Source organism: Polypterus senegalus, chromosome 4 (genome assembly GCF_016835505.1).
Source record: "Polypterus senegalus isolate Bchr_013 chromosome 4, ASM1683550v1, whole genome shotgun sequence".
NCBI lineage: Eukaryota > Metazoa > Chordata > Cladistia > Polypteriformes > Polypteridae > Polypterus > Polypterus senegalus.
The window spans coordinates 137745190-138321905 of record NC_053157.1 but is presented as its reverse complement, the minus strand read 5'-3'; the positions used below and the strand labels follow the sequence as shown (position 1 = coordinate 138321905).

The following is a 576716-nucleotide window of genomic DNA, read 5'->3' as shown; positions in this document are numbered from 1 at the left end:
GTGTATGTGTATGTATATATATATATATATATATATATATATATATATATATAATGCTTCCCAGCAAAAGTGCATTTGATTTAGACCAAGGCATGTGGCCTTTTGAGATAATTAACACTAGAATTACCAGAGCCTACGAAAAAACTCGTAATTCCGTCCCACCTTAAACTGCTTCTTAAATCCCTTCACACCTCTCCGCCAGCGCCCTTTGTCTTCTAAATGTGCTGATAAAGAGCAGCCGGCTATTCCATCCCCCACCAATTTAGACCGTGCACGAACTTCTCTCAGCTCATGCCTTGATTGAGTATCTGGGAGTGAAGTGGAGTTTTAGAGTGAAATAATAGATCGTTGTTTGGAACACACGCATTTCATGTCTGTTCCGTTTCTACAGTAATCTGTGTCAACACATTGTTAAAACAGAAACTTTTTTATATTCTAGTAGTAGATGACAAAATGTAGGCATAAACTATATAATGTATGAAGCCTGAAGTCCAAATAGCAAAGAAACATTTTCACAAGAATAACACAATTGCACTTTTATTCAAACATATAACTGCAGAAACAAAAGCCGCCTTAACATGCGACATTGACACCAGTTTACTGTAACTGACTCCGTGGTTCAATAGATTCAGCCCCGCTTGAATCAAGGGGTGACGGGTTCGATCCTGCCCCTCCTTTTGAAAAGTAAACTGCTCTTAGTCTTACTGTTTTAGAATAAAAGCATACATTTGATTTCAGTCTGTAACAGCCGGTGCAATTTATGATCTTTGTAAAGGTTAGCTTTTTTTTTTTATTCACTTTTCACTCTCTCAGTCGCGTTCAGAATCAATCCATACAACCCCATCTGACACGGCTGTTGCAACGAAAGGCGCTATAGCTCTGCAGTGTACCACGATGCATACTAACGCTACCCATGGTTCTGACACACAAGCGCTGGCGAAGCTGCCTTCTTCGTGTCTCACCGTCACTTGCTTTTCTTTTTATTCAGTTTTATTGAGTGTTCCTGCCAGTCCCGCATGTTGCTGTATGCTTTTCTTTTGTACTCCAGGACATGCAGAGGAAAGAATGGTAAAGACCAGTAACCGCGCTATATGCAATCATCAGACACTCCCCATCTGCCCGTGTCGTTCAAACACAGGAACATATATTGGTGTAAAAGTATAACAAAAGTGCACTTTTATTCAAGTGCACTTTTTCCATCGCCTTTTCCTGTAAGAAGCAGTGTACACACTTCTCTCTATGCTGTGGTTTCTATTACACACCTGAAAGAAAGAGACAATACATGTGAAAATATCCAGCATACAGCAACATGCGGGGACTGGCAGGAACACTCAATAAAACTGAATAAAAAGAAAATCAAGTGACGGTGAGATACGAAGAAGACAGCTTCGCCAGCGTCTGTGTGTCAGAACCGGGGTGGGGCGTTAGTATGCATCGTGGTACAGCACAGAGCTATAGCGCGTCTGTATTCTGTTTCTTTTGTACTCCAGGGCACGCAGAGGAGAGAATAGTAAAGAGCAGTAAGTTCGGCGCTATATGCAATCATCAGACACTCCCCATCTGCCCGTTGTTTTGTTATACTTTTCAATACTTTTATACTGCTCAAACGGGCATGCTCAAAAATACGTGTAATGCCACGAAAAGTGCACGCAGACACTTCATTTCGCAAACAAAACAAGTGCACTTTTATTCAAAACTACCTGTATAACCGAAGAAAAAAGAAAGCAAGTTACAGTAGGCGATTGATCGACATCTTGCATGGTGCAATGCTAAGAAGTGCAGATTTTCATTCCGTGCTATATAAAATCATCACATTCAAATATTAACAGTTCCACACACCCAAGGACCGTCCTTCCTACATTTACGACCGTGTACTTGTTGCCGTGTACACACCTCTCTGTGCTATGGTTTCTATTACACTGAATGAGCACCTGACACTGTACTTTCTTCCCTGGGGAAGGTCCGCATCAGAGAATTTCCAGTTCCTGCATAAATTCACACCCGATCTGACGCTGTTCGTTTTCAAATAATATTGCATTAGTGCGATTATATTTTCACATATATTGTCTCTTTCTTTCAGGTGTGTAATAGAAACCACAGCATAGAGAGAAGTGTGTACACTGCTTCTTACAGGAAAAGGCGATGGAAAAAGTGCACTTGAATAAAAGTGCACTTTTGTTATACTTTACACCAATATATGTTCCTGTGTTTGAGCGACACGGGCAGATGGGGAGTGTCTGATGATTGCATATAGCGCGAAGTTACTGGTCTTTACTATTCTCTCCTCTGCGTGCCCTGGAGTACAAAAGAAACAAAATACAGACGCGCTATAGCTCTGTGCTGTACCACGATGCATACTAACGCCCCCACCGGTTCGGACACACAGCCGCGGGCGAAGCTGCCTTCTTCGTATCTCACCGTCACTTGATTTTCTTTTTATTCAGTTTTATTGAGTGTTCCTGCCAGTCCCGCATGTTGCTGTATGCTGGATATTTTCACATGTATTGTCTCTTTCTTTCAGGTGTGTAATAGAAACCACAGCATAGAGAGAAGTGTGTACACTGCTTCTTACAGGAAAATGCGATGGAAAAAGTGCACTTGAATAAAAGTGCACTTTTGTTATACTTTTACACCAATATATGTTCCTGTGTTTGAACGACACAGGCAGATGGGGAGTGTCTGATGATTGCATATAGCGCCGAAGTTACTGGTCTTTACCATTCTTTCCTCTGCCTGTCCTGGAGTACAAAAGAAAAAGCATACAGCAACATGCGGGACTGGCAGGAACACTCAATAAAACTGAATAAAAAGAAAAGCAAGTGACGGTGAGACACGAAAAGGCAGCTTCGCCAGCGCTTGTGTGTCAGAACCATGGGTAGCGTTAGTATGCATCGTGGTACACTGCAGAGCTATAGCGCGTCTTTAGTGAAAACAGCCGTGTCAGATGGGGTTGTATGGATTGATTCTGAACGCGACTGAGAGAGTGAAAAGTGAATTAAAAAAAAAAAGCTAACCTTTACAAAGATCATAAATTGCACCGGCTGTTACAGACTGAAATCAAATGTATGCTTTTACTGTAAAACAGTAAGACTAAGAGCAGTTTACTTCTCAAAATGGAGGGGCGCAGGATCGAACCCGTCACCCCTTGATTCGCAAGCGGGGGCTGAATCTATCGAACCACGGAGTCAGTTACAGTAAACTGGTGTCAATGTCGCATGTTAAGGCGGCTTTTTGTTTCTGCAGTTATATGTTTGAATAAAAGTGCAATTGTGTTATTCTTGTGAAAATGTTTCTTTGCTATTTGGACTTCAGGCTTCATACATTATATAGTTTATGCCTACATTTTGTCATCTACTACTAGAATATAAAAAAAGTTTCTGTTTTAACAATGTGTTGACACAGATTACTGTAGAAACGGAACAGACATGAAATGCGTGTGTTCCAAACAACGATCTATTATTTCACTCTAAAACTCCACTTCACTCCCAGATACTCAATCAAGGCATGAGCTGAGAGAAGTTCGTGCACGTTCTAAATTGGTGGGGGATGGAATAGCCGGCTGCTCCTAGCTTCACTTTATCAGCACATTTAGAGAACAAAGGACGCTGGCGGAGAGGTGTGAAGGGATTTAAGAAGCAGTTTAAGGTGGGACGGAATTACGAGTTTTTTCGTAGGCTCTGGTAATTCTAGTGTTAAACATTGCAGCTAAACTGCTGTTTGGAGAAAAAAATAATTAAAAGACATCAAATAAGAAAATTAGCAGTTCAAGAAGGGGTTTATTATATTGATGACTAACCTTTAATTGAGCAAATAATATGCTCCCATAGGCTTCTTGGCAAAGTAGTTTGCCCATGCTGATGTTCATAAACACTATTTTCACAGATTGTATATGTAGTGTGATATCATCAAAATGTAGGCTTTTTAGCAGTACTTACTGTTTAGCTCATAGTGCTGAGAAAATTTAACCCTTTCCTATGGTTTGGGTGCCTAATGCACTTGCACATTATAGCACTTTTGATAACATTTACACTGTACTGGCACCACTACTGTGTCTCATCCTGCTCTGTCATAAATCAACTGTCCTCTTTACCACTGAATCATTTGTTTCAGCTTACCTTACAGTTCTAGACTCAAAGCCACTCTGAGCGAGACCTATCCTTAACATAAACATGTGAGGTCAAAAATAACACTCTCAGACCTGCTTTATCTAGGTAAGGGACACAGGGTTGGTGTGCCCCTCAGCAACCTTTAGCAGAAGGTAGGAAAAAGCCCTAAACAGAGTACTAGTCCATCAAATGACACAAAGATTAACCTATCAGAGCGATGGCAAGACCATAGCATGGAAACGAAAAGGAACTGGCCAAGATCATGCCACCTCATCTGTTAAATATGGTGATGGGAGTGTTTTTTGTTTCAGCATGTATTGGCCACCACAGGTACTGGCATGCTTATCTTCATAAATGATGGAACTGCCGACGGCAGCAGCACGATTAATTCTGAAATGTATAGAGGCATCTTATCTGCTCTTGTTCCAGTAAATGCTTCCAAACTCATTGGACAACACTTCATTCTACATGAAGATAGTGATCCCAAACATACTGCTAAGGCAACACAGGAGTTTTTCAAAGTTAAAATAATGGAAAATTTTTGAATGGGCAAACCAGTCATTTAATTGAGTGTGTCTTCCATATGCTGAAGAAAAGACTTAAGGGGACAAGCACAAGCTGAGGATGGCTACTTTAGAGGCTTGACAGAGCATCACCAGGGAAGATCCTCATTACCTGGTGATGTTGCAGACTTCACTGCATACAAGGGATAAGCAACAAAGTACTAAATATGACTGTTTTGATATACCTGCCATTGCATTACAATTATGATGCCCTGAAATGGGGGGACCATGTAGAAAAAGTGTTGTCATTACTGTATGATGTGATCAAAATATATGGAAATACAATGCATGCAATGTAAAGTCGGCAGTCGAGGAAAAATGTGTCTTTGTCCCATACATTATGGAGGGCACTATATATGTGAGTGTGTGTGTGTGTGTATGTGTATGTATATGTGTATATATATATATATATATATATATATATATATATATATATATATAATGCTTCCCAGCAAAAGTGCATTTGATTTAGACCAAGGCATGTGGCCTTTTGAGATAATTAACACTAGAATTACCAGAGCCTACGAAAAAACTCGTAATTCCGTCCTCTTTACCACTGAATCGTTTGTTTCAGCTTACCTTACAGTTCTAGACTCAAAGCCACTCTGAGCGAGACCTATCCTTAACATAAACATGTGAGGTCAAAAATAACACTCTCAGACCTGCTTTATCTAGGTAAGGGACACAGGGTTGGTGTGCCCCTCAGCAACCTTTAGCAGAAGGTAGGAAAAAGCCCTAAACAGAGTACTAGTCCATCACAGGACCAATTCACAGGCACATTTCAACCAACACTACTGTTATTTTATGTTGTATATTTCAAGTAAAGTAGTAACTGGTTCATGCTAAGGCACATAATATATATTCTAAAAATATGTCAGTTTGCTTGGTTGAAGTCAAAAAAGAACTTGAAGCTAAAGTCAGAACTTTGTTTAGTCACAGTATGGACCCTTGAAGATACAGTATCCAAAAGTCTGCTCCATTTTAAAGTGTGGATACCCATGGCAGTTTCCAAGTTGCCACCTTCTCTTATACTGAAGGTTTTCACCTATTCCACATCTGAAAAGCATAATAAAGATCATTTATATAGCTGCTGAAGGCCATTTCTCTCTTATTGTGAGAATTTACCTGAGCAAACTAATGTTCTAATGATTATACTTCTAACAAATCGCCTCAGTGAGGATTAGGAAGCAAGCAGTTTGGAGAAACAGAATGGAATGCATTTCATTCTGTGAACACACTAATAATCCTCTTGACCATAGTCCTTTTCTACTGCACTCTATTAAATTTTTTATATTGTATATATGTTAATGTAACATTTAACCCTATTCTCAGTTTCTTTTGAGTTTTTCAGGCTTTTGTTTTATTTTAACTTTCTTGAATAGTCATGCATATGAATTTTCTTTCACACTAACTGATGATATTGAGGACTTGTGAAACTGTAAAAAATGAGCTGTTTTGCAGTTTGAGACTAAGGCTGCTGTATTATAAATTGTTCTTTACTCCAGGGCTCACCATCATCAAAATAATTTTCCACTGAAAATGTAGTCAACTGGAAAGTCTTTCTTAGATTTTATTTATAAAGGTGTCCATAGTCCATACCATAAATACATTTCAATTATTAAATAATAACATTCATCCATCAATTTTCTAACATCATTATTATTATTATTATTATTATTGGCTGATTCATTTATCTAAGGAGAGTTACAAATTAGTGAAAGGTTACAACTGTTTATTGATATTTTTTCAGCTCTACTATGGTCAGGTGTTCAGTGAGACAGAGATAAGCACTGAATTGGCAGTCATGAGGCTGAAAGCATAGTGACTTTAGCAACTACACCATACTGCCTTTTTATCTAATTTTGGACTCATGCTGAGCTGCTGCCTGGCATTACAGGACTGGGGTGGAGTCAGTTGCCCTCCGTTGGCAATTTCTCGGGGCTGTGGGAGAAAAAAGAAATGATTGATCAGCAACAGCACCTCTTTGTGTTCTGGAGTGGTAGTTCTTACCTCCAGTGTGCCTGGAAGGAGAACCTCAGATGTGCATGCATGGCAGTGTGTAGACCGAGGGCATGGCAGGATTTGAATGTAAAACTCTGGAGCTATGAAGCAGTCATTTTAAGGAGTACACCACCACATGTTCCCTTAATAATAACATACTGAATAATTTGTTTGTGATTAGACATTGAATCTAGTCATGTCATTTCTTTAAGGGGTTTTTTGAAATTATAGTTGCTTTGTAGCTACTACTGTACTAATATATTTTACTTCATCCTGTAATTAATCGATTGATTAAAGGATGGATAAATGTATTCAAGCTTAATTTAATTTTAAAGTGTTGCATATGGAAAGGAATTAAATACTCTGCTCTGCCAGCAGTTAACATGTTGGCACAGCAATATTGTTTGTCTCATCTGTAGCACATGGAGGTTAATGCCATATATAATATGTTGTGTATCTCGATATGTTTGCTAAAATCAGTCACTAGTTACAAGAAAAGCCAAGCTTACAGTTATTTTTTTATTGCATTTGTTTTACTTTATGCACTTAATACCACTGCTTTGTGTCATTTGTAAAATATAAAAGAAGTTAATCTTTTTTTTCCGCTTTCTTTTGAAGGGAAAGGACATGTACCTAGTACTTGAGAACAATATGCTAAATTTGGTTGATCCTATGGGTCGCTCCATTCTGCATTCTCAGCCCATTGTAAGCATCCGAGTATGGGGAGTTGGTCGAGACAATGGAAGGTAAATAAAAGTCTTATTTAATGTGTTTTAAAGATAGTTGGATTGACATTTTGATGCTTTTTTGTATATTTCACTGTGCTGGGATTTAACATTTTATTAAAAATGTGTTTTCTTCATTGTACTGCTTATCGAAAGCAAACCATATGTCTAATGTTCATTTTTAATTTATGACTTTGTGGGTTATGAGTTAAGTTTCTCAATCTGAGTTAGTCAATAATTGAGCCTCAGTATTAATGAAGATGTTAAAGAAACCTGAGGGCAAGGTCACTAAACATATGAAGTTCCTTTTCAATACAACCTTGGGAAGCACAATAATGAGAATCTCTTGATTAAATCAAAATAGTGGCATTCCATCCTTTGGAGCTGTGCTTTTTTATTATTATTAGGACTGAATTTTTTCTTTAAGATCCTACTCAATACTTGTTTTTCAGTAATTTTAGAAACAGTTATAGATTTATTTTCTAATTTGTTTTTTTTATTGTAAGAACACTGAGCAGTAACATTTCCGTGCCTTAAAGCAGTGACACATTTTAAACTACACTAGTATGAGTTCCTTTTGTGCTCTTGTTGTGAGCTGATATGTATTTGGCAATTTCCCTGTAATCCCCATAACTATATGTTCTGTCATAAATCTTTGAAATTATCATGAAAATTATTTTAAGACTTTTCCATTAATTTTAGTTTTTAATCTTGGATGTCTGCAGGATGGGCTTGCCTTTAAAACACAGTATTGTCCAGTTATTTAATCATGCTAGTCTCAACTTGGAAAGGCTTTACAATATTTTTTTTCTCATGTAGTACGTGCTGACCTTTTTTCCCTAAGACATTAAGCATTTGAAATTGCATGCGATAAAATGAAATGTTGGTGACAAGCTTAGTTCCGGATCTGTATTTTGAAAATCTCAATATGCAGAATTGCTCTGTACCTATAGGGAGAAGTCTTTACCTTCCAAATATGAAAACATATTATAATTACCCAACTAAACAAGAGTCCTTTGAGTGGTTAAAAGAAAATGAAATGATACACCACATCATTTTCCTATTGCCTATAAAAATGTTTAGGAGCTTTACCTTGCAGCAGGCTATAGCCTTGTCATGCTGCAGTCCATAATAAGGTAAAGATCTTTTATAAGAATATGAAAATCTCTAAAATTGCTTTACTGCCACACAACCATTTTTTCATGCATTTTTATTGCCTTTAGTCCCAGGGTGGAACCAAAATGAATGAATTTTTATTACAGTCGTCATTGCAAACTAAAGAATGTATGAACATGTTGATGATGAGGGTGATAAAGCGATACTGATTTTACTAGTTTGAAAATCTTGCTGTAGTTTTGTTTCACATATAACCAGCAATAACACTTTTAAATAAAATCATACTGAGTGTACGGCTTAGTTATAAAAACTGTAAACAACTCACTTATTACACTAGGTTTTTATCTAACCTTGAAAAAATATGTATAGATTTCATAATGATCATTGGCTATTGCATGTCTTTGTGCCCTGAAAATCTGAATTGCATACCCACTCTTTCAGAGGTGGTATACTGTAGTCTGTGCTAGGTCTGCTGAAATGTTGGAATGTTAGGTAACGTCTTGTGTCACTGAAATCCTGTACATTATATAAGAGGATGTATTTTTAAGTCCACGGTCCCTTAACACTGAATGTTCACTTGACATTTACAGCTGTCATTCTGCAGAAGTACTCTGCTATTACAACTAATCACTAAAGTCCTGAAGGCTGGCTCCTCAATAACATTCATGCAAGCTGTATATTTGTGTGATTTTCTTCTATGCTGAACATATTTTTTTACATTCAGATCTGTTAAGAATACAATATGTGGTTGTTCAAAATATATTCAATGGCTTGAAAAAAGACAGAATTTTTTGCTGTGTAACGTCTCCACTTTCTTTAATATGAGTCAGATCAGGGGTTCAATCAGTGGTTAATTCTTCTGTCTCATAATTTTAGCTTTCTGGGTTCAAATCTCATACCAGGTCATCTATACAGAGTCTGTATTTAATCTTTATGTCTACATTGTTTTTTTTTTTTCTTCCAATTGCTGAGTGTTTTTTTCACATCCTATCAATGTGTGTGTCAAATTAATTGCAGAGTCTAAATTAATATGTGTCTTGTGATCAACTAGTGCCCCATCTAGGTTTGGCTCATGCTGTATTGGGTCAGCACCGTCTCCAGTGACTGTTCCTGATTTTCACCCAATGCTTGTTGGTTTAGGCTCCATCTTCCCAGAAATTCTACTCTAAATAAGCAGGCTTAGAAAATGGATGGATGCATGTTAAAAAAAAAAAAAATCCTGGGATCACAGACTTTTGTTCCTGAAGTCTAAATGGTTACTAATTTGGAGTACATGGAATTAAGGTGGTTTGAACTTTGATCTATGGATGAACTTAAGTACTGTTTTAAAATTTTAAGCAAACTATTGTTTAAATGATAAACATTTGCTCAATTTACACTGTACATGTGCAATATTTTCACGCCAGCTTAAGACATTGAATTTTAAAAAACTTTCAAAGATGTGTGTTATTTTATAACATAATAGGATATTTTGTTTTACTTCAAGATTGTATTGTGGCCAACATCTTTAATATCCTCCTTGGCTTTAACCCCAAGTGTGATTTGAGCTCAGTATTCTATGTAATTAACAGTTAAGCTCAAGTCAGACTCAGGCTGACATTCAGTGATCAGTTTAATGTTAAGCCCGAATAACTCTCACGACAGTATTCTGCTGCCGTTCTGTGGATAACATCATGCTGCAAAAAAAGCATGAATAAGCATTTTGCCACTCTAATGTCATCAGTAGTCATTAGTAAGGGGGAGCCTTTAACCAAAACACAGTGGTATGTAAAAATGAAGCTGTAAAGCCAGTTTTAGAACTTACTGAAACTGAAAACCATTAGTTGAATCAATCGATAGTGATGACAATGTGAATTGGTCATCAGACGTTGACACAGTTAGTAAAATTGATACACTGAACCGCTGTGATATGCCTGGTGAATTCGGTCATCTGAAGGTTGAAGTAGATGCAAGTGCAAGTAGGTGCATGGCAGAAAGGCAAAATGATTGCAGTCAAGCAGAAAGAAAAGAAAGGCATTAGCCCCCGTAACACTTTTCACAATGAAACAATTGTCATTTGTGTCAAGGGAAATGTAGAAGTCAATAAGCCTTGCGTTGTGATAGTGTACAATAACACTAGTGACATGCCGGTCATGTGGATCAGGCACTGTCACTTCTCATGCTCAAGCAACAAAAACAAGAAAAGTGTTCAAAGAAACATACTTCTGTTGTCCTGATTGCAACATTGCACTGTGCATTGGTGACTGTTTTAAAACATGTCACATGCAGGAAGTCTGCATCAGTACAGTAGAGGACACTAGACTTTCAGTACCTTTCCTACTGTATTGATGTTGATATTTTCAAATTTACATGTTTCATTTACAATGTAATAACATTTTTCCTTTGGGGGAAAAAAATCATTTTTGGCTTTTAGATTTTAAGTTTTATGTTAAAAGATAACAACTTTTCAATTTTACAGTGCATTGAGAGAATATGGTTAATAGAGAGAATTTAATTCTCCTTTATGGTAAACAGAGAGAATTGAACTGTGGTGAATACGACAGCTTTTACATTAACCACATTATTATTGTTGTTCATTGTGATGCACAGATTCTTGACCGAAGAACTCATAAGGAATTAGATGTATAGAGTCAAAAAAATCTTCAATACAACTTCAGATAAAAACAGTGTAAGCACCATGTGTCGTAAAATATTGTGGCACAAGCCAATGCTCATTTAATTTTGTTTCATCACATCTCTTTAATACTTTTGCAAAAATGAAGGCAAAGTCTGTTTGCAGGTAAGGCAACTGAATATTTGCCTTAATTGTTAGTGAACGCTTGAAAAATGCAAATGTTTTCTTTTAGATTGATATGTTCCTTTCTCTTCCTTTTGAGTATAAAGAGCATCATGAGGAGAGAGACAGAGTGATATAGATGTATTGATTGTGTTAAACAATAAAAATGGCTGGTAGCTGACACCACCAGAGCAATAAGTGCATACATCTGCAATGGCAGTAATTTTACCATTTACTGACCATGTTTGCAAGTTTTTGAGTGGTTAAGTGTATTTTATGTTTAATTATTAGGATATTTTTTATTAAGAATTCATTTTATGAACTAAAAGACTTTATGAGAAATGGCACCATGCTAATGCAAGTCATGTCATTTACTTGTTTAATTGCTGAATTCATGTTCACTACTGGCTATTTCTACCATATTAAAATACTGAAAGTACATGTGGGTGTCAGCCTTGTACTTTCTAATTGGTGGGTTTATGCATGGGTTTAGGGAGTACCGGAAAAATAAACTAATTAATTATGTGATTACTTTTTCCATGAAGTTTTGAATAAAATAATCCCCTTACAATTTTAGAGAAGTAATTTAGAATGGATTACTTTGTTTGATTAACCATATCAACTCTGTATATGATAAATATATTTTATTTTTTTATTGCCATTTATATTGTCACTTGCTGTTAGGTATATTTTGCACCAAAGGATGACTGAGACGTAAGAATTGTTATGGTGCCATTCTATCATTTAATTAAGACAAGAAAAGGATCTTGTAAGGCAATAGAACATAAAAAGTACAGTTTTATTATGTAATACAATTAGTTTGTATAAGAAGAGCTTCATCGATCTCTCTCCGGTCCAAATGATGAGCATTATCCCACCACGGGCGGCACCTCCTTTGCTTGGTTGGGGTGGGATCAGGCATCGCCTGCTGGTGATGGCTCCACCCTGTAGAGAAAACCAGATTTAAGGTTAGCATCAGCACCCCCTCCTGCACTGCGGTGGAAATGTTAGGATTACCTGAGCTCTTTGGGAGATCCTCAAGTGTGTATGTGTGACAATATGCACACTTGCAGAATCTTGACTCAGACATTTGTGAAATGTTTTAGAAATATGCTTGACATGAAACCGTATCTCTCCATAAGCACAAGTATATGAAGTTTTTCTTTGATTTGGAAATAATCCTAATTCTGCACTCAATAAAACTGAATAAAAAAAAATAAAGTGACGGTGAGATACGAAGAAGGCAGATTCACCAGCTTTTGTGTGTCAGCTTTTATCCCTCCAGATCAGAGAATGTCCAGTTCCATTGCCATAAAACACTACTCACATCTACAGTTATTCCCAGTTTCAAATAAAAACTAGCAGTGTCAGATCCCTAGGACGGCAGTATGGATCGTGATTGTGAGTGAGAGAATAAAAGAGAAAAAAAGGTAACTTTTACAAGTACAGTACTATAAATGTACACGGTCTGTTACAGATGCAAACCAAGTGTATGTGTGTACTGTATAATATTAACAGTAAGAGCAGCTCACTACTGAAAGCGGCAAATATAGGAGGCAGTAGGGATTGAACCAGTTGCCCCTTGATTACAAGTCAGCAAATCTTACTGCTACGCCACAGAAGCTGTTGTATCGTCCTTGAACCTTTTGTGAAAGTGTTTATTTGATCTTTGGACTTCACACATTCTAGTTTATGCCTACATTTTTTAACATGTATTACTAAAATATGAAAAAGTTTCTGTTTTAACAATGTGTTTACACAGGTTACTGTAGAAACGGAACAGACATGAAATTCATGTGTTCCAAATAATGATCTACTGTATTATTACCACTCTAAAACTCCAGCAGTTCACTCACTCCCAGATAATCAAACAAGGCACGAGCTGGGAGAACTTAGTGAACATTCTGCGACGGTGGGGGATGGAATAGCCAGCTGCTTGCTGCTTGTCTTAATCGGCACATTTACAGGACAAAGACACTGACAGAGAGGTGCGAACAGATTTAAGGTGGGCCGGATTTACGTGTTTTCTCGTAGGCTCTGGTAATTCTAGTGTTAAGGATATTTTTTTAATATAAATATATATGAATAACATGTTGGCAAAATGAATTGATGTCCTTTTGCATGTGTATCTTGATAATTACAGTAAATAAAGAAAACAGAATTACTGTGATACACCCAGAATGTGTCCTTATTCCCCAGTCTTTGCTTTTGCTTTGTCTCTGCTTCCTGTGCCTTTGGTAATTTCTCGTTTGCTTGCTGTCTACACTGTATTTTTGAATATAGAGCTCATGGTACTTCCAGCTGGAATTAAACATTTCTTGTCAGCATATTTTGCAGTTGGTTTTGCCCCAGCTTACATAAATGTACCTCTCCACACAGATTGCTGCTGTCTTCCAGGCATATAATAATCATGTTTTCCTTTATTGTGGTAGTGAAGAGTCAGATTTAATTAAATAACAAAGGCAGTAAGTGAGCATGTGAGCCAAAATTGATTTTGAATATTTATTAATTTGTGAATATCTTGCAGCATGCTCTATTTACTATTATTCATTCTAGAAAATCTATTTCTGGCACAGTCCCAGTATAGATAAATGGAAATGTTTCAGGCATTAATTAATTAGTGTCACAACTTCTGCCTGTCAAGATTTACACAGATTCCTCCACCCACTGTAACCTGACCCGCTCACATGTAGTTCAACAAACATTTGATCGTTTATTTTAGAATCTAATTTGGAATTTTCAGTGTCCAATAAAAGTTCCAAGTAGTTTATCAGTGTGTATTGTATTATACTAAATTAAAGCAGTGCTTTTGGAAGACAAATGAAAAATATGGCTAAACCTGAAAAATGTCAGTGAAATCAGTGGTGATTATAATGAAAGTTGTACCCTTGCATTGCTGAAGCCCAAGCCCTCTACTTAGCACGTTTCTAAAAGTTATGGCATGGCATCTTAAATCAGCACTGTTTATTCAGCTACAGTTCTGAGTAGCCCATAGTGTTGTGCCTTTCTTTAATTTTCACATTTTGTAAAAAATTCAGATCTTATGTTGAAGTAATGGAAAATTCATGTCCGAAAAGTCTGAACTTTTCACTGCATTTCACAAAGTACTTTTTTGAGTTCATTACCACAAAATGTTTTGAGTCTTCTTTTTCTCCACATATTAATTTGGGCCATGTGGAAAGAGGCATGCTTTCAAACGATGGAAGTTACACTAATGATTTCTGACCAAATGGTTTTGAAGGCACATTAAAATAAAAGATTGATGAAAAAAAGAGTTTAGCTGATAAAACTTTAATCATCTAATATGACTTCTAGCTGTGCCCTAGGCGGATGCCTTTTGAGGCTATGTAGTTTATTCTTCTCACTCAACATTCTGCAGCTGCAATATGATTGCAAAAATTAATACAGCATATTACCACAATGGGTGCAGATTGATTTTATTTATTTGGGGGCATTTCAGGGGGCTTTGCACAACCAAGATATAGTTTTCGATTAATATTTAGTTTTCCTCATGTTTCTTTCATGTGATACCTGTCTGAATTGCTTTTCCAGTTGTGAAATCCTTACTTTAAATGCCATTTCACTACTCTGTAAGGCTGCTGCCCTGCTTTAGTCCTGCTTTAGTCCTGCTGTTCGGACAGCATCCTTTTGTCTACTGTAAGCTTCTTGATGGAGAATGGCAGTAAGTTATTCAAAGAGCTCAAATCAGTTGCTCCCTGGCACAGTAAGGTTAATCAATTCCAGCGGATTTTCATCCCTATTAATATCATCTTTCTTTGGTTCCTGAAGTTCAAATTGCTAACTCAGCAAAACTGTTTGAGTCAACCGTTCTGTGTGTCTATTTTCAGGTTTTGAGTTAAAACTGAGGTCGACAGTACATCCAATATATTACTCTATCAGTACTTATTCGAGAACTGCTGTTTATAAAGCAAAAAATGAACAACTGAAACAGTGTCACTACTGTGCTGCTTACTAAACCATAGTACACTAAAGAAAGTAAAAAAGCTTGCTAACCATGGTTCACTTTGCACATGGGAACTGAAATGTCATACTGAGATCTGAAATACATACATACACTACATATTGTATCTGCCATGAATAATGTCAGTATAACTTGTACAAATGCAACAGAAACTTTGAGAGTTATTGATCTACAGGTATTGTGTGTATGTGCATTTTTAAAAAGCTTCTGACAATTCCAGCAGAATGTCACCAAGGTCTAAAAGAAGGTTTTATCACAGGCAATTGCAGGTCCATTCTAAAGCATATCAAGTACCACTAAAGGGGGCTGAGAGGAGTAAGAGAATAAAAATATAGCAATGGTCAATCAAAATAAATGCCTCAGTTTCAAGGCTCCATATATCATCTTTAACAACATACACCGTACCAAAATAGTGAGCTGTGATCTTTGATTTAAATTCTAAGACCAGTCCTCCTCTCAAATACCGATGGGTAGATCATTCCAGAGATATGGTACACTATAGCTAAAAGCTTGGTATTCCTTGGAATATACTTTAAATAGTCTGAATGTTAACATTGTAGTTTACATCCAAGCTTATGGTTGGTTAGAGTCTAAAAATAAAGTGGGTGCTGAGTTGATTGACTTTAAAAGTTGTGACAGATTGGGGCCATATCGCTCCCTTGAACCCCTGTCCACTACTCCAGACACCAGGTAAAAGTCCACAAGTTGACTTTATTTAATTGCCACAGTGCACAAAGCACCTTCTCCTCCACTATACTCATACAAACACAATTACAAATACAATAAATCAATCCTCCAACTCCCAGACGCGTTGCCACCCTTCCACCAGCTCAGCTCCCTGTCTGGGAGCTCCCACAATCCTTTATACTCCCCGACCCGGAGATGTTCCTGCCCAACAGTCCACAAGTCCTTATTCCTTCCGGGTCAGGGTAAATAGTCCTCATCTTCACCCCGGAAGCACGTTGTTTCTTCCTGTCATGGGATTATGACGTACTTCCGGGTTATAGGGCACAAAGGAATCTTCGGTCCTCCCTGCAGCTCCCTCTTGCGGGCCTTGTGGTATCCAGCAGGGCTGAGGATAAAAACTACAAATGTCCATGACTCCCTGCTGGTCTTCGGGGCACCTCCATACTGCAGGGAGGGCTCCATCTGGCGGCCTGGGGGTATTGGCCAGGATGACAAACCGGCCAGAGACCACAAGGTCTAAAGGGGAAATCTTAAATGATCTTTAACTAAACCAGAATCCAAAGTAGCAAATTGCTGTTATTTGGTCTTCTAGTAATTATCCTCTTGTTTTGAATTTATTTAACAACTTGAGGAGCCCAACGATTAATCATTATGATATTCAATTTATTGAATGAAATAAATCATTAAAACTCTATCTATCTATCTATCTATCTATCTATCTATCTATCTATCTATCTATCTATCTATCTATCTATCTATCTATCTATCTATCTATCTATCTATCTATCTATCTATCTGTCTATCCAAGCAGAGAAAATTGTAAAGTAGTCATGCAGAATAGCCAAGGAAAAAAAATACATTTTGCCATGTTTCAGACAGAGGCACATTGGTTAGACCAGTATAATGATGCTTTTAATTGATGGCAGGGAGACTGCTATGTGAATACATGCCATTTATCACCAGAGGTCAATATCTACATATGTAGAAGTCTTCCCTATACATACTTGTTCAGGATTCATCAAAGTATTACTCACAGTGTTGAGGGTGCACACTAATCATCAGTCAGCTTCACAATCACAGGTAAACTCAGCTCAAAAAGTTTATACCAGTTAATAGAGCAGAATGCATTCTAACATATAAGACAACAAGGCGTTTTACTTTATGTCAGTGGCTGCTGCATACTAAATATTCTTCTTCAACATAAAAAATGTAGAGTTTTTAAAGAAGTTATTACCAAACTTAAGTAAATTATATATTGGGACAAATATTCGTTTAACTTTTATTACTACATGGTGTCTTGCTAGTTAGTTCTAGTTTTTTTGCTTCCTTTTTGCTCCACTTTTTTTTAACTGCATCCAAAACACAAAGATGGGTGGCAGGTGGTGCAGTTGTAGCACTGCTGCCTCACAGTAAGGAGACCTGGGTTCGATTCCCGGGTCCTCCCTGCCTGGAGTTTGCTTGTTCTCATCGTGTCTAAGTGGGTTTCCTCAAGGTGCTCCGGTTTCCTCCTACAGTCCGAAGACATGCTGGTTAGGTGCATTGGTGATCCTAAATTGTCCCTAGTGTGTGCTTGGTGTGAGGGTGTGTATGTGTGTGCCCTACGGTAGGCTGGCACCCTGCCCGGGATTTATTCCTGCCTTGCATTCTGTGTTGGCTGGGATTGGCTCCAGCAGACAAAGATATTAGGTTAAATCCTAATCTTAATTTAAACCAATACTGTTTAAAGTGATGACGAGAATGTGCTAAAGTGTGTTCTGATGGTCTGGCACCCTGTTCAAGGATGGTACGTGGCTTTCACTCAGTGGTGCATAAATAGGCTCTGGTTCTAGTGACCCTGAAAAGGATTAAGTGAATCTGAAGAGAGAAACTGCAATGAAGTGGCACCCTGTCCTGGCTTGTTTTCTGTAGTGTGCCCACTGCTGCTGGTATAGAGTTGGGTTAAGCAGGTTTGAGCATGTTTGCTTGTATTTATATATGTATGAAATTGGGTGAATGAATAGACTTCTGTCAGCATGTAAAACTGAATACTTATATCAACCACTTACAGTATATGATTTCATGTTACATCATAGCTTATGTTATTAAATGCTTATGATTTGTTCTATTGTTAGATCATTTATAAAGTGATAATTGTGCTTCAGGTCTTAGCTGCATTTGTCCAATTGTCAGCCCAAGTTAAGTTTCAACTCGGGGCCTAAAAGAATAGCCACCTGTTCCTGTGGCAGGTCATCTGCTCTTGTCATACTGTATAATGTAAAACTTGAAAACCTGAGAAAAACAAGCTTACACCTTTGAAATATTTCTTTCAGAATAAATAACCTTGCATCATTCTTTTCATTCTGAAATGCATTTAGTGTTGTCTAAGGGACAGATAAGGAAAACATTGACTTTACATTAGAATACATATGCTGCAGACAGTAGAGCAGCTAGACACTATATATCAAAGGGCAAGGGTAAGACAAAAGTGAAAATTATATGTCAAAGACATAATAGACTAACAGCTTTTTAAAATTCCTCTCCAGTATTCCCATAACTCAAGAAAACTAGGGCTATACTGTATGTTTGAATTATTGTTTTCCATTTGTACTGTTATTGAGTAGATGATAATCATACATAACCATGACCCACATTACTTCTCTAAGTTCAACAGTAATAATGGATATGACCATAAAATACTCACAATTAATAATTTCCAGTTCTTCATTAACTGATGACAGTAACTAGTAATTCCAGTTTTGTCTTATTTATCATCTAGAAATGCATTACTGCATATCCCAATTCAAGACTTTTTCATTTTTCTCAGTAGTGAACTTTGCCATTCCATATCTTTTTGCGTTGAGTTTTAAAGGAAAAGAACAATATTGAAATATAAAATGTGTATTAGTGTCATTACCGGTATTTGGTTAATTAATTTCCAGGGATGGTGATTGAGTGTTTCTTTTCTGTTGGTAATGATAGATTGAAATACATTATTTGCTCTGGAATACTTTCTTGGATTAAACATAGTTTTCCACTTTTTTTTAAGTGGATAAATTCAATTCAGTTTTATCTCAGTTATTTATACTGTGTATAGATTAATTGTTTCTATGTACCTAATAAGTGAAGTTTAAAAAATGTGCTTCACAGCTGCAGATGAAACTTTAGCAACATGCCTAATTTCCTGATGTTAGCTATCTTTGGAACTTGAAGACAACTTACAAAGAAAATCTGTGAAGGTGTTAACAGTCTTGGTGTATAGTGTACTTAGAAGATGAATCCATCGTATAGTTCAATTGGAAATTGTTGGTTTATGACAGAAATAAAGTTGTGTGGTTGGGGAGACATCATCTTCTTTAATTACAAAGCTCGGCACAGGTCATTCATCCCTTTGGCTGTACGTTTAGGCATTCTTACTTTAGTAGGCTAGGTTCTACAGCATAATGTCGTAATAAAAATAGGGATGGGAATCGGTTAAAAAAAAAAACTAATGAATCTCATAAATATATGCAATTAATTGTGATTAATCTCACATTAAAAAATGTAATTGTAAAATTAATAAGTAGACATGAAATAAATACACACTGAATCACCACAAAGAAATTTAAAAATAAATGGCATAGTTTAAACTTAAACAATGACCTTAAACCTGAACTTTTAACAAAATACTACTTGAACAAGTACAACCTGAAACTGAATGCCTTCCTTAAAGGCAAGTGGAAAAGAAGGCAATAAGAAAAAAAGGCCAAGGTATTAATTCTCAAACTGGTATAGCATATGAGGCGCAGACATATCAAAGTAAAAAGGATTGAAATGACTGTTGGCAGTGAAAGCACTACCTAAGACTGATGTAATTAAAATAATAAACATCTTTTAAATCAACATACATTAAAACTTTTGTGAAAACTCTGTAAATACTATCCTCAATTGTTCATCATCATCATCAATGAGTGTTTGCCAACTATTTTGTGCCGTGGAAGTAACAGTGTAGTGCCCCTGGGTCCTGACCTGAGAGAGATATGCTCCTTAGGAGGTCGAGATCTGTCTGAGAAGAACGGGACTACCAGAAGAAGCCGAAAAAAAGCAGCTTTGTGATTGCTGTTTTGCAAACACTTTAGCATGTGTATAGATGTAAAGCTTTTGTGGTTAGTAGAGTTGTGCCTTGGGATTTTTTGGGTTATAAAAAGTGTTCCACCACAGAATATGGTTGGAAAACACTGCTCTACCTGCATCTTTGCTGCTGGCATGCTAAAAAAAAGATCTCTGTAGCTAATGTCTTGTTTAAAAACTGAGACTGTGCATTACTTGGATGGCTATGTTGCATTCTTTGCATGAATAAGCAAAGATGTTGCAAACTTGAACATTGGTAGGGATAATCATTAAACTTCTGTTTTGTATAATTTTGTCATTATATTAAGGCAATCAGCACTGTAAGCTGGCTGGCTGACTGGCAAGTTAAATACAGAGGTACTAATGACTTATTTTGGTTTTAGTGCAACTCAAAGATAACGTATTTAGCCACTTGTGTGATATCATGTTGATTCAATATTCTTATAGAAACCTGAAATAAAAAAAGGGGGAGCACTCCCCTACACCTATGTCAATATGTATAAATCAAGAAAATGAATACTAGTGCTATGTATTGACATGTGACATATCATTATGAACCACATAATACATAAACTTTTTGAAAGTAGCATATAAATATGGTACTGGGTGTGTATGTAATTCTTTCGATCCACACTTTTTTGTATTATAGTTTTGTAATGTTAAAAATGCCACCCTGACCAAAAGACTGCCTGAGGCATTTTCCTGGTTGCCAGCCCTGGATGCAACAATATTTTTTTTAACACATTAAACATGCCGCATTAATCACAAAAATTAACACGTAAGGTTTCCCAGGCCTAAATAAAAATCAGTGTTGTGGGCCTTGTTTGATTTTGTGTGTGTTTAAATTTGTGTGCAGTTAGCAATAAAGTTCTTCATTGTGGAAACATGCCTTATATCTGTTCCTTCTTGATATCAACTATAAGTGTATGAAGTGGAACAAATATTTCAAATAGGCATGTTCAATAAATATCACTTTCATAACCTTATTTAAATTACTGCATATCATTACAGCTTTCTATAAAAAATAAAATAGTACATTATGCTTGTTAAAATTGGCTTGCCATTGTCACATTTCTGCACTGCTGTGGTGTGCTGAAGGGTCAGCCATGTAGGCCTGTGCCCAAGTAAGCCTAGTGCTCTAATGACTTTTAATGTACAGTTCAGCAAATGCTACTGATAGTTTCCTTGCAAAGTAAAAAGCAATACAGGCTCATCTTACCCCACCTGCCTGTAGACTTGTTCATACACTCTTGGGGCTGCATTACAGCATGTGATCATTTATTTATTTATTTCACCTGCTGTTTGGATTGCCTTCTGGGATGAGAAAAGATGATGAAAACCTGAAATAATCAAATGTGGGTTACAAGAAATGTATTAAAAATATCCCAAAGACTACATAAGCTAAATGTGTAAGCACTCCTTCTGTTTCATGTTTTCTCCTATCCAGAGGCATTTTGAAACTGCTTAGAGTAAAGAGATCCTTAATCAGTGAAGTTATACAGTGGCATGGAATGTTAAGGGAACAGTGTCAGTTGTCTTGTGTTTTCTTAAAGAAATTAAAAAGCATCCAAATGTAAGCTTAATTTACCTTATCACACTCAATAAATTCCAGCTTTCAAAACGTTCGTAATATTTTATTTTTCTTTCTTTTTATATTTCTTGCAAAAACTGCCGTGCCGATACTGCTTTGTTTGAATAATACACTAATCTGAGACATCATATAGGCAACTGCTCAAGCTTTTTTCAATTACAGTACATGCACACTCATTTGAAAAAAATGTTTCAATTTCATTATTTAAACAAACCTCTGAACTTGTGTGTTATAGGTGGGGAGGGGGGTTAAATTTCAATGTCCATTTTCGTTAACTTTTTATATACCTTTTCTAAAAACTGCCTGTTAAGGTGGAGCTGAAACATCTTCTAGGGATACCTCTAACAACTGAAAAAGTCACTATACACTGTGTTTCTTTTCTGATAGTCCAGCTTAACAACATTTAAAGAATGTCATAATATGAAATAGATGGAAAATACTCGATTTTTATGACTGCATTAGCCCTTCAATGTCAATTCCATGTTAAACATAAAGTAGCATGCTCATAGATGATCAACACCAGATAACGGTTCTGTGGAATAAAGAAGCAGATCAATTGGGTGGGCAATGTGCACCCCATAAAATAGTTAATAATGTTTTTAGTGCATAAAGTTTGATCCTGTGAGTAATAAGGAAAATTTTATTTGCAATGCCCATCTTTAGCAATGTTACATACCTTTTGGCTTAGACTTATAAATGGTGATGGGGCTTCTTCCTAGGGATTTTCAGATGGTGGGAGATGTCATTTAGAAGTGGTGTTTTTTTTTTTCTCCAAGTCCCAGTACCTACTCAAACTATTACACCATTAGTTATATTATGCCTTTTTTTCTAAATGCAAAAAAAAAATTTAAAAAATGCTACATGCTATTTAAAAAGTGTCGTTGAGAATTGCCCAAAGAGGAGTGAATGGATTTTGAATGAATCAGTTATTTTGCTTTGTTTTTGGCAGCTCCAAGTAAAACACCTTTTTGGTAAGATTCACACTTTTTTTCCTTACCTTTTTTATAGATTGGGGCTCTTTGTAGAACCCACTTTTTAAAAATAAACAGAATAATGTAATTTATTAATAAATACAAAGATTATAGACATTGCATAATGGCTTATATTACACAATATAAATGCTTATATTACACAAAAGATGGGATGCAAGACTGACAGATAAATATCAGACAGTAGCTGTCCTTACTTTGTTTAGAGGTTTTCTGGTGTGTTATTATTTTACAAAGATTTTACATTAGGTGTTTTAGTTGGGAAGTTTTTGTGTAACATCTTAGTCAACTCATTCTTGTTCAGTTTTATAGCTGTAGGAGAAACAGGGCTAAACAATTAGGCCAGAGATGATCCTCACTCAAGAGCTTCTCACAAGATAACAGATAAATCCATTAATGCAGGTCTTTATAGCTGTTTGTTTACAAGATGCTCAGTCCATTTGGACTGCTTGCTTACAAATTTGATTTTTGGCCCCTAGCTACATCATGATTCCAAGACCATGCCCTGGTCTTTTGGCATTTGTCTTAATGTTCCAACAATTCATTTTCCACTTTTCAGTCTTCTTAATTCACTTTGGCTGTTTGGCTCTTTGACATATCCTCTGCAACTTTTTCGGGAAAAGCAGGACTGTTTCTGCCATAAGAGCTAAGGTGATGAGATTCCATTATTCTAAGTAAGAAAGGCAGCATCTCCCTAGATGGAATGTGGCACTTTCATATGTGTAGCTAAAGTTTGGAACAGAGGATATTACACCCCGTGACCCCACCCAAAATTTCAGAGGGTCCAGCTCCAGAAGATCTAAAGAGAATAGGTTTCAAGGCAAAAAAATGATTTTCAATGTCCAAAGGAGATGCATGGATGAATTTACTGTGACATGGCTGTATCATTGAATTTATTGGTTTTAAAGACAGCAAAGACATGTACACAGCCTCTGCTGATTGGATTACAGTCAGCTTCCAGTAACAAGTCTATGCCTGCTTGTAAGTGCATGAGGAAGCAGCAGTTGAACTTATAGTGACAAACTTGAATTTTCTCTTAGACACCTCTTTGATCTGTGAATATGTCAGCTCATCTTTGATTATTAAATATAGTTATCAGATGAAACTAAGAAGGAAAGGTGACCATAATGTTTGCTAATAATATAGTTAAGGTCAGGTAGGGGAGCATGCACTGGTACATATAACTGCTTAATAAATCAGCCACTCCATTTACTGTTCTTTTGGAATTCAGCTAGAGTGGAGAAACTGTTTTTTCCATTTCTACAAAGTCTATTCTTTTATTAGAGAAGGCCTTGTGTGCCAGTAGAATTCCTTGGAAATGGGGCATTGTCTACCAGGTCCTACAGCAGTACTTTATCATCACTGTTGATTTGTAATATTTGCTTTAATCTTGTTTTGTCACATTATATTTAGAGGTTCTTTTTGTCAAACTAATAATCAATCCAAAGTGACTATGATATTCAACATAAAAACATATGCTAGTTCACTAACTTTCAACAAGTTTTCAGCTGTACAGTTCCATAATGAGAAGCAGGATCTTCATGCAATACTATTAATTGGATAAGTACGAGTGTGAGCCAAACTAACTTTTAGCCAATAAGGAAACATAATTTTATATTTTTAATATGTCTGATGTCATTGATAAGCAAATGGCCATAGCAGTACATACGTCCAATGAATGTCAAGCGTTAAAGGATGCAACAGACACCTCAAAAAGGTTTGGGGCAGCCACCTCATATACTTGAAAACTGGTTTGGAAAAAAAGCAAAATCTGAGGCAACAGAAAAACATGGAGGGGGAAATATCATCATCTGGACAGGAACAGGAAGTGATGTCATCAGACCCAGAACCAGTAATGGCATCATTGGGCCCAAAACCAGATGTGATGTCATTGGGCCCAGTCGGCATTTCACGTGGTTGGTCTGCAAAGGATAAAAAGAAAGGATCAGTCCTTTATCTGCCTCCCATGTGCATGTGTGTGACACAAGTTAAATTTCTAGGAAGTGTTATCAAATTATCTTAATTTTTAAAAAAGTAGGGGGCAAAACCCCCTGCTCGCTTCGCTCGCCCACCCCCAAGCGCCAGGCCACGCTTCATGCCTCTGCCGCTCACGTTGTGAAGGGAGGTGGGGGGAGGGGCTGAATGCACACTAAGGAGAGGCAGACAGATCAGCTGCTTGTGCTGCCTAGCTGCATGTTCTGCCTGTTGTGCTGCACGTCAATCATTTAAAAGCCTGTACAGCAGCTGCCCTTTTGTCTCACTGCTTTGTCTTGCGGGACGTTAAAGTGTCTTCTGAGAAGATCACGTCTTGACTCAAGTTTTTTTTTTATTAGAATAGAGAGATTATCCCTTTGAGTATTAAACTAGATCATTTACTGTGTTCATTATAAACATCCATCCATCTATTATCCAACCCGCTATATCCTAACTACAGGGTCATGGGGGTCTGCTGGAGCCAATCTCAGCCAACACAGAGTGCAAGGCAGGAAACAAACCCCGGGCACGGCACCAGCCCACCGCAGGGCGCACGCACACACACACACACACACACACACACACACACACACCAAGCACACAGGTTTATTTGTTTCAGAAATAATATTTCCATAGGGGATGAGGTAGTCAAAAGGACAGATTATGTAATAAAACAAGTCTGCTTTTCAAGAAAATCTTCTAAAATTCAGTTGCAGAATTACCTTAATTTTGCAAAATATTACCAAGTTAAGGTTTCAGGGTAGTAAGGTACTGCTGTCTACTTTACTTTTAAATAACCTATACTGTGCACCTGTTGTTCTCTATGAGAAGAAATGCTTTATAATGATAACGACAAATGTATCTTTTAATCAGCTTTGCCCAGTGTACTTGTTAAAGAACTCATTATAAAATAACAGCTGGCATCCACTCTACTAATCTGCTTTACTAATGCACCCTTCTATCAGAAATAAAAAGTTTCATTTAACTTGAATTAAAAACAGGAAGGAGTAAACACAGAAATAAGACAAGGTACTCCAAAAAACAGAAAAGAAACAAATCCCTCCTGGCCCTTAAGGCCTACCTAAGCAGGTCTTATCGTACATGGTCTAATGCATGGAGTACTTAGAGCGTTTACCTACCACAATATGCAGAAGGATATTTAAGGCTTCAGGCAGAGATCACTTGTGGTTTAAATTGGCTGTTGAATTCTGAAGTTGTGATTGCTCGCTCTTCAGGTCTAACACCTAGAACTCCACTACCAACCCCAGGTGTTCCAGCAGTCCTGAACTCCAGTATACCATTATAAGGGATAGAAATACAATTGTTGCCTAGTCACCATAAAACATAGCTAATGGCCACTCCCTGCTGCCGAATATGGGACTTGGAGACTCTTATTAATAAACTCTGCTCCCCATTGTCCTTCTATGATATTATCATCCAGCAGAGTATATACCTTCTAGGCTTGATCTATATTTAAGGGGCACAGTGTTGGTGATGGGTCAGTTATGTTGGCATTGCAATGTATAATTCCACTGCTAGTGCATTTTCTTCCAGTGGAATTTACTTCATATCTGTTGTCCTGAGTTGAAGTCTTTAAGCCCTGATTAAGCCCTCCTCCACTATATGCAGTAATCATAGTATATGAAGCAAATGTACACAACATTCACAGAGGAAGGTGGAGTCTGGATTTTTGATAGAATGATAAGAAGTTAAAAGTAACTACAGTGCATATGAGTTCAGCAACTTTATTAAACTTCTTGAAAGAATTCTAAACTGTTTTTTTTTCTTTTACTGAAACAATATAATGTATAGTAATTCATCCATTTCCTGACTAAAAAATTACAGACACAGTTTGAATGCTATCTGAAATGCTTTCAGGTCACATACAGATATCACCTTTATGTAGAACTCTAATTTATACCGAGCATTCATGTGGTGCAATGAAGCGGACACTGTGAAACAGTAGTAGGCTACTTGCCCATGTAGAAAAGACTCACAAATAGAGAAAGGAAAATTGGGTTGATTCTTTACATTCCCAAATTACAAAGAGACCAATTTCCATGTTAATAACATATTGCAGTTGCAGCATAGTGGGGGAGAAGGGCATGACAATACACCCTCTGAGCCATCCATGACTAGTACGCTAGGCTAATGCAGCAGGTGCTCTGAACTATCAACTGTAATAACATTAGGATCAAGGAAAATTACACAAAGTCTGTGCGGTTATTTTATTTTTTTTAAACTCCTTCTAAAACTATCATATGCATGGAATACATAAAGTAAAACATATTTTCAAATGAAAATCTAAAAAGCATTCATAATCAATTATTTACAAAACACCTCCCATTACAATGGAAAAGTCAAGAAAAGAAAGAAAGAGAAAGAATATTGAATGAAATGTATTTAGGATTCACTGTGGACAGAAAGCACTTTCATTCAATAAACATACAACAAATTTGTGATGCTCAGGTATGTCTGACTAACATTTATGTGTGATTGTGCCCAGCTCAACCCACAATTCCTTTATTCTATCCAATAGCAGTGTGGGGCGCTAACTTCAAGGTCATGCTGAGTGTGATAGTTGGCTTCTTGGTAAGTAAGCCTAATCTATAGAACTGCAGTTAAGTTTAGCACATTATAGACAAGTTGGATAATCTTTCTTTCAGGTGACAGTGGGTACATCACAAGAGAGGAGATAAAGTATAGTGAAAGGCACTCCTACACACAATCAGTGGTAGCAAGTACTATTGGTTTTTTTAAAGGTAGAAAACTGTTGTAACAGATAGGGGCGCTGTCGCTCCCTTGAACCCTCGGACTAGACACCAGACACCAGATAAAAATCCAATTATTATTTATTTTATAATGTACACAAAGCACCCTCCTCTCCACAATACTCAGATAAATAAATACAATTCACAATAATCCTCCTCTCTCCCAGACGCGTTTCCACCTTGCCACCCAGCTCAGCTCATTTGTCTGGGATTTCCCAGAGTCCTTTATACTGCTTAACCCAGAAGTGTTTCATCCCTCATTCCATGATTCCCCATCACTTCCAGGTTAGATAAAAAGTCCTCTTTTCTTCATCCTTGAAGTACGTTGGTCCTTCCGTCCCTGTGACTATGATGTACTTCCGGATTGTATTGAACACCCATGTCTCTGGGCCTCCCTGCAGTGGCCCCCATGGTATCCAGCTGGGCTGTGAAGGAAAACTCCAATATCCATGATGCCCTGCTGGAATTCGGGGCACCTCCATGCTGCTGGAAGGGCTCCATCTAGCGGCGTGGGGGTATTGGCCGGGATGAAAGGCCGGTCATAGTCCATACTGTGTTTGGACTCATCAAGCTGCACATTGCTGTACAGCCTTACAAAGGCTTGCCAATATTTTGATGGCTCGTATAGCAAAGCACAGGACAGAAACATGGACTGCCTCAGCCACATGATATAGGTTAAGATAAGCACACGGATAACCCAGACCTTGTCCCTCAGGACATTAATGCACTGGCAGTTAAAGACGTCTGGATGTGTATGTTAAATATAAAGAAATGTGTATATACTGCACCATTGACATTTAACTGGGAAAATGATTTTCCTTTTATACAATATTAGTAAGAATGTTCCTAATGTCTAACTGTTCTGTGCATACAACCTGTGTCAATTCACATTGTGTACTGGAGGTGTTCTGGGCACTGCATGATGGCACATTGCTATTGCTCTCTTCACTCAGCTGCTATCACTTGTGACACCCACAGAGAGACCAGCAAACTTGTTTTTGCATTCTCCACTTCAGTCAGTAATATCTGAAGTTCACATTCTGTGAAGTTTCGTTTTCTGTGTTCTCCCATGGTTTGTAGTAAAGATGTCACTCAGGAATATTGGAAATGTTTATGGTGATTAAATGATAAATATTCAAAAAAGGTGATCGGATGTGATGGGGATCACTAAAAGAGCAGGCACAAGCGTGTAGCTTTAACTTGATTTTAGATTTATGAAGGAACTTGGTGTGGCATGTGGTGTACATGTTGTTTTATAAATCTGTTTTTTTTTCTGCATACACTGTTTTTGCCTTTTAAAGTGTAAGCAAAATATTGTATGGAATTGGAAAAATATAAAGTTTTATATGTGAGGCCCCTGGTGTTTTTTGTTTTTCTCTTGTCTATTGTCAATACACCCTCGGGCCATAGCTATTGTTAGCACAAACTAATGAGTCTTATCACAGTTTTTAGCATGGTTTAAGTTATTCTTATTTATTTATTTTCTGGTTAGATTTTGTTCTCAAATACATTTTTATGTAAGTGTTCTGAATCACAGTAGCATTTTCTGCACATTTCCAGGGCTACCCTGTTTACTTTCCTTGAGAAAGTATTAGCCATTAGGCATGTTTATATTGGAAATGGAATCAGGTTACAGTGATGCCATGAGAAGCATTTGTTCTGAAGGTAGTACTACTCACTGTAAACATGCCTAATATTTTATGTCCACTAAGGTGTTGTCCTATAGAAGATATTTAGTTATTTGAAGCAGATTTGTAATTATCAAGTTTTTGTTTTCCACGGCTGGCCTCTACTCTTAAATACAGTTAATTCTTTCCAGTTTTTACTCACTGCTTTCCTATTTTTCGCTTTGATTTTGCCTGTAGTGAGTTGCTGTAAACAGTAAAACCTAGCCTGGATTTCATAGTGAAACACTTAGATTTAGGAATGTTATACACTCACCTGTTTGTTAACACAAATATCTAATCAGCCAATCAAATAGCAGCAACTCAGTGCATTTAGGCATGTAGACCTTGTCAAGATGACCTTCTGAAGTTCAAACAGAGCATCAGAATAGAGAAGAAAGGTGATTTAAGTGACTTTGAACATGGCATGATTATTGGTGCCAGACGGGCTGGTCTGAGTATTTTTGAAACTGCTGACCAACTGGGATTTTTACGCCCAACCATCTGTAGGGTTTACAGAGAATGGTCTGAAAAAGGAAACATATCCAGTGAACAGCAATTATCTGGGCAAAAATGCCTTGTTGATGCCAGAGGTCAGAGAAGAATGGCTAGACTGGTTCGAGCTGATATAAAGGCAGCAGTAACTCAAATAACCACTTGTTACAACTGAAGTATGCAGAATAGCATCTTTGAACACACAACACATTGAACCTTGAAGCAGATGGGCTACAGCAGCAGAACACACTGGGTGCCATTCCTTTCAGCTGAGAAAAGACAACTGAGGCTACAATTTGCATAGGTTCAATATAATTGCACAATAAAAGATTGGAAGTACAATGTCTGGTCTGATAAGTCTCAATTTCTGATATAACATTCAAATGGTAGGGTCAGAATTTGGTATCAACAAGTTGAAAGCTTGGATCCATCCTGCCTTGTATCAATAGTTCAGGCTGGTGGTGATGGTGTAATGGTGTGTGGGATATTTTCTTGGAACACATTGGGCACCTTAGTATTAATTGAGCATCGTTTAAATGCCACCACCTACCTGATTATTGTTGCTGACCATGTCTATCCCTTTATGACTGCAGTGTAACCCATCATCTGATGGCTACTTCCAGCAGGATAACATGCCATGTCACGAAGGTCAAATAATCTCAAATTGGTTTCTTGAACATGGTAATGAGTTCACTGTACTAGAATGAGTCCCACAGTCACCAGATCTCAATCCAGTAGAGCACCTTTGGGATGTAGTGAAATGGTAGAAGTGCAACCAACAAATCTGCAGCAACTGTGTGATGCTATGATGTCAATATGGGCTTAAATTCCTGAGAAATGTTTCTAGCACTTTGTTGAATCTATGCAATTAAGAATTACGGCTGTTCTGAATGCAAAAGGGCCTCCAAACTAAGGTGTATGTAATAAAGTGGCCAGTAAGTGTATAATCATAACCAAAAAATGAATGTTTAAAATTGTATGTGGTACTGTAATAAATATTTAAATATATGCATGTTTGCCTAGATAATGTGCAGATTTTAAAATTATATGAATGCATATAAAAATAAATTACCATGATTTTTAATTTAAAATTATCTGTTCCACGTTGTATGCTAACAAATTCACTTGATTATTTACGCATAGGATCAGTATGATGAAACACAGCAGCATACATTGTAAAGAAATTAATAAAAGTAAAGTGACTTTAAAAATGACATTTTTTAAATTGTTGACTTAATTTTGCATTTTATTACAGTTCTAAAGCATATGTGCTGTTTTTTAAGCAGACTAATCAGTAATCTTTATACCATTGTCACTACAGGCAGTCCCTGGGTTACGTACAAGATAGGGACTGTAGGTTTGTACTGAAGTTGAATTTGTATGTCAGAACAGGTGCATTGTTTTAATAAATGCTATTGTTGACCACTGTAACCAAGTGCTTTGTCAATGAATGATGGAGTTCTCTCTGACCTTTTCATTATTTCTACTTTATTTTCAATGGTGATGGTTTTTCTCTTCTTTACTGTATCACCAGCACTTGCATCAGATTTGTGTTTCAGAGACATTCTTGAAAGGTGAAGACAAAAGGTTAAGATGAGCTCTTCTGCACGGCACTGTACACGCTATCACAGCAGGAAGGCATCCATCCTCAACAACTTCCTGCAATGTGCATAACAGTACAAGCAGGCTTGCTATTGAGAATGAATGGGGGCAGCGAGGGCCGGTTCACCACCTGCCCACCACACAGTCACCTCCACTATAGCATGCTGCCTGCAGCGTTCGCCCACAGAGAACGAACACGGTGAGGCCAAAGGTGGGTAGTGAATCACCTACCACCTCCCCCATTCAACAGGCACACTACAATGCTACCACCACTGCCTCGTTCACCCTCAATGGCCTCCGTTCGGCCACAACTGGGTCACCGCTTGACGCATCACGAGCCGCCCACTGAGAACGAACGGGGCAGCCGTGTGTGGTGGGCGACAGTGAAATGCCACCCTTCGCTCCATCCAGCCTGCGTCCAGTCAAGAGCAGTAGCTGTGGCGGCGTGGTAGGCGGGCAGCAAACTGCCCCATCAAGCCTGCCTCCTGCAAACGAGTGATAGCTGTGGCCCCGGTAACTACTTGCCGCCGGGAGCCACCTGAGGGACACTACACTGCGCGAGCAGTGAAATCGCCCCCCTCCAGCCTCTGTCCAGACACCGCTTGCAGCGTCCCCAAGCCGAACATGACGGAGCGGCAGTTACTGAGGCGCATGCATCGCAGCTGCGGCCCCGTTCGTAAGTCGTAGGTCAGATGTCCGTAACTTTTGGACTACCTGTACTGAACAAGTTGCTTCCTCCTTTTTTGCATTGACCGTGACAAAAAGGTTCAATTTGTGTGAGAACTCCATTCAAACCTTTGTGTGTTTCAGATATAATATAAAACTCAGTCTGATTACAGATTGACTCTGATTTGGTTAATTTTCCAAAACTGCTTACATGAAAGCCAACCTGACTATTTAACGTGCAGTGCCTTGTGATCCATCATGTAGCCTATTTTCTCAGTAGTTCTCACATTTATGACTTTCAGCAATCACAAAACAATGAAACATTTAGCAAATGTAATGAAAATTATTGGTAGAAGCAACAATATGTGACTACAAAGTGGCGAATGTTTTTGAAAGTTAAACTTAGTTAAAGAAATAAATATAAATGTAATACCGCTTTTAGTGATCAAGACATGTCTACTTAGAAAATGACATTGCTGAATGCAGCGTTGAATAAAATGACCTATTTAGTATTAATTAACCAATTTTCTAAACTTTAGTATATGTAGTTATTTTTATTTCAATTGCTTTCTAAGATAAGAATGATGATTTGCATGTAAATATACCATTGTGATGGACTGTCGTGCAAGTTTGGCTGTTCTGTGCCGCCTGTTCTGGTTCTCTCCACTTACGTACCGGCTAAAGTCATCTTTTTGTTAGTTCTAATGAAAAACTGGAACATAATGTACAGCATAAATAAAGACATGGGTACATTTTGAGATTTGCCTGTCTTGTTGTAGGTGATAACTATGACCAACAAACATGGGAGGTGGATATGGGCTCTGTTAGACTCAAAATTATATGTAATGAAATACATTCTTAAACTGTCTTAATCCAATAGTTAAATGTAAAAATATCTAGTGTAAGAACAAATCAATCAAATGATAAAGGTAAAACTACAGCTGTTCTAATATTCAAACCAAGGCAATTGAATTAGACGTGAAAATCATTTTAAAAGCTGGTAAATTTATGTACTTCTTCATTTTATTAAATTTGTATCTCATATTATATACATTTCTGACTATGCATAATAAAAGCAGAAAGACACTATCTGCTTGTGATCAAGAACTGGATGGAATGTAACCTACTGTCCATAAATGGTACCACCAGGGCTGAGTTTTGGAGACAAAGCTGAGAGTAAAATTGTTGTCTTCCATGTCTATAGTACAATTTGTAAGGAATAATATACAAAAAAATCAGATAAATACAGAGCTGAAAGACATGGTGTAGGTTTACATTGTAAATGTTAAGCAATTGACATTTTGAGGAAGATACCTGTATATCTCTTTGAAGATCTGAGATATATGTTTTTATATATCTAAAGTAATATACTTTCAGAATACCTTCCATTTATTAAATAAAAACTTTCTATGTGATTTAGTGTGATACTATATTTATAGAGAACCAACTACCACCTTTAAGAGTGCTTTTACTTTCAGTATGTCAAATAAAAATGGAATGAGTGGCTAATGTTTTATTAAGAAAAGGGTTTGCTTCATATAATGTTATAAGTTATAAAGGCAAAGCTTTTAATTATTGTTCTAGTGAATTTAGAAATATGTCTTGTTTTCTTTGTAATATTTTCACTTGGAAGCTTCTAGTCAAATTGTATTGCTTAACAATATCGTCCCTGTATTCATGCATAACCTGAGCTGTAACATTTTATGCTTTGCTCATTTCTGCCATTTCCTTTTGCTCCTGGCTAAAGAAAAGCAATAGCATTCCAATTTAATTGGTTACACACACATTTATATATGTTGTGGCAGGTCTGAGCCCTACAACATGCTTTGCTTGCAAATAGTATATCTAAAATAGTTTTATCAATTTCTTGCACACTAAGTGATATTCAATTGAATTTATATAGGCTTAGCCTTGGCTTAATCTATTTTACATTAACACATACTTATCCCACCACTATCAAGAGCCTGGAGAGTTCAAAAATGAATGAAGAGGTGGATATTCTTAATGTTTACAGTACACATACATGCCTTCTAGTATGAACTTTTTTACTATATGTCTGCTAAATTTTGACACATCATTTTTGTTGAGTATCTATGAATAAAGCCATTCCTTAAACAGAAAACTTCTAAAACCTTTTGTTATGTTAACAAAATGCAATCCTTGATTTTCAAAATAACAAACAATTTTGTTTTTATGTACCATAGCTAAAGTAAAAGAAACAATGACCTACAACTTTTATGCTGGTCTTAAAATGTGCTTGCATACCTAATAGTATCCAACAGGTAAATATTAAAATGGCAAGAAAATGTGACATTATGCCAGAAGCATTGATTAATGCTGGATAACAAATACAACAAATCTGCCACAGCCACAAATTAAAAGTAGACCAATACTAGAGTGAGATTTCGCTATATTCATTTTTAAAGAAATGAAAACTGTCTTCTTTTGAATTTCAAAGTCTGAATTTGGGTCAGATCAACAAAATTATGAAACGTTTTGCATTTTTGATTAACTTGTCAAATAATGTTCTCAGCGGCTACTGCATGCCAGTTTAAAAAGGTTTGCTATATAATTATTCCTGCATTTTAAAAAAAAATTAAAAAGATATTATTCTGCAACTCTGTATGTTTAAAACACCACAAGGCAATGTTAACTATAGAAAGACACTTCCAAAAATAAATGTTGTTTCATACATACTATAAATTAACTAATTTTAAAAATGCATACACTCTCTCACTTGCCCCTTAATATGTTTATATTTATTTGTTTTATTTATTTATTGTTGCGGGCATGTATATCACTGAAGGATGCACACAAATCTAGAGTGAGAAAGTTTGGCCTGGCATTTACATTTGCTTGGCTTAGCATCGTGCACTGCAAAAAGCGGATTAAGGAGGAGGAGGAGGAGGAGAATAGGCTGGTGTGAAGGGAAGGGGGGAGGGGTGGGGTGGTATGAAGCAGTAGCCTTGTTGTTCAGAAGGCACTTGATACAAAATGAATGAGCTGTCTGCCTCTCTGGGGGGCTTCTCCACAGGTCGTTGAAGTACATGGCTATATCAGGAGCACTTTGTGCTGTCTGATGCATACCGATATTTGAGGGAGAGCAGGGACTAATGCCGAGTGTGTTTGTGAAGCCATTTGACGTGCTCTGCATCCAGTGCACTTGCTCTGCTGCTCTCGCTCTCTCTCTCTCTCTCTCTCTCTCTCTCTCTCTCTCTCTCTCTCTCTCACATTTGCAAACACACACACACACACGAGTGGTCTTTTACCTGCTGCAGTAGAGGAAAGGAAAGAAAGAAGCAAGGAAGGAGTGACAGAATGAGCGGGGTTGATTAGGCAGAGAAAGAAGTGTGAAGGAAGGTCATCATCATGTTTACTAATGACAGCAGTTCCACTTATTCTTAAACGGACATTGCAGAGTGAGTGCCAGAAGGGGAGATTAGGAGACAGTGGGAAAAAATGCACGCTGCCCTCAAGTGATGTGGTTAATGACCTAGAGAAAAGCGATATGTTAACATAGAGATGGATGTCTGCTTCACAGTAAGTATTCTCAGCCTTCTCCATTTGGGGTCTTCCTTTTTTATATTCTGCACCGAATGCTCCGGATTTTGTAGTTGCTTGGATGTGCATGCTTCTAAAATACAGTAAGTTAGTTCAGTGGGTAGTTTTTTCTTTTTTTTAAAAAAAAAAAAGAGGTGAACTATAAGCCAGGCACTAATGATTTTCACACACATTATTAAATGAGGGAGCTATTTGCCAGCAATTGGGTGGAAACACGTGTCAGAGGATTTTAGCTAAGAAGCTACTCGCAGGGATCGGATGAGGACTAGTTATCACAGATTTGAAGAGAACAAACATATTTAGTTTGAGGATACACTGTTGACATATATGTGAAAATGATGAAAAGTGAAATGTGTGTTAAAGCTAGTAGATCATAAGGTTATATTCTCACTATGCTGTTTATAACTAAATGAACATCTGTCAGCATTGGGGATTTGTTTAATCACATAACGTCTTAAAAATGTTTCTGGACTCCCATCTTTTTAAGAGCTGCACACAGGTCTGACAACTTTATCTGCTACTTTCACTGTATTTAGATACTGTATGAGTGGAAAAGGGAGTGAATGATAAGTGTGTATAAAAGTGTTAGCTTAATGATTTTTTTCCACCTTAAACTTTTCCTGAAATTCGTCTTTACAAAACTTTCCTAATTTAATCTCGTTTTTTTTGGTCTCTTGGTCCATGTTCTGACACTTCCTTTCTGCTGGAATATCAGAAAGGATGCTTAAGCATTACTTCTATGACATAATGTCTTTTTTAAATCAACTCTTCTCCCCTTTCCCCATCTACTCAGATATAGTAGCAATCTATCTTGGTGTGACCGTGTTGAAAAATGCTTTGAAAAGTTGGCTACAAAAGGGAATCCATCTCATTGACGTGGTGCTTGCTTAATCTTGGCCCTTGTCATAAATTATCTGACATGCTACAAAATCACCAATCAGCCAGACACTCATCTCCTTCTAATGAACTTTATAGTGATTAAGTGTTAAACTTATTCACCACTGAGAACTGTAGCAAACAAATGCCTCTGTCACACTTCTTTCTTCTCTTTAGTCTAGTTGTTAAATCTATGGAAACAATGGAAGTGAGTGTTGTTCTTTACTTGCTTTTAGATTGGCTGCATCCTTATATAGTACTGACGGTTTCCAGGCATCTGGAATTGTCTCTTTGTAACACATCAAGTGATCATTATTAACAAACAGATTGTGAAAGCTGCATCAATTTTCTCAGAGATTTCAGCTACTAATTTATAGCAGTGCCAAGTGGAATTATTCTGTTTTTTTATACCTTTTTTTCCTCTGAGTGGGGATTTTGGATAGGTGAGAATTAAGTGAAACAATCAAGCTTCTGCGATGGATTGCTGGAGCCTTTTAAGTAAAGGGACGTGGTGTCAGGAGAAATGTGGCACTATACATATGTTAGGATAATGTCTGGCTGGTCTGTTCTCATGTGTTTATTATCTTTTTAACATCTAATAACTTTGGCAAACATGGCTAATCAAATTCAGAGGTGCTGGTGGCCAGAGCCTACATTGGCAGAACAGGATGCAAAGCAGAAATTAGTCCAAGTTTATTGCAGCTCCCACTCGCACACTCTCACATTGGGACAATTTGGAATCACTAGTTATCTTCACCATTATGTTTTTGGAAGGGAACTGGAAAACCCATCTGAGAAATCACACAGGCATTGAAAAAAATTCCACTTGGTGTAAGATATGACCCTAGATCTGGATGGTATGCTAGTTCATAACAGCATAGTTAGACACATCAACCTCAGAAAGGGTCATTTTAGATTCCCCAGTTAACTTAACATTCTCATCTGTGGGATGTGGAAGGAAAACCAGTATCAAGTGAAAAACCCACACAGAAATAAGAGGAACTCGACACAGGTAGTGACTGAGCACAGGAGTCAGTCCAGTGATTCTGAAGCTGTGAAATAGTAGTAGATTTTGCATGGTGCAAAGTCATTTATTCATAAATTAATACTAAAAATAGAAAGGTTTGGAAGTTGTCATTTTTGTAGCATCAGATTTGTATGTATTATTTTATTACACTCATTCCCAGTCCCATTATATTTAATTTTCAAACTTGTGTCCGTTGCTGCCCAGGAATGGCTCCAGCCCTCACCCCATAGCCATGTCTGGATTTGACAATGTAAGCATGTACTATTCAGGGTTTGCTGGAAATGTAATTTGTCTTATTTTTATTTGAGTTTGAACTTGAATTTTATTATGGACTATACACATAAAATTACCAGATTCTGATTTGTCATTTCCTTTGATGCTGTGTCTTTCCAACTATAATTATTTTACATAATAAACTTTCAACACCAGTATATTTCCTTTCATGTTTAGATATCATTTTGGTATTCAAAAGACTAGAATTTGGACATATGTTCAGCTTTTCCTTATGCAGCTGCTACTAGCTCTTCCCCAAGTCATATTAACAGCTAGAGGGTTAGTGAAGAGTGTATACTGTTGTTTTTGGCATTTGAGCTTTCCACTTCTAATTGAAATTCAGTCACAGCAGAAGAAAACTGGGGTGAGATGTGTGCCAAGAAGACTAATTTGAAGGGTCAACAGCCTCAAAATAGGGTAGCAATCCTAATTAAGACAGACCTTAGTACTATTTTTTTTTCTCAAAACTGCATCCTTGTCTGGGTTTAACAATACACAGCCATGTTTTGGTAAAATCAGATATTTTCTCTCATCAGTAAAGTTATATATCTTTGTAAATGCAACACATTGATTTTTTTTTAATATTGTTCTCTATGTGTGTCAATAAAGTGAGTGCATGCAGTAGAAATTTAGAAAAAAACACTTTATATTATTATATACAATAAACACAAATGCATGTGCATTCTGTATGGAGTTTGCATGTCCTTTCCATTTTCACTGGCTTATTTAAAGAGACTCCACTTCCTTTCTTATGCTTTCAGTTGGTGTCACTTATATGCAGTGGTACAAATATATTTGTGTGTGTCCGTGTCTGGTGATGGATTGGCATCCCATTCAGGATGCATTTATGTTTTCTGGTATTGAACTAGAGTAAGTGAAGTATAAATGGATTATCAAACATGTTTCTATGTGTTTTAAGTGTTAAAAAAATAATACAAGTATACAGTGTTTCTGTTCTGTTTACTAAGTGTGAAAAGAAGAATAAAACATTATGTATATTTTTGTTACCACTTCTGCTTTGGTTGAAAAGTGAAAAGCATTTATGCCCTTATGTTACATGGTGTAATATTTAAGAATAAGAATGTCTCCAGTAGTTACTTCTACTGCCTTACAGCTCAAAGAACCTGGAATTGAAGTTTGAGCCAGTTGCTGTCAGAAAGGAGTTTGCTGGTTATTTCTGTGTTTTCAGGGATTTTCTAAAGTTGCTCCAGTTTCCCTCCCACATGCCTAAGATATACAAGTTAGCTTTGTTGGATGAGTGTGAGTGTGTATAATTGAATGTGCCCTGTGAAAGACTAACACTCTACCTAGGACTGGCTTGTTTCTTTACTGAGATGCTGCTAGGATATGTTCCAGGATCCTTGAATCCTGAATTGGATTTAAAGACTTGGGAAATAGATTACATAGCATGAATGCTTGCCTAAGGTGGTTAGTACTACAGCCTCACAATCTTCAAGGGCTTGTGTTGATTTCTGGCCTGGCCACTGTCACAGTATAACAGGCAACTCTGAACTGGCTCTGTTTGTGTGTGAACTGTATATACTGTTTTGGACTGAAATTCTATTCAGTCTTGTTTTCTGGTGACATAACCAAGGAGAGGCTCGTCTCCTGTCCAACACTGTAATGTAAAGACTGTGTTAAGAAAATCCTTAGGTGCATAGTTGGACACTTGCCAGAAATCTTTTGCACAAAATTAAGCAAGTAAAACTTTTATGTTTTCCTTCTGGTTGTTATTAAATTTTAAAAGTTCAAACACGTCTGGTAAAAGTAAAATTTTGAAGAACTGTAGTCCACTTGATAATGAATTTACATTCTGTATAGCTTTCTTGATCATTACACTTATATGGTCCTAGCCATTACATAGTAATGCTGCTTTAACTGTCAGATACTGATTTATACAGCATGTGCTTATGGGATTCACATTCAAGAAGCCGCCTAGACAAAGGTCTTTTTAAAAATGTGAAAATGTAAGAACTCGAAATAATGAGAAATGATCAGATTCTCATTTTTCAGATTACTTAGCAGAAATTAAATCTTCCCTGCAGAGGCCTAGGCTATCTATAGGCTTTCATTATTTTGACAAATAATTTCCCACCCGTTATAAACTGTAATTTATCCCATTAGTCATGGTTGCATTGTTTACTTAAATTTAATAAAACAATCAGAATAGGTAACTAAGTTTATGGCTGTACAATCACTTTAGTTTATTATGTGTATATGTGAAAGTCTTTTGTATTGTCTGTTTCCTTGTGAATGGTAAATTGCATGTGCGAATTTGCTTACAAAAGCACTTTGCATTCAGGGGTGAGTCAACATAAGTTATGAGAGGGTGCTTAGCTAGAATGATGTTCTTAGATGGGGAGAACATAATAGCATAGGGCAGTTAACAATCCCTTAAGGGCAGACAGAGAGTCTCACTGGCAGCAGGACAGGTCCTGCACATGCAAGTGTGGTGTCACTAGTGAGTGATTTGGCCATTGTGCTGCGGTAGTATAGGAGCACCAACACAAGTGAAAGAGAAACCATGTGGGTGGAAGGATGTCATTTATATGTCCTTATTTGGCTGATGCCTTTATCCAAGGCATACAACGTTTGAGATACAATTGGTTACATTTACTTTGTTTTTTCCAATTGGAGCGTAGGCATAGTCATACAGTGACAGTAGCTGGATTTGAACCCACACCCTCAGGGTTTGAAATCCATAGCCTTTACCTCTATGCCACACTTCTCCTTGTAAATGGAATGGCAGTCAGGTAACAGTTTATGACCATTAGGTGAGAAAAGAGAGGCTAGGTTGCCTGTTTTAGTGTGTCTGGTAAGGACTGGCAGATGATCAGCGCTTTCCTATCCATCTGCTTGGAGGGCACACAGTCCCAAGTGAAAACATGTCAAATCTGTATTATTCTTGTCAAAATTGTCAGATGAGGTTCTGTCTAAGAGACCTCGTTCTGGGATACAGAGACACAAAGCCACTTGAGTTAGTTCAATCCATATGTACCAGTAGCAAAATGAGCTTCACTAAAAGACAGGCAGGGACTCGAGACCTGTTTAACAGGGTGCTAAGAAACAGTGGGGGTTCTTGTTTTGTCTTTTACTCTCTACTTTTGTGTTCATTGATCCATGCTACTGTGTATAAATGTATAATACTTGCAAATACATATTTTTTGTTTGTGTGCATATGTGCATTTTATACAAATAACTAAATGGAAGACTAAATGCCGTATACTGTGCAAATTAATACTTGCAGATTTAATCTTTTGAGTTTATCCTTGCAGCAAATGGATGTACTTTACTTCAATCAAGTCCCAATAATTACTTGTGCTTATGCACTCTGAATAAAGTACGTATTTAAGAAAAAGTCAGAATGTAATTGAAAAACAACTGGACATTATCAAACACCTTCACTTTTGTTAGAGCTACAGCTGACCTCAACTGCGTAAGACAGCAATGGCCATGATGAGGAGCAGATAGACAGAGCGATATCTGAAAGTAATATTTTGAGACTGTGTTGGTAGCAAGCTGTCCATCCATTAATGTACCAATTTTGAGCATTAAGGCCAAATTAATTATTTGGTAGTATTATTTAAAAAAAGATCACTTAAAGCATTTCAACAGGACAGTCTCGAAATTTGCAAATTATGATGCTGTCTTTTAGTTGCAGAATAATATGAAAACCTTTTAGCTCTTTTTATGCTTGTGATCTATTTCAGCAGAGTAATGTTGAGAGAGAAGAAAGTTTTAATAAGTAATGCTATTAAGTATTTCATATACATTTTTCTTTACTTGTCAACATTCATTTGTTTAGTCAAAGGTATAAGAACTCCCTCTGTAAATTCAAAACCAATAGGATAATCATTTAAATTTCATTTATCATTTATTTTTTAATGTATTTTTTCATTTATCATTAATTTTCTAATTGGGACAGTGGCTACCTAAATTACTTGCTTGCCCAGTACATTTTTGAAAGTCTTTGTATTGAGGGGTCAAAAATTATGGGGTAGTAAGAACAAAAGGCAAAAACGTAATCAGATTTATGCATTTTTAAAAGAAAACATATTAGTTTAGATAGGGCCTGAGAGACCAATATAGGGTGAGACTGGACATGGGGCTTCAGCTGATATCAAGGGTCTTCTTGCTGGTTGGCCGGTTCTGGCTGATAGTGTTGGAAGAAAACTATTATGCTGCCATGTAACCTTTATATCCTTCCCCTGTGTACCATTCAAGTCTGTCTTCATAACAGACTGACAAACAAACCTTTTGCTTTTGATAATGTATTAGTATGATTATATATAGAATTGCTGTCAAAAAAATTAAGCAAAGTTGATAAAATTAAGGATTTGGTGTGATCACTTAATTAATTACAATTAATCTTACACTTATACATGTATTAAAATGAATCCTGAATTAATCATTTTAATTAAAAAAAATTACATTAGCTTAAAGTAGAAAAAAATGCACAATTTTTTAATATCATTTTTTCCATCTGTGAAAAGACAAATGCCAAATACAAAGGTCTGGGCAGTCAGACCCTAAAATTACCTAAATGGTTTTCCAAATCATTCCACCCATTTAAAGATATTTACAGTACACACTATTGTTGTTTGGCTTTTGGATTTGCCATTTTTATATGTCTTAGCCTAAACTATAAAGTACTTTACATGAAATACATAAAATAAAAATATTGTTAACATGTTTCTTGCTTTATACCCAAGAATAGCCAGGATAGACTCTAAGCTTCTCTGATCCTGAAATGGCTGAAGTGGGTTGGAAAATTTTGTTATGTCATGCTTACAAGATATTTCTGGTTATTAGGAGAAAATGTATAACATAATATTTGTAAAACAAAATCACATTTCAAATAGCTCATCTGTTTTACTTTATTTTGGAGCCAGTGCTTTCTTTTAATTCCTTATTGCCTGTATCTTGAAGAAATAAATAACCATTGCAATTGAGACAATGTGAAGTTGTGGTGTCTGTACTTACATAAGCAATATGAAAGTCACATTTAGAAGGTGAATATGCTTCAGGTCTAAAAGCGTGATTCTGCATCGTAACTTACAGCTGGTAGACACAGTGCTTCCCATAACATTTGGAACAAAGATATATTTTTCCTTGATTTACCCCTCTGCACCATTGTTTAAAATTACAAATCAAACAATTCAGATGTGATTAAAGAGCACAATGTAGACTTTAATTTAAAAGTATTTGCATACATTTCAGTCACAGTATGTAGACATTATAAAACTTTTTAGACATGGTTCCCCTATTTCAGGGCACCAAAATTTTTCGGACATAGCAAACCATGATCATAACCATGATAATAAGCAACCATATTTAGTACTTTGTAAATTTAACATTCTATGTAGCCTTGGTCTCCAAGATGCTATGCTTTGTACAATGACCTAACCATCATGCAGAATGAGGGGATATGCCATCTTTTCTAAAAAATGTGCTTTCTTCCTCAAACACCTCAAGTTAGTGCTCAATGATGGCAGATTTACCTACCTTTATAATGCCTATGTTTTGTCTAGAAAGAATAATATACCTCCGCCCTGAAGATGAACAGCTCTATGTATCAGTCCATTCTCACAACAACAATGGAGAATAAAATGTTCCTCTTACATTTTATCATATCAGAGTTATACCAAAATCCATGTTATAATACTAGTTATTTATGTCAGAAATCACATGATTGATGGTAATGTAAGCACATTATGTTCCTTTTTTACAAATATTTAACATAAGTGTGTTAATGCCTTGAATTTCCATCTATTTATGAACTGCACTTAATTATTTCAGTTTTAAAACTGAAGCTAGAACAACATGGATACCAACAGTATTGCATACAAAGTGGAAAGTAACTCTGGAAGTAGCATCAATAAATTACATGGCACATAATAATACCAATAAAATTTTGTCACAAGTTATGCTAACCTGCAGATCTTTGAGAATTAAGAGAAAAGCCAAAGTGCTCAAACAAAAAACACAAAGCAGACATGGGGAAAAGCTACAAATTTCACACAGATAGTGAGTGGACTGGAATTTGAATCTACTGTAAGTCCCTAAAACTGTGGTGCTGCTGCTTTAACCATTAAACATTTGATATATTAAATTTCTATATACTTGTGAATGTTTTGTATGTGTTAAAGACCATATCTGGAAATATCTCTGTGACCCCAAGTATGGGATTAACTGGGTTAGTAATTGTTAGGTTATCTGAAGTAATTTGTAATATGACAACTTCAGTCTTGTTTACTACATTCAGTTAAAACTCAGACTATTTAGAACATTTTGCTTAAATGTTTGTGACTTACCTAGTAGGCTCCATATGACATTGTTTGTCTGCTTCCTATTCAATTTGGTATGTGTTTTAGGTGAATCAGTGTTGCTAAACTGGAGCAGACAGGTTGTGGATGGGGCACCTTGGACCTCTTAAAACAAATGCTATTATCTTGATGCATCTTATAATCACACTGTCGTGATCCTATTTGAAAAATGTAGTAGAGTGCCTATTGCATTGGGCACCTAAAAATGCTGTGCTTAAAAAACAGCCATTTCTCCTACCTGATCGATCATTTTCTTTCTTTGTTGTTTTTATTATGTCCTGTTTTCTAACATTTTACTTTCACCTGCTGTTTGAATATAAATAAAAAACAAATATGCCAGTCTCTTATTTTTCCTTACCTAAACTTTATTAGGACAGGCTTTCCTCTGTTCCCCTCTCCCCTCATAGAGCCGAGCTTTCCCCCAGTGGATCTATGATGGCATTTTGCAAGCTTCATGATGGCCCCAGGCAGTCTTATTTAATAGGGGGGTAAATTACAGCAAGTGAATTTCCACTGGCTGGTTCTAATAGCTTCCAAGGTTTGCTCTCACAGTATCATTCCAATTTAATATGTTTTTCCTACAATTTTGTATCTCATTGCTTCTGTGTGTGCCATAGAAGCAGCATTTCCTTTCATTTTTTTCCCCTTAAAGCATATGAAGGTCTAACAAAGAAATGTGTTGGTGTTTGTTATAGATTTTATAGTAAATATGTACATATTAGGAAGAGCTTGCAGTTTTAAGACCTGACTTAGTAATTTACATAATTGAACACATTTCTGTCAATAGTTATAAATGAAATCTTAAACTGTTTATATTTAAGTCAATTTCTAAGTTTCACTTCTTTGCTGTGTAACACCATTTTAATTATTTATGCAATCAAATTGGAAAGGTTAATATGAAATGCCTTGAGCCCAGAAAGAGATGTCAGTGCCAAAGGGCAAGTGGCCACTTCAGCCAAAACCCAGGGAACAGGTTCAGAAGAACTCTGTACAGATATGGTCCCTGTGTTTACAGGAACAGCACATCATTATATGTGGCCACAAAGTCAAGGCTCTAATGCAAACTGTCAAAAATAATGAGTTCTTTGCAAAGGGATTAAAGCAAATGTCTTATATTTATAGTCATCAGCTTGCCTGAAAGGTCAGAAGAGAAAGTCTGCCTGTGCATTAGTAAGTGTAAGAAGCTAACCTTGGACCAATACTGGGCACCTTGCCTTTTGGATCACCTCAGCTAGTTATTTAAAGATGAATTACAGAGAAATTCCCTCAGCCATATATAAATGAGCTGAGGATGTTGGTATACGTAATAGAAAGTGGGAGCAGCCCAAAATTGAGATGGTAACAGAAGCACAAAATGTTTAAAATAAAATATGAAAAGAGAAAAGCATGTCAGCTACCTTCTTGAAGATACAGAGATCTGCTCAGACAGGGTTCTAAAGGGCAAACCATTGTTTCTTGTTTTATCGAACTATATGTGTTCAATCGTTATTACTTTCCCAGTGATAAATGACATGCTTTTTATGTATAGACATTGTCATCTCTGTGTAATTATGAATCATTCAACTGATTCCATTACAAGCCCCCAGGTGACAGAAACTAACCCTGTATGGGGTGCCACTTTAGCTCAGAGCACAGTCACACACTTCTCTGCTCACACACACACAAGTCAATTTAGAGATTGCAGTAACCTTACATACAATTCAGTGGAGGGAAGCATAAGCATATACAGGAAATCCACACATGCATGGGCATATTCCGCATGACCAGTGAACTGTCTCACTTCCATATATACACATTCATGCATTAACATGTGTAAGTCAGGTAAGAGCAAGCCATTTGTTGTCTCCATATCTCTTTAGCTCACTCAGTCATCACTTGCTATCACAATGGCTATAACCAACAAACAGTACAGTAGTTCAGGAAATGAGGTGACACCTTCCTGGCACTATATTGAAATGGCAAAACTTAAGATGTGTGAAGTTTGAATATTTTTCCCAAACTCTTATTAGCTGAAGAACTTTTTACAATATCAGCCCCTTGAACCTGACACCATCGATAGTCATGACCGGGGTGAGCTGAGTAGATGAGGACAAACACACCAAGCAAGATGACGGTGAAAAGTGCATGGTGGTTTCAAAAAGTGCCATAAAAGCAAAGGTTAAAATGTGAATAAATAAATACTTTAAAACGAGGTTACAATTTAGGCAGGAAACTGTCTTTTTATCCAGTGAGCCTTGGTGCCCCTTTAAAAATCTGACTTCTCCTTGGCTTGCCCTATCTGGATCTTGCAGCCCAAGGAGAAGTCCCCCAACAGGCGCAGACAACATTTTTCTCCTGGCCCGTGTCCCCGTTGCCAATCCTACAGTGTTTGCGGGGAACCGCCTGTGCCCTGCTCCGTGCCTACTGCTGCCTTTCCACGCTCAGTCCTCTCACCACTGCTAATCCATTTGCTCTTCCCAGTGAGAGCACTCTCCTAAGCATAGAGGTCATTCCTGCTACTTAGATGTTCAGCAGGAGCAACTCCCGAGCCCTCTCCTGAGCACCGGCCACACGCTCCTTCCTGAGGCTCCACTCCTGTCCGCTTGTTTCCTCTCATTACACCTACTCATGCATGGACTCCACAAGACCTCTGAAGTATCCTGTTGTATCTGGCACCAAGACATTAGCAGTAGATCCTTTAAGTCCTGAAAGTTGTGAGGTGGGGCCTCCATGGGCCAGACTTGTTTTGCCAGCACATCGTACAGATCTGATGAATTTGGAGGCCAGTTCAATACCTTGAACTCTTTGCCATATCCCTCAAACCATTTCAGAACAATTTTTGCCATCTTGCCTTCTTCCCATAGTGCATCCTGCTGACATCTCTTCCCCATGTAAATGACAGATACTCACCCAGCCGTCCACATGATCTAAAAGAAAATGTGATTCATCCGACTAGGCCGCCTTCTTTCACTGCTCCATGGTGTAGTTTTGATGCTCACTTGCCCATTGTAGATGTACTGCTCTGTCTTTACTGCACTGCTTGTCCACGACCCTGTTACCAATGCACCGGTTGTCCTTCCTTGGACCAGTTTTGGTAGGTACTAACCACTGCACTCCACAAGATCTGCCTTTTTGGAGATGCTCTGACTTAGTCATCTAGCCATTACAATTTGGACCTTGTGAAAGTTGCTCAAATTCTTACGCTTCAAGACCTGGCTTTTCACTTGCTACTTAATATATCCCAACCCTTCACAGGTGCCATTGTAGATAAGATAATCAATGATCTTTACTTCACATGTCAGTGGTTTTAATGTTGGAGTTAATCGATGTATATGTTTTCATCCTACACAGAAAAAAAATTGTATTCTTTTTTATGCAGTGTGTTTTTCAAAATATAGTTTACCTTTACTGTGTACAGTACTGTCCACTGGGGTTCACATCTAATATCTGTGCCACTCAAGGCACCCTGTTAGCTTGCTGGGCATGTAGCAACATCATGTGAGCAGTGATTAATGTAGAGAAAATGCTCCTGACAGCAATATGATCAGGATGAACAGCAGCCCAAATACTACTTACTATATTTTTGCATATGTCAGAAAGCATAATTCTGCCATTTGATTTCAGCAAATTGTTATCTTGGTCATAGAACTGCTATTTTAAACAATTTTTACGTGCTTCATTATATATTTGTGCTCAGTTTTGTTGCAGAAAGTATATTTTTATTATATTTTAATATTCCATACTATAATTTTCAGCACAGATATTTATAGCTAATATTCCGTTGCACAAATGCAGATTGGCTCAAAGGATCCAACTTTAAACTGCAACATTTTTAATTATGGTGCAGGATTTAAAGATTTTGGGATAGTTCATTCAAAAATCTGAGGTTTATGGTAAGAAATAATCCCACAGGTTGATGTACAGAACATTGTCATATGATCCCATATTACCATGTGGTTTTAATGTTAAATATACCTAGAGAGGAAACAACATTCTAGATTGCATTTAATTGAATAACATCTCTTTAATTTCATCTTTCTTGTTTAGAGATATTGTTGTACATTTAGTCAACTTCTGCAAGGAAACTATTACTTTATTTTGAGCATGCACTTGTCTGAATCATTAAATTCTGTAAACCTAGTCACACTAGCACTGCATTGCAGATTGTACAATGCTTTAAAAGATTTTTGTTTCATGCTGTTTTTTTACACACAATGTCTGGCTCAGTTGATAAAGTGATTAGAACAAACACACAAAGGACTAAAAGTCCAGTAAGCCAGAAACATGTGAAATATTTACTGTGCAATTATTGTTGAGCTTTCAAAAGCACATTTTACCCATTTTCTAAAGCCATCTGTAGGGTGATTGAGCCTATCCTGGACACATCAAGCATTAACTGAAAACCAAGTCCAAACAAGTCACCTGTCCATTGTAGGAATCTCTAAAACACATCTCCACATTTGCTTATGCAATTGTGCTACAGCCAGGTTTTGTTCCCTGGTTTGTGTCTATTTTACATTTTATAGTTGTTTTTTAAGTATTTTTACATATTGATATAATTATGTTATGTTATTTACTGTTTCTTTAAATGTTTCACCATTCCTTGTGTTTTATGGTTTGTACCTCAGGAGGTGGCACCACCTTAATCTCACTGCTGCTGTGTCCTTTCTCTGCATTTATGTCAAGTTGTTGGGAGTGTCATTCTGATTATTGTTTTTTCTGTGATTTTCTGTTTTTTTCTTTTCTATTGCTTCTGCTCTTGGATTACTGATTTTTGGATGTCTTATTTTGACTTGTTCACTTTGGATTGCCTTTTTAGGTTAGGTTTTTTGCCCTGTTTGCCTTGGCTTTTCTAATTTTGTGCTTCCTTTTTCTTTTCTTCAAAAAAATCTCAATTTGTAAAGATTTTGTGTGGGATTTGACTCATTTTGCAAGATCTTATATGGTTCCTCTTCTTGATAGGCATTTGTCCGTTGTTTCTTGCTCTTTAGAGATAATTTTGAGCTTTCAAAGCAAGGGTCCCATTTTATGTCTGTGCAGGCTGAAGCCTGTCAGTGATGGTTGGGAGGAAGCTGCCTGGGATGAGGCCATATCTGGGCAGACTAGTGAGGTACCTGGTGTGTTTTTTGGAGACATTTAGAAAGCCTAGGTTGAACTGCTCCGAAAGAAAGGTTGTGCATTGCCTAAAAATCATATTCTAATCTTATTAAGAATTAATGTGTCTTATAGAGGTAAACTCTGTCCCATCTAATTTATATTTGTCAAGAAGGTCAGGAAGTGGAAAGTGTGTCATACATACAGTATTTCTACAGACATATGCTCTACTCTTTTTTCAAAGTGAGTGGGAATGTTGGCTTTGGTGCAAGGAATGGGGTAATAAGAGGTTTCTGGTTGTTAATTTTTATGCATTATAAAGACATGTGTAAAACCCTCTTTTTAAAAGTCAAATAAGGGAGCAATTAAAAGTTCTAACCAGTGGCATTTATAGGTCCTGTGTAAATGTTTGCCAGGGTAGAATGACTAGGAGTGGGAAGTACTGGCTTAGATAAATGTACAGACTGAAGAGGAACTATGAAGAAGCATGTGTGGTAGTCAGGTCTACAGGTGATAATAGTAAAGCTGGAGTTTCATCAGTGATTCTATGTAAACCTGATATTAGCGATTGTGAATAAGTGGGTAAGTGTATAGACAAACTGAGGGCTGCCATAAGAGTGCTTATATATTATTAATCTTGGGCAGAAGTAATTACAAATACAAATATAAGGCATTGACATTGATTTGGAAAGCAGTTGATGGCATATGCCTGGAACACCATGGTGATGGCTGGAACCAACAAATTAGGATTATAGAGAGAGAGCGGTGAAACTGAAAACTAGAGGCTACCACTGTGCAATGTGATACTTTCCCAGTTGCAATTTAGAAGTTACAAGCTTGCATATTCATTTGAAAGAAGTGAACTATCTTTACCTCAACTAGAGATGAGCTGCTCCTTACTACCTCAGAGGCCATGAGTTTGCAGCTAGTTTTTCCATGTGAGAATGAGAAAGCGAGAGGAACAGGGCTAATCAGTTCATTGTCAGCGTCAAGGATGCATGGAGAATATGGGTTGAAGTCCATATAAGACATACTAAAATATGTTGGAAGGAACTTTATTTAGTATATAATCTGTCGGCATTGTAATCTGCTTGAATTGCTTAATAAATTATGTTTAAGTGGCTTCAGCGGTAAAATGATAATGTATGGTAATAGGAGTTACCTGAGGTAATAAGAAAAATAGCTGCTTTGGAGAAAGCAGATAAGTTTTGATATTATAGGGTCATTATTGTCACTTGAGCAGAAAATAATGAAATTCTTACTTGCAAGTGTTAATCATCATAGGTGAATGAAACAGGTCTGGACTTGAGAGTGGTGGCAAGATTCAATTTGTTCATGGAAATCATTGCACCTTCCATTTCCTATGAACCTTAGTAGGTAGTGAAGTAAAAGTTTATGTAAGTTGTGTAAAGATGGAGCAACATGAAGCACGTGAAATGATTGAGATCACATTGATCAGGCAAAAATATAGAATTTTTCTGAAGAATTAGAAAAGTACATGCATAGATTAAAAAAAAAAGATTGGCATGGGAAAACAGGGGATGGAATGTGTGAGAGTTGAATTAACCCAAATAATGGCAGTTAACTTGGTGATTATTCTTTGTTTTTTGCCCTTTTTCCCCAATACACCGTGGACACTATATTCTTTTTTTGTTGCAAAAAATGAAATTAAATACAAATAGATTTTATTCTTTAATACTATCTTTAATTCATTTCTTACCGCAGTTGTTTATCTAAACTTTTATTTGCTTTCAAAGCGAAATGGATTTCTTCCAGCTGAGTTTCATGGTCAAAAGAGAAAAGGAAGTGTTCAGGCAGATATCACCTAAATCTCACAATGGACGGTAGCTATAGTGACCGGGCTAAGAGCTTTAGAGTATGTATTAAAGATTCAGATGCTTTAAGAAAGCTGCCTGGGACTCTTGGATTGAGGCAAATTATTTTAAAACCTGCTTGTACATGTTTTATTTATTGTTCGTAGTTTTTCTATGGACCAGAACTAATTACCAATCAGAGCCAAAAAATGATCAGACTAAGCTTGACAGCTGAATAGGGAATGTGCTGGGTTTTTTTCTTGCTTTCTTTCTCTCACACACTCTCTTTTCATTCTTTCTTAATGCTTCTTGCATAGATTATTGAATACATTAGCCGAATAAAATCCAGAGAGATGCAGTAAGTGCAGTAAAGAGATATTTCCCTTTTTAAAACTTGTACTTCAGATGTAATTAAAAGAGCTTTTACTTTGACAGATAACTGGCAGGCCTTAAATATTTTATTTCTGCAGGTTTGTTTGTTAGAGCATTTAAATTTTTTTTGTGGTTGAGATTCACCATTGTTTTACTTATTGTTAAATTGCTAGGTTTTATTCTTCTAGACTTCTCATTTAAACCCTGACTTTGTTCCAAATAAAGATCAGAAAACCTCAGCAAACAATGAAACATTACGTTAGCTAAATTATTTTTTTGTATGCCTTTTTATTTAATATGAAATCTTGCAAAGATTATAATACAGAGAAGTCTAAACACAACACATTCCCAGTCATTAATTGCATACAAATTAACTAAACATCACAGTGGTCAAACAAGCCTGATTTCTTCCAATTCATTCATCCATCCATCTTTTTTCTGGCTCAATTCTTTTCTGTTTACCAACAAGCCTGTGCTCATTTATGGCCCATAAAGTGATGGGTGTAAGAAAACACTGGGGATCACTGCAAACATTATCACACAGTGTTTCATTGCTTTATTTTTTTATCAGATTTGATCATCATTAACTAGCAATATAATGATTACACCAGTAGAGTTCCTAGAACCTAGTTTGATTCCTTGACTGATCACTGTGAGACATTTATACGTTTTCCCCGTATCTGAGTAGGTTTTCATGAGGTTACTATTACCTGTATCTGAAACGATTTCTCAGTATGAGTCCAGGACTGATTTCTGAATTATACTCACGACTACTGAGATGTGCTGTTGTTCTCTATAATCCTTAAACATAAGAAATAAAATGCTTAAAAATGTCATTCTGTTGGACTAGCCTGGTTAGCCAAAAGATAACCTTTTGTAACATATATTCAGATAATTGCTATATTAAAGGAATGCTTCACCCAAAAGTGATATTTTTTAATACGTTACCACATGTAGTTTGTAGTGATGGCCAAGTAAAAATTTGAATCTCATGTTTTCAAAGAGAACAGACATAACAAGGTTTCTGATAGAACAGGAGCCAATGGTGACCAATGCTGGACAATAGCAAACAGTATGAAAAACGTCCATGAAAAAAACCCCATGTTACTCGTGTTGCATAATCCACATGTCAAGACATCGAGTCATATGCCTACAGCATGCAAAATGCGTGCATTTTTTACTAAAACATTTTTAAATAAAGTGCTTCTCAAATAAAAAAGCCTTTTCACACAGGATTGTGCTTTTGAAATAAAAACAGGACTCTTGACCAACCAATGAGGGGGAGGGGGAGGAAATTTTACTTTTATACAGAACATCAAATGATTTCTTCCGTGTACCTATAAGAGTAGCTTCAATGTGAAAATCTAAAAAAGCCAATCAGTAAGTAATGGCTGAAAATGAAAGTAGGCTGAATTTGTTACTAAAATGAAACCAAGTCAAATATATATATATATTTTGGTACGCGGGGCATATTGTGGTCTATTTAAATAAGATACTTTTAATCTACAAATTAATTTAATGTTGTTTAACCTCAGTGCCATTTGAGTTTCTAGATATCCTCTTCTGGTTAAAAACAGAACTAGAAAAGGGGAAAAAGGCATGCATATGCTTTCATATTTATAATTCATGCAAGAACAGACCCAGCCAAAATTCAAACCTGTCTAAATAGCAATAGTTGTTGCTACGTTTTTGTGCTGCTACTTGTTTGTGAATTTATTCAATTTCTTACCTATTTTATATTCAGGTACTTCAACTGGAAAATTGCTTTGTTCTTTTTAAAATAGTTAAGTTTTTAAAAATGTTTTCCGTTAGGCAGTCCAGAAAAAAGTGTTTGCATTCTCCACCTCCACTTGCCTTTTTTCATACATTTACCATTGTAACTCTTGTAGAATATACACTATCATCACCATACTGTACTGCATAGTGAAGAGCTGTTTTACATATATACACTAGAGGCTGAACACTCATACATGAAACAAAAAATAAAATACTTCAAAACTTGAATTATTGTGCCTGTAAAGCAGAAGTAGTTCAATTTACAATCTAGTGGTTATTGAGACAAAACACAGCAAAGTTGAGTATCTCACATACTTTATTGTAACACTAGAAACAAATCGAGAAAGTACAAATGAATGATGACAAAAGCAGCTGTCAGGAGTGACTAAGAGATTCTTCAAAAATAAGGGTAATGCTTTTTGTTCTGTATTCATGTTCTTGTGTTCCTTTGATATAAAGCCTGCTTTTTTACTATTATATCCTCACAACATATTTAGTATCTTTCTGCTAAAACAGACTCAGTCCTATTCTCACTGTCACACATAATAATAAATAGACCATGTTAAGAGCTGCATTATGGTTAAATTTAATTTTGCTTTTGTCTTTCCCTTAAACATTTTTGTATATAAGATCATATTTGGTGTTACGATTAAGTCAAACTCTGATTTGCCTGTCATGATTTCAGCTTTAACATTAACAAAACATGAAATTTAAATTAATGAATTATATGCCTTTGATAATGAAAATGTGTAAATAGATATATTCCTAGGAGCATATTTGGAGTTATTTGTGAATACAGCTGTCTTTGCATATATGTTGTGAGGAGTAATATAATGTAAGGCATTTTCGACTGTGCCACTCTTGTTAATGTGATATGTAGCAAAATCAACAAATATATAGGTCAGCAGACTCCTCTTTTCAGGCAGTTTCTGTCTCTTTCTCTCTGTCTCTCCTTCTGTCTTGGGCCTGTCCTTTAAAATTTTAATTGACTCCCAGGTCCTTTGAGACTCTGATAAAATGTGTGGGCCTCCTTTTAAGTGCTATGCTAGGAGTGCAGCTAATACTTTGGTGGTTCTCCTTTATGAAGGAAGAACAGACACAGCAGTGAGACTTCTGGTCAATAATCCCAACCTCTTTCATGTCCCATTAAAGGTTTTCTCAAAAAAAAAAAAAAAAAAAACACAACTAAAATTTCAGGTGTTGTTTCTAGCAACATTATTCCATTTTATCCTGCTCAGTTGACTATAATGGTGGTTGTTTTATTTTCATAGTATCTGCTAGTGAAATTCACATTTTTAAAACATTAGCAGAGTATTTCCAAGTTCAATTGAAGTTATTGCTCTCAGTCATGTGGAGTGTCCCTTGGATTTTAATTTAAAAGTTATGTTTTCAGTGTATGTGTAATGAATTCATTTTATTGAGTTCTTTTAGTGGCATTACTCTGTTAATGTAACATGCTAAAGTTTAAGTGCAGTTACTTGGAAATGTTTTTGCAGTAACTAGGGTTTCCTTTTTCATGTTGTTATTTCAAAAGACATTATGTTCAATTACAAAATGTATATTACATTCATTGTGATTAGCGTTCGTTTCAATATGTACAATTGCGGGTCTTTAATTTTTATACTAAACATCATGTTCTTCTGACAAAGTGACATTTATGTATAAACAAAATTAACAATGTAAGCTGGTCATAAATGATTTTAAATCCCTACAAAAAGCATACTATTAGTCTATTACCATTATTAGACCTATTTTTATTATGTATCCGGGGACCATGATCTTGATAAGCTAATTAAAAAATAGGTGGCTATTGATGCAAGATACTAAAAATGTCTTTTATTAATAAATCTCTTTTTTGTGTATGTGCAATCGCAATTTGTCCTAGTGACAGAAAAATATATATGTAACAGGGCATTGTGAGAACACTAACTTTATCTACAATGTGCAGTCTGATCCTTTTCTTTGTATGTTTTGCTGGTGGGTACTAATTTCCAACATCTTAACTTAAACTAAAGCCCTTTCTATTCATGATTATAAAATTTTATGTTGGGATTTTTTGGTGTTTGTTTGTTTTTCTGACTGTGTTTTTGCTTTTTTCCTCTTGTGCTGCTTTCCTGGATTCAGAGAGAGGTAAATCTTTGCTTTTCAATTTCATTTTTACCAAATCTCCTTTCTTATTCATTCCATGCTCTTATAGGCATCAAGGGACTACATCATCTGCTCCTTCAATGACCAGTACAAACATGAAGTTTAAATCTTGTTAACCTTGCTATAATAGTTCTAGAACACAGCTGTAACATGTGCTTTAAATTATTAATCGAACTGCCTTGTGCATTTAAGACCCTGGACAGATTGCAGATAAGCTGCATCGTGCACCACAGCCATTAACCCACATCACCTCAATTCAGGTGCCGATCCATAAATCCTCGCTTGCAATTGCACAGTCATGTGTTATATAATTCAGGGTGAAGCTGTCAAAGCTGATGTTAGATGTGAATTTGTATGTCCATGTTGTCTTATTTACAGGCACTTATCTGTTATAGTTCAGCTTTGGTGTGAAAATGTCACCATCATGTATCAGGAGTAAACAAAAATCTTATAGTTACCCTTTAATGAAAGGCAGTTTTATTTACAACTAAAATTGTGCGAATCCTTAGTTTTATTTATTAGATACATTGTTTAATCTTTTGGATTTGTATTTAGAGTATTTTATCTGCTGATGGAATGATGGAATTTTTTTTTTTCATATTCTGCTTGATGTCAAACATATTAGAAAGTGACGCTTCCATTATGTATTTAAAGGTTTCTGTTATGCTGAGTGAGTTGTAGAGCCTTTTTAAGCATCAAGCGCAAATAGATGAGGACAGCTTCCTACTGTAATATATTATACATATATAGAGTAAAGATTAATGGGCCTTTGGGAGCAAGTAAATTCTAATCACAGTATGTCCATTGAGAAAAGGAAACATACATATTCTCATCATTTCTTTCCTATTAAAATTCAATGAAAAGGTCAAACAATGTAACCTTTAGCTTGCAGCCTTAAGGAATTAGTTATGAGACTCAGCACTATTGACTCTGTTATCCTTTGAGACTCTTGAGTTTAAAGCAGTACCAATTTTATAGGCATCTTTTACAGTGCCTGTATACTTTTGATTCATCATCTGGTTCATTTTCACTTTTGATAAATAAACATGAGTGATTAATGCTGTCAATTGTTTTCTTCCTCAATTTCAGCTTGAAGGTTCAAAAATGTTAAAAGATCATTTGTATAAAAAGTATTTTTGAGCTGTATAGTTTGAGTATCTAATCACTGAAGATTTAACCACATTGCAGATTATCTACTTGGCTATGGTGCTTCTGTTTGGGGAGTTGATATACCATGCATAGTACTCCAATATAAGATGCTTAGTCCACATCTAGGTCAAGCGTATTTTGGATCATATGATTTTTTTTACGGTATTACAGTGAAGAAAGAGCTTGATATAAAGCATGAAAGTTGCAAGTATGGTCATGTGAAAATAATTAATCTGGCAACACTGCAAATAAGGACTGTTTCCCTGACAGCTGACAGAATACCGGTTTATACTGACAGAGCCCATAATCTGTTGTAATGAAAGGAGAAGATAATTTAGTGTAGATGTAACCTCAGTTCAAATTACTCCTCACAAATGGCTGCAGTGTACAAGCTCACCTTGCAGTCATTTTGAACACCCTATTCCTGACTGACCACAGTTTTTGACCCTGCCTGTATCAGTCTACACTGAGCTGCAGTGAAACTGCACAAGTAAAGCAAAACGATTAAAGAAAAATGGGTCTGGCTCACCATAGTTAATTAACATTAAACTTGTATGTGTCTTGGAATCTAAACTGTGTTAAAATACATTGTGTATAAAAGATGAATTATTGTCAAACAAAGCATGATAATTGTTTATTCAAATATGCATATGTATGGTATTGTCAATACGTATGTAGCCCCAAAAAGCTTTCTGATAGATTCTTATATATTCAAGCAATATATTTTAAATATGACAGAATAATGGCTCATTAAAAGGCATCACCCCACAGTTAAGTTGAAGTGTTGTTATGCACTGTAACCGAGCATTCCATCCTTAGTATGGAGGCTACAAAGGTTCTTAAAATCCATTTACATAATTAAAAAAAATAGGTTTGATAAATTGAGTCAATGGTGCTCCTCTTTAGGTGAAATAGATAGATGTGGTACTTAACATGTGACAAACATAAACACAAAACCGTGGATGCCCATTGCTCTCCTTCTTTTCTAAAATGGCCATCTGCCTTCTTTCTCAAATTGAAAGTTTTTCACTGGCACAATATTTTACAAACATTGAAAGACATGGATTTACTTCTGAAACAAAAAAAGATTTATTTTTTGTACAAGTCTTTCACCAAGAAAACCATAGTTAATAACTAGAGTCAAAACACTAAGCTGAAAATCAACTATTGACAAAAGATTGAGAATCATAACCAGAATATCACAAAATTCTTAGAGCTCAAGTCTGTTTATCTGGGTGTGAGGTGCCTTACGTTATATAGGGTAATTAATATATCAGCTGTTACGGACTCAAAGCAAATGTATGTTTTTATTATATAATATTAATAATAAAAGCAGCTCACTACTCATAACAGTAAATGCGGGGAAGACCCAGGATCAAACAACGCAACCTCTTTAATTAGAAGCAGTCATTCGTACCTCTACACCAGCCATGCAATTGATATTTGGGCTTCGGTTTTTACATTACATTGACAGCAACATTGAAATTGAATAATTTCTTTTTTTTTCGGTTATATTCTTAAATAAAGGAGCACTTGTTTTGTTATACCTTTTGTGAAAGTGTTTATTTGATATTTGGACTTCAGTCCTTTTACATTATACACCACATCAGCATTTTGTCATTTTTAAAACATGAAAAATGTTTCTGTTTTAATTATGTTTTCAACATTTCTTGCCTTGCATTTCCTGTCATCCTAAATTTATCCAGATCATTGTAGGCATGGAACACAGATGATATGTATGCATTTCAAATAACAATATGTTATTTACCCTATACAATTCCAGGCACTTTACTGTGAGAATTTTGCGTCTCACTTCAGCTGCAGGCTGCTTGCTGATTGATACATTTGTAAAACAAAAACGCTGATGAAGAGGTGTGAAGGAATTTAAGATGGCCCAGCTTTATGACTTTTTTGTAGGCTCCAGGGATTCTAGTATTAAGAACATTACCTGGTGTGATGTGCAGTTCTAATTGAGTGGTGAGTCAGTGCTGTCTCAGGCCCCCTGTGACATTGCATTGAATTAGGCAGGTTTGTCTATGCATGTATGCTTATGGCAAGAGTTTTGAACCAGGAAGAGCGAATAGGAAAAAGTCACGTCTTATCCTGTGTTTGCTTGGCTGTACCTTGAGTGGGTGAGTAAGAAGGAAGCTGCTGTTTCATCAGTTCAAACCAAAGAGGTGAATACTTGTACGATCCATTTGAGTAGCCGAATGTTGGAAATGTTTTGACGGATAAGAGGTGCACCTTTGTGCACAATTAATCATTAATACATTTGATTTTTTTTTAAATACCTTTAAGTCTAAAAGGAGACAATACACTGGTATCTCCCAAAACTGTCAGAATTTTTTATTATACCATGACATGAATTTTTAGCAAAACTACCAATACCATAGGTTCATCCACCTGAATGCCCCAAAGATTGTCCCTTAACAGCACAAGTAAGGGTTCCAGTAGTTATAAATGGAGCTCAGTATGTTTAACTATATATATCTTTAATCACGATGTAAATGCTTAGAGTGTCAGAGTATTCTTCACTTTAAAAGGAAGATTATTCCATTGTTTATGGGCTCTGCACCAAGCACAGTTATTTTGTATCACCAAGGATTCTTGTATTGGTGACTGCAGTAATAGCATTGAAGTACAAATATTAGTAAGTTCAGCAAGGTAGAGAGGACCACTCATGTCTAAGTCAAAAATGAAGATTTTTAAGTTGATTCTAAATTTAAGGGAAGCCCACATTCATACCTAAGAATCAAGTCTTGAGAGCATCCTGTGGCATTCTTTTTGTCACTGAACTGCACACTTTGGACCTGGTATGACTATCCTTGTGTTGCATAGTATTGTAGTTGCAGACGCTTTCTTTAGAAAAATGCCAAAATCTCTAAGCTGTGAGATTTTTCATTGTTGTAAATGTAGTGTGATAAACCGTGAAGTTGTTCATGCTAGTATGCAAGCAAGGACCATACCTCTTTCGCTCACATACTGTATTTGTTCTATGATAATTTGGGTGTGATCCATAACATTCCTCATTGTATCTAAATGGATACTGTCATAATATCTAATTAAATTAGAATGGTTATCATAAATATGTTCATTGTTCTGCATACACAGGCATTAATTCTGTTACTTTTTAACATTGTCTAAACATACCAGCCCCCTCAATTTGGACGTTCAGCTGGTAGCTCAAGCTTCACATTTTAGGTCCTGGTATACAGTAATGCAAGACACAGTACTGTTTTTAAATGTACATTTTTGGCATCCATAGAAACATAAAAAAGATGGCAGGTTTCATAAAGTATAACCTCAAAAGTAAGTCAATGACAGCCTGTATTTGTAAGTGTGTGTGTTTCTGTTTGAAAAAGGAAAAATGTATATATTACTGTGTAAGTAAAGAAAGTCTGGCAGAAAAGTCAAGGATACAAGATAAAGAGACAGCATAATTATAAGAAAAAGCCAAAATTCATTTTCAAGAAATGAAAGGCATCATCTATGAAAAATATGCTAACTTGCCACACGATCCCTATAAGTCAGACATAACTAAGTAAATAATATAACAAGTCCACATCTACAGTATAAATAATTTACATAGTAGTTTCTTCATAATAGTCACTTTCATGTCAGATATGATAAACAAAATAACATGACTCATTTGATTACTTATTAGTTAATAGGGTAGTAACCTGCTTTCATTTGGCATTTACAGATGAAACAGTTAGAAAGTACACTTATTACACTAAAATTCCTTAAGTAGTACTCCAGGCATTGTGAACTATTTGATAGGGCAAGCTAGTTATTTTTGTAAAGAACACATTTTGGGTGATAACCTGATAGATTCTATTCTTCACATCCTATATACATTATGTTTATGTCTTCCCAATTGAAGAAAATTAAAATGATCTTTCATCATTGACTTATTTTTGTAAATATTTTTACGCTTTTTTTAAGAAGACCCTGCTCTTGTAGGAACTATGAAACCAAAATGACATCAAAGAGGTAAAATAAAAAAAATGTTTTGCTTCATAAAACATTATGAGGAATACAAAGTATCGGGAGCATTCAGTCTCTTGTATGTGTTTATGCTTTATCTGGCTGTGATATTCCTGACATGGACATCACAAAAGAGCTTCCCAAATTAACAAAAACTAGCACCTTTCAAAGAGTACAATCACAAAACAATTTACAATGAAAACAACCAGATCACAACACTAAAAGAAGAGATAAAAGATCAATGGAAACTATAACTTGTTAAGAACATCAATATCTATTTTAAACTAAAGTAGGGAAAACCTATATGTGCGGCTTTAACTTGAATGTTGGGAGTGAAGGGGGTTTGTGGCTTTGAGGGTGCACTTGGCCATGTTGTGTCACAAAAAAGAAGTCACTGAGAGATGCTTGTAGCATAGAACAACTACAGCATCAACCTAGGAACCTTCTCATAGTTAGTTAATTGAGATATTAATCATATTTTGATATAAATACACTAAAGTCACAAATAGCTGTTTTAATGTGTGTCAAATGAAAAATCAAAACGAAAAAATAAATATCTCCTTTCATGAAAGCAAAAAAATAACATCTCTATCCATTTGGGAGACAATAGTTAACATAATAATGTAAATCTTGGAAAATTAAACATCTCTCACTCACAGAGCTGGTAATTTATATTCTAACAGTAAGCCATTTGTATTTCCTTTGATGAATGCAGCTATACTTAACGTCTCATGTATGTAGTTCTTTAGCATATGGTATACATATACATAAATCATCGTTAGAACTATAGCTCCCAGAGGAGGTTTATTGATTTGTATAAATGCCCGATTAGCTGAAATTGATAGCCAAGCAACAGCACCAAGTAACAGGCTTCAAAATAGCTTTTAAAAAATTTTGCAAAAAAACTATAGCATTAGGAAAGAATTTTCAAACTAATGATATAAGAAAGACTGCAGTGATAAATCTATGTATGTATGTATGTGTGTATATATATATATATATATATATATATATATATATATATATATATATACACAGTATATATAAACATCCCTATTCATATATCATGCATTGAAAATAGGAATGATTTCTGAGAAATAAAGCATAGCAGTTTATTTAATTTTAGGCTTTTTCTTTGACAGGAATGTTTCTTTTTTAATTTTTAAATAGGCTTTGAATTGCTACATGTAATTGCCATCCAGTGCAAAGGATATATAATACATTGTATAATGTATTTTAGAAAGTCTTCTTAATTATATCCCCAAAATCTATTCTTTGTTTTATGATGCAGCCTCAGAGCCCTATTGTAGAGTTCACAGCCTGATGAAAGAAATTCATTATTGCGAGGTCTAGGGAGTTGCCACATATTTTATAGGGTTGTATTTTTATTAGGTTTTTAAGTGACCTAATCTTTAGTTTCATTGCTCATCAAGGGAAGTGTTGAATTTAGTCTTGAAATTCATTTATACAGGCATTTCTATATTAACCCATCATGCTGTTTGTTACATTTTCTATATGACATTCATTTTCTATATTTGCTAAAAGATGTGATGGAAAAAGGTTTCAGTTATATGTTATTGTATACATCTGCTATATGTTTGTTAATGTTCTTTTATATATTTTTCTTTCATTCTGATCTATCATATTGAACACACCCATTCTGTCCTTTGTTCACATCAAGTAAAGTCGATTCTTCTAACCTGATTTCCAGTGCTTTAAATTTTAAGATGTGAAATCAACCATTCCCATGTTTTAATATATATAAGCGTTTTCTGAATTGATTTATTTATCTTTGCTTCTAGGGACTTTGCTTATGTGGCCAGAGACAAAGACACCCGCATATTAAAATGTCATGTGTTCCGATGTGACACACCAGCAAAGGCGATTGCAACCAGTCTTCACGAAATCTGTTCCAAGGTGAGTGTTCATGATTCATTATGTCCCCTATTATAGGACTGTAGCCTAAAAGTATTGCTTTGGGGCATCTTTCCACCTTTTTTGTTTTCATTTTTAAATATCTTTATTTTCTAATAAGTTGGTATGTTTTCTCTGTTTTAATTAATTCTTCCAGTGGTTAGTAGTCTACAAAAAAAACAGATTTATTTGATGTGCAGTGTGTAATGTGTATAATACTTTCCACATAGCTACCGACTGTGAGCGTGAGATGTGTGACCTCATTCTCCAGCTTCAGCCTGAGTCTAATAAAATTTTAAAAATTATGTTTTTGTCAAAATCTAACTGAATGAACTACTAGAAAACTAGCCAAGCAATCAGTGAAGAAATCAATATTGCGAGAAAACCTGTTTATTTTTTGCATCAGTTTATTTGAGTTTCTTCAGGTTATTGATCTTTGTATTTGGGTGGTAGTTCAACCTGCGTAATGCAAGACCTATTATCATTTTTGCTTTTAGTATCAGAACTTGAAACCTTAAACTAAACTACTACAGTTTAATTTTTGCAGAAAAGACTTAGAGAGTAAGCTTATCTGAAATTAAGAATTAAAGATGAATTATTTGTCAGTATTCACAAAATGCCACCCAAGTTGTAATAAAATGTTGCCTCATTAAACTAGCAAAATATCATCTCGTTTGAAACCAGTTGTGTTATTTTTTTATGTTAGTTATTTTTATAACAGGTAGACATAAGGACATTCTTTTTATTTAAATATTTTTAATTATTAATCAGTGTATGAGAAATAGTATTGAGAGGAAAGTAGCATCTTCTGTAGCCCATCTATAGTTAGTTTGGCATCTTCACAAAATATAACTATATAAGCCCTATACAAATAAGTCTGACATCATGAAACAAGCTAATATTCTAATATGAAACTCAGTTTCAATTGTGTAAAGTAACTTAATGAAATGTCCACCTTTGATATTTTATGTAAGTAAAAAGTGAAGTTTTCATATGAGAATCATAGACATTACCAAATATTTAGTGAATAAACATACGGCATTAAATAAAATCATATGCCTCTGCATACATTTAACAAGTCACTGAAGGGTGACTGCCAGTCTCCATTCTGTCTTATCTCAGCATTGCCTTGAGACACTTTCTGGCACACGTCTGAGAGTAAAGAGCAACAGTAAAATTTTGAAGTTTAGGGCGCATTTTATGCCATAATTGTACTCCCGTTGTCTTTAAAAAAGTGAATACAGCTTTACTTTCAGGTAGCAATGAATATCAGCAAAAATGCTGCCTTCTAAAAATTACCACATGTAGCACAAAGACAAATCTGTTTTCTTGTTTTTTAGTGACTTTGTAAACAATAGTGACATAATAGATACAGTGCATCCGGAAAGTATTCACATCGCATCACTTTTTCCACATTTTGTTATGTTACAGCCTTATTCCAAAATGGATTAAATTCATTTTTTTCCTCAGAATTCTACACACAACACCCCATAATGACAACATGAAAAAAATTTACTTGAGGTTTTTGCAAGTTTATTAAAAATAAAAAACTGAGAAATCACATGTACATAAGTATTCACAGCCTTTGCTCAATACTTTGTCGATGCACCTTTGGCAGCAATTACAGCCTCAAGTCTTTTTGAATATGATGCCACAGGCTTGGCACACCTATCCTTGGCCAGTTTCGCCCATTCCTCTTTGCAGCACCTCTCAAGCTCCATCAGGTTGGATGGGAAGTGTCAGTGCACAACCATTTTAAGATCTCTCCAGAGATGTTCAATCGGATGCAAGTCTGGGCTCTGGCTGGACCACTCAAGGACATTCACAGAGTTGTCCTGAAGAAACTGCTTTGATATCTTGGCTGTGTGCTTAGGGTCGTTGTCCTGCTGAAAGATGAACCTTCTCCCCAGTCTGAGGTCAAGAGCGCTCTGGAGCAGGTTTTCATCCAGGATGTCTCTGTACATTGCTGCAGTCATCTTTCCCTTTATCCTGACTAGTCTCCCAGTTCCTGCCGCTGAAAAACATCCCCACAGCATGATGCTGCCACCACCATGCTTCACTGTAGGGATGGTATTTGCCTGGTGATGAGCGGTGCCTGATTTCCTCCAAGGGTGATGTCTGGCATTCACACCAAAGAGTTCAATCTTTGTCTCATCAGACCAGAGAATTTTGTTTCTCATGGTCTGAGAGTCCTTCAGGTGCCTTTTGGTAAACTCCAGGTGGGCTGCCAAGTGCCTTTTACTAAGGAGTGGCTTCCGTCTAGCCACTCTACCATACAGGCCTGATTGGTGGATTGCTGCAGAGATGATTGTCCTTCTGGAAGGTTCTCCTCTCTCCACAGAGGACCTCTGGAGCTCTGACAGGGTGACCATCAGGTTCTTGGTCACCTCACTGACTAAGGCCCTTCTCCCCCGATCGCTCAGTTTAGATGGCCGGCCAGCACTAGGAGAAGTCCTGGTGGTTTCAAACTTCTTCCACTTTTGGATGATGGAGGCCACTGTGCTCATTGGGACCTTCAAAGCAGCAGAAATTTTTCTGTAACCTTCCCCAGATTTCTGCCTCGAGACAATCCTGTCTCGGAGTTCTACAGACAATTCCTTTGACTTCATGCTTGGTTTGTGCTCTGACATGAACTGTCAACTGTGGGACCTTATATAGACAGGTGTGCGCCTTTCCAAATCATGTCCAATCAACTGAATTTACCACAGGTGGACTCCAATTAAGCTGCAGAAACATCTCAAGGATGATCAGGGGAAACAGAATGCACCTGAGCTCAATTTTGAGCTTCATGGCAAAGGGTGTGAATATTTTTGTACATGTGATTTCTCGTTTTTTTTTTTTTTAATAAATTTGCGAAACGTTTAAGTAAACTTTTTTCACATTGTCATTATGGAGTGTTATGTGTAGAATTCTGAGGAAAAAAAATGAATTTAATACATTTTGGAATAAGGCTGTAACATAGCAAAATGTGGAAAAAGTGATGCGATGTGAATACTTTCCGGATGCACTGTAATTCTTAGCTTTGTAGAGGTACGCAGGAGTATATAATCAGTCCATTTGAAATTACGCAGCCCAGCGTGTTAAATATGATACGTAGCATATAAAAGTTATTATGAGCATGTAGAAAACACCTGCTACATATTCAACAGCACAGGTATGAAAGAAGATGGTACGAACCCAGGATGCCAAAGATATTTAACCTTGAAATATATTCTGCATTACCACATTGCTACCCTTGTAAATCCCTTACTACAGATCTGCTCAGTTATATGTTTTACAATGTAGCAATACATGGTACAGGTATGTCTAGTTTCATGTATCTGATTTAAAAATAAGACCTTCCACATAAATAAAGTGATGATTTCAGACTCTACACTTAAACTTAACCTCCCTGTCCCTCTCTCACTAGACCCCCCCAGTACCCCTTCCCTTCATCGGTAATCTAATTTTAATAAATAACATACATAAGTTACTAAGATATAGTATATACTTTTCCATGTTGTCTTAGAAAACCTTTTTGGAAAATTAATTTCCCAGCTGTCCAGCTTATAGAAAATACTCCCTTAGTTGTTTAAAGGCCTAACAGAAAAGCACCGACTGCTCACACCACAAGGTCATATGGGAAATTAAGATGGAAATGGAAACTGAACATGTGGACTGATAAGATGATTTGCATGTTTAATAGTCCTCCAATGATAGTGTGTTTGAAGGCAGTTCATTTAAACAGATTAATAACATGTTACTTTTACAGTATGTTTATGTAGAACAGTGTAACTTTTTAGTTGCTTTATTTTCCAATTAAATAAACATTTTTAGAACAGTACCTATATCCTATCCTTTTTTTTTTTAAACTAATTTAAAAACCACCCTGTGGTAGCATTGCTGTGAGTGGACTGGTGCTGAATTAAGTACTTCTCAATTAATCTTCTGATACCATTTGTCACATAATGGACCACATACTCAGAGATCTAACAGTTGGAGCATTTGTATTGCTGTTACTGATTTATTTATAGTGTTGCTAGTGTGAAAGTTACTTCCAGCTGCCAAAGTTGCCTACCAGAACCTGGAGGAAATGTGCTAAAAGTTGAGTGCAGACTTGGACCCAACTGGCATTCTTATTTTTGATCCAATAATAAAGACAAAATTTGTGGAACAAAGTAAACCAACATTATTAAATTTGTCACTATTTTTTATATATTTTTTTGTATATAAATACAAAGATCACTCAAATTTGACTCTCAAAAGAGAAAATTATATTTTTAAAATCCATAAAAATTAATCTTTACATTTAAACAAATTGCTATATTGGCAAATTTTAAAGTCTTCATAAATAATCTGATCATTTTATTAATTTGAATAAAAATTGATTTTCATACAAGTACATGGCATGTACATCATGTAATTTAAGGTATGAACCAAGAACTATAAAGGAAATAACAAAAAACTTTCTACACAACTATAGGTTACCATGAAGTACTGTCAAGGGTAAAAATGTGCCTTTCATATTGTGCTGAATAAAGTCAGTCTGCATTTTTTATTTTGCAACTAACCACCTGTGCTCTTATTATTCAGTTTTTCTGTAACTATTGTAGAAGAATATGTTTGTGGGATTTGTATAAGAACGGAATGTAAAAACAAGACCTGCATTTCTCAAATTGGCAAGCAACTTACCGTTCTGTAAAAAGATTTAGTTTCCACTGCTATGAAACGCTCTTCTGATCTGTCACAATCCATGCAATGTCATCTTCCCAGATTTTAACAAGCTAGTGAAAAGATAAAGGCGCTTAAAGCTCCTTCTGCTGGAGTAGCTATTAATTGACAAATATATCACACTTCAGATTGCATTTTGTCTGCTGAACTTTTCCTAATGCCAATATATCAGTGATTAACTAACATTGTGAGATAATATTAGAATAGTGTATAGTGTAACATGCCTAACTACTTTAATGTAAATAATATGTCATTTTAAACCTTTGCCACTTGTGAGCATCCATGTCAACAGAAACATCAAGAAAGAGAAAATAGCATTCCATTTTTTTTTTAGCTTTGACAAATGGAGGGTCATGTGCACAGTGTTTGATATTTTAAATTAAACATGGGAGGGCTAGATGAGAAAAAGAGGAGACATGTAGAATTCATCATTAACAATGTCAAGAAAGTTGTCATATGTTAATTGAGTGATTTTCTGCTAAATCTCTCATAAATCTTGGACATTGAGTAGAGGTGCAGTACTGTATATTAATCAGCACATTAACCACTTAATAGTATACCCATGAAAGAAATGCCGATAACATGGACAGAGTTTGAGCCCAGGATTAACATATAGCTAATATTTTCAAAATAAAGCTCAGCTAAGGTCTGTCGATTTCAAAGGTGCTACATTTTAATGCATGTCTAGATAAATATTTCCATGTGCTTTCAGCTTTCTTTGTAAAGAAACATTCAGTGCCCTGATTAAAGAACTAATATTAAAGTAAACCTTCTAATATTACAGAAGAGCTGAAATCATAATTCCCTCAAACAAGACCACAACTCAGACATACAGTTAGAGAATATGTCAGGTGCTCTGTACTAGACCAATTAGAACTTATTAGTACAGAAATTTGAAAATATTTTTAAAAATGTTTTCTCCATTCTATTTGTTGTCTTTAATAAGGAATAGTATAGATACCTGCAGTAATCGTGTCTCCTTGATGTACTCTGACAGTATAAATGCTTTGATTTTAATGTAAGACAGAATGTGTACCCAGAAATTGTCCCAAGTGTACATTGTTCCTAAGATTCGTCGTAGTGGATCTGTTAAACTTGTTTAAAAACCTAGACCAAGTGGTTAGGTATTGCAAATATAATCTATGCTTTAATCCTGTTTCCCTCAAACTTTAGTACTGAGCAAATGTGTGAGTCTTGATATACACTAAGTTGAGAAGCTAAAACAAGTATCTTTAAATTATAGTCTTTTGTTGTGTCAGTGTTTTTGATTATATCAAAGTAATTTGAACCTTTTCTCTTTCATCTGGGCTGAAAGTAAATTATGATTTGTTAGAGGGCATGTGAACCATTATTATCAGAAACATCACTGCATTCTACATAGTAATTTCTTTAATTTTCTTTGTTTTACTCTTCAGATTATGGCAGAACGTAAGAATGCAAAGGCTGTAGCAGGCAGCTCTTTGCAAGACAGAATTAATGTGGGCCTGGATGTCCCCTTGCAAGGTAAGAAAACAAAATCATGCGTCAGCCAAAAACTTATTTTAGCAACCTCTGTCAGGCATCAAATAACTACTTAGTTGTTTTATTTATTTTTATTTTATTTGTTTATATAATTCTTAGTAGTATTCTAGGATATAAAATTTAAAAAGAAGAAAAATTAAGAGAATTACATAATCCATAATACGATCAAAATTGCATTAAAAAGCAATTTAAATTAATACAGTAAAATCCTGATTGTTTGCACCCTAATTTGCTGAGGTTTAACATTATCCATGGTGAACCTGTAAGAGTAATACACTACTTTTCTTATAACTCCTAAAAGCTTTGCTGTGAATACTGTACCAAGCGTGTAAATACTATACTTTTAACCACAAGTGTACAGAGCAAGAGGTCAAAGAGCTGGATATTGTGGGAATGTGGGTGTGATTCTCTCACCCCTTCCTAGGCTATCGTCAGTGTGCCGACAGCATTGACTGTGTGCACATGTTGTACTGTTTCATTCACTTAGTATTTTTGTGTTTATACATTTCGAGGCACTGTGGTGATCAGCCGGTGGTAACTGTGAGCGCACGTTTTCTGGCTCAGCGACAGTGTAAGCTAAATTGAGAGCTCCATCTGTCAAGCTGCAGAGCCTGTCTCTGACTGCTGTGAGTGTTGCAGTTCCCTGAAGATGTCAACTGGTCTTACTCTCTGTCAGTCCCCACCTTCTTTGTGCAATGTTGCCATTTTACACCCCACTCATCCACTTATCGGCAGTTGAATTGCCGTGGACTCGCACTATGAAGCATCTCATTTTTAAGATTTGCGATGTAGTGAACAGAGAACCCGCAGCCTCTGTTTCAGTGGTGAGTGTGTTGCAGCATGAGCTAAATGGAGACTTCCATCCATCAGTGGCACAGAGTTGTCCCTGGCTACTGTGAGCAGTAAATGTCTCTGGTGATGTCAGCTAATCATCCCTGTGTTAGGCCCCTCTTTCTCAAGTCAGTGTCAACACTACAGGAGCCACCTGTTTTATCCAAATTTTCAGCTATCCGAGGAAGAATTAGTCCACATTAGCTTGAAAAATCGAGATTCTACTGTAATTAAATACACATGCCCCATCCAGATATTGATCCTGCCTGGCACCCTAGGATAGGCTCCAGCTACTCTACAATCCTACCCTGCATAAGCAGGTAAGGAAAATGGATGGATGGATTAAATGTACAGTGCAAATGTAAAACTAGTAGCTATCTGCTACTTTTAAACTGCAGTGTAATTAGAGAGTTTCTGAAGACCTTAGAAGCATGCCTCCTCGTCCCTGAGTTCTATCTGCCCTTCTACAAGATCTTCACTATACTCAGAATGTTACTAATCAATCAACTAAGTATACCCTTCATAAAAGTCTGATAAGTGAATACACACTTCCCAGAAAACACTGCGGTTCTGTTCTGGAAGGCTTGAGTTGTGTGAAAAATATGAATTAATGAACTTGCAAAGTACTTTAAATGAATGCATGGATAATAGTATCTCACAACTTCGTAATGCCTTTATGAGATCACATCTGGAGTATTGTATTCATTCTTGTTCTCTTTATTCAGTTTAGTTCAGTTTATTGATGTAAACTGCAATTCACTAAGAAAAGGAGTTTCTATACAGATTCACAATTATTAGTGACAGAAAAATACAAAACTGTTTTACACATATCTCTATTTAATTTAGAGATAGAGTAATAAAGCAATTATCAAAGATTAAGATGTAATCAATCTAATGGAAGGACAAAGTACACTAAAGAAAATCGAGAGAACAACTAGAAGAATAGGACTAGGGGTTGATATATGACAAACAATTGAAGGAGCTTTTCAGCTTAGCCAAGAAAGGAGATGACATCTCAGAAACGAAAGCAAGTAAGGCAGATGCCAGCTGTTCTTCTAGAATATTTGGTCACAGATGGAAATGGTTAGGAGTAAATTTCATAAAAATTTTAAGAAAATACTTCTTTATACAAATAGCAGAATATCTTTCATCCTCAACATAACCAGCATTTCCTTTTTTATAGATAACATCTGAATTGTCTTTTGTTATCAAAATATATTTTAAATATCCTTATAAAGATCACAGGGACACTTATATGAGCAAAACCCTGATACAAGAAAAAAAAGTCAGTCACTTTACACTTAGAAGAGTCAGGACACTTTTCAAAAACTCCTGTAGAATCTCAGAAGACCAGGTTTCTTCCAGCTGATTTATGCCCTTACTTTGTGATATATCGCCCTGATTACATTATCAGTAAGTAACAATATACACTGCTGCTATTATAATTGCAACTCCAAGATAGACATGAGCTATTAAAGCAATATTTATATGGCAGACTACTTATGGTACTTGTCGCTCATGATTAGAAGCACACATGCAGGATGCATAATCATTAGTATTTGGTGTATCCTCCACAGGTCGAGAACAATGATCATATATGGTCTGGCGTGGGCAGAAAAAGACATTTGATGTGTATATGTGGTATGGCATGCCATGCAGCCTGCATATGTCCCCTTAGTTCATCTGTGGTAACAACAGATGGTTTCTGGCATGCCAGGGAAGAAATGGCACATGGTGATCATCCAGGAAGTTTAGGACATGTTGTGCCACATGTCCTCAAGCATTGTGCTGATGGACTGTGACACCAGGAAACCTCTGCAGATAGGGTCCCACTTCAGTCTCCAGTACTACTGTGATGTATCGTTGGCTAGCTAAGGTACCTGCAATGTGTATGAAGTGGGAACAGGAGTAGAACCCAATAGCACACCCACACCTCAACACCTGGTATTGGGCCCATGTGGTGCTGCAAAATGCATGACTTCATAGTGCCATAAATTGAAATGGGACTCTTCTGATAACTCAATGCAATGCCAGTCATCCTGTCATTGTTGGTATTTTTTGGCACCAGTGCAGTCACAAATGCTGGTGGTCGAGAGTCAAAGGTATCTAAAGGAGTGAGAAGGCAACACTGCTGTAAATTGTGCTGAACAGTGTGTATGACTTTAATTGATATGTGACAGAAACTAACTGTTGGACTAGTGTCTGTAGTTTGGCTATTCAGTCCATCTCCCTTAATTTGTGCATTGGGGCACTCCAGATCCCTCCATTTTGTGGGTATACCCATCTTGTACCCACTGACGCTATTGTCTTATTACTGTGCTTGCATTCCGTCCAACCTGGGCACTGATATCCCAGAAGGATAATCCACTTTCCCACATTCCAACAATTGTCCCTCTTTCAAAGTCTGAGAGCAGGACTTTTGCTTGTTGTACCTTTCATGATGGTATGTTTGTTCTCTAAGAGCACACTAACTGCCAGCAGTCACTCAATGAGGTTACCTTTCCAGACTCCTTTCATACCCACTATGGGAAAGTCCTGGGGTATAATTCTCACATGTTATTTGCATATGTACTACACATGTAATCATTTTCACACACTACCATAACCTGTCCACCCTGCAAGTTTCAGAAATAAAGATGAAATTTCCCCAGTGTTGCAATTTTAATTGCCAGCATAGTGTTTATGTGGCATTTTTCTGTTTGGTTTACATAATCATTTATTAAGATAATCATTTAATCATATAAGTCAATTTTCCTCAGATCATGGCTAACATAACACTGTCCTAAGCTGATGCTGAACAACTTCCTATAAATTGCTAGAAATATTGTTGGTAGAGTTACTGAAAGGCTAATTGTGAAAATGTACAACATAGTGGTTTTAATCTTTAATGTGGATCTTCTAAGGTTGAGCATGAAATGACTTTTTTGTTTCTTAATTTACTTGAAATCGATTTCATCTTCTTCTTTTCCTGTTCTATAGACTTTCCAACTCCAAAGACAGAGTTGGTACAGAAATTCCATGTGCATTATTTGGGAATGCAGCCTGTGACCAGACCTGTAGGTAAGAAGACAGGTATCCAAAAAACCTTTTAAATGTATTTATTTATAAGTAGAGTATAATCTTACTTCTTCCTTTATATTGTAAATGTTATAATAACAATTACTGTAGTATGCTATATTTGTAATTAATGGGTCCAGGTATTTAACAATTTATACAATTGACACTGTTCCCATTACTATTACTAATTAATAACCCAAAAAGATAATCATCATTTGGGAATGAGTGAAATTCCAGTTTGTTGATTATGGAGTCCTTAGCATTTTCCTAAGTAAATACTGTAAGTAGAGAGCCTTGATAGCCCCTTGAGTTTATTTATTATAGAAGTGTTATGCATAATCTGTGAGCATATGCAAGCAGTATAACTTCACAAATTAGACATTTCCTACTTCAACAGTTAACCTCAAATGTATTCATTTCCATTGTGTGAAGAGCAAATAAAAAATAGTGAATTTCAAGTAAACTAATTGTATTACAGCCTGAAGGGAAAACAAAGTGATTCATTTAACAACTGTCATGTGTCAGAAGAATGTGGCTAATTTATTTTTATGTGTATCTTCCATTTTAAATTGTATTCCAAATGTGTCGAAGTGGTAAAGTCAAGAGTAGTGACTGCAGTAAACAATCTAATAATTTGCGATGCTTATTTCCAGAAGCACCTGACAGCCTTCAGGTTGTACGGATTTCATGTAAAATATCTGCTTAGAGACGTTGTTTGTTGAACTGCTGTATTGCTGATTAAGTCATACTTATAATATGCATCTATGATACATGCATATTTTTGGTACTTATCGCCTTTGTTCTTCTTCTGTTTATTAAATTATTTTATGAAAATATTTTGTTTGATTAGTATAAGAATAGTGTTTAGAGATCTGCATACCTTACAGAATAGCATTTCTAGAAAGTCAATATTTTCCGCCATGGTTCTGAAAAGAATGAACATTATGTTTTAAAACCTGGTAAAGTAACAACACTACCAATTCTTCTGTTTGTTTGTTTGTTTACCTCTAATTCTGATTGATGGCAGCCTCTGTTGCAGACTGGTTGACATCACATGCTGCCATCTATGAGGCTGAAAATACATCATATCGATTTTAACACTCAGACCAAGCAGCTAGCTGGAGGGTACCATGGCCTGATCAATAAGTTTATGGGCCCTGGGTATTTTTTTTTTACTTCCAAGGGAAGTAAAAGAGCCCATCTCTAAATCTTATTCAGACATTCTAAATAAACTACTAGTATTGCAAGCTCAGGTGACTCCAATAAAATGCAACAGGAGCCAATCCAGACAAGACAGCAGTTCACACATATTCGTACCTAAGCGGACACAGGTAGACAATGCAAACTCCACACAGGCAGTACCTCAGTTGAGATTTCAACATCAGGGGCCTCATATATAACGTTGTGCGTAGAATTCGCACTATAACATGATATAAGCACAAACGCCGAAATGTGCTTACACACAGAAAAATCCAGATGCAGGAATCTGTGCGTACTCCAACTTTCACGTTCTTCCGCTACATAAATCCCGATCAGCGTGAAAACTAACGCACATGCACGCGCCTTCTGTCCCGCCCCAACTCCTCCCAGAATTACGCCTCTTTGAATATACAAATCAATATAAATCACCCTTAAGCTCAGCCTTCTGTGAAAAGACAATGGGAAAAGCACAAGGGAAAATATAAGAATTTCAGCGAATACCAAGTGGAGGCAAAGGAAAAACATACTATTTGTTCAAATAAACCGTGATATAATCAACAAAAGGAAGTTGATCGAGTGACATAGCATGTTGGAGAAACTTGAAAGCTCACGTTCACAAAGTTGCACAGGGCCGGAAATAAAAAAAAACTTGTCACATATCAAAGTCGCCGTGAAAAGGTGAGTCGTAGCCCACTGTCTGAGTGTCATATGAAAGCTTATTAGGGTACAGAGAAAAAAAAGGCACACAGTGGCAAAAAGCACGAAATGTCAACTTCAATCTCGAAATTTCCACTTTAATCATGTAGTTTATTTTGTCATTAAAGTAGAACATCATAAACTTCTTTAAGTTTAACTTTAAGAACATCTTAAAATCGTTTAATCAACCAGTTTCTCAAATCAAATCGTAATTAAAGTAGCACATTATATGCTTTGTTTTGTATGTGATCTTCTATGTGCTCTATGTGTGTGAATCACTACTTGCTTCTTAAACCGCCTCTCTTCCTCCGACTGGACACAGAATCCATTACATTTGTGATATTACAGCTCTGAATAACTAAAATACTGAGATGTATACGCGATATAATTTTCATGATGATAGGAGTTAAAGCACATTATTAAACATGGGTTTCACGGCACAGTGATTGTGTGCAACCTTCAATGAAATAATTTATTGCAGCAGTACTTAGAGGCGGCTCTAGGCTTGTGGCGACCCTGGGCAGAGGAAGAATTGGTGGCTCCTTCGCCCGGCAATGTGAATATGGTATCTTATGCATGGTGGATGGCCACGTCCTTTGCGGACACTGCATAGCCGCCTCATGCTCATGACACAAGCATTTAACTTTTGCAGAAATTTGTCATTGCATTTTTAGCTGTGTTGTTATTTTCTCTTTCTGTTTTATATTCAATATATATTGGCGTGGCCGTCCCTGCAGTCCTTGCTTTTCTTTCTCCAAGTAACCGATCGCCACACAATCAGCTCTGTAATAGACGTTAAGCCATCTGCAAGCTTAGAGCGCCGATTCTTGAAAACATTTAAGGAACATTGAAATATCTTTGTATGTTTAATTATTCTATCCTTCAGTGAAGAATATAGATTATTTAAATTAAGTTAAAGTTTTATCTGTACAATATAATAAACATATTTTGCTGCATTTCATCTTAAAAATAAGATCGTCATCATATGTAAATACGCGCTTTATAAAGTGGCTCAGGTTGTGCAATATTATAACTGTAGTGCAAGTTTACAGTGGGATGATTGTACTTATAAGTACAGACAGTTCTACAAGGAGCAATTGATTAAGTGTGTTTAAAGTTCTTAGGATGAAACTGTTTCTGAACCGCAAGGTCCTTACAGGAAAGGCTTTGAAACGTTTTGCCGTGGCTGAGACAGCGTGTGCTTGATGCTGTATATCGATAATTCTCTTTCCGATCAGCTGCTGCTGTGATTCACACTCAGATACAGTGATATAAATACTCTGAGTGGTGCAGTGAGAGTAATATGGAAAAAGATGATCCGTTGTGGCAACTCCTAACGGGAGGAGCTGAAAGAAGAAGAAGAAGGTGCAGTGAGAGTAACAACGCTAAAGCAGTTATGGTATTTGAAATACTATGGCTATTCCCTGGACCATTATATTGTTACATTACAAAGTTAATTACAATCAGATGCATTACACTAATAAACAATATGCGTTTAGTTTCAGTGTATTTATAAAGCCGCGTCAGGAAAAATAAAGAGTAACCACACAGGAACAGTAGCACTGCTTTGACGCTGGGTGCCGCCAGTCTGCAAAACCGAGCAGAGAACTTGCGTACGACAAGGTATGAGGTACCATGGAAAAGTGCGTGGCTTTACGCCAAGAGTAGGTTTTATTCATCACAATTTGAACGTGGAAAAGTTCTTACGCAACATTTCTGTGAGTACGCACCGTTTATACATGAGGTCCCAGTAGTTTAGAGCTTGAAGGCAGGAATGCTATGCCATCCTTTTGATGTAGGAATAATCAAGCATATAAAATATTGGTAATTTAGTATAGATTTGCTCACTGAAGTATTAAGAATTTTGTTTGAAGTATATCTCTGTTCAACTTTATGTCACTTTCCACAGTTCACCAACATACAATAGGATATAATTATCACCAACCCAGGCAATGAACATTATTTATTATTATTTTTCCTAAAATTGATCCATTTCTTTTTTACTTCATTGTTTTGGGCTCAAAAAGAAAAAAAGAAGGTTTGACATAATTTCCCTTGACTTCTGCTCTAACTTTAACAATAGCTTTAACATGAATGTGACCCTCTACACTTTCTCCTACACTGTATATGTTCCTGCTAGAAACGTATCAGCTGTTCGCACTGCTAACTGTAGTGGCACTTTGCCAGTTTCTTTAAATTTGCCCATCCATCCATTAATCTATTATTTTTTAGCTGCTTAGTACATTGTGTCATTGAATATATGAATGTGTTCTCTGGCATAAATTCAAAAGCACAAATTAAAGAATTAAGTTTCCACAAATATTCATAAACACATTTTTATACAATATAAGAAGAAAATATACTAAGCTCATTGTAAAGCAATTGAGTATAAGGTGACCTCTGACGACCTTGAAGTTTCACCTAAGCATTACTGTATTTTAGAAAATATTTGTTTGAATGAGACAAAGTAACAGTTCTGTATGTTCTTATTCTGTTTCTGTGCTTGGTATGAACTTATCTTTGCCATGTTTGTGTCAGCAAGACTAATGTGATGTTTACTTTCATCACCTAGGTATGGATATATTAAATGGAGCAATAGAAAGCCTCATGTCTTCCTCCAACAAAGACAACTGGACACCAGTTATTATGAATGTGGCTGATGCCACTGTTACTGTTATAAAGGAAAAGGTATGCTAACTAATAGAGAGAATTATTCAATAAGTTGCACCTGTACTTTCTGTAAATGTATTTTAGGTATACAGAAGGAGGATTGTACTTTATATGCAATGGACTGTGTTTGTGTGAGTGTGTATGTATTAGTGTGTGTGCGTGTGTGAGTATGTATATATATATACTCACATATATATTTAGACATGTATGAGGTTCAACATTGCACAATAAAACTAAAACACTCTATAGAAGTACTCTATTCTTTAAGTTGTAGAAACAACTTTTGTTTTTCAAAAGAAAAGTGAAATTTAATTTCTTCCTTCAGTTAAAAGAATTCAAAGGCATTCTGTTGAGAACTGTCACCCTGCAGAGGTATGGGATTGTACAGTGCAATCCACAGCAAGAGACAAGTATTTCAGTCTCAGATGGGTAAAAGCCAATTGCATCATGTAATCTATAGACCTTAATAAAAGAACAAGTGTCTGTGTGACTGTCTGGTTGCTGTGCCTCTGTCATACCAACAGATGGCACATCATAAACATTTTTAGTAATAAAATGCATTGCATTTGTCATTCCAACAGATGGCACATTACAAATAGGAACATTCCTTAATAAATCCCACAAGAAATAGCCTAAATCAGTCGTTAAGGATGAGATCAATGTTGATTTCTTAGATTTCAACCCATCTTAGACAGGTAGAATAGCCAATCACTTCCTACTGTGAGCTATGAGACTTCTGCAATGTCATAGTTGATCCTTGTTAAACTGCTATCTATGTGAGAGTGTTTTCTCTGTATCTGGAGTAGAGAGTTCAAAAGGAAGAAACATTACAACAGAAAAGGGGTTTGGAGTTGGGGGTGGAACTCAAAAAGAGCAACCACACGAGAACCAAAACAAATCAAATTGTACTTCAGGTCGTCAGGAGTGCTTTGACTCCCTTTAAGGCTGGTTTCAGTCTGAATAATAATTCCAGCAAAGTTGCTACTTATTTTCTGCAAGCCCAGATGAAGCTGAGCTACTGAGAGGACACTGGTCCACCCAGGAACTGTGTATAAAAAGGGACAGGAAGGCAGTGACAGCACCCCTTCTCTGTTCAGGATGGTACCATCGAAATTTGAGGAGTCTTGATGTTCCCTATGCATATGTGTGTAACTATATATTTATATAAATATACACACACACACACATACATGAACTGAATTTATAAACACTCATAATGAAACATAGAACAATTAAAAACTGTTTAATTTGAAACATTTAATTTTTATCTACAGTATAGCTAGGGAAGGAGAATATACATTTTTTGAAGAAGATATAATTCTTCACTTTTATTTCATATAAGGGCATTTTCTCCTTCAATGTGTTAACGTTATGTAGAAGAACTTCCTACTTAATACCAGTAACACTGTGTGACATAAAGAAATGTATTCACACCAAAGTATATTAGAAGAGCTACTTATTTGTGCCTGAAAACAACCTCCTGTGACTTGGAATACTGTATCCCCTACAGTTAAGAGCCCCACTGTTGGTTTTGTTCTTGATATAAGCTACAAGAGTACTCCTTAGACCGAGAGGCTCACTTAGATTCATGAGTGGTAATTATAAATATCTGAAAGGAAACAATGTATAGTGTTATTAAGGTTTCACAGTGTGCCTTTGATGCTTAGGGACTGTAAAGCACAAGCCAGCATGATCAGTACATGACAGTGACTTACCTCTGTAACTTTGTGCAAGTCACTCATCCTGCCAGTGCTCCTGCTCTAAAATTGTGTGGAAAACTGCAGTCCAGGTTAAGGTCTTAAGAATAATGTTCACTACACAAGGTTTTTTTTAGTTGCAGTTACTTGATCAGTTAATTGAGTGTTTGTACTGTGAGGCTAATGGCTGCTAGCATCAGATCAAATGCTAAAATGCCTCCTAGGTTTGTGTTCACCCATCAAATCTGTGGTTTTAGGAGTGCTCACTAATAAATCTTTTAACACAGTCAGTTATTGACACAGTTCAGAAAAAAAATGGTTAAACCTTTGATTCGGATAAATTCTATGGAGCATTTTCACATCATTCTGCTGTATTAAACCTGGCACATACTGTTTTATACTTTTATCTCTGCAGTACTTTGAATTAAAATTTTAGTGGTGCAGAGCCAAGGTCAAAATATAGCAAACTAAACAGCTGATCATGAATAATGAAACAAAATGATCTCAGTGAGGCTCTCTTAAGCAACGTGAAGCTTTTGCTTTGAATGGAGTTTTGTGCAGCATTCTGTATACAGTATTTGCCTAAGATATAACTGATTGTATCATGCAGGAATGGGTAGAGTGTCCTATTTTGTACTCTTTAGAATTATTTTTAGATAAATAAACAGAATGTTGCCTGCATTTATTGTACTGCTAACTTTAGTTTTGTTTATAACGTATAAAGTAATTGCCTTGGCTCATTAGAAAACATCAAGAAATGTTTAAAAAAAAAAAAAACTTATACATAATGAAGCCACTGTTATTTTTTTATAAACCTATAGCAGCATATTTAATATTACCAGATGAGGTAATATTTGGTAATGAAAAACACTAAGGTGATATCTTACACTGCATTTCTTCTTTATTTATAGTTATCCTCATCCATTTACTGTAAAAAATAAAATGACAAAAAAAAAATTATACCTAAGTAACTGTTCAAACCATTTTTTTGAGTTTGTCAAGAGTCTCATCTTGTTTTTAAGTAAGCATTCTTTGACCTCTAGTCTAAAGACAGATTGGGGTTGCTTTGGAAGATGATTTGATATGAAATGTGGTATCATGTATTGTATGTAAAGTAGCTCTGTGTCTTGCATATTGTAAGTGGGGTGAGTATTAAGAAATAACCATACTTGTTTCTTCCTTCTAGACTGAAGAGGAGGAGGAGGAAGTGCTGGTAGAATGCCGAGTCCGTTTTCTTTCTTTCATGGGAGTTGGAAAGGATATCCACACTTTTGCCTTCGTCATGGACTCTGGAAGCCAGCATTTTGAGTGTCATGTATTCTGGTGTGACCCTAATGCTGGAAATGTCTCTGAAGCCGTACAGGCTGCCTGCATGGTAAGTCAGATTGGTCTCACAGGGATTATGGAGTATGCCTATAGTACTCATGGATTATTTGGTTAAATATCATTATACCTAATGGTAGATTCAGGCATTGTTTGAAATGACTAGATTTTCCAGGAAAGTGTGAGGTTTTTTACTCAGATTTTGTTTTCATCCACAAGTATCTTTTATCTTTTGTCCTGTCGCAGCCGATCAAATCTCTGAACAAAGTTTGAATGTATTTCCGTAAAAATAAGATGCAGTTTGGAGCAAATGAGAGCATTAAAACACAAGAGGTTTGGTAAATGTACTAAATCACTTTGATGCATGCTAAATTCAGAACAACAAACTTGCAATCAATTGAAGAGTCTCCACATCCAAGTCAGTTAAGCATAACATTTGCCAAAGCTGCCAGCTCAGCCTTAGGTCGTATGTTATGTATCAGGAGTCACCAAGTGTAACAGCTTATTAGGATTCAAGTCCAGCTCAAGATGAATACACTAAAATAGATTTCTACAAACAAGTTTGTAAATTTGGAAACAACGCGTAACTGTATCTAATCAAAGTTTCAGATATTAGAGCAGAGGAAAGAAGTGCTGTATTTTGTGCTGGTACGACACAGGATTTGACATCATTTAAAAATGTATGTAGTACACCTGTGATTTAAATATCATCAAAACACAGAACAATCATTTTCAATAGCTAAGTTCTTCACTCTTACTTTACCAGCGGACCATCTTTTAACAATAATTTTTCCATGGTACAATCAGTTTCCTGTAATTATTTCACTGATAAAGTTATGTATATTTTATCAGTCTCTCTTAATCTGTTAATTTGAAGTAACTACCACTGAGAAAACAGCTGATCTTCTTATATGTGCAGATTGATCCTTAGTTGACATGGCATGTGCTCTTATGTTTTAAACATTGTTTTATTTTGCTTGCATTATTTTGAACAACTCTCACTTATTATCTTTCAGCATAGCAGTATTAATCAGTTAATGTATGGTGTTTCCTAACAGAGTTGATTGCAGGAAGTGTTTTAGTCATATTGTACTCACACTTATACACACTTTGTACATGAGAGGAAATAATGCAGCCGCTAAGACCGTACTGCGCACTAATGATTCCAGAGCTATACCAGATGAAGAATACTCTATCGAATACTAATAGCATCAAAACACAGTGTTACCCAAAAAATGATGGTAACCACTGTTAACATTTCTAGGCTTCATACGAGGTGTGGCAGAAAAGTAATGAGACTGATTTTTTATTTACCAAAGTTTTTATTTTTTTCAAACATCAATGTTATCCCCTTCAAAGTAGTTCCCTTGGGCAGCTACACACCGATGGAGACGTTGTTCCCACTGTTGGTAGCAGCGCTGGAAGTCTTCAACCGGTATGGTCTTCAGCATGTCCATTACACTGTTTTGGATGTTTTCTAAAGTCCCGAAATGACGTCCTTTGAGGACATTTTTCAGTTTAGGAAAAAGCAAAAAGTCACACGGACTGAGGTCAGGTGAATAAGGGGGCTGGGGAACCACAGGAATGCCTTTTGAGGTCAAAAATTCTGTTATGGAGAGGGCAGTGTGACATGGGGCGTTGTCATGATGGAGTATCCATTTGTCTGCAATGTCTGGTCTCACGCAAATGACCCTTTTTCTGAGCCTTTCAAGGATGTCTTTATAAAAAACTTGGTGGACAGTTTGTCCTGAAGGAACAAATTCTTTGTGGACGATTCCCCTTTTGTCAAAAAAACAAATCAGCATTGATTTGATCTTCGATTTGCTCATTCAAGCTTTCTTTGGTCGAGGAGAGTTTGCAGTGTGCCACTCCTGACTTTGCCTCTTTGTCTCAGGATCGTATTCAAAAATCCATGATTCATCACCTGTGATCACACGACTAAAGAAATCTTGCTCATTAGCGATTCTGTCAAGAAGATCAAGACACTTGTTTTTTCAATTGTCCTTCTGCTCAATTGTGAGGTTTTTCGGCACCATTTTGGCACAGACCTTTCGCATGTGCAAATGTTCAGTCAAAATTTGATGAACGGTAAATCTGTTCAAATTTAATTGTTCACTCAACATTCTTAATGTTAAACTACGGTCTGATCTCATAAGAGTGTTCACACGTTCGATGATTTCATTGGTTTTCGAAGTTGAAGGCCTCCCTGAGCGGTGTTTATCTTCAATGTGTTTTCTGACTTCCAAAAATGATTTGTGCCAGCGAAAAACTTGAGCTCGGGATAAAGAATGTTCCCCATAGGCCTGTTTTAACTTTTCAAACGTCACACTTGCCGATTCTCCAAGCTTAACACAAAATTTAATGGCACAATGTTGCTCCAAATTCTGCTGTTCCATTTTGCGTGACGCACAACCAAAACACAACTTCGCTAATAGCAGTCACAAAAAATCACGTAGTTAACGGAAGGAGTTGAAACTCGCACTGAGCTATGGGAGGGTACTGATACGCGTGCTCTATCAAGGACAACAGCGCAGCGTTGCCAGATCGCTTGCAGTGTTGCCAGTCTCATTACTTTTCTGCCACAGCTCGTACTGTATGTGAAAGGTACTAATAAAACAAAGTCTTTTCATTTAGGAATCAAGAGCTCAGTTAGAATGAAAGACAGCAGACACTGCAGCTGTTGATGACCGGGCTACGAAGCTGTCTGCCGCTTAATGATGGTACAGTTTAAACAGTGCACAGATACTCCCGAGAGAAACGCGTTTAAACGATGCCACAGAATCCAATAAAGTGTAATTGTTCAATAGCAAGTGTAGCTTTTCTGTCAGCCATTTTTTAAATAATTAAATGAAATGAAGTCAGCTGTATAAGAATTTTCCCGAAGGGATTTCTTTCAATTTAGTAAAGGTTATTGTAAGTGAATTGGTGCGGGACAAAATTGCACAGTTATGGAGTACTATTTAAAAAAAAGAAGGAAGAAATTACAGTTTTATGAGTTTAATCTATCTAATTGATTCAGTACTTGCACCATTGTGTCTGTAGTATTGTTCCCACATATTGATTAGTTGCTGTAGATGTAGTTTGCAGTATTGATCCACCTAAAATCTATTTCTACATCTAAATATTATATCAAAACTGAGAATAAAGTGGGAATTATACCAGACAGCATGAGCTGTGGCCCCTGGAGGTCTTTGTCCTATTTTGCTGTAATAAAAAATATTTATATATTATACCTGCAGTATCTTTTTGCAATTACAGTTCATTAATTTTGTGAGTACTATTGTTTGAAATGGAGTGCAGCATAACTGTTATGCTCAGAGAAGTTGTAAAGTTTGAAGACTTTGTCAGGAGTATTAAGATGTGGCAAGAGTTAGATTTCTGGTTTAAAATGGTGTTGTTCTTCAAGAGTTCTTCAAGAGTTAACACTAAGACATGTTTATATTCTACTACAGCAGTCTACAAGAACTACAGATAGATTTAAAAATATATACCTATATTTTACTTTTATCAGTGTTATTTTATTCATATAGAACTCAGCAGTTCCAGATTTAGACAGGCAGTCAGATAGATAGATAGATAGATAGATAGATAGATACCCTTGAATACACACAAAAAAGTATTTTATTGAAATGGATTTTAACAACAGAAATAAAATGGAGGTAATAGATGCTTGTGCATATCTGCTTTATTAAATAATTAGCAATGCAATGACTTCCTTTTAGTTCATAAACAATCGTTACAAAACTGATATGAGTATAAGATCATAGCTTTAATCCAGCAGTGGAAGGATACAAGGATGTTGTAGTAATGTTGGGGCATTTCTCTATTATTGCTCTATCCACCACCCCTGGATGTGTATAAACAATATATTAATGTTTAGTTGATTTGAAGCCAAACTAAGATTATAATCAAGTAGAGAGCAAACAAAGTAGACAGAAAGTCTGATGAGTGATTCAGGACATAAGAAGTTGAGTACAGTATGCCATGTCTATCATATAAGTCAATCGTTGACGTCAGTGAGCACTTGCTGCTTTAGCCATTTTAAACATTAATGTTGTTACTTGCAGTCAGGCTGTTTTTCCTTTATACCGGTGTGCAAGCTGCTGATGAGAGGAGTGTTTTTTTGTTCATTCTTTTAGTCTTTGCAAATGGAAATCGTTTTTGTGTCTAAAATCAAAGCAGTGTTCTTTTACAGTTCTTTTTACTCCTATCTGAGCAGCGACAGTGTTGCACGTCTGTACCAGTAAGCATCCAAGAACCCATTAGTACTTTTCATGTTGTTTTGGTACTTTTAGTTTTCTTTTATACATTAATTTGAATCTACGCGTTCATGTACTGTACTAGTGAATTAATGTGACCACAGTCAAAATGTCTGCATTATTATTTTTATGTTTCATACTCTTTGATGCTGCATCTAACATCCAGATTTTCTGGCATTTTTGTTAGCTAACTATAAACTTTGATGTTTCCAAGTCATGTTGACCACTGTGTGTGATCTTCCTTTACGGAAATGCACTTTCTACAAGTCATCCCCAATCTGAGCAACTATAGTAAGTGTTTAAAAAATATGAGCCCAAAGAAACAATGTGCCAGTTAAGATATTGTGTACGAGAGCAAAAGTTGTAGCCTCATGGTTGACCACTGAGTAACCATGGCCTTGTCAAAGGTGTTCTCAGCTTGACAAACACAAAACCAAACAATCCACTTAAGCCAATTTCACATCGCAAGACTAGTCATTAGTTAGACTTGCCACCCGCTGATCTTGTCACCAGACCATGCCGGTTTACACAACTGAAAATCACTGAGCATGTCACATTTACTGACTGTGTGATGACTTTCCAGCGCATTTGTGCTTTTGCCTTCTTGTGACAGCTTAACATGCCGCCTGATGGAGCCAGCACTGTATGAAGGGTTACCAGGTATGCAAGTTCAACCGTAATTAACCTTTTTTCTCTTTTTTTACATTCTGTCACTGTGCATAAAACACAAGATATTTTTCTGTATGTGAGATCCAAAATACCCGTGTTCCTTATTCCTCATCGGTGCATTATATGCATTGGACTTCTGGATGATCATCCAGTGGTTGCCAGCTCTCATGCACACATAGCCCACCCCCTACAACTAAAGACAGAATCAAACCTGTTTAATTTTGCTAGGGTGAGTCATGTACTAGTTGGACTGAGTCTCTTTGTATGTCAGACTACATGACTGTAAAGTGAAATGAAAGCTGCAACTGAAAATTGTTGGAAAATACGAGGAGGGACCCAAAAATAATGGGAATTTTGTTGTTGTTAGGTTGGTACTTGTAGTACGTGGTTGGGCCGCTAGGGCGATCTAGTTACACTCCTCACAAGTCAGTCTGCCAAGTGCCATCAGTCTGGAAGGTTGTGCTTGTGTTCAGTGAATTTTGTAAAAGTAGTTTTGTGTAAGCGTCGTTTTTTTTACGATGGCCGATTATCGTGAGCAACGCGTGGCAGTGAAATTTTGTTTTCTTCTTGAAAAAAGTGTTGCAGAAACTATTGTTATTGAAACGGTATGAAAACCCTGAACCACCCACCCTACTCACCGGATTTAGCTCCATGTGATTTCTTTTTGTTCCCTCGGATGAAAAAAGACTTGAAAGGAAGGCGTTTTGCTGACGTCAAAGAGGTAAAACAAGAAACGATCGGAGCATTAATTGGCATTACTTCAGACGAATTTAAAAAATGTTTCGAACAATGGAACAAACAGTTAGATAAGTGTATTTCCGCCAATGGAGAGTACTTTGAAGGAGACTAATTGTAGTTTATACAGAAAATTAAATTAAACACGTTTTAAAAATATTTCCGGTTATTTTTGGGTCCCCCCTCGTATGTGTAATGTGATATGCCCTTAAGTTTCACCAGTGGCCTCCAGGAGCTTTAAGGGGGAAAAAAAGGTAGTGAAAGTAAAGTAGGAATGAGGCTTAGCTCAGATGTAACCAGGCCTGGGACATCATGCAAAAGCAGTCATATGCTAGAAAGGCTTCTAAAGGCGAAAGGCCTTTCTTTAAATAAGTTTGTTTTTTAAACCTTCGCTTGATTTTTTACATTTCTGGAGTCTTTCTTTTTAGTCAGTAACAGCACAACTTTTTATGGTTTTCTTACAGTACACAAAGGTCCATTTCAGCCACACTGGCTAGCACTAATCAACTGCTCACTCTCCTACATTTCATTTGCATATATTAATTTAGCTGATATTTATGGCAAAGCGATTTGTGAATGACAGAAATTATAATTGCTTTCATGTCTGTATATTTGTAGCACTGACAGTTTAAGTGACATTCCCGAGGGCTTAGTGAGTCAGAAATGGGATTGGACTAACAACCTTGAAATGTATTGACCACTAGACTCTCTGTTCTTGGTAAATATTTATAAAATTTAATGATAATTTTTAGAAAGCAAGATAAACCCTGGGAAGTATTTCCACTTCATCTGCAGGCAGATTTGCATCTTTTATTTTGAAGCAATCTAATACAGTCTACTACACCAACTCATACAAGGAGGACAGACATCCTGCAGGTGGAAACGCTTGCTTACCTTACTTAAATGTAATTACATTTGAACTGTACCTTACACAAATACAAAGATATATGAATATTAACCTAACTTTTCTTTTCTTCTTTTGCAGTTGCGGTACCAGAAGTGCTTAGTCGCCAGACCTCCTTCACAGAAAGCTCGATCTGCCGCTCCTCCTACGGACTCTGTGACAAGACGTGTCACAACTAGCGTTAAACGGGGAGTGTTGTCCCTCATTGACACTTTGAAACAAAAGAGGCCTGTAGCGGAACTTCCTCAGTAATCCACTGTTGCCTGGCTAAGAGAAGGAACCATTGAACTCCCATGTACAGTAGAAGTTTGTGAGGAATTCACGACTCAACGGTCACACAACAGTACTCGGCTTTCCTCTCACTCGTCGCCAGCTCTCTGTCTCCAGTGCTTTCTCTTGCTTAATGTACAACACGCATGTTCTAACATTCTAATCATCAAATGTGACGCATGAATTCTTTTATTTCTTTTTTTTTTTTTTTTTGTTTGAGTGTTGAAGAACACTGAAGATTAAGGCCCTCTTACTGTCCATTTTTTAGCTGAGTGTGGTCTGTGTGTTGATACGCCTTCCAGACCACTGCAGTTTCAGAAAGATCAGACTGGTGCCTGCCTCACACAGTACTGTCCCAGGAGCTCTTTGCATATCAGTAAAAGTGTATTAATGCTTATAACTTTGTACATCTTCAGAAATGTTGCACTTTTACATTAGATTGCTGAAGCAATGAAACTGCATTTTATTTGTGCTGTCAGTACACTTTGTTATGTATTCCTCCGGTATAAAGTGCTAAGTTAACTTCATGCACTGGGGTGGAAATCGTTTACTTGGTAGGCTGTCAACCATAAAAGCATTTCAGAGGAGAGATTAGTCAAGTAACAGCTTGACTGAAATTTGAAATAATACAACAGCCTTATGCGTAATCCTTCTTGAAGTGCTTTGGGAAGGTGACCACAAATTCAGAGAGTCCTTAGAAGAAGGTTGAGGAAGAGCTGCGCAAACTTTTCATCGCTCCAAAAGTGGGAGTCTGTAATGTAGCTAAAGGCAGATTAAGCATCCTCTAGGTGAAAGATGGAGTAATGTGATGAAGTGGTCTTTTAAAAGTCGTTTATAGAAGAGTAGTCTTTATTTTTATTTTATTATTTTTTTTTTTTTGTAAAATGCCTCTAATATACAACACACAAGTAATTGTACTGTCCATTACTACTCTGTCCACTGTCATTGTATAGACAATGCAATCTTTAAACTGGCTAACATGCTACCATTGTGACACACACACCACTTCCAGTCAGATCCACGCCTCCAGTTTGTGAAGTGGGCTCCAGTCCTCCAAAGCAGTGGCCCACTTGGAAACAGCCGCAAGAGCGTTACTGCCCTCAAGGACACAAATTGGCTGGCATGTCAGCCAAGTGCTGAGCAAACCTAATTGTAAATAATTTATATTAATAACGACAACAATTTGGAGTATAATCCATGCCAAACGTTACTGTATGTACATTTGATCACTTTCAGAAGCTGCTGTTTATTTTTTTTTTATTTTTCTTTTTTGAAGTGGGGAGCTCCATATGTTCTTGTTAAACATTTTACTCTTGTCATGGCCAAAGCATAACATTTTGATGTCTCTGTGATGGACTGAACAAAAAACGCAAATGAAGAATTCTTATTTTCTGTGCTTAGGCCAATTAGTTGTAGCGAGACTACAGTTACCCAAGCATTATCTATGCATTCTTTATATCTAGCAGCTCTCAAAGCAGACAGCCATGTCACTTTGCATTGCATGTCCCGTGAAAATTTTAAATTCGTAAGAGAAATATTTTTTATTTTATTTATTCTATTTTATATTGAAGTATAACAGGTTATTATTATTATTATTATTATTATTATGTTGACTCGTTATAATTACTGTGTGCTCTTTTCTCTATCTCAAAATGTATCTAGCACTATTTGCTCTGTATACTAATTGTATTAGTCAGGCTAAAATGCAGACTTAACACAGGAAACGACAAACTGTACATATCTGTCAAAGTGAGCCAAAGTGTTGCTGCAGAGAGCGCCTGCAGTGAACTGACTAGTATCCGTGACAAGCAGAGAGTAAATTCACTCTTTTTCGATTACAATAAAACACCTGCCGAATATCCCGGTGTACTTGACGCTCCGTGTCAAAGCAGCTGAGTATTGCATTTGATCAACTACCAATTACAGCTTACCTTGTTCTGGGGAATGATAACGTTGTCCTTAAATTACTGTTGATGATCTTGTTAGTTATAAAAAATAAATAAACACATAAATAAATGCATGAAGGGATTGTAGTCCTAGGAATGTATGTGTGTATGCTTGTGTGAGTGAGTGTGTGTTTGAAAGAGAGATAGCAGAATTCGTATGACTGTGTTCAAGGCTTTTTAATGGTCATTTTGGTTCTCATTTATTGGGAATGGGAGTGGGAGTGGGGCGGGGGTGGGGACGTTAAAGAAAATATAAAAGTAAGCTCTTGGAATAATATATTTGAATTGGGAATTTATTGAGAATTTATTTATGCTTTTAACATCACAGCATTCTTCTGTTTCCAAATGGATATAACTATCCCGAAATCGATTTGAAAGCAAACTGAGCTTCTATGAAAATTCAAACATTCCTATATTCACACTTCTTTTTCTAACAGCACATCCACAAGCTCTAGTACCAATACTTGACTAAAATACCTTGCAGTCTTTAAACCTGTGGTGACTCTCCATCTTACTTCTGCTGTGTTCTTGATTTAGTCCAATTCCTGCTCTCTTGAGTAGTATTGAAGTGCACCTGCTATACAGTAAACAAGTTGGTTTCTTCTGCTGTTCACTAATTTTACACCATATTAATGTAAGCTGTTGTGAGAATAAAATGCATATAAAAATAATTCTATAGCACAAGCAGTATTTTATTTATTCTGGTATGTTGTTTTCTCTCTATTCTCAGAGTATGGAACCTCCAGTTCCATTGGTAACTCTAATTTGTCTTTGGATGTATGCACATGTGTGTGAATGTCCCCTGGTCCATGGTTGATGACTGGCTCAGTGCTACCGTGACACGCCACTTATAACCTTTGACTCGATTGAAAGATGAGTTTGGTGTTACTAAGGTTAGTTATGTTTTCACAGTCATGGCTTGTTGTAATTAGTTATTTTAAATGAAATGTGTCTTTCCAAACAAAGATTACAAAAGTCCATTCATGGAGCAAAATCTTTAAAGCCAGCCAAATATGTCCACTTTGAAGAGCTCAGTATTTCTAGTTTGTAAATGTTTCCCTCATCTTGAAATTGTGCCGATATTAAACACCTGCTTACCCAAAGAGTTTTAATAATATGTTAAATTGTTAAGAATCTGTACCGTTATTGAAAAAAGTTGGAGCGTACTTGTAGAATTCCCTTTTATTTTCTGTGAAGTTAAAGTTGCAAAATTATGTTTCAAGTATTTATTCCTGCTAGCTATAGTTTTTTGGTTTGTTTTAAGCATTTAAATACATTTTCACATATCCCAACAATATGTCCAACTACAAAAGTGAAGGTCAGTCAGAGTACAGCTCAGGTCAGGTCAGGTTGGAGAGCATGCACTGGTACAGCGTGGTGCCGCTCAACGAAATAGCTCAGTATTCTGGTTGGCAGCCCCCCAGGCAGACAGGCAGTCCAGTCCCACCCTCTTGAATTGACCCTCTTATCTGCTGCAGCCAGGTGTTACATAGGCTTACCCTTGGCCTGGTCCAGGCACTTGGGTCCTCAACAATGAGGATCCTGCAAGCTGGATCACCCTCAGGGAAATCGCACCCCATAGCCATAGTGCTGTAACTAACGTTCCATCACAATGCAGGTAATGTGCCTTATTCAGGACTCCATGAGCAACCGCTCATTCAACACAAAGTCAAACCAATGGTACCCAAGGATTCCACAAAGAAACACAGAGTCCAGTATTCGTCTCAGGTCACTGGATAGCGTCCATGTCTCACAACCACGTAGCAGAACAGGAAGCACCAGGACTCTAAACACTTGGACCTTCATCATTTTGCTTAGATATCGGGAGCGCCACACACCCCTTTCCAGCAATCTCGTGACCCCCCATGCTCTCCCAATCCGTCTACTAACTCCATAGGAAGAGTCACCAGAGACATGAATGTCACTGCCAAGGTAAGTAAACCTCTTCACAAGGTCGACACTCTCTCCACAGACAGACACACTGCTGATGGTTGTGCCCAAGAGGTCATTAAAGGCCTGGATCTTGGTTTTTATCCAGGACACTCGTAAGCCAAGACACTCCTCGCTCAGTCTCTCGAGTGCCCCTATCAGAGCCTCCATTGACTTTGTGAAGATCACAGCATCATCAGCAAAGTCAAGATCAGTGAATCTTTCTTCACCAACAGATGCCCCACAGCCGCTGGACCCCATGACCTTGCCCAACACCCAGTCCATACAAGCATTGAACAGAGTAGGGGCAAGAACACACCCCTGACGAACCCCAGAATCAACTGGGGAAAAACCATAGAGGTCCTGTCTCCACTCTGCACAGCACTCACAGTACCAGTGTACAGGCCGGCTGTGATATCACGCAACCTTGAAGGGATCCCGCAAAGTCTCAGGATGTCCCACAAGGCAAATCGATCAACTGAGTTAAAAGTTTTATGAAAATTTACAAAGACTGTAAAGAAACTGCCAATATTCACGTTTGCTCTCCATGAGAACCCTCAGTGCCAAGATGCTGTTGATGGTAAACTTCTTAGGCGTAAAACTAGACTGTTCCGGTCGCTGGTAAGTGAGCAAGTGATCACAGATCCTATTAAGAACGATCCTAGCAAGGACCTTACCTGGCACCGAGAGCAGTGTTATCCCCCTGTAGTTGCTGCAATCCAGGTGATCACCCTTCCCTTTTCAGATAGGGACAACAAATCTCATTTTCCAGTCAGTTGGGATGGCACCAATCTCCTAAATGGAAGCAAAGATTGCTTGCAATGCCAAGAGGACAGCCTTACAACCAGCCTGGAGAAGTTCATCCTGGATACCATCGATCCCTGCAGCCTTTCCTCCCCTCAGCTGGTTCACTACCTGTGCAATCTCAGCTAATTGGAGGACTCCTCTCGATGATATCCAGGGTGCCCTGCGAAATGAAACAACTCCTTCTAGGAACACCGGTAACACCAACACAACCCTCAGCAACCTTCAGGGTCTTGTCATGGAAGGTCTCCCACATCACATTAGGACTGGCAGTCGCACCCAAATCTGTAAGTTCCTCACAGAAACTGCATACGAACTCGTTAGAAATAGCCTGGTCTTAGAGTTTGGCCAAGTCCAGCCTCATTTTCCTAGTTGGTGGTAACCTACTGGACCAAAATTAGATCTTCAGAGTAGCAATAACAAGTCTGTGGTCTGAATTCACAAACTGGGAACTTCTGTAGACTCTTCAGTTTTGTAAGAGCCACCAGCATCTGCCAATGAGGATGTGATCGATCTCCTTCACAGCACCACCAATATAGGTGTCTGCGCACCTCGGAGATTGCCCCCACTGAAATGCCGGAGAGACAAGACTTTCCACGCACCTACCTGGATTGCCCACCTCAAATTGGAACCCGAGTGCTGCCATGCAGCAGCTGAAGCCAGATATAATCTCCAACAGGCCTGACCACATTGGCTGTCCGACAGTTGTGACTCTTTGGGAGAATGGGGCTCCTGAGGGCTTTCCCCCATCCCCTTCATGATGCGAGCAGCCTTCCTATGGGTGGCTGCAGTAGAGCTACTCCTACGGATAGCAGAAATGAATCCTGTCTGTCATCTCGGAGCTGCATGAAATTTTTTTTTACAGTGGCTGGAGTGCCAATCCTGCCACCAACCCCCATGATTTCCCAGCAAATTGGAGGACCGCTTGCACATCATACCCAGGACATGCACTGAGAATGAACTGAGAATACACTGGAAAGAATATGCTGCAGCACACTGAGAATAACAGAATAATGTGAGTGGTGTCATTGGAAAAAGAGGAGAAAATATTCATCCTGTAGGCATTGCAGGGCTGAGGACAAGTGGTAGTGCCCATCAGAGAAATGTTAAGTAATGCACGCTGAGAACACCTGTTTTATACATCATACAGTAGACTTGAAACTTTGGCAGCTATTAAAAGAGATGGATGTGTTTGGCCACAAGACCATGATTTGTGTAACTCGAATATTGTTAGCGATCACTGAGTGTACACTTTTTTCCACTTTCCGAAAATAAATTGAAAGAAGAAACTGAAAGTGCCAACTGGACAGTTTTCATTAAGGTAAAACTTATGCTTCATTTTATCATTAATCTTGTTCAGCTCCAGTATGATCATGTTTTTTTTGTACCATTATAATGGGACACTTCTACACATTTAAACTACCCCACTCATTTACCAGTAAATCCTAAGTCAGGTGCATGTGTCAATATAACCAGGAATTTTCCAGGTTACCATATGGATAAAGCATAAAGTACACAAATGGCATAGTGGAGTAGCTGCTGGCAGAGGGAGTGATGCAGTTTATTGGCTGTAAAGCAGCAGGTAAGCCACGAGAATTCATTTACAAAGGTATTGAATAAGGTGGTCCACTGTCTCCATTGCGTTTAAACTATTTGCTTGACTCTCTTGGTATTGCACTTCTTAAATCAGACCTGATCACTTTTGTTATACCTAGTGCCCCCTGCCTCAAATCCCCTCAATCCTCACTCTGATAACCTCCTTTTATAAAATTAATTATTCCTGTGCAGGAGATTATTGTCTGTAACTTCTGAAATGTAATTGAATCCTTGTTCTCTTAATCTCTTCTCCATCAGTCTTTTTTCTCCTGTTTAGCTATTGTTCAAATTCATATTTTTTAGTGTATTTAGTTTTGTCAGCACTATACTCGCTTTCCACTCCTGACAAGTGGAGTCTCTTCTCAATGGGCCCCACTCCTGCTGAGCTGAGAAGCCCCTGACCCTCTTTCTTCCAGTTTCTGGAGGCCTTCTTTCTGCACCTTGATACGTCTGGAAGTCTTGATGCTGTCGATTAATCGATCATTTGGCTCCAACATTAAGACATGGATAATCAGCCATTTGACCAGTGGGATCCTGGCTGAAAGGTGGCCAGTGGTGTCGGGATCTTGAAGTCTGTTTAAGCTTATATTTGTCATAGGGTGGTTGGGCTCTTGTTTTGTTCTCCTGGCATTTCCTGGCACTGCCTATATTTCTCTTTTTCTAAATATTTTTCTCACTGGGCTAGAGTTTGGGGAGGGTTCTGATGCAAACATTTGTTTTATCCATGTAGTCTTTATTTGTTTAATTCAATTAAAAAAAAAGATCATAAACGCTACCAACATGAAAAGTACTGCTCAGTTGTTTCTTCTTTCTCCTCTTCTCTCTTGTCGCAAAAGACATAATTTTTCACGACCTCATTGAATCTTCTGAGCACAATCCTTGTGGCCCTTTCACTATCCAAGGCTCTCTTGAACCCTTCTGCTGTGTTTACACTGTCGAGGTTGAAGACCCCACAGATGGTCTTTGGGTCACCCCTGACTATTCCTTCACTCCTGTGACTGACTCTGAGATCTCTGATCTGCTTTATATCTTCAGATTGACCACCAGTCCACAAATAGCTCTCCTGCAGGCTTCAAGCAGGTTACATAAGGTGATCATTGTCAAAATGTTCTCTTTCAGCTCCTTTACTCTGGAGGATTATCACCCAGTCTTCCTTATACACCTTTTATTGACAACAACCTACAAGATACTTTTTAGGTCATTCCATGGAGACTATTGTACCCTCTACTGAAAATGTGCTCAGGCTAGCTTGATATTCTTTGGCTTAGTCTTTCTGCCATTTCATGAACGTTTGATGCAGTTAACCATTCCCAATGTGTTTCTGTCCTTCATAAGCTTGGAATCAGTTGTGCACTGGATTGGTTCAACCTGTACCACACCTTTTGTAAGTCATGGTCAAATTTTCACTTCTTTTTTTTCCTTGGAAACACCGCAGTAGTAGGTCTCTTTTCCTCTGACTTCTTCTTATGTCTTCAGTTACCACCACTAAGCAGATTTTCAGTTCATTTTCCTTCTTTCAGGACACAAGTTTTAGCCCAGATCTCCAGCTTCTGTGGATGAATAAACGTCATCTTAACCTTAACCTCTCAAACCTTGATATTTTGCACTTGATTTCTGCTTCTCTATCCACAGATGCACATTTAAGGGTTGTCCTTAATGATGTTATCTACTCACCAATGGAAAATGTCAGGGATGTTGACGTTTCATTGAAATGCTCCATCAAGACCTTTCTTCTGTGTTTCTTTACCCCAAGGATTCGCAACCATTGACCATTTCCACACCACTTATGCCACACAACTCCCTGTTTAGACACTGGGCTGGACTATTAATACTCTTTGAAGGAGCCAACTCTGTACTGTAGTCACTCACATGCTCCTCCGCTTCACTCTCTCCACTGGCATCAAAATGCAGGAAGGCTCCATTTTATAACTACTTCCCTTGACCTGCTAGTCTCTTCTTGCCTCCAGTCTCAGATCTCTCCGTATGTGTCTATCGGTTCTGGACTGTCTTCTGACTTTTCCCCCACACTAGACATGCTAAACCTAGATGGTCCTTCCCAGTTTTTACTCCCAACCTGTACAATGTGCTTCTCGTGATCATCTAACCTGCTCCCAATCTACTGAAGTTCAGGCAGCTCTTGAAGGCCCAGCGCTGTCCAGTGCATCTTGAGATGGCTTAGACTCCCAGCCCCTCTGTTCTCCTTCTGCATATCAACAGTTTTCCTGACTTAACCGTAGCAGTTGTGTTTGCTGTTGTTTGAATTCTAGTTTTGTAGCTAGCATGGGTCTCACCGTGGTACTGCACTTCTTGTACTTCAGTTTGAATTTTGTTCTCTTGTTAACTTTGTAATCACTCAAACTGCATGTACAGTATGTATGTTTTAAAAATGTTAAGAATACAGTAACTAATAATAATACTGAAGTTCATTCTTATAACTTGCTTTCAAGGAGACCAAGCAAACAGCATTCATTTGACGAAAGGCACATGAAAAGCTGAACAAAGATGGATACCTATCTTCCCAGCTCTTTGAACTATACAGTGCCTCTGTGCTGAGCCTAACCATTCTATCTGATCTTTTTATTAATAGGAAATAACCTGAGCTCTAACACCACTGGATATCCGTTAATTGCAGCAGATTTTACTTTGGAGCGTCACTTCATAAGTGCGATCACGGCAGGATGCCAGGCAACCTCAGTTTCCCCTGATCACGGTAGGAGAGCTGAAGGCTCTAAGTGACAGTACAAAAAAACGGATTTATCTTTAAACCTTTATGTCTTATTTAGTTTTTGTTTCTCCTTAATCTGTTAGGTACAAAGCTGCAGATCTTGATGTCTTAAGTCTGAGGTTCAGTGCCTAAGGAGGCCCCTGTTTTAGTTTGTTATTTTGAGCCCTTAGATGAAGTGCTGCGCCAGGTGCCACATGCTGTATACTTTCTTCCTCCGTAGACACACTGACAATGCTGAAAACAGACTTGCTGTATAACATCCGGGAGGAGCAGGAGTTGGAGATGGAGGAGGAGAGGTCTGGGTCAGCAGCCCAGAGTGCAGGACAAGAGCTAATCCTGGAGGTCACATCTCTCTGTCTCTCGCTCGCAGTTCACTCGCTACCACCACAACACTCCTTCCTTTTGGTGCATTTTCATGTTTTGTTAAGATAGATCTGCCTTTGTTGACATCGGAGAGCTGCTTTTAGTTGCTGATTGAGTAATTGTCAAAGTGATGATGTGTGACAAGCTCCATATTTTATTATATGGAGGACCCCCTGAAGGTGGCAGGTTGTTGTTCCCACCAGTTTCACATTCAGTCAGTCTAACTGATCTCATTTATTTAGCTCGTCTTTTTCTCTTCTATTATTCTGCATTCTGAGAGCAGTAGAGCAGCGTGAGTTTTATTTTGATAACACGTTTACAGAGATTTGCTGCAGCTTTACATGCTGAACTCTTTTTAATTACATTGTTTGACCTTTTCTTTAAAGCTTGCTGCCATAATTGTAATCTAAAAATGAGAATTAACAACAAGCAGAACAGACGACTCGTCAGACTACACAGAATTAATTAAAGCTGCAACTGCTATAGTGCCAGACCTAATGGTGTACTCATTAGTAAATAATGGGTTCAACAAGCAGATGATGATGAGAATTTTAAAATCTAATAAGAAAACAAAACTCTAAATTATTTCCATGTAACATGCATACTGTACATGTTTGGTATCCACTTTAATGAAAGGACAAGTGTCTGTGTGTGTCTGTCTGGCTGTATTGTCTCTGTTATATGACACGAGTACTCGTAAAAAATTAGTGGTAATGTTTTTGATGTGCCATCTGTTGGAATGAAAAATGCAATGCATTTTATTACTATGTACATTACAAAATGATATTCCAATAGAAGGTGCACTGAAAATGTTAAAGTAACTGCGAGTCTCTGTGAGTGCCTGTGTATCAGTGTGTCCATCTGGATTCTAGGGTTAGGAAGAAACTTTTAAAAATAGGCAAAACATGCAGACTGTGGTCCATGGCCGGCCATTCATCCCGGCCTATACCCCCAGGCCGCCAGAGGGAGCCCTCTCTGCGACATGGAGATGCCCCAAATTCATGGACTATGGAGTTTTCCTGTGCAGCCCTGCTGGATAACATCGGGACCACCAGGGGTCGCTGCAGGGAGCCCCAGGGAATACTATTTGCCCTACGCCTCGGAAGGACATACGAGTCACATGGACAGGAGGAATGACGGACTTCCGGGGTGAAGAAAAGGACTGTTTATCTGACCCGGAAGTGATAAGGAATCATGGACTGAAGGATGGGAAACACTTCCGGGTCAGGGACTATAAAAGACTTTAAGGAACACCAGAGCATGAGCTGGGTGGAAGGGTGGCAACACGTCTGGGAGTGGAGGATTGGTTTATTGTGATTATTGTAGTGTATTTAATGAGTATTGTGGAGAGGGGGGTGCTTTGTGTACTGTGCATTATTAATAATGTCGATGATTGGACTTTTACCTGGTGTCTGGAGTCAAATCTGAGGGTTCAAGGGAGCGATAGCGCCTCCTATCTGCCACAAGACAAATGATATTAAAAATACCGAATAAGGATCTAAAAATAAGAAAAATTGTTATTGTATTGTCTGGCATAATGCTTTGGCAGGGTGGTAGTCATTTTCTTGAACCTGCTCGGGCCACAAAAATAAGGTTTTTGCTCTAATGTTAATGATTGTTAACTTCACATGGCAGGCAATGGATGAGTGAAAATAAAGATAAATCGATGCGTATGTCCGGAAACCAAAGGCTTGACACAACTATTCTAGAAACACTAAACCAGGCCAATGTGTTAAAGACCACCGCCGCATTTTCCCAGCAAAACACTTCAACTATAACAGTGGTTAGTTTGACACTGTGAGGAACTGGCAAAAACAGGCAGGTCTATCTGAAGAGGACAAGGGAAGGAGATCAAGAACATATTATTACAGCTGACCAAATCGACAACCAATGTATCAGATAAAAAACATGAGGTCTATATTGATTCCTTAGATTTCAACCCATCTTAGTCAGGTAGTACAGCTAATATTCCAAAAAAAATGTCCAAATTTATCATTTCAACTGTGACCCCAAAACAGAGAAACTGGGAAATAACAGCTTAATTACTTAATCTACAAGTCCGATTGTAACAAAACACCTACAGCCTCCCCAGGACTGAGTTTGAAAGCTGCTGATGTGTGATGTGATACCTACATTAGATAACGGCATGTCCATTCATTCAGATAAGCAGAAGGAATTGAGTCTGCAGGTCTACTGAACAATGCAGATGTTGGCTAATATTAGATAAGGAAATTCTGAACTCTTACAATCTTTTCTGAATTGTAAACGGCGCAGGTCAACACTGGAACGAGCCAAGCAGAGGTTGTAAGGAAACAAGACAGACGTGACTCTCAGATGGGAACACACATCCGGGGACTATGCGCTAAAAAGACTACAGTGAATAGCAGCGAAGTCCACCCCTGCAAAGGCTTCTTCTTGAAAACCCGCTCCCAATTTCTCCAGTCCAGCCACTTGAAACATTCGGGTTGCAGAGTCTCATTTCTACTCATGTATTAAATAACTCTGGAAAGACAGGGAGAGAGCAAACAATACCAAATAAAAGACACTACCAGTTAGCCAGTAATGTTAAGTTTAGTTGTCTAGTTGTGTAGATGTGCAGTCAGAAAGTTGATATCGTACAGCCTCATCTGTGCATCTACTGGTGTTCTTAGGCAGATGTGTTGATTTGGGCGTTTCGAGTACTGAAATCAGCACCTCCCATGGCTCTTTGTTATCAGCTCTCTTAACGGCAGTCCTTTTGACATAGTGTGGTACACTGTTAACTTCAAAGGCATATTTTGTAGTTCATATTTTCATGAATATACAGTAGCTGCTGTAACAAAGGCGCTATATAGGTGCCTGACCCGACACAGATGGACACAGAGGCACGTATAAAAAACACAAAGACTTTATTTTTTCTTCTGCTGTGGGACACATCTTCCCCATGCCACACAGCCCAAACACAGTCCCCAAAACACAAGCACAAAACAGTTCTCTTCCTTCCTTTACCACCACTCCTCCTCAAGCCTCGTCTCCTTCCTCCCAACTCAGGCTCCCCAAGTGGTGGTGGCTGGGCCCTTTTATAGCCCACCTGGAAGCGTTCCAGGTGATTAACCACCTGGTCCTAATTGCACTTCTGGGTGGGGCTGAAGACTCGTCCAGTCGGGCTGTGGGAAGCAGACAGCCCCCCCCTAGCGGCCACCCCGGGCCCCAACCAAGCTGTGGAGGACTCCATCTCCCATGGAGCCCTGTGGGTGGTTGGGGAATCACCGTCGGCCAGGGAGGCTGCCACCAAGCGTCCCGGGGGAGATACTGGACTGCCCATGGCAGCTCCCCCGGAACATAAGCAGCAGAGGCATCCCTGCTGGGCATGGGACCCGGCTGTCCTTCACACTGCCAATTCTTTCAAGCTTACTCTGACTCCTACACTATCGTTGTAATAGTAAACAACAGAGAATACACAAAGCACCTGTGACAACATGTCTTTCAAGTTTACCATTTGTCCTTTGATGCAGTCAAAATGTATAATCTGATGCTACAGAAAGGTTTTTCCCCTTGCATTAGGTTATGGCTATTTTTATTTTTTAAACTATGCAATGTGCTCTCTGCACTTGACACATATTCATATGTCTAATAGTGTTTTCTGAGGAAACTCCTTGACTGCAGACAGTTCATCGTAAACAGAAGCTTGCTGTCTGTCAGACCAGGTTAATGACAGCACCTCTGATCATTACAGTTCAAAACCACCAGCCCTACTTTGAACGTTGCCTTGTTAGGCGTTGTATTGGTTTAGAAATACGACACCCAGTGAGCCATCTAATTGTTCCCACCCAGTTTTAAGCAAAATTCAGTCACGGTTGTCTCCAGGTGTATATATTATACGTGTGCACTGAGACTAGTAAGAAACAACCATATGCATAAGATGGCAGGTGTACACACTTGGGCTCACACATGCAGAAAACCCAACACACAACATTGAATATACTGTTAAATGCAAATAACATCACAAAATAAAGTAAAAAATAAATGCAGGCATAATAACTCAAGAATGTTTGTTTTGTTGAGCAAAGCGTTTTTGGCAGCAAATATGCTGTACTCACTAGTGAACTTATTCACAGAATATTTTCCAGGAAATCCACCATGTGGCCAACTTATTTTTTCCCAGGGCCCCATGATGCTTTGTGAGGACAGTGTGAAATCACAGAACTATAATAGTCATACGCAGGACATTGCATGCATACTGAAAGTGAGTATATAAGGAAAATTATTGTCGTTAATATAGTACTCCATCCATTATCGAACCCGCTATATCCTAACTATAGGGTTACGGGACTCTGCTCGAGCCAATCCCAGCCAACATAGGGCGCAAAGCAGGAACAAACTCCGGGCGGGGCACTAGCCCACCGCAGTAATATAGTACTCTTCAAGAACAAATGTCACAAAGTGTTTTACAAACAGTCGTTTCAGACACTAACACAAAAATCGAGTTAATATATTCAAACTAGGAATAAAATGCATAGTGTAAGTATTGACCATGCAGGTAGACAACTCTGAGAAGCCAAGAGAAGTTGGGCTGACACCATAGTAGACCCATTTCATAACAACTGAAAAGACAGCCACAAACAAAAAAAGCATTAACTGCCTGATCTTTCTGGTAGTGGTTAGTAGTAGGAGTTCTGTCCTCTGGAATAGTTAATTTGGCATCTGATGACACCTTCCAGGAATGAGTTGGCTTTATATTCTGGGAAATGGGAGGGACAGGGTTTCTCGGGCAGTGGAATGGGTCAGTCGTCCCTCTTGGGTGCTTTTTTTTGGCTGTGGAGGAGGAAGGAGAAGATAAGGTTAGCGTCAGTGCCACATCTTGATCTGGGCTGGTATTGCTTACTTCGACAGAGTCTGTAAGATGAGTCCCAGACAGGCATGCGTGACAATAGACATACACAAAAGTGAGCTTAAAAAATAGAAACACCCAATAAAACTTAATAACACAAAAAAACGAGCTTGATCAAATTAAGACCAGGAAAAAAAGCATAAACATAATGCTGTCACAAAACCGAATTTGAACAGATTAAAACCAGGGAAAAAATTCAGAGACCTGCATAAGAAAACACAATAAAATTATACAAAGGTGAGCTTGAATTTTCAGATTTTTAAAAATGTCCACCATGTCCACTGTTCTCACATCTACTGGGTGAGAGTTCCACAATTTAGGGGCCACAGCCTCAAAGGCACAGTCTTCTTTAGTCTTCGATCCTGTGTGCGGCACTGTGGTGTAGCGGGTCCACGGCTATGAAAGATTGGTGGCTTTTTAAACAATCCATTCATCATGTCAGTCTCCATGGGCGCAATCATGCAGCCGTGGGGAGTTGATGGAGTAATTGGGGCGAGTCACACCTGCATGTGAGGGTGCGATCGTTCGCAATTGCTTAATCGGCTTCCTGCGGTGTGCGATTGAGGCACTGCACCAACGGAGCTGTATATGGACAGGCAGGCATAAAGAGGAGGGGAACAGCAAGGAAAGTAACTGAAAGGAAAGAGGCTTGGAGAGCGAGAGTAGCATTGGGGGGAAAAGGAAGAGGATGAGCCAGCCAGCCAGCATGAATGAGGGAGGTCAGCGCGGTTCGGGGTCCCGAATAGAGCGAAGGATCGGCACTCAAGTGACAGATTGTGCCCACTGAATGGAAGAGTGGGTTTGATTGTGGAGGAGTCCACTGTAGGGATCTGTGGGACAACTATGAGTGTGAGAAAGAAGACGGGAGGACAGCCAACCCCAAGTGGTCTGACAGGCGCCAATGGAGGCAGCCAAGACAGGTTCAGGGGTCAGTAGTGTGAGGACTGTGGCGGCTGAAGTCTCTCCAATTGAGCATGCCTGTGGTGAGCTGGAGAGACTGGGAAGGAGCTGAGCTTGGCTGGTGTGACCCCAGTGTCTGCTACAGCATTTCAATCTTGTTTTAGCCTTGTTTTAAACATCTGGATTTTACCTTTTTTTGTTTGGATTATTTATTGACATTTTGATGCACTGTACTTTTATTTGGACAGTTTTGTTCGTTTTTGTAATAAAGGCACTTCTGCACATTTGCTCCTTTCCCCTTGCTTCATTGTGGTGTCCTCATTGTCCAGCTCATCCAGTTACATTACTGATGGTGTCGGGTTTAAGAGGCTCCCAAAAAGGAAGTGGGAGCAGTGAGTAGAACCTGCATTGTCACAGGGACAGCTAACACACCCTGATCAGAAGACGTCAAAGACCTGGAGGTGATATAAGGCTGCAGTAGCTCAGTAAATTGGGTACGAGTTTGACCATGTAGGGCTCTGAAAGTGAGAACCACAATTTTCAAATGAACTCTGAACTTCATGGGAAACCAGTGTAAAACAAATCAGGATGGGTGTGATGTGAAATCTATTTGATGATCTAATCAGGAGCCTGTGTGGTATTTGGTGAGCTGCTTCAGGCATGTGTGATGTAAGGATGTAATCAGTACTCCGGCCTTCCACCTTTCATGTGTTTCAAAAGGCACAGATTTTCTTCATTTGAATGGTATATTAGCTGACCACATTAAGAATATGAATACTGCCCCCAGATATTTAATACTGGTCCCTGTGCGCTGGTAGTGCAGTGCCGCATGGCTAATTTGCAGTCATAATCAGTAACATGCTGAAGTTACCATCCAAAACAAGCCTTATAGGAACCCTCTTCTATGAAAGAAAATATGTGCGGCCTTGTGAAATAATACTTAAAATAAAGATTGATTACGGTTTCAATCTTCTTCATGAAAGAAAACAGAAAGACGCCTACCCCGTGCCCAGAGCCGTGACATCAAACAATTGAATGAGCTGTCGTAAGGTACCACTTCTTCATATGTCCAAGACTGGAACACTGTGAGCTCAATGAGATTGTATATATTGTACATATTGTAAAATAGAAGACAAAACAAGATAATATGTTGGGGCACCTCGAAGGCAAACCCCATATTATTGATAGGAAAAAAAAATAACAAATATTGATAAGGTCTTTTCAGACTGGAGTCAAAAATCAAAATGGAGTCCCTTAAAAAGAAGTTAGAAAGGACTGGGAGGGTCCAGGAAACCATGACCCAGAAGTGACATCATTGGGATGGCCAGTCATCTGATCTATAAGAGAGAAATGAGGAGAAGCATTAGGCAATAGCGCCAGTCCTTGACTTGGGGTGGAATTACCATTAAATAAGCCTTCAAGATGTCTCCCAAGCACATGTGTGTAACAATATACAGTATACACATTGTAAGGAGAGAAGGCACAAAGAAAGTGTTTTGAGGAACCTTGAAGGCCAACCCTATATATTGTAAAACACAAAAGACATGCATTTTTGTTAAGTGTTTTTTTAGATTTCTAATCGAACTGTCCAAGATGGCACCTTTGCAGGTATGAGTCATGTTTTAAAGCATTCTGGGAGTTGGGCTGGCCGTCATAGGTGGAATTGTGTGAATCTTCCTTTCTGCAAAGTGGAGATGAGAAGACAGAATGTTATTGGATAGAGCCACCTCATGTCTCAGAGGAGAATTACATTCACATAAGCTGTTCCCAAAGCACACATGACAGTACCCCGACCTAAGCCCTGACCCGCCTGATCAGACAACCAGAGCCATGAGGTCATGGACATGAGACAATGCATCGGCGTTGGCACAGAGAGTACCCAGACAATGTAGGACATTGAACTGGAAAGGCTGCAGGTCCAGAAACCATCTGGTCACATGGGGATTCGAGTCCTTGTGCAAGACCATTCGCTATAAAGATAGATAGATAGATAGATAGATACTTTATTAATCCCAAGGGGAAATTCACATAATCCAGCAGCAGTATACTGATACAAAGAAACAATATTAAATTAAATAGTAATAAAAATGAAAAGAATTAAAATAAAATTAATGTTCGCATTTACTCCCCCGGGTGGAATTGAAGAGTCGCATAGTGTGGGGGAGGAACGATCACCTCAGTCTGTCAGTGGAGCAGGACAGTGACAAAAGTCTGTCACTGAAGCTACTCCTCTGTCTGGAGATGACACTGTTAAGTGGATGCAGTGGATTATTCATGATTGACAGGAGTTTGCTTAGTGCCTGTCTCTCTGCCACAGATGTTAAACTGTCCAACTTTACTCTTACAATAGAGCCTGCCTTCTTAACAAGTTTGTCCAGGAGTGAGGCGTCTTTCATCTTTATGCTGCCACCCCAGCACACCACTGCGTAGAAGAGGGCACTCGCCACAACCGTCTGGTAGAACATCTGCAGCATCTTATTTCAGATGTTGAAGGACGACAACCTTCTCAGAAAGTATAGTCTGCTTTGACCTTTCTTACATAGAGCATCAGTATTCATCACAGGGTCCATGAGGGGCCTGGGCCTCCTAAAATCCACCACCAGCTCCTTTGTCTTGCTGGTGTTAAGGTGTAAGTGGTTTGAGTCGCACCATTTAACAAAGTCTTTGATTAACTTTCTGTACTCCTCCTCCTGCCCACTCCTGATGCAGCCCACAATAGCAGTGTCATCAGCGAACTTTTGTATGTGGCAGGACTCCGAGTCATATTGGAAGTCTGATGTATATAGATTGAACAGGACCGGAGAAAGTACAGTCCCTTGCAGCGCCCCTGTATTGCTGCACACAATGTCAGACCTGCAGTTCCCAAGACGCACATATTGAGGTCTGTCTGTAAGATAGTCCACAATCCATGCCACCAGGTGTGAGTCTACTCCCATCTCAGTCAGCTTATCTCTAAGGAGCAGAGGTTGGATGGTGTTGAAGGCACTAGAGAAGTCCAAAAACATAATTCTTACAGCACCACTGCCTCTGTCCAGGTGGGAGAGGGATCGGTGAAGCATATAGATGATGGCATCCTCCGCTCCCACCTTCTCCTGGTATGCGAACTGCAGAGGGTCGAGGGCATGGCGGACCTGTGGCCTCAGGTGGCATGGTTCATCCGTCACCAGCATGAATTTGTGTCTGAAAAGGTAATGCCTGAGCTGGTTACTAGCCCTTGTAATCACCAGGATGACCCAGTAATTTCTGACTCAGATACATAATGGGCTGTTCAACACCATTGGTGCTTTGGCTCAACAAAGCACCCAAACCTGTGTCTGAAGCATCAGTCTGCAAAAAAAAAGGAGAGAAAAGTCAGGAGTTATTAATATTGGTGCAGAAACAGGGTCCATTTTTAAGTCACTAAATGCGGCTTCTGTTTTTTCATCCTATGCCAGTAAACTAAGAGCTTGTTACTTTGTCAAGTCTGTTAGATGGGCAGCCCTCTTGGAGAAACAGAGTACAAACTGGCAATAGTAACCTGCTATTCCTAAGAACCTTGGACCTGCCTCTTATTCTTCAGATGGGACCAGTTTGTTATGGCTTCAACTTTGGAACATTGTGTTTGTGCCCACCAAGTAGCTCAAATATTTTGCCTCTGTTAATTCAAAGTAATATTTTTTTAAATTTATTCTTAGCCCGGCCTTTCTTAGTGTCAGGAGCACTGCATGTACCTGCTGTGTATGATCCTGCCATGCTCTGGAATAGATGACAATGATATCTGATCTCAATTTCAACTTCTGTCATTTGGCTTCCGGGAGACGATATGGGCGTTCTCTGATTAACTATAACAATGTTATGCTCAATCAGAGAGGTTCTTCTGGGTCTCTCATTTTCCACTCCTGGGATGGATGTGCTCTAATCGTTGTTGGGGGATCAGATCTGAGCCAAAATTAAGGGTGGTGAATGTGAAGAAGGAGCGTGGTTGAGTGCAGTGGGGATCAGGCTGCCTTTCCTTCCACGGCTTCAACAAGTTTATATGAAATACTTGCTCGGCAGGTCATCTATTTGGTTGTTTAACCCAATAGTCGACCGAGCCCTTCCTCCTTTATTTTGTACGGGTCCTGCCAATGTGCCAATAATTTAGGGTGGGAAGTGGGTATGAGTACCATCATGCAGTTCCTTGGGGCGGAACTCTCTGAGAGTTGAGCCCTGGTTCTCTTTATATTGAGCCTGAGCTGATTGGGCACATTCAGTGTTTTCTTTTATGATAGGTCAAATCTGCACAATATATTCAAGAATATTTGTAGCTGGGTTGGCCTCCTCTTCCCATCCCTCTTTATGATATCCAGAATATGAGTTATTGCCCATATAATAATTCAAAAGGGAAGAGCCAGTGGAGGCTTGAGGAACCTCTCGGTAGGCAAATAGTATGAGTGAAATTAACTGATCATAGTTTCTTCCATCCTTTCTGACCACCTTGTGAAGCATCTGCTTACGCATCTGATTTAACTGCTCCACTAAACCATCAATGCTTAATATGAAGTAATTTGGACACTTCCTTGAACGTTTTCAAGAGAAATAGTGTCTTTTGTTCTCTTAGGACTTCTCTGGGGATGCTGACTCGCGTGAAGATCCTAACAATTTCCCGTGCAATGTTTTTAGAGTTCAACTCTCTCTGTGAGATGACTTCCGCATTCAGGGTAGCATAATCAATGATGACCAATATATATTTATGACCTCTAGTTTAGGATTCAAAGGGCCCAACAATATTCACCCCGAGTCCCTCAAAAGGCATATCAATGAGCGGGACAGGAACTTGAGGAGCACGGTCATTCTGAGGAAGCTGTCGCAACTGACAATCCGGACATGAAACACAAAAGCAATGGATCTCCTCATTGGTTCCTGGCTAATAGAATCAGAGCTTAGTCCTCTCTAAGGTTTTCTTGGTACCTAAGTGGACACCTAGGAGGTGGGTATATGCTCACTCGCAGACTTATCACCGGAAAATCATTGAAGCTTACCTCATCCGCATGCTCCACTACCCTGTATAATAGACAGTTTTGAGTCCCTGTGGCATAGGATAATTTGTGCGTTGGTTGATAATCAAAACAATCCCATTTAAAGCAGATTTAAAGGAATTAATGTTCCATTGCTATTGTTTAAAGGAGGCTGGCATTTGCCTAAACTGAAAATTTAAATTAAAACCTGGATCAGCAAGGACCTCATGAGGCGAAGCTACGTCCTGTATCATCAAGTCATTGGCCTCCTGACTGTGCCGGTGTGACGTCATTCTCATCCCACTGGGTAGCCATGTGATCCTGTTTGATTGCCGGGAGTATACATGCTGTGGGAACAGCTTGTGAGTGAGTTTCCCCATCAATAACTAGGCCTGGTGGTTTATGAGAGGTGGATTTTGTACTTTTGCTCCTACCTTCTGACAAGTCCCATCCTAGTATCACCTATATAGGGAGTGCTGTGCATGATAGCCTCCCATATCTTTTGAGTGAGAGACTTGTACATAAAATACATCAGGCTGATCTATACCATCCAGGCATACCCATTGACTACGGTTTACACTTGTCGTCCTGGACTTCCACTGTTGCAAAAGCGGGCAAAATATAAGTGTTACAGCTGCTCTGGGTTGAATGCCCACTCATGTCAAGCCCTGGCCTGTTAGTCCAAAGCAATCCTGTATCTCAGCAGCACCTCGGCTTTGAGTTTGTCATAATCACTTGCTACCTGCACATCGAGGTCACAATAGAAACACTGAGCTGGTCCCCAAAAGAACGGTGCCAGGATGTGCACCCACTCTGTGTGATCCCAGTGATGATGAGTTGCTGTTCTTTATATCAAAAGACATGTTTCTATATTGTCATCTGGATGGAGGGGTAACAATACTTGGGACAGTCACATTTGGAGTTTCCTCTTGAGAGTGATATGGGCTTGTCCACATAGCTCTGCCTCAATGAGCTGGGTCTTCTGTTGTCCCACCAGGAATTTTAAAGTCTAGATCTCCACTGGCATTGCCTGGATGATGGCTCTGACATCTTGCTGCTCTGTCATATTGAGAATCCTACAAGAATCCTGCTGACTACACCACATGTAATGAGACAAAGCACAAAGAAAGTGTTTTGGGGCACCTTTAAGGTCAACTCTGTATAATTGTCAGATGCAAAAGATGTAAAAAAAAAAAACAACTGTTAAGCACAAAAAGATTGAGTCTTTCTTAGACTTGTAATTGGACTGTCCAAGATGGCATCGTTGCCAGTTTTGAGGCATTCTGGGAGGAAGAGGTGAGTCCAGGTGGCATCTTAGGTGGAATTGTGTCAATCTTCCTTTCTGCAGAGGTGAGAGGACATTATTGTATAGCGCCACCTCATGTCATGGAGGAGAATTACAATCACATAAGGTCTTGAGCAGTATGCATATGACGATTTACAGTGGTGCCTCGTTCTTTGAATTTAGTTCGTTTCAGGAGGCTGTCTGAACTCGATTTTACCCATTACAAATAATGAAAAGTGAATTAAGCCATTCCCAGACCCAAAACAATACCCAATTCAATAAACTTAAGGTAAAAATAACACAACTAAATGCCCTAAATAATAGATTCAAATATAAAAACAATAAATAAAAAACCTAAATACTGTATAATATAATGAAAATTGCATGTGCTGTACCTTAGTGAAGAGCGGTGATGTCCTGTGTGGCTGGTGGAGAGGAAGAGAAAGGCTACTGTTTGGAAGGGGAGTCACCTTCCATCAGCACACCAAATATCTGTACTTCTGGTGTCCTCTCGTCCTTCTGCCTCTACTGGTTGAGGGCCGCCAGATCCTCCACAAGTGCACCGCTTTCATGCTTCACGGTAAGTTCCTTTGGACCTCAATCTTCAATACTACAGACTTGCTCTTAGACTTCGTTTCTACCACACTCTTCATGGATGCCGTGGTAATTAGATAGAGGTTATTTACAAAATGAAAATGTAATATGATCATTTGTCCGGCTTTTATGTAACAATAAACATCTTCATCTTGCTCATGGAGTAACTTTCAGCCCACACCTGAAGGTGTGTGACTCCAAATATGACAAGAGTGTGGCTGTGTGAGTGGTCCTCCGATATGCTGCCCGTCCACCCTGAATGTGGGTATCACAAAGTAGGTGGATGGATAGAACATGACACACTAATCTGTCCCCATATCCGGTCAGATTGTGCTTTTATTGTGCATATGGCAGGATAGTCACACTGGCAGCAGTCCTTCTTAGGTGCCATAAAGAGAATGGGTGAAATGTACCACCTCAGTGGGCTGTGTCTGTGATCAGAATTGTACTTTTCATATTAAGTAGTGGACAGACATACCATTTTCTGACACTAACACTAAAATTAATTTCGCAAGTGAGTTTACAATTGCAAAACACAAAACTGAGGAATATTTTGAGGTTTAGGTTTTCTTTTTTTTAAGTAGAAAACAAGCAATACTACTCCCTAAAGCCCTGCTCACACTCCCATGTTTACCAGTCTTCTTTATTGCAGCTTTGTAAAGCAGTATATCTGAAACATGCCGGCAAAGTCAATTCTGTTCCCATCACTGCATTGTGATTTTTAGAAATGCGACACGCTGCATATTTTCCACTTGAAGACCCACTAAGACACACCATCTTGTACATTACTGTGTTTTCTCTGCACACGGCTGCCCAACCACAGCTGTTACCTAATAAATGCCTTCGCCCTTGTCGAGGATTTGCACAGTTATGGAATTTTTGTTTTTTAATGTTTCTTCACTTGAGATTTTTATTTGAGGGTTTCTTGGTGCATCTACACATAAATAATCTGTTTTAGTTCATACATTTATGTTCTCCACCAAGCAATTAGCAAATAAAACACTGGAAATTGGAGTGGTCTTCATAAATTGAAGATATCTGGTCAACTGGAACAACTGTGACATGGACATTCGGCCCAACAAGCTTGTCCATTCTATTCACAGAGATTGTCCAAAATAACCTCAGACTGAGTTTTGAAAGTTCCTGAAATCCTACTCTCTACCACACTACTTGGTAGCTTATTTCATGTGTCTGTGGTTCTCTGTGTAAAGAAATTTCCCTTAGTAAGTTTCCAACTGTGTCCCCGTGTTCTTGATGAACTCATTTTAAAATACAAGTCTCGATCCACTGTACTAATTCCCTTCTTAATTTTAAACACTTCAATCATGTCACCTCTTAATCTTCTTTTGCTTAAACTGTAAAGGCGCAGCTCTTCTAATCTTAACTCATAATTCAACCCCTGTAGACCTGGAATCAGCCTAGTCGCTCTTCTCTGGACCTTTTCTAGTGCTGCTATGTCCTTTTTGTAGCCTGGAGACCAAAACTGCACACAGTACTCAAGATGAGGCCTCACCAGTGCATTATAAAGGTTGAGCATAACCTCCTTGGACTTGTACTCCACAGATCGTGCTATATAACCTAACATTCTGTTAGCCTTCTTAATGGCTTCTGAACACTGTTTGGAAGTTGATAGCTTGGAGTCCACTATGACTCCTAAATCCTTCTCATAAGGTGTACTCTCGATTTTCTGACCGCCCATTGTGTATTCAAACCTAACATTTTTACTTCCTATGTGTAATACTTTACAGTTACTGACATTAAATTACATCTGCCCAAGTCTGTATGCTGTCCAAATCTCTCTGTAATGATTCAACAGATTTGAGATTATCTGCCAATCCACCTAGTTTGGTATCATCTGCTAACTTAACCAGCTTGTTAATTTTATTCCTATCTAAATCATTTATATATATATCTAATATATAAAGCAGAGTCGATGTATGTATGTGTGTATGTATGTATGTTTGTTTGTCCATCCACCCATCCATTATCCAACCCGCTATATCCTAACACAGGGTCACGGGGGTCTGCTGGATCTAATGTCCGCCATACAAATCTGCACCGGGCGTCCGATCGCCACCAAACTGGGGATGGTGCTCCTTTGTGATCAGGCGGAGGTCAAGGGGTATGTTTGGTTGGGAAAAATGTTCATGGTGAAGTACAGGGCACCTTTTCACCGACACAACGTTCGGCACACGTCCCCATACTTATCATCGACAAGATGGCCGCATGTTGCAACAGATGTTCACGGCGATGCCATCTAGCGGCACCTTCTGTCCCTGTGCGTTGCTCTTTACCCATAAAACATGAACGACCCAGTGAACGTGACCAGCTGACACACCTGCGTTTCTGTATGTCACACTCCTACACGCACTGATAGTGTTGTATTTCTTTCACCAACGTCCATTATATGGCAGCACATTTGAACAGAGACTCGCCTTAAAAAGACATCATCCTTCCCCCACCTTTTTTCCCCACATGCAGCAGTGGTTGTATATAACTTCTCTCTGTAGTTACCATCGCCAGCATCCGTTAGATAGCATCACGGTTCAACACAGACGCTCCTTACAAACACAGCACCCCTCCCCAATATGGTTTCAGTGCTACTGTTTGTCACTGGCTTTCCGTATTTGTGGTGCTATTTGCTCGCTTTCTGACTCACAGTACGATTTCAGTGTTGCTCTTTCTCACTGACTGGTTCTATTTGTTCGCTTTCCGACATATTGTAAATAACGTAAATTCATCTCACTGTGGTGCTTATTCTGTACGTAATACCATGTAACACATTATAATTGTCCTGCTTTTCGCTAATATACCCAGTCCACCAAAAAAAAAAGACGTAGAATTGGAAGGTCCACTTCAGATGCCACAAGAAAATCTATTTCAAGGGCGACAGCAGACAGAATCCAGAGTGGAGGAACTTACAATAAAATGTCAATTAGAAAACTGTTCTATTTCTGTGTTCTGTTTCTTTCATTTGGGAAATTCACTGGTTATAGATTCCTGGGCAACGCCGGGTACTCCTGCTAGTTAAACATAAAATAAAGTGACCTCCCCAAACTATGGCCTGTGATGTTAGCACAGGTGACCCACACATTGTAACAAATGGGACAGCAGAATGGAGCAGGTGACACAGAACGATGAGGTAGAAGAATGAGGAACCTGGAGTGGGCAGATCAGAGACAAAGAGAGGAGAGGAACAAACACTGGAGGGTGAAATGAAAACAGGAGTGTGGCAAGGTTTACTAACAGCCAAAGAGTAATCACTTGGGGTCCTGCAACTCTCCATTTCACAAAGACAGGCTGGTCATGAACTCAGGGTCTCCCAGCAGCCCATCCAGGTCCCCCAGGTGGTCTTGTGAAATCTGCAGCTCAGAGATTGTCATATACCACAGCAGCAGGCACTCTGTTGCTAAGCCATGCTGCCCCCCTCTTCACAGTACTACCATTGTACTTTATAATAGGAAGGCCCAATTCCACGTTGTCTTAGTTCCACTAGCTCCTCACAAAGCATTTCTTGTAAATGAATAACTTTTACAGCCCCTGTGACTGAAACTGCTGATGTGCCCATTAAGCAGTCACCATGAAGATGGCTTGCACCGTCAGCCCACACTTAACACTCCTCAGGATCAAAGCGAGCCGATGAAATGTTTAGCATGCACTGGGGAGTCTCCAGTGCCATCGCTTCACGCACAGGGCTATTGATTTTGGGTGCCAGTGATTTGTCAGTCGCCTCTGTCCTTTGAATGAGATGTAGTTCAGATCTGCTGGCTGAAACGCAGCATCACAAATAAGCAGCCTTTCAAAAGAACGGCCCGGAGAGACTGCAGACATTATTCTGTCTGTTATAGTCTTCCGACCTCATGTTTTTTTTCCTATTCCCTTTACTGTTAGCATTATAATAAAAATGTGTTGGCTTCTTGCAGCATTCCTGCGTTTTGATTTCTCACATAATGGCAAACATCCTGCATTTCCTGTCCCAGCCGCTTTCCTTGCTGCATTTTCTCTGCCTCTCGATGATCCACAGTTGATTTTATTTTGCCTTAAGTGCAGACTTCATTCCTCTTTTATTTCTCCAGGCAATTGTGATTCTCCTTACTTCAGGTACCGTGATAATAAAGGCAGCACCATATGGCTGGAGATCACAGCACAATTAGAAACGAGTGGCTCACGCACTGCTTTCCAATTCCTCGCCTGCCATATTTGTAATCAAATTACAGGAGCACACCTAGAATACAAAGTTGGAGTCCCCTCCACAATTAAACCCTATGGCACACAAGGGAGCAGAGCACTACGAGTGGCTGCCTGGCTTTCCATCTGAGCGACAAAGGGTCACCAGGGCTACGTGCTGTGTAATTTGTTGCGTGTAACTGTTTGAAACATTTTTAAAATTATTATAATTGTGCTCTTGTTTTATCTCACGTTTCATTTTTTGTCAATTATGTCATTTTTCCCCTCCCTCTTCTTTGTTCCCTCTTTTTCTTTGGTGCATTTTTTGTAATTCTATCCTAGCGCATTATTCTGCTATGAATGGTAACAGGCATTCAAGTGTAATTTAAGGATGATAAGATGAACCATTGGCCTCAGGCCAGCGCCGAGCCATCAGCTAACTCTGCTGTGTTGTTTGCTTCCCCCTTTTCAGGTTTATGTTCTTGTTTTATTAGGATGTTTTGGGTTTTGTATGAAGGGTTTTGAATTTTGAAGATTTATTACATTTGATTTTATTGTTTGTATTACCATATTTACGCATGTACCACGCGCACATTTTTTCCCAAAAATTAGCATTAGAAAACCAGGTGCGCGTCATACACGAGGAAATGTAATTCTGTAATGTTTACTTCTTCTGCTTGGGCTCGCTCGCTCGTGCTCTCTCTTTCTCTCTCTCTCTTGCTCGCTCACGCTCTCTCTCCCTCTTGCTCGCTCACGCTCTCTCTCCCTCTTGCTCGCTCACGCTCTCTCTCTCTCGCTCTTGTTTTTGAATCAGTTTGCCGTCGTCATTCAACATGGATCGTAGCAAGCGTTTATGCTCCTTCACGGCGGGAGAGAAACTAAAAGTGATTTTGGAAGCAGAGAAGATAGGAAATCGGGCAGCAGGTCGCAAGTACGGTGTTCCAGAGTCATGTGTTCAAGATTGGCAACAAAAACAGAAGAGCATTTCGCAGAAAATGTGCCCTTAATGCTTCCTATACAATCACAATGCGCATAGTACACGGGGCAAAATGATTTTCGCAATTTTCTTTGTAAAAATTAGGGTGCGTGCCGTACACGAGTAAAAATGGTAAGTTCTTTTTGCATTCTTTAGATATATTTTTGAATTTTGAGATTCTTTTGATATTTGAATAGCTTTTGTTAAATGAATCATTTAAGACTTAGTTATTTTGGGCCAGGGAGTTGGCAGTTCCCCTTTTCCTTAAGTGATTTTTTTTCTAGAACTTTATGAGACTTTTTGAAGTATTGTAGCTTTTTTATGGTTGTGGGCCACAAAATCATGACAATAATGGTCTTTTCATACTATGTGCTGTTATGGTGTTTACTGTTTTGTGTTTGTAAATAATTTAATATATGAGCCTGTCTTCAGTAAAGAGTTTACTATAACAGTACATTAAATTGAACATATGTGATGTCTACTGGGTAGCATCCAGACAGGCCTAATGGAAGCATCTGAATCCACCAAAGCTGGGTGTTATTCACAACATAAAGTAGTTTAGTAGGGTTTGTGTTACTGTGTGCTGCCATCCACCATGGCATCATTTATGCAACAAAGGACACCAGTCACCCATCCATAATCTTCAGACTTTGGTTTGGAAAGTGTAAAATGCCATCTTGGGTGTCGTTCCAGGTGTTTTGGTAGGATGTGGTCAGGTGAATAAGGAGGCCAACACATAAGAAGGTTTTTTTTGTATTTGCATTTAATTATCACCATCATTCATGGTGGCTCCGAAATCCATACTAACACCTGTGATCTTCTGTTCTTTTTCCAGTTTTCTGAGGTGGCGACCTGTGCCACCACCACCCACTCAAAGCACCGTGCTGTCCCTACATGGATGGATTGAAGGCCAGAGGTCCACATGACCATTGTCATCAGGTTCTTCCATGTGAACCCTGAATACATTGAGGACTGATTGAGGTCATGCCTAGAGGGGGCTGGGTGGTCTCATGGCCTCAGAACCCCTGCAGATTTTATTTTTTTTTCTCCAGCTGTCTGTAGTTTTTTTTTTTTCTATCCTCCCTGGCCATTGGACCTTACTTTATTCAATGTACCACGCACGTAAACGGGAGCGTAAAAGCACATGCCAGAGGAGATTGACGGTCTACTAACCTCTCTCTCTTTTATCCTACAGAAAGAAAGACGCACCACTGCCATGATCCTGCTACCATTTCCTGATTCCGCATCACCACTTCCGCCCTCTCTCTGTCGAGTCCTGATGACGTCATCAATCCCAGAATTCATCTTGGTTCCTTCCCAGCATGCATCACTCTTCATTTCCGGTCCCTCATCAAATCTTCCCCCATTCCGCCATTTGGGCAATCTCTGTTAGAAAGTACAATTGTTGTACCAATCTACAGGGTGGGCCATTTATATGGATACACCTTAATAAAATGGGAATGGTTGGTGATATTAACTTCCTGTTTGTGGCACATTAGTATATGTGAGGGGGGAAACTTTTCAAGATGGGTGGTGACCATGGTGGCCATTTTGAAGTCAGCCATTTTGGATCCAACTTTTGTTTTTTCAATAGGAAGAGGGTCATGTGACACATCAAACTTATTGGGAATTTCACAAGAAAAACAATGGTGTGCTTGGTTTTATCGTAACTTTATTCTTTCATGAGTTATTTATATACAAACATATACAGTACTTTGACTCATCGTGTTACAGTATATGGGGCCGGAAAACCCCAAACCTTTATGTGTGTGTGGACTCATTATTACATATGTTATATTAAAATTGCCTAATTTTATCATTTTTCTCTTTCTTCATCCTGTAAAGCACCTTGAGCTACATCATTTGTATGAAAATGTGCTATAGAAATAAATACTGTTGTTGTTTATTTCATTACTAGTCACACAAGTGGCTAGCTGCATTTTTTCTCAGAATGATGGATATCATACCAAAAGGTGTTCCTCATGGCAGTAATATGGAATGACGATGATCATTAAGGAGTGGTCAGCAGTCACTTCACCTTTCAATGGGATACATGCACCCATAATACACCAGGAAAATGGATCTCAAGAACTTTCACTGCTGGCACCTTGCACTCAGGTTTGTGAGCTTCTTTTGGTGTGTGTCACATGTTTGTGGAGAACATGCTGAGGGGGGTGCCTTGAGGCTTCATGATGTAGTCGTTTGCTTCTGCCCATTGTGTGTAATCACGGGTGTATGTTGTGTTGTGGTTTTTGAGTGTTCTTACTCAGACCGCCGAATTCTTGGCTTAGTCATTAATGCTGAATTAAGTGCACAGACCGCACACATCAGGCATATCTGCTTACTGCTATGATGTAACACCAACAGGGAGGTCAAAACCCTTGTCCACATACTATACTCCATTTAATTTATTAAAATTCAATAAAGAAAATACAAAAATACAAATCAAAGAAAAAACATAAATAGAACGAAAAGATAAATCGATACTAATGTAACAAAATGAAACCAAAAGTCCAATCAAAAATTGAAACCCTAAAAAATTATAAAAAAACCTACCTGGTTTAAGACTACAAGCTTTACAATATAAAAGAACAAAAGGCAGCTGAAGAACGCAGTTGCAAGAGCTAATGCCACAGCACCAAGGCTGTGACAACATGCGTCTTAAATGGCCGCCAGGTGTCTTCCGGCCACAGAGAGCTGAGAGCTGTAAGCGAATTAGAGATGCCAGCCTTGTACTCGGTAGGAGGGACGAACAAACACATAAAACAAACGCAACTCACAACTGCAGTCTTCACACGTTTGTTAATCTTGTTTTTAAGAAGTTTGAGCTTATTCTGAATTAATTTCACTGCCTTTCTTACTTCTGATTTTCAAACATTGATAATGTTATATAGTTTTATCGCATTTTCAGCACCCTTTTGTTTTTATCGCTTTTACTCTTTGCCATTTTGGGAGTTTTGTGTCATAGCAACGACTGTGTTGTGTACTGTTGCTATGCCAAGGAAGTCATGTGACATGTTACGGCAAGCTTTATTGGGCTGAATGGCCTGTTCTCGTCAGGATTATTCTGATGTACTATTGTTCTAATCACACTGCTAGTAATATAAGATGGCTGAACCTGTTAAAATGAATCTCTTACGAAGGGTAGATGGTGTTTCTGTGTGTCAGGCGATTAGAGGAACGCGCTACGGTGCAACAGTGGTCCCCGTGTTCTTGTTGAAGAACTGATGTTTAAGTAACAGCCTGGATCAACTTTACTTTAATTTTGTTAATCATTTTAAACACTTAGAATATGTCGCCACTTAATCTCAGTTTGCTTAAGCTGAGAAGATTCAACACTTGCTGTCTTTCCTCATACCTCCTACCTCTCTGTCCTCCTCCTTTTTCTAGCACTTCTACTTATTTTTTGTAGCTTGGAAAAGAAACCCGTTTGCAGAACTCCAGACGAGGCCTCAGCAGCACGTTATAAAGTTGGACCATAACTTCCCTTCATGTTTTCTCCACATGTCCTGCTATATAACCAGACATTTCATCAGCCTTCTTGATCATAACAATGTCATTTAGATAAGTAAATCAATTCACAAAATATCACAAGAGATGTCATCTAAAAATTTGGGAACACTGGTAGAGAATGTACTAATCCAATGGTCATAACCTCATATTAATAAAGGGTGGGGTGTCATCTATTTGATAACAGTCTTCCACTCATTACCCTCATGATTATTTTTAAATTACATACACTATGAAGATCTAACTTAGTAAATATAGAAGAATCCAATCCCTGACTTAACACCAATGAGATTTTTAATTTTAATTTGATTAATCTCCCTGTAATCTATGCACAGTGAAAGCCTCCATTTTGCTTTGGTATAATTTTTTAAATGGTCCTATGGATGTATTTGAATTTTTAATAAATTCATTTTTCAAATTTTTTTTGGATGTGTTCATCTAATGCCTCGGCTGTGGGTCTCAACACCGCATATGTCCTCCTTGGGCAAAGGCCAATCATATTGAGGAGGCAACTCTCAAGGTGTTTGTTTGCTACAAATGTCTTGGGACTCCAGATAATATTCAGGCAACATCCAAACAGAACAACGAGAAGTTATTGGGTGGAGGATCATTTCAACACATCGATCTACTGTAACCACAATAAACTCCAGCCTTCAGTTTCTTTATTAGCCTGATTTATTTTAAAGTTGCACTTCATAAGCCATGAAAATCTTAAAATAAGTTGAGGGCTTTCATAATCAAAGGCAAAAATGTAAATGTTTGGAATTCAGGATACCAACTCTCATATTTATTTGTCATTTCCTGTTGTCACACACGTGTGTATGGGAGACAGTTTAAGGGCTTGAAATAATTGTGTTTCTCCGCTGGACCAGGGGTTGGCGCTGTACTCTAAATCTTTCTCCTTTTGTTAGTCCGCAGACCTACGGAAGATCCGACCTCTTAGAAACATCACTTCCATTTCCGGTCCCATCAACTTGCCTTCCAAGGACATCACTTCCTCTTCCCAACTATATAACTGCCTCAATGTTCAAATGTTTCCACTCAGTTCTATTTTGGACCCATGTCTGTAAAGACTGTTGCCTTAATTCATCCTGATTTTCAAGTATACAGGGTGGCTACCCCAAACCTTTTTGTTGTGTCTCTGCTTCTTATTTTACACTGTTTATTGGTTATTCATTTCCTGAAGGGCTGAGCTCCTGAGGCCTTTGACGTTGACAGCTGGAGTCAAGACCACAGTAGCAATGGTGGGGGTCTCACGTCCAGGGCTATAGTGAAGCGTAGTGAGTCTGACTGCCAGGCCTGTTCTGAGATCACAAACAGAGTGAAGCGAATCTCCACACAATGGTGCATATGAGAGGATGAAACTAGGCCAAGAAATACAGATGGTAGACATCGGAATCTCTTTTTTTGTTTACTCAACTTGATTCTTTTATGTATTGAACTCTTTGTAGTGTGACTTTCTTCATCACACTTTATAATTAATAATGTAAAAATAAAACATTAAGTTCTTGCAAAGCATATAATGTCTGGAAACTTTCACCTGCATCTCCACCATGATTCAGTTCTTCCATCTTCACCTTTGTTGTCAGGATTTTGGAAAGACTGAGCTTATGCTGACCACATCGGGCAAAAAGCAAGAGCCATCTGGCGACGGGGTGCTTGTCCATCACTCAGACCCACCAAGCCATCTCATGACCTAGGTGTGTTTGGGAGGTGCGATGAAAACCAGAAATTGATGTTTCTGTGAAGGGGAGCACCAGTGCAGCCCTCTCGTCTCCTCTCCGCCAGTGCCAATGAGGTCCAGCAGGGTCAGATCCAGTTTTAGCATTCATCTTTTTTATAATCCATTTGGATATTCCAGTCCTTTCAGCCCTTAAGGACCTTCTCCTAATTGTATTTCAGTGTAGTCCATGATCACAATCATCCATCTTGTCTTGTCTTTCCCTCTTCATTTTTTTCCAAGTATCAATGCCTTCCTTACTACACTCTTTACAGAAATATTAAATCCAAAACTGAGAAGTGTGTGCAGCAATCTCATCTGCTTTCTTGATGATCACTCGCTCTACTGCAGAGATCTGTGCCTTAACCCCATGGACTTTTTGCTGTCAACCTGGCATGACTGGATTTCATTAGCCTGCCTACTTTATTTCTTAGGATGACCACTTGCTCAGATAAACCCATCCATTTCCTGACCTTGCTGTGCTCTAGCGTTCTTGGAACCAAATAATTTCAACGTGAAGTTGTCAATTGCAATGCTTTCTTTATTCTGGGTGCTTTAATCAAGGAAACTCTTCAAAAAATGAATGGCTCTTCAGTCTCCTCCTCTTCTGGTTCTTGTTATGATGGTCAGCAGTGGACACCACTGAGAGTTGTAGTCCATGGCTAACAGGGGCCACAATGTGATAGCCGTGGCCTCCTGCTGTCTGTGAGTCATTTTTATGCAAAACATCTACTTCCCTTTAAAGGTTTTCTTGCCTATTAAGCATGGCATCCCTTTGTGTGATGTTGAGCTCATACTGGTGAACAGTGACACACACCTTGGCAGATCATTTCCAGTGCTCTTCATATTTGTTTCTTTTTGACAAATTGTGTTTAGCACTGTAGCGTCATTCCTCTAGTAGATGGGGATCAAATTCCAGCCCAGTGACTGTCTCTCTCTGGAGTTTGCACCTTCTTCCCAGCTCTGCCTGGGGCTTGTTCAAGTGCTGCAGCTTCTGCCCACGTTTCAAATGCATCTGGTAGGTGGATTGGCAGCTCTGGAATTGGCATACTGAGTCAGGGGGAGCCCCCGAGAAGGACTGCCATTGAGTCCAGTGTCACACATGTGTATCAGAGGACTCCTTCGCAGGCCTAGTTAAGCTATGCAATAACCCGCCGATATGAGAGAGGCACTAGCACTAAGTTTGTCTTCTCTGTTGAGGGAAGAGGGTACCTAGCCTGCCCCTTCTGGTCCGATTGCTATAAAAGCTGCACGTCCCAAAAAAAGAGGTCCTAGTAGAGGCCAGAGCAAACCACAAGATGGAGCACCATTTTGATTTAAAACTTTAGTTCATGAGAAACCCCAGATCGGGGATTGGTGCAAACTGCGCATTTTTCTTTCCTTTTTTCATTCATTCCAATTTGTCTAGTGATGAATAATGGGGGCAACCCAGCTGGTGTCCAAAAAATCCTTCATTTTTGAGGCTATTATTGTGCCAGGAATGGAGCCTGCTTTGAAAAGTGCCAGGATGAGCTATGAGGACAGACTGAAGCGGGTGAACTTCTTTATTTATGTAAAAGGAGATTAAGAGGTGACATGATTGAAGTGTTTAAAATTATGAAGGGAATTAGTACAGTGGATCAAGACTGTTATTTAAAATGAGTTCATCAAGGACATGGGGACACAGTTGGAAACTTGTTGAGAGTAAATCTCAAGGAAAACGTTTTCTTCGCACAGACAACCTAGACAGGTGGAATAAACTACCAAAATGTGCCGTAAAGCCCGGATTAAGACCCCCCACAGACCATTAGGTGCCTTAGCTTCTTAACAGGGATTGATCCTACTTTTAACAATGCAGCATGAGGACTCCTGGTTGTTTAGGGGCAGCCTGGTGTTTCCCACTCTTGCTTTTGCTGCACAGAACTGATTAATTTCATGGAGAATTTTGGGGGTCCCACTTGATCATTTCTGCTCAGCTGCTTCATCAACCATTTGGCATTAGTGAAAAAGCCCTTTGCCATCCTGGGCCCCTGGGTGTGCATCCAGAACATCTTGATGGTGGATCGGTCCCTGAGTGTGGTAAATGATGTGGTGTTGTACACTCCAACAAAACCAAACCAGTTGTTTTAAAGAACTTTGATGGGTCAGCAATGTAAATGTACCTGCTGTGCTGTTCTCTGTACGTCTGCTTGTGCCCTGCACTGCCTGTTCACACACACACACTGACAAAATCACAGTGCACACCGTGACAGGCCACTTCACTGAATTGGTAGTTCACATTATGACCGTCTCTAAATACTCTAAACACTTACCTTGGATCTTGCGAGCGAATGTCGCTGGTGTGGGAAGGTTCATGGCACATGAGAAGTAAGCAAAGATATAAGTAGCTTCACATGTTGCCCGGGTTCAAGTACCAGCATCTCAGCAGTCACCGGCGCTATCAGAGAAAGAAGTGGAGGGTCTTTGTTAGTATGTCGACATAATTTAAATGAAAGGGGTCACAGAAAGTGTTTTTCGAATGTGTTGGGATGCTTGTGCACAAGTGAATACATATATGAGGAAGCAAGCTGAGCTGAAAGAGGGCTTGCACAGGCATTCTGCATGAGTGCCAAGTTGGCATAATGGCATCTGCTGCTACTGGTCAGGGGAACAAACGTAGTTGGGCATTGGCAGTAAAATCCACAACTTGTTATAAAGGGGGCTTGTGTCCAACAGACTAAAGGGGTGAGGATGGAGTTCTAACTAATGAGCATTTGTAAGAGTTGTAAGGAGCATTGGGTGTATGCTGTGTTTTTCTGTAGATATTTATAATACCCACCAAGTGATCATTTTAGTGGAGGTGGTTTGGGATTGTTTTGATGGTGCTTCATTCTTATATATGCATTTTTTGAAAATATTTGCATCATTTTTGCTTAAAGGTAATCTCCTTCAGAACCTCTACAGGTGGACTGCCTGTGTGTCTATATAGCAGTGTTTTGGATAGTGGAGAGTGCACTCTAACTGTGTTAGATTTTGGTTCTTTTACATTTTTGTGTGAACTGCATGACACTGAATTGCTTTCACTTGCACTATTTGTCAAAAATCTGCACCATTGTTTTTGTACAATCTTTTTGTCTGTGTTTCAATATCCCACCCTGATCTCCTTGGTCTTGAACTACAAGAATAGAGTGCAGATTGGAGTCAAGTACCACCTTATGATTTATCACACACACATATACATACTGCGGGTACATGGCATTATCACACTGGCAGAAAGCTCAGATGTCACAGACAGTAGGACTTTGAAGACCATCAAAGCTGAGCTTGATATCACTTTGGAGAATTATGTAAATAGGATTGGCAAGCTTGTCGAGCTGAGTGGCCTGATCTCGTCAACATCGTTCTAATGTGACCCGTAATGATGATCTCCGGCTCCTGAAAGCTCTGTAACGGAAACAATAAAAATGGAAGGGCGGCATCACAGAATGTAAAAGCAACTTGCAGAATTCTGGATTCTCTTAAATGCTCTCAATAACACTGCTGAGCTATCTTGTCTCTCATCATTTTGACTCCATAGCTCTCATTAGGTTGTATCGCCATCTTAATTATTCTAATTCTGGAGTCTCCACACTTAATTAACTTTCCATTTAGAGGCTTCTACTTTTCCTGGGTCTGTCCGGGTCCTACAGAGCCATACTGGCTGCCACCTTTGATTGATAGGAATCATTTAATTTGAGGCTACCTTTGGCTTTGAATGGAACTCCCTGCTTAATTAGACTCTTTGTGGCCCTGCATTGTTACTCTGTGTGACTGCACAACTCAACAGATTTACAGACCCATTATTACCGTCATTGTCTTTTTCTTCACAGAAATAAATTTGCCTTCTAGCCTGCTTATTTAATATCATTCCATACATCTTTACCTAAATGTTTTTAAAAGAAGATTATTTGCAATGTACATCTTGTTTATGATATAACACTGTGATTTATTGGCTCCAAACAATTGGCTACAATAAAGTTATGCCAACAAGCTGTCCTTAACTTTGCTCATTTGGCAAACATTTTTATGAGAAACTGAATGCAAAACATACTCTGTGGGGATATTTTTAATCCACCTAGCAAGTCTGAAAAGCTAATGAAGAAGAAGAAGCTGCTAATTAAATTGGAGTTCAACGAAGGGCACAAGCCATTCTCTGGCTTAGGAATTGGCTGAAATGATGCGGCACCCTGGGACCAAAGCTGAGCAGCCCTGGCCTTGTCCTAATTAACCTAAATGATCTGCAAAAGAAAGATACTAACAAGTGGGCTACGTCTGCAGATGACACTTGATGTGAATGACACTAGCAGTAGCATGTTGCCAACTGCCTTCCGAGAGCATACAGAAGCGATTAAGAAGGATATTAGCATGTGTTGGGTTACAGAGCACAATGGACGAAGAAGATTTTGAGCTACTGGTGAGGCCTTGTCTGGAGTACAAAAAAGATGCAGCAACGTAGAGAAGGTCCAGAGGGAGTTACCAGGCTAATTCAGAGATGGAGAGATCCAAGCTACAAGCCTGCCTTGTGAATGGACTCATTCTAGAAGTGTGAGGTATGAGCTATGAGGAGAAATCATAGGGGATGAACCTTTTCAGTTTAAAAGAACAGAGTTAAAGAGGGGACATGAATGAAGTGTTGAAAATTCTGAATGGGAGTAGTATGGAGGGTGGTAGCCATGTACACTCATCAAGAACACATGAACATTGGTGGAAGATGGAAAAGGCTACATTTCACACAAATGTATTTCTTCATGCAGAGAATGTATGTGTGGAATAAATTCCCATGATGGGTGACAGGTGGTAGACCTTCAGATCACGATGGGTTTGCCAAGCTTTGCTGGGATGAATGACTAGTTCACATCAAAATGTACTTATGTGCTGGCTTCTCTCTGTCTTTTCCAGCACATTCTTCCGCACAGCTACCACTTTCTAAAACTAGAAGCATTTTCTGGGACTTGTTTAAGATCTACTCCCTTGCTTCTGTCACTCTCTCGGCCCACATTATCATTACCTACTTGACAATTTGATAGGTTGCTTTGCTGTCTGACATAAAAGTCTCTTATACAGATGACTGGCTCAGAGAACACATCCAAAATGTCTAGTCTTCTTTGTAAACTTCTCTGCATTCATATTACTGTGCTGACTGAGAGTGACTTCATCCTGATGTTACTATTGACATCCCAAAACATGGATCTTTCGAACACTAAATTTCACAATTTTTGTAACAGTTTATCCTTTTGACTGGTGGAACCAATTCCAGTTCCCAGACTCAATTGCATTTAGCACTCAGCAAGGCAGGTGGTTCTGATGGAACCGATGATTCCCTGGGAAGACTGGGTGGAAGAGATGTATGGGAGGAAGAGGGCTGGATTAGAGGAACTAGTAGTTGAGGGTCAGTGGTAGTATGTAGGGTCTCTTAACATAAGTGGGTTATAGAGTATCATGGATGATCTCTCCACAGGGCCCCTAGTCCTCTTGTCATCATGGGACAGCATAGCATGGAAACCATCAGGAATATCATAGAGGCTTGAGGGAAACCCTCAACATGGCTATAGATCAAGAAAGGGGATCCATGGGCAACAAGTTCTACTTGGTGCCTCATCAGCCCCAGGTGGGTCACCTGGATTATTAGATTACCAGTAACGGCGCACTGCACTTGACTTGAGCATTCCTAGTTTTCATTCTCTTTCTCTGTACGTTTAGCATTCGTTTGCTCAGAGGTTGATGCGCTTGCTGCTTCCTGAGCAGCTCTTCTTTACTCCACCCTAGCAGCCCGCTTCTTCCGTCGATATCTTTTCACGTTAAAACTGATTAAGTCAGTGTTTGTGTTGCAATTACTTAGTACATTTTCCTTAATTTTTCACTTAAGCGGGCACTTAAGTCTTCAATCTGCCTCAAGAATGATTTAAGATATGAAGAGGTAGGAGAAGTGACAGCGAAGGTGGTAGGGAATGAGAACGACGCTTGTGTGCATGTGCCGCATGGCTTCCCTGCTGGCCGCTGCCAAGAATTGATTCTACAATAAAATAAAATAAAAATAAAAAAAGGAATAACCTTCAAGGTCAATCATCACCCCGAAAGCGGATAGTAGACGTCATGCAGTATATGTGTACCAAATTTCAGGTCAACAGTTCAAACGGTTTGCGTGCTACAGGTGATTTAAAATCCTGGACAGACAAATGAATATCCATGATAGCGTATTATACTGTATATAAAGACCCAAAACACTCCATGACTACAGGGGCAATCACAGATGATGTGCATCACAAGATGTGTTCATCAGAAAAGAAGCTCTGTAATCCAGTTAAGCAGTCTTTAGTGTTTTATTGTATTTTCATCTCTGTAGCTACATACAATAAATTTGAATTAGTACAAAAAATATTTTCTTGTTATACTCACTAAATGTACTTTTTAATTAAAATGTATAAAAATATACAAATATAAATTTCCAAGTGAAATTGAATTTAGCTCACTTAATTAAAGGTTCATTTATTCCATTCCATTTCTCTCAGAGGAGCGCCGGCTTTGTCGGGGGTCAGTCGTCCACCTGCGTTCGATGCCTGCAGGTCAGTGAGGGCACTTCCTGTGCTCCGCTCTCAGCTCGACTCACTTTCTTGAGGTTGATCCTGTTAGGTCTTCAGTACTGTAGGTGAGAAGATCTTCTTTTTATGGGCAGGTGTATAAAACAAAGGTCATTCCACTCTTCTGTAACAAATGAGTTTGCTCTTAGAACTACTTGACATCTTGAGCACGTTTATAAGCAATATAACCGTTGTGACCTACAAATTCAACTATGCTTTGGTTTTTCAGTGTGTCTATGGAGTAACTGAATGACTTCATTTTCCATTCCTGCCTCCTTTACCAATTTTGTTGGGTTCTTTTCCCTTGTGCACACTTTTTTTGCACCAGGACTTAAAACCGATGTCACATTATGTGTCTTTTAGTTGTGGGTATGTTAGACTTCCTGACTGATGCTGATCTTGTCACTGAACCATATCAATTACTTGACTCTAATTCAATGGACATGTTATATTTAGTGATTTAGTGTCAACATGACGATCTTCCAGTGCAGTCGTGCTCAACTCTTTTTATGACAGCCAACAGCAGTGCTGGTGTTGTACGAGGGATTAACAGGTATGGAGACTTTAGTCACAGTCTTAACCCTTTTTTCCTTTTCCATTCTGCTGTGGTACACTAAATGCAAGGCATCATTTTGGTTGTGAATTCCAAAACCCCCATATTCCTCATTCTTCATCACTGCATTACATGCATTGTACTTCCGGATGAGCATTCATTGGTTGTCGGCTCTCATCCACACAGAGCTTACCCATACGACTAAAGAAAAAAATCAAACTTGCTTGATTTTATCGGAGGAAGCTGTGGTTGAAGCTGACCATTGAATATGTAACATTAGGCAGCTGACTTCACAGGATCACATCACAGAATGCCTCAGACTCACTAAGACTATTAAAATGAGGGTTACAACTGAAAATTGCCAGAAAAGTTGCAAAATGTGACATGATCTTTCCATTTAATAGTGGGCCGAGTATGCCAGACAGGGAAATTGTCACTTTATACGTATATTTTATATATCAAGTGGGTGCAAGACAACCAGAGACCAGCATTACTGCACTTGTTCAACTAAGATGTAAAACCGTTTCTAGAAGATCAAGTCCCATACGTCCGCACGCCATTCCCTAACTGTAATGCATGGGCAATGTTGCCAGATGGCTGGGATTTACAGTATGTTGCTGATATTGTTGATCTTTCTTTGGCCAATACGAGATTAGAAAAGCTGCCACAATATGATGGCAGGCACAGATACCGACGATGACATGACCCAAAGCGCCCAAGCAATGCTGATGAAAGCCTTGACTCATCGTGATGGAGAAACGCTGTGCTCATGTTTCAAGCCCATTGTAATGGAGTTTATTGCTGTTGTTCATTGTTCTCCCATTTCTTCTATTTTCAGCATCTAAAAATGAGGTTGTAGCACTTCAGATGGCTTGTCCCTTTCAAGGCCTCTGACCACAGAGTCTCCCAATCACAATGAGTTCATGTTCACTTCTTAGATCAGATTAGAAAATAAGCTAGAATGAGTTGTTCAAATTTCCTTTCAAATCAGACAAGCAAAGTGAATCATGCTCTGCAAAGAGGTACATTGTTGTCCCAGCATCCCCATCTACGCCTGGTATTTGCGTCCTCCCATTAGGCTCTGGATCCTGTGAGTCAAACTGAGAGAAGAGGGAACAGAAAATCAGCCAAAGGTTGAATCCGTTTTTTGTTCTCAACACCAGGGGCGTGGGTGATATACCAGTGGGGGGCGTAGAGTCTCTTTGGATTTAGCCACATGCACTGAGTAAGATCTTGCTAGTGAGGTCCTCACATTCACATTGGTTCCCCTCCAATGAATATATGAGAGGCGAGGAGTGGTTTGCCTTTTATTTACTAAGGAGTTGCAACAAGGCAGTGTAACTGGTGGGAAAACCAGCTCGACTGGTTTCAGGACTCTCATTTTGTCTTCTTTTCTGGGTCTCACTGGTACAGGCTGAATAATGCTGGCGCCATTATTAAAGCTCCGCCGGGGACTCGTAAAAGATGGACCTGGCAGTCTCCGGGAGGAACTGGCCATGTTAGAGTTTAATTGTGCTCGATGAAAATTGTTGCCACTAGTATTGTTATTCACTCTGCTGATTGTCCCATCTTTACATTCTTGGTTTATAAACTCTGCAATTTTGGCCTGGGTCCCACTGCTGGAGAAGTTTAACCGTACTGTTGACTTTGATTTTCTTCTGTCTTTCTTTGGTGATTTCGGAGGGCTGATACCATCTAAAATTCCTTTTGCCATCGCCCGAGCTAAAATGTGTTTAGGAGCAGTAAATGTAAGATCTTCCTATAAAAGGAAACATATAAAAGATAAAGTTATTTTTAAGTTATAACATGATATAGAATCATCTGCAACCTGCTTAATCCAGTTCATGGTCATGGCAGCACTGGGTGCAAGGAAGGAAACAGACCTGGAAAGTCCACCACAGGGCTGAACTCGAACACAACTCTACGCAACTCTAAACTGAGTTGATAAGATTGTATGTGTGAGTGGGATGGATGCTCTTCTGTTTGGCACCAGATGATCCCCAACTCACTTCGCCTTGCATTGACTCCACTTTAATAAAGTAAATAAGTATTCCTTTATATAAAGAGCAATTCAAAACAAACTGACCTCTTTCACAAATGCATTACACATTGAGGTATCACCTGAACATGCAATATGCACTAAACTCTAGGCATAGCCTTAGTTTTTTTGTCCTAATTTAAATGCCTGAATGTTGTATGCGCTGTCGTGTCAGTCATTAATGCTGCTACGCCAGAAAGTCATGGGGACGAGTGACACTACAGGATTGACGAGTGACTTGAGGGGGCATATTTGTATGACTAAGGGCACCTTGTGCAGACTGGTTGGACTACATGCTAGTATGATGCGGAGTTACTGAGTTTCACTTCTCCACTAAGTTTTCAATTTGTTTTGAATGCCCTCTGCACCTTTGTGGGCATTGTATGGTGACATTGAAATGATTAGATTTCTTTTTTATATATTTAATATTTGCAGTTTTCTGATTGGTCCTTACTCTTTGAACCAATTACTTTTTTGTATATTTTGAATTCTGCAGGTACATGTTTACTTTTTTTGTGCTTTATCTTTTATTTAGACCTTCTACTTTTTGTATCTTTTATTTTATTTTTATTTTTTTTATCACATTGTTTAAATAATATAGTATATTAAATCTTTCATTGTGGCTAGAATGTTTCGAAAATGACTTCACCACACAACGGCAGTGTGCCGACAGAACCAAAAAGGTATTAACCTCCACAGCACTTATCCCAAGTGTGACTCAGGCTTGGAATTCTGAGTAATTACAGTTAAGCCTCCTAAGTCAACCTGGAGTGATGCGTAATGATCCGCTTTACAATGTTAAACCCAACTAACTCACAGGACTTTATTCTGCTGCTATCTAGGGGATTAAACACCATTATGCTGCAAAAAGGCCAAATTATCTGTATGTGTTTTGCCACTCTAAAGTAAAATGATAACAGTTCACGAGTGAGGAGGAGCCTTCAACCAAAGCACAAAGACATGTAAACAAAAAGCTGTAAAGCCAGTTTTAGAACAAACTGAAACTGAACAATTAGTGGAATCAAGTGATAAGTGATGACAATTTGTGAGGAGTATCTGACATTGACACGGATAGTGAAACTGATGTATACGGTACTGCACGATTGTGTCGCCATGATATGGCAAAATGATTGCGATCAAGTAGAAGGACAAAAAATGACGTTAGCCCTCTAAGCACTGTTCACAATGCAGCAACTGTCAATGTTAGTATCCGGAGTAATGTGGATGCACTCTGCTAGCCTACAATAACAGAAGGGGCACATCAATAATGCAGATTACTGACTGTGACTGTTTCAAAACATATCACATGAAGGACGTGTGCTGAATCTGCATTAGTACGGCAGCGGACACTGGATATGCCTTTCATAATGTATTTATGTTGCCGTTTTGGCATTTATGTGTTTCTGTTACACATAAAATTTTTTGTTGTTGAAAAAACAGTCAAAGATTTTTACTAACTTTTCTGGGGGTAAACAAAAGAGGCAATAGTGCACAGATCTTTGAAATATGTCAGGTTAATTGTTGAGTTGTAGTGGAATCAGAGCTTCTGCTCTTTTTAATTTATATAAATGATGTAAATAAAATATAATTAACATAGTAGTTAAAGTTACAGAACACAATACACTTGATGGAATTGCAGATATCATTGACCTTATCTAGAAAATAAAATTCTGCAATGGCCATATGTATATCTGGCAATTTGTGTTAAATGTAAATAAATGTTACGTTATATGCATAGGACATTCATAACATGAAATATAATTACACAGCTAGGGATGTGGAAGTGCAGTGTATTCCTTAAGAGACAGATGTTGGAGTTCTAGGAGACCCTCTGCTGGAGTCTGTACAGAAACACCAAGTGACATTTGGTGACATGGCATTCTGTGCCAGGGGCAGCTCTAGGCTCATGGCCGCCCTGGGCAGAGAAAGAATCGGTGGCCCCTTCGCCCGCTGTTTCCTGCAGAGGCATTAGCTCTCTTGGAAATGTGTTCTTTTAAAATTGTGGCATATTAAATAATTAAACAATATCATGATATACCAGAAAAGGCGATATCCCCCCCATAGTGATTACGGCGGTACAAGAATCACATGAGACAAAATATCTTTTAGCTTACATTTACTGACGCTTTACGCGTTACAGACGGGGAGGCATATGGACAGACTTTTATCCAGGTGGGAAATCTGGATCAACACAGTCAGCCATTTTCTCCGTCCCTACGCTGGGAGGTTTTTCGACAACTCTTTGTGTCGATGCAGCCTCGAAGGGTCTGGCCACTGTCCAGACCTTTTAAATGGTTCTTCTTCAACTTGCTGGTCCTTTCTGTCTCCAAACAAGGGCTGAATTCCTCCCCCCAAAAATACAGAAATATCATAGTGCTTACATGCTGTTTCTCATTCTCCCAATAAGGAAAGAAGATTTGTGCTGATAGAGGACAGAAATACCCTAACCTGTGTTTAAGCTGACTATACAAGCCTCCAGTTGTCTTTGGCTATCTAATCCAATGCTTGGCTAGCAATTCTAACTGCTGAGCCCCTGTGTGCCACAGTTAACATGCACATGTGAATAAAACTCATAACAGTATTGTCCAGATATAGTGACATAAAGAAAAATGTAGTATAACACACGCCAATGTCAATATGGTATCTTATGTATGGCGGATGGCCACGTCTGTTGTGGACACTGCATAGCCACCTCGTGCTCATGACACAAGCGTTTAACTTTTGCCGAAATTTGCCGCTTCATTTTAGCTGTGTTGTTATTTTCTCTTTCTGTTTTATATTCAATATATATTGGAGTGGCGGCCTCTGGGATTTGGCGGCCCTGTGCAGGTGCACAGTTTGCACATGCCTAAGGCCGCCACTGGCTGTGCTGAGCCTAAGCCAAGGGAGGCGACTGTTATGACACACAACTGGAATACAGCATGCTGTTTTGGCCTCCATATTAGGAGGGAAAGTAGGAGATAACAGAGCTGGAAAGTGCCCAGAGAAACGATACTTGATTATAAGCTATGAGCAGAAGTGAAAAAGAGAGTGCAGGCAGGGTGGAATGGGTGGAGAAGAGTGTCAGGAGTGATTTGTGCCAGACGGGTATCAGCAAGAGTGAAAGGGAAGGTCTACAGGACAGTAGTAAAACCAGCTATGTTATATGGGTTGGAGACAGTGGCACTGACCAGAAAGGAAAACAGAGCTGGAGGTAGCAGAGTTAAATATGCTAAGATTTGCATTGAGTGTGACGAGGATGGATAGGATTAGAAATGAATACATTAGAGGGTCAGCTCAAGTTGGACGGTTGGGATACAAAGTCAGAGAGGCGAGATTGCGTTGGTTTAGACATGTGCAGAGGAGAGATGCTGGGTATATTGGGAGAAGGATGCTAAGGATAGAGCTACCAGGCAAGAGAAAAAGAGGAAGGCCTAAGCGACGGTTTATGGATGTGGTGAGAGAGGACATGCAGGGGATGGGTGTAACACAGCGTTTCTCAACCTTTAAGTATTTGCGACCCGAGTTTTCATAACAGTTTTAATCGCTCCCCCCCCTAACATTTTTTTGAAATGTAGATGCATATTTTATTATACCTACTTAACTTTTATCGACATTTATCTAACTCTATATTTATTGTTCTAGTATCAGAATGTAGTTTAAGTTAATTTGTTTTGGTTTCAACAGATGTTTTTTTCATATTTTTGACTCTTATTTTCTTTTTTTCACATCTTTTTGTTACTTCACGCCCCCCTAGGCAGGCCCCGCCCCACAGGCTGAGAACCACTGGTGTAACAGAACAAGATGCAGAGGACAGAAAGATATGGAAGAAGGTGATCCACTGAGGCAACCCCTAATGGGAGCAGTCAAAAGAAGAAGAAGAAGAGGAATTTTGGATAGTTGTTCTGGTAATTGTTATTTGCTAGTTTTGCATCATTTTGTATTTTGTTGTGTCATTTTTATGATTCTCTTTCCCACAACTTTACTTTTTGTATATTGACCTTTCTGTTCATTTTTGATATACATAAATGAGTTAAAAAGTTACTTTAATTAAGTTTCTTTTGGGTGGCTCCAGTTTTCCCTCTCTATTTATATGGAATAGCGGATCCATGGCTAGGGAATTTGTGGCCTGTTTTTTCATTAAATAAATATTTGAATGGCCAGCTTGATTTCCGTGGGTTTGTGTGCTCGCACAGATGCGGGAGGTCAATGAGGTAATTGAAACGAGACGCACCTGCACGTGAGGGGGTGGTCTCTCTCAATTGCTTCATCGGCTTCTTGCGGTGCGAGATTGAGATGCGATGCTCACTTAGGCATATAAGGGGGAGCCAACACAAGGATTGAGAGGAGAATCACAAAGAAAAATGAAAGGAGGTTAAAAGAGGGAAGACAGAGAAACAAGCAGGAAGATGGGAGAGTGCCAGTGCGGGTGAGCAGTAGAGGAAACAGGCAGCCGTGCGGAGAGCCCCCAGGGGAGAGTGTGGCCAACACTCAGGGCGTGATGAAGGAAATCACTCTGGCTGAGCTGTTTGGAGCTGGGCTGAGGCAGTGCTGGATGGAGCAAGTCCCTTCATAAGACCAGGAAGACAGCGAGAGATGGTGAGGCTCAGATTGGGAGCCCAACAGAGGCAATGGGCAGTAGGGACTTGAGCCTGGGTTCGGACTGGGAAGCCCTGCTTCAGTTTTTCAACAGACCAGAAGCATAAGTGTCTGCCGTGGATGCAGAGTCTGAATAATACAGAGGTGCTTATATTCTTGGTTTTAAACACTGACAATGGGGAAGTAATTTCTTGTTGTGAACTTTACTTTTTTCTGATTATTTATAATTCCTCACAGCAAACAGCAGAAGCTATAGATTAGTAAGACAGACGCATTTCTTGTCTATCAAGTTCACAAGCCATATTTATATTTAAAATTGAAGTTCATTCTATGGCCTTGTACTGAACTAGCCATGAAAGAAGCTTGTAGTTTGAGACAAAATGCCTTAAAATAAAAGTGTTTAAATAAAATAACTGACATGCACATCACTGTCTTTTTCATTAGTCATCGTGTATAGGAGTGATTAAAAATGGTCAGACTGCACAAGCAAAGCAATAATTCAATCTTGGATCCCAGCTGAGGAGAACAAAAGCCGTCAAGTGACTGATGCTGAGGAGACAATCAATAAAGGCTTTACTATTGGATTATCCTGCATAATGGCCTACTCAAAAATGACTGGCCAGGTTTTAATGCTATTTTATTCATATTTGCCAGTAGTGAGAATAACCACTTTGAATTGTCACAAACAATGTTATGTCTGTCCAGGGAAGTTTTATGTTTTTTCAATGTTTAGTTTTCTTGTGAAAGTAATTTTGAAATTTTAAAATACATTAATAATGCTTAAAGTCAGTGGCCTTCAAATCCCCACCAGTTTCACTGTCACTATAGTTGATCTCATTTCATTAGATGGTCATTTTTCTTCCCTTCAGAATTAATAATAATAATAACAATTCTTTACATTTATATAGCGCTTTTCTAACTACTCAAAGTGCTGTCCATGCAGGGAGGACCCGAGAAGCGAACCCACAATCTTCTTACCGCAAAGCTGCAGTGCTACAACTATGCCTCGACGTGGATTTCCTGAGACACTGTGCCTTGGATGGCCAGTTAATTGGACGAATCAAAGGTATTAAGTAATTAACTGAGTACCTTTCTGTATATGTTATTTATTAATTTGTTTTTTTTTACCAAGGGCTAATATTATTAGTTCATTCGTGCTCCTTACTCTTAAATATGCTACATGCAATTGCCCAAGAATAATACATATGTGCCTTAGCTCCTGCTTTTTCAAGTGACTGACCTTTGTTTTTGGTGATGGTCAGTGTAAAAACACAGTTTTATAGAAAACTGAATGATTTTTAACTCAAATGGGTAATTAGGAATTATGGGAATTTTAGGTATAAATATAATTTCACCTTGTAGCAGATGCTGAAAAACTGGTAATTTGTATCAGATTATTAACTTGAATCTGAATGTAAGGCATCAGTAATTTTGTATTGTTACCAAAATTTTGAAGGGTTTACATCAACAACAATAGACACTGAATTGTGATATAATTTAAGTTACTATTACAGCATTGACGTTTGCAGGCTGTACATTTATACAACATATTCAATGAATTGAATGTTTAAAATAGAACAGAAAGAACAGGTGAAAGGAATATTGTGGTGAAGTATGTACAATGTCCACCTCCTGTACGTTCTATCCATGGAGAACTCCTTAAGTGAGCTGCACAGGCGTATAAACTTACTGAGCCATGTTTTGTATTTAACTCAGAGCTTGAAGTGGGCTGGCATGCTGTACCGCCACTTCACTGTTTCTGCTTTGTGAACCAGAGTGTAGCGGCACATCGCAGTCAAGGGGACTCCCCTGTTCTCCACAATATTGCATGTATTTCCCTCACCCTATTCTTTGAAGTACATGTATGTAAGCACAATCAACACGTGAAATGTGACAGCCCCTCCTCGAGTTTATATGTATTTTATACTGCATCACAACAGAAAGAAGAAGCCAACAGATTAGAGGCTGCTGTAGAAAAGTACACAACTTGTTCAGCACATCTTTGAGTTTTGCCAAACCTTGGTGTCTCCACCTTGCTTCTGGTAGCGGCCTCTGTTTGCTACCCTGTTCCTCTGCATGATTACAGCCCCAGTGCTCAGACCAAAAAAGCACACATGGATGGCTTTGACAATAGCACAGAATTATAATTAAAAATACAGACAAATAAAAAAACAACAGTTGGCTAATTTTCTTTTTTCTATAATGTCACCAAGGGCGGCACGGTGGCGCAGTGGTAGCGCTGCTGCCTCGCAGTTCGGAGACCCGGGTTCGCTTCCCGGGTCCTCCCTGCGTGGAGTTTGCATGTTCTCCAACTTCTCCCCGTGTCTGCGTGGGTTTCCTCCGGGCACTCCGGTTTCCTCCCACACTCCAAAGACATGCAGGTTAGGTGGATTGGTGTTTCTAAATTGGCCCTAGTGTGTGCTTGGTGTGTGGGTGTGTTTGTGTGTGTCCTGCGGTGGGTTGGCGCCCTGCCCAGGATTGGTTCCTGCCTTGTGCCCTGTGTTGGCTGGGATTGGCTCCAGCAGACCCCCGTGACCCTATTCGGATTCAGCGGGTTAGAAAATGGATGGATGGATAATGTCACCAAATTTAAATTAAATCCCTCAATGCATTTATGAGATTTTGGTGTATTTAGTTTTTCTATTGGGGGTTTAACCCCTAAATATTGATATATCAATATGTTCTTTTTTTGCAGTTACCTACTGCCCTAGATGTACCATTCTGCCAAATTTCAGTTTAACTAAATGAAAAATAGTGTTTATGTTGATGAATGAGTGAACTTTGCATTATATACAGTGGTGCTTGAAAGTTTGTGAACCCTTTAGAATTTTCTATATTTCTGCTTAAATATGACCTAAAACATCATCAGATTTTCACTCAAGTCCTAAAAGTGGATAAAGAGAAACCAGTTAAACAAATGAGACAAAAATATTATATTTTATTTGTTAAGGAAAATGATCGAATATTACATATTTGTGAGTGGCAAAAGTATGTGAACCTTTGCTTTCAGTATCTGGTGTGACCCCCCTTTGCAGCAATAACTGCAACTAAACGTTTTCGGTAACTTTTGATCATTCCTGCACACCGGCTTGGAGGAATTTTAGCCCATTCCTCCGTACAGAACAGCTTCAACTCTGGGATGTTGGTGGGCTTCCTCACATTAACTGCTCGCTTCAGATCCTTCCACAACATTTCGATTGGATTAAGGTCAGGACTTTGACTTGGCCATTCCAAAACATTAACTTTATTGTTCTTTAACCATTCTTTGGTAGAACGGCTTGTGTGCTTAGGGTCGTTGTCTTGCTGCATGACCCACCTTCTCTTCAGATTCAGTTCATGGACAAATGTCCTGACATTTTCCTTTAGAATTCTCTGATATAATTCAGAATTCATTGTTCCATTAATGACGGCAAGCCGTCCTGGCCCAGATGCAGCAAAACAGGCCCAAACCATGATACTACCACCACCATGTTTCACAGATGGGATAAGGTTCTTATGCTGGAATGCAGTGTTTTCCTTTCTCCAAACATAACTCTTTTCATTAAAACCAAAAAGTTCTATTTTGGTCTCATCTGTCCACAAAACATTCTTCCAATAGCCTTCTGGTTTGTCTATGTGATCTTTAGCAAACTGCAGACGAGCAGCAATGTTTTTTTGGAGAGCAGTGGCTTTCTCCTTGCAATCCTGCCATGCACACCATTGTTGTTCAGTGTTCTCCTGATAGTGGACTCATGAACATGAACATTAGCCAATGTGAGAGAGGCCTTCAGTTGCTTAGAAGTTACCCTGGGGTCCTTTGTGACCTCGCCGACTATTACATGCCTTGTTCTTGGAGTGATCTTTGTTGGTCGACCACTCCTGGGGAGGGTAACAATGGTCTTGAATTTCCTCCATTTGCACACAGTCTGTCTGACTGTGGATTGGTGGAGTACAAACTCTTTAGAGATGGTTTTGTAACCTTTTACACCCTGATGAGCATCAACAACTCTTTTTCTGAGGTCCTCAGAAATCTCCTTTGTTCGTGCCATGATACCCTTCCACTTGTGAGGAGCCGACTTTGATAGATCCCTGTTCTTTAAATAACACAGGGTGCCCACTCACACCTGATTGTCATCCCATTGATTGAAAACACCTGACTCTAATTTCACCTTCAAACTAACCTCTAATCCTAGAGGTTCACATAATTTTGCCACTCACAAATATGTAATATTCAATCATTTTCCTCAATAAATATTTTGTATAATATTTATAATAAGTATAATATTTTGTCTCATTTGTTTAACTGGCTTCTCTTTATCTACTTTTAGGACTTGATTGAAAATCTGATGATGTTTTAGGTCATATTTATGCAGAAATACAGAAAATTCTAAAGGGTTCACAAACTTTCAAGCACAACTGTATGTAAAGAGACAGAAAAGTACAGCAGTGTGATTTTTACGTTGTTAAGACATTTGGAAATATTTATATTTTTGCTATTGCTTTAAATGTTTCACACTATTGGATTATTTTCTTATTAATTTGCCCTTTTCTGTGTAATTTGCTCCAGTATTTATTTCCTGACAATGGCAACTACTTCTGTGTTAGACCTTCTAGAGCGCTTATAAGAACAGAATTTATTAAATAAGCAGAACACATGGAAAAAAAACAGAATAAAAATCAAGATGATGATCAAAATTTTAAAAACCAAGTAAAAACACTAAATCATCCCCATGTAATATGCAGAACTTCCTAGTACATTCAAAGAAAAATTTACCAAGTTTGGTTTTGTCATTCTATATTTGTGCCAAAACAGAGAATCTGGGAAACAGCAGCTATCTCAAGTAGACTACGGGTCCAATTCAAAACAGATGCTTGGAACAAAAACCTGCAGCCAGATTTGGTCCGGGGACTAAGTCTAAGAACTGCTGCTTAAAGGTAACCAAAGCAAAAGCAAATATGGGTGGGAAGCAATTGAAAGATGTCTGCAAAAATCATGTATTCATAGTACTCGATCAGTGGGCACATTAGATCAACTTTTACAGTAAACACTTTAAAAATATTTAGGATATGTTTCTTTAGAATATACAGGGTGGCACAGGGAAATGGGGATTTTTTAATTGATATTCAATGCATGAATAAACACATTACAAAATACATTTAATGATGAAAAGTATTGTACAGAATATGCAATTAATGATGGTCATCAATATTCATTCAATATTCATTTTATGTTTTGAAGAAAACATCATGAAGGTTTTGTCAATTTCTCTGTACACAGTCTGTTGTGGAAATTCTGCACTGCTCGACGTTAACATATCAAGAGGAATGCCAGAGATTTCCTCTTCAATCCTCCCTTTTAGTTCAGTAATGGTTCCAGGATGTATGTGGTACACTTGGTTTTTTAAGATGTCCCCAGAGAAAAAAAAATCACAAACAGTGAGATCTGGTGATGTCGAAGGCCATGGAATGTCACCGTTGCGTGAAATGACGCACCTTCCAAACAATCAATGCCATCAATTGTTGGGCAGTATGCAAAGTGGCTCCACGTCGGGATTTTTTTTAAGGCTCAACCGGTTTCTTCGAATATACACACCCATGTCACATGAGCAGATAGGACACGATCATGACGTCCTAACTGGTAATGATGCCGAAATTCCCTTTGTGCAGCAGTCACACTATCACCATTCTTATAAAATGCTTTCACAGCAAATGCCTGTTACGCACCACTCCACTGTTCCATTAAAACAGATGGCAAGGGGTTCTAACTGAGGTCGCATTGGTCCCAAACAACTGCTGATGCCCCAGGGTTGCCAACATCTAGTTCCAAATTTTCCTGTTTCTCTGCGCCACCTTGTATAAACTCAACAACACTCATGAAAAAGTATGAAAAGCTTTCTTATCCCATGTTTGTATTTCTTACAGTGAATCCCAAGGTCTCTAAATGGAGCACACATAGATGATGTACAGACTCACTGATCACTGAAGAGGTAAGCATTGTGCCAGTTGTTTCACCTATATAGATTTATTTTTATTTAGTTTGAACCTTTCCAGGAGTGGCCGGCCGACCTAAATTACCCCAAGAGCGCAGAGACGACTCATCTGAGAGGTCACAAAAGACCCCAGGACAACGTCTAAAGAACTGCAGGCCTCACTTGCCTCAATTAAAGTCAGTGTTCACGACTCCACCATAAGAAAGAGACGGCCTGCATGGCAGATTTCCAAGACGCAAAACCACTGTTAAGCAAAAAGAACATTAGGGCTTGTCTCAATTTTGCTAAGAAACATCTCAATGATTGCCAAGACTTTTGGGAAAATACCTTGTGGACTGATGAGACAAAAGTTGAACTTTTTGGAAGGCAAATATCCCGTTACATCTGCCGTAAAAGGAACACAGCATTTCAGAAAAAGAACATCATACCAACAGTAAAATATGGTGGTGGTAGTGTGATGGTCTGGGGTTGTTTTGCTGCTTCAGGACCTGGAAGGCTTGCTGTGATAGATGGAACCATGAATTCTACTGTCTACCAAAAAATCCTGAAGGAGAATGTCCGGCCATCTGTTCGTCAACTCAAGCTGAAGCGATCTTGGGTGCTGCAACAGGACAATGACCCAAAACACACCAGCAAATCCACCTCTGAATGGCTGAAGAAAAACAAAATGAAGACTTTGGAGTGGCCTAGTCAAAATCCTGACCTGAATCCAATTGAGATGCTATGGCATGACCTTAAAAAGGCGGTTCATGCTAGAAAACCCTCAAATAAAGCTGAATTACAACAATTCTGCAAAGATGAGTGGGCCAAAATTCCTCCAGAGCGCTGTAAAAGACTCACTGCAAGTTATCGCAAACGCTTGATTGCAGTTATTGCTGCTAAGGGTGGGCCAACCAGTTATTAGGTTTAGGGGGCAATTACTTTTTCACACAGGGCCATGTAGGTTTGGATTTTTTTTTCTCCCTAAATAATAAAAACCATCATTTAAAACTGCATTTTGTGTTTACTTGTGTTATATTTGACTAATGGTTAAATGTGTTTGATGATCAGAAACATTTTGTGTGACAAACATGCAAAAGAATAAGAAATCAGGAAGGGGGCAAATAGTTTTTCACACCACTGTATATGTTGTATGACCGTATGTATAAATCTTCAGATGACACCAAGATAGGTGGATTGGCAGATAATCTGGAATGTGTTGAATCATTTTAGAGGAACATGGATAGCACACAGGTTTGGGTAGATTTGTGTCAGATGATATTTAATGTCAGTAAATGTAAAGTACTGTATTTCACATAGGAAGTAAAAATATTAGGTTTGAATACACAAAGGGAGGACTGAAAATCGAGAGTACACCTTATGAGACAGACCTACTAGTTGTAGTGGACTCTACCACTATCAATGTCCAGATAGTGTTCAGAAGCCATTAAGAAGGCTAACAGAATGTTAGGTTATATAGCACCCTGATATGTACAGTACAAGTCCAGGGAGGTTATGCTCAAGCTTTATAATGCTCTGGTGAGGCCTCATCTGAAGTACTGTGTGCAGTTATGGTCTCTAGGCTACTAAAAGGACATAACAGTGCTATAAAAGGTCCAGAGAAGAGCAACTAGGCTGATTCCAAGGCTACAGGGGATGAATTATAAGGAAAGATTAAAAGAGCTCAGCCTTTTCAGTTTAAGCAAAACAAGATTAAGAGGAGACATGACTGAAGTGTTTAAAATTATAAAGGGAACTAGTACAGTGGATCGAAACTGTTACTTTAAAATGAGTTCAACAAGAACAAAATGGGCACAGTTGGAAACTTGTTAACGGTCAACTTTGAACACACATTAAGAAGTTTTTCTTTACACAGAGAACCATAGATACATGGAATAAGTTAGCAAGTAGTGTGGCAGACAAGAGGTAGACAGTAGAACTTTAGGGACCTTTAAAGCTAGACAATGTTATTTTTGAGGATTTAAGTGGATAAGACTGGCGAGATTTGTTGGGGTGAAAGGCCTATTCTTGTCTACATTGTTCTAATGTGAATAAATACATCCCGTGAGGAGACTGGCACCTCATCCAGAGCTGATTCCTGCCTTGAACCAATTACTCAAGCCTCAGTGACCCTGATCTGGAATAAATGGGTTTGATAATGTTATTTTGCACAGTCTTCCAGTTATTCACTTTGATTTAACTTTAGTTTGTGAAACACTGTGAAGCTAAACTCAGTAATCAAATATGCCAATAAATAACCTTGCTGTGGACAAGAAAGCTTTGACATCTGATTTGTGTTCAAGCATTTGACTTAGGCAGGAGCCCCAGAAATTGTGGTTTAAGAAAATTAAGTTCTCTATCAAATTGACAAAATTTATAAAAATTAGAATAATCCAAAAAAACATTGTGTTTATTTGAAATGATATCAGAAGTTGAACTCATTTGAAGATGGCATAACAGTAAAAGACACATTCAGTAAAACAGGCCAACACAAATACAAAATGGCGTTCAGTGTGTTAAACAGCGTGAACTGGGGGTTTGCTGGATTATAGTTTTGAGATCAGCTTGGTCTTTACCATCCAGACCCCTGTTCAGACTCCATTTTTGGTAAGCATAAAGTTTTATTATCCTTGTTTTCTGCCATTTGATTTTTTGAAGGGGGACTAAATGCTCTGGACTGCTAAATGAACATTCCTTTTTTTCCTCTTAATTATATATTTGACTCTTTTGATTACTAATTTTTTTATATCTGATTTTGACTTCTTCCCTGCACTGGATGCTGTCTGATTAGGCTCTGGTGAGTTCAGTAGATCATAATTTGATCATAAATGGATGAATGGAAAGCATCATTTGTTAAAAAAATTAAATGTTTCTAATTTGTAGTCCTGAATGTGACTCTAATGCAAAGTTATGATCTGCTGGAATTTTTACATCAAGTTTAAATGACTTTTAGTAATCTACTACATGTAATATTTGCTATTTAAAAAGACATTTTAATAAGTTGCCTGTGCAATGTCAATTTAATAAATTATTTTCAATTATGTGATATAATGCATAAAAAATTCAGAATGTTACATATGAATAATTATATTGCATAAGCAGCGTAAGCAGCACTCAAAGGATAATGTAACAAAATATTTTTGTTCAAGCCAGCTTGGTCCTTAGAGGGAATGTTGCACTCTATGACTCCCTAGCCTGCTCAACAAGAGGTTGCCAGTTGTCTTAACAGAATATCCATCCATCCATTATCCAACCCGCTATATCCTAACTATAGGGTCATGGGGGTCTGCTGGAGCCAATCCCAGCCAACACAGGGCGCAAGGCAGGAAACAAACCCTGGGTAGGGTGCCAGCCCACTGCAGCTTAACAGAATATTTGTTGAATATTCTGGACAAATAGCAAATGTATGCAAACAGAAAAATTCTGTCTAGGAGTACTTCAAGTAACACGAGGAAGCATAGATTCAATGGCATGATGGTCTGGTCTGTGGAGCTCAATTAAATGGAAAGCACCTGATGAATTAAAGAAAAAAAAACACATAAACTGCTTTAATAAAGAAGTGTATAAAGAGGGTGAGGACTGTGACATTTAGATGACAAGTTTTGTTGGCCAACAAGTTTTACCTTTGCTGCTTGGTCACATCAGTCAACTGACAATGAAAGTGGATGAAGTGAGATGCCACAGCTCTTTATTAAATGTCTATCAGGTTGTGTGAATTACCTTGCTGCATAAGCTGCTGTGTAGTAACTGTGTCCAAAGTTTAATGTTTAAAAATGTGTATAAGAAAAACATCAAAAGTGGCTTATCATGCTATAGCAAATGCAAACTTTGCTATGTGCAAAATACAAATGTTTTCTTTTTTTGCCAAATCCATCCTGAGTTAAATGGGAAAGGCCATTTGCAGCTCTGAATGTGCTACTTTCTGTATTGTATTTTATATTTTTAAGTGGTCTTGAAGCTGCGAGCCTATGCTGGTATTGAGCTGAGAAAGAACACAGAGGGAAACAAATGGGTTCTCAGTCTACACAGTGCTTAAATAACATTGGCATGAAGTTTTTCATGTGGACTTCTTCACTGGGCACCTAGGAGGACTTTCTAATTAACAAAGTGTCCAGAAAATATCCATGAACGTAGCCACTGCTTTAATGAACTTACAACCATTTGTCATCTTGAGGAGTTGAATGCGTCTACTTTTGACATTTATTTCTGTTGTCTATTTTAATTATATTTATTGGTCTGTGCCTGCTGTTGTACCATGTACATCCACACAGGGGGCGCAGTGGTAGTGCTGCCTGCTTTTCAGTAAGGAGATTGTAGGTTCACTTCCCGGGTCCTCCCTGCGTGGACAGCACTTTGACTAGTGAGAAAAGTACTACATAAATGTAAAGAATTATTATTATTATTTATAGTAATGTCACTTCGTTAATGTCCCTGTCCCACTGTGACTAGCAACTAAAGCATTTAATTGTAATGCAAGGTATAATGACATTAAATGAACTGAATTAAGCTGAGCATATGGACTCAGGAAGGAAGGAATCAAAAGGAAGGGCATACCAGTCTGCTATTTAACTGGCATCACGAGGAGGTAACAATGCTTAATGGGCTACCCCGTGTACTCATTGCACTCTATATTAAGTATACAAATGTAACATTCAGCTAATTTATAATCCAAAAAGTATGCTCACTTCCTTCCCTTGATATTGTAGGAAACATACGAGAAAAAATATGCAAACTGAAACAGATGAAATTCTACCACCACCTTGGGGAATGAGATTAAGCAGATTATTCCAACCCTTAAAATATGGGAGATGAGTCCCTCGGTAAAAAGTGCATACAGTTTGTGAGCTGAGATAGTAGAATACAAAAGTGCTTTTTTCATCATTAAATATTTAAGGTCCACCTTCATCATACACTTGATTGAATCTTTTATTTGCTGACTCTGGATGAAATAACAGAATGTGGTTTATCAGAAAGGTATAAAGTACATGTATTATGGAAATAGCTCATCATAAGGAATCTCACAAAATGCCTAATTCTATCATAAAACTATGTGAAATTATTATGAAATAAAAATTCTTCATGCCCACTCTTCTATAAAAGAAAAAAAACTTAAGGATCTACAACTGATATTATGAAATTACTGATTTTAAAGTAGAAAGTCTAATAAAGTCCTTTTACTGTTCACATGTTGGATCTTAAAACACACAAAGACACACACACAGAATATACAGTAGTAGATTTAGAAAGTATTTAGACCCCTTCACTTTTTTCACATTTTGCTATTTTGCAGCCTTGTGCTAAAATATTTAAAATTATTTTTCCCCACCTTAAGCAACACTCACTACCCCAGAATGACGATTTTTCCAAATTTATTAAAAATGAAAAACTGAACTATTACATTGACCCACATATACTTTCTGAATCCACTTTGCTTGCTAAATTTTAAGAGTACATTTCATATGAACAAGACCTAAGGACTGACAAATACTGTAGTAAAATTTACATATATATCTATACTAATAAAAGGCAAAGCCCTCACTCACTCACTCACTGACTCACTCACTCACTGACTCATCACTAATTCTCCAACTTCCCGTGTGGGTGGAAGGCTGAAATTTGGCAGGTTCATTCCTTACAGCTTCCTTACAAAAGTTGGGCAGGTTTTATATCAAAATTCTACGCGTAATGGTCATAACTGGAAGCAGTTTTTCTCCATTTACTGTAATGGAGATGAGCTTCAACGCCGTGGGGGCGGAGATTCGTGTGACATCATCACGCCTCCCACGTAATCATGCAGTACATAGAAAACCAGAAAGACCTCAAAAAAGCGCTCAAGAAAACATGCATTATATAATTGAGAAGGCAGCAAACAATAAGAAGCGAAGCGAGTGACATATACAACCATATTCATGAGTTCTGCTACTCGAAACAAAGCACGATGTAAACCTACACTTTAAATTAAGTTCATAGACAGGCTGCGCTGGCGCTTGTAATTTAGTGCCTGCCCATATAAGGCCGTCCGTCAGCGGCAATCCAATAGCAAACTGCCACGGGTAAATATTCACGGGTGAAGGACTGTGCTTATGGAGAGGAAGATGAGATGGTCAGGGTGGTGTTTGACGCAAACTCAGCGAAACTGCGAGAGAAAGTTTTAAGTGCCAGGACTAAGGTAACATTAAATACAGCCACGGACATAGCACGAGATGGCACCAGCACAGCTGGGAACCTTCGATGCATGTACACCGAGTGGCTCACGTGAACTGACGAGTGCACAGATAAAAGGCAACAGTTCCAAAGAGCGCTGAACAAAACCGAATTACACAATTGAAAAGGCAGCAAAAATATGAAGCGCCTGATAAGCATATTCATAAATCCAGCTACTGCGGAAACAAAGCACACGGTGGAAAAAGTCAATGTCCCGCTAAAGGAAGACAGTGTAAAAACCCGTGCATGCAGTGTATCAGGTCTCAGATAAAGAAGAAGACGAGCTGTTTATTGATGCAGTAAGAAACGAATCGATGAATGAAACCTGTCATCTTTACAACGATTGACAAACACGGAATGTAACTTGAACACAACACATCCTACAAATACGAACCTGATTGAAAGAAATAATGATAATCAAATCCTTGATGACAGCAACACTCAGTAACACTCACAAAACAAATACTGTATATTGACAGTCATGTTACGTTATTTTTAAAATGTTCCCTTTTCTTTTCTACCTTTTTAACACACTACTTCTCCGCATATGGTATACTGTATATATATATATGTATATATATATATATATCCCGCTCTACATACTCGAATAATGGATACTTTATTCGCCATCAATGATTGTTTTGGTAAAGCCATACTCAGTGTATTCATTAGATGAACGGTAAAAAAGTAAGAGCGAGGGGATGATGACTCATTGAGGCATGCAGGCTGTAGGGCGGCTCAACTCTATCTGAATTGCGCGATCACATTTGAAAAACATATCTTTTCAAGTTCTATTTAGTCCATATGTGTCAAACTCAAGGGTCAGGGCCACATCCGACCCCCGCGTAATTATATCCGCCCGAGATCATTTTATATACTGTATTATTGTTATTAAAGCCCGGCTATATGAAGCGCTGGTAATACAATAAACTACAGATCCCATAATGCAGTGCTTCAGCTGCCTTGCATCAGGGTAACCTGAATGCAATTCAGAAGATACAGAAAACAGCATAATTAAATAAGAATCTGACACTTCAGCGGACGCTTTAACCCGTGCACAATCACAAAGTGATTTCAAGTGAAGCTGCTTTTATGGGAGACACAAATGCACCAGTTCACCTTGCCCCACTTTCCCTGTTGCCAAGTACTGTTAAACCAAGTCGTCACTACGGTGTTCCCAAACGCACTTTGCTGATAAACTGAGCGCACTGCGCACTGAGTTTGCACGGCGCTTTGGTGACTTTGATGAACAAAAAAAGTCCGTCTACATGCGGCTCGAACCTTGTGCATGTTTGGTAGCACATATCTGTGTGAGAAGCTCTTCTCAGTGATAAAGACTAACAAAACAGCACACAGGAGTCGCCTCACTGATGAGCACCTGCAATCCATCCTGAGAATCTCCACAACACAGAACCTCACACCAAACAGAAACGAACTTGTGGCCAAAAAGATGCCAGGCGTCCAGCTCTAAAATGACATATGAGCAAAGACAACTGAATGATTTGATTTGTTATTGCACGTAAGAGCGGAGTCAACGCTTTAACAAACAGCGTATTGCACTGATACGAAATAGCTGTGTGTGTATATACTGTATGTAGATATGTATGTATATGTATATATATGTTTATATATGTGTGTGTGTATATATATGTATATATATATATATATATATATGTATTTGTGTGTATATATGTGTGTGTATGTATGTATATGTGTGTGTGTGTGAATATATATATATATGACAACACTCATCACTCACAACAGTGACAAAACAATTACATTGACAATCAGGTTACGTTATTTTCAAAATGTTTCCTTTTCTTTTCATTGCTTCTTTAACACACTACTTCTCCGCTGCGAAGCGCGGGTATTTTGCTAGTATATATATATATAGGTAAAAATCACATAAGAGAAAATAACTTAGCTTTCTTTACTGACGATTTACACGGCATTGCAGACGGGAAGCCATAATAACAAGACAATACCAAGGTGGGATCTTGGTCTATACAGTCTGTCATTTTTTCGTTGCTGCGCTGGAATGGTTTTTTGGGACGAATGACGATATCACCCATCTGTCCGTCCATTGGCTTCGAAGTGTTTGGCTGCTGTCCAAGTATTTATACTGTCTTCTCCACGTGTAGGGCCTTACTTAGGTTTCCACACAAGGAAAGGAAAGAATTCAATTTCATCTCTAACATACAGGAATATTACAATGCCTATTTTCGCAGTTGTCCCCTTTACTCTCCAAATGCTAGCAGTTTCTAAATGCTGACAGCCCCTGTGTGCTAACTTTGGCCTGCACATGTGAGTGAATTTATAAAATAATTTCTTGTACAGAGCACAGTGACATTAAACTTACATTCTTGTTACAGAAGTCAGGAGAAAAAGGAGATTTTGAGTAGGGAGTCAGGATACAATAAGCAGGAGTGTTTGCAATATAGAAAATGACACAACATGAGTGGCAGGAGATAATTATTGGTAGGGAAAGCTTTCTTTTATTGTTTTGGAGATGTGCTCTGTAATCCAGATAATGGAGTATAAGACAGGGCACTATTTGATACGCAACGAACACTCCAAGTAAAACGTAAAACATTCCACTACCTCTGAGTTGTATTTGCTTATTATGTTGGTCATTACAATATTACATAAATTAATTAATTTTGTTAATACCATATTATATTTTGTCAATATCGTTTTTTTTTAAATAAATAAGACTATTTGATAAACTAATCTATTTGTATCATTTTTAAAGTAGCTGTTCTGTTATCCATCTTTTTTCTTATTCTTCATGGCCTCGGTCCCGAGGCCCTACTTAACACTAGAATCCCTGAAGCATATGAAAAAAGTCGTGTGTCGTGTGTCAATCAGCAACTGCATCAGGCAGCCTGCTATTCCATCCCCCACCAACGCAGCTGAAGTTTTCCCACCTCAAGTCTCTTTATCTGGGTGTGAGGTGTCTGAAATTGTATAGGGTAAATAATATATCATTATTTGGAATACATACATTTCATGTGTGTTCTGTGTCTACAACGATCTGGGTAAATGTTGAATGACAGGAAATGCAAGGCAAGAAATGTTGAACGCATAACTAAAACAGAAACGTTTTTCATGTTATAGTAATAATGACAAAATGCTGACGTGAAGTGTATAATGTATGAAGACTTTAGTCCAAATATGAAATAAACACCTTTACAAAAGGTATAACAAAACAAGTGTGCTTTTATTCAAGACTATAACCAATGAAGAAGAAATTATTCAATTCAAATCATTCAATTTTGTTGCTGTCAACACCCGGTGTAAAGTTTTGCTACCTGTAAAAGATATCGCTGAAGGGATATAAGCAGACACACAAATGCTGGTGAATCATGTCTTCTTGGTATCTTGTCACTTGAATTTTTTGTTATTCTGTTTTATTCTTGAATAAAAGCACATTTGTTTCATTACATGTTTATTTTACATTCCAGTAACCACTTGAATGACATCAAATCTGTTTCTGCTTGTCTCGTGGATGCACACACATCCATGTGCATGAAAATGTCACTATTTCGAAATGCTATGTCATTTTGAACATGAGTTATCATTTGAACATGGTGTTTTTTTTTTTTGATCTTGCCCAATTTCCACGTTATTGTGCATAGTACTGAGAATGCAGACAGATTTCTATTTAGGCACATACACTGTCAGCATGGCACTGCCAGATCTAAACACTAGTGTAAAGAGTAGCTCGTGAACTGAAGTGACTTCAGCTGCAGGTGGAAGACCCACTTTATTTATGGTGCCAAGCAGAGTTGTGTGCATCAATCTATTAGTCATTGAAAGAGACATGAAGAAGTGGTCTGTTGTTACGTTTTCTGCCTTTGTTCACAAATGGCTCCTTAAGCTTTATGACCTCAGTCTTGGAATGTCTTTCTCCCGTGGGATGACTGGGATGTTTTCCTAAATAAGGATCTCCCAATCTGCCGCAATCCAAAACTTTATGCCAAATTTGTCAGGCTTGGTTGAGACTTATTGCAAGAAAGGACAACGGACCTTGGTTGGAAATACTTGCCCATCAACAGTAATGTTGCCCTGGGTTGTAACTCAAAACACAGTTCTCAATAAAACATTGTCAGATGTCAGGGACTGTAGCAAATCTGTCATTTTTCAACACGTTTTGCATGGGTGTCTTTGTTGTCAAAGCGCAAATGCCGCATGATAGTCTGATAGTGGACATGGGGCATCATGTCTCTGATTGCTAGTACAACAAATCGATCTGACCAGGTATCAACCACAGCACCAACTGTGGCCATTGTTGCTCTTGGGAAAAGAATGGAGATAAACGCCATCAACTCAGAGAGGGAGAGGTAAGTTCATTGTATTTCATTTTTACTCATTTATGGCAACAAAGAAATCAAATGATTTCTTTTTCTTTGGTTATATTCTTGAATAAAAGTGCATTTGTTTCATTATACCTTTTGTGAAATTGTTTATTTGATATTTGGACTTCAGTATTCACAAATTATACACTTCATGTCAGAATTCTGTCATTATTACTATAACATGAAAAAAGTTCCTGTTTTAGTTATGTGCTCAACATTTCTTCTGTGTGCATCCACGAGACAGGCAGAAACAAATTGGATGTCATTCAAGTGGTTACTGGAATGTAAAATAAACGTATAATGAAACAAATGTCTTTTTATTCAAGAATGAAACAGAATAACAAAAAATTCAAGTGACAACAAGATACCAAGAAGACATGATTCACCAGCATTTGTGTGTCTGCTTATATCCCTTCAGCGATTTCTTTTATAGGTAGCAAAACTTTACACCCGGTGTTACAGACTCAAATGAAATGTATGTTTTTATTATATTATAGTAATAATAATAGCAGCTCACTACAAAACAAGGAAAGCCCAGACTTAAAAACCCACAACCTCTTTATTACAACGCAGCAGGTCTTACCTCTGCACCAGCCAAGCAGACTTGTCAACTTTCTGTCGATTGACATTTGGGCTTGGGTTTTTACTCTTTGACAGCAACAAAATTGAATGATTTGAATTGAATGATTTCTTCTTCATTGGTTATAGTCTTGAATAAAGGCACAATTGTTTCATTATTCATTTTGTAAAAGTGTTTATTTCATATTTGGACTAAAGTCTTCATACATTATACACTTCACGTTAGCATTTTGTCATTATTACTATAACATGAAAAAAGTTTCTCTTTTAGTTATGTGTTCAACATTTCTTGCCTTGCATTTCCTGTCATTTAACATTTACCCAGATCGTTCTAGACACAGAGCACACATTAAATGTATGTATTCCAAATAATGATATATATATCCTATACAATTCCAGACACCTCACACCCAGATAAAGAGACTTGAGGTGGGAAAACTTCAGCTGCGTTGGTGGGGGATGGAATAGCAGGCTGCCTGATGCAGTTGCTGATTGACACATTTGCAAAACAAAGACGCTGATGAAGAAGTGCAAAGGAATTTAAGGTGACCCAGCATTACAACGTTTTTCATAATCTTCAGGGATTCTAGTGTTAATGGGGTTTCTGTCTCACCAGGAAATGCTTCAGACAACATCTACTAAAGACGGGAAGTACACCCTAGTGAGAGATAAAAGAAGTTTCCTGCCTCATATGGACAAGCCAAAGGTGGATGAAGCTTGCATGGAGGAGTGCAACAGACAGTGATCAGTGAACGACAGAGAGAGAAAGGAAGACAAAGATTTTGTTTATTGTGCCTAACTGTACTTGTGGCTGTGGTGATGGGAAATGCTTGCTTGAGAGAGTTTCCACAATAAAAGACACTTTGTGCCTTTTAACTTTCATCTGTGCCTGTTTGATTTGGGTGTTTGGGGAGCTGAAATGGCCACTGGTGTCCACAATATATATATATATATATTGTCACGCACGCACGAGTAGGAGACCGCGGACGGATCTTAACGCACTTGGGAAGACATTCACCGGCAGGGTATGGCGGGGTACTAACCATTCTCCTTTGCTTTCTTACAGAAGAAAAGACGCTCCGACACCATAAGCCTCAGTTTCCCGCAGCACGTTACTTCCACCCTTCCTCCTCCATTGTTCCTGACGTCATCGATCCCATCTTCCCCCACGGTTCCTTCCCAGCATTCCTCCACTTCTGGCTCCTCTTCATAAAATGGCCGCTGACGCCATCATTCAGTGTCGCGCATATGAACAATTTGTGCTTATATTTTGACCTTATTTTGTTTATTGAATTGTGGATATTTCTACAGTATATGGGGCCGGAAACCCCAAACCTTCATGCTGTCTGCTTTTGAATCTTTTACAATATATATATCAAAGACAGGTAATAGACAGGTATTTTTGTGTCTTAACCTCTCTTTACTGTCTTCTATCTACATTTATACTTCTCATCCTTAAAAGCGACTCTCAGCATGCCTCCTTCACCTTTCCTCCTCCTTGTCTTACACTTGCACTTCTTCTTTCAGTCACATTACCAACTACAAACTGACCAATCAGATTGCTCAGATGAACTGGATACACACACAGAGACCTTAGAATTTTATCATATACTATATATATATATGATATGTGTGGGGAAAAGTAAAAAACAGCTTGAATAAGGACAGAAGATAAGCAGGCCTTGGAATGATAGAGAACTGAAAGTAAGACATAGAAGAATAATCAAGAAATAAAAGATCCATAAAGGGTAATGCAAAATGTAATAAATCTACACTGTGCTTTATCCCCCTTGTGGCCTGTTTATTTCCTGCTTAGCCTTCTATTTTGCATTGTGATCTTGCAAGCAGGGTTTTGTTTTTAACAGACAATTTTGATATCATTATTAATGCAAGAGAATTCCCGAGATCAAACTGAAGGCTGCTGTTGAGAAACAGACATTTACTTCAGCTGGCTCAGCCTGTTATTACTATAAATCTCCAGTAGGACAAAACAGTATTGAAGATCTTCTTCTTTCGGCTGTTTCCGTTAGGGGTTGCCACAGCGGATCATCTTCTCTGATCAAGAGTAGGGACATAGTGGATTCTCTGTAATGTTGTTAAACAGTACAAGAAAAAGATCTCTTTTACTATAAAAATTAAAAAGCTGTTTTTTGTACGGTATGTTTATAGTCACCATGGGGATAGGATGAATTGTTCTATAAAGATGACGATATGCGCATACAAATCTGGTCCCAAGTATATGACCCCTATACAGTATAAAGCTGAATTCGTTTTGGAAGTTATGTGAATCTAAACAGTTAATCTGCCCAGGAGAAATTTAGTAAGTAAGTTTACTACTATATGTATACACAAAGGCTACTGAATAGAGCAGCAAAGCCTTTACATGCAACAATGCTGAGCGCGATCAAAGAACGTGTTAACCATTTTAAAAGTTAGAGGTCAACTGTGCAGTTTTTTGTTTTCTTTAATGGTCACAACTTCAAACTAAGAAAAAAATGACCAATCCTATACATTCTGACAAAACTTTTGATAAAAGGATATTATTTCTCAGACTCATAGCCACTTAAAATCTATTTATATTGTAAAAAAAAGATAATTTATAATTGTCAACATTTCAACTGCATTAAGTCAGCAATGCAAATTTTTGACACAGATGTTTTCAGGTCTCCATCTAAAACCTAAACACCACTTTTTTTAACTTGTTATTTATTTAATGAACACATTTTTCAAACACATTCACCTGAGAAAACTGAAAGGTTCCTGACAAGGATGCTTTTAACTAAGCTCTCAGTATCCAAGAAAAGTGTGAGCACCATTACTGACACCTTCAAGAATCGTGATTTTTATAGACAGATATATCTGGTGAGTACCAAACATATGAGAAAGATGTACTTATAGGAATACTTGTACACTCTGTTTGCCTTTTTACAGTATTTAGCATTGAAAATGCAGTACAGTATTGTGACATTTTTGAAAATGGCATACAGTATTAAAATTTGACCTGTTAATGTTACAGTGCTTGCAACTGAAATAAATCATTCCAGTAAACTCTAATAACAAAGGCTAACGATACTTACCGCTCGTGTTAAAACAGCCACAAAGCAGGCATTGGCAATCTCAGATGGATCCATCTTGAAAAAAAGATTGCGGGGGCTGTTTAGATCAGAGGCACAGGACAGAGGGAGTGATGGTGGGCTGATCCTGCAGGGGTTTGGGAAGATACAAATTAATCCTTCATATAACATCTTTAACCAATGAAAAATGTTGTTTAATCCTAACAGACGTATGATTTTTTTTTCTACAATATATTATTAATTAGAATATCTAAAAAACAGTAGAAAAACATTAACTTATTAATTCACAAGCCCACTTAATCCAATTTACAGTTAAGGAAGCCTTTCTAGGCAGTACCAGGCAACAGAAAGGAAGCAGTGCTGGACAAGAAGTCAGTCCATTACAGAACGCAGGGGAAAAAAGCACCATTGTACCATTTTACAATATAAACTAAAAGCTTAACTTATAACTTTTTATAATGACTTAAAGGGTGATGTAGACAGTAGGAAACCCCTGTGCTCAATTAAAAAATGTTGGCACTCATTGTACTCAATTAAAACATATTATAAAAAAGTGGAGGTTGGATAATTGTGAGCTTTTAACTTTTAATATGTGGTCAAACATTTTTGCAAATTGACTTTGCTGTTCCCAACACTTCTTCCTATTCTTGACAGTCACAATAACTATAGATACATAGAACTTAATTTGTCTCAAAGGGGAAATTTAGTTTTTTTTAGAAATATTAGAACAAGCAAATAAACCTCTTGTTAAAAGATACAAGAATAACAAAAAAGATGTTTTAAAACGTCTGACTTGATGATAACAGAGCAGTCCCAGTGAGACGTTATGCAGGCGTACTGCTGTTGCTGTAAAGGAGCCCCAGTAACATTTCTTGACACACTTCTGCTGAATAATTTGTTGGCTGCAAGTGTCAGTGTGTCAGAGAGAGGATGTGCAGTATTGTTCATAATGTCACTCAGTTTTGTTTTCATTCTCTCCACCACTACCACCTCCAGCAGGTCAAAAATGTGTAGTGGGGCCGCTTAGGGGGTTTTTGTTTCTATGTAAGTATGTCCTGTTGAGTGTTTATTAAATGTGAATGACAACATTGGGTGCACCGATTTCTGTTTGCAAATTGGGGTCTTTAACAGGTTTGCACTGATGCGGAGGGGCTTGTGGAATTTGTAGTTTGTGGTTTGTATGCACTGTACCAATAAAACTGGAAGAGAAGGATGTGGAGGGACTTTTGGAGTGGTTCATTTTCTAATCAACATCATCTGTGGCAGCTCCTAAACATTTTCAGTTACTGGATATTCGTAGCAGAGAAGGATGATGCTCGGATGGCGGTGGGTTCTTTTCCTCCCAACCCAGTCATTCGATGCTCTTGGATAAGAGGCGTGCCTCCAAAGAGTATTCTTCTGGACTCCGGTGATAGAACAGAATTTCACTATCCATATTCCAGGAAGCAGTTTATTGAATAGGAGCGTCCCACACTTCTTTCCATCATTTAACCCTAGTTTCCATTTCCAGAATCACCCCCATCATATACAGTGAGGATTCTTTTTTTTCCAGGACTATAATCATCGTCGTGTGGGGGGTGTTTAGTATGTTTTGTATTTTTAGATAGTTATTCTAGCTAATAAGGATAATTTTATATATTTGTGTGTTTGGTGTATTTAATCTTAAGGGTTTTTTTCCTGGGTGTTAATATTTGTGTGGCAGGATGGAAATTCAGTAGGGTGTAGGTGTTGGTGTGATTTTATCCGCCCCTCATTTTAAAAGCATTGTGACTTCCTTGCTGCGCAAAACTGGTAACACACTCTGCACAAGCCATAAGCTGGCGGGTGTGCTACAAATGCATCCTGTAACTAAGTCTGTCTTCTTAATTAGCGTGTTGATTTGGTGGGCTTCTGTTACTGCCTAGAACATAACAGTGTAGAGATTCACACTGGACATCACTGAATTGTGTCTCTGAATACATTAATGGAGTGCAATCTCCTTAATAAACAAAAAGCTGCCCTGCCCTTTGTTATATAGCTCCTCTGGGTTATGAGACCAGTCTAGTCAGTGATTGATGTGGACCCCCAAGTACTGCAGCAGTGCACCACATCCACATCCACTTACTGAACAGTGACTGGACATCGAAACTGTTTGGTGCGATGAAAGTCAATAATCAGTTCCTTGGTTTTGCTGAAGTTGAATTACAGACAATTCTTTCTACATGAAGTTTTCCACCTGTCTTTTCTTATCTTTTTGTCTTTTCTCTGTCTCTTAATTAGATATATTAACCATACAAAAGATGTGAACACATATTATAAGGTGCATTTGTAGGATTACCTGACTTGCAAGCAATCAAATTACTTTCTCTGGTACTTTGTTCAAGTTCTGGAAACTTTAAATTTTACTTTTATTGGATATTACGTCTGTCAGTACAATGTTTTAGATCATAAAGCAATGTCTGCGTAAGGCGATGCTTCATACAGACTTTAATTTTCTTTCAAAAATACAACCAGACACCAAAGACATCAGTGACTGTCTTCCTTATTTTTCAAAGGTTTACAATGTCAGAAATGCAAATATCAAAATCCAAATTGTTGTACAGGGAAGATTTAGGGTTTATTTATGAAAGCTCCACCAAACATTTCTGTATGAGATACACTGATGAGGAAACAGAGAGCAGTCTTGTGGAAGAAGAGAACTCATTGAACATGCATCATTCAGTTTGACTCTTTTTATCCTGCTAGCAAAATAACTGCGCTTCGCAGCGGAGAAGTAGTGTGTTAAAGAAGTAATGAAAAAGAGAAGGAAACATTTTAAAAATAACGTAACATGATTGTCAATGTAATTGTTTTGTCGCTGTTATGAGTGTTGTTGTCATATATATATGACAATATATATACACACACACATACATATCTACATATATACACACACACACATATACATATATATATACATATATATATCTATATCTCTATCTATCTATCTATATTATATATATATCTATCTATCTATCTATATATATATATCTATATCTCTATATATCTATCTATTGTGGCATCCTGCCGGGGATGGAGCCCGGCCGGGATGCCCAGGAGGACCGGAGGAGGGCTTGTGCCTCCTCCAGACCGCGAGGGGGTGACCGCACTGGTTATGTTGGGGGCCACGGGTAGAGGGCTTGGAAACCCAGCCCTTTAGGAACCCGTGGCCACCGCCAGGCGGCGCCCCGGTGCCTGTAGAAGTCTGGAGCCCAGCACTTCCGCCACACCAGGAAGTGCTGGGGGGAAGAAGACAGGGGACACCCAGAGGGCTTCCGGGTTAGCAGCCGGCACTTCCGCCACACTGGGGTGTGTCTTCGGAGGAATGCCGGGAAGCAGCTAGTGCCCATCCGGGTTCCTATTTAAGGGGCCGCCTCCCTTCAGTCGAGAGCAGAAGTCGGGTGGAAGTGGACAGAGCTGGAGAGAGGACTGGAGGCGACCAAGAGAGAGGCACGAAGGACTGTGTGGCCTGGACATTGGGGGAATGGTGCTGGAGGCACTGGGAAGTGCACTGAAGTAAAACTTGTAAATATTGTATAATAAACGTGTGTTGGGTGAACTTAAGATGTCCGTCTGTGTGTGTCCGGGCCAGCTTCCACACTATCTATATCTATATATATATCTATATCTATATATCTATCTATCTATATAATCTATATATCTATATCTATATCTTTATCTATCTATCTATATATATTGTGAACCCGGCCCGGACACAGACAGGCGGACATGTTGTTAAAACACCACCACACGTTTATTTCCAGTTATATTTACAAATACTGATCACAAAGACCCCAGTCCATTGGTCACTCAGACCCCAGTCACATGCACAATTACCCCAATCACACACAGTCCTGGCCACAATGCCTTTTCTTCGGGCCGCCTCCACAGCTCCTCTGAGCTTTGTCCTTCTGCCTCCCGACTCCAGCCTCGAATGATGGGAGACAGCCCCTTTTATAGAGTCCCCAGGAAGGCGACCCCCACGTGATCCAGGGTGGGCACAGACCCACATCCGGTCCCTCATGGCGTCCCGGCCGGGTCATGGCCCCTGGCATCCCTGACAATATATATATATTTGCCAGAATCCATCGAGGAAGAAAAATTAAAAACATTATTTGTACAAAATCTTAATTTATCTATCCATTCCTAAATAATTAAATGGCCAGGCTATTTCGTATCAGTGCAATACGCTGCTTGTTAAAACGGATGACTCCTGCTCTTACGTGCACTTAGTGCTGCGTGGGTATTATGAACTATCGTATCTGTTCAAGTTCTATTTAAATTTTAAATATAAGTAATTTTTATTTAGTCGACAGAAATATGTTTAGTAGGAATGTAAGTTAAATTTAGTCATTATTGCATAAATTTTTCTTCACCTTAGAAATGTAAAGACTAAATTCCATTCCTACCAAAGATATTTCTGGCGACTAAATAGAACCTACTTATATCCAAATTCGAGCTATTGAGCTGTCGCCTGCCTGCCTGAATAAGTCACCCTCGCTTCGTTCTTACTTTTTTACCGTTCATTTAATTATGGCTAGTCGCGGAAAAATTATAAAATGGAAGGAGGATTACACTGAGTATGGCTTTACCAAAACAATTATTGATGGCGAATAAAGTATCCACTATTCATAAAGCTTCAATTGGTGATCTGTTTATCTGCGTTAACCTCATATTTTTTCATACTTCTTCTCAAACCAAGGGGGTGTGAGGGTAAAATGAACCGGGAAGCGCTGATATATATATATTGAACTAGCAAAATACCCGCGCTTCACAGTGGCGAAGTACTGCCTTAAAGTTTTTATCAAGAAGAAAATTAAACCAAACTGAGGGAAAATATAACAGTAATTATTTGTTAAGGATCTTTTTGTATACCACATTGTCAGTTCGGCCCCCCTGTTGTAATATGACCAAGCTGTGCACTGAGCTTACTCTTGAGCATTCAATGTAATGAAAAGTAATCTTGTCTCAAATCTCACAGCTTGGATTGCCGCTGTCATAATCGGTTTGAGTTTCATGGTTTGTTTCAATTACGACAGTATTTGCAAGACTTGTGTTGAAGTGACATTCAGCATCTGTCAAGCGTTGTAAGCATACATCCGGTTTCATCGATAACTTCACATCCAGCTTTTGAGAGTTTAAACATTCATAAACATCAAAGTATCCACTACTGAAATCGTCACCTGTGAATCTAAGATGTTTAAGAGGCATTGGCGGTTGTTGAAAGGTGTAAAATATTTGGCCATTTCGGTACACTTGAAAGCGACAACCGAACAATTCAGCGGCAGCCATCAACTCACATGCAGAACCATAGGTGAAGGGCTTAAGCATTTGACTCTTATAGTGCTCCTGTGTAGTATAATTATCTCCTGTACCGTCATCAGTCCACACCTTGAACCTGTCCCAGTCATTCAATACATAAGACACAATGTTCCTCCGGATATCAAGAATGAGCCTGATATGGCCGTGCAATATGTAACAAAGAGAATAGAAAAGGCAGGTGCCATCTCCGAGCATGGAAACCACTCGGTAAGTGACAGTTCTTTGATTGATGGTGATCACCTAAATAGACATGTTAATGGGGGTACGGTTGGAACGATAAAGGAAATGGGTACCTGAACAATGTAAAGTAAGTCTAAAATACCTACACAATAACTATAATCGTAATAAACGAACAATACAACAGCGGAGAAGCCGTGGATTAAATAAAAAGGCTGTAGTTATCAGCAGGGAGACGTGAATCCCGTGGCAAAGCAAGGAAGCGAATGTAGAGACCGGAACGACGGCTGGCCTTATATAGGCAGGCAGCCATCAACGTGGGAGGTGTTGGGATGGGGGACCCCACATCGCCTCACCCGGTGACCGAGCTGCAGGCTATGGACATATATATGTACGTAAGTAGGATTCAGTTAGCGTTGGGAACCCGCGTACCAAATTTCTTAAAGATGGTCCCATAAGTAACAAATTCCGTTGGAAAATTCAATATGGCGGCTGACAGTGGCGTCATACCACCGAAATAAGTACGTACATAGGTTTTGGTTAGTGCAGGGAAGCCGCCTACCAAATTTCATGAAGATGGGGCAATAAATAAAAAAGTTCAACATGGTGGACGTTATCGACCGTTATGACCGTTACGCGTAGAATTTTGAAATTAAACCTCCTTAACTGTTGTAAGTAAGCTGTAAGGAATGAGCATGCCAAATTTCAGCCTTCTACCTACACGGGAAGTTGTAGAATTATCGACATCACAAAGTTCAATATGGCGGCCAACAGTGGCGTCATACCACCGAAATAAGTACGTACATCGGTTTTGGTTAGTGCAGTGAAGCCGCCTACCAAATTTCGTGAAGATGGGATCAGCCTTCTACCTACACGGGAAGTTGGAGAATTAGTGACGTTGTAAAGTCCAATATGGCGGCTGACAGTGGTGTCATACCACCAAAATAAGTACTTATATCGGTTTCGGTTAGCGCAGGGAAGCCGCCTACCAAATTTCATGAAGATGGGGCCATAAATAAGAAAGTTCAACATGGCAGATGTTGTCGACCGTTATGACCATTACGTAGAATTTCGAAATGAAACCTGCTTAAATTTTGTAAGTAAGCTGTAAGGAATAAGCCTGCCAAATTTCAGCCTTCTACCTACACGGGAAGTTGGAGAATTAGTGATGAGTGAGTGAGTGAGTGAGTGAGTGAGTGAGTGAGGGCTTTGCCTTTTATTAGTATAGATACATTAAAAAAATCTGGGATCCCTCCTATAAACTTATAGTCAAAAAATAAAGTATAAATTACCTTCTCGGCTAAAACGTGGCACTATTTTGTTTTAGTTAAATATAAAAATCATTAAACAGCAATCTACTGTGAGTTTTGCAATCTTCCTAAGTGATCATAGAGCATAGTGGGAGTGTTGCTGCAAGATTTTCCACCCCTCTTCACTCTGTACGTAATAGGTCCACATAGAGCTGTGTTTTGTGTAACACTCCCTCTTAACCACTTTCTCAAAGTGACAAATCTGCAGTAATGAAGAGTTTTGGCTGTGATGACTTGGCAATTGGACTGATAGCTTTCTGTTTCCAGAGTTTTAGGCCTCATCAGACATCTAGAATATGCAGTAGAAACATCCATCCACTTATTCCGTCTGACTCTGAGTATTCTTGACAAGTCTGTTGGTGATTGTCCTTCCCAATGTCTGACTCATTTGCTGCATGATCAAACCATAGATGGAAAGAGCTGAAAGTGAGCCTAACCATCACTAATAATACCCGATCACTGCCTTTGTTATGAATTTCAAACGTAACCAAATTATTTCTGTCTAGAGTTATAGCTACACATTAAAATACCCTGAACATTTTGTTTGGTAGTGGCTATAATTTTTTTATAATCTGTGGGTAACTAATATAGAATTTTCATAAATTTTTTTTAAATCAATATATGATTATTTTTACATTTAATACTTGCATATTCTTAAATGAAGTTGTAACAATGGATTATTGAAAGCATAAGGAAAAGGACTGAAGGTAAATAAAGGGTTAACTAAATGCGGCTTGAAGCTTGAGCACCTGAGGGTTGCCTCATCTTAAAAGTAACCATCAAGGTAATTTATAAGGTTAAAATGAAGTAAACAAGTAATAAACACCCCTTTAAACAAACTAGTGAGAAGCCCACAAACCCCAATTATGAAGAGGTGACAAGATCAATGGGAAACACCCATATTAACGAAGCGATGTTAAGAAGAATCAAAGTTACTGGTGGTTGTTGTTGACTGGCTAAGATGACAGAATTCTGCATAATAAGAGTCAGATGATGTGATGTATTAAATAAGGTAATGGTAATAGAAAAGTATAAAAGGGAATGAATTGTATTAATGATTACTCACTCCATGGACTGAGTGAGACATTTGTGCATTTTCATCTGGTCTTCAAGAATGATTTGTTTGACAATACAGGAAAGTTTTTTTCCCACAAAATGATTAGGGGATGCCTTATTTGATTGGTCCAAGCATATCATCACATCATCACAAAATGAAATGTAATTGGAAATGTTGTGTCGTCATCAGTATGATTATGAAAATATGAATCTTTAAAGACATTCACCAATCAAAATAATGTTGCAGGTACTTGTCAGGCTGTTAAGTTACAAATGGGCCTACACACAGGAAGGAGATATTTCAGTGGGGATTTGGCTCTAAATATGTCCATAAAATGCAGTCTGCCTTCAGCACTTTCACAGATGTCATAATGATAAAAGTTCCCTAGAATTTACATTTTATTTAGTAAATGTTGATGTAAATTGCCCAAATTACCATTATGGGCTTGTGCATAACCTTCTTGAAACTGTCAGACATTGTAGTCACTGCTGCTGTTAGATGAATATCCAGAGTGGGATGGAAGATTTGTGAAACTCCCTTGGTAAGTAACAAGGAGTGGGGGTTAGTGAGACAGCAATCTAACATTCTTAGTGCCATAACTAATTTATACCATTGTGGTTTATGTCCAGGCTGATATGCCAACTGTGTGATTTATCTTTCTAAAAGATTAATGGATGGTGCACCAATTCCGTCATTCATCATCAGAACCTCATCAGTTAACAAAGTTAAAGTAAACCAAGTGCATCTGAAAAACATGCAAAGACGTGAAGCTCCTCCATTTCTTTTCGCAATGATGTATCATTTGCTTTAACAACTAATCTTTCAGAAATCCCCTCTCTTCTGCATCTTTTCTGAGTATGTGAGTATTTTAAAAAACAAGGCAAAATAAAAATGAAGGTTTACTGAGGAACCCAGGAGCAAGTAGTTGTTTGTTCTGCTGTGTGTAATTAAATTAGATTGTTCAAGAAGACAAACTTCAAAACCTGAAGCCAGATGGAAGCAAATCCAAGTTATGAGACAGGATGACATGATTTTTCAGAACTCATTAGCCTCTCAGCAACGCCATCACATCTCAATCGCCAATAATGGAAGAGACGAGCCAATGCTTACAGTTAGAAAACTAATACAAAAGAAGCACAACTGCAAAGCTCATCTTACATGTTAATCCTGATAATTCTTAAGGAGTTTCTTTTTTGAAAATATGAATCTTATGTCGCTGGCTGAGAGACTTTATTTTTAAATTTTATGTGGTTATGCTGCATAATTTTGTCTAATTTTGTGTTAGTGCAATTTAAAATGTACAATTTGCAGCTTTTCTGTAGACATTTCTTTAATAGCAGAATCATTATGCAAATACTACATTCTGCTTGAAAGCATTAGTTTTGATGTAAATTGGCCCAGTATGAGTGAATCATCTACGTACACTAGTGGGCTCTGTGATAGGCAGGAGCCTCCTCCGTCACTGGTTCTTGCATCGGACCCAATGCTACTGAACACCTTCATGTATTTTTGACACTTCTTAGTCATGTCTTTCCAATACAAAAACAAATAATTTGAAATAATGCAAAATATGAATGCATGTGCAATGGATGGTAAAAGGAGCTGATTCAGATGCAGTAAAAGACGGCTCAAACGGAGGGGCTGATTTGTCAGGATTTCATAATCATGTGCTTTCTGAGACCTATTTATAGAGCCTTTATCATAAAATGGTTTACACAACACATGATGACATAAAATGTCCTACCTTATAAATTTTGAAATAGACCTCTCCAGTTTATTTGTATTTGTGCTTTTTAATGACAAATTTCAATTGTAAAGGTCTCAGAAGAATTCAAATCTTTTATTTGGAATGCATGCTCAGCTTGAATACACTGTAGAAAAGCAGACGGTCACTCGGTTCAAAAGTTAATAGCAAAACTTAAAACTTCATACCTAGAATGTGAAAGTATAACTAAAGCAGATGTAGTTCATTTAAATGGCAAAGTGTCTCTCTGACTCTGGCCTCTGTGAAAGTAACTGTTTCACTTAAAGTTCTAATTGCTAAATGAATAATGACTGTGTTTCAATTCAACACAGTAAAAAGCATCTTGCGATGAGTGCTAGGAGATCTTAGAAAAATTAAAATGGAAATAAACAACTGAGTACTGTATTAGAGACAGAAAGGTCAGTTTTGAAATGCAGTAAAGACAATGTGGGACTTCCTTTTACTTGGGTATATTAAGACATTAGCAGAGTGATATGAGGAATGGTAGATGGATAAATAATGCTAATAATAAACTATTAAATGTTGTGGCATGCGGCTGGGGTAGCACCCAGCCAGGATGCTCAAGAGGACCAGAGGAGGGCTTGCGCCTCCTCCAGACAACGAGGGTGCGACCGCCCTAGTTGCGTTGGGGACCACGGGTGCAGGGCTTGGAAGCTCAACCCTGTAGGGGCCTGTGGCCACCGCCAGGGGGCACCCTGGTGCCTGGAGAGCCCTGGACCTCAGCACTTCTGCCACACTCAGAAATGCTGGGGGGAAGAAGACCGGGGACACCCAGAGTGCTTCTGGGTGCACAGCCGGCACTTCCATCACACAGGGGAGAGTGTCAGGAAGCACCTGGGGCACATCCGGGCATGTATAAAAGGGGCCACCTCCATCCATATGATGACTGGAGTCGGGCGGAAGTGGACAACAGTCTTGCTGGACAGGAGTGGAGGTGGCCTGAAGAAGAGAGGCACTGGAGAGAGAGGCCGGGACTTGGGGGGATTGGTGCTGCAGCACTGGGTTTTGCACTGAACTGTAAATATTAGAGTACAATAAAATGTGTGTGTTGGGTGACCAAACGTTGTCTGTCTGTCTGTGTCCGGGGCTTGTTCCACAATGTATTGAATCATTAAAACTAGAATCACTACTGTAAGTATGGAGAAACTTTCATTTTGATCACAAGTGGGAAATGGATGGAGGGGTTTCCACAGGAATAAAGCTTTGAAGGTTTAACAGAGAGCACCATACTGTCTGTATTCAATGAGGCAGAGAATACAAATCTTCAACCTAACTGTCAGGAAGTTTCAAAAATCCATATGCTTCAATCTTCTATATTATTAGCAAATTTTTAAAATCAGTATGCTATATGCCAAGCAAAGAGCAGTGTGTCTGAATACAGAAGTCACAGCATGTAACCGAAGATTTTAAAGAGTACTATTTCTGTAGACTGCTATTATTAAAACCACAATATGAGAAAAATTCTACTTCTCTGTAAAGACATCAAAATTATGTTGTAATATTTGTATTTGCAAGATGTTAAGAAAAATGCAGGAAACTGTTTTTTAGGCTATTTAAACATAAACACAGTTTTCATTTCAGTCAAGATTTTCTTGCTTCAGGAGTGGTGACGGTAACTGCAGGTTTGCAAAAACTTTTAAATGACTGGCACTCATGGCCGAGCATTACATTAGCAGACACAAAGATAATATGATACTTCTGGGCGGCAACTACAGCATTTAATTTTTCGGTGGTGTTAAGATATAATCGCCTCCTCCACACCACATTGTGCTACTTGCTCTTTGGCTTCATGGGAACGTCAAACTTCTGCAAAGCTTCCACAGATGTTTTTAAAGCATGTTCATATGTGTTTTATATTATGTGCTCATCCATTAAAAGCACGCACATTTATTTACCAAATAATTAATGAACCTTTAAATAGTAGCAGAAGGGCCTGATCTGCATGTACAAGTGACAGTCTTAAACATACAGGTAAGCGATAACAACACCTAACAACACAGTGTCTTGAAGAGGGAAAAATAAGGATTCCAAGGAATTTAAAGTCATTCAGTGCATTGTGCTGGAGTGATATGTTGCATATAAGCTGGTAAATATTTTGTATGTCTTTATTTGTAGATAACGTTTAAAGAGCAATAAACATGGACAAACCAGCTTTTTTTACCCCCAAAGTTTTAGGAATGCTTCTTTTTATGACTGAATTGCCAGCTATCTGTGACAGAGAGGACTAGTTTTATTGCATAATGACTTGCATTTCCTTTCTTGGCTGTTTGTCAGAGGGATGCTGACAATAAACAAAATAACTTGGAGGAATAAGCCTGAGCTATTCAATTGGCAAATGGCCCATGGAAGGTGTGCATGTTTGTCAGAAGCTACACAGGAGCAATAAAGAGAGAGGCTTGCAAAGGCATGCACTCTCTGCCATGTTGCAGACCAGATGATGACCAGAAAAAAGCAGGCTGCCTGGGCTTGTGCAGATGATGAGCTGACCAGGAAGAATCAAATGAAAGCATAAATTATTGTGCCACCTGAAATTACAATCCAGCATTATCATCATCTTGGTTTACAAAGTCTATTTGCTTCTATGTCACTTGTTATAATAAAAGGTATTACTTATAATATATAGTTAAAAGTGTAGCTCTTTGTCCTGTCCGTTTTTCACTTTTTCATTAAAGAAGGGATGGGGGGAGGATGTGCTAAACTGAAGTACACTATTTGGCCACAGAGAGGTAAGTGTATGTATTTTGAAGCATTTTGGTTAAGTCTACACAATAAAGATTATAAAGGGAAAAATACAGTCACCATAGGGCCCTACAAAATAAAACAAATACACAAAACAATGAATGAAATGCAATTAGAATAAAATGAATCTTGGCTGAAACAGTTTGTCTTCAAAAGCACTAAGCCAACAAAGGAACTAAAAATCATCACTTAATGCAATCAGTGTCAATATGAAACAGTCAGATGCACTGACCTGATGTACTTGGGAGGATGGGAAGAAGAATGGAAGTGTCCAGGAGGTATTTATGTGTTGGGTGCTGCAAAGCAATATGAAGAGGGAGGCTTGCAAAGGCTTGCTGTTTCTCCATCTTGAAGAAGACTAACACTGTCTTGATACGCATATTGAGACAGGGTGGTTGGCTGGCCCAGAGTAGATAATGGGCTAGCTAAGAAGAAGAATTGAGTGTATCTACAAGTTTATGTGCCACTTGAAACTACACATCTAGTACTATCAGGGTGTATTACTTTAAACCAGTAATTAAATGTGTTCTTTGTTTAGTGTTTTTGGCACAGTATCAACTAGCTGTCCCCCACGGCTCTGCCCACATAGTAGTGAAACAGGACAAAGTTTAAAAATCAATAAAAAAAAAATTAATAATTTGCATTGAGCAGAATTTATATTGATAACTTTCATATCCGAGGGCCTCTTGAAATACAATATTTTTTGTTTTGCTATCAGGGGTGAGAATACAGTTGGACTCTCTTTGCCAAAAATATAAAAAGTTGGGAAGGTATCTCTGGCCAAGCGGAAGGTAGGTACACTCCAATGTCAAATATTGCCATTGTACCTGATCGCATTCAACTCTGATGGAAAGTGTCTCCTTCGTGGGGAGAAGAGCAAGTGGCCGTGATATCTCTGCCAATGAGCGGGTACCGTCTAAAACACACGTAGCTGTGATCTCTCAGCCTAAAATGTCAAATGTTACTCTTTAACAGTCTCTACATGATAATGTCTGCTGAACAAACACGAAAACAAAGTACGCTGCAACATGTGGGGAGAGGTAGAGTGACTCGAATATAGGCTGGCGCATGAGTGAGGATGGCCCTTCACAGCTCCCTACTCCTGAGGACCCGCCTGTCCCTTTCCCTCAGCCCGCAGCCTGTCTCTCGGATTTGCACGAATAAATCGGTGTCACAACCAAACTATAATACTTAGCGCAATGAGAGAAGTCGCAAAATCAACTGGAATGTTTGAGCAAATTATAGAAAAAAGCCGAATCTAAATCCATTAAGTAGTTCTCTTGTGAAAAGCAGACAGACATACAGATGTTGGATTTTATATATATATAGAGAGAGACTAGTTGTCCCTGCAGCTTCGCCCACGTGGTAATGAAACAGGACGGTGAGGAGGGCCCTGCCTGGCTCCCCACTCCTGACATCACACATCCCCCACCCCTTGGCCCCCAACGTTTGTATCGGATTAGTGCAAATATATCGCTCCTGCAAGAGAACTATGATTCTTAGCACGATGAGAGAAGTTGCAAAATCAACTGGAATGTTCAAGCAAATTATAAAAAAAACCCTAAATAGTTCTCTCGTTCATTAGAAAAGCGGAGGTAAGGAACGCCCCAAGGCTGGCACGTGAGTGAGGAGGGGGGGCCCCCCTCCACTCAGCCTGCTGCATGTCTTTTGGATTCATGCAAATAAATCAGTACCGCAAGTGAACTATGATACTTAACGTGATGAGAGAAGTTCCAAAATCAACCGGAATGTTCAAGCAAATTATAGAAAAAAACCTGATCTAAATCCATTAAGAAGTTCTCTCGTGAAAAGCGGACAGACATACAGACCGACATATATACAGTCATATGATAAAGTTTAGGAACCCCTCTCAGCCTGCATAATAATTTACTCTACTTTCAACAAAAAAGATCAGTGGTATGTCTTTCATTTCCTAGGAAGATCTGAGTACCGGGGTGTTTTCTGAACAAAGATTTGTAGTGAAGCAGTATTTAGTTGTACTGCCTGTGCAAAAATTTGGGTACCCTTGTAATTTTGCTGATTTGATTGCATGTAACTGCTCAATACTGATGTAACTGCTCAATACTGATTACTTGCAACACCAAAGTGGTTGGATTAGCTCATTAAGCCTTGAACTTGAAGAGTGACAGCATAGGGTCCTCAAAGCAACTCTCAAAAGATCTGAAAACAAAGATTGTTCAGTATCATGGCTTAGGGGAAGGCTACAAAAAGCTATCTCAGAGGTTTAAACTGTCAGTTTCAACTGTAAGGAATGTAATCAGGAAATGGAAGGCCACAGGCACAGTTGCTATTTGACCCAGGTCTGGCAGGCCAAGAAAAATACAGTAGCAGCATATGCGCAGGATTGTGAGAATCGTTACAGACAACCCACAGATCATCTCCAAAGACCTGCAAGAACATCTCACTGCAGATGGTGTATATGTACTTCATTCTACAATTCAGTGCAATTTACACAAAGAACATCTGTATGGCAGGGTGATGAGAAAGAAGCCCTTTCTGCACTCACACCACAAACAGAGTCGCTTGTTGTATGCAAATGCTCATTTAGACAAGCCAGATTCATTTTGGAACAAAGTGCTTTGGACTGATGAAACAAAAATTGAGTTATTTGGTCATAACAAAAAGCTCTTTGCATGGCAGAAGAAGAACACCGCATTCCAAGAAAAATACCTGATACCTACTGTCAAATTTGGTGGAGGTTCCATCATGCTGTGGAGCTGTGTGGCTAGTTCAGGGACTGGGGCCCTGTGGTATAGCGGGTCCACAGCTCTCAGCAAATGCCAGCTTGTAAAATAAATAATCACCGCGCTCGCAGCTTAGTGAGGGGGCGTGGTGGTTGTGCGGCTGAAGCAGTTCTCAGGGCGATCTGCGGTGTGGGCATGTCTCACCTAAGTGCACAGGTGACAGACTTCCCGCATCCGTGATTGTTCCTGGGGCTGCTAATTTGCTGCAGCTGACAGGCCCTCTCTATTATATAGAAAAGCGAGTTGGTTAGGAATGGAAAATGAAAAAGAAAGAGAAAGAGAAAGAAAGACGGAGGTTGCAGGAGAAAGTAGGAAGTGGAGAGAGAAAGCTGGTGTGGGAGAGCGAACGTGCAAGAGCAGGCTTGAGTACAGCTGGACTGTGGGCCCTAGCAAGGTGTTTATCTCCCACTGAGCATTTTGAGAGGAGCGAGAGTGACTCGTTGTGGAAGACAGCAGGAGTCGGGAGACTTGGGAGGATAATCTCCAGCGTGAGAGTCCTGGCCGTTGGAGAAAAGCTAAGTCTCGGGTCTGGGTTAAGTGCATGACCGAAGCCAAGGATCGGGAGGCCTCCAGACCTGTGCAAATGAGAGAAAGAAGATCAGCTGCAGGTAGAGTGGCTCCCCCTTTTGCAAAGCCCGGGTAGGGAGAAGCAGGGGAGTCACTAGATAGACAAACACACCAGGCAGTGTAAATGTTTTAAAGGACTGCTTCCAGCATTGTTTTTAACCTCATTTTTAAAGATTGTTTTTCTATATTTTAACCTCCTTGTGTTTCACTCGTTTTTTTTTTATTGGATTATTTATTGAAGACTGTTTTTAAAATACTGCACTTGATTTAATTTGAACACCTTGTTTTGCTGGATTTTTAATAAAAGCCCTTGACACTTTTGTACACCATCCCCTTGCTATGTTGTTGCCTCACTGCTAAGCTCATCGGTGACATTAACGACGGTGACGGGTTGAAGGGCTCCCAGAAGCTGAAGGGGACCATGGAGCAGAACCCGCATCATCACAGACCCTTGTTAAAGCCGGGGGTCGGATGAATTCAACCCAATATCAACAAATTCTTCAGGATAATGTTCAAGCATCAGTCACAAAGTTGAAGTTATGCAGGGGTTGGATATTCCAACAAAACAATGGCCCAAAACGCAGTTCAAAATCTACAAAGTCATTCATGCAGAGGGAGAAGTACAATGTTTTGGAATGGCCGTCACAGTCCCCTGACTTGAATATCATTGAAAATCTATGGGATGATTTGAAGCAGGCTGTCCATGCTCGTCAGCCATCAAATTTAACTAAACTGGAGAGATTTTGTATGAAAGAATGGTCAAAAATACCTCCATCCAGAATCCAGACACTCATCAAAGGTTATAGGAGGTGTCTAGAGGCTGTCATATTTGGAAAAGGAGGCTCAACTAAGTACTGATGTCATATCTCTGTTGGGGTGCCCAAACGTATGCACCTGTCTAATTTTGTTATGATGCATATTGCATATTTTCTGTTAATCCAATAAACTTAATGTCGCTGCTGAAATACTGCTATTTCCATAAGGCTTGTCATATATTAAAAGGAAGTTGCTACTTTGAAAGCTCAGCCAATGATAAACAAAAATCCAAAGAATTAAGAGAGATTCCCAGACTTTTTCATATGTGTATATAGAGATGATATATAAATAAATGTGTACCTGCCTGTTCCTTCACTTTATTTAATTGTCCAATGTTATAGAGTAAAAGGGAAAGGGGCGGAAGTCCAGGAAGTGTGCTAAGTGTATTGGGTTTGAGTCACTCTGGTAAATTCTACATAATTTACAGTATAAATGGGGAAAATTGGGTCACCCTAGGATCCCCACATGACAAACTATCATAGTGCAGTTATCAGTCACTTAGTGCTACAGAGTGAAACACAAACAAAGCCTCTGTTAAGGTCTTAGGAGTGACTGATCAACAGATGACCCAAGAAGCCTTTTTTCTCAAATGTTTATAAAATGGGAGTTATATTGTCACAATTCCAGGCACTGTGTGTTTTGTAAACTATGTTTAAATAAGACCTGTATGTTAAAAAATAAATCAATCTTCACTGTCTAAGTAAAAAGATTTTTCTTTGGAAATGGAATATCTGTGGAAAGAAATTCCTTGTTGTCAACTCTGTGATTCAGTCTCTAGATTTGCTCATAATTTATGTGTCATTTGACTCAGATTTGTCACTTAATATTTATATCAACTCACTATCAGAGATTTGCTATCTTCATTTCAGGAAGCCCATTATTAATATTATTTTTTAATATCCAGGAAACAGAAAAACAGATTAATGCATCCATCTACTGCATACACTTTATGGGAATTAAATGAGTTTTAATGGTTTGCTTTCAGCTAAAATCATTCTGCTCTTTACTCTACAATTCCCATAATTCAAAACATGTAGCAGAGATAATGAAATGAATTAGAAGGTATGATCATATTTTTACAATTCTTAATTAAGTCCCATCACAGATTTCCAATTAAGCTGCAAAGTTAATTTGAAAAACATAATTTTTACTTATAAAGCTATGAAAAGATTTCCTTTTACTTTACTTTAACAATTACACATCAAAATGTACTCTGTGATCATGTAAAGCAGCCTTATTATTCATAGTTTAAAGGAAATGACTCCAGGGAATAAGGCATCAAACTATAGCCAGCTACTTATTGTAACAGACACTCCATTCTTCTCAGCTTTGAAAGCTGGCCTGCCGGCTTACAACCAGTCAAACAGTAAACTGTTTCTGTTCCTTGTGCTTAGTCAGTATTTCAGTGTACTTTTCGATGAGCTACATCATTCACTACTGTCATACATACTGACAGTTCGCACAATTCGTTGAAGATTGGATCATCTGTCCACTGTTCTTAAGAAGAACCTGCAAAGTTTGCACCATCTTTTCATTTGTTTCTGCTGTGTCTCTGTCATAAAAATGGCTAAAATAGAAACTTTTACTTACTACTATAATGTTCTTCAAACTCCTACTTAATACTAGAATGTTCTGGAACCTTTCACTTACTACTAGAATGTTCTGTTTATTTTTTTGATTACCAATCACTTAAGCCAATTAAGAAACCACAAAAGAGTACATACATAGTAACAATACAAATAAAATATTCAAACTTTCAAAAGCACTTAGCACTAACGGACAAAAATAAGCTTATAACGATCAGCTCTTTGCATTGGTTTGTGGACCATATACAGTATATACGTGGTGAAGAGGGTTCATTGCTGTTTACTGTAACATTACAATGGACAAAACATGATCTAATTGACTTTAACTTGGGTGGCTATGATGGTGCCACATGCATGTGGTGGAACCAACATCTCAGAAACAGCGCCCCCCCTTAGTTGTCATGCACTATAGTCAGTAGTTTTTACAAAGAATGGTGAAATAAAAAAAAAATATGTAGTGAGCAACAGCTCTGTGGGAGAAAGTAGTTTCTTAATGAATGAGGAAAGACTTAGTCAAGCAGAAACACCACCATTTAGAAGCTCTTTATAAACAAAGTTGTACAGAATGTTCTCTCTGAACACAATCCATTCAACCTTAAAGCAGATGGGACACTACAGCAGAAGATCATTCTGGTTTCCACTCCTCTCCATTAATCAGCAGCAGAGCTGGCACTCTTGATTTTGTAACATAGCTTTTCTGTACAGCAGATCACTTAGTGAGATAGGATGAGCTCTCAGTTGTCTCTAGCTAGGAGCTCCTCTAGGCGATATTCTTACTCTTTCTGTCTAGTCCTCTCTAAGACAACATTCTACCTCTCTACTGAATGAGACCTCTGTCAGCCAATTGCTGATTTGTCCAATTAGCTTTTGATATGACTTCCCTGTACAGTGTCTTTATCTCTCAGCCTGGTTATAAGTGCCATTAGATCAGCAATTCATGACAAGCTATCCAGTTGTTACAAGTGAGGAGTCACTCAGGGTGTCTCTCTCTGTCTTTATTTGTCCTTCCAGACACAGCACTGGTGGGATGTGAATCTTGGGTTGCTGAAAACATTTTAACCATTCAGCTAAGGGAGAACCCCATCAGTCAGTAGTAGCTTGTGTCACGCATGTGTGTCCAAGGTTCACCTTCTGGGATTGTCTGAAGTAACCACTGGGACACCAGTGGGCGCGATCAACTTTTGTATCTCTCTTATCACCCACAACTTAGAAAATACACCCACTGAGGGCAATTGCCCATGCCCCTATAAAAGTGAGGTGGTCCCAAAAGATTGCATCTCGTGCAGGAAATGAGTTACCTGCCTTACGTACTCCGACCCTGTGACTGTTTTAAAACCAATGGCTAAACTTTCCTTTATTAACTCTTTGAGCTATCAGGTACGTGTTGTTTTCAGTTCTTTTTTTTTTCTTTGCAGGTAAATGGCTGGCACCCCAACATTTCTTTCCAGTCCTGTTCTTACCTCAACTGATGACAACTGTAAAATAGCTTTTATACACTGGCTCAATCATTCAGCATGACAGTGTGCTGCAGTGTGTGGTTACAGACCACTGATAGAAATCAGAAACATGGGATTTGGCTGGAAACATACAACCTTATCCCAGAACTCCAGAGGGCAGGCCAGCCAACAAAAACAAACACAGAAATATGTACTGGACAACCGCAGAGCATCTGTAATAATATATGATAGGATACTTTTACCTTCTTATACGGCATCTTTAATCTGAACTGTTTAAAACTATAAAAAGATTACAAGAATTTGAAAATATTAAAAAAATCATTCCATATGTTAATATTGGAGCATACGTTCCAATTTGTAAAACAAATGTCTTCCAACTTTCGCACAAGAAGTTTTTTATGACAAAATGTTAATCAGTAACTCTGGACTTTTAATATTTGCAAGTGCTGTTTTCCAATACCTGTAAGGCTGTAGTTTATTCCCTTCAGGTTGGTCCTGCAATATTTTCATCACAAGCTCTTCATTCTCTTCTGGGTAAATTGAACATGTGCTGTAGACGACAGCTTGCACTTTAGGAACTACAAAATATAAAAATATAGATATACAAAAGATGAACAATGCACTCCAGCTTTTAAGTGTGAATATAATATCCAGATAAAACAGATGGCTTAGAGTGCAAATACACTGCCACAGCTGATCACACTGCAAAAAAATATTTCATAACATATAATGCAGGTTAAAATTGAAACAGTACTTTATTCATACAGAGACTGCACACTTTAACACAAGAATCAGATATTGGCTACACTTCAGTGTTTAGGCTGTGGTTACTTTAGGAAGGTGTTTCATGCTAGCTTTGGTGGGTGTTTTTGGGAGCACTGTGAATTCTGTGAGCTGCCAGTGAGCTCCAAGCAACAAATTATAAAGCATTTAGAGCTAATGCACAGGAATTTCTGAATCATTTTTCATGAAAAAAATACATCCATTTCAATAAAACATCTAATTATTTCTCCAACACAATTTCCCTTTTATTTTTCACTAATTAAAAATAATTTGTCAAATAGATTATTTCGTAATAATCAATTAAATCTAAACGTGTTTCTTTATAACTTATTATATATTTAAGATTTTCCAGTGTATCTTTGTAATTAGTATTATCTGTCTGTCTTTCCGACTTCTGAATGCGATATGTATTGAACAGGGGCATTCACAGCAATGCTATACAAAAAGCCCCTTACAGAGAACTAAACCAGGGTCCAAGCAGAACAATCCTACCTGCTGCACCACCAACATTACATATATTATTATTTATTGGATTGTCTCTGCACATGGACTACAAGGTTTCTAGAAATGGACACATGGATCAATGGACAGCTTGACAATAAAATGAGATTTAGTGACAGCAACAAAATTGTCTTTTGGCTTTTGATCACCTTCAAAATTCAACAGTTGATTGTCAATTAAATGTAATTCCATGCAGTTCTTCAAAGAGCAACTAGATGGCTCATCTATGGAACAGCTAACACATCCTTAGCTGACTAACCTTTGAACTACATTTTATAAATCATTAAATAAAACAGATTTGCTAAGAAGGTGAAAGGGATCACTCAGCAAGTAATCATGGCTAAATGATCAACTTTGCTATCTAATATAAAGTCCCCCCTTAACATTTATCATATCTTTCATTTGTTTTTATTCCAGAACAAATACATTTTATTATCCTAGTTGCTTATCCAACTATGGTTTATGATTGTTCTATTGCACACCTGTAAAAACAAAGGAAAGGCAAGTGGAGGACTGCCTCGAAATCTTATGTAAGTGTACAAGTGTGTATCTCTGTGTTTCTCTCTGTCTCTCGATATGAATATTTATATATATAGTATATCCCTTGCATTAAAACTTGCAGTACAACATCAGTAACCTGATTTACCAGTGTTAATAGCAGCAGTGATATTTCTGCATGGAAAATAATTTACTTGTAGATGTAGTAGTGTAAAGGAAAAACAACAGACCCAACTGTCATGACATGCATGCTGCTTGTTCTGAGCAATTGACTTGATTCATTGAAAGGGCATGTTCAAAATAATATAAGTGTGGAATTTAATTAGACGATTCATTAATTCTGTGAAAAAACAGTAGTCATTAATTGTCCTTTATTAAGAAGGAAGGGAAGCAAATGTTTCACATATTGTTATCTTCTTATATAATACGCTACCGTGGCTGTTCGTTTGTCTGTCCAGGATTTTAAATCACCTAGTAGCTCGCAAACCGTTTCACCTATTGACTTGAAATTTGGTACACATATACTACGTGACGGCTACTATCCACTTTCAGGGTGATGATTTTTATTACTCTTTTTATTTGATTTTATTGTAGAATCAACTCGAGGACACAAGCAGCAGTGCGGCCATGCGGCGCATGCGTATGGGCACCGTTTTCATTCCCTACCACCTTCACTAATCATTCTTGAGGCAGATTGAAGACTTAAGTGCCAGCTTAAATGAAAAATTCAAGAAAACTTACTAAGTAATTGCAACACAAAACCTAACTTAACCTGGCTTTTACATTGAACTGCTACAGTGCTGGGAAACTGCGATTGCTTTGAGACGCTCTTCTGCGTGTCATCCCGTTGGGTGAAATCCCACAAGAGTTTAAAAACTCACTCACACCAGCCATGATTCTTTTCAAAGGTAAAGTGCAGGTTAATTTGCTTTATGTATTTTTACTTTATATTTTGTATTAATCATTTTTATATAAATAGTTTTGGGTTGTGGAACGAACCATCTGAGTTTCCATTATTTCTTATGGGGAAATTCGCATTGATACACTGCATGAGTGCTTTGGACTGCAAGCACAGTTCCAGAACGAATTATGCTCGCAAACCGAGGTTCCACTGTAATTAGCTACGGCAGAGTCAGGAGCAACAAAAAATAAACTACGCTCACGCTCGCAACTTGCAGCCCTTGTTGCCGATTGATGTGTATTTTTTTTTTTGTTTGTTGTTTTTTTGCAGTGGGACGTCAGATAATACGGAATGTTGGATAAGCAAAGGTAGGATAAGCGAGACTCTACTGTAGTTCCAAACAGAAAAATTATACATATTAGTTACGGATGTTTGAAAATAATTTTTTTGGTTGTTCCCTACTAATTCTGTGTTAGTGCTATGGTGTCTAGAAACTGATTCCAACACAAAGTAAGAAAAACGTTTAAAGTATTTTTGGTAGAATTATTGTTAAAGTTTACAACTTATTCTGATGTAATCTATGCAGAGATAATAATTTTATAATGGGTGGCAAATATTCTGCAAGAGAAATGTTTGCCATTTATTTGAAATATGAAATATGAATATTGAATGAGATGTGAGACAGTTATGGACATTTAAATCAAAGTAGCAGAAAATGGGCAAAAATGTAGTAAGAGAGTTTAAAATTACAGAAAATCACATTTATATTGTAGGCACAATTTGATACCACTTCAGGATATTTTAACTACTTATTGATGTCACCCTCAAACATTACTGTCTACAAAAGTCAGAGAAAATCCTTAATCGCTAAAAGCCAGCTCCTCTGACCTTTCACTACACTTCAATTCTCATTCTCTACTGACTGGTGCAAAACGAGATGCTTTATCAACTCTATTTAGCTTACTGAATTACAATAAGTATTTTTTCTAGAATACTTTGAAAGTTGAAATAAATTTAAAGAGAAAAAGAAAATGAAATAACCGTTTGCAAGTGGATCTATTTTTTTCATTTTGAACTAGAGAGCTATGTTCAAAGTCTTTAAAAACATTAAGCGGTGTACACCATCAAGAATATAGATTATGTCTATTAAATAATCATGCAATGAGGCAATTAATCAGGCACACAAGTTAATGACATTCATTGGTTTAGTTTTAGTACTGAAAATCAATAAAGTATCACCATGAACATGTTGCTGTTTGTCAGCTGCTTAGGAAAGATTTATAATCACACTTTGTAAACTGTGTCACTGTTAATTTGATGCTCAGCTGGCTAAAAGGCTACTGGTCTGTGCAAACACACCAATTTCATAAATTGTTAAGTAGAGACATTTCACTCATAATACAAAGTTAGCTAATAATAAAAGCATTGCCTGACATTTACCATCAATAAACAAATTACCTACTATAGCTCAGGGGCAACATATTAAGTTTTCATACTCTGTCAGCATTTCATTTACTAGCGAGTGAAAGCTGCTTTCAATAGTTCAGGAAAAGACATAGCCCTGCAAATCAACATATGCTCATGCCTAAGGAAATGGAGGTAGCAATGTTGGAGTAAACATTAAAAGTATTTAGTGCACTTGAGTATTTGAAAAATGAAAATACAGCTAGTGTTCGTTATACTGTACAATGAACTAATCCTACTAACTAAGAAATCACAGATGACCGAAAAAGAGAACAAACTCCAGCAAAGCAACAGAATGATAAGAAGATGATCATTTAAAATAGCATTTATTTGCTCTTTATTTTCATAAACTGTACAATTATGTGTGATGGTGTGTGTGTGTAAGAAATGAGAAGGTGACATCACAGTTGCTGCAGTTAACACCTAAAGAAGTCTTCTAGGACAGAGAACTGCACTTTAAGCTTGGCATACTGGTCACTTACTTTTGTTGCTTTTACACAATCCCTTCTGACTGGCTACAATGGTCAGTAGTGCGAGTTCTAAACAGGCCCATTTACTGTAGGTCAGTAATGAGTAACATAAACACAATTAAGCACTTTAGAGCACTGTGGTAGCAGCACTAGCCAGCTTTGATATCCCTGCCAACCTCATTAATCAGTAGTCTTTTTAAATGAATAACTTCTGTTTTGAGAGCTCAGTCTGCACGTTGTCCCAGTGTCCACAACTGTGCAAAGTGCAACATGAAAACAGGCAGATACATGAATCCATTTATTTATAACCTACTTGCATATGTTAGGATCACTGAGAACCAGGGCATATCCCTGCAGAGTCTGAGATGGGTTTAAAAGCCATTCGTAGCAATTTGTCATCAATCACTCCACTGTTTGAAAAATAACAAATGGAAAAAAATTCAAACCACTGGCAATCTACCCAGGCCAGATTGTCCCTCCAAATTCAGTGCAAGATATGAAATATGGCAGAGGAATTATTTAACTCTTTGAGCAGGCTGAATTTTAGGCCAGCTGCAAAGAAGTATATTCTTGAATGGCCAGTATAATAACCCACATATCTACCGTCATAACCCTGCTGAAATTAATAACATCCTACGCATATTTGTTACACTATGCTTCTGGTATGCTACTCTACTCTCAGAATCTTACAGTTCTATGCCGTAGAGTCATATTCCCAAAAGGTTGCTACACCTCTCTGCCGACATAACCTGGCTGGTCGAAATACCAGCTTTCACCATATTAGACTGGTCTTGTTACTCTGTTACACTACTTACACAAGTTACATTGCTATTTTTAGCTGCAGATCAGTTTTGTTTTTTTCTCGGTTTCAAGAGGAGAAAGAAAAGGATTTCTGTTGTACTTTAGTGTGGGATCAACTCAGAACAATAGATGCTTAGTGTGTGCAGAGAAATACAAGTAGGAAAGAGAACTTTGCCCTTCTGCTCCACCGGAGGTTTCATTCCTCCCTGAGCTCGCCATAGTACTTCTGTGTTACACTGTGACAGGTGTACCGCCCCAGTCAAACTAACTACCTGCCACTGTCCTCAGAGTAGGTTGCACTTGCTCGAGGGAGTTCAAGTGCTTGACGCCAGAAGTAAAAGCCCCACGGGAGATGGTTAAAACTATGTGAAATGTTCTTGTGCATTGCTTCTGGGACTAAAATCTGTTGAAAGGTGCAGTTTTGCTATTAGGACCCTACAATGAATGATAGAAAATGATCAAAACTGCGAGACTGAAAGACAACGAGATGGCTTGTCCTATAGTATAAATCAGTTGTTATAACAGTTGTCGCAGGTGGCTGGGTGTGGTTGGTAATCAGCCACCTATTTAAGGAGCCACCGTCCTGCAATCAAGGCTGGAGTCGGGTGAGGAGTAGGACAAGGTCAAGGCAGAGGAGGTGAGGAGAGGCCCGAGTATTTGTATGAAGAGGACTGTGCTTATTGACTTTGGGGAACTGGGGGTTTGGTGGCGGCGCACTTAACATTTGTGACTTTGTGTAAATAAACGTGGGTGATGACTGAAACGGTGTTCGGCTGTGTGTGTCCGGGCCGCTATATTTCACAGTGGCGTAGCCGGCAGGATGATCCACCTGGGTCAAGGTGGGGTCCTGTATCCCAAAATATTTCTGTGAAAGGCCCGGCACAACAGGGGAGCCCACCCACGTGCCGCAGGGGCGGCGTGCACCCAACCCCGCAGCAACGAAGTGCTGTATGGACCATTGGGGGTCCATTGAAGGACTTTGTAATTAAGGAGCGGCTCACTGACGCGGAGCCCAGGAAGGGGGCTGCCGAGAAGGTGAGGCTGGGGCTGTGGAAGCCACAGCAGCAGCGATGCTGCCTGGAGAGACGCTCTCCAGTGAGAGGAGAGCGTGAAGGCCGACCAAAAGTCCCTCCTCAATACAGGCACGAGATTTGACAGCATGTCCTGTTCTCTCGCCAGCGGTTGGTCAAAGACGAGAGCAGAGAATGTCCGTCCTGTGCACCCAGGAAACCCGAGTGGGCCGCAAGGAAAGACCCATAGAGAGCAGTCGGTCGGTGGAACCACTCACAAGGTAAGCCCACTGCCGGCTGCTTCTCTCTCCTTGGCGGCTGTGTTACAGGTGCTGCGAGAAGAACTGCGCCTTGTGCTGTCGCCGCCGGCCGAGCGATGTGCCCTCCGGGCGGAGACACTGGACTCAGGAGGGATGGCAGTGGCGTCAGGTCGAGAGCCGCAGGCAAGAAAGAATCGGCACACTACAGGAGCTCCTGGACGGAGAGGTACAGCGGGGAAGGTAGGTGAGACCGACCCCGTGAAGCTCCGGAAGCCAGCGGGGCCGCGTATGCCCTCTTACAATGACCAGATCCAAGCCACTGGGGCGTCCCAAAGTAAGCGGAGGAAGCGGCTTGGGGAAGCCAGTTCCTCCGACATGGGAGGACGTGACGCTGGGTGTGCAGTCCCACGAAGGGCCGTCCTCTGTGGAGGCAGAGGAGAACTCCGCAGCGTGGGAGGTGGACACAATGCCTGAGCCCACTAGTGTTTCCGTGGCAGGGACTATGGACTTACCGTACGGGGAAGCCAAACGTGGGATCATCTGAGGGTCGATCGGAGCGGAGAACGTTGGCCCAGCTGAGAGGACGAGCCGAGGGGCTGCGTCAGGGCAACGTCCCCGCCCCTTGTTTTTCTGTTTTATTTACAGGCTCGGGCCCTATGCTGCACTGTGTCGGCTTGGCGCCGAGGCGTCTTCATCCTCATGGAATGGTCCGCTGGTCCCGGGAGGTCCCAGCTAGCGGGGGAGTACTGTCGCAGGTGGCTGGGAGTGGTCAGCAATGGAGTGGCTGGAGTCGGGTGAGGAGGAGGACTAGGTCGAGGCACAGGAGGCGAAGAGAGGCCCGTGTTTGTGTGAAGAGGACTGTGCTTATTGACTTTGGGGAACTGGGGGTTTGGTGGCGGCGCACTTAACATTTGTGACTGTGTAAATAAACGTGGGTGATGACTGAAATGGTGTCTGCCTGTGTGTGTCCGGGCCGCTATATTTCACACAGTGTGGCTTATCATCACATAATACATTTTATTTTTATAAATCAAAACTTTCTTTTGTGAAGGTTAAGCTCCTCCTTCAGGCTGCCAACATCCGAGGGGAGGATATTGAGGTGGTACAGACTATATAAATATCTAGGTGTCAACCTTGATGACAGAGTGGACTGGTCTGTGAACACAGGTGTCCTCTACAGGAAGGGGTGGAGCACGCTTTTTTTCCTCAGAAGACTTAGATTATTCAATTATACGTAGTGAAATGCTGTCTTTGTTATATCAGAAAGTCTTTGCCAGTATCCACTTTTTTGCTGCCATTTGTTGGGGAGGCAGTATGACTGTATGATTTTTTCTCCAGCTGTCTGGAGTTTTTTTGTTTTTTCTGTCCCCCCTGGCCATTGAACCTTACTCTTATTCGATGTTAATTAATGTTGATTTATTTTGTTTTATAATTGTGTCTTTCATTTTTCTATTCTTTAATATGTAAAGCACTTTGAGCTACTGTTTGTATGAAAATGTGCTATATAAATAATTGTTGTTGTTGACTGATAAGAACACTAAGAGGGTGCAGAAGCTAGTGAGGAAGGTTGGCTTGTGCTGGGCAGGACTGTGGACTCACTGGGAATTGTGGTGGAAAGGTGGATGAGGAAGAAGGTATAGGCTATCGTTGACAATAGCAGTCACCCTCTGACATTTTGGCAGGTCAGAGAAGTAAACGTAGTAGTCATCTTCTCTCACTGCACAGTAGAACAGAATGTTTTAGAAGATCATTTGTTCCTACTGTTGTGAGATTTTATAATGCTATTGTCAATAAAAATGGCTCATTATCTGGTCACCACTCTACCTTTCAACACTGTAACAACTGAACATTTGTACATTGTTTACTATCTATTTATGTATGTTCTCCTTGCTTTTACAATAATTTAACACTTTTTAACATTTTTTTAACACTCATGTGCTTGATCTGCTGGATGCCTAAACTTCCCTGAGGGGATGAATAAAGTGTCTATCTATCTATCTATCTATCTATCTATCTATCTATCTATCTATCTATCTATCTATCTATCTATCTATCTATCTATCTATCTATCTATCTATCTATCTATCGGTTTTCAAAATTGTTGAAAATTGCTGGGGGGAGGGCCATGGTTATAGTGTCAAAATGCTGGGAAAGAGTTCAAAGGTTTAGCACTAGAATTCCTGAAGACGCACGTGTTTATTTGAAATTTGAACTAAGGTCTTCACACATTATACACTTCACGTCATTATTAGTATTATTTAGGATTTCTTGCTTCGCATTTCGTGTTCTCCTACACTTACACAGATCTTTGTAGACATGGAACACACATGAAATGTATGTTTTCCAAATAACGATATTATTTACCCTATACAACTCCAGACACCTCACACCACAATAAACACGACTTGAGTTGGGAGAACTTCAGCTCCATCAGGTGTTTGGGGGAATGGGAAAGCAGGTTGCTTGTTGCTTGTGCCGATCAACATATTTGCAAAACAAAACACATTGATGATGAGAGGTGCAAAGGAGTTTAAATTGGCCCAAGATTACAAGTTTTTTCGTAGTCTTCAGAGATTTTAGTGTTAGGACCTTATATCAACTGTACATAATGGTGGGAGTGGAAGCATTATGGTTTGGAGCTGTTTTATTGCATCAGAGATTTGCCCACATATCATTACAGTGTCAACCATAAATTTAATATTGCACCAGACAGTACTTGAAAAACAATATAAATCTGTGAAAAAGCTGAACCTTTAAAGGATGTTGCAACAAGTGAATATCATAAAATACTCAAGAAATTCCACAAAAGAATAGCTCCTAAAGAAGAAATGGAGATTTATGGAATGGCAAAGTCAAAGCTCAGATATATTCCCCGTAGAAACGCTGTGATGGACTTGAAGCAGGCAGTACCTGTAAGAAAACCTTCAAAGGAAAGGGAGAAGTTCTGGAGTGAGGATAAACGTAAGGTGGAAAGGTTTCTTATCTAGCTGCCTCCACATAATAAGAAATGTTCAATCACTGTTAAATAAGTTGAATGAATTGTCATATCTCATAGTGGGTTACGGTGAGTTCGGGTACTGTGACATTTTGGGTAATGTGGAGAACCAACTTAAACATCTTATTTCAGATGCAATTTTAATGCTGGACGGGTTTCATCTGATATGCTCAAACAGAATGAAAAAGAGACGAGGGGGACTGGAGATTTAAGTTTAAGAACAATGGTAAAAAAACAAGCATATTTTAATTAGAATTAAAATTGTATAATCCTGCCATTGAAATGCTGACTGAATTTGTCCATGTTACTGCCTCCTGAAATAAGTTACATCACCCTTGTTAATGTTTATAAATTCAACAAGAGAAATGATTCACTCTGTTACCAACACTATAATAATGAATCATTCTGACATTAGAATACTGGTGACTTCAACCAAGGGAACATTGGAAGGAACAAATTTCTATCATCATGTTCCATTTGCGAACACAACAAGTTGGACCTGTTCTATCTAAATATCAGTGACTTTAAATATAAACCCATGACACAACTGGGCAGATTTGACCACATCTTACTGCCCCCCACAAACCTCTTACCAGACAGCAACAGCAGGCCTATTATCCAAACAAGAAGTTATCAATTAATGAATATAAATCTATATAAACATCATGTAGCTGTGTAAGGTGAAATTTCTCGAAGGAGACTCATAGACAAAAATAGAATAATTGAAATATTCTACCAAAGAGTGTAACACTGGCTATTGTAGCTTTTGTTATATGTATTTTTCTCATGGTACACAATTAAATTTAAGTCTTTTTGTGAAACAAACGTTAGGAGAGAATAACTTTCATTGTTATATGTAAAATAAGATTTTTTTTTCATATTTACATTACTGAAATGAGGATTACTTATCCATTCATGCAAATATAAGCATATTGAAGAACATACAGTATCTTTTTGGATACGGTGCAGCACTTACATTTTCACACCACAGTAACTGTTGCTTATATTGCAGATTTTTACAATATGTTCCTAATACCTTTTTGTTATCAGTGGGTTTAACATTCATATATAAATGTCACAAATGAAGGGCATTAGAAATAGATACATTTGTTCCACACTCGCATCAAAAGACAGTATGCTCCATAAAAACTGATCCCAGAGGTTTTTCTATGTATGCCACCACTAGTAATGGTTTAACCTCCATGATATCACAAATTACAGATGAAGTGGATGAACAGGGATGTGTATATAACCCAGGTTAACATTTTCATCTTCACTGATCCGTCATCAATGCTCATTTTTTGTAAACCAGACTAACTTAGATTCTGCAACAAATTAATTTAGCAGAGAAATGTGAAGGTTCAAGCCACCCATAATCTAGCACAGGCATGAGTTATCTATATTAGACTACAGCAAAATGCTTATGTGAAACGTGATGTTCACTCTTATGAAATTTCTGTTGCACTGATGGCCCTTATCATGCTGTTGTAGCAGTGATTTACAATCAGTAGTCCACAACATGCTTCCCAAATTATCTGTAGAAAATCTGTTTTGAATCGTTCCCAGCTCCGTGCTCAGGGTGGTAATCTTGCTTGGCTATTGAATCCTTTAAGGTTAGCCAATTGTGTATTTAGGCTGACTTCCCAAGTGAGAAACTGCTGTTCTCTGAGATACAAATATAATCACTTTCTCTCTTTTCCTTTAAAGTAATTGAAGTCTTTGGTCTGCAGGTTTGGCTGTCAATAAAATATACAAGTTCTGTAGAAAGGCAAGATATTTTTTCTTTCAATTCAAGGTTCATATCCAGGTGGAAATAGATTTAATTAAGTGAGCTGTCTGTGTGTTTCTCTCTGCTACAGTACATCATTTATTTTAGAGTAGAATTGAGAATACATTTTATTCAATAAAAATGAAACTGTTGATACCTTGGATTTGTTTCAAAACAAAGAAGATTAAATGGAAAACCTCTCTCAGACTAAAAGTGCACAGTAAGAATGTTGACAGGTATTTTGAAATATTTTCTAGAGGTTTAGAATTAGAGATTCTCAACATTGTTTTAGAATTCATGATAGCTGAACAATATGATTAGAGTGAGATTGGAATACAGTAAAGTGCTGCAGTAAAATGCATGAGATAATGCAGTTATGGTAGTCATTTAAGTCCAAAAACATTCACTGTTTACTTATGTCATTTCTACATTTGCATTACACACTCAACAGATGTGAAAGCGAACACTTAATATGGTTTCATCTTTGAAGGTACATACAGACCAGCTTTCTCCCACGGTTCAAAGACGCATCATGAGGTTAAGCGGCTACTTTAAACTGGCAGTAAAGGTGAGTGTGAACTTGTGATAAACTGACATCTTGCTCAAACTTGATTATGTTCTGCACCCAGGGCACTCTGCTTTTACCCATTACATGTGACCAACATGAAGGCAGGTATACAAAATGGATGAGAGGGCGTTAAAGGGCTGAGGTTTGGTTTGTAAATAGAGAGACCTATAGATTTATATTTTAATTTTAAATAATTTTACTTCAACTAACCTGTTAGTTTAGATGATGGTGCCAGGAAGAAATGGCTGACCAGCTACATGGTGTAACATTGTGAGCGGGTGCTCGTGTAGATGTGTTTGGGTCCAGGAAAGCTGTCAGGCTTTGTGTGCATGCATGGGGTCAGAGATGCAGATATCTTGGCATGGTGCTGGTGCTAGAGATAAGAATAGTGGGCTAATTGCTGGCAGAGTTAAAAGAGGTGGCAAGAGGCAAGTGAAGATCATGAGGGTAATAGAAGAAAAGGGTACCTGCGCACTGGCCAAGTAAGTTGCCTGGATGGAGCAGGTGCTGCATGCTGGTATGTGCACACGCACAAATTGGTCAGTACTAGTTATAGGAGTTATGAATGATTAGTTACGGTTAGTTGCAAGTGTGGTGACGAGAGCTCCTATTGGTGGGGATGGGGATTAAACACTCTCAGGATTGGCTTGAGGAGTCCTGCAAGCTTTTAAAACAGTGCTGCAGCCACTAGTCAGTCAGAAGAGAATAGAAGGGAGTTCAGATTGCTCCGGTCTGACTTGTTGGCTGCTTGGGCTAGGGTCTTTCTGCTTTTGCCAAAGGAGAGAAGGTGGGGCAGTGTGTGTAAAGGAAGATCATTCTGAATAATTGGTATAGAGACAGTTGGATTTTTGCCAGGACATGAGACCATAGAAAAGCCTGTTAGCGTGGAGATAGTTCTGGGAAAATGTACAATGGGCTGAGTGATAAAATGGCTGATTATTTTTGTGAGAAAATGTTTTTGCTGGAAATTGTCTGCCTTGACTATCTTTCAAGAAGAAAGAAGGGAAGAAGTTTTGAGCTTTTAAGTCTTATCTGTTATATTTTTATGAATTTATTTTTTATATAATTTTTGCCATATCAAAACACATGTACTGTTTTGCCGAGTGCTTGCTTGGCACAGAACTATGAATTAGTAAAAATTTTGTTTAGGTACTGCAAAAAAGCATTTCTTACTCATTTACTTTTATGTAACAAGACCTAAATAAAGGCTTCGTTTGGTCTTCATAACACTTCTATAACATCAGTAGACAGCTTATTCATCTCTGTGCACTGTGGCATATTGACTTATGGGTAAAATTATTTGCTAATATGAAGGATTCACCGGTCTTATACTAAATATGTAATAGTACGAAAAATGTGTCTTAGTTAGGCCACCTCAGACAACTCCAAAGTGAAGATATGTTATTAGGTCATTGCAGAGACGAATAAACTCTTTACTGAAGCACTGAGCTATGAAGCCTTTGCTAAAGTCTTGTTACATAAGGATTAAATAGGGAATAGATGCATTTTTGCAGTACCTAAATTAAAGTGTTATCTTTGAATTTAACGGCCATTTGAAAAAAAAACATTTTTTAAAATATTTTTTTACTAATTCTTTTCTCCACAACCTTGGTTTATCCTTGGTACATGAACTAAAAGATGCCCAAAGTCTGCCCTGGATTGTAAAGTTATATAGCATGTGAGGTTACCTACATACCACAGTGGACTTCTGTAATTTAGTATAAATAATGTACATACATTTTGATTAAATTAAACTGATTGCAGAATGTACAGCACAGTATGTTTGAAATCTCTAGTAAGCTCTGAGTAATTGTAGCTAGCAGCTTTTAGAACAAGGAAGAAACACTGCTTTGATTGTATCAGTATATTGTAGGAAACATTCATGCACACACCATCACCAAACACACCAGGACTGCTTAGCATTAGAAAATGCATCTGATATGGGGTGTGAGGCGACAAAGGGAGAACATGCAGACAGTGACCAAGCTGCAGATCAAAGCCAGCACAACTTACCTGTATGCCACACTTATTCATTACAATGCTTAATCTAAAAAATTGAATTCCCAAACACTCAACAATTAACTAAAAAGTTAGAACAATAAAAACTTGCATTATATAAAAGTGAATACATATCAAATCTACTGGAAGTAGCAGAGACAGAGTATGCTTCTGTTAATTTTGCCCCCCTTTGTTAATTCCTTCAAAGCAAGGCCTGTGGGTAATTATATTAGTTGAACTGAAAAACATAATTTTATATGCAGTAATAAAGATAATGTAATTATGAAATGTAAGTAATATTACATTAATTTAATGAGTACATTATTAGAACATTGTTTGGTTAATGTGTCGCTTGCATTGTATAGCATAATAATCTAACTATATTTTATATATTGTCATACACAGAAGTACAGGGAGTGTCACATGGGTCGTTGTCAAGAGAAACAAAAGGGGAAGTTTGATAAGGTGAGACCAACACTATTCTGCAGTAATAAAGATAATGTAATTATGAAATGTAAGTAATATTACATTAATTTAATGAGTACATTACTAGAACATTGCTTGGTTAATGTGTCGCTTGTATTGTATAGCATAATAATCTAACTATATTTCATATATTGTCATACGCGGAAGAACAGGGAGTGTCACATGGGTCGTTGTCAAGAGAAACAAAAGCGGAAGTTTGATAAGGTGACACCAACACTATCCTCTCTTCTATTTGCTGTCTTAGAATGGAGGAACACCCACAGGATGGGGTCTGACATCACTGCCAGAGAATTGTCAGTTGCCCCACTTCTTCTACCTACTGCCCTATTTAAGGATCTCGCTGACCAGATGTCAGCGTTCACTTTGTAACCAGTTACCAACAAGGTTGGACCTCTACCAGGCAGTTAATTATGTGGGTTGAAAAGCTGTGATTAGCTAATGTGCTGTATTTTTCTACATTTATTTTTTGGATATTAAAGAGGGTATGCCAGGGGTCCCCAACTCTTTATGATCTCTTTATTTTTACAATATTTATTACAAACATATTTTGCCTTTTTAAACAGTGAATCTCATCTAATACAGTTCATCCTGGTTTCATTCTGAATTTGCAAATTCAAACCAATATATCATCATGACTCTGTGAGACTTTGTGAATGAAATCTGGCTCCTGTTTAGTGTTGTCATACTGAACATAAGTTTAGTGCATTCTGGGAAAGCTTAAAGGAAAAGCAGGATTTAGAGTATTTTGCTCAGTTAGAAGTGCAGCTTTAGAATCCCATGAGAATATAACCTTGGGTCTTAAAGTGGAGAAAGACAAACAAATTGTGATTGCATTCACTACACTGTTGGCACGCAGACTTATTCTGATAAACTGGAAGAACCCAAACTCTCCTCTTTTAAGTCAGTGGGAAACTGATGTGTTATATTATTTAAAATTGGAAAAAATTAAATACTCGGTTAGAGGATCTGTGCAGACTTTTTTCAAAACATGGCAGGATCTAATCAGTAATATTTTGAAATGATTTTATAAAGCACAGAGAATTTGTTGATTTAGGTATTTTTAAAAGCCTTAAATTTTACACCGTTTGGCTTGCTCTCTCTCTCAAGGGTGGGGATCGATCTGTTCTTAGCATAATTCTTTTTTGTAAAAACTTGATTGCTATGTATTGATTGTAATAAAATTAATAAATAAATAAAAAAACAAAAAAAAAAAAAAAGAATATAACCTTGACTGTGATAATAATTCAGTAACATTATGTGTGTTTTGAGAAACTATAGGCTCTGCTGATGTGGTGAAAACAAGTAAGCCAGTGTAAGAATTTTTTTCAAAAGATGTTTCCCTCAGATCAACTTTTCATGAAGCCTTTAGTTTACTTGCTGTTTTTCTGACACTTTTGCAAAGTGCTTCATTTGTATCTAAAGAGCTGGTCTACCTAGAACATCTTGCTGATATGACAATGTAATCCACCCAGTCTGAATTATTCTTTGCATTGCTTATATTTGCTGCTATTAGTTTTGATACAAATATATATAATTTTTAACTAAAACCAAGTGGAGGCAAAGGAAAAACATACAATTTGTTGATTTAAACAGTGGTATAATCAACAAAAGGAAGCTGATCGAGTGACATAGTGTGTCGGAGAAACTTGAAAGCTCAATTTTACAAAGCCGCAAAGTGGCAAAATAAAAAAGAAGTCACATATCACATATCAAAGTCGCCGTGAAAAGGCGAGTCGTAGCCGACCGTCTAAACTTATTAGGGTACAGACAAAAAAAATAGACACACAGTGGGAAAAAAGCACGAAATGTCAACTTTAATCCCAAAATTTCCACTTTAATCACGTACGTTATTTTGTCATTAAAGTAGAACATCTTAAATGTCATATTAAAATCATTTAATTTACTAGTTTCTCAAATCCCATCGTAACTAAAGTAGCATGTTAAATGCTTTGTTTTGTATTTGATCTTCATTGTGCTCTATGTGTGTGAATCACTACGTGCTTCCGTTCTTTCTCTTTCTCCGACAGGACACAGAATCCATTACATTCGTGATATAAGAGCTCTCTGAATAATTAAAATACTGAGATGTATACGTGATATCATTTTCATGATGATTGGAATAAAAGCATGTAATTAAACATGGGAACACGATCGCGCAGTGATTGTTCATGTCTCACACAAGATGATGCTGCGCCATGCACGACCTTCGATGAAATAGTTTATTGTAGCAGTACTGTCTCTTTCAAATGTACTAATCTTCAATTCCTGTCGTTACTTTTCTTTCCACAAATGCCCAATCACCACACAATCAGCTGTTTAATAGACGTTAAGCCATCTGTAAGCTTACAACCACGATTCTTCAAAACTTTTAAGGAACATTGAAATATCTTCATAGTATGTGTTTAATTATTCTATCCGTCTATCCTTCCAGTGTCGTGCCAGCCTCAGTAAATATACAGCGCAAGGCAGGAACAATACGTGAACTTGCTAGCGCTGCGGCACCGTGCCCTCACATATTTAATTATTAACAATACAGATTATTTAAATGAAGTTAAAGTTTTATCTGTATAATAAAATCAACATATTTTGCTGCATTTCATCTTAAAAATGATATTGTCATCATCTGTAAATACGCGCTTTATAAAGTGGAGCAGGTTGTGCAATATTATAACTGTAGTGCAAGTTTACAGTGGGGTAATTGTACTTATAAGTACAAACAGTCCTACAAGGAGCACTTGATGACTGATTGAGTGCGTTTATAGTTCTTGGGATGAAACTGTTACTGAACCACGAGGTCCATACAGGAAAGGCTTTGAAAAGTTTTGCAGTGGCTGAGGCAGTGTGTGCTTGATGCTGTATATCGATAATTCTCTATCCGATCAGCTGCTGCTGTGATTCCCCACTCAGATACAGTGATAAAAATACTCCGAGTGGTGCAGTGAGAGTAATATGGAAAAAGGTGATCCGCTGTGGCAACCCTTAACGGGAGCAGCTGAAAGAAGAAGAAAAAGAAGGTGCATTGAGAGTAACAATGCTAAAGCATTTATGGTATTTGAAATACTATGATTATTCCCTGGACCATTATATTGTTACAGGTTAATTACAATCAGAAGCATTACACTAATAAACACAATGCGGTTAATTTCAGTTTATTTATAAAGCCGCGTCAGGAAAAGAAAGAATAACCACACAGGAACAGTAGCACTGCTCTGACGCTGGGTGCCGCCAATCTGCAAAACTGAGCAGAGAACTTGCGTACAACAGGGTATGAGGTACCGTGGAAATGTGCGTGGCTTTACGCCAAGAGTAGGTTTTATACATCGCGATTTGAATGTGGAAACGTTCTTATGCAACATTTCTGTGCGTACGTACTGTTTATACATGAGGCTCCAGGTGATCACCTTTCCCTTTTCAGATAGGGACAACAGGAACCATTTTCCACGTCAGTTTGGATGATGCCCATTCCCAAATGGAAGCAAAGATTGCTTGCAATGCCAGGAGGACAGCCTTACCACCTGCCTGGAGAAGTTCACCCTGGATACCACAGATCCCTACACTTTTCCCTACCCTCAGCTGATTCACCACCTGTGCAATCTCAGTGAGATTGGAGTGATTCATAGCTAATTGGAAGATCAGTCTCAAGAACTGTGGACCCAGAGATGTCCAGTATCCTAGCTGGAGCATCAGCTTTAAACAGCTGCTCAAAGTAGACAGCTCAGGGGGGTCATCCCTAAGGACTCTCCAAGGAACAGATTCAGATGCTTTGATTCCTCTGTAAGCAGGACGTGGGTCACTAGGCCATAAATGGTGTGGCAGCTGCTCACAGATTCCTCCAACAAACGCTTCCTTATGTGCAGCGCATTCTTAACGGTTCCCAGTACACCAGAGTTTCCATCAAGGCCGTGCACTATGACTCCTCTCAATAATATCTATACTATTCCATCCATCCATCCGTCATCCAACCTGCTATATCCTAACTACAGGGTCACGGGGGTCTGCTGGAGCCAATACCAGCCAACACAGGGCGGAAGGCAGGAAGCAAACCCTGGGCAAGGCGCCAGCCCACTGCAGGGCACACACACACACCTTGGACAATTTAGGATCTAAACTGCATGTCTTTGGACTGTGGGAGGAAACCGGAGTACCTGAAGGAAACCCACACAGATACAGGGAGAACATGCAAACGCCACGCAGGGAAGACCTGGGAAGCGAACCTGGGTCTCCTAACTGTGAGGCAGCAGCGCAACCCACTGTGCCACCATGCCGCCTCTATACTAGTCCAGTTAAAAAAAATAAACAAGTTAACATTATTCAGGCATGAATAAGGGGAAAATCCACCAAAAATGAGCAGAATGTAAGAAATAAATTTCCCAATTTTTTTATAAAAGAAGAAATAATTGGAATGCATTACATAGGAGTAAAAAATATTTTCAAAATATTTTAGCTTGAGGAACTCTGTGAAGATGTGCAATATTTTAAAACTGAAGAGTAAGACATGTTTCAGAGAGTTTGTTTGTTCAAATCTAATATAACCTCCAGTCTAATGGGATTTTACCAATTGTTCTGAAAGAAATGAAAGACATTTTTTATAAATCTTCAGCAGACATTACTAGCAATCACTTCAGAAGAGGGAAGTGCCAGATGACTGAAAGCATTCATATATAACTCCAGTGTACAACACTGGAAGCAAACTGGATTCCAGTAACTACAGGTATAGACCCATAAGCCTTACATCTATCCTGTATATAATTGGAAATTGTGTTGAAGACTGATTTTATTGATGCATTACGGAAAATAGCTAGTGTGATCATAAGAAAAATCTAGCTCAGCCTATCTGTTAATCCATTTAGAACAAGCCACTAAGTGTAACAGAGAAATTATAAAGCATACAGCATAACATTTGGAAAGGTTCTGTACTGAAAGTTAATTTTGAAGCTAGAATCAACAAAAAAACAGAGGTATCTTAAAAACTGGATTTACAGCTACTTATCACACTAAAGAAAATTAGTCTAGACAGCAAGAGAATGCTCCACATGGGGTTAGACATTCAGGGATGTGTGGTAGGAACATTACTGCTTCTGCAGTAGGTTACTTTAATGACATACAGTACTGCAGATTCTGATGTTGTGAGTGAAGTGGTTACATTTGCAGATTGTATCAAAATTGGAGGAACACACATGCTGAATAATAAAAATAATTCTAGAGCACCTGGATATTCATCACAACTAGATAAACATGCAGCAAGAGTAAAGTGCTACAAGAAGGCAGAACAGTATTTCCGAGGGAACACTGATTCCTTACTGTCAGTACCCACGTAGTGGCCAGATCAATTAAGAAAGGCACATAAAATGTTATGCTATTTTGTAAAAACTGTTGAATATAATCAGTGGGTATTATTGTCAAATTCTATAATATGATGGAGTACTGTGCACAGTTCTCGTCACCTTGCTACATTAATGACACACTGTTACATTACACATTGTGCAGAGTAGAGCAACCAAGTACACCCTAGGACTAATTGACATGCCCTACTCTAACAGGCAAAAAATTAAACTGGACATGTTTATGCAAGGAGCTAATCCAGGTTTTCAAAGACTTCTCAAGAATTGAAAGTTGATTAAGTGGAATTTTTTCAAAGAATAAAACGAATCCAATACTCAAGGACAAAAGTGGAAGTTATGTTAAAATGTATTAGAACATGAAAGGCCATAGCACTTAGTAGCCAAATATGGATTCATGTCAGTAAAGAAGAAACCCTGAGATCTTTTAAGAGATCTTTTAAGAAGAACAGGACAAGTTAATTACAAGCTAACCAAAGGTATTTGATGGATTGAGAGGTCTCTTCTTGCTAGTCAAATGTATCATGTTCTTTCATTTTATCAGTACTGCAACAACCGATTCTTTCCAAAGTACATGACATATTCTGGTGAGATGATTTACCAAATAATTTGATAATTAAATTAAAATCTAGTAGTTTTAATTTGGAGCCTTTCTTTAGGTTGACTTAATTATAAAGGCCTTTACTTTCATAGCTGACTGAGACTGGGATTGCATGGACTGAAAAATACAGACAGTTTTGGTTTGCACTTTTTCTTTAGGTTCAGCCCATCTCTTCCTCTGTTTTGTATCATAATAATGCCACTTTCCTTCTCAGAAATACATTTTCTAACTTCACAACATTGCAGTTCAAAATACAGACAGATATGAATAAAGATAAGTAACTAACTGAAGACTCATCCTACATTTTCATCCCTTTAAGACTACTGTATAACCTACAATGGCAACAGAATGCTCTAATCAAATTATTCACACGCTATCCTTAGACTGCTTTGTCAGCTAGCACCAATTCATTTTCTAGTTTAGTTTCTTCATATTTAATTTTCCTTTCAGGCAGAAAAAATAAAAATTTGATTAAACTATAATCTTTTCACCCCATTTATCTACTTAATGTGGACATGCTGTTAAGTACAATTCATAAAGTGAATTGATTTGCACACATTTGAAATTACTTTCATTTAAGATTTGTGAAGAGTTAATAAAAGGTTATTTTGTTACCATTATCCATCTGTTTTATGAACCCACATAGCAGGATCATTGGAGTAAAGAGCCTTTCCTGGCAGCATCAAGCACAACTAATTCAAAAAATTGGCAGCATAGCATTTAAAATGGACAAGCTATGAAAGGCAGAACATAGTCTATTGGAGATTAAAGTGAGTGTTTATAAAAATGCATACAACATTCATGTATCTATCAAATATTTTACAAATGTATCACTCATTATTAACTCCTCAGAGTGCAGTATGAAGTACCATATGGCCTAAATGTACAGTACATCTGAAAAGAAAAAATAAATAAAAACTAAAGACTTTCATGAAGCAGAACCTATCTTGAAAGATCAAAAGAAACCCTAAAAAATCTAAATTATATAAATAATGTAACTAGCCAGAACAGGTTCCATATTTAACTGTACATTTTACCAAACACTCTGACAGTTCATAAGTTTATTCTTGTCATGTGGAAGTTGAGATTAAATGCATTTACTCCTCTACTCCATATTAACGTTCAGATGAAAGAGAAGAATACATGAAAGATTTTGATACTGTACAGTATATGTAGTGAATCTGGTGTGCCTCTGGCAAGAGGGGCAAACAGAAAAGAAGAAGGCAGAATTTTTTATAAGTTAGACTTTTTTTTAAAGATTCCTGAATTTCTCAGCTGTGAAGGAACAACAATGGAAAAATAATTGTCTTTGTTTTCTGACTGATTCTACAGCACAGTATAGAGTATCTACAGCATCGATAGCATCTTAAACAAAAATACATTAGGAGATAGTTTTATGAACTGAGGCAAATTATTTTAATAACAATGGCCAAAAAAATCAAACCAATAACATGTAAAGCATTATGGCATGGGAGAGTTCTTAGTAAAAGTTATCACTTGAGTCATGGTGCTTAGGATTCTAAATAATTTAGTTAGAATCACTTTCTCCTTACTTTTGTTCTTAATAAGCTTTGTGGCTAGTTACATTTCAATGTAGGAATGGGAACACAGAAAAGTGACCACAAATTTATACAAACATGTAAAACAGAGACGTGTCAACGTCATGATGGCTCTAAAATCCGTACTGACCCCAACTCTCTCTTCTGTTTCTTTTTCCGGTTTCTTTGTGGTGGCCGCCTGCGCCACCACCACCTACTCAAAGCATCATGATGCACCAACATTGATGGACTGAAAGCCAGAAGTCTACGTGACCATCATCATCAAGTCCTTCCATGAAAACCCTAAATACAAAGAGGACTGTTTGACTTATGTTAGGTAGATTGCCCAGAGGGGACTGGGCGGTCTCGTGGTCTGGAACCCCTACAGATTTTATTTTTTTCTCCAGCTTTTGGAGTTTTTTTTTTTGTTTTTACTGTCCACCCTGGCCATCGGACCTTACTTATTCTATGTTTATTAATGTTGACTTATGTTTATTTTTTATTGTGTCTTCTATTTTTCTATTCATTTTGTAAAGCACTTTGAGCTACATTTTTTTGTATGAATATGTGCTATATAAATAAATGTTGATTGATTGATTGATGATCACCAAATCGACACATGTGTTTTGGTGTGTTAGCTCTCAGGAGGGCAGCTAGCCTTCTTGACCACACTGGTTTTCAAATACTCCTGTACAGCACCAGCTTTTCTTTTCTTCTTCTGCTAATTATGTTACTTCATACATAGGTTATTATTTTTATTTTAATTATTATTATTATTATTATTCTTTACTTTCCTTACACCATTCTGCAAGATAGCCTGCATTTACCTCTACTTATGTCGCTGCAGCCTCTATTCAAGGTGACTAACAACATTTGTGATGCAATTGCTTACATTTCTTTTTTGTTTTTCCATTTGGAACACAGGCAGATGAAGCGACTTGCTCATGGTCACACAGTGAACTTACAACTTTAGGGTTTTTAGTCCACAAGGCCTTCCTAAAGGAAAACCATACCCTGCAAAAATGGTTTAAAAAGGCAAACCATAAGATGGTACATTCTATTTGAATGATTAGAAAGCAAAACATTAAAAAGTAATAGGAAACACAATTCAAAAGCTAAATAGAAATAATTAAGTATGCTGCATGAAAAATTAGATTTCAAACAACAACAAAGCTGCGTGACAGTTAGTTAAGTCAGTAAAATTATTGCTATCCAGAAGAAGAGCAAAGCAGTTGGGAGTCCAATCAGTCCTGAGATGCACAGGATACATGGTGGGCTTTCACGTGGTGCCTGGACAGGTGGAGAACAGGCTGGGTGTTCATAGCTGACTGTACAGTTTAGGAATAACAACTGTCAATCGTTGTGTAAATTTAGAATGTCTTGAAAAGCAACAGTCATCAGACTGGCTGAAACAGAACAAAGGTGTCTAGTGGGGGCACTTGTGGGTACTGTGCCACTGTGCTGTGAACAGACTTTACTATTACAAATATTAAGAATCAGAAAAAAATGAATGTAAGTTTAAAAAGTGTAAATGTTTCCAAGTATTGATATATTGTTTAAAATGTATTTTGTATTCTTCTGTTGCCTGAATTCCCTTAAATAAGTTAAAGAGACATGGGAGCCCAGACTGCATCTCGACACAGCGCAGACTCCAGTCCTGAATGAGTGGTCTGAGATGGCGCAAGTCAATATCCTTGTTTCACAGTGGAGCTTTTTAGTATAACCTGATTATTCATTTATTGCAAATAAAAAGATAAAAAGGAACAGGGTGCTTACGCACTGTAGCAATGACTCTAGTCTGTAAAGTGGAGACTAATGTTCAGCTCATTTATTTTATGCTTCTTAATTTGTCTCTTTTGCACAAGCTTAGTGTAGCTTTATAGCGCCTCATTTATCATCAATGTGCACTGCAGTATGAATTTGTGCATATTTTGTGCACTGGAATATTTTTACAGAAGTAGACATGATTCATCATTTTTTTAGTACAAGGAACCATTCTTTAATGTGAACCAATTTTAATGACTGCTCCAATTCACATGGACTTTCCCTCTTTTGCAAATGAATATTATGAAATGCATAAATCTTTTTTTATAATGTTTTGGTTCATACTTTGATATAATCTAAAAAATAATCATTGAAAAATGTATGCATCCATTTTCTGAATCTAATTATTCCAGTTAGTACCAGCACACCCCGTCAGTGACAAATATAAGGAAAAAAATTCTCCCTTGACAGGAGGGGCATAGTACCTCACACAAGGGGGGCACGACTAGCACATAATTCATAACACATGACTATTGACCTTGATATTGCAATTGTGATTTTTATTTGTGATAACAGCATTACAATGAAATATTTATTTTGTGTTGCCAACTGTATATAATGTATTAACACACATACTGTATACACACAGCACAGAACAGCAGAAAATAAGTATACAGGATATCTAGGGAACCACTAACAGATTTTTTAATATAAAGGTGTTAAATCTGTTGGCAGTTTTATAGTAGTGCATAAAACATTGCTGTTTCATTTTTTTACATTAAAGAGAAAGCACACTTAATAGGAAACAAAATTGTAATATAGTATATTTATCCATCCTCTTCCGCTTATCCGGGGTCGGGTCGCGGGGGCAGCAGCTTAAGCAGAGAGGCCCAGACTTCCCTCTCCCCGGCCACTTCTTCCAGCTCTTCCGGGAGAATCCCTAGGTGTTCCCAGGCCAGCCAGGAGACATAGTCCCTCCAGCATGTCCTGGGTCTTCCCTGGGGCCTCCTCCCGGTTGGACGTGCCCGGAACACCTCACCAGGTAGGCGTCCAGGAGGCATCCTGATCAGATGCCCGAGCCACCTCATCTGACTCCTCTCGATGCGGAGAGTAGCGGCTCTACTCTGAGCCCCTCCCGGATGACTGAGCTTCTCACCCTATCTTTAAGGGAAAGCCCAGACACCCTGCGGAGGAAACTCATTTCAGCCGCTTGTATTCACAATCTCGTTCTTTCTGTCACTACTCATAGCTCATGACTAGGTGAGGGTAGAAACGTAGATCGACTGGTAAACTGAGAGCTTTGCCTTATGGCTCACCTCTATTTTCACCACGACAGACCGATGCAAAGCCCGCATCACTGCGGATGCCGCACCGATCCGCCTGTCGACCTCATGGTCCATTCTTCCCTCATGAACAAGACCCCGAGATACTTGAACTCCTCCACTTGGGGCAGGATCTCTCCCTCAACCCTGAGAGGGCACTCCATGAGCATGGTCTCGGATTTGGAGGTGCTGATTCTCATCCCAGCCAATTCGCACTCAGCTACGAACCGTTCCAGAGAGAGCTGAAGATCACGGCCTGATGAAGCAAACAGGACAACATCATCTGCAAAAAGCAGTGACCCAATCCTGAGTCCACCAAACCGGACCCCTTCAACACCCTGGCTGCGCCTAGAAATTCTGTCCATAAAAGTTATGAACAGAATCGGTGACAAAGGGCAGCCCTGGCGGAGTCCAACTGTCACTGAAATTGGGCTTGACTTACTGCAGGCATGCGGACCAAGCTCTGACACCGGTTGTACAGGGACCAAACAGCTCTTATCAGGGGGTCCGGTACCCCATACTACCGGAGAACCCCCCACAGGATTCCCTGAGGGACACAGTCGAACACCTTTTCCAAGTCCACAAAACACATGTAGACTAGTTGGGCAAACTCTCATACACCCTCCAGGATTCTGCTAAGGGTGTAGAGCTGGTCCACTGTTCCGCGACCAGGATGAAAACCACACTGTTAATCCAGAATCCGAGGCTCGACTATCCGACAGACCCTCCTCTCCAGAACCCCAGAATAGACTATTCCAGGGAGGCAGAGGAATGTGATCCCTCTGAAATTGGAACACACCCTCCGGTCCCCCTTTTTAAAGAGGAGGACCACCACCCTGGTCTGCCAATCCAGAGGCACTGTCCCCGATATCCATGCAATGTTGCAGAGACGTGTCAACCAAGACAGTCCTACAACATCCAGAGCCTTGAGGAACTCCGGGCATATCTCATCCACGCCCGGGGCCCTGCAACCAAGGAGTTTTTTGACCACCTCGATGACCTCAGTCCCAGAGATGGGAGAGCCCACCTCGGAGTCCCCAGGCTCTGCTTCCTCATTGGAAGGCATGTTAGTGGGATTGAGGAGGTCTACAAAGTACTCCCCCCAACGACCCACAACGTCCCGAGTCGAGGTCAGCAGCGCACCATCCCCACCATATACAGTGTTGACACTGCACTGCTTCCCCCTTCCGAGATGCTGGACGGTGGACCAGAATCTCCTCGAAGCCATCCGAAAGTCGTTCTCCATGGCCTCTCCAAACTCCTCCCATGCCCGAGTTTTTGCCTTAGCAAGAACTGAAGCTGCATTCTGCTTGACGAGCACAGAAGTCCAATAACAAAACACCGCTCGGGTTCAGATCGGGGGGGCCATTCCTCCCTATCACGCCCTTCCAGGTCTCACTGTCATTGCCCACGTGAGCATTGAAGTCTCCCAGCAGAACAAGGGAGTCCCCAGAAGGTACGCCCTCTAGTACCCCCTCCTGAGACTCCAAAAATAGTGGATACTCCAAACTGCTGTTCGGTGCATACGCACAAACAACAGTCAGGACCCTTCCCCCCACCCGAAGGCGGAGGGAGGCCACCCTCTCGTCCACCTGGGTAAACCCCAATGAACAGGCTCCAAGTCGGGGGGCAATAAGTATGTCCACACCTGCTTGGCGCCTCTCACCGGGGGCAACTCCAGAGTGGTAGAGAGTCTAGCCCCTCTCAAGGAGATTGGTTCCAGAACCCAAGCTGTGCGTCGAGGTGAGTCCGACTATATCTAGCCGGAACTTTTCGACCTTGCGCACTAGCTCAGGCTCCTTCCCCTTCAGAGAGGTGACATTCCACATCCCAGCCAGTTTCTGTAGCCGAGGTCCCCGCCTTCGGCCACCACCCAACTCACAATACACCTGACCTCCTTGGCCCCTCCCATAGGTGGTGAGCCCATGAGAAGACATAGTATAGTACATACAAGAAGAGCTGTACTTAAATATTATTTTATAACTTTATGAATATCACTCATTTATTGTATGTACTATATATAGTATAGTACATACAATAAATGAGTGATATTCTTAAAGTTATGAAATAAAATTTAAGTACAGCTCTTTTTTCTAAAAACAGCCATCACCACCATTTAAACCATCTAAAAAATGTTAAAAACGAGGGTGTAAAATTGGGGTTCTGCTGTATTAGGAAAACAAAAATGTATTTAAAATCAAAGCACATGAAATACAGTGGTGTGAAAAACTATTTGCCCCCTTCCTGATTTCTTATTCTTTTGCATGTTTGTCACACAAAATGTTTCTGATCATCAAACACATTTAACCATTAGTCAAATATAACACAAGTAAACACAAAATGCAGTTTTTAAATGATGGTTTTTATTATTTAGGGAGAAAAAAAAATCCAAACCTACATGGCCCTGTGTGAAAAAGTAATTGCCCCCTGAACCTAATAACTGGTTGGGCCACCCTTAGCAGCAATAACTGCAATCAAGCGTTTGCAATAACTTGCAATGAGTCTTTTACAACGCTCTGGAGGAATTTTGGCCCACTCATCTTTGCAGAATTGTTGTAATTCAGCTTTATTTGAAGGTTTTCTAGCATGAACCGCCTTTTTAAGGTCATGCCATAGCATCTCAATTGGATTCAGGTCAGGACTTTGACTAGGCCACTCCAAAGTCTTCATTTTGTTTTTCTTCAGCCATTCAGAGGTGGATTTGCTGGTGTGTTTTGGGTCATTGTCCTGTTGCAGCACCCAAGATCGCTTCAGCTTGAGTTGACGAACAGATGGCCGGACATTCTCCTTCAGGATTTTTTGATAGACAGTAGAATTCATGGTTTCATCTATCACAGCAAGCCTTCCAGGTCCTGAAGCAGCAAAACAACCCCAGACCATCACACTACCACCACCATATTTTACTGTTGGTATGATGTTCTTTTTCTGAAATGCTGTGTTCCTTTTACGCCAGATATAATGGGACATTTGCCTTCCAAAAAGTTCAACTTTTGTCTCATCAGTCCACAAGGTATTTTCCCAAAAGTCTTGGCAATCATTAAGATGTTTCTTAGCAAAATTGAGACGAGCCCTAATGTTCTTTTTGCTTAACAGTGGTTTGCGTCTTGGAAATCTGCCACGCAGGCCGTTTTTGCCCAGTCTCTTTCTTATGGTGGAGTCGTGAACACTGACCTTAATTGAGGCAAGTGAGGCCTGCAGTTCTTTAGACGTTGTCCTGGGGTCTTTTGTGACCTCTCGGATGAGTCGTCTCTGCGCTCTTGGGGTAATTTTGGTCGGCTGGCCACTCCTGGGAAGGTTCAACACTGTTCCATGTTTTTGCAATTTGTGGATAATGGCTCTCACTGTGGTTCGTTGGAGTCCCAAAGCTTTAGAAATGGCTTTATAACCTTTACCAGACTGATAGATCTCAATTACTTCTGTTCTCATTTGTTCCTGAATTTCTTTGGATCTTGGCATGATGTCTAGCTTTTGAGGTGCTTTTAGTCTACTTCTCTGTGTCAGGCAGCTCCTATTTAAGTGATTTCTTGATTGAAACAGGTGTGGCAGTAATCAGGCCTGGGGGTGGCTACGGAAGTTGAACTCAGTTAAGTTATTTTTTAACAAGGGGGCAATTACTTTTTCACACAGGGCCATGTAGGTTTGGATTGTTTTGTCCCTAAATAATAAAAACCATCATTTAAAAACTGCATTTTGTGTTTACTTGTGTTATATTTGACTAATGGTTTAATGTGTTTGATGATCAGAAACATTTTGTGTGACAAACATGCAAAAGAATAAGAAATCAGGAAGGGGGCAAATAATTTTTCACACCACTGTAATTCTCAAATTACATTGTAAGTTTAATGTTAATTTAACCGCAATTTGATAGTTTTATTGTGTAGGTATGTAAAAACATTAAATGAAAAAGTATGGATATGCCATAAGTTCATGAAGTATCAGGTGATATCACACAGTCTACTGCCATTGTGTCCTTTGTATAAATGACTAGTATAGGTATACAACAACATTAAAGCAAACAATTGTATAATATTTGAAGACTTAAATAACTGATTTGAAAATGTAATTTCTTTAGTTGAGTCAGCTATCACATTTCCGTTTATTAAATATTTAAATTCAAAAATAACAGTGATAACAGGATGCAGTTACATGGATTAGTAGACTTCATTAAATCCATCCTTTTAAACATTTCTTTACAATACCATATAGTTAGCCTAAAAAAGCATGTGGTGGCTCAATAGCTTTCATAGCCTGAAAATTCCAATTCAAATGATGTAAAAATGGCTGGTTGTATTTGTTTAAGGGTGCCTTGGGACCTCCAGTCCAAAATAATCAGTCACCACCTATGAACCAGTGACATCTGGGTATCAATGGCCTACTCAGAAACAGCTCCTTAACTTGTTCAGCGAGAGGGTGCATGAACCTGATTTTTTTTTAACAGATACATATGGATTCATAAAGCATCAAATAAACAATTAAAATGGAACATATTGGTAGAAAATACAAGGAATGTGGATTTATGGTGCAAATCAGTTTTTCAAAATCTAACTGATCCATTTGCAATGGGAATGAATGGCTGATACTTCACATTAAATTTTCAAATGAAATTCTTTCAAAATTTTCTACAGATCCTGCACCCAGCCTAAGTAGGCCTACCACCATGTGTGACTATGTAACATTTTATGTCTTGGTGATTTTTTTTTTTTAAGTTTGAACTGCTGATATTCTTGTAACAATCAAGTGTGGCTATAATATTATTCATTGAACATTTATTTGTGACAACTGCAAAGTCAATGCATAGTGATCTTGTTTAGCAGCAATTGAGATTAACCACCCTATCCATGAAAATATGATCAGGCTTTACTTACATTTACATGCAACCTGACAGCTGATTCTTGTAGTAAGGTATTGATAGCCACTGTTTTTGAAAGTAAATGAAGTTATTTGGTCAGAGAAAATGATTTCAATAGTTTGTCACACATAAGCATTGGAGGACCCCCTCGCAGACTCAGTATGCAATAACCTGCAGAAACAAGAGAAGCTACTACTGCTAATGCTGTTATCTCCTTCTTTCCCCACAGTGTCAAGAAGCCACCCAGTGAAGGTATTTGAACCCCCCTTTCGGTCATGTTGCCATAAAACTCCAGAAGTCTCAGAAAGAGGCCTCATTACTGGCTAGACCAACCCACCAGATGAATTTCTACTAGAGTGACTGTAACCCTGCTACACTTTGTTTTCCTGAATTCCAACATACTTGAAGTTCATTTTATACTTATGCCTGAGCCATTGTGTTGGGTGTTTGGCAAGCTGGAGTGCCCCCTGCTGTCCATACATGTTACTTTCTAGAATACAACAGCATTCATGACTCTGTACATTCCAAACAATGTATGCCATTTATTTACCTAATCAGTTTTATTCTATTGAAGATATAACACAATACTATAGGCAATACAATCAATAATGTTGATATATAAAAGCCAATCGCCCTTTCAAAGCTTTTCCCAAAGTTCCTCAATGGAAAAAAGTGTGTAACTTTTAATGTACAATTTAAAATCTTACAATAGTCATATATCATAAAACATTGTCTCTCATATAAAATGTAATAGATATTACAGTCTGGCAAAAGATGTCTAGACTAAAGTGTCTACTAAGCACTTATCACATCACTGAATAACCTTAAAAACTGTGTACCAAGCAACCTTTATTATGTGAAGCACTTCTGTACTAATAAGCAAACACCACTGAAAGCAACAGGAATGAAAACTGCCAAGTGCATCTAGATGTCAGATTTTTTGAATGTTTCCTCACACAGTATTATCTGCTTGTGTAGCACAAAAAGGTACGACTTTTTGCTATAAGGAGGTCACTTCCTTGTTGATTTAGCAAAGTTGCATGTTTAAATTGCTTGCTATCCATCAAAATCCAAGACAAGATCAAATGAAACACCCTGTACTCAAACACATCCAATGCAGAAAGTAATTTTGTTACAGCAAGATTAACAACCTGGTGCTAACGGTTTGTCACTTATATTGTTTTGCAGTGTCTTATCTTAAAATTCCAGCAATTGGGAAACAGTAGACATCCAAAGATTCAAACCATAAATATGTCACAGTGAAATATGACCGTCAAACAAGCTACTAAAAATGTGATCTTTAAGTTATACCATTCAAATTGACTAATTTCTCGGGAATAGAAAAATAATCTTGAAGCAACTGTAACAAAACAATTGACAACTGCATTGTCAGCATACTAGTTTTGAGCATGTTCATTTAAAACATTGTAAAATATGAGGCGAAATGCCATTTAGCAAGCCGGCACATCAATAAAAAAGGAGCTGTATACAGTACTAAGAAGCTTTCCAATCCATTGTTACCTATAACAGATGCTACAATATATAGCAAGAGTTTCCTTTAAAGTAACATGAGGAGGACAACCATGGGCATAAATTTGGCATTTATAGAAAGTTAAAAGATAAATTAAATGTAAGTACTGTATATTTCTGTGTAGTGGGTACTTACTGTATGTACTTTTGGGTTTAGACCATCTGGAAACATCTGGGCTTGTGATATTGTGGATTATGTCCAGTTCACGATGGACTTCTCTATATTGCTTGCAGGAACATTTAACCCCTATTGAGTTTACATTGACTGGTCACCTGCCCTTTTGAGTAGGCGACCGCTGGTAGACATGGATGACTTAACCAAAGATGAGAGGATTTAATCAAACTCTACTTAACGTATGCACCTTGTCCTTTATCTTTATATATTCCCAGTTCAAATATGTAATTTATAAACCTAACATTAACTTGTATGCTGATTTATATTTCCATTTAAACCAAATAAAGCAGTGGAAAAAAGCTAATTACTGCATTTGTAATTACATTCAGTTTTTTTAGTGAATAGTTACTCTGTAAATAGTAAGGCTTAAATACTCTTAACTAAGGTTAACTGAATCCATGCAAAACCGAGGTTATCTTCACTCATCAAACGTCTTTGTTTTCTATACATGCATATCCAAAAGTAGAAAAATTACAAAGTGAGGTTAGTTTCCTATGCTTCAGGATGTTGAAGTGCTAGTTTACTCTTTTGTCTCAGGCAGGATTGACTACTGTAAATGCTTTACGGTCAGACTGCTGGAATTGTTCACCGGCTGCTCTAGAGTTGACAAGGCAAGGATCACAATGGGTGACTCCAGTTAATTTACTTCTCTGGGTTCCAGTAAAGTTAAGATCCATATTCTTGCATATTAATCTTTAAATACTGTAGTTTAGCTTCTCTCGTACCTTACAGAATGTATTAAATGTCCATACTACAGTGTTCAGACTGTGATCTCAAGAGGCAGGCCTCCTTTAATTTTGACAAATCTTGTGTAAGAGGCTGAACCTTCAGCTATAAGGACCCAAAATGTGTAATATCTCTCTGCCAATATTAGGGAATCACTAATAGTCTCAGTGTGTACATCAAAGCTCCTTAATTTAGCATAGCATATTCTAGATAGAGCAGCCCCTGTTCTTATTTCGTGCTACTGTCTTATATTGCTCTTTAATAGTATAATTTTTAATTTGTTTTTGTTTTGGCCTTACTAGGTCTTTTCCTTCTCATTTTTATGTGGTCCATGGTGGTATTTGGATGCCTCGGAGTGCATGTGTCATGATTTATGATGGACCTATTTTCTGATGTCTTCTTTTTTTTTTTTTTTAATTAATTTTATTGTAATCATTCCATACAAATCAATCAATTTTTACAAAAAGTAGGATTGAGAACAAGTCGACCCCCACCCCTGAAAGAGAGAGCATGGGCAATGGGGTAAAAGGTGAGGCTTGTAAACGTACCTAAATTGATTAGTTTAATAGGCCAATAGAGATGAATGGAGAAGAAAAAGAAATGCGGAAATAATTGCTTCCTCGGTGCTTTAAAAGCTTATACTAAAATATTATTGATTAGATCCTGTCATGTTTTGAAAAAAAATATGTACAGATCCTCTAACTGAGTATTTGATTTTTTCCAATTTCAGATAGTATAAAATATGTTTCCCACTGACTTAAAAGAGAAGAGTTAGGATTCTTCCAGTTTAGCAAAATAAATCTGTATGCCAAAAATGTAGTAAATGCAATCACAATTTGTTTGTCCTTCTTCACTTTAAACTAATCTGGAAGAACCCCAAACACAGCTGTTAATGGGTTAGGAGGGATTGTGACACCAAAGCTGTCTAAAAGGTAATTAAAAATTTTGGTCCAGAATTATGTCAATTTGGTGCAGGCCCAGAACATGTGACCCAGTGAGGCTGGGACTTGATTGCAGCGTTCGCAGGTTGGATCTTGCCCTGGAAACATTTTGGAGAGTTTTAGGCGAGACAGATGTGCTCGATATATAATTTTGAGTTGAATAATTGTATGCTTTGCGCATACGCAGCTCGAGTGAATTCTCTGCATTGCTATCTTCTACTCCTTTTCTGATATACTGATTAAGAGATCTTTTTCCCTGTGTCCTCTTGGATCTTTGAAAGGGAGGGACTGTAAAATAATTTTATATATTGTAGAGATGGTGTCTAAGTCCTTGAAATTGACGTCATCTTGGACGTGGGTGCAAGATGAGGAAAATCAGGCAGGTTCTGTTTAACAAAGTTCCTAATTTGAAGATAGTGAAAGAAATGTGTAGCTGGAATGTTAACTTTGGATTGTAATTGTTCATAGGATGCATATAAAGATATATAAAGATCTCTAAGCTAGTTAATCCCAAATTTTTTCCAAATATTAAAAACTGCATATGTTTGCGAAGGTTGAAAGAGGTGGTTCTCTTGCAGAGGTGCCACAGATAAAAGCTTCTCCATCTTAAAATGCTTTCTACATTAGTTCCATATTCTGAGTGAGTGAAGCACAATTGGGTTATCAGTATATTGCTGATAACTTGCATTTATTGGGGCACAAAGCAGGGAATATAAAGAAGTACTGCAGGATTTTACTTCTATTGCGGACCAGGGGCCTCATGTATAAACGGTGCGTACGCACAGAAATGTTGCATAAGAACGTTTCCACGTTCAAATCGCGATGTATAAAACCTACACTTGGCGTAAAGCCATGCACTTTTCCACGGTACCTCATACCTTGTTGTACGCAAATTCTCCGCTCGGTTTTGCAGACTGGCGGCACCCATCATTAAAGCAGTGCTATTGTTCCTGTGTGGTTACCCTATATTTCTTAGAACCACATTCCTGACGCGGCTTTATCAATACACTGAAACAATATTGTTTATTAGTGTAATGCATCTGATTGTAATTAACCTGTAACAATATAATGGCCCAGGGAATAGCCATAGTATTCCAAATACCATAACTGCTTTAGCGTTGTAACTTTCACTGCACCTTTTTTTTCCTTCTTTCAGCTGCTCCCGTTAAGATTTCCCACAACGGATCATCTTTTTCTATATTACTCTCACTGCACCACTCAGAGTATTTATATCACTGTATCTGAGTGAGGAATCACAGCAGCAGCTGATCAGAAAAAGAATTATCGGTATACAGCATCTAGCACATGCTGTCTCAGCCACGGCAAATCGTTTCAAAGCCTTTCCTGTACGGACCTCGCAGTTCAGAAACAGTTTCATCCCAAGAACTATAAACGCACTCAATCAATTGCTCCTTGTAGAACTGTTTGTACTTATAAGTACAATCACCTCACTGTAAACTTGCACTACAGTTATAATATTGCACAACCTGTGCCACTTTATAAAGCACGTATTTACAAATGATGACGATATCATTTTTAAGATGAAATGCAGAAAAATATGTTGATTATATTATACAGATTCAACTTTAACTTCATTTAAATAATCTGTATTGTTAATATTTAAACATGTGAGGACACTGTGCCGCAGCGCTAGCAATTTCATGTATTGTTCCTGCCTTGCACTGTATATTTGCTGAGAATGGCGCAACACTGGAAGGATAGACGGATGGAATAATTAAACACGTACTATGAAGATATTTCAATGTTCCTTAAAAGTTTTGAAGAATCGTTGTTGTAAGCTTACAGATGGCTTAACGTTTATTACAGAGCTGATTGTGTGGCCATTGGGTATTTGGAGAAAGAAAAATAAGGACAGGAATTGGAGGATAGTACTTTGAAAGAGACAGTACTGCTACAGTAATTTCATCGAAGGTCGCGTATAATCACGCACCGTGTTCCCATGTTTAATAACGTGCTTTAACTCCTATCATCATGAAAAAGATATCATGTATACATCTCAGTATTTTAATTATTCAGAGAGCTGTAATATCATGAATTTAATGGATTCTGTGTCCTGTCGGAGAAAGAGAAAGAATGGAAACACGTAGTGATTCACACACATAGAGCACATTGAAGATCAAATACAAAACAAAGCATTTAACGTGCTACTTCAGTTACGATGGGATTTTAGAAACTAGTAAATTAAACGATTTTAAGATGAAGTTTATGTTCTACTTTAATGACAAAATAAACGTGTTTAAAGTGAATATTTCGAGATTGAAGTTAACATTTCGTGCTTTTTTCCTACTCTGTGCCTTTTTTTCTCACTGTACCCAAATAAGCTTTCATATGACACCCGGACGGTGGGCTACGTCTCGCCTTTTCATGGCGACTTTGATATGTGACAACTACTTTTTTGTGTTGGGCACTGTGCGACTTTGTGAACTTGAGCTGAACTTCAACTTCCTTTTGTTGATTATACCACTGTACAAACCAACAAATAGTATGTTTTTCTTTGCCTCCACTTGGTATTCGCTGAAATTCTTATATTTTCCCTCTTGCTTTTTCTATTGCCTTTTCACAGAATGCTGAGCTTAAGGTCTATTTATATTGATTTGCATATTCAAAGAGGCGTAATTCTGGGAGGAGACGGGGCAGGGCAGAAGGTTCGTGCACGTGCGTTAGTTTTCACGCTGATCGGGATTTATGGAGCGGAATAACGCGGAAGTTGGAGTACGCACAGATTCTTGCATCTGGAATTTTCTGTGCGTAAGCACATTTCGGCTTTTGTGCTTACGTCATGTTGTAGTGCAAATTCTACGCACAGCGTTATACATGAGGCCCCAGGTCTGTGTATGTTCTTCTATTTGTGTCCAGGTTTTTATAGCTTGTATGTCTGCTGCCCAGTAATAAAACTGAAAGTTAGGTAGAGCCATGCCACCTTCTGCCTTTGGTCTTTGTAGGGTCGCTCTTTGGATATGTGGATGTTTTGAGTTCCAAATAAATTAGGTTATTGTTGAATCTAATTGCTTAAAAATGATTTATTGATGTATATTGGAATGTTTTGAAATAAAAAAGAAGTTTAGGAAGAATATTCATCTTAACAATGTTAATTCTTCCAGCTAGAGTGAGATGAAGGGTTGACCATCTATGCAAGTCTTGTTTAATTTTTTTCCATGCAGACGGCAAAATTTTGTTGATAAAGAGCTTTTTGTTTACTTGTGAAGTTTACCCCTAGGTATTTAAACTGTTCTGCAATGAACTAATCGAATATTATATGCTTGAGAATTCACTGGAAAGAGTACACTTTTATTCAGATTAATTCTGAGACCAGAGATCTTTTGAAATTCTGTAAGTGCTGTTAAGACTGCAGGCACATAATTTTGTGGGTCTGATATATACAGTACCATATCATCTGCATATAGAGACATTTTCTGTTCCAGTCCTTCTCTCATAATCCCCTTTATCTGATCAGCATTTCGACAGTGAGCCACCAGTGGTTCAATGGCGATTGCAAATAGCAGCGGTGACAAGGGGCATCCCTGTCTGGTACCTCATTCTAGTTTAAAGTAGTCTGAACAAATGTTGTTGATACATACTGAAGCTTCTGAATTGGTATACAATTTTCTGATGTCTTTGATCCAAATAAAACTGCAATCACCTTCCTATGGAATGATTATTTTTAGAAAGTAGCTTAAATAGGAGAGCTGAAATTGTAACATATATACTTATGCAGAACATTCACTGTATATGTATATACATTTATATTTATCTTACTTTTGAAGATTATATCATGTTTCTCTGTTAATGTGCCAATGTTATGTTTTATTGTATATCTCTTTTAATGACTGCATAATACACTGGGCTCATAAGTGGATATGTACTTTCAATACAATACAATACAGTTTATTTTTTGTATAGCCCAAAATCTCACAAGAAGTGTCGCAATGGGCTTTAACAGGCCCTGCCTCTTGACAGCCACTCAGCTTTGAGTCTCTAAGAAGACAAGAAAAAACTGCAAAAAAAACCCTTGTAGGGAAAAATGGAAGAAACCTTGGGAAAGACATTTCCAAGAGAGACACCTTTCCAGGTAGGTTGGGCGTGCAGTGGGTGTCAAAAGTAGGGGGTCAATACAATAAAATACACAGAACAGAACAAATCCTCAATACAGTATAAAAATAAAAATTTTAAAAGTACGGGGTAGAATTTAACAGTGGATAATATCACATAATATGATTTGGATTTGTTTATTTAATAGAAATAAACTTACTTGAAAGGGAATTTAATATTATTTTTAAATGCATTTTGTCTTTTATGGTTGCATTTATTACTTACAGTATCTACTGATGTCAGTTTACGTATACAAGTTGTCACACACATGTGATTGGGAAACAACCTTGGAGTTCATTTGGTTGTCATTACCTTCCAAACCTATGGTTGGCGCTGTCATTTAATGACTCTTTTCTATGTTCTTCTGTGGAAAGAATAACTGACTGGCCTTTGATGACATCAGTTCTGGTCTATGGTCTACCAAACCTGCCTCATCCTTCTCTTTAAAATCGCCATCTTGAGACAATCTGATGATGACAGTCTGAAGAAGACTTGTTTGCCCTTAACAATAGTTTTTTTTTGCTGTCAACATCATAATATACAGGGATGACTTTGGTACTTCAAACGTTTATAATCTTTTTTTGTCTATAATTTTACAATTTATAACATAAACATCTACAGGATTTATGGATGGTGATGTTATGCCTGTTTTACTGTTCAAAGGTACTGTATGTCTTTTATCAGGCCAATATTGCAGTTGTTTATTTAGCATTGATTTTCTTGGTTTCCAGTATGTACTGTTTTTACAGTACTTGATCCTCATTTTATACTTCTACACTTAAGAATAATTACTTATGACAAAAAAAATATATTTTTTTATGTTTGTACAAACATCAAATTGAAAAATATGAAAGGCAAAATCAAGCATCAAGCTTCTGCTTACTGTATGTTGTGAATAGCCTTAAATTGCCATGCCCTGCTTGGGATTCATGAGTGTGGAAAACAGAGAGAGATAACACTCACACATGCACAGCAGACCTTCATTTGATTAAATCCAAACACAACCTTCAACTCACTATTCAAAATTGTGCTTTTTATTCATTCCTGGCAGTCATCGTTGTTAAACTTTGATTTACCAACAATACTCAGTTAATTAACTTGGTCCATGCAAGCAGAGTGTTGTTTTAAGAACCACCATTTACACCACAAAAATAATGTGCAAAGAAAAATGTAAATCTACTAGAGAAATGTTAGGATATAAATATACTGAAAAAGAATAAGGAAGGAAAAGAAAAAAAATTAAACTGTCAACTTGAAGGCTGATTACACTCTTGTGATCTTTGTCAATTATTGACAAATATCCTTTCAAACAGCTTAGACCATGTTATATGAGTATACTTGGCACTTGTAACGTATTGCTTTTTTGTTTAATGTCAGACTGCATCCATATATGTTTCGTATTTTATTATTATACAACCTTGAATCTCAGTGGTTTTAATTGGGCTGCTTGTAAACTGATCAACAAAAAAGACTCATACATTTTATAGTTTATGCCTACATTTTGTCATTTACTACTAAAATATGAAAAACGTTTCTGTTTTAAAAATGTGTTTACACAGATTATTGTAGAAACGGAACACACATGAAATGCATGTATTCCAAATAACGATCTATTATTTCCACTCTAAAACTCCAGCAATTCACTCCCAGATAATCAAGGCATGAGCTGGGAGAACTTTGTGCACGTTGTGCGGCGGTGTGGGGATGGAATAGTAGGCTGCTTGCTGTTTGTCTTTATCGGCACATTTACAGGACAAAAGACGCTGGGGGAGAGGTGTGAACAGATTTAAGGTGGGCCGGATCTATGAGTTTTTTCGTAGGCTCTGGTAATTTCACACTTTTTTTTCCCCAAAAATGGGTGGAAATGTCTGTGCTTCTTATGGAGCAAATATTGCGTCACAGACCATGATGTGTATTACCTGACCTGACTCAGATGATGACAAGGGTTCTACATCGGAGAAAGAATGCATGTCGTACTTTTGCCTTCGCTGTACTTTGTATATGTATACGGGAAGCTATAGAAAGATAAGTAAATAAATCATGGTAAATAGGTAAATAACATTCGATCTGGCTCTTATATACAAAGTACAGTGACGTGAGCGACTCTCCTCGCTAGTGTTTAGATCTGGACAGTGCATGTGCCCAAAAAAGAAGTCTAACTGCATTCTCGTACCATTGCTTGTGAACTGAAGTGTCAGCGTGCACTTTTCGTGGCATTACACATGTATTTTTTGAGCATGTCCATGTCGATCAAACATAGGAAGCTCTGCAGTCTACTTGTGACTTTACACTGTAGGAAGTAAGTAAATAAATCAAGGTAAATAACATTCGATCTGGCTTTTATGTAAGTAACATATAAATGTTAATGTTTTGGGCACATGCACCGTCCAGATCTAAACACTAACGTGGAGTTTTGCTCACGTACTGAACAGTCTATAGCTGCAGGTGGATGCTGCCATTAGCAATGCCTTAGATGGAACTGAAGATAGTATCATATATAAAGATAGCGAAGAAAGTGATATCAGTGATTGTGAGAAACTGAGCTTCATAAATTCTGACACTAGCAATGAGGAGTTCTTGAGGTTTCCAGAAAACTAGAAGAGTGCTTGAACTTTAACGTCTCTCCTCATTTGTTAATGACAGTGTTAATGGATCTTAATACCGCTTTTAACTTTACATGTTTGAAATATTATTCTGCCATATTTTATTAAATATATTAGTGCACCATTTGGTTCAGAATATTTTTTTTCTTGTTTTCCTCCTCCAAACCTAGGTGCATCTTATGGTCAGGTGTGTCTTATGGAGCGAAAAATGCGGTAATTTAGATCTCTTTGCAGAGATCTGTTTTCACTTCAGCATCAAAGAGTCTTTTTCTGATTACAACTGCCAAAAATGCCAAAACAAATCCACCGTGATTGTTTTATAACAATAAAATGTGAAAACCTCCAAGGGGGTGAATATTTTTTATTGTATATAAATAAAAACATAACATAACATTCAAAAATTTGCTTTGTACAATTCATGATCTCAGGGGTGCAGAAGCCTATCACAGTGTTGTGGACTAGGAGTCTCAAAGCAATAAAGAGTTCCTAAAATCTCCAAAAGCATTTCTAAAAATGGCCACTAGAGGGGGATTTCAGAGCCAAACCCCAGCTAGTAACAAGGACACACATAGGATCTTTACAAAATACAAGCTCCGTAGAGAACAAAAGGCAAAAGGAATTGCCGGAAGCAGAGGCAGTCCAAGTCAAGCAAAGTCCCATTACAGAAATCCAACACAATTTCAAAAATAGAGATTCAGATATCAGGTAATTCAAAGAAGTAATGATAAATACAAGTAAACTTGTACTCTTCAGCACACTCAAAATAAACCACCAAGAACTGTGGGATACCATCCAGTTATAAAGGGCTGAGGTAAGTTCCTGGCAGTAACTGACAGGTGGCTCCACATCTTGGGTGACCACCCACCAAACACATGGAATATAACAAAAACACCTTAAACAAATTAAAAAATATAGAACAAAAATAAAGACTGATCCACATAAACAACATAATCAAAGTATCAAAAATCAACAAGGAAGACATAAGACATGAATTTGAATCCCAGCCAGGGAAGGAACCCTGGGTGAGACATGACAAGCAGCTGCACTAGGATGAGGCAGGAAACATTCCTAGACAGGATGCCAGTCTATCACAGGGCCTACTTATGAACACCCACACTCATATATGGCCAAACTGAAATCAGCAAGTAACCTAACATACATGTGCTGTACAGTATTTCAGAATTTTCTCTGAGCACCAGAGGAAAACAGATGCAGACATGGGGAGAACATAAAAACTCCACATGGATAATGACTGGGCACAGGATTTAAAAGTTGGATACTGGATCTGTGAGGAAACATAACTAATCACTCTGTCATTGTTAGATTAGAGATTAGAGATCTTTACTGTAACATCTGCTGTGAGAGCATAGTGAAATTCTTCTTTAACAGTTGCATGAGGCATAAATAAATACAATAAACAAATAAAACTAGCAGAAGATACATAAATCAAGAGAAAAAATAAATAATGTGAAATAAATATAGAAAAAAGAGTGAAAAAAGTAACATACAGTATAATTTCACATAAAAGAGCAGGTGAGTACAGTACACAGTGCAGGGCACTGCCAAATACAATTATTAAAACTGTTTAAAAACTATTTTAAAATATTTAAAAACTGGAAGTACTCCTGGATCTGACATAAAAGCAAGTTGTCCAACCTGCGGGAGGCAGAAGGAAAAGCTAACCTGGAGGAGGAAAAGGAGTATTTATTGGAAAATTGTATAATAGGTCTGTATATTTTTATTTTGCAAAAATAAAACCTTTATTTGGCACCTGGGATTGTTTAGTGTACAGTGTCTGGGGTTTTGGGGCTCAATGGTGCCCCCTGTCTTTTACAATGTAAAACACTTTTAATCCAGCCCCTCAATAATAAATCCATCTGTTTCGGTCACATTATGCATTGTGAAAGCCTGTTACCCAGATATGCCTTACATCAATTCTTTCTTTGTGCTTCTTGTTGCTTTTCTGTGTCGGCAGTTCCAGCCCTGTCGTGGACACTGGATGGCATGATGCAAAGACGTATGCCTCACGGTTTAATATGTCATACCGGCCACTTGCTCTTGATTAATTGAACATTCTCACCCTCTTGTAGTTAGAGGATATTATGCCAGGGCAGTAGCACAGACACTAGACATTCTTATTGCTTTATATATAGAGAGATAGGCTTTGCTGCATATTCCTAAAATTTTCCCAGCTAAAATAAAATGTAACTGGTTTTGTTTGAGAATATGCACTGTGTGAAAACACTGTGAAATCTGTTATACTGAATTATGGTCACTTGACCCTAACGCTTCAATCACCTTTATCTCTTCAATACTATCCTGGATAACTACAGAATACTAAATCTAGACATGCCCCCAATCCCATTGGTGCCTTAACATACCGTGTTAAAAAACAGTCATTGATTGCATCTAAAAACTCCCATTGTTGTGCTCTACTATTTTAAAGTCTAGAACTGGGGTCTCCAACAGGTCGCTTGCAAGCTACCGGTAGCTACATCCTACATAAATTTGAAAACTTGATTAGTCAAATTTCCAAAGTGGCACAGTGGGTAGCGCTGCTGCCTCGCAGTTAGGAGACCCGGGTTCACTTCCCGGGTCCTCCCTGCGTGGAGTTTGCATGTTCTCCCCGTGTCTGCGTGGGTTTCCTCCCACAGTCCAAAGACATGCATGTTAGGTGCATTGGCAATCCTAATTTGTCCCTAGTGTGTGTGTGTGTGTGTGTGTGTGTGTGTGTGTGCCCTGTGGTGGGCTGGCGCCCTGCTCGGGGTTTGTTTCCTGCCTTGCGCCCTGTGTTGGCTGGGATTGGCTCCTGCAGACCCCCGTGACCATGTAGTTAGGATATAGCGGGTTGGATAATGGATGGATGGATGTTCTTTCCAAAAAATCATATCATGATCCTTATAACACAAAATCACGATGCACAATCTGAATTGCAATCTATCTTGTCAATGACACACACTTAAGAGAATTTTCGGTGTGAACGCGGCCCGAACACAGACAGGCAGACATGTTGTTTACCACCACCAAACGTTTATTTACAACTATTATATACAAGTTTCCAGTGCACACAAACCCCAACACAGTCCTGGCCACACAATGCCTTCTCTTCGGGCCGCCTCCACTCTCTCTTCTCCTGCCTTGTCCTGCCTCCACCCGACTCCAGCCTCGAATGAAGGGAGACGGCCCCTTTTATCTCATCCCGGATGAGCTCCAGGTGTTTCCCGGCATTCCTCCCTGGACAGGCCCCAGTGTGGAGGAAGTGCCGGCTGTTCTCCCGGAAGCTCTCCGGGTGTCCCATCTTCTTCCCCCCAGCACTTCCTGGTGTGCTGAGTTCCAGGGTCCCCAAGGCATTGGGGCGCCCCCTGGCAGTGACCACGGGTCCCTACAGGGTTGGATTTCTAAGCCCTCTACCCGTGGCCCCTAAAGCAACCAGGAAAGCAGCCCCCACGTGATCCCGGGTGGGCATTTACCCTCTTCCGGTCCCTCAAGGTGTCCCGGCCGGGTCATTGCCCCTGGCATCCCTGACACCGGACTCAAACTCTTCAAGACCTAAGTAACACTTTATTTTAAATATCAAACAAAGTTGAATTCAATTGTTCTCACGTTCGTTAGCTAAGCGGAGTTAAGGAACACGCCTCGAAGTTGGCGAGTGCTTGAGGAGACCCACTCCCCCCGGCCCATTGCGTCTCTCTCTCAGATTTGCGCAAATAAATCGGTACCACAAGCGTACTATGATACATAGCGAAATGAGAGAAGTCGCAAAATCAACCAGAATGTTCAAGCAAATTATAGAAAAAAAAACAATTTAAATCCATTAAGTAGTTCTCTCGTGAAAAGCGGTCAGACAGAGAGACATTGCATTTTATATATTATATATTAGTAAACCTTCAAAATAATGTGCAGTTAAAGTCTCAACAGCATCCCCAACATTTCTGGAGCTTAGTAGAGCCAGATAACTATAAGAATCTTCACCAAGCAACTGTGAAAATGTCTGCTTTGTTTGGGTCTACATACCTCTGTGAGTCGGCCTTTTCTGACAATAGTTCAGAACAAGACTGACAGATGAACATTTAAATGACTCCATAGATAGATAGATAGAAAGATAGATAGTTAAATAGATAGATACTTTTTTCATCCCAAGGGGAAATTCACATACTCCAGCAGCAGCATACTGATATAAAAACAATATTAAAGAGTAATAATAATGCAGGTAAAAACAGACAATAACTTTGAATAATGTTTACTCCCCGGGTGGAACTGAAGAGTCGCATAGTGTGGGGGAGGAACGATCTCCTCAGTCTGTCAGTGGAGCAGGACAGTGAAGGCAGTCTGTCGCTGAAGCTGCTCCTCCATCTGGAGGTAATACTGTTTAGTGGATGTAGTGGATTCTCCATAATTGATAGGAGCCTGCTGAGTGTCCGTCGCTCTGCCACGGATGTCTTACTGTCCACCAGCTCCATGCCTACAATAGAGCCTGCCTTCCTCACCAGTTTGTCCAGGCGTGAAGTGTCCCTCTTCTTTATGCTGCCTCCCCAGCATATCACCACGTAGAAGAGGGCGCTTGCCACAACCGTCTGATAGAACATCTGCAGAATCTTATTGCAGATGTTGAAGGACGCCAGTCTTCTAAGGAAGACTCTGTCCTTTCTTACACAGAGCATCAGTATTGGCAGACCAGTCCAATTTATCCATAAGAGTGAACCTAAGTGGCTACACTCCACCATACACTTCTCTTGCTGACTCCATGCAGTGCCAGTTATCTCACTAACTAAAAAACACATCACACATGCAACTGGACATGAGAATACTTTTGTGAAGTGAAACAGTGACATGTAACAAAATGACAAATGAATAAGTAATATCTGTGTATTTATAATTGCATTGTTTTGTTTTGACAGCATTCATGTTTTAATTCAATAGTGTGAGAAAATGCATACAGACATACAAAATGCACTTGCAGGTGAACTAAGTATTTTTTGTGATGTTTTAATGCAAAATGTGAGTTGTGGATACCAACATTTTGTAAATGTTCAGGCAAAACAAGCTTATTCAGTTTGTTTGGGTTGCAATAAGCTATGAGAATAAACGTTAGAAAACATGAGTATCTTTTGGTCATTTTCATTTTGCAAAAGTAGCTCTCATGGGAAAAAAGGTTGGAGACCCCTGGTCTAGAACAAGTTAATGTTAGGTAATTAAAGTCCCCCATGACTACAATACCCCACTCTAAACTTCGCTTTTTAATATTATTAAAAAGATTTAAAAATAGCCCCTTAATGCAAACAATAGTAAACTAAATTCAAGGATATGAGGATATCAGGGGCCTATCAGGGGCCTATATAAGCGCCCGTCCCGACACAGATTCACACTGGGCGCATGTACGGAACCCAACAGGGCTGCACTAAACTCCAAGTCCCATGAAACCCTGTGGGAGTCCGAGGCACCACTGCAACCCAGGGAGGCTGCCATCTAGTGTCCAGGGGGAGATATTGCTTTTCCCATGCTTGCTCCCCCTGGAAAATATCGTAGAAGCATTAGGTGCAAAGAAAGAAACATTCTTGGACAGCACACCAGTCCTTCATGCTCACAGACATACCCACCTTGTACAAATATGATAATTATGGTAATAGAATATATACTGTATATCAAAAAAATAAAAGCCTGTATATAAGTCAGATGGACTACTCATTGAAGTGGTGCATAACGTTTTTATTCCAAGTGTCTAAAAAGCAGATACTAAATGATATTTGACCTTCAGAAATAGAAAACTGTATTTTTACCTATTATTTCTATGACAAAAGTTGGAAATTGTGTCCCAATATAATAAATTTAGAACTTACATCAATAATTATAAAAATTTAAATATTATTATAATTTAATCTATACATCCTAAATTAAATCAGTGTTTATTTCACTTTCATAAATTCAGATTGTTATAAGTGAGAAGGGAAAACATGCTTTTTAATGGCAGTGTGACCCAGTCACTTTCACTGCCTAAAATCAAAATCTGAAGAAACTCCAGCAAGTGGTCAGACAGCCCAACAGAGCAAGCACAGATCGGCGAGTGATGCTATAAAAAGTGGGAATCATTCCAGTTGAGGCTACATACTCACCTTACTTTTAGGGTAGAGAGTTGCTACAAATCCTATACAAATTATCCAAGTACCATACAGCTTTTTATTATGTTTGTCTGAGGACACCAGTCACCGCCTTCTTATTATTTGCACCTATCAAAAAATGCCCCGTAGAAAAGAATGCTAAGGTGAATGTTTTGTCTCCACTCCTTACTGAACATAAAGTCACACAATAAAAGATCGATAATCAACTATTCATTTTTCTTTTAATTTATTAAAGAGCTAAACACTGACTGTACATCTTCTATAAATAAAGTCATTTGTGAAATTTCCCAGCCTTGAGCAATACATATTCTTATAGTCTAAAAAACGTCTAGTTCTTCAAGATCAATATTATTTCAACTGTGCACTCTGCTTAACAATTAGCATAATTCGGGTCACTATTAAATCAAATGAAATGCATCAATCATACCGTTCATTTTCCTGCAAAGTCCAACTAAACATGCTACTTTAAATTTTAATTTTGTACCTCCTTGGGGCTTTGCAAGCAGACAACAACAAATTTCAGTCAGAAATACTGATTTTATGCACTTTTCAACTCCAATTGACTAATGAAACAAATGTAGCATGTACCCTTTATATACAGTACATTGTACATACTCATTATATAAGGTCCATTTATCACTGAATTAGCAACTTCTTAAAATACTTAAGAGAAACTGCAAGTCACAGGATTTTAAAGAATCCTTTTAACTGCCATTTCTGAAAGCTAAGCTTTTTTTTCTATTCTTTTCAATAAAACTCTGATACAGAATGCTGAAGCACAAAGAAAAGTTAATGCAATAAATGTAAATGACAAGTTGAGATTCTGCAGTCACTCCAAAATGTTGACTTTTCACCTCTGTGATTATTATTATTATTATTATTTTTATTTTACTGTTGGGGAGGAGTTCTTCTTAGAGCTTAAAAATCACCAATTTTTCATGTTTTACTACCTTGCTTTTATACATTTTCTCAACAATATGAACCTGAAATGTTAAGTATTGACCAAAGACTCTTACTCTTAACTGCCTAATTCTTAAAAATCTGATTGTACTATAAAACATCCACTCATCTATGTGCAATATCTATTAATGAAATGTTGCGTAGTGAAGAGCTTGAGTCTAACTAATCAGCACCGAATGCAAAATGGGAAGCAAACCTGGAGGGGTTACCAATCCATCATACTTACTCATAAAAGGCCAGCTGAAAATTGCCAAAAGACTAATTTTTTTCTTACATCCCAAAGACATGCATGTTACAATATTAATCATAAAAGATGTTTATATAGAAGACAAATAAGGGTAGTAATATAATGGTGCAGGACTAGAGAGGAAAGGACCACTAAAAAACTGAGAAACCACACTAGTAGGGAATACTTCAACATCTCAGAGAGTTAAGGCAGGGGTCACTATGGGGAGGATATTTAGTGGTGTAACAAGGCGCTATATAAGCGCCCGACCCAACACAGATTCACACCGAGGGCACGTATAAAATAAAAAGACTTATTTTTCTTCACCTGTGGGGCACGTCTTCCCCGTAATCCCCACAGGCACAACACAGTCCCAAGTGTGAAATAAGCGCAACCAAAAACACACCACACACTTTCCTTTCCTCTTTCTCTTCCACCACCACTCCTCCTCCAAGCTCTGTCCTCCTCCTCCCGACTATGGCCGCTGAGTGGTGGTGGCTGGCTCCTTTTCTTAGGCACCCAGCTGCACTTCCGGGTGTGGCGAAACTAGTACCCAAAAGAGGCTAGTAAGCTAGCTCCTGCTACAGCACCCACTGGTGGCACCTACGGAACCCAACAGGGCTGCACGAAACTCCAACTCCCATGAAGCCCTGGAGTCCGAGGCACCACTGCAACCCAGGGAGGCTGCCCTCTAGCGTCTGGTGGGAGATATTGCCTTTCCCATGTTTGCTCCCCTGGAAAATACGCTGCTGGGGCATCCCGGCTGGGCATGGTACAACGGCCACCTGTCACAGTGGCCTCTTCCTAGCCCTCCATTGCATCTCTCTGTCCCCCAGCAAAAGTTCAGGCCCTGCAAGCAACTGTTAGGTCAACGTCCTTTTACCACCCATTACATATGTCCTCCAGGTCTTATCTTTCTCTCTATCCAATGCTGGCTGGTGCCTTTTTGGGACACCCAGGACATGCCATCTCTTCCTTCTCACACTGGCATTCCAAGCTATTCTGCTTCTGGCAGTGGAGATCCCTCAATGCACCACACTTCTTTGTTAACATCTTTACAAATAGTTTTAAAGATAAAAAAAAAATCAGCAGAAAAGCAAAATTATTGTGGCTAAGGGGTGCAAAACTACTGCAAATGTACAGAACTGATGATGCCTAATGCACAGCTCCACAATAAAAAGGATGTATCAAAATATGTAACACGGTATTATTTAATATTAAACAAAATTAGCTTATCTAATGCACTCCTTATCCTCATTTCAACAGTATTATTACTGTTAATTTAGTGACTTGATGCAAATACAGTACATATATTGGATTTGCATTTTACAGTTAAGAGGTAACCCCATTCATCTCCAACAGAAATAACTGGACACCTGGAAGCTCACATACTGCAGGGTTATACAGTATATAATACCTGACCAAAAATCATGGAAGGTTTGAGAATATGCATCTGCCAGTACGTATGACAATACTTCTACTACTCCAAATGTCCTGGATAAACTGTGGCAGATATTGATGAAGGATCATATCTTGCAACAATGGTAATTCCGTCTTAGATTTTCTAGTTAAAAATTGCTACGTCAGCTGCCTCTTGATATTTGCTCCACTAAAATCTCAAAATATCCACAGCATTTACAATATGTTAAATGCATTTAGAATAATCCTCAACAATCTTAGATGTATTAGACATGACTTCATACATAATTGAAAAACCACATAGCTGTGCCAATTTAAATGATTAAATGCAGTGTTATACTAAAGATACAAGTTTAAAATGAAAGACCATTGATCTGTTTATTATTAATTTTCTTTTTCCATAACACATATTAAAAATAATGGAAACAAAAGATGAACAGAAAATTTGTGGTTATCAAATTTTCGAAACGCACGTTATGCATGATAGGCTTGTGGGATGTCAGAATCTATGAGCATTGTGCACAGCACAGGACCTAACCTGGATGTCCATCTATCGCAGAACATAATGTTGTACTGTACATCCAAACACTCACTCCTACAAGGTGAATCATCTTTATTGGGATATGGAACAAACAACAGGGTGCCTGAAGATAAACAGTGGGAGAATGTACAAACTGTTACTTTGTAAGGCTGTTAGCTCCAGTCTTGTGGCCCATGCTGTCAGAAAAAAAGTTTTTGTTTCCTTACAACTTGAAATGGACAGAGTAGGCAGAGAAAATGAATAGATGGTGGTCCTAAAATAGAAACAGGCAGCATGTGAAAATATTTTACTGGTGTTCAAATTTCAAGATTGTTTAGCATATTTGCAAAAACAATTTGTCTGTATCATCAGAACACATGACACTAAGAACTATCTAAAAAAGAGCCTTGGAACAAGCATTTGCATTTGAAACTAATTACACGTTGCTTCTGTGTATTTAAACCATGACAAGTGCCTCCTAAAGGCATATTTATTGCAGTAATTTAGAATGTTTACCCCATCACAATAGTTCCACTTTGCAAAACAACACATTCTCCAAAACAATGTATGGCACGGAAAGTGAATTCTTAATTTCTGTAAAAGCTGTCACGTAAAGGAGAAAGACTGAAGCATGTTCCTATGACAACAACCTCATAAAAGTCTCCCTTTTATTCAGCAGCCACATTACCATGATATATGTTGGCTCTGGCAATTCACTGAAGTGTTAAATTGGGCATTTCTCTGCCACAGAATACGATTGCTGATACTCCCTTCAACTCTGGATATATTAAAGGAGAAAACACTTTTTTCCCAAAACTAGACAGAGCTCCTTGCAAAATGCAAGGTCTTGTGAAAAGATTTTGCCTCAGCGATAATTTTCTCTTCAATTTTATAGATATGCACATTTCAGAAAGAGTTTTCATTAAAAAGTGAAAGTGCACATTAACTCACGATGTTTTGAAAGAATACAACTATACTGTATGTGATTCAACATCATGAAAGCTTATGTGGCCGCAAAGATGTCTAAGCTATTGTATGTGTCTTTATGGAGAGGCCAGTACAATTTCTGCCACTCATATTTGCAAACCCTCTCCTGTTTAGTCTAGTAGTTTGGGAATTTGTGATGGAAAGCAGCATTCAAGTGTTCCAACTTTAACTGGGTTGCTTAAAGACACTGGACCTTGTATATGGAAATAAAAATATACACAAACGCAAATCTGATTGTAAGCAAAGGAGAAAGACAACTTCTAATTATGAAGCATACAATGTGGAATAGTCAGTCCAGGGCTAAGCAGCAGGGCTCTGTTTTTAAACAAATAATTCAATAACTAGCTTGACCTCCATGGGTGGGTGTGCATGCTCACTTGGCTACGGGAGGTTGATGGGGTAACTGAGACAGAGCACACCAGCATGTGAGGGTGTGATCTATTTTGATTGCTCCATCAGTTTTCCATGATCCACGAATGAGGCGCTGCGCCCAAGTAGGCATATAGGGGGCAGAACAGAAAGAGAAAGAAGGAGACAGAGGTTAAAGAAAGGAAAGATGAATGCAGGGTGTGCTGACTGCCAGTTTGAGAGAGAGAAGGCAGGAAGCCGGGAGGAAGTCCCTAGTTGAATGTGTGTACAATGCCACAGCAGATGACACCAGCTGAATGTTCAGGGAGCTGGAGTGATGCAGTGCTCGATGTAGCGACTCGCGGTATAAGCCCAGAAGAAAGGCAGTGGGAGCTGTAAGGGTAACAGAAGGCTAGGTGAGGCATCCACTGCAGTGATGCAAGTCTGGCAGCGGGAGTTGAAGGTTCGGCATGCTGCCCTGCCAGCGCCACAAATGGCTGCAGGAGCAAGGTGTTTAGGTGTGGTGTTCTGCTGGGAGCCTTGGGCTGTAGGGACCTGAACTTGGCGGAGAACATTGACTGAACTGCCTCTTAGGTGTCTCTTCATTTGCAGGGTCCTGTTTGGGAGTGAGCTGAGGAGACATCAGTTTTAAAGGAATGCAGTGGGGATCAAGTTTTAGAGAAGAGCTTCCTGCGTAATTTTAACCTTGTTTTATGGATTATTTATTTGAATAGATTTTTAACCTCCATAATGACTGTTTTAATATTGTATTATCTATTTATTTATAGAACGTTTGAACCACTGCACTACTTATTTGGACACTGTTTGTTTTGGATTAATTTAATAAAAGCACTGTATCACTTTTGCACCTACCCCTTACTATGTATGTGTCCTCATTTGCCAGGCTCATTTTGATTATGACTATTGATGGTTGCAGGCTCCCAAAGGCAAACAGGAGCATGGAGCCAACCTGCAGCAACACACACATACACGCACAAATTTGATTGTACAAGAAGTTGTGGGATAATAAATCACACCTGAGCATAGCCAACATGGGCATGCACATTTCAAAATAATTAAAATGATAAATACTCAAGGGCATGATATTTGATCAACATATAATTTCAAATTTCAAAAATAAACACAGAGCCAGAAAGCAAGTAAAAAAATTTAAGCATCTAACATGTTTCATAACAAACAGAGTAAGAAATGAAATCTGTTTGACTGCTTAAGTAGTGTTGTGTCAGGCAAAATTTAAATATTTTGCAACAAAAGTATAGATCTTTTTCCACAATAATTTTAAATTCTTATTAATTGAGTCACAAATACACACATGAGAGAAAATAGAATATGTTTGCTGATTCTTGCCATACTTACAAGTAAGACAGAAGGAGATGTTAATGTAGTGATTGGAGTTTTGCACAGGTACTAAAAAACAAACCCAAACAAACTCATACCCATTTCAATTCTATCCAAACCCACCCATACCTGCCACAGTTTGTAGTCATACAATAACTCAACTGTTTGCTGTAGCTTAATAATGAATGAAGTAACTGTCCTCAGTAAACTGAGACATTTGTGTTCAAATGTATTTTAACAACTCCAGAGTTATGTGTTCGTATTGCAGATACACAGAGTTAGCAATACAAGCTCTTATGTGTTCACTTGAGTTTCCTCACATGTCCTAAACATAACCCAATTAGGGTTGATTAGTGACCCTAAACTAGCCTGTGATGAGTGTGTGTGTGTGTGCCCTGTGGACTGCCACCCTATCTCAAGATGCTTCTTGCATGATACCTAGTCATTTACTTTTTTTCTGGTTTCTGCCTCCTATATTTCTCTACTGGAAGAAATAAAGCTATAAAGAAACAGAACCAAATACAATATCAGTGATAACACATTCTTGCTTTCAAAGGGGGCCTTTAATTTACAAAACATATAAAACTGTCCAGAAAAGCATCCCTCAAAAATGGGCCCATCTTTAATTTACCCTGTAGGCAAAGTGACATCAATATACATCCGCAATGTTTTGATCATGGACACACAATTTCTCATGCTTTTGTTGCAACATAATGTTATTAAATTTACTGCTGATTAAACAGGATTGTTATACTTACCCTTTAAAGATAGTTCCCTGATTTGGAGTAGTGTTTTTTGTTACAAATCACTAAACAAAACAAATAAACAAACAAGCAGAAAAAAAAAATCAAACTACCAACTGTATTCTGTCACTTCACCAGAGTCTATGCCAACAACACATGCAAGATAGAGTGCCATCCTAGACCAGATGCCACTACATCAGAGGCCTCTATCATATATAATGTACATACACCAGAGCACTTCTACAATCATTTGAAAATTTTTTGAACTATGGGCAGAAATGTAAATATCTACATGACAATACAGAAGTACCAAAGGAATATACAGTCATAGGGCACCTGTCCATTGCTGGGTCTAAACATACCCTGTACATAGCCAATTGAGGCCAATTTAGAATTACTTATCCTTCAAACACATATCTTTGGTGGTTCTGAAGAAAAAAAAACTGCTCAAATCATTCTTTACACAACTTTCAGTAAATTCAAAATGCTGCTACAGGAATTATTACAAAATCCTCCTTTTAACATACAGTATAAAGCCTTATGCTGCTTACTTATCTAAACTTATCATTACTTACAAACAAGAGCACACATTAAGATCTCAAGATGCTGGTCTGCTTATGATTCCTAGGATTAACAAAATAACAGTGGGAGGTCGAGCCTTTAGTTACATGGCCCTGAACTTGTAGAATGATATGCCTGCTACTATAAGAGAAGCCCATACAGCCTCAGCTTTTAAATCCTGGCTGAAGACTCACTACTTTAGTCTAGCATACCCTGAACAGAGCTGCTGATTAGCTATGCATACTGCATCTCTGTTGTAAGTCATTAGTACTAAAATATAATTAATACAAAATTTATACAGTTACTAATGCTCGCCTATTCTGCTTCTCTTCTCATTATCCTCATAAAAGTCTAGTTTTTAAATAATTAATTGAGTACTCACGGCTTAAAAAGGGCGCATGGTAGTGTAGTCCCGGAGTGGTTTCTGGACACTACGTGAGGCGGATGTTTCCACGCTTAAGTGCACAGGTGAGTAGTCGTCCGCATCCGTAATTGAAGCCAGGAGCTGCTAATCGCCCCAGAATAAATAGGAGAAGCGCGAGGCAGAAGAAAAAAAAAGATGGAAGACGAAAAGAAAGTAAGAGGCAGAGAGCAAGAGAACAGTATTGGGGAACAGAGAGTGTATGAGCCAGCCAGCTGAGAAAGAGAAAGGTCAGTGCGGTCAGGGGTCCCAGATGGAGAGAGTGATAGGCGCTCATGGGAAAAGATTATACCCCCTGAGTTAATAGAGGAGTGAGTATGTAGTCCGCCCTAGGGATCTGAGGGACGACTTCGAGTGTGAGAAGGAAGACGGGAGGGAAGGAAGACGGGAGGACAACCGACCCCGGGCGGTCAGGCAGACACCAGCAGGGGCAACCATGATGGGGTTCAGTAGAATGAGGACTGCAGTGGCTGAAGTCTCTCAATATATACCTTGGGTGAGCTGGAGAGACTGGGAAGGAGCAGAGCTTGGCTGGAGTGACCCCAAGGTTGTCAGCAGGATTTTAATCTCGTTTTAGTCTTGTTTTAAATGTCTGGGATTTTTATCTGTTTTTTATTGGATTATTTATTAATAGCATTTGGATTGCATTACTGACGGCATTGGGTTCAAGAGCTCCTACAAAGGAGATGGGAGCATGAAGTGGAACCTGCATCGTCACATGTTCTTCTACTAAATTGTTTGCCTGCCTATGGAAAAGTCATCTTAGATAAAGTAGCACTGAAATCGCCAGAGATGTGACCCTTCATCAGACTAGCTGGCCAAGCAGTGACTCAGCTGTGGAATAGCCAGTAGTGGGAAGACAACTTCTTGGACAAGGTTTTTAGGACTCTGACAGTGACTAACTTGTCTGACTGCCTTTCTATAATCTGGTCATGGTTCTACAATTAACTGATGGACAGATATTGTTGTTTATTAGTTTTGTTAATTAGTTTCTACTTTATTTTTGATGTGTTTTAACAAATATGTATGCTCATATGTGATAGTTCTGTATTTAGTGACAGGTATAACTTGAGAGTTGTCACAGTACTCTGCCCCAAACTTGGTAAGTTGTGCTGTGCAAGAACAAAGTAGTTTGCACTTCTAAGGTGGCAATGATTGATTCACCATCTTGCTCTGTGAAGAGGATTACTCGTTGTTTGTGTATTGTATTTACCCAAGCCAATTGAGACATTCCTTTTGTGATTTCAGGATATATAGTGCAAGAAATAAAGTGTTGTTGTTGTTGTTGTTATTATTTCAAATTGCTTTATAATTGAGCTGCTACAATGGAAGTGACACCTAACAGGACAAAGGTTCCAAAATGACTGCTGATTGATTGCTGCCCTGTGAAGCGTCTCTTGGTGAGTGGGTTTACCACCGCTGAGGGAAACGCGGTTTGGGATGGTGAAAGTAGCCAATCTGAGAGCGTTATTCATTTCTACTTGCTGCTGATTGATTGCTGCCCTGTGACGCGACTCCGGCTGAGTGTCTGCATGTTTTCCATTTTGTTATTGTATTCATTTTGTTATTCTTAAACGCACAAGATGTCGCCAAATCGCCCTGCACCTTCTAAGGCTTCTGGCACTGAGCCTAAGCGCCAGAAGAAGTTTAAAACACTCCAGGAGAACGTTGAAGTACTGGAACTAAAAAGTTATGCTGCAGTAGCGTGCCACTATGGCAATAATGAAAGCACCTCACGCTACATAAAGAAGAACGAAGCAGTGATCTGGAGTACCATATCTGTAAGTTTCTGTGATAATGCCAAAAAGGTAATGGCCGTGAGGAATAAAAATATCGTCAGGATGGAATCTGCTTTGGCATTGTGGAATAACTTTGTATAATGTTAATGTTTAAATGGGTGGAATTGAAGAAGGTCTGTGTTATGGATTTTTTATATACTGGTTTTTGTTTGAGAATCAGTGCAGCATTTTGTATGTATCCATAAGGTGGGCGGTATCTATATGCAGATTATAAAGTGATAAATGTTGTCTGTCAGTCACACAAAAAATCACACACCCCAGAACTTTGCTTGATCTTAGTGTCAATTGTAAAATAATGCTGTGACATAGACAACGTGACCTATGATTTAGACATCTGGACCAAGGTGGCCCCAAAATTTGGCATTAAGTCCTTGTCACGGCCACTGAGGACATGGCAGCATGCAATACCTGACAGAAAGTAGATAACCATACTGTAACTGACATGAAAGTTACAGGATGAGGATGCCAGACACAAACGTAACTGAGGTGGCTGCATACAAACAAATCCATGAAACACACTATTCAGACTGCTCTTCGAAACGCACATCAGTGCAGCTCAACTTCAACATATGAGCGTCATCGCAAAACACAGTAATACCCGCCACCCAGCCAGGAAGTGGATCTACACCGGTGAATGCTGCTAACAGTAAAACAGATTTCATACGCCATTGGCATACACATTGACCGTGGGACAAAAAATGCAGATGCAACAAACACTGATAGTCACCTACACAAACTTATAGTCCACTCACAAAACAAAGTCATACACACCATTTGACCACCAAAAACAATGCAATCCACAACCTTAGCCAAGCACCGGCTATGAGAAAACGGCAAAACACCACTATGCGTACAAATCAAAGGATCAACCTAAACTGAATTTATCTTGTACATACCTGTTCAGGGCAATTGGTTAAGCAAACACTTTCAAAACCGGAAAATAAACATCTCTCCTAATTTGCTTAGAAAACAACAGGATTTTATTAATTCAAACAGCCATTACACTCAGGCCTTTACAAATGCATGAAAACTTGAGAAAGAAGAAAAATTACAAACACAGACAGACTTCATACAGCTTACAGAGATTAAAAAGTTCTTCATTATCGTACAATTGAACCTCCAAGCATGAGAGTTCCTTGCTCAAATAAAGTATTACAAAGCTTGTGATACCAATGGAAACTGTATCCTGTCCCTCAATTGACTATTGAACTATTGGATTCCCACACGCCATCTCATGATCCTGGATTACATGCTTTAGTATTGCAATGCTCGAAACTGCCATTTTAGACATTGCATGTACTTAATCAAACACTTGCATGGCCTGAAAATACATACAGTACTGTACATTTCTCCTGCTTTGCTTAGAAAAGTACAGCCATTAATGCTATCAGATCAAAGTCTTTAAAAATAGAGTTTAACTTAAAGAATAAACTACCTGCATGGACAAATGTCATTTACCATCCAAAAGCTAAAATGTACTCCTCACCAATTTTACACAAGACCAGAGGTGGTATAATTCACAGTACTTTAGGCTTTTTCTTAATGTTTTACCACATTTTTCCATTGGTTCATCTTTGTGTTTTCCATGCTCTTATCTTTTTTTCGATAAAACATTTTTTTCACTTTGGACTTTCAAATTATACCATGTCTACTTACATTTTTCATTTCCTTTTATTTAAGGTTCACATCCACAGTATCCACAGCTCCATATCTTTGCCATCCATGATAACCTCTCTTGATTAACCCCCAGAACACGATGCCTACATGTCCCAAATTCATGATCAAGTTGATCATTATATTGGTGGATTTCATCCCTTTCAATCGCTTTCTTAATAACCAGAGGTCCACGTATTCCACTAGTATAAAATGAAATTAAATAATCTTTTGAACTTTTTCACTTTTGAATAATGTAAAAGAGTTTAATATGCATTTCATTGCATAATTATTTCTTACAAGTGTTACTTGTACATTTGGCTAATATTTTTCATCTTTAAAACTCACTCATTGCATTGAGAAGCTATAGTTACTGTACATTGGAACAGAGAGGCCATTCAGCTAACTGTGTGACTCTAACATATACAATTGAAATACACCACTTTCTGAAAGAAAAGGTGCATATATTGTAATTATGCTACTCAAATATTTAGTTTTTTTGTTTTACTTTTTCTGCTCTTTTGGTAAACTTTAAACTGACCACAGCTAATCTACAACAGTAATGCATTTCTAGTTTTAATTAACAATGACAAAACAAAATGATCAGTGTTTAAGGAATCTGCTGTGTAAAATTTAACCTGATGTATTTTCCATCCATACAATGCTAAATAAGGACCAAAAAGGTGTGACCCATAGTGGAACAACCTTATAGAAGAACAATTTTTCCCATAAGAAATAATGGAAAATATTGTTGTTAAAGTGGAACAAGGTTAAGAAATGTTCTTAGTACAACATTTTAACCTAAATATGGTATCATGAAAGGGCAAGAGTGGCACTGGAGTTTTATTTGAATAAAAAATGGTAAAAACCAATCACTTTATACAGTAAGTAAAACTAAAATGTGTGATTCAGACATTGAAATACTGACAAATTCATCCACATTACTATTGAGGGACGTAAGTTACATCATCTTAGTTAATGTGTATTAACTCAGCTACAGAAATGATTCACTCTGTTACCAGCACTCTAATGATAAATCATTCTGACCCTAGAATGCTAGGGACATCAACCAAGGCATCTTTGGAAGGAATAAACATCTATGAGTTTGTTTCATTTGTGGACTCAATAAGTAGGACCTGTTCTGTCTAACTGTTAACGCCTTTAAATGTAAACCTGCGGTACAACCAGGCAAGTCTGACTTAGCACCACCTATAACCCTTTTGTTGACATCAGCAGCTCTATTGTTATCCAAGCTAGAAGTTCTTATCTGTGTTTGGGGGGATATTATTTATTACATTTATATTTTTAAACTACTGTAACTAAACATTTCACCACAATTTGCACTTTGTGTATATCAGAAATAAAATTTAATTTGATTTTGATTTGTGATTAACATTTTATTAAATAAAGGCAAAATGACTGAAGATTAAAAAAAAAAAAAACATAAGATAGGAACGAACCCAACCCTCCCTGTCCCTGCCAGGCATGGCAATGCCTGCGTGGAGTGGCACATTTTTCTATATGCTTATGAGTTTCCACCAGGCATTCCAGTTTTCATCCTTATGATGTGCATTTTAGGCATGAAAAACCACCAACTCTAAATTGTCCCAGTGTGAATTTGTCCTGCCATCCAGGATTAGTTCCCACGTTGCACCCAGCGTTGACAAAACTGGCACCTGCTCCGCACTATGCTCAACTCAATACAAGCAGGATGAATACATCTAAGCATTATTTATTATACTAAACTCGATAAACAGTATAGAAGAGTGATGAATATATCTAAGTATTATTTACAACTGTGGCTGTTGAAAATTGACGTTTTTTTATGTCTTGCAGTGAACTGGTGGATGAAGTGATTTGCTGGCTTAACCAGTAAATTATATTGCTCTTTTGTTCATTGATTATAAGAAGATCTCTTTCTTGTTAATTTCTTTTTGGTGCTAGATAAACATGATGCTTTTCAGTTTCCTCTAATATGTATGGCAGCTCTTCCTAGGATGCTATAATTGCCAGAGTATTTTACTGTAGAGGCTTTTAGGGCAAATAAAGATGCAAAACAACTTGATATTTTGTTGCTGGAGGTGGCAAATCTTATTTTTATTTATAGCTGTTGTTATATTTGTTGGGGCAGTTGGTAATTACTTTACCTGCAATTCTTTTTATATAGGCAGCGGCTGAATCACTCACCAAGACAGAATGCTGCACAAATAGATAAGACATTAGTGTTTAAATTACAAAACAATATCGAAGAAAAAAAAAAGAGATTCTTCACATAAAAGGAAATAACTTGTTTATGTGACATCTGTTGACAATTTGGTGTACTCTAGCTCCCTTTTTAAATTCTGCAGTACAGTTTCAGTCTATGGAAATGCATATTAGGCCACTCTCAGGTCATCTGAGAGAAATATTGTTGTCAGTCTATAACGCAGTTGCTTTTTATTAAACATCTGACACTTGTGTCAAGGTAAAAAAAGAGTTGGCACAGTTAATGGTAGACTTTTTTTATTGTTGTTAGAGTATATTTTTCCATTCAAGTGGCTTTTCATTAGATAGATAGATACTTTCATTACACACCAATACAGGAGTACTGAACTGCCACCTAAAAAAACATCTTGCATTTTTCAAAGAATTCAGCATTCAGGCAAATCTTTTGTGGACGCTAGGGTTTGCTGTTACCCCGTGAAACCCCACAGACAGACGTCCAGGATACGTGTATAAGCACCAAGAAGAATTTAATATTTTCTACAATAAAGTGCACATAGCACCATACACTCCACAATTCTCCAATAATAATAATCAATAATAATAATTCAACAATAACAATCCTCCACTCCCAGCAGCTTCGTCACCCAACCTTCCTGCTGGGTCTTCACCAGTCCTTTAAATAGTCCATGAACCGGAAGTGCTCCTTCTCTTTTTCCGGGTCAAATGCCATATCAAAAGTTGTCAAGCATCCTGCAAGTACTATGGGCTTCTGTCCTCGTGACTCTGAAGTACTTCTGGGTTTTGGGAAAATTGGTGTCCCCAGGTCTTTTATTATTTCTTTCTGCGGCACTCACAGCACCCAACAGGGCTGAGAAAATGTATTCCATGTCCCTGTGACAATGTGGGTTCTGGCTCCACGCTCCCATTGCTATACAGGAAGCCTTGAACCCAACACCGTCGGTAATGTCACCGATGAGCTAGTCAGTGTAGACAATAACTGAGCAAGGGGATGGTACAACGTGCAAGAGTGCTTTTATTAAAATGAATTCAAAACAGTGTTCAAATAAATAGTGCAGTAATTCGAAGTCCAAATAAATAATCCAATAAAAGGTAAAACGTGGAGGTTAAAATAACAATAAGAAAAAACAATCCTTTAAAACGAGGTTAAAACAAAACGTTCAGGAAGCAGTCTTTAAAAACAAATGACAAACCCGGTGCCTTCGTTTAAAACTAGCGTCTAGCGTTGGCGTCTCACCTGCTTCTCCCATCAGGGCCCCGCAACAAGGGAGACGCTCTCAATGCAGCTGACCTTCTTATTGCCTACTTCTGCTCCTGCTGTCAGTTGCCTCACCGATCCTTGGCTCCGGTCGGCTCCTCCGGACAGCGACTTGGGAATCCCTTAACGGCCAAGGCTCTCATGTTAGGGACACCGCGTCCCAAGTCCCGACTCCCGCTACCTCCTGTGGAGAGTCCTGCGCCTTCTTGGTCACTCCCGCCCTACGAAACAAACTTCTGCGGGGGCGACCACAACCACTTCTCCCAGGTGTTGGCCAAACACCCAGGCTGCCTGCAGCTGCTTGCGAGCACTCTCCCGCTTCCTACTGCACCGATTTGCTCACCTGCTTCCTGCTCCTAACCTCCGTTTACTTCTTTTCCTGATCTCCCTTCTTTTTCTTCCCCCAACCGACTTGCGCTTCTTTTTTATAATGCGAGGGGCCATAGCAGCTGTAACAAATTTGCCACGAGAATAACCACGGATGTGGGCAGTTCCTCACCTGTGTACTCGGTGAGAAACGCCCACACCACGGACTGTCCCGCGGCTTGCCATGGCCCAACGCCCCCGCGCTATTTTATTTAAAATAGGCCCTTACTGAGAACAACCCCGGACCCGCTATACCACAGTCCCATGATGCCCTGAGGGAAACCAGGGCACAGTTACCATCCAGGGGAGCTGCCACCTAGCCTCCTGGGGGAGGCAGTATCCTATAAAGGCTGCCCTCCTCCATTCTTCCCATTCTGGGATGTCCCGACCGGATTGAGCTGCCAGCCATCTACCACACTTTGTAAATGATTCTGCTATTTGAGCAAATTCTAAAATGATGAATTTGAGACCATCTTTTAAAACCTTTTTTAAACTGTTTACTGGTTTTAAGATAATTTAATGATAATATTCTCTACAAATAACCGGTCAGCCTACAATCGTCCTTGAAACTAAAAAGGCTGCAAGATGGACAGAATGCATTGATTACCCATGCAATGTTATTTTAGCATTTAAATGTATGCTTATAAATTTGAAATGGGTGTGCTGAACTTAAACCCTTTTGTCTTCTGTAATTTTCTTTTTGGCCATGCCACACATTTTGCAAGTTGCCAGCTAATTCTCTGGCATTGCAAGGGAGAATGGAAAACAAATCCATGCTTTAATCATTCCAAGCCATAGCCAAGGTTAACCTGCAAAATGCTGCAGGCACAGCTGGTGAATGGTCATTAAGAGCTTGTTGACTGCAAATCCTCCGTAAACTTTAATCATTGATACAAGGTCGGTGCAGCCACTTTTTAACTAATAATGTCCTCTGTACGAAACATAAGGTCAATAAGCATAAGACAAAAAGAACAGCATAGGAGGACAAATCTGAGGGTCTGATTGAGAAGATTTGAATATACTGACAACCTTGCTTATTTTCCACATTAAAGAGAGAGTTCTTCATATAATGAATGGTCTTATTTACAAAACATGTGGTAGGTACTGTATATCTACAATACACATGCTCTACCTTCAAGAAAACATACCCTGTGAACAGAAATACCTTACAACCTTTTTGGTGTTGACTTACAGCAGTTGTACCTGTCTAAGCTTGGAAAGGCTATCCCATTTACATGGAGCTCCAACACCAGTAAAACTATTCTCTCCTTCCTTCCATTTTGCCGAACCCTGGTTTATTCTTCTTGCTATTGTCCTCTGGCTTTGGTGTATGGGTGAAAACGTTGTCATTTAAATATGTGAAGAAGCCTTTTCGCAGGTCTAAATGTACAACCAGTAGTGTAGCTGACATCCTCACAAGGCAGGGGAGCCTTCAGATCCTCCTTACCAGACCTCCACAAGTCAGCTACATAAAATGCATTTCATTTTTACAAAAACAAAAAAATATTTTGTGCATTTTTAAGTTAAACAAAACAGTGAAAAAGCATTAGTGAGAGAGTGAAATGGTAAAATACTGCCCTCGTCATAAACAAAACAGATTATTGTACGTCAGGCGAATTGAGCGTCATGGCAAGTGTGACAGAAAAGGCTTCTTTAGCTTGTCCTTCTTGCCCACATCTTCCCATTGCAGCTGACCATAAGCTTATTTCTAGTGATATGCAGAACAACCTGACAGCCAATGCCAGGGTAGAATTAAGGATCTCCAATATTTGAATAGAAATATGTTAAAAATAACAGTTGGGTCTAAAAATGTTTCATTATTACGTTCCTCCGAACTGCAACATACTGGCCAGGCACAATGAGGATTTAATTTAGACTTAAAACATTAGTTTGATGGGCAGCATGGTGATGCAGTAAGGAGACCTGGGTTTGCTTCCCCTTTGCATGTTCTCCTTCTGTCTGTGTGGGTTTCCTCTGGGTGCTCCAGTTTCCTCCCGCAGTCCAAAGATATGCAGGTTAAGTGCATTGGCGATCCTAAATTGTCCTTAGTGTGTGCTTGGTGTGTTTGTAGGTATGTGTGTGTGTGTGTGTCCTGTAGTAGGCTGGCGCCGTGCCCGGGATTTGTTCTTACCTTGTGCGCTGTGTTGGCGGTGATTGGCTCCAGCAGATCCCCGTGACCCTGTGTTAGGATATATAGCGGGTTGGAAAATGACTGACTGACTGACATTAGTTTGAATAGTTTCTGACCCTAGAAGAGTTTGAAACACATGAGAACACCCATATAGTGCTATTCCAGTGACCAACAAGGAAATAAAGTGTTATATACAGGAAAATGTCAAGGATATCTTGAAATCCCATTAATACAAGTCTGGTTTAGCTGTGTTCAGGATATTTTTGTGTATATTTTCACTGCTGTTTTTTTATTAGTAGTAGTTATCATCTAGTGTGAAGTGGCCTGATTTAGTCTGTTTATTCTGTTGAATTATTATTGTCATTTTTGTTCTTTCCGATTGTTATTCCTTTTCATGAACACTGCAGTGTTGTTGAAAGCAACTGTCCCACTGTTGTAAGCCAATGTATACAATCTTGCATTTGATATTTTGACCAAAAAAATGCAACATTAACTTTGGAGCTCAATTCCCATTTTTTTCATTCATATTTTACAAAGATCTGATTTTTTTAGAGAAATATGATTAGCAAAAAGTATCATGGAATTACTTACATAGTTACTTGTAGCTAACATGTGAATTTGAAAGACTCACTCTTCTTAATCCAAGAACTTTCTTATGCCAACAACTGCTTCCAAAAACATCAAATAAATGTGAGAATGCTATTTATGGGAATATTAAATTAAGGTTCTCTTTTAAATGCTTTTTCTCTGGGAGAGGACCCCATTTCTGTTTTTACAGGGAATCACACAAATTCTGCACTATGCCACGGTGTACACCAGCATTTTTTATGTAATTAACACATTTAAACACTAAAGCATTCAAGGCAACAAATAAGAATCTATTTTAAATGCATTTTTTAAATTGGGAAACTCCAGCCAATTTTAGTAACCACAGTCACATTGTAAAGCTGCAACATAACTACATCCATTAGATATCTTTATCAATTTCAGTTTAAGTATTTTTATAGCTTGAATCCTGTACTTGTTAAGTGAATTTAAAATGGAATGGGAGAATGGAAACAAGATCATTTAAATGATTGACTGTTAGTTTTGCATTGATTAAAGTGACATACAAAATAAGAGAATGCATTATTGCATTGATACCGTAATAGACTGAAATAAGGCAGAAGTTAAAAAGAATTCAATAGTCAACATTTAAAAAAGATACAATGAGAAGCAACACAGAAAAGAATTGTTATTTTTCTAGATGTCAAAAAGATAGATCACTTATCCAATAAATAGTTCATCTAAAACATAAAACATTATTCCCACTGTGCAATTCCATTTTTTGTGTCTGCTTTTCATTTCACACAAATACATGAAAAAAAAATCAGAAGAAAAGTGAGGGTATAATGAGCCTGTTAAAATGCAGATTACTTAGGTGGTAGACATTTAAAGACTTATGTCAAAACTCTGACATAATTTGCTTTATGAATTGTGCTACAGCAGTTCTATGGAATGACATCTCTGATGAGGATTTATCACAGCCTGAGAAGACCAGCTGTCTTCAAAGAAAAGATTGCTCAAATTTTAAGAGACTGTAGCTCAACAATAGTTCATTCATGTTAAAAATAGGATTGAAAATGTTAATATTGTATGAAAGAATTAATTAAAAATTCACTTTTTTCAATAGCTGCACAAAAAAAGAACAGGTGCTGCAACAGTAATGTCAAAAGATCAGACCCTCAATCAAAAGCTTTTCCAAAAGTCATTATCTCAACAAGAAAAGCTCAATCTTAGTAATAACTTCATTCTGATGCAGTCCTGAGGCTTCAGGTCAAGTCTACTTAGCTTCATTTTCACTGCAGGGAAATGATATACCAGCAATATTTCTAATTAATACCTTTTTTTAGCAGATCAGACTACAAGAAACATTCTTCCAAAGGTTTCCGATTGTAACAGCATTGCTGTGTACTGGTAGAGGTAATTCGCACCCTTTCAATCAAGGCTGCATGTTCTGATGGTGTACCTTCTGTGCACAGTTCACATTTCATTGTTGTTTTCATGAACATTACATGAATGCAGCTTTCCTTAACTTTATCTTAAGTGGTGTGGTGTGGAAATGTATAATTCTCCATATTACCTATAGAGATGTAAGGCCATTCAAAGTTTGGGGCAAAAATTTGAAAAATGGTGGGTTAATGCATACCCAATCATTGCTATTGATAAGTTGTATTTTTCATGTGATGTTCTAAATAAAGTGAAGGACATTAAAGTAGAAAATATAGAAGAAGCAATACAAATACTGTAATTTCAAAAGTCGTAGATTGAGCAGATACTGGGAAAACACAGTTTTAACAAGTGTAATTCACTACATGTTGGTACATAAAACTCATAATTCTAAGATGGATGATTCGGCATGGCTTTTCTATTAATTAGGCATTGCGAGGAAAGAATAAAATGGTGAATAAAATGCAACATAATGTAAAAAAGTGTTGAATATAAATCAATAGACATTATAACATTAAATGTGAACAAATGGGAATTACCGCCTTCTACAGGCTAAAGAAATTGAAACTCATTTCTCAGGAAACAAGAAGTTATAGTGGGGAGCAAATCCAGCTTTTCAAAATTGTCAAAGGCATTGATAAAATTCACCCATTGTGAATCATGCACTCAAGGACATAGTTAGAAGTGAAGTCATAAGTGCAATCAGGACAGAAATCCGGATGTAAACTGTCATACAAAGATTTATGGGAATGAGGAACAAACTAATAAAGTATGTAGCTGAAGAACAAAAACATTGATATTAAATATGAGGGCAATGTAGCTAATAACTACTAAAGCATGCTTGATGGACTGAATGGTCTCATCTTGTATTCTATGTACGGAGCCCACCTCTCAGTGACCAAAGTGAAAAGTGACTTAGAAATGTGGCCTTAAATGAGGATGTAGATTTGTATATATAAACATGGCAGCTTTTTCTATTATCGTATAGTGATTAAAGTGAAAGAAGAAAAATAGTAGTTTCAATTAGGGCTACTGTTCAATTAAAAAAAAAATCACAATTAATAGCACAATTAAAATAATTTATTGAAATTACCTGCATATTAATCACACCGTATTGTATTTCTTTCAAGCATATTAATGTTTCTATAAGGCAGAAATAACTGTAATTATTTTAATGCAAAATAGTTTTAATAATAACTTGCCTATAGATAATAAATTATTTCAGTTAGTTTATTGAACAGTTTTTTGTAACAGAAACAAATGAATAAACAGCGAAACATGTACTAGTCAACAGCTCAAAGTAATGTACATTTTTTAGATTTTAATCCATATCACAATGCACAGTAGTGTAGCACTTTGATTGGTTCTGTCAATAATACTACCTTTAAAATGACGTGAAGAAAGATAATATTGATTTTCAGACTATTTTATCAGCCAGTTGCTAAAGTATAAAACTTTATTTGCACTGGTTGTTGAAGGGATGATATCCAGATACAGAAAATAAATGTTCACAGGAGACCAATGTGGGGAAATGTTACTTTTGAATTTAACTTATTTACCTTACTCATTACTTACAAAGAACTAAATATGTTATACAATTACTTATTATAAAATGCAATGTGTTACCAATTGTACTTTTCCTTTGCATTGTTTTTCTACTTGTAGAGATATACTTGTAATCATAATAAATCTATTTCGTTGAACAAAGAGAAAATAGCATATTGCAACATCCATTCCAGATCAAGAAAGATAATAACATAAAACAAGAAAGATTGAAAAAAATCTTTTAAATATGTAAAATAGTTATGGATTATACAAGGTAGGAATATTTATTAAGAAGTTTCAAATTTCACATTGTCAGAGAATGTATCATTCATGAATTGCCAAATAAATCCAACTTTCTTAGCCTTAATCAAAATGGTTGCAAATTTCAGCATGATCAATTTGCACTGATTATTACCAAGTTTTATTGGTTACAGTAAAATATAGGCTAATGTAGGGTATAATGTCAGCTACAATAGGTAACATGCAATTAAATAAATAACATATCATGTCTGCTTTGAGGAAGTCTGAGTAAGGGATAAGGAATTTCTGCTGTTTAGCTGCTTGGACATGTGAAACGCCTGCACCGTGCTGCTTCTGGTCAGATGTGCCTGAGGGAGTGAGCTGATCCACTGTCATTCTGTCCCCTACTCCCCTGCCTTACAGTCTGTTTAATGGGCAGCATTGGACTAGCAGAAATCACCATAGTAATATTTATAGTGTGTGTATTGTCTTGTTTTGGACATTCCACTATACCATGCAATGTTTTTTTTCAATGTGTGAATGTAGAAATTATAATGATGTCACTTAGTCTCATAATATCTCGTAATATACGTAACAAGTGGCAACTCTACTAGCGTGTGTGTGGATGAATATTATCAAGAAACAACACATGAAACAATCAAGCACCAGTGACCTGCTACTACTATTAACAGACTTGGATTCTTTTGCTGACGCTTCATTAATCACACACACACATGAAGCGAGGTCAGATTTATCCAGATTAAATTAATGAATTTAGGGATTGCATTAAATCATTTAATCCCAGAAATTTTTAACACATTAATTGACTGACTTGTTTCCTATCGTTTTGTTGAAGAATACAGTTTATAACATTCTTATCTATATATATATATATATATATATATATATATATATATATATATATATGTCAATATATGTGTGTGTGTGTATGTATGTATGTTCCAGCATCACTTCCGAATGGCTGGATTTTCATGAAACTTGGTACACTTTTCTCATTGGTTGACTAAAAATACTATAGGGTGAAATCAACCCTAAATCACCCCCTTCTGGGTAGGGTGGGGGGTGATCTTGTGGTCTTGTATGCATATTATCATTCAGTTGGCACTCTGAATGACCACCAGAGGGCGAACTGGAGGCGACTGCTAGCATTCTTTATGTTTGAGAGCAACCGTGCCCCTGTTGCTTTTGAAATTAAACAGAGTTGGCCGGTTCCGAGCAACTGGATGATAACATAAATATAAGACCGCAAGACAAGCACATTAGTGAGTCTTCATTGTTTTTTAATTTATTTTTTATTTTTAAAGTTGTGTTTTTTTAATTATATTTTTCTCAAGCAATTAAAAAAAAACACTTTATTTTCCTCCCGGGCAACGCTGGGTATGCCAGCTAGTTTACAATATAGCATATAACATTTTCAATAGTATGTTTGTTTCTCTAGAGTGTTATGGTTTATCTTATTATTATTATTTCATTTTTTGTTGGAAACATTTAGGGGCAGCACTGTGGCACAGTGGGTAGCGCTGCCGCCTCGCAGTTAGAAGATCCGGGTTTGCTTCCCGGGTTCTCCCTGCATGGAGTTTGCGTGGGTTTCCTCTGGGTACTCTGGTTTCCTCCCACTGTCCAAAGACATGCAGGTTAGGTGCATTGGCGATTCTAAATTGTGGATGTGTGTGCCCTGCGGTGGGCTGGCTCCCTGCCCGGGGTTTGTTTCCTGCCTTCTGCCCTGTATTGGCTGGGATTGGCTCCAGCAGACCCCCGTGACCCTGTAGTTAGGATATAGCGGGTTGGATAATAGATGGATGGATGAAAACATTTATATAGATAGTACACAAAAAAGCCATTGCTACACCCTGTTTTAGGCACTGATTACTTATTAAATTCTGAATGTCAGGATGTGCAGAACTTTGAAAAACATTACTACATGACATTTAGTGTGACAGTTATCTAAGCTTTCAGAAGTCAAGCCCACTACCTTTTCTTTAATGTTACATGTTAAAAGCAGGAATACAAATCCACTCAATCAAAACAACAGAGTAAATGGAAGTGAAAATGAAAATAATGTGATAGCCTCTAGAAAGACAATTACAGGGAAAGTGTCCGCTCTCATTTTAGTGCTTCTTTAAACTGGCAAATAGGTCAAATCTGATAAACAACCTATTCTGTTATACAAAATTGAAGTAATGATTACATGTGCCGACAGGTTTTGACCTTTACCTGTGCAAGCATTTTATTCTCAAATGGTGAAGATTGCAACACACAAAATGTTAATGATTAAAGTGACCTGGCAAATATTGTATCGTGTAAAAAATAACAAAGGAAATTCAATAATCAGTTCATTTTATTTCAGAAAGATGTTCTTATAACATAACTAGCATAAAACAACACTCATCAAGAGGCTCTGATGCTTGCTGTATGGGGGTCAATATTAACAACTAAAATTAAAAAAGGTTGATTTTTTGTCATGTTTTACTATGATTGTAGGCAGGATTATTCAGTGACATTTTCTGCAAAGGCTTAAAAAGCTCCAAGAGGTAAGGCACCCTGACATCACTGCTGCTAAGTTCTCTATTTGGCTTAGTATTCAGTTGAGAAATAGAAACCCAGCAGTGGAGCACTGAATTTGTTTAGAGGTTGCGTGATTATTATCCATCTTTGATTTATTTCTGGTTATTGGATAATTGCTTTGTTTCTTGTGTTGCTGTTTGGCACTTGTTCACATTGGATTGCATTTTAGGAAAATCCTTTTGTATTTTTGGCTGTTTTGAGTACTTTGTTATGTTTTGGTATCTCTTGTTAGTAAATATCTTCATTTGTTAATATTCTTGTTTTAAAGCCAGAATTTCTCTCTCACTTGTGAAATGTTTTGATATATTTTTGGACTTTCTTAATATTTGTGAACTTTTTAAGTCATTTCTTTATTTTGTGGGCTGTATAGGTCACAGGCTGCTGGTTGCAGTTAGGGTATGGCCATTTTTCCATGTCTGTGACTCTGCTATACAACATAAGTTCTGAAATTATACTGTGACTTACAAAAACACTATATACAATACTTCTGTTGTCACGGTAACACTACTCAGGTTACAGAACTGGTATAATTAAATAAAACCTTTCTTTCAAATTTAATTTCTTTCACATTTAAAGCAATCATTGTTAAGTGCCTTTCTCTTTAGTAAGATAGAGACAAAAGTTATTAATATGAAAAAAATGTGTTCATGGTCAGATGAACAGTGACTTTCAAACTTAAAAAAAAAAAAAAAGTCCATGAACATACTAAATTTGAAAGCCTGCTACTATATATAAAAGGGGAGTGAATGCAGTTTTAGGTTAATGGGAAATATTTTGCAAAAAATTCTGTGAAACAAATGGTGTTTTGTGACTAACAAAATTTGGATCATTCACACTAGAAACACTTTCCAACTTGCAGGGAAATAATGGGGGTTGGTGGCAGGATTGGCACTCCAGCCACCATAAAAAATCACACAGCTCCGAGATGACAAAAAGGACTCCTTTTTGCTCTCTGCGGTAGAAGCTCGGCTGCAGCCGCCCATAGGAAGGCTGCTCATATAATGAAGGGGGTGGGGGAAAGTCTTCGGGAGCCACATCCCCTGAAGAGTTGAAACTGTTGGAGAGCCAATGGGGTCAGGTCTGTTAGGGATTGGGACTGGTGCGTCACCCAATGCACGGCAGCACTCGGGTCCCAATTTGAGGTGACCCATACGGGTAGGCGCATGGAACGTCTTGTCTCTCTGGCAAGATGATCATCTTCCTCTGCTGTCGGAGGAGTTGCGCAAACTCTGCATTTCAGTGGTGGCACTCTCTGAGGTGCATAGACCAGGGACTGGACAGATCTCTGGCTGTCATACTCGGGGAGTAGCTGTTGCTATTGTGGATTGGCTTCTTCCAATGGTGTCCGATGTCACTCCTTTCAACGAGTATATTATGAGACTCAGATTACAGGTGCATTGTCTGTTGTCTCAGTGTATGCTCTCGGCGAGGGAGACATTTTATTTGCAACTTTGCTCGGTGGTTGATGGGTGCCCATGGAGTGACACTCCTCTGGTCATGAGTGACTTCAACACATCCACTGGCATTGACAGGGCTGGCTATGAGGATTGTCTTGGTCCCCATGGGCCTGGTGACTGTGGTGATAGTGGCTCCATGTTCCTTGACTTTGCAAAAGGTCAGGGGCTACGAATCGCTGGATCCTGGTTCCTGAGCCGCACTGTTGGACTTGGTACTCTAATACTGGTGGTGCGGTGAAGGAGATCGATCACAACCTCATGGGCAGATGCTGGAGGCTCTTGCAAAACTGCAAGTTTGTGAATTCTGACCACAGACTTGTTGTTGCTACTCTTAGGATCCAGCTTAGGTCCAGTAGGTTAACGCCTACTAGGAAAATGAGCCTGGACTTGACCAGTCTGTTTCTATTGGTTTGTGTGAGGAACTTGCAGATTTAGGTGCAACTGCCGATCCTAATGTGATGTGGGAGGGCTGAGTTGCCTTTACATTGGTACTGTGAGTGCTGTGCAGAGTGGAGGCAGAACCTCTGTTTTTCCCAAGTTGCTCCTACTCTGTTCAATGCTTGAATGGACTGGGTGTTGGGCCAGGTCATGGGATCCAGCAGCTGTGGGGCATCAGTTAGTGAAGGAAGATTCATGGATCTTGACTTTGCTGATGATGCTGTGATCTTCACGGATTTAATGGAGGCTCTGATCGGGGGGCTTGAGAGACTGAGTGAGGAGTCTGTGTCTGGGCTTGCGAGTGTCCTGGATAAAAACCAAGATCCAGGCCTTTAATGACCCCTTGGGTACAGCCATAAGCATTGTGTCTGTTTGCGGAGAGAGTGCTGACCTTGTCGAGAGGTTTACTTACCTTGGCATGTCTTTGATGACTCTTCCTATGAAGTCAGTAGACGGATTGGGAGAGCATTGGGGGTCATGAGGTCACTGGAAAGGGGTGTGTGGCACTCCCAGTATCTAAGCAAAAGGACGAAGGTCCAAGTCTTTAGAGTCCTGGTGCTTCCTATCTTGCTATACGGTTGCGAGACATGGACGCTATCCAGTGACCTGAGATGAAGACTGGACTCCTTTGGTACTGTGTCTCTTGGGTAACATTGGTTTGACTTTATGTCGAGTGAGCGGTTGCTCTTGAAGTACCGAATGAGGCACATTACCTGTATTGTGAAGCAGCGTCATTTATGGCACTATGGCCATGTGGCACATTTCCCCAGGGGTGATCCAGCTCGTAGGATCCTCATTGTTGGGGACCCGAGTGGCTGGACCAGGCAGATAGGGGGTAATTTCCGGAGGGTGGGACTGGAGGGTCTGCCTGGGGAGTTGCCAACTGGGATCCGAGTTGTTTTCGTCGTGTGGTGGGTGCGCCATCGCACTGTATCAGTGCATGCTCCCCAACTTGACCTGACACCTGAAAAAATGTTTTTGCATTTCCTTCACTAATTTCAAAATGTGTCTGTCATTTAGTATTGAAATTATTATCTTTAGCAGAAAAGAAAGGAAAAAACACCAGACTCATTTCCTGACATGTGTGGACATTTCATTGAGCTGAGAAACATATATAGTAGTTGTTCTTGTAGTATGATGACAGTTTTGCCAATTAAGATGTAAATCTTGGTAATAGCAATCCTAACAGAAACTATATTGAGTACATTCCTGCACTGTGAGTGGAATGTGTATGTCCTAAATAGCAGGAATTAAAAAATAAAACAGGTAAGGGTGCTTGTTAGGTAACAGTAAGGATGGAGTTTTCCTGTGACAAAATTCATGACAAAATATGCAACATATCATATTGATGTACTCCCAGATGGGCTTAAAGTGGTGAATGACAAAACTGACTGTAATTGCCTTTACCTCACAGCTAGCACGTAGACTTATCTTACTCAACTGGAAGAAACACTTTTAATTCAGTGGGTAACTGATGTTCTATACTATTTGATAAAGGAAAAAATCAAATTTTCACTTATAGGATTTGTTCAATACGCTTTTAAAAATATGGCCAGATCTAATCAATTACATATTATAATCAGCTTCCATTTCGGGGAAAATTATACTTTTCCTTTCTTGTTGCTTTTATAGAGCAGCTTTGGTTGTTGTCTCTCCTCTCTTTCACTTGGGTTGGGGTTTAACTTTGCTTTGCTTTGTTAAGTTTGATTGTATGAAATGTTATCTGCTTCTAATTAAAATCAATTAAAAAAATACACTGCGATGATGTAAATGACAATCAAAAACTTAATTCATTTTACTGATGTGCAGAAGATTACCTGTGCTATGCAGATGCAGAAAAGACAGGAAAATTCAAAAGTATGAACAAGGCTTTTAAACAATCGCTTTTTAGTGAATTTCACTAAAATCACATGCCAAGCAAATGCAGGTGTCAATATCGTGAAACTGTATGCAAAACAAAACTCTGCTGTTTTGATTCTCAGTACTGATGATAAATAAATATGTGCATTTTTAGTAGATAATCACTTGTTCTTAGTCATATTTTCATAACTAACTGCTATTGTTCATGTTTTGTTTACTGACCACTATGTTGTTGTAGTAGTTTGCATTGAATTGCTTGTTTAAACAAAACAAAGCGAGAATGTTTATATTGCAGGCCTTTCCAGTATATACAGAATACTATTACTTATGCAAGAATTCTAGTTTAAAAACAATAAAAAAACATTATTAGTAAGGAAGCTTGATTTAAACCATTTCATATTGTATTTTACAAGCTGATATTTTTTTCAATTTGTGCTAAACATGAAGGAAAAAAGAAAAAAACTAACATAATAAAACTTATATTTTACTCTAGAGAAAAGCAATTATAATCTCAAACAACACCCCAGCAAGTATGTGCTATAATGATTCCCTCTGCTACATTTCAGTCACCGCAGCAGACTTACATTTTAGTGCATGTGTCAGATCCTGTGTTTGGCTCTCAACAAGGACATTCATTTTATCTTCTGATATTGATCCTTGGGAAAGGTCTTGGAGAAGTCCAGGATCTAATGAAATAAATCACAAGATGTCAATGTAAACCTGTCGTTACAAATAAAACAAATAATGTACAAGTGTAGCCTTCAGCACTAACAGGCTTCACAACAATTTAATCGCCTTACCTCCTTTTTCATTTAGGATAAACTCAACTGGGTTGCTAACTCCAGATTCTGAGCACTGAGGCAAAAGCAAAATAATTTTAACCTTCTGTAGCCTTGAGTCTGTTGGTTCAATATCTTTGAAATTCTCTGGCAGCATTTTTATATCTGTAGTAAAAAATGAGAAAGATACAGATGCCTTTACAAAGCTACAATCCTTACTATAAATTTGAAGTAGTCTATAGTGCTATAGCAAGGCACTTGAATGAACACACATTTTTTGTGGATTTCATAAATCTTTAGAACTGACAAACACAATTAAAAATCAGAACTGTATACATGACTGCAAATTCATCACTTCAGAAAAATGCAACCATCTATCCACTTCGTCTTCATCAGGGTTGATATGAAGAACAGACAGAACATAAAAATAACATCATGTTTTACATAATCATGACTACAATAAATGTGTAAAATGCTAAATTCTGAAAACAAATGGATAGTCAGTTCTAATGTCACTGATCTTAAGTGAGGCAGCTTGGATGCCATCAAAAAGAAATGGCAAAGAAACAATGGAGCAGCAGCTCAGAAAAAAAAGCTTGATTAAAAAAGGGGGAAATGGAAGTGTTTTTGAATGATTAAATCATTCCACAAAATAAATAAAGCAGAGGTTACTTTAGATGAGAAACATGGGAGTAGTCTGGGCAGGGAAGATTTGTACATAAAATAACAAGACTACCACTAAATTAAAAAGGACAAATAGTTTTGTACTTAACGACAAAACAAGACTCAAAAAAACGGAAAAGCAAAATCAAAACACTGACAAGAGAATGCCTGATAAACTAGCTGTTATGCTAGTAAAGTGTTATTTGTTAGACATAAGGAATAGATCACTTTAGGGAAAGATGGTAGTCGAAACCTTGCGACATTAAATACACAGAAAAGATATGCCCAACAGTGACAAACCAGAGCACACTTTGAAATTTCAAGATGCCAACCTACTTAAGATTCAAAGGATTAATAAAATAACAGTTCTAGCTTTTAGTCACAGGGCCCTGAAGCTGTAGAATGATCTGCCTGATAATACAGTATAACAGGTACCCCTTCAGTCTCGGCTTTTAAATCCCTGCTGAAGACTCACTACTTTAGTTTAGTATACCCTGACTAGAGCTGCTGATTAGCTGTGAAATACTGCATTTCAGTTGATTAGCCATTTTTACATTAATATAAGTAGTACAATATTTTTAAACCGCTATTCTGTTTCTTTTCTCAGTATGGATATGGCACTTGATGCTACTGCTCTACTGCCAGGTTGCTCTCTTGCACATGGAAAAATCTCAGATAAAGGAGTGTTGGAATCATCAGATGGAAAGATTCTCTCATCAGGAAGGTCAGCCAGTACGAACTTTGCTATAGAAAACTCAGGAGTGGGTAGTGGCCAGTTGGCCGATGTCTCCAGGACTGTGACTTTGTTTTTGACTTTCTTTTTTACAATTTAAATCTCCTCCATTGAAAATTGCCCATAGTTCATAAATTAATGGACAGAAATTGTTGGCTTCTATTAACGTTTCAGTTTCTGCCTTGTTCTTTGAGTGTTTCAATAAATCTGCATTTGCATATGTATCGGTTCTGTATTTATTAATCAGTATAATCTATACTTTTCACAGCACTCTGCACCTACACCTGAAGAGCACTATACAAAAAACAAGTTGTAATTGTAATTGTAGTGACCCATTCCATAATACCACCCAGTTCTACAGTGGCAATGCTTTATAATGTTACCAACAAATTAACTTGATATTAGAAAAAAGTACAAATAACAATACAAACAAAATCACAATAATTTTCTTTTAAATCAAGATAATAGTAAAGATAGTTCTAATGAGTTTGGTATTCATTTGAGAGGTTACCTAGTGAAGGTAAAATACCTCAAAAAGCACCACTGAAGATGTATATTGTTATACTAACAGGACGTATTGAATAAGAAATGTGTCTATATGTATGTTTGTGTTTTTTGTGTCTATAGCTAGCTTCCTGTTAACAAAATAATGAAACTGATGGACTCCCCAACTGCTTCCCACTTGCATATATAGTAAACAACTACTGTATATTACACCATCCAAACTGAAATGCTACAAGTAAATGAAGATGTTCATTAAAACATCTACAAAAATTGGTTGATTTTAATGTTCTGATAGATATACAAATGGAACTTACTTTTACACTCCAGTTGCATGAACAGATTTTGTAGTTGCTCCTGATCCAATTCTGATTTTACACCACATGCAAATATTTTGCCCGTTCCAAGAGTAAGCACTGCAGACAGGTGAGTGACTGTCAAACCCGACGCTGCATTCACGATGAGGATATCATCATCTGTGTTCACCAAGGCCTTCACAGCATGTACAGCCAAACTACGAGATTTATCCTGAAAATACGGAAAATTACATTTTAATACTGTGTAGGAGAGTTTCTATGGTAAATATTATTTTATTGAAACAATAACTTTAAACCAAAGCAGCTCACATTCTCATTTTTCCCTTTTCTTGCAGTGTAGAAAGCCCTGCCAATAGATGCATATTGCTGTTTTATTCAAATTTAAGGGTTCCTCCAAGAAATATGCTCTTATTATAACATTATCATTTAAAATTTGCCATTGTATCTTAACTGTTTATTCTTATTAGCACAATATAATGAAGAAAAAAATATTTCTTATTGATTTGTATTCCATACTTAGATTATTTTAATTTTTAATTAGTTTTTATTTCTATTCTGTTTTCACTTGTCTGATGTTTTCTATTAAAGATTATTATAGTTTATAATATTTTTTGAGAGAATAATTTCAGTTTAGTTTTCTTTTTTAACTTAAACAAGGGCCATTAGATGAACATTAAGAAATGCAAGTGTGTAGTGCTAAGATCGCAGAAACACACATAATTTATGCCCATAAATCTGAAAAAAGGTCCCTTCTAGCCATCCACAGTATCCATCTTGCAAACATTTTGTAAAACGCGTCTAACTCATGTTGTAGCAATGTATGCTTAGTAAATGAGCAAACTGTTGATTTTAAACTTTGAATCAAATACTTCACAATAGCTTAGGAAGAAAAGTAACACTAAACATTATGACTCAAAAAATAACTGCAGTTGCCTGCTCTCTTTTTCAGTTTCATGGACTGAGGTGAACAGATACAAGCTTTCTGTAGACCTAAAAAACATGTTTGTTGACCAGTGTAGCCAGTCATTTTACGTTCTGCAGCAGATTTGTGCTTTTTGAGACTATCACAGATGTCAGTCTCTATGTAATCATTGTTGTTGATGTATGATTGTATGATGATTGTTTTTAAATTTGTCATATACCTTCTCTTAACACTAGAATTACTACAGCCTATGAAAAAACTCGTAAATCCATCCCACCTTAAATCGCTTCTTAAAATCGCTCACTGCTCTCCACCAGCGTCTTTTGTCATCTAAATGTGCTGATAAACACAAGCTGCAAGCAGCCGGCTATTCCATCCCCCCACCGACTCAGAACGTGCACAAACTTCTCTCAGCTCGTGCCTTGATTGATTTTCTGGTAGTGAAGTGGAGTTTTAGAGTGGAAATAATAGATCGTTGTTTGGAACACACACATTTCATGTCTGTTCCGTTTCTACAGTAATCTGTGTAAACACATTGTTAAAACAGAAACGTTTTTTATATTCTTCTAGTAGATGACAAAATGTAGGCATAAGCTATATAATGTATGAAGCCTGAAGTATCAAAGAAATACTTAACATGCGACATTAACACTTGTTTATTAAGACTGCCTCTGTGGTGTAATAGAATCAGCTGCAGACTGGGAATCAAAAGGTCTCGAGTTCGATCCTGCACCACTCTGTTTTGAGAAGTAAACTGCTCTTAGTCTTACTATTTTAGAATAAAAACATACAGTACATTTGATTTCAGTCTGTAACAGCAGGTGTAATTTATGATACTTGTAAAGGTTAGCTTTGGTTTTTCTTTTTTTTTTTTTTAGTAAGTTTTATTATCTCAGCCGCGTTCACGAGCCCAAACACACCCCACTCCCGCATCTGATACTGCTGTTTTCACATAGAAGCGCTGTAACAGAGGTAAACTCAGCTCCCTTCTACATCGGAGCAAGAATGCACATACCATTGCTTGCATACAAAAGTGTCAGCAGGCACTTTTCATGGCATTACGCAGATTTTTGAGTATGACCTCTGCACACTACTTTAGGCTTTAGGAAGTAAGTAAATAAATAAAGGTAAATAATTTCATTAAATGATTTCTTCAAAACGTTGAATGTTATTTATTTGGCAGACAAGCACTTTTTGTTATCATAAAGTACCTGGTTGGCTTGAACACAATTTGTTTTTGTTAGTTATATTACTCTGTGAATTCTACAGCTATCTATTCATATGTAATAATCTGAATTTTGTATACATTACAGAAAATAATGAAGACCATGAAGCGGCTGCTGCTTCACCACCTGAGCGGAGGATGCCATCATCTATATGCTACACCGATCCCTCTCCCACTTGGACAGAGGCAGTGGTGCTGTAAGAATTATATTTTTGGACTTCTCTAGTGCCTTCAACACCATCCAACCTCTGCTCCTTAGGGACAAGCTGACTGAGATGGGAGATGGGGACTCATACCTGGTGGCATTGATCGTGGACTATCTTACAGACAGACCTTAATATGTGCGTCTTGGGAACTGCAGGTCTGACATTGTGGTCAGCAACACAGAAGTGCCGCAGGGGACTGTACTTTCTCCGGTCCTGTTCAGCCTATATACATCAGACTTCCAATACGACTCGGAGTCCTGCCACGTTCAAAAGTTCGCAGATGACACTGCTATTGTGGGCTCCATCAGGAGTGGGCAGGAGGAGGAGTACAGGAAGCTAATCAAAGACTTTGTTAAATGGTGCGCCCCAAACCACTTACACTTGAACACCAGCAAGACCAAGGAACTGGTGGTGGATTTTAGGAGGCCCAGGCCCCTCATGGACCCCGTGATCATCAGAGGAGACTGTGTGCAGAGGGTACAGATCTATAAATACCTGGGGGTGCAGCTGGATGACAAATTGGACTGGACTACCAATATTGATGCTTTCTGTAAGAAAGGACAGAGCCGACTATAAGATGCTGCAGATGTTCTACCAGATAGTTGTGGCGAGTGCCCTCTTCTACGCGGTGGTGTGCTGGGGAGGCAGCATAAAGATGAAGGACGCCTCACGCCTGGACAAACTTGTTAAGAAGGCAGGCTCTATTGTAGGAGTAAAGTTGGGCAGTTTAACATCTGTAGCAGAGCGATGGGCAGTAAGCAAACTCCTGTCAATCATGAAGAATCCACTGCATCCACTGAGCAGTGTCATTTTCAGACAGAGGAGTAGCTTCAGTGACAGACTTTTGTCACTGTCTTGCTCCACTGACAGACTGAGGAGATCGTTCTTCCCCCACACTATGCGACTCTTCAATTCCACCCGGGGGAGTAAATGCTAACATTACTCAAAGTTATTGTCTGCTTCTACATGCATTTTATTTTATTACTCTTTAATTTAATATTGTTTTTTGTATCAGTATACTGCTGCTGGAGTATGTGAATTTCCCCTTGGGATTAATAAAGTATCCATCTATCTGTCTGTCTATCTGTCTATCTAAATACATTTACTAAAGTGTCATGTTTATTTAAACCATTTGGGCACAAACATTCATTCATGATGCTGAACAGATATGGAGAATGTTGCTCGTGATTGGAACATAAAAAAAAACAAAAAATCTACCAGAAACTTAACCATGTAAATTTGTTATTAGCACATTACATAAAATTAGGTAGTTAAAAAATATTCAAAGCTGAATTAAAATTGATAACGCTCTATATTGTCTAAGTTGCTATCCTCATCATATTCTGAATTTACAGAACTGACTACTGGCCAGAAAAACATTTGATATTTTAACAAGTAACGCTTTCCATCCTTCCATTTATTTATGATCAAATTGGCCTAATCCACCAGAACCTAACAACGAGGATTCTTATTAATGAAAGATTTTCTCTCATTATTCTTTTCATGGCTCCATGCCAGCCCAAGGGCAATTATATTGTCTCCAGGATCAATCCTACACTAAATATGAAAATGTTACTTCGGAAAAAAGACAAAAATAATAACAGGAAATTGAGAAATAAGCGGACTCAAATGATTCAAAACCATTCTGTCACCTTAAAAAAGCTAGCAATAGAAATGAAGGATAAGAGAATGTTTAAGCATAGCATAAACAGAGTCTGATGAGGGGGCCACCTCCACATTAACTAACATGTTTTACACATCAGTATGATTGCTTAATGCTTTATATTTTGTGTAATTTTTAATTATACTTTGCTTTGTTAAGGTAACCACTCAATTACATAATTTCACAGAATAACAATTACTACAACAAACTTGTCTTTTGACTTCATATGAATTCAATTTCCTGATCATCAATAAGATCAGCTACTGTAAGCTGCAAGAATTAAAAAATGAAGTCGGCACTCCACTCAGGAGCAGATTAATGCTGTATACATAAAAAGATGATGGTGGAAAACACATACATATTTCAATGCTAGATGAAGTCAGTACTAAAAAAGTACATCAAATTCATCAATAATCATTGCGAAAAATAGGCAGGGTTATCTTTTGATAATACACAGAATCAAACATCTTATACTTATCTCAGGGAGCTTTTGCTGATGCTTCCCCAGTTATAATTCACTTCATTTTAAATGACAAGTCAAACACCATTGTGGCTGATGACTAATAGTGCACAAGGACTAATGACTAATAAGGGGTATATTTCAAAATGAGTCGGCTCCAAATAACATTGTAACATTTAGTACACTTAGCAATTTTTTCTTCTTAGAAAAATATTTCTTGGTGTGCATACACTATAATGCAGAATACAAATTATTTTAACCGGATTGAAAAACTGTAGTCTTGTATTTTAGAAAATATCTAAATCTATTCCATTTCAACTTTATATTACACCCTGTAGATTGACAGCAAGATCATAAGCTGCAATTTGGTAGCCTTGAGACTCTTCTGGCAAACTGTTCGACGCCTCAGTAGGGGAAGGTATGACCTTACTCAGATGATGTTAACCTGGGATATACAGATGATGTCTTCTGGGGAAATTGACGAGTGGTGGAAGGAACACTTCAAGGATCTTCTCAACCAGGTGGACATGCCCTCCTGCTAGAAGGCAATATTGGACAAGTCCAGTTGGGGGGGTCTGCCATTACTATAGCCAATGAGATGTTTAAAGTGCGGGGCATTGTTTACATTTACATTTATTTATTTATCCAAAGCGACTTACAATATTTGAGATACAATTGGTTACATTTTCTTTTTCTACTTGGAGCACAAACAGATGAAGTGACTTGCTAAAGTCACACAGTGCAATTGGCAGGATTTGAACCCACAACCTCAGGGATTGAAATCCAAAGCCTTAACCACTGCACCACACTGCCTACCTTGTTTGCATTGTTGGGATAGGATAGTTAGCACAGGTATTTAATGTCACATGAAAGGTGGGTAAATCACCCCTGGAATGGAAGACTGGTGTAGTGTTCACATATTTAAGAAGGTTGACCAGAGGGTGTGTTCCAAATATAGAGGGCTCACACTCCTCAGTCTCTCAGGTAAGGCACATGCAAGAATACTGGAGGGAAGACTCTTGTCTAGTGATTGAGCCAAAGATACAGGAGAAACAATCTGAACTCCATACTGGCTGTGGAACATTAGACTAGATTTTCTCCATGATGCAGTTGCTTGAGGGTGCATAGCAGTATGATAACCCAGTCTCTCAACATATGTTGTGGGAGGTACTGCAGAAATATGGGGTAATAAGACTTCTCTTGCGTGTTATTCATTCCCTGTATGAATGCTATGAGAGCTATGTCCAAATACTTGGCATTTGGTTTAATCATTCACTATGGGTGTCAATGTCTTTGGTTTAAATTGTTCACTGTGGGTGTGGGATTCTGTCAAGACTTGGTCTTGTCACCACTCCTTTTGATGGTTTTCATGGACAGGAAATCAAGGATGTGAGGGCGTCCAGTTAGGGGGGCTGGGGAAGCATTTTTCATTTATGTGGATGATGTTGTCCTCTTTGCTTCAACTGACTGTGACCATCAGCATGCACTCGAGCAATTTGCTGCATAGTGTGAAACAGCTGTGATGTGGATCAGCACCTCCACATCTAAGATCATGGTTCTTCCTTGGAAAAGAGCGGATTGCTCTCTCTAGATGAGGAGGGGGACAACTGCCCTTAGTGGAGGACTTCATGTATCAGGATCTTGTTCACAAGTGATTGTAAAAGAGAATGTGAGCTCAACAAACATATAGTAGCAGCCACAGCTGTCCTATGGGCACTGCACCGGTCCAAGGTGGTGAAGCAAGAAAGGAGTCTAATGATAAAACTCTTGGTTTACCAGCCAATCCTACATTACTGTCCTCATCTATGGCCATGAGCTGTGGATAATGACCAGTGTGACAGATTAAGGGTTTCCTCGCACCCTTGTACCCTCAGACCACACGTCAGACACCAGATAAAAATTCCAATTATTATTTATTATAATAATAATGTGCACAAAGCACGCTCCTCTCCACAATTCTCAATAAACAATACAATAATTCCCAGATGCTTAGCCACCCTGCCTCCCAACTCAGCTCCCTGTCTGGGAGCTCCCACAGTCTTTTTATATCTCCTGACCCGGAAGTGTTCCTAATCCCCAGTCCATTTGGCTCTCAATCACTTCCGGGTCAGGTACAAGTTCTTTTCTTTACCCCAGAAGCACGTCATTCCTCTTGTTCACGTGTGCTTCCGGGGCGTGGGGAAAATATCCATTACTCCTCCCTGCAAAGTCCCGTAGTGGTCCCCATGGCATCCACCAGGGCTGTGCATAAAAACTTCATTGTCCATGATGCCCTGCTGGTCTTCTGGGGACCTCCATGCTGCAAGGAGGACTCCACCTGGCAGCTTGGGGGTATTGGCCGGGATAAACGGCTGGCCATTCTCCACACCAGATTGTGAATATAAACTGCAGTATATGTTTTATTATTTGCTCTTTGGTTGATAGGATGAAAAGCTCAGTGATTCAGGAGAGCCTCTGAGTAGAGCTGCTGGTCCTCTGGAACAAGAGGATACAGTTAAGGTGTTTTGGGCTTGTCGTAATAATATCCCTGGGGGACTCCACCAATAGAGATGGGCAAAACCAACTGGGCTGAGACCCTGCGGCAAAACCAGGACATGCTGGAGGAATTATATTTCTAGGCTGGCTTGGGAATGCCTGGGAATTTCCCAAGAGAAGTTGAAATTTGTTTCTAGTGATTGGAAAGTCTAGACTGACCTGCTTGACCTGATGCCACCAAGACTCTCCCTGAGAAAAGTGGGGGTCCACCACCACACTTATTCCTACCCATAAAATTTAGCATATAAATAAAAAAAAAGTTCTAAACAACACTTTAGATAATCAATAGGAGAACAGCCTGACAGCAAAACAATATTTTTATGAAAATACAAAAAAAAAAAAAAACTGTTGATCAGAAAACTACATTAAAACTGTCTGTAAGTGTATGTGTGCATGTGTGTGCGCGTGTGAGATAGTAGAGCTGACAAAAACTTGACTCTACATGCTTTGGCCTCAGCAGGCCTCTCCACTGAAATGATTACTACTACCACATCCAAAAAGACAGCAGCAAAAGCGCACCACACTGTCATTTTTCTGACTGTAACCTTTCCATGATCTACTTATCCCTTCCCTATTTTTCATTTAAATGTAATAATTAGTGTTAGTAAATTGATGACCCATTGTTATTTAATGAATAAAGTTTATTTTTCACCTGAACTGGCCCCATCCTCACCAGTGGACAGCAAGCTTTATTTTGGCCAGACAACAGGGTCGTCATTCATAATGGCTTTGTTGTTGTGTTGGAGTGGAAGAGGCTCACCTACATTTTCATCTGGTTTTTCACTGTCGCTTTACAGGTAATTTCAGTGCGATCATTTTCACATTCCACTTCATCTGATACTGCAGAAGGAGTGGCTGCTAGATCTCCACGTGCAGCACTTTTGCTACCATATTGTGGGGTAAACTCAGTAGCAGCATGGAAGAAAGACATATGTTTCAGGATTTTCTCCTCAAATTTCTTCATGTTTTCTTTTTTCTTCCATTTGTCTGACCAGGAGTGACAGCTATGTTCCAATTTATTGTTGTAAACCTATACGCAGCTTATGTGTTTGTATCTTGAGTTATTGTTATTTTCTAACTGGGTGTCTGTTACGTAGTGTCCAGTGATAATTAAAAAGTCCACTTTTCCCACAAAGAAGGGGAGAGGTGCATTCAAGCAAGAACTAAAGCATACTAAAGCATATTTCATTTGTTTTTTAATAAATCCAGGAAACATAAATAGCGTTAACGTGTAACTTTCATTGTGTAGCAGACGGCCGGGGCGCCTCCACGCTGGGAGGACCGGGGGAGCCAGCCTATCCAGAGTGTTACCTCCCTCGGAGCTCTAGATGGCAGTCCCTCTGGGTTGAAGCAATGCCTAGGACCCCCGCAGGGCTTCATGGGAGTTGGAGTTTGGTACAGCTCTGCTGGGATCCATGGGCACCACCAGGGGGTGCAGTAGCTGCTGCCAAGCCCTACAAAGGAACTCTTCCGCCAAACCCGGAAGTGCTGCCGGAAATAGGTCATTAAGCACCTGGAGCATTTCTGGGTGCATTATAAAAGGAGCCAGCAGCCACTACACTGGAAGCCAGAGTCAGGAGAAGGAGGACAATGCTTGCCGGGGCAGAGTGAAAGAGAAAGAGAAGAAAAGAAATAAAAGGGGAAAGAAAAGAAGTGTATTGTGCTGTGTGATGGGCTGGTATCCCATCCTGTAAACCTGTCGGGTATTAATGCAAAAAGTGGGTGCAAAAAATCTTTAGTTGAGTAGAAATTCTTTTTTATTAAATTGTTATAATAAATGGCATGGTAGGTCTGTAAAGAATTCACTACTTACACATTGATACAATTTATTTCAACAAACTGGATTGAAAAAAGTCTAACATATTATGTTTTTTGTTTATTTTAAGGATTACATATAAATGGAGTGTACAGTATATGCTTTTATGTGGTGAAGTACAATTATGCATGGATCTACAATGCTTAATGTAATCTAATTAATTAAAACTATTTAAAAATGTAGATAAAGTAATAAAAACTAACAGAAAATGCATTTTCAGTACATTTAAAATGTTGTATGTGACCCTTGAGGACAATAAAAATGGAGATTATAGTGGGAGAAGCAAAAATGAACATGTGTTTTACCATCTGTGAAAGCATGCACAGCTTCTGTACTCATCCTATAATGCCTGCTGTACCTGTAGTATCTTGACCCCACTAATATTTTGAAGAATGCCAGAATGGATTCTGTAGTATTAATTTGCTTTATAAAAATCAAGTGATTAATATGTATTGTATAAAACATACATACACCTGAATATAAGTTTTTTTTTGTTCAATTCATATGGCGATGTGCAAAGCTTCAGATGGACCAATGTGAACTGGCAGGTAAAATAAAAGATGACAGCACAGTCTTAGGTTTGACATATTGGTATTAATCAGGCTGTTAACAATGACTGATATTATTAGTAAGTAGGTCCTGCACAAATTATAATTACACAGGGGTAATTTTCATAAAGGACACATTGGTAAACATAGGAAGCATAAATCATGATGGTACATGAGGCATTCAAATTGTAAGTAAACAAACACCATTTGATGGCATGCAAACCATTTCGTAATAATATCTCATTTAAGAAATGTGACCTTTTGTTAACAACACACCTAAGGTAAGATTTTTATTTCTACATACAGTACATCAAAAAGTACTCACAGAAGGGTTCTTCACTGGATGCTTCATAGGAAATCGTTAATGTCCCATTTTAGTGAGTATTAAAATTTCTAATTAATGTATGCATCGTTTAATCCTTGTAGAGTGCTATTGAAGTTAGCATTTCTGAATTGTACCTCTAGCTCTGCTGTACACTGCTGTACAGGAAAACTCTGTTTTTGGAGTCTGGCACCCCTCCAAGCAAAAACAGTGACAATTCATTTACACTGATAAAGCAATCTTTAAAAAATAGAAAATAAATTTCAAATGGCAAACTTAAAATTTATTTGGGAATTGCTGAATGCTCCACATGTGCTGCCTCCTCAAGACAGACTGTCCCACACTGGACTGAGGTCCGAGATAAATATTGAAGCACAACAAAGGGTCCTGCTGCTCAGGAAATGCCTAAATTGAAATAGCAACACTTACTAAGCAAAAATCAGTTTCAGCTGCACAGAAATTGGACTGGCCAAATATTCCATTCCAGCTTTACAAAGAAAATTAGAGGTGTGGGAATTCTTATACATAAAACAATCTCATTTGTAGTATCAGATGTTGTATCTGATCCTGAAGAGAAATATGTGATCATCATGGGTAATTTATTTAACTATAAAGTAATTTTAATAAATATCTACGTACCCAATGTGGATGATAGGGACTTCATTCAAAGCATATTTGCATCCATTCTCAATGTGAACACTCATAAAATTATAATGGCTGGGGACTTTAACTGTGTTTTAAATCCAGACCTAGATATTTGTTCTGACACAGGGGCGATGACATCTAACACTGCAGACAATTACACAGTTTGTAACTGATCACAATTTATCAAACCCCTGGAGGTTTCTAAACCCAAACTCAAGCGCATATTCCTTCTACTCACTAGTGCATGACTACTACTCAAGAATTGATGATTTCTTTGTAGATAACAATTTTTTGCCTACGATTAAATCTTGTAAGTACAACGCTGTTGTTATCTCCAACCACATCCCTTTGATCATGGAGCTAAAATCATTATGCCCCACATACTCATCTTGTAGCTGGCATCTTAATCCACTTTTATTAGCAGACGAGAACAGTACAAAATTTATATCCAAGCAAATCAATTTTTTTAGAGACAAATACATCCTCAGAGGTTTCTGGAGGAATACTCTTGGAAACTATAAAGGCTTTCTTAAGAGAACAGATTATCATATATCTTTTCCAAGAAGTAAATTGGAAACCAAGAAGGTATCAGAGCTAATCAGTGAAATTACCAGATCAAGAACATGCCAGCTGTCCAAATGAGGCACTTCATAGGAAAACACAGGCTCTGCATTCAGAACCCAACCTCTTGAAAACCAAAGAAACAGAACAATTCATTGGAGAGAAAGCTAATAAAATCTTAGCTCAACAAATTCACAAGCATGAAGTCCACAATGCCATCCCAGCAATCACAAACGCAGACAGAGACAAAATCATTGACCACAAAAATATAATGCACACATTTAGAGATTACTATAAGTCCTTATATTTGAAGAAGACAATACACAACCTAATACATTTCTGGATTCATTACAGATACCACAACTAGATGGAATAGAGGAATTGGATAAACCTCTGGCACTATCAGAATTACTAGATGTTATAAACTCACTTCAGAGTGGGAAAGCAGCAGGCTTGGATGGCTACCCTGCTGAATTTTATAATTAAGCTAGCTCACCTTTTATTAGCAACATTCAGAGAAGCTAGAGACAATAAAATTCTACCTTAAACGTTTCGCCAAGCATTAATTACTGTCTTTCCTAAGCAAAATAAGAACGTATTACAATGTGCATTATACAGGCCAATTTGACTTCTGAATAATGATGTTAGGATACTGTCCAAAGTCCTAGCTAGAAGGATTGAGAAAGCACTTCCTTTAGTAATATTATAAGATCAAATTGGATTTATTAAGGTCATACACTTAACTTCCAATTTTCAACGTCTGTTAGTGTAATATATTCACCCACAAAGTTTAACACACCAGAGATATTATTATCGTTGGATGCAGAAAAAGCATTTGATAAGGTTGAATGGAACTACCTTTACACTACATTGGAGAAATTTGGGTTTGGCCCGAATATTTGTGCATGGATCAAACTACTGTATACCAGTTCAGAAGCTTCAGTTTGTATTAACAACATTAATTCAGACTACTTCATACTAGAACGTGGTAATAGGCAAGGATGCCCCTTGTCACCACTGCTTTTTAGATAAAGAGGATTATAAGAAAAGGGCTTGAACAGAACATTTCTCTATATGCAGATGCTATGGTACTGTATAAATCAGATCCACAAAATACTGTGCCTGCAGTCCTAATAGCACTAACAGAAGGTCAAAAGATTTCTGGTGTCAAAATTAATTTGAATAAAAGTGTGCTCTTTCCAGTGAATTCTCAAACACACAATATTAGATTGGACATCTTCCTTTTATCATCGCAGATCAGTTTAAATACCTAGGGGTAAACATCACAAGTAAACATAAAGCTCTTTATCAACAATATTTTGCCATGTGTATGGAAAAAATTAAGCAAGACTTGCATAGATGGTCTACCGTTCATCTCACTTTAGCTAGAAGAATTAATATTGTTAAGATGAATATCCTTCCTAAGCTTCTTTTTCTATTAAAAAACATTCCAATATACATAAATAAATCACTTTTTAAGAAATTAGATTCAACCATAACCTCATTTGTTTGGAATTAAAAACAGCATGAAGTTATGGGAAAGAGTAGTGGAAGCTAGATTAAGAAGTGATGATTAGTGAGCAGCATTATGGTTTCATGCCAAGAAAGAACACCACAGATGCAATGTTTGCACTGAGGATGTTGATGGAGAAGTTTAGAGAAGGCCAGAAGAAGTTGCATTGCGTCTTTGTGGACCTGGAGAAAGCATTTGACAGGGTGCCTCGAGAGGAGCTGTGGTATTGTATGAGGAAGTCAGGAGTGGCAGAGAAGTACATAAGAGTTGTATAGGATATGTACAAGGGAAGTGTGACAGTGGTGAGGTCTGCGGTATGAGTGATGGATGCATCCAAATTGGAGGTGGGATTACATCAGGGATCAGCTCTGAGCCCTTTCTTATTTGCAATGGTGATGGACAGGTTGACAGACGAGATTAGACAGGAGTCTCCATGGACTATAATGTTTACTGATGACATTGTGATCTGTAGCCATAGTAAGGAGCAGGTTGAGGAGACCCTGGAGAGGTGGAGATACTGTATGCTCTAGATAGGAGAGGAATGAAGGTCTGTAGGAACAAGACAGAATACATGTGTATAAATGAGAGGGAGGTCAGTGGAATGGTGAGGATACAGGGAGTAGAGTTGGCGAAGGTGGATGAGTTTAAATACTTGGGACCAACAGTACAGAGTAATGGGGATTGTGGAAGTGAGGTGAAAAAGAGAGTGCAGGCAGGGTGGAATGGGTGGAGAAGAGTGTCAGGAGTAATTTGTGACAGACAGGTGTCAGCAAGAGTGAAAGGGAAGGTCTACAGGACAGTAGTGAGACCAGCTATGTTATATGGGATGGAGACGGTGGCACTGACCAGAAAGCAGGAGACAGAGCTGGAGGTGGCAGAGTTAAAGATGCTAAGATTTGTACTGGGTGTGACGAGGATGGATAGGATTAGAAATGAATACATTAGAGGGTCAGCTCAAGTTGGATGGTTGGGAGACAAAGTCAGAGAGGCGAGATTGCATTGGTTTGGACATGTGCAGAGGAGATATGCTGAGTATATTGGGAGAAGGATTCTAAGGATAGAGCTGCCAGGGAAAAGGAAAAGAGGAAGACCTAGAAGAAGGTTTATGGATGTGGTGAGAGAGGATATGCAGGTGATGGGTGTAACAGAACAAGATGCAGAGGACAGAAAGATATGGAAGAAGATGATCCGCTGTGGCAACCCCTAACAGGAGCAGCTGAAAGATGAAGAAGAAGATCCAAAGGGCGACTGTTTCCTTTTAGGGGCAATAGCTCCCTAGTTGGAATAAGTTCTTTTATAATTGCGGCGTTTTAAGTAACCGAAAACTATATAGATATGATATTAAAAGGCGATACCTCTCCCATAGTGATACGGCAGTAAAAATCACATAAGAGAAAATAACTTAGCTTTCTTTATTGATGATTTATGCTACTTTACAGAAGGGAAGCCATAATAGCAAGAAAATACCAAGGTGGGATCTTCATCTATACAGTCTCCCATTTTTCGTCGCTGCGCTGGAAGGCTTTTCAGGACGGATGACGATATCACCCACCCGTCCATCGACTTTGAAGTATTTGGCTGCTGTCCAAGTCTTTATATACTGTCTTCTCCATGTGCAGGCCATTACTTAGGTTCCAAACAAGGAAAGGAGAGGATTCGATTTCATCTCTAACATACAGAAATAGTACAATGCCCATTTTCGTAGTTGTACCTTCTCTCTTCAAATGCTTGCCAAGCAGTTCTAAATGCTGAGAGACCCTGTGTGCTAACTTTGGCCTGGCCTATAAATGTGAGTGGATTTATAAAATAATTTTTGTACAGAGCACAGTGACATTAAACTTATATTCTTATTACAGCGACCCTACAAAGAAATAAGACTGAAGGTGGCATGGCTCTACCTAACTTTCAGTTTTATTACTGGGTGGCAAATATACAAGCTAAAAAAACTAGACATTGACACAAACAGATGAACACTACAGTATGTATGCACTTCTTTATATTTCTTGCTTTGTACCCCAATAAGTACAAGTCATCGCCAATATACTAACAACCCAATTTTGCTTCACTCACTCATAATATGGAACCAATGTAGGAAGTATTTTAAGATAGAGAAGCTTTTATCTGTGGCACCTCTGCACAAGAACAACTTTTACCCACCCTCTCAAATGTATGCAGTTTTTAGTATCTGCAAAAAATTTGGGATTAAATCACTTAGAGATGTCTTTGCATCCTATGAACAATTACACTCCAAATGTAACTTTCCAGCAGCACATTTCTTTCACTACCTTCAAATCAGAGACTTTGTTAAACAAAACCTGACCAATTTTCCTTACCACCCACAAACCCCTATTCTGGAAAAATATTGATCAGAATCTTCGTAATATATAAAAATATTTTACAATCCCTCCCTTAAAAAGATCCCACAGTACAGTGGAAAAAGGATCTCTCACTCAACATCTCAGAAAAGGCGTGGAAGGTAGCAAAGCAGAGAATTCACCCGAGCTCCATATGCGCAAAGCATACAATTATTCAATTTAAAATTATATATGAAATACATCTGTCTTGTTTAAAATTGTCCAAAATTTTTCCAGGGCAAGATCCAACCTGCAAATGTTACAATCAAGTTTCAGCCATATGTTTTGGGCCTGCACCAAATTAACATCATTCTGGACCAAAATATTTAAAGGCCTTTCAGACAACCTTGGTGTCACAATCCCTCCTAATCCATTAACAGCTGTGTTTGGTGTACTTCCAGATGGACTTAAAGTGAAGGACAACAAACTGTAATTGCCTTTATTACACTATTGGCATGAAGACTAATCTTGCTCAACTGGAAGAATCCTAACTCACCTCTTTTAAGTCAGTGGGTAAACTGATACAAAATGCTAAAATCCATAGTTTACTTTAGCATTCAAATGTGTTAACTGAATACAAACACTAGAAGCTGTTTTACACTGTATATATACTATTTAAAATTGGAAAAAAATCAACTCACTTAGAGGATCTTTATAAAACTTTTTCAAAACCTGGCTGGATCTAATCAATAACATTTTAGAATAATAATAATAATAATAATAATAATAATAATAATAGATTTTAAGTTAAACTGAGTAAGCAGATTCTCTCCCCTCTTTTTTATTCTATTTATTTTTATTCTTTTATTAACTTATCTATTTACTTATTTTTACTAGTTTAAAGTTTTACTCGGCTCTCCTAGCTCTTTCTCATGGGTTGGGTTGATTTGCTTCAAACCTAGTTTTGTTAAACTTGACTTGCTTGTATGGAATATTATTTGATTTTAATAAGATAAAAAAAAATGCTTAAAAAAAGGAAAAAAAAAAAGAAAGAAATAGCAACACTTCAAGCTTAGAACTGAGTGGCTTTGATTTGAAAAAGGACAAGCCACAATAACACCAAAAGAACAGAAAGACTGCACATGCACTATATAATTCAAACTGCACAGTGCATGTCTGGTAGCAGCAGGCTAACCAACAACTGAAAAAAATTATTTCTCCATATGTAGCATATTTGGAAGTAGTCTGTATATAACCATGAAGATGACTACAGATTTCATGTTTTCAATCAATCAATCAATCAACATTTATTTATATAGCACATATTCATACAAAAAAATGTAGCTCAAAGTGCTTTACAAAATGAATAGAGAAATAGAAGACACAATAAAAAATAAACATAAGTCAATATTAATTAACATACAATAGGAGTAAGGTCTGATGGCCAGGGTGGACAGAAAAAACAAAAAAAAACTCCAAAGGCTGGAGAAAAAAATAAAATCTGTAGGGGTTCCAGACCAAGAGACCGCCCAGTCCCCTCTTTGCTTATTACTATGTTACAGTGCTCAGTTTTCCTTTTTTATTATGTTTTTAGTCTTGTGCTATATAAATCACTGAGAAATTGTTGCTTAGGCTATGTGAAGTGAAATATAAAGAAAGCTTTTTGCAAAAATGTATAGAATGTAGGGAGTGGGGTGAAGTTCCTAGCATTACATTGATTGGTTTAATTACACTAAAACAATATTATATTAAAGTTAAAAAATGTATTGGTCTGGAGCACATGGGACTTCAGAATGCTGTCCTCCATAATCTTAAACTTGCTGGGTGTCGTTGATGCTACCAGGGAGAGTTAACAGGCATTGACCGCCCCTACTTGATGACACTTCTGTCTGACCCGGTAGTACCTTCTCTGGACTTTGCCCAAACATTGGAAGTAATTTGCTTAGAAGTGCCCTCTGCTTAACCTTGGGGAGTCAGAGTTGGGTGGCAACAGACAGCAGTTGGGTGAAGAAAGAGAAGCTGGGAAGAACAGAAGAAAGACTAAGGATATACTGTCACTGTATATACAGTGTTGTGTAATATATCTGAACAAAATAAAAATTATTATATTTGACACTGTGACTGTTTGTACAAGTTGTCTCCAGGGTTTGGGGCTCAGTGATGTGCCCTGTTTGTCACAATTACTAACGAAAGTCTCTTTTTTTGTCTCCAACAAGGAAAGATTAACTGGACAATAAAAGAAACATACATAACACACAACTTAAATACTCTTATTTTGCCTCTGCTGGACTAAGGAATAGGTCTTCATTCCTCCTCACACTCCAATTGTCTTTCTAACCTTGCTAACTGCCAAAAAGCTTTGTCCAATAGCTTCTAGTTTCTAACATGCATTGTAACAAAGCAATGATTAATTTTTCTGAGCCATCTGTTAGCCCCTAAGAAGCCTCTCTGCAAACCTGAAATCTGAACACAAATTAAAAGCTAAGGTTTCTAGAATTGCTCCAGGATTATGTGCCTTTGCCAGTATTTAGCAAGACCTATGCAATGCTCTCCTGAAAGTCTCTGCTGTTGTTCAGCATCTTGGAAGACGTGGACCTCTCCTGGGAAAGAAATTCAAACTGACTAAACAAAACAGGACTACTTGCATATACACTAGACATTTATTTTCTAAATGTATCCCCCTTTATGTTTTTACACCCCTTTGTCCAATCATTAGTTCAGATTGCTCGCCTAGGGCCGAGTAAAATGATGAGAGCTTTTAGGGACTTGTATAATGTGAAGTAACTAGGGGGATATCTGATCACTTCAAAACTGAATAGGCGAAGCTCTCCTTACTAGTAGATCTGTGCTCTGGGATTCAGTGTGTAACCAACTACAAATATTTCACATAGAAAAATATGACACAAGAGCTGATTTTAAAATTTGTTCAGAAACCACAAAATGTCTTTGCAACTGCATATTATCACTAACAATCAGTATTATTTTTGGAGTCAAATAAACTATTTTTTCAATAAATAAAACACTCAGCACAACAGAAATATGAAACTAAAAAGGTGTGCATACAGTAGTTCTAGTTATTAAGATACAATCATTCCAAGTATGTCACAGTAGGATATATACAACAGCAATAAAAGCTTTACTAACCTGAATAACTAGCTTATTGTCTTTAAAAACCTCCATCCCACAAAGGTCATATTTTAGGTGAGCAGGGAAAATCAACAAATCCTCGCAGTGCAAGTCCTGGCAGAAAGTTAATCCCTCAAATTCAGTGATTGATTTCACTTTTGAAAATCCCTCTTTCTCTAAGGAACAGCAAACATCTTCAAGGCTACAAATGTAAAGCATATAAAATACAGCACATTAATTACAGAATGCTAAATTTGCTGTGTTTGCTGGTACCGTTTTTGAAAAATCTGTAAATTCAAATGATATTAACATAATTTTCAAGTAAACAGTTTTCAAATAATACTAACTCCACTTTGTTTTGTATTATTTGCCATTAGTAAAGTCTAACATTGCTCAATACACACAAAACAGTAATTACATTTTCAGAAGCATGGGTCTAATATACAAAGCTTCATATGTTAAAGGAAATAATTGAGTGGGAATAGCTTGTTTAGTCAGATAGTTGGTCATTCCATTTTTTATTGAAAAACTACCTGAAGTACCCAGTATTGCTCAGGTACTGAATATTTGTATGATGGGTTAAAATAAGAAAGCAAATATTTATGTGTTTTTTATACGTTGACCCTTATGATAAACTGTTACTAAAGGTTTATTTCATTTTAAAATCCATAAGACAATATAAAGGCATATTATTGGATTATAGGGAAAGGCGTCCTCAAAAGTCCTAATTTTTGGACCCAAATGTCCTCATTTTCAGAGAAAGAGCGTTGGCAGCCCTAATCAACAATGATATGAATATTGCACAAAGAATACTAATAATGTAAGATATTGCACATAAGATAAATAGAACAATATTGGACTAGGCTGTGATTATTGCACTAAGAATTACCAATGATATTAAATATTACACAAACAATAATAATAATGTAGATATTGCACATAGGACAGATAGAGCAAACATTGTGCTGGACTGTGATTATTTCACAAAGGATTATTGCACATCCAAGAAAAGGTGAGCGGGACAGGGGGAGAGAGAAAGAGAGAGAAAGGAGACAGGGACAGAGACAGAGCGAGAGATGGTCAGTACATATTGAGATTCACTGTAGTTATGGGTCCCAGAAAGAAGCTGTCCCTGAGTCTGTTTGTTATTGATTTCCTACAAGAGGAAAACAGGTCAAACAAGTGAAAACCAGGATGTGAGGGGTCCTTCAAAATGTTTTTTGCCCTTCTGAGGCAGCAGAAAGTATACAAGTCTTGCAGAGAGGGCAGAGAGTAGACCTCATCTTCTGAGCTGCATTGATGAATGTCAACATGCTCTCTATAGAGGAGCAGTAGAATTTCACAAGTAGCTTTTGATCCAGGTTATTCTTTCTAAGCAGTCTCAGGAAGTGAAGTTGAAACTCCATAAACACTATACATTAGGTTAAGTGCAATACACATGCACAAATTCATGAAAATTCACTCAGCTATGGTGCTGGTCCCCATATTACAAATCCCCAGTGAAATTCTTGAAACTTCATGAAGCTTATATTTTAAAAGTTTCTTGGTGCAAGGAATATTGTCTGCAACTTAATATTAGCAAAACCAACTGGATATTGACATTTGACGTACTAAACACCGTCTAAGCCAGATCACTAGTCAGGGAGTAGATGTGGAGGTATGGAGGTACTGCACTGCTACAAGTACCTGGGGGTCCACATCAGTGCTAGGCTGAACTGTTTAGTAATGCAGAAGGACTATATAAGAAATGGCAGAGTAGACCCCCCTTTTTTTAGAATGCATTAATTTTTTTCTTTAAAGCCAGTGAAATATTGTACACTGTGGTGTGCTGGGCTGGTAACATCACTTCAAGAGAAGCCCACCGAATTAACAAGTTAATTAAAAGGGCAAGCTCAATTATAGCATTAACTCTGGACTCCCTTGAGGTAGTAGGAAAGGACAAAATTAAAACAAAACTGAGTGCCATTATGAACAATACTGCACATCCTCTCTCTGACACATTAACATAGAGTACTTCCAAAAAAAACAAATTATTTAGCAGAAGTGTGTTAAGAAACAGTACTGTGGCTCCTTTATACCAACAGCAATATGTCTGCATAACGCCTCACTGGGAGTGCTCATTTATCATTTGTAAAGTCAGTGTTTTTTTATTCTTTTTTGCAATTCTTATATGAGTTGAAAGAGGGGGTCGTATGTTGTTCCAATATTTCTTGGACTTCTGTAGAAAGCTAGTTTTCTCCTTGGAACAAATAAAGTATTTTCTACTGTATATAGACCATAGGGCATCTGTTGGTGAAGAAAGATTCACTGATCTTGGCTTTGCCAACAATGCTGTGATCTTCGCAGGGTCAATACAGGCTCTGATCAGGGCTCTTTAGAGGCTGAGCGAGGAATCTGAGTGTCTGGGCTTGTGATTGTCCTGGATAAAAAAACAAGATCCAGGCCTTTAAGGACCTTTTGGGCACAGCCATCAGCAGTGTGTGTGTCTGCGGAAAGAATGTCGACCTTGTCGAAAGATTTACTTTCCTTGGCAGCAACATTCATGTCTGTGGTGACTCTTCCTATTAAATCAGTAGAAGTGTTGGGAGGACATGGGGGGGTCATGAGATCGCTGTAAAGGGGTGTGTGGTGCTCCCGATATCTATGCAAAAGGACGAAGGTCCAAGTCTTTAGAGTCCTGGTGCTTCCTGTTTTGCTATATGGTTGTGAGACTTGGACGCTATCCAGGGACCTGAGACAAAGACTGGACTCTTTGGCTACTGTGTCTCTTCCAAAAATCCTTGGGTACCGCTGGTTTGACTTTGTGTCAAACGAGCAGTTGCTCACGGAGTCCCGAATGAGGCACATTACCTACATTGTGAAGGAGCATCAGTTATGGCTCATTGCTGGACAAGGGCAAGGGGACGCCCACCCTGCCCTTTCTGTGGAAGATAGATGGTCATTTCCGGAGGATGGGACTGGACCACGTCTATGCCTAGGGGGGTTGCCCACCAGGATCCCAAGCTGTTTCATTGTGTGGTGGGTGCAGCAGTGCATGCTCCCAACCTGACCTGACATGACTGTATATACTTGTATTACTAACAGAAATGCATTTGAAAACAAAATTTCTGAAAGGCATGTTGAAATATATATGTAAACATCCATAAATAAAAATGATATACCAAACTTTGTAATTAAATAGTTACTGTATCCATCAATCAAGTTAAACCACAAAAACAGAATGGTCAAAAAGGATCCCCATGGAAGGAAACAACCCCATGTTAAAGCATGGTTGAGGTGAGATATACAATATATAATTAATGTAAAAACTTAATCACTGGTGATTTGCATTTCCTGAAGCTAAGTAAATATTTATTAACACACAGTTCTAGGAGATACAAGATAGAGAATTAATATAACAATGATGTTATATTGTTCAGAAGGGGTGACAGGAAGCCATTTACAGTAAATTGTACAAAACAGCAAATATGCAGTAGTTCAATTTGTAATTACAGCCCTATTACACTTTATGGAAAGTCTATTGGATGCACTCGTACATGGTATAAAATCTTGTTTTGGCAGCTTTTCTATTTATCACAGCTGGATCTATATAAAACCATTGGAATTTTATCTTTAGTAGTCCAGAGTTATCACTGCCACACTATTCTATTTCTCAGTTATTAAAACTCCATGGATGTTTAATAATCTTTATAGTAAAATAACACCAAGATAGCACTATTATTGTTATAAACACAGACCTCTGGAACCAATTATCCAAGGTAACTAATCCCATAGTTCATGATAACACTCCATATGAGAGGTACAAAAGTGCAAATTCACATTCTTTTAAAAATGCCTAGAAAACACTGTCTGGTTCACTTTACCTAACTATATAATACAAACACCTACACGAAAAGGAAAACGTTTTATTCATTTGCAGTCTCATACTAGTAAACAAGGATTAGGCCATCTAGTAAACAAAGAAACCCCAGAGGCTTGTTATCTAAAGTTGCTCTTCTCACCTCAGCAGCAAGCAAGCTGGTGGGAATACCTGGTGAAGGTGACTGATTATATAACTGGGCTGATTCATTTAACAGTTGTTCATTTTAAATAATAAAAGAGCACTGAGTTTTGCTTTTGCATTTTTTAATAAAATATTAGCACCAATCTCCTGATACTATACAAGAGATAATGTTTGGTAAAATAAAATTGTAGAGATTAGGCTCAGAAATTATGAACCTCTCAGGTTTCCTCAGAAGTTTTTATTTCACACAAAAGGATGACACATTGATAACAGAGAAAACATGCAGTTCAAATAAGCATTTAACAAAGCATGGGGAAAAAACAAACACAAATTCAACCAAATCCAGAGGACACCAAACACATAACTTAGAATAACTGAAAATTTTCCAAAAAATGACATCAAGGACATACGATAAAAACTTTAGTTGATAAAGCATGCAGGTTGAAAGCCTGAAATTAGTCCAGCCCAAAAATGTAACTGTATTTGATGGGATGTACAAAGTCACCAAAAATTTAATTTACTGTTCTAGCACACACTTATATGAAAAGCTCATAGGATATTGACATACATAGTTAAAAATTATTTTATATTTTATATACAGTATATATATATATATATATATATATATATATATATATATATATATAGTAGTCACGCTACGCGCGAGTAGGAGGCCACGGACTGATTCGACCGCACCTGGGAACGTGTTCGCTGGCAGGGAATGGTGGGGTACTAACTTTCTCCCTCTGCTTTCTCATAGGAAAAAGGACCTCCCTCCCTCATAGTCGAGTTTGACCGTAGTGCGGCACTTCCGCCCTTCCTCCGCCATCTTGCCTTGACGTCACCCTTCCCAGCCTCCCTCATGGTCCTTCCCAGCATTCCTCCACTTCCGGCTCCTCCCCAATAAAATGGCCGCGACGCCATGATTCGGCGTCGCGTTATGAATGTTTATTTTGCTGCATAACTTGACTTCCGAATTATTATTTTCTGTACAATATACGGGGCTGGCGGACCCCAAAACTTTATGCTGTCTCCTGTTGCGTATTTTACAGTGGCGTAGTCGGCAGGATAGAGGATCCCTAAGAATGACAGAGGGACAGGACCTTAACACCGTGCTGCAGGGTATGAATGCCCAGCTCCAGGCCCTGCAGCAAGCGCAAGCCGCAACCACCAGGGAGCTGGAGGCTACCAAGGCCAGGTTGGTAGAGGCCCAGAGAGCCCGGCCAGACCCGCCTAAACTGACGCCTCCGCCGTTGGTGCCAATGACCGACGCCGACGACGTCAAGGCCTAGTGGCCGAGTGGCAGCGGTCCGAGTGGGCGTCCATTCTGGCGCCATTCCTGAAGGGACCCGCGCAGCGGGCCTACTATGACCTCCCTGAGGAGGAGGACGCGAGCTATGAGCTCCTGAAGCCTGAGATCTTGGCGCGCTACGGCATCACTCCGGGCCAGCAGGCATCAGAGTGGCGAAACTGGGCATTTGACCCTGAAAAGCCTGCGCGCGCCCAGGCGTTCGAGTTCTGGGGCAAAATGGGGCGCTGGCTACGGCCAGAAGGACCCCAGGCTCGGAGAGTTGTTGAGCAGGTGGCCTGTGAAGGCCTGGTTAACGCAATGCCCAGTGCCCTTGCCCAGCAGGTCCGGGGGCACGCTTACAAAGACATGCCAGGCCTCTTGGACGTTCTGGAGCGTCAGCTCGCGGTCCTCCGAGCCGGGGGGCCAGGAGGGTCTGCTCATGGGAACCGACAGGGTCGGGCGGCCCACCCCGAGCCCTCTCGACAGCGCTGCGGAAGCGCCGCCGAGGCCCAGAGAGAAACCGGTCCCGCCGCGCTGTTACAAGAGTGGCGAGACCGGTCACTTGCTACCAACCTGTCCCCTCAACACCACGGCGGAGCCCATGGACTGCACCTGGACGACCCTGGAGTGTTGTTGAATGTGCACTCAATGGTGGCTTTGCTCGATTCCGGCAGCAACATTACCATTGTAGCTCGCCGTTTGGTCTTGCCGCGACAATGGCGGAAAGAACATTTATTAGTCACTTGTGTACATGGGGGGACCAAGTCATATCGTTCTGCGCAGTGTTATATCACTTGGAAGGGGGAAATAACCCAATTGACGGTCGCTGTGCTGCCTGAACCCCCCTATCCAGTGATTTTGGGACAAGACTGGTCAAAAAGAATTAGCGGTAAGACCCCCACTGCTCCCGGGGCCTTGTTGGATCTAGTGATGGAGGGGGAAGGGGCCCCTCCCGCGGTCTCCACGCCGTGCATAAGGGCAGGCCCTAGTGACGCTGGTGCTTCGGGGGACGTACCGGTGGCTATGGACTCGGACCCGGAGGACTCCGCCAGGGAAGGGACTAGCCAGGGAACTCTTCCGGGGGCCAGGTCACAAGACCCTCTCAGCAGCCTGGACCACCAATTCCGGTCCACGCCAGCCTCATTTAACACTAGAATTACCAGAGCCTACGAAAAAACTCGTAATTCCGTCCCACCTTAAACTGCTTCTTAAATCCCTTCACACCTCTCCGCCAGCGTCCTTTATTCTCTAAATGTGCTGATAAAGAGAAGCTAGGAGCAGCCGGCTATTCCATCCCCCCACCAATTTAGAACGTGCACGAACTTCTCCCAGCTCATGCCTTGATTGAGTATCTGGGAGTGAAGTGGAGTTTTAGAGTGGAAATAATAGATCGTTGTTTGGAACACACGCATTTCATGTCTGTTCCGTTTCTACAGTAATCTGTGTCAACACATTGTTAAAACAGAAACATTTTTTATATTCTAGTAGTAGATGACAAAATGTAGGCATAAACTATATAATGTATGAAGCCTGAAGTCCTAATAGCAAAGAAACATTTTCACAAGAATAACACAATTGCGCTTTTATTCAAAATATAACTGCAGAAACAAAATGCCGCCTTAACATGCGACATTGACAGCAGTTTATTGAAACTGCCTCCGTGGTTCAATAGACTCAGCCCCGCTTGGGAATCAAGGGTCACGTTCGATCCTGCCCCTCCGTTTTGAGAAGTAAACTGCTCTTAGTCTTACTGTTTTAGAATAAAAGCATACATTTGATTTCAGTCTGTAACAGCCGGTGCAATTTATGATCCTTGTAAAGGTTAGCTTTTTTTTATTCACTTTTCATTCTCTCAGTCGCGTTCAGAATCAATCCATACAACCCCATCTGACACGGCTGTTTTCACTAAAGACGCGCTATAGCTCTGCAGTGTACCACGATGCATACTAACGCCAAACACCCCCTCCCCCGGGTTCTGACACACAAACGCTGGCGAAGCTGCCTTCTTCGTATCTCACCGTCACTTGCTTTTCTTTTTATTCAGTTTTATTGAGTGTCCCGCATGTTGCTGTATGCTTTTTCTTTTGTACTCCAGGACATGCAGAGGAAAGAATGGTAAAGACCAGTAACTTCGGCGCTATATGCAATCATCAGACACTCCCCATCTGCCCGTGTCGTTCAAACACAGGAACATATATTGGTGTAAAAGTATAACAAAAGTGCACTTTTATTCAAGTGCACTTTTTCCATCGCCTTTTCCTGTAAGAAGCAATGTACACACTTCTCTCTATGCTGTGGTTTCTATTACACACCTGAAAGAAAGAGACAATATATGTGAAAATATAATCGCACTAATGCAATATTATTTGAAAACGAACAGCGTCAGATCGGGTGTGAATTTATGCAGGAACTGGAAATTCTCTGATGCGGGACCTTCCCCCAGGGAAGAAAGTACAGTGTCAGGTGCTCATTCAGTGTAATAGAAACCATAGCACAGAGAGGTGTGTACACGGCAACAAGTACACGTGTCGTAAATGTAGGAAGGACGGTCCTTGGGTGTGTGGGAACTGTTAATATTTGAATGTGATGATTTTATATAGCACGGAATGAAAATCAGCACTTCTTAGCATTGCACCATGCAAGCTGTCGTATCAATCGCCTACTGTAACTTGCTTTCTTTTTCTTGGTTATACAGGTAGTTTTGAATAAAAGTGCACTTGTTTTGTTTGCGAAATGAAGTGTCTGCGTGCACTTTTCGTGGCATTACACGTGTATTTTTGAGCATGCCCGTTTGAGCAGTATAAAAGTATTGTAAAGTATAACAAAACAACGGGCAGATGGGGAGTGTCTGATGATTGCATATAGCGCCGAACTTACAACTCTTTACTATTCTCTCCTCTGCGTGCCTGGAGTACAAAAGAAACAGAATACAGACGCGCTATAGCTCTGCGTTGTACCACGATGCATACTAACGCACCCCCACGGTTCTGACACACAGGCGCTGGCGAAGCTGCCTTCTTCGTATCTCACCGTCACTTGATTTTCTTTTTATTCAGTTTTATTGAGTGTTCCTGCCAGTCCCCGCATGTTGCTGTATGCTGGATATGTTCACATGTATTGTCTCTTTCTTTCAGGTGTGTAATAGAAACCACACCATAGAAAGAAGTGTGTACATTGCTTCTTACAGGAAAAGGCGATGGAAAAAGTGCAGATGGGGTGTTTGGCGTTAGTATGCATCGTGGTATACTGCAGAGCTATAGCGCGTCTTTAGTGAAAACAGCCGTGTCACATGGGGTTGTATGGATTGATTCTGAACGCGACTGAGAGAATGAAAAGTGAATAAAAAAAAAAAAGCTAACCTTTACAAGGTTTATAAATTGCACCGGCTGTTACAGACTGAAATCAAATGTATGCTTTTATTCTAAAACAGTAAGACTAAGAGCAGTTTATTTCTGAAAACGGAGGGGCGCAGGATCAAACTCGTGACCCCTTGATTCCCAAGCGGGGGCTGAGTCTATTGAACCACGGAGGCAGTTTCAATAAAGTGCTGTCGATGTCGCATGTTAAGGCGGCATTTTGTTTCTGCAGTTATATTTTTGAATAAAAGCGCAATTGTGTTATTCTTGTGAAAATGTTTCTTTGCTATTAGGACTTCAGGCTGCCTACATTTTGTCATCTACTACTAGAATATAAAAAACGTTTCTGTTTTAACAATGTGTTGACACAGATTACTGTAGAAACGGAACAGACATGAAATGCGTGTGTTCCAAACAACGATCTATTATTTCCACTCTAAAACTCCACTTCACTCCCAGATACTCAATCAAGGCATGAGCTGGGAGAAGTTCGTGCACGTTCTAAATTGGTGGGGGGATGGAATAGCCGGCTGCTCCTAGCTTCTCTTTATCAGCACATTTAGAGAATAAAGGACGCTGGCGGAGAGGTGTGAAGGGATTTAAGAAGCAGTTTAAGGTGAGACGGAATTACGAGTTTTTTCGTAGGCTCTGGTAATTCTAGTGTTAAGAGGGAGCAGTGGAATGATGACTCCCTGCGCTTTGCCCGGAATGCTGTCGTTTTGCCAAATAGCTCACTAGCCGATGGTACCACGCCACGGGAGCCCTTTTTCGTCCTTGAAAATGATCTGTTGTACCGGGTGGCAACCCATGGGGGCGAGGTGCGGAAGTTGCTGCTAATCCCGCGTACCTTCCGGCGGGAGGTATGCGAGTTAGCACACGCTCACCTCCTTGGCGCCCACCTCGGGGCCGAAAAGACACTGGAGAGGATTAAGCTCTGCTTTTATTGGCCGGGAATTAATGAGGAGGTCCGGCATTTCTGTCAATCCTGTCCGGAGTGTCAGATACACCAGATTAATAGGAGGGACCGTGCTCCTTTAGTTCCCATACCCCTGATTGATGTCCCCTTTGAAAGAATAGGGGTCGACCTAGTGGGGCCCCTGGAGCCCTCATCCCGTGGCTATAAATACATACTTGTCATGGTGGATTATGCCACTCGGTACCCAGAGGCGGTTCCCCTGCACTCCGCTAATACTAAGAGCATCGCACGGGAGTTAGTCAACTTATTTTCCAGGGTCGGTATTCCCAAAGAAGTCCTCACGGACCAGGGTACGCCCTTTACTTCGGATACGTTCAGGGAAGTAGCCAAATTACTGAAAATAAAGCACCTGAAAGCGTCTGTCTATCACCCACAGACTGACGGGCTGGTCGAACGATTTAACCAGACGCTTAAGCAGATGCTCCGCAAGGTAGTCAGCGCGGACGGTAGGAACTGGGATCAACTCCTCCCACTTGTGCTTTTTGCTTACCGGGAGGTACCTCAGGCCTCTACAGGCTTCTCCCCCTTTGAGTTATTGTATGGGCGACAACCCCGAGGAATCCTCGACATAGTAAAAGAGGGCTGGGAGGCTGAGGCCCTTCCCTCCTCCAACATATTAGAGTACGTAGCGCAACTGCGCGATCGGCTCACTAAAATTGGACCCCTCCTAAAGGAACACGTGACTCGTGCGCAAGCAGCGCAGGCCCGGTGCTACAACCGCAACTCTGTCCTCAGGGAGTTCTGCCCTGGAGACCGAGTTATGGTGCTCGTTCCTACCTCCCACTCCAAGTTGCTCGCTCACTGGCAAGGGCCTTACGAGGTTAAGGAGAGAAAAGGGCTCGTCGACTATTTGGTAAAACAACCCAACCGTCGACCGAGCGAGAGGATCTATCACATTAATTTGTTAAAACCTTGGAAAGACCGGGAGGAGCTTCCTACCTCCCATAGGTCACTCTCCCTTTTCACGAGCACAACCGCCCTTAACCTCGGCGAAGAGCTAAACCCCAGGCAGCAGCAGGAACTGACCCAAACCCTCCGTGCCATTCCCGAAGTAGTGAGCGAGCCACCCGGCCGGACCTCGCTGATTGCCCATGACATCGTCACGGACCCCGGGGTGATCGTCTGGGAGAGACCCTATAGACTCCCGGAGGCAAAACGCGCAGAGGTGGAACTGGAGGTGCAACGAATGTTGGACATGGACATAATCGAGGAAAGCCATAGTCCATGGTCCAGCCCTATCGTCCTCGTGTCCAAGCCGGACGGCTCCTGGAGGTTTTGTAACGACTTCCGGCGTCTGAATCAGGTCTCCAAGTTCGATGCCTACCTGATGCCCCACATTGACGACCTCTTTGAGCGCCTGGGTACGGCACGCTACTTGACTACTCTTGATATGACAAAAGGGTATTGGCAAATTCCCTTAACGGCATCCGCCAAAGAGAAAACAGCCTTTAGCACCCCTAGCGGGCACTGGCAGTACAAGGTTCTCCCATTTGGGCTGCACGGGGCCCCAGCGACTTTCCAGCGTCTGGTAGATAGAGTGCTAAAGCCCCACCTGTCCTATAGTGCCGCCTACCTGGATGACGTCGTCATCTATTCCGGCACCTGGGAGGAGCATCTACTGCAGGTCGCAGCTGTCCTCCGAACACTGGCTAAAGCCGGCCTCCGCATCAACCCCCGGAAGTGTTATTTTGGCTTAAAGGAGGCCAAGTATTTAGGCTACCTAGTAGGACGGGGACAGGTGCGACCTCAGTGCTCAAAAGTTAAAGATATCCTAGAATGGCCCCGTCCGAGTACCAAGAGGCAGGTGCAGGCTTTCTTGGGGCTAGCAGGGTACTACCGCCGGTTTGTTCCCCGTTTCTCCGAAAGGGCAGCACCCTTGACTAATCTGACAAAAAAGGGCGCTCCCCTGTATGTGGTGTGGACCGACAAGGCGGAACAAGCATTCACTGACCTAAAGAAGGCCCTGACGTCGGCACCTGTGTTACGGTCGCCCGATTTTGGGCTCCCGTTTATTCTCCAGACCGACGCTTCTATGAATGTTTATGAATGTTTATTTTGCTGCATAACTTGACTTCCGAATTATTATTTTCTGTACAATATACGGGGCTGGCGGACCCCAAAACTTTATGCTGTCTCCTGTTGCGTATTTTACAATATATATATATAGTACAGGCCAAAAGTTTGGACACACCTCCTCATTCAATGTGTTTTCTTTATTTTCATGACTGAAGGCATCAAACTATGAATGAACACATGTGGAGTTATGTACTTGACAAAAAAAGGTGAAATAACTGAAAACATGTTTTATATTCTAGTTTCTTCAAAATAGCCACCTTTGCTCTGATTACTGCTTTGCACACTCTTGGCATTCTCTCGATGAGCTTCAACAGGTAGTCACCTGAAATGGTTTTCGCTTCACAGGTGTGCCTTATCAGGGTTATTTAGTGGAATTTCTTGCTTTATCAATGGGGTTGGGACCAGCAGTTGTGTTGTGCAGAAGTCAGGTTAGTTAGACGATCATTTATTTTTCAACAGGACAATGACCCCAAACACACCTCCAGGCTGTGTAAGGGCTATTTGACCAAGAAGGAGAGTGATGGAGTGCTGTAAATGGTCATGAAAATAAAGAAAACACATTGAATGAGGAGGTGTGTCCAAACTTTTGGCCTGTACTGTATATATATATATATATATATATATCAACACAAACCATATGGCACAAAACCAGACACGTTAAAGACAGAAGGCACTGTTCTTAGTTCATGTAGAGGTTCTATGAGTTCCTTTATATTATAAACTTTATTCTCTAGTGTTCCTCTGTTACAACTTTAGTGTGACATCTCAGTTAACTTGTCCTTGTTTGCTCGAATGCTCAGTCTTAAGAAAAAGAGGACAGCATCAACAGAGAAAAAATCTGATAAAATTGTAGTTATTGCAAGACACTAGCTACACGTGCAAACCAGGATGTTAGAGAACAATGGCATGTGTAAAGATTTAGTTAAGAATGAGCAAAATGCTCAAAGGAGTAGTGGAAATTGTCAGGACCTGAAGTCAGAAAGGTAAATTTTTATTTTCTAAGGAGCAGGCAAATACGTTGTCAGGAAATGGGCAAAAAGTCAGCACATTGGGAAGAAACCAGAAAATCAATTATCAAAATTGTGAAAAAAGTGATTTTAAAAAAATGTACGTCATAATTCAAAGTCAGAAGTTCAAAATCATAAGAAAGAGCCGACTTAAAATAAATCACTAAGTTCAGAGAAGTAATACTAGGACACCACATGTACTACAATGGCAACTCATATTCCTCAGCCATGATAGGTTCACAGAAGTCACAGACACCATTGCTATACACAAAATAGTGGCACCTGCAAAATAAACAGCAGTCGGCTAAGTAAACAGCAAGCATTACAAAACCTCTGATTCCTGACAGCATGATTTTAATCAAAACTGTCCACACTGTCTCCTCCATAAACTTATACTATTGTACCACCTTCCTGAAGTGGTACTCAGCTGACCTGTATTCTACCTGGGCAGGTTAAATCTAGGGTTTCAACTAAACATTTGGACTTCTAGAGATGTACCACTAAAGTGCAAAGCAAAAATGCATTTTAGGATTACATTGTTATAAATCTGGAAGGAGGAATAACACAGCATTTTAGATTGCATTTAGTGATGAGAATCTGCTCCCTTTCAATGATTAAAGCAGAACCAAAAGAGAGGTAAAAAAGAAAGTAGGCATTCTTTAGGTGTGCCAAAAATGAAAATAAAATAGGGTAACCATCTGCTTAAAGCAGTAGACTGCAAGTTAGTGAAGTATAAAGAAAAGATAAAATTAAACCCATTCTGTCTTCTAGTCTGATGATCATTATAGAAAGTTGGCTCCTATTATTATAATTAGATTTTAAACCTTTATTAACCTCTTACACCCTGAGGGCATTTTTTAGAAATTTCTGCCTGAGGGGAGAACACCACAATAAAGCTTTATTATTCAAAAAATAAAGGAAGGATAGTCAATTTTTCACTGAAACCTGAAAGATAACTTTTTGTTTCTGTGAAATTTAACCATTCCTTTATTTAGAGAATAGCAAAAACAGCAAAAGAAAACATAACACTCACAGTGATTTTTTCAAATTATTGTTTTATGATACAGTATTTCTCATGTAAAATAAATGCCAGGTCAGTTTTTTCACCTCTGAGGTGCTCCCAGAAATGTCAAATGTACCTTTTTAATGTTTCATGTTGGTGACACAAAAAAATAAATAGTTATGACATTGGCATCACTCACCTCCAGAACCTTTCCAGGCATGGATGCCCAAAATATTAATACAAATAATATAAAATATATGCAAAATGATATTAAAAAAATGATATCATATATAAATAATTTCTCACATATGTTTATCATATGTGTACACACACACACACAACAACACATTATGCTATTATGCTGGGCTAGGTGACTCTCTTTGTTCATACATGGCCATGTGATTACAGTATTTAATTTTGACAATGGCTACTAAGAATGTTTACAATTTATATTTCTTCTGTATGGATTGTTGGGGTCTTTAGTATTTGTTAGAATGTCACTTTACTTTAAAGGAAAGAAACATGATTATTTTAGAAGGATGTGGAGGTGCCATGGTCAGTTGATTGAGAGCTAATTGTGTTAAACCAGGAAAATGGAAGAACAAGAGCTACAGGATTTAGATTTTTCTCTGTTTTCCTCTCTTTAAGAATAAAAGCCTTATCTACTGAACACATGATTTAAGGTATAGTTGACTGTAAACCCAAACATATTACAATGTTATACACAAAGGAAGAAACCAATAATTTGCAAATTCATTCATGTTCTGTCACAAAGAGAATTGAGGAAGATTTTTATGAAATAGTATCTGAAGAAAAAACTGTCAAAAAGTCTGTTAACCCAAAAACAAAACTAATCTGACATCAAGACTAAAAGTGTTGTGACAAAGAGCAAGGAACATGGCAAAAGGATATGAGAAGGCTTCAAAGTGATCATAATGCAGGCCAGGACCTTCTCTAACCAAGTCACCTTAAATTAGTCAGTAACAAACTACTATGTGCTGACTTCGGCCTAAATAGGCCCAAAAAAAGGTAGTTGGCTGATAATAAAATACAAGATACAAGAGATGTCTGAAAAATATATCAAAATGTCTTACGAGGGAGAGAACAATCAAACTTTGATTAGCAGATATAAGTAAAACAATGTAAAGAATATTTATTCACAAAGTAGAAAATATAACAAAAAATGTTCACATGGACAAAAATGAGTGTACCAACATGCAATCCAATATGCAAAATCCAAAGACAGAGCAAAAATATAAGAAAGAAAAATGCCTAGACTGATCTGTTGCTTCAAAATTGTCCTTAGTGTGGGTGTGTGTGTGTGTGTGCATGGCACCCTGCCCGGGGTTTGTTTCCTGCCTTGCGCCCTGTTTTGGCTGGGATTGGCTCCAGAAGACCCCCGTGACTCTGTAGTTAGGATAATGGATGGATGGATGGATGATCTGTTGCTTAGATTCTCTAAATGGATCATTAAATAACCACAGGCAGATCCCAGCAGAAATGACAACATGGTGGCCCAACCACCTTGGGTTCCACCCACAAAGTACACAGAATGGCAGGACAGTTAAAGCAACAGTACAGTACATAAATACTAAATTATAGACCAATATAACAAGTTACATAAAACACAAAAAAATAATAATTAAAAAATGACAACAACGAAGAGAAAAACAAGTTAAATGCAAATCTGGCTTAATTACAACAAAAAACAGATCCAAAAATCAAAATTAAAAAAAAATCAAACCACAGAGTCTTAGCTAAGAGATCAATGAACAAAAATGCAGTTGTAACAATCAAAGTTTCTATCCACAAACTTGGATAACCAGGAGGTCTTTGAGCTGACCTCTAATGGGTCGTATCCTCTGCATCCATACATTACAAAACAACAGTGTGGAAACAGGTTAAAATATTTGATGTTTTTGGATAAAAGATTTTACAAAAAATTAGTCAAAAGAAGATTCATCAACCTACAAAACATGTACCAAAATATCTAAGACAAACAAAAGCCGCAAAAATGTATAACAAAAGCAAATCATGACAATTTCTTTCAAATGAAATCTTGATTAATAAATAACAAAAAAATAGATGTAACCATAATCAGTATAACCAGTACCCAATGTTGCATTTTCAAGTATATCATCAGAAGTATATCTGGTAAAAAGTAGAAGCATTAGGCATATTTGGGATTTGTTTAGAGTCTGCTACATCTTAAACATAAATCCAATTCTCACATTAAGCCAAAATTTCACAATTTCTGAGACTTTTATTACTTAGTGCAACTCCTTTGTACAGTTTCTTTTATAAAAGGCATCCTAATAATACCTTAAAGGAGACCTGGAGAACATCTCATATTTACAGTATGTCAGTAATGAACACAGGTGCATGAACACTAAAATATGAACACTTTTGACAAACAGTACAAATCACCATTTATCTTCTGACCCCAATTACTCCTATGCATGGTTACTGACTGCATTTGTGGCAGGGCAGGCACCAGCTTTGGAGGGAATGCATGGCACTCAATTATACTGGCCAGTTTAGCACATTGTTGCTTTGGAATGTGGGATATAACTGGAGTACCTGTAGAAAATCCATGGAGAAGATATGTATTAAGCATACAGCCAAGGACTGGACTACACTGGCCTGAAATTTGAGTACAGGAGCTCCAAGGTATTAGTACTAACCTTTGAATAACCATGTCCTCCTGGTACAACAGAAAAAATACAGTTGTAAAAGAACAGATATAAAATTACCTTGCTTTGAAAGTATTCACCCATGCATAAAGGGGAAGAGTTGAGGCATTCTCTTGCTTTTTCCTTACAGTTTCAGGTAAAATAAAATCAATAGAAGGAATATCATGCTTAATACGACAGCGAGCCAGGGAAGCAGCCAGTTTTGTTTTATAACTGCAACAAAAATAAAATTTGTTTCCATTTTTAATCACTGAAATGAAATATTGACAACACATTTTGAGAAAGAAAGAACTGAAAGAAAACTTCAGCTGAATACAAAAAGCACATGAGATAAAGAAATCAAAATATTTACATTTGTATCTTTACATTTGAAAAGCTGCTTAATCTGGTTATTTGTTGCTCTTTATGATGTTGGTGGTTGTCTTAAGTACATGGAAAAAATTCAGGCAACCAAATGTTGAGCTTCAAGCATGCATTTTCATTGAGACCAGCTTCTGTTTGTTCTTGTATGTTGAACTGGAGGGTGCTATGATGGTGCGACCCGAATGACAGCAGCCAATATATAATAATATAATATTGCAATATAATTAGGCTTTGTAGAAGAATTCAGTCTCTTTATGTTTCTTTCTACAAACCTGAAGTAGTACCACAGAGAACACAAAGTAAAAAATGAATAAATAAAACAATCAAAGCAACCCCTGCAGCTCTACTATGTCTTCCAATACAAAAGCATTATCATGACTGAATCTTCATTTCCCACCAAGACACACCACAAAGCAGTCTCCTAATTAACATTCTGTCTCTTCTCAGATTTCTTGCTTCTCTTTCCATGTTCAATGCAACCCCACAGCTAATTTTCACATTGGCAAGAGACAAACTTTAATACCTTCCTCATGGGTACTTCTGGGTCTTTAAAGGACCTGGCCTCCAAAGATAGCAGGGTATTGCAAGTTCTATTTGGAAAGTGTCTGGTTCCTTCGGTTTGTAATGGTGTTGTTCTCATTTTGGCGCCCTGGATTTACTTCTGGGAGACCATTCCATCCAGTGCCAACCTCTGTTTAAACTGAATGCTGTATATATGTGTGCTACCAGCTGCAAGTTTGCTTTGCATTCTCTTGCTCAGTGGTAACTTTTCCTTTGCCCTGTGCCATCAAAGTACATTCTCAGTTCCTGGCAGGTCCTCATAACTGTATTAAAACAATATAAGATCTGATAACCTAATAATCCACAAAGGAAATAAGTGCAAAAAGTCAACATACCTGAACAGATATTTTTCCACTTGTCTTACATCTTCAATCTCCTCATCAGAACAGCACACTCTGGGTTGAAACTTTCGGTCTTGGAAGTCATACAACATTACCACAACTAAGCTGTTAAGGTCATCAGGCTATGGGATGAATTAAAATGGTCAAAAAGTTACTTTTTCCACATAAAATTAAAATGGAACATTGCTATTTAGACTGTATGCACAGATGTTACAAGTCCATGCCTACAGTATAAACAGAATAGTTCATGAGAAATAAGCAAAAAGCTCTGACATATTTGTACTGTACATTTAATTTTGATGCATAATACAATTCTAAATGTAAAATACTGAATCACAGAAGTATAGATTAAAATGCAAAAAAGTTTACCATAGTTGTAATCAGGTACAGAAAACATACAAGTCATTGTAGGGAAGTGACCTATACCTCCAGATAAAATTAAGATTACATTTTTCAAATAACTTATTCCTAAAACGCTTCACCTCTCAAAAGCATTCATACCTCTAGAATAAATCCATTTCTGCTAAGGTCCATAATTATTTTTGGAGAATCTCCCATTCTTAACATTTGTGACGGCCACAGCTTCAGCACTTCTTAGTGGTGTAATTGGATAACTGACTTTGCAGTGAATTTTGGGTCACTGGACCTTTATATCTTCAGTTGCACCACGAAGAATACTGAATTTGTAAGTATGCTAATCTGACTTAAAACACATCTACAACTAAATCATTTATTTAAATAAAGCAAATATTTTGATACTTATGTATTAAGCAGTGGGTAGCGTTGCTGCCTCGCAGTTAGGAGACCTGGTTTCACTTGCATGTTCTCCCAGTGTCTGCGTGGGTTTCCTTCGGGTACTCCAGTTTCCTCCCACAGTCCAAGGACATGTTGGTTAGGTGCATTGGCGATTCTAAATTGTCCCTAGTGTGTGCTTGGTATGTGTGGGTGTGTGCCCTACGGTGGGTTGGTGCCCTGCCTAGGGATTGTTTCCTGTCCTGTGTTGGCTGGGATTGGATCCAGCAGACCCCTGTGACCCTGTAGTTAGGATATAGCAGGTTGGATAATGGATGTATTACGGCTGGATTGTTGTGCACAAATGTTTAGGTATAGGTTGAAATAGTTAAGTAAGATTCCAAGCATTTTGCTTTTTGTGTCATCATGAAAGTAGACACCAACTAAGGACAATCAGACCTTCAGCAGAAACACATGGCGAAAAGTTGGTGAAAAATACAAAGATAAAAAATGTAAATTAAAGATGGTAGATTACTTTACTTTATTTCTTTCCTTAAATGGCACCCAAATAGAAATAAACTTTGAAGTGAGGGATCCAACAGAAGACCAATTAAGTCAGGGCCTCAAACTCCACCCAATTTCACTCCGACCAGCTGCTTAATGAGGTGCCAATTCTTGTTGTTAATTAAACTAGTTCTTTAATTCTGTGGCTTGTTGCTGCTCTCATGGTGCATTAGCAGACATTTCGGAAATGGTTGATTTTCTCTTAGAGCTCTGTTAAAATGTTTTGGGGACCTGAGCAGACCAACATTCCTGAGACCTTCATCGTTCTTTATTTTCAGATATTGTATGATGGACACCAGTTGTTTTGATTCATTTTGTATCTTATTATTAATTGGTTGCTAATTAAGGAAAAAGAAACAATTAAGGGGGCTGAGTCTTCAAGAGCAAGTTAATTAAAATGAGTTCAAAAGAAGTTAATTAAGAAAAGGGTTGGAATGAAAACCTGCAGCCACAGTGGTCCTCCAGGACCGGAGTTGGTGACCCTGATCCACTCCCCAACTTTTACCATCACTCAGAACACCTCCCTCATCTCCTGTACCTTTTGTTTATGAACATCTATCTTCTCTTCCTGTTCTTGCTAATCCAAGTCTTGTCCAACTAACCTTCCAACTATTATTATGTATTATCTGGAACATTGACTTAAAGTCCTAGTCATAGATCACTTCAGGGGTATGTCTTCTGTCTTTAGTGACCAGAATGCCCTTTGGAAATCCTGAAGCCTTCTCCTATTGACACCAGGTATCCTTACAGGTCTGAGCCTAAGCTCTCATTCAAAGGAACAGAGAACTGCCTCCTCCATGATATGCACGGGTCAACTTGTACTGCTCAGGACCTGGTTACTGCCCTTGTTGAGTTCTGAAGAACTTCTGTTCTATTCTGTCGTTTAGAGACTTAAAAAAAATCTATATTTAAGGCCTATATTCTCTTATTTATAGATCTGTGTTGTGTAAGTGTGCAGTATTTAATTTTTGTATACTATCCATGCATTATTTGACATATCCAATTTTCTTTGCATGTAACTGCTTCTCTCGTCCACGTCCAGCTCATGACGTTAAACCGAGCCGAATAACAACGGCGAACATCTGGCGCCGGTCAAATAACTGGTCTAACTCGCTAGTTGCGAGCAGGGTGTGGTGATACCCTTGGTAGTTAAAAGCTACCAAAACGGCGGATGAACCTAACAGAGAGGTAAACGGCGTCTACCTATGCTAGAGAACTAGCTTAGCGAGGAGAGGACTGTGGAACCGTCTCGTGAATCAATCCACAAGAAACAAAACATGAGAGGATGACTTAACAAAACGGAATGCCAGTGGGGCGGTCGTCTGGATAAACAAGCGCCCCGTAGTAGACTTAGGGCAACCCTGGGGTTTACTTCGTTAAATGAGTTACAGGGAAGGACCAGACAAACAGAGAGGCTGATTGATGCAAAACATTATGCATCAATCGGAACATGGAACGTGAGGACACTCTGGAAGGACGAGAGCCTTGAACTACTTGTCGACCATCTTAACAAGTGGTTCAGATGGGATGTCATCGGTCTGTCAGAGGTGAGAAGAATGAAACAGGGCTTAGTGGAACACAATGGACACAAACTTCTGTACTCAGGCGAAGAGAAAGTACATCAAGGAGGTGTCGGTTTGTTACTTTCAAAAAAGGCAGTTAAGAGCTTAATCGACTGAACCCCCGCGTCGCCAAGAATCATCAGTGCACGGTTCACTGGACAAGGCCATAACATCACCATCATTCAAGTGTACGCACCAACTACAAAATATAGTGATGAGGCTGTCAATCACTTCTATCAGACCTTACAGCAAGTCATCGACAAGGCGCCAAGAAGGGACGTCAAGATTATAATGGGCGACTTCGATGCGCAAGTCGGTATCGATCACGACACATGGAAAGGCGTGCTGGGACACTTTGGCTACGGCTCAATGAACGAAAGAGGGGAACGACTTCTCCAATTCTGCAGGCTCAATAAACTGAACATCATGAACACCTGGTTCAACCATAAGCCATCAAGGAAACAGACATGGAGCTCACCCGGAGATCGAACCCAGCAGATGATCGACTACATCATGATCGATCAGAGATGGCGTAGCTGTGCCCATAACACACACAGCTTCCCAAGCGCAATAGTGCCGAATGTGCACAACGATCATGACCTCGTGATGGGCAACTTCAAGTTAAGATTCAATATCCAAAAAAGAACAGTCACAAAGAAGGTGGATATCGAACGACTGCAAATACCCGAAGTCAAAGAAAGTTATATGATTGAACTAAAAAATCGTTTTGAAGCGCTTGGTGGTCTAGTTGAAAAAACGAAAGTGGACGAAGCACTGGAGGCCGTCAACGACACGATTAAGAGAACAGCAGAGGAGGTAATTGGCCTTAAGAGATACAGAAAGGCCCCATGGATTAGTGATGAAGTGCTCGACCTGTCTGACCAACGATGAGCTGTGAAGGCAATGAAGAACAATAATTCACAGGATGAGAATTTGAAACAACTATACTCACAGATCAGGATCATCATTGACAGAAAGATTGAGGAGTGCCGAGAGGATTGGTTTAACAGACAGTGCTGCGAGGCAGAGGAAGCAAGCCGAAAAAATGATATGCGCACTCTCTTTCAAAAGGTCAAAACGCTCAAGAAAGGAGTTAAGCTGAATGAAAGGTGCAACAACATCAGAGACAAGGATGGCAACCTGCTCACCAAGGACATCGACATTCTTAAGCGATGGTATGAATATAGTAGAGGCCTTTACAATTCAAACATTGAAACGGATGGTGACGTGCTTGAACAATTATGGCCTAATTGCAAGAGAGAGGAAGAAGAGCCAGACCTTCTTGAAAGCGAAGTAAGAGCAGCCATTATGAAGATCAAGATACGGAAAGCTCCTGGTATTGACAACATTGAAGGAGAGCTAATCAAAAGCGGCGGAAGAGCAATGGTTCAAATCATGCACAAGATCTGCAACAAGATATGGGACACAGAAAAATTTCCGACGCTTTGGACTAAGTCTCTTATAGTTACTATTCCAAAAAAAGGGGACACCACTAAATGCGAGAGCCTTATCTGTCACGCAAGTAAGATCATCTTGGAGATTATCAGGAGCCGGATGAAGAACGCGATAGAAGTGCAAATGGCGGAGGAGCAAGCCGGATTCAGGTCAGGACGTGGTATAATTGAGCAGATCTTCTCACTCAGACTGTTATGTGAAAAGTATCTCTCATTACAGGATAAAAAGCTTCACTTGATTTTCATCGACTTCAAGAAAGCATTTGACCGAGTGTGGCACGAAGGCCTCTGGAAAGTATTACATCACTAAGGCATACACCCAAAGCTGATCAGTCTGATGGATAACCTGTACAAGCGAACGCAGAGTGCCATAAGAGTCGGAAGAGAGGTGACAGAGTGGTTCAAACTAGCAATCGGAGTACGCCAAGGCTGCATACTGTCGCTGGATCTCTTTAATATCTATCTAGAGCACATTATGCGGGAGGCACTCGACGGACTAGAAAGCAAAGGAGCATGCGTGAATGGCAGAACGATTAACAATCTTCATTTTGCTGATGACATCGGTCTTATAACTGAACTCCGCAGTCACGCACAACTCCTGCTAAACAAGGTGGAAAGCGTCAGTTCTAGATACGGACAAGAGATAAGTGACACCAAGACAGTATGGATGCTGCTAAGCTTAAAGCCTGAGCAAGAAACAAAGAAAAGAGTTGAAGAGGGCATGTTGCTCAGAGGAAAGAAACTGCAGCATGAAGACAGTTTTAAGTATTTAGGATCAAGCTTAACCACAACGTGCGACAGCTCGAAAGACATCAGAACGAGAATAGCCATAGCCTTAAGTTCAATGAGTGACCTGGACAGTATCTGGAAGAACAAGAACATCAATAAGATAACCAAAATGAGACTATACAACTCGCTTATAGTACCGATTGCCCTGTACGGATGCGAAACGTGGACTCTTAGAAGTGCTGAAGAAAGACAACTGCTCGTGTTCGAGATGACAGCGCTCAGAAAGATACTTGGAGTACGCATCATAGACAAGATGAGAAACGAAGACATCAGGAAAGCCCTCAACCAGACAGAAACGATAGTGCAACGAGTGCACGAACGACAACATAAGTGGCTAGGTCATGTACTCGGATGGACAAGAACAGGATTGCTAACATCACACTACATGGAAGAGTGGATGGAACCAACAACAGAGGGCGCCCAAGAATGACATGGGTGTCGACGGCACTCTCAAGATATGACATGGGATTGCAAGATATAACGCGGACGGCCCAAGACAGAGATCTGTGGCGTTTGATGTCTCCTCATGCTAGAGCCCACGTCGACATGTAATTACAACACTGAGATATGGCAAAAGAAGAAGAATAAGAATTATTAAATTATTTATCATCCCCAAGTGCAATATGTCCTGTAGCCACCCCCTATAATTCCAGTTCTGACCCAATACTGCTCTACAACATCCATTAAAGTCCAGTAAGTTAAAATGACATGAATTACATTATTAATTTCAAATTCTTTTCAATAATTTTAAAATTAAAATATACTATTGGAGAACCTATCTGTATAATAATGGGTATTATTACATCATTAGGTAGCAGGTTTACTGAAAAAAGTAAACTGCATTATTTTCAAGCCTGAAATATAACAGGAATTGTTTCCAGGAGGTTAATTTTAGGCTTTGTTTAAAAAAACCTACATATACAAAAATCCTGAAAAAATGAAATATAGTTCAATTTAAATTACTTTGGATTCTGCTGGCATGCCATTCTGTAGCTAAACATGCCATTTTTAAACCAAGGGATTTTAATCCTACTACAGTTTTCACATAAACCTGACAACCATGGTCACATTCTAAGAATAAATGGATTCTTTAAACAGGGTGAAGTAATTCTTCTCGAAGAGTAAAAATTAAAGTAGTCCATTTTGTAGGCAATGCCCCATGTTGTCAGTTTAATGTGACATCTTGAGCTATAGGGTATTTATTTTAAAAGAGACAATTCAGACTTTTAAAGCTCTAAATAAAAAATAAAAATGGCTTCACCCTTTCCAAAGAGAAATCCCATACTTCTAAATTTATAATAAAACAAGCTCAACTTTCTCAGGATGGGAAGTGCTCATTTTTATTAATTTAAACCTTTAGAGTTCTTATTTTACTATATGAAGATTAAGTTACTGTAAATATACAAATTAAGGAAAAAATAGAAAAAAACGTATAACACTTGGTTATGTTAGTGGCATTTACTGTTGTGCTTGAAAGTTTGTAAACCCTTTAGAATTTTCAATATTTCTGCATAAATATAACCTAAAACATCCTCAGATTTTCACTCAAGTCCTAAAAGTAGATAAAGAAAAACCAGTTAAACAAATGAGACAAAAACATTATACTTGGTCATTTATTTATTAAGGAAAATGATCGAATATTACATATTTGTGAGTGGCAAAAGTATGTGAACCTTTGATTTCAGTATCTGGTGTGACCCCCTCCCCCCGCCCTTTGCAGCAATAACTGCAACTAAACATTTCCGGTAACTTTTGATCATTCCTGCACACCGGCTTGGAGGAATTTTAGCCTATTCCTCCATACAGAACAGCTTCAACTCTGGGATGTTGGTGGGTTTCCTCACATTAACTGCTCGCTTCAGGTCCTTCCACAACATTTCATTTGGATTAAGGTCAGGACTTTGACTTGGCCATTCCAAAACATTAACTTTATTCTTCTTTAACCATTCTTTGGCAGGACGACTTGTGTGCTTAGGGTCGTTGTCTTGCTGCATGACCCACCTTCTCTTGAAATTCAGTTCATGGACAGATGTCCTGACATTTTCCTTTAGAATTCTCTGATATAATTCAGAATTCAATGTTTCATCAATGAAGGCAAGCCGTCCTGGCCCAGATGCAGCAAAATAGGCCCAAACCATGATACTACCACCACCATGTTTCACAGATGGGATAAGGTTCTTATGCTGGAATGCAGTGTTTTCCTTTCTCCAAACATAATGCTTTTCATTTAAGCCAAAAAGTTTTATTTTGGTCTCATCCGTCCACAAAACATTCTTCCAATAGCCTTCTGGTTTGTCCACGTGATCTTTAGCAAACTGCAGACGAGCAGCAATGTTTTTTTTGGAGAGCAGTGGCTTTCTCCTTGCAACTCTGCCATGCACACCATTGTTGTTAAGTGTTCTCCTGATGGTGGACTCATGAACATGAACATTAGCCAGTGTGAGAGAGGCCTTCAGTTGCTTAGAAGTTACCCTGGGGTCCTTTGAGACCTTGCCGACTATTACACGCCTTGCTCTTGGAGTGATCTTTGTTGGTCGACCACTCCTGGGGAGGGTAACAATGGTCTTGAACTTTCCTCCACTTGTACACAATCTGTCTGACTGTGGATTGGTGGAGTCCAAACTATTCAGAGATGGTTTTGTAACCTTTTCCAGTCTGATGAGCATCAACAACTCTTTTTCTGAGGGCCTCAGAAATCTCCTTTGTTCATGTCATGATACACTTCCACGCACATGTGCTGTGAAGAGCCGACTTTGATAGATCCCTGTTCTTTAAATAACACAGGGTGCCCACTCCCACCAGACTGTCATGCCATTGATTTGAAAACACCTGACTCTAATTTCACCTTCAAACTAACTGCTAATCCTAGAGGTTCACATACTTTTGACACTCACAAATATGTAATATTCAATCATTTTCTTCAATAAATAAATGATAAGTATAATATTTTTGTCTCATTTGTTTAACTGGTTTCTCTTTATCTACTTGAGTGAAAATCTGATGATGTTTTAGGTCATATTTATGCAGAAATATAGAAAATTCTAAAGGGTTCACAAACTTTCAAGCACAACTGTACTGGTATTTTCAGTGTGCAATTAATTGTTCAATGTGAAGATGCCAAGTGACACAGCCCCAGTCTTGTTGTATTTTAAGTATTAATCAGGCAGCTAAAAGGCTCAAAAAAGGATAATTCCACGCCAGACCAGTGGATGGCAGAGTACACTGATACTTTCTCTTTTTCCTCTCCACACCAAACACAGGAAAATAAGCCTGGGCTAGATGACATTAATTCCAGATCCCACCCGGAAAACATCACTTCCGGTTCCGACCTGGACAACATCACTTCCAGTTCCGGCCCAGACGAAAGCACTTCTGCTCCATGTCCGGATGACGTCATTTCTCCTGCTTGGCTTTAAAACCGCCATGTTTTTGTCTGCCTGCCAGTTCTGTTTTGGACTGATGTCTATAAAGACCTGTGAAACCAAATCTTCTCTTTTTGACAGACAGGTGGCTGCCCCCAAACATTTTTGTTGTGTTTGCTGTGTGGTCTGAGTCCTTTCACACCTTATTTAAAACTAAACCCTACAATATAACAACGCTTTTTCAAATAACACACACATATACATACTCATATATTCTCAAACCTGTTTAATTTAAATTCACGCTCATGGAAAGCCAAAGCCTTTCCCGGCAGCACTGAACACAAGGCAAGAACCAGCTCTGGACAGGGCACCACTCCATCACAGTGCCCACGCATGTACCACACAGCCATGGCAACTTGCATTAGAAATATACAGTTAAAAGACAATTAATTCTTTTATATATTAATATATGTGCTGAAACCTGTTTTCCCAGTTAGAAGTTATATGGTGGCAGAGCTATTTCTAGCAGTATTTGTCGCAAAGAAAACATAAGAGCACTAAAATTGTGACAAATGTGAAACCATTCAGACCATTAAACTAGTTTGGTTAAATGACAGCTAAGCTGTCCAAATATCTCAAACAGGTACCTTTAAAAAATACATGACTTAGTAATTTGTTTCAGAGTCCCATGGCTTTTCGTATAAAGAAGTGCTTCATGGCTTCAGGAAAACTCAATCGAAAAGGGTACGTATCCCATGTACTTTGTAGTGATGACTGAGAAAATTTTTTAATCTCTCATTTTCAGTGGCAAACAATATGAAAAACAGTCATGGAAAATAAAAAAACATCTCATTACTCATGTCGCATAATGCACATGTCAGTTATCCAGCTGGTTGCTCTCCATATGTAAAAATACATGCAGTTCTTGGTAAAATATTGTTAAATGGATGCTTCTGGAAAAAATCAGTGCACATTAGAAACAGTAAACGTAATCACATGGGACTGGGTTTTTCAGTAAAAAGCTCCTCCTCTTACCCTAGTTCATTGGTCAGGAGTCCTATCTTAAATTCAAAAAGTTCCACGTGAGTTGAGTTTCCTATATATAATGTGTGCTGATTATTCCAAAACCATGTATTTAACATCGTTTAAGCAAAAACTGCATGTGTCTTACATTTTGTGAGCAAACGACTGCCATAAATGCCAATAAGGACTCTGCTTTGTTGGGCCCTTGAGCAAGGCCCTTAACCTGCAATTGCTGAGCGCTTTGAGTAGTAAGAAAAGCGCTATATAAAAGCAAAGAATTATTTATTATTATTACCTGACATGTGCATTATGCTACACAAGAAACGTGACACTATTTTTTTATTTTCCATGGACGTTTTTCATATTGTTTGCCACTGTACAGCACTGCTTACCATTGGCTTCTATTATATTATAAACTTTTTAAAATTTCCTTTCTCCATGAAAACATAAGATGGTGTTCTCAAATACTTGATTCACTATTTATTTGAAAATCCATCACATAGCAGGCGCATGCATATACCCACAGTGGCCAGTTGAAAAGTCATTTAAACACTGCGAGATCACTCTTAAGTCCATAAAAATGGCACCAGTATTTCCATGTCTGTACAATTAAAGTACACCTTAATATTAAAGAACTGTTATAAAGTAAGTAAATTGTTGCTCATTCTGTAAACTTCATTGATTTTGCATCTTTATTTTCCTTCAATATCTGTAGCCCATTTTGTCAGAAAGCAATCTTCGCAGCTGTGAAAATGTAAAAGTTTCTCGGACTCATTTCAGTGGAACGGAATGAGCTGTCTCATTTCCAAAGATTAGTTGTTCCATACGTATTCTGTAGCTGAAATTAGGCTCACCTTAACATGTTTGCTGATAAACTCAAGCAATGTATCTATGGTTAACACTCTCAGAATTAATTACACTGCTGTTTTTATATTGGTTTACATGAGAACAGATATTTATTATCAGCATCTATCACATCTGCCCTTCCAGTACTATATAGTATTTTTCATGTTAAAATCCATTTACCAGAAATGTAAAACCCTAAAAGAGCTTTGCAACAGTACCCAACATCACAGTTATTTTTAGATCTCAAAGAGCCCCAAACATTTTTAATTCTCAGTAATTAAAAAATACCTCATCACAAAGAATACAGGACCTTTTCAGAGATTTTTTAGCTAAAGCAATTCTTTTGTAATCATTAATTGTCTTCATTATCAATAAAACAAGGAAAACCTATCACCACAATTGTTGGGTACTGAACCAGATGTTTCATTGGATTCACAACATATATTTTATGGTTCAAGGAATTAAGTTTCAAGCTGTGTCATTTAGATTAAAGGATTCTATTAGCCTTTTCTCATTTACTTGGTACTAGTAGCACCCTAGCTCAACTGCTTCAGATAATGAAATTAAATTCATATTGTGTAGTAATTATTTTTTTCTTCTAACACTCACAGATGGAATTCTCCGAAAGGACCTGAGATCATCTAGTAGTTACGATTATTATGAATTTCAAGGTAAGTTTGGTTGGGGCTCTATAGATCTCCAGAACATGTCATTTCTTTTTCGTGCATACAAATGACGATTACCATAAAAAAGACTAAGCAATCTTCATCCTACGCAGCCAGCTCTTCAACGTTAAACTTTATGAGCTTCAATTCAGTTGGAACAAAATGAATTTTGAGTGGGTATTCATGTTGCCTCAACATACTGAATTCAGCCAATAAAACCGGCATCTCCAGTGACATTATGAGAACTTTTGTTTTCAAATATTCTATAGGTGTTGTGAACCTTGCCCGGACACAGACAGGCGGACATCTTGTTTAAGAACCACCACACGTTTATTTACAGAATTATTTACAATAATTTGGTCACTAAGACCCCAGTTCAAAGGTCACTCAGACCCAGTTCAGTGCACAAACGAACCCCAACACAAAGTCCTGGCCACAATGCCTTTCTTCGGGCCGCCTCCACTCTCTTCTGCTTCGTCCTCCTTCCACCCGACTCTAGCCTCGAATGAATGGAGACGGCCCCTTTTATAGAGGACCCGGATGAGCCCCAGGTGTTCCCAGCAATCTTCTTCTGGCCACGCCCAAGCGTGGCGGAAGTGCCGGCTGTCCTCCCGGCTGCTCTCCGGGCGCCGTCATAAATCTTCCCCCCAGCACTTCCTGGTGTGGCGGAAGTGCTGGGGTAACAGGTCCCCAAGGCACTGGGGCGCCTCCTGGCGGTGACCATGGGCCCCTACAGGGTAGGGCTTCCATGCCCTGTACCCGTGGCCCCCAAAACAACCCGGAAGGCAACCCCCACGTGATCCAGGGTGGGTGCAGACCCACATCCGGTCCTTCCTGTCGTCCCGGCCGGGTCATGGCCCCTGGCATCCCTGACAGTGTACAGAACAGATTCTTTAAGTTATACAGGCAGTTTGAAAATGTAAATGTATCTTGTCAATTGGTTGGAATAATGCCTCTGTATGTCTAAAGATTACACTAAAACATTTTCCCAATTCACTGAAAATATCAGATTCTCACTTGCCACACAATAAAAAATATTTAAGAACTGAATAAAAGTTTACAACAGAATAATTAGTCTCTTAGGAAATCTAAAAGAATAACACTGAAAGATTCTTAAATTAAAAGGCAAAAAGCTATTGAGGGTGGAACTACAGTATGACTTTTCATGTATCTGTAATTATGAAAGGGGTCAAATGGTGGTAATGCCACCTAAAGGCCTAAGTAATCTAAGATCATACCCCAGACAGTTTGTCTGCATTTTTCTCATTTTCCCTTTCATCTGTATAAGTGTTCTGTAGGTACTCCAATCACAGGTTGGGTGTAAAAAACAGTAAAGATCAAACATACTCAGTGTGTTACTGGGTTCTGTGTATTTAATAAGCTTTGTACTCATATAAATTGCCTGCTCATGAAATACTAGGTGGTCTACCAGGCATTACCCCAGAATATTTGTATAATGGGTTATGGTATGAAAGAAAATATTTTTTAAATGTTGACCCTTTTCTCATTGCTACCTGAAATGCAAGTGTCCCATCCGTCATTTATAGTACCTCTCTGACAACTGCTCTCATGAGTGGAACATTTGTTCTTTTTGTGTATGACTGCATTTCATAAGTGTGGTAACACCTTACTGGGCTGGAATCATGAGTACTACTTCATTGTATTTCCTACTTTAGTGTGGTTTCACAAATAGATGTGTAATCCAACATTAATAAACTGGATGGCCTGCTGAACCAAAAGTTTTCAGACAGCAGCTATAAAAGGTGAGACTGGGGTTCACAGAAGGACCTCCTTATAATCATAGGAGACATCACCAATGGCGGTATTCAATAGTGTTACAAAGATTAATTAAAGACAATTCATTCAACATTGATTTAAAATTGCTACAAACCATGATGCTGTATTGCAGTGGTTCTCAACCTGTGGGGCGGGCGCGAAGTAACAAAAAGGGGGGCGCAAAGATGTGAAAAAAAGAAAACAAGAATTAAAAATATGAAAAAAACATCTGCTGAAACCAAAACAAATTAACTTAAACTACATTCTGATACTAGAACAATAAATATAGAGTTAGATAAATGTCGATAAAAGTTAAGTAGGTATAATAAAATATGCATCTACATTTCAAAAAAATGTCAGGGGGGCCGTGAGTAAAACTGTTATGAAAACTTGGCTCGCAAATACTTAAAGGTTGAGAAACGCTACTGTATTGGCATTGAAATGGGCCTGCATAAATGGCTGCCATTAAGAAACAGTAGTTACTAATGTCGTTTTCAGTCATTCTCTTTCTGCCATTATCTGAGCAGCGACTCAACATGTTTCATTGTGTTTCATTGTGGCTTATAGCCATTGTACTTAGTAATGATATGCATATGTACAATAGTATTGACTTTTTCAAAATTGTGAAGTTTTGATTTGATAAAAAATTCAGTGTCATCAATTCATTTCACAATTATTATCAAATGTACACAATTTAAAATTCTATCTGCACGCTTGACCAGCAAGCACCAGACGGCCACTGTCATTATCTGGCAACACGATTCTCCTGCCATAGGTTATATAAAACATAAAATCACAAAATTGTGATTTGTGAAACTGCCAAGTTCACTTTCAGATTCAGTTTTGCAAAACTGACATTTCATTTCATGTGCAATTTCATATCCATAAATCTAACTAAAAATTATGTTTTGTAGTTGTAAAGTCTTTTTGGGGACAGAAAGACAAGAAAACTGCTTCTTAAGATTTTGGTAATACCATACATCTCATTTTGACCAATATATTTCCAAAAAAATGGTCCAGATGAAAATTATTGGGAGAAAAACTATCTAATGGGAATTAATTCAACATGGTAAAACACAACCAATGCTGAGATAAAAAAATAAAACTCACCTGCTGCCCTGATGGCACTGTAGTCCTTGCATGGGCACGGGTTTACGGGTTGCCCTTCCTCCCCCCAATATGCTACATACCCTATATTTTAAGTTGGGCCAACTTACATGAAAAGTATCATATACTGTAAATCAGTTCTGCTGTTTTTGCATGATTTTTGTACAAACAAACAGACAATCACACGGATAATTTGTTGTTTTTTTTTATAAATTTTTATTATCATTATGACTAAATAACAGTGCTCTGCTTTCTTTTTTATGCATTGCTAATGTTTGCTTTTATTCTTCTCCCATATAAATCCAAGAAAAAGCAATTCAAATTTTTTTGTTTAGCAGGGAGATCTAGACATAGAGGAAAAACTTCTAGTTAGAGACTAATTGCTTTATTATACCAAAACAATATTATCATGAGATTCTAGAAAGTGTTACCATATTCTAGCATTTTGACCTGTTAAGCCCGGAGACTTTTGAATTACGCATTGTATAAAAATTCATGCACACTTCTATGCATGTGGAGAAAACAACAGCTGAAGTTTCAAGACCTACTCAACTAACTGCTCTGTTCATCTCTGTTGACTTTAACTTTGGCTCTTTCAACTGAGCCTAAATGTGGATTTGTATTCTTTTATACACGTTAAGTACAAAGTTATCAATTGTGTTGTGATTGATTTGCATTTTTGTGGCTATTTTGATGTTGTGAGGTGGCACTCTAAGCAGAGTGACCTTTTCACAGTAGGAATTCAAATATTGAACAAGGTCCATTCATGGAGCTAAGGCTTTCTTCTCAATGACTGGGTTAACTGGTTCAGTGTGAATGAGTGTGGTGTGAGTGCGATTTTGCTATGTGTAAGACTAGTGTCCAGTCAAAGTTTTGACCCTGCTTTATGTGCACAAGACCTGGAACACAGATATAGAAAAGTTATCCCGATTTCACTTTCCTTTTGATAAGTATCTCTATGTACAAATAATTGTGACTGGAACAGAACAGTCTTAATAAAGGATGCTGTCAACTGTATACTGTATTAGTTTTTATTAATCCCAGAATAGTATTTCCCCATATGCATATCAGTTTTCAAAAAATATTGCAGGAAGCTAAAATCAGTTGTGATGGACGGCCATGGCCATTACCTGGCCAAAAATGGTAATGGAATGGAAAGCCCGGGGGAGAGAGTATCACTGAGGCAATACCTCCCCAGGGACACTAGAGGGCAGCTGTCCTCGGCAGCTGTGGTACCTCAGATTACCCCAGGGCACACTGGGAGTTGGAGTTTGGTGCAGCCCTGTTGGGTTCCTTGGGGGCCGCCAGAGGGAGCTGCAGAGCTCTACAGTACAATGGACTTCCACCACACCTGGGAGTGATTCCAGATAATCCAGATAATATCCTGGAGCACTCCCAGGATTTGAATAAGAGGAGCTACCTCACTCAAGGAGCCAGAGTCGGAAGGAGGTGGATGAAGCTTGCCAGAGAGGGAGTAGAGGCGGAAGGACGGAAGAGAAGAATAATAAAAGGACTGAGACTTGTACTGTGGTGCACTGTGCTGTGCTCTGGGGAGCGGGAAAGCGGCTCCCCTATGCAAATAAATCGTGTGTGCTGTGTGGCAAATTGTATCTGCCTGTCTGTGTTGGGTTAGGGTGGCTGTATGCGCCCCTTATGCATCACACAGTATTTACTGTTAATGAAAACACCATTTTAATACATACAAGTCAAGTGTTTCTTGTCACTATTAACAAATAAATTGCAGCAAAACATATTATTTTTAAGCAACAAGTACTTATATGTCAGACCCCATGATTTTACTGTGTTTTGTTGGAAGCCTACAAATTTAGAATACAGTACAGTAAGTATAATTAATGACATGGAGGAATTTTGCATTAACTCTGTTGTGTACACAGTAATGTATAGAGTTACTTACAATAATGAGAGTATTAATATTATTCTTAAAGAACACACAAGAAAAAAATAACTTTGCATTACCCCTTTATCTTTAGAAACTGAAGCATTTAATATCTCAACAAACATTTAATAGCCGTTGCTTAAACAAATGGTCATCCATCCATTTACTAAACCAGACTAATTCAATTTAAGCAAACATTAAAAAATGATTTCTAAAGTTATTTTTTAGCAAAATCAAATTTGTGCTTTATGAAGGCCTAAAGGAAAATAATTTATTTTCTGGAGAATTTTGCACAGTGTTCCACATCAATGGAAGTTTTTGATGTTGATTCATAAAGTATGACTGCACACAGGAAAAAGAGCAGCAATGATTATAATAAACGAAAAACAATTACAAAGAAGAATGTGAGTGCATATTAAAATGATGGAACAAATACTGAAACAAAACATTAAATAGTAAGATAAAGTTGACACAAAAAGATATTCATAAAACACTGATTGCAGGTAATGCGTATAAGTAAAGCAATTCAAACGATCATCTAGAGATATTAAAATATTTGAAGGAAACTCACACAATAAGTTGGTTTGCTAAATATTATATTACTATCTGAGAAATTGTGGACTGCAGTTCTAGTGTTTTAAGTGCAGTGTTGCTTACGTTCAACTACAAAAGCTGATAAACAAAATTTCTAAAGACTGTTCTCTGAGGTGTGTTAATAGTCTTACAAAATACAGGTTACAAAGGAAACTGTCAATGTCTTATTCTGAAAGATGGCAAATAAAAATAATCATCATTTGCATGTTGTACTTAACATGCTGCTTTTTCTCTTCCTTGTGCATGTGTTACTTTTGCTCTCATTGGGTGCATTGCTGCAGCTTCTCTTTCTTATCTTGCCTTACTCTGATCACACAATTCCTTTCCTCCAGCTTGATGGACTCCCTCTGCAGTGCTCGTTTGCGTATCATTGTCTTCAGCAATTTGGGTGAAGTGCTAATTTGAAAGATCTTTTTTATGAATATTTGCAAAACTGCTTTCACTTAGAAGCAAGCATCCTTATTTATATGAACAGAAACATGTCTATATTTTATTACAAGCTGGCCTGGTCTGATAAATTGTGGCCTATTGGTATAGTGTTTAAATCTACAGTAAATGCACAGTTATCAAATAAACTAAATTTAATTGAAACAAAACTGCATTTACTTGGAAGACAGCTTCATGTAATTGTCACTGCTGAACAGACAAATATGGCTTACGTTACATTATCATGTTTGTATTTGGTTTTCTATAAATTTGCACTTTCTGACAAGAAATAAATTTGATTACACAAACCTAAACACTCATAATGATCCAAAACTCAAGGGTTTCGAACTTTAATATTCCAATGAGGATGTATAAAAATATAATTGAAATCACGGATTATCAAATAAACTGGAAGGATAACTGAGGTGGAATTAACTTTGAAATGCTGTTAGTTAACTCTAAACCACATGGTTCATAGAATATATTTTAAACATAATCCACAATCAATAAGAATCAAGGCAGGTTTGGGGAAATAAAATGAAAATGTGAAAATTTAAACATCAAATATTTCATAAAAAGTTAATTTATTACAATTCTCCATAACTGAATTAAACAGAACAGGAATAAAACAGATTGAATTTTAAACACTCCTTTAAGAGATTTTCCTAATTAAAGGGTTAGCAGAATCCAGACCACCACTACTGTACTCTTATGCAGTCAATTCTGTCAGATTTTGTCAAAATTACTACAAAATCAGCAAGTGTATTTACACACATATAAAGATTTTTGGTTTCAATGCCACAGTGCTAACTCACTCTACTCAACAGAAAAGAAATATGGAAAAGGACAGGAAGTTGGACATCTGTAGAATGTGTCTACTGTAGGTATGCTACCCAAGGTTACTGATCTAAAACAAAAAGAAATTGAAAAGAAGGGTAAACTATCATAAATGAGTCTTTAGCGCAAGCTCAAGCTGTGTGCCTTCATAAGTATACAGAAAATAAAGTCAAGGAAATGAGAGAAATCTTCACCAAGTGAAAAGAAGGATTAAATTAAGATGAGATCCAGGCATTTCATGTAAGATGGCAGTGTATCTGATTTAACACAGATGTACAAAGTGCCTTCTGGTTTCTTTAGCAAATGTGTTCTTCTTTCTCCTAATTTCCATCAGATACCACATAAAGGATTTACGTACAAAAGATTACATACTCAATGTTACATAAAAAATATAAGCATTTACTCATCCCTTATCGAAACACTTCTTCTAGTTCAGGAGTGGGGTGAAGCCCTTTCCAGCAACATCAGATACAAAGCAGCAACCAGCCCTGGGAAACATTCGGGTCATTACAAGACACATTCGTATACACACAGGACTCTTATGGTTGAGATTTAGAGTCAACAATGGATGGCGGGAAGCCCACATAGATACAGACAGAATATGCAGCCTCCACAGAAGTGCCCAGGAAAGACTCTGGAGTTCTAAGACACTAAAGACTGCGCTGCCCAAAATGCATACATGACACCCTAAACACACAAAATGCAAAAAAATTAACAAAACATTCTCAAATATACTTAATTGAAATTGGTAAAATTAAGTTACATTATTTAATTTGATAGCTGACTAACTTAGCTCAAATAATCCATCCATCCATTATCCAACCCACTATATCCTAACACAGGGTCACAGGGGTCTGCTGGAGCCAATCCCAGCCAGCACAGGACTGCAAGGCAGGAACAAATGCTCGGGCAGAGCTCAAATAATGTAACTTAAAATTTTACCACAGTAGTTACCTATAAATAAATAACTAAAAGCAAAATTCAAAAGTTTATTTACAAAGATCTAAGCAAAATAGAAATATTTCAATAAAAAGGTGCAAACTTCCTTTAAATGTCTTTTTTTCCTTCAGTGCTCGCAGACAGCTTGTGAAATATTTATCCTGTTTGAGATTTCATTCAGTGCCACCCTTGTATTTGGTATTACATTCTAGTGCACAATGGCAGATTATATTTCTTGGTGGCATGATTTTGCAGAGCATTCTCTTTGCAATATGCGTTTTCTTTTATTCATTGTGTGCCAAATGTTGGGTGGTGCACCATGTAAAAGTACAAACGTGGATGACAAGCTATGTGATATGTGAAGTCTGATGATAACACACATGTCAGAATAACACAGTGTCAGAAACGCTTTTAAACAGCCACACAAGTATTCCAGAGCAATATATAAAGTACTATGCCACTAGTAAAGTATAATCTTATGAAACTTCAGTCTGAAATGTGTCATATAGTGATGCTTGTTAAAGAGAGAACCAGGGCAATCAATCCATTTCCTATCCTGTTTAACCCGTTCAGGGTTGTGGGAAGTCAGAACTTTTGCCTACAGTACCACCAGACGGAAGTGCTAACCACTGTGCCAGAGTGCAGCCACAAGGTATAGGTATTTTAAAAAGGTAGATCCTCTTTATCCTGTATTGTCTATAAAAGTCTGAAATGTAATTTGAAACAAAGAAAGAAATCGTCTGTTTGTATCCATGATAGTGTATTAGAGGCCAATGCTTCCATAATTCTGACATCATTGCTCCATCATATCTTCCATTTTGATGGCTTCTAAATTTTCTTGTGCTCTTATTCCTAAGAGACTTGGTTTATTCCCTTTCTAAAATAGCAAAAAATGCTTTTCACTTGATGACATTAGATCTTCAAGGTCTGAAAGATACATTCCTATGTAAATGAGTGACTATGAACGCTAAAAAACACTGTATTTGCAACTTTATTTTATATTGCACATTCTCATATAACAGTATCAGTTTCAAACAGTATTAGTGAATTTCCCTGGTAATAACCCTTGTAGGGGTTTCATTTCACACTCCATTTTACATGAAATGTTGGCTTGTTGATGAGCAATAAAAAGCTACTGCTCCAAAAGATGAGTGTGAATGACACATTTCATAAATAAGATTAATAGCAGTAGTAGCAGTAGTGTGTACAGAAGACATATTAAAGAGAGGCCTAATTAAAAATCTCTGAGCCTGACCTATTCAGAGAAACAACTGTTAAAATCAAACAAGTTTTACTTTTTCATATACTGTTACATAAATACTAATAAACCACACAAAGTGTTTCTGTGCCACTGAAATAAAGTGTGCTGTCTTGCCTGTGCAGCCATTCTTCTTTTGCTGACTTAACATCTTCATCAGTTGCATAACATGTTGCTTGGAAGCAGTCCATCAGATTTGTGAACAGGTGGTAGTCACACAGTCCCAGGGGTCTCATGTATAAAACTATGTGTGGATCTGTGTGTGAAAATATGTGTATGCCAAGACACAGGAAAATGTGTACACCAAAAAAAAAAAATCAAATTCATAAAACCTGCCATACACACATTTCTATGCAATTTACCTTTGTAAATCACAATCGCCTTGTAAATGTGTGTGCATGAATGTGCCTCAAGCCCTGCCTGGTTGCCACCCTGAAAGAACCATATATGGACTATGGGAATCAGCCTCATACATATACAATCATTATGCTACAGAATTCCAATGGCTGTTAGAGCAGCCTTCTCTCTTGGCACCCAGTCCTATGGTGTGCTCTGCTGAGCATGTGCAGGATTGTAGGGTCTCTCTTCTGCATTCTAGGTGAAAGGCGTAAGGTGCCACCATCTGAATGGGTAGCCACCATCACCTGCACGTCTAATCACGTGATTGGTGTTACAATGAATAGTACAGGCCATATGAAAAAATGACGGTTCAGCCAATTACTTTACCAACAAGCCAGCCGTCACATACAGCACCGTCATGTCTGCCAAAGTTACTTGCCTCAAAATAAATGAATGATGGGTTTACCTAGGCTATTGTGCCACAACATTTGTCAGTCTTGGCATCACAGATGACCTGTGCATTAATGCAATGTCACAGTTTACAGTTAACAAAAGCAACTGCATTCTTGCAAGGTGCTCTTACTACAATATGAGTGTAGTAAAGTGCACTGGTTACATTAGAAGAACTGAACACTGCTATAAATTGCCTACTTATCTTGGCAAAAACATACTTTGTTTTATGTATATTCACCCAAACCCACACCAAAAATTGAATGTAGCGTCTTGTCAGTCAATGGCTTCCAGCGCAGCAGGCATGACGGAGTGAAGAGACTTAAGGTGTCATCATTTCAGTTTATCTGAAATGTGGTATACAATTTGGTCAGAGTTGCCATAAATATACACACACTTTTATGTGGTAGGTTGTGTACAAACATTTCAAGTGTCTTTTTGTACATGCTCAAGTTTTGCAAATCTGACCCCTAGTCTGGAGAGCAAGTCGGAACAGGGAAAAGGGTCAAATATAAAAGGTTTATTAAGTTTAATTGCATCGTCAAATGACTGACTGACCTTTTAATTTCTATTTTTATGAATGTCTTATATATCCACTATGACCTCTCAGCCTTATCATCACTGCAGCCTTGATCCGCCCTTTTCCAACCTGTATAGCTTACCATGTTTATTCTATGTGTAGAATATACCTACTGAAGGCTAAACTATGAAAATACAAAATTCTGACCATTTTTTTAAAAATTGAAATTAACAATTGTCATTATTTTTACTCCAGCACATGTAAGTTGACTCATCCTTTCCTGTAATTCCTTTATATTTTAATGTATGTTCTACCTTGGCGTGCCTTTCTCCTCTGGTACTTATTCTGATCTGTGTTTAAAATTGGACCCACTAGCTGGACAGAACACATATATAGTTCCCTTGATAATAGGTTTCTTCATTATGAGAAATTATTTCAATGAGGAGTCCCACAGAACAGAACAGGACAGATTACTCGCCCCGAGAATGTCAGCATGAAAGTGGTAAGAAATCATTCAATCACTTGCAAACTTCCTCTTCTCTTGCATGTGGTTTAATAAGTGATAAGATATCTTTACTACTCAATAAGTGAGTACAGTATGCCATCAGTAACTGAGCTGGGTCAGCATGCATGATATAAGCAAATGCTATATAACTTACAATTGTTTGAGAAGAGTAGAAATAGCTGTCAACAAGCAGATCTTCCAATAAATCCTGATCTGAAAAACCAAAGAACAACACACAGTCAATGATAGAAGTAATTAGCAAAGTAAACATTAAAAAGAGTGTGATTGACTCAGTTAGATAACAAGTATCTGCAGATTTGTCAAAACAAAACATACACTGCATTACAGGCAGAACATAAGAAAATATCCTCAGAAATGGTGGTGCATGACACAACAGAGATTGATGAAAATCTGTTCAGTTGGAGCTTATAAAATAATATCAAGTTAATGTGCTACTTTCAACTTCATCACACGTAAACAAGGCTCATATATTTCAATTTACTAACATCTGTTAGAAATGTACGCTTTACAGGGCTTGTTTACAGCACAGGTTTGTCTTAGAAGATTTGCTGACAGTTGGCATGGAGGATTAGTTGATTCTCCCCTCATATTGAATGCAAATAGCAAAAAAAAATCAGGTGTGTCACTTTAGTGTGTGTTTATTATTCAAACAATCAATATATCCTGTGTAACAAAGGCGCTATATAGACGCATGACCCAACACAGAAGGACACGGAGACACGTATAAAAATAAACAAACTTTTATTTATCTTCAGCTGTGGGACATGTCTTTCCTCTGCCACAAAGCCCAACACAGTCCCAAAGCACAATTGCAACACAACATACACTTTGTCCTTTACCACCACTCCTCCTCAAGCTTAGTCCTCCTCCTCTCGACTCATTAATGGTGGATGGTGACCCTTTTTATAGCCCCTCCGGAAGTGCTCCAGGTGCTTGATCACATGTGGCTAATTGCACTTCTGGGCGGGGCTGTAGAGGTGTCAATACAAGCTCCGGGATCCAGGCAGCACCCCCTGGTGGCCAACCCAGATCCCCACAGAGTTGTGGAGAAGTCCTTCTCCCATGGAGCCCTGTGGGAAACTGAGGCACCCACGTCACCCAGGGAGGCTGCCACCAAGTGTCCCGGGGGAGGTACTGAGGAGTTCATGGCTGCTCCACCGGAACATATGCAGAAGGGGCGTCCCGGCCGGGCATGGAACCTGGTCACCTGCCACACCTGGTTGGGGGATACACAGCAACACAACAGCCATGTGTTCATAAAAAAGGACTACACGTTCATGTGTTAGTAGAAAAATAAGTGTGGAGACAGTCAACTGTTACACACACAGCAGAGAAAATTCCATGTGTTCAAGTGAAGGATGCCTGCATGCAAGGATCTTATAACACTGTCAGTCATCCAAATGTTTCATTTCCTCTTCAGCAGCTTTTCAGAATTTAACTGTATATCTCTATTTCACATAAATATTACTTGTACAGCATACACAGTTAATACACTGACATGGAGTCATGGTTTCATAAGGCTAATTTTAGAAGTTCCTGAATATGAAAGCTACTTTATGTTTTAGAGAAAAGTGATAGTTATGCATTACCTTCTTTAATACTCATAACATACTGTAGTTTTCTGCTTTAATTTACTGTAAACATACCTGTTCTACTTCTTTTATTTCTTTTCTGTTGCAGATACCCATTCCACATCAATGGTTCTTTGTTTAGCTGTTTTTTGCAATTGATTTTTCTTCAAAATGATACTTTTCATACAATTTCCCCACCAAGCCAAAATATTGCCACAAGGTGCAATATGGATTGGTTTCAGTTTGTCTTGGTCTAAAGTATGTGACTTCTTGAATTGGGACAAGACCCATTCTCATCTTTTTAATCTCAAATGATGTACACACAAGCAACACTAGATCCTCCAAGATTCTTACTCCAGAAATCCAACAGGTAATTCTGGGTTTCTATATATTAGTCTTAGGACACCTGAATCAGAGAACTAAGGGCTAGTGGCATGGTGGTTGATGCTTCCAACTACATATTCAGCAATCTGGGCTCATATCCTTAGTTTGGGTGCACAAGTGTGGAGTTCATCTTCTCTTCTTTTTCTCTCACGTCCCAAACATATCTATATTACATTAACCGGTGATTCCAAATTGGCCCTGAGTGAGTGTACCCCTTGTCTTTGGTGTTTCCTATAATCCAACCTTACAAAATGTGCTAGGAGAGCATTTGAGAATTAACTCACCTCCATTAGATTTTCTTATAGGGAGTTTACAAAATTATCTTTTCACAGCTTACATCAATAGTATTTGATTTATACCATACTGTCGGGAAATTAAGAAATGTGCTTACAATAATGCTAACATAGCTGCATGTCTTTTTTCCTTAATAAACTACTGTACCTTCTTCTGTAAGTTGGGCAACTTTACTTCTGCTGGCATTCAGACTATACTGTAGTTCTTGAACAAGTACAGCCCACTGGTTTCTGTAGTCACAAAAGAAGCATGGCCTTCAAGCTAGACGCTATACTGGCAAATTAACATTAAAAAATGATTCCAGTTTTAAAGAGTGTTTTTAAACAGCTTTACTTAGTTTTTAAATAAACATACAGTATCTAACTCTAAATGTCCAAATGTTACATAACCATACTCCTACTGTACATATATAAATGTTGTCATAGCAGAAGTGCCCTTAAAATTTAACAAGAGTTTACAGTGAGTACTATAGAAATTGATTTGAGGCAAATCAGTGTCTTCACAACAGTCAATTACTACACAACACTCTCCTAAAGTTTACAACAAGATGTGTGTGATAGAGGAAGTGCAAAATGGACTTCTGTATTATATCATAAGTCTTGTCACTTTCCATGTTTATGGATCCAGTTGCTTAAATGGCAAACGCTGTAGTGACTTTGTGTTCTTGGACAATCCTTATACATGGGCTCTTGTCTCAGTCCATAGTCATTATCTGTCTTAATGAAAAGAAAAAGAAGTATGTGCCAGTTTTTTCTACTTCCATAACGTCTAGATGATCACAGTCCAATGCACCAGCATTTCTTCTTTTAAGACTAGGTAAAAAAAATGGAAATATTGAAAGGCTAATAAAAGAGAGAACAACAATTTCACCTTGCATCCATCAAACATGTAACTTGTATGCACTTCCTATGACACCATCACAGACCTATAATATAAAACTTATACAATACCACAGAATCACTATAGTGTGCCAAGTCTAGAGTCGTTCTTCTGCTGTATTATGATACCTGTCTTACAGTTTAATGAGGCAAACTACAGTAAACATACAGTAGATTGACTTTCATTTCTTTACAGTTGAGTTTCAAGAGAAATAAAGTATACATAAGTACAGCCTGGTGTACATCGAAGTGTCTCTGCAAAAACCATTCAAGATGTATTGTAACAAAACTTTAAACAAAAAAAAAAACTAATTTAGGATGAATCTCTCACTCTGCTGTTCATAATATCAAAAAATTGAAAGAAAAAAAGAAGAATTGGTCTGACAGAATGTATATTTTACAGGTATTAAAAACAGTTTTATGAAACACATTTTCACAAGGATTAACAGCCTAAATATGCAATGTCTCATGCAGTCCTTTGTCACAACCCTATGCTGACTTCATGCTAACATGCATTGCTACTGTTTTAAGTTTTTTCTTCTTGCTTATTTCTGCCTCTCAAATCTATGTCTGTTTGTCAGACCTATATTTATGGAATTCACCCATTATTTTCAATTAGGTGTACCTTCATTCTGAATTACCCTACGTGCGTATATATATCCATCCATCCATTATCCAACCCGCTAAACCCAACCACAGGGTCACGGGGCTCTGCCGGAGCCAATCCCAGCCAACACAGGGCACAAGGCAGGAAACAAACCCCGGGCAGGGCACCAACCCACCGCAGGGCGTGCGCACACACACACACACACACACACCAAGCACACACTAGGGACAATTTACAATCGCCAATGCACCTAACCTGCATGTCTTTGGACTGTGGGAGGAAGCCGAAGTACCCAGAGGAAACCCACGCAGAAACGGGGAGAACATGCAAACTCCATGCAGGGAGGTACCTGGAAAGCAAACCCGGGTCTCCTAACTGCAAGGCAGCAGCGCTACCCACTGCGCCACCCTATATATATATATATATATATATATATATATATATATATATATATATATATATATATATATATATACAGTACAGGCCAAAAGTTTGGACACACCTCCTCATTCAATGTGTTTTCTTTATTTTCATGACCATTTACATTGGTAGATTCTCACTGAATAAAACCATTTCAGGTGACTACCTGTTGAAGCTCATCGAGAGAATGCCAAGAATGTGCAAAGCAGTAATCAGAGCAAAGGGTGGCTATTTTGAAGAAACTAGAATATAAAACATGTTTTCGGTTATTTCACCTTTTTTGTTAAGTACATAACTCCACATGTGTTCATTCATAGTTTTGATGCCTTCAGTTAGAATCTAACAATGTAAATGGTCATGAAAATAAAGAAAACACATTGAATGAGGAGGTGTGTCCAAACTTTTGGCCTGTATATATATATATATATATATATATATATATATATATATATATATATATATATATATATATATATATATATATATATATAAACACACACACACACATCTGGCCCACATTATCCAGTATAAAACGATGTTTATTATATGTGCGCAAATCCAGGAATAATTCAAGCAGAAGGCAAAAAAACATAAAGTCGCTTCATGCTTTCTGCATACCTGAATCTGCACTTGTGTGGCCAAGCAAAATGATGTAATTTCAACATCAATCCAGACTACCACATTTGCCCAAAGAACTTTCTGCACAGTTCCACATCTTGTGTCTACAAGGACTTGTCCATATTGACTGTGCTTGTGCCAGAAGAGGCATACCCCCAAACAGAAAAATGTATGAGCAAATTGTGTGGCAACTGCACTTTTAAAAACACATTATGAAAAGAAAATCATCTTCTTTGCGTGTAAATGGAGGTATATGCATACAATGTGTGCTATGATGTGCAAGGGCCCTCATTCCTACTGGTGAAGAACACAGGACTTGGAACAAAAAGGAAATTAAGTATCCAACACAAAAGCTTTTTATCTAAATAGGAAATATTTACACATATTCAATTGGAGCACAGATTCTTTTCAGAATCACACTGCGGGCCAGTGTTCGATATCAAACCTGTAATCTTTTGCTTTGGGTCACTAGTTCACCGTTCATTATATTTCCTATTGAAAGGGTATAAGGTCATGTCTGTATTGATTTTATATGGAAAAAAGTAATTAATTGTTTTCTTATAGAAACTTTATCTACTACAGGGTCACCAGAAACCAGGGCCAGAGACAGAGCTCATCACTGCAGCTTCAACTGGAAAGCAGGAAACAGTTCTGGAGTGAACAATTGTTACTCAAATGTAGGCACCCACACTTGCTCATACCTAGGGCAACTATACTTTGCCTCTTAACCTAATAAACACATTTTTGGGATATGGGAAGAAACTCACGTTCCTGTCAAGTCAACCCACACAAAAATGAAAAAAATATTATGACAGACAGTGCCTGAATCCATGATGGTAAAAGTCTGCATGACACAATAATGGCACAATACATTTTCTGCACTTTATTAGTGCGACTAAACTTTCCATTAATTTTGTACTACATTTTCCTGTTTGGTATTTATAAATGAAGACAAATGTACCTTTTAAAAGTTAAGAGGCTAGTTTAAATGTTAAGTCAATAAAACTGCGATTGATTACTGTTCAAACTATAAATCTCCGTTCATATCCTGAACTGATGCTTCATCATCTTACTTTAATGGGATTACAGCTTAGATGTTGCTTGTACAAAATTTAAACAGCCATACATCTAATCTTAAGTAATTATATGCTATAAACATGAGGAAAATGTTCTGAAGAGTAAACAATAATTATCTGTAAAGTAATAAAGCAGCAGAAAATTGACAAATGCCTCATACACGCCTCAATAGACTATTCTGAAGCATTAATTACATATAAAAAACAAAAACACTAGAACTATCAAAACTACCATTTGCAGTGTTTACACATTTTAGTGCACCACAAATATCTTGAAAGAGAGTAATTTAGGTAGGTCTGTTAGTTACTAATAGAATATATTATAAATATATCTTAAGCTTATACAAATAATGATATTTTGAAATATACAGTAATATTTCAGAATGACAAAATTGGCTGTTTAGAATACTAAAATACATTTTTTAAATGCATACACATATATTTGATGCATTCATTTGCAGATTACAGTTTATAATATAAAAAAAAACCTTTATACATACAAGGTATGATGTTAAAAATGTATTAATACATTTCCTTAAAATATACTTGAATTACAATTAAGCAGCAAATATATTTCGCAATTATTACGCTTTCACCATATGTTTCAATTTAATATATAATTCCACATTTATCTTTCATATAAGCAACATACCTTAAAGGAAATAAAATATTACAGTATATTAAGATGATTTTATCATAATGTTTTTAATTTGGAGAGAAGGTGACTATAAACTTGAGAAACAATAAGGAAAATAGTCAAGGAGATCTGTAAATAAGGTTAGTTAATATGATAATTAAAAGTAATAATGTATTTTTCTGCAGAGCCTTATCTGCTTTAAACCAAAAAACTTATTAACTGAGCATAAGCAGACCAAATGGTTAGACTACCTGCATATGGAAGCTGCGTTAAGCACAGAGACTTACTAGCTCAACACAAGCAGACCAAAAAGGTGTTTTTAGACATGAGCTACACATGTGCCAATCATCAAAGCAGATGCCCACTCATTGTACTGCTTTCTATTGATAAATGAAATAAATCAACATTAACTCATATATTGGAGAATAATGATCAAGCAGCTAAAGTAGATAGGTATAACCAACACCCTCAATCCCAAGATGAGGCCTCTTTATCAGCTGTGTTGTCAGGATGTTGATTATGAGATATGCTTAGTAAAATATGAGAAAGAAGATTCCCAAAAAGGAGGTTTTTGGGGTGTTCAAGAAATTGAGATCCCACATATTTGTCTTCAATATTCAGTATATTGAATCTTGTAGTTAGTAGTCATTGCATAATAGGAGTCAAGATGAAGTTTGAACAGGAAAAATACAAGCTTCTACTAATGACACTCAAACTATTGGATGCACATGAAAATGGAGTGATTAGATAAAAAATCTTTCTATAATCCATACAGAGATTGCTAGATTACACAACTGAACTCAAGTCATAACCTTCAGTTTTCAGTAGACAGGTATATTCTCTGGCCAACTTTAAAATCAAGCAAGCTTATGTTTATAATGTGGTGGACCTATGGCTGCATGTGTTTCGTTTTTGGACCAAATTTTATGATACTGTTATATGCATCAGCTTCTCAAACACCACTTCCCTGTCTGGACTTGTCAGCCATGATTTATTTAGAACCAACACAAGAGTCAGTTTTGAGATATTCTTTTTTCCCTCTCTTTTCCTTAGCCAGTTTGCAATGAACTCTGTGTGAATCCTGAGGAATGTATATCTCCAGACAACATAACTCTAAGGAATGGGAAGATACTGAGGTAAAAATCACAATTTATTCTTTAGATTTCATATTTATAAATAATACATTATTAGAGGTCACTGGAAAAAGTGAAAAGAATATAAGTGACTGATAAACACAGATGATTGAAGATGAGTGGAAGATCACTAAGCAGACATTCTTAGTCTTCTCATGAGTAATTTGAGGAGTTTTTCAGTCCTCAGAATGTTCAGGATTAAAAAAACAAAATGCATATATTCCAGTAATTTTATTTCCAACCACTACCTTCTGAAAAATGTTCCCATTTTTTTTCCAAACAAGAGTAAAATAAGATATAACCGGATTATAATATGTTGGATGGACACAGAGATGCACACCCCTAATGACTACCCTTGTTAAGAAGCTAACATCACCCATCTCAAGTAGGTAATTACAGACCTACCTCTATCTCCTCTCCCTTCAATTGAAAAACTTGAGCGTGCTGTCCCCAACCATGTCTATTCTTTCCTTCTTCAGAATCCTAATCATTCGGGCTACAAGAGGGTCCATTCCATCGAGACAGTGTTACTCACTGTTGTCAACACATTATAGCTGCCTAGAGCTACCAACATGTCATTTGTTTGCATTCTTCCAAATCTCGCCTTTACTTTTGACACTGTCATGCATCAGATCCTCTTCGCCAAACTTTGACAAAGAGGGATGTCAAAGGGGCACCAGGTAAATATGGGGGTGCCTCAAGGATCAGGGTTGGACCCTCTCCTCTTCTCTCTATACATCTCCTCACAAAGTCCCATTTTCATGTCCCTTGGTTTCTCATATCATTGCTATGGTGATGATATGTAGCTGTATCTGTTGTGTCCTCCAGAGGACCACATGGTATCAGCTAAAATCTCTGCATGTTTTACTGATGGTGCAACCTGGATGAAGAAGAACAACCTCCAGCTCAACTTGACAATGATCGACCATCTTGTAATCCCAGTTCCTCCATCTGTTGAGCACCCCATCTCTCTTCAAATTGGTTAATTATTGCTAACAAGTGCCAAGTCCATATGCACCCTTGGGGTGGTGATCGATGACCAGCTGTCCTTCACTGAACATGCTACAACAGTCTATCGATCTTGCAGATTCACTGCAAAATTGGATTATATCTGATGGAGCATGCAGCACAACTTCTGGTCCAGGCTTTGGTCTTATCATGTTTGGACTATTGCAACTCCTGAGACGTGTCACAAAGCTGCATATTGTTCAAAATGCAGCAGCATGTCTGGTATTCATTTATCCAAGAGAGTAACATGTCATGTTTCTCTACGGCTTGCTGCATTAGGTTTCTGAAGCAGCATGTATTAGCTTCAAAACCTTGATGTTTTCTTGATGAGTAGTCAATGGGTATATATATACAGTATGGAGACACAAGGATCCATTATCTAGTGATGCCTTCTCTGAATGGAATCAAATTTCAAACAAGACCTTTTTTACATGCAGCTCACAGATGGTGGAATGAGCTGCCTTCACCATTAAAAATGCCAACTTCCTCAAGAAGCCTTTGGAGACTCTTTTATCTGATATTGGTTCTTAGGATTTTGTAACCAATGCAGTGTAACTAGTTTGCATATTTTTCTGAGCTCTTCACTTCTGGTGATGAATTTTGTAACCTTAACCCGTAACATTTTTTCCCCAAACAGTCTTCCAGACTGATGTTTAGCTGATTATGTTCATCTCTTTTGTAAACTGCTTTGGAAAATGCATCTGTTAAGCAATTAATGTAAATGGCTTCAGATTATGATTTTTATCTTCAGTATTTAGATAACTATATCAGTTGAGACCGTTGCTTTGACCAGAGATCTAGCCAGATCTCAAATTTACAATACTGTCAAAGTTTAAGAAATAATCACACATGCAACTTTATTTTCTCAATGCCAATTATGAATTTGTACAAAGTAATATAACTATGCCATACAGAATTTCATTTGATCATGATGCATGGATGTTATCTGAAGAAATTAATGAAATGCTTCTGTGTGTAGAAGCAATTGAGGACCACCTGTTCATGAAGAAACTGGTGATAAACTCTAAAGGATCAACCAAAGAACAAGTAGCTTTTGCTAAAAATGGCCGTGGATGACATGCCATTCCAACTGGTATACTGTAACTGCTAAAGAGTTTCAAAAGTATCACACACCATACTAATATAATTCTGAATTACACAGTCAAGTGTTTTTGAAATGCTAACATTGCCATTGGTTTGTTTAATATACTAAAAAAGTATTAGCCTCAACAGATGCCTTTTCAGAGAGAGACAGAGTGAAAGAGGGAGAGCTTTAAGTGTGATTGAAAGAAGCTGTAAGACCATCTAGCCAACACATGGCAGCAGATGGTCATTTGCTGGTGATGCTGTGTCCTGGTTACTCATAGAAGGACAAGGTCTGTGAGGAGAGACAGGAGGGCGGGGGCAACACATACTTTTTGATTTGAAATGTTAAGACAGTGCCCCTCCGATAAGGATATGAGCCTTGGAAAGTATGCACTATATGCACAAATGAAGGTAACCAAAGCTCAGGGGCACAGAAATTCCAGTCCTAGATTGGTGTCCCTGTAGCCAAATAAGGACTGACACTGACCCGAGATTTGGTTCAGAAATGATCGCAATTGGAAGTTTAAGATAACTTCATAGTCAATGTACCAAGTCTGGAGGTAGGAGAATGGCTGGTATTGACAAAAGGGTAGGGAGTTGGGGTAGGTTTGGTGTGGGGGGTACTTATGAAATATTAGTGGGACTGTGTAGATAGAAGTTCAAGATCCAGATGAGCAGATTCAGGGCAGCAGATGCTTTCTTTCTGTTCTTCTTATTGTCACTTTTTCTTTAGTGTTTGTGTGTTCTTTACTGTGTAATGTACTCTATTGCAATTTTTATTTTTGATCATTTGACCTCCTAGGTGTTATTCTAGCTGGAAAGGGTCATTCAAAGTGTGTATCATCATTAAATAGTAAGAGGTAAAAATGCTTAACATCAAAATAAGAAACATATCTTAAAAAAAAAGAGGAAGGTATTGTTTCCTAAAACAAAAAACAAAGACAAAAATGTATTTTTCTACATAAAAACATACTTTATAAATTATGTTTTTAATTCTTTCAATTTAACTGTGTACCTTAAAATAATATATTATAAAACTTGCAAACCAGCCATATCATTGTAATGACCGAAAACATATAATATCTCAAAAACATAATCCATTAGTGTTATATTTACAATCAAATCATCACTCCCACAAACATGAATAAAGAAACATAACATCACTTGTAAATTTTAAATAGAACACTGGACCACCTACTGTAGACAGCTCAGAGTTCACTTAAAGCTAACCCCCCTCCCTTTAATCAATCTTTACTATAAAAATCCATACACTACAGTATCTGTACGGAAGCTCTGAACCACACAGTGAAAAACATTATGGGATAGCCCTTACCTTGTAAGTACGTGTAAATACCTTGTATGTACGGGATATTTTTGCGTACATACGAGATATTTTCACGTACGTACAAGATAAGGGCTATCCCATTATTTTTTCCGCTGTGCGTTTCAGAGCCTCCATACTCACACACTCACAAATACAAAATAAAAAAATAAAAACAAAACTTCTTCAGTGATTGCAATATATTTAAAAGTATTTGATGGAAAAAAATAAAAGCTGGAGCACAAAAGGACAAGGGCAACCAGTATATTCAGAAGCTCCTTTCGTAAAACTTTTCTTTCTTCTCAATACACATTTTGATAAAGCTGGAAAAATGTAGATTTAAAAAAAGAAAAGAGGTCCAACCTCATATTGGTATAATGCAAACTGTCAGATTATTGTTTGACTCTTTATACAGTTTAAATTCCAATAAATTACAATAATGTAGCAAAGTAATTGTTTATAAGATTAGCATTACTTAATTATTTTCTTGTAAAAATTGCTTTTATTAGTATATCTAAAGATAATGCTTAGATCCAAGATGCAGGGACTTAACATTTGTTGGGGAATATGACTTTTATTAATGTTGCCTTAATTTTCTTTGTTTCTTATTTACTTTCGATTATTGTTTGTTAAAAATATTTATGTACATTAAATTTTTACATTACTTGAACTTTTGATCTCACTAAAGTAGTTTGTCTATTCACTAAAATGGAAATGTTAGCAGAGACAGCAGATATTTAGAACCTCAAATAATAAATTATTAATTAATTATATATAAAAAAATAATTTTTCTCAGTTTTTCACATGCAAAAAAGCAAAGCCCTTGACCATTTGTTATCTCTGTGCATGCACACTTTGTGAACATATAATGATATGGTCTGTCAAAATGACATGGGGCAGAGTGGTATTCGCCTTGGTCCTGACAAGCTTTAAAAAGCTATTAGTTTAAAGTGAAAGAACGGAAATGAAGAGAAAAATCAGGAAAAAGAATTCAGAACACAGACACCAAGACAATGTAGCAATATCATCTTAAGAGACAGAACGCCATCACATTGGATGTGCTGGCCAGTATCGTTTACGACAGTTCCTGCAAGTTATATTTATTGCTTTGCTACACTCCTTTACTCCTTTTTTTACTTTTGCTTTTTGTCCCATTAAGAATATTTACTATAATGACTGAATACACGTTTATTACCTGCTCTCCTCGTTGCATTGAATATTTGATCTATCCTGCTGCCTAGGGAATAAATCAAAAGAAGACATTCTCTAGTAGGGAAGTGAAGCACAGTAGTATCTGGGTGCAGAACGGATCTATTAGTCCCAGGTGCAAGTGTATTGGGGCTGCAGGCTCTGTTTACTTCAAAACCAGGCGAGTACAAATATAAGCGAACAAGAGTTATGGTTCTACATAACAAAGCTAAGATAGTGTTGTGGGGTCAAAAATCTGTACATTTTGGTTTATATTTTCATTATATTTTGTTCAAGACAAAACAACAGATGAATTTAAACATGGTACACATCAAAGCACATCTTCTTCCCAAAAACAGCTGTTCAAGGAAAAGAGGAAGACATGGCAATGCCTCAGGCTATCAATTACTTTATAACCTGAGAAAAGATCTGGGACAGCAAGTTGCTAAATGGGTTTACAGCCTGGGAAAGGAAGACATGCCAGTAGGTACTGAGCAACATCAAAAAAAGTTTTATTGTTTGGGAAACGGACAGTGAATTCATTCATCATATTGACAGCCAGCCAATCAGAATATCTAACAATCACATCTTGCAAAATCTCCTGGTAGAATTTTAGAATAAATATGCCTCGTCTGAAGAGTGACATAGGAGGGAGGAAGAAGAAGTGACAAAGACGAGGGCGCTGGCAACGTGTGGCCCTTTCCATCTGATCGTCAGAAAAAGCATCTAATGAACAACTATGAGTGCTAGATCACAAGCCGCCTGCAACATTCATCCTTGTCATCTTTACTTTTTTGTAAGCTTTTTCTAAAGACTATATATATCCAGACTTTACTATCAGTCCTATTTTCTATTATTCTTTGTTCCACTGGTATTACTATTCCTGTAATAAATACCGTGCTGCTTTTAACTTTTTATGCTTTGTCTTAATGTCTAGAGTGACTTAAGTAATAAGGTAGATTTCTTTGAGCACCTCGTGGAATCTGAGGTTTGCCATTACCTCTGTGCTGTGAGGTTTATTAAGGCTGCGGGTGAGAGCTCCACCCCATAGTAGGGACCACTATGTAAAGTGAGGCATTCTTCATGGATAAATGGCCTGTAGTCAAAGATGCTGAGCCTTTGTAAGTTTAAATGTATTTTTGGAGGACAAAAGTAATATTTAGGTCTGAGATATCTTTAAAACATTGTATGTTGTACGTGCCGAAAATAAGTAGGTTGTGTTATTCCTAAGGCACTTGTGTGGTTTAAAGTGCTAGAGGTAAACCAGCTGTGTGTGTCATTCGTGGGGCACTGTTGTGGTTAGGGTCTGTGTGTATCTAAGTCTCATGAAGTGCTAGGAGAGTGACAAGTTGTGTTATTCATAAGTCATCTGTGTGGGTTGAAGTGCTAGAGATTAACCAGCTGTGTGTGTGTCATTCATAGGGAACTATTGAGTTTCTGTGTGTATTTGTATAGCTATGTATGTATATGTTAATATTAAAGTGAAACAGTAGTCCAACTGGATAAAAAACTTGACGAGTGTAAAGGGTAAGTAGAGGGAAATATCACAATAATACAGATAGAATTGCATCAAAACCCATCAATGATATAATAATACCTAATGACCTGAAAATTTGAGAGCAGCCTGTTAGGCAAAAGATATAAAAAGGTAAAAAGAAAACTCCAGTGTTTATGAAGTTATTTTTCAGAGTTAATTTGCTGCACACACTTGTGCTCTTAATTAAAGCATAATTAATAATAATAATAATAATAATAATAATAACCCCCGTGACCCTGTGTTTGGATTCAGCGGGTTGGAAAATGGATGGATGGATAATAATAACACATCTTGCATCCATATTGAACTTATTTTGCAAGTATTAAGGAGCTAGTTTTACATTTCTTTTGAAGTTCCACTGATAACCATTGTTAGCTGCTAGGAGAGATAGAAGTTTTTTTTATTTAAAAGAAAACCCTTTACTTGATAGTACTAATTTTCAGAGGAAAATGAATGCATGCTATGACTGCAAAAAACATACATTTGATTTTAAGATGTTGAACTCTGTCCATTAATATGCCAAAACATGAATTATATTTAAAGTTATAAAGTAATTTTAAGAGCCAATCTTAGAAACTAATGCTTTAAGTTATATTCATAGTGTTTGCATAGTCATAGCCATAGATAATGGTATAGCATTTTATCCTCTGTAACTTAATAAGAGATAGAAATTTCTTACTATAACTAAAATACAGTGTGTTAATTGAGTCAGTTGTTGTTTAGAACAGGTCTGTGAGCAGGAACTGAAAAACCCATTTACTGCATAGAAATTGGATAGCATACACTTTTCAGACCATTTGGAAATGGTTCAGAAATGTTTAGAAGTGATTTTAAACTTTTAGAAATGGTTCAACTGTAAGCAAACTTAAAGAAACAAAACAAGATTTGTAAGCTTTAAACAGAACTTTTCTTAACAAGAACTTTTCTTTTTTGCTATATCAGTTTTCTCTTTTTTTGTGTGAACTGCTTTACTTTGAATTTTTACCAAAGCTTTTAAAAATGAAGATATTTTGTCCGTGGAATCATATCGATGTGTCAGACTTTTGCTGAATCCCATTTACAAGCTGAAGCTGGTGAACTTTGGTAATTTTGGGTAAATGCAGCTACAGTAATAAATTGAAGAGAATGATTCATAAAGTTGACAATTAAATCCCACCAAAATTAAAAACCTTTAAAACGTGAGACTTTAAAGTATATGTGCAAAATGCCACAAAATGCAAAAACAATAAATCTTCTTTATTAAAGGATTCAAATTTCAGCACATATTTGCTTTTTATTATTTCATGACATTTTAAAAACATGTTAATGGAGAATTATTGTAAATGAAAAAATCCAAAAATGTTTGTGAAAAAGTGTGTAAAGCAATATAATTAACAAGCAACATACATCAAAATGACACTTTTATTGTGGACACTGTGCCTGTTGAGTTTACCTCTGCTGCAGCTAGAAAATATGGTTAATTAGTAGAGTCGATTAGTAGAGTTGGGTCAGCATTTGTAACAATAAAGAGAAGTAAAATACAAGAAATAAACACTGACAAGGACTTACACTTCAAGGCGCTGAATGCTAGTTCAAATGACAGATGCTTGGACGTCTCATCTTTTATTTCCATCATCGGCTCCTTTCTGACAGTGCCATAACTCACTAATTTACGATCAAGAGGCTTTTCCACATGAATATTCTGAAAAATGCCAGCTGCAGCAAAGTAGATGCAGTCCGGGTAACCACAGCTCTGACCATCAGACCATGATAGTTTCTCCTTGCAGTCTGCCTTTTCTGATATGCTCATTTCTTCAAAGCTAGCAATGCTGACATTTGGTGACAGTAAATCCATGTCACTGTTTCTAGTTGACAGCTTGGATGGCTATTTTATTCTGCAAAATGACAGTAATAGATAGAATGTTAAAACTGTATGAAAAACACTCTATGATAAGTAAATAACACTTTTATTTGGAAATGTATCAATGCTAGGACTAAAGTGTGATATTAAAGAGTAGTAACATTCATTTTCTACTCTATACAGATACTACCTTGCCATGATACTGCTTGTTCTGATAACTGAAAGGTGCCATTAAAATAGAAGTAAGTCACTAAACGAACTGAATTCAAATAACTTGACTTTCTCATGTTAAGGCATTTAGAGTGAAAATACAACCCTTTAACATCAATCAGAAACCAGCACAATGAGCAGGGCAGTAGAGCAGCACCCTTTGGCAGATATGCTGTAGCCCGATACGGATAGTGCAGACCCCCCCACACACTGGCACATCTCTGAAAGAAACAAACAGGCACCATTGACAAAGGCATTTTTAGAAAAGTCACATCTCCATGGTACCACCAAGTACAGTGATCACCATTTTGTACATTTTGCTTTATTTCCAAGTGTATAAAGCAAAAAAAAAACAGAGTAAAAATAATGTTTTCTTTATACATACACAATGTTAAGCTAGGGGAGACAAAAACAACCAACACTAGGGACTGTCATGTTGTGATTTTTCCCCCCTAAGTTAAACCATTTATTTCCAAAATGGAAAAAAAAAGTTATTATTAGTTTTGGTTCTTACAAATAGTGTGTTAAGTTAAAGTAGAAATTATTTGTCTAAGATAATTGTGAGAAAATATAGGCTTAGTTTGTGTACTTATTTGTGTATTGCAAAGGTTTTTTAGAAGAATAGAATCATTAGAAATCTGAAATATTGTAATTAATAAAATAATGGAATTCTGATAGATAGATAGATAGATAGATAGATAGATAGATAGATAGATAGATAGATAGATAGATAGATAGATAGATAGATAGATACTTTATTAATCCCAAGGGGAAATTCACATAATCCAGCAGCAGCAGCATACTGATAAAGAACAATATTAAATTAAAGAGTAATAAAAATGCAGGTAAAAACAGAAAATAACTTTGAATAATGTTAACGTTTACCCCCCTGGGTAGAACTGAAGAGTCGCATAGTGTGAGGGAGGAACGATCTCCTCAGTCTGTCAGTGGAGCAGGACAGTGAGAGCAGTCTGTCACTGCAGCTGCTCCTCTGCCTGGAGATGACACTGTTCAGTGGATATTCCATTATTGACAGGAGCTTGCTCAACGCCAGTCGCTCTGCCACAGATGTTAAACTGTCCCGATTCATTCCTACAATACAGCCTGCCTTCCTCACCAGTCTGTCCAGGTGTAAGGCGTCCTTCTTCTTTATGCTGCCTCCCCAGCACACCACCACGTAGAAGAGGGCACTCGCCACAACCGTCTGGTAGAACATCTGCAGCATCTTATTGCAGATGTTGAAGGACGCCAACCTTCTAAGGAAGTATAGTCGGCTCTGACCTTTCTTACACAGAGCATCAGTATTGGCAGTCAGTCCAATTTATCATCCAGCTGCACTCCTAGGTATTTATAGGTCTGTACCCTCTGCACACAGTCTCCTCTGATGATCACGGGGTCCATGAGGGGCCTGGACCTCCTAAAATCCACCACCAGCTCCTTGGTCTTGCTGGTGTTCAGGTCTAAGTGGTTTGAGTCGCACCATTTAACAAAGTCCTTAATTAGCTTCCCATACTCCTCCTTCTGCCCACTCCTGATGCAGCCCACAATAGCAGTGTAATATTAATAGTATACTATTAATATGCTTTTAAACCACAGCATAATATACATGCCATACATTTTGTTTACTCACACATTCTGAGACCCCAACTATACATACTGCAGTCACTTAGCTTAATGCTTATATCTATCAAAAGCTTAATTGTAGGTTGCTTTTTCTCCACTTCTCTTAATTGACTGAGTTTTACAAATATTTCATCAGTGAAAAAAAAAATCATTCCATTCATTTTCAAACATCATACAATTAAATTAAGGAGTCTCAGGGAGGAAACTGACGCCTCCAGAGGGCCCATAACACAGCTAGTTCTCCAGGCTGATATTATCACTGGGAGTGGACTGCAAGTCAACAGCATTATCTGCTACAACAATCCAATATCCAAATACAAAACTAGATTAAAATGATTAAAAATATTTTAAACATCTGAGGGAAGCACATATAAAGCAAGACAACCATAATTATAAAAAAAAGGTTATGTGCAGAGGGAAGAAGGTATAAAATTGATAAGCCCTGAAAGTGTTTTTAGTAAATAACTGATATAAATTCATTTTAGCTAGACTTTGACACAACTCATACATTCTCTGCTTTAATATTAAAGGCTGGTGACAACAGAGGCACTTTAGCTCTTATTTCAGGATGACCTGACCATGCACACTTTGGCACATATTATTTAAGTTCACTCTGCATACTCGCTTGAAAGCAGGTAATGCTGACTGGGAAAATCGTTCAGTATTCATCACATTGTAATGAGAATGCAGCAGAATAATCACTTTTCACCCTGTGAAAAGATTCTCTGAGTTGCCAGTGTGCAATCTTGCCTTTCTGATGTCCTCTTTAATTAAACACAATCCAACCACCTACTCACTGATGACATCTATGACAATGGCTCTGTAATTGCTTCATAACCAGTCCTTCATGGTGTCACACATGTGCACCTGGGCACCACCTTCCTGGCTTTAATGATGAAAGTGATACCACTTCAGGACAAGGGGATAAGAGGGGGTGCTTTGTACTAACTGTATCTTCTCATTCCACCACAGTGCCAAGAAGACACCCAATGAGGATATGTGGCACCACCCCTTCCACCTAAGATACCATTAAAATGGGTGGCCCCCAGATAATGGCATTCATTTGGACCCAGGCCATCAATGCAGACAGAGCTCCCGCTGATGGAACTTTATTTAAATATTGCAATACTGATCCAAGCCATCCTTTGTGTCCAGGTCACTGTTTTTGTTGATTTTTGCGTTTGCCGATTGAACTGGGTAACCTGGCTAGTGCTCGAACATTCGTTTCCCAAGGTCTGTTCCTCATGTAACAATGGCTAGGCAAGCTCCTGTTGCAGGTCTGTTTATGATCTTTCAAGCTACTCACTGTATCAAAAAGGGGGCTCATGCTCCCTGGGAATGTGTTTTTTTAGAATACTTTGAACCTGTATATTTCTCTTTCCAGTAATCAAGGTGAAGCTATTAAGTCAAGAGACAAAGGAATAGGTTTAACATAGGTTGAAACCAAAGTAAGAACACAGACCTCAGTATTAACGTCTGCAGTGCACCATGCAATGCATATGTCTCTGTTATATGCCATTTGGTATGGGATTCGTAAAAGCAGTGCTATGGATTGTCATCTATTGAAATGACAGAAACATAGCAAATGTACAGATACGAGGATGCTTATACATATGAGAGAGAAGCCATGAAACAATACAATTGTCTTACAGTTCTTCAGTGGGGTCTTTGATGAGTGTATGTTCATCATTGGAGGAGTTTGAAGGCATTTTCACTTAGGCACAAACCTGGTTTGACAACTTTCATTTATGCATGGCTCCTGACTTAATAAGACTCGAGAGACTTTATACCTATACTTTCTATACTATACAGTATATGGATTAGGCTCTACCAGTATAGCACATTCAGTGAGTTTTTTGCAGGTACTACTGACCAGTGCTGTACAGCATATGGATGTTTCTCCTTTCCATCAAAAGAACACATTCATTCATTATCTGCCACTATCTGCTGTAACTTTCTTCTATAAAAATGGAACTGTATGCCTGCTCTAATCACTAAAGTCTTTAAGGTTTGTTTTCAAAATCCTTACATTGTCACAGTGACCAGGAAAAAGACTTCAACTTTTAGCAAGTCTTACACAGTACATTGCAGAAGTAGAGCTAAACAGAAGTACTGCTCACAAAAATTAAAGGAACACTTTTTTTATTGGGCCTGGCATGAAATCAATTAAACCTGTCTGATAATTTTCTGGTTGGTTAAGCAGCTGAGGTCATTGTTAATCACTTTTAGCTGTATTGGTGTTCATGGACTTAACGACAGGTGCACTAAAGTGGCAACAATTAGAAAACCCTCAAAACAGGACTGGTTTTACATGTGGAGGTCATTTCAAGTTTCTCCCTCTTGATCTTTTTTGGCTGGTTTTCCACTCGTGCTAGTTTTGGCTTGAGTAATCATCTCTACTGGCAGTATGAGGCGATTCCTTAACCCTACAGAAGTTGCACAGGTTGTCCAACTTCTCCAGGATGGCACATCCACACGTGCTGCAGCAAGAAGGTTTAATGTGTCTCCCAGCACAATCTCCAGAACATGGAGGAGATTTCAGGAGACTGGCTGTTATTCTTGGAGAGCTGGACAGGGCCGTAGAAGGTCCTCAACCCATCAGCAGGACCGATACCTGCTCCTTTGTGCAAGGCGGAACAGGCTGAGCACTGCTCGTGCCCTACAGAATGACCTCCAGAGGGCCACTGGTGTGAATGTCTCTACCCAAACAATCAGGAACAGACTTCATGAAGATGGCCTGAGGGCCTGACGTCCTGTAGTGGGCCCTGTGCTCACTGCCCAGCACCGTGGAGCTCGACTGGCATTTGCTCAAGAACACCAGAATTGGCAAGTCCGCCACTGGCGCCCTGTACTTTTTACACACGAGAGCAGGTTCACCCTGAGCAGCTGTGATAGACGTGAAAGAGTCTGGAGAAGACAAGGAGAACGATATGCTGCCTGCAACGTCATTCAACATGACAGGTTTGGTGGTGGGTCAGTGATGGTCTGGGGAGGCATATCCATGGAGGGACGCACAGACATCTACTGCATAGGAAATGGTGCTCTGACTGCCATAAGGTATCGAGATGAAATCCTTGAACCCATTGTCAGACCCTACGCTGGTGCAGTAGGTCCTGGTTTCCTCCTAATGCACGACAATGCCTGGCCTCATGTGGCAAGAGTATGCAGGCAGTACCTGGAGGATGAAGGAATTGAAACAATTGAATGGCCTTCACGATCCCCTGACTTAAACCCAATAGAACATCTGTGGGACATTATGTTTCAGTCCATTAGGCGCCGCCAGGTTGCTCCTCAGACTGTACAACAGCTCAGGGATGCCCTCATACAGATCTGGGAGGAAATGCCACAAGACACCATCCGTCGTCTCATTAGGAGCATGCCCTGACATTGTCAAGCATGCATACAAGCTCGTGGGGGCCACACAAGATACTGAAAAGCATTTTGAGTAGCAGAAATTAAGTTTTTGAAAAATGGACTAGCCTGTCACATCTTCATTTCACTCTAATTTTAGGGTGTCTACACAATTGAGCCCTCTGTAGGCAGAAAACTTTTATTTCCATTAAAAGACTTGGCATCCTTTTGTTCCTAATACATTGCTCTGTCGTTATTTGTATAGATATCCAACTTCATATTGAGATCTGATGTATCTAATGTGTTTCTTTAAAGTGTTCCTTTAATTTTTGTGAGCAGTATATATCAGGCTCACAGATCATAGTATCATTAGTGCTTTTTAGTTAAAAATTAAAGTCAAACTTTATTATAAAGCACATTTAAAACAGCCTAAACTGAAGCAAAGTGTACAAGGTAAGCTAAAAGAAACTATTCAAATATATTCACATAAACTGTATATATACCCAAAATACACCACCCACACACACACATACACACTCATGATCATCAATGTACACGAAACAACATATACAAACACAATATTTAACCTCTTATGGGGTCAAAGGACAGCAAAACAAAATAAGTCTTTAATGATGACTTAAAAGTAACTAATGTTGGGGCAGACCTAATCTATTCAGGGAAGCTATTCCAAAGAGAGGGCACGGCCACTGAAAAAGCTCAACCCCTCTTCCCTTTGCTTCAAACTTAACCTTGACACCATTAAGAGCATTTGGTCAGTAGACTACAGTGCTTTCGTTGCCATGTAAACATGAAGGAAGTCTGAAAATTAAGAGGAAGTCATTCCATTCAAACATTTAAAAACAAGTGACAAGATTTTATAATCAATTCTGTAGCAGACCAGAAGAATATGGAGTGAGGTCACTAAGATGTGGTCACGCTTGTGAGAGTCTGTCAATAGACAAGCAGCAGTGTTTTAGGGGAGATGCAGTCATCGTAATGATGTCTGATCAATACCTACACACAGAAAGTTGCAGTAGTCCAAGTGTAATGTTATAGAAGCATGGATGGACTTTACAAAATTATTAAAGCAAAAAAAGAAAGGCATTTACTTTAGCTAAAGGTCTTAGCTGGGAAAAAAAGCTAAAAAGTTAAATTTGACAAACGTACATTTTTAAACTCTGGATGCACAAATTAAACCTAATTTAAGACAAGCTACAATTTACAGTCCAGATTTCTTTCCAAATGGACATCAATTTATTAAAAGTCACTCTTCTCTAGGGCGGCACGGTGGCGCAGTAGTAACACTGCTGCCTCACAGTAAGGAAACCTGGGTTCGCTTCCTGGGTCCTCCCTGCGTGGAGTTTGCATGTTCTCCCCATGTCTGCATTGGTTTCCTCCAGGTAATCCAGTTTCCTCGCACAGTCCAAAGACATGCAGGTTAGATGCATTGGCCCTAGTGTGTGCTTGGCGTGTGTGTGCCCTGCGGTGGGCTGGCGCCCTGCCTGAGGATTTGTTCCTGCCCTGGGATTGGCTCCAGCAGACCCCTGTGTTAGGATATAGCAGGTTGGATAATGAGTGACTGACTGACTCTTCTCTAGTCTAAAAATCAAGTCTTTAACAACAAGCATCAATAAGTATCTCTGTATACTGATGACAACACTGTGTGGGAACATTACATAACTGCAGACTTCTTAGGAGTGCAGCTCCTGCTCTTAATTAACATTTAAACCTGTCTCTGTTACCCTCTTGTTGCATGGCTCTCTATAATTCATTCTACTATATTTTCCATCTTATTGTTCTCGACATCCTTATTATATACTCCACGTTTTGGCTTGCACTTGTGATTTTAGATTACTTCTTCCTTAGCTACTACAGGCCTTCTGATCCTTTTCAAACAGTTCCACTGGCAGCTTTTCATTTTTCCCCACATGATGGAAAGGTCCAATATGCCATGAAAGAATTTGATGCTTGGGTGACAGATACGTATGGATGCGGAAGAAGAGGTGAAGATTTGCCAAGGGAAAGTACAGTATAAGCTTTCAGTGGCATTAAAAGTCATAACCAAGGTATATGATAAGACAGACCTTATTTGGAAAGTCATGTTAACAAGACTACAACGTTTAGGCCAGAGCTTCATCTATCCATATTTGGTGGAGTACTTTACACCCTTTGAAGATTATCTGCAGCATAATGTACAAAGCCATCATCTGAAATGTACAAATATAAGTCACCAGAAGAAACAGGTTTCTTTAAAATCATAATTAAATTCAAACTCAATGTACTCTTCTATTTAGACACTACAACTATAATCACCTAACGTACGCTTCAAATATTAGCTATGACATCTGGACAACAGGCATCAGTTTCCATAAGTAGGTTTTCTCCTTGCTCAGTCAAGGTGAACGGGTCAGAGGAAGCTTTACAAAGACATCCTAAAGAAAAGAAATGTAATACTGTCTTCTGAATTGGGCAATGAAGAAAACTGTTCTCTGGGAAAGTTTTTATACTTTGTGGCTGTTATTAGCTTTAAAAGCAGAATAACTAAGTTATGAGAGTCTTAGCATTTTAGCAGTTCTACAACATCCATGCCACTCAAACAGCTACCAAACTGTGACAAAGTCAACCAGTCTCTAAATGTCCTAGCTCATCATTTGAATGCCTGTAAGAAACAGCCAATAAGGAGGACAATGGAGTATAATGTCAAAGCAAACATACAGTTATTATAGTTATAAATTTGTTGGTCTGTAATGAAGTTGTGGACAGATAATACAGAGCACATAAAGATACTACAAATGTCAGTTTCTTTGTCTAGTTTGTCAAATACATCAGTTAATATTAATCAGTAAGATGTTTGTAGCTTCACCATTTTCTTAGAAATCCTATGCAGTGACACTGACATTGACATTAACTAGTAGTTAATACTGAATGCTGACTCTAGGTTATAAATTTATGAGTTGTTTTATTTATGACAAAGAAGCAAGAGTTCATTCCTAAGACAGTCAAGCTTGAGGTGCACAAGACTGTGATTTTACCTTGAGCTCTTTTTCTTAAATATATTTCAGTACTTTGCTTCCATTGTTATCATGACTGTTTGCAAGGAGGGACAATGGGGGACAGGTGACAACTGCAAAGCCAAGTGATTTTGTTTTCAGTACTGTTGTCTTTGCTTTAATTGATTTGGACTGGAATTATTGTGTCATATCTATTAATCATACTGTGTTTTCAGCTTTTACTTTGCATTGTGGGCTTTTACTCTACTCTACTCTATCCAAAAGTGATTCTGTTATATCTGCATCCAAGTGCAGTACTCCCACCAAAACCCTTCATTCTGAATCTGCCTCCAGAAAAATTTAAAAGGTGCACATGGGCACCATGGAGAAGTTTACATTGCCCCAACATCCAGAAAAGATGAAAGGCACGTCTCAGGCAGATGTGTGTCAAGGCACCATCGCTGTTTAAAACTGCTGTGATTATGATTTTTCACTATTATTTTTGCCCCACTATTAAAAGAAAAATATCTACAAAAAAAGAGGACAAGAAGAATGTATTTGCACCTCCACCATCCCCTCAACCCAAACACAGTTTCACTCACTAAATAACCATTCTTTGAATATTTTGTTTTGCTAAGCATTATATCCATTTATTATGTGCTCTAAATGTTCATTTATACCACAATGTGTGGCCATTGCAGTGTAGGAGGAAACATAATTTGTTTCAGAAAGTGAACAAAATTGTTGTATTTGCATTTGAACTGCAACTAAACACACACACACTATTGAGTCTATGAAGTGTTCGGTGTTTTGGATACTTTATATTAGGCTGAAATCCTTGGTGGACTGTAAAACGGGAGTTTCCATTTGTGAGTATATTATATTAACCTGGTCAATAACTGGATTCTGAGGGCAGTGAAATTTATCAAAATTAATAGAGGAAAAATGAAAGCACGACTACAATCTTCAATGTGTTTTCACACCGCTTTGACATGTAAATGTCAGACTTTGGACTTGTTGATTTTTCTTAGTATTTGACAAGCTAATCATATTGCTATAACATTACATGTAACAGAGTGAAAAATTATGAAAAATGTGATAACTTGGCTAAGGACAAGTACATTACATGCACATTTATTTGGGTGTGCATAGTGTGTTCACCTAACTAGCATTCATTAGCAAAAGAATGTACTGTTATAGCTTTAACAAGTTTTGATAAAATAAGTGCTGACCACATCTGTTAAAGCTGTTAGAAACAGTACTACCAGCCCTTTCCTGACTGTTTACGAGGTCATTGTCTTTGGTCTCAACTGCAGTATTTGCGGATTGTTCAAAGTACTTATTCAAATCATGTTTTTAATGTCTGGTATAGTTTTCAGCATAAAGGGAATTTTGCTTCTATTTTGTTTTTACTTTTCTTTTCATTGCACTATTTGTTTGAATGACCATTCATTTATTCTTCTGTGGTTCGGTAACACATTTAACATATAGTCTTGTAAGAGATACCTATGAGACACCTGATCAGACAGGTTTACAATAAGGAGGATCGTCGTGATGTAGAAGTGTGTGCAGGATAGTGGATGTGCTGTGAGAGCCTGCACTGCAGACAAAAATGTGCAGACTTTTCTTGTTATTGGCATTTTTTCTTTTGCATATGTTGCCAGAAGGGCCTATGGAATTTTTAGTTAATCTTTTACAATGTATTACAAGTATATATACATAGCCCCAAATGTTAACTAATGTAATTTAAAGCTAAAAGCCTCATTTTAGAGAAGCTACCAAAATAATTTTCCATGGTTAGAATGAGTTAAATGAGTAATGAACACCCTTCCAGAAAGCAATGAAAAACTGATGGAAAAGCCCTTCAGTACACCCCTCCTATGAAGTGGTGCTAAGATTAATACCCCCCTTAACAAAGTTGTGTTCATAATAATGGGAGAATAAACATGAGTTAGAAATTACTGGTGGCATTATTTGATTGGAGGAGGTAATAAAGTTCTACATATTAAGAGTCAGATGACGTGATATATTAAATGAGGTGATGTAATTAGAAAAATTCGGACGGATCAGTAGGCTATGCATCCTAGGAACGAGGTTACCTGGTATTTTTCCATCCTGTCATTTTAGCTCTAGACCCTCCGCAAGAAATTGTGAGACACAGACAGATACACACCCATCATCAAGATATTGATGTTTTCAGTATCAGAGGACCCTAAAACATCGAAATCTGTTGGAAACTGGAGATAAAAATTTTTGATGAATCTCAAGGTTTCTTCCTCCCCAATAGACGATAGGTTATGGTGGGGGAGGCAAAGCAAAAAAGTATAAAAGATGATGTATTGTTGAATTGATTGCTCATTTCTTGGACTAAGACATTTGTGCATAACTCTATGCAAATAAAGAAATGTTGTGCATTCTCATCTGAGCTCCATGACTGCCTTCTTTGAAGATGGAGAAAAGTTTATTCCAAGAGAGGCCATAGGGTGCACACCCAAGTTACCCTGATGGTAGATTCAGACATGCGTATTATAATATTTTCTATTCAACCTCTCAGTCTTTTACTTTACCTACTTATTGTAAGATAATATAACTAACTGAAATGCTTATTGTAAAAAATGCCTTTTAAAAATCAATAAATTACATGTAATTTGAGATTACTTTCTAATATAGTTGTTTAAGATCAACCAAACATACTGTTCACCTCTCTTTCTTATTAGTTATTTTGGTTTTTATGAACATTCAGTTACTTTGTGGTTCACAAAAAATTTTACCCCCACGCTAAACTTTCTTTCAATGGCCATGATTGTCTTCTACAAATCCGTAACATACGATGGATCACACAATATACGGCAGAGGCAAATTCAATGCTTTTTTAATGAAGGAGGATATGTAAGTTTGGTTAGTTAAGATTTTAAGCATTTTTGCCCGCCATAAATGTATTTTCACCAGTATATGAGTAGTTGTTTTCTGTACTTTGTCAGCATCTGGCCTTACTTTACCACCTTAAGAGACACAACTTCAAAATACATCAAGGGCTACACAGAGGTCTAGACATGTGTGTATGCATTTACTTGTTCACTGTATGACATGCTGTTTTTTTACTGTTACTATATCATAAATATTTTAGCACTCTGGGATTTATGCACTGTGTAAGGAGTGAATGGTCTTCAAAAGGGACATTGGCAGGGCTATTTAAGTCTACTGACAGTCATGTGTGACCTTGAATGTGAATCTGAATTAAAATGGCTTAAAGGAAACCAAAAAAGATGAAAAAAAAACTTAGTTCTTTAAAAATTTTTCAGTTAACATTTGATATTCATCTATGAGGTGCCCTGCAGCACAGTATGAAGTTCTGCGGGTCATGAGATTTTCTTAATAAGTGTCTCTTTGTGAAAGACTCATGCAGATGTCCTGGCTCTTTTTTGTGGATATAATATTAACTAGTAATGAAAAGTTTCTAAAACTGTCAACATTAGGAAAATTATTTGTCAATGTATTTGAAAAATATTTAGGAAGGATGGAAAGAAAGCCAAATGATTTACATGATGCTTGCTAAATGACACTTAAGGCATATTTGTGCCACCATGATCATACAAGGTTTTACTACTCATTAATTTGTATTAATTTTGCAAAACACAGTAAAAAGAAAGAAGTTAATATTTAATGCTTGAAGACCATGTTTTGGAAGGTTAAAAATTACACTACCACCACCAAGTAAATATGAAGTTCATGAGCAATAATGGGTAAATTAACTAGGGTTATTTATGGAGTTTCAAGGGCCTAAAGGACATACAGACAAAAATACAGACACACAGAGAAGTGTAATAGACAGTGAGTGTCACCCACATCTGTAAACGAACTGAATTTTTCAGAGCAGAGAAAACAGATTTGTGACCTTATTGAACAACAGGAATACTTCAGGCTACTGAGAATTGTAATTTATGACTGCAGTATGGATTAATGCTGCAAACCCTGACATGTCTGTAACAACACCGACAGGGAAAGCAGCATTAAGTGTTTGCAGATAGCTGAAAAAATGGCTGATATAAGAAGATTTCGTTTTGGACATTACTATTCAGAACACTGCCTAATGATGACAGTGCACATAAAGGCATGGATAGACAGCAGGGTAACTATGCTAATGATGAAGAAAGCCTGATTTTTAATTGGCTCTTTGGGCTACAAATTTCCAAGTTACCTTGTGTATTGATTTTTACATTGCTGTGCATCCCACCATGTGAAGTTAGAAACATGGTCCCTTTTCCCTAGTTTAAAAAATCTACCAATCTCCAATACATTGGTGCCTCTCTGGTTCAAATGTACTGTACTTGTCACAATGAAACAGTTCCCATCTGTTCCAGAAGGAGTGTCAATGCCCCATATACAGCATAATAAAACAGGATTTGAGACACATGCTAAACCTTCTAATCTCCTCAGTTTTATTAGGGCTCACATGTGGCAAAAGCATATCTTCAGAAAGAACCACCTTGGCAGTCCTAGTCTGCAGTTTGGCATCTACATCTTTAAATTTGGGTTGTAGAACTGAAAGCTTGCACTTACATTTGCCATTTGTTTGAACATAAACAAAGACAACTGGTCCCCCCTCAACTCTGGCCAGGAGCCTATTGACCCTTCCAGGGAGGTCTCCCTACTGTGTACCCAAAATGTAAAATAACACACCGTATGTGACTAGAGCAAACCTATGTCTCAATCCCCATAACGATTAAGCCCACCTCTATCACTACCTCTCCCTTACTAGGGATATGTTTTGAGGTGGCTTGTTGGGTCTACACACATCTGCCTACTACCTTAAAGTTAACAGAGTCACTGTCCAGATCTGTAAAGTGCTGAAAATGATCTGACACGTCCACCTTTGGAGATGATATAAACTTTTTTTTGCACTTAACTCACCTACGTCTGCCTCCCTGGTCTGGAGTCTCTTCCCATGCCACGTTGGCAGAGTACACTATCTCTCTAAAGTACTGTAGATACTGTATGGTTATGATCTGCCAGTTCTCCAAATTTAAGAAATTAAATATCAGTTAAAAAGAATTGCTGCAGTTATTTAACACCTTCCCCATTAAGCTCCTGTAACACACTCACTATGGCATAATGTGGCTTGCCATACACTCACCAACCCTTGACCACCTGCTGTCTGTCTTTGTTTGTAGTGTGAACTTGGCCCGGACACAGACAGGCGGACATGTTGTTTAAAACACCACATGTTTATTTACAATATATTATTTACAAAGACTGGTCACTAAGACCCCAGCCAATGGTCACTCAGACCTCAGTCACGTGCACAATTACCCCAAAACACTCAGTCCTGGCCACAAATGCCTTTCTTCGGGCCGCCTCCACTCTCTTCTGCCTTGTCCTTCTTCCACACGACTCTAGCCTCGAATGAATGGAGACGGCCCCTTTTATATGGTACCCGGATGAGCACCAGGTGTTCCCGGCATTCCTCCTCTGGCCACGCCCCAGCGTGGCGGAAGTGCCGGCTGTCCTCCCGGCTGCTCTCCGGGCGCCGTCATAAATCTTCCCCCCAGCACTTCCTGGTGTGGCGGAAGTGCTGAGGTAACAGGTCCCCAAGGCATTGGGGCGCCTCCTGGCGGTGACCACGGGCCCCTACAGGGTGGAGCTTCCATGCCCTGTACCCGTGGCCCCCAAAGCAACCTGGAAGGCAACCCTCACGTGATCCAGGGTGGGTGCAGACCCACATCCGGTCCTTCATGTCGTCCCGGCCGGGTCATGGCCCCTGGCATCCCTGACAGTAGGTACTAAACTTTAAATTTCTCCTGGTTGCTTCTCGAGTTGAAAAATTTCTGAACAGATCCCTTATTGCTTCCTTACTTACAATCCCGGTGCCACCACGTACTGTTTGCAATTAATTTAAATTCCACACAAAAGTAACCACTCAGAAAGCACTTCATCACCATGAAAGGATGACATCAACATGCCGGCCAGTCGGCCACCAGACCAGATATTGCAACCAAATAAATAAATCTGTACATTTCTGATACTGTAGCAAGGAATAAAACAGGCAAAAAGCAAAACCTACACTTACAGTAAAGTGCATATCTTTTTTTTTAGCTACAGTAAAATGCATACCTTGTAGAATTTGTAAATTTTATTGGTGTTTGACAAAAGGGAAACTTCTCACCAATATCATAACTTTAAAAGCACCAACAAGGTTGCAACTTTCAGCAGTTCAAGAAATAAAGCAGAATTGAAAAATCAGTGATTCAGTGAATCCAACAGTTGTTTTATTTAAAGAGCTTTCTCTTTAAAATGATATACATTTATTGTAAAAGTAAGGAGATGCTAAGAAAGATACTTAATATTTTGTGGTTTATTGAACAGATTAAAATTAAACAATTCAAAGTTCAGTTTATATGCTAAGATGCCAATTAACCTCTTTAAAAAAAAAAACCTAGCAAGTGAAGTGTTATAAATATATCATATTTTCATTAATAAAAAGTTCATCCCACTAGTATCTTTCAAACCTCTGTAACTCCCACCACACTTGTAAATATGTCACACTGAGGTCAATGCAGGTCCTTGTCTTTCTGCTTAACCCTCTTAGATATTCCTGGGTGTGTGGGTGTGCAAGGTCAAAATTCCAAGAAAGAATAATACCAAGGAAATTTTGAATTAACACATCGAAGTCCACATCTATGCAAGGCAAATCTGAAGCAAGTTTCTGAACCATGATAGGAAGCCTGACTCCCATATAAGTAGGAGGTAGAGACAGAGGCTCTACGTGGAAGGCTTCTCAGCCCACAATATAACCTGAGAGGCAAGCGCTTGTGAGGCAACAAAAGCAATTACCATGGCACCCATGTTTAGACTACCTGAACAAATGAAACAGATCCAAAACGCACAAAGAAGGTAAAATGATTCTCAAAAAATATTAAACAATGTTAACAAACCACAACCTGTTAATGATTTCATAGTTACTCATTTATCTATTAAGCAGATGTTTCTTGTTTTTTTTTATCCTGAGTTTAACAGAACAATTTGCATTGTTGAAACCTATAAGCAATGATAATGCACCTTCAGAAGAATATCTACAGTCAGGTCCATTAGTATTTAGACAAAGGCACAGCTTTCATAATTTTGGCTCTGTACACAACCACAATGGATTTGAAATAAAGCAATCATTATGTGATTGAAGTATAGACTTCCAGCTTTAATTCAAGGGGCTTAACAAAAATAGTGTATGATTTTTTTAGAAAAGACAGACATTTTAATATGTGGTCCCCCTATTTTCAGGGGCACAAAAGTATTTGGACAAACTAACATAATCATAAATAAAATGATCACTTTCAATATTTGGTTGAAAATCCTTTACAGTCAATGACTGACTGAAATCTGGAATCCATTGCCATCTCCAGGGGGTTTCCACTTTAGTGATGCCTTGTCAGGCCTTTACTCCAGCTGTTTTCAGTTACTGTTTGTTCATTGGAATTTCTGCCATCAGTTTTGTCTTCAGCAGATGAAATGCATGTCCATTGGGTTGACGTCAGTTGATTGGCTTGGCCTTTGAAGAATATTCTACTCTGTTGCCTTAAAAGCACTTGGTTTGCTATCACAGAATGTTTTGGCTCATTGTCCATCTGTGCTGTGAAGCGTCACCCTATGAGTTTTGCAGCATTTGGCTGAATCTCAGCAGATAGTATAGCCCTGTACATTTCAGAATTCATCCTGCTACTTCTGCCAGCAGTTATATCATCAATAAACACTAATGACTGACTTTCATTCATAGCCAAGCATGATCATGCCATAAAACTGCCTCCACCATTTTTCAATTGCGATGTGATATTCATCAGATCATGAGCTGTTTCATTTTTTTTCCATGCTCTTCTATTTCCAACATTCCCATATATATTGATTTCAGTTTCATTTGTCCAAAAAAATTGTTCCAGTAATGGACAGGCTTTTTAAAAATGTTTTTGGCAAAGTCTAATCTGTCCTTCCTGTGCTTGAGATTTACCAGTGGTTTGCACTTTGTGGTCTTTACTTTAATGAAGGTTTCTCTTGGTTGTAGACTTTGGCAATGATAGATCTACAGTACATCAAAGAGAGTGTTCTTTGTTTGACTAAATGCTGTGAAAGGGCTCTTCTTCAACAAGGATAGAATTCTGCAATTATCCAACACAGTTGTCTTCTAGGGTTGTCGAGACCTTCTGGTGTTGCTGAGTTCACCAGTGTGTTCCTTCTCTTTAAGAAAGTACCAAATGCCTTATTAGACCACTCTTTGTATTTCTGCTGTCTCTCAAAAGGGTTTGTTTTGTTTAATAGATGGACTGTTTTTACTTTCATGGACTTCTTTTTGAGAGTTCACAGTGACAGCTCCAAATGCAAATTCCACATTTGATATCAATTCCAGACCTTTTATCTGCTTAATATTTAATGAAATAATGAGGGACCTGCTCCCACCTGGCTATGAAACAGCTGGTCAGTCAATTGTCCATATACTTTAAAGCCATTGGAAATTTGGGGTTTGGCTATGCAGAACAATAGCTGTCATCCCTAAACGACTTCTACAATATTTTTGTTATACCCTTCAATCAAAGCTGAAAGTGTACACGTCAATCACATAATGATTGCTTTATTTCAAATCTACTGTGGCGGTGTACAGAGCCAATATTATGAAAATTGTGTCACTGTCCAAACACTTATGGACCTGAATGTGAGCTGAAGCCGAACAAAAGTCAGAATGGAATTCCAATGACCATGAAAAAGCAACAAAAGGTTCTTCAGTTGTTATCTAATAATAAGCTTTATTTTCTAATTAATTTGTTCTATTTTCAAATCACTAGGCTCTACAAATTGCAATCAAATAATTTAACATAATGAACACCACATTGTAATTCTTCTATTCATTAAATCCAATTTAAGCATTTTTAATTATTGTGCATCTTAAATCCTATAACTGAATGTATTACAACTTTTTTGACATTTTAAATAGTGATTATAAAAAAGTCAAATATTATTCCAGAATTCTTTTTAATCTTTGAGACTTAAATATCCTCCAGATATTCTAAGACAATAAAGCCTTTAGACACCATTGGGCTTTGAAAACATGTTTCATTTTTCCTCAGGTTTTCTCAGTAGGTATACTTTGCTCAGCAGTTATTTTAATATCAGCACAAAACATAAGTAATTATGTAGTTAGCGATCAATAACCATCTGTAATGAATTGGCACACCCTGTCCAGGTCACAAAGTAATAAGTACACAAACCAAGATGTACAGTATCTGAAAGTGTCAGAAGCTGGGAGCTACAGAGGGACGACAACAGGAGAGTAAGGACAGCACATGATCACTCACTGGGAAAAATGGGACCATGTTGCCCTTAAAAAGCAAGGAAGCCACCTGAATGAGCCCAGCTCTTAAACGCTTGGGGTACAGAGTGGACTGGGGCAGCCAAGACAAATTATAGCCATTGCAGCAAAGGTATTAATTTTTTCCATGACCATGAAGTGGTTTGACAAGAAGTGACTCAGATAAGGTGTTTAAAGCTGCCTTAATGCCTTTGCCCAGAGGGGACTGGGCGGTCTCATGGTCTGGAACCCCTACAGATTTTATTTTTTTCTCCAGCCGTCTGGAGTTTTTTTGTTTTTTCTGTCCCCCCTGGCCATTGAACCTTACTCTTATTCGATGTTAATTAATGTTGATTTATTTGGTTTTCTTATTGTGTCTTTTATTTTTCTATTCTTTATTATGTAAAGCACTTTGAGCTACTGTTTGTATGAAAATGTGCTATATAAATAAATGTTGTTGTTGTTGTTGCTTAATCCACAGGATAAAAAAAGTCTAGTAGTAAGTGAAACGCTGGGTTTAGGTCTCACTTATATTATGATGATACCAGAATTAAATGAGAAAAAGAAAAATCTGACATGACTAGCACACAACTTTCATGATATTAAAAACAAAAGAGTGAATTTATTAAAATACATGCAGGATGCAGTACCATTACTGTATTTGAAAAGTCTCAGCTTTCAAAGCTCCTATGGACTAAAGGCACATGGTCACAAGTTTACAAAAAGTCTTTCTTTCAAACCCCTAAATGCACACAACAAATTTAGGGAATTTTGTGATTCTGAGCAATGGTTTGGTTATTGTCAGTTTTGGATTTATAAACCTTTGTACTTTCAAAATTCTAAGCTGAATAGTATGCATTTATGCAAAACAAAATCTGCTCTTAAGACTAATGAGTGGTCCATAAAATTTAAAAAGAAGTGGTCCATTCATTTGAGCTACAGTGCTGATTAACATTTTTACTACACATTTATTTCCAAAACTGCTCAAAACACGTTCAAGGGATATCAAAATGTACTTTTCCACATAAACTTTTTCGTTAAACTTTCTTCAGACAAAAACATATGTACAAATTAATGATAGAGAATGAACGAGATACAGTATGGGATGTGTGTAGGTTAATGCGTTTCATGGTACACTGGAAGTACACAAGAGGGGTGAGCCACTGGACTGGAAACAAAAGGATATCCCATGCTAGGAAGATCCAGGAGAGAAAAAGGATTTTTTTTTTTAATTTGCTTTGTACTTCAAGCTTTTCCTACTCATAAGTTTTTTTGTGTTAATAATCACCTGTTTTGATCTGTTGTAACTTCTTTGCTTTCCTTTGGGTGTTATAAGATTTCAGAAATGTACTCTATCCTGTTAAACACAATAAATAAAATTAAAAGGTAGTCAATCCTAATGTACATAACTTTAAATGGTCATATTCTGACACCAGTGTTCTTCTTCACTATTATAAAACTCAATACATGGTCATCAAATCTGGGTCATATCCTCTAATATGGTCTTGGTATTTGGCACAAGGTTATTCCATACCTTAGCTATGATTGCCACCAATGTATATATCTCCTTTCCTCCCTTGGCCAAATGAAGGAACTTTGGCACTTGAGGACATTCAGAATGTTTCAGCTTCTAAGGTCTAGTTTTCATATTCCTTCTGCCACCTTTTTCTATATATAATATACTGTGGCGGAAGGCCGGGGTCAAGACAGTACTTGTGTCTCACATCTCTCTGTGCCAGGTAAGGTGGCGGGTATGCCCCCTCGTGGTCCACAACAGCTAAGATTTGTTCGTAAGACATGCAGTGTTTCTCTATTCTTTTCTTTCCGATCTCATCCTCACTTAAATTTTCTCATTCCTTCTCTACTACCCCAAAACCTGTGGCAGCACTATATTGTATTATTTGCAGAGCAGCTTACAATAACTTGTGTCTGGCAGGAAAAGTACCCTCAGCACACTCATTATTTTACTATTTATTTTTTAAAAATATCTCTCTTTCCTCCAAAAATCTAAATAATCAACGCATAATCAACACATCTTTTCAAATTGTGCATTGTTTGTGTTTAATACCCCACAAATGTTACATTCTGGAGCTAGCCAAGGACACCTTCTGTCAGTTCTTGGGGACATTTATACATATGTTCTAACAGCATCTTCCAGTGTTCACCTTCTGGTCTGCCGTTTCCAGTTCAGTGTTCCAGTATTCTGCTGGTTAACCTACCAGGACAGGCTCAGCCATCCTTTGGCTGCTGCCATTTTGGTGCTCCATTTTCTCTTAATACAGGGTTCAGCTGGGGTTTTGACAGTGGGGTGCTGGTATGGGGGTGTTTGCTGTGGATTTGGTGGGTCACTGAAGCATGAAAATGCTTTTTATTATTTTCTTAACGATTTGACCGGCTCTGTACTTTCTCCAGCATTTTATCCTAATACAAACTGGCCATAAAACAAGTTCAGCAAATCATTTTTCTGAGGCTATTGAAGCTTTTTGAACATCACCATAAAACCTTGAAATAATGGTTTAAGATTTCCAGAATCCTTTTGAATAAAGACATATTTCTTCGCTTTTCCCTTAAATACATTTTCTCTTAAATTCAACTACTGACCGCAAGCACATGATTTAAAATTTAGTTTCTACTTGGTTAACTTTATATAGTCTTCCTTGTACAGAACTAAAGAAATGTAATTTGCTTTGCTGGAGGGGTAAGACATGACCTTTAGACACTGGGACAAATTTGCTGCACAACAGCTACTTGGATTTTGACGATCCCGTTGTCAGTGGTAATCAGTATGCCATAGTTCTTTCTAGTTTGTCTCGGCAGAGAACCTCCAGAGGGACAGCTGGGGCTCTGAATGCTTCAGTGACTGGGAGTTACAGTATGTCATTCAGGGCACACCTCTAAAGGCTTAAAGTAAGACACAAGTGGTTAACCCCATCCAAGTAGGGTAAAGTAGAAACGTGAAGTTGCCTTTTCAGCTTACTCTACCGCTTCCATGATTACCTTTATTGTCACTAGTGAGGAGAGACTGCTAGGCAACTATCACTTCAAATCTGACATTGCTTTTCATAGGAAAAACTGCAAGTACAGACTGACATAAACAGGTCCAACATGATGCTAATCTTTACACATGAAGCCCTATGTTTAGGTTTGATTGGCGCCCTCTAGGGGTCACTCCATATTAAAGTACAATATGAACATACAGCATAGCTAAGAGGACTGCATATCGATAAATAAAAAAAATGGACTTGGGTCACTAGTAAAAATGTGTTAATTTTTCAGATATTAATGAAAAACTATGGCCATGCAGTGCAATAATGGCAGAAATAAAAAGTAAAATAATGTAAAAAAGATTCTTTGTTTTGACATGGACATTTAATATGTTATCACACTCATACTGCAAGTGCAACCATCACTACTCACATTCACATACCCCTTAAGGGAAGAATTTTATTTGTGTTTACCTCTTCACAATGTAGAAACAGATTGGGGGTGGCAGGTCAGGGAGATATCATTGTGCGGTCCATCAAAGAATGATTTGACCATCTTGGACAAATTGATTTATCTTGTGAAGCAAAAAACACCTAAAATGAAGTACTGCTCAAAATCAACACATAAAATAAAAGTTCAAACAGTATGACAACAGTACCACATGAATTAGTGAACACCAACATTATTCAGAATATTTACATTTATACCGGCAGGTTTTTTAATATTTTTCAAAAGAAAAATTCATTTGTTGCTTTGAGATTTAGAGTGGGCGGTGTGGCATAGGCGTTAAGGCTTTTGACTGCAGACCCTGAAATTGAGGGTTCAAATCCTGATTCTAGCACTGTGTGATCCTGAGCAAGTCACTTCGCCTGCCTGTGCTCCAACAGTAAAAAATTAAACAAATGTAACCAGTTGTATCTCAAATGTTGTAAGTCAGTTTGGATAAAGGTGTCAGCCAAATAAGTAAATGTACAAGAGATTAGCTAGTTAATAATACTTAATGAAAAGTAAGATTTAATTGACAAATCTAATTAATTTAAATTTCCATTGTTATAAATTGCTAATGTTTGAACTTTCCAAATCTCTCTTTTTTATAACACTAGGGCCTTTGCCCCCTGCTCACTTCGCTCGAACACCCCTTCCCCTTCCCCTGGGTGCGCTACACGCCAGCCACTTCATGTCTTTGCCGCTCGCGTTGTGAAGGGGGGCTGAACACATGCTAAGGAGATGCAGACAGATCAACTGCTGGGTTGCTGCTGTTGAGCTGCGTGTTCTGCTTGTCGCGCTGCACGTTGATCATTTAAAAGCCTGTACAGCATCTGTGCTTTTGTCTCACTGCCTTGTCTTGCGGGATGTTAAAGTGTGTCTCGCGGGATGTTAATGTGTCTCTTGCGGGACGTCAAAGTGTGTCTCACGGGATGTTAATGTGTCTCTCGCGGGACGTCAAAGTGTCTTCCGAGAAGATCACGTCTTGACCCAAGATTTTTTTATTATAATAGAGAGATGTGACCTCAAAATAAGGCTACCTTTGTGAAATCAAACTTCCTAACTAACGATAAATCTGTTATTTCACCAATCCTGTTAAACAGCCTTTGTTCTGTTGTTTCGACAGTACTTCACACCATTGATTAGTCTTTGATTTCTTATGCCTACTTACCAATGTGGAATTGGCCATTAAGTTGCACTGACCACACCTGTAATATTTATTCATTATTGGAGATTGAATCCTGTTCACTCACCTACCATTCAAACACTATGTGTTGAATGTGCTTTCATATTTTAGGTATAATTTAACATTACTTTGGCTTAAAAAATCTAATGAATAATGCAAATTTAGCAAAGCAGTAGGCTGGTTTACTAGCCCCATTTCATGTAATATATTACAAGTTGTATTACTGGAGAGGTTTTTCCTTCTGCTTAATTTAAGAGATGACCCAAATACAGTATGTCTGGATAAAACAGTAGTTTTGAAATATTGACTAAATGCACTTTTTAATGAACATATGGAGCAACTCATATTTAGAACTACCCACTGGTACAAAGATGGCCACTTGGTTTGAATCTTGCCTCAGTTTTTACTTCCCACAACTATAGCTGTGGAGTTTTCTGCACACATTCCAAAAGCAGCCAAATAAGATTATCTGATAACGTCAAATGAGAAAATGTAAATGTATTGGTGGGGTGACTTGGCACATCCGCGGTTGGTTCCTGCCTCATGCTCGATGCAGGCAGGATGTGACACTGAACTGGATAAAGCCACTCAGAAAATGGGTGGATTGTTAGATGCAGAACTGAAGTTGTGTCCATTACATCAAGGCAGATGTTTTAATGCCATCATTTCTAACTCCCTATTGGCCTTAAAAGAACATTAGGATTTACCTACTTCATTAAGTTAAACCATACAGCATTTTTAAACAAAAGGTTCTATTCTCACTGAAATTTAAGTCCTGCCACTAATTGGCTAGCTAAGTATTTTCTAGTAATTTAAAAATTTAATGAAACGAGAGGGAGAAACTAAATATTTAGCACAAAATTATGACCTCTTTTCATGGATGACAAAACTGAATGTCAATCCCTAAATATCAGGGTTGTTCATGTCAAGGGAGTCTACAGGGATCTGATTAATAATTTCACAGGTTAAACCTCTAAATCAGCCCAAGGAAGAAGTAGGCTACAGCCGGAAACTCTGCATTTTTCAACCATGCAGTCTTTAGCCATATCAAGTGCTTTGCTGGATATCCGACGAAATGGCTCAAGAAAGACACCATAAAACTACACCAGGAAGTATAAATCAAATACAAATAAAAATACAAGTAGCTGATGAGTGATATAATAGATTAACCATTAATAGACTCACAAAAAACCAACAATTACAAACAACTACTATTTCAATCCAAATATAAACATCCTTTTACACCATCTCACCATACACATTATTATGCAAAATGATATATATTATGTCTATTTATCTGCATGCACTCTTCATAAACATAAGTACATATATTTCATTTAATCCACTTCTGTGTGATGGCAGGCGGGAGTCTATCCAAGAAGCATTGAATCTTCATTCATCCTAACACATTCTGTACTCTTTTCTTGTCAGAATCAGATGTTTCCCATGTGTCAGAATACATGTGAAGACCCCACAAGGACAAAACAACTAGGTGCAGTATTCAAACCCAGGATTCTGGACTCAAATTGGTGAGGAAGGCAGGCTCTATTGTAGGCATGGAGCTGGACACTTTGACATCCGTGGCAGAGCGACGGGCACTGAGCAGGCTCCTGTCAATCATGGAGAGTCCACTGCATCCACTGAACAGTATCATCGCCAGACAGAGGAGCAGCTTCAGCAACAGACTGCTGTCACTGTCCTGCTCCACTGACAGACCGAGGAGATCGCTCCTACCCCACACTATGCAACTCTTCAATTCCACCGGGGAGGTAGACGTTAACATTATACAAAGTTATTGTCTGTTTTACATTCAATTTTATCACTCTTTAATTTAAAATTGTTCATTATCAGTATGCTGCTGGAGTATGTGGATTTCCCCTTGGGATTAATAAAGTATCTATCTATCTATCTATCTATTATAAGTCATCAGTGCTTAAAACTGTGCCACCCTGTTTGCAACATTTTTATTAAACACACACACACACACACACACACATATATTCAGTCCCTGTATACCAAAAATATACTGTACATTTATTAAAATTTAAAAAAAAATAGGGCACAGCTAAATTAAGAGACCTTCTCAGGATCACACAGCGAGTCATAGATGGGGAATAAATCAGAAACCCTGTGGGTCAGAGTCGAGTATCTCAGCCACTCTGCCACTGTGTGCCAGAAAAAGACCACCAGAAATACAAGCAAGAACCTTAATGATTACAGTACATTTATCACCTGCAGCAGCATAAAGGCAAGATGCACGCTAAAATGGATCTGCAAGCAAAGATTAAGCTTTTGTAAGCATCAATTAGTCATTCATTCATTGCTCTTTTTGTTTTTGTCATTTAATAAAGTATATTAATAAAAATTGTGCATTTAAGAAGTATGACTGGAAACTCCATACTGAATAACAAATGCAATAATTCTTTGAATTATTCAACAACAGACTGTTCCTAAAACTGGTTAACAATCTAACTAAGCTCACACCAAATGAAAAGAAATTTCACGTAGCCCGCTTGATTTTTTTCCTTTATGGTGACATAGGATATACTGTACCCTGGATACATCACTTGGAACCTCCATGAAATTCATGGAAACGTAACAAAAGTTTTATAGCTACAGTACAAGTGTTTTAAGTATCGGCATTCAGTTTTCATTGGACAGGCTATGATTACTTCGGCGTCTAGGCTGAATTCCCTTTTTATTCCTTCGAGATGTTCTTAAGACAGGACAATGTATGTGACAATTATGCAGTTTAGCATAACATGCTTTTAATTAAATTTCACCTCATTATTTATGTTTTCTAAGGAAAAACATCACATGTAAATGAATGTCAAAAGTCAGTGAAAAATGATCTTTTCAGCTTTTCCTTTTTATCATTACCTCTGTTTTTCCACAAGAAATTTAACAAATGAAAGCAACGTTTAAAAAGAAAAAGGTCACCATAATAAAACATTTCATTTTCAGGTATATTTTTAGAGCATTTTGGTTGATACAAATTCTTTCTCAAATTATACATATATATTGCACATTTATTAAAATTTACAAACCGATCATCTAGCTTCATGCATCTAATGAAACAGCAATAAATTAACTGGAAATTTTTAAAAATATTACAGAATCACTCACTAGGAAACCATCCATGCATGCCAATGCTGCATAAGCTATTAGATTTTTCTAAGAACAAAAAAAAAAAAACAAAAAAAAAACAACTCACTAAATTATAACATGGATAGATAAAGCATGTTAATCATTTGGTTTTCAGGACACCACTAACAAGTCATTTATTTAATTAATCAGCAGAGTTACACATTGAATTAGAAGGTGACATTGCGCATAGAGCACTAAATGAACCAAACTTCTTAAAAAGAAGAATCAGAGCAGTAAGTGATACACAGCTCTTATATTTTACACCTTAGCTGAAAATGAAACACGATTATCTGTCATGTGCAATTCCTGGAGATAAAAGGTACAAATATTCATTGTTGGAACCAAAGTGATGGACCAGTTAAATGTTGCTAAGAGCTTATTCTTTCAATTCATTCATTTGTTTATTTAATCATACATTATAATGTAGTACTTTTGAATCTTAGGATATAAAATCATAGTTAAGGGGAAAATTATTCAATCTTCACTCTTCACTTTTACATTTCTCATTACTTCTTATGGGAGAAGCAGCACTAGTTTAGGTAATTTTGCAATACATTGAATCTTTTTTGCTACATGTTAGTATTTTGTAGCCAAGACTTCAATACTTGTAGGTTATTGCAGTACATGTAAAGTGCAGGAAAAAGCAACATGTATAGATATTGTAATCCTCAAAGTGATTTTTACTCCAACAAACAAAGAATTTAGAACATGAGTGAAACCATTATTTTCTGTCACAGGAAATATTCTTTAACTTTCAATGCCGAAACATATTATTTTTAAATTATACAATAACAAATAGTCAAGAAAAGAGAATGATGGTACAAGAGAAAAATGAATGCTTAATTACTTTCTTCTTGAGTTGACGAATGCCTCCTGATGGGTGCTACAGCCAGGGTATGTGCTGTATTTGTAGAGCTAATAAGTCAATCAGAACTGATTGATTTAATAATAGAAACAAGGGAGGGATGATCACTGGGAGAGCACTAAAATGGCAAATAAATAAAAAGAAAAGCAAAACATGTAGCCTCAACTTATCTTATACATTGAGTCAGCCCCAAACTGAATTAAATTTTGTGGTAGTTCATCCACTTTTGCTCATCTCAAAAGACCACAATCACTACATTATCATCTTCCTTTCCTTTTATTGACATGCCTTCACCCCAACATACTTTTGGAGTCTAGGCTCAAAGAGCCTTTAAAATTTCACCTGAGGTTAATTTCCACATCCATCGTGAAAATCATTACTGAGGTGATAGATACTCATCGCAAGTTTAGTCTTCTCGCAGTCCTGAGACTCACTCTGTCAATAAAATTGGAAGGCACCTATGGCAGATTCCCAGGCTACCTGCTTTGCATAAGGTGGTAGATTTGCAGTAATCAAACTGCCAGGAGGAATCCATCTGGATTCCTGATCATACCCTCCTTCCTTGCTTTTGATGAATTTCAGAGATGGCTTGCATAAAAGCTTACACAGGGATTTACTGAAAGTACAGAAACACAGAAGAAATGACATGACACGCAGAGCACAAATGTTTAACTTCTGTACACAAACAAGTTATCGTTTTCTTATGCTGTTTAAGCTCTAATTCATCAATCAAACTTCTACTAGCACGTGAATTGAAGGTAAGTTTCTTGGAATCTGCAAAATAGATTCTTAGAGTTTCTGTGACCTTTGACAAAAAGTTAGTGTGAAATGAAACATCAGCCTTGAATCACAAGCCAAACTGCAGCTTGGGAAGAACTAACTTTGTGAAGGGGCTTCAGAGGCTTCACCCTGTTCTCACCCTGCTACAACTGCTGGGGTAAAAAAAGGTGTGGTAAGTGGAATATTTTAACTGACCCTCCGGTTCTTCATATTATTTCCCTATATTTTTTTCAAGATGAAATTTGGTGTTCATTTAATTTGCTTCTAGCCAAATGGATAAGCATGTGACACAGAGACTGTACCCTTGATGTCATGCCTCTTGATGGTTTTTGCTCTGACATATTAACTACAAAACCACATTACTGTTATGAGTACAAATATTACCAAGTAAGGTTCACTGCTCCACTGTTGACTACCTTTTCATTTGCATCGCCATGTCAAGTTGTTGAAAAACTAATAAAAGAATAAATTAAAACAGTCATTTGTAGCACAGTGCTGCCTTATAGAACAAGTGTCTTAGGTTCAAATTCCATGTCTAGTCATTGTCAGTGTGGATTCTGTATTTTTCCGCTGTATGTGTTTGGTCCATCGTCCCACATCATAGTTTGGTTACCTGCCGATTCCAAGTTGGCCTGGGATTGATGGCGATGGTGCACAAGTGAGCCCTGCCCAGAATTGTTTTCTGTCTTGTGCCTAGTGCTGCCTGGATAGGCACCTGCCTCTTGTGACCCTGAATTAGCTTAAGATGGTTTGAGAATGTTAGGCAATGATTAAGGACACGGTACCTTAATAACATGAAATGTAGTAAAAGAGGAGAATGTAAGGCTGAACAAGCTCCACCGCCTATGAATTTATGGACTTTCTAAGTAAAAACCATATTACAGGCCATTTCTATGACTGCAGACAGACACCACAAACATTAAGCATCAAGTTTCATTAACAGCAAGTTTTGGCCTCTATTTTTTAGGCGGATGAAGCAGCATGCAGGTTAATGGTCACTTTAGATAAAAACACAGCGCTTGGTCACTCAATTGACTTGTTAACTCATATCATACTTTTGCACATTCTTAATCATTAAGGTGACTAGATGTTTGTAGCAAAGCTTTAGAATAATGAGGATGACTGAATCAGAAAAATTGTAATTGTCAAACAGATTTAGAAGAGACAAGTAACAAAACCATGGATTCTACTGTATAATGTTGAATATGCAGATTGAACTAAAAATGAAATCAGCACAACCCAATGGCAATGAGTAACCAAGCCTCCATTTACCAAATTAATCAGACCTGAGCAGAGCCATAGTGAAGCTGGAGCCTATCCCAGCAAGAGAAAATGTTCAAGGCAGGAACACAAGAAGAATCTCCAGGCAGGGTGCCAGTCCATTGCAGGGCAAACACAAAGAAACACACACACCATATGAGCATACTAGGGCCAATTTTGCATTGTTAATTCATCTAACCTTTATGTTTTTGAACTGTGCAAGGAAACCAGAGTACCTGGAGGAAATCCATGTGAACACAGGGATAACATGCAAACTCCACACTGGACATCAATTAAAGTGCCTGAGAAATTTGAACATAAGTAGTGTGACTTGTCCAAGGAGATCATTAAGTACATCAATCTTGATTGGTTAATTAATAGCTAAGATATCCCAATAGTTCAGCCAGATGTTTTTTTTAACAATTGTCAACTTTAACTACATGATTCAATAATCTGCTCCATATTTCTATGACTATTTGTATTAATAAATTTCTTTGTGTTTGGATTCTCCCTTTAAATATTTTTAAGACGGACAAAATCTGTCTATGCTACATTTTGTCTCTCTACAAAATCTACTTTTGCTTATATCAAGGCACTTCATACATGACTCGCATGAGTGAATATGCATGTGGCTATAACTCAGGCTGCTCATTACTGAAGTACTTGATGTAATGCTTGGTATAATGCAGGTAAGCACATACTGAGAAAAAATTATAAAAAAAAAAAATTACAACATAACTGCATCTAGCTCTGGAACTTAGTGCCACTAAATGTTTGTGGCTACTTTGGGATATTTGCTTTAACTGTTTCTATTCTGTGCCTTTAGCTTCATCTGGTCTTTTATGACATGAGTCTTTATGTGGTCTTGAAATGTGTCTTATGTGCATTGGATCACAGTCAACGTTGCTCTCAAATTTCTGTTGAAGGCAAATGCATTGGACGCCATCACTTTGCCTTGTGAATATAGGAAATAGACACAAGGCTTAAATTGGGGGTGAATATTAAATCACAAAATTAGCACCATCCATCCACTTAGTGACCTGCTTACCCATTTAATTGTGAACGGTGTGCCATCCCGTACACACAATCACATCATTCACACGGGGTCTGTCTGAAGTTACCGATTAACTTAATCTGTGGGTCTTTATAATGTGGGAGGAAAAAAGTCAGGCAGGCATGGAGAGGACGTATAAACTACAAATAAACTACTTTCATACCGGGATTTGAACCCAAGAGTCTCGTGTACTCACAAACTTAATCTCTTTTTTCTGTTGTTTCCAGAAAGGATGCTAGTCAATACAACCCAACGTCTGAAAACCAAGCAAGTAACCTTTCTAAAGCCTACTTAACACAGGCGGTCGGATCCTTTCCCCGGAGTGTTGGGCACAAGGCTTTTTTTAAGAAATTAATTTTAGCGATCGACTTCGGCTGAAAGCAGAACGAGAGCAAATGTCACATATGTTCTCTCATGAGGTACCTGCGAGTACTAGACCTTCTCTATATTTTAATCGGGGAGCTTGGAAAAGTTTACCTTACAGTTCAAGTGAAACAAATCCTGCTGCGCAATTTTACTGAATGTAAAATTATTCGAAAGAACTGCTTTTTGCTCTGAAGTTGCCTTTTAACAGATTCAACATATGGACGTGTATATTTTATTTTCAGCAGTTGACAGTTTTACTTTTGTCGAAATGTCTTTTAAAACAACCAGAACCAACACATTGTATCTGCATCACAACAACATACAGAAACTTCTTCGAAACTCTTACCAAAAGTTGTGCCCAAAAGTCGGAGCTCTGATGCCTATAGACTGCCGGTGGCGATGCTCTTGGATGCGCTCTGTTTTCTTTTCTGCTCTCCCACAGAATCCTTCACTGCGTCCCAGGCGGCATCCCAGCTGCGACCAAGGGGCGGGTCCACCGCCACCGGAGAGGCGGGAGTATTCAAATATAGACTGTACCATTTCGTTCGGGAAGAAAGATAAAATATTAATGATCTGTTCCCAATCACCGTCAATACCTCTACTTTTTACTTTTGAAACCATCAATTTTCAATGTGTACGAGTATATATAATCTTCAGTAAATATTTTGCATAACTACTTTGTTGTTCCGTACGATTGGTATAGTCGCGCTTCCATAACTACGGAAACAATGTTGAAATCACGGCATTATCTCACCCCTGCTGCTTTTAATGTGTTGATTATAAGGTCTGCTCGGAGGTGGCAGGGTGAAGTGATTTTTTTAAACCTGGTGTGACAGTGGTATAGAAACCTTAGAGGTAAACAAAACAAGTGCAAACTTTTATATGAGACGCACACGAAAAGGCGAGTCATTGCGGATTATGTACAGAGGGCACCTTACGTAATTTAATGGCACTCTGCAAATAATGGGTCTGATACTACACAATGGTCAGGACGAGGTCGTGCAAGGTTTATCAAAGGGAGCGACCTTGCCCGAGTTAAACTAAATTACCAAATGAAATCATCCTTATGCGGAAACTGTACCACTCATTATGATATTAACACGTCACTCTGCGATTGCAGATGATTTGTTGTATTTTCACATTGCATAACCACTGAATGTATTTCATTAATCATTGTTGCGTTACACCTCACACAGTTAAGGACAGGTGATACCAGTCTTCAAATACTTGTCATCTGCACGCGTACATTTCAAACAGTAACTTTCCATCCACCCATTTACTGATACGACATTAGATGATGTAAAATACAGTGTATATAACATAAAAAGATTCATTTATTCAGTCTTACTTATATGTTCATTTTCTTACATATGGTGGAAAATAACCATTAGGTATGTGAAACATGATTATTGTATAATGCCTATCGATCAGTTGAACGGATTCTCGCACTTTGGATAATACTATTGATTCTAAATGTATGAACAGTTCACAGTTGCCCAACCTTCTTTGAGTCCAGTTTATGGTGCAAAATGGTGTGGTGGGCACATAGCTTTGAGTATATGAATTTTTGAATTTAAAAATACAAAATAGTATGTCATATTTACAGAAGCAGAAGGTGTTCATCAATGTTGTTGATTTGCTCATCTTTATGTTGCTGTAAGACATTTTGGCATGCAACCAATGAAGAAGATAGGTAATACATTTTTTTTAATAATAGCACAGGTTTGGGGAGCTTAAAATAAATACAAATTAAAATAAACTGTAAAAGTAATCACAGAAAAATTACCTATTGATCACTTGTTATTAGTAGTTAGGGGGGCTTACAGGTTTTTAAGTGTTGAGTAATAATCATCTTTAAAGCACCTTTATAAACATCCTAATTTCATTATTACCTTAAATTTGTCGTCAGAGTAATATTTAAGTACGCACACCCTGTAGTGTTTCTACATTAAAGGCTGCTGCAGCACAGCCCCACCAGATGTTGTGCAAAATTATGTTGTGTATTTACTTATCTCAGCAATTTAACCTGTTATGAAAATGTTTAGAACAACCTACAACTTTGTCTTTTTAAGCAATTTTTTGTTTTTTTTACAATTTTCTATCATTGCTCGAGTACTTATCTAAAAAAATCTTACTTCTTGCATTATGTGACATTGCCGTGGTGCTGCAAGGCTGTTTCCGGCTGAGGAGCTAGACCAATTGGCCCTGTAATGTTCTCTAGAGCCGTGGGCATGTGTGCGTATGTGCAATCTGAGCTTGACAGTTTAGAAATGGGGCTTGAAGGTCATCGCCATATTAAAATGAATGCCGCCTGTTGTTGTTTTCAATCACACATTTACATTTCCAGTTTGAACTTTTCTCAGTCAAGTCCATGCAGAACCTGCTGTCAAAAAGATATGAAAGTGTGTACTATTTCTTTCCCTAAAGGTAGCCACAGTAGTTTGAAAAAAATAAACAAAGGCAATCAATAACAGGAATGCAAAGTTCATAAACTATTACGCTGCATCTTGATTTTCATCCACTGCTAAATTTGAAAAAGCCACCAAGGAAGCCGACATATGCTCCTTCCACTTTGTGGAAGAGAAGTCAGGGGTATGATGCTCCTGTTACAAAGAAGTGTAGAATCGTGGTGCAGAAAGACCAGGTATGTACTGTATGTAGAATATAATTTTTGAAATGTTTGCTGGCCTTGCGCTGACCACAAACATCTGCTCACACAGTATTTAGCACTACTACTAGACGTGCAGTCTGCAGCTCGAGTTGTGCAGTGTGTATAGTCTCCATATTATTTCCATGTTATTGTGACTTGTCCTTTCTCACCTCATATTCTTTTGATCCTAACCTTGAGGTTTTGCTATTTGAATTTAGGCAGTTTATAGTCTACTACGGGCCTTGGCCACCAGTTTGCAGAAGTCGAGCTGACCATGCAGCTGGTGGCTTATGGGGAATGGAATGTGGTGAAGCTAGTTAAGAGTCTGTGGTGGTGCAGGAGTGTTTAATAAAAACAATGCAGCTGCAGAGTGTTCAACGGGGAAATTGCCTGACTGTGTATGGACATGCATACATGATCTGCTCAGATGGTTTACTCATTGATCCTCTGTGTGTCACAAAGCTAAGCACCTAAACTCACAAAGTATATGAGGAGTCTGAGCCGAGAGAGACGGGAATCAAAAATGAAAGAAGAAGAAAAGGGAAATAAATCAAGGTAGAGAGTTAGTGAAAAGGATGATGAATAAGATTGGCTTTGTGAGCTGGTGCAGTTCACAGGAGGAATGGTGCTAAAGGGGTGAGTCTCTCCTGCTGTGCATCAAGGGAGCACAAGCAGCCATATGGCTTCAAAGGTTGGATTCCTAAGAATGGTGGTGGGAAGACAGAGCCAGGCTTTGGGCATCCCAGCAGTGACTGGCTACGTTGGCTGGGACATAAACCATTTAACAGATTACCATGGTTGCTGGTGTCTCAGCCTCAAAACAGGAGAGAGAGAATATAAGGAAAGCACCCGATTTTAACTCTTTGGTTTTAGTCTTGATTGTAACATATTCATTTATGGAAGGATATATTTATTGACTGATATTATTTCCCACATGAACACTGAAATTGGCTATTTATTGATTGAAGATTGCACTGCACTATTTATTTGGACACTACCTGATTGTGAATTAACTGCACTTTGCACATTTGCACCAACCTTGCTTTTTTGTGAGTCCTCATTGCACTACTCCATCTTGCTTCATGACTAGCGATGTCCTGGGAACAGTTGATGCCAGGGTGTGGGGAACATATTGCATATTACATATATCACTAAATATTCAATGGGCCGAAGAAGGCATATGTTTGGAGAAAAAAGAAAAAATTTAAATCAAAGAGACCAGAAAGAATCTTCAGTTTATGAGGTTTGTGTAACCAAGTAAACATTATTTCAGTAAGCATATAGCCACTTTCATCTAAGCTATTTAGTTATTTTTATGTAAGAAAAAACTTCTTAAAATAGCCTCAGTATCCCAAAGTCTCAGGTCTACCAGTCAGATCAGGTGCACAAGGTATCATTCACTCTAAGGTTCATCAGCTTTGTTATGGCTGTAACTTTAGTTGGCGTACTGATATGGATGACCACAAAGTTTGCATTGCCGACTTTTATACCTTTAGAATACTGATCTTATAGGTCGCAAGTTCTGGTTCTCCAGATATTCTAGTCCAGACATTCACCTGTGGAATCATTGGTCACCAACCACAAACCCATGACATTTGGGTTGCAATGCCATACCTAAAAGTAGCTCCCTAAAATTTTGGACAAGACAGAATCTCCCTCTCTACAAGAGCTGTGGAAAGTAGTGCACTATCTGGAGACATCAGCTGAGCTCTCAGTCAGTCCTCATCTTGTGTAGAGTCACAGCAAATGGCCACACCAGCAGTAGCAAAAAGGCTAGCATTAGTACACAAACACCAAAGAAAGTGTCCCCATGGAGAAAAAGGGACTGCTCTGAGATGTAAGATATTTTTAGAACGATCACACCAATCTTTATTCAACAAGATAACATAAAAGAATTGTTTACATTCCAAAACACCCAAATGGAAAGGTTTGAAGGATTCAAATTAGGCATGGTCCTTATTCCTTGAGCAGTTACATCATTAAGGTTCTTCTTGATGTCACCCTTTCCTAATAATATATTCTTGTATGTTAGCTTCTGTCCACTAATTGGCCACTAGTCTTAGCCTACTTCAATCAGTGCAATTAGGAAAGCCATCTAGCACTTACTGTTAAAGAGCTGTCAGTTAATTTGACTTATTACACTGTATCCCTCATTTTAATTTTTATGCAATGTTTCTAAGAGTCAGTTTTGCCTTATTAGTCTGTTAGTGAGTGAAATATCCTGAAGAGATTATTTGAATTTCAGCAGAAGCAGTATTCAGTCTTCAGCTTGCCTTTGATCATTGTGACATTCCCAAGTGTGAAATCCTGCATAGCATAAGCATTTATTAACACTCTATATACTTATCCAAAGACAGTGAAGCAGGATGTTAATGATAAGCCATGTGATTTATACAGTAAACAAATTTTGGAAATTAGCATGTTTTGTCATTTGTCCTCAGAAAATAAAGCACAGCGACCCTGAATTAAATTAATGCTATAAGGCTACCCAACTCTGGAATGGCTCAAAGGTAAATGCATAGGAAATTGTAACAAATAGCTGAAAAAGTCACAACAGCACTAAAAGAATGTCAGTTAAAAATTCTTCTGCCCTTGCATATTAAGTAAAGTGTGCAGAGCAAATACAGCAAAACAATTCTCATGTGTGTTTATCATCCTACTGCTAAAAAAAGCACAGTATATTTTCTATGTTCCCTGGTGATGTTTTCAGATAATACACAAAGAATGACTCTCCTTTGGGATATTTGCATTTTATGCTATTCATTCAATGTTGTTGTTAATAAAGAAATAATACAAGCAGGGGTATGCAATACACAGCAGGGAGAAGGCTAGAAAAAGCCATGAGGAACAGAGGGAAGCCCAGAATGATGGAAATATTGTACAATCATGACAGTGGAGGAAGGAGGACACATACATGGAAATGTATGCCCTGCTTTGTGTCAGGTGGTTCAGGAAAGCAGTAGGTAGGGAGGCCTACCAAGGAGAGAGGAGCTGGCAAATATGATAGTGTCAATAATAATCCTCAGAGACACCAGAGAGCAGATGATTCAGCATTCTGTAGAAATTCCAGACCCTCAATGTAGACTGAGAGAAAGAGAGAAAATATTATGAATATAAATCGAGGGACATTGTGTGTAGACTATCTAATGTACTAGTGAGACCACATTGGAGTGTTGTGTGTAGTTTTGGTCACCACAGTACACAAAGACATAGTGGCACTTCAAACTGTGCAGACGAGAGCAACCAAGTGAATCCCAGGACTTAAGGACATGTCCTACTTTGACAGACTCAGAGAATTAAGCCTGTTTAGTCTCAAACAGAGAACAACATGTCCGCCTGTCTGTGTCTGGGTTGGCTCCACACAATCATATATGTATGAACTTTGCTAAAAAAAAGTAGCGTTTCCTTCTTGAACTCATGGTTGCCAAAATACAATACGACTCATTATGACACTGACCAAAGTTGAAAATCTTCATAAAACATCTCCTTCTCCTCTGTAACACCTGTTACCTCTGAGGTTCAGTTTGAGAGATGAGAGTTTCTAATCTCCTAAGTCTCTCCTTCATACTTCAGTAGGTGAAATGAGCTAAAATTATCAAATACCTCAAATATATCTCCTTTGAAGGCGCCTCTAAGATTAGCTGTTTTTGCATCAGCTTTCTCTCCCAGTTAATGAACAATGTTCCACTGTACAATTATAACTGTTATCCTTAATGCTATTTGATTGCTCTTTTTGCTTTTAGCCCAATTTGATTCTGACTACTTCTTTTTTTCTGTAAAACCTATCCCAGTCTACACAACAAAAGGTGGTTTTCATACCAGCCCCGTTCCAAGTTCTGTGTACAAAATGGTTGGAGCTGTGAATTTTACAGACACAAATCAACAGTTACTGAAATAGATTAACAGCTTCTGATGATGGATTTGCAGCTAGGTCTGTCCTTATCCATGCCTTCCTGATTTGGATATAAAGACCAGTTGTGGCAGACGGCCGGAGTCCATGCCCAACCGGGGCACCCCTGCACTATATTCAGGGAGAGCAGCCCTGGACAGTGCAATACCTCCCCCTGAATGCTAGATGGGAATTGGAGTTGGGTGCAGCCCTGTTGGGTCCCTCAGGCACCGCCAGCAGGTTCTGTGTTTGGGACTCCTGAGCCCCTATGGGCAACATGTTCATCACACCCGGAAGTGTAGCCAGAACTCAGTGATCAAGCCCCTGGAGCACTTCCGGGTGAACTATACAAGGAGCCAGCGACCACCACTCAGCGGCCATGGTCGGGTGGAGGAGGACAAGGTTGCCTGGGAGGAGTGGTGGTGGTGCCAAAGAAGAAAGTGCTTGGTATTTGTGTGTGTGCTTGGGACTGTGCATTGCCTGTGGGGTTCACGGGGAAGACGTGCCCCACAGGTGAAGAAAAAAAAAATATTGATTTTGTTTTACACGTGCCTCAGTGTGAAAATGCGTGGGGCCTGGTGCAGTATAGCACCTTTATTCACACAGTTCAGCCTCAGAAAGAGCTATACAGTGACACGAAGTGATTTATGAATGTGTTTCTGGTCATATTTAGTATATGATATCATTAAGGCTTTAAAATGGGTTCAGAAAACAACAAAACATGTGAATTGATCTAATGGGATTTAAATTCAAAAGAGAGGATTAAATAACAACACAGCTATTATGATAGAGAACAAAAACAGGGTTAAAAAAGACAGGTAATAGTAGGTTTTGTGGTCACAAGATTTATAAACAAGATTAAGCTTCTTTTACTGCGTTCCTAGAACACGGAGCCTCAGCAGAGGTAATGGATTGGGGTCACTATGCCCTGTCATGAAAAAAGGCAAAAGGCCCCGCATTAGGGAATCCTACAGACTGGACATTTTATTTTAATAATCTCACTGAATATTTATTTGATAGTAAACCCTTGACGGGGAAGGTCATCACAAGACACTTAACAGAGCAAAACATTGATGGCCCCAAAGTGTTGTAAATATTTACAAACGTAACATACTTCAAAGAAAGTACAGCATTCAATTAAAAAAAAAACATGTCATGTAGTGTTCATATTGTATAGAAATATATACTGTATATACATATGTGGTTTATAAATATACACATACAAAAATTATTGAGATCAGAAGTCTGTTCACCTTTATTGAAGATATAATTTTTATTGATATTAAGGATGAAATCAAGACAAATCATGATGGGCTATTTTTCATTTTTTTGTTACCAACAAAATAAAGAAATTTTTAAAAATGGGTGATTATTAGAAAAATTTTCACTAATACTGCTGAACTACTTTAACTCCAGTAGTAGGTCTGTTTGGATGGAGCTCCATCAACTTGCATTTTGTAATTTTGTCCTATTTTTATTTTCTGAAGATATTCCATTGATTCAAACAGCAAAGGAATCTCTTGAGCACAGGCCTTTCTAGGTGAAATGTTTTCTACAGGACTCAGGCCTGTGCCAATCCACGAAATTTATATATTTTTTTAGCCATTTCTTGATTGTGAGTTGCATTGTTGTCATGTTAAAAGATAAATTTCTTTTTTAACCTCTGTCAGAAGGGAGCATGTCTAGTGCCATGATATCCTGGCATTTGAGCTCTTCATTTTCTCCACTATATCATCCAATGTCATCACTTGAAACTGCTTCAGGCTCATGCAAGCAGGTCAGCCCAGAATTCCCTGTCCTCAACTACAGACGTGCAGCACTCCCAGGAAAACTCCTAGACATTCTGAGAAGCTGAGAAATATAATCCTTCCAATAGGTCCAGGGTCTCCACCCAGTGCAACATGCCCAAAGCAGCTCTAGGTGAAGCCCCCAAGGGGGAATTGTTATGACTTGCCCAAACAATACACTTGACTCTTCTTGATCTGGAGAAGCAGTGACTCTACTCTGAGGCCCTCATGAGTGTCAGCCCAGGTTCCCTGTGAAGAAACCTTACAATTTCATTTTTTTGGTGATTACTCATAGTTCATGACCATAAATGAGGACAGCATTAAAGTCCAACAGATAAACTGGACTTTTGTCTTTAGATTCAGATCTTGCTTCACTGCCGTGGACTGGTACAGTGCTCACAAAAGAGCTCTTGCTGCTAATATTTACTGTTTGTTCTCTGGTTCAATTCTTCACTTGTGAATGAGCTCCTGAGATACTTGAACTCCTTCACTAAGGGCAGGTATTCCACCTCACTTGGAGGGTGTTGGGTTTGGGAGTCACAAACATGGTGAAGAAGGGGTTGAAGCCTCCAAAATGACAATAAAGCAGGCAAGGAACTTCATTGGTCAGCCCAGAAGAGACACACTTCACTTCAGACTACCTTCTGGCTTAGAAAGCTTAAAAAAATAGATCTGTTAAAAATCCTAAAAATGTCCAGAAATTTCACATAATTATGAAGATAAAACAAAAATGCTCAAAAGAGCAAAATGTCAAATCCCAAAAAAAAGCAGTAATAGTCATAACTCACAATTCAACTTAGTTGACTTGGGCTCAAGAGTGATAATGTCAGGGTGGCCTCATCTGCTCCACTCACAAAACACGTAGAATGAAGGCACAGTTAGGAAGACAGTACATAATTATCCACATCATAGAAAATACATGAAAATATAACAAATAATAATTCAAAGACAGAAAAACAGCAATAATATACATAAATCTAAACTGATGCGTAACAGAGAGAGTAATCCACTGTTTTCTGAGAGAGAACCATGACCTCAGACTTCAGTGCTTTCAACATCTCTGATAGCCAGTCATTATTAATTTGCTTATGAAATAGTAATAACAACAAGTCATATTCAAAAGTAACAGCAATGATAAAATACAGTGCCATGTGTTAGTAGACTACATTAAATATGTGTTTCTTAACAATACTTTAGAATGGAGTTTAAACAGAGCACAAGCAGACTTGTGGTTGTGGCTCAATAGCTTTCAGGCACAGCACATTCCAATTCAAGTGATGTGAAAATGACATTGACTGATCTGTGTGGAGGGTCTGTGACTAACTGTTGTTCAATTTTCTTAAAAGTAACATTTTTGAAAGTAAATCCAATAATCATCCATCCATCCATTTTCTAACCCGCTGAATCCGAATACAGGGTCACGGGGGTCTGCTGGAGCCAATCCCAGCCAACACAGGGCAGGAACCAATCCAGGGCAGTGTGCCAACCCACCGAAGGACACACACAAACACACCCACACACCAAGCACACACTATGGCCAATTTACAATCGCCAATCCACCTAACCTGCATGTCTTTGGATTGTGGGAGGAAACCGGAGCGCCCGGAGGAAACCCACACAGACACAGGGAGAACATGCAAACTCCACGCAGGGAGGACCCGGGAAGCGAACCCGGGTCTCCTAACTGCGAGGCAGCAGCGCTACCACTGCGCCACCGTGCTGCCCATCCAATAATCAGCGATTGAAAAATATCTATTAATGAAAAATGGTCAATACTAGTATAAAATCAGTACCAATATTAACATATGAAAGGATAAAAGAGACTGAAATAAGTTCCCCACTTGACTATTAATATTAGTTAAAACACAGAAATGTGTTAAAATTCTATAAACAATAACAAGAATATGTATGGCACACAATGGGCTAGAAGATCTGGTGCTTGCCACGATTGTTCGAATATATCTGGGACTGAAAGATCAGGGGCTGGGCACCACTTAAGCCTCCCACCTCCCAAAGCCACTGTCCATTTTAAATCCATCCTATGTTTATATCAGTTAGGACAGTTGCACCTTTACTGCTTTGTTAATTAGTTCAAACACAATTTAGCTGAAGGTTAATAACGTTGCTTCTTTCAGTCTTATATATGTTTACATAATTGCTTTCCCTTTCCATTTATTTCAATAGAGGTGGCGTTTTTGTACTATGTTAGTTAACTTACCTAAAGCAGCAGGAGAAGGTGCTGCTGTGTGAGTTGTTTGCACGTGCTCTCTGCTCAAGTGTGTGACTCACTTACATTGGACAGCGGTCAGACGAGTAAAAGAGGAAAATACACAAGATATACAAGTTCAAGCAACTCCATTCAAGGTAAAATTGCAACAGTAAACTAATTCCTAGTTAAGGTCACACAGAACGTTTCTCCATTTTAGATGGATGAGTTTCTAAATTTGCCAGTTTTTTTCAATAGGAAGTTTTAAATACTTCAAACTTTGTACAGTGCAGTCTGTTTGAGATACAGTAACAGAAATGGAACTGTCATGTGTCACGCATGAGGCAGCTAAATGGCTCAAAAAAGGAGAATTCCATGCCAGACCACGGGCAAAGTGCACTGATCCTTTCTCTTTTTCCTTTGCAGACCGGCCACAGGAAATTCTACCTGGGCATGATGATGTCACTTCCGGTTCCTGCCCAGATGACGTCATTTCCATCCCAGGCTTTAAAACTGCCATGTTTTGTATGTCTTGCCAATTCTGTTTTGGACTAATGTCTGTTAAGACCTTTTTGAACAAACCTTTGCTTTTTGACAACCTATTTTCAAGTATACGGGTGGCTACCCCCAAACCTTTTTGCTGTGTTGTTTGAATTGTTTTACACTTGACAAATTCCTTTAAAGAATAAGTATGCCACATCCCAACAAAACTGGTCCACTTTGAGCTGCTTCATGCAGACAGACAGACAAGCAAACAGACAGACAAACATGGACTTTTGCAAATGGTACTTCACACATTATAAGTGAATGCACTCTAAAAGGGAACTTTTGAAATGCTTAACAATAAATGTTTAGAAAAATGACATTTTTGTAATAGTTTTTTGAAAACTGTGATATTTTAACTTGTCTTGAATGGGCTGCTTAACTAAAAACAAAAAGACGGTAAAGAAAATAGATAACATAGCCGCAGAGCCAGACCTACCTTTATTGACTGAGTCAATATTTAAAAAGAATATAAGCATAAGGATATTAACTGCAGTCATGAGACTTGCCTTTCCTCTTTATGGCCAACAGGAAAATGAACATGGGTCTGTAAACGTGGACTTGTGAGACTACAAACTACTGTTCTTCTTCTGGGTCAACTTGACAACTGAACAAAAGATGACAGACAGCTTTGATAGGTTTTGGCATTCTGACTCCAGCACTTTAGCGTTCCCTTTAATGCGTTTGCTGTGGGGTCAACTTGGTAGTCACACTTTTGTCAACACACCTTAAAATGTAAGCAGGATTTGAAAAGACAAAGTGTATATTCAGTATTCAAACTGTGTAAACATAAGTCATACAAATCTTGGATTTGCTTAATAACTACTGTATGCCCCATATATTCTGATATGTAAGCCAATAAGCAATTTGAATTTGCCTTATTCACTGTACTGGACTTGGTACTTTTAGAATGGTGAGGCAGTTCAACTTTCTTTAAGTTTTATCTGTATTTATACCCTGCACTCTGCTGAATCTCTGCTGTTTTTGTAAAATTCAGCATGACTTTATTTTTCTGCTGTCATCAAGCCATGATTTTGGGTAATAATAAAATGATTCGGATATGAAATTTAGGAAAATAGGAAATATGCTGGGCGGCATGGTGGTGCAGTGGTAGCGCTGCTGCCTCGCAGTTAGGGGACCTGGGTTCGCTTCCTGGGTCCTCCCCTGCGTGGAGTTTGCATGTTCTCCCCGTGTCCTCCGGGCGCTCCGGTTTCCTCCCACAATCCAAAGACATGCAGGTTAAGTGGATTGGCGATTCTAAATTGGCCCTGGTGTGTGAGTGTGTTTGTGTGTGTCCTGCGGTGGGTTGGCGCCCTGCCCAGGATTGGTTCCTGTGTTGGCTGGGATTGGCTCCAGCAGACCCCCGTGACCCTATTCGGATTCAGCGGGTTGGAAAATGGATGGATGGAAATATGCTATCCATTGTATTATTTTTTTTCAGATTTTATAATCTTTCATTGGTTTTTTGTTCAGGAGGTTACATATAATTTTACCATGTTTAATTCCACTGCTTTTTTAGAGTTTACTATGATTTACTGTACTGTATGTATTGAACACATACTTTTGCCTGTTAATATCATAAGATCTGTTTGCCTTGAATTATAACGTGTATAAGTCATATCAGAATAAACTTCTTAGGCAGTTTTAAGCATTATGTGTGTAATTCTTTGTAGATGTATTGAGAGTCAGTGCTAAGTACAGTTGTTCCTTGTTTGTCTAGTTTGCACAGTTAACATCTGGGAATCTTCCTAGTCTCAATAAAATTTGAAAAGTTCGATTTTAAAGATTCATGAAATAGGTATAATGCAAACATGCAAAACAATCTTAGAAGAACGTTAAATAAATGCTTTAGAAACAAGTTCAAGAGAAAGTAGTTGGTGTGTGCACAATGACTTTTCTTTTCTTTAACATTTCTAGAGTTTTGTTTTCATTTTATCTGTTATGAATTTGCCAGGTCTTCTGTTATTACGATTTCTGTAATAATATACCTTTTAGATGAAATCTATTCTCAGTCCTTTACTTGATATTTGACAACTCCTCCTGGAAAAAGAAGTATTTAAGAACACATTCACCTTTTTCTAATTTCGCAAATAATATATTCTACTGAAGCAACCCAAACCTCATGAGCCTAAATTATATGTGACCAGAATTGAAGCAAACACATGGTCAAAAACTGGCCATGCTTTTGTATTTAAATACTCAAGAATTCTCTTTTGTGAAGCAGCCTTCCATTTATTTTCAAATAATGTTCAATTAATATGCAACTCAATGTTAAAAACTACAGCTTTGATATTATAAAATACTGTACACCTAAATTCTGACTAATTTGTCTTTTTTTTTATATTAAACTATTGAACCAACCAAAATTCAAAATATGTAGTTTTCTTTTAGATATTATATAAGCTGTAAAATCAGACAGTCCTCAATGGTGAAAGCATGTTATCATTTGAGAGAATCTCAAATATGTTTTATATATAATATATAAATGAGAGCATATGCACAGATTAAAAGTGACCCTTTGCTATTGACAGAGCTTTACGTAATAATTCTTCTACTTATTAATGAAAGACTTCAGTTTAAAACACAACATGCAAAAAGCAGACAAATACTAGTATGTATAGCTCCATGGAGTCTGGGCTACTGTCTATCTCTCTTTTGCATCTTATCTTTTGTGCTACATGAACAGCCTGACAATGTCCATGAAGGCACAAAACTAGCAGATGTCAGCATTGAATCTGTTGTAAGTGAACAAAATGAAGAGATTGACCACATGTAGGGGAACCGAACAGAACTAGATTAACTTGTTATTGAACTAATTTTCTTAAGTGGTATGGGAATCTCTTCTACACTGTGGAATTAAACCATAGTTGTTTAAAATTTATTTGCTTAGTTGAATGTCAGGTGTTTGAAGAAAAACTCTCACTTACATCAAGGCTACAATTACAGAGACATTAATTGCCGTTTAGGGCATTGAGTTTGACATAAAACACATTTGTCGCATCCCACAATTATTGCTTTTATATCAGACCTTCTTAATAGATTGCCTCATAACATCTCAGGGGATTGTCATAAATCTGCATCCAAGTACTTTTTTTTAATGCAGAAGATTGTCGCAAAATAAATTTGTGTAAGTTCTTTAATATCCCCAGTGTACAATTCTTCCTTATGAAAGCAACCAAAAAAAATATATGTCACAAAAATGGTCTGAAGGAAAAATAGTTGCTGCTCTAAGCAGACAAATAAACAAAGCTACAAAAATAAATAAGTTAATATCCGGGAATTCCTAGCCTCAATAAAATACTGAAAAATTAAATTTTAAAAGATCATGTTAAGAAATAGGTTTAATGGAAATATGATAAACAATTTTAGAATAACATCAAATAAATGCTTTAGAAACAAGTCCTGGAGAAAGTATCTGCTGGATGACCTACAACTTTTCTTTACGACTTTTTCTTTTTTCTTTCAAAGAAAATCTGTATAATTGTGCCTTTGGTGAAGAGTACCATGAAGGAATAAATTAAATTGCCCTGGTGTCATTGGTTTCTTTGTGCTTTGGTACACTATAGGATTCTAAAGAAGGCAAACTCATTGATAACACTGAACTCAGAAGGCATACCAAAAAATGTAATTACCTGGAGTGATATAATCAAGGCTGATGATGCTTAAGGAATCACAGTATGAAAGCAACGCCTAAAACCCAATAGGAGAACTAACACGTCATAGGAATGAGCAAACAAAGTACACTTTGGTGTAATTAACTGCAGTTTACACATGCTAGTTGCTTGTAATGGTTCATTAAGATTATCATAGGTGTCGCATCAATACATTAATTAATTTATTACGATGAATATACACGTTCCTTCCTGTGTTGTTTATCTTTGCCTGTGTGCACATGCCACTTAGTTTGTCTCATATTGTTAACTGTTTTAAGCCACATAATTGTTAACAAGAAGTATATCAGTTTTAAGTTAAAGTTAGTAAATAATCTCCATAGCGTGTTCAACACTTAGCATTCTGACAATCTGAACACAATGTGGTCTGCAGGGGGCGCACTAGCCGCCAAAACCCAACACACCAAGCTTAGATCACAACACACGTTTATTAAGTGGGGAAGTGCTTCTCCCTCGCTCCCCACAGCAGTACCGTACAGTAAATACAGCATACTCTCTTTGCCTTCTTTCTTCTTCTTTCTCTTTCTCTCATGTCCGCTTCGACTCCTCCTGCAGCAAGCTTTGTCCTCTTCCTCCCGACTCTGGCTTATCTCTGTGAGGCAGCTGGCTCCTTTTAAGCCACACCCAGGACTATTCCAGGTGGCTCATTAGGGATGTCTGGTGATGTGGCATCACAGTGACGTGCAATGAAACAAGTAAAAAAATATATGCTAAATATGACTTTATTATTTAGGATTATTGGGAAAGGCATAGCTTTTAAGTGAATAAAGTCTGTGCCTAGAACTAAAACAGTAAAGCTGGTATGAACTCATAGATCATAATGGAACTACTGAACTGACTCATAGGATGTTTTTCAGAAGATAGCATTAAGTATTTGAAATGCATACACAGATTAAAGAATTCAGTGGAGATAAATGTAAAAGCAAATATCAAGAAAGCTATTATTTTATCAAAGTACTACTGTAGTTGTGCTACACATCAAAGGCAATTTGAAATCTAAGTAATCAATATAGACCTCAGTATTAACGTTTGCAGTTTACTGTCTATTTGAGTGTGTTTTGTAATGCATGTAGTAATAAAATGCATTGTATCTGCTTTTTCCAAACCGATGCTGCATCACAAACATGTGTAGTAATAAAATGCATTACTACAAATGTTTGTGAAGTGCCACCTGTTTCAATGACAGAGAATTAGCAGTTGGACAGACTCATAGATACACAAACACTTGTTCTTTTATTAAGCTGCATATGCTTAAGCGCAGAAAAACTAACCAGCGTGTATACGCTTTGTTAGACATGGGCATTTAAGAGTCACCTTCAAAGCTCTGAAAATGTAAGCAATTCCACTCCAAGCCACGTGCCTTCATTAACAGACTCTTTTTTGCCCATAGTTAAGAAGTTTAATGACTGAAGAAGCTTGTCTTCTTTCTTTCTTTCTTTCTTTCTTTCTTTCTTTCTTTCTTTCTTTCTTTCTTTACCTTTGTGCCGGCTTGTTGGACCTTTTGCACCCTCATGCACTTGGTACCTTGCTACATTATTTTTCAAATTACATGGGGTTGTCACTTAACTCCCCAATATTTTGTTCTTAAAACTTTATTTTTATTACACCATGTAATAAAATGTGAAACAGGGGCTTGGGATTTTGTAACATGTTTCTCATATTTAGCTAAACGTATCTTCACTGACAATTAACCAGGCCAAGGGAATTAATCAGTTGTCTATTTTCAGCTGTTGAAAGATTTCACATAAAACATCCATCAAAGGCAACCCATAAAGAAAAGGAAAGGATCTAAAAGCATTTTCAGAGACATCAAACCTGCCAGAGAGAGAGAGAGAAGACAACCCAATCACAGTTGATATCTATAGAACCGTCTCAATGCTCACTAGCATCACACCTGGAAGACAAAAACTGCAACAATTAAAGCTGATATGAACCTTTCTATGTGGCCCTGATTTGAATCATTCAAGTTGTCTGGTGTTCATATTTAACATTTATGTATAGTTTTCCTACAAAAAAAACCTAAGTAAAGGCTTCTGTTAGAGTATTTGAGCAGCCCTTTCAGAGTGAACGATATGAGAACGGACTACCACATCCATGAATCCTGATAGGAGTGCAGCTCTTGAAGTGGTTCTTGGCCTTTGCTAAGGTGTTCTGGCGGGTTGCCCTTCAGTGAATTGATCTGAGAGTGGACTGCCATATCTGTTACTGGGTGGGACAATAATATCCCTTGCCCTCAGTTAAGTTATTCTTGCTTTATATTTGATCTGTAACTTGGTGGGGTCAATGACAGGCCCTGGGTGTTTGAGACTGGAGTAATAAGTGAAGGTTAAGACAGTTGAGTATTGCAGAGTGAACACATAAAAAATGGCTAATAATTTAGATATTTCCAGTATTAACTTGGTCACCAAAATAAAAATAAACTTAAATGTCAAAGTGCCTTTCGTGAACATTTTTTCATGATAAAACATAGAGCAGTTTTCCATTCCTTTGTGGGTGTTCCTAGGTGCTCCCAATGACTCTAGTGTATCTTGAACCTAATATTTTCCAGATACCTGTAGGTACTGGATCTCTGCATCTCTGAAATAGCTAAATGAGACTGAAAATGGGTGGGTGGATATACAGTCAACTTATATGAAAACAAAGAGACATACAGTAGGTACCGGATAGATACAAAGACAGACACACACTTATCCTTTATTAAGGTAATCCCGTCATGAGTATGGAATCCAGTGAAATTCTTACTTGCCTGTACTAATCAGTTTGCAATACAGGATTTGTAACTCAATTTTATTTAAGTGCATTTGTATTTGAATTTAAAACTATAATCCAGGTATGAGTAATGTAGAAAAGAATAACCTTGTCCACAAGAGTAATTTTGATGGTCTCAATGCCAAATGTATTCCTCATTTTTTACATGGTATCCTTTAAGAGAGGTAAAAATATAGGATTATCTTTTAATAGCACAACTGACAGTAAAATCTTTGCCTTCAAGTATCTTCTACACTAGTACTACATTCTAAGTACATGCTGAAACACAATATCACACAATAATTACTGTAAAGCAGGCTTTTGAGATACTGATTGATAAGTTTTACTATATTTATACAAAGTATATTTTTTTTAGTAGATTACAGGTGCTGGTCATAAAATTAGAATATCGTGACAAAGTTAATTTATTTCAGTAATTCCATTCAAAAAGTGAAACTTGTATATTAGATTCATTCATTACACACAGACTGATGTATTTAAAATGTTTATTTCTTTTAATTTTGATGATTATAACTGACAACTAATGAAAGTCCAAAGTTCAGTATCTCGGAAAATTAGAATATCAATTAAGACCAATGCAAAAAAAGGATTTTTAGAAATGTTGGCCAACTGAAAGGTATGAACATGAAAAGTATGAGCTTGTACAGCACTCAATATTTAGTTGGGGCTCCTTTGGCCTGGATTACTGCAGCAATGCGGCATGGCATGGAGTCGATCAGTCTGTGGCACTGCTCAGGTGTTATGAGAGCCCATGTTGCTCTGATAGTGTCCAGCTCTTCTGAATTGTTGGGTCTGGCGTATTGCATCTTCCTCTTCACAATACCCCATAGATTTTCTATGGGGTTAAGGTCAGGCGAGTTTGCTGGCCAATCAAGAACAGGGATACCATGGTCCTTAAACCAGGTACTGGTAGTTTTGGCACTTTGTGCAGGTGCCAGACCCTGTTGGAAAATTAAATCTGCATCTCCATAAAGTTCGTCAGCAGCAGGAAGCATGAAGTGCTCTAAAACTTCCTGGTAGACGGCTGCGTTGACCTTGGACCTCAGAAAACACAATGGACCAACACCAGCAGATGACATGGCACCCCAAACCATCACTGACTGTGGAAACTTTACACTGGACCTCAAGCAATGTGGATTCTGTGCCTCTCATCTCTTCCTCCAGACTCTGGGACCTTGATTTCCAAAGGAAATGCAAAATTTACTTTCATCAGAGAACATAACTTTGGACCACTCGGCAGCAGTTTTGTCTTTAGCCCAGGCGAGACACTTCTGACGCTGTCTCTTGTTCAAGAGTGGCTTGACACAAGAAATGCGACAGCTGAAACCCATGTCTTGCATATGTCTGTGCGTGGTGGTTCTTGAAGCACTGACTCCAGCTGCAGTCCACTCTTTGTGAATCTTCCCCACAGTTTTGAATGGGTTTTGTTTCACAATCCTCTCCAGGGTGCGGTTATCCCTATTGCATGTACACTTTTTTCTACCACATCTTGTCCTTCCCTTCGCCTCTCTATTAATGTGCTTGGACACAGAGCTCTGTGAACAGCCAGCCTCTTTAGCAATGACCTTTTGTGTCTTGCCCTCCTTGTGCAAGGTGTCAATGGTCGTCTTTTGGACAACTGTCAAGTCAGCAGTCTTCCCCGTGATTGTGTAGCCTACAGAACTAGATTGAGAGACCATTTAAAGGCTTTTGCAGGTGTTTTGAGTGAATTAGCTGATTAGAGTGTGGCACCAGGTGTCTTCAATATTGAACCTTTTCACAATATTCTAATTTTCCGAGATACTGAATTTGGGACTTTCATTAGTTGTCAGTTATAATCATCAAAATTAAAAGAAATAAACATTTGAAATACATCAGCCTGTGTGTAATGAATGAATCTAACATACAAGTTTCACTTTTTGAATGGAATTACTGAAATAAATCAACTTTGTCATGATATTCTAATTTTATGACCGGCACCTGTATTTATTTGATTGTATGGCCTGCGAGTTGCAGCAGTCTTATAACAAAAAGGCCAACTAGACAGTTTGTGTACTTTAGCCAAGGGATTACGAAGAATACTTACATAAAATACCTTTTACATAAAAAGGTGAGTGATAAACAAGTAACAGAGCTAATTGGCTAACGTGTTTGCCTAGGAGGCTCTAAGCCTAGCCCTTACAAACATTTATTTGAGCAGGATAGGATGGCTAAACATTGCAACCAGAGGAATTAAGCCTTATGTCTACAACAGAGCTCACTGCCTGCTGCACTATGTATGTTTGGTATTATATAAAATTAAGGAAGTGTAGAAGCTGTTATCATAAAATGATTCCTATTATTACCATGTAAAGTAATTCTAGCTCTAAATACTTCTACAAACTTACTGTACTTGCTGTAATCTAACCTATTTAGACAATAATAGCTAACTTTCAAGTATATTATACAGAAATAACAGACAGGAATGAGATTCTTGCATGTTGTGCTTCAAATCTTAAAACAGATAAGGATTGTCTTCATTCATTTTATGCAAAATTGAATATTGAAGCTGACTTGAACACACACCCCACAAATCCACCCTGTCTCAGGCTTGGCACACTATAGCTGACCTACATGTTGACTTTGGCAAAGGGTATGGGGACCCTGTTCTCCATGACAGGTCTTTAGAAGAAAAATATGGCCAATTCTCTTCTTAAGAGTTGTCCATCTGGCTGGCATATTTCCCTGTCCATAGTACACCACGCCACTTGGCGATGGAAAAACATCTGCTTGAAAATCAGAGGAACAATGGTATGCACTGCACATAGCAGACGAACAAGGTTTTAAATGTTCTGGCTGGCTTCTTTTGTTGAGTAAACATATCTAAGTTGCATTTTGAAAGTTGCCTAAATAAAGGACACATTTTGGATTCATGTGCTAATGTGTATAGGTAATAGTATCTTCTGATCTAATATAGACCCCTCTTGTGTTGTTGGGGAAACTGAAAGTCATTTTAGCTGATGACAGAAAATTACATACAGAGCCTCGGGATATCAGGAAGGATAATTATTTTAAAGACCTACACAATCTGCACCAGAAATTCCTTTCTTGCCATAATATCATGCATATACAGTATACTGTAGGTCAATGTTGTTCTACACAGCTCCACATCTGCCACAGCCGCACCACTGCCTGCTCAGTTAACTGTAGGATCATCAGCAGAGGACTACCATTCCTTGGTGTCTCCCCTTATCCCAGAAAATCTCTTGAAGGTGTAGTAGTGACCAAGGATGTGTCCCTGCCACCCACTGCAGCTAACCTTTCCTCACTAGTCTCTCACTCCCCAGGCCTTGTCCTTCCTCCTCAGCCACAACCACACGTTTGTCTTCTCTACTTCTTCTACGAATTCCCTCATTGCCTCCTGCAGTCCATGTCCCCATAAAGCCAGGTTGTGTTGTTGATAGGCCTTTGAAACTCTCTGGCTTCCACCTCAACTGGGCAGTGACTTGACACAATCTGGCTTCTTTGCACTCTTTGACCAGGTCTGAGTATTTTACTTTTTTCTTCACATGTACTGGGTCTGTCCCTTCATCTTACAGCACTGCAGTACAGATTTTACAGCTGTATTTCTAGCTGTACTGAGTTGCTGGCAATCTCCCCCGGGAAATGGAGTTGCTTGCCCAGGTCCACCTCCATTTTCCACTCTGCCTCTAGAGCCGTACGTCTTTTTAGAGATAATAAAACTTCTAGGAGTGTAGAGTTTTTTCATATGTATCATGTAAAAATATACTGGCAGAATTAGAAAATAATTTGTTTTCAAATAATGTAAATATAACATTTCTGTGAATGTTATAACCTGTCTTGTTTCTATTTCTTCTTTTATTTTATTTCTGTCTGTTACTGGATGCAACTGAGAAGGCAGATTCCATGCTTTCTTGAGCAAACATCCATCCATCCATCCATTACCCAACCCGCTATATCCTAACTACAGGGTCATGGGGGTTCTGCTGGAGCCAATCCCAGCAAACAAAGGGCGCAAGGCAGGAAACAAACCCCGGGCAGGGTGCCAGCCCATGGCAGGACGCACACCCACACACCAAGCACACACTAGGGACAATTTAGAATCGCCAATGCACGAAACCTGCATGTCTTTGGACTGTGGGAGGAAACCAGAGCACCCGGAGGAAACCCACGGAGACACGGGGAGAACATGCAAACTCCATGCAGGGAGGACCCCGGAAGCGAACCCACTGTGCCACCGTGCCGCCCTTGAGCAAACATGACTAAATAAAAACCTTAATCCTGAACCTTTTGAACCTTGAATGGAGTCTGTTTACGTGCTAATCAATCTGACCACCACAGTGTTTCAGATAGTTGTCTGCTGTTGGCTTTCTTTGTGTTCTGTCAACTGGTGTGCACATTATGAAGCCTGATGTCACATTCTCAGGTTCACATAACCCAATTTCTAGCAGCAGTGGACACAGGGCAGGAAACAGTTAGGGCCAATTAACATACATACCCACAATCCCACAGAGGATAATTTAGAACTGCCAATTAGCCTAATATGGTTTTTAGGAATGTGGGGTAAATCCAGGGAACTGAGAAGAAACAAGATGAAACGTAAAGGCCATCCATCCATCCATCCTCTTCCGCTTATCCAAGGTCGGGTCGCGGGGCAGCAGCTTAAGCAGAGACCCAGACTTCCCTCTCCCGGCCACTTCTTCCAGCTCTTCGGGAGAATCCCAAAGGCGTTCCCAGGCCAGCCGGAGACATAGTCCCTCCAGCGTGTCCTGGGTCTTCCCGGGGCCTCCTCCCGGTTGGGCGTGCCGGAACACCTCACCAGGGAGGCGTCCAGGAGGCATCCTGATCAGATGCCCGAGTCACCTCATCTGACTCCTCTCGATGCGGAGGAGCAGTGGCTCTACTCTGAGCCCCTCCCGGATGACTGAGCTTCTCACCCTATCTTTAAGGGAAAGCCCAGACACCCTGCGGAGGAAACTCATTTCAGCCGCTTGTATTCGCGATCTCGTTCTTTGGTCACTACCCATAGCTCATGACCATAGGTGAGGGTAGGAGCGTAGATCGACTGGTAAATTGAGAGCTTTGCCTTACGGCTCAGCTCCTTTTTCACCACGACAGACCGATGCAGAGCCCGCATCACTGCGGATGCCGCACCGATCCGCCTGTCGATCTCACGCTCCATTCTTCCCTCACTCGTGAACAAGACCCCGAGATACTTGAACTACTCCACTTGGGGCAGGATCTCTCCCCAACCCTGAGAAGGCACTCCACCCTATTCCGGCTGAGGACCATGCTCTCGGATTTGGAGGTGCTGATTCTCATCCCAGCCGCTTCACACTCAGCTGCGAACCGATCCAGAGAGCTGAAGATCACGGCCTGATGAAGCAAACAGGACAACATCATCTGCAAAAGCAGTGACCCAATCCTGAGTCCACCAAACCGGACCCCTTCAACACCCTGGCTGCGCCTAGAAATTCTGTCCATAAAGTTATGAACAGAATGGTGACAAAGGGCAGCCCTGGCGAGTCCAACTCTCACTGGAAGCGGGCTCGACTTACTGCGGCAATGCGGACCAAGCTCTGACACGGTTGTACAGAGACCGAACAGCTCTTATCAGGGGTCCGGTACCCCATACTCCCGGAGCACCCCCACAGGATTCCCGAGGGACACGGTCGAATGCCTTTTCCAAGTCCACAAAACACATGTAGACCGGTCGGGCAAACTCCCATGCACCCTCAGGACTCTGCTAAGGGTGAAGAGCTGGTCCACTGTTCGCGACCAGGGCGAAAACCACACTGTTCCTCCTGAATCCGAGGTTGACTATCCGACGGACCCTCCTCTCCAGAACCCCGAATAGACTTTTCCAGGGAGGCTGAGGAGTGTGATCCCTCTATAGTTGGAACACACCCTCCGGTCCCCTTTTAAAGAGGGGACCACCACCCCGTCTGCCAATCCAGAGGCACTGTCCCGATGTCCATGCGATGTTGCAGAGGCGTGTCAACCAAGACAGTCCTACAACATCCAGAGCCTTAAGGAACTCGGTATCTCATCCACCCGGGGCCCTGCCACCAAGGAGTTTTTGACCACCTCGGTGACTTCAGTCCCAGAGATGGGAGAGCCCACCTCAGAGTCCCCAGGCTCTGCTTCCTCGTGGAAGGCATGTTAGTGGGATTGAGGAGGTCTTGAAGTACTCCTCCCACCGACCCTAGCGTCGAAGTGAGGTCAGCAGCGCACCATCCCCACCATATACGGTGTTGACACTGCACTGCTTCCCCTCCTGAGGCGGACGGTGGACCAGAATCTCCTCGAAGCCGTCGAAAGTGTTCTCCATGGCCTCTCCAAACTCCTCCCATGCCCGAGTTTTGCCTCAGCAACAACGAAGCAGCGTTCGCTTGGCCTGCGGTACCTATCAGCTGCCTCCAGAGACCCACAGGACAAAAAGTCCTATAGGACTCCTTCTTCAGCTTGACGGCATCCCTCACGCGGTGTCCACCAACGGGTTGGGGATTGCCGCCACGACAGGCACCGACCACCTTGCGGCCACAGCTCCGGTCAGCCGCCTCAACAATAGAGGCACGGAACATGGCCCATTGGACTCAATGTCCCCACCTCCCTCGGGGCGTGGTTGAAGTTCTGCGGAGGTGGGAGTTGAAGCTACTTCTGACAGGGGACTCTGCCAGCCGTTCCCAGCAGACCCTCACAACACGTTTGGGCCTACCAGGTCTGACCGGCATCTTCCCCCACCATCGAAGCCAACTCACCACCAGGTGGTGATCAGTTGACAGCTCCGCCCCTCTCTTCACCCGAGTGCCCAAGACATATGGCGCAAGTCCGGCGACACGACCACAAAGTCGATCATCGACCTGAGGCCTAGGGTGTCCTGGTGCCAAGTGCACATATGAACACCCTTATGCTTGAACATGGTGTTCGTTATGGACAATCCGTGGCGAGCACAGAAGTCAATAACAAAACACCGCTCGGGTTCAGATCGGGGCCATTCCTCCCAATCACGCCCTTCCAGGTCTCACTGTCATTGCCCGTGAGCATTGAAGTCTCCCAGCAAAGCGAGGGAATCCCAGAAGGTATGCCCTCTAGCAACCCCTCAGAGACTCCAAAAGGGTGGATACTCCAAACTGCTGTTGGCACATACGCACAAACAACAGTCAGGACCCTTCCCCCCACCCGAAGGCGGAGGGAGGCCACCCTCTCGTCCACCGGGGTAAACCCCAATGCACAGGCTCCGAGTCGGGGGGCAATAAGTATGCCCACACCTGCTCGGCGCCTCTCACCGGGGGCAGCTCCAGAGTGGTAGAGAGTCCAGCCCCTCTCAAGGAGATTGGTTCCAGAGTCCAAGCTGTGCGTCGAGGTGAGTCCTATATCTAGCGGAACCTCTGCGCACTAGCTCAGGCTCCTTCCCCTTCAGAGAGGTGACATTCCACATCCCAAGAGCCAGACCGCCAAGGTCTCCGCCTTCGCCACCACCCAACTCACACTGCACCCAACCTCCTTGGCCCCTCCCATAGGTGGTGAGCCCATTGGGATGGAGGACCCACGTTACCTCTTTGGGCTGTGCCCGGCCGAGCCCCATGGGTGCAGGCCCGGCCACCAGGCGCTCGCCATCGAGCCCCACCTCCAGGCCTGGCTCCAGAGGGGTCCCGGTGACCAGCGTCGGGCAAGGGAAAGCGTCGTCCAAGTTTTATTCTTCATTGGAGGTTTATTGAACCGCTCTTTGTCTCATCCCTCACCTAGGACCAGTTTGCCTTGGGTGGCCCTACCAGGGGCATAAAGCCCCGGACAACATAGCTCCTAGGATCATTGGGACACGCAAACCCCTCCACCACGATAAGGTGACGGTTCAAGGAGGAGGAAACGTAAAGGCAACTCATTTATATAGTGCCATGTATAACGTAAAGTTACTCAAGGCAGCTTTACAGATAAGCAAAACAACTTATAATATAAAACTGAAGGCAAGTAAATAATACAAAAGAAAATAATTTAAAATATGTGATATTAAAAATAATAAACAAAATAATTGAATTAGAATCAAAAAAGACCAAAAGCAGAAGAAATAATTCAATAAAATATGCCTGAATTCAATATTAATAAAACAAGTATGAATTGAACAATAAATATAAGAATATGTTCAGAAATAAAATCGAATTAAAAGTCAAACTAAAATGATATGTTTTAAGCTTAGATTTGAAAAACTGTAACAGTCTCAGCATTACAAACCAAGGTGGTAAGCTATTCCATAAGTTTGCAGCCCTGAGATTTTCTCTCTCGAAGTATACATAACAGGCCAGTGGTGTTAACAGCTGAAAAGGGTGATAAAAACATAATAAACTCTTTAAATAGCTAGAGGCCTGAGAATGGATTGACTTATACGTCATTGGAAAAAAATTCAAAATTTGACTGGTAGCCAGTATAAGGCAGCTAAGCCAGGACTCATATGCTCCATTTTCTTAGTCCTTGTAAGAACTCTGGGAGCAGCATTTTGTACCAACTGGAGTTTATTCAGCAACTCGGCAGATCACCCAGTTAGCAGTGTATTACAGTAATCAAGTTTAGATGTAATAAAAGCATGCAGCAGTTTCTCAGCATCATCGAATGACAACATATTCCTGATCTTAGCAATATTTTGTAGATGAAAAAAGGCAGTTTTATAGCTCTGAAGTACATACAGCTTAGAAGACAGGTTTGAATTAAAGACAACACCTTGGTTATTTTAAACAACAGAACAGCCATCTCCAGTAAAATGTTATGATCGACAGTGTCAAAGGCTGCACTGAAATCAGGTACAACTAACAGGGAAACAGAGTGGGCATCGCTAGTAGTAGCCGAAGTATTAGCATTGTCACATGTATAAAGCACAATGAAATTCTTATCTGCATATCCAACAGTAGTGTGGACATCCTAGTTTTGGGATAATTCTAAATGTAACACTATAATGAGTTCTTCAAATACCTTTAAGTTAAGTATTTTGAATTTCTAGTTTGAATAAGACTATTCATTTTTGACTACTAATTTTTAGTTCTTGTTCTGTTTTTAACACTTGTGATTCTGCTACTTTGACTGTCTTATGGTCCTTTTGACCATGTCTATGTCTTCTCCTAAAAAACTGTTTTTACTCTTTTGTTTAAAATTTTGTGAACACCTAGGTTTAAAGTTGATTCACAATAGGATGGCCCTCATTATATAATCATGTACAGTATAAGCATAACAAATAAATAATCAGTGGACAGTGTGTGAAGACTGTAACCAAATAACTCAAGCATTTGCTAAAAACCTTTTTTTCAGAAAGCCTTAAATTATTTGTGTCTATTCAAAATAAAATTTTGTACAATTGAACAATTTTATTTCACAATTCATTTTGCATTTAATAACATGGTTGTGGTGCCATGTAGAATTTAATTGTGTTATTATTTGTTACTTTTTATTAAGTTTTCATTTATTTTTATCATTACATTCCGCCATTTTGTAAAATATTGTTTATAGTTGCTACCTTGGTTGCTACCATGTGACAACAGGAAGTGTGTGATGTATGATGTCATCACTGCCCCTGCCTAGAGGTCAGTGTTGTGCACTTCCTGATTGTCCAAGTTTGAGGATAGTGCTTGAATGCATATAGCTGCATTGATTTTGAATTTACAATTAATGAACTTGACTATGTATCTTTTGACATCAGCTTCTGATTAGTTTTTAGGGTTTGGCACTTAGTATTTTTGTAAAAGTTAAAGAATGGCTTAGGAATATCTCTTTACCACAAATGCTATGTGGTTTTTAAGGGTAACATTAGGGGTCATGTAAGGTATGGCATCATAGGTAAAGGAATATAAAGTTCACTGCCTTGTACGTCCTGGATTGTCCAAGTTTGTGGATTCAACATAAAAGTTTAGCATTAGTATTTTTTGTTAAAGGGCTCTCTAGTTACCATTTCTTGTTGGGTCTGAGTACAATATTTGCTTTACATCTTCACTCTATTTACTTGAACTTTAGGTTATTGATCCTCTAACTCCCTTTCTTGACTACAATTTTATGTCCTAGCCTTTTTTTATTAGATTGTTTGGTTCCAGGACACAAACTTGCCTCGTTTTTTTCATCCTTGCTCTGTTTTTCTATTCAGATTATGCTGCTATTCTTTGTATTTCAGTATAATTGCAGAACATTCTGGTGCAGCACCTGCTCAGTTCAGGACCATTGTGAGGTGAATCTGGAATAAAATATTACTGTCCCTTCTGTTCAGGACTCGCTTGTAACACATGTTACATTTGAAAGTATTATTAAAGATCTCAGCCATGCCGTCCAATCACTTTTGTTTATGGCTATTAGTGCTCAAACCACTGGATTCAGACACATATTTAATCTTTGGCTACTCAGTAGCTGCTCTTAATAACTACTACACCTAATGTGTATAATATATATATATATACTGTATATATTAGGGATCTTCACCCGCTGCTCGCTTCACTCGTCAATCCCCTCAGCCTGCGCTACGCACCAGCCACTTTGTGTCTCTGCCGCTCACATATGTGGAAATCACTTTCACCAAACAACAAATCTTTTACTGGGAAGAAACACTACTTTTCCCTAATGGCATCACAAATTAGACGATCTACAAGTCTCCCACTTAAAGTTTAAATCTGAACAATATATTCAGTCTCTTTATGCTGTTCCGTAATAATAATTTCCGTTTGTTTGCTCTGATGCGATCTTTATTATCATTTTTTTTGAGACTATTAAATTTTAGTACTTTCATTATCTCTAACCTGCTCTGCATGTGTATCGCGCCAACGTTTTTGAATTCTTTATGACGTTCTACTTTGTCATCTACACTTTGTCTTTTATTTCAGGCCTCAGGCGTGGTTAAATCTCTTGGCACAAAGTCTCGTCTCGCGGGACGTGAAAGTATCTCTCTGAAAAAGTCACGTCTCGTCCCAGGCTAAAAAGTCTCGTCTCATCCCAGGATTTTTTATTATAATATTTATATATATATATATATATATATATATATATATATATATATATATATATATATATATATATATATATATATATATATATATATATATAGGGTGGTCCAGATCTATTTATGCAATTTTCATTACGCTATAACTTATTCAATTTATTACATAGAAAATAACCAGAAAAATCCCGGACCATCGAGATGTGGGCAAACTGACGACATGTAGAATCATCTTCACGCCGATCTGGAATCTTCCCCGCATAAATCAATGTCATCCAGATGATCTGGATCTGCATAATTAGATCTGGACCACCCTATATACAGGGTGCGCACAAAGTCCATATACCTCTATCTTTAGGAGCATTTACAGGAATAACCATGACAATTTGGTTCCTGTGGACATCAGCTCAAGTCTTCCTGGTATTTCGTGGTGTGTTTCCAACATCCTGTCAGGTGCTGGCACCTGCTGGTGCTCAAGAAATTGCAACAACGTGGCGGTCGTTCCAAGACAAAGTGATGGGTGACACAAGCATTTTCACAATCGAGAAGCATTTGGTGGCCACTGTGTGGGTTCATGAGCGGCCTGTTACTGGGAAATCAATCAAAAATGTCATGGATGACTTTGTTGTGCATTTTGGGAAGGCATCGCTGACAAATAGGACGTTGTTGCAGTGAGAGAAGAAGGCTTTTACAATGGGCAGCGTCTGAGACGCGCCGCGAAGTGGAAGACCATCCACAAGGCATGAAATGTGTGCAGATGTGGCAGAGTCTGTCCAACGATCCCCAATGAAATCCACTCGTAAACGTGCTGCTGAGTTGGGAATAGTGGAATCGACATTGCGAAAACACATCAAACAGGACTTGAAAATGAAATGTTGGCCTCCATTGCACGTTAACGAGTTATCAGATGCCGACTTGGACAGATGTCAGGAAGCTTGTGATCTGATGCTGCACCAATTTCCAACAAATGCTGAGAAGGAAAAGGTTATGTTCTCTGACGAGTGCGCGATTTATTGCAGCTCCCGCAATCAAAATGTGTTTTCCTGGGGAAAAGAAAATCCACATTTCTTTGAAGGAATTGAGCATAACCCACCACACGTGATGATCTGGGCCGGAATGACAGCACAGCATTTGTTTGGCCCTTATTTTTTTGATGGTTCTGTTAACCAAATCAGTTATCTGGAAATGCTGAATGGCTGGCTCATCCCGCAACTGAGAAACCAGGGCGTCCTTGACAGTGTTTGGTTTCAACAAGACGGGGCATCTGCCCATTTCGCAATCACCGAGCGTGAGTGCCTCAACAAAGTTTTTGGGAATCGTTGGATCGAACGAGGATCAAACAAGAATCCCACTCCTCTTCCGTGGCCTCCGAGAAGCCCTGATCTCACAACTCCAGATAATGTACTCTAGGGATTTATCATAGAAGACGTTCGGAAGCGCTGTTATTCATCGAACGATGAACTGAAACATGTGGTTCGCAAAGCGTTCCAGAAAGTCACCCCGCAAATGTTTCAGAACATGAGCAGGAGAACCTGGCGGCACATTCGGCTATGCAGAGATCATGGAGGGACCCATACAGATGTTTTGGAATCCTAAGATGTAACCTTTAGCTTTCAAAATCCTCCAAAAGATAGGGGTATACGGACTTTGCGCGCACCCTGTATGTCATGTAAGCATGAATTTAATTACACTGTGTATACATGAAAATAAACTTGACCTTGCAAATGAACTTAAATGTGGTTGTAGGACTGAACTGAAGTCATATATGTGTATTATGTGGACATCTTCAGGGGGTTGTATGAGTTCTGAATGTAGAAATACCCTTGGTAGTTTTTTATTGCAGCCCTGATGTGGTCTTAAGGATTAGGTAATATAAAAAACATGATAGTTTTTTTTTCGTCAAACACAATGATCTTATAAATTTTTTGTAATATGAAGCTTTTTAAAAAATTAATTACTTTAATATATTCCACCTAGGAGCAGCCAGCTCTTTTGCAGCATTTTTTCACTAAATAAAAATGGCTAAAAGCACTGTTTTTATTAAACTTTCTTTCAATACTTGCATTTTTCTAACTAACAAAAAAGATGATATTCTTTAAGTATTTGCTTAGTATAAATTTCATAACTGCTTCACAGTTCACAGACTTTTTTATTAAACAAATTTGAAAAGAGAAAGAGTTGTATTGATGTCAGAGGTGAAAGTAGACATGGATGGAAGTGATAGTGGACAGATTAGATATTGGGTGAGGCAGAAATGTTCTCCATGGGCCAGCAACTGCCATGGGCTGTTGTGTTGGGGGACTTAGTTAATTGGTTAATTGATTTGAGTTGGAGTGTTTTTCATGTTTTACTTGGTTTAAAGAGTCACTTATCACATTTGTGTTCATTAAAAGCTTTTGCATCAGTGAGTCATATAAAAAAGAGATAACGATGCTATTGTATGTGTTACTTGAGTACTTTAAATACACACTTTTCAATATCATGAAGTTAGCCCAAATATGCTTGTGGTGGCTCAAGAGCTTTTACAAATGGTATTTCAATTCAAATGAGGAAATGATGGCATTAATCTGTTATTGGTGGTTGTTGGTTGTGTGGAGGTCTGCGACAAACTGCAGTTAAACTTACATTAACATATGTATTTTTTAGATAAGCGCCCAGTGGTGAGTTATGATTACTGTTTAACTCTTAAGGTAAGATTGTTGGCTGCTTTGGACCTTGATAGAGAGCAGGTAAAGAGTTTTTCCATTAACATTGTGTCAGAGAAATAAGGCGTGAAATAGTGAGTTATTATAAAGTTCAGACATAATTCAGCCATACATTTTAGAGTTAAGCGCAGTACATACTGTTTACATAGTTGTTGACTCTTTACTTACAGAAATTACACAGAAATCACAGTTGTTGACTTTATGCTTAGAGCTAATATAATTCCTTACCTCTTACATTCATTTCTAATTGCTTTTTTTCTTTTATGATTAACTTACCTCAAGCAGTAGGAGAAGTAACCTTGTATACCAGAGGCATCTTGGAAGTTGTATAGAGTATGCTGTACTCAGTTTTGTCAGTTTTGGGATCTGTAAGTGAAGTCGCACACAATGTTTCTCTGTTTTAAAACAAGTTCACAAATTTGTCAAAGATTTTTCAATGGGGAATTTGAAATAAAAAAAACCTAAATTGTACAATGGCTCTATTCCAGATATATCAACAAAAATGGAACTTTCATGACAATTATAATCTGAATAAGTGTGCCAAATATCAACAACATCAGTTCACTGGGAGCCAAGTTGTTTTATGCGGACAGACAGACAGACATGACAATCACAGCATATGTTTTTTGCATTTTGCAATGTTATCTATTGAAAAGATACACATATACATTAAAATAAAATAAAATTTGCTTTTAAAGATAATGAGCATGTGGCTTTGCAAGTCTATAATGTTGATATATTCATTTAAACTTAAAACATTAAATTGTTGACAAATAAATGTTGGTCAGAAGAAAGAAAGGGTGGTGTGGAAAAACAACAGATCAAGTAACTATAAAAATCTGTATATAGATGCACTGAAACGTACAGATGTAATCGACCTATTCTTATAGGTTTGCTAGTGCCAATTGGATGGAGTGGCAGCCAGAAGAGCAGCAGCACTAGCCAGCAGGTTACATGTGGATGGTGAGGATTCTTAATTTAATTCAAAACAAAAGAAGCACAAGGCTCCGAAATTTCATACATTTCATGATCTGTTCCAAATGAATTAACCTTTTATCTGGATCACCATCCAGGCAAACAATCTTTAAGTGTACCAAGAAGCAAGGCTATTTTCTTAAAAAAAAAGGAAAACAAAAAGGAAACACGTGTCCTCTTTGTTCAATTTGTTTCAACTTTTTCAATGTGTGACCAGGTACTTGCCAATGTAATTAAGCAAAAGCACCATAAGATGGAAGAACATGAGGGGATCAACACACATGGAGCTGGTGTGGATGTGTAGAGATTAAGTCATAGGGCTATTAAGGATATTGGGAAGTGAGAGGTTAGTTATGGGCAGAAGTGACACAAATCTTATTTTTAGTGTGGACAGAAGAAAAAACACACAGAATCTCAGCTTTTCAGACTGGATTGAGACCACTTTTGTATGTTGTACTAAATTATATATGAACAAATGTGTCAAGAGTGAGACTTGTGTTTGAATGCTCAAACCTGAATTTTAAAGAAAACCTTCACACTTCAGAACTAATATTACTTCTCTATTTATATGAATTTTTTCATATTTCCACATTAAAAAACAAGAAGGATGACAGGTGTCTAAGGAGCACTTGAGTTATTGGATCCTTCTGCCCCTTGGCGGGTGATCAACTGGAATGCAGAGAAAAGTGGAATCCTATGATGACTTTGAATAGTTTAAAGGTAAGACTGATTTATTTTGTCATACCTGTATGTGGCCTTGCTACATTTTGAATTGGTTTGGGTTTGGAGTTATACTTAGCCATTACGCTTGCTGTGTTGAGGCATGCAGAGTTCTAAATTTTGGAATTATGTACACTGTGGCGGCTTTTTACTAGAATTCTGTATTGTCTCCAGTTTTAAATTATGGTATATTCAGGGTGTCCATAAAGTCTGTGTGCAATTTATAATAGTTATAACTTTGTTAGTACTGTATATGTAATAGAAAGAATCTGTAAAAAGGATTAGAAAGAAGAAACACTTACATTTTTTATCGTTCTTGTTAATTTTCAACATGTCCACCATCATTACTAATACAAAAGGTAATACGATTCTGTAGTTCTCAGAAAACATTTTTAAGCTGATTTTCAGTAATGCCAGCAATCACATCAGTTATCCTAGCTTGCAAGTCTTTTAAAGATTAAGGTTTGGTTAAATAAACATTAGTTTTCACATGTCCCCATAAAATAAATCCAATGGAGTCAAATCTGGTGAACATGGAGGACAAGAAAATGGTCCACCACTTCCGATCCATCTGTTTGAGAATTTCTCAAGTAGAAACTGTCTAATATGCAAAGCAAAGTGACAAGGAGTACCATCTTGTTGAAACACTGTATTCTCTAGCAGTCCTAATTGTTCAAGTTAAGGAATAAAGTATTTTTGTAGCATTTCTAAATAGCTATCACCATTAACAACACACACTTCAAAAAAGAATGGCCCTATAACTTGATTTTTTCCCAAAGCACACCACACATTAACTTTGGGAGAATTTCTTTCATGTTCAACAGACTCATGTGGATTTTCAGTTCGTCAAATATGGCAAAAATGAAAACTTCTAAACACAAAAAAAAAACTAGATACATCAAACTTTCCAATCCTTTTTATGAATTCTTTCTTTCACATATACTTACAAAGTTACAACTATTTTAAATTGCACACGGACATTATGGACATCCTGTATAGTTTGTTTCTACCTTCTGTATTGGTTTGTTGTAATGATTAAGGTGGAAAAAATGTCATGGAGTGAATGAACTCAGTTTATAATGGAAGCATGAGCTCTTATTTTGGTATTTGGTTGTTTGAGCTTATCCACGTGGACTGTATGCCTATGGCATGGCACACAGCTATACTTATGCACTGGCACATTAGTGTATGCAGCCTTTGTCCATTGGCCACCACAGTGCATACATCCCAGGTAAAACAAAGTGCCTCAGTCTGATCCTGATGATTTTCTTAGATGGCAGACGTTTGAGCTTAGTCTTTAAGCTTATCTTTTACCACAACCCTTATGAAGTGATTACTAGATCAGCAGGGCAAAACAAAAATGTAAAGTTTGCAGTAACGAGAACCTCAGTAATCCAAGGTGTTTTTGCTATGCATTCACCAGCAAAAATTGTTAAATCCAAGCACATGTTTAGGATCCTTGGCTTTATGTAATCATGGCAAATCATGGCAAGCAGTGTGTTGTAGTGGTTAACGTTTTGGACCTCAAACCCTAAGGTTGTGGATTCAAATCCCACTACTGACTCTGTGTGACCCTAAGCAAATCACTTGACCTGCCTATACTCCAATTGGAAAACCAAAAGAAATATAACCAGTTGTATCTGAAATGTTGTAAGTAACCTTGGATAAAGGTGTTAGCCAAATAAATAAATGTAAAAATGGTTGATGTGACACCACTTCCAAGCACAGTCATAAACACATCACGTATCCAGTGCATTATAAATACAGCCTCAAAATTTGACAATTAAAAGAAACACAGAAGGGAACAAGAATTGGGGTCCTGGAGGAGGTCTTCATTTATTAATGGCAATGAAGTGTTCAAATGCAATGAAAATAGGAATTACAAAAAACAACTATTATTATTATATGATATTATCCTGTTTCTTGCTTTGCTCAGTTTTCCAATTAAACTAAGTACAATGTGCAAATGAGAAGAGAGCCTAGTTGGTGGAAATTAATCTTGTTACTAAGTGGTGTGGTAACAACAATTTGTTCATCATTAGCAAACCAAAAGTACTGTTAACATCAGAAGGCTTTCCTTTTATTACCATTTACAAGACTGCTGTGGAGTGAGCACCTTTAGGTTTTTTGGGGTCAAGTAACACAAATGATCTCCCATAATCATCTCAACACCACCACTCTTCATCATCCTTCACTTTTCAGAAGGGTAAGCGAGTCAATCTGTCACCCTAGATCCTCACTTACTTCCACAGGTGCACCAGAGAGCATTCTGACCATTTATAGCACAGTTTGGTGTGGTGCACAGTGACAAACTGTAAGGTCCAGGGTGCTTAAGCTGGTCAGGTAGGGCCATACTTACCCATTTATGAAGAATATTCACAAGAAGAGATGACTGAAGAAGGCACCTTCCATCATCCCAGGGTCCCCACACTCCAATAACAACCTGTTTTCCAACCTGCAAATCCAAGAAGCCATGACATGTCACACCAGCCAAATGTCAAACAGCTTTTCCCCCATGCCATTTAACTGCTAATTGACATACAGTCATCTGCTCGACTGAAATAAATTGAGCTGACTATAGCAAACGTTTTAGGAAAGGTTCTGCTAAGCAATTTGCAAATGCCTGTAAAGGTTTACATATCTTTACTGTGATCTGACATCTAACATCTAACAGTTTTTACAATACAGAATCAGTCATAGCCTTTGTCTTTGATAGGTTAAAGAACTTGTGAACGTTTACATTGTGTGCCAAAGGAAGGAACTGAACTGACAGCAAATCACACAGCAATGCAAATTACCACACCAAATTACCATACGCTTATAAGCAATGATCAGTTCCAATCCTTTTGAGGCTATCTTTGAATTGCCATTATCACCTAATTGATGAAGGTTTTACAAATGTATAATCACGAAGTCTAAAGTGAAAGAAACAAATAATGGAATGAATGTTAGCATTAAATATACTCAAAAAATATCTTTGAAACTACAGTCAGAGATTCTTTGTCAGCAGCACTTAAGCCCAGGAGAGAATGGAGTGACCCAGCTTTTCTGTTGCTCCTCCTATCCTTTTGGATGCCCAGGTGATTGCATTGTTAATAAAATGGGCACCATTCTAACTGTTGCTCCAGTCTTAACCTGACTGGACAGGGGACTACATTGCATTTAGTTTAAATCTATTTTTATAATGTGCAGTTCCATCTATAAGACCAGCAAGCTATAGAGTAATCTACAACAATATGTAATAAAACACTAAGATCTGTGTGTGTGTTGTCAGTTTGGCTTTGGTGACGGGGTCAAACGAGGAAATGCAAGTGTTAGACACAGGACGAGGAGAAGAGGTATAATAGGCACGCTGAGAGAATCACCTTTAAAGACATAAAGTATAAAAAGTGGTCAGGAGGCAGCCAAGTAGCCTCGAAGTAACAGAGTCTGAGAGGCAGGCTTTATAGGACCGTGGTCAAGAGAGCTTCAGACACACAAGGATACTGACAAAAGGCAAGAGGGAGGAAAGATTTTTAATGTATTCTAATACCTGTCTTTGAGAGGTCATGTGACTAGTTACAAATATAACATAAAAAACAGTGAAAATAAACTCAAAACATAATGCAATATACTATATATATATATATTCTATACTTATAATTAGAGTGGTTTAAAAATTCAAACTCATCTAGTTAGTCTGCACTCTGAAAAGGTTTCTGCATGGACAAACAACATCAGTGACATTTGGATACAAGATGTCTAAAAACAGGCCATTCCATTATGTTGCTTTTAGTAACTACTGCTAATTAAAAAGCAATATAAGAGAACAATATGAAACAAATTGCTCAGGAATTACATCAAAATATTGCTATATTAAAAAACAGTGAATCTTCAATCCTTATTTAAACAAAAACCAACAGAGATTCATTAATATTGGTAGGCAGATCAAAAGCAATGTCATTTTTATCCAGTCGAAAACTCACTGATAACCAAAATTGTACTCATCACTACAGTATTTACCTGCATTTGAACTAAGTTTAAGCTATTTATTATTACAGCAGAGCTACATGGCACAGTATTTAGCATTTTTTCCTCATGGAGTTTAAATCTGATGTCCAGTAACTGCCCATGTAGAGTCTGCACATGTTTACTCTGCTCCACTTTTCCTCCTTCAGACCAAAGATGGCCTACACTGGCCTAGTGTGGGTTTTTCTGTGCACATGACTGGGCTATGTGATGGACTGGTAAACGACCCTGCCTTGTGTTCAATGCTGCCAGTACAGTATATAATGTGTCCCCCTATGACACTGCAAATTTGAAAATATCATCTGTTCAGCATTTATTTTTTTTCTTTTATTCTTTGGGTTTTTGCAATGACTACATTTCCTAGAGCCAACTGTAACTTGATCACATTTATTAAATTAATATATTTAGAAATTATGAAATTAGATATTTTTTGGTGAAGAAAAATATTTTTTGCACATCAGTCTTCATTGTCGGGGTAGTATAGCAAAGTATCAAAAGAATGTCTTGAAAGCTTCTTGTACTAGCACACAGTGACAGTCCTGATTTAACCAAAACATTTTCATCCATTATTACAATACCTTTTGGATTGTATTTGCAGTTAAAAAATACACATTAAAGAAAAAAAACTCTTATTTAATTGAATGAAATTTCACATTAAAACCTGCGCAAAAGCAGGAACTGCTTGCTTCATTACACAAGTTCCTATCTATGAACACTTTTCTTTAAACCTTAGACATGAGAAGATGGTCGACCTAGAATACAGAAAGCGCTCTGATTCTTTGTGTAGTTTCCCCCCAGAGATTCCGCTCTCTCACCCACTCTTGTCTAATAATAGCAGTACAGCTGTCTTGTAACCTACTTCCTTTTTGATCAGACACCGTCATCAAAGTCACTTCTACTTGATTGATGTAAAATGTGTGTGTCACTTCTGGGCATAAGGTGGTCCCAAAAAGGCACAACTTAGCTGATCATATAAAGGTAGGACATAATTCATTCAGGAACCAGTGAGCAGAAATGTCAAAACCTCTAGAAATCTGCAGCATTTGATTTGAATTATTACCAATTTCTAAATTAATTATTTCAAATGTGAAAACAAAAAAGCGACTGTGTAGATTAACATAGTCCTCTTAAAGAAAAACTCGTGTTCATCCAGATGTTTACATCACTGATCCATCTCTACAACAGCAAGATCACCAGCTTATTGATAATCAACAGCTCTGCACTACTGAAACTCCCTCATGGCAGAACTGCTGTGTACAAAGTCCAAGTGGACAGATGATGGACTTAAAAAAACAAAAAAAAAAAAAAACCAAGTATATTTATTTAATTCAAAGTAGCAGTTGTCACACATGTGCTTGAGGACCATCTTCCTGGCATTGCCAACGTAAATGATACTTAGAAAGAGGGAATGTTCATGCTAACTGTCTATCCTTTTCCACCTACAACTCCAAGAAGACACTGAGTGAGGGCAACTGAACCTGCTGCAGCACCCAGCGCAGGCCCTGCCACTTCCAGTTAAGGCTCTATAAAATAAAATGGTCCCCAGAGGATGGTATCTGCTATTGGACTTGGAACCCAACCTGGAACAAGCTCCATTGTGTTGTCATAGCTTCCACGAGTAGCAAAGCAATTTTATTTATTGGGCTGAAAACACTGTCTTTTTTGCTGGGACCATAGCATCCAGTTTTGTTTCATTTGACTGTATTAAAAAGGGTCACCCAGTTGGTGTGCCAACATTTTGAAGCGGTTCGTGTGTGTCTGTCACAAACACCCCACAACAGAACATACATGCATGGTCTGAAGTAAATATTACTTTACACCCAACAAAGCACAAAGCATATATACAGTATATACTGTATAGATAGATAGATAGATAGATAGATAGATAGATAGATAGATAGATAGATATTTTTATTTTTAAAATGACCTTTATTATGAACATTAACAATATACGCAGTCATAAGACAAACAGTCCCAATATTCAAGATAAAACAAAAAGGTATATATCAGACAACAACCCCATTTACACTCCTTCTACTCCGCACATAAATAAACTGCTCAAAAAAATTAAAGGAACACTTTGAAAACACATCAGATCTCAATGGGAAAAAGAAATCCTCCTGGATATCTATATTGATATAGACTGGGTAATGTGTTAGGAACGAAAGGATGCCACATCGTTTGATGGAAATGAAAATGATCAACCTACAGAGCCCTGAATTCAAAGATGCCCCAAAAATCAGAGTGAAAAAATTATGTGGCAGGCTAGTCCATTTTGCCAAAATTTAATTGCAGCAACTCAAAATTGTGAAGCACTTTGTATGGCCCCTGTGTTCTTGTATACATGCCTGACAACATCGGTGCATGCTTCTAATGAGATGACAGATGGTGTTGTGGGCGATCTCCTCCCAGATCTGGACCAGGGCATCACTGAGCTCCTGGACAGTCTGAGGTGCAACCTGATGGCATTGGATGGACCAAAACATAATGTCCCAGTGGTGTTCTATTGGATTTAGGTCAGAAAAGTGTGGTGGCCAGTCAATGGTATCAATTCCTTCATCCTCCAGGAACTGCCTGCATACTCTCACCACATGAGGCCAGGAATTGTCGTGCACCAGGAGCCACTGTACCAGCATAGGGACTGACAATGGGTCCAAGGATTTCATCCTGATACCTAATGGCAGCCAAGGTGCCTTTGTCAAGCCTGTAACGGTCTGTGTGACCCTCCATGGATATGCCTCCCCAGACAATCATTAACCCACCACCAAACTGCTCATGCTGAATGATGTTACAGGCAGCATAATGTTCTCCATGGCTTCTCCAGACCCTTTCACTTCTGTCACGTGCTCAGGGTGAAACTGCTCTCATCTGTAAAAAGCACAGGGCACCAGTGGTGCATCTGCCAATTCTGGTATTCTATGGCGAATGCCAATCGAGCTGCATGCTGCTGGGCAGTGAGCTCAGGGCCCATTAGAGGACATGGGGCCCTTGGGTCACCCTCATGAAGTCTTTCTGGTTGTTTGGTCAGAGACATTCACACCAGTGGCCTGCTGGAGGTCATTTTGTAGGGCTCTGGCAGTGCTCATCCTGTTCCTCCTTGCCCAAAGGAGCAGATACTGGTCCTGCTGATGGGTTATGGACCTTCTATGGCCCTCTCCAGCTCTCCTAGAGTAACTGCTTGTCTCTTAGAATCTCCTCCATGCCCTTGAGACTGTGCAGGGAGACACAGCAAACCTTCTGGCAATGACACGTATTGATGTGCCATCCTGGAGAAGTTGGACTACCTGTGCAACCTCTGTAGGGTCCAGGTATCGCCTCATGCTACCAGTAGTGACACTGACTGTAGCCAAATGCAAAACTAGTGAAGAAACAGTCAGAAAAGATGAGGAGGGAAAAATGTCAGTGGCCTCCACCTGTTAAACCATTCCTGTTTTGGGGGTCATCTCATTGTTGCCCCTGTAGTGCATCTGTTGTTAATTTCATTAACACCACAGCAGCTGAAACTGATTAACAACCCCTCTGCTACTTAACTGACCAGATTAATATCCCATAAGTTTCATTGACTTTATGCTATACTCTGATTAAAAAGTGTTCCTTTAATTCTTTTGAGCAGTATAAAAAAGTTAACAATAGTTCATTATAATACAAATAGATAGATAGATAGATAGATAGATAGATAGATAGATAGATAGATAGATAGATAGATATATGAATACATGGCAGTATATAGATAGATAGATAGATAGATAGATAGATAGATAGATAGATAGATAGATAGATAGATAGATAGATAGATAGATAGATAGATAGATAGATAGATAGATAGATAGATAGATAGATAGATAGATGCTACTGGGCCATCAGACCAGTGAAAGATGAGGCTGTGTTTCAAAGAACAGATATCCCCAGCCCTCTATCTGAGAACAGACATTTGGAGTTCCCTCCTCATTTTCCATAGATGTTGAGGCCTTCCTGTTCCTGAGCAGAATGAATTATTGCGATAAAAATACTGTGATCTTATTTGCCTATTGTAATTGTTGTGATTAAGAATTACTGTGATCTTACTAGCCTAATTAAGAACAATTCCACATTTGCCTTCCTAGAATTTGCATGTGGAGATATCAAATAAGCAAGCAAGAAATTGGCTAATGTATTTTATAATCTTACAACGGTCTGACTGCTTTGCCAATTCGGACCAAGATTTGTACCATCCATTCAGCAGCCACATTGCTTTGAGGCTGATAAGTGGTTGTTGTTTTATATTTTACTGTATTTAAAAATTCTGCAAACTCAGCAGAGGCCCAACATATAACACAATCTAATCTGGCAAACATTGTGCAGCAAATAATTTCTTCAAAACTTCAAGCAGTTTGGATGTAGTTATGTTATTCATTTCTGTACTTCCAGCATCTTCTGATAGAAAAAAGTGTGCCCACCTTTCTCACCGAAATCCACACGTAGCCTTTCCCAAGGCTTTCGGCCTCATTCCAGGCTTGCACAGGTGCTTTCCCTGGTAGATTTCGATTCTCCTGACACACTCCACAACCAGCTGCTGACTCCTCTATCTAACCTAGGGCCAACAGAATTATCACCAGGCCATTGACTTCATTTTAGTAATGCCTAAATGTTCTCTAAGTACAGTACTTTATCTAACAAGGAACTTTGAAGAGCAGAGGGAATCACTACTCGGAGGCCCCAATTAACTTCTTTGTCTTTTTAACTTGTATTTTTCTATTGATAGCTCTGAACTCCTCTAACAAAAAGGCTTTAAAGCATCCTCCTCCATAACGTTTGGCCAGCCATGCAGAATATCATGATACCTGACCACCTTGCTTGGTATTAAGTCTTTATTTGCAGCTACTGTATAGTCACGTCCGCTGATGAAATAAGAACCACATCCAAAAATGAAACCCTAAAGTCTGTACTTGTTTCAGTACTGTACTTGGCACTTGCACCAAAATGAAGGCCCACCTCTGCAATTTACCAAGGCTTAGAGTGGAATAGCCATTTTTAGTCCCAGCATCTTAATAAGAGGCTTGTGATAAGTAATTAATTCAAATATTCTGTCATATAAATATTTATGAAATTTCATTATGATGGCCAGTGCCTCCTGGCTCTAAATCAATACTGCTTAAGTAATTTCAAAACAGCTTCTAAATTGCTTAAATATTTTTGATGACCTCATTCCATTATTAAAATATCATCTTGGTAAGAAATGACTCCCACTAGGCCCTGAAGCACAAAATCCAAGAGACACTGAAAAATGGGTGTTGCACTAGCTACACCATATGGTCATTTATTCACTTGGATTACGCCCTTTTGTATATTAATCGTTAAATACATCTTACTGTTCGCCTCCAACTCCACTTGCTGATATGCTTGAGTTAAATATGGTTTGCTGAACTGTTTTCCATTGGAAAGCCTGGCAAACAAACCTTGAGCCTGTTGCCTTGTAACAGGCAGGCATCCACCACCAACTAGGGGTTAATGGTAACTTTATAGTCCACACAAATGCGCATTTCCATCAGCTTATACATTCCTACTATAGCCAAGACCGACACCGCATTAGACACTGGGCGTAGAACACCTTGTTTTATAAGCTGGTCTGTCTGCCTGCTTACTGCCTCTCGGACTGCATATTGCACATGTCTGGCTATCAGATTTGATACATGTAATTTAGCCTGCACCCCTTTCACAACACCCAGTTTCCCATGAGAAACACAATCACATTGCTACAACAGTGCCTCAATTTGGTCTCTGATCTGACAAATTCTGGACCCTCTTAGGTTAAGAAAACAGGGGCCAATTGCACCCTGTTAGCACATATCCATTTCAAGTGACCACTGAAAGTGGCTGACCCACATTTTTTACTTGCACTATTAATTTACTCAATACTCTTAAGTCCTTAGCAGTATATGTTGTCAAAGTTACATCAATATTGTGCATGGAAATTTCTTAAAATTGCTATTACAGTTTTTTTTCTGAAATTAAGAATATTGTCACCCCAGTATCAATCTGCATTCAGATTTTACTCCCATTTATTTTCAGCTACACATACTCACTGTCCAGCATAAACAGTTCATGTATTAACTGTATTTCTGTCTCACTGCAAAATCTAGTGAGTAGCCCCCCAGAAATCTATCCCATTCTTCTTGTGAATGCTTCAGGCCCCTGTGACCTGAACGGCGCCACTTTGCTGTCATACTGGTGCTTGGTGACGTGTATGAAATCCACATCATCCAATCCCATCTTGCTCACTCAGTGTAGTTGCTCCATTTTTATTTCTGCTCTTGAAACACTAAGGAGGATAGCTCCCCTTTGTTTATACACATGCTTGGACAATCTGTTGCCAAATGACCTGATTTACTGAAGTTATTACATTTAAAATTCACATATCTATGCAAGGGGAAGAAAAGGTGTGTAAACCTGATGAACTCCAATTAGGACGAAACACATGTTGTCGACTTTTTGCATTATTTAGATTGTATTGTATCACACACATATATACTGTATATATATATATATATGTGCACATGGAGATCCACAAAGTAGTTTTTTTTCCTGAGCTTTCAGCCACTGTCAGGAGCCGTCATTAGAGGATAATGAATAGACATACAATAATCAAAGGCAAAATATAGCAAAATATGGTGGGGGTTGGGAGGAGTATTGGTCGTAAAGTTTTATTTATTATGAACATGTTCTTGTTAAATTTGCATATGCTGGGTTTATGTCCAAATGTCTGTTAATGGTGTTTTCGTTTGATAGCCAAGATTCAGCCAGCTCTCTGGCACTTTTAGTACTGGCCTTAGATCTTACTTGTACATTGTCCCAGTTGAATGTATGTCCGGTTGATTTTGTATGTGTATAGATCAGTGATCGTGAGTCCTTCCTTCTGATGACGTTGGAATGTTCCTATATATATTTATTGTGGCGGACAGTCTGGTCCCATGCCCGGCAGGGACACCCCTGCAGCATCTGTTCCGGGGTAACAACCATGGGCAGCTCAGTACCTCCCCCAGGACGCTTGGTGGCAGCCTCTCTGGCGGACGGTGATTCTCCAGCCTGTCGCATGGCTCCATGGGAGATGGAGTCCTCCATAGCCTGGTTGGGGGCTCGGCTGGCCGCTAGGGGGACCTTCATGGAGTCAGCAGCGTGGCTGGACGATTCTTCAGCCCCACCCTGAGGTGCAATCAGGACCAGGTGGTCAAGCACCTGGAACACTTCCAGGTGGGTTATAAAAAGGGCCAGCCACCACCACTCAAAGAGCTAGAATCGGGAGGAAGAGGACAAGGTTGCCTGGGAGGAGTGGTGGTGCAAGGTGGAAGTGTGTTGGTATTGTGAACTTAAATGCTTTTGGGACTGTGTTGGGCCTGTGGGACACGGGGAAGGAGTGCCCCACGGATAAAGAAAAAATAAAAATTTCTATTCCTTTGACACGTGCCTCTCTGTAAGTCTGTGCCGAGTCAGGCGCTATATAGCGCCTTTCACAATATATATATTCATTGCATTCATAGTCTGAGTCCCGACCTGAATTGTGTGGGTGGTTACCTACCAGGTAACGCTTGAACGCCCTCTTCAGTTGCGAGAAGCAGATCATGGAATGTTGCATAGTTTACTGTCAAATAATGCAAAGTGTACATGACATGTGTTTCACCCTCATTTGGGCTCATCAGGTGTACACACTCTACTGCGATGCCCCTTTACGCTGCGCCACGGCATGTGGTAAACTATGCAACATTCCATGAGCAGAAGATGAGGCGGTCTTACAAAGGATACACACTCCCAGCCAATGATTTCTTTCTGATCTTAATACTGTACTTTGTACTACAAGAATGATTAAACTGTTCCATCAATGGAAATCATTTTGTCCCAAAGGTAGCAGCAGGTGTATTTACAAGCTTTTTATTAAGGCTGTAGCATATGACATCAGGTTTACTCCCAGTTTTAGCCTGCACCAGATTCAAATACCTCATTCGGGGTCATTGTGTACTTTTTAACCTCTGTTATATCATACAGTATCATTCAGCATGTACCAACCACATTTTTAAGACAGCCATCAATGTTATTTCTTATGATGGTGTTGCTGCATGGCTTCATAAATGCCTGTTTACCAATTCCCAAAAAAATACAACAGCATGACTATAACAGAGAAGCCATATTGCCATGTGACAAGGTGTGGACTCACGCTATGTGTGTGTCACATGTCATGTGCTTGGACTTTAAAAGTAGATGCCAAACACACCAAAGATTCAAAAGTTTTGCAAACATAAAATACCCTGTAAGTAACTAGCACTCAAGTGAACAGTAAAACAAACAAGTGTTTAAGGAGGACTTCTATGTGTCTACGTGTTCACTTTTTCTCTTAAAAACATTGATGCTCATTGCTTATGACAGCAAAAATGTCTTCATATTACTCCCAAAAAAAAAACTTTAAGAATCTCTGCCGCTTGCACTATTTATAAGGATATTGATTATAAACAAAAATCTCCACATGCAGAAGTACTAAGGGGGCCAAAGTATACAAAAATGGTGTCTTCATTATGATGAATCTAGTACTAGGGTGTTGTACCGTGTTAGCCATTATGAATGTAGAGAAAAGTCAAGCAAAATGACACCTTTTATTGGCTAACTAAAAAGATTACAATATACAAGCTTCTGATGCAACTCAGGGCTCTTCTTCAGGCAAGATATAATACAGAAACTGGAGTTCCCTGTGTTTATATACACACTAAGGCAAGAAACAACATTGGAAAACCTTTAAGTGAGAAATCTTAAATGTAAAAAATTAATTGACCTCTGCAGGCTAGGGTTGATTTAGCAAGAGAGAACAACAATGTGTGGTCAAGATCTTTGGATAAGATAACTGTCCAGCAAAGTCTTTTGAAGTTTCTGATGAGTTTTTCAGGTTATCTGTGTCAGTCTGAGAAATGCAAACAATCCTCATATCTAGCCATAAAACTCTTGTCTCTATTTAAACCATGTTGTAATGTATTAAATTTTAGTATGAGTTTAACTTATTCTTTTCTCTCTTGCTGTGTCCCTCTCACAGTGTCCACGGCTGCTGAAGTGGGCCGCTACAAGAACATCTGTGTTGTCACGTTTAATGTGGAGTCTGTGTAAATTCATTCCCTGGCGGAGTGTTTGTCCAGTTTCTCCCACATAGAGTGCAGGGTCAGGACATTTCATGCAGAGAATTAGGTAGACCACATTAGATGATCTACAGGAAAACGATCCCTTTATGTGATGTTCTAGTCGGCAGTGTGGTATAACTATACAGTCTGTATTATAAATGTGAGCACATGTTTTACATCTTTTCTGTAGACGGGGAGATGTGCCATTTTTTATTGGTTCACTTAGGGAGCTTCAGACAATTAGTTGCTGAAGGTTTGGTGGTTGTCTATGCCAGGAGGGGAGGTTCAGGAAATACATTTTTCAGTGTTTGGTCATTGTTTAGCATTGGCTGAAGTTCTTTTGAAATTTTTCGAAGTGCTTCAAGATGTGGGTTGTAGGTGACAACAAAGGGGATGCGGTTCTTGTTGTCTTTGTTTTTAATATTCCAGTAAGTTGTCTTGGGGCATGGCAGTAGCTCTTTTTATTTGAGTGTCTGTTGTTTTGGGGGTACATCCTTGTCTGATGAAATCTTGTCTGAGCTCCTGCAATTGTTTATCACAGTCTGTCGGGTCTGAGCAAATACGATTGTACCATATTGCTTGGCTGAAAATAATGGAGCGTTTGATATGCTTGGGGTGGAAGGTATCACTTCTTAGGTAGGTCCGTCTGTCTGTTGGTTTGTGAAAAACAGAAGTTACAAGGGTTTTGTCTTTCAGTTGAATGGTAGTGTCAAGGAAGATGACTTCTGTTTTTGAGTAATTCAGCTTTAACTTTATGTTGGGGTGAAAAGAATTATATTCATTATGAATCTAAAAGGCAGAGAGAAAGAGAATGCAAAACTGGAAAAGTAGCAATAACTTAACATATGCTATACAAAATACTGGGCCTTCCTGTATGGGAACCTTGAACCTATGTCACCCTCCTGGAGTACTGCTGCCACTTGCTATCTTTAAGATTAACAATAAATCACTCCTGTGCGGAAACAAAACATCTGCTTTATTGTTACCATGTTGATTCAGTGGAGCATAGCAGTTAAGGCTTTGGACTCTAAACCTGATGTTGTGGGTTCAAATCTCACTTCTAACACTGTATGACCATGAGCAGGTCACTTTACCTGCCTGTAATCCAACTGGCAAAGTAAAAGTAAGTATATTCAATTTTACAGAGATAATGTTCTGGTTTTGTTTCATTTATTTGTTAATAAGTGCTTGACATCACGGCAGCCACATTACATAAGATGGACCATATAAATAAAACAAAGGGAAGACTTTGTAAACAGATTCTAGCATTTAAACAAATCAATTTACTTTGATCCTGATGTTGACTTAGTTTGTTTATAACTACTAGTTTCAAATTTCAAAACCTCCTATTGAAAAGCATTGGCAAATCTGCAAACTTGTCTACTTTAAAACAAATAAACGTTCTGTGCAACTTCAACTACAAATTGCTTTATTGTTTCAATTTTATCATTAAAGCAGTTACACCTACCTGTATATTTTGCATACTTTCACCCTTTTCACCTTCGAAGAGCCACTACTGTCAGCAAACAGATCCCCAATACAAGTTAATGAAACACCAGCAGACTGCATGCATGTGTTGCAAGTTACTTAATGTCATATGTGCGGGTAGCAAAATGGGCACCTATATAAGGCCTCTTTAAGTCCAGCTGGGTATGCAAAGAAATCTTACCCTCAGCATGTTGTTTTTGCTTTATGAAGTCTTCCTAGTCATTTCACCACAAATGGAAGAGAATCACTGCACCAGCATTTCTCTTGTTCCAGTGTTTGAAGCTAGTATTTCCCATTGACTGACACTGGTTAGTAGACATTTTGTGCCAGTCCTGAAAAAGCTTGGCATGCTAAGCATATTAACCCTGTTATTGTCTACTGCTGGTTTGCAAAAAGCTGGCCATGGATTGTCACCCATCTGTGGAGCTACACCACTAGTAAACCAGGATGAAAACTGCACTTCTATGTTTTATTAATCAATCAAGCCTCTCAAAAATTCAAAAATTGGAGGTCATTCCCTATTCAAAAAAAAAATTAGGATTTTTGCTAATGTGTTACTAAGTTTAAAGTCGGAAACGCAGGAGTGAGTGAGAAAGTGTGCTTGAGGAAGTGTCCATGCAAATTTAATTTTGCAAGGCCCATCCATTAATGATTTTTTGAATGAGAATAAAATACTGTTTTGCATAACAGTTTATATGTTTATGTTTACATTACTTATGCTGTACTTAATGTATATTGTCTGCTCTGATGAAGCTCTGTTCTGGTATTGAATGTGTTAATAATATAGTCCATAGCATTTTATTAATATCATATATTTCGTATTTTTATTATTTTGCTGGAAACATCTGCAGCTGAGTTCAAAGCCTTTAATGCATTTTTGGGAGGTCGCATTTTTGTTCTAGATAAGTTGAACTTAATGCTGCTCTTTGGTGAAGTTGGCTGTAGTTTGGTCTGTTCTGTTGATGTGAGTTTTGCTGGAGTGTAGCCTGTCTGCTCATAGTGGTGTGGAACTCTAGTTATAAACATCTTCAGCTTAGTGCTTGACCGAGTAGTGCATCAGCGTCACTGCCATTTGTTTACTTTAAATTCATTTGATTTCAGCTCAACAAACCATTCCATTTTATACTGGAAATAGAGCAGAAATCCAAATGACCATCAAAAGATTAGGCTGTGCGAGTGGTCTTTATAAATGTGAGCTAAAATTAAGATAGAGGTATACAGTAAATATACAAAGAATGGAACATAAAATATATGTCTATCAAGCCAGTTAAAGCACAGATCACAGAGTTGTATTGATTGCTGATTACTTTTTATTTTCATTGCCATCAGCACCCATCATACTCCCTAGAACTTCACTGCCATCTTCGATTCAGCAGTCATTAAAGATGCTGCTTTATTTTTATTGTGCATCAGAACAAACACAATTTTTGATCAATAATTGTTTGTGAATATTTCATATTTACTTTGCCAGCAGGACATAAAGTTACCTCTAAAGGTGGGTAGAACCTTTGAAGCTCAGTGACAGCCTGTCTGGTACAACACTGTGTTGCATTTTTGATGTGTGTTCAAAATACTTTTTTCCAGCTCTGTTTTGTATCACATGGAAGTAAACATCATTTTGGCATTTTAACAAAGTTAGCTATTTTAATGTAAAATTTGTACAAAAGGCTGCCATTGTTTTTCAGTCTATTTCCAACCACACTTCATACTGCATATGATAAACCTAAATGTGGTGCAAAACAATGAAGTTAGCTGACAAAGAAAGGAATTATGGGTATTTCTGCAGCAATATCAATTCTGAGATAATCACTTACCAAGATGTTCTGGTGCAGCAGTTGGGTTTCAAATCATGCAGGGGTTCACAAGATTAGGTTATGTATTAGTTCTTCTGGATAACACCAGGCGTCACATTGGAGGTCATTCCCTCTTCACAAAAAAAAAATAAATTAAGATTTCTGCTAATGTGTAACCAAACAGAGAGAGATAATTCATAAGGGGTTAAAGATATAGCAAATACATAATTATTATTGTATTTCTATTATAACACTGCAAAATACAATTAACATAAACTCCAAACGTCAGTAGATACGGCAAACATCTGTGACCTGTGCTCTACCAAAACACATCCCATCTGTTCATTCATACAATCAATCAATCTTTATTTCATTAAACATGTTTCACTGTGATCACTGGTCCACTTCATATGAATGGAATGATGTTTGAGGCAGACATTTGCTTAAACATACACTGTGAGCCACTGGGGGATTTGAACATCTAGTCCACTGGACTCACGTTCAGCTCTTAGTCAGTAGGCAGACTGCTATTATTCCTTCTTTTTTTTTATTTTTTTTTTTTATCCTTTCTATGGTGTAATTACAGAGCAAGAGAGATTCAAACTGAACAAATCACAAAGGCAGCACAAAGAAATGAGCTCATAGACATCGTGTGACCTACCATATTCATTACAACTGAATATCAAATATCAAGTTTTAGCTGAACAAATTCACCTAGGCTGGTTTGTTATTTTCTTACTAACCAGAGTAGTAAATTTGTTGAAATGCAGGCTGTTGGTATCTGATGGGCTTTTTGGCATATCGGTAATTTCTTAGCCCCTCAAACAGAGTTTGAACAGCTCAAAATGTTTACACAAAGAAATAACACATGCCTGTTTCAGAATGCTATTTTGTCCATTTTTGTAATCCACTTTATCCATGATATAGGCAATCTGTGGAATGTGGGAAGAAAAGCAGAGTAACTGGATAAAAAAAAATCTTGTATATACCCAGATGGGGAACACAGAAACCCCACACAGCCACTCTAAGGCCAATGTCCTGGAGATGTGCAGGCAGCAATACTAGATTTTGTAGCATCACACCACTCAACATGGATTTTAGCCATCCGTCCATTATAATTGAACCCTAAGGATCTCTAATTTCAGGATGCCCACTGACTGAGATTATGCTTACTTTCACTCCTTTACTTCAATCCAGTTTGCCACCAATAAAGGACTTTGTTAGATTGTCCTTTGGTGTCCTTATGGAATGAACAATCCAGCTTTTGGCTCTCTGGTAGCAATTAGACAGAGACTGACTTCAAGATTTTACTATAAAAATATTTATTTGTATGATAACCAACAGTAAATAAAAATACAATGAATTATACAACCTGCGTGGGTACATACAGTCATCATTCAGTGTCAGATGACATTTCCAGATGGCCCAGTTCCTTAGTTACATACTTACATACTTAGTTTAAAAATGAAATCAAAAAGGTTTGTTCCTGGACACAGAGCTCCTTGGAAAATGTCCAGCAGCTAAACAGCAGTCGATAGCAAGCTCCATTTAAATGCCCATGGTTCCTCTCAAAATGTTCACTTTTGCAACTGAGTTCTTCACTAACTAAGAAAATGACTAAACTAAATGCTCAATTTTTGCAACAAAACAACTAAACTGAGAGAACTCTTTTTGAAAAAACAAAAAGCTGCCACTCTCTCTCCCCTTTCTTGACCAAAGTGAGTACCTGGCCTTCTTTATGCTAGCAGAGTGACTAACATTTTAATTGTTTCTCAAAGCACATCATGTTACTAAATCATTATCACAAAAGCTCAAGGTTATTTTCCAATGGTGATCAAAAGTTACTTGAAGCTGTAACCAGAAAAATTTAGTACATAGAAAGTTTCCACCACTAACCACCACTCCCCACTGTGACCTAATAATCACTTTATCATAGTAGAGGATGTGCAGACATACAGTGATTATTTGTTCACTAGAGATCAGTACTTACATATTAAATACCAGATTAATTAAAAAAACTAATTTTAGATTTCTCAAAATTTTATTTCAAGATATCTGAATATCATTTTGAGATATCTAAACACATTTAGAAATATCTCAAATATATTTTCAGATATCTCAAATTAGCTTCCTATTTATCTTTAGATATCTGAAATACATTTTTAGATATTCTAAAATAAACATTTTAAGATATCTCAAATGCATTTAGAGGTATCTTAACATAGACAGACACATTGAAAGAACAGGAAATTATACAGCTTGTTTCCCCCTCAGGACCTCAATGGCAGACTGGTCACTGACTGGGATTGTCTATACTGTCAAAGCTTACTTCAACGCAGTAGAGGACTTCACAAAGGCATCCCCTATTAGGCATAAGGGACCGCAATTAGAAAAAGGAATAAACAGTCTAACATCTTGCCCTGCTAGTAGCAGTCAGACAAAGAAACACTGGCTTTAAGTTTTCACTAACAAACTACATTTACATGCATCAAACCAACAACAGTGAGTAAAAAGTGATCCATAGAATCACACAACCTGGGTGGGTTAAATCTTCATACAGTCCCACCAGTAACAATAAGATGGTGGTAAACATTCCCAAGTGGCTCCTTTTCTTAGTTGTAGATTATACGTTTTTAAGCAAAACAAAGGAAGAGATTTTATTTAACAGACAGCAGCCAGCCCTCCCTTCTTGACTTATAAGGAGATGAAACAAGACAATCTGACAATCTGAGGTTATCATCTCTGCTAAAAGGGCACGCCAAAATTCTATAGTTTAAAAAAATGAATTGCAGAAAATATTACAGGACATCTTATCACTCAGAGCACTTGTCCTACACTCAGCTCAAGGTTAATTCTCCAAGACTTAAAGCTAACTAAGCAAAACACTCCCAGGATACACTGAACTCCTGTTCAGTTCTCCAAGACTCAGGTAAAAAGACTATTACCTGGCATCTGTCAGCTGAAGGGTTCTCCTATACAGGCTGTAAACATCCTTGTACATTTCCATATTTGGAATGCTTTCCTCCACACAACCCTATGTGTAATCTCAGATCTTTGAACACTGGCATGCTCAATGTGTCAAGAGTAAAGCATAAAAGAACAGGTGAGGTGGGCCTTTTGCTTTTATCCACCTGAAATCTAGAAATATGCCAGGTTAGTACTTTGTAGCCACCCTTGATACTGCGAAGTGGATGGGTGGTCCAACTATTGATGAGGTCTGCTCTGTCAGATTTTATAGTATAGTCCATCTTAACAATAATGAAAGACTTTATCATATTTATAATAATGCAGGAAAAACTCAGTTAAGGGGTATGTGGCCAGGGTGGTCTTTTGGCCTTGGAATCCAGTAATTTAATATTTAATTTAATTAAGGATTCTTCATTTTGTGTTTATGTATTTTTTATTATTGTCTTTAGCAATTTGTTTGTACTGATTTTTATTTAATGTATTTATCCTTTTTCTTGGTAATTATAGTTCTTTTATATCATGTAAAGCACTTCAGGCTGCTGTTCCTAAAGGAAAATGTGTTACAAAATCAATATTGTTGTTGTTGCTCATACAGGAACCATGTCAGATTACAAGTGTAAAAAAATCTGCAAAAGATCTGACAGACAGAGTGCTGGGGGAGCAGCAGGGTTTAATTTGCTTTAAAGTGCAGATGAAGCATACAAGTGTAGTGCCAGCAGATGCTTTGTATATTCTCAGTCACAGTCCTCTAACGTAATGGCCAGTCTCTTTCTCCTTCTCTAGAAGACAATACCAATACCCTGCTGTGTCCCCATAAGAAAGCATACTGGTGATACATGTGTGAAAGTCAATCAGTAGCAGACCCCATCTTTTAGGATTTTCTTTCTATTACCACTAATATTCAGTTAATCATTTACACCACTTATAGCAATTTTGGCATCTGTTGACCTTTGCTATTTGTCAGACCAACATATGCATATGAGCAGCACATAAGAAAGAAATTAACTCAGCTAATATCTCTCGATTGTCTCCAAAAGAAGAAATGTAGGTGTGTGTATGTGAGTGTACTTTAGGATGCACTGGTATTCCACAGTTGTTCTGTCCAGAATATTGTTTTCCTGAAATTAATATGAATAATATATGTGAAAAGAGACAAAGTGAACAACTATTTCAATATATCTGCAATTAATTTAAAATATCAAAATAACTCACCAGCAAGGTGTTCACAAAGTGAATGAGGAGAAAAAAAATAAAACACTTAACAAAAGATGTGAACGAAAGTTAAAGAAACATTGCCAAAAGGACTGGTAGCAAAGTTAAAAAACACCAGTCTAGAAATTGAAAAGCTTAACCAAAATGTCCAATGGAAGGATAGATAGATAGATAGATAGATAGATAGATAGATAGATAGATAGATAGATAGATAGATAGATAGATAGATAGATATTTATTTGTCCACAGGATACCATCATTACGGTCATTTTAAATGAGGATCACATAATCACACAGAGTGTCTCAGCACAGGCAGTCACGTGGATGGCGATGATTATTGCCATTATAAACAACATACCTACGGCCACGAAAAAAGGTTCACCTGCAATGAAAACCAGTTTCAAAATGGCATCACATTTAACATTAACAAAAATAGATGGTCAAATGATTAAAATTTAGTTTTAGGTAAAACTAAAACAAGAATCGCAATATCTCAAATGCAATCAGTGTTTACTTGATCAAAGTAATGGAGTGGGAAGTCGTGGATGTCACAATTTTTACACAAATTTAATTAATTTTTTTTTTAAACTGTTTTGATTTTGATATATAATTATGACGTTTTTGAGTCTTTGTAGAGACCTCATCTATTTTGTTTTTATATCTATGCAGCAAAGTGGTCAAACAATTATTGTCCTAGTCACTTAGTGACATCATATTTAGGAAACTATTTAGGGCATTGACATACATAAAGGATAAGGGACTCACAAATATGTTAATTGCCTCCTTTTTTGTTTTCTGCTTTTATTTTTAATCCTCTGGCATTTCTTTCATAACTCCTTTACTAGTTTAGCATATCAGATATGGGCATTTTGGTTCTAATCAGGTTTCAACTTTGTATCTGTTAAGACCTGGAAAAGCACTGACTTCTCGTTAGGTCATTTTGATACATTTTTTTCTGCCCATTGAACTTTTAAATTTCAAATGGCAAGTTTACAAGCTTTACTTTCATATTTGTGTTTTTATTTAACATAAATGTAAATTTTAAATAATGTATTGTTAAGTGCATTACACCTCTGTTGTAAAATTTCAGCAGTTTATGGATCACTAACAAGAACTGCATTGTTGCTATGGGCTGCCTCCTAGTAGGCACCATAATTCACATCACAAACATTTGCTTGGTTTGCCGTTGTCCAAGGTTACAGATTTTTACCACGAACAAGCATTGGTTTATTGATTTACAATCTGATTTCTGGTAACAACTCATAGCTTCCTATGATTAGATGTGATTCTCAGTCTTGTTGGTTTGGCTGTATTTGAATTATTGTGGTTTTGCTTACAACTCTTAGCAATTCTTGTTTGACTACTGTGCAATAACTGATAAGTCCTCTGGATTTTGATAGCAATCCACAATTTGTTCTAGTTCAAGTCTCGAAAACTATGCACATCTTCTGTTCTGTTGCTAATAATGGCTAGTAGTTGCTCTCTCTCTCTCTCTCTTATTTTGTCAGCAGGCTATTTGAAGAGAGCAGATGGAAATTAAACTGTAGGCAGCAAACGTCTGTGCCGCCTTGCAGACGAGCCAAGTACTCACATCTGGCTTAACTAGTATGTTATAAAGATGATGCTCCTCATTCATCTCCTAGTACCTTTATCAAAGAAAATCTTTACACTACTTCAACAATCACAACAATGGATCATCTAAAATCACTACTGACATTTCTTTTTCCAATCATTCATTTTCCAAACCCAGATTTATCTGGATTCAAATGTAATACAAAGGGTATTTCATGTAATTTTATTTACAGTCATGGTGGTACAGTTCTGATTCCCTTTCTGGTCAGTGTGGGAGTATATCTGAAGTGGCCCAGTGAAAGTAAGTGGATGCCTGTGCAGGTGTGTGAGGACTGGCATCCCATCCAGTGAGGGTACTTGCCTTGTGTCTGATACTATGGCCAAATGGGGAGGCAGCTTGATGGATGAGGTCTCCAGAACTCTAAAAATATCCAAATCTTATTATGTGATATCCTCTACTGTTAAAATCTGCTCCGTACTTCTAAAATTTTTATTATTATGCTGTATTAAGGATTTGTTCTGTTCTGTGTATTGTGTTGTATTTACCCCTTCTTTTGACACCCACTGCACGCCCAACCTACCTGGAAAGGGGTCTCTCTTTGAACTGCCTTTCCCGAGGTTTCTCCCATTTTTCCCTACAAGGTTTTTTTAGGAGTTTTTCCTTGTCTTCTCAGAGAGTCAAGGCTGGGGGGCTGTCAAGAGGCAGGGCCTGTTAAAGCCCATTGCGGCACTTCCTGTGTGATTTTGGGCTATACAAAAATAAACTGTATTGTATTGTATTGTATTGTATTGATACTGCCATTATAAGCTCCATACCCACATCATTATGAACTCAAAAAACTGGGTTTAAGCAAATTAATACAGCAGATAAAATTGTTCTTGTAATGTACTTTATCTTACTATACATTATTGTATTCATTTTGAAAGTGCCTAGCTATGGTTTTGTATTGGAATGGCACAATATAAAATCAAACAGGCTCTAACTTGATATGAATAACTACAATAGAGAGTAGCTCACACAGGTTTGTGCTTTTTTTAAGGTTGGTTGGGCAGGATGGGCACTAACTGCCCGTGTCCCTGAAATAGATTAAGCAAAAGTTGAAAATGGATGAGTAATTTAAAATCACCTTTAAACAATTTCAGTTTTAAACAGTATACAAATACAAACATAATCCTTGAAGGCAAAGTATTACATACTGTACTTTAAATTACTCAATGCAACACAAGCTTCTACTGTACGGTCTTTATTTGTTACCTTCTCTAGAAGGATTAGCTGTAGAGCCCACCGCTGTTCAAAATTACTGCCCCACCATGTACATGAATCGGTGAGTTGTTTCCCTTTAAAAGACTATCTGCGTATAGAGACACCTGCACTGAGTTTTTGGCAGCAGGGTCCTGCAGGAGTGTGCTCAAGCTCTCCACAGTCAAGTATTGAAATAAATAGTTTTGCAAATTGAAATTCTGTTTGCAATTCAGCAGTGTAAATGTACCTGTAAGCCAGGCAAATAGCTCCCTGCAGTGACTTTATTGACAGGACAATGCACAGAGCAATTATGAACACTTTGTTTTTCTTTTTGGGAAAAGCACCACAAATAAGCATGCTTGATTGAAAGAAAACGCTTGACTTTGAAAATGAGCTGTTAAATGCCAGAAAGTGCATCTTAAAAACCATCACAAATTGAATTGTAACAGCTTCACAAAAGATGCTAAAAAAATACACTCAGTTCCAAAATTAGTTATTGGACAAATGCGTCATCTAATGTATTTTTTTAAATTGTTGTTTTGCCAACTGGTTAACCAGTTTTGGGATTTTATAAAGCTGACTGTATTTCAGTTTGAATAAGTGTGAAAAAGGGAGAAAATAAATTTGGAAGTTTAATTTTAAAGGACTATTGCTCCAAAAACTTTATTCCACAGTTGAAATTTGTCTTTCCTTCCTTGGTTGCCCTCCAATGCTGCCCTGGTCTGCAATGGCTTCTTTCATGTGACTTCATACATCTGCCTCATGCACTAACTACCTTCCCATTCATGCCGTTGATTCCTCCTTGCACCACTCATTTGGGGTCAGAGGTAACAACATCTGTGCTCACTTCCCTTAGTTCTGCAAGCCAATCCAAGACAGGATCCTTTTGGTGGCTTCCCGGCAGCCACATATGCAGTTACAGTAAATGCTGTCTAGTCATGTCACCCATTCCAAGCTCTACACCTGAATAAATTTTGCACCATTTGTATTGCATATTTTTTTGCAATTTTGCATGAATTGTTTCACTCATCACCACTCATGAGCCTTCTTTGAATCCAAGAAAGGATCACGGAGTCCAACATATCAATTTAGGGTGATTTATTGTAAAGCAACATACATTATAGGGAAAGTATTTGAAAAGTGCTGAACAAAACAGAAAATATAATAAATAACCCTAAATATTAATAATGTCCCTATGGGTCTAACTATACTTAAGGAGGACTTTTTCTACTTTGTGTGATGGTTGATCAAATTCTCCACTTGTATCCACTTCTTTCCTACATCCCATCTAACTCTAACAGTTTTCACAATGCATTGGCCTTTCTTTCTCACACCAGATTTTTTAGTAATATCTCAAAAACACAGAATGGGAAAAATGTCTTCAAGAAATAATAGATATTGCCATTTCAGGAACAGTGATTTAATGATTCACACTAAAACAAAAAAGAAATACAAATAAAAATGTAAAGAATAATTAATTAGCAACCCTTGGAGCAGATCCAGACAACATGCAAGTTTTCTATGACCTCAAGCCATCCTCCAACATATTTTTTTGGTATATTTCTGTAGAATCCATAAATGTCAGGCATTGATAAAATCAGGAAAGTGCAGACAGTCTGAAAGGGCTGGTAGTGAATTCATCTTAAAAGGTATGCAAGGCAAAGGAGAGAATTCGTAAGAAAATTAAATAATTCACTCCAAATTTTCTGTTTTGATTATAAAGTCAGCATCTTTGAAACAGGGTGAGGGAAGGGCGCCCCTTCAAAAGTAAGGGGCACAAACAACTCAAAAGTGCCACTTCGACCTAAAGAGGCAGTTGCTCAAGTCCCCAAGATACCCCTTACTCACACAAATATGCCAGATTTCTTTGAATTCAACCCTGTCAAAATTTGGATTGTCCAGCTTGTCTATGTTGTATGTCAATTCATCAATGGCTATGAATATATGATCTGTCTAATTGACCCCATCTCCTGCCTTGGACATTGGATGAGACCCTTGACCACTGAATACGGGGAACAAGCAGATCTTTAATTCAAAAAGGCCATCCCATGTGGACTTGCATTTCCTGTATATAATGTTTGCTGATTTTTCCATAAGTATCCATCCATCCATCCATCCATTATCCAACCCGCTATATCCTAACTACAGGGTCACGGGGTCTGCCAGAGCCAATCCCAGCTAACACAGGGCACAAGGCAAGAAACAAACCCCGGGCAAGGCGCCAGCCCACACACCAAGCACACACTAGGGACAATTTAGGATCGCCAATGCATCTAACCTGCATGTCTTTGGACTGTGGGAGGAAACCGGAGTACCTGGAGGAAACCCACGTAGACACGGGGAGAACATGTAAACTCAACGCAGGGAGGACCTGGGAAGCAAACCCAGGTCTCCATACTGTGAGGCAGCAGCGCTACTCACTACGCCACCATGCCACCCTCCATAAGTATTTATTTAAAAATTATTTATCAAAAAAGTGAAGGCATTTTTCAAATTTTGTGCATACAACTGGACAACTAACATGAATTATGCAACACAAGTAACAAGACTTTTTTTCTTTTTTCTATTTTTTCACAATTTTCACCAATGTACAGCATTGGTCACCACTGGGTTCTATTATATCATTAATTTTTCTACATTTATTCTGCATAAAAATATGAGATTAAAAATTTTACATGGGGTAAGTGACATATAAAAATATATAATTTTTGAGTGAAATATTCCTTTAATGAGAGCTAGTAAACATGTCTATTTTTGAGTTTTTAATAATGGGATAATGCCTCTTTAGAGTGTTTTTTGATAACTGCTTTTAAGTACTGAAGTGATTATGTCCATTTTAATGGAATTTACCATTAGAAAAAAAAATGGGTTCAATGGGGTTAAGATCTTTTTGTAATCTTTGATAAAAATTACGGGTCTCCTAAATGCATTCATTTGTTCCCATTGAAATTAATACTGAACAAGCTGATGAAAAATCTTACAAGGGGGTTTCCAGTAACACATTATGCTCGGAAAGAGGAGAATAACTGAATGAAAAACTTTTGAGCCCAATCAATTTTTTTTAATAGGACTGAAAAAAAATAAATACTTTTCTAAATATTTAAAACTAGCAAAATACTCGCGCTTTGCAGCGAAGAAGAAAATTAAACCTTTTTAAACTGAGGGAAAATATACCAATAATTATTTGTTAAGGATCTCTTTGTATACCACATTGTGAGTTCGGCCCTCCGGTTGTAATATGACCAAGCTGTGCGCTGAGCTTACTCTTGAGCATGCAACGTACAGTTGGCCATGTGAACAGTAATCTTGTTTCATATCTCACAGCTTGGATTGCTGCTGTCATAATCGGTTTGAGTTTCATGGTTTGTTTCAATTACGACAGTATTTGTAGGACTTGTGTTGAAGTGACATTCGGCATCTGTCAAGCGTTGTAAGCATACAACCAGTTTCATCGATAACTTCACATCCAGCTTTTGAGAGTTTAAACATTCATAAACATCAACGTGTCCACTACTGAAATCGTCACCTGTCAATCTAAGATGTTTAAGAGGCATTGGCGGTTGTTGAAAGGTGTAAAATATTTGGCCATTTCGGTACACTTGAAAATGACAACCGAACAATTCAGCGGCAGCCATCAACTCACATGCAGATGCATAGGTGAAGGGCTTAAGCATTTCACTCTTCTAGTGCTCCTGTGTAGTATAATTATCTCCTGTACCGTCATCAGTCCACACCTTGAACCTGTCCCAGTCATTCAATACATAAGGCACAATGTTCCTCCAGATAAAAAAGAGTGAGCCTGATATGGCCGTGCAATATGTAACAAAGAGAATGGAAAAGGCAGGTGCCATCTCTAGGCATGGAAACCACTCAGTAAGTGACAGTTCTTTGATCGATGGTGATCACCTCGATAGACATGTTAATAGGGGTACGGTTGGAATGATAAAGGAAATGGGTACCTGAACAATGTAAAGGAAGTCTAAAATACCTAAACAATATCTGTAATCGTAATAAACGAACAATAAAACAGCGGAGAAGCCGTGGATTAAATAAAAAGGCTATAGTTATCAGCAGGGAGACGTGAATCCTGTGGCGAAGCAAGGAAGGGAATGTTGAGACCGCAGCGACGGACGGCCTTATATAGGCAGGGAGCCAACAACGTGGGAGGCGTTGGGATGGGGGACCCAACGGCGCCTCACACGGTGACCGAGCTGCAGGCTATGGATGTATATACGTACGTAAGTAGGATTCAGTTAGCGTTGGGAACCCGTGTACCAAATTTCTTGAAGATGGGGCCATAAGTAACAAAGACCATTGAAAAGTTCAATATGGCGGCCGACAGTGGCATCATACCACCGAAATAAGTACGTACATTGGTTTCGGTTAGCGCAGGGAAGCCGCCTACCAAATTTCGTGAAGATGGGGCCATTAATAAGAAAGTTCAACATGGCGGACGTGGTCGACTGTTATGACCGTTACGCGTAGAATTTCGAAATGAAACCTGCTTAACTTTTGTAAGAAAGCTTTAAGGAGTGAGCCTGCCAAATTTCAGCCATCTACCTACACGGGAAGCTGGAGAATTAGTGATGAGTGAGTGAGTGAGTGAGTGAGTCAGTCAGTGAGGGCTTTACCTTTTATTTGTATATGCCTTAGTATAGATAATGATTCTCATTTTATGATAATAGTAAAAATTTGAAAGTAAAAAACAATGAAGAGGCATCATAAACTGTTCAAACAACTTAGACAGTCCTCTAAACTGCACTTGAAAAACACAACCCCAAGTGGCTTATCATCTACCTGAATGTACCATTGAAGCATGTTATTGGAACAATTTCACTGGGTATATTAAGTGTGACAACCACGATGAATAATCAGATACTAAAAAATATAAACTAAGTTATTGCTTTTGAATGAACAATAAAATGTAAATGGTTTAAACACAAGAAAGCTGAAAGTCATTTATAAGGAAATGAGTACATATACAGATACATCACTGTCATATGCTAGAATGAATTATTCAGAAATTAATATAAGCAAGGAAATGTTTAAATGGCCTCTTCTGTGTGCTTTGTAGTGGCTTATTTAAAAGTATGAGTATTTCAGAGTTGCTTTTGATAAATTGAAACATAAAATAAAAGCAGATATTTTCACATGGTTATTGAGCTTTTGGCCTCAGGTAACAGAAGGATGAGGCCTGGTGTTTACCCTAAATATGGTGCCACTAGGACCAGTAATCCTATTATTTATAGTTGGGCTCCAGATAATACACATTAAGACCTGCCCTTTCAATACTGCTTATTTATTCTTTATATATTGCATCATGTTTTTTTTACTGTTTTTTAAGCATGGCCATTGTCACACATGTGCACATGAGAGGCAGCCAAAGGGCTTGAATGAGAGTAATTCCGAACCAGACTGGGAGGTAGCCGAGTGCATGGATTCTTTTTCTCGCCTTTCTGCAAACTGTTCACGGGAAATTCCGCCCAGCCCTGATGACATCAATTCTGGTTCCAATCCCTTTGACATTACTTCTAGGTCTGAGCCTATGGAAGAAGACCCTTCCGGTTCTGACCCCTTTTGAGGTCACTTCCTATACTGGCCTTTAAAAGCCTCTGTCCCCTCTGTTCGGGACTATGATCTGGACACTTCAGCACATCAATTTATTTAATTTTGCAGCCAGGAAACAATATGCGGGTGGCTGCCCCAAACCTTGCTATGGCTCTTTGTCAAGTTTGTGATACCATGTTCTTCAAGGTATCGATTCTGGTTGTCATCACATGATCCAAGTTGTACTACATGTGATAACAGTTGCAGCCAGTGCTGTTTGAGATGCCAACATTCACTCTGGGGTGTCTAAGCGTTGATTCAAAAATCTATGATATCATTCATTCTGAAGTTTTTGCCACATTATTCTAAGCGATTTTAAGGTGTTTTGGGTTTGACTGCAAGTTTATAAGTCTTCCCATTTATGACTGTTGGCCCATTTTAATGACCATTCTTCTTTCGTCTTGTTAAATAAATAAAGCTTATTTTCTGATTACAATTATTATTGCCTTTAGCAACCAGTTTTCATCTTGGCACCACAGTAATTCACCCTAAGACCAAAAGGAAATGTTTTGCTTTCCTAGTACTGGCAGCCTATAGTTGAATCTAGCAGCCCTAGGACTGAGGTTTGCACTGTTTCTTCCTAAGGTGTTATGTTAATGAAGATTAGTAGGAAGAAGATAAATGAGCAAAAGATGAGACATAGTTAAGCAACAAAACTGAGGTGATAAAATCAAAAGTATCAAACTGGCCGAACCAGAACATTAAGCAAATATTGAAATTAAGTTTATAATGCAAGAACTAAAACCTTGAGAGATATTTTTATAAAGTAATCTTCTCAGAAAACAATGTGCTAATTCCCAACCATTCAACTCATCACATCACAACATCAAGGTCATTACCGCCATAGACACACACTCATGTCCTAATGTCGAGTACACAGAAAAACAGCACCCAATAACAAAACAAAATGGCATCAGAAATAGTACATAATAAAATAACCCAAATTTCCATCCATCCATCTATTTTCCAACCTGTTGAATCCTAACTACAGGGTCACGGGTCTGCTGAAGCCAATCCCAGCCAACACAGGGCACAAGGCCACAAGACACACACATGCACACCCACACACCAAGCACACACTAGGAATGACACCCACACACCAAGCACACACTAGGGATGATCTGGAATCGCCAATCCACCTAACCTGCATGTCTTTGGACTGTGGGAGGAAAGCGGAGCACCTGGAGGAAACCCGCGCAGACACGGGGAGAACATGCAAACTCCACGCAGGGAGGACCCGGGAAGCAAACCCTGGTCTCCTAACTGCGAGGCAGCAACGCTACCACTGCGCCACCGTGCCACCCTAACACAAATTTAAATACCTGCATTCACAGCAAACTAACAGCATAAGTTAAATTCTTGACCTTTAAAACTCTTATTAGGTACAACAAATACTTAAAATTGTTATAAACAAGCCCACAAAAAAAGAACATCTAAAAATGATCACAACATAAAGGATTTCTTGTTGAGACTATTCTAATGCAGATCTGCAAGTTGTAGTGGGGCTACATAGTAATAGTGTTGTTTAATGTTTGTACCGAGTATGTTTTGTTTCCATCGTCCCGTTTGCTGTTTTTGTGCGTCAGTAAATGTCATCCCCGTAAATACTAGGTAGGGGCAGGTGATGAAAAGAGACCACAGCCCCAAATTGGAAAACATCTGTTAACTATCAATCAGTTACATCTGGCAGTACTATATAAACTATCGGGAGAGAACAGGGGAGAGAGAGGAGAGAGACGAGGATCACATTTCTGTTATAATAGGTTTGTTATAATATTAAGAATTGTGTCACTGTATCTGTTTTAGATCTCTTTAAATGTATTTTTCATTCTTTTTCTGTGTAACATGCCACGAAGAGCTGAGACAGCTTTAGCAAAGAGTGTCAGCTTTCAGAATTGCTGGGCCAAGCAAAGTATAAAGACAGACAGGAACAGCTGTTGTCAGCCCTAAAAGGCCTAAGTGTTATATGATCTGACGGTCTGCTGCTTATCTTAAGTTTGTCTACCTTGTTTGTCAATGTACTGGGGGATTTGGTCGTGTGGACACAATATAAAAGAACGCTGGAACCTTGCCAAGCTTTGAGGACCTGCGGGAGTGGAAGCAATAGACTCCAACGCCACCTCCGTTGTGACAGAAAAAAGCAATTTCTACACGACCGAATCCCCACGGTTTATAGATGAAATCGACTGGTCTTCCCTGTTTTTATAGCAACGTAAGCTAAGTATATTCTATCTTTTCTGTGACTTTGCAGAGAGAACAAATGTATGCAGCTACATTTTTAGTAAGATGTAACCCTATGTATTTGTATCAAGGTCACTTCCAGCTACAGAACCAGTGCCTGTTCATGGATGTGTTACATTGTCCATCAAAATTGCCAATGGTTGAATTATACATCTTTAGGTGTTCATCTGGCACTTCCATGTCACAAGGAGTTTGCAGAGATGTCATTTCAACTCTGATTTACACATTTGTTATCAGATAAAGTACAAGGTTGACCAAGAATTTTACAAGCTACAGTTAAGCCATTTTCGTAGAAATGCAGATTTAGGGTGAAGTTAAATTTCTCAATTCCTGTTAAATCTGCAGTTTTAATTGGCAGTCTTTGCTACTAAAAGCCTAGCAAAATGGGCAATGCCAACTTTGTCCTACATTATTTTACTTCATTATCCAGATGTGCTTCAGTTCAACTCACAGATGCATGACCGATATTATCGTGAAGAATCTTCTGACACAGCATAAAATTCACTGTTTCAAGATGATAAGTATTTAAAGTCTTAGTCGAGATATATGTGTGTTATGCACAATTTTTACCAATTTACATAATCATAAGAAATTAATCTTACTGATGGCTCACCTACAATCATTTTCTGAGAATACAACTTTCCAAAATGTTATTAGATAACTTAGGTTTGGACTCTTTCATATAAATTGATAAAATCTGGAGTCATGTTACTGGATAATACTGTTTATAATACAGATACTACTCTGTATAGTGAAAGAAATACAGTATATTACTGGAAGATTGCACTTGCAGGGTAGTTATTCACATGATGCAAACTGTCAACATGGAGATCTTCAAAGATTCGGATAATGAGTGACTTCCATGAATTGAGTACAGAACACATTAAAGATATCAGGCATACGTATTTAGCATGCATAGGATCAATTAATAGTATCATCTCAGCTTTAAAAAGTCTCCATATTTGGAGAAAGTGTTGAACCATGGTATTACTGGTTAATTTATGATAATTATAACTGACCGACAACTGACAAAGCAAAACAAACTTAGAATTTGATGAATTGTATTTCTTTTCCAAGACTGACTAAGCAGGTAAAGTTTCACTATTTTTCCTTCCTTCCATAGTCTACAAGTATGTATATTACGAACACAGTGGTAAAATTGGAAATTTTGCAGTGGACTGCATCTTTTTATACATTGCAAATGAACAAAATGATAATTTTAACTAATTTTAATTTATGTTTATATTAGATAGATAGATAGATAGATAGATAGATAGATAGATAGATAGATAGATAGATAGATAGATAGACGTAGAGCATGATATCATTAGCATAAACATATACTTTTTGTTTAAGTTCTTCCCTGTAAATTGCCTGAATCTCAGACTATTCTGGAAGTTGAATAGCCAAGGGTTGGAAAGCCATAGAACATGGTATAGATGATGCAAGGGAGCACTGCCTTATTCCAAATCCTAAGAAATATTTTGAATTTCTATTATTTATATGAGCAGCAGCATCTGAAATGGAGTATAATAGTTTAATGCATGCAGGCATGTTATGTCCAAACCCAGATTTGTTTAGGACAATGAACAGATACCCCCACTTGTCTCTATCAAAAGCTTGTTCCGCATCAGAAAATAACAGGACTAAAAATGATCCTAATTAAAAATAAAACAAACCCTAAAAGTAATAAGAGAATTTATTTTTTGCAACAAAACCCCTTATAGATTCACATACAAACACCTTATAGGCTAGTAAAAAATAAAAAGAAACAGAATCACAACAAGTGTGAGTCACACATGAAACCATAAAACACACATGTACATACACGGCCTGGTGTCTATGACAGGGTGTACCGTTGTTCTCCTTCTCCATGTTGTGTAGTTATGAGACTTTCACTAGAGAAAAATTTTATTCTAAAAAGACACAATGAAGCTATTTACTTTAGGGTACAAAATATCCACCCAAAGCAGGAGACAAAATGATGGCATCTGGTGCAATATTGTTATTATATTCCGTTATGTTACTCTATTTAATATGTATGTTTGTTTAGTATATCATCAAAGTGAGTTACATGTATGCCACATATTATAGATTACTTCATCATATTTAATATTCACCCATTAGGTTTCCTTTAAAATAACATCTCTTAAGGTTAATATGACCACAGATGCACTGTACATAAAGTAACAAGGACAAAGCACTCAAACAGAAGGTGCTCCATAACAAGTTGTACATTATACTTCAAACCTAAAAGGCTTCCACATGCTTAGTATGGCGATGCTTTCTCCTTAATTCCTAAATCACAAGTTTGAATAGAAGGAACTGAATGTACTGGCACAAGCTGTGAAATGCATACATCAGTACTCTTTTCCAAATATGCATCTTTAAAAAATAGCGGCTTCACAGACCATATTCAGTTGCTAATTGCTAGTCTAATTGGTAATATTTTGTTGAAACATTTATATGTGACAGGTCTGTATTTGGAGTTAGTAAGATTTCTATATCCTATTGGAATAATTCTATTAGTATATAATGTATATTACAAAAAAGATAAAGCAGCACAAAGAAAAGGTCCAGTGGAGAGCGATGTGATCGCTGAAGTCGGAAAACAACGGAAAAACTTAAACCCAATTAAAGTGAAAATAATTTCTTTATTCTTAATTCTTGGTGAGTAGAGAGAATGTGAGACTGCCTCTTTCCAACTCAGTCAACTGATTTGGATTTTGGCAGAATACCTAAAGTAAAAACGTTCTCTTTTTTATATCCTAGAAAAGAAAAAAAACCTCTAGCGGTTCATTCCAAGGTTATACATAGTTTAAGGTTAAATCTTAATTTATGACATACTGGAGTGTCCTAAAACATGAAACAAACAGCCATTTGCATTTCTAAGTAATACACCTTTCTAATTATACACACTTAGAATCAATTTAAACATTCTTATAGTCCATAAAGATCTTACATTCTTCACAGGGTCTTCTGTTAGTATCAGAGGTCAGCATTTCTTATAAATGATAAACGTTAGTCCCTTAATGCTATGCACACAGCCCAACTCCTTTTCTGCATAAATCAGGAACAAATCATATAGCTCTCTGCAGCATGATCAACTCAAAACACAGTCCTTGAAGTCTGTGAGTTAAATAATAATGCGTTCTCTTCCTCAGCGACTAGGCTGATTTGGGGATCGAGAGATATGAGCTAGTTGCTTAGTTTAAGCTAATGGAGACTAACAGTTTGCCTCATTGAAAGTTTAAATCCTGAAAGGAATTAGTACAGCGGATAGAGACTTGTTACTTTAAAATGAGTTCAACAACAACATGCGGACAGTGAGAAGGTTTTTAAGGTTATGTTTTGTGGAAATGTTACAACATTTGAGTAGTGAGAAAAGCGCTGTATAAATGTAAAGAATTATTATTATTATTAAAAAGTACCATAGACAACTGGAATAAGTTACCAAGTAGTGTGGTAAAGAGTGGGACTTTAGAGACCTTCATATCTTGACTTGATGTTATTTTAGACAATCTAGTTGGATTGGATTGGCAAGCTTGCTGCGCTATTCTCATGAAAAATTGTTCCAGTGTTTAAGGGTAATGTAACAGATAGCTTTTATGTAAAATTTTCAGTGCATTAAGCTTTCCAGTTATGTTGCCTTTTTGTCTAACTGTTCTAAGCAGGAAGTGTTCATTTTAGTGTGCATGGTTGCACTGGAGTCAGAATGAAGGATCAGGAATCTTTCTATGTATCCTAATACAGGATGTCCTAATGTCCCATACTTGGATCGATTTATATTAGAATAGCATATTACCAGCTGTGGTCGAGCAAGGGAACATGCAAGTCCAAAATAAATATTAAAGTGCCAACTGGATCGTCCTTTTTAATAACAGTGCCAGCAAGGCAAACCAAACAAGTGAACAATGGCGCAAACAAGAACAAAAAAAAGGAGTTAGTAGCCTGTAGGGTCTCCATACAAAGACTAAGCTAGCTTTGAAGAGTGGTCAATGCTTAGGTAGGAGCTGCATCCGGTGGTCTGCTCTTTCCCAAGGAGCATCTTGGTCTTATAGTCCTTGGATCAGTAGGAGTGGAGTCAGTTGACCTCATTGGGCATTTCTCAAAGCCTTGGGTGGAAAATAGCTTCGGTGACAGTGCCCCCTTGTGTCCCGGCTTGTTAGCGTTTTACCTCTGATGAGTGCGGAAGGAGACCCACAGATGAGCATGCATGACACAGGTTTATGTTAAATATCCTTTTGTATATTCATACACTATAACATCTTTGTCTGACAGAGACATGGCAGCATCCGGTGATTTGTGAATTTCCCCTGGGATTAATAAAGTATCTATCTATCTATCTATCTATCTATCTATCTATCTATCTATCTATCTATCTATCTATCTATCTATCTATCTATCATTTCTGTGATTACAATGAAGAAAGTATGGGGGCCCTTCAAATATATCTTTGTTAAGTTAATTTTTTGTGCATATATATTGTTGAAATCTGAAAAAATCTTTTTATGTAAGTGGAACTGGGATTGAGGTTTTGTTTTTCCCTAACAGTTACCGTATTGTCCATTTCCTGAAGCCACTTTATGCCGTATAGCATTAGTGGATCTCAGTAATATTAATGGAAGGCAAAAACTAACCTTGGGCAGTTTCACAGGGCACTCTCACATATACCAACACATTCTCACATAATGGTGTCACTCACTTCAGCTTGGTGGGTATCTTACGAGGATTGTTTCTAGGATATTCAAGGGAGGAACAAGGTTATGGTGACATAGTTGATGACACATTTCTGCTTCCACCCACAGCCTGGAGTACTGTCCATCAGAAGGAGAAGCATAATGATATCATAGCCATACCTCCAACTCCATCTCCTCTGGCCTGACTAAATATAAAAGCCCTAAACACAGGAAGGCAGTGTTATTTGACCAGCTGAACTCATGACAGTCCCATCACTGCAATGAACATTTTTACCATCCATCCATCTTTCTATCCTGCTTATCCAGAGCAGAGGCATGGTTGCTTTTAAAATTGACAAATAAATGGTTTCCATGATGCAACCCCAATACTTACCTTTTAATATGATTAATGAAAATTTATTTAACGGTTTTATGTAGGGACAATTTTAATTTGGGGTAATTTTACAAGGGGGTGGTGGCATTAACAGTATGGGTGCATGCAAACTAATTAAAAATATTTTTTACAGGACGTGTGGGCCAGTGCCTCGGGCCAGCTGGACTGTATTCCTCCTCTACCCTAACAAACCCTTTATTATGTTACTTTGTCATTATTATAACAGTGAGATAATGAAAATCACTTATCAATATTACCTGAACACAGGTTGCAGAGTTTCAAGACAGTATTGGTAATCTAAAATAAATACTAAATTGTTAATCATTTTTGTATAGTGCCATTCATAGAAAAATATACTCTCTACAGCAAACAGTGATACATTTGAAAATAAAGAAAAAACACAACAGCTTTTCATTACGGCACATATTCCAAACATACTGTAGGTCAAAGTGTCATAAGTATTTACAAATGCACCTTATTATTTTGATTATGTAAATAAATAAAATACTAGTTCAGAAAATGTGATAGCAGGTGTATATATCAACAGAAACATAAAGGGCTTACTGGGAGTATTTCTCCACTTGAGTGGCTATAGTTTTGCCTAATCAATTCTGTAGGGGAAATTCAGACATCTTAATGATGTCGGATTTTTCTGTCCGTGCACAGAATAAACATTCTTGTAATTAATTGGGTGTGTGCTTCTTCCATTGGCTCCATTATTAAGTCATTAACGTGCCCTGCAGATTTCCTCACTACAGGATTTTGTGTGTCAAAGAGCCCACCAATCCCTTTGTTTTTGCTTTCAATGAGTACTGTATTTCTCTGATCGCTGCTGGAGGTAAATCTAATTTTTCAATCTTCATGCATTAAACCTTGACAGAGGAGCAGCTGCCTTATCTCAGTTGGTGAATGATTTTTTTTTAATAAATACCAAAAAACATCTGGCCATACTAGTTATATGCTATGAATAGTTAGTCCTCAGTTTACAACATCAGTTAACGTATAGTGTGCTTTGTTCTCTTAAGAATAAATGTCACTGTTATCACAGTAGTGAGAAGTCAAGCAGAATGACACCTTTTATTGGCTAACTAAAAAGATTACAATATGCAAGCTTTCAAGGCAACTCAGGATTACATCTTGCTTGAAGAAGGGGCCTGGATTGCCTTGAAAGCTTGCATATTGTAATCTTTTTAGTTAGCCAATAAAAGGTGTCATTTTGTTTGACTTCTCACTACATTCATGTTGGCTAACATGGTACAACACCCTAGTACTACTGTTAGCACAAAAAGCACTTGGATCATAAAATGGCAAATCGTAGTAATGGGCATCTAATATAGCATTGAAAGTGTCTCCATCTGGTCTCACTGTCAGTGTGGAATTTAAGAACTTTGTGTTTCAATATTATTTATACTGTCAGCAAGTGACCAACCCAAATTTTTCTGTTGTTTTACAAAAAAAGTGACTACAAAAAGACACATGTCACCTACCAGAGACTAAAAGTACTCAGTAATCTGTATAAAGGAAGAGGCCTGACCACTGGCTCACGCTTTTTGTCTCTTATATTTGGGAGTCGGTGCTAACTGAATAGACTGGGATGAACTATTGACCAGTCAAAGTGAAAGGAGAAGGTGCCCCCTTTTAATCCTACATATATTGAATATTACGAAGGGGGGTTAAAAGCATCACAAGTACTGAGATTATGATATGAACCAGATGAAGAGTGGAGAACAGAAGATAGAACAAAAAAGAGCCAAAGGAAAAGGATAACAAGCACCCCTCCTGTCACACTGGAATGAGTAGCTTGTCATAAAAATCTCGCCACACACTCCCTTTTATCACCATTTCATCTTTCTCGCTGTCTCTCACACACATACAAGCCCTAGCTTCTTTATTTCCTGTCCATGAGCCTTTGACCTAACCTCTCCTGTCAACTATATACTCAATATGTTCTTTTCCTCAAGGCCATTATAGTAATTTTGAAGTAAATGATCCACATACAACAAGAAAGGTAAGTTTGAATATTTAGTCTGGGAGCTGACGTCAGAATCAGAACCAAATTAACAGGTGGGAGTTGTAAAGATGATCTCCTTTAAGTTTCAAAATAAAAATGGAAGACAAAAAATCAAGGTCAGAAAACAAAATAAGGCCAAATCCAAAATATTCTTATTTTCATTTTACTCACCAACGTAGATGGTAGAATAAAATTTCAAAAGATGGGATAAATGGTGCACCATGTTCCCATCTAAAATAACATCTGCTTCATTAGGACACAATTACATCACATGAGACTGGCAACCACAAGCAACATGGCAGAACCTACAACAAAGCAAAGTACAAAATACTGTCCTTAAAAATTTTACATGTAACATTAAATTATTAAATTACAATACTTGTAGTGGAAGTGCTGTGAGGTAAGATGGAGGCTGAGTGAGAGATATAACTAACTCTGGTGGTGTCACCAGGAAGTGCTCTGTGTTGTATTGTTTATAGGAAGTCCCTGTGCAAACATCACCTGGAGTACTACCTTAAGTTCACACAATAAGGAGCTGCTTCTGGAGAACTTTGTAAGCCAGATGTCGTGGGTTTCTGGCTGACCACCTAGGATACATTTTTTCACAACAGTATTCTTGGTGTAGTTAGCAGGATTTGCTCTTTGGATGGGTGGCGTGTGGAGACAGTGCTACAAAAGACAGTGTGGACTGCGCCAGAGAGAGTTGACGTCATCAGGAAGTGCTCCACTTTGCAATGCCTGCAGCTTGTCCTTGCACAAACAGTAAATGGTGATCTACTTTAGCTTACTGTTTTAGGAAGTTGCTTTTGAGTGTCCTTTTAATCCAGATGTTGCAGGTTTGTGGTAGACCACCAGTAGATACAACAGTGCAAAGTTTGCGACCTGGCATGCATTGTGGGTGATTCCACAATACACTTGGCGTAGTCGGCAGGATTATCACTGAGGATGGATGGAGTATGAAGGCAGTGCTGTACAGTAGAGCATGGGCTGAGTGAGAGAGAGCGCTCAGCTGACATCACCAGGAAGTGCTCTCTTACAGCCTGTCCATGTGCAGTTAATAGACTTCTCCTTTAGCACATGCCTTAGAGGAGCTGCTTCAGAAAGTCATTGTAATCCAAATGTCTCAAGTGTTCGGCTAGCTACTAAAAATTACCACAATACAAAATCTGCAACTAGGAATGGATTGCGGATTGATTCCATGACAAAACAATGCTCCAAAATAATCAAAACACCTGAATCTCATGTTCTAGAGCATCCTTCACACACAAAATATCTTCTCACGTTCATTTCCATCCAAACCCCAGGAAGCAGTTCCAAGGTTGAGACTGGACTGGGCATTTGTTGCAAGAATATTAGGACTCCCGTAGCTAGTCCCTGTTGCCCCCAAAGTTTTTAGTCTTTGGTTGCACTTAAATGCCTAATTATCTCAGGCAACCTTATCGCTGTTCAGTCACTTAAAGTGACAGCAACATCTTATATTTTCTGGGAACATGTGCACTCTAGCAGCCAGCAACTTTCCTGCCCCCCATGGGATTTTTTTCTCTTCTCCAAGGAAGCATCTCAATTCTTTCCATTATCAAGTGAAACCCCTTATTACAACCTGGTGCCCAGAAAACCTAGCAACTTATTACCAGCTGCCCAGGCCTCTCTCTTTCTTTGGCTAATCTCTGGCATCTGCCCTCTGGGGTGACATTTCCTGGTATTGGCCATGCCACAACTCTCTTTCTAATGTAATGGTGCACCTATCTATTGCTTTTTCGGGGCACCATGCCTTACAGTTGCACCTGCTACTCATTGGCATAGAGAGCCATTCCCTTTGTCCCATTGTAGATATCTTTGGCTCTCTCTGCTAGACAACATCTTTGGGACTATCTGTTGCCACCTTGTTGGATCTATGTCCTTGGCAGCCTTTTGTCAGGCCAACATTTTTTCAATAATCATATTTTCCTTTTCATAGTTTTGAACTATAAAATGGTGAGGTGGAACTCTTAATCACGCCATAGTTCTGTCTTCTCATCTGTCGGTATCCAATGTTCATTTCCAGGCATTAATCCAATGAAGAATCATGGCATGCCTCACATCCACTGCTGTACAACTAATCCAGAAAAAATCTATAAAAGCAATAGACTGATAGAGGAGCATAGTTTTGTGGTAGGACCACTTTGATAAAATATTTTAATGAATATGTGCACTAGAAACAAATCCTTGTCATGTAATTGATTGGTTCTTTTTTAGAACCTTTGTCCTTAATGGAAATATTCTTTATAAGTGTGAGGATAGACAATTATTATTTCTATCAAAATTAGATAACATGGCTATTTTAGTATCTTAAAAAGTCAAATAGTAAAATGCAAAAAGGAATTGAGGTCAGATGTAGAGGAGTGATTTTATGCCTTGTAGCTACTATTCCTCAGAAGTAAAAAAAAAATATATATGATTGACTGGCAATTTTAAAAATGTGGTCCATTACTTGGTAACAAGCTGCGCATTAAAAACGGCAGAACTCCCTACAGAAATAAAAGGTGCAAAAAATGCAATTATGGAAAATGTAAAGGGGTGAAAAGTGATACTTTGCTGTCATTTACACAGCTGTGCCAGCAGATGGTCAGAGCATGTGTAGACCACTGGAAACCTGACATTGAAATGAGAGGGACTGGCAATAATTTGATGTTATTGTCTTTACTGGAGAAGTCTCACAATTGCGGTTTCAGTTTTGTGGACTAGAAAGAGAAATGAGAAGATTTATTCAGTGTACCAGCGAGTAAAAGGAGTCCAGTCAGATGCTGCATACAGTTAGCAAATCTCAGAACATTTCTGAATGAAATCCTTTGTATTTAAAATATCTTGTAGAAAATTTGAAATACAACTCTTTATTAGACATACTGTTTGTTTTGCTGTTTCAGTTAACACTGGGATTTAGCAAAAACTAAGACTATAGCAGTCTACTATCACCTAGGAAATTATCATGGACAGGGTCAGCGCCAGGACAAATTTAGTGGGCAGCACTGGAGGCCAATGCGTGCTTATAATACAAGGATGCCAACTGTGGTTCTGGAATACGAAAAGTAGAACTAAAAGAATCTGACAAATCAAGCTAAAGGGAATATAGAGATTATTCTCTCAAGAAATGTGTGGCATTTTAAAAAGTGCTACTGTATGTTGCAGTAATTGAAAAGAACCGGTGCAGCACAATGGTTATAAATTAGCGTTACTGTCTCAGACTTTCAGTTCCTTGGATTGGATCTGTAATGCAGGGTTTTTGTACTGGAATTAAATCCTAATCCTAGATGCTTCCTCCAGAGAATTTACTTTTACCTCAACATTCTGAGAAATTCCCCGGTGTTAGGATTCAAAAGAACCAAAAAGGTTATACATAGAGCTGGAACAGTTACTCAGAAAAGTAATTCATTACCAATTATTCCTCGGCTCAGTTTTTAACAGGGTTACTATACACCTTATTTCTTGAAGTGAGTGAGTGAGTGATTATATTGCTCTTTTTTTTTTTACCTTACGCTCTAAATCCATTCAAATATGTAATGACTGGGAAGTGCAAAAATGACACCTGAACGTCCTATCAGTATTTCAGTAAGGAGGAAATAATCACAATGAACGTGAATTCAACAGTTAAACATGTAAACTACATGACTTACATTAGCACTGTGGTATTTCAAATACATCAACTGGCCAGTTGATGGCTTTAATTCTTAAAAATACTAATAATCTTAATTAAACCAAAACGTTAATAAATAAAAAGACAGCTGACTTAAATACTCAAACAATTGCAAACACAAAGCCGGCAAAATTATAGCTATGTTTATTGTGAAATGCATTCAGTATGCCTGCATGTCTCTCCAGTCTCAGGGTTCTTCATATTATCAAAAAAGGCAAGTGGCAATCAAAACAGAAGCATTTACATGTTGTAATTAACTATATTACATTCAATGACAATTAAGGTAAAGATTTAGATACCTTATTTGTGCATAGATCTCTAGTTTGGCACACACATTAAAGACGTGATGAAAAATTCAAAGTACATGTTGATACAGTGCTACATTTTATAGCACATGATGCTTCGTCATCATTTGATCTGATAGTGAAGAATTTTTTGTTGCTATAAATCTAAATCTTTATGCTTATGATATGGGTTACATTCAATTATTTTTTCTGCTTTGTACACATTTGGGTGATCACCAGTGCGATATGTTTATGGTGATACACTGGGATACGATCGAATAGTTGCTGGGGCAGAGATTTTGCTCTTGTGAAACACTGAGTGCCATGATGCAGTAACATTCGATCCAAAAGCTGGAGGGTGACCTAAAGAAAAAAAAAGAGGAGAGTGCCGGTCCACTTCATGAACTGATGACAATATTGGCTACTCTATTTTTGAAATGTTTGACTGCTAAGAATTCACCCTGTATTTATAATTTTGCAGATTATTGTATTTAGACATTTCTTATTAATTGTTATCATTTAGCTTTTCATTACACTACCCAGGGTCATCAGTTTGACTTTTTAAATAGTAGGAGCCAAACGCTTCACGTTATCCGAGATGAAGAGTTTTTAAATTTAAAGTGTGTTTGTGTCCTCAAATTTAAAAGGTCACAAATCCTAGCACGTAATTACAACTGTTAGTTTGCTTAGAATTTGGGTTTTCTGAATTACTGGTGTGGTCTATGGCTGGGTTTGTCATCCCAGCCAATACCCCCAGGCTGCCAGATGGAGCTCTCTCTGCAGCATGGAGGTGCCCCGGATACCAACAGGGAATCATGGATGATGGAGTTTTCCTTTACAACCTTGCTGGATAACACAGGGGCCAACAGAGGACGCTGCAGGGAGGCCCAGAGACTCGTTTGTGCCCTATAACCCAGAAGTACGTCATAGGCAAAGCAACAGCAAAAGTGACGTACTTCCGGGATGAAGAAGAGGACTTTTTATCTGACCCAGAAGTGATACGGAGTCACATGGACTGAAGGATGAGAAACACTTCCGGGTCAGGGACTATAAAAGGACTGTGGGAGATCCCAGACATGGAACTGAGCTGGGTGGAAGGGTGGCAACGTGTCTGGGAGTGGTGGAGTATTTTTTGATTTTTGATTTGTATTGGTTTATGAGTATTGTGGAGAGGAGGGTGCTTTGTGCACTGTTAATTAATAAAAAGTCAAACTTTTGGACTTTTACCTGGTGTCTGACGTATTGTTCAAGGGTTCAAGGGAACAATAGTGCCCCCTATCTGTCACAATGGTTAATGACAATCTGCTATCCATTTTGACTAAGGAATCAGTCTAGCATTTTGGGTTTGCTCTTGAGTTTTTAATCTTCCTGCATTGACTCCTTTTACGCCTTAATCCACTGTTCACAAATTTCTTTTTTAATTAGGACAAGTATGAGGACTTTAATCAAAAGGCTGTGAATCACAATGAGCAAAAATATTATCTATATATATATAAAAGTCAATGCATGTGTGTATGTATGCATGTTCCAGCATCACTTCCGAATGGCTGGAGCAATTTTAATGAAACTTGTTACGTTACACGTTTCTCATTGGTCGATTAAAAATACTGTAGGGTGAAATCAACCCTTACCCACCCCTTCTGGGTAGGGTGGGAGTGATCTTGCGGTCTTGTATGCATGTTATCATCCAGTTGACACTCAGAACAACCACCAAAGGGCAAACTGGAGGTGACTGCCAGTATTCTGTATGTTTGAGTACCACCGCGCGCCTGTTGCTTTTGAAATTAAATAGAGTTGGCCGGTTCCGAGTGTCAACTGGGTGATAACATACATACAACACAGCAAGACAAGCATATTAGTGAATCTTCATTGTTTGCTAATTTATTTTTATTTTTTAATTTGTGGGGGATTTTTATTATATTTTACTAGAACAATTAAAAAAAAAACACTTTATTTTCCTCTCGGGCAACGCTGGGTATTTCAGCTAGTTAATAATAATATTTGATTATAAGCCTCCAGATACAAACATTGTAGTTCAATTCACTCTGTCTTCTAAAATCAAAATTCTCCTCCCGTTGACTCAAGCACTCGCCATGTCAGCTGATTTCACAAAAATGAAAGGCACTTTGTTATGGTTTTGTACTTTCTAAAATCTAATTTATTATTTTTGAAGGTCCCACAAGTCGTTACGATTCTCTGTTATGATATGAGCTTCTTTTTCATTTTTCTCAGGTTTACCTGAAGCTGGAATATTACTCTTGGTGTTGTTTTTGGGTTTTAACACCAAAGGAATCCAGTTCTTCAAACAGAATGGCATACTGTATTTAACATAGTATCATAATCCATCCATCCATTTTCTAACCCGCTGAATCCGAATACAGGGTCACGGGGGTCTGCTGGAGCCAATCCCAGCCAACACAGGGCAGGAATCAATCCTGGGCAGGGTGCCAACCCACCGCAGGACACACACAAACACACTAGGGCCAATTTCTAGAATCACCAATCCACCTAACCTGCATGTCTTTGGATTGTGGGAGAACATGCAAACTCCACGCAGGGAGGAGCCGGGAAGTGAACCCAGGTCTTCTAACTGCGAGGCAGAAGCGCTACCACTGCGTCACCGTGCCGTCCTAGTATCATAATAAAAAGTAATTTATCTACAAAGCAACATTCATTAAGGAGAATTAATACATAAACAGAAATGAAAGATAAACATATTTAATAACAGAAATTACAAAATATTATTCGAAAGACAAAAAAAAAGTATAAGTAAAAATAAGAAATGAAACCTTGGCTATACCATAACAGTTTTATTGTGTTTGAAATTTTTCTACTTTGATTTTGGGTGCATTGGCGATCCTAAATTGTCCCTAGTGTGTGCTTGGTGTGTGTGTCTATGTGTGCCCTGCGGTGGGCTGGCGCCCTGCCCGGGGTTTGTTTCCTGCCTTGCACCCTGTGTTGGCTGGGATTGGCTCCAGCAGACCTCCGTGACCCTGTGGTTAGGATATAGCGGGTTGGATAATTGATGGATGGATGGATGATTTTGGGAGCTCACCTTGCCTCACTAATTTTGATTGATACTCTGCTGTTTTTTTTTCACTTAAGCCTATTCTATTTTTCTTAGCTCTTTGTTTCCTTGCCTTTTCTTCTGGACAGAATACTCTTAATATTCACTAGAGGTGAGCAAACACCAGAGAGTACACTTCACCTGACAGAATTGTTTGAGAATTTTGACAAACTCTGTGAAATGCACTGAAGTCATTGTGGAAGGAGAAACTGGTGGATAAAAATAAGTGTTTCTGAGGGATAGAGAAGTGTCTGCCAACTTTGCTGAACCAAGAGCTATGACTATACTACGGGTCCACAATACTCAGAGTCCTTTATCTCTCCCTGTGTCTCCCGAGCTCCTATCACTACAGCGAAATAACACCCACAGAGCCTGTGATGTGATGGTTAGAGTTATATACTTGGGAGGACTGTCCCTGTCACTGCCCGATCCACGCTACACAGCAAAAAGCCTAACATGCTTTGTTTAGCAGTGAACACATAATATTCAATTAATCCTTGCAGAACAGCAAAGTATTTTCATATTATGCTCATTATGGTCAACAAATGTACCCCTCAAATGAAAATACTGAAAGTTTTTTTTTTTATGTATACAGGGTGTAAATCTAGCTGCAGTACTGTTCAGGTAATGCCATCACACATGTGTATACACATTGAAAATTATTTATGCATTCACAGAGCAGATCTGGCAGTGCTTGTACAGTGCAAAGTGGATTATGCTTACACTACACTGGCATTTGTGTTCTGTACATGTGTGACACAAATCAGGCAGGTTGTGCATATCGGGCAATGACATCCCTATCCAACACAGATACAGCTCTGTGATGTCACTCTGGTCTCACAAAGCATCATGCAGTGCTGGGAAAAAAAGTTCATCTAAGATGGCAAATCTGTAGGGAAAGATTCAGCGAACCCAGCAAATACGTTGAATTTAACCGATCAATGCTAGTGTTCAGTATCAGGAGGTGTACCTGAAAGAAGGATAGTACTCATGAGAATAAAGCAAAGAAAAACATTAAGACACACACCAGGTTATTTAAACCCTTAGGCAAAAATGGGGGGCACTTTCTGCTTGTGAAGAAACAGTGAAATCTGAAGCAAGTGTTTACCCAGACATTTCTAAAGGAGAACTTGTTAAAATAAACACTGAGGAAGGCCAAATTTTTTAAAGAGATGCAAATATTTCACTTACACCCTGTTACCCCCACATAGATAAGTGAGGTGGAAGGATGTGGGGATGTGCTGAACTTTAAAGACTGTTCTGGGAGATGTTGCTCCTGTTTTACTTTCAATCATTTCCTACCACTTGGCCCAGGCACTCTGGAGTGAATTCGACTTTGCACATTGTCCCCATGTCTGTGTGATGTATATGTTTGTAAGTACTGACCTATTTCGTGCCATTATTGTTGTCTTTCTAATTATAGGATTTCATACCTACTGCTTGCCTCATGTTAAGGCTGAAAGGACAATACTGGACGCCCCATGTGGGGAAATCTCTGTTGGACTAATAAGGAGCGGTGGATGTACAGTGGCCTCATTCAATTTTCCTAGTACTGTATGTCTCCCACATCCTAATGCCACTTGTAAATTACTGTATAACTAAGGGGGTCCGCCCCCTGCTCACTTCGCTCGCCCACCCCCGGGTTTGGTTAACCGGATATTAACAATTTAAAGAGTTTGTTATTTTCATGGGAATTGTTACATACTCTTTCGATTCCATGTTGCATCGCTTTTCCGTGATCATAAATATACACCACACCAAATTAAACTTGTCGTAGCTTTAATTGTTGTGGGACCACAGATTCTCATAGCATATGGTCCATTATTGTGTAAATCTACATTTTGAGCATTGAATGGTGCGAATGCAAGAATAATATTGTAGACTCAGATATTTTGCCTGTAGTGTTTGTGGATTTCACTTTCTCCAAACAACAAATCTTTTAATTCTCGCAGATACACTTCTTCATTGGGAGGCAACACTATTTTCCCTGATGGCAACATGAATTAGACAATCTACAACTCTCCGACTTAAACTTTAAAGCCTTACAAAATCTGCATACTTCTGACATATCACCTACGTCCATATATTCAATCTCTTTTTGCTGTTCCATTTTTTCACCGAGTAATAATTTCCATTTGTTTGTGCTAATGCGATCTTTACCTTCTTTTTTTTGATACTTTCAAATTTTACTGCTTTCATATTCTTTAACTTGCTCTACATGTGTATCGTGCCAATGTTGTTGAACGTCTTTATGAAATCTTTTATTTCTGACCCCGATTGGACCTACAAGGTTTTCAATTCCACTTGGTCCAGGCTGATTATTACTTTCCTTATTTTCAGAATTTGCAGACAGATTATTATTGTTCTTTTTTGCATTCTTTTTTGCCTTCTTTTCTCTCCAACACTTTTGGGTCTCTTTTTGACGCGCTCCCCTTTCTTCTTCACTTAGTCGTTGACGTGCCAGCTAGAACGTATAAAATTTTTAAGAGCTGAGAGCACATGAAATACAGTAACCCCTTGCTATATCGCGCTTCGACTTCACTCTATCGCGGATTTTATACGTAAGCATATCTAAATAAATAACGTGGATTTTTCATGGCTTTGCGGGTTCTGCAGACAATGGTTCTTTTTACTTCCTGTACATGCTTCCTCAGTTGGTTTGCCCAGTTGATTTCATACAAGGGACGCTATTGGCGGATGGCTGAGAAGCTAATCAATCAGAGCACGCAGTTAAGTTCCTGTGTGCTGAATGGCTCAGCGACGGAGCGCCAAATTCGATTCCGCGACGTTAACCAGGAAGTCTCGTCTTGCTCATTCAGCATCAACGTGTTTCACTGTGTAAAGAGTTAACTTTTGTGCTCTTTTGTGTTTATCTTTGTGCATAGTCAAGCCCTTCATTATGGCTCCAAAACGATCTGCTCCTGCTACTGCTCAGGGGCCGTGCCCAAGCGCCAACGGAAGATGTTAACGATTGGCGAAAAGGTAAAAGTTTTTGAAATGTTGAAGGTAGTGAAAAGCTACACCGCTGTAGGATGCCATTATGGCATCAATGAGGCTACGATTCTTTTTATTTAAAAAGTAGGAAAGGAATATAAGATCTATGGCCGCAGTGTCCTTTTAACCAGGGTGCAAAACGAGTTGTAAGTGGATGTAATAAGGCAATAGTCCAGATAGAATCTGCTTTAGGGATTTGGATTGAAGACTGTCAGAAGAAGAACAACGGCAGTGCTATACAATCGCCTGAAGTGGCTCCTTTAGAAGAGCTGTAACGCTCTCCTTTGTTGTGCAGTAAAACTAAACTCATTGTTATCGGACAAGTCATCGTGTCACTGTTGATGAGTAACCATAATTACTTTTCTACTTACAGTACTTAGTACATGTACGTACGTTTAGTGTCACTGTACACACATTTACTGTATACAATTTGTCTTGCATTGTACGTATTTATTGCTGGTGGCCTGTCTATCATAATGTCTATCACATATGTGATATCGGAGACACTCGATATCTTTAAAATAATATTTAGGTTTTACTGTATATAAACAGGGTGTTTACATACATAATTTCAACAAATCTTACCTAATATCTAAGAGAATACAAAGGGTTTATGCTGTATAACTGTGCGGGTAATATTTATTAACAGTGTGGGAGAGTTTATAAGGTCTTAAAATATATAAAAAATAAGCATACAGACATATGGTTTCTACTTCGTGGATTTTCACCTATCGCAACCCCCGCGATTGAGGAGGGATTACTGTATGTCTGTCAAAAGCATTCCAACAACTGAGAGGTTAGATGTCCGTGATCTTCTTTAAAGTCTAGTCTCGCAGGACATCAGTGTTCCGAGAAAGCCACGTCTCGACCCAAGATTTTTTTTATATAATTGAGAGATAAGTTATCTAGATATAAAATGCACATGAATATAGGATTCATTGTATCACTCAGATCATGCTGTGGAGGGTGGGTAGTGCTATGGCGACTAGTAAGTAGAAAAAATGCTGTAGGTTATATATTTATACTACAGTCGTCTGCTGGGTTTAAACAACTGGCTGAGAGGCTTCTGCGAGAATCAAGACATCGGGTTTATAGACAACTGGGATCTTTTTTGGGAAAGGCCGCGCTTCTTCAAGCGGGATGGACTGCATCCGAATAGATTTGGCGCCCGGGTCCTCTCCGAAAACATCGCTAAGGTAATTCGTCTATCTTGACTGTCTACTTCTACTGCTAACCCCTTACGTAATGCTACTGGTTTGATAGGACATAATGGCTTAACAGAGTCTTCCGTTAAAGTGCACATCATTAATAATCTAATAACAAATCTTAACGCACGTAAAAAATCTAGGCAGTGCGGCAAAAACACCAATAATTTAATTGAAATTACTACTTCAGATCAACACTGCATTAAGACTATAAAAACGGATTGTAGATTACATAAAAAGTACACACAGAGCGGCGTTAACAAAAATAACTTAATTTTTGTTCCGATTACCGATAACACGCATAAAATTCAGCTCTGCCCTTCAGAAACATTAAATATGGCACTATTAAATGTTAGAGCTTTAACTAACAAGACATTTTTTATAAACGATCTTATTAGTGATAGAAACATTGATTTTATTGCGCTAAATGAAACATGGCTTAATTCCAATGGGGCGGCAGTTTTAATTGAATCTGCGCCTCCGGATTACAGTTTTACTCGTTCAGACCGCCAGGGGAAAAAGGGGGGCGGATTGGCAAACATTTACTCGAGCCGATTAAAATGTAAAGATGTTAGTTTTGGTAAATTTAAGTCCTTTGAGTATCTCGCCGTTGTTATTCATGGAGATTCTCACGTTCTCGTATTATCCGTGTATAGACCTCCTAAATATAACGCGTCTTTCCTTGAGGAATTCTCTGACTTAATGTCAATTTTAGTTACAAACTATGATGCACTCTTAATAGTCGGCGACTTTAACTTTCATGTCGACAATCAGTGTGACCAAAAGGTAAAGGAATTCATGAACCTCCTGGACTCTTTTGATTTGAGGCAGCTCGTAAATCAGCCTACACATAAAGCAGGTCATACGTTAGACTTAGTGATTACTAAAGGACTTAAAGTTGATATAAAGCAGGTCACTGATATTGGTCTATCAGACCATTTCCTTCTACTATTTAATATAGAAATAAAGATAGAAAACGCTCATGAGAAGCATTTTGTTAAAAAACGCTTCTTTGACTCATCAGCAGCTTTAAAGCTTACAACTATTCTAAGCAATCAGTCCGTTTATAATGCCAGCTATAATAGCGAGGATAATGTAAATAGTAAAGTGGAAAACTTTAATTCTAAAGTAAGAACTGCTGTTGACATAGTTGCACCTGAAAAGACAGTTAAAAAATCCTCTAGTATTGTTATTCCATGGAAGACCCAAAGAGTGTCTGATTTAAAAGAACATGTCGTAGAGCTGAGCGTAAATGGAGGAAAACTAAACTAACTATCCACTATGAAATATTAAAAGTTAAAATAACAGAATACAATAACACTGTCCGTCTTGAGAGGCTGCTATTTCTCTAATATTATAAATAACAATGCTAGTAATCCCAGAGTCTTATTTTCAACAATTGATCGTCTGTTAAACCCAGGTAACACAAAGGAATGCCCCCAGAATACTTCCAGTGAAACCTGTGAGAACATTGCTGTATTTTTCACTCAAAAAATTAATGATATTAGAGATAACATAGTATATCTCCCCAACACTGCAGAACCTCCAAAGCCCCGGTACTCCGTTATAAACAAATTAAATGCTTTCACCAGGATAGATTTACCTGAATTACATAGTATAATCTCTCAACTGAAACCCTCCACCTGCGTCCTTGACCCAATACCAACCAGGTTTTTCAAAGAAATATCAGGCGTGCTAATTGACAATATTCTGGACATAGTAAATTCATCATTAGATACGGGGGTCTTTCCAGACTGTCTTAAGACTGCTGTAGTTAAACCCCTTCTTAAGAAACATAATCTTGACCCCTCTGCCTTTGAAAATTTTAGACCCATTTCTAACCTGCCCTTCTTAAGTAAAATTCTAGAGAAGGCAGTCATTATGCAGTTAAATGACCACCTCAATAAACATGCTATTCTTGATATTTCAGTCAGGCTTCAGAACAAATCACAGTACAGAAACTGCACTTGTTAAAGTAGTAAATGACTTGCGGGTAAATGCAGACAGAGGCCATTTATCTGTTCTCATCCTCTTAGATCTGAGTGCTGCATTTGACACCATTGATCACAATATTCTTAGAAATCGCCTTAGTCAATGGGTGGGCCTCTCTGGCAGTGTCTTAAATTGGTTTGAATCCTACCTGGCAGGAGAAAATTCTTTGTGAGTTGTGGTAATCAAATCTCAAAGACACATGATATCCGATATGGTGTTCCACAAGGCTCTATCCTGGGTCCGCTGTTATTCTCAATCTACATGCTTCCGTTAGGTCAGATTATCTCAGGTTACAACGTGAGCTACCACAGCTATGCTGATGACACACAGCTGTACTTATCAATAGCACCTGATGACTCCGACTCTTTCGATACACTAACACAATGTCTTACTGGTATTTCTGAATGGATGAATAGTAATTTTCTCAAACTAAATAAAGAGAAAACTGAAATTTTAGTAATTGGCAATAATGGATTCAGCGAGGTTATCAGAAATAAACTTAATGCACTAGGATTAAAAGTTAAGACGGAAGTAAAAAATTTAGGGGTAACCGTTGACTGTAATCTGAATTTTAAATCGCATATTCATCAGACCACTAGGACAGCATTTTTCACTTAAGAAACATAGCTAAAGTTAGACCTCTTATATCATTGAAAGATGCTGAGAAATTAATTCACGCTTTTGTTTTCAGTAGACTAGATTACTGTAACGCACTCCTCTCAGGACTACCCAAAAAGACATAAATCATTTGCAACGAGTGCAGAATGCAGCTGCTAGAATCCTAACTGGGAAAAGAAAATCCGAACACATTTCTCCAGTTTTGATGTCACTACACTGGTTGCCTGTGTCATTCAGGATTGACTTTAAAATACTGCTTATGGTTTATAAAGCCTTAAATAATCTCGCTCCATCTTATATATCGGAATGCCTGACACGTTATATTCCAAATCGTAACCTTAGATCTTCAAATGAGTGTCTCCTTATAATTCCAAAAGCTAAACTTAAAAGAAGTGGTGAGGCGGCCTTCTGCTGTTATGCACCTAAAATCTGGAATAGCCTGCCAATAGGAATTCGCCAGGCAAATACAGTAGAGCACTTTAAAACACTGCTGAAAACACATTACTTTAACATGGCCTTTTTATAACTTCACTTTAACTTAATACTGATACTCTGTATGTTCAATTCTTCATAATAACTATTCAGTGACTCAAAATCCATACTGACCCCTACTCTCTCTTCTGTTTCTTTTTCCGGTTTCTTTGTGGTGGCGGCCTGCGCCACCACCACCTACTCAAAGCATCATGATGCACCAACATTGATGGACTGAAAGCCAGAAGTCTACGTGACCATCATCATCAGGTCCTTCCATGAAAACCCTAAATACAAAGAGGACTGTTTGATTTATGTTAGGTAGATTGCCCAGAGGGGACTGGGCGGTCTTGGTCTGGAACCCTACAGATTTTATTTTTTCTCCAGCCTTTGGAGTTTTTTGTTTTTCTGTCCACCCTGGCCATCGGACCTTACTCTTATTCTATGTTAATTAATGTTGACTTATGTTTATCTTTTATTGTGTCTTCTATTTCTCTATTCATTTTGTAAAGCACTTTGAGCTACATTTTTTTGTATGAATATGTGCTATATAAATAAATGTTGATTGATTGATTGATTGATTTAAGTGTAATTTATTTTTCATGTTTTATGGGATATGTATTCTATTCCTTGGGAGATTTATGACTAAAGCTTTATGTAGTGTAAATAATAATCAAGCAGTTCCTCCACTATTAAAGGTTTATCCTCATCTAGAAGCAACTGTAACTTCTTGAGGTGCTGCCCTCTCACTGTAGCAGTATTATACACGAGTTCCCTTTTTTGGCAGCCTACCTCTTGTCATGTCTAACAAAAAAAATAATAATAAAAACACGCAACCCTCTTATTATTTTGTAAATTATTTACTTTTATTATGGCAAGACTGTGCAAGATAATTGTTAGAAATAAGAGATTTACATAGTATATGGACGGATCTTATTAATAATGGTTCAAGCATGGCTTTGAATTGATACAGTACACAGTTCGCCATCATTTAGTGCTGTGTTCCTTTCAACAACAGTTGCACTGCAATTTGAGCTTTAAAAAGGCATATATTCTGGCAGCTTTTTAAAAACCACAGGAGAATGCATTGACTTTTAAAACCTAAAAAGTGCTCAGTGATTTAAATGTCCCTTTCCATGCTTGTATAAAATGTCCCCTGTGCCTAGTAAAAGCACAAGGCCTCTCAGAATCAAAAGCCGACCATTTGTCATCAAGATATGGTTTCACATTTGTCCACTGGAGGCTTTTCTAAATGAAGGCAGCTGAACTCATCCCAGAGCCTCTATAATGATTTGTGCAGTCATTTTTTCTTTTTCTTTTTATATCGAGTTAAACACACACACAAAAAAAAATTCAGTTCTGATAGAGGTGTAATAGGCAGGAGGTGTGCAATGATCTGAAGGAATATGTGACGATGACACCACCAGGGTGTGCTTTATCAGGCAGCAAAGCACAAAAATAAAAAAGCAGCAGCTAATTTGTTCCTAGACAGTGAAATGTGGGAGAAGAATACATCTTGGAGTGCCAGCACCTGAGCAAAACTCAGCCATAGTATAAAGGCAAGGAAACTAATTAGAGATGACTTGTCGTAACAAGCAACTTCCCACACTTTCGAGCCTTCCCGTAGCTGTCAGTGGCAACTTCAAACATCTGTACCAAGACTACACTTTTACTGCTTAAGAATAAATAATATTACTTCGATTCTCTTGTCATGCAGATCTCATTTGATACTCCGTTTGTAATGCATTTGAGAACTCAAGTAGTCGCACACTTTTCAGATGAGTGCAGGGCGGCCATAATTAGTATAGTCAATGAGCTCTAATTGCTTATTCTTTTATTAATAAGTACTCTAGACATTTAGGTCTACTGATACAAGAATAACTGAATGTGCTTAGTAATACTACACAAGCAATACGTCATGTGCTTTTGTCTGGTTTACTCTCTGTTGATGAGATCTACATAAATCCAGCTCAGGGCAAAACCTTCCTCTCAAATTCAGGGTCTTTCCTTGGAATCCAGCATGTTCTTTGTTTGCCTGCATGGGTTTTGCTCACACCTCATCATAGACGTGCATCTTAGGTTAACTGATTCTACCCTGTGATATAAATTTTAAATAGCCTCTCATGTAGGATGGCTGCAGTATAACTTCAGGACTGGTAACATTTCCAATCATAGGATTCTCTTGCTAACTGATGGAAATGTATGAATGTGGGTGACAGCATGAGTAGGCTCAGTGATCTCAGTCCAGGGTCACCCCATGACTTGTTATTAGACCAGTGCTTCTCAATTATTTTCTGCCATGCCCCCCCTAGGAAGAAGAAAACATCTCGTGCCCCCCGCGCAACTATAAATAGTATCATTTGTCTATAAAATTGTTATAAGTACACCTCTGCATAACACTGTATCCTTATTACGTATAAGAGAATAAAAAGAAAGAAATATGGACCAATTTACAACAAAGAATAGCTTTATTAAATGTAACAGAAAAGATTTAAAGTGCATTCTAAATTAAAAAAAAATGTAAAAGAAAAATAAAAAAGCATGTTCCCCAAGGTCAAAGCGCCCCTTGATGAGCCACGTGCCCCTGGGCGCCCACTATTTGAGAAACACTGTATTAGACTAAGAAGATTTGTTAAACTTATGTTATGAAATAGTGTGAAGCCTGGTAATAATTCCCAGATTCTTTCACATGGGTCCGGCACCCTGTAAGCACTGGATTAAGAAGTCTTGAAAATTAATGGATGCACTTTACACCTTTGGAAGGCTACATCCACACTACTACATGTTAATTTAAAAATGGTATTTTTAAACAAAAATGATCACCGTCAACACTAGCGTTTTCACATACTTTACGGAAGAATCTCCATGCACACTAAAATAACCAGAACTGCATACAATGTAACTGTTCATCTACACTGGGCATGCGCACATCGGCAGAAACAGGAAGAGGAAGTGTCCTTCTTAAAGGGGTGATAACGCCACCGGCCATGGAATTTACAAAATTGTAGTGACTGGTAAATTATTTGCCTTTTCTGCATGCATGTGCAAAACTGTGCAAGCTGTGCAAAACACAATTTAGATGCATACAGGTAAGGAGCACAGCAAGCATCACAGAATGCAACTCCTCTGTGTCTGCTATGCTGGAATAAGGTTTTCTTCCATGAAGTCAGAGAATGCAACGTCGTAATGAGCAGGATTTAATCAGGAAACAAGCAGGAGATCCTATAGCTATCATAAGATCACAGTTATGTATATTTTGTGTGTTACTGAAATTAGAGTTAGACAATATTATTTGACTGGATGTGCAACAGGATTTTAGGGTGCTGATATTACCCCTGCCTCGCAGTTAGGGGACCTGGGTTTGCTTCCCGGTCTTCCCTGCATGGAGTTTGCATGTTCTCCAACTTCTCCCCGTGTCTGCGTGGGTTTCCTCCAGGTGCTCCGGTTTCCTCCCACAGTCCAAAGACATGCCGGTTAGGTGGATTGGCGATTCTAAATTGGCCCTGGTGTGTGCTTGGTGTGTGGGTGTGTTTGTGTGTGTCCTGCGGTGGGTTGGCACCCTGCCCAGGATTGGTTCCTGCCTTGTGCCCTGTGTTGGCTGGGATTGGCTCCAGCAGACCCCCATGGCCCTGTGTTCGGATTCAGCGGGTTGGAAAATGGATGGATGGATGGATATTACCCCTACCGAAATAACCTCCTCCCGTCCCACCTCTGGGATGTCAGAATCACTTCAGATTTGATCTGCTGTCACCTACTGAGATGTACAGTAGATTATGCTGTAGAAAGTTCACTCCTACCTAAAAGTAGCTGTGTTGCCACCCTCTCTCAATAGAACCAGCATTTTTCTGTTTTTTTGCATCTGACACCCTGAGCCTATGTGTAGCTTAATCTGATAATGCTCTACCTCATTTTCTCATTTACATAGTGTGGAAGACGACCAGGGACCTTGCCCCACTGGGACGCCTGGAGAAGGGATAGACCAGAAGATGGGCAATATCTTCCCTGGGGCGCAAGAGGGTAGCACCCCTGGATAGCATCAGGGGGCACCTGGACAGCTCCGGTGCCTTGGCATACAGCACTTCCGCCACACTTGGAAGTGCTGCCAGAAGAGGAGCTGAACTCACATGCAGCACTTCCGCCACACTCGGAAGTGCTGCCGGATGTTAATTAGGAAGCACCTGGAACACTCCCGGGTGCAGTAAAAAGGAGGCTGCCTCAGTCCACTCGGGGAGCCAGAGTTGGAAAGCAGAAGACGGAGCTTGCAACGGGAGGAGTGGAGGCGACAGAAGAGAAAGAAAAGAGAGTCAAAGAAAGGACTGTGAATATTGTTGTTTGTTTGGGCACTGTTTGGTGTTGTGTGCAGGAAAAGAAAATTAAAGTGGGTACTTTAAGGACATTGTTAGGCAGAAGTTAATACTTGTCATTTATTATGCTCCCAGCTTTTCCCAATACCCGAATTAATCCAGCAGTCACCAAAGCATATAATATCTAGTCAGAGGCTGCACAATATTCATAAAGAATGTGCCATCGCAGCGCAAACTTCACAGCAGAGCACAGGCGCTATAGAATAAATATTGTGAGAGATTTCATATCAAATCTAGGAAACACAAAGCTATCTTCACGACACTCTGAAGGAATGCAGCATGGAGGAAACTAGCAGCATCCTGCGGTATCTAAACTAGCGGCTGTGCAATTTCTTAATAGGGACACAGACGCTGCATCTTGTTACTGAAGGTTAATGGGTAAATACTTGTTGATCCTTATTTTTCTATTTTATTTATATTATGTAATATAAATATTTCCATTGATTGCTTGTCTTTTTCTGTGAGATTGTTTTAAGTACATCTGAATCAGTATCACGCTAAAATTCAGTGGAAATATAAATGTAAATTTAGTTTCCAAGTTTTTAATGGCATATTTATGCTTTTTCATGTCTGTGACAGTCTGTCTGATGTGTGTGGAATTTATTTTGTAACATTACCTACCATACTAAGTGAGTTAAACTTTCTCAAGAGGTGATCTAAATTAGTATTCTATTCTGAATCCCCTCTCCGAGTTGAAAAAGTACACTGCAGCTGCACTTACTCTTAGTCATGATCTTGGTCTGCAGCTCTGAGGCACACTGCAACAATGCTATCCTCCAAAATACCCTAAATATCCTAAATAAGCACTAAGACCAGACCAACACGGATTCTTCCCAAGTTCAGAGTACACTGCAACTGACCCCATGCGCTCAATTCACATAATTACTGCAGAAGGCAGCAAAGGGGCAAGTTAAAAATGAAACAGTTGCACACTGCTATTTTTGATAGCACATCTGGTCAAGAGAAATCAAATCTCCTTAAAAGTGCTCATTTCTGAGGAATTAACATGAAAACATGTCTGAAAGACATCATTGATATGGAATACATGTGGTATTCCTTAAAAAAGAAGACTCAGCAAAACCCACACAAAGACAGCAACTGTAATCCATTTCACAAGATGCAGGTTAGAAAACAGATTATTTAGCAGCATTACTAGTTGGGTGCCAGAAAGAAGTCAAATATTGAGTTTTCAATAAAATACTACTGCTGTTTCAATATGTCAATTTCAAACGTGTTAATCAAATCTGAAATCTATTAGAATCTCTCTGGTCTATTAAAAGGCTAAAAGTTGGCACTCACAGAAACCAATGGAAGCAAACCATTGCCTTATTTTCTTTAATACTCCTTTATTTGTGTAGCCATCTATCTATCCTACTTGCCATCATTTCAGATCTGTTAGGCATCCAAGGAGGTCAAAAGTTCCATTTATTTGTTTCAAGCCACAAAACTCAAATTAGACTTTATCTTGACTAGGCCTCAAGACTCCAATGAGGCCTAAATTAAGCCTAGCCTCCAAAATACGGAATTGGCTTTGCAGCCTGCACATACCAAAGCTTATATTTCTCAAAAAAGAAAAAGGAAAGCCACCAAAATATTTAGAGAGTTTTTTTTTTTTTGCAAAAGGGCATCAAATGGTTCGCCAAAAGGAGAAAACAACAACAAACAAAACAAGCCCATAAACTTAATAACAAAATCCTGAGACAAAAGCAAACCAGAATTTAGAAAAACTGGAATCCAAAGGCGGACATCTGAACAACACAAGTATAATAACTAGCGTAGGCCTCAGCAAAGAACTGAGCCTTTTTAGATGTTTACAATATAAAGGCTGAAGATGGTCACTCAGCTGTAGCATTGCATTCGACAAACATTACACAAGTACACTCTCACAAAATGGCCACATTCTAATATTACCATAATGATAAAAACTTATCATTTATTTATAAAAAATAAAATAAGAAAAATAATGTGCAACACACTCCAAATAGTAAACAATTGTGCATGTAACTACCAACCTCAGATTCAAAACAATGTTCAGATGACCGTAGTAGGTAGCACAGTTTTTCTACCTTACAGGAAATGAATTATACAAAAGGCCCTATAGACTACTAGTTTTCTTTCATTCTACAGATCATGGTTCTCAATTGTCCAATACTGCAGTTTCCCTAAGGAGGTGCTGATAAAGTTGACATTAAGCTAAAATTCTTAACCATTGGCTGTGTTTTGGGACAATTGGATACTGAGCTATGGAAAGCAGTCACTAAAAAGTCTTGCATTTCTTTGGTGATCACTGGGTTCCCACTTGATTGGCCAGAGGCCTAGTTCAAAGGTGGCTGGAATTTTTCATGGGAGGGACCAAAAATGAAACAATCACCTTCAAAATGGAGTTTAGGTTTGTCTTGCCCTTAAGGTGGTATAAGATGAAGAACCTCTGGTCGAATGTTTATTGTATATTGGTAGTACAGAGCCAGTAGCTGGAACTTAGAAGATTTACTGTATATGGTGACTAGGGTCAGTGTAATGACACAGCAATGTATGAACCCTGTTCAGATGGTGTAGGGGATGGTTTCTGTCCTATTGGAGTGAACAGCTGCCATAATCTGGTCATGAAGCAGTCTCAGGGTAGTGATGAATTAGATAGAGTTTACACAAGACCTTATGAGGGCTTCACAACTATTTGACTCAAAGGCCCTTGTCAGGTGGATGACAGCCACATATAGCTTTTGTTTATGGCTCCTGGCATTTCTCTTGGGTTTGCCAGATTACAAATATGATGTCAGTTGTGACTTGGGATAGTCGAAAGCCACGCTGGGGACTCAGGAAGAACATCTTTTGGGAGCACTTTGATGAGGCTTTTTTTCAGGTGGTAAAGAGGAGAGCGATGACATGATGACCTTTCTACACATTAATTTGTAGCCTTTCCTTAAGTTGGTGCTAATGCAGGCATGGCTAAGGTCTGATGGTGTCGCAAATACAATTAAAAATAATGATGTCACAGTGGTTTATGTTTTCATTGATTGAGCAGTTAAATATGTGTTTTTCTGACATTTACATATTTACATGCAGATTTAGCTTGCAAACTTTACATGTCTATTCTTAATATAAAACTGTTTAAGCTTGTAGTTTGAAAATAAGAAATGTTCCATGAGCTGTAAGACAAGGCCTATATGGGGTTTACAAATACAGAGTGGTGGCTCTGAAACTAAGGTTCTGTTCTGGTATCCAGAAGGTTGTTGGTTCAAATCCCATTACTGGCAAAAGAGATCCTAGTCTGCTGGGTCATTGAGCAAAGCCCTTAACCTTCAATTGCTCCAGGGGCGCTGTACAATGGCTGACCTTGCACTCTGACCCCAAAGGGTTGGTGAAAACTAACAAATTCCTAATACAAGACATTGTATAAGACGAAATAAAGAACAGCAACATTAGATAATTAGACTGCTGCACTAGGTTAGGCTCAAAATCTTTGATATATCCAAGAATTTAAATACACAGACAATGAGATTAAAATGTTTACTTTTTTCACATGGGAAAGGTTTGATAACCTCCCAGCAGCTGCATACACAGTTAAGATGATACTTAAAATGTTAAAATTATAGAGAGAATAGTGCTGCTTACATTTAAATGGCTGAATTTAAACATATCGACTGCACCAGGTAACATTTATCCTAGAGTACTTAAGGAAGATAAGGAGTACTGTATATAACACCTTAAAAGTATTTTTTAAATCACTGCACTTTTATTAAGAAATTACAAAAAAGTGAAAGATAGCAAATGGTGCTCCATTTTACAAAAAAAGGATATTAGAAGAAGTAACATTTACTGTGGAAAACACATGTCAAGAGCAGGTGTGTTGGCAAATACCCAGCATGGTTTTAGGCGGAGAAGGTAATGTTTCATTAATATGCTGGAATTCTATGAGGGCGCAACCGAAGATATAAACAGAAAAGTGCAGAAAAATATTATTTAGTTTTGATTTTCAGGAAGATTTTGATAAGATACCAGATGATGGGTTTTCAGGGAGCAGTGTGTAGGTGAGCACCATATTGACTTAAACACAGAAAGCAAAGGGTTATGGTAATCGTGAACTTTTTTATGGTTTAAGTCAGTGTTTTTCAACCTTTTCGCTGGAGTGGAACCCTGCGCAAATGGTTACCTTGCTCACGGAACCCTGTGCAATTATCCACCAGTATGTCCTATATCATGGGACTTTTTCGGCAGAACCCCGGTTGAAAAACACTGGTTTAAGTGATGTTAAAAGTTGTGTTTTTGAGAAATCAACAGAAAAGTTGTTTCTGTTTTTAAACTATACATATACTAGGAAACATGCCAACCTCTGGTCCTCAAAGAAAGACGGTTCAAGTGTATGTACTATCACAGAGCTTTTTTTGACAGTTGGTATGAATCTGATTATGAGATTATGAGTTTCCTCTTGCACTGTCCACTTGCATTCTGTATCTTGCACTTGATGCCCATCAGGTGGTGCTGTTGTTGTTTTTGTGCTTCATATGGTCAGCCTGTGCCATGCGCTGCACGCTTAACAGATGCTGCCTGCTTATGTTGTTTGTCAAAAGGAAGACCTGAAGGCTGGTTACTTCACCAAGATTTCCAGCACCTCAAATTTTTTGCTACAGATCATGCCATACGTTCTCGATTAAAACCAATATCAAGGTTCTAGGCCCAGTGGTTCATGAGTAAGCACGTGACAGATTAACAACTCTTATCATTTTAAATGTTTAGAGAAATTATTTTGCTATAAATATAAAAAGCAAGACAGTTATAGATGATAATGAACAGGTGAAATGGCAGACAACAATCAGCCGAATTATTACAGATGGACCTGGACAGAATTCATAACTGGGCAGACTCATGGCAGATGAAATTTAATGTAAGTAAAATTTAAATTATTACAGATAGAAAGTAGAACTATTAGATTTAAATACACAATGGTGATAAAGAAACTTGAAAATACTGTGAATCTATAACTGGTAATTGTTTTCAGTGTGGAAAAGATGCTTTATAAATAAAATGCATTATTACAAATAAATGAATGAACCTTTGGAAATACCTTGCGAGAAGAACCTAAATGTTAATAGGACAGAGCAGTAAGTTATAAGGCCCAATTTGTGGAATAAGAGTCAAGAGAGGTTATGCTTAAGTTATATAATGCATGTGTGAGGCCTCACCTAGGGTACTGTGTTCAGTTTTGGACTCCATATTATAAAAAATACATAGCAGTGCTAAAGAAAATCCAGAGAAGAGAGATTATACTGATTCTGGGAGTGAGAAGTATGAGCTGCAAATGGAGATTAAGAGGTGACATGATTAAAGTGTTGACAATTATGAAAGGAGTTAGAACCAGGGATCCAGATGCAAGCTGGTTAAGGTTCCATTTTTCCCAAATTTTAGACAGTGTTCCTTCATGCAAAGAACAATAGATACATACAACAAGCTACCCAAATTAAGGGAACACTTTAATCACATGTTGGATCTCATTGAACAAAACAGTCAAGTGGAAAATTTTTACTGAGCAATACTGCATAATTAATTCATTGAGAACAAAATGATGCAACAACAGTCAATGGATACCAGAATCACCAATTCCTTGAGGGCTGGATTCAGCATCACACTGAAAATCAAAGTCAAAAATGGAAATCACAGGCTGGTCCAACTTGTGTGAATTTCAGCACAGCAACTCATAATGTGACTCAGTAGTGCATATGGCCCCTATGTGCCTATATGCACTCCCGACAACATCAGGGCATGCTCCTGATGAGATGGTGGATGGTGTCCTGGGGGATCTCCTCCCAGACCTGGATCACAACATCAGTGAGCTCCTGGACAGACTGTGGTACTACTTGGTAGTGTCTGATGCACCGATACATAACCTCCCAGAGGTTCTCAGTTGGATTCAGATCTGGGGAACGTGTGGGCCAGTCAATGGTATCAACTCTTTTGTCATCCAGGAACTGCCTACACACTCTGGCCACATGAGGCCAGGCATTGACCTGCACCAGGAGGAACATAGGGCCCTCTGCCCCAGTGTAAGGTCTGACAATGGCTCTGAGGAGTTCTTGTTGGTACCTAACAACAGTCAGAGAACTGTTACCTAGCATGTGGAGGTCTGTGTGACCCTCCAAAGGCATGCCTCCCAAACCTTCACTGATCCACTACCAAACTAGTCATACTGGATGATGTTGCAGACTGCATAACATTCACCATGCCATCTCCAGACTCTTTCATGTCTGTCACATGCCGACAGTGTGAACCTGCTCTCGCTTGTAATGAGACAGGGGCACCAATGGCAGAGCTGCCAATTGTGTATTCTCTGTAGAATGTCAAATGAGCTGCATGGTGATCACCTGTGAGTAAAGTCCAGCTAGAGGACGTCAAGCCCTCATACCATCTTCCTGGAGTCTGTTTATGACAGTTTGGTAAGAAACATACACATCAGTGCACTAGGACTCTGGCAATGTTCCTACTGTTCCACATAGTGTAAAGGAGCAGATACCAGTCCTGCTGTTAGATTGATGCTTTTCTATGTCCCTGTCCAACTCTCCTCATGTAACAGCCTGTCTCCTGGTATCTCCTCTATGTTCTTGAGGCTGTGCTGGGAGACACAGTAAATCTTCTTGCAATGGCACATATGGATGGTCTGGACTGCCAGTGCAACCTGAATTGGCCGCAGGCACCACCTTATATATCAGTAGTGACAAGGACACTAGCAGAATGCCAAACTAGAGAAGAATCAATCAAAAATTGTCTGTAGCTACCACCTGCAAAACCATCCCCTTTTTTGGGGTTGTCTTGCTGTTGCCTCTCCAGTGCTCCTGCTGTCTTGCACCAAGGTAGGTGAAGTTGATTCACATATTGCTTATGCTTCCTAACTGGATGAATTGCTATCCCTGAAACTTAACTGACCTAGTGTTAGATTGTGATGATTAAATGTCCCTTTTTATATATATGGATGAAAAAGTGCGTATACCAGACGAGCCCCAATAAGGGCGAAACATGTGTTGTGTACTCTTTGTATTATATGGCAGATATTGTATCATATATATTGTAACACATGTGCGAATAAGGTAATCCAAAAGTCCTGATAGAGAGTGAAAGAAAGACAATGAGAGTCAATGGAGATTGGATCAGGGTATTAATGCCTTTTTTCTTCCTCAAAAGAAAAACAGAAGACTAAAAGATCCTACCTTACGTAGCATCCAACTGTGAAAGTCCATTCCTGCTACAAAAGATGACTCCAGTTCCAGCTCCCATTGATTACTTCAATTCTGGTCTCCTCCTGATGACTTCATTTCTGTCCCCCGATTATGAAGTCATATCTGGCCCCTTCCATCATCATTACATCCGCCTTTGATTTAAGTTCCTTTTTCTCATTTGTATTTCCTGCCATGTACCCATAAAAGCACCCAGAAGCTACTTTGTTCTGTCAAATGTCTGTTTCATGCAGTTTTGACCATGAGTTTTTCTGTATGGTTATGATTATATCATTTGTTTTCCCTTTCATTATTGGGAATATGAAAATGTTCAGCATTTGAAAAGGATTGCTTAATTGACACAAGATTTCTGGGGATGAAATATCAATTAGATTGCATGAAACAGAAAAGAAGCCAGACAGAAGAAATATGAGAAAAGAATTCATATTAGTGAAAATAGGATCACCTGTGAGGGTGGGCGGCATGGTGGCGTGGTGGGTAGCGCGGCTGCCTCGCAGTTAGGAGACCCGGGTTCGCTTCCTGGGTCCTCCCTGCGTGGAGTTTGCATGTTCTCCCCGTGTCTGCGTGGGTTTCCTCCCACAATCCAAAGACATGCAGGTTAGGTGGATTGGCGATTCTAAATTGGCCCGTTTGTGTGTGTCCTGTGTTGGCTGGGATTGGCTCCAGCAGACCCCTGTGTTCAGATTCAGCGGGTTGGATAATGGATGGATCTGTCAGGGTAATGGGGTAAGTGAATGAACTAAGCCATTCAGATGTTTTCATGATTCTGTCATGGCTTTCCTTGTGATTTGGTTATATTGTTTAAATTATGATTTGGGTATTAATTTTTATTTGTTTATGTTAACATTATGGAAACAACCTCATCTCCATTTTGTATTGTGAATTTGGATGTTCACTGCCATTTTTTGGCCATTTTCATGGCTTTGACCATATTGTTTGTGGTCACTATGCTCATTGCTGGTGACATGAAGGCCATGTGATAGTTTGAGCCATTTTTCTCCCGCCTATAAAAGATGCACAGAGCATCTCTATCTTAGTGTGGGTTAAAGGTAACAACCAAATGTCACAGAAGAACAGGGTAATATTCCCAGTTAGTTTTGGCTTTTCAGCTTCTTTCATTGTTTAAGCCTTTTGTTGCTGGTTAGTACTCCAGTTTTGGTATCGGTTTTCTGAAGTCTTGTCCAGCATTTGAACTTATAGTCTGTCACCTAACCATATCCTTATCTTTCCTCTAGATACGCTTTATACTTATTGGTACAAATTTAAAAAATAGTTAAAAAAAATCCAATCCCATTCCATCTCAGGCACATTGTGCCAGAAACACATCTTATTTGATGTATTACATTGCAAAGATGGAAACTGTCTGGTAGCATTCAGTTAAAACAAATACATTGTGTGGTGGGTGGATACCATTTTTATTTATAAAGGATTTTACATGGCAAAGGGGGGTTCCAGGAAGAACACACTTGAACTCTACTTTATATGCAACAGTATACGTATGCTCAAAGATAGATAGATAGATAGATAGATAGATAGATAGATAGATAGATAGATAGATAGATAGATAGATAGATAGATAGATAGATAGATAGATATTTCATTATTAATTTCCAAGGGGAAATTCACATACTCCAGTAAGCTCAAAAGGCTAAAATGCATAAGATTCCTTACACTACAAGTCCGAGCAGTGTTGCTGCATGAACGAAGCCCCAGAGTTTGGTGTGATTGACAAGTCCCTGCTTTTAGGCACTGAATGTGGAATTGGGGGATGAAGAATGGGCAGTAGAAAGGCAGTATGAGCAGGGCTATGGATAGCTAGAACAGGGGTTTGCTGTTCCTGCTATGGCTGACATGTAAGCAATGCAACCATATGGGTAGTTAGGGGTTGGCTTTAGGTTAAACTATGTATTTGTTTTATTTACTCCTTTTGTACATCCCTGTTGTGTGCCTGAAAAATAAAACCTTCAATATAAATTCTTTTCACATTTGTTTTTGTACTGTTTGGCATGGTGACACAATGGCTAGTCCTAAATTCAAATCTCAGCCCAGTCAGTCTCTTTAGACATATTTTGTCTTGTGTCTGGATAGATTTTTTTTGTTGGGGGTTTCCATTAACTTTCGCACAACTAAGAGTTGCAGCTTTGGTTAAATATTGGTATTAAATTGATATGGTGTGTGTGCACCCAAATATGACCTACACCTAATAGCTCCCCATGATCCCAAAATGTCATAAAGTGGGATCAGATGAATGTGAATTAGTTGGGTGATGATGTACAGTTAAGACGTACAGTATATTTGGCCTGTGTTTATGTGCAGTAGCTTTGAGTATTCAATTTTTATCCATAAACATGTTAGGTTAGTCAGTAACAACATATTGAATCTCAATGAATGAAAACGGCCATGTGTGATTGTGATGGACTGGTTTTTGCTTTGCATCCAGTGTGTTTTGGATAGGCTGTGACACCCAATAACTTGGTAATGCAGAAATAGATGGGTTGAGTATATAGTGCTACATCTCTCCCTTTGTTGCTTCAACACAATGACGGGAACAGAATACTTGCACTATGTCACTTGGGGACCTTGGCTTTCCATAAACACAGGAACTCCATTGAAGTACAGTCAACATCATCTGCATAGCTGCTGATTCCTCAGAGCTCCCCTGTGTACATCTGACTTCAGTAATTAGAGGAGTGAAAAGTTCAAGAGGGAAAGGTAATGAGATGGCAATTACTAACAAATGCAGTGCAGAATGTAAGAATAGCTGCACAAGGGCCATGTGAGGAAACAGAGAAACTGGCAAGTGTCAGTGGAGAGCAGCTCAGTCCTGTTTGGCAGGAGGCGTTCTGTGTGTGTGTGTGTGTATATGTGTGTGGATGAAAAAAATGTTTATTCAGCTGCACTTGTGGGACAGTAATATTTAAACACATCTTTTCATTTCTGTCATTGTGGACTGTGTTTGTATGACTGTAAGCCTGATTAGAGAAAAGTCAACCATACTGTATAAAGCTGAAGTGAATGGGTGTGTTTAAGTTTTACTCATCTAACAACCAGAGAACTTGTTATCCTAAGAAAGATTATCAGGCATATTTATCTACACACTTTTGACCAAAACTGTTATTTGCAAGATTTTCATGAAATGTAAAATAAATAATTTTATAAGATAATAAAAAATAAATACTGAAGGTTACAAGCAGGTTTTAATTGAGTATGTCCTGTTTGAGGCAACATCAGGGATTACTTATGTATGTAAAATGGAAGGGTGCAAAATAGAAAAGAGGATAATAAGTATTTTTAGTTTTGCCACAGCTTCTCCATACAGTTTATATCTGAATTATGGAATGCGTTGTGATATCTGTTTACCAAGAATGTGTAAAAATTCTCAGCGTTTTTTTTTTTGTTATCTATCCATCCACTTTCCAAAACTGCTTAATATAATTTAAGGTCACAAGAACGTCAAGTCTATCCTGGCAGCACTGGACACATGGCAGGTAGCAACGCTAGAGGAAGAGACAGTCCATCAGAGGGCACAGACATGTGCAAACCCACACTCATCCATACTAGACTTACACTCACGTCTGTAATTGACGTAACACATAAATCTCTGGGATGTGGAAGAAAAAGGAGAGCATCTGGAGGTGAGTGGACAAGCTCTACACCTGGGGTCTTGAAGTGCTGCAGTGGCTTCATGTTTTCAATCTAACTCTTTTCTTAAGATGTAACCAGTTTTTGCTGCCAATTAGCTTCCTTCCCCTTTGTTTTAATGGTTTTTTTTAAGATTCACTACTCTGAATTCATTTGTTCCTTAAACAGCACCAGACAGAAATGAACTGTGAAGTGAGCCAAAAGATGACCAGCTAAGTCGGGGCCTCAGACTCCAGGGGTCTCGTGCATAACGCCGTGCGTAGAATTCGCACTATAACATGACGTAAGCACAAAAGCCGAAATGTGCTTAATCACAGAAAAATCTAGATGCAGGAATCTGTGCTTCATACTATATACCGATAATTCTCTTTACAATCAGCTGCTGCTGTGATTCACACTCAGATATAAATACTCCGAGTGGTGCAGTGAGAGTAATATGGAAAAAGATGATCTGCTGTGGCAACTCCTAATGGGAGGAGCTGAAAGAAGAAGAAGAAGAAGAAGAAGGTGCAGTTAGAGTAACAACGCTAAAGCAGTTATGGTATTTGGAATACTATGACTATTCCCTGGACCATTATATTATTACGGGTAATCTACAATCAGATGCATTACACTAATAAACAATATGCAGTTAGTTTCAGTGTATTTATAATGCCGCATCAGAAATGTGGTTCTAAGAAATAAAGGGTAACCACACAGGAACAGTAGCACTGCTTTGACGCTGGGTGCCGCCAGTCTGCAAAACCAAGCCGAGAACTTGCGTACGACAAGGTATGAGGTACCGTGGAAAAGTGCGTGGCTTTATGCCAAGTGTAGGTTTTATACATCGCGATTTGAACGTGGAAACGTTCTTACGCAACATTTCTGTGCGTACGCACCGTTTATGCACGAGGCCCCAGGTCAATTTCACTCCAGCAAGTTTCCTAATTAAAAGCCAATTCTTGTTGTTAATTAAACCCATTATTTAACTCCATGGATGCCTGTTGATTTTCTTTTTTCCATGAGCAACATAAAAATGTTTTACGGACCTGTGCAGATCAACAATACGGAGACCTCCACCCTTCCTGTATGATGGAGATAGGTTAGAGGCTCATGCATTGGCTCATTTTGTAGCTCATTATTGCTTGGCTGCTAATTAAGCACAAAAGAAATAATCAATGAGTCTGAGTCTTAAATAGCAAGTCAATTTAAATTAAGGCAAAAGAGTTAATTAGCAGCAAACCCTAGTCACCAATGTAGAAAAGGGTTCAAATGAAAGCCTGCTGGCACAGTAGTGCACCTGGATCAGAGTCTCCATCTCTGTGCTAACTGTGATAAGGCTAAGATTTTAACACCTTCTCCTGGATCTGTATGGCAGCCACATTGCTTCTGATTTTTAAAAAAAAAATCAAATTTTGTGATTTATATTTAAAATATTTAAATTATGCCTCCTACAGTATGATTAGCCCCAGCCTGCCTCATAATTATTTCAGTTATGGATCAACATAAAGTAGCCTTTCTGATGATCTGAGAAATAAATGACAAAATGCTGTCAGAAGTTGAAAAATCCTGAACAGTGCTGTTTTTACTCCCACACCCATAAATACTGTACAACCAATGCCATGTTTCCAGCAGTATGATACCAGTCAGGTGTGCAGCCAAGAATTAAAGGATTACTCCACCCAAAAATTATATTTTTTGAATTTGTTATTTACCCCATTTGGCTTGAATTGATGGCCAAGAAAAAAAATGTAAATTTGATGTTTCATGGAGAATGGAGCTAAGAAAGTTCATACTTTAACGAGGGGGACCCCCCAGGCTCGCATTGCTCACCAACCCCCAAGGCCTGCACTACGCACCAGCCACTTTGCATCTCTGCTGCTCACTGAACGCACCCCAAGGAGATGCAGTCGCTCCTCCAAAACCCCCTCTTAAACAGTGATACAACGGGAAACAAATAGATTTTTTTTTACCTCCTCTTTGTTCAATCAGTTGCTGGCTTGCTGCTGCTGCTGTGCTGCGATTTGCATCTCACACAGCGCTTCGAACATTTAAAAGCCTGTACAGCAGCTGCCTTTGTCGTCTACTCTTTGTCTTTAATTTCCGGCCCCGGGTGTGGTAGTAAATCTCTTGGCACAAAGTCTTGTCTCGCTAAACATGAGTTCTTGATATTTTTTAGTTTATAATTTAAAAACAGAATAAGAATCTGAAAATCTAACATCACATTAAAGTTCGATAAATTCTGAAAATAATGATACCAAACATATATATGTAGGTTTTAAAATAAGCCTGATTTAAAGCGTGACAAAAAAGTCACATAAAATTGTTGCACTTTTAGGCTTATGATTTTATATATATATATAAAGTAGATGCAGGGGTGTCCAACTCCAGTCCTGGTGGGCCACAGTGGCTGCATATTTTCATTCTAACCATCTTCTTAATTAGTGACTGGGTTAGAATGAAAACCTGCAGCCACTCCGGCCCACCAGGACCAGGGTTGGACACCCCTGCTTTAATGTCAAAACGTCCATGAAAAAAAAATCTCTTGTTACTCCTGTGGCACTTAGTCTTCTGCTTAAAATATGCAAAATGCATGACATTTTTGCTAAAATATTATTACAGACATGTTCTTTTATTTATGATCACGCTTTTAAATTGAAACTGGGGCTCCTGGCCAATGTACTGTTTCTTTGAGGATAAGAAAGTACATGATTGATACTTTTCTTTGTGATCAGTTAGTTGGAACTGTCATAAAATATATTTCAGGGGTCTTCAAACTCAAAATCCAATTCTATCCCTGAAACCCCCTCCCCAACAATGTCTATAATACCAGCAATATATGCAGTGACTCCCACAGAAGGTGCAGTTATGTGTTCCTTGAGTGTTAATTGTAACCCTCAAGACTTGTCTGAATGTTACTATTACATGGGATTCAATTACTGCCAGGCTGGTGTTGCCTTCACCAAATGTGAATTTCTGCTAACATGGGACATTACACACACACACACACACATATATATATATTTAAAGGAATGATTTAAGTTAATTAGTATCATGGTGTGATGCATTACATTGGGTGCATTGTGCTGTAAATGTGAAAAGGGGTCATGCAACAATGCGGCAAATAGTGTCGAGTGAAACACTTTGTGCAGAACTAAATTCATATCAAAACTTACAGTTTTACCTCCAAAAAAGTTTGAAAGACAAATTATTGCAACATTACCACATAAATTTTCACCTCATATGCAACCTTTTTCTCCATGTGCAATAAGATGGCACAATTTATTATGGTGTAGGGCATGGAAAGGAAGGTGAGACTAGAAAACACTTTCCTTTTAGTGCTTCTCCACCACTCAGATTTATTGGCCTGGATATGTGACTGCCAATGAGCATCCAGAAGGATGCTGGCTTGGATGGACTTACAGAAAACTAGAAATGAATTGCCAACAAGACCAAAAAGCCACAAAATAATTTAGTTTTAGCATTAAATATTAAAAGGAAAGGCTCAACAAAGACCAAATTAAAGTATCAAACAACAAATGAAAGATGACTGAAGCCACTCCAGATCTTCCTACACAGGCTGGCTTCATTAACTACCCCTGGGCTGAACTCTCCATTTGCCCATACTGAACCAAAAAGGACCAAATACTTCTTTTACATCTGTCTCTAATTTCCACTATTTCTTTCTTACTTAGATGTCTACTCATCCTGTAAACGACTGTCTTGGCTAGTTTAGGCTCAACTGGCTTCTGATCTTGGGGGCAGCTGTAAACCCTTTCTTGTAGTCACTTCTGGGCGAGCACAAAAATCAGGTAGAGGGTCAGGGGTAGCTATATCAGGTTGGAACCCCCTCTACTGGTCTATCATACGTTCTGTGCCTCTGTAATAATTCTATGCATTTTTATAGCACTTTTCTCACTACTCAAAGCGCTCAGCAATTGCAGGTTAAGGGCCTTGCTCAAGGGCCCAACAGAGCAGAGTCCCTTTTTTAGCATTTTACGGGATTCGAACAAGCAACCTTCCGATTGCCAGTGCACATCCATAGCCTCAAAGCCACCACTCCGCCTCTGTATGCATCAACAGGGCAGGTCTCCATGGCAGTTCTGCCAAGAGACAGCCTGGTCTTGTATATTTTCCTGTGTGTCCTCTACTGGTCTGGGGTGATTGTGATCTTCTTTTTCACATTTAAGTTGTCTCCCCTGCTTGAAAACAGAACAGTAATGAATGTTCAACAACTAAGAAAACAGTTTTGCACCAAGAGATGACAGAGTAAAGCAGGAACACAAAATAACATAAACGTTTGAAACACTGGTAAAAATGAGAAGAATAAACCAAAACCTCAGAATCAAAAATCAATTTCAAAACAGTTCTCATGCCTACTACAAATCTCTAATCCTCAATAATTTTCAAGAAGTAATTTTCATTGATTGAAATCCCAAATCTTGGATACTAGGATATGTGTGATGTTAACTTACCTAAGCAGGACATGATGGAAAAATGTCACATGACTGGCAAAAGGTGTAGCAACAAAAAACTACATGGCAATGACCATGTAAAGATTGCCTCAAAATGATTTCAACCGAACAAAATGCAAAAATTAGCTTCACCAAAAAAAATGATAAAAAGTAACATATTCGCAATTTAAATGATGATAAAAGCAAAACACACACATAAAACACTAGCAAAGCACAGAACTGAAATTCATAAATGGAAGCACAGGTATTCATTACCTGCTAGGCATTGCTGCCTGTGCCAATGGACTGAATGCAAGGTCATCGGCTGGGAGACACCATTTCCTGATGTTTCAGAGTGGAGAGAGACAATGGTAGGGATATCTCCCTACCACTCCATACAGCTGGCTCTAAGATCTTTTCTCTCCATATTTTGTGTCATTTCTTCTAAGTCAAAGTCAAAAACCCTCTTATTCTGCCTCCTCTAACAATTCTTTCTTTTTTCCAGGAACTGGCAATTCCGACAGCCTTCCGAAATCATTGGGTGGTTGTTTCAGTGATATTTCTGCAGCTAACTTCAATGAGGTAGGCTAACGTCTTCCACCCTGCTCCCGTGAATGTCTTTACCAACATCTTATACTTCTACAGTACAATACAATACAACTTATTTTTGTATAGCATTCTTCACTGAGTGCAGATGTCGAGCGCTGAAAACAAATTCTTGGGTAAAATTAATGTATAAATCATACTAATTACTAAAAACATAATTAGTACATATAAAGATGCAGATTTGATAAAACACAACAGAAAACAAGTTAGAAACTGATTAATACAAATGAAAACCAATCACTTCTGTCCATTAACGAAGTGATGAACTATATCCAGTTGACAGTGGAGGACGCTAGAATTATAAGAGAGAAAGTCAAAGACAAAGTAAGACACAGTCGCAGTCCTGGAATCCTCCACTAACTGGCCACCTACCTCCTACCGGGCAATGTATAGTGGAGTCTGGGCTGGTAGACCAATATGATGTTCTTTTGTCTCAGATGACTTTTCCGTAAGCAGGAGAGCAGTGGCACCAAGTGTTACATTCAGATACAGAGAAGAGAAACAAAATAGAAGAAGGTTAGTAAAAGTTTAAAAATATTTTATTACTTGCACTTCTCTACAAATAACTAACAAACAGAGATGCAGAATGCACAGCTAATTAGCAGCTCTAGTCAGGGTGTACTGAACTGAAGTAGTAAGTCTTTAGCTGGGATTTAAAAGCATAGACTGAAGGGGCATCTCTTTTAGTAGTATGCAGACCATTCAACAGCTTTGTGGCCCTGTAACTAAAAGCTCAACCTCACACTATTATTATTAATCTTTGGAATCTTAAGTAGGCTGGCATTTTGAGATCTTAATGTGCACTCTGGTTTGTAAGTAATGATAAGTGCAGATAAGTAAGCAAAGTCTTGGACATTTAAAACTTTGTATGTTAAAAGGAGGATTTTGAAATCAGCCCTAAGCTTAACTGGAAGCCAGTGCAAGGATTTGAGAATTGTAGTTAAGTGTTCGTACTTTGTTGTTTTTGTAATAATTCTTGCAGTAGCATTTTGAATTAACTGAAAGTTGCATAAAGAATGGTTTGAACAGACAGTGAATAACGCATTGAAATAGTCAGTCCTACCTGAAATAAATGCATTCATTTTTTTCTCAATATCCTAAATATTTAGTAAGCATCTTAAGATTCCAACGTTTTTAAGACTGAAAAAACAACTCTCTCTCTCTCTTTCTCTCAAAGGCTGTGTCCATTCCATCCTCCCAAAGGTGGACAAGCTCAGCCTTGATCACCATCCTGGCAGAGATAAACCACAAGATGATATTTAGTCAAAGGGGAGTTGGGGTAATTTCAAGTGGAAATTTCAGCTGCTAGTCCAGGTCTGGGCCCCTGCCTCTGTGTGTGGTTCTATGCCCTTCACAATGCCCCATGAAGTGGATCAGTCACTGTGTTGTTATGAGACTGACGCAGTTCACTTTCAGCCTATGTTCCTCCAAGACCTCTGTGAACTTCTGAAGAACCTGATCATGGAGCCAGCCATAACAACGATGGATATAATTCTAACTTCAAGGTTATGTTGTTGCTTCAGATAAAATAGACAAAATTTAAAGTGCCAGAGAATGGTGACACGCTGCATGTTGATTAGCACATGCAAGTGAATATTTCACTGTACTCTGTACATATGACAATAATGATCTCATGAACCTGTAACAGCCTATAGGTCTTGTAGGACACCACAGACTCACATAAGGTCCAATGTTCCCTGTCGGTGCCAATACTAAAATACATGTATTTTAGGGCCTTGTGCTACCTGCCCCCTCTCCTGTTATCCTACCTGAAATCCAAGTCCTTATTGGGTTCCCCTATGCAATGTTCAAAAAACTCAAAAATAATTTTGAGACATTGTACATAAATACCAAGAAAACAGAAAAAAAAACAAGTAAAAGAACACAATCCACAGAACAGGAAGATGATAGCAATGACACAGAAGCAAATAATGAGTACCACAGCAAAATACCCTTGGCTTTAATATCAAGTCTACTCGGCCATCCCGGATGTCACTACAAATAAAATGTCATTTTATACAAATAATGTTTCTTTACTGTAGTATAGAGCTCCTTTTTGTTATAAAGCTATTGTGACTAGCAGACTTGAGCAGACTTTTATTTCAAATGGATAATTATACAGGTTTTATTTTATTTCTCTTATTAAAGACCTTAGATGATTGATTGCCGCACTTTCCTACCCCTAGGAATCAAACTGCTACCACTGCTCAGAGATTTCATTCTGAGAAATTTCAACAATCAGCGGCAGCAACCCCCTCCAGGAAATATGGATGAGGAATTCATTTTAGACTCATGTATCAAAGCTGTCTGCAGTTCAAAATGAATAAATATATTTTAAAAGTCCACGATATAAATTGAGAAATACATCAGTTTGTAATTAATGTAAATTTCATGCTCATCTCCTCTTTCTAAACTAAAATGACTTGTACATTTGGATTTCCATTACATGCTAAATTATGACACTTAAGAAGAAACAGTTTGAATCCCACCAGTTCTGTTTACTTCTGGCTACTTAGTTGCTAACTGTATTCTTTCACTGATCATTTCTTAATGTTTTTAATTTAGTGATAAAGAATTGTGGAGGGCAATGGAGTGGAAAAGGTACAACATCAATCAAGTAAGGGCAAATACTTCTTTACTGTCACACAACAGGCTGGATACATTAACCAGGCGATGCCATGGGAAGAATGTTTTGAGGATGGTGTCTGACTGGGAATTTATTTATTTTCAACCAACCTGGGTAAAGAGATATGACAGGAAAGGACAGGCAGCCACTATTCAAGCTTGGGCAGCTGCAAGGAAACTGATAGTTGGATCAAAGGAAGATGAATTCTAAATGCACTTTTAATAACACACAGTTATCGGTCACATAAATCAAGCACTGGGAGGTGGTAAAGGCTTTATTCTCTCTTAAAAATGTCCTCCGTTGATTGTGATCATTATAATTAAACTCGCAGGGGAACCTTCTCAAAGACATCTTGTACAAGAATCACTTACTTTGTGCAGGGCACCCTCTGCTGGACTAATCCTGAAGAAAAGGTGCTGCCAGAGAAATACAGTAACACCTTGAAGAAAGAAGCAGACAAAATGGGTTAGAATTATTGTTGAATTGTTATTACCTAATGGGAATTTAAACCATTAGACATTGTATCAATCTGTGAAACAAGGAAGCAAATAACAATAGCAACACAAATATTGCAGCATTTGAAAGATGTGTGCAGATTCACTCCACTCTAGCATACATGGAGTCTGGGAAAAATCCAGCATTTCAAAAAAAAAAAAAACAGCTGGCCTGAACACACATAAAACACCTTCTGATGGAATCTGTCAATTAACACTTTTTATGTGGATTACATTTAGAGGGATAAAATTATTTATTTTGAACTTTTATATTATAGTGTAGCAGAATAACAATAACATATATTATAGTATATATAATAATTTATATTTAAAAAGTCCTTCTTTAGATATAGATATGTCCCAAAGAGTTTTAACCTTGTCGGAGATGGCTGGGATGGCGACCCAGCTGGGACATCCCAGAGGACCGGAGGAGTGCTTGCACCTTCCCCAGACCATGTCCGGGCGACCGCCCTGGTTGCTTTGGGGACAATGGGTACAGAGATTTGAAGCTCAACCCTTTAGGGGCCCATGGTCACCGCCAGGGGGTGCCCTGGTGCCTTTGGAGCCCTGGACCTCAGCACTTCCACTACACCCGGAAGTTCTGGGGAAGAGGACCAGGGACACCCGGAGTGCTTCCGGGTGTGCAGTCGGCACTTCCGCCACACAGGGGAGTGTCAACGGAGGAGTGTCTGGGCATGTATATAAGGGGCTGCCTCCCTCCATTCGAGGGCTGGAGTCAGGTGGAAGAAGGACGAGGTCTTGGAGGAGAGGAGTGGAGGCAGCCAGAAGAGAAAGGCATTGTGAAAAGGCCTGGACTTGAGGGGTGATTGGTGCTGCGGCACTGGGTTTTGTGCACTTATACTTGTACATATGGTGTAAACAAACGTGTGTGGTGATAAAACATCATGTCTACCTGTCTGTGTCGGGGCTGTTCCCCACAACCTGTATAACTATGTTCGAACCTTTAGGTATAGGTTTACTAACCATTATACCATTTTTCTGCATGTTATTGGTGCAAACTTAACTCTGTGGTACAAATGAACCAAACTTATTTAAGACCATTACTTTGTTATATGCTCCAGTTCTATCATGTGAGACTGACCAGTGCACACACCAGGCTCCCTTTGAAAATATTTATATTGGAGATCTCAACTATTCTTTATTGAAGACAGTAAATTCTCTGACATGCAAGACTCTTTAGCTTAGTAAGAAAATACACAAAAAATATACAACCAAATTCCCATATTGTAAAGAAATCAGTAGGAAAAAGTCCTGTGGGTCATGGAGATCTATATTTTACAGAGCGGTTTTGGTCTGACAATGTTATGTTCTGTGTAATATGTAGCGCTTTTATTTGAATTAAATGTTTTTATTATTCATGTAGCTGTTGACATTTTTTAATACGTACAGTAAATTATTTCATTTAATCTAAATAGGTCAAATATGAGTATGTATGTGCCCTGCGACCGACTGGTGCCTTGTCCACAATTGGTTACCACTGTGCACTCACTAATTCTTTATTATGAAATAATGGATGACATTCATGGGAAAAGCTATAAATGACTGAAACTGGCACAAGTTTAAATGGACTAGCAACTGGCTCCAAAATTCATTGAAGTCTTTTTAAGATTTGAGAGATAAGATTTTGATTCAGAAAATATTAGACTTGGAAGTGGAGCTGGGAGTCAGAATCTTATTTGATCAAAGCTTAGTCACATAGGTCATTCAGTACACTAAAATCAAAAAGCTCCGGACCAGACAGTTTAAGTGGACATTTGCTCATTCTTATACAGATGAACTCTGCTCAGTATTCCACTCCATATTTCTGATGTCCGTGGGTTTACAACAGGTGCCCAAACTCTGAAAAAACCCCATTGATATTCCAGTAGTCAAAACTGCACATCCATAAACCTTAAATGACATTGGACTGGTGGCTTTTACTTCTCATGTCATGAAATCCTTTTGAGAAGTTGATTATGCAGAGCTGCTAAACAAAATGTAGGCCTATCTGGACACATGCCAGTTTACATACATAGCAACAAGGGGGTAAAAGACCCCACAGCCTCACTTTTGAATCTGCTGAATGAGCAGAAGGAATGATCAAAATGATCGATTTATCGATTTTCAATTGCCTTTTAATAAAGCCGAACTTCTCATTTTAGATGGAAAGCTGATAAATAAATTATGTTTGGCTACAGTCTTGGTGGTCTGGAGTCTGGACTTTTTTTTTAACAGATGACTGTTCTGATGACTTCACTTCATTCACTGAATTAGCTCAAGGCTGCTCTCTGAATCCTCTTCTGGTTATTTTATACACAAATAACTGTGAGAGTTCAGTAAGGATGGGCATATCTTAAAATCTACAAAGGAGTCTGTCATTGTGTGTCTGTTACAACATAAGACAGACACACATCTTTATAGCTAAGAATTTTAAGGCCAAGGATATGGGAGTACATTTTAGATGCACCCAGCCACCACAATAAGAAAGGATCAGATTGGGAGCATATTGCAGCAACTCAATGTTTAGGAACAATCACTGATAACAGGCTGACTTCACTACAGAACAAACTGGTAAGAAAGGACAGAAATAACTGGTCTGTTAAGGAAACCCAAATATTTCAAAGTAGACAAAACTATAATAACACTTTTTGCAATTCTTTTATCAAGTCTGTTCTCACAATTGCTTTTATGCATTGCTTTGGAAACCTTTGTGTGAAGAACAAAAAAATATCTTTGTGACAGTGTCAAAATTATTAGCTAAATTGTCAGTTTGTAGCAGTCCACTGCAGCTCTCCTGCACTCCAAGCAGCTTCAAATAAAGGCCAACTCTGTTGTGTCAGACAGTAGCCATCCCTTGTTTAACAAAGTTTCACTCGTTGCCAACAAACTAATGATTTAGATTTCTACGTGTCAAGACCATTAGATTTAAGAATTCTTTTATCTCCACAGCTATGAGCATTTAGAATTCTAACAGCTATAAGGATCCCTCTGAATTCTGAATCATAATATTGTACTTTTACAGAAGAAATCCCGTGAGTGTGTTTTCTGATTATAAGAATTGATTTTTGGTTTATTTTCTTGTAACAATGCCTTATATTTGTTCCCTGCTAAAAACAAATTTCCTTCTTGGATAATAAAAGTCTACCTAACCAAACTTAACCCTGTGACCTTGAACTATAGGTTAGAATATAAACAAATGGATGCAATAATTTACAATTTTCTTAATTGTCATGACTTAAATACAACAGATGTTGAAAATCATATTGACACCCGTAGATTACCAAGAGCAAAAAAGAAAACCCAGCTAGGCAAGAAATCAGAGGCGAGAAGTCAGTCATCCAGCCAGCAATGAAAGCCTGAATGTGAGTGTCTCACAGCTAACTAGCTGAAATCTCCAGCAAAGGTGACATTTCTGAAGTCACACAAGATATTCACAATGCTGCTGCAAGAATCATCACAAGTGCTAGAAAATATGACCACATACCTCTGGTTTTCAAGTTTTTACACTGGCTCCCAGATTAACTTGCTTTAAATAGTCACGGTCATGTTTACCAATTGTCACAAAAGCCACGATGAGATAAAGCAAGGTTTGGGGCAGCCACCCGTATAATTTGTTTTCCTGGCTGCAAAGTGTTCTTTTCAAATGATAGCACTGCTGTGCACAAAACCGAGTCCAATACAGAACTGAGGGCATAGGGAAAAGGAGGAGGTTTTTAAAGGGGAAGACAGGAAGTGAGATCATAGGGGTCGGGCTCATTGAGGTCTTCAGCCATTGGTTCAAGCCCGGACGTGACATCACGAAGGTCTCCTTCGATAGGCTCGGTCCCGGAAGTGACGTCAGGAGAGCCAGGCGGAATCCCCCGGGAATGGTCTACAGGCAGGGAAGAAAAAGAGTCAGTGCACTCTGCCACATTCTGGTATGTCTCAGAACTGTCCTTACCTGAGCCCTTTAGCTGCCTCCCATGCGCACGTGTGTCTGAACATAACATTACTTACCAACCAGAGCACACATCAGGATGCTAGCCTACTAAACCAAGGATTGATAAAAAAAAAAAACAGTGGGAGGTCAAGCCTTTAGTTAAAGGGTCCTAAAGCCGTGGAATAATCTGCCTCATTATATAAAAGATGCTACTTCAGACTCAGCTTTTAAATCCAGGCTGAAGACTCACAACTTTAGTTTAGCATACCCTGACTAGAGCTGCTGATTAGCTGTACATAATGCATCTCGGTTACAATAATTATGAACTGTTACTTAACCTCTCCTATTCTGTTTGTCTTCTTAGTATCTTTTTGTGGCACATGGTGCCACTGATCCACCACCAAGCTATTTTCCTGGTCATTGAATAAAACTGAGATACTTTGGAGTCTTGAAATTGATGGATGGAAAGATTTTGTCATCAATATATCGCAGCATTAACTCGACTGTAAAATAATTAGGAGAGGGTGGAGGTCTCCAGGACTGTGACTGTGTTTGACTTTGTCATTGACTTTCTCTCTACAACGATGGTACTTGTTGAGATCTGTAAAGGGCAATCTTCAGCAGAACTTGAGCCCAAATTTGAGACAAGGAGGCCAGAGTATAATATGTTACAAAAATGTGAGTAATGCGGGATTACAATGGTTACATGTCATAATAACCATAATATTCAAAAGAACAAAATTCTGTGCCAAAGCCTCAATGAGAGTGGTGTCTTGTGCACATACCCATTTTAACAGGTCTCCTTCCACTTCTTCTTGACTTCTTCTGAGCCTGGCATCTATCTCTTCCTCCCACCAGACCATTGCTTTTCTACCATCTTTCATCTAGCTTCACGTGGATTATGACTGGGTGGTCTAGAAGGGATAGGCTAGAGATCCCATGGAACTGTCCTTCACCGTTTTCCCTAGCAGCCTCAAGTAATTTTTCAAACCCCAGCCTTTTCTGGCAACTTGACCATTTCCTCCCACTCTTCATAGTTATTTTTGTTTTTGTTTTTATCAGTTTTGTTAATTTCAGCCAACCATTGTTTATAGTGATTAATTGTCCTTTAGATTAACCAGAAAGTTCCCAATTGTCACTTGATGGATTTCAAGTCCAAGTAAATGAAAGGCTGAACTCTACCTAGTGATAGTGCTCTGGCTTTGAGGTCACTTGTGCCAAGGCTCTTGTTCTTCAGAAGTTGGACTCTTTTTCTTTCTTGCTTGTGTAACAAAACACACAATGTCAAAGTGTTGGGAACCATACCTGTTTAGTATTGAAGACTGACACAATGAATAGGTCTTTACAGACTTGAGTCCAGAACAGAACTGACTAATACAGAAATGGTTGGCATATCTATACTAATAAAAGGCAAAGCCCTCACTGACTGACTGACTGACTGACTGACTCACTCATCATTAATTCTCCAACCTCCCGTGCAGGTGGAAGGCGAAAATTTGGCAGGCTCATTTCTTACAGCTTACTTACAAAAGTTGGGCAGGTTTCATTTCAATATTCTACGCGTAATAGTCATAACTGGAACCTATTTTCATAAATATACTGTAATAGACTGCAGCTCGATGGCCGTGGGGCGTCTCGCATCATCACGCCTCCCACGTAATCACGTGAACGTTCGCAGTACGTAGAGAACAAGGAAAAGCTCCAAAGAGCGCTGAAGAAAAAACGCATTACACAATTGATAAGGCAGAAAAAGAATATCAAGTGAGTGACGCATACAAGCATATTCATAAGTGCAGCTACTGCGGAAACAAAGCACGGTGTAAACCATAAGTTTAAATTAAGTTTATAGACACACTCCCGCTGCCGTTTGTCATGCCGAGTGACGCATACAATGTGTACAATATGTGTGTATATATATATATATATATATATAGATATATATAGATATGTACTGTATGTATATATATGTAGATGTGTATATGTATATATATGTATATATGTATGTATATATATATATATATGTGTGTATATGTATATATGTGTATATGTAGATATGTGTGTATATGTATATATATGTTTATATGTGTGTGTGTATATATATATAGATATATATATATATTGTGGTCCTCCTCCAGACCACGAGGGGGCGTCCGCCCTGATTATGTTGGGGGCCTCGGGTGAAGGGCTTGGAAGCCCAGCCCTGTAGGGACCCTTGGCCACCGCCAGGCGGCGCCCCAGTGCCTGAATATCCCGGGTGTGCAGCCGGCACTTCCGCCACACTGGGGTGTGGCTATGAACGAATGCCGGGAAGCAGCTGGAGACCATCCGGGTTCCCATTTAAGGGGCCGCCTCCCTCCAGTCAGAGGTGGATGTCGGGTGGAAGAGGACAGAGCTGGAAAGAGGACGGGAGGCGGCCAGGAAGGCATAAGGACTGTGAGGCCTAGACATTGGTGGAATCGGTGCAAGAGGCACTGGGGAGTGCACGGTAAATTGTAAATATTGTAAATAAAGAGTGTGTGGTGAGAAACAACGATGTCCGTCTGCCTGTGTCCAGGTTCAAGTTCACAATATATATATATATATATATATATATATATATATATATATATATATATATATATATATATATATATTGTGGTGGATTGCCGGCATTTCACTCTGGCCCTCAACCCCAGGCCGCCAGGAGGAACTCTCCGACAGCATGATCATGCCCCGAGTTCCAGCAGGGCATCATGGACTATGTAGTGTTTGTACACAGCCCTGCTGGATACCTTGGGGGCCACCAGGCGTCGCTGTAGGGGGGCTCGTAGGCTCTTATGTGCCCTATGACCCGGGAGTGCGTCACGGTCACGTGACAGGAAGAAACGACGTGCTCCTGGGTTGAAGAAAAGGACTATTTACCCTGACCCGGAAGGAATAAGGACTTGTGGACTGTTGGGCAGGAACACCTCCGGGTCAGGGAATATAAAAGGACTGTGGGAGCTCCCAGACAATGAGCTGAGTTGGGAGGCAGGGTGGCTAAGCATCTGGGAGTGGAGGATTGTTATTAATTATTGTTTTGTGTATTGAGAATTGTGGAGAGGAGCGTGCTTTGTGCACTTTATTATTATAATAAATATCATCATTGGACTTTTACCTGGTGTCTGACATATAGTCTGAGGGTACAAGGGTGCGAGAAAGCATCTTATTCTATTACAATTGGCGTAGCCGGCAGGATTTTCTGGCCATCAGTTTGGCAGAGGACCTGTATTTAAAAAATTTTATTGTGGACAGAATACCCCGGGAAGACAACGTCACGACACACAGGAAAAATCACCACTAACCCTATTTTCAAGTCCGTAATGGTGAAGAAGAAGACAAAGCAGAGCGCCAGCCACAGCGGAGGTCTAAAGCTCGGCATTGCCTACGCTCAAGATGAGCCATGGAGCAGCTACGTGTTTCGGGAGAGATTTCCGGAAGAGGACGTCTCCGACGAGGTATGTGCAGGGAATGTACTTTACAATCTTTTTAATGTAACACATGATGTCCCATGTACATACCTCCCAGATGTCCATCCGAAGGCTCTGCGGGAGGCAGAGGACAAACCCGAAGGCGATGGCGCGCTCTCGTTCAGGCAGCCAAGTAACCCTAAGGACTTCCGCATTACGGGTGCCGGCGAAGGACACGTGACCCACCCCGGAAGATTATGGGAAGGAGAAGGTCCGTGTTCAGCTGTTTGTGGCTTCACCCAGGAAAAGACGGACTTGATTTTTCCGAAGGGGAAAGGGGAGGTGAGCGAAGCACCGCTCAACCCACGAGAAGGTAAGGAGGGCCGGGAAATGGCTGGTCGATCTGCCGACAAATTAATACAAGCAGATCGCAGTCAGCCAAAGATGGCGGCCCGGTCCTCGTCCGAAAAGAACTCCAAATCCCAGGCTCCCTTGCGGGACCTGTCTGAGCACGTGCCAGGAGCGGCCGTGTTTATTGGCTCCCACCCGGAGGGTAAGGCTAATGATGGCTCGAGCATGCCTCTGGGTGAATTAAGTAACTTTTTGGACGTGCACGAGCTGGAAAAGTTGCTTCAGCCCGTGCACAAATTTTTACAGGTGGTGGACACAATAAAGAAGATCGCTGGGGATCTGGGAGCAGCGGCAGAAGCGCCTTTAAGGAGGGTGGATGAATTCCTACGGCGATTTGGTCAGGAGTCTCCCATCATGATTGATTTGGCGGTACAGGTGAGTTTTACCGGTACCGTACAGAATAAGGGGACACAGAGTGACACGGGACCGTGGTTAATTAGTAGCGGGTGCCAAGTCACTACTAGCCCTACAAGTGAACGTGGGGTGATGACAGAAGGGGCGGTGGAAGCACCGATCGGACCAGAGCAGCTGAAAAGTGCTGTCTCGGGCGATGCGGTGCTGAAGACGCCGCCTCTGGTTTCTTTAAAGTCAACGGGCATGCAAACAGCAAAGAGGCTCTCTTTTCCCAATAGAGACTCAAGCTGTGCGCCGACAGAGTAAGCAGGAGATCCCCGAAATATACCGTGGGTCTCCTGACAAAGTGGAAAAAAGGGCGGAGAGCAGCGAGGCAGCCAGAAAACCCTCCTTAGCGGGGGAAAGGGTGGAGCTGACAGAATTCCCGAGATGTTTCAGGTCTCGGGAAGAGAGACAACCAGGAGGACGTCGGCGGTGCTACAACTGTCGGCAACCAGGACACGTGTGGCGTGATTGTTCCCGGAAGACAGGGGAGCGGAGGGATAGAAGATACACCGTTCCCCCAAGGTTCGCGGGGAGGTTCAAACAATACAGCCAAGGTCCGAATGATGCGTCCTCCTGGAGGAGGACGTCCCTCGCGGGGATCGAAGCTCCGCCCCAGTTGTCGTCGCTAAGGGGAACTGTGGTGGATTGCCGGCATTTCACTCCGGCCCTCAACCCCAGGCCGCCAGGAGGAGCTCTCCTGACAGCATGATCATGCCCCGAGTTCCAGCAGGGCATCATGGACTATGTAGTGTTTGTACACAGCCCTGCTGGATACCTTGGGGGCCACCAGGCGTCGCTGTAGGGGGGCTCGTAGGCTCTTATGTGCCCTATGACCCGGGAGGCCACGGTCACGTGACAGGAAGAAACGACGTGCTCCCGGGTTGAAGAAAAGGACTATTTACCCTGACCCGGAAGGAATAAGGACTTGTGGACTGTTTGGCAGGAACACCTCCGGGTCAGGGAATATAAAAGGACTGTGGGAGCTCCCAGACGATGAGCTGAGTTGGGAGGCAGGGTGGCTAAGCGTCTGGGAGTGGAGGATTGTTATTAATTATTGTATTGTGTATTGAGAATTGTGGAGAGGAGCGTGCTTTGTGCACTTTATTATTATAATAAATATCATCATTGGACTTTTACCTGGTGTCTGACGTATAGTCTGAGGGTACAAGGGTGCGAGAAAGCATCTTATTCTATTACTATATATATATATATATATATATATATATATATATATATATATATATATATATATATGACAGCAACACTCATAACAGTGACAAAACAATTACAGTACATTGACAATCATATTACGTTGTTTTTAAAATGTTTCCTTTTCTTTTTCATAACTTCTTTAACACACTACTTCTCTGCTGCGAAGAGCGGGCATTTTGCTAGTACTGTATATAATGAAATAGCAGGAAATGTTGTAACAAGAAAGTGGCCTTCTGGGATCGGAGAGACATCATCTGGAGCTGGGACCTTGAAAATGTAAGCTCCTCCAAGAGAAAGAAAGAGCTAGAAATTGAACCCAGATCTCAGGAGATATGATGGAACAGTTCAGAGAGATTCACCATCATGCTGAACTGAGCATTATGTTAAGTAAAAAGATCTTAGCCATTGATTGTCCTCTCAGCAGGATGCAGCAAACTATGGAAGTCACTGAACCTGGACAAGTGACTACGTATTAATAAAATTGTAAATGCCTGTTGAAGTCTGCATATACTTATGTTTACTGCCTTATGACTTGCTGCACTATCCATTCATCCACGTTTTTCAGCACTATTATATCTACCAGAAATTTCTTTCAGCTGTTGTCTACTGTAAGCAGTCAAAACCTGCAGTGTCCTTATTCTTTCATCGGCGACTATTTTAACACAATGCTCATTTTCATGTATAGAATTTAGTTACAGTATATGGTTATCAATGTCACATGTACAGAGTACAACAAAATTCTTACTTACATGTGCTAATCAACACATAGGGTTAGGGTGGTACTGTAAATGCACAGATAGCATTGCCAATTGGTTAGAATGTGAGCTGTGATGTCTTCTTTGTGGACTTTATCTGCTCCTTTTAAATTAAATGTGAGTTTCCTCTCACATTTCAAGAACATAATTTTAAGTTGATGGACAACTTGTAACTTGCTGAGTATGTGGATTAAGTGTACCCTACAATGCACTGGCATACCATTTAGAGCTGGTCTTACCCAGGTCAGCCTCACAGGTGTAAATGCAGGTGCAGGAAATAAATGACTAGATTGAGTTAATATTGAGACAAACAAATTAAATCTTTCCTTGAACAAGTTGTAGTAACCTAGAAGTGAATAAAGCGGAAACATACAGTGGATTAAAACAATCCAAAGCAGAATAAAACTAGCCACTGTTGTGTCCCCAAATAAGGTTAGCAAAAACAAACAAGCTAAATTACAATAATACTAGCAAATACAAATCATCTTCAGAAAGACAATTGCTTTGTGAAAAACAGCTTCTCTAAGCCAACAGATTAGTCCTTTAATTCAGGGCAAGGTACATATACTGCAATATACTGTATTTCTTCAGTTTCTCATTTTCTCTCTCTGTATATATATATATTGTGGGGTACAGCCCGGACACAGCACCAATCACCCCTTAAAGGCCTGGCCGCACAACAATGCCTTGCTTAGTCCTTCTGACTGCCTCCACTCCTTTCCTCCGAGCTCTGTCCTCTTCCACCTGACTCTTGCTGAGGACTGGAGGGAGGCGGTCCCTTTTATCCGCACCCGGATGAGCTCCAGGTGCTCCCCGACAATCTTCCGCTGACACGCCCCAGTGTGGCGGGAGTGCCTGGTGTTCTCCCGGAAGCTCTCCGGGTGTCCCTGCTTCTCTTCCCCCCAGCACTTCCTGGTGTGGCGGAAGTACTGGGGTCCAGGGTTCCCAAGGCATTGGGGCGCCTCCTGGCAGTGACCATGGGCCCCTACAGGGTGGGGCTTCCATGCCCTGCACCCGTGGCCCCCAAAGCAACCAGGAAGGCGGCCCCCATGTGATCCCAGATGGGCACACGCCCTCTTCCGGTCCTCCAAGGCGTCCCGGCCGGGTCGTGCCCCCTGGCATCCTCGACAATATACACACATATATATTGTAACAGATAGCCTGGCCACAGACACACACATGACACCAAATGTCCAAAACACACGTGTTTATTTACAAAGTGTACAAACTGGTTCCACCAACTCACACGCGACTACTCAATCCTTTTCCTCTCTTCGGCTGCCTCCACTCCTCTCTCGCAAGCTCTGTCTTCCTCCTCCCAACTCTGGCTCCTCGAATGGAGTGTGGTGGCCCCTTTTGTAGTGTCCTGGATGTGTTCCAGGCGCTCTGAGATGGTCTTCCGGCAGCACTTCCTGGTGTGGCGGAAGTGTTGCCCTTGCACCCGGAAGCACTCCGGGTGTACACAGTTCCTAGAGTGGCAGCACTTCCTGGTGTGGTGGAAGCGCTGTCCTCCAGGGCTCGGGAACCATCTAGGTGCCCCATGGGGTTGGCCACGGACCCCCACAGGGTTGAGCTTCCCAGCTCCATATCTGTGGTCCTTGATGGAAATCAGGGGGGCTGTGCTCTTGCGCCCAGGGGAAATATTGCCCCTCTCCCGGTCCTTCCCTGATCCAGGCGTCCTGGTGGGGCAAGGTCCCTGGTCGTCTACCACAATATATATACTGTATAGTTATTACATATATATATATATATATATATATCTGTATATATACAGTATATATATAACATCCTAAGCCTAAAAGTGCAACGATTTTGTGCAGCGATTTTATGTGATGCTTTTATGTCATGTTTTTTGTCATGCTTTAAATCGGCTTATTTTAAAACCTACATATATATGCTTGGTATCATTCTTTTCAGAGTTTATCAAACTTTAATGTGATGTTGTTAGATTTTCAGATTGTTATTCCATTTTTAAATTATAAACTAAAATATCAAGAAAGACTTGCATTGAGCATAGAGGACGTCAGTTTAACGGGAATACTCCAATCGGCAAGAGAGTAAATATTTTATTTTCATTTCATGATTTTTAATCCATTAAATGATAATTAGTTTTTCTTTTACATATTTATAGAATTTTGTGATTTTGATTCCAATAAATAATAATTTTTCTTTTGTACATTTACGGATTTTACTAATATGCTGGCTGCAACTTGGGGTTGGGTGCCGAAGGCGCCAGGGGAACTTGCCCCCTAGAGTGTGTGTATATATATATATATATAATAAAAAAAATCTTGGATCGAGACGTGATCATCTCGGGGAGACACTTTGGAGTCCCGCGAGACTACTTGCACGTCACGCCTTACTTACAAACAATTTCTCAGAGACACTTTAACGTCCCACGAGACAAGGAAGTGAGACAAAAGGACAGCTGCTGTACAGGCTTTTAAATGATCAATGTGCAGCACGAAATGCAGAACACTTGTGCATTTAGCCCCCAACAACAACTCGACCTGCAGTATATATTTAGATAATAGTTCTTATAATTTGCCACTGTGTCTGTATTGTTGTTTTGGGTGCTTTTTATCCATTTATTTTTGAGTGTTCTTTTCTTTGTCTTGAAGCCAGCATTGTGTTTTTATTTTTGTAATCAGTTGGAACAATTTATTTTGAAGCAAGTACTCACTTCTGTCAAAATGTGAAAAAATGCCAGACCATGAGGGCAAGAAAATAAAGGACAGGGAGATGAAAACAAAAAACAAAATTCGGGCTTAGAGGTAAAACTGGGAAGTCAAAGATTTTAATCGAAAATATTAAACAAAACCCAGAGTCATAATATGTATACGTTATTTTAACCCTAAAAGCCTATATTGTAAAGCACATGCAAAGATTTTTGAATATTTGAGTATCCACAATCTTGGATGGCCCAGAGGTCCACAAGCCCAGCTTTGCAGTAACAACGTCACAACACACGACTTCCAGGTGTCACATTTTGCTGTCAGCAACAAAAGGCTTCACTGAATCACAATAATGGTGGTACCCATCAATAAATAAATGGTGGTACATTATAACAAAACCTAAAGTGACTACATCAAAATGAAACCAAAAAAAATTGGTATGGCTTAGAAAATCAAGAAAAAAATATAAATAGATGGAAAATTAGGCAAGAGTATAATAACATCTCTTGAAATCATAACACGACAATGTACAGTCACTTAAGTGAACGAAATCCTCAACGGTTATGACTCCACCATATGTTATATTTCAGGTTATTCCTAAGTTGTGTTAGGGCTTTACATCAGGTGCTATTTTTGAAAAATTGTCCTGGTATAGAATCAACAGGCCTTTTTCACAAAATTCAGAAGTGTCACATCAACAAATATGTCTATTTCCTACTAGCTAGTAATGGATTGTGTTTATTCCAGCTCTATACTTTCACTTCCATGAATCAATTTTAGTGACCTAAGAAGTAGAATTGAAAAGCGCATCAAAGCAAGAGCATCAAAACAGGACAAATGCTGTACATTTTTCTTGAAGAAACTCCTAATTACTCATAATTACCACAGTAAGTTTGTTTATTTTCTTATGACAGGTGTCACAAAAACGAGACATAGACCGATAAAGGTTTGGGGCAGCCACCCGTGTAATATGGTATCCTGGCTGCAAAAGTCGTTTTTCTCAAAATAACCAGCACTGAAGTGCATACAACGGAGTCCAAAACAAGACTGAGGAAAAAGGGAAAAGGGGCAGGTTTTTAAAGGGGAAGGCAGGAAGTGAGGTCATAAGGATCAAGCATGTGGTCTTCAGCCAATGGATCACAGCCGGACGTGACATCAGAGGGGCTGGAGCTGGTGTGGTCGACTTCCATTGGCTCGGTCCTGGAAGTGATGTCAATAGAGCCAGGTGGAATCCCCTGGGAATGGTCTTCAGGCAAGGGAGAAAAAGAGTCAGTGCACTCTGCCACATCCCGGCATACCTCCGAACTGCCTTCACTCAAGCCCTTTAGCTGCCCCCCATGCGCACGTGTGTGACACAGGATAATAACATTTTCAGTTAAACAGTTTTTTATTTTAAATTTAATGTTAACTCAGTTTTAACAGATATGTTTTAATATGGAATACACAAAGTAAATTAGCTATCATCTTAAAAATTGTATTTGATTTATATGTTTTCCTAGTGACCATTTATTTTTGTATCATTTTGCAAGTTTTTTCATGTTCGTTGTAATTCAGTGTCAAATATAGTCAATGGCAAGATGGTTGTGAGAGACAGATACTACAGATTAATGAAGGAGAACAAGGAGTCACATACACTTGGGGATACTCTTTTAAAAGAATTTATTTAACTGTCAACTTGTGAAATGCAAAATTTTATGCATTATGGCTAACAAAATTCAGGCTACACAAAATGTTGTCTCTCTAAGCTCATAGGAGATAGAATGTTGCTTTTAAGAAACCTGTGAACATATAGAGTTAGATGTGGATTTAAGCTTACAGTTCTTATTGTTAGTCCGAGAATAACAGATTGAATCTCAGCACAGTCACATTATGTTGTGTAGGCTAACCAGGATCAGGTGCTGTCATATAGTTTTGTTCCATTGAGGAGTGACTTGGCATGCTGTTTGTCTTCAGCACAGGCTCTCGCACATTAACTCTTAGATGTGCATTTGCCCTTTCAAAAAATAAATCCCATGTTTCTAGGACACCAAAGTTGTTCCATCTAAAAAGACTCAGGACAGCAGTATGCAGACTCTGTGTAGTCTTTGGATTTGCAATTTCTCTGAACTCGCATGAGGGCAGCTTTTCCCTAACAAATATAAGAGAATCAAAGAACAATGCTAAACAATTGAGGTACCTACCTGGTAGCCTCATATAACTGGTTCACAGAAAAAAATAATAAGAAACAAGCAAAAGATTGCTGAAGGTTTTGAGTTCAGGACAGAACTATCACCGATGGCGGAGTTTCCAGTTTTTAGTCTTCCCAGCAGAAAGAGGTGGGTCCAGGTGGCCGGACACTGGAAGTGACATCAGAGATGTCCTAGCTGTCAATCATCCGGTCTGCAGGGGAGGAAGAGAGAAAGGCATTAAGACACAGCACCAACCCCTGGTGTGGAGGTAGAATTACAATCACTAGAGCCCTACCAGCTGTCCCCTACGCAAGCACTCATGGCACTATTAATATAGGAGGTACCCAGACCCATTCTTTTAATCAAGGATTCAGTAAAACTAGACTCTAGTGTGTTGTATGTATTTTCTTAATTGTTTTTTTGTGTTTCTCATATATGTTTTTTGGCTGTAAATCCAAGATGACCAATGCAAAGTCCATATAAAAGAAGGTCTGGAAGAAGAGTAAGATTGTGGGTTCCTTTGATTTTGTTTGGAAAGTAAGACATTTCTCCCATTTATGACTTTTAGAACATTTTTTTGTGATTTTCTACATTGTGCTTTGGCATACTGTTGACCACATATAGTTATTTTTGTGCTTGTAAGGGCTCCTAATTGGATTTCTTCAGTACAGCTTTGTTCTTTACGTACTGTTTTTTTTTTTAATTCTGTAGGAGATAGCCTTATGTTAAACAGTCAATCATGTCTACCCACCCTGAGGCAGGTGAAAGAAGCAAATCTTGGCTGATTCTAACATAGGGGCTTTGATTGTTAGCTCCTTTATTCAGTCTAATGTAAAGGCACATCAGATTATCAAAATTTCATCTTGGACTCATTAGTGTTACATCTGAATACAGTTTTAGTGTATATTTTGGGTCAAATATATTTCATAACAGTGGGAGTCTGTAAGTAAACAGTCATATTGTCAGCCCACCAGATTGTGACAACTGAGATCAGGCTACCATGGGTTTAACGGAGCATCTACCTGTACACTTTGATGGTAAATTACAGCCCTTGAATTCTAACAGAACTTTTCTCCCTTACCAGATGATTCATCTTATTGAGAAATATCAAGTTTCTCTTAACTTGAAAACCTGCAATAACTATTACCTGTATAATGATAAGATATATGACAGACTGGAATTCCCCACTCTGCTTTGCTTTGTTAAGGAGACAGCTAGCGTGTCAGATTTCCTCACTGGGTCGGTCTCTTTTGGAGTGCAGATTCTGTTTCTTAATTCATTAATTATCTCCATGATGCACCATTTAAACGCTTGATCAGTGAACAAAAACTTGATGACTGGTAACCTTGATGAACAAAACTTTGCACAAATTGTCCACCAAGCTGTTTATGTGCACCCAAGAAACCAATAACACCCATTCCTTCCTTTATAACCCTTTCTTAATAACTAGGTCTGACCTCTCTGTATGCTCTTAGTGCTCTCACCCTGGGTGTAACTTATGCTCCATTGTAGATATCCTGTTTCCTATGATGTGGCTAAACAAAGGCTGGAGCAATATCTTTCAAACCGAAAGGCAACTTAGTGATAGATTGGAAGTGTGGAATACCATCTGTAATGGGATTTGATGAGAGTTCCATAGGCCCAAAGCCTGCTAAACTAAAACAAGGTGCTTAAGCAAGACAGAGGCCTACGCAAAGCCATACATTTGCCCTGCAAAGACGCAATTTGACTGTTGACTACCCATCAAATGCAAATTTTTTGCTAGCAAAAAAGGTCCACAGTGTGTGAAACCTTGGAGAAAACAGCAATAGCACCACAAGATGCAGCCTAAGTGAAGAAGGAGAAGAGCTTCTTAACAAAGTATGCTGAACATCCTTCCACATGTGCCAGAGAAAGTAAACATGGAAGGATTGGAATAAAGCACCCATAGTCAACAGGAGCTAAACTACAACAAGTACACCTATTTTGATGCCAAGAACTATTGATTCTTCCTCAATAAGATAAACCCAGTTAATGTATTCTGGTATTTATGAAGGACTAGCAGAATACCCGCGCTTCGCAGCGGAGAAGTAGTGTGTTAAAGAAGGTACGAAAAAGAAAAGGAAAAATTTGAAAAATAATGTAACTTGATTGTTAATGTAATTGTTTTTTCATTGATATGAGTGTTGTTTTCATATCTATCTATCTATATATATATATATATATATCTCTATCTATTTATATATATATATATATCTCTATCTATATATATATATATATATATATATATATATATATATACCCGCTTGGCAGCGAGAAGTAGTGTGTTAAAGAAGGAAAGAGAAAGAAAAGGAAACATTTTGAAAATAACGTAACATGATTGTCAATGTAATTGTTTTGTCACTGTTATGAGTGTCGCTGTGATATATATATATATATATATAGCAAAATACCAGCCTTTAGCGATGTCATGTGTTAAAGAAGTTATGAAAAGAAAAGGAAACATTTTAAAAATAATGTAACATGATTGTCAAAGTAATTGTTTTGTGTATTTGGCGGCAGCGTCACAAAGTTTTTCGTCTAGCTGCATCAGAAAATGTACCACACGTCTGACACGCCTCCTTTTTACTGTTTTCTCACAGCTTGGATTGCTGCTGTCATATATATACACACACACACACACACACACACACACACACACACACACACATACATACATATATATACACATACATATCTTCATATCTACATATCTATATACATATCTACATATACACATACCCTTCTACATCATATATACACACACATACATACATACACACACACAAATTATATATGTGTGTATGTATGTATGTATGTATGTATGTGTGTGTGTGTGTGTGTATATATATATATATATATATATATAATGTAGATAGGGGTGTGTGTGTGTTTATATATATATATATATACACATACATACATATATATACACATACATATACTTGTGTGTATGTTTGTATGTGTCTATATGTGTGTGTATAGCTTTGGTCACTGAGTGCAAGGGAAAAATAATAAAATATAGTCTATAAGTTATTAAACAGTAAAACATTAACGTTTTAAGAAGTACAGGTACATTGAGCACTACTGGAGTGGTTTCAGGTAAACTACATTTTAAAGACTGTAACACAACAGGTAAGTAACTAACAGCAGCTAAAATGTATATGGATCATCTCTCGGTAGTAGATCCCTTTTGAAAGGCGCTACACGACGGCTGTGGTATAGAAATTACATTTTCTATGTGAACGTTCAAATTTGTGCCTCTGGTAATGTGCCTTACCAGCAATTAAAGAAAATTATTTTGTGTCCTTTGCAATGTTAAGAGAGAAAGGCTTTGGTTTGGGATAAAAGGAAAAAAGGTGTAAAGAAAGGTAAGTTGCCTTTTTCTTTTATATAGTATAGAGAGATGTGTTCGCTGACGTTATGATCGCTGGTGAGACGTCCCCGCCATTAATCAGCTGTGATGGCACTGTCAGTCCTCCACTCCTGTGCGTATCTTCATAATCCGAGCTGAGGACCTCATAATCGTATACGTGCAAAAGAAAGTGTGAATCGCCTTAATATTATTTTGCCGTGGTGTAGAAAAGGGGTCCCGTATTTGCACTTGTCTGGGCTATAGTGCAGGGGGAGGAAGAAAAAAATTAAAAGTGCTCACTTTGACTTAAGGCAGAAGCGCAGTCAGCGTCTCAAAGGCCGGCACAGCTATGCGCGCGCGCTGGCTGCTCGAGTTTTGCTGGGCAGGAGACCCCAGTTTGCAGACACGTTCATGATATCAAAAGTCTCAGCGCTCTTTGGAGGTCATTCATATATTATATATATAGCAAAATACCCGCGCCTCGCAGCGGAGAAGTAGTGTGTTAAAGAAGTAATGAAAAAGAAAAGGAAACCTTTTAATAATAACGTAACATGATTGACATTGTCATGAGTGTTGCTGTCATATATATGCCTGCCTAAATAAGTCACCCTCGCTTTGCTCTTACTTTATTTACCGTTCATTTAATCATGGCTATTGGCGGAAAAATTATAAAATGGAAGGAGGATGGCTTTACCAAAACAATTATCGATGGCGAATCGATTATTCATAAAGCTTGAATTGGTGATGTTTTTCTGTGTTAACCTCATATTTTTTCAGACTTCTTCTCAAACTAAGGTGGTGCCCGCGTATCGCAGCGGAGAAGTAGTGTGTTAAAAAAGCTAGAAAAAGAAAAGGGAACATTTTAAAAATAACGTAACATGACTGTCAATATACAGTATTTGTTTTATGAGTGTTACTGATTGTTGCTGTCATCAAGGATTTGATTATCATTATTTCTTTCAATCAGGTTCGTATTTGTAGGATGTGTTGTGTTCAAGTTACATTCCGTGTTTGTCAATCGTTGTGAAGATAACAGGTTTCATTCATCGATTCGTTTCTTACTGCATCAATAAACAGCTCGTCTTCTTCTTTATCTGAGACCTGACACACTGCATGCACGGGTTTTTTTTACACTGTCTTCCTTTAGCGGGACATTTACTTTTTCCAACGTGTGCTTTGTTTCCGCAGTAGTTGGATTTATGAATATGCTTGTATGTATGAGACGCTTCATATTTTTTGCTGCCTTTTCAATTGTGTAATTCGGTTTTGTTCAGCTCTTTGGAACTGTTGCCTTTTATCTGTGCACTGCGTCAGTTCACGTGAGCCACTCGGTGTACATGCATCGAAGGTTCCCAGCTGTGCTGGTGCCATCTCGTGCTATGTCCATGGCTGTATTTAATGTTAACTTAGTCCTGGCACTTAAAACTTTCTCTCGCAGTTTCGCTGAGTTTGTGTCAAACACTACCCTGACCATCTCATCTTCCTCTCCATAAGCACAGTCCTTCACTCGTGAATATTTACCCGTGGCAGTTTGCTATTGGATTGCCGCTGACGGACGGCCTTATATGGGCAGGCACTAAATTACAAACGCCAGCGGCAGCCTGTCTATGAACTTACTTTAAAGTGTAGGTTTACATCGTGCTTTGTTTCCGAAGTAGCAGAACTCATGAATATGGTTGTATATGTCACTCGCTCGCTTCTTATTGTTTCGCTGCCTTCTCAATTATATAATGCATGTTTTCTTCAGCGCTTTTTTCAGGTCTTCCTGGTTTTCTATGTACTGCGTGATTACGTGGGAGGCGTGATGATGTCACACGAAACTCCGCCCCCACGGCGTTGAAGCTCATCTCCATTACAGTAAATGGAGAAAAACTGCTTCCAGTTATGACCATTACGCGTAGAATTTCGATATAAAACCTGCCCAACTTTTGTAAGGAAGCTGTAAGGAATGAACCTGCCAAATTTCAGCCTTCCACCCACACAGGAAGTTGGAGAATTAGTGATGAGTCAGTGAGTGAGTGAGTCAGTGAGTGAGTGAGTGAGTGAGTGAGGGCTTTGCCTTTTATTAGTATAGATACATTTTTAACTGTTATATGTTTCTCTTCATAAATTCAGTACTAAAGTTCTGAGCAGCATCTCACACGCACACACATGTGGGTAAACAAGTGCAGACTAGCTTTAAGCAAATCAGTGGCACCTTTATGGTGCAGATGTGGGAAACGTAATAATTAGCTGAAGAACTGATTCATCTTGACCATAATAACTGAAAGATCAGAATTCATAAGTTATGTACTTCTTGATAAGAAAGAAAAAGTCCAAAATAAGTGGGCATAAATGTATGTTTTGTGTTCTTTGTAATTGTCCTTTGTTTGTATATCTATATACATGTACATCTATATCTACTTGCATATTTCCATCTTCTCTAATCCTTTATTGCAGCAAGTCTGTTGGGGTTATCTCTCTATTATAAAAAAAATCCTGGCAGGGAGACCAGGGAAACGAAACGTGATCTTCTCGGAAGACAATTTGACATCCCGCAAGAGACTCTTTGATGTTCTGCGAGACAAGGCAGTGAGACAGAAGGACAGCTGCTGGACAGGCTTTTAAATAACTGATGCATAACACAACAAGCAGAACATGGACCTCTGCAGCAGAGGCTGATCCATCTGCATCTCCTTAGAGTGCACTCAGCTCCCACCCTTCACAACGCGAGCAGGAGAGACGCGAAGTGGCAGGAGCGTAGCGTGCATCTGGGGGGTTGAACGAAGTGAACAAGAACCTGATCATCTCAGAGAGACACTTTGACAACACGCGAGACTAGACATTACAACCTTAGGAAGCAAAATGTCATACCCTACTTACAACTTAACAAGTTCACAGACATCTAACCTAGCAGTTATTGGAATGCTTTTGGCAGACACACTTCATGTGCTCCCAGCTCTTAAAACAATGACAAACGGAACATGCAGCTCACCAGCAGCAGCTGCAGCAAGCCAGCAGATGATCCGAGTGCATCTCCTTAGCGTGCATTCAGCCCCCCTCACAACGCGAGCAGCAGAGATGCGAAGTGGCAAAAAGACAGCTGCTTTACAGGATTTTAAATGATCGACGCAAAGCGAGACAAGCAGAATACACAGCTCGCCAGTAGCAATAGAAAGACAGCAGGTGATCTGACGGCATCTCCTTAGCATGCATTCAGTCACACCCCCTTCACAACGCGAGCAGCATTATACATCCCGAGAGAAAGTTATTTAAACACGCCCGGGACAGGAAATAAAGGACAAATATTGTTTTTACAAAAGTTTTAAAGTAAAAGTTAAAATAATGCATATGTAACAATTCACATGAAAATAACAATCTCTTTAACTTGTATATCCGGTAAACCAAACCCGAGGGTGGGCGAGCGAAGTGAGCAGGGGGCGGAGTCCCCAAATTTGTTAAAAAATTATCTTTTACCATGTCTGAATCATAAACAGAGAAAGTAAAAATTATTTAATGTAGACTTTTGTTAGGGGCGGAGTGGTGGCCCTGAGGCTAGGGATCTGCACTGGCAATCAAAATGAAGAAGTGACTCTTCTCTGTTGGCCCCTTGAGCAAGGCCCTTAACCTGCAATTGCTCCATCCTGGGTATGACGTTAATCTGTATCCAGCACTGCAAGTAGGCCCTCCAACCTGCAGGGAAAACTTGGGAGTTGGTGGCAGAATTGGCACTACTGCCACTGTAAAAAACCTTACACTGTTCCATTCCATCTGAACTAGTGTGGTGCTGAGGTGTCACCCGCTGCATGCCTGCACTCGGGTGCTAATCTGGGATGGTGGTTTGTCATATGGCGGGTACAACAAAGCGCTGTATCAGCGTATGCTCCTAACCTCTCTCTTTGCCAATATGTTTATCTTAATTCATAAATTGTATACATCTCATCATAGTTTTGGCATCTTGGCTGGAAGATGTAACAGAGATCTCACTCATACTACAAAGGAAGATGTGATAAATTAGACAAGATGTGCTAATGAAGTCATAAGAGATGCATCTGTGAAGTACTGACTTTGATTTACCCTTTAATCATGAGAAAGCTGCTAGTGATTCATCCCCATCCTATTATATTTCTAGGTAACACTAACCATGAGACAATTGTGTGATAGGAGGGGATTACAGAGGTTGTTCATTTTTTTCCTTTTAACATCTGGGTTTGCTCAGATGACATACCTATGGAAGCATGGAGGTGTTTAGGAGAGATGGCAGTGGAGTTTTTAACCAGATTGTTTAATGGAATCTTGGAAAGTGAGAGGATGCCTGAGGAGTGGAGAAGAAGTGTACTGGTGCTGAAATTTAAGAATAAGGGGGATGGGCAGGACTGCAGTAACTACAGGGGAATAAACTTGATGAGCAACAGCATCAAGTTATGAGAAAGAGTAGTGGAAGCTAGGTTAAGAAGGGAGGTGATGATTAGTGAGCAGCAGCATGGTTTCATGCCAAGAAAGAGCACCACAGACACAATGTTTGCTCTGAGGATGTTGATGGAGAAGTTTAGAGAAGGCCAGAAGGAGTTGCATTGCGTCTTTGTGGACCTGGAGAAAGCATATGACATGGAGCCTTGAGAGGATATGTGGTATTATATGAGAAAGTCGGGAGTGGCAGAGAAGTACGTAAGAGTTCTACAGAATATGTACGAGGGAAGTATGACAGTGGTGAGGTCTGCAGTAGGAGTGACGGATGCATTCAAGTTGGAGGTGGGATTACATCAGGGATCGGCTCTGAGCTCTTTCTTATTTGCAATGGTGATGGACAGGTTGACAGACGAGATTAGACAGCAGTCCCCATTGACTATGATGTTTCCTGATGACATTGTGATCTGTAGCAATAGAAGGGAGCAGGTTGAGGAGACCCTGGAGAGGTGGAGATATGTTCTAGAGATGAGAGGAATGAAGATCATTAGGAAAAAGACAAAATACATGTAGGTAAATGAGAGGGAGGTCAGTGGAATGGTGAGAATGCAGGGAGTAGAGTTGGTGATGGTGGATGATTTTAAATACTTGGGATCAACAGTACAGAGTAATGGGGATTGTGGAAGAGAGGTGAAAAAGAGAGTGCAGGCAGGGTGGAATGGGTGTGGAAGAGTGTCAGGAGTAATTTGTGACAGACGGGTAGAAGCAAGAGTGAAAGGGAAGGTCTACAGGACAGTAGTGAGACCAGCTATGTTATATGGGTTGGAGACGGTGGCACTGACCAGAAAGCAGGAAACAGAGCTGGAGGTAGCAGAGTTAAAGATGCTAAGATTTGTGTTGGGTGTGACGAGGATGGATAGGATTAGAAATGAGTACATTAGAGGGTCAGCTCAAGTTGGACGGTTGGGAGACAAAGTCAGAGAGGTGAGATTGCATTGGTTTGGACATGTGCAGAGGAGAGATGCTAGGTATATTGGGAGAAGGATGCTAAGGATAGAGCTACCAGGCAAGAGAAAAAGAGGAAGGCCTAAGAGAAGATTTATGGATGTGGTGAGAGAGGACATGCAGGTGATGAGTGTAACAGAGCAAGATGCAGAGGACAGAAAGATATGGAAGAAGATGATCTGCTGTGGCAACCCCTAATGGGAGCAGCCAAAAGAAGGAGGAGAAGAAGAAGAAGAAGAAGAAGGAGAAGAAGAAGAACATCTGGGTTTGCTGATTTGTTGAGGCATTTTGGTTTGTGAAGGAGTATCTTTTTCATTTTGATACCTTTACCTACTGTCACAAAAACGAGTCCAAGACATTATAAAGGTTTGGGGCAGCCACCCATATATTGTTTTTCCCAGCTGCAAAAGGGTTTCCTTTATCAAACAATCGATGTGCATCTCACAGAGTCCAAAACAGAACTGCTATAGTAGCCTAAGATGGAGGCTTTAAAGGTCTTGAGAGGAACTGATATCATCAAAGGGACCGGAACCAGAAGTGACGTCATCAAAGGGGTCGTCTTCGGAAGTGACGTCATCAAAGGGGCCGGCTTCAGAAGTGACGTCTTCAGAGGTGCTGGAACCTTGCAGGATTTCCCGGGAAAGGTCTGTAGGGAACTGAGAAAGACAGTCAGTGCACTCCGCCGCCCCCTGGTCGGATGTTTTATTAAAATTACTTGAGCCCTTTAGCTGCCTCCTACTCGCACGTGTGTCACACTACATTTGACCTTCATTTTTCCACCATCCTCTTAGACTGAGAACAAAAACACTCTGTAGTTGTTGGACTTTCACTGTTCTCTTTCTATGACTTCAGCCCATGTGTTTGTCCATTTCCTCGTAACACCAGACATATATTCAAAAACATAAATTATTTAAACGTGAGCAAAGCATTTTGAAGTGACACCTGTCCTATTGTTCTGGACATTTGGAGGGGGCTTTATGGCACAACACTGAATGGATAGCTTGACTTTCAGATGTGTCTAGCTAATACACATGATAGCTGTGTGCGTCACCATTGTAAATATTTTACTGGTCAAGGACTGACAAATATTTCACTTTGAAAGTAGTTTAGAATTGTTGAGTTAACTTGGTTGGAATATCATCTCCTTGTCGAAATTTAAGGCATTCATTTGTTTGGACTTTTTCTAGCTTAGCAGTGAAAACAACACAATCCAGGGCAGACAGAGTCTAGACCTCCAGAGTGATGATACATCGAGGAGGTTGTCGCTTTGCATTATACATCAGTGATATTACACGATACACCAGGTTACACTATTGTTAAGATTAGGGTTGTGGGGGAGATATCTGACTCAAATAATAATGACTGTTGAGTAAACCATGTGACCTAAACATGTACTCCAACTGGCTGTTCAGCAGATTTGCTGAATCACAAAGCTGTGGAGGTCTGCAGCTGGACCCATCTCACTGGCAAAATGTTTCTTAAACTTTTGTGGACTGTGGAACCCTATACAATAATTGTGTGAAAAAATAGCAAAACATATTTTATGTTAAATATATTAATCAAGAAAAGTCCATAAATATGTGCTTATATAATATATATTTATACAAAAAGTTGTAATCATTGTAAAAGACTCAACAAGAGACAACATAAAGGTTTGGGTTTTCCGGCCCAGTATATTGCAGACAAATTCACACTCCAAATCAGGTCAAAAGATATAAACAAAACAGTTCATATGCACAACACCATACAAGGTGTCGGCGGTCATTTTATAAGGGAGGAGCCGGAAGTGGAGGAATGCTGGGAAGGAACCGTAAGGGAGGATGGGACTGATGACGTCAAGAAAGATGGCGGAGGAAGGGCGGAAGTAACGTACTGCGGGAATGAAGCTTATGGTGGCGGAGCGTCTTTTTTCCTGGAAGAAAGCAAAGGAGAAAGGTTAGTACCCCACCACTCCCTGCCGGCGAACGTCTTCCGAAGCGTGCTAAGGTTCGTCCGCGGTCTCCTATTCGCGCGTGCGTGACATCATGTTTCAGGCATGATAAATGTAACGAAAAGGATTAGCCGGCATTGTATGACAAAAGCTATCAATAGCTTTTTTAAAAGCTTTTTTTTTAAAGATTAGAAAGCCTTAATAGGTGTCATTATTAGTCTATTTTGATATTTTGCTTCTGTTGCAGTGACAGTTGAAAATATTTTTTACATAATGTCTGAGAAGAAATCAGCCAATGTATCTCCTTCATTCTTAGAGAGATCAGTCTTTACTTATTCATTAAGACTAAATGGATCCCAAACCTGAAAAAAAAAATTCTCAGGAGACGTTCTGGAAAACATTCTCCAAATTTACAAATGACATTTTAATTGACCCCTGTAAGTTTTAGTTGATTAGAAATTTAAACTTAATTTCTTTTTCCACTTCATTCATTTCGTCTGTTAAGCTTTGAAGCTATCAAAAAAAAGTTGTTTTCAAATCTTTGTATACAAATTTTCCTTTTTTGTCCTTGAGCCTTCTATTTTACTACAATGGCTCAATATTGTTTTATGTGTTTCCTGGAGTGATACCCTAATTTTTTTTTCAAAAGCTGAAGTACATCTAAGTACTTCATGTTCCAGTCTGTACCTTTGAAGAATTGCCCAAGGCCACAGTTTTCGTTTGATAGGAATATATTTCTTCTCTCAGATTATCTCAGTCTTTTAAAAAAGATGACCTTGCGAGAACCAGAGAATATGTGCATGTAATAATAATAAAAAAAATAATAACTTGAGTTGTCTGTTCATGTTTTTAACAAATAAAAAAATATCCATTGTTACTTTAATACATTCACTTTAGTTAATACACACAACTAGATGCCCGGTGATGGGTGCTACACTGCATGTACCAAACAGCAGAGATGTTTAGTGAGTATCCTGGCTGAAAGCGGAATCTCTGCTTTCTGGTTTGGGTGAGCTTAGAGAAGCAATCAGTATTGCATCAAAACAGGCTCTTCATTGATCACCACTAATTTTTCCAATGGCTACAGTTGATAAAAGGTATTATGACTGATAGTGCCCTGGTGAGTAGAGTACAAGGCCAATGAGGTTATGCCTAAGCTTTATAATGCACTAGTTACACTTCATCTGGAGTATTATATGCAGTTTTGTTTTCCATGCTACAAAAAGGGCATAGCAGTGTTTGGAAAAATCCAGAGAAGAGCAACTAGGCTGATTCCAGGGTTACACGGGATCAATTATTAAGAAAAACTGAAAGAACTGAGCCTTTTCAGTTTAAGCAAAAGAACATTAAGAGAAGACATGAGTGAAGTGTTTTCAATTATGAAGGGAATTTGTATAGTTGATCAAGATTATTTTAAAATGGGTTCATCAAGAACATGGGGACACAGTTAGAAAATTGTTAAGGATAAGTTTCACACAAACATTAGGAAGTTTTCCTTCACACAGAGAATCATCATAGACACATGGAATAAGCTGCCACGTAGAGAAGTAGACAGTAGGATTTCAAGGACTTTCAAAACTAGACATGATGTTATTTTGGAAGAATTAAGCGGATAAGACTGGTGAGCACTGTTGGGCTGAATGGCTTGTTCTCGTCTACAATGTTCTAGTGTAACTGGCCCTGACAAAGAGATTACGGCTCAGACTGCGTTGGCAAATGCAATACAATTGGCAGGTATTATCAGCTCTCATCATAGGACGTATATAGTGGATTGGCTTGACATTGTGTTGGGGAATATGATTTCATTTTTGTAGTAATATTATTTAGAAGGTATTTTAGTGATCTTTCTTTTAACAATATTAGAGACAATACATTTGTATTAAATAATTCATTTGAATATTTAAGTAGGCCACACACAGCTTTCTCAACTAACATTTTTAGACTTTGTGAGCTTGGTGATAGCTTTGATATGTTTTGTTAAAGGTTAAGGATGCTTAGTATTCATGCATATCTATGTGCACAAGAACCAATATTTCAATGAAATGGTGACAACTGCCAGATTTAAACGTCAGAAGTACAGTTTGGATCCGAAACAGCTCACTGTACTTCTATAAAAGGAGACCAGTGCACCATTTCAGGAACTGAAACACTTTAGACCAACTTTAAAACATCAGAAAATGAGTTGAGTAGAGCAGAAGCAGGAAGAACAGATACAACAAGAGACCTCCATGTCATGTGTGGAGGACTGCCGGCTTCCCATGCCGGTCCCCACCCGGAGGCCGCCAGGAGGAGCTCTCCCGACAGCAGGATCATGCTCCGAGGTCCAGCAGGGCCTTATGGACTTTGTAGTGTTTATACATAGCCCTGCTGGATACGTTGGGGACCACCAGGAGTCGCTGTGGGGGGGGCTTATGGGCTCTGTGATGCCGTATGACCCGGGAGTACGTCACGGTCACGTTATGGGAAGAAATGTCGTGCTCCCGGGTTGAAGTGGATTGATTGCCCTGACCGGAAGGAATAAGGAACTGTGGACTGCTGGGACAGGAACACCTCCGGGCCAGGGGCTATAAAAGGATGATGCCTCAGTCCAGACACTGAGCTGAGCTGGGAGGTAGAGGAGCAAGTGTCTGGGCGAGGAGGAGAGAGATTTATTGTGATTTGTGAGTGTAGAGTGGAGGGTGCTTTGTGCACATTGTTGTTAATTAATAAAAAGTCTTGGATTTTTACCTGGTGTCTAGTGTGGTACCTGAGGGTTCAAGGGAGCACTAGCACCCCCTATTGCCACACATGAAACACCTGAGCTACAGCAGCATAATGGCAAAGAAGAGCACCACCTGAACACTATTGCACATTGGGTGCTTCCATTAGTGCAGTCTGGAAGAACCACTAGACATCCAGGCTGCATGGCGTGATAGTCACACTCCTTTGCTATGCTTCCGCTTTTGGCATATCAAGCAATGTTAAAGACTATAAGGACTGAATAAAATATCTAAACTTCTTGCCTGCTTTACTTATTGATATGTTTTGCCGAGCCAGGGATTGATAAAATGAGAAAAGTAGGGATAAAGAGTAGGATCAAAGTTAATCCTGGGTGAAGACGGGCAGCAGCTCTGGGTACAAGTGCATTGTGGCTGTAGACTGTGTCACTTTTCCAATGGGTAACTGCAGGAGTATTGAGAGCAGGAAGACAACATATAATTGTGGGTCAAGGGAAAAACAGCATGGACAACAAGAGTTTTATGTTTTAGGAGAAGTTGTCCCATAGCCATTCCATGGTACAACACACAAATTGGATTTTTGTGAAGTCATTTATTACTTTTAGATGTGACACTTTAAATTTGACATTGGCAGACTGGGATTCACCAAAAACAGATGAAAAAGAGAGATACAATAGAATAATGACTACAAGAAATGTTCTATGCATTGATCTTGGATTCATACAACTTCTTTGTTGTACTATTTTACTAGTGATGGCTAATTTTTCATTTTGTCTTACCTCAGAATGTTCTAATGATAAAAAAAATATGTAAAGAACTGTTTACTTTTATTGTTTATGGTACCTGTTACAATGAGCTATTTTCTTTAACATTTTTTGCCTGTCCTGTGAGGTCAGAATATTTGTTGTACATGGAATTTGGGGGTTTCGACTTCAAGGAATATGCTGTTTTTTATGACTTGGATGTCAATTCTTTTTAGCAATTGTGTTGGCTGTTGCCACAATGATCCTTCCCAGTGTCACTCTAGAGTCAGTGACAAGTGACATCCTCTAGAGCACTGGCATAAAGGTCAGCACAGCCTATTCTGGAGCATCCAATAATTGGATTCCTGTGTAGTACAGTATGTGTGTTACTATAATTTGATCTCTCTTTTTCTGGTTACAAACAAATTTTTTTCTAGTTTTCAAGACTTTTATTTTTGGTTTGCATTGAAAACTTGACAGTTGACCCTTGCTTGTGTTTATGACTATGTCTCATTTCCTGTATCTGTTCATTTAAAAGAAATCCCTACTGTCTCATTCTGAGTCTGTATAGTACATTATTCATTTGGCTAACTAAGAGGGGTTTCCATTATCACTATGTGTGTTACATTTAGTGCATAGACATTTTTTAAATATTGAGTTGCTTTTTTAATTGGTATTGATTTCTCACAGTAGTTCAGCTTGTGAATATAGGATGGTTAATACTTTGTCATCACAAGATACAGGCCTAAATGATGCAGCAAGTGGCTAAAAACACTGGCCATTGTTGTTATTTTTCATATAGTCTGCATTAAACATTTAGCTAGTCCACATCTTAGATCACAATAAATCTATAATAACCTGTAAACATCAGAAAGACAGACTTGGGCAGATGGGAGGAGGGTGTCAGGAGACTGTTATTTAATCAGTTTTCTAGAGTGATATTGTCAGTCAGGAGCAGCAAGAGTATGTGAGAATCAATATTTAACTACCTAATAATGAATAGCAACATATTATTGGATCTTGGGATTAAACATTCATTATGTGAGATCAATCGAATTTGGTATTTTAATGAAATATGTTCACAAAGTCACAGACTTTTTCAATTGAACAGTAGTATTTGTTTATTTGTCGCAATAAGATGATGGGCCAAGCATCTTGCAACTAACATTTTGATACTTCTGTATGGGCCAGTTGCATGCAGAGCTGAGGTCATCGGGTGGTAGATGGAGGGGCATTGAACTTTGATTGAGATCTCCAAAGCAGTTGCTGGAATAGCTCGATATGTTTGTAAACCCATTAGACATATCATTAGGGAGGCTGAATGTGTGCTGCATTGCAGATTGCATTTCTTTAGTAAGTTAACATCCGTCCTTGCATTGATTTTCAAAAACAACTTATTCCTCACAAGCTGAAAAAACTTGTTTCCCCAAGTCTTCCTTTATGCTGCATACCCTAAGGTCCTAGAATTAGTCCTGTTGCTTTTCTCATAGCTGTAGCCAGTAGATGAGAAAATAAAGGAAAACACTTAAGTGAAATAAGCGATATATTATATTGAAAGAAAATGCTTCTATAAAAGAATAAACATTCAGACACCATCATACTTCAAAGCGTATGTAAAAATGCTGGGCACACAGAGTTACTTATAATGTTAGTTACATTAGTTTCAATAAAAGACCTTTTTGACTCTGAGAGAGAGATAACTTACTTGGGCATGTCTGGCATGAGCTTTAGAAATAAAAATTTCTACTTAACATACTGTATTAATGTTTTACGCAGAGCAATGACAAGCTTGATTTTGACGTAAGCTGAAGGGAAACTTAGGGCAATTAAGTGAAAGCCCCGACACTACATCTTCAATGTCCATGCTTTTATTCAAGATAAAAGAAAAACTAGAAACACAACTCTTCTAAGTACTGTATAAGTCTAAACAGGAAAATTTAATTTTCATCAACAATAGCCATTTCAGATACCAGATACCATGGCTGTCTAATACATAATTACCCAAACAAAATATACATTTGTGGAAGAATTTAATTAGTGGACAAAGTATAGGGAGTGTGACGCACTGCTGTGAGGCCTCCACGCTGGAAGGATCTGGGGCCTCATGCATAACGCTGTGCGTAAAATTCACACTAAAACATGGCATATGGACAAAAGCAGAAATGTGAGTACGCACAAAAAAATCCAGATGCATAAATCTGTGCATTCGCCAACTTCCACGTTCTTCCGCTACATAAATCCTTGTCAGCGTGAAAAGTAATGCACATGTATGCACCTTCTGCCCCTCCCCAACTCCTCCCAGAATTACGCCTCTTTGAATATGCAAATCAATATAAATAACCCTTAAGCTCAGTGTTCTGTGAAAAGGCAATGACAAAAGCATGGGGGAAAATAGAAGAATTTCAGCGAATACCAAGTGGAGGCAAAGAAAAATGTACTATTTGTTGGTTTAAACCAGGGGTGCCCAATACATCGATCGCGATCGACTGGTAGATCGCAAAGGTAGTGCAGGTTGATCGCGTTGCATTCAAAAAAAATATTTTTTAAATGTTAGTCTATCATATATCCTCCCTATGGCATTTGCCACTTGATTGACATACAGGGCGGCCAGTCTGAGATCTCTTTCCTTCTAACACACTGGTCATCCCACATGCACGATCAAACGCGTGAACTACTGCAAAACTCTGGCTGTGATGTAGTTAGCCTTCCAATTTATATCGACCAAAGAAGGGATTTTAAAAAAATTTTGAGGAGGGTATGGGCTGGATGTGGAATTGGAAGATGATTTATTTTCTCACAATGTCACAATCGAAGTGCATCTGTCTGATCTGTCAATCTATCATTGCTGTTCCAAAGAAGGAAAATGTGGAAAGGCACTTTCGAACTGTTCATAAAAACTACGAAATCAACTTCCTTCCGAAAAGCGATCTGAGAAAGAGAAAGGAGAGGGAACTAAAATCGCAGTTAAATCGGACAGCCATCATTTTTCACTCGGCTGAATTCAAAAGCTCCTTAATTGCATTATTCAGCTCTACTTATTTATGCGAGTCAGCCTTTTCCCACGTGAAGATTATTAAATCCAAATACTGTAGTGACCATAAATGTATTGAATTGTTATTGTGCCATAAAGGTTATTCAGTTATGCAATGTACGACAACATATATTTTATGTATAAAGTATACTCAGTATATATATTTTTAATGAAGGTAGATCATTTCACCCTGGTCACTTTAAAAGTAGCTCGCAAGCCAAAAAAGTGTGGGCACCCCTGGTTTAAACAGTGGTATAAACAACAAAAGGAAGTTCACAAGGAAGCTCAAGTTCACAAAGTCGCACAGTGCCCGAAATAAAAAAGTTGTCAGATATCAAAGTCACTGTGAAAAGGCAAGTCGAAGCCCACTGTCTGAGTGTCATATGAAAGTTTATTAGGGTACAGAGAAAAGAAAAGAAAATAGACACACAGTGGGAAAAAGCTTGAAATGTCAACTTTAATCTCGAAATTTAATAACGTAGTTTATTTTGTCATTAAAGTAGAACATCATAAACTTCATCTTTAAATCATTTAATTTACTAGTTCCTCAAATACCATCGTAACTAAAGTAGCATGTTAAATGCTGTGTTTTGTATTTGATCTTCTATGTGCTCTATGTGTGTGAATCACTACGTACTTCTTAAACAGACTTTCTCTTCCTCCGACAGGACACAGAATCCATTACATTCATGATATTACAGCTCTCTGAATAATTTAAATACTGAGATGTATACTTGATATAATTTTCATGATGATAGGAATTAAAGCATGTATTAAACATGGGAACACTGTGGCTCAGTGATAGTGATGAGCTGGTGCCTTGGCCATATATTGTTCCATCCTCAAGATGCTTGCTGCGCCGTGTGTGACCTTTGATGAAATAATGCCTCTTTCAAATATACTAACTCCCAATTCTTGCCCTTCCTTTTCTTTCTCCAAGTAACCAATCGCCACACAATCAGCTCTGCAATAGATGTTAAGCAATCTGTAAGCTTAGAACACATTGTTTAAATCTATGACTTGGTAATGGTAACTACTTGTTTGACATTCCTTCTCATACGCCCTTAAAGAGGAAACAACATAATCTCAGCCACTCTCCTTAAAATGTATCTGTAAAGACTTCTGTTGATGGTCACGACAATGGCCGTGATTATTAAAGGCTTACAGTATAACAATGATCATATTGAGCTGTGCCTCCTTCAAAAGGACTGAGTCATTAGCTGAACTTGCTTGGTAGATGTAGTGATGCACACAAACAAAAACAGATTCTTTGAGTCCTCAAAGGTCACACTTGTTACCTAGTTCACTAACCAAAAGACAAACTCCCAGAAGTCATCTGACAAGCCTTTCCTGATCTTGTGAAGGCTTTTGAAACTTTCTTATGAAATATGATTGACAGACCAATTCGCTTTGAATAATGAGCTCTTCCTATGAAACTGAAGCTTCAGAATTCATTTTCATGGTTTGATGAACAAGAATTACATTCTAATTAAGATGTTCACTAGAAGACAATTCTAATTAATATCTGCAGCCATCATGGTACTCCAAGAGTTGAGTTTTTTAAACTGGAAAACCTACAAGTCATTACATTTGGCATTTTTCTTGGAATTACTTTTTTTTACAAACAACATTATTTTCATATGATCTTCTGAACATCTGCATTAAAAATACTTTGCATTGAAACCTTCTGTTGTAGTTGGATTTAATTTGAATAAAGTAAAAATTGTTGTTACAAGGGACATTCAAAACGTTTCTGCACTTCTATATTTTCGTTGGAAACGGTGAAGGCGGGAGGAGTAGTAATTGGGCATTAAAAAGTTGGTAGGACGCTGGGAAAATTTCATCGCAAACAAAGGTGACTATGTAGTAAAGTGATATAATTGGGTTTTGAAATTCTTAATAAATAGAGTTTAAAAGAAAAGTGCAGAAATATTTTGAACATCCTTCATAGTTACAGAAAAGCTATTGTCTCGCTGCTTAACTTGTTTTTATTGTTTGACAGCACCAGTATATGTAAGAAATAAACGTATGTGCATATATTTTGGCTATGAGGAAGAAAAAGAGACTGACACAACCGTTTTCATCTTTGAACAAAATACAGATCAATAACTCATTTTATAACCTTACTGAGGCAGAGAATGAAAAGGAGAAAATAGCAAAGGGCAACAGAACAGAGCTGGGGCTGATACACAGAAAGCTTTGAAAACAGCAACCAAAGCAAAGATGAGACAAAACTTTCAAAACATTTTGAAAAGAAGTGTCCTGAACTTCAACAAAGAAGCCACTAGAAAGAAAGTGCAGACAAATACAGAGCATTTGGGTCTCTCTTACATAATATGGTAACACCTCTGAGACATCACAGGCAAACAGTCACTTAGGTCACCATCCTTAGCGATGCAGGGCATCAAAGCCACCAATTACTGATGCCAATGCTTGATGACTTTACCAATGTGCAACTAAATCCTTGTAAAAATAAATAAATAAAATATAAAAAAAACATTCAAATTCACATCCTAATTGTGACAAGGGAGGAGTATCTGAGGCACCATGCATGACCAGTTCTAAGACCCCAAGTAGTGATGCAGTGAAACAGGCAGGTTAGGATTTACATACAATTTCATGAAACTGATACTAAAAATTGTTTTGTAGGTACTTTCTCAATTAATAAATGCAAAACTCACTAAAGAGTTTTATGGTTTTAAAGAATTTTAAGGGGGAAAAAACACAGACTACTGCTCTCTAAAGCCTCATTCACACTTCTGTGGTTACGTGTGCCCTTTTCTGCAGCTACTTAAAAGCATGTCATTTGTAGCACACTGGTAAAATCTATACTATGGATGTCTCTCGTTCACATCTCCATGGAGGAGTGCAAAAGTGTGACATGCTACATATTTTCCACATGAAGACACATTAAAACTTTTTATTATAAACATTCAGTACATGGAAAGCTGCTGCTGCTACCAAAACCCTCTAGTTGATGATACCCAACCCCAATAGACATCTTTATTTAAATTCTAAATGACAGGTAGATGCGTGCAGAATTAATACATGAAAACACTTCCCAACAAGAACTAAACGCCTTTCTTCTTATGGGAATGGCAAAAAAAAACATTAGCTGGAAGCATTTTATTTTACAATTTTTCTGTAAAAAGAATCACCGAGTTTCAATTTCACACAGATCGTTTCACTCATGCCTAACCCCACAGTGAGCCACATCCTCTGGCAAGAGTAGTAACAAAACACTTTCTTCTTGTCTGTGGGATTTTTAAAAGACAGATCTTCCACAATCTTGAGGTGAACTCCTGCCAATTAAACAACCCCACTTCACATGTGCTGCACGATTTTCCAAATACAAAGCAATCGGATTAGTAATTGGCACAAAAATTACAAAAACATGGAAATAACTTAAGAAAGCATTTCATATACTTAACATGCAAGTGACACAGCAATGCCATATTCAGCACTGAGTCCTCATAATTCAAGGGACCTGGGTATAAATCCTCATCTGGACACTTTGTCTGTGTGAGCATAGACATATATAAACAGACGTTGCATTCACTGTGTTGCCCAGTCAAACGATACTTCAGCACGTCTGCCCTACTGCGAGTGGCAAAAGTGCCATTTAAACTAATACAGGTAGACGGGGAAACCGGGTTTTCTGATGAAAAAACAATAACGTTTAAAACAGTATCGTTTACACACAACAGATTTTGGCAAATCGTATACATGCAATTATTTATATCCACTTATACACTAATAATAGCAATTATTAAATAATAATAATAATAATAATGTGCCCTGTGGTGGGCTGGCACTCTGCCCAGGGTTTGTTTCCTGCCTTGCACCCTGTGTTCGCTGGGATTGGCTCCAGCAGACCCCCGTGACCCTGTGGGTAGGATATAGCGAGTTGGATAATGGATGGATGGATAATAATAATAATTATAGCATACAGTGGTGTAAGAATAGGAACAGAAAACGGTGAGAAAGGAATTCAGAAATCAAGAAGAAAGAAATACTTGTTGAAAGACGCAGTTGTGAATAGGTGTTTTGCTGGAGACGACAGATAATGAGTCAAAAGATCTAACCCTAGAAAAAGCCACGTACAAATGACCGTGGCTAAAGACTGGTTGTTTTAGATTAACGCAAATCTTTGCAAACGTAATGCAAGGCGGGATGTTGAGGTCGTGTTTGAAGTAAATGACAATGGTAACATGGAGAATCTCGAAAAGAGCTTGAATCAGCTCTATAAACTCCAGATGTCTCCATGTATTGATATTACTCATGATTTGTTGTGATAACTTGACTTGCATTGGAAAGAACAACAGAAAGAGCGTCTCCAAATCTGTCCCAATGTGATGCAACGAAATCTACTGCCCTATGTCATAGTGAGAGTGCATTGCCTTCGTCAACCGTTTGTGTCAAGAAATAACCCACTGATAGGAACAGGCAGTTGCCCGATCCCAGAATAGAGATGACGTTGTACAAAAACCCGTCGACAGAGAAGACACTGTTGTTCATTTTATAACAAAGGCTTAGGAAACAACCATCACAGTATAACAAAAGTAGCAAGGAGCGAAACCAATAGCAAGAAATGAAATCAATGCCAATGGTTGAGAGAGTACCTTCCTGTAGCAGACTCCCAGGCGTACACATGGCCGAAGTGAAAGGTCACGCGGTCAGGCTAGATATAGGGTGGTGACGTGACACCAATGGGGTCATGAGAGAAGAGCGGGGAATGCGGTAGTCCGAAGGAAGAATATGAATCGAGAAAAGCAGTGTGGGGGTGTTTAGGAGGCTGCAGGCAGTGTGGGCAAGGGTTTGGAAGAGGAGGAATAGGAATCAAGAAATGCTGTTGAATGTTTTTGAAGAGGAAGCAGGACGAACCAATAGGAATCGAGAAATGCCGTGTGGGCTGCGTGTGGGGGGGACCAGTTTTGAAGAGGAAGTAGAACGAACCAGAAGAGAAATATTTATAAGAGATTATTAAATAATTCCTCCCATATAAGTAACATTTCTCGGACTGCCTTTTTCCATCTCCGAAACATTTCTAGACGTTATTGGTTAATGTCCTAGTCACCTCTCGTATAGATTACTGTAATGCTATTCTATCTGGCATCCCACAAAAACGTATCCATCACTTACAACTTCTTCAGAATTCTGCTGCCAGGATAATAACCTGCTGTTCTAAATCCACTGAACATATTATACCTCTTCTCTCTCAACTTCACTGGCTCCCTGTTCACTACTGAGTACAATACAAAATACTGCTCTTAACATTTAAAGATCTCCACAACCTCACTGATCTCCTACAGACTTACACTCATCTCGCTCACTCAGATCCTCATCTGCAGCTCTACTTTCTGTACCACACATCAAACTCTGTTCTATGGGAGCGTCGTCTCATTGTGTTCCTCAATTCGGGAATTCTCTTCCCTCTCATATACATCAGCTAGATTCAATAACACATTTTAAAACTAACCTCAAAACTTATCTTTTCAAACTGGCATACCAATTGTGAATTTTGCACTGTTACTGCCAGTTATCTTTGTTTGTTTGCTAATTATTGCTTTTTGATTTATCATTCTCTTGTTTTAATTTTACTAATGTTGTTTAATTTTATTGTAAGGTGACTTTATATAACGTGATTTTCTAATGGCCAAATATAACCAAAACAATTGATCAGCCTTACCTATGAAATGTAATCTCCGGGATCTGGTTTGGAGTGTACAATCCCAAGCAATACCGTCTAGTAATTCTAGGTCTATGGGCAAAGTGTATACGTACTACTCGTACTGCAAGACCTCGCTTGTTTATCAAGTAAAAATTTTTGCTCGTCTTGCAAAACACTCGCAGACCAAGTTACTCGCAATCCAAGGTTTTACTGTACTTAGGATCAGTTGGTAACAGAGAAAAGGAAAATTTGGAGAAAAGAAATATTTACAGAGCAGAGGCACTCACAGACCGATCCCACACAATGTCTGATCACTCATTCCATCCCTTGGCAGTCTCCAGTGCACAGCAAGAAGCCGTCCAGGCAGCTGCTTTGTATTTTAGTGGGTTTGTATGCTGGAATATTGACCCGCTGGTGGTTGCTTGTATGAAGATGGAAGCCAATGACATAACAGTGGGCAAATAACAGCCAAGATATATGAAAGTCACAGTGAGGTTTAAGGAAAATCCAAAAGGCAGCAGGCAATCAGCTACATGGTTAGATTTTGTGGTCAGCTGTATCAAGACTAGCATCAACAAAAATAATGTGAGATAACTGTTCAAAAACCAAAAACAGAGCAGTCTTTGTTTTGGCTGGTAGATTATTCCAAAATGTGTGCCTTCATTCATTTGCTCTGCTTTCCTGTTTACAATAATGGCAATTCTTACTTACTGAGTGCAAAATTAATATCAAGATGTGTAACTAGACAGGAATATGGCAGGCCAAATTCACATTTATAGATACCTCAAAATGCATTATAGAGCATCTTACAATAAAGTATAGATATCTGAAAATATGGCAAATCCAAGATTTCCTAAAGGCATTTACAGATGATGTCAAGCACATTTAATGACATTTTAAAATAGGCTCTAATGTATCTTAAGACATCTGAAATACATTTGGAAATATTTTGAAATAACTATATGGGCATTTTGAGATCTGTGAAACACAGGTCAAGGTATCTGAAATGATTTAGAGTAAAGGTGCCTGTGTCTCGAATGGGATGTCCTGTCATTTCATGATATTTAGAAATGTATGTAAGACCTAGACAGTCATACTGAAAGAAGAGGAGTGAGTGTGTCAGACTGGCACCCTGTCTGAGGATTGTTCCTGCCTTTGCGCCTGCTGCCTGCTGTAATAGACTCCAGCTTCCCCGCAACTCTGGATTTGGAAAGTGGGATGGATGATCTTGAGATATCTCAAAGTGAATTTCTTAAATCTTAAAATGCTTTCAAGGCCATTCTTAGATGTCTGAAAATGTATTTGAAGTATCTTGAAAAGCTCAAGAAGTTATTATGAGATATACTGTATCTGTACGTGAGATTAACTGAAAAGAAATCAGAGACTGTTCAGAACACATTGCAGAGATCGTGTGATATCTGATCGTGTGAACTGACTTCCACTTAAGTGAAAAGCTGAACTGCATTACAGAGTATCTGAAATTCATTTTGAGATATATCCAAATGTTAATTGGGCTTTCCATATAGGCACTTTTCTAGAGTCTTTTCACACTAGTCATTTCAGAACTGAGCCACACAACCACAAAGAGGCAAATCACCACACCATAGGAAGAAGACATAAATAAACACCACTTGTCAGCTTGGTTGATGTAAGAAGGACATTAGAACGTATGGCTTTAAATAGTAAAGGGCCTTGAGTGCAAAGATACATCACACTCTTTGGCACCTTTTCATTACTGAGTGCAGCTGGATGAGGAACTTTAAACACATCCCAACATTATTTATGAACTATAAAACAATGAAAACACATATATTACCTTTCTTGCTCTTAAGTTCCTCCTCTGACTCAAAATTTCCAGAGTCACACTTAACCATCAAGCCATTTTCTTTGTAAATTGCTTTTTGCTACTTTTTTTGATTTTCAGACTCTAAGGGCTCAACCAGATGCAGCTGGTCATGTCTGCGTGATTCATTATTAATTAAAATAACTTGCCTTTACTTAAGCAATTTTCTAAAAATACAACTGGAGAGCAAAGTAATAGCAAGCAGTGCCTCTGGGCAAACTTCGGAAAGAAATAGGGCAGCAGCTTTTAAATAATCTATGTACAGTAAAGTCGAGAGGTACAAGTGTGTGTGTGTTTTTCCTTATTTCCTCAGCCTACACATGCAGTAGAGAGGATGTGCAGAGAATGTCCATGTTCAGAAGCAGCAAAGTGTTGAAAGAAAATAAAAAAGAAAACAAACTAGCTATTCATTAGACTCTTAGTCATGTTATTATTCTGGAATCTTGCATACCAAAATGAAGCATTATATCCAATGGCCAAAATAAGACATGATACAGTGATTTCACACATACACATTCCAGTTAATGTGCATTATATAAATTACATTTAAGTTAATTCTTAAAATTCCATTTACCTGTTCAGAAACATGTCATCTCTAAAGGATGCTGATCCATTCTTCTCGCAAAAGTATGGTATTATTGCACCCGTTTATTTCTGGAATATCTCTGAAATAAACAGTTGCAGTCCACCAATGAACTGTACGTTTATGCTGTAATAGTCAGTCAGAAACAAGGGAAGTTTGGGAACAAGAGAAGGACATCAAACAATCGCTAAGAATGAGCAGCAGTTGGCCAGCTCCATTAATACGAAGGCTACAAGTGCGTATGCCATGATCGTGCACACTTATCAACCAGATGCAATGCTGACCACAAAGCAGGCACTGCATTAAGAAAATCTGAATTATCTTGTAAAAAAAGGCAGAGCGTATCTTATTTGTAGCCAATACCATGCTTGAAAGAGCAAGAAACATGAAACTATTAACTCAAAAAAATGAAAGGAAACACAAAATGTCCATTATTTCTGTAAATCTAGAAGAGCCATAAAATAAAATCACATTCTCAGATTCATTTAATCCAATTCAGGCACACAGGGGACCAGAGCATATCCAGGCAGCATCAGACGTAATGCAGCAATCTGCCCTGAATATTACATCTTTGGGCCAATGCATCCATTCTGACACGGGGCTAACATGGAATCATCAGTTAACCGAATCTGCACGTATTTGGGGATTTGAGAAGTAAAGTGTAATATCCAGAGGAACGCAGATACAGGGATAACATGCAAACCTCACGCAGAGAACAACAGGTTGTGGCATTTGAACTTGGAATAATGTCCTGTTCACTGTTGGGGGTGGCATACACGTGTGTGTGAAGCTTCTGTGACCATTGACGAGCCCACCATATGAGTCTATTAATACATAAGTTGCTGATCTTGGTGGATATTTTCCCACTTATGAGGTTGTTAAAAAATGTAATCACAAGTGTAGATGAATATAAATTAGTAGACATAAAGCCCCAGGATTTTTCTTTCACGTAACATTTGTGCGTGGGGCTTTGGGGGTTGTTGATAATGGTGCCATATTTATTCATTTAAAAAAGTCACATGCAGTTGTTTATTCACTTATATCTTCAACCTGTTTTCCGGTTACCTTTAAAGAGTAGTAAAGTGGCACATGGCTGCAAGGATGAAGGCTAGGATTAGGGGTGGAAATGAACAGGCAAAAAGCCCATTAAAAAAACCTTCTGCTATTGGACTACCTCTCACATATTCTTTTCCCTCTCCCAGGTTAGCTTGATTTCCGGAATTGCAGCAGGAGGAAGGCAAACCTTCACATTCCCACGATGCAAACACACGGCAGCCTTGCTATTGCTGTTTGCTGCCTACTCCTTTGTCTTCTTGCTTACGGTGTAAATACTTTTTGTGTGAATCCGATGATGCACTACAGCGATCCACTTGCGATGTTTACAGTACTGTATGTGCAAACCTCCCCGCTTTCAGTGACACAAAGGTCTACTAATCAGGGCTTCACTTTTAAGGCATGATGGGTGATGTACCATATGTCTTCAGTGCTAGCCAGTCATGTTTTTACTTATGAAAACAGAGACAGCTGACTTTTTCAGTCTGCTGCCAAGGACAAAACAGACATAAATGGAGCCATATGTCAGCCCGGCGTACAGTATATGGTATACTACCCTCACTTTCCAATCACAAGTCTAGGCGACTAAGTAGATGTTTTGAAATAAAACTGTGAATGCTTCCAAATTGGTTTTGAACAGAGGTATTGCTGATATTCATCACATGAACATTTTTGATTTAAAGTATAGGTTTTGTTGTTATATACTTGTATATCATCTACATTTAGTGAGCATAAATTAATGGCATAAAAGCAAAACAGACTACTGATTTAAAAGTATATTTTACACATACTTGTCAGAGACAATTCATTAAAAGGCAAAAATCAATTAAAGAGAAAGAACCTGTTTTAAAAAATATATAAGTTGTAGCAGTAGGGGGCACTATCGCTCCCTTGAACCCTCAGGTACCACGTCAAACACCAGGTAAAAGTGCAATAATTCTTTATTATAATAATTATGCGCACTAAGCAAACTCCACTCCACACTATACTCACAAATAAACACAATAATAAATCAATAATCAATCCTCCACTCCCAGACGCATTGCCCTCCTACCACCCAACTCAGCTCGCCGTCTGGGAGCTCCCACAGCCCTTTTATAGTTCACGACCCAGAAGTGCTCTTTAATCTGCAGTCCATGTGACTTCCTAGCACTTCCGGGTCAAATCAAAACTCTTCTTTCTTCGTCAGCCCGGAAGCACTTTATTCCTTCCGTCCTCGTGACATGCAAGTACTTCGGGGCTGTAGGAAAGCCAAATGTCTCTGTGCCTCCCTGCAGCGTCCCCTGGCGGCCCCAACGTTATCCAGCAGGGCTGTGTATTACAACTCCAAAGTCCATGATGCCCTGCTGGAATTCGGGGCATCTCCACATTGCAGGGAGGGCTCCATCTGGCGGCTTGGGGGTCTTGGCCGGGATAAGCTGCCGGGCATAGTCCACAAAGTATACAAAATCTTTACTTTTTAGGTCACCTAGGGATGCAGCTGACCAGTACCAAGTGGTCAACCTGTTGAACCAAATGTGCAACACCTGCCTTAGGGAAGTATGAATGGGCCACCACTTTTAACAGCATCACAAAGCATGAAGAATTTTATACACACAAACGGTACATTATAATAAAAAAAAATGTGCATGTTGACAACTAAAATCAATCATTTTAAAATTTTAATAAAACTTATTGGCTCAACAAATCTGGGGTCTGTAGAAGCCAAGAGGTGCTACAGCTATGTCAGAGTTGGTCCCTGCTTTGCATTTACCACCATGACTCTTCAGCAGTTCAATAATTGATGCATGGATAGATAACATTAAATAAAAAAAATAAAATGTTTCTAATAGGTCAGGTCAGGTTCAGGATGGGGAGCATGCACTGGTACAGCATATTGCTGCACCCACCACACAACAAAACAGCTTTGGATCCCAGTTGGCAAACCCCACCTAACCCCTACCCCCCCGACAGATACGCAATCCATTCCCACCCCTGGAAAATGATCATCTAAATGCCGTAGCCAGGTGTTACATGGGCATTCCCTTGACCTGGTCCAGCCGCTCGGGTCATCAACTATGAGGATCCTGTGAGCTGGTTCACCCTCAGGTAAATCACACCAAATAGACGTAGTGCTGTAACTGACACTCCCTCCCAATGTAGGTAATGTACCTCATTCGGGACTCCATGAGCAACTGCTCATTGCACACAAAATCAAACCAAGGATTTTCTGGAGAGACACAGTACCAAAGGAGTCCAGTCTTCGTCTCAGGTCACTGGATAGCATCCATTTCTCGCAACCATATAGCAAGACAGGAAGCACCAGGACTCTAAAGACTTGGACTGCAGTCCTTTTACATACTGTAGATACCAGGAGCACCACACACCCCTCTCCAGAGTCTTCATGACCCCCCAAGCTCTCCCAATCCATCTACTGACTTCACAGAAAGAGTCACCAGAGACATGAATGTTACTGCCAAGGTAAGTAAACCTCTCAACAAGGTCGACACACTCTCTGCAGACAGACACACTGCTGATGGCCGTGCCTAAGAGGTCATTAAAGACCTGGATCTAGTTTTTTATCCAGGACACTCGCAAGCCCAGATACACAAACTCCTCACTCAGTCTCCCTAGAGCCCCGATCAGAGCCTCCATTGACTCCGCAAAGATCACAGAATTGTCAGCAAAGTCAAGATCAGTAAATCTTTCTTCACAAACAGATGCCCCACAGCCACTGGACCCCATGACTCTGCCCAACACCCAGGCCGTGCAAGAATTGAACAAAGTAGGAGCAAGAGCACACCCCTGACGAACCCCAGAATCAAGTGTTTCTATCCATATGCCATTTTCACAACTCAGTATGAGTTATGACTTTCTCTCTTCTTTCATTCTCTGATGTTGTGACTGACAGCATTTTAAAAATATACTTTCTTTTAACAGTTTCCCTAATAAAAATACTGTCGTCACCTTTCCGTGTTAGCCTGTATATATTGGTAGTAGTTTAAAATCACTCTTGATTCTTCATTCATCATCTTTGTATCACAAAACTTAAGCTGCTGTTTTCTTCAGTAGTGAGTGCCACATTGCCATCTTTGTTGCTCACTCTCCTGAATTTGTATCAGTGACCTCTTCCACCAGTCTCAGTATTCAAATTTAAATGTTCCAAAAGCATCCCATCATTTGACACTAATCCTGCCTAAATGCATCAGTGCACAATCAATTCCCTGACATGCTGGCTTTACTGTAATCACTTTGTTTTGTATTTATTGAGGTATTGCTTTAATTACCCCTGTGACCTGGGGTTAGAAAAAGGTCACCACCCTTCTTCTGTGTCATAATTAGTGACTAAAAGAAAAGGAAGTTAGGAAGGACTTCCAGCCATAAAAATGTATGCTTCAATACCCCCAATATTTGTGACACAATCACCCAACCAGAGAGACCAGAAGATGACCACTAAACAAGCAGAGAGAGGTGGAGAGGGAGAGACACACAGTGTTATTCATTTTTCAATACGGATCACACTATGAAAGGTGACATATGAAACAGAGACAGAACAAGGTTGAAATGATTAACTTTTTTTGAGACATTATTAGATTTTGGCACTATGTTGCAAATCTCACCCTCATAGTGTGTGTCACACCATGTTTGGTAATATCTGGAGCAGGACATCAATCCTAAGACATCTTCACTAGAAGGTTAAGATTATAATCATGGGAAATGTTCCCCGAAGTAACTACCTGAGGATGATATAATAAGGGAAGGACAATGGTAAACACTTACTAGAAGTGTAGAAGTCCCCTATGCTGACAGGCACTACTAGGGAGGTTTAACACTTTATGAATGGGCCCTGGCTACAGTCTGTATTCAGTGGTGGTTTGTAATGCTGGGCACTGGAGAACCGCCCACCACCCCCAAATATTTTAAAAATTCCACTTAAATAAATTAGGTAATAATCATTAAATAAATTTGTTTAATTGCACAATATGCCTGGTATCAGCGCATGTCAACATCCACTAAAAATTTGTTTCGACTTGTATTTGTTTCATTTCTCTGTGAATATGTATATTTCCTGATTGAAGGGTGAGGGCCAAATGACAGTGTATGTAAGTCCTTGGTCTTTAGGCAAGCAGATGACCTGAGGCTACTCTTTAATTGATTGCTTTCAGATTTTTCTGGGATGGAGCTCTTTACACCCCAAACACTCCCACATTTATTGGCAGCAAACTAGTATTGTTTTAGTTTTTTTTTTAATGTAATGTGGTTGGACAATCACACGTTCACAGTTCACACCTGCCATTAATTTGCAATCGGTGACCTGAGGCTGCTTTCAGATTTTTCCAGGAACACAGCTCTCTGCATCCTGGACACTCACATGTTTATTAGCAACAAATTAGTATTTTTTCTAAAGTGATTGAACAATCATTGACACACTATTTCATGTTCACGTCAATGGTTCACACTTCACATCTGCCATTAACATAACTATAGATGAGCAAGCATGACTCTAGAGCAGTGGTTCTCAACCTGTGGGGCGGGCCCCCCTTTGGGGGGCGCGAAGTAACAAAAAGGGGGGCGCGAAGATGTGAAAAAAAGAAAACAAGAATCAAAAATATGAAAAAAACCATCTGTTAAAACCAAAACAAATTAACTTAAACTACATTCTGATACTAGAACAATAAATATAGAGTTAGATAAATGTTGATAAAATTTAAGTAGGTATAATAAAATATGCATCTACATTTCAAAATAATGTTAGGGGGAACGCGATTAAAACTGTTATGAAAACTCGGGTCGCTAATACTTAAAGGTTGAGAAATGCTGCTCTAGAGACATGGCAACTTTAAGTGGAACTTCAGATATCAAAGAAAATTTGGTTATTTCTTTAAAGAAACACCCCTTCACTTGAAGAAAAAAAGATAAAAGAGCTTGGACCGGACCAACATGACTTAAGAATTTAGCAGCAGGTATATGATCGAATGTGAGTCTACACATCGACTTTTTCTCCACACAAGCTCAGCAGGTGGTTGAAACCTGTCTGCAGAGGATAGGTCTACCTGGAGAAGCTGACATAAAAGCAACTCCACGATCGTCATGTTAGAGCACTTCAGACATATCTCCTGGCTGCTAGACTCCATCTGCCCTGGGTGTGTGGTCACCAGTGAGCCTCTCAGGGATGGTGGATAGTGGGCACAGTTGCTTGTAAGGCAGAGAGAGGCAGGCAAAGGGGCATGGCAGATTGGAGATGCCTCCAAAGTGCCTTTGTCTGTGAACGCAGATACCGGCTTCTGCAGGATTCCTGTCCCTTCGGGCAGTTGACCAAGAGTATGAGATATATTGTATATGTGTTTGTGGTTAGTAAGATAGTGGTGTGGCTTGATTTTAGTTACAAAAATGTGCCACTGCAGGAAAAAAAGGTTGATCTAAAAAAATACTGATCTATACAATAGTATGAGGCTATATTTTTTGGGCAAGCTTAGTGAAATGACACCATTTAAGCAGAAAGTAATTGAGAAATTTACAAGCCTGAAGGAAAGGAGGGTAAAATTTATGTTCAAGGAAATATAGCTATCCAGATCATAAAGGCAGAATGCAAGCTGAATACAAGCCAATCACAAGCCGATTGAATTTAGCTTCCTTTATCCCCTTCCTAAAATAAGTATGAAATCAAAAATAACTTATTGTAATATCAAGAACATTGATCAGTTATCCTTCTCTATGTCTGTTGGTGCTTCCTATCACCATGATGTTTCTGGGTTGTCTTGCCCTATACAGATTTTATCTCTATATAATTCCACATTGTCACAAATTTTGGATCATTATGCACCTATTAAGTCCTTGGCTATTCCTACTACACAGTCATCTCCATGGTTTACAGCAGAATTGCGTACCATGAAAAAATCTGGTCGTCGCTTGAAAAGGCTCTGGAAGAAGACTGGTCTGGCTGTTCACGCCCTGGCTTAAACCGAACACCTGAAGGAATACAGATGTGCCTTATCGGTGGCACGTTCAAAGTACTATTCCACTCATATTAACTTTGGTACTTGTCGTCCTGGATCTCTTTTTAATACAGTTAACAGACTTTGTCAACCTGCTGTTAAAAATCCTTATTTCTCTGTTGAGCACTGTAATCTATTTTCGGACTTTTTTCAGTCAAAAATTATGACCATATATCAAAGTTTCTCTCCTAACCACTTCTCATCTATGTCGACTGATTATACTTCTAAATCTACAGATTAATTATCTAAATTTAACTCCACTACACCAACTTATATTGCTGAAGTAATATCTAAATTAAATCAATCTACCTGCCACCTAGATCCTGCCCCTACTTTATTGATTAAGGCTTGCACTGACAAACTTTATGCCCCCATTTCTCACTTTATCAATTGTAGTTTCCGCACCTGTGTTGTTTCAAGTGATTTAAAAGCTGCTGCTGTAACGCCTGTTTTAAAAAAAACCTGGCTTAGATCCCATACAGCTAAAATTTTATCGCCCAATTTCTACTCTTCCATTTATGACTAAGATCTTAGAAAAGGTTGTTGCTGCTCAACTCAACTATTATTTAAGTATGCATAACCTGCTTGAGCCTAATCAATCTGGATTCAGAGCCCTACATAGCACTGGAACTGTTTTACTTAAGGTAGCCAATGACTTACTTATAACTGCAGATTCTGGGATGGCTGCTATTCTAGTTCTTCTTGACTTAAGTGCAGCGTTTGATACAGTTAACCATAACATTTTACTGTCCCGACTTACAGCTATTGGAATCTCTGGTCCCGTTCTTTCTTGGTTCACCTCATACCGTAGTGATCGCCAGTATTACGTCTTCATTAGGGAATACAAATCTGCCACTACTTCATTCACACAAGGTATCCCTGAAGGGTCAGTTCTCGGTCCAATCCTCTTCAACATCTATATGCTCCTATTAGGTGAGATTATTCGTCGGTATGGTCTGAGCTTCCACAGCTATACAGATGACACACAACTTTATGTAAGCGTGGATGGAACTGCAACATCTTCACCTGTTGCACTGACTGCATTCCGGAAATCAATCGCTGGATGACAGATAATTTTTTACAATTCAATCCTGATAAAACGGAAATCTTATTAGTTGGTACCAAATCTGTCCTCCCTACCCTTCGTGGGCTAAAAATTGACATTGATGGGATCCTCGTTCAACCCTCAGCATCAGTCCGTAATTTGGGTGTCATCTTTGATCAGCTTCTTACTTTTCAATCAAGAGTACAGACAGCCTTTTTTCATCTTCGCAACATTGCTCATCTGCATTCTTTCGTCGGTGTGAAAGACACTGAGACACTCATTCACGCTTTCATCACTACCCATCTGGACTATTGCAATGCTTTGTTTTATGACCTCCCAACTAAATATATCAATAGATTACAATATGTTCAAAATTCTGCTGCTCGTTTACTTACACACACTAAAAAATCTGCTCACATCACTCCTGTCCTCTATGATTTACATTGGTTACCAGTTTCTTCAAAAATCAAATCTAAAATTTTTCTTCTGACCTTTAGATAGATAGATAGATAGATAGATAGATAGATAGATAGATAGATAGATAGATAGATAGATATGAAAGGTACTACTTTGTATATAATAAATAGATGTAAAAGACACTTTATAATAAATAAGTGCTACTCGTTTACTTACACACAAAAAAAAATCTGCTCACATCACTCCTGTCTTCTATGATTTACATTTGTTACCAGTTTCTTCAAGAATCAAAAATAAAATTTCCACCAGCTACCACTGTCTGTATTGATCAGGCCTCAGCAAGGTTGGCTACTGTAATGAAAACACTTTGATAAAAAATCGTGCACATCAAAATGTCTGAAGTGTTAAAGCATAAATGTGTTGATCAGATATGAAGGAAACCCCTACAATATATACCCAAAAATATACTGTAGAATGTAACATAACCTTCTCAAACCTGCTTATTTCAACTCAGGTTCAGGGTTACAATAAACAGAACTTTTAGTACAATAGAGAATGATATTATTACAATAAATTAACAATACAATCTGAAAAATAACATTGAAAACTTATCACAATCGCATTATAGTCATCAAGAGTGAAGATAGCATTAGGCTTAGCACTTCTTTAATAAAGTCCACCAAGTCAGTAGGAGGAAGGAGGGAGGTATCAATGCCTTATGCATGGATCTGCAGGCCCTTCTAATATTGATAGTGTCATGATCTCTTTTTAAGTTTTTGCAGCTATTTCAGGGTCTCTAAAAAGATAGAAAGATAATTTTGGGGGTTTTAGTAGCAAAAAATACATTAGTTAAGTTTATTTTTTCTCCAAGTGTTTTTTAGTGATGCCAAACAAGAAATGCATTCTTCCGCAACACTGTCTTGTTTTTTCTTGTGGGTACCATCATTTTGAGATCTTTTTGTTGACTCTTGCTGTGCTATTGCTGGGTAATGTCGACCAGAAATGTGTGGTGAATGCTGTCACTCAAGAGCTAAAGGTGTACAGGTCAACATCATGCGCTTCCTGGTTATATTTTTATTACTTTTGAATAATATACAATGTTTCAGCAAATATGTAATTTATTTCAGTTCTGTTTGGTGTATTTTTATATAGCACTGAAAATGGCAATGGGTAAGCAGGTAACCATCCTTCATTTACATACTGTACATAAGCACACAATATTCAACTTTCTAAACTTGCTTTTTTCTGAGTGCAATGCAGGAACAACCCCTAGACAGGGTGCCAGCACATCACAGTTTGAACACACATACACACTGCCACATTAAAAACACTGAATGAGAAAGCAAGTCAAGTTTCTGTTACTTAAATGCTGATAAAGTTTTTCAATACGCAGGTATATATGAATTTGTTTCATTAAAAAATCTAGAAAAACTGAGCACAGAATAACAAAAACTGCTGTGCATTATTATTACAATGAGACAGCATTTGTGACAATGGGCATTCCATCATAGTTATTTAGACATTAATCTAAAATACGCAAAAAATACCAAGAAACAAAATTTTTACACCTAATGGCTATTATCTTTTAGACTATGAAATATACCCTCCACAGATACACAGAAACACAAGAAGAAAAGTAAAAGGGTGCTGCATCCATAGATAAAGAGCGCAAAACTGGGCTTGACTCAGTGATGCGCATTAGCTGGTACAAGGAACTGTGCGGCTCCATTAAGACACATATGGCCAGCGTGCTGGAGCTGACAGGCAGACTTTGAAGAATGAATTATATATGTGGTGCCAGCCAAATACATGGCACTTCATTCTGAGCTGATCCAAATATCCCATGTGCCTCGCAAAAAAAATGGAGAATTTCTAGTTCACCTTACGTGACACTAGCATCTGTTTACAGTTTCTGCCCTCAAGTCTTGTTATTTGGTTGTTTACACTATATTTCAAAATAATTAGAGTAGTAGCTCTGAAAAATATAACTTTGATGAGATTAGTGTGAAGTTTAGAGCTCTGTTTAATGATTTTGTCTTCTGTCTGGCACTCTAATAACCCTCTGAAAGGCCAAAGCCTACTTATAGTTCAGGGAAAGAAAATTGTGAAATCTAGTTTAAACCTGGGGATAGATTTTGAAAGCAAGACCTCAATTTTGGTAATTTGTGGCAGTAATTAACATGTTTCAGATGGTATTGTTTTCAAATTGTAATAATATGATTAATATAATATAATTCAGTATGGTACTAAAGAAGACTATTTGTTATCATCACTGTCCCTGAATTGAAGTACGCAGATTGGATACGAGGATTTTATGTTACATTATATATATATATAGTCAGCCTACCCCGGGGTGCTGTAGGGATGTCCTTCATATACAATTAACAAATGTATATTTTGAGGCAGGCAGCACGGTGGCACAGAGGGTAGCGCTGCTGCCTCGCAGTTAGGAGACCTGGGTTCACTTCCCAGGTCCTCCCTGCTTGTAGTTTGCATGTTCTCCCCGTGTCTGCGTGGGTTTCCTCTGGGTACTCTGGTTTTCTCCCACAGTTCAAAGACATGCATGTTAAGTGCATTGGCTATCCTAAATTGTCCCTTGTGTGTGTTTGTGCCCTGCAGTGGGCTGGCACCCTGCCCAGGGTTTGTTTCCTGTCTTGTGCCCCATGTTGGCTGGGACTGGCTTCAGCAGACCCCCGTGACCCTATAGTTAGGATATAATGGATGGGTGGATATTTTGAGGCTTCAGGCATTTTTGGCGTATACCATTTTTTGCAAAGTGATTTCAAAGAAAAAGCATGTTTCTGAATTGGCCTGAATCTCTATAGATCTCAGCTTTGTTACTGGTGGGGCTGTATTGTCCTCCTCATCTGTGCTTCACTTTACACCAGACACTTTAATTCTTACATCCCCAACATGTGCACATTTAGGTTAACTAAAAGGTAACTTGTTGCATGATGTGATGGGCATGCATTACATCCAAGGTTGGTTTCTGCTTTGCACTTGATGCTCCTCGATGGGCTCTAACACCTTGCAGTCTTAAGATTATATCTGGTAACTTAGATAACATAGATGATGTGGCAGACAGCCGGGGACCCTACCCAGCCGGGACGCCTGGATGGTCCACGAGAGGGACATTGCCTCCCCTGGGCCATGAGAGGACAGCTGCCATGGTCTTTTTGGGGGGCAACTGGAACAGAGCTGGGAAGCTCATCCCTATGGGAGGACATGGTTCCCACCAGGGGGTGCCCAGACGATCATGGAACCCTGGATGGCAGCACTTCCACCACACCAGGAAGTGCTGCAGGAAGAAATCCCAGGGGCACCGGGAGTGCTTCCGGGTGCTCATCTCACACTTCTACCACACCAGGAAGTGTCATCAGACAGAGCATCTGGAGCCCATCCGGGTTATTATTAAAGGGGCCATCCTCCCTCCAGCAGACGAGCTGGAGTTGGAAGGAAGGAGATGGAGCTTGTGAGGAGGGGAGTGGAGGTCAAAGAAAGAGAAAGACATGGTGATGTTGGAGAATAAGGCATTGTGGTGCTGTTTATAAATAAACGAGTGTGTTTTGGACATTGTGGTGTCAGTCTGTCTGTGCCCAGGGGCTGTCTTTCCACAATACATAAATTCTATTTTAGTTTTTTCAGTTCAATTTTCTGGCATTCTCAAAACAGGGATTGTTGTCAGATATTTGGTTGTAGCATAAGGGGAAGTATAAGCAATAATAAATACTTGGTATGTTGCTAGAGTCTGTAAAACTCATTGTTCCGTTTCTCCACACTTATATGCAGTATATTTACAGTAGATTACATACTTAGTCATTTAATATATAAATTTAACTCTACGCACACCATCTTCGGAGATTTAGTAATAGATGATATACAAGTCAAAGACAAGAAAAGGGGGAGCAGGGACTTTCCACCAAAAACAGAAGACTACATTTTTTCATTTGAGTTTTTTTGGTGGCTATTCCTACAAACCACGTAGCTATGGAGTGTGCACTCCTACTGGATACTTTCATCGGGGTGTCGCATTGGCTCCGCTTTAGGAAATTCCTTGGAAAATATTGCATGATTCATTTTTATGGCAGAAAACTTTAAACACAGAGCTGTAAACCTGATGCATCTATTGTTGCTATTACTTTCCTATTGTCCTTCTAAAATGAATTGCCAATCAAAACTTTAATTAATAGGTTAAATATAATTTAGGAGAAATTGAGCTAATGTCATGAATGCAAAATAATACTAATTAATAAAAAAATCTATTTTTAAGTATCCATTAAAATCTCACGTTAAATTTCTGCTTCATAGACCAAGTGTCCTGGGATGAAATCCTGCTGCGGACTGTTTTCCCTGTGGAGGTTGCATATTATCGTCATATTTGAGTGGGTTTTTCTCCCACATAGTTGAATAAATGCATGACAGAGCAAGATGCAGAAGACAAGAAGATATGGAAAAAGATGATCCACTGTGGCAACCCCTAAGGGGAGCAGCAGAAATAAGAAGATAGTTAAATAAATGCAGGTTAGGTTAACTAATGACTGTAAATGGGCCCCTGACAACATTGGCGTGTGCTGGCACTCCACTAGAGTTGCTCCCAGTGAAGTATTAGTTCTTTTCTGGTGCCCATTGCTGCCACAATAGGCTTTGGACCTCAGCAACCCAGAAGTGGATCAAGTTAGTCTGAGAATGCCTGACTTACTTATGTGTCAGACACATATCAAGCAGTGAATTTCAATCATCATGTGTACTACTTTGATGACAGAAGACAGTATTTTAATGATGGAGGACCAAGAGGTGGATGCAAGTCAAGATTCATGCCAAGTTCATTAAAGAGAGGTCAAATCGTTCTTTTGTCAGTGCCCAAAATAAAAACTCAAAACATTGACGTCAGTGAGAACAGGGGGTATCTTCCGTACGTCGCTTAAATCATCTGAGATCAGATGCCTCATCTTGGATCAGTTAATGCCGGTGAAACTCATCCAGGATAAGTCGGTTTTTCAAACACAGCCGTGTAGTAGATTAGTTTAGCTGGATCTAATCATCCGAGATGATTGCGCGCCCATGCTGATTGAAAAGCCCATATATACTGAGTCTAGAAAACATGATCAGCAGGTCTTTGGTGGGCTGCAACAAAATGACAAAAGAACGGACACATTTTCACACAAGCGGAGCAGGACCTTTTATTCCAAGGATATGAAGAATTTCAAGATTTAATATGCACAAGGGGTAAAACTGCAAAAGCAGCCCAAATCAGAAAAGACGGCTGGCAAAAAATAAACGCTAAGTAGTGTGTATTGTATTTACTGAATACAGCGCTCCATTCCATATGTGTCAGATTAATTATTATTTAATATGTCATAATTCCAGATCAAACGTGAGCACAAGGAGAACATGGGGACAGGTTAAAGTGAATTACAAGAATATACTTCAAACTGGTAAATATTGGTATATAACTATTTAAAGAATTGTTGACATAAAGAATCATATATAATATAAAACATTAATTTTAAAGCTAATAAGAAGGCAGACAAGCAAAAAACAGGTGGAGGTCCATGCGGTCCAGACCTAACCCCTGCAGAAGAGTTGGCTCTTCAGCAAAATACCCATCGCCCTGTTCCTGAGGGCATTGCAAGGGGAAACTCCTCCTCGGAACCAGTGGCAGGATGCAGTGGTCACTTCATTTCAGGTAAAGGATGGTCATTGCATATATTTGTCCTCAATGTGTGCCATAGGTATGTTCCATATATCCCTCTTTTTTTGTTGGGTCATATCCCTAGAACTTGTGTCTGACTAACGCGATATTGACGAAGGTCAAATACTTGATGAACACACTGTGTCTGATTATTCATCAGGAGGAGAGGTACATTTTCCAAATAATGTTTGATCAAACTCCACTCTGATCAGTCTCATGTGCCCCAATCACATTTGGAAATCCTGGGTAATGAGAATGGTAGGCTGATTGTGAGATTCTTTATGGAACTGTGAGTGTTTTTGCCTGTGTATTACCAACCTGCAATGGCATGAAACGCCTCTTTTTTTGTCTGCACATTTAGGTGTCCAATAAACACTATGAAAACCGGAAGGAAATATTTCAGAGCCAAACAGACTTTACAAATTGCCTGGCAAACTGCACTTTTAGATAGATTTTCCACACCGCCTACAGTATATAAAAAAGGGCCGCTTGCAAAAAACCTCAAAGCAATGCATACTGTCTGTGTGGTTGTGAGAGCCCAACTTCGCCTAGTTTGTCTTCGAATATAAGGTGTTAATAAATCTTTGTAGTACAATATTCCCCCTCAGCTAAAGCGGTATCTTTCGAAAAGAATTTCCTCCGGGAGCAATAAAGGATCTTGCCGATCGCACAAAACCCTCTCTATATGAAATTCTCTTCTTATAACTTGCGCACCAATATCAATTGGTTGCTCATTCATGAACGGCGAAGCCATGACTGAATGAATTCCATGCATGGAGACTGATTAAGTGTGTGAACTAATCCTTGTTTACGTAGAGGATCTGGATCTGCTGCTATGACAACACATCCAGCAAGAGTTTCAAAAAACCGACAGATCCAGGATCAGGCCAAATCGTCAACAATGACATCCGGCTAAACGAGTAATTCACGTATGAAAAATACCCCCCAGTGCTTCAGTCATATATTAGGAATGCTACCAAAATAAACTTGCACAGAAATCTGATTTGGCTTCGCAATCTTGGATGAACAGGAAGTGCACATCGTGACTTTCATGTTGTTTAGGTGGTGACATGAAGTGTGCTCTTCCAGATAATTTATTTAGCATTTTTGTTTATTAAATAAAATGGCTTTGCCCAACATAAACAAACAAGGCATCCAAATGATGCAAAAATAATTCAAGTATAATAAATACATATCCTAATATAAGAAACAAAACAGTACCTCGAAACAACTAGAAAGACAAAAATACATATAATTTGAAACCATATCATAACATTGTAATTTATGATATGTGTGGCGTGTTGGCCTAACTCACCACAACTGTGACTTTGTCTGTCTTTGGCTATCATAACTGACTAGCTTTGCTACTGTACCTGTCGAAGATGGGTTGGAATCCAAGTAATTAACGCTGAACTTGGCATTAACATTTGAAGTGCAGCATGCCATGCGTATGTCTCTGTTATATGCCATTTGGTATAAGATTCGTAAAAGCGGTGTTAATGTTTATGATGTGCCATCTATTGGAATGACAAATGCAATGCATTTTATTACTAAAATGTTTGTGATGTGCCATCTGTTGGAATGACAGGGATATAGTAACCGAACAGGCACACACACACACACACTTATCCTTTAATTAAGGTGGATTGTGCACTCCTTCAGATGTTTATTTTTCCCAGAATTTGACATTTTATTGTCTTCTCCTCAATTGTCAACTGTCCATAACTCAATATTAATAGACTTATAATATCATAATTTGTTTATGTGAATCAAACTGAAATTGTTTTCAACCAAAGTTTTTTTTATTTTTATGTAATTTGTGATATACCTGTAAATTTTGTAAGGTGCTCTTCGCCTAAACTCAATGAAGAGGACTGTAGAAAAATAAATCAAATTAATGTAATAGTCTTGTTCTTAGTGTGAAAATGCTGCATGTCTTAGCCAGTTATGCAATTCATTTTTTATACTATTAATTTTTTTTATATACTCCATTTTACATCTTTTTATTATAATGGTTTTAATGAGATCTTCTGAAACTGCATGGCGGCAAAATTGTTTAACCTTCATGGGATTATTACCAGTTGTGTTGACGGTAATGACAGATTTAATCATAGTTCATATCCTTTGTAAAATATTCCACCATTTTCTGGAAGAAATGTAAATGTTACTCCAGCCCATAAGTTGAAAGATGTTAGCAAATAATGTACACTTGTGTGATAAAGCCTTACACGAGAAAAGTATTTTAAATTACTGCCAGCGTGGGTTTATAAAAGAAAGATCCTGACCTGTCAAACCAGTTTGTTAGACATTTTAGAGCAGACATCAAGATAAGCAGACAAAGACACAAGAAAGCATGAGACAGATTTCACTGAGCTTTTTAAAAAGCCTTACAAGCCATTGGTGTCAGCAGTAACTTACCCAACTGAACCTCACGCCGGTTAATAGGCAGAAGACAAAATGTACAGATAAGAGCGCACTCCACATAAGATAAGGTGTCCCTCAGGAACTGTTCTAGTGACATAAACTCTGTTAAAGTGATTAACGTGGTGATACGTCCAGATGACACCAAAGTTTTACAGGCAGCAAACAGTGAGCAGGAAGCAAACCCTCTGACATTCTTCAAAACGGGACAAATACTTTGAAAGATCATTGTAAAGAAGGCAAAAGTAAAGTGCAATATGCAGGCAAATAGAATGTTAAATAGTAATACAAAATCAGCAATGGAGACTTGAATGAAACCATCTGGGAAAGGAGCTGATGTTGCCACAATATTCTGTTAATTTAGCAAATGTGCAGAAGCAATTAAATAGCTAAATAACTGTAAAATATTTACACATTGTAAAAACCGTTGAATATAAATCAAGGACCATCATGCACAGGTTTCAATAAGGTGCTAATGAGACTATGTCTGAAGAACAGTGTGCAGTTTTGATGTTCTGGATGGTCTGTAGGCAGCCAAAATAAATGAAAACAGTGTATTATAACAGAATATAACACATTTTTGAAAGCTAAATGGAACTGGTTATGGTAGGTACAAAAAAAGGGAAAATACAATAAGCCTGTAGTCTTATTGAGCCTTACTAAATCAGGTCCAAACCCGGTCTCATTTATCTTTGTACCTTTTTTTCCCTCTTCCTGTTCATTCCTTCTGCATTCTCTTCTGCATTTGGCCTCTCTTTCTCTCGCCTGTTTAGTCCTTGTGCACACAAAATTTCCTAATTCCAGTCTATCCGATCTGGTGACCAAAAATGGCTTTTTTAGCCCTAACCAAAAGTTATTTCCTGAGCAGGACTACATACTACCACTGGGGTCTTGAGAACTCTGAGGTCAACATCTTGGAAATCCTTTTGCTGTCCCAGGTATCCTTGCAACACCGAGCCCCACATGTTCTTTCCCCAGAACACTTGCCCACAGTAGGATTAGGGAGTCATCTATGGTTTGGAGGCCTCCTGATCTACAGTCTATAGTTTCTTATTGTCCTCTGTTCATATGTATTGTCCCAAGATTGGTTGAATTCTGGGCACCATTTACTGCATTAATTAATAGCTGCCCCTGTTGAAGATCTTGTGTCACTAGCAACATTGCCGCTGCCAGCGTACTCATCAATAGGACATATGGTTTGCACTATGTCAAATTACCTGCAATTTTAGTTTGCCAATAAGACATAGAAGCTGCAGAGAAAACCAGCGAAGTAGTCTTTCCTAAACTAAAGGGAATGCTCTACTGACAGGCTAAAGGAATTAAACTTCATTGTTCTAGAGTGAAGAAGGCTGCATGGGGAACTTAATCCAGGACTTGATAATTCTCAAAGACTATGCTGTTTCATGTTTTATGCACTAAGATAGAAATAAAAAAAAAAAGAAAAGGGCAGAGATTATAGCTGAACTCGCCATAGCTGCAAACCCTTCACTGGCTCGATCAGGCAGCTCACTATTGGTGGTCAGGAAAAGAGACAAGCGTGCAGTACTTTGGAAATATGAAACTGTGCTGAATAGTAGTCATACTGTCAGGTAACTTAACAAATCCTAGAAATACATATATATTTCTAGTTGTGTTTTCTGACATACTCAAGTGACGAAATCAAAAATTCAGTCCTCAAGTTTGCTAACTTTATGTGATGTGGAACGAGCCCCAGACACAGACAGACAGACATCGTTTTGTCGCCCAACACACACATTTATTTACACTAATATTTACAGTTCAAGTGCACAACCCAGTGCCTCAGCACCAATCACCCCAAAGTCCAGGCCTCTTCCTTCAGTGCCTCTCTTTGTCAGGCTGCCTCCACTCCTCTCCAGCAAGACTTTGTCCACTCCTCACCTGACTCCAACCCTTGTATGAAGGGAGGCGGGCCCTTATATACATGCCCGGATGGGCTCCTCCACCGACACTCCCCTGTGCGGCTGAAGTGCCGGCTGCGCACCCGGAAGCACTCCGGGTGTCCCCAGTCTTCTTCCCCCCAGCACTTCCGGGTGTGGCGGAAGTGCTGAGGTTCAAGGCTGTCCAGGCACCGGGGCGCCGCCTGGCGGTGACCACAGGGCCCTACAGGGTTGAGCTTCCAAGCTCTGCACCCGTGGTCCCCAACGCAACCAGGGAGGTCGCCCCCTCCTGGTCTGGAGGAGGTGCAAGCCCTCCTCCGGTCCTCTTGGGCGTCCCGGCTGGGTACCACCCGCAGCCGTGTGCCAGAGTGACTATAATTCAGCTTGGTATGAATGAACTATCCAGCCTTGGATTCTGCCATCGCTTGATAAGCAAACTTGTAATGGAACATATGAGCCATAAATGACAGAATGGATAGACCTTATTCTTATTTAGCTTAAGTATTCACTTGATTAGTAATATTGCAGTATCTGTAGGTCTTATGCAGGTCATATTAAACAACATCGAGATTAAAGAAGCTGATGTGCCACTAGGAAAAAAAAGATCCAAAACATCATTAAATCTTCTAAGAATTAAGTGATTTTATATATCGTCACACACATGCGCTTGGGAGTGAGTCAAAGGTTGTGACACTGTGCACTAACGCCTCTTCTCCTTCCTCTATAGATCACCAGAGGACAAGCAGACCTAAGTCCTAACCAGCTTCCTCGTTCCTGTCTAGACCATGCCCTCTTCCTGACCTCACTTCCTCGTCTTCCCTCCTGGACCCGCCTCTTTCTCTCTACTGCCTATGAAAACCAGACCTATATCCTTTTGTTTCAGTCCCGTTTTGGACAGTCTCGTGTGAATACTTTCTGGCATTATATTATACAAGGTGGAATACCCAAATCTTTTCCTGTCTTTGTGTTCTTGTATTTATAATATAAACTATTTACTATTGTATTTTTGAAGGTCAGAGAAAACTAGGGAAATTAATGAAGACTAAAAGCTGGCAAATCAATCAACTAATCTAAGAAAACAGTAATAAGGACAATCTTGTTTTTTATAGTGATTATAGTTTAATGTCAAACATAAATAAACAGAGTGATAAAGGGAAAAAAAACAAGATAAAGGAGCAGCTATCCAGTATGAGTGTGTAATAGTAGAGTTAATATGGATTTAGATGCTGAAGACTATCCTTTAGAAATATGTTGGAGCTTAGACAGGAAGCAACAAAATGATTCAGTAGCAGTAATAAATATGGCGCTGTGTGCCTTGAGTTTCAATAAGCTTTTGATGTGGTGCATGATGACAGCCTATCCATCAGTCTTCAAGCAGCAGGTATTTAAGGCATGGTGTGCAGTGGAGCAGAACTGCTTTAAACACAGAAAACAACAGATTAGTGCCACCGTTTCATAACTCCAGATTCCTGAGGTTGAATCCAGGCAAGACCACCATCTGTGCAAAGTTTTCATGTTCTCTCTGTGGCTTCATGGTGTTTACTCCTACTACTCAAAGACGTGGGTATGATAGGTTAACTGTCAACTCTAATTTGATCCCATAGATTTGAGTGGGAGTGTGCCCTAGCCAGGTTGGTTCTCATCACATGTTGCACCAGAGAGGCACCAGGTCCCTGTGACCATCAGCTGGGGAAGTGTATTAGAAAATGGAAGGTTGAATTAATTACACTGGTGGTAGACATACACTTGTATCAAGTGAGCTACATTTGGGGATGACACTAAGATTGAAGATTTAGCGAATTTCATAGAGTTCAGAGAATCTCTACAGATTATAAAAAGGTCCTAGAGGGATTATGAAGAGATTCTAAAAATCTCTACTGATCTACAGACCATCTCTGATTTGTACAAATATATAGCAAATTAAATTTATTGTCTGTAAGCAGGGCCTGAAGTGAATATACAGAAGTGGCTGTACCCTATGTAAATGCAACCTTTGATCTTTGTGATTGAGTAACATTTGTTGGAAGAGCTGGAGAGTTGGTTTTGTGCCTGAGGATTGTGGGGGCAGGGGTTTACCCTCTTGTATGGTCAGGTATACCAACATTCATTCAAAGAAAGGAAGTGACCCCTTAGAGTTTTGAGCAATGCAATATACTAATATGAAATCATTGACTCAGGGGTCTCCTTTGGATTTTCAAGCAGTGCAATGTGCTGAAATTAGAACAGCAGGGTAAGAGGTTTTGGATATGCATGATGCAAGCCTGTACACTGAAAATTCCTGCCAGTGCACACCAATATCTTTATATTCATTTATTATATTCACTTTTGGAAAAATATATACAATAAATCAATACCACCAGTATGCAACTGCTACAAATTGAAAAGTACTGGTACTCGGTACTGGTGACTACTGGCCCACTTCAATTTGTAAGCAAATGTTTTCCAGCCCACTAATGCCATCTGAGATCAGAATACCCTAGGAATTATATCAATCTCAGTCTAACACATACACTCACTGACCACTTTACAAGGTACACCTTTCTAATACAGGATCGGACACCCGTTTGCCTTCAGAACTGCGATATTCTTTATTGTATAGATTCAACAAGGGGTTGGAAACATTCCTCAGCGATTTTAGTCCATATTGACATGATAGCATCATGCAGTTGCTGCAGAGTTGTCAGCTGCCCATCCATGATGTGAATCTCCCATTCCACCACATCCAAAAGGTGCTCAACTGGATTGAGATCTGGTGACGGTGGGGGCCATTTGAGTACAGTGAATTCATTGCCATGTTCAAGAAACCAGATGAGAGGATTTGAGCTTTGTGACATGGCACGTTATCCTGCTGTAAATAAGCATCAGAAGATGGGTACACTGCAGTTATAAAGGGATGGATGCAAGTAGCACCAGTGTTGTGCTAGTTGACACCTCACAAAAACTAGCTCAAAGTTCAGTTCACACAGATTAAAATGAATACATTCATGTTCATAGTTCACCATTTCAATTTTTGAACTAGTTCATGTTCAGTTCATTTTGTATTTCTTAAGGAGTGAGAATAAATGACCCATGAGTTTACAATTCTGCATGCCTTATATTAGGCTATTACAATGTTCTTGAATAAAGTTCACTTATTATGAAGACTTTTTTATTTAAATACACTTTATTGAGATATACCCAGCAACAAACATGTAGAACCATATATGCTAATATCCTCTCGGTCAAAAAAGAAATTAAATAGATGCAAGTATACATATAAATAACTGCTCTATTTCTAATCGTGTGACACAAATGGTGACTGTGGAACCATTGTGTAGGTGAATTAACCTATCACATATTGCATGTCCAACAGGGAAAAATATAAAGTGGCCTCTTGTAGTACAATATTTTCCTAAAAGCAAAAGCAGAGCTCCACCGCATGCTCGTGTTAGCAAGGGTGCAGCTTTAGAACAAGCAGGCAGACACAGACAGTGCCTATTGGATTTTACATTATTTTTTTCCAAATACAAATAAATGGCAAAAAAAAATTAATCCAAAATAAACAATCGTAAAAATTCTCTATTTGTGCATATCCAAATACCATACTTGGATTAGGCTCCACCCCTGCATTACAGGGTAAGGCAAAATGGTTAATTTGGATCTAAACCAGATCCAGAATGTCACAAAAAACTGAACTAGCTCACATTCAAGTTCTTCACTTGTAAATAAGTTATGTTAAGTTCACCGTTCTTAGAAAGATGAGCTTGTTCGATGAACGCGCTCTTTTGAACTAGCTCACGCCCAACACTGGTCAGCAACAATACTCAGGTAGGCTGAGGCATTTAAACAATGTTCAGCTGGAACTAAGTGTGTCATGAAAATATCCGCCACACCATCACACTACCGCCACCATCCTGAACCGCTGTAAGGCGGGATGGATCCATGCTTTCATGTTGTTGATGCCAAATCTCACACTACTATATGAATGTCATTACTGAGACTCATTAGACCAAGCAACATTTTCCAATATTCTATTGTATAATTTTGGTGAGCCTGTGCAATTTTTAGCTTCAGTTACCTGTTCTTAGCTGACAGGAGTAGCACCCGGTATGGTCTCCTGCTGCTGTAGTCTATCTGCTTCAAAGTTCGACGTGTTGTGTGTTCAGATATACTCTTCTGCATAACAGTTGTAACAAGTAGCTTTCTGAGTTAGAACATTAGAACACTAGATGAGAACAGGCCATTCAGCCCAACAAAGTTCGCCAGTCCTATTCACTTATTTCCTCCAAGAAAACATCAAGTCGAGTTTTGAAAGTCCCTAACGTCTTACTGTCTACCACACTACTTGGTAGCTTATTCCAAGTGTCTATCGTTCTTTGTGTAAAGAAAAACTTCCTAATGTTTGTGCAAAATTTACCTTTGACAAGTTTCCAACTGTGTCCCCGTGTTCTTGATGAGCTCATTTTAAAATACATTCTCGATCCACTGTACTAATACCCTTCATAATTTTAAACACTTCAATCATGTCACCTCTTAATCTTCTTTTGCTTAAACTGTAAAGGCTCAGCTCTTTTAATCTTTCCTCATAATTCAACCCCTGTAGCCCTGGAATTAGCCTAGTCGCTCTTCTCTGGACCTTTTCTAGTGCTGCTATGTCCTTTTTGTAGCCTGGAGACCAAAACTGCACACAGTACTCAAGATGAGGCCTCACCAGTGCATTATAAAGGTTGAGCATAACCTCCTTGGACTTGTACTCCACAGATCGTGCTATATAACCTAACATTCTGTTAGCCTTCTTAATGGCTTCTGAACACTGTCGGGAAGTTGATATTTTAGGGTCGACTATGACTCCTGAATCCTTCTCATAAGGTGTACTCTCGATTTTCCAACCGCCCATTGTGTATTCAAACCTAATATTTTTACTTCCTATGTGTAATACTTTACATTTACTGACATTAAATTTCATCTGCCACAAATCTGCCCAAGCCTGTATGCTATCCAAGTCCTTCTGTAATGATATAACGGATTCCAAATTATCTGCTAATCCACCTATCTTGGTATCATCTGCAAACTTAACCAGCTTGTTACTTATATTCCTATCTAAATCATTTATATATATTAAAAATAGCAGCGGCCCTAGCACTGACCCCTGTGGAACACCACTCTTAACATCGCCAGTTCTGATGAGGTTCCTCGCACCATCACCCTCTGCTTCCTGTGTCTGAGCCAATTCTGCACCCATCTAAAAACATCACCCTGAACTCCCACTTCTTTTAACTTGATGCCCAACCTCTCATGTGGCACCTTATCAAATGCTTTCTGAAAGTCCAGATAAATAATATCATAAGCTCCACTTTGATCGTATCCTTTTGTTGCCTCCTCATAGAATTCCAACATGTTAGTAAAACACGACCTCCCTCTTCTGAACCCATGCTGACTGTTCAGAATAACTCCTGTCCTTGTATGTGTTGCTCAATCTTATCCTTAATAATTCCTTCCATTAATTTTCCTGTGATGCTTGTTAAGCTTACTGGCCTATAGTTGCTTGGATCTGCCCTGTCACCCTTTTTATATAATGGGATGATATTTGCCATTTTCCAGTCCTTTGGAATCTCTCCAGTGCACAGTGACTTCCTAAAAATATGTGTCAAGGGTTTATATATGTACTCACTAGCCTCCTTAAGAACACGAGGATAAATATTATCTGGGCCTGGTGATTTGTTTGATTTCATCTTATTTAATCTGAGCAGCACTTCTCCCTCTACAATTTCCAAATCCCTCAGTACCTCCTTAGTAGTTGTGTTTACCTCTGGGAGGTTATCCACTTGCTCACTTGTAAACACCTCAGAAAAATGTAAGTTTAGGGCATCTGCTATTTCATTGTCTGTATCTTTTAATTGCCCTTTACTATTCCTGATGAACTTGACCTCCTCCTTAACTGTTCTTTTACTACTAAAATACTGAAAGAATCTCTTGGGGTCTTCTTCGCCTTATCTGCTATATTCCTCTCCAACTGTCTTTTAGCCTCTCTGATATCCTTCTTAATGGTTGCCCTCATGTTCTCATACGCTCTACGGTTCTCTTTGCAGTCATTAGTCTTATATGCCTTATACAGCAGTTTTTTCCTTTGCAACTTCTTTTTTAAATCTTTATTAATCCATCGTGGAGTTTTTTTTTTAGTTTCCTATTACTTCCAAATTTAGGTATGTATCTGTCCTGCATTACATGTAAAACATTTTAAACCTGTTCCACTGCTCCTCGACTGTCTCCACATTTAAAAGCTTATCCCAGTCTATCCTACTTAGACTTTGTGCATCTGCTCAAAATTAGCCCTACTAAAGTTCAACTTAACAATTTTAGTCTTTGCATCTGTACTCTTACAAAATACTGAGAATTGTATTACATTATGGTCACTTGACCCTAGTGGTTCAATCACCTCTACACCCTCAATTCTATCCTGATTATTACAGAATACTAAATCCAGACAGGCTTCACCCCTTGTTGGTGCTTTAACATGCTGTGTTAAAAACAGTCACTGATTACTTCTAAAAACTCCTGCTCTTGTGCTCCTCCATCTGTAAGGTTATCCCAGTTAATATTTGGATAATTAAAGTCCCCATGACTATAATATCCCCTGTAAACTTGCCTTTTGATATTACTAAAAAGATGTGTGTTGAAATTACTGTCTGAATTGGGTGGTCTATAACACACTCCTAAAATAAGACCTTTTCCCTAATATTTTCCAGGAAGCCACATGTCCTCACTAAGATGGGGCTCATCATCCAACTGAAGATGACTTACATTTAAACCCTGTTTGGCATAAACAGCAACCCCACCTCCTTTTCTGTTCTGTCTATCCTTCCTAAAAATGTGTATCCCTCTATGTTACACTCATCCCCATCTTTGTTATTTAGCCAGGTTTCCGTTATTGCTATAATATCATAATTATGCTCTGCTACATACAACTCCAACTCACTTACCTTATTTTTGATACTTCTAGCATTAAGGCAAGCTATTTTTAATGTGTTAATCCTTCTACATTTACGTGTTTGCTTAGAATTTACATTACTATGCATTTTATTTCTACACCATTGTTTGTTCTTCCATGAATAGATCTAAATCTGGCCTGTCCTAAACTCCCGGCCCCCATTCCCTAGTTTAAACAATCCTCGACTAGCCTACACATACGTCTACCCCAATACATTGGTGACCCTCCAGTTCAGATGTAACCCGTCACGGCGGAACAGGTCCCATCTGTTCCAAAAGGAGTCCCAATGCCCCATAAACCTATACCCTTCTACCCTGCACCAAGATTTGAGCCACGCGTTAAGCCTTCTAATTTCCTCAATCTTACCTGGACTGGCACATGGCACAGGCAGAACTTCGGAGAAGACTACCTTGTCAGTTCTGCTCCAAGTGTGCACCCTTTACCTTACGCCTTACAACCGTGACCCACCTATTCCTACCTGTCTGGTCTGGAATCTCCTCCCGCCACCTTAGGGGTGCACACTATCTCTAAAGGACACCTGGGCCAAGTCCGCCAATTCTCTATTACAACGCAGGTCAGCCAACTCCTCCTCCAGTTCAGCGACCCTGAGCTCAAGGTGCTGGATCAGCTGGCATCTCTTGCAGATGTAGCCCTCATAGACAACTGGCTCTTCCAAACCATCATCTAAAACGTCCAACATCCAACAGGACTTGCATTGCACTGGCCTCATTATTAAAATTTGATTTGGGATTACTAAACTGACTTAACTTTTTTTTACTTAATTAAATTAAATTTCTTCTTCTTTCAGCTGCTCCTTAACTTAAATGGTAACACTAAGATCTGCTCCAGATATTTTACACCTTTTCCCCTTAAGCTCCTGTCCTGTTCTCCCTCTCAGCTGCCTGCTGTTTGTCTTTCTTTAAGGTTAACTTTACTTTTCTCTGTCTCTTCTCCTAACTTTGCGCTCTTCTTACTTATAAGCTCTTCACTCGCACTGTTTGTATTCCCCCGTATTAATGAACCAATACGCTGCCGCCCACTTAACTGTTCTACCTCAGAACCGCTAAGGACAGTTTAATCTAAAATAAACAAATAAATAAAACTTTACTACCTTATTTGCTCCTACTGCTCCTTGTGCCTGATCGGCGTCTTAACGCAGGCCGCTTACCTGCACACTGCTGAGCTTCTACCTTTTACTGTTTTGAAGTCAGCCGCAGCCTTTTTTTCTTTTCCTTTAAACTAAGGAATCGCTATTACGACGACGCTGTTATTTATTTACAAATACCGATATCAGTTACTGCTGTTTTTCTACCCTGACTCCTCGATGCTAATTCAAATGCAGATAACAAGAATAGGTACAAGTACAAGTACAAATAACTTTTCCAAGCGCACTTCCAAACACTCAGCTACTTTTGCTCTTGTGCGGGCGAAAAAAAAAAAACCCTTCTAAAGGGAAAAAAAGCTTTAAAAATTCCCACACTTTATTCCTTAGCGGCAACCAAAACCCAAGTTTTTAATAGCAAAATGTATTTTTTTTTTATTTAAATTTCACACCACAGAAGGCCACTGAAGGCCAAACGATCTTTCATCAAAATGTAAATGTCAGAATTCAAAAGTCACAGAAAACAAGAACCAAAATCAGAAAATCACCATAATTACTATTTTGTTTAGTTTGCAAGCTGTCCCATATAGAGAGCCCTTAATATTTGGATGTTGTTCAACTTAAGCAGCTAGCATACATAAAAAGGTCACCTGATGTCACATAACATGGCATATCCTTCATGTGCCTAGAAACCATCATACCAACCACAAACACAAAAGATTAGAAAATTTTTAGGTTACTAAAAAGCATTTGTGACACTGTGTGTGAGAGGTTGATGTACATTACATTTACAAGAGGCAGTCACTTGTTGACTGAGCAGCTAGAATTCATCTTGATTTAAAAAATGGAACAGGAGATTAACTATTATTAAATTGTCTATACAATTACCAACAATTTAAGGGCAGCTACTACCTATTACCATCGACAGTTGATAGGGCAGACATTTGAATGAATCGAATGAATCGTCACCGCCATGGAGGGTGGGCGGAGTGTTGGCTCTGAGGTAGGGATCTGCACTGGTAATTGGAAGGTTGCCGGTTCAAATCCCATAAATGCCCGAAGTGACTCTACTCAGATTGGGCCCCTGAGCAAGGCCCTTAACCTGCAATTGCTCTGTCCTGGGTATGACGTTAATCTGCATTTAGCCCTGCATGTAGGCCCTCCAACCTGCAGGGAAAAACCTGGGGGTTGGTGGCAGAATTGGCACTCCAGGCACCATAAAAAACCTCACAATGTTCCATTCCATCTGAACTAGTGTGGTTCTGCGGTGTCACCCATTGCATGGCTGCACTTGGGTCCTAATCTGGGGATCCTGAGTTGATTTATCAAGTGTTGGGTGCAGCAATGCGCTGTATCAGTGCAAGCTCCTAACCTCTCTACCTATTAGGAGTCAAGTTAGAATCCGAATACAAGTGAATGAAAGAGGGGTACAAGGGTCAGTGTATACCCAGACATTTCTAGCAGAAACCGGATCCTGGATATTTATCTATGCCAGCAATGACATTTACTTTTGACATTCTGGATTAGCTTTTTAAGGAGAGCCTTTTCAGTGGAGGACCATTTCTTCCAAACCTAACCTAAAAACCTAAAAGTAAAACTAAAAACTCTTAAGATAAACTCCAGCCTCTTTCAACGTCACAGTGAAAAAAACTAACAAAAACTGGAATGTGGAATGAGCCTGTGCCGGAACCTGAATTTTCAAAGATGCCTAAATACCAAAATGCCACAAGGCAAACTAGAAAAACAGGAAGGATCTTCATACACACCTCAGCACTTGACTCACATATTTAGTGTTGGAATGCTGAGCACCAGTCTTGTCCAGATCACTACACCCACACACACCACGCAGGTGCCCAGCTCAATATATCCATACCTAAAAAACAATACTGTACACCCCCAACATACAGTATATGTTGATCAGCATTAAAACACTGATGGCTCAAAAAAAGTTTGTGAAGTCTCTCCTCCTAGCAATCCATACCGACAGCTTCTCTTTAACAAATGCTTGTCTTTCATCTAAAGAGAAAGTATGAAGGAAACACATCTAACCACCTCAAATAACTCAAAACCATCCTAATTACCACCCAATGCCAGACTCTTATAAAGATCTCTGGCAAAAATCTCCAATGGAGAGAGTGGTTAGTTCTGAATAGTTTTTGTCCAGGCAATGGCTCCTAGGCAGCCCACATTAATGAAGAAGCCACTATGAGCTTGTGGAGGGGTACAAAAAATGACAAGACGTGCTTAATCTAATCTTTTGCACAAATGCAGAAGAGGTTTTGTGAAGCTGCATGCAGTGAAGTAGGATTCTGGATACATTGTTTGGCCTAAGAAGTCTATAATAAATTTGTTACTCCCATAGTATACTATACTACTCAAATCCAAAACACATCAGACTCCCTCCTATGGCTGTCATTGATTTCAAATACTGTACTTGACTACAGAAGGAGCTCTTGCAGTTCCTTAAATTGGCCAGAAGAGGGAACCCAATTATAATGGTATGGAATTTAAACCGCTGCACTGTTCTACTGTAGATGTCAAATGCAAGTCACTTGTCATCAGAAGTTTGAACTCATTTTACTTTGTGTTTATTTGTTATATCCAATAAATTTTCACCCCATAAATCCTGATGCAAAATGGCTGATGAAACTAAGATCTATATTTCTGCATTTATTTGATTTTGTAGAAGAGAAGCAAATCCCATCCTCTGTAAGCTCTCTTAATGCTTGTGTGTGCAAGACCAGAGCTACATTGGTGACTGCATCAGGACATCACTGAAGAACACGTTACATCTGCTATAACGGGGTGCAGGAGGTCAGATTGCCCTTTACCAATGTCTAAGGCAGACAATTTACAGTGCCTTTGAACTCTGCAAATAAGAATTTGATTATAGAGGGGTGGTGAACATGCCTTCATCAGTTTACTGTATATACATGTCTTAGGAGCTTCAATGAGGATTTGGATAATCTGGAAAAGAAATTCAGAAATATTGTGGTGGTTTCTTGAAACCCTGAAACTGTCCTAAGATGTTACCAGAATTTTACTAAATCACAGTCCAGGCAATAAGGTCCAAAGAGGTGTCGCCTGTAGTTTCAGTCAGCAGTACAACTCAAAATGAACGCCTTCTCTCATTCACTTGTGTTTGCTGCTTGGCTGCTCGCTGTCAAAAAAAAATAAATCCCAACTCTATTTTGTTTCACTGTGAATCAGTTTAAAACATTAATGATGAAAAACTGTCATGGTTTAAAATAATGGATGGATGGATTATTAGATTATAGTTAGAAGGCATTTTATGTATCATATCCACTCTGGAATTACTGCAAGGCCAAAAAAGTTCCAGTATCTGGGATTTGACAAGCATTTTAGTTTGTCTTGATTTGTGGTGTCTAATCCTGAGCTGGATTCATTGTCCACACGCCTTTAAAATGTCACACAGCCAATACAAATCTTAAAGCAAAACTACTCTTAATTACCCTAAATGAGAGTAATGCAGTGGTAAGTGCAGTTGTCTCACAGATCCAATGTCTAGATTTTGAATCCCATACCCCACATGCTGCACACATTCTCCCTGTGTGAGTTTTTCTTCTGGCAGTCCAGTTTACATGCTATTTCCACACATTCATGTGAGGTACACCCATAAGCAAATCCAGCTTGGCCCCTGAGATGGATGGGCCTTCCGTCTACAAGGTGTTTCTTGCCTGATGCCTGGTGTTTTTGGACTAAGCTCCGGTCCACTGCAGCACTAAACTGAATTAGGCAGGTTAGAGGAGGTTATGTGCTGTAGGGAACTGAAAATACTATTCTGTTTTTGAGTAGTGCTGGTACAGAAGCACAGGAACTGGACTGTAAACCACTAGGTACCTGGTTCACTCCCTGATACTAAGTCATTGTGAGTTCCTGAATAGATAATAATAATAATAATAATAATAATAATAATAATAATAATAATAATTTTGGAAGGCTTGGAAGGAGATTAGATGTGATTTTCTCGGAGACACTTTAACGTCCCACGGGACAAGGCAGTGAAACAAAAGGACAGCTGCTTTACAGGCTTTTAAATGTTCAAAGCACTGAGTGACAAGCAGATCATACAGCACAGCACTAGTAGCTGATCGAGCAAAGAGGAGGTAAAAAAAACTCTATTTGTTTCCCACTGTATCACCATTTAAGAGGGGGTTTTGGAGAAGCAACCGCATCCCTTTAGCATGCATTTAGCCGCCCTCTTCACAACGCAAGAGGCAGAGATGGTGAATTGGCACCCGGTGGGCGGTGGGCAGTTAGGGGTGGATGAAAGAAGCAAGCAGGGGGAAAATGAACAACAGAGAAAAAGTGCAAACAAAAATCAAATACACATCATTGGATACAAAATAATATCAGCATAAAACACTAAATAAAAGGTAGACACAAAGCTTTGAGTTACAATAACAGACAACAAACCAGAATAAAAATACTACAAGAAAACTGCAAACACTTAACACAACTTGTGAAACAAATGCAAATCATCCTAAGCATGTGGACAAAGTGGGCAAACTGACAGAAGGGTCAGAATGTCAGGGGGTAAGTTAAATCCCTTCCTGAACAAATGCGTTTTAAAGTTGTTGTTTTTTTTTTAATAATGATTAGAGTCAATTGATCTCATTAATTTATCATCTTTTAATTGTTCTTAAACTGATCAGTATTTTAAAATCTATAACGGCACACTGCAAATACACTTGACTTCAGCATTCCTAGTTTTCCTACTCTTTTTCTATACGTTTAGCATTCGTTTGCTCAGAGGCTGATGTTCTTGCTGCTTCTTGAGTAGCTCTTGTTTTCTTCACCCTAGCGGCCCACCTCTTCTCTTCTTTCGCCATCAACTTTTCGCATAAAAACTGATTAAGTCAGTGTTTGTGTTGCAATTACTTAGTACGTTTTCTTTAATTTTTCACTTAAGCTGGCATTTACTGTAAATCCTCAACTTGTCTCAAGAATGATTTAAGATATGAACAGGTAGGGGAAGTGATGGCGAAGGTGGTAGAGATGAGAACAGCCCCCGAATGCCCAAAAGCTGCCCAGATATGGCCCTTGGCATTTCAACATGTAACTCCAGTTGTTGCTTAACTCTGCACAATTCTCTTTTTCTGTTCGGGAAAGTTCAGTATCTTCTTTTGAATCAAAATGATTTCATATCCAGGCATCTGCATAACATATTAAACCTGGAAAGTACCCTCGAGAATTTATTCTTAATGGTGCCAGGTTTCACAAATCAAATGTTTTAAGTTTTTTTTATTTGTGTCAGAAGTTTAGAAACATTTCATATTTGACTTTTCTTGGACCAAGTTTCTAACTTATCTCTCAGCACTGAAAGTATGTCTGTTATGGTGGAAATATTCTCTCCCTTTTGTTGCCTACTGGAATTTGCTTCATGTAGGAGTCCAAATACATCAGAGAAAGGGTAGTTTAGTACACTGTAGTTCAATTGTAAACATACTTATACACTCAGTTTTATTCTGATACTCAAATAACTCTTTCAGTTCATACACTCAGCTTAACAGTCAACCCCAAGACACTCTGCACATCTCTGTGTGAGAAGAGGATTTGCACTAATTTCATCAATTATACTGTATGTCCAGAAATGCATGATTTAGGAGGCCAGACTTTAACAAATTTTACCATTTACAGTCTTGCCCAAAACTATCTTCAGGCTAACCCCAATAGTTTCCGCAATCAATGAAACTACATAGAAAATAAAGTGTTGTGATTATCTTCTCCTTTTTTTTAACCAATAAATTAAGACCTTGTGTGGCACCTGTCATTGTCAGAGGGCCATCTGGGCATATTCCAACACATCATAGATAAATCGTCTGCATGTACTTATTTAAAATGTTCAAAATACCTTTTCCTCATGTAACTCAAAGTAGCAGCATAAGTGGTGTCAGGGAGGCCAGGGGAGACGACCTGGCCGGGACGCCCTGAAGGACCGGAAGAGGGTCTACGCCCGCCCTGGATCACATGGGGGCCGCCACCCTTGGTTGCTTTGGGGGCCACGGATAGAGGCCTTGGTAGCCCAGCCCTGTAAGGGCCCGTGTTCATCGCCAGGGGGCGCCCCGATGCCTTTGGAGCCCTGGACCTCAGCACTTCCGCCACACCAGGAAGTGCTGGGGAGAAGAGAAGAAGGGACACCCGGAGAGCTTCCGGGAGTACAGCCGGCACTTCCGCCACACAGGGGCATGTCGGCGGGTGATTTCCGGGGAACACCTGGAGCATATCCGGGTGAGGATAAAAGGGGCCACCTCCCTTCATTCGATGCTAGAGTCAGGTGGAGGCAGGACAAGGCAAGAAGAGAGAGTAGAGGCGGCCCGAAGAAAGGTGTTGTGTGGCCAGGAGTTTGGGGGGTTTGTGTGCACATAAGACTTGTAAATAAACGTGTGGAGGTGGAAAAAGAACATGTCTGCCTGTCTGTGCCCGGGTAACGTTCACAGTGGCAATTAATGATTTTTCATAAAATGTATTAAAACCAGTTCAGCTGTTCCACTAACATCTTTACATTCATGAATGTTGTATTGCCAACAAAATAAGCAGTGCAAAAAATTGAACATATAAAACCTGGCAATGAAACAATATTAAAATCAGAAAAATTCAGACTGCCTGCCAGAAATCAAAATCAAAAGAAACAGCAATACTTTTATAACCAGAATAACTAAGAAGCACACCATAAATGATTTCATTTGTTAGTTTTTTCCTATCACAGATGATAAATGAAGTGTCACCCTGGTGTACAGTACAGGCCAAAAGTTTGGACACACCTCCTCATTCAATGTGTTTTCTTTATTTTCATGACTGAAGGCATCAAAACTATGAATGAACACATGTGGAGTTATGTACTTAACAAAAAAAGGTGAAATAACATGTTTTATATTCTAGTTTCTTCAAAATAGCCACCCTTTACTCTGATTACTGCTTTGCACACTCTTGGCATTCTCTCGATGAGCTTCAACAGGTAGTCACCTGAAATGGTTTTCACTTCACAGGTGTGCCTTATCAGGGTTATTTAGTGGAATTTCTTGCTTTATCAATGGGGTTGGGACCAGCAGTTGTGTTGTGCAGAAGTCAGGTTAGTTGGACGATCATTTATTTTTCAACAGGACAATGACCCCAATCACACCTCCAGGCTGTGTAAGGGCTATTTGACCAAGAAGGAGAGTGATGGAGTGCTGTAAATGGTCATGAAAATAAAGAAAACACATTGAATGAGGAGGTGTGTCCAAACTTTTGGCCTGTACTGTAGGTGACGTCAGACTTAGTGACGTACTGAACCACAGCCCCGGACAACTAGGGGAAGTGCCCTATCAACAGAGCCAACAAAACAGTGTCATGCAATTGTAAATAGAATAAAAATGAAAAATTGTGCGTCTTACCAAAAAATCCAAATGATGGAAAACATGGCTGGAAAAGTTCTATTGGTTGTAAAGCTAATACTGTATTTTCATAAGTAGAATTCACACAAAGCATTTATGTTTCAGGAAATAAAAGTTTAAAATGTAGCAAACTCATAAAAAAATCTGAACTGTAAACATGTTTTTCTTTCTAGCTGTATCTTTCATCTTCAAATTTTTTAATATTCTTGGGCATATTATGAATTTTTCATCCAATTCTATTGTTTACCACAGGGATCTTTTTGACGTTCAAACATAGATTTTGCAACATGTGAGTTTTATTGTTTTGTCAAAAGCAGTGTGGGGAAGTGTAGTTTTTTGCGAATGATTTCAGCTACTAGATACCTTGCTTCTTAAATAGACCACTCTGTTGCATGTTTCAGAATTATTTTTTAATATTCCCCAGTTTTTCCTTTTAATCGAACATGTTTAGTTGTAAATTGTTTATTTTGCCCCATACCCACCCAAGCCAGATTTTCTCCACAAATTAAATATGGTATCACAACACCATGTTCATTTTTAAATACTCATCACTTTATAAATGTACTGTTCTGTTCTTAAGTCTTCCAAAGAGGGTGAAAACTTTGCCTTACTTGACAAAGTTCTGATACCAGCAAGTGCAGTTGATTCTCTTGTATCATCATTTTCAACGTCGTCAAAACGTCTCATTCTCTCTCTTATAACACATTTATCCATAACCATTGCTTTTTACTATTAGTCTGAATCAACACTAATCTTTCAGTAAACAAAACACTAACAGAAAACTATACACAGCAATACACAATTAATACTTGACAGCTTACAGAAAAAAAGCTGACTGCCACAGGCCTTCATTCAGTATTATCTAATGGAAAAAGACACACTTAAAAAAGCTGAACAGGAGATGAAGGGTGAGACAAAAGAGTAGCCAAAGAGTAGTCAACATTCAGAGTAAAGGCAAAACGTTGACCTGGTAAAGTACTTCACGGAACCTGAATAAATTAAGGCTGATAAGAAAAATGACTTTTTCAAATTAACTGGCAATAATCTGTGGTGACAATTAGGATGGGAGGTGGGACAAAAACTTCTCACGCCACCAACTACAAACATTGATGGGCAATTTAATTTCCTCATTACCTTGGGGCTCTTGGCCATTAAATGGTGTAGTAAAAAATAGGCAGGAGACAGAAAAAGACTTGGGCATGGCCAAACCTGTATACCGAAAAATCAGAAAATAAAGAAAACACGTCTTTCCAAGGCACAGTTCAAAACTGAGCTAACTAACAGGATGAGGAGGAGGAGAAGGAGGTTGGGAGCATACGCGGATTACAGCGCACTGCCGCACCAACCACACGATGAACCGATCACACTGGGCTATAAATATGGTGGATTAGAGGAAGAAGTGGAGTTAGGGAGGCTGGAACGGGAACTAATATGGCAGGTTAGATGGGTTCTGGGTAACGGAAGTGACATCATCAGTGGGTGGTGCGGTGGTGATGTCACTAAAAGGCACAGTCTTCAGCTGGTCCGCAGAGGGACAAGAGGAAAAAGGATCAAATGACAGCGCCAACCCCTAGTCTGGCTGAGAAATAGCACTATTTCAGCCCGTAAATTGTCCGCATATGTGTGACAATGGACAAACTCATCACAGCAAAAACAAAGACTACTGGTTTTCCTGTGCTTTTTTTTTCTTATGCACTCAGAACAGTTATTTCCACCTCTTATATATATTTCTTGGAGAGTGTAGTGTTGAAAACATTCCTTCCACCCATTCTTTTTTATGCACAACATACCTAGCACCTAATTGTAAAACCAGACTTACCACCTCCTCTAATGTGTCCACTAGATCATGGCTAACCTTTTAGTCTTTTAACTCCTAGTGAACCCTGCTTCTTAAGGCATACACTCACACAGGCTCATCTGGACTTGAGTGCAAAGCTTGGATCTTAAAAGTCATATTTACCAGTAGTGCAAGACACCTGCTTAAGTTTAGTAAATGACTGGTAGTTATCCTCTTTCCCTCAGATTGATCAACCACTGCTAAAAAACTCTCTAAAAATTAATCTAAATTAATAACTCATAGAGCACTTATGTTCATTCAAGAGGCCCCTCAGTAAGTAAAAAAAAATAAATGATATATTGGCAGAATATGTGGTTAGCCTTTGGTCAAAAGATTTCCTAACACCAAATCGGAAGGCTTCTGCACTTGGCAGGGTTGTCATCATAGCACTCATGACTACAAGATTCAGTCTTAATCTGTTGATACATACAGTATTACTGATTTCAAAAATGTATTGCTGCACTATGATAGCCAGCTCCTTTAGTTACACTGGGAGGTTTATGAAACTATTGAAGAGCCTTTTAATTTCACCAAACACCCCTTCATTTGGGATCACTGCTTATGACCCCTGGAAGAAAGTCTGTTTTGTCCTGAAAAGGACAGTTAAAAACTCTGATTCGAAGATGAAGGCCAAGGCAAAATGTGAGTCCTGTTTTGTCACACAAAGAAACAGTTTATTTTTGTTTTGGAAGTTTTAATACATCTTGTTTGGCAAAATTTCTTTTATAGTTATAATGGCGATATTAGTACAGTGCCATCTTGGATGTGTTTATGCTGCAATTAGTTCAAGTCTGTGGTGTTTTTGAATGGTAATGGCTATGTTGTTTGTAACAACAGCATTTGTTGTTATCTATGTGATCGGACGACATTTTGGAGGCTCACATTATTGCACCACTCTATATAAGATGGCTGTACGCAGTATTGAGTTATTTGAACACAGGATCAATAGCAATAGTTAAGCAATAGGAAACCAAGCTATTGCAAGGACAATTTGGCTTGTTTGTTTGTCTTCAACTTCTGTGTTGTGTTGTGTTTTTGGATTTGATGATCAGTTTTGGTTTGCTTCTTAGAATTTTTTGATCCCATCCTATTTAAAGATTATGTGTTCTTTTTGCTACATCTTTTTCCCAGTCACCTTTTTGTTCATTAAAAAGATAAAATGTAATTGTGAACACTCTCCCTTGTCTGGTATGTATGGCACAAGAGAGTAGAGTGCTTTTCATTCAAAGCAACATAAAAATCAAACAATCCAAAAAAGGGAGGCAAAAATCTCAATCAAAAGGTAAAAAAGAAAGAGTTAAAAAACAAAAAAATCAAAAAGGAAAATAAGCACCATAATCACTGTCTTTTCTTTTCATTCTATCTGGATGAATATAATACCACACAACCATTTTAAGAGTTGGGGAATTTTGGGGAAACTCCAAGTCATGCCTTCTAAGCCATTACATTCCTTTATTACAACTTAGTTTACCACCAAAATCGGGCTTTAAAACTTTCCTTTATACCCCTAAGAGATGGCAGCTAGACAAGTTGGACAATCCAGCACTCGTCTCACTGATAGCAATAACGGAACAGTGATGTTGACTTTAAGCTTTTACTTAAATATATGTCTTTTCATAATAGCAACTAGCCACAAATATAAGCAACACAAAGAACTACACAAACTGGGTGGGTTCATAACGTTTCCATGCTGTCCCAGATGAGAGTTCCCAGATGGCCCAGCTCCTTAGTAACTTATTATATATCCTTAATTGAAAAGTGAAAGAAACATTTCATGCCAGAGACAAAGTTCCTTGGAAAGTGTCCAGTAGCTTAAGAAGATACCAAGCTCCATCAAAGTGTCAGAAAAGCAACAAATGAACTCAATATGTCAATTCTTGCAAAAAAGTACTAAAGTAAACTCAAAATTTGAACTAATAAACTCTTTTTAAAAAAGTTCAAATAAAAAGGCAGCCACTCTCTTCCCCTTCTATCCCATTTAGCATACATACCTGCTAGCAAAGCAACTAACACTTTTACAGTTTCTCAAAACACAGGAAAATTATCACACAAGCTCAGGGCTGATTACCAATCAAAAGCTGCACTAAACTGCAAATAGACTAACAATACAAACCATTCTAAGGTCCTGCTTTGCCTTTCAGCTTTCCCAAAATGCACTTCACTCCTGATCAGCTTGACAAGACTTTCATGCCTCAACCATTTACATGAATTCTGTTACTTGAAAAGGTTAAAGCACGCCTCAATCAGTGGCAAATGGCATGACAACTTTATACAGTGTAGCTGCAGCCATACAAACCCTCACAAAATGATGATGAACAGCTCAAGATAGCACAAAATTGTACCTCTGATAATGATTCAAAATGACACTGTAAAATACTTCAAAGCAATAAACAACAAACACATTAAATAAAAAAAGACTAATGAAATCACAACACTTAGCAATAAAGTTGCACCACAGGTGTCAGAAACAACAAACCCGAGTTAATTCATATAATCACTTATTGTGAATTAACAAATTATTACCAATTTGTTTGTTGTATATTGAAAATTGAAATTGAAAAAAAAAATAATATCTGAGTAATGAAGGTGAAGATTAGATCATTACTTTTGTGGTACCCCTCAGGCCACGACACCCAATTTGTAAAGCTCTGCTCTGTGGTCTGCAGCCCGAAAGGTAACTTCTTCTGTAAGGTAATGAAGGTTTGACTTTCTGCTGGGAGGACCTTTTCTCCGGTTGCTTTTGCATATTAATGTGTTCATTTACTGGTTAATTCAGCAAAGGAATACAGAAGCACTGATATCAAAAAACACCAGGGAAATATTTAAGTGATGTGTCTACAAGAACATTGTGGTGTTAGCCAGGAGTGCCACTGTGCTCCGGAGTAACCAAAAAATGCCACCAAAGTCATGAAGGGATGACAAGCACCGTAAATCAAGAAGTGCAGAAAACAAATGCAGGAAAAAAAGTACACCAGATGGCTCTAAGCATATTTGAAATACTCTTAAAGAATAAAACAATGAATTAATGTTTTTTTTCTGAAAAAGGGTATTTTAAGTACAGTTTGGGAACAGATTATGTTCTTCATTGTTTCAATACAGTTCATAGGGAAACAGAGGGCATACAGTTGTGCTTGAAAGTTTGTGAACCCTTTAGAATTTTCTATACTTCTGCATAAATATGACCTAAAACATCATCAGATTTTCACTCAAGTCCTAAAAGTAGATTTAGAGAAACCAGTTAAACAAATAAGACAAAAATATTATACATGGTCATTTATTTATTGAGGAAAATGATCGAATATTACATATTTGTGAGTGGCAAAAGTATGTGAACCTCTAGGGTTAGCAATTAGTTTGAAGGTGAAATTCGAGTCAGGTGTTTTCAATCAATGGGATGACAATCAGGTGTGAGTGGGCACCCTGTGATATTTAAAGAACAGGATCTATCAAAGTCTGCTCTTCACAATTCATGTTTGTGGAAGTGTCTCATGGCACGAACAAAGGAGATTTCTGAGGACCTCAGAAAAACAGTTGTTGATGCTCATCATGGTTGGAAAAGGTTACAAAACCATTTCTAAAGAGTTTGGACTCCAGCAATCCACAGTCAGACAGATTGTATACAAACTGAGGAAATTCAAGACCATTGTTACCCTCCCCAGGAGTGGTCAACCAAAGATCACTCCAAGAACAAGGCATGTAATAGTCGGCGAGGTCACAAAGGACCCCAGGGTAACTTCTAAGCAACTGAAGGCCTCTCTTACATTGGCTAATGTTCATGTTCATGTTCATGAGTCCATCAGGAGAACACTTAACAATAATGGGGTGCATGGCAGGGTTGCAAGGAGAAAGCCACTGCTCTCCAAAAAAACATTGCTGCTCATCTGCAATTTGCTAAAGATCACATGGACAAACCAGAAGGCTATTGGAAGACTGTTTTGTGGACAGATGAGACCAAAATAGAACTTTTTGGTTTAAATGAAAGCGTTATGTTTGGAGAAAGGAAAACACTGCATTCCAGCATAAGAACCTTATCCCATCTGTGAAACACGGTGGTGGTAGTATCATGGTTTGGGCCTGTTTTGCTGCATCTAGGCCAGGATGGCTTGCCTTCATTGATAGAACAATGAATTCTGAATTATATCAGAGAATTCTAAAGGAAAATGTCAGGACATCTGTCCATGAACTGAATCTCAAGAGAAGGTGGGTCATGCAGCAAGACAACGACCCTAAGCACACAAGTCATTCTACCAAAGAATGGTTAAAGAAGAATAAAGTTAATGTTTTGGAATGGCCAAGTCAAAGTCCTGACCTTAATCCAATCGAAATGTTGTGGAAGGACCTGAAGTGAGCAGTTAATGTGTGGAAACCAACCAACATCCCATTTGAAGCTGTTCTGTACAGAGGAAAGGACTAAAATTCCTCCAAGCCGGTGTGCAGGAATGATCAAAAGTTACCGGAAACGTTTAGTTGCAGTTATTGCTGCAAAGGGGGGTCACACCAGATACTGAAAGCAAAGGTTCACATACTTTTGCCACTCACAAATATGTAATATTCGATCATTTTCCTTAATAAATAATTGACCAAGTATAATATTTTTGTCTCATTTGTTTAACTGGTTTCTCTTTATCTACTTTTAGGACTTAAGTGAAAATCTGATGATGTTTTATGTGATATTTAAGCAGAAATATAGAAAATTCTAAAGGATTCACAAACTTTCAAGCACAACTGTATCATCAGTAACATGGTATAGCAGTCATTACACATTACTGTCACAGGTAATGTGCCTGGCATGCAAAACTAAAAGTCATAAGACAGAGCACAATACAACTGTAATAAAAGAAATAAGCACTTTACAAATTTTATGATTGTGATAACAACAATTGTTTCACATATAGGAAAGACCAATGAAGGTTTGTGTGAAAATAATTAACCAACCTTTTCTGAACAATTCCATGGTAATCTTCTACTAGATGGTAAAAGGTGTTAGATAATGATCATATATTTTGTTACAAGATAACCAAAGAAAATAAAACAGATGCCATAGATAGGGTTGTTTTCTTGCGTTATTGTGGAGTAACAAATGGAACCATCTTAACGTTTAGCCCTGTTCATTTTGCAATAGGCCTTGAACTGCCTGCGGCATAAAATAAACAATCATGTTGAGGTGCAGATTTCCTGTTCCTTTGCTTTCAAGTGGGCATGTCACAAGTCCTTACAATGTAGTAACTCATGAGGAGTTATACATCAGGCATCTGAAACATGGATCGAAGTAATACTCGAATCAAAAATGATAATGTCAGATTGTTAAGCTCTTTCCAATTAAACATGAGGAAAATGATAATTTTCTAAAAAAAAGAACATTTTCATAGTAAATTTCCAAATGTGTTTTTCTTAGTTCTTATCTCAATATGGGAAGTACAATATGTTCTCCCAGATACACAATACATTTATGTTTGTGCAATACTAGTTGCATTACATGGCTTGAACATTTTAAGCATTGAACAGAGAAGAATAGATGATAAATAGAAATAATATGGTGAGCTTTGTACAATGTCCACTAACTGTATGTTCTGTCTGTGGGGAACTCTTTTACTGAGCTGCAAAACCATTTCAACTTACCAGGACATGCCATCACTCCTGGCTTGTGTTGTACCCAGGGCTGTACCAGCACTTCCCTGCTTCTGCTTTGCAAACATAGCATAGCAACATATTGCAGTCAAAGGAAAACTGTAGTTCTCAGCAAGATTGCATGTCACCTCCCACCCTGTTGTCCCCCACTCCATTGTTTGAAGTATGTGCACAGTACATAACTGTGTTTAACAATCCACTGGGGATAACCCCACACCTCTTTGGACATATACGAATTTTATACCGCATTGTAAGGAGTAAGAAGAAATTGACAGAATAACTTGTCTTCTTTGAACTTTGCTGAACTTTTCCACTTCAGTTCTGGTAGCAGCATTCAATTACATAAAGTTGTGGCCCCATTTTCTGCACCCAGACAGAAGAAGGACATGGTGCCTAAGAATAGCCCACTTGTTATAACATTATTAATAACATATATTAACAAATTAAAAAAAAAAGTGTCAGCTAATTTCTTTTTTGTGAAACCTCACCAAGATTCTATCAAATCAGTCAGAGTATTTTTTAAATGTTAAGGTATTTATTTATAAGTACATCAAAGATGCAGTGGTATGAAGGATAGTGTCTACAAGGAGCGGCTGTGGCCTTTATCTGTGCACAGTGCATGAGTGGGGTGCTAAATGTTGTCGTAGTAAGAGCAAATTCAGATATGGGCAATGGAGTTGTTTTGGAGAAAGTGGTGTAGTTCTGCTACTTGCTAGGTATGTTGAGGGTAGAAAGGTTCTGGCACAACAGTAACAATGAGGGTGAGAGAGAGGTAGAAGAAATTCTTTGAGCAGTCCAACATTCTGACATCTAAAGAAGCCTCTCTGGCATTAAAGAGTAAAACTTTATGAAAGCTGTGTGAGGTGTAGTATGTTCTGTAAGAGGGAGACGTGGCCAAAGAAGGCAGAACATGAAGCAAAGCTGGAAAGAATGGAGATAAGAACGATCAGATGAATGTGTGGAGTGTCACAGAGTGAGAGTAAGACAAATGTTACATTATGAGAAAGAAGCAATAGGTGTTGTGCTGAGGATCTACAAACTTCTGTAAGTTGTTTTGGGTATGTGGAGTGAAATACCAAGGATTGATTGGGTAAAGAAGTCACCAAGGTGGAGATGAAGGGAAAGAGTGTTGTGTTGTCAGAGACAGACGATATTATGAAGGTGATAAGAAAATTAAACGTGAATCAAAAAGTCAAACCGAGCTCAATAACCTGAGTTCGGCAAAACTGGAGTGTACTAAAGAAACGTAACAAAGATTAGTAAACAGTTAAGACTGAGAGAGAAACTTGGTTTTGATACCTGTATCTTGGAGGATCAGGAAATGCATGGCACCGATCTTCATCCTAGTGCAGCAGTGACATCTCATGCCACCTACCTCTGGTCAATTAATTCAGAACACTACGGTTACCAATTCACAAACATTTGACACACATAAGAAATAAAAATAAAAAAGATGTGAAATATTTCAAACATCTTGAAATACAATTGAAATAAAAATCCAAAGTGCATATGTCAAAACCCAAAGCATGAGGTGAAGAGGTCAAAAAGACAAGTGTTTCAACCCTAGCAAACATATACAGTATTTAATGTCTGGAAAACATTTGGGAAAAAAATCACTTAGAGATCTGTACATAGACTACGTCTTTGCATCCTACGAACAATTACATTCTAAATTCAACTTTCCAGAAACACATATCTTTCACTATCTTCAAATTAGGAACTTTGTTAAACAGAACCTGCCCAATTTTTCTCACGTTCCACCTCCCTCTATGCTAGAAAAAATATTGATCAGTCTCAAGGACTTAGACAGCATCTCTGCAATATATAAAACCATTTTACAGTCCCTCCCTTTCAAAGATCTAAGAGGACAATGGGAAAAGGATCTCTCACTCAACATATTAAAAAAGGAGTGGAAGGTAGCAATGCAGAGAATTCACTCGAGTTCCATATGCGCAAAGCATACAATTATTCAACTCAAAATTATATATCGAGCACATCTGTCTCGCTTAAAACTGTCCAAAACGTTTCCAGGGCAAGATCAGCAAGTCCCAGCCTCACTGTGTCACATGTTTTGGGCCTGCACCAAATTAACATCACTCTGGACCAAAATTTTTAAATACCTTTCAGGCAGCCTTGGTGTCACAATCCCTCCTAACCTATTAAGAGCTGTGTTTGGTGTTCTTCCAGATGGGCTTAAAGCAGAGAAGGACAAACAAACTGTGATTGCCTTCACTGCACTACTTGCACGCAGACTTATCTTGCTCAACTGGATCCTAACTCTCCCCTTTTAAGTCAGTGGGTAACTGATGTTATATATTATTTGAAATTGCAAAAAATCTAATTCTCCCTTAGAGGATCTGTGCAGAAATTTTTCAAAATCTGGCAGGATCTAATCAATAAAATATTAGAATAAGCTTTTAAAGCATTGAGGAAGCAGATTCTCTCCCTATTCTCTTTTTCTTTTTCTTTTCAAATCATCTATATTCACTTATTAATTTATCTATATACTTAATTTTATTAGGTTTAAGTTTTATTTTGCTGCCCATGCTCTCTTTCTCAGGGGTGGGGGTTGATTTGTTTTCAATCCTATTCTTGTAAAACTGATCTATTTGTATGGAATGTTGTGTGATTTCAATAAAATCAATAACAAACAAGTGTTATATGATAAAAAAAAATGAAAAGTGCAAATCCCAACAATGAGGCCAGAGAAGGTCTGGTAGGAGGAAATATCTGAAGATATAAAAAGAATGGCTCTCACCTTAAAGGTTGACCAGGATCACTGAGAATGGAGGAAAAAGATTTTGGGGGTAACTTGTTAACCTGGGTAAACTCAAAAATAGGCTGTAAAATTGGTGGTGATGATGATGATGATTTAGTCTTCTAGGCATTATTTTGGACTGGAGGATCACTCAATAACATCTCCAAATGATTATAAGATAAACTATATAACTTATTATTTCCCTCATTTTTGCTGCATCATATATTTCCATCCATGTTTATGTTACTACTCTGAAATAGCAAATATGTTTTGTAAACCAGAATGGATTCTGCAGTCTCTCCATTTTTTAAAATTATAATTATATGAAGGTTGAATGAAAAGTAATGCCTCCAATTTCATATCTCATCAATAGATGGCAGCACTTACTGTATATGAAACACGTATTGACATGTTTATAGGCTCGCCTCTATTACTTCAGATGGTGGCAGGTCATTGCAGTGAATTCAAGCAGTATGCTGGGATTGAGTCGCTGGGAGCAGAAGGCATTGCTATAAGTGAAATTCACTTTTTACAATGATTAGTGTTTTCCAAAATTGAAAGACGATGTCCGTGGACATCAAAATGCATCCAGTGATGAAGTTGAGAATTCAGTCAGGACTTGGTTGCATCAACATAGTGTGGACTTCTACTGTGATAGCTTTACAAAACTTTACAAAACTATCACTAGCAAGCCTGTATAAAGTTATCTGGTGACTATGTACACAAATCAATATATGTAATTAAACAGCATAATCTAAAAATCATTTCTTTGTTTTATTTATCCAGTGAGTTCCCTTTCAGTGAGATGTAACAAACGTTGAGGTATTATTTTTCATTTAAACTTTACAAAAACAGACACAAGTGCAAAATAAGATCCCAGTAAGTCACACCATCTATCTGTCTTATTATTTGAAGCTCATTTTCAATTAAAATAATTAGTAATTAAACTCCATTTTGAGGTTTACAATTATCTTTTGTCCAATGGCTTAGTTTAGCGTGGAGTCAGGAGAGGAGTATGAATAAATGCTTGACTGGTGGAAACAAGAAAGGTCATAGTCCTAGACAGAGAAGGAATCAAACAGACAGAAGATAAAAAATAAAAGTGTGTTGTGATTGGGGCAAAAGTCTGTTGAATTGTGCAAGCGGACAAGCCATTGCACTGGATTGACAGGACACAGGCCTATTATTAGGAAGGACCAGAATGGCTACTGGTGTTTTATTGTTTCAATTCTCTTTACTTTGAACCTCAGTGGGGAATATTACCTTTTTTTTCCCATGCTCAGTTGTTGATGGTGTGGGGTTTGCCTCCGACATCCCAAAAGACTTGCTGGTCAGGTTACCTGGCAATTCCAAAAATGACTTTGTGTGAGTTTTAGAGTTGATGAGTGTGCCTCAAAGGGGCCGGCATCCAGCCCTGAACTAATATATATATATATATATATATATATGGCACAGTGGCACAGTGGTAGCGTTGCTGCCTTGCAGTTAGGAGACCTGGGTTCGCTTCCTGGGTCCTCCCTGCGTGGAGTTTGCATGTTCTGCGTGGGTTTCCTCTAGGTGCTCCGGTTTCCTCCCACAGTCCAAAGACATGCAGGTTACGTGCATTGGCAATTCTAAATTGTCTCTAGTGTGGGGGGTGTGTGTGTTCTGCGGTGGGCTGGCACCCTGCCCAGGATTTTGATTTTGCCTTGTGCCCTGTGTTGGCTTGGATTGGCTCCAGCAGACCCCCGTGACCCTGTAGTTAGGATATAGTGGGTTGGATAATGGATGGATATACTCTCTCTCTCTCTCTCTCTCTCTCTATATATATATATATATATATATATATATAGTCACGGACGGTCAGAAATCTTACCTGGCTACTTTTAAAGTGGAAGGACCAGGGGAGAGAGCATGCACAGGCTATGGCCCCATTTATTGCCACAGAATTGGAATTTGGTGGCTCACCCTACTGGGTTCCAGGGGTGCCACCAGGGGGTGCTGCAGGGGCTGTGGACTGCTACTTTGTCAGGCTTCCACCTTACCCGGAAGTGCTTCAGGACTACGCTATTGAGACACCGGAAGTACACCCAGGTGCCTGAATAAAAGGAGCCAGCTGCCACCACTCCAGGAGCCATAGTCAGGAGGGACAGAGATGAAGCTTGCCAGAGGAAGAGTGAAGATGAAGGAGAAAAAGAGAGACAGAAAAGAAGACAAAGAAAGTACAGTGGGGTATAAAAGTGCTTTATTGTATTGTGTCATGTTGGGGTGTGAGGGAGAAGTGCTTCCCCACTTAATAAACATGTGTTGTGTGCTGAACTTGTACTTGGTGTTTGTCTATGTGTGGGGTTTGGGCAGCTGGTGCGCCCCCTGCAGGCCACTATATGCATAGGTCTACTCAGACCTGTTGATCAGAAATCCCCTTTAGTTCATGTAGACATTACAGTACAGTCTATTTTTGCCTTGTGTGAATTTTTTTCTTCTTTGTCAGCACTTACATGATATGTGACATCAAGTTCCACTCAGCTTTATTGTGCATTATGAACTCTAGACACACATTTTACACTTAAAAAGAAAAAGATGGTTAAACTTTTGCAGTCTGGATGGATTTTAGTGACTAATTACCTGGCTTACTTGCAACACAGAATTGTTAAATGAAGATATTACCTTGTATCAAGAGAGCAGGACATATCTTGAGGGGGTGCTCAGGCACTGGTATGCATAACTGTTGCTAAGGCTTTGTAAAAGGCAAACTTCTGGGTATTTCTTGTTAGCCAGTTTGGTCTGCTTTGTAGGAGTTTTGATGACTGTTAAAATCTAGAGAGCGATCCCATGATTGTGACGATGTTAATGGATTAAGTTTACATGTGAGGTAAAAAGCTCACTGGAATGTCTCACAGGTATAATTGAATGAATGCACAAACTTTTTACCAAGAAACTAAAGACCTCCTACCACATCAGAATCTCAGCCTAGTTGTTCTATGGCATAAAGAGAAAGAGATCAGTTTGTCACTTGAGATACGAGTGTGTAACAGTAAAGATAAAAAAAAGAAAATCTAGCCTGGATCTAGACAAATGATGGCAAAATAGAAATGTTAGCTTTTATGCATTTTATGTTATTATTTTTATACCATGTCCTTATGGGTTTTACAGTCTAGTTACTGAACAGATAAATCACTCCACTTTTAACTGGGATGAAAAAGAACCAGTAAGGCTATTCTCAAGGAGAGAAAATAAAAATCCAAATGATAGCATCTGCATTGCCCCTTTTGCCTATTTGGGTACCTTTCTCCAAAATGACTGCCCTACAACAGTACTTCATGTATTTATTTCTTAAAACATAACCCTGTAAAATGTATGAATCGAATAAGCCAAATGTAAAAATGGGAAAAAACGTAACCTTTTCTCTAGCTGTTGTCAGGGATTCAAGGGGCAACGACCCTTGAGGGACCGGAAGAGGGTCAATGCCCACCCTGGATCACGTGGGGGCTGCCTTCCAGGTTGCTTTGGGGGCCACGGGTAGAGGGCTTGGAAGCCCAACCCTGTAGGGACCCGTGGTCACCGTCAGGGGGCACCCCAATGCCTTGGGGACCCTGGACCTCAGCATTTCCGCCACACCAGGAAGTGCTGGGGGGAAGAAGAAAAGGGACACCCGGAGAGCTTTCAGGAGAACAGCCGGCATTTCCGCCACACTGGGGCGTGTCCAGGGAGGAATGCCGGGACACACCTGGAGCTCATCCGGGATAATATAAAAGGGGCAGTCTCCCGTCCGTCGAGGCTGGAGTCGGGTGGAAGCAGGACAAGGCAAGAGAAGAGAGAGTGGAGGCGACCCGAAGAAATGCATTGTGTGGCCAGGACTGTGTTTGGGGTTTGTGCACTGACTTTAAATTGTATATATTGTTGTAAATAAACGTGTGGTGGTGGAAAACAACATGTCCGCCTGTCTGTGTCTGGGCCGCGTCCACACTGTTGACAGTCAGTACATCAGAGGAATTCAATGAATCATTTTAATAAATCATTGATTACATCCAAAAACTAAAATGTACATGCGCACCACGAAAACACTCTTAGGGCAGCGTAATCATTGACCAAAGAGGAAACACGGTGTCCTTCTACCATGCAAACCACAAACTAACAGCCGCTACATTCACATTGGAGAGAGCTTTAAAACTCTGAATTCTAGCAATAACAGCACATGTCTCCAATGCAGTTATACTGTTACTGTGCATTCAACAAAAGAAGAAGTGGTGATTATTGGTGAGCCTGTGAAACCACTGTGTAAGGGACAGAAGAAGAAGTGGAAATTACAAAGTAAATGATTATTTCCCCACTCAGCTTCTTTGACAATCAATTTTCAGCATATGGTTAGAGATGAAGGAGTGATTTACTAATCCACAATAAGTGTAATGTGAAATGTTTAAAATGCTTAGTGCTGTAAAATTGACATGGTTTAAAGGGGACACTAGGGAAGGCTTTTAGTGTAACACCACAGCTTGCAGCTGTCTCTCTCTCCAGGCAGACCCAGAGCAAAACTAGTGAAGACCCCTCGGCCCCACCTCCACCTCCCGGTTGCCAGTCTTTGTAACTGCAGAACAACCGTCATGAGTCAGTCAGTCTTAGTCAAGAGAGCAGCACTGTTGCCCAACATACAGTTATCTGAACATTTTCTTTTTTCTCTCCTTCCAGCCTGATCACGGAAAAGTGGGCTTACTGAACTGGAAAATGAACACTTTCAAGTATTTGTGCGTGGTCTCTAACATGGATTGATTGATTGATTCAGTTCTGAGTGCAAACACTATGTAATGTGTCATTGCCACAAACAACTTGGTGATAAACCACACAACAAAAAGGCATTATGATAACATCATAACAATAATAATGAAATAGTAACAGAAATGAAACCAAACAAAACTTAAGAAAACCTAATGAGCATAACCTCTCCATATCAGCCAGTTCTGTCCTTCACTACATTTATTCATCTGCACACAGGACCAGTTCAGAGCTAAAACTCAATCAGATACTGTAAATAGTCAAATTGCTATCTTCTAAAGAGTATATATGGAAACATTCTTCCCATTTTTGCACCTTTACGTTTTACACTAACAATATAAATGATAACTTAGTACTGGCCATTCTGCTGTGTAGCCTGCCATAGGACTATGAGAAAATCTAACCAAAGGACTTCAGTTGTTGTCTGCTGTATAATCATTAATTTTATACAGATTGTTACTTTCTAAATACAACATACAGCAGTGGGAAACAAAAATGTCATTTACCAGTTGTGTATTTATTAGCAAGAAATTGGAAGAAAAAAAAAATAAACATTAGAAAATAATTAAGACAGAAAAATGTTTAGCAAGCAACATCAGGTTAAAGGTGTCAGACTTATTAATTTCCAATAAAAAGAGTAAATATTATGCTGGTACAAAACATATTAAATATTGACAAACAATACTTCCTTTTTTATAAAGAGCTTTTCTACAATTAACAGTACCCCAAGATACTGCAGAACTTCACCACTAATATACAAATGCTTAGTTGTATTTTTTTTTTAAGTAAATGACAAAGGCTGAATGAGCAAACAAGCTGGGCAAAGTACAATCCTGCTTTTGCCAGAAGAATTAAAGGTTGAAAGATTTATAATTAACACAGGACTAAGATTATACGCAAGGTCTGGTTGCATATAAATGTCCACCATGCACTGAGAGGAGAAGTTTGATTTTAGAGACTTTAAAAATACTGTGATTCAAAGTATCACTACAATATATTATCATAAAAGTGATTTCTTTTAACTTAATTTTCAAAAGAACCTGCAGTGCAACATTACTCCTGTTCTTTTGTTATTTTTGGACTCGGAACCACAATAAGATTGATGACCTGGTTTATAAGTGTTTTTCAACTACAAGCAGTAACGCTGAAGACAACTCTGCTTACACAATCTAAAGTAAGTTGTCTTCAAAATGAATGACTAAAACCCAGTTGGACTCTTGTTACCTTTTTTGAGTACGGAAGAGATTAGCAAAAATCATATTAAAGAATTTTGGCAAAGAATGGTCCAAAAACTAGCTGATAGTCTGGAGCATAAGTGGTTAAATGATATTTCAGCAAAACTAAAACATCAACGAGGAAACAAAGTCATTAAAACAAGAGCAGACAGTAAGCCATAAGTTGCTTCCTGCTAACCTCAGAGATTTGTGTTCTAAATCTTCAGCTATGTTCCTGAGTGTGGTCCATCTTTTATAGTGTTAAATTCATAATATCATACACCATGTGTCATGTGGCTAGTAATGTGTCATTGCCACAAACAACTTGGTGATAAAACACACAAAAAAGTGGAACAGTACAAAAAGGCATCATGTTAACATCACAACAATAATAATGAAATAGTAACCGAAATGAAACCAAAAGGAAACCTAATGTCTTCCGACATTAGTGACTTATATTTTAGTACCAATACACAATGATGTGAAGGAAAAGAACTACAAAGTTAATTAACTTCTAAGGCTTCTCATTTGGCTGATTTCGCCACAGACTTTGTTATATATACACTGATCTCATATATTGACTTTGGAGTGGTTAGCTAACATTACTGCTTCACATCCCGATTCCTGACTTCAAAATCCAGTCTGGTCACTGCCAGTGTAGGATTTTTATGTTTTTCTTTTTTATTATGCAGGGGATACTTGCACTCAGATTTCATCTCTTATCTGTCACGCCATTTAGCACCCACCCCAAAGTTAAATAATCTAACACCAAGAAATTAGAAGGTTAATTTACTGATAAACATCTTCAGTTCCAAGTACCAGCACCTGAAGGAAACCATGGCAGTAACCCTACTGGCTTTGTGGTTTACAAAGTTGTCTACTGCTACCTTAAAGATATAGAGTGTCTTGTCACAGTCATCGGGCTTATATAACACTCATCACAGCATGTTGCCACACTAGAGGCATGATTAGTGAGTATGCCTACTTTACCTTGAAACTTTTGCCTTCCTTACTTTAAATAACTCCCTTACCTATTTCAAAGGTTATTAAAGCAGGAACACCATTTAGCCTTGCAGCGAGTACTCCTTACATTACACCCTGCATCTCTCTGGGTATATTGGTGTTCCCCTTTCATTTCAAATATCTGCTTGGTTAACTGATGGCTCTAAATGTGTGAGTGTACCCTTCCATTAGACTTTCAACCAGGGCTGTCAGCTCTTATCATCTGGGACCTTGAATTTTACAAAGGGGTGCCAAAAACAAATCCAATTAAAAATATCACAGATCTATAACTACTATGTTGTGATTTCCGTTGATAGAATTTTTTTTCACTTTGGTCGAGTAAGGAACTGTGAAGTACCATGGAAAAATTTTAGGGAGTCAACCCAGTCGTGCCTGTTTAATTCCAGTCAGAACTGAAAGCCAAATGTAAAAATGGGCTGCTATGTGCACCAATACAAGAAGATCGGTTCAAAACAAAAAAACTGTCTGGCTTCATTGGACTTAGAAAGGAGCTCTGTCCTGTGGTTTGGTACAAAAGCGAGTGCCTTCTTCCAGCAGCTATGGAATTTATAGGTGGGGAACCGGAAAGAATGTGAAATTCCCCTTGGGATTAATAAAGTATCTATTTATCAATCTATCTGGAGTCAGTTGCCCTGAGGAGAAGGTTAGCACCAACTCTACCTCTTGACCCAGGGTGGTAATATATACCTCAGTTGGGCCCAGAGAGTGTTCTACAGATGTATATGCTTGATATGACCCTCTCTTCAGCTCAGCCCTGAGGGGGCGAACAGACCTTGCTGTAAGGTTATAGGCCCGTGAGAAGGCATCAGTGTTGAAGTGAAGAGTATCTCTCTGGTGAAGGACTGTGTATTTAAATGGCAGCAGGCTGGGGAACTACCAGTTGATCTGAACAGAGCCACTGGAGGGGGGCATGGTCCATCACAAGAGTAAACTCCTGCCAAGGAGGTAGAACTGCATTTGCATGTTGGTCTATTTGATGGCAAGCACCTACTGCTCAATGGTTGAAGTACATGACAGGGTGTTCGGCTCCTTTAACAACTTGGTTCAACATGGCTTGTAATACAGGAGCCAATATAAAGGCAGTCTTCAAGTCACAGAATGCAACCTCGATTAGTGTGTTCCATGTCAGTGGGTTGGGGACCTTCTTCCTTGTCAGATCTGTCAAAGGTCACGGCTTGTTTGGAAAATTGTGGGGCGAACTGCTGGTAGTACACTGCTAGACCTAAAAAAGCCTGCACTTGTCTCTTCATCTGCAATCTGGGCCAGTCTCAAATGGCAGCAACTGGGGCTTGACGTATTCTTTGTCTATCAAGTAGCCTAAGTACTTAGCCTTGGTCAAACCAAAATAACACTTCTTGGAGGCTGGCAACATGTGATACCACTTTCTAGATAGGCAGCACTATAGGTATTGTAAGGGCAGAACACTCTGTCCACCAGATGCTGGAAGGTCGCTGGGGCCCCATGTAACTAACATGGAAGGACATGATACTACCAGTGCCCACTAGGAATGCTAAACACGTTTTTTTTCTTTCACTGCGTCAGTCAGAGGAATCTGCAAATAGCCCTTTGTCCTGTCAAGGGTGGTTGTCGACCCTTGGCATGGGGTAGGTGTCAAACTGGAGGACTTGATTAACGTAAAGTCATTACAGAAGCACCAGCTACCATCGGGTTTGGGAACTAAGACAATAAGGCTGGACCGAGAGCTGTAGCTTGCCTGTATGATTTCTAGGACCAGTATGTATTGGATTTCAAGCTTTACTTCAGCCTGCATAGTCCCTGACTATGCCCCCCAGGTTGGTGACAATGTTGTGGGCAATCAGCATTGTACATGTGGGCTTGGGATCAATAAACCCAGTCATAGTAGAAATTATGGCTCCCAGTTCCTTCCTTTTAAAGGGTGGTAAGGGTCTCCCTAAAATTCAGATGTCTGGCGTCCAAAGATGGTAAGATAGTGGGAACAGCTGCCACCCCATTGCCTGCCAAAGGGGAAGAAACAATTCGAAGCCTGGGGCATGTCCTAGAGAGCAAACAGGTCAAGCAGTAGAAGCTGTTCCCAGCTTTTCCTGTCTATCTGCATGACTTTTTTCAAAATTTGCTTGAGTGTCTGATTAAATGCTCAACTAGCCTGTCTGTCTGATGGACGGACATTTTGAGGTAGGTGATGCACAGCAGCTTGACAACTTTTCTGAACCTACTCAATATAAAGGGCATCTCCTAGTCAGTAAGGACTTCCTTAAGGATTCCAATCCACGAAAAGCCAACAACAAATTTCCCGACAATGCTTTTCGTATTAGCCACCTGTAAAGGTATGGCTTCTGGATAATGGGCGGCATAGTTCATAAGGAGGAGGATATACACAGGTTAGTCTGGCCTCTCTTCCATTGTACTGTTCCAACTGGAACAGGTCTTGCTGCCGGAGCTGTATATATTGTGTACCGTATGCCTGTTTAGTCATGCTTTTTCTTGAAAAGTGAAGGGTGAGAGGGTTAGCTGTGAACAACAAGCAGTATTTGTCCCTTTTAGTCCAGCTGCATTCCATCAGGTCATTGCCTCAAGAACAGTTTGCCAGTTTGTGTCCTGCCTCGCCACAGCGGTAGCTACAAAGGGGTTATGCAGATCAGCTGTGTCTCTGGGGGGTAGCCTTGCTGTCTCTGGGACAGCTGGTTCATCCTCTCCAGCATTCCTTGGGACACTCCATCTGGATGGCACAGCAGTGATGCTTGATAATCTCTAATAGCCCCTCCCCCAGGGCTGCCATCTAACTGGGCAGACAAGGTGTTCTGGAAGGGCTTGGATCAGGTAGTTAGCGCCTACCAATTCAAATACTTGTTTGGCTGTATACTTCCCCAGTTGCAACCAGCTGGTCTCCTTGCCCCAGAGGTCAAAGGTCTGGGCTCTTGGGATCAAACCTCCACTCCCAGCATGTCAGTGTTTGACAGGAGAAGCTGAGGCCATAATGTGCTCTTCCAAGTCACAGCAGTCGTGCTACACCTTGCAGGACAAAAAAGATAAAAGAAAGTGCACCCACTCATATTAAAACCACCTCTAGTGAGTGGCTGTATGCTCAAACATTTCATCCCGATGCATGCTGTGCAGTCCTTTGATCAGGCTCACAGTGGGCATCAACATCAAGTAGCTCTGCCTGTTGAACCTGGAGCTAGTTTACTTGGTCTGCGAGCTGCTGGACCGCTTCTGTCAAGTCCATGTGGTTGGCCATCCTATCAACTATGCCACTTGTGGTCAAGTAAGGAACTACAACATGATTGTCTCCATTACATTCATGTCAGAAACAAAAACCAAAAGTACCAAAAATTGGCTACTATGCTCGCCAATACAAGAAGATCTGTTCACAACAAAAAGCTGTCAGGCTTGATTAAGTTTTAGAAAGGAGTTCTGTCCTGTGGTGTGTTTGGTACAAAAGTGAATGGCTAATTCTGGCAGTTGTGGGCTTTATTGGTGGGGGAAAGGAAGGGGCAGAATAAGCTGCCCTCACTAGGTGTCTTCTCTGTACTGCAGAGAGAACAAAACAGTAGGAGGCTAGCACCTGTGGCCCCTTTCGACCTAGGGTGGTACTACATACATCAGATTAATGTGGAGAATGATCCACAGACATGTATGTGTGACACTAGAAAGCACTGAACAATGAAAAAGCTCTAAAATTTACAGAGACTTACTATGATTAAACAATGTACTTGAGTAATCTCAAAAAACTGAAATTAGAAAAACTCAGTTCTTTTAAAATTTAGATCTAACTATTAAACAGTTTTTTACTTGAGTTGTATTACAAAACTGTTCCAGCCTGCTTAGTATTTTTAATGTTCAATGAATGACACATTTTAAAAAGCACTAGGGATTATTCCGTCACATGCTTAAGGTAAATCTGGCTTTAACATGTGTGTGTTGCATAGCCACTTTAGCTACGTGTGATTAACAGCTCATAAACAATGGTTTTGTGTTTCATAGAGCAGGTCTAGGATACAGATGCTTAACTAAGCATTTTTTTTGTTATTGCTCATATGCAGCAAATCTATCCGCCCCACAAATTGTAATGTTAATAATGCTAAAAGCGCTCCTCGGTTACGTTCTTGCTAATGTGATATGAGGAGGATCTAAAGGAGGAGTGGCTCAAGGGGAGGAGGTCAAATTTGTAAAAAGTATTGATGCAGTTCATTGTGATATTAATAAGTTAGCATTCAGATGATCTAAAGGATGCAATAAATAAGCGGAATGAACCTACAGTGACTGTGTTAACACTATATGAACAGTATACAAATTTAATAAAACACATGAAAGAAAAATAGTCTTTTGGCACCAGTAGGATGTATAAAATTAGGTTCTTTTAAAAAGAAGTCAGGCAAAATGACACCTTTTGTTGTCTAACTAAAACTATTACAATATGCAAGCTTTCAAGGCAACTCAGACCGCTTCTTCAGGCAAGATGTAATCCTGAGTTGCCTTGAAAGCTTGCATATTGCAATCTATTTAGTTAGCCAATAAAAGGTGTCATTTTGCTTGACTTCTCACTACATTCATAATGGCTAACACGGTACAACACCCTAGTTCTTTTAAAAAGAAATTAAATCTTAATCTTGAACAACAAAGTGACACTGTTCTATTTCTTTACCTCCATTTACATAGTAGATTCTAGACCCTTCTGAATCACCAAGCACACACATTTTTGTGGCAGCTCGCAGTTGATCATGAAAGCACGCCCTCCCCTCAGGATCAACCTGTGCCCTTTCAAAGCCCACGCAGCTGTAGCCCGACTCCCAGAACATTCATTTGTGGATCTAGTGTGTGCCCTTTTTGCCAGGACAGAGCAAAAAGAGCACCCTCCCATTTCTTGGATGATAACTATTAAAAACAGCAAGCTGTTGTTGCCTGTGAAGAGGTGGGGCTATACAGTAGTTACACAATATGAGTAGAAAACCATGAATCAGTTGCAGCACACATAAAGACAACTTATCTGGTGGAAAAATAAGTGTAGGGGAGTGTTTAGTTTCTTATCCAAGGCATTTTTTACACAAAACAGTACAATTGCCACATTTGAACCTTTCCCTAAAAATAAAAAATTATGTTTTTATGAGTGGTTTTGCAGTGATTCATCTGGTGTTAAGACAAATGTAAAAGAGAACTTGGCTAGAGATGTAGGATCTTTTCAAATAACCAGCAAGGAATAGTCTCCTAGAGCAGTAAAAAGTGGGTGAGCCCCTGCTCCTCTCAGACAGATTTGGAAAGTAAAAGGTAATGACAGAGGTACCATGCACAAAGCAGGCTTTATATTTTCCTTTGTAGAACTGTATGCTCCTTGATGTGAATATTTACGTAACTGTGTATCACACATTTTAAAGAGCTGCAAAAATGTACTTTTTGATTAAGGAGAATGCATTAAGGTCAAGTAAACAAAGAGGGTTATATCTGAAAACACAAGATTCTTAATTCAACAGATTATATTAGCCACAAATTAGGGAGGTCAGTTGTACTTCTAGGTGGCTTGATTGCTGCAGTGGTTAGTTCTACTATCTGTGATGGACAGCTGGGTCCCATGCCCGGCCAGGGCGCCTCTGCTGCATATGTTCCGGGGGAGCTACCATGGGCAGCTCAATACCTCCCCTGGGATGCTTGGTGGCAGCCTCCCCGGCCGAAGTTCGTTCCCCAGTCTCCTGTATGGCTCCATGGGACATGAAGTCCTCCACAACCTGGGTGGGAGCTGGGGTGACCGCTAGGGGGTGCTGCAGAGACTCGAGAACCCGGCTGGACGAGTCATCAGCCCCACCCAGAGGTGCAACTGGGACCAGGTGGTCAAGCACCTGGATCACTTCCGGGTGGACTATAAAACCGGCCAGCCTCCACCACTGAAGGGCCAGAATCGGGAGGAAGAGGACGAGGTTACTTGAGAGGAGTGGTGGTGCAAGGCGGAGAGTTGTTGCTTTTGTGTTTAAGTGCTTTTGGGACTGTGTTAGGCCTGTGGGACATGGGGAAGATGTGTGCCCACGGGTGAAGAAAAATAAAAGCCTGTGTGATTTGTACACGTGCCTCTGCGTAGTCTGTGCCAGGTCGGGTGCTATATAGCGCCTTTATCACATACCTTTCAGTCACAAATTCAGCTTGGAGCCAGAGTTTGCCTGTTTTCTTCAGGTAGTACAATCTCTTTCACATAATAAGGATGTGTCTGTTATGTTTAAAAATTGATTGCAAGACTTTGTTTGGTTGTTTGGCATCTATAATTGGCTTGGTATAAGTAAGTGCAAACGTAAGAGAAATAGAGGACTGTGGCATCCTAGCATCTAACAAAGGCTCTGGCCGTACACCTGCTGTTTATAGGACAGTCTTAAGCTCTCAGCGAACCTGTAAGGCAAGAATCAGTTTAAATAATGGTCTTTTTGGCATGGGTTAAAACAAGCAGTGGAGATGTTTCTTTAGTGAGCAAAAATAACAAACCTCCTCCCTAGTCACATGAAAGCAGGATGCCTTTATCAGGAGCGTCTGTAGGCTTTTCATTACATTTTGACCCAAGATACTAACTTACACTGTTACCTTTTTATTTAACTTGATAAACATGTTCATGTTTGAAAATACTCTTATATATTTTGCTACCTTATATTTTGAAATCTATGCAAGGTCTCTGAGCCCTTACTCAGTGAAGAGCAATATATAAAAAATGAAAACATGATTTTAAATGCATTACATTTTGATGGCAGGGCTATGACAACTTTGTAGCACTTAAAAAGGCTTTTGCATGGGGTAAGAAAAGTTGTATAAATTTGTAATAATGTGTTTTTGGGAAACTTTGTTCTGATAAGACAGTATTCAGTAGCAATCTCTGTACTTTGAGCAGGGATCCCGAAATCAGACATTCTATCATGGAATACATTGTTCACGGTGTTCTGTATATGATAAATGTTAATATTTTATCTTTTATAAATGTTATACTTTATGTGCAAAATGCAGGAAAGTACCCATTCCAATTAGTTATGGGTTTTCCTCCTGAAACTCTGGTTTTCCCATCACATTGCCACAGATGTGCTGGTTAGGTTGACGGGGAATTCCAAACTGGTTTAATCTAACAGTAACTATAGGATAAGTGAGCCTCAAAATGGACTGGTACCTTGTCTAGGACTTTTTCTGCCTTGTACCTTCAGTTCCAAGGATAAACTAAGGCCTCCCACAACTCTTATTAGGTTTAAGCAGGTTTGGAAAAGTTATGTTAGTTAATTAACATTGTAAGTTAAGTAACAGGACTGTGTGCGTGTATATGATAAATGATTCATTAAATCCACGGCGCAAGGAAAAGCAGAAACTGGCAAAACATATACCATAGTTCTTGACTTTAAATCACGTGGAGAATTTCAAGTGGTGTTAATTTCTACAAGTCCATTCATATTACTGTCGTCTGGAAAGGGGTGTGGAGCTCCCAATATCTATGCAAAAAGGTCCAAGTGCCTCCTAACTTACTATATGGTTGCCAGACATAGACGCTATCCAGTGACCTGAGACTGTGTCTTTTCTGACAATCCTTGGGTACCGCTGGTTTGACTTTGTGTCGACTGAGGGGTTGCTCATGGAGTCCCAAATGAGGCATATTACCTGCATTGTGGGGGAGGCATCAGTTATGGCACTACGGCCATGTGGCGCAATTCCCCAAGGGTTATCCAGCTTGCAGGATCTTCATTGTTGAGGACCTGAGTGGCTGGACCAGGCCAAGGGGGTGCCCAAGTAACACCTGGCTGCAGCAGATAGAGGAGAGGATCATTTCTGGAGGGTGGGACTGAATTGCATGCTTGCCTGGAAGTTTGCCAACCAGGATCCTGAGCTGTTTTGTCTTGTGGTGCATGGTCCCCAACCTGACCTGACCTGACCTGATCTGATTTATATCACCTTACTGAAATAGGAGGGAAAATATATGTTTGAAGTTACAAATTAGTATAATCAGGACTTACGCTGAGTGGCATGAAGTACAAAAAAGTATATCTGACCAGCTGAATTAAGTTCACTTTCTGGTGGTTATTATCCATTCATCAGTCTCTCAGTTTTTGATGTGCAAGTCCAGTTTAGGGTTGCTGGGAGCTTGAGCTTAACCTAGCAGAAACAAGCATATATCAGGATCTTTAGATGCAACAGTAACAAATAACAGGTCACCTAATAACTGTCATCGTGGCAATTCAGAGACACTAACAAAACTAGTGGCTACTCAATCAGGAAATTAATCTGAGTTTAAGCCTAATACCCACTAGGATTATAAACGTACTTGTGATTCTGATTCTCATTCCACCAAATAAAATATATATATAAAAATGTAAATAAAACTATTTTATTTACTTTAGTTATAAATGCACTAAAAAGCCAAAATAAATTTTTCTTTAACCACAATTTTCATGATTATATGTAACTAAATAATGGGGTGCACATAAATTAATTGATTCAAACAATTTTTGAAACTTGTTTAGCATGGTGGGGAATTACAATTTTCTTGTTTTTTATATATTTTACGCTGAAATTTGCTATTCTGCTAATTTAATGAATGAAGGGGTTAACGCATCTCTCACTTATATGCACCTATATCTCACTCATCATTTTCGTGTGTGCATTAATTGGAATCGCATAACCATTGATTATGGCAAAATTTGTTATGTAATTGCATCGGTTTTGACAGATTATTGTACTGTCATCGATACTGAACACATATGCAAAAATCTGAAGAAAAGTTTGTTTAAAATCATTTGCAAGATTTGACCCAGAAAAACAGACAGTCAAGCTTGGAGTCAAGCTAAATAAAATCATTTAATAAAAACATGTAAAAGTGGTGATGTCCAGTGTCATTGTTCAGGACAATAATTTTTCATCTACTTGCTTCCTGAATCTTTTAATTTGGTTGCAGGAGTAAAGTCCCAGTAAAGAATTAACCCAAGGAAGGGATGGCAGCTCAAAGCAAATCACACGCATCACACCCACTCCCCATCTAAGAAGCTTATGGGATTCACAAACTGTATTCTAGGGTGACCTGGGAATTTAACAGATTGATAACATTCATGCATGAAAGCTCTGATCCAGGTAAGAGAGTGGTGGTCCTTCAAAGTGTGTGTTCAAACTGAAAAGCATCAATTCAAAATGTAAAACAGCAAAGATCTGAAGGCCTGTTTAGATGCTGCTGTACTATATTTTGACTCTTCCATAAGCCTCAGTTTTCACCAGGGGCCTCATGTATAACGCTGTGCGTAGAATTCACACTATAACATGACGTAAGCACAAAAGCCGAAATGTGCTTATGCACAAAAAATCCAGATGCATAAACCTGTCTGTTCACCAACTTCCACATTCTTCCGCTACATAAATTACAGTGAGCGTGAAAAGTAATTCACTTGCACATGCCTGGTGTCTCACCCCGTCTCCTCCCAGAATTACTTCTCTTTGAATATGCAAATCAATATAGCCCTTAAGCTCAGCCTCACGTGAAAAGACAATGGGAAAAGTACGGGGGAAAATAGAACAATTTCAGCGAATACCAAGTGGAGGCAAAGAAAAAGTACTGTTTGTTGGTTTAAACAGTAACATAATCAACAAAAGGAAGTTGATCGAGTGACACAGAGTGTCGGAGAAACTCGAAAGCTCAAGTTCACAAAGTCGCACAGTTCCCGAAATAAAAAAGAAGTTGTCAGATATCAAAGTCACCGTGAAAAGGCGAGTCATAGCTCACCGTCTGAGTGTCATATGAAAGCTTATTAGGGGTACAGGCAAAAAAAAAAAATAGGCACACAGTGGGGAAAAAGCATAAAATGTCAACTTTAATCTCGAAATTTCCAATTTAATCACGTAGTTTATTTTGTCATTAAAGTAGAACATCATAAACTTCATTTTAAAATCGTTTAATTTACTAGTTCCTCAAATCCCACCGTAAAGTAGCATGTTAAATACTTTGTTGTATTTGAACTTCTATGTGCTCCGTGTGTGAATCAATACGTGCTTCCGGCCTTTCTCTTCCTCCGACAGGACACAGAATCCATTACATTCGTGATATTACAGCTCTCTGAATAATTAAAATACTGAGATGTATACTTGATATCATTTCATGATAATAGGAGTTAAAGCATGGGAACATGGGAACACGGTGGCGCAGTGATTGTCCATGTCTCACGTAAGATGCTTGCTGCGCCATGCGCGACCTTGGATGAAATACTTTATTGTTGCAATACTGTCTCTTTCAAACGTACTAACCTCCAATTTCTGTCCTTACTTTTCTTTCTCCAAATACCCAATCGCCACACAATCAGCTCTGACGTTAAGCCATCTGTAAGCTTAGAACGCCGATTCTTCAAAACTTTCAAGGAACATCGAAATATCTTCGTAGTACATGTTTAATTATTCTATCCATCTATCCTTCCAGTGTCGTGCATGCGCAAGCAAGAATATAGCGCGAGGCAGGAACAATCTGTGAATGGAGCGGCAGCGGCTTGGTAGTGCTGCGGCACCATGTCCTCACATGTTTAATTATTAACAATATAGATTATTTAAATGAAGTTAAAGTTTTGTCTGTATAATATAATAAACATATTTTGCTGCATTTCATCTTAAAAATGATATCATCATCATATGTAAATATGCACTTTAATAAAGTGGCTCAGGTTGTGCAATATTATAACTGTAGTGCAATTTTACAGTGAGGTTATTGTACTTATAAGGACAAACAGTTCTTCAAGGAGCAATTGATGGACTGATTGTGTGCGTTTATAGTTCTTGGGATGAAACTGTTTCTTAACCGCGAGGTCATTACAGGAAAGGCTTTGAAACGTTTGCCGTGTAAGAGCAGTTCAAATAGGCAGCATGGCCAAGGCAGCGTGTACTTGATGCTGTATACTGATATTTCTCTTTCTCAGCTTCTGTAGATCTTTGATTCCCCACTCAGATACAGTGATATAAATACTCTGAGTGGTGCAGTGAGAGTAATATGCAAAAAGATGATCCGCTGTGGCAACCCCTAACAGGAGCAGCTGAAAGAAGTAGAAGGTGCAGTGAGAGTAATAACACTAAAGCAACTATCGTGTTTAGAATAGTTTGACCATTCTGTGGACCATTATATTGTTACAGGTTAATTACAATCAGATGCCTTCAACTAATAAACAATATGCGGTTAATTTCAGTGTATTTATAAAGCCGCGTCAGGGATGTGGATCTGAAAAAGAAAAGGAAACCACACAGGAACAGTAGCACTGCTTTGATGCTGGGTGCTGCCAGTCTGCAAAACCGTGTGGAGAACTTGCGTACGACAGGGTATGATCTACCATGGAAAAGTGTGTGGCTTTACACAAAGTTTAAGTTTTATACATCGCGATTTAAACGTGGAAACGTTCTTACACAATATTTTTGTGCGGACGCACTTGTTTATACGCCCCAGATGACCATCCCATGTGTGAAACAGAAAGTGTATACCCCTACCTGGTCACAGCTGGGCTCAAAATCTTTATTCTTGAAGTGGGTGGAATAGAGTTTCATCATTTCAGAATCCATTAACTTTTACAGACACTAATCAAATAACTATCCTAGGAAAACACATAAACGTGTAAAATTTGTCAGTTTTCAATTTCCTCAATTTGCTCTTGTGATCATCAATGCATTTTACACATGGATGTGATGATGTTTTGGGTGCTTTACCATGCAATACTTTGGCTTCGTTCATACACATTCCAACCTGGGAAATTATGCTATGACTTGACCTGACAAAATTCTCTCTCCTCAGATATTTGACTTATTTTTTTGTTTATGTATACACTTGACCCAGACATTTATTAGTAAATGCCTTCATGTGTACAAGTGGATGATATTAATTTGTGTCTCTGAGTTGATAGGAGTGTGTTTGGTAAGAGGCTGTCACCATTGCCTGGGTCGTTTAGTAGACTGTGTCCAATACTTCTAGATGGAATTCAGTTGCTGGCATAAAAAAGTAGTATGTTCAAGTGGCAGCTGGGATGTGCTAAGTATTATTATTTTCTTTTTGAAGTATTTTTGTCTAAAATTAACTATTAACTCTTATCTTTATTATATTTTACAGGGTGGCCCACGAAAAAGTAGCCCGCCTCCCTGGCGAAAAAAGGCGCCCTTCCATAAAGAAAGAAACTTGAAATGCAAAAATCTTTACTCACTCTTTAAAGAAAGTGCTGAAAATGATTCTTTGTGGAATGGAATACATGTCGCTCAGCTCGTACTCACACGTTTGCACTACGTCTAAACAGCTTTCGTGATGAGGGTAGTCAATCGGCACGCCACTCTGGCAGGAAGGCGGGCTACTTTTTCGTGGGCCACCCTGTACAATTGGGCATTGCACGTGGTTGATATCATTCAAACAAAAGGCAAGTCACTGCTATTGCAAAGGATGCATTCATCAACATGTGACATCATAGACACCATTTTGCTTAACATTGTTTCTGAACCTCATCAAAGTGATGTTTAGGTGAGTATTATAACTTACCGTTTAAGTCTGACCATCTCATCCTGGCATATAAAGAGGACAATGGGCTTTAATTCTGCCGTGATTTATTTATTTAACTGCTACTGCTTTGTGCAGCCTTTTTAAACTTTTTCAACTTAAAAATAATAAAATCATTCATCCATCCATTATCCAACCCGCTATATCCTAACTACAGGGTCATCGGGGTCTGCTGGAGCCAATCCCAGCCAACACAGGGTGCAATGCAGAAAACAAACCCCGGGCAGGGTGCCAGCCCACCACAGATAATAAAATCACCTTTGGATAATTCATTCATGGACAGGTCCGTATGTCCACACCTCGAACCAGGAACTGACGAAAGATGGAGGGATCCCTGTACATTATAGCATAACCCAGCCCTGCTATTTAGAACCACTCTATTTTTAAACCACACTTTGTTTTGTTAAATGTGCTTCACATACATAGATGTACAATTACACGGCTTGATGCTATTGTCAAAATAATTATGAGCTTCCAGGCATGTCCTTATTCAGTGCTCAGGTAGTTGAATGAACAAAATAAGTCTAAAACGTCATGATATTGACATCAGATATTCTGGAAATGTTTGATATCTAACACAACCAGCTATTTGTGATAATGAAACTGTATTCAGATATAAAGTAGTATTACTTTACAGAAAACTATCGTTGAAACTGAAGGAATAAGAGCAGAAATACGGCCAAAAGATAGAAGTTTTGAATGTCTGATAATAATCCAGTAAGTGAATAGGAAACCATAAAACTTTTGTATTCAGTCCAGAGGAATTGGGAGTATAGGTACAAGTGACTTTTCAAATATTCTTTCTGGGAGTAGTTATAATCAAATAGGTTTTGAATACAGCTGTATAAAGTAATTTCTTTCCTTTGTTAAATGATACTTTGTATCCACGGCAGCTGAAAATCCATTGAACATAATTTTTTCCCAGCAATACAATTGCATTAGCAGTCTTTAAAGTAACATAAAAATCCACCTCTAAAATAACTCCGAACTTTGAATTTTAAACTGACATGTGGTTTAAGGTATCAGGCAGGTGATCTCTATGTTGAGCGTTTGCCTATTAACACAATTTGTTTCAGAGCATTTCACATGCAAAAAAGGTGGCAGAGTTCCAAACAAGGCCCTAACAAGAAGGGAAGGCATGTAATCTGACTCCAAAAGTAAAAAAAAAAAAGGAGCTTTTGCGTGCTTACGTCAGTGTGTGAAACACATTATACACTGCTCTCTTTCTGTATTGCGGGGTCATGAGAACCAGGGCCTATCCCTGGAGAAATGTTCATAAGGCAAGAACCAGCCCTACTAAGAGAATCAGTAAATTATAGGGCATACTCATGCATTCATTCTGTCATAACACGCTAATTTAGAGTTGCCAGTTTATGTTACCTTTATGCCTTTAAGCTGTGTGACAAAGCCAGAATACTTGGTACAAAATGATAGGAAGAATGAACAACCATCAGGAAATGAATCCAAGTCTCTGGATTTGCAGCACCACTAACCACTTTGCCACCACACTGTTCAAAATGTACACTCTAAATGTGAAATATGTTCTCCAATACATTGATTTGCCTGCATTCAATGCTTCTTATACTGCTTTAGCATAACAAATGATAAGTATTCTCCTTTAGCATAATTTCTGAGTGTTGTCTGAATGTTTTGTCTGTGTTCACGGACCAAAGACATGTTTTCATGAATTGTGCAGTTATATACAATTGTGCGCTGAGACAGGCTGTCAACGAATAGTTCCTCCCTTAGACTTGATATTGCTGAAATATGCACTGACTCCTTGTGACCCTGCAATGGATACATTTTATAAATAAAAAAACAAAGTAGAATTCTGAAAGCTGTCTAGTCCTGAAAGATAACAGGGAAAACACAAATATTTTAACAATAGCAGATAAAGAAGCAAAGACAAAAAAGAGGTTTATTAGCTTACTGGAAACTGTTCTGCGCAATCAAAAGTATTCATGCCATCTGAGATTACATAGACCGCACAAGGAGGTACTACTGAAAGCCAGTCATGTGTAGCAATGGACAAATGTTAAAGTTTATATAACAAAGAGAAAAAAAAGACATTTGATTGGTGGGCTGGACAGGAAGTGCCAAGGACAGAAAGAATATAGGGCAAGGGCACAACAGGCAAAAACGTTTTGAAGACACTACTTACTGATGCTCGTGACACTAAGCAGCTAGCAAGAAGTTGGGTGCCATCCAAGTTTAAAGATTACTCCTTGTGCGCCAAATGGAGAGAAAGATCACAGGGAGTTGGCAGATTATATAGCGTCCTCCAAGCAAACAGATGGTAGCACATGGCTTGAAACTTGTGCTTTGTTATAGCGAACAGCCAATGTCAAAGATATTGCGGTTGCCTGCTCTTGAGAGGTAGCTAGAGATCTTCCTAGGGTCAATCCTAACCATAAAAGAAGCAGATCTAGATATTACTTCATAGACAACCAGGTCTTTGGCAAAGGTAACCAGGGGATAGGGTATAAATTCACCCAAATACATACAGACAAGATGATGCTGAGTGTGTGTTATGACCTACTCTAGATGTTTCTGTTAAACTCTTCTTGTTTAATTTAGTGCTTTTGACTTAATTGAGTCCTGTCCTAATTACCCACCTATTGAGTTGCCCATTGTTAAGAAATCATCTGAGTTGTGGGTGGGGTGTAGATTATAAAAGAAGCTTGTTTGGGTTTTAGGTTATTGAAAGTGTGTGTGCGAGAAGGATTTGGGTTTCACAGCACAAGGTATGGAGAGTTAGGGTTGGATGGCCTAGATTTGGGTTTTTTGTTTCTTATTGCTTATTAAAGAAATGTAACTGTTGTAAGCTAGCCATCTATGTGATATATGTTGCTAGGTGTATCTAACTAGTTAGCTAAGTTAGTGTTGTCCTTCTGCTTTGTTTTATGTTTTGTGTAACTATCTCCACATTTTGAGTTTTTTTCTTTTTGACAATAAATGGAGTTTTGTTTTTTTTTTTTGTTTTTTTTTTTAGTTAGATGGTTTAGTGTTTTTGTCTATTTTGTCTCCCTCCCTCTCTCTCTCACTTGTGTGCAGCCTCTTTTTATAGCCATAGGCTGTAACAGTGTGTATGGAGTGGTTAAGGTTAATGCAGAGTGTTCTTACGCCCTCAAATTTAAACAAAACCCCTATTAATTGTGCAAGTTTGTGCCCAGTTAGACAGCTAATCTTTAAGAATGGAATCCCAGTGCTTCGCTCCAATTATATTAGATTAGATTATTAGGTGGCTGATTTTGACATAATGTATATGTTAATCCACTAGTAAAGTAGTGACAAAGAATGCCCTCCCTATACCACCCACAACCCCCACCAGCCCTGAGCAGGTTTACTAGGCTATGACCTCTTTCAAAGGAGGAAAAGTAGTTCCAGCACATTCTGGTTTATAAAACCTGTAGTACAGGGTATGTACAGCACATGAAATTTGAAAAAACAGATAGCAGGACAGAGCAAAAGAGTGAATTTAGTATTACCACAAATATTTTCCATTTTGCTCCTCTGGTAAATTTTGTAGTGGTAATAATAGGCTGAGCAGGTCAAATATTTTATCTCTAGCAACAGTCATTACTAACTATAGCTCAGAGCCACTCCCGGTTCAGCTCTGCTTAGGAAGTACAGGGTCCAGACCTGGGTCTCCACCTAGCTGGTGCTACAGCAAGGCATTTGTTGGAGAAGTTTCATGTCCCAAGGTATTTTTTGCAGCTACTTTTGCTTGAACGTGATTGGTTGGTCAGTGCTGGGACCTGTTTTTCCTGTTCTCTCTATATATTTGTTCCCTAATTAAAGTAAAATGTTACTGCCTCTAAGGGGATAATATTGATGATGTTCCTATTTCCATTGTGACCAGTGGGGGACACTCTCTAGACAACACCTAATTTAAAGTGACTTACAAACACCTTACAATCCAGTCACGAGAATGTTCATATGCAAAAAGAAGGGTTCTGGAGATATACAGGTTACTTAAAGATACAAAAACCACTTGCCACTTCAGAGCCTGTCTCCATGATACACAATATTCTGTTCCTGGCCTACCTTCTGTCTCCCCAAGAATACTGGTGGGTTTCTCTCCTCTTTCTCAACTTCTTTGCCAGGTAAGCCATTCCCTCCACTTCATTCCTGACTCTGAGCTCACCTGGCTGACAGAAGGAGGCTTCCTTTAAAGTGTGCTCCTTCACTACTTCTAGGGTCACGGGCAATTGGCTGACTAGCAGTTCCAGGTCATTCCTGATGCTTTGGGAAGTATACCTCCTTCTGTTTTAAAGGCCCAAGCACACTTATATTTAGCTGCAACATGGTATTAGCTTCCCTCTGCTCCATCATAGTCAGAAATAAGTGGTCTCTAGTCCTCCTTTACCCACCTGTGACCAGATCTCCAATCCCCAGATCTCTCCTTTGCATCCTGTCCAAGGATTGGCTCCAAAAAGCTTTAAAATGACATCTTGGCTTCTTGTCCAGGCAGTTGTCTCAACCTACTAGCACACGGCACATAAAAAAACCTGACAGTGCGCCCTGTGCCATGCTGACCTTCCCATCTTCTTTCCATCAGCTCATATCTCCAATGTCCTCCCTGCTCTCTCGCTGTTGTTTGATTAAATTAAATTATATCTTTTTTCTCAATCAGTGACGGCTGGTGAAAAAAATTTGGGCAAGGCACAGTTTTGGTGGGGACAAACTGAAACAGCATTTATCTAATATATAGTGCCTTCACATCTATCTATCTATTTATCTATCTATCTATTATATAGTGTCTTTCATATCTATCTGTCTGGTCATTCCACGTGCTCTTGTGGCCCTCATCATAGTGTCAATGCATATCTTGGCCTGTCTAGTACCAGACCCATAGAATAAATCCAGGCTATAATGTACTGTACCCTTCACACCATACTGCCCAATCTGATGCCAGCTTTCCCATTTCTGCTGTGCTCCAATACTTCAGTCTGTGACATCCACAGTCCCCTTATTCTTCTCATAACTTGTCCTATAGATAGGAAAAGAACAGGTGCACCTACAATCCAAGTGTTATGCTACAACTGTCTCTCAGTTGTTCCGTCCTCTGCCAGTATGCCCAGTTCCCCATTCTGCCAAAACCCACACCATAATGTCCACACCCCCATCGCCGTAATCTTCCAATAACATGCACTTCCATGTGTCCTATAACACATCCATAGCGTAAGTCCAATTTAAATCTTATTCTGTCTTTATGATCAGGGTACCTATATTTCCTTGAACATAAATATCTGAAACATGTGCTCAGCTGCCTGAAGGGGTGAGACTACCAGAGATGCCAGTAAAAAAGCAACTCCAAAATCAACATTTGCAGATAAGGCACTTAGTGAGCACTTTCCTGACATCTCCCAACTGCTTTGTCCCTTTGCCCATTCCTCTCTGCCTCAGAGGCAACTTGTATGTTGTGGTGACTGGCCCGGACACAGACAGGCAGACATGTTAAAATCACCCCACACACACTTATTAACACAATCCATATTTACAAAGTGCCACACAAACCCCACAAGTTCCCAAAAGTCCTGGCCACAACTCAAATGCCTTCACTTCTTCAGGCCACCTCCTGCCTCCTCCACCAAGCTCTGTCCACTACTCTCACGACTCCAACCTTGAATGAAGGGAGGCGGTCCCTTTTATAATCACCCAGATGTGCTCCAGATGTTTCCTGGCAATCTTCCACCGATACGCCCCAGTGTGGCAGAAGTACCAGCTGCATCCCCGGAAGCACTCCGGGTGTCCCCGCTCTTCTTCCCCCCAGCACTTCTGGGTGTGGCGGAAGTGCTGAGGTCCAGGGCTCCAAAGGAATAGGGGCACCCCCTGGCGGTGACCATGGGCCCCTAATGGGTGGAGCTTCAAAGCTCTGTACCCGTGGCCCCCAAAGGTACCAGGGTGGTCGCCCCCACATGGTCTGGGGAAGGCGCAAGTCCTCCTTCGGTCTTCCTGGGTGTCCTGGCTGGGTCGCCACCCCAGCCATCTCTGACAGTGTCCACTATTGACCCAGGAAGTGCTATATCTGTAACAGTGATCATGGAGTTGCTTTTTTGCCAGCTTCTCCAGGTAGACTTGTCCTCCTCAGAAAGTCACGACCACATGCAGACCTTGTCCCACTCAGGTTCAAAGCCAAGTTTGCTACACTATTTTTTCCAGATCATACCTGGTTAATTCTCATGGCACACCACTGTGCCATGGCACACTGGTTGAAAAACGCTGGTCTAGACGACTGTGGCTACTTTCATGCTGCTTACATTTTTCAGAAAGATGTTTTAGGTCTTGTACCCCAACCATTGTTCATAGCAATTTGAAACAGCAAACAGGGAAAGCCAAAAAAAGGCACTACTTACTCCACATTCAGTCAGCCAGCTCTGTTTGTCATAACAAGAGCAGAAAGAGTCCATGTGTAAGCTCGTCCTCGATCACTTGCATGCTGCTGAATTCTTAAGTCAGGTCGGTCTGGTCCAAGCTCCTTTATCTTCTTTTTATTCTTCAAGTGAATGATTTATGAAGGGGTGTTTCATTAAAGAAATAACTGAATTTTCTTTGATTTTTGAAGTAAGATGTAACTACATCTTTCCTGAAGAAGGGTCCTGAGCTGCCTCAAAAGCTTGCATAATGTAATGTTTTTAGTTAGCCAATAAGAGGTGTCATTTTGCTCGACTCCACATTTTAGTCAGTAAACAGACAGCCTCTTCTGCTTTACATGTTTGTCTCATCTATAGTATCTTTCAACATCTTAAATGTTAATATATAATGTCAATATATATATATAACAATTAAGTTTATTAATAAATTGTATTTTCTATTTCTTTAAGTGAGTGTGCTTCATTTACCTTGTTATAGATATTAAAGCTAGAGACCCGTCTTGTACAACAGAGAAAGGTGAGGTAAATAAAGTAGGAGTTGTACCAGATTGTTTAATTAGTTTCTGGCATTGTTTCTGGCATTGTTGATGGCAAAACTGATAATTAATTAACAAGTTAAATCTCTTCATTATCTTACAGGACAAATAATGTTCTATCTATCTATCTATCTATCTATCTATCTATCTATCTATCTATCTATCTATCTATCTATCTATCTATCTATCTATCTATCTATCTATGCACAGTCAGCCTCCTTTTAAAATGGCTAATTCTCACAATAATAGTTTGCTTTTTCTTTCTTAAAATGAGATGAATACTCTCAGGATATGGATCAATAGTCAATAACATTTTTGGCTTGAAAAATGGATGCATTTGGTAAGGATTAAGGCTTTCCTTCAGAATGGGGCCCTGGTACTCATAGGCTTCATTATAAAATACAAGAATGGACTGGTTATTTTTTAAAATGTATAAAATATGCTTCTCTTTAGAATGCAATTTCATCTGGCAAACTAATATATACCATATATTATTGCAAAATCAAACTCAAGAAAGAATTCTGCCATCTTAAACTAAATTGTATTCAATAGTATCTTATGTTACTGCTACACCATGGCAGCAGCTTCAAGAAAATGTAAGTTGACAATTGAATGCAGTCTTTAAGAGAGCGTTAGCTTGGGAAAGGAGATTATCACCTTAAGCATGAATGGAATTTTTATTAAGATTTACTCTGCAGTATGTTAGAAGGGCATTTTCATAGCAGGACATTTCGAGTCAACTTCACTCTACAGCTTTTTTGTTCTAATTTTGTATAACATTTTTATAAATATAGCTTTCTCATTAATAAAACATCAGCAAATAAAATCAGGATTAGCTGTAATCTGTTTCAGATACAAGCACATAACAGAAAGGTGGTGAGCCAGTCAAACAAATGGCACAAGATTCCAGAGTTCTCTTTTAGGTGGACGACCTCCTTTATAATGGTAGTGCTGTTTACATGTATGGTTTTGCGTTGCAATATTCCAGCATCAACTCAATAACAAAGAAAGTGAGGTACCCATACTACACATATAAATAAAAAGTGTGATTCAAAATATGCTACATCCCTGCCCTACTGATGTGTGTGCAGCCCAGTGTGCCACATTCTGGTTTGGTATGACTTATTAGAAGAATGGCAGCGTTTGGGACGGTAAACCTTAGTTTGTTATTCATCTTCAGAAAACTTCTTCTGGAATATAAGGAAAAAAACACATTACATTTTCTATTTAGATTCTATGTTTTTATGGTCTTAAAGCTCAGCCATCACTCCTCATCAAGTGCTTAAAGGAATGCCACTATAATTTTTGTTGAAATTATGTCATTTTTTTGTTTAAAATTTTAACTTGTATGCATACTGCATTGATTTACTATTGATCTCTTCATTTTATCAAACTGGCCCTATCTTAGCAGCACTGGACACAAGATATGAGCCAGTGCAGCAGGTGAATTAGTTAAATTCAAATTACTGTTTGCCCAAGTTCTTTTGGTAACATATATTATAACTATAAAAAGAAATTAAAATTGTAAAATGTAATAACTAATACACAAATCAGAAGAGTATGCATGGAGTAAGTATTAACAAATATTAATAGTTCATAGTCTTGCCATTAAAGGCTAACAGCCAGACAATTAGGGTGTCTAAACTGTTAATGACATGTACAGCTTGAGCTTGTTTCTGCACCTGTTAGTTTCAGCTTTAAACATTTTAGTTTGCAGATTCTGTTAAATTCATTGGCAAAATTTAGCAAACTATTCATATTAATTCCTCAATCTACTCAATGTCCAGTGACATATAGTCTATGAATTAGTTTAGAATGCAGTAAGATTGATAGATCCTGGGTAGATTACTGCCTTAGGTCTCATAATGTTATCAAAGAATTTGGGTCCTGCTCTTATGAATCGATTCTGTTTTGTTTATTTGCAAAGTTCTTGTTTTTTTTTTGCAATATCTTTTACTCCATTTTGGTTCCTCAAATGCCACAAATTTGATTTCTGGCGTTAGGTCCGTTACCCACGTTTCTAGGGATGTGGTCTCTGAGGTCATGGGCCATGACTATTGACTCGAGGGGATAAAAGGATGACTCTGAGCTCATTTACTTATCTGATCTGTGGATACCAAAACCCTTTAAGAAAAAAAAGATAATCATTGTGGTTAACTCTTGTCTTTGTGTGTTACATTAGGTTTTGACATTTTTTGTTCTTTCGAGTTCGATTTGGGTTTCAGTTTAATCTACTCTCTATATATAAAATCCTAAGCCTAAAAGTGCAACGATTTTTTGCCAGTTTTATGTGACTTTTTATGTCGGGCTTATTTTAAAACCTACATACAGTATATATATTTGGTATCATTCTTTTCAGAATTTATCAAATTTTAATGTGATGTTGTTAGATTTTCAGACTCTTATTTCATTTTTAAATTATAAACTAAAAAATATCAAGAACTCATGTCTCGCAAGACAAGACTTAACCAAGAGTGCCAAGAGATTTAACCATGCCCGGGGCCGGAAATAAAAGACAAAGAGTAGAATAGCTGCTGTAGAGGCTTTTAAATGTTTGAAGTGCCACACAAGATGGACATCATGTGGCACAGTAGCAGCAGCAATCCAGCAGATGATCGAGCAAAGAAGAGGTTAAAAAAAAACTGTATTTGTTTCCCATTGTGTCACTGTTTAAGAGTGGGTTTCGGAGGAGCAACTGTGTCTCCTTGGGGTGCGTTCAGCCTCCCTCTTCACAACGCGAGTGGCAGACTGGCCGCAAGTGTGGGTTGTGTGCCAACGGCGCCAGGGGGGCTTGCCTCCCTAGTTTTGTTATAAACCTTTTATTTGTTTTGTTTTGCTTTCTTACGCGCATCTTCCAGTCAGGCTCTAAAGATTTTCTTTCAGTGCACTGACAGAACAACTGTGCTTCTAAATTCTATAAACAGGTTCAGTTGGAAGTGTTTTGTATAATAAATACAGTTATCTAACTAAATTATTGGTTTGTATGTGTGTCAAAGAGAATATTTATTCACTCTTTTGAAACCATTTTCAGAAATAAGGATGACATTCTGTCCTGCAACATTTGTTTTTAAACATATCATATCTAGTGCAGTCATATAGAATCTTGTGAGAGATTTCGTACATGAAACCTAGATATCTGGAATGGCAAGCAACATAAGCAGAAGCAGAGGTGCAGTAGTATTTATTCTAACAATGTACTGTGCTGTATGGAACCTGGTACAAAATGAAAACACACACAGATTCTAAATGCGTCTACGCTTTCTGACTTTGGGTAACACAATCTCATTGTCAGGTTTTCCTAGTCTCATTTTTTCTTGCTCTAACAATCTATAGGCCGTTTTCTGCAAAGGTTACTCCAGTATTTCACCTAATTGAATTTTTCTTCACTCATTATATTCTCAGACGATCCTTTCTTACTGTTCCAGCAGCAGACACCACACAGACTAAATTTAAGGATGACTCAAAAATCCTGTGGTTGTATTTTTGTTGATAACTCTGGAAAATTGAGATAATGTGCACAAACAGCTGAATGATCACAGTGGGATTCTTTAGCATGAGAAATATTTAGCTATACTTTTTTTCTGTTTCGTGTCTGAAGGTTAAAAATATTTTTTCAAGACAACAGTGAATGGATTTGCTCTCCCTAATCAAAAAGTAGTATTTAAGCACAGATCACCCTGCATATTTTCTTGAAAGTTGTGTAGCTCACTGGTAATAATATTGTGCCAGTGATTGCTGTCTGCAGAACGATTATAAGCTGTAAGATGATCTGGAATTTCTGCAGCAAAGGTTTAATCTTAACAGGAAAGTACTGAGAAAGATCATTCATTGATCGCATGACTTAAACCAGGAACTAAAAGACAAGTGCACTGCTTTTCTTGAGCAAAAGATAACCCAAGCCACAAAACTATTGCAAAACTGAAAGAGGATGTGTTGAGAAAAAAAAAAAAAAAAAAAAAGGAACACGTCAAATAATTTTTTTTTTCCTGTGCAGAAAATGTGTGTTATTTTTTCAATAATATTACAGAGGATTAAACTGAAGAAAACTCAAAAATAGGGAAATAATTATTTTCAAAATAATATGACCAGAATTCCAGTATCAAGACATTTACTTATAAACAGAGAATTAAGAAGCAATACACAATACAGTAGTCAGAGACGACTATGTCAGAACAGTACAGTGATATCACTGAAATCATTAGGTGATGGAAGTGCTACAAGTATATTATCTTTTGATCAGTGGACAGCTAGCTTCCACTTAAGAGATAATCAAAAAAGTCCAACATTGTTTTATTAAAGCTGTAGACAAGCAATAAAACCAAAGCACATAAGCCCTATCACCCGATACCATACTCACTCTGATCTACCCGCTTTTCTGTCTGTATTAAGCAATCTGTTTTACAGAGGTTGGTGAGGCCTCTTGTGTGGTGCATTAAGTGCTGCCTCCAGTCACTTTCATTCGCTCAGCTTCCTCTTTCTGGATTTTCTACGCACTCTTGCTGCAGTCTTAACCCTTCTCCGCATTCTTTAAACTATACTGTAGTGGGTTGAAACCTTACACTTTTACCTAAGATGATTCAGAGCTGTAATTTGTTTTTCCTAGTGTGCCTTTAGCACTACAAGATTTACACCAACAAACAAGAGCATCAGCATGACTGTTATAAGCAGATCATGAATAGGTCTTTCACAGCAGGTGGCGCTAGAGAGTAGACTTTCAAAAATTCTGTTGGTCTATGCATCATATTGTGATTGATTCAGATAACCATGCCAGCCTCGTAATTCAGTTAGATGAATAAACCATCATACTGCTGAGCAAAATTTGACTTACATTTGCAAACCAAGCAGAAGCAGAGACTGGGAATGCTTTCAACCCTGACTAGGGAAGTTAAACTTGAAGGGCAGAATCACATCTCTCTTGCTGTCTTTGTGGGACTCTTTTAATACGCTATAGTTTTAAAGCAGTAAAACAACACTTTTTTATAGAACATTTACAAACAAAAGTTAGTTTACAATACATCTAAAAGAGCACACATTTTAAGGCAACTACTGTACATTAAAAATATTTATATATTGGTAATTTTGGTTTGGCTCAATCCAAACACTATTATAATTGCATAGCAAGTCTAACTAAATCAATTAATTGATTTGAAATTGCCAGGGATGAAACATACCGGAACCTTGGCAAACCCAAGGTATGAGATACCTAGATGTTGGATATGGCATGGTGTTTAAGGAAATATACGTGCACCTTAATTCTGCTAATTCACTTCATATCTCAGACTCACTGTGTGAAATTCTATAAGTCACCTACCTTATCTGTTTCCAAAAGTAAAAAATTCAAACATGTCGTCAACATCATGCAGTCACTATTAAATTCTTGGCTTCTAGCACCTTTACCTGTGCAATCCGATGTTCTTTTAAAGAACAACCCAAAAATACCTTTATTGTCACATGCATTCCACCAGTAAGTGCTTCCAGGTCACCTAAATGGAATTGCAGCTGCCTACTTAAGGGGCCAAATGCCTGTACTAAAGATGTTTATTAGGAACCTAATCAAGGACTTTGTTAAATTTAGCGACTCAATCCACTTACACCTGAACACCAGCAAAACCAAGGAGCTGGTGGTGGATTTTAGGAGACCCAGGCCCCTCCTGGACCCCATGATCATCAGAGGGGACTGTGTGCAGAGGGTGCAGACGTATAAATACCTGGGAGTGCAGCTGGATGATAAATTGGACTGGACTGCCAATACTGATGCTCTGTGCAAGAGAGGACAGAACTGACTATACTTCCTTAGAAGGCTGGCATCCTTCAATATCTGAAATAAGATGTTGCAGATGTTCTATCAGACGGTTGTGGTGAGCGCCCTCTTCTACGCGGTGGTGTGCTGGAGAGGCAACGTAAAGAAGAAGGATGCCTCACGCCTGGA

At 38.8% G+C, this 576716-nt stretch overlaps 2 protein-coding genes across 18 annotated transcripts in view; one reads left to right on the top strand and one right to left on the bottom strand.

The window, feature by feature from the left end:
* Positions 1 to 89250, top strand: part of apbb2b (amyloid beta (A4) precursor protein-binding, family B, member 2b) — a 336334-nt gene extending 247084 nt beyond the window's left edge. For 10 of the 14 annotated variants that reach the window (XM_039751336.1, XM_039751338.1, XM_039751337.1 and 7 more), the window contains 8 exons: positions 7289 to 7416; positions 55017 to 55022; positions 61979 to 62093; positions 68216 to 68303; positions 72132 to 72224; positions 76678 to 76793; positions 79659 to 79847; positions 86444 to 89250. In XM_039751336.1, coding sequence (XP_039607270.1) covers positions 7289 to 7416; positions 55017 to 55022; positions 61979 to 62093; positions 68216 to 68303; positions 72132 to 72224; positions 76678 to 76793; positions 79659 to 79847; positions 86444 to 86614 — 906 coding nt within the window. In that variant the 3' untranslated portion in view covers positions 86615 to 89250. The remainder of the gene's footprint in view (positions 1 to 7288; positions 7417 to 55016; positions 55023 to 61978; positions 62094 to 68215; positions 68304 to 72131; positions 72225 to 76677; positions 76794 to 79658; positions 79848 to 86443) is intronic. The other 4 variants (XM_039751343.1, XM_039751348.1, XM_039751342.1 and 1 more) reach the window with 3 other exon arrangements.
* Positions 89251 to 99349: 10099 nt separating this feature from the next.
* Positions 99350 to 351507, bottom strand: LOC120527669 (putative methyltransferase NSUN7). Of its 4 annotated transcripts, none has more exons than XM_039751333.1 (12): positions 351426 to 351507; positions 321157 to 321482; positions 305984 to 306042; positions 284179 to 284306; positions 282980 to 283132; positions 266533 to 266716; positions 248679 to 248889; positions 246486 to 246629; positions 246270 to 246371; positions 172940 to 173057; positions 152904 to 153027; positions 99350 to 100789 (listed from the first exon to the last, which is right to left on the bottom strand). In XM_039751333.1, the coding sequence occupies exons 2-12, from the start codon at positions 321440 to 321442 to the stop codon at positions 100709 to 100711; spliced, it is 1590 nt and encodes a 529-aa protein (XP_039607267.1). In that variant the 5' UTR covers positions 321443 to 321482; positions 351426 to 351507; the 3' UTR covers positions 99350 to 100708. The 4 variants fall into 4 exon arrangements, with proteins under 4 accessions (XP_039607267.1, XP_039607264.1, XP_039607265.1 ...); XM_039751330.1 differs by lacking the exon at positions 99350 to 100789 and adding an exon at positions 125309 to 127880; XM_039751331.1 differs by lacking the exons at positions 99350 to 100789; positions 351426 to 351507 and adding exons at positions 125309 to 127880; positions 321639 to 321695.
* Between the last annotated feature and the right edge of the window lie 225209 nt (positions 351508 to 576716).

Bases quoted from the DNA above. Each gene is read 5' to 3' on its own strand.
- LOC120527669 (XM_039751330.1), bottom strand. From the start codon at position 321,442: ATGGATTTACTGTCACCAAATGTCAGCATTGCTAGCTTTGAAGAAATG. The intron at 248,890-266,532 runs GTTAGTAAAGCT...CCGTATTTTCAG, and splicing joins ACAATAAGCTAGTTATTCAG to GATAAATCTCGTAGTTTGGC. The intron at 127,881-152,903 runs GTAAGTATCGTT...TTCCTTTTATAG, and splicing joins TGGCTGTTTTAACACGAGCG to GAAGATCTTACATTTACTGC.